This window comes from Catharus ustulatus, chromosome 1, assembly GCF_009819885.2.
Source record: "Catharus ustulatus isolate bCatUst1 chromosome 1, bCatUst1.pri.v2, whole genome shotgun sequence".
Lineage (NCBI taxonomy): Eukaryota > Metazoa > Chordata > Aves > Passeriformes > Turdidae > Catharus > Catharus ustulatus.
The window spans coordinates 142,077,550-142,551,960 of record NC_046221.1 but is presented as its reverse complement, the minus strand read 5'-3'; the positions used below and the strand labels follow the sequence as shown (position 1 = coordinate 142,551,960).

Sequence of the window (474,411 nt, the reverse complement as noted above, 5' to 3'; positions counted from 1 at the left end):
CTGTGGTTGGAAAAGCAGCTTTTCCAAAGATGAATTGATCACCCGTATCAGTAAACATGCAATCAGAGAGCTAAGTAAAGGAAAATGAAGGGACAAATAAAAATGGTCAGGATATTCAGCATAGGTGTCAAAATGAAGTCTATATTTAGGTACATGTTTTCAATTTTAAAAGTACTGAACTTCCACTGATTTCAGTTTATTCCAAGTAGATTAAAAATGTACTGGTTTTATAGCAGTGTAGACTCTCCCTAAAGAAAATAACTGTATGTACAAAGTAAAAAGTTGCTCAAAAAACCACGGGTGATGAAGAAATGGGAATAACATTAAATCATTCTAAAAATGTATGTTGCAGTTACTACATTTTCACTAGACCAGAGTTATGTATACAGAGCACACCCATCAAGAGGCCTAAGGAAGAAGCAAAAAACAGAAAGCCATAGTTCAAGATAGGACCTGAACTATATTTTAAAGAACCCCCATAAAAACAGTCTTCAAGACGAATTCTCAGCAGTTGTAAAGGCAAAAATCCAATTTCATATTTGAATCTAAATTTAACAGATTTGCATGAGTTATCCTCAACGTTTTAATTGCTCTCTCATAGATTTTATATCATGCTTCAAGAATCTCATTTCAATGGGGTATTTGATGAATGAAGACTAATTATCTGGGAAATGAAAAGATATACTTATATTTTTATATTTTTAACTTCCCAACTAATCAGCTCATTTCAGTGCCTTTATTTACTCTGGAGTCATATTCAGCAATGCAAAAGATACTTTGCCTTTTCAAGAGTTCAAAAATGCCTTTTTCCCCCTTAAGTGCACCTGAGTGATATTTGCCATGGGATGGTCCAAATTAGTATCTTCAGAGCAGCCCAAACTGCTAATCCTGTTGCCATACATAAGCTATCTCATTTCGCTGACCTTTCACTTCCTAGTGTTCAATCCAGAGTCGCACTGAGGTTAGGATTCACAGGTCACAAGGCCACAGATAACCTTAGATATTAGTAGGATTTCATGTCATTTCTTACAGAAACCAGAAGTAAATCAATATTTAGAAAGCTGGAGAAACCCATTTGTTTGTGCACTCTTGTCCACTTTGAGTTTCAAAGGCAGCCAACTTAGCATCTTTGAACAAATAAAAAAGAATGCAGATGAAAGAAAACCAGAAACAATTTGGTTACCCACAAGCATGATGGACAAACAACCATTCCATGGCTGCCCCAGAGGCGCTCCAGCTCCACAGGCAGGTTTGATGGTGCCTGAGGAGCATGGAAGAGCAGGCTCTGTGTTACACAAGAAGAGAAATTTCAATCTCAGAACCTTGGCTGCTAAGAAACACAGGATTACAGAATACGTATCCTTAGAAAAGCAGAATTTTATATGGTGGTTTAATGGTTGAAAGGCCATTTTTCACAGCAGTTGGGTCCTGGGCCTGTGGTTCAGTTCTCATCTGCCCTGCAGATGACCTGGAAGCTTGAAGGCCCATGGAAATTGCCACCAATATCCTTCCTGCCATCTTGTTTGGGTCAGATGAAGCTCTGGCCACAAAGGAGCTCAGACACTACACCTCATGCTAATAAAAACAACCCTCTTCAGGGTTATCACTATTACACAGTCTGAAGGGGCCCAAATCAGCATCATTATTTCACATGCTTCTAGACAGACACTTCCACTTGCAAGTTAGACAATGAAATGTTTTGTAGATGTGGTACTAACAGACCTGTTTGTTTACTCATAACAAACCTCGGTGCTACCCAACTGTGGAGAACCCATATTTATACTTCATGCTACAGATTTCTTAAATGAGATATTTTCCAGTTGGCTACACTATGAGGAGCACATCCAGGAATCAGTATTTTCAAATCATGTCACACCTAGTGAATAAGAGGAAATTAATGTCTTCATGACAAACAGTCCTACTCCTATAAAAAGAAAGGTAAGTTAGAACATAAAGTCAATGTGCTTTTCAAAGTACTAACACTTGTGCATTACATGGACAACCAAACTAATTCAATGGGAACAGAACTGCCTCATGGTCCTATCATTTCTTCAGATTTCAGCACTGTGTCTTTTGGTATCTTTAACTCTAGAGCTTTAGGACTGTTTCAGGACCTATGGAAATGGATCCGGAATTTGTGGCCAAATCAGAATAAAACATTCATCTTTCTTCACAAAAATGAACTCAGGGAATGCTAGTTGGCATTATTTCTTTCTGCATTCACTTTTTTAGAAACAACACTCAACAAGAATTTATACAAATAGCAAGGCAGGGAACACAGAGATTTTGCAGACCATGAGATTTTTGCATTGTGAATGGGAACATGGAGAAATTCCATTTATCCATGCACCTGTCTGAGCCTCCCGCTGGCATCACAAATCACCATATTAAACTGCTATCCAGGAAAGAACATGAGTAGCATGTCAAAAGCATGACCAAGCATGTCAAAACACAGAATGGATTATCAAACAGATCTAATTTGAAAGAGAAAACTTTATTGCTCAGTTAGTGAATTATGTGATTAGTGTCATGGAAGGGATAAGCTTGGTATTCCACCAGGAAATACCAGGTTACTCTGTGCATCCCAAAGTATTTGTCTCCAGACAGTGCTCTGCACATTGTTATCAGAAACAATGATTGCACAATAAGCAGCTCTAACAAGCAGCCAGCAGGACCCTGCCAAAATTAAATGCCCTCTTTGGTACTGTAAAATGAGCTTCACTGACAAGAGCAAGATTTCACCTTCCTTCTTCCATAAAGGCCAAATCCCCAAAGGAGTATTTTCTATTCTTGTCATCTTTCTTGTTTGCACTGCTCAGCTTTAAACTGAAGTTTCCCTAGGTCATCCTTCTTTTTTCCTTTTCTTTTTCTTCCTTCTATAAAGTGCAGATGAAATGCTTTTAAATATTAATATAGACGTTTCTAAAATGGCTCTATTCATACAGAATCTTTCAACAGCCCTGTTGCAATTAATAATTTTGAAACCTTTTTACTGCTCATTCATATGACACTTATGAAGAGGAGCCAGAAATTTAGCTAGATACATGTAAACTGCAGCTGCACTGCTGGGACAGTTAAGTAGGTTCCACTTGAAGGCATGTCAAGGTTGGAGTTGTCCTTTTCAGGCTACATGTCTATACATCATGGAGCTAAAAGAAAACAACACAAAACCTCTTCTTTCCTTTGTTCAGTTTGCTGGATTCCAGGAACCCCCAATGTGCACTGGCAAGATGGTACAGGTTGACAAGGCAGATTGAAAAGCTTCTTCTGGGGAAAAAGAAAAAATTAAACATTCTGTCTCTAAAAGTCATGCAATAGTTTGCCAGTGACTGAGAAAGACTGGAGGACACTTCAGCATCCAGGGGCATCTGGGTGGTTAGAAGACGGTTGAGGAGTGAGACTGTCGCCTGACAGTCTGGTCAGGATTCTTCCTTAGCTGCAAGGGAAGCCTTCTGTTGTCAGCCAGTTTTTGCTTTGCTCAAGTTGGCCTATTGCCATAATTCCAAATCAGGCCCTTTGTGGGGTGATGTCCTGTCACCAACAGCATTGCTGGTGATTAAGGCTGTAAGAGCTGTCTTTGCAGAACAATCAGTGCCTGGGCTATTCTCAGCCAGGACCTTGCTTATTCCATATTGGCTGCAGTACATGACCTACCCAAAACACTGATGAGCAATTTCTCAAAAACCATATAGATCCAAAGACTTTCTCATATTTCACAGCCTATGAACTTTGGAACATCATACACTTTTTTCTAGTGGAAGTTTTCTGCTGAGTTGTGCTCCATCTTAAATTTATTTTAGATATCTTTATTTTACTTTGTATATATGTGAGACATATATACACATATATATATGTGAGACACAAAAGCTGAAAAATGAGAATCTGACACTTCTTGCCTGTGTTTAATGTTGGACAAAGGAAAAAAACAGGAGGTTGAGGAAATATTGAGAGATTCCCACTGAGATATTCTTAGTAACTTGGATAAAGAGAATTGGGGAAGAGGAGAAAAAGTAGCAATTAAAAAGGTGTAAAAGTATGTCTGAGAGGCCTCTCAGATCATCACAGAGCTTCCATCACACAAACTACTAGAAATAGTGGAAAAAGATGGAGCAGGATCACCTGAGAAACAAAGTTATAAATAATGTGGTATGGCACTGGTGATGCTCAGTCAAAGAAAAGATTAAAAAAATAAAAACATGCTGTTTGTCCTGGGTGTCTGCCTCACTGAGGTGTGAGACAGTGGAGGAAGAATGGGGGATGATCAGATTCTGAAGTCCTGGTCAGTTTTGTGGACCTGGACAGTCACTTCTTTTGCTGGTGATGGAGCTGCCCAGTTGGTGTTCACTGGCCCCCCTGCTCCCTTTAAAGCTCCTCCACAAACACAGAGACTTGAAAGGAGAGGCAGTAATTCAGGAAGTCTCTTAACACAGCAGGGTTACATTTGCAATATGGAAGGGTTAAGATTGAAAACCAAAGTGGTTTAATTCTATTTTCAAAAATCAGTACCTAACGCAGGATTATCTTTAATGACAGACATGGAGGTGTCAAAGGACTGTGTCAGGTTTCAGACCTTTCCATAGTTTAAATTCCTGTATTTAATCAAAGGTTAACTGAATCATTGCTGGTAGAAGAGTTACTTCAGTGCAGTGCTGTTGTGGGTGGCCTACAATAAGTAATCCCATATTCAGGCTGCAGTCTCCTGCATGCAAAAATATTTCACATGCATGTCTCTGTGTATAGAAAATACATGTGACAGAATATACAGACTCTCAGGGCAGTGAAAAATATTTCTAAGTTAAATTATTTTTTAACTGCTTCATCCCTTAGCTGAGTAACTTTATTTTTTTGGTTGTAACTCCTGTAAAATTATTTCCTATCAAACTGCACAAAATGAAGTAATAGCACTTACAGTAATTTCACGAATACAAGCCGCACCAATTTGACCAAAATTTTGGTGGAAACCCGGAAGTGCGGCTAATATTCCGGGGCGGCTAATCTATTAACAAAATTCTAAAAGCTACCAACACGGAAGTGAGAGCCCGCGGCAGCCCCAAGCCAAGCTGGAGCCCGGCCGGCCCCGGCAGAGGTGGGAAAGCCTGGCAGAGGCGGGGCCAGCAGTGTCGGGGGCGGGCGGCAGAGCCTGAGCCAGCAGGGTGGGGGAGCCCGGGAGAACTGGGGCTAGCAGTGCAGGGGAGCATGGCAGAAGCAGGAAGGCCGGCGGGTGGGGCTGCCTGGCAGCAGGGGAAGCCCAGCATAATCGGGGCCAGCAGCGTGGGGGAACCCGGCGGTGCGGGGGCCTGCAGTGCCGGCCAGGGCGAAGAAACGCGGCGGCGGTGCAGACGGGAGGGGGCGGCCGGCGAGCCTGGTGGCGGCGGCGGCAGCCCTGCCGGCGGGGCGAGCGAAAGCGGCGCTCGCGAAAGCGCCGCCGTTCGCGAAAGCGCCGCTCGCGAAAGCGCCGCCGCGAAAGCGCCGCCGCGAGCCGCGAAAGCGCCGCGGGGCGGGCGCGGCGCTCGCGAGGCGCGGCGCGGGGCGAGCGAAAGCGGCAGCGGGGCGAGCGAAAGCGGCAGCGGGGCGGACGGCGAGCCCGGCGGCGGCAGCCCTGCCAGCCGGGCGAGCGAACGCGGCAGCGGGGCGGTGCTGACAGGAGAGGGGGGCCAGCGAGCCCGGCGGCGGCGGCAGCACCACCCGTCCAGCCCCGCCGAGCCGTGGCGCTGAGCTGGGCCACCCGGCCCCGTCGGCAACCATGAGCGGGCCGAGCCTGCCTGGCCCCACCCCGAGCCAGTAAAGCCCGCTATGCCGCGATCCTGTTACTAATTGGCCAATTTGTGAAAGCTGCGCACGGATTCTCGCGACGAACGAAAGTGCGGCTAATATTCGGGGTGCGGCTTATCTATTGACAAAGACAGCAACATTGTCGAGGCACCGGGGGTGCGGCTTATAATCCGTGCGGCTTGTATTCGTGAAACTACTGTAGTTTCCTTTAATTCTTGAGTGTCAGAGCTCATATCAGCAGAATTTCAACCATTTTTTAAGGTTGCATTTTCTTATTTTTTCCTGCACAGCATATTACTTATAGAAAAATACAGGAATTAAACTTCTATGAATTTATAGTTTATTGGTTTGGCAATACTCAGCACATACATAGGATATAAAATAGAAATTGATTCATACCCTGAAGTTGAAACTTCTATGTTGTTTTTTTTTTCCATCTCTAGTAACTAGCAGTGCAAATAATTTCTGTGAAAAGAATAGTATGGCTGCAGAACCCACGGCTATTCTTTGTGTTCATATGGAGCTTTGTTTAGAAGTTTAGAAAGTTTAGGAAAATATTCCTTAATCTCCTTTATTCCTTGCTATGATAGCTTTATTGTTCAGTTTGGTTGATGTTAACACCTGGAATGTTAATGACTTATACTGACACGCTTTTTCTAAAATATTTCTTTTGATTAAATTCATATTTTCACACTTCAAAAAGCTTGGTTAATTATATATAAAATTTCTATGATACAATGAAATATATCAACCTATAAAGGCTTAATGTATCTGACACTTACTCTAGACTTTTTGGTAAGATTTCCAAGTCTAAAAAGCTGGACAATGTCATGAGCTGTTTTAAGAAAATTTAAACCCAAAAACCTTTCCACTACAACCAAATATCAAAAATATGCTGATCTATTTCTACAAAATGTGTTTTTCCACAGAAGGCTTGCTAATAAAAAGAAATATTCAGGGAAGGGGAATTCCTCCTTGGAAATATTTGTGGCCCCACTGAAAACCTCAGAATGAAGGGTGTGGGTTTCCAATGAAGGATCCACATATTTTGGTATTATGGTGGAAAAATTCTCCTTTTTTTATGGACTCCTCGCTTTCCACCCCCAAATTTCACTAAGGAAATCAACAATTAAATGGAAATAAGAAACAATAATTATTGGTTTTCTGGAAATGAGATTGTGGGAAAATTTAAAATTCCTGTCCCCTACCTCTCTATTTTAGGTAGCACAAAAGCATGATTAAATATCTGAAAGCATTTTCTTAATTACCTCCTCTATAATACAAGAACAACTATTCCAGCTCTTCTAGAAACAAAATTTTATAAGGAAAGAAGTTGAAAGCTGAAAATAGGTAATATCCCTTACTTCAAGTGTGACCGAGTGTCTTGTACCGAACTTAATGTAAAATGGAGTATTTTTTGATTATGTATGTTTTTCAGTAACATCCAAAGGAAAAACACTGTTTTGTCTCAAGCACCTCCAAAGATAACACGGGACTTGAAAACCATCCAAATTTATATAAGCCATAAACTGGCAGTCAACTTCCTACTTATCATCCTGAAACTCTCAAAATGACATGGCAAACTATAAGAAGCAGCAGGAATTCTTTTCCATTTCTATATCTCCATTTTTTTTTTTTTTTGCCTCTGGCTTGATTCCAAACTCACCTTCGATCAAGCAGCCCACATGGAAATGAAATTTCTCATAGTTAGGAAAGCACAAACTTCACTGTAACCTCACAAAAATCTGTCCCTTCATCCAATGGAAAAAGGAGATCCACAAAACAGAGTTGCAGCATTCTGTGTGGTCTGTATCATCAGTTCACTGAATTTCTTACCAGTTTTGGTCAAACATAAGGTCAACTCTTGGATGGGTGAAAGGAGAGCAGTGAAATCTGCTGGGCATCCAGAGTTATGTAAATGGACTGCACAGCTAAGCCAGCCTCTCCTCAAGCTGGACACATAAGGACATTAAGAGAAGGGAAAACCTGCATCTGCTCTGTGTTTATGGACAGGCATAAAATGATTACTGCAAGACTTGTAGATAATATGATCCAATGTGGATACAAACCTCTGGAGTACTCAAGGAATTCATTTTAGTTTTGAGAAGGCTTTGATCTGTCAACATTGACATTTTCTGCCCTAAATAACAATTAAGCCATTAGAGCAGTATGACTGAAGCCAAATTGTCTGTAGATTCCCACCCCACAGCAATAGATGTCAGATTGTAACACAGGATAATTCATATAACAAAAGAAATAATCCAAATTTTACTCATCAGAAAAACCCCTAATATAAAATCTAATCCAAAAATGACATCTGCAGTTTTAAGCAAAGTGCTATTACTTGAGTGATTAGATATCATGTTTGACCATAAAGAATTCATGGCCTGCCTTTGTTCCAAAAGCTATTGAAACTGTGAATTTGTATTAGTGATTTGTCCAATATTTTAGACTGCAGTAAAAGTAATTAAATGTGTCAATAATTTGTTACTTTAGACTCCTTGCCTCAGAAATCTGGTTTCAATTCCGTCTGGACTAACATCCACTTCTAACAAGCTTAGATATTTCAACATATCCAAAGCCAAAAAAACAAGTCTAGTACTAAATCAATAATCTGGGGAACATTTCAGTGACTCAATTGGAAATAAGAATCATTAGCAGTCACAATGTCAATGTTAATACTTAAAAAATAGCTATTGAACATAGGAATGCACCCCTTGATTTTGTGTCTTCTGCAGTGAGATTTCACAATGACCCAGAATAAGGCTGGTGCTGAGTAGGACAAATTCCACAGCAGGGTTCACCTGAAACCCCCAGCCAAGCCTTGGGGATCCTGCTGCTCCCATTCCGCCCTGCTGGCACACACCAAACCCAGTCTGCACCATCAGGGAGCAAAACTGCTGCTGGCTTCCCACTTGTTTATTCTGGTAAGGCTTGTACTCATTTGACAGAGATATTTTATTCAAAGAAGCCCAAAAGCCTGTGAGACAGAGCTAGGATTAATTTTCATGGTGATGCCTTGACAGCAGTTAGAGAAGGAGAAAAAATAAATCATCTTCTTCTTAAATCTTCCCTTTTGTTTCGCTATAATACAAATTTCAAATTTTATTTTTATATAAAGACAAGGGAGATTTTGTGAGGTGTTGCCCCATTTTCTTTAGGTCACAAGAGAAGGTTTAATTTTCTCTTGTGAGTAGAGGTTTCATTGCAGAAATTTGAAAATACTGAAGATGCAATCACTATTTGTAGATGTCCTTTTGTATTTTTTTTTCCATTGCAAACCTGAAATTGTTAAAGTGTACAGATTAAAGTTGTCCCATTACATATATTTGTCACTCCTACAGTAACAATCTCTGGTATTTTCAATGCACACAGGACTCTTGAACTTCATTGAATAACTTGGGATATGTTTATTTTGGGAATTTAGCTATTACTTTGACTTACTGTAATCCCATGTCACTCAAAATAATTTACCCTTGATCTGATTTGATTGTTAAAGCTCTTTCCTTAAGATCTGTTGGAAAGCTTTCATTTGACATCTGTTCATTTTGTTAACTGACTCTTCTATCTAATCCATGCAATCTGGGATTTTTATGGTGATCATGAAATCTCAACAGCCATCCAAGCTGCAAAGTTTACAGTTCCTAAAGTAATTCTTCTTGGAACAGTAAATTCAGTATTCTCTGAAGATGGTTTCTCTCTGTGTGCTCATCTAATAATCTTTCCTGAATATATATTTCACCACTGGCAGTCAAAAAGAAATCAGTAGATCCCCATAGATCTGCTGTAATTTGGTGAACTAAACCTAAAACAAAACCATAAATCTTAAAGTGATTCTAACTTTAAACATACTTACACAAGAGCTTTGAAAGAATTGCTAAGCCTGTACTAAGCATTGTCCATGTCCACAAAGTAACCAAACCAAAGTTCCATTTCTGTAGTGGACTAGAGACACCAGAGTGCTCTTCTGAGTCTCTCAGGTAGCAGAATACAGTTTAGAGAAACCCTAAAATGTTTCCGAGTTCCTTTTGCTTCCTGTTTCATTTGCATTCCTCTTAGTCTTAACACTGCAGAAATGGGAGTATTCAGGAGTATTTTTTAAATTGTGTACAATCCTACAATATCTGAGACCTTCTAAATGCAAAATTTAAGTCTGACATTGGTTTAAAAACCATTAATCCAAAGGAATTTAAGAAACAACTTAAATTTCATTAATCAGTTTCACTTGTCCCTGAATCAGAGAACATTAATCCTCACCAGTTTTAAGTTCTAGGTTGTTTACATGATCAAAATACCTGAACAACCACAGTGCAAATTCTATGTTTTTTGTTTGCTACTTTAGCAAATCAACCCACACCTCTCTAGTAACAATATCCACCAGGAATTCCAACCAGCTGAAGCATGATCTCCACTTCCTGAGAACATGTGGCTGTTCTCAGGCTGTTGATTTTTCCTAGGGTATCTTTACTTGATCTCATGAAACACTTCTGTCCCATATGAGACTAAATGCATTGATACGCATTTTCTAAGTAAAACCCTAGAACCCTTCTTTTAATAATAGGGTTATACAAAACATGGCCCAGTCCCTGGAGAGCTTATTTGTACTAAGCAAAATTTTATAAATCTCTGCTTAAGCTTCTCCAATTTCTAACCCTCTTCCCTTATCAGGTTTGGACAAATATTTTTTGGCTTGATGCCTTGTCAACAATGTCATCCCTTGACTCCTTAATAATCTTTCCTAGTGTGGTTGATAGAGTCTTTAACTTTTTGTTTGATTTCCAGAAAACCTGCAATGCTATTTTAGCCTTTTCAGACTTTGCAGTAGAAGCAGCATTTATAGCACAATCATTCTGCACCTTTTCTATTCCCTATGGTTTGCTTTTAAATTTCAGCCTGTCCACACCACCAGAGACAGCCATGTAACTGTAGTTTGCAAAAGAAACTTGATCAATGGAGAATTCTCAAAGAAAATTCATTCCAGCAGTGAGTTCACATAAACTACAGCAGTTCAAAGTGACATATGTTGCAATGAAACAAATTTTGGTTTGATGAAAAAGATGTATTTTTTTGGCTTGATGGCTATTACCCTAGAGAGTGAGTGCGTGATTGGAAATATCTGTACAAGCTTAACAATTTATTTTCCCACTGAACCATTTACTGAAGATATCACTGTCACTGAATGCATTTTATGTCTAAGCAGGTTTCTTCTTTACTTTCTCCCACTTTTAAAGCTGTTTGGGACCTGCTGATTTTCTGAGTCTAACACTGTCTGACATTGCTCAAGTCTGAAGTGCTTGTTTTCTTTTTACTATGGCTTCCCACTGCTGAGGTGACCCTCAGTGAGGACAAAATTAAGTGTACTTAGGGAAGATCAAAAAGCTGTCCATAGATTACTACTGCACAGATTTCACACAATAGAAGAACCTAAATACCAATTAGAGCAGGAAGCCTTACCCACACAGTTCTTTTCTGTGCATGAAAGATATACACAAAGCAGCATGTGTCCTAATAATTTACAACCTGCCAGAAGAGAACAGATGGATGAAACAAACATATTGAGTTGTAAATATGTCATCTGTTCCCAAGAAATCTCAAAGCTCTAATTGGAGTCAAAAGGCTAAATTTGTACTGCATTTATAACCAATGAAGGGATGAGAAAAATTCACTAACCACTGTTTTTTAATCAAAATTGAGAGAAAAATATTTCCTGGTAGATATCACAGTGACACAAGAACTGTTACAAGAACTGGAATATGAAAGGTCTGATTTAACTTGAAAATTTTAAGGAATAATCTAAAAACAAGCATTAGTTGTTGATTGTCTCAAAAATCATGCTTTAATTTTTCTCATGGTACTTTCAATCTTTATAGCTGGACAAAGCGAATACCTGTTTTTGCAAATATATCTCAACTACCGCTTTTCAAAGTTGTTAGCTGAGATGTGTGGACAACCAGCTATGAGAAGGGGTCAGACCTGACAGGCTGGCAGCCATTCTGCTCCGATTAGATGCATTGCTCACACACATTGCCCCAGAAGATGCACAGTCCTGCTCGAAATGAAGCAACCTCCAGACCTCTGAAAATCTTCCCAGTAAGAGAGAGACACTTAAAGCATCAGCTGGGAAAACCCATGGCTATTTCAATCCTACATGAATTTCCACTTGAGTGGTGGAAGCTACCCTGCTCAGGGCACTGAGGGCTCAATCAAAGTCCATGAGGTTTGCTAAAACACATTTATAAGCAGCTGTGGGTGGTACCTTGTTTGTAGTTCGTGTGCTCTCAGCACAGAAGGCATCCAGCCACACTGACCAAAACATTGAGCAGACAGGCTTTCAAACAAGTAATCTTTCCTGAAATCAGCAAGCATTGCAAACTTGGGACACAGCATTATTGCTTCATGAATTATGAGCTAAACATGCAATAATCCCACATGTACTGCTTAGTCCTGTTGCAGAGACTGAAAAATGAGGAGTAACATGATAACGTTTTATCCTTTAAAATACTAGTTTTTAAATAAAGATTTGTATGTCTGTCTTATCAAGCCTTCTGTGCTATTTTATTCTTGTCTTTCTTTTATGCTTTTAACTTTTCATTTTTAACTAAACTGACACTGCAGTGGTGGTCTAGCACTTTGTCATTTCTCCACAGCCTTTTTCCCTGCTCTGGACAACTGGCATTTACAAGCTACAACTTCAACTGGATGGCAGTTTCCAAATTATAATAATTGTATTAGGCAAAATCAAACTTTTTCTTGTATTCTGCTTTTCTATAGAAAAATCTCTATGCAACAGTTAGGTCTGAGAAAAGGGATAAAAGCAGATTCAGAATGTAGGGATGATTTTCCATAAATATTGATCAGGACCTTCTTTGTTCAGAGGCAATGTTATTATCTAAGGACTGTAGATTCTTCCCAATATTTTTTTCAGATTACATATTTTAAACCAATTGAATTTGTAATATTTCCAGAGTTCCAGGCTAAAGATGACATCTCTTGTGCAGGAAGGACAAAGACAGGAACGGTTATTGTTTGCTCTACACAACTATTATTTTTATGAACTATATATTCCTCCCTTTTATATCTTGCTTCATAGACTTTCCTTCTTCATTTCTTTCATAGAAGCTGTTCCAAAACTTTATTCATTCTTCTTGCCCTCCTATTTTTGACCTCCTCCTCCTCATCTTTCCACTGCTATTGTATTCTCTTTTTAATGAAGGCAACATAAATGGAGTCATAATTCAAGCCATAAGAGTTCCATAGCACTGTACAGTGGCAGAAGTTTTATAATTCCTATTTTGTTTTCTTTTCTGCTCCTTTCCAACATATGAGCTGCTTTTCTGACTACTGCTGAATAATGAGCTGATTAGATAACAAGGTAAACTCTAAGCTTCTCTAATATAGCTCTCTCCCACTCTTTCATATGCCCTAAAAAAAAATAGCAGATCCAGTCACAGAGCAGATGTATCCAAATGCTGCTTGTCAGAAAATTAGGCACATGTTTGCAAAGCCAGAAAAAAAAAATCTGTTTTGATTCTATTAGAAACAAAATGTACAATCTCTTCTTGTAGTTATTTCAGATAGATTATGGAATATTTTTTAATAAAAATTTTACTGAAAGCTACCTACTTTTTAAAATCAAATTTTCAGTTCCATGTCTAAAGAAGACTTTCACTCCTTATACCCATGTGAATAGTCTTTTTAAGGCATAATGTGTACTCACTAGCACTGACTGAAATCCAGCATAACACTATTGGTTTAATGGGAGTGAACACAGCTTTGGAGTTATGTAGCACTTGGGCAAAGTCCCTTCAGGAAAACTTTTTTTTGTGACAAAAGAAAAATAATATTAACTACTTTTGAAAAAAGCTTATAGGAACAGTGGATGTATTCTTCATTATACAGTCTTTACTAAGTACAGTAATTTCACGATTACAAGCCGCACTGAGTATAAGCCGCGTGTTACAATACAGAGTGTGATAAAAGGTATCTATTCTATCACCATCTGTTGAGGGTGGGGGCGCTGATCCTTATCTCAACGGCAGATTTTCTGCTAGTGGGCCATCCATTGAAACCAGGCGGGGCATTGTTCTTTATCTTTTCACACCCCATCCTTCCTCCAGCGAGTCATTTTCTGCTAATGGCCCATTGAGTCCCACTGTGGGACTGATAAAATTACTGCATCCCATTGGAAGTTGCTCCAGCCAGGGGGAAGAGCCTAACATTTCTTACCAAGATAAAAACAGAGGTTTTGGGACACTAAGGTAGCCCCTTTCTCCACTGGACTCCAGAGGGAAACGGGATTTCTCCACATCACCACTGGACCTCCGGAGGGAAACTGCACCTTGTACAGGAGCACTGCTCCAACTGAATCACATCTGTCACTGCAAGAGGACTGCAACCACCATTTAATGGCACTGCTACCAACACCGTGCCTGATGGGGTGTCAGGTTGTACCCTGGCTTTGTCAGGGTTTGGAGTTTGTTTCTTTGTAGTACTGTATTTCTATTTTAATTTCCCTAGTAAAGAACTGTTATTCCTAATTCCCATATTTTTGCCTGAAAGTCCCTTGATTTCAAAATTCTAATAATTTGGAGGGAGGGGGGTTTACATTCTCCATTTCAAAGAGAAGTTCCTGCCTTTCTCAGCAGACTCCAGTCCTCCAAATTAAAACAACGACTTTTTGTTCTTTGTCCATATATAAGCCACGCTTCCTGATTATAAGCCGCACTTCCTGATTATAAGCTGCACTTTGGGTTCGGACCAAAATTTTAGTCAAAATGGTGCGGCTTATAATCGTGAAATTACGTATATGTCATTTACTCCTGAAATTACTTTATAGTGTGAAGCAAAACCCAGAAAAATCAGTGGGAAATCTTCAATCTGGCTCTGTATTTGTAAATTCATTCTTCTCTTCAGATGTACATGAGCAAATCCATTTGACACTGATGTGCTAAAGCCTACTGTCTTTTCTCTTAATTAGTTTTGACTAATTCAGTTGATGAAATATGAGTTTTTCCACACATATCTAAGATCAGAATTTGGCAGAGTGTTGACAATATATCTTAAGATATAAGATATTGCATAACTTTCTTCGTATGGTGTACTGCTGAATAAATATTTTCTCTGAGGCCAAGATCAAGTTGCTTCAACATCCCTTCCAAATAGCAGTGGAGTGATATTTGACTGCAGTATCCAGCTTTTCCTTAGCACATTCTATTTGAAGGACACATGTTTGTGTGAAGAACAAGAAGTCAGAACAATCACCTTATAAACTGTCATGCAAAGTTAATTTTAAGTTGCCATACTCAGTACCTTCAAGTCAGTAGAGAAGTTGTACTTATTGGCACTGGTCTTGGTGGCTACTGTACAGCCATCACCCTTGACAGCAATTCCTCATTCTTGAGAAGGAATCATTCAGAATCGTGCAGCAGAAAAATTGCTATTTGAATCATCAATGGTGTTAGCCTTTCCAAATAAAGGTCATCAGAACTGGACTATGGCATGAAAAATTATTAACAATTTACTCACAAAGCGTACAACTTAGCATCAGCACAGGACACTTGGACCAAATTCAGTCTTGTTTGGAATGGTCTAATGTAGGCTATGTGACAATCTGATGAAGCTTTAATCCTGTTGCCAACATGTGCCCCAAGGCCTGGAGATGACTGGCAAAAAAGGCAAGGCTTGCAAAAATTGCACTTCTTTATCTCAGTGCAGCAGTGCTCCCTGAAACATGAAGGTAAATCACCATGCAGGCAGTTTAAAACAAATAACAGTGGCATTTCATGTAGGACCACCTGTTTGCATAATGTAAGTTGATATGTTCACAGTCCTGTGAAATACCAATGTCAATGGCTGATTACTTTTTACTCTTGAGACTTGAAATCATTCATGGTCCTGTGAGATACCAATGCCAATGGCTGATTACTTTTTACTCTTGAGACTTGGAATCATTCATCTGTGCATGTCTTGCACCTCGGGCACTAGCTGTAGTAGCTGCAGTGTTGTACACACTCTTAGGTGCACACATATTGTTCTCTTAAATACCTAATTTCTGGGCAAAAAATTAGAACATTCAAACATCCAGTATAAGGCAGTAGGCTGAAAAAATGGACATCTGGATTTTATATTAACATTTACAGAGTGTGTTCCCAAATGTTCGGCTTTATTTATATGAAATGGAAAAGCAAATACAGAATCAGAGAATCACAGAATGAGCCGAGTTGGAAGGGACCCACAAGGATAATCAAGTCCAACATGATAAATCATTAGAATATATTTGCACTACACTGTAGCCATGAAGGTATGGTCTAATTCAGGGTTTATGCTGTGATCTATGCGAACAAAGTGTTGGTTTTAGTGCTGGTTTTAGTTCTCCTGAGAGTTCCACCTAAGAGACCTGTGGGAAAATGAGCTTGAGATGGCACAAGGAGATTTCTCGCACCAGTGAGGCAAGAGGAACTGCTGGTGCTGAAAGGAGGTGGGTCCCATGAAGTAAGAAAACTGAGAATTATTGTCTTGGCAGAGGATTATGTTTATTCAGCATTTGCCACCAACAAGACTACTGTGTTTCCCCCTGTGGAACACATGGTGCACAGCAGTGATGAGGACATGAAGGCCCAGGGATGGCTTTTGATGGCAGACTTCAGGTGGCAATCGCCATTTTAGGCTTCTCACTGATTCAGGCTTGAGCATGGAAAGGGTCTCTTGGCCAAACATCTCATAGCTCAAATAGGGTCCTCTCCAGCTTTCATACCCTCTGTCTTACCAATGGGGCCATAAGATTCAGAGGCAAAAAGAGAGATAGGAATAAAAGAGTAGGTCTCTCTAACAACTCCAGCTTCCTCTACCCCTCAGAGGCTTCATGTTCCTCTGCATTCCAAAGATCTGTTGGACTTTTAGCTGGAGTGTCCTAAACACTCCTTTTAAGCACCCAAGTTCCTTACTCCTTCACACTGCTTGGTTTTCCAGCCACTGCCAGATCCAGTCCCCACCAAGATGGTATTAAATCTTGGATTTTACAGCTATGTCTACACCATCAAAAATTGACTAGGACACATCCTGTGTGTCCCCAAACAGTAAGAACAAGAAATCAATATCCTGCCCAAGAAATGGAAGTACCCTTGAAAATGAAAAAGTCTCAGATGACGAGAAATTGAGGGAAAATGTTCATATGCCTTTAATCAAGCATCACTTCTGTTCCATGACCTGTGAAGGTATTTATGCCTATTTACACAGTGGTTTCAGTGTATTTTCATAAATAAAGCAACCAAGGCATATTTTGAGCCATACGAACAAATAAGACCCCAGTATACTTAAATCATATTTGTTTTGTTATTCTGAAATGCCTTTGTTGACATTTATGGGAAAGGAAGTTTTCTTTTTCCAGCATGTTCTGTGACATTCTGGTTGCTTCCAGGACTCAAGACAAATTCAGGTTGGGTCAAATAATTAAAATTATTATTTCATGCAGTGTATTTTAGAAAAAAGAAATAGAATTAATCAACAAAACATGCAGAATTATAAAGTTTAATCAATAAAGTTGAGAATCAAACATCCTCAAAAAGTCCTGCCAGATATCTTAGATTTACATGCACAAGAGAAGACTGTGAACAAAGTGTGTTTTGGAAATATTTGAGAGTGATCAGGTAAGTGTCTGTGAATATAAAGAAGAGGTGAAAATCCAACCTCATTAGACACAAAGGATGTACTTACTTCTAAATCATGAAATTTGATTGTTTAAATTCATTTGATGGAAATTATTCATTTAAAGATCTGTGGACCATGCATTTGATGAATATGTTTTTAAAAAGAATACTTAATGTTGATTTTTATCTGTGACTATTCAATTTCTGCTAAAATTATTAAAACCCCCAAATTATATCTAAATAAAAAATCTTTCCTCTTACATGAGTTCAGACAAAGCTGATCTACTAAAATATGTTTTCATTCAGAATTTTAACTAATTTTAGAAGCTTTAATTCTGTTGCCAATGCTTCTGCTAAGTCATGTTTCATTCCATGTGTATCCCAATATCTTGGGATAAAGAAGAGAAAATCTCTCCTTCATCCATCACTCTGACTATATAAGACAAATTATTTTGACAACTGAGGGGGTGAATCCACAAAGAGTAAGGCTGAGGACTGCAACATTTGACTTATAGGCATTTTACTGACATCTTCACTGTGAGAAATAATTGACCAGAATTTTGAAAATCTCTGCTTTAGACACTGGATGTGTCTGTGGTACTACAGTAGCACTGCAGACACTTGGAGCTGAGCAGGACTAAATAATTAATGCAGCTATTTCCAATATGCAGCTGATTTGCTCAGGGTCAGCTCTGCAGCCATGTCCTGTCGGAGACACAGAGGTACAGCTCTTTCTCAAGCTGTCAACTCACTAAAGAGCCAAGAATTAATAAGATTTCAACAATTAAATTATTGATATAAACATTAATATTAATGTCATACTAATAATTTACCTGCATTTATTCGACAGTAAAAGAAATCAACCTGCTAATTATTCCATGGATTAACATTAGCAATGCAGACATTTAATATTTTCTTCAGCACAAAGTTGCTTCTTATAAAGATGAAATTTGAAAGATGGAAATGATTCTTTAATTTGAAGTTAATTCTGGGAGAATAAATTCAGTCTGAGAGGGAGGAGATTTGGAAAAATTCACATAGATATTTAGGAGGGCATTTCAGTCTTTAATTTTTAGGAATTTGCAATTTCAAACTTGCAATTCTTTAAAAATTGTATCCCAAAGATAAAGCAAATGTGTTTAAGTTTGGCTCAAACAGTTTGTTTTTCTTATTCTATACAATATACCTCAGGGTCTGAGAGTTTTCTGTTTTTTCATTGAAAAAACAATTTTTTTTTTTAATTGCTCTAAATTTTAAAGTTATTAAAGTTATTTTCTCGAAATCTTTGTGTTACATAGCTAAAAAAGAAAAAAACTCTAATGTTTGATGTCCAGATAAATATATAGCAACAGTAAATGTTTATGTTTTTATGTATTTTCTTACTGTGTCTCAAACAAATTATTATCAAGTTGCCAGTGCTACTGTTTTTTGACACAGTAATTTGCTCCCTGGCATTGACCTAATTCTGCAAGGCAGGGAGCAACCTTCGTATTGTGGTGACAGCACTGATTCGCTTCAAAAGCCTTTGCATAGACACCAGACAGTGTCCCTGAGTGTGGTAAATTGATGAATAAGAAGCAAAAATGTGGGGCTGTAGACCTCAAATTCTGTCTTCTGTTTCCCAGTGAATATTTAGTAGGGAAAGAGTGCATCCAATTGCTCCTATTGCAAGGCTTTGGAAAAGAATTTTCAGTCAATGTATTCTGGTTTACAGAAATAACCCTCTCCAAGAATAATCTCTGAGGGCTCTATTAAACAACAAACAGTTCCTAAGCTCTCTGAGCAGAAGCCAAGGAGAGGCCACAAGTGACACAGAGACTGGCTCTGTACACAGACAGCTGATTTGGCAAGGCAATAACCATCACACTGAAGAAGGTCTCTTGGTTTTCCTTTCCTTTAAATCTTGCTTGGTACTGAAACTCCAAGAATCATAAACAGGTTGATGTAAGTAAAAGCATTTCAAATGATCTCTTTCTTGTCCTGGAGCCACTGGCTAAACTGGGATAATTGCTTGAACTGGTTGAGGTGACCACTGCTTTGGTGATAAAAGCATTTTAATCCAATGTCACAACAGCTCTTAGTTACATGTGTTGATATGAAAATGGTCTCAAAAGCGATAGTGTGATTTTTTTTTTGTACTTAAACTTTTTTTTCTCCCCCATAGGAAAATATTTCTTTAAATGAAAGGGATATGACCCATGGTGTTCTTTGTGCTTGTTTTTTTCTCCATTTTTGCTTTTTTCTCTACAGCCTCAAACAGCTTTCTGGCTGACCTATGTGCTTATTGGCTGACATCACTGGAAGAGTTGAAGAGTCCTGAAAATATCCTCATCCTTAGGACCAAGATGTTCAACTGATACAAGAGCCAAATAATTTTTGGACTCTCAAGTGCATATTGATTAAATTATATTACTAGATTTACAAGAACTTATTTGTGTCTTTACCAAAAATATTGACAGAATAGATCAAAAATAATTTTAGAAGTCACTAGGAAAAAAATCCCATATATTTTTAATTAAATCATCATTGTTACTTTGTTATAGCATCATCTCTGGATTTTTCATGTACTGATCTCTTTCTAAAAACAGGCTGCAATAGAGTAAATCAGAGACCATCAGTAAGATACCTGCCACATCAAATTCAACACAAGCAAGAGACTGACACTGCCTATGCAACCAGTCTAAGCTTTCTCAAAATCTTCACAGTTTTGAAGGGATTTTTAAGATTTATACAATTACATTAATTTTAAAAGCCCTAAAATTAAAAAAAAAAAAAAGTTCAGAAACAATGCAATACAGTTGCTGGAAATGATCTGGAATTTAGAGACAAACACCAAGAACCATATTGGTGCATGACGCAGGAGGTAGCTGGGGCAGCTCCATTGGCATCACTGGAATTACACTAACCTAAAAAGACAACTTACATCTGGGATCTACTTTAAAGACTTTACACTCTTTGAAATAATGTGAAAACCACTGGAGTCAGTCCCAATACCAACATGCTTCAATATCTGCAGTATATAAAACTGCATGCAGATTACCTGAGACAAAGTGAACCTCACGTTCTGCCATTTTCAATTGGTAAATTGAAGACAAATTATAAAAAAATATCACTGAAAAACTGTCCTAGTCCTTAGTGCTTTGCCAATCAGATCATTGCCACAACAAGAAAAGATAATCAGGTCTTCTGCCTCCTACCCACACCCTCTCCCTTGTCTCTGGCAGGCAGTATGATTTGTCCAAAGATCAGAACACCAGGTAGGAATTTCAGGAGGAAGTGTCCGGATTTCTCCCATGATAAATGCATTACAGTTAGGGGAGTTGTGATGATTTGATTTACCTTGATACACATAGGCTTGAAAAGGAGCATAAAATTCTGCTGGAGACCCGGGCAGCTGGGCAAACTTGTCTCCCAAAGTGGCAGGCAGCTTCTGGGTTGATAGTGCCTGGCAGGGAGGTCTGCAGGGCACATCCAGCCCAAAGACAGGGAACACTCACCTTTGGAAAGGTGAGTGAAAATGCTAAGATCCAGTAACATGCAGAGATAAAATCCTAAAGTAGCTACATAGGTGCTTGGTTGCTTTCCAATTGTTCATTCTGTAAGGCCAAAGACTTTAAACCTGCATGTTTCTAGCTGAACCTGCTTATCACAACACTTTAAACTTGCTTATATTTTATACTGCACTGACAATATTTAGATAATGTATTAGCAATAAACATAATCATTGTTATGCACAGAATCAGTGGCATTTCTCATGCCTGACTGACACTTCTCTTTAATACTTTGTTACGGTCGCTATTAAAAACAAATAATTTTCTTCATCTGTTAAGTATTGTAGAAAATGAATTCTCATTAAGGCTGTGATTCTTGAAGGTTGCATGGCCTTACCAGAGAACACATCACCACAGAAAAATGAAATTTCATCTAAAAACTCTAATTCTCAGAGTTATTTTAAGGTGAATCAGAAAAGATTCTTAGAAGAAACATCTCACTTTCTGATAAATTATGAGTTTATCAGGAAGGACTCAATGCAGTTGCTAAACAAAGGCTTCTGGTGCCTTTTGAAATGTCCAAAGGTAGCTGACAACGTGTCATTGGTGAAGAGAAAACAGGTCCTACCAGAGAACTGGGTCGTTGTGGAGCAGCAGCTGGAAGCCAGGTTGTAAATCTTGTTGATTTACCTCCTTCTTTTAGGCAGCTGAAAGGAGGATGAATGCTAACATATTTGTAATTAGTAGGGCATCAGAGTATAAAAAATGAACACATATTTTGGTATCTCTAGCTCTGAAATGAAGACCCTAACTCATCCTAGCATTAGTAGTTTATATCCAGTTGAAGTTAAAAATAACTTTGGGGTACTAGAGCAATTTTGTTGTGAAAAAGATGGAAGTCAAAAGTTCTGGGAAATTCTTTTATTAAATTGAAAAAAAAAATCGAACCTAAATATCTCAGTTTCAATAAACTCTTGGGAACAAGTTTTAGAAACAAATCAATAAGATGCAGCTCGATAATTCATGAATCTGAATTTTCTTTGGATTTGCTTTGGACCTAATTTGTAGATATTTAGCCGGCAAGTGCTGAGAAATATTGTAGATGATTTATGACTGATAATGTTCCTGTGTTTTAGGGTTTGCAAGAAATGCTTGCTACTATCTCCCACTGGCTTTAGGATAGCATCCGGTCTTCTCTGATTCAACGCCAGCAATGATAACTCATTTCTTCACCGTGTTCCATTTTGGTCACAGCAATGCAATTTACTGAAACTGGAAAGCATCAGCCCTGGGAAAGTTGCAGCTGGTACAGATGCAGGAGATGTTCTTGTCCTCAAGCTCATCAGTCACAAACCCTTTGATTTGCACTTGCAGCCCACACACCATCTAAATTGGCCTCCAGGGATGAACTCCATCTTCTCATGAGTCCAATAAAATCCTGTGGGTCTGTGTGACGCCTGTTTGGGACACTGGGTTAAGGCCATGCAGCTGCTGAGATGAACCCAGGCCTAATTGAGACCATGCTTTCTATGCCATTTTGCTTCATAGGAGGCACACCTCAGTCCCTTTCCTGGACTTTATTCCTTAACTAGTAAATTACTGTATTAAAAATCATTTTACTATTTGGGAAGCCAAAATAAAAGTAGCGGATTTTTACCAAAATTAAATATAGTAAAATTTGTTTCACTGCTCATGGGATGAAGGGAGTTCCTGGGTGTGGAGGCAAGTGCAGATACTGAATTTTTGGCTTATATAAATTATCTGGTAACCACCTTTAAGGCATACAAAAAACTATTGTAACATATCTTATTGCTAATTCTCCAGGGTTTCTTTTAGATACTGCTAAGCCTTTGAGTTACACTATAAATTAGAATTGCATCTAAATGAGGAGTTTGATGGAACTTTAGTTGAGAGCCTTCAGGAATATAGTGGTCACATATAATACAAAGACCAGAGGCTAGATGTAGACTGTCTCTTTTTCTAAAGTGTCCTGTGTTTATGTACAAACATGAGTATATAATAATATACCTTAGAATAATAAAAGCATTTGGGTTGGAAGGAATATTAAAGATCAGATAATTCCACCCCTCCTGCCATAGCTAGGGACACTTTCCACTAAAAGAGGTTTCTCAGAGGCTTTTTTCTTATGTACGCAAAACCATTGCTATCAGTTTGCGCTACTTGCTAATCAAATATATCCAGCACCTGAAGGAAACCTGGCTTTGTTGGTTTGATCTTCAGGATTGTTTTGTGGAATATTTTGTGCATATTTTGCAATACAGTAATTTCACTACCATAAGGCACACCAGACTATAAGGTGCACCCCCCGGGAGTCGGCAAAATTCATAACTTTGTAGATCATATAAGGCGCACCGGACTATAGGGCGCACTTTTTTTTTGCCGCGAAGATCTGTGCTGCGTGCAACAAAGTAACGAATTAGTAATGGAATCCCGCGATTGTGGAGTTTACTGGCAGGTGCACAATTTGGAAACATTTTTCACAGATCGGTGTAGGCTTTCAAAGGCAGCCCCAGGTCTCCTCCCTGTGCAGTGGGCCCTGGCACTCCCACCCGCCCTCGATGCCGGCAGGCACGGCTCGGTGCAGCTGCAGGGCTGCCTCCCCCTTGCAACTCCGTGCTGCCGCGATGCTGTTCCCCCTTGCATCTCTGCGGAGGCACCGTGCCGTTCCCTCGCTCGGCTCGGCGCTCCTGCCATGCCGCCAGTCCCTCACTCGGCTTGGAGCTCCTGCCATGCCATTCCCTCGCTCAGCTCTGCACTCCTGCCGTGCCGTTCCCCCTCGCGGCTCTGTTGTGTGTCTGTTGTGCACTCAGATTTATGGCCTGTGGACATGAAGTCAGTAGATCAGTTGTGAGAGATTCTCAGCTTTGCGAATCACAGTGCCTTGAATTGCTCAGGGTTCTGCTCAGGAGCCTGCCGCCAGTCCCTTGCTTGGCTTGGCGGCACAGCTGCCCTGCCACCCGTCCCTCGCTTGGCTTAGCAGCACCGCCACCCTGCTGCCCATCCCTTGCTTGGATTGGTGGCGCAGCCTCCCTGCCGCCCGTCCCTCGCTCGACTTGGTACTCCTGCCGTGCCCTTCCCACTTACGGCTCCATTGCGCCGCCATGCTGTTCCCCCTCACGGCTCTGCAGAGCCGGTCTGCAATCCGTCTCTCGCTCGGCTCAGCAGCGCCGCCGCTTCTCACCCCTTCCCCGTGGCCATATGGGCCGCACCGCCACCGCCACCGCTTTCCCGCGGCCAGCAGCGCTTTGCTCCCCTTGCGGCCAACAGCACACGGTGGCTCTTCGCTCCCCCCACACCCGGCAGCTCCTCGTTTCCCCTGCGCCAGGGCCGGGGCCAGCACTGGTTCCCTCTCTCCCCGCGTAGCTCCTGCCGGCCGTGGTCGCCTGCTCCTGCCCCCCCTCACAACTCGGCACTCCCGCGGCACCACCCCCCCCATTGCGGCTCACACTTCCGGGGTGACAAATGTCACAAGTTTGTACATTGTATAAGGCGCACCGGACTATAAGGTGCACTTCCAGGTTCGGGGGGAAATTTTAGTCAAAAGGGTGCACCTTATAGTCATGAAATTACTGTAATTAGAAGTGGATTATATGCAGAAAGCTTTAAGATTTTTGTTCCTTTTGCCTATCATCTAATGACTTCTTTGAAAATGTCTTAATAAAAAAAAAATTGAAAAAAACCCTTTTTTCCAGAGGGTGGGAACTGTGCTTTGTAAAGTTACCAACAGTAAAGTGCATCTAATTTGCCTCAGAAAATATATATTTTAAAAAAATGGACAAGAACTTAAAAAAGCACAAAGAAAAAATCTGCTATGAAAGGTATGTGTATAAAAAATCATATAGAAGAATAAGGGGAAAAAAGAGAGGGGATAGAGAAAGAAAATGTCACCACAAGCCATACCAGCTAAAATCTTGATAACAAAATATGCAAAATATTTCTAAAGTATACTGCAGCCTACCCACTAGCCACAGAGCAATAAAGACCTCACATAAGTAAAGACATTACTTAACATCTAATCTTCATAGACAGATCAGTTCCATATAGTTCCAAAGTTCAGAGAGAAGCAGTCAATTACATTTATTGTGAATATTTTGCCAAGTATAGACAGGGTTCAATTGTACTGAATGATTCCTAATGTCATCGAATATCTTTTTGCTAAGGCTTCCAGCTGGCAACTTCATTCTCTCATTGTCTCCTTTAGTCTCTTGTGTTTATTTTACAATTGTACTCATGACAGCAGAATTACTGAACCAGTCTGTGCGGCCACAAGATGTTGTTTTCAACAAAAAGTGTGTGAAAAGTGGTCTGTAAGCCAGTGATTCAGATTACACTGTTCAGCCCTGATCTCACGCTTATAATTCATGTCCAACCTCTAATTTGATTTTTTCAGGGCCTTTTCAGCTTCTGAAAGTCATTGTCCAGGAAAAGGAGGTGAACTGTTTTACCAGATTTTATTAGTAAATAACAAAATTAGAGACTCCATTTGTAATAGCAGTTGTGTATTCTGGGGAACCATGGTGGAATTAGGGTTAGCATTTATTGCACATGGACCATAAACTAGCTGTGTGTTGAGAACCAGCTCTTTGCTCCCACAGACAGTCGCAGCTAATCCACTGTCTACAGCATGACAGCAGCAGGGCCCTCTAACAATATATAAAATAGGAGAGTTTTACTATTGAGCAGTCAGATCCTTTTTCCTCCAAATCTGGCAACATTATGCTCGCTCTGTCTTATCAGGTGCCCATTGCTGAGAATGTCACCAGCCACATGACTGTACACAAACCTTGGAAGTTTGCATGAAAGATAAGAATAAAGGAATCCAGTGGAGTCTGGGAAAAGGTTGTACAGAATTGAGGGATGTCATCTTCAGGTGTTTACATAGAGGCAGTAATTCAGAAGAGACAGGTGATTGCAAGGGGGATCAACAAGCAGAGCCCTGAGCAGCTCAATCACAAAGCTGAGTATCTCTCACTGCTGATCTACTGACTTCATGTCCACAGCCATAAATCTGAGTGCACAACAGACACACATACAGACACCCAAGGTTATTCATCTAGATCTGCTTCTCTCTGTTTAGTTGCCAAAACAGAGAGACAGAATGATTTGTGTGTATCTGAGGGGCCTCTGTTCTGTCCTTCAGGTAGGTGAGATTTTTTAGCTCCTGTGTCTTACATGTGTGCTCCATGGATAACAACCTGAGTAACAGAGCCTCAGCCCAAGAGAGCAAGAGAACTCACGCACACACATTTTGGGGAGGGGGAAGACATTTATTTTAGGATTTTATTTCTGTAAAGATTTCTACATTGCACCAGCAGAGTTTGCAGAAGCAGGTGGACCTGTTTTTGCAGGACAGAGGAAAAATTTACACTATAGAATTCCTCTTATACCTTTATTATTATTTCTTAAGTTCTATGCCTCTAAAGTAACTTCAGCATTTTCTTCTACTAATTTTTTGTGTTTTACTTTCAATTCCTAAATATCTATTGTACGTTTTTGTACAGCAAAAATGCTGGGTTTGCAGTATCCCATGTTGCTGCAGCACAGAACATTGGATTTCATTCTTTATCTTCCCATTTGCCCAGGGCCATCCACTTTATGTTTAATGAAAACATATCTTGTTCTGAAATAGGTGGTTAAAATTTCCTGGGTTTTTTATAGATTTGATATTAAAAATGGTTGGATAAAATCCTGAAACATTCCAGAGAGGAGATAAGGCCCTTACAGCTGTGTGCCCCAGCCTGCAGAGAGCATGTCCTAGTGGGCTTGGGTCCAGGGCCAGATGCTAAACATTCAGCAGACAGAGATTTTATTACATTTTTCTTTTAATTATTTCTTTTTTCCCTTAGCGTTTGTTGAATTCCAATAGATTCAGTTAGGCTGAGGATTTCTTATTTTTCTTTTGAATTTATACCCACCTGTACCCCCTGTAGCAACTTCTGCTTAGAATCCGTGACACCCTTACATTGTGAGATTTGCAAAAATATACAACATTATAGAGGAAAACAAGTGTTCCAAAGCTATATTTAATGCTATTTTCCCATTTGTATTCATGTGGTCTGAAAACCAGCATTTCTGTGTCTGGAAATTAGGACTCTCAGACAGAGATGTCACGCTCATAGTACTGTAATTTTTTCCTTTTTTCTTTCCCTAATTGTTAATCCTTTACCCTCCTGAAAGAAACATTTTCCAGTAGTGGAAAGTTAGTCATCTTAGCACTTAACAAACAGAAAAAAATGCCCCAGATGCTACTGTCATGCAAAGGAATGAGCTAATTAAGTACTAATTTTTATTTTTTTTTTATTTTTTTTTTTAAGTGTCAAGCCTGAGCCAATACTTCACAATAAACTTCTACTTTTTCAGACTGGGAACTCCAACATGAAAATGCAGCCACTGAACTGCTACGGGTTCTAAATGATAGGTTTTTTCTTACTCTTGCTAAAATGGTAGGTAATTTTCATTTAAAATACAAAAGGAGTCAATTTATGTCAGGTGTTTTTCTGGCATGTTGAAAACAAGAAAGGAAGACAAAGATAAGGATGTAAGAGACATTGCTTCAAATTCTTCCACTTACAACTGAGGACACAACTGTGAGAAAATATATTAGAAAAGGAACATATCAGTTCCACTGGACTATGAAGGAAGAATTTAAAATCTTCTGCTTTGGCCAGAACTTTGAAGGTTGAAGTTGTTAAGATACCCTAAGCTGCTTTAATCTGTTGAACTCCTGCACCTTGAGAGTTTATGAATCTTCAGTGAGATATTTTAAAAAATTCAGTTCCAATTTTTCTGGAATGAAATATTTTAAGATGTTCTTCCAAAGGAAATATTACATATCTATCTACATTGTGAATGGACAGAGAAACCATCCTCTTCCCTGCTAAAACACTTGGATTTGACAGTAAAAATTCCCAACATATGGAAAATTTAACTTCTTAAACAGGTCTTGCATCTTCCCCAACACACACATTTTGATGCTGGGAAGTTCCGCATTTAAGGGTGAATTATGTGTCCTTTCTTTCAGAATCAAAACTCTGAAAACGTGATGGGCACTTGAACTTATCCCTGTCTACAGTCAGTGTTTCAGGTGATCTGACATTTAGGAAAACAAATATTTGTCTTATTAGTCACTTCCTCTTCCCCCCCTCCCTCTATGCCCCTCCCAAGTAGTAGTAGTAGTAGTAGCAGTAGTAGTGGCAGTAATTGAGAAAAAAAAAAAAAAGTGATTAATATCTCTTGGCTTTGGGAAAGAGGAACACAGAAATGTTGAAAGGAAACTTTAGCTGAGTGTTAATAGTTTGCTATGGATGCCTCTTCTTCCACCTAATCATGAGAGTATCTCTCTGAAAATAAGGCAATTGTTCCACTTTGCTGATAAAAGACTTTTTCCTCTCTAACCTTGTATCAATAGAAATTAGACAAGAATCTGGATTGTAAGTGATAAGAAACTAAAACTAATTTTTTATGGTTAAATAGTTCAGTCTAAACTAAAAAAAATATTATTGCAAGTATTTAATTTTTTTAAATTCAAAAGTGGATTTTTAGTCAGTGTCACCTTGTATTTTGACTGTAGGTAGAAGACACAAAAGTTAGAGGCAAGAACCTCTTGTTTAGCCAGTAGGAGAGGAAAGGAAGCCAGAAGAGCACCTATAGAGAATGAGCAAGAAAATGGCTCTGCAGCATCAGCTCCTACATCCCTTCCCCAAATACAACATGGCACTAGTGGGCAGTAATCATAACCCACTGGGTGTGTTAAACATTCACCCATGTGCAGGCAGCACTGCAAAACCAATGCACCATTTTCATTCTCAATTTCTAGTTTCATTCACATAATGCCTTTCCTTTGCAGAGGTGCACAGTCCTGAGATAAAAGCAGTAGTTATATTGCATGCGCTCATGTCAAATACTTTCATCAATCAGTCCTTAATACTCTCTTCTGCTGTTTTTGTCACGGAGTAAACCCAAAGGTATGGTATTTTTGGTTTAACAAGACTGGACCCCACCTGCCCACCCAAGAAAAATATATGCTAAAGAAAAAACTTCGCTTTGTTCAAATTTTTAGGTTTAAAATGCAAATTATAGCATTAGGTCACTGGCCTGTTTTATGGGTGAATAAGTGATGTTTATAAAGATTTTATTACTCAGTAATGTCTTCATTCAAAGCATGAACAATTACTAGATAACTATTTCCAAATTTAAGCACAGATGGGGAATTCTAGTTACTGGCAGACAGAAAATTCTGTATGAAAATCATTGATCCTCTGGGTTGACTTGTCTACATCTAAAGCTGGTGATTAGGAAACACTTTGTTATGCATCCAGCATTTCTATAATAAAGATGATAGCTCCTTTCTCTCTCATCTTCTTGCTTACTGTTTATCTTCCATGAATTATGTCTGAAATTTTCAAAGATGTCCAGTGTTTAGATCAGCAGGATTTGACTTGTAGACTTCCTGAATGCTTCTATAGAATTCAATTACAGTAATTTCACGAATACAAGCTGCAGCAATTTGACAAAAATTTTGGTGGAAACCCGGAAGTGCGGCTAACACTCAGGGGCGGCTAATATGTGAATAATTTTCTGACATTTACAACCCCAGATGTGCCAGCCAGGGCGCCGAGCCAAGCACCTGCCAGTAAAAGCCGGCATTTCGCGACTGTTGCCCTGGTTCCCTGCAGGCAGCACGGGGGGCAGGGAGAGAGGCGGGAGAGCTCTCTTTCCTCCTCTGCCGCAGCCCAGGGGAGAGATGGGGGGACCCCGCGCCGCCATTGCCGTGGCTTGGGGAGGAGGGGGGGGGCTCTGCCCCCGCCCTCCGCCACCGTGGCATGAGCAGGGGGTACTCCGTGCTCGGCCGGCGCCGTGGCGTGAGTGGGGCGCACTCTCCATGCCCGGCCGGCACCGCGGCAGGAGCGGGGCCGGGGCGAGCGAGCCCAGAGGCGGCGGCCAGCCCCGAGCGGCATCACCGAGCTGGGCCACCTGGCCCCGTCAGCAGCCCCTAGCGGGCCAAGCCTGTACAGCCAGTAAACCTCGCCATGCCGCCGTTCTGTTACTATTTGGCAACTTTCTTGCACGCGGGTCCTTGCTGCGAACGACAGAGCGGCTTATATTCAGGTGCGGCTTATTTATGGACAAAGAATGAAATATTTGCCAACATCCAGAGATGCGGTTTATACTCAGTGCGGCTTGTATTCATGAATTTACTGTAATTTCCACAAGATGGAAAGTACCAACCAGTGTGCTTTATTATATGCTTCATTCCAGAAATGTTATGTACATAGAACCAAGGAGACTAATGCATAGACTGCTGTGAAGAATTCTATTGTTCTTATGTGAAAATCTCTGTTTGTGAGAGCTTTGTGAAATGAGAATGCGTGTTTTTACACAATTGTGGGTTTTTAAAGTGAAGAATAAAATTGAATTGTGACCCTTTCTGAGGAAAAAAAAAAAAAAGTTATGCTTTCCTGGGTTTTCTTAATAATACAGGCTATGTGATTTTTGTTCTTTCCTTTTTTACTTCTTGGTCACAGTTATCCTTATGCTAGCCTGTGGGCCTTTAGAGTGAGGATCTTTGAACCACAGCTGGACTGAGAAATAAACAAACTTTTAAACCTTAGGAGGAATAGCATCCAAAGGATACCAAGCAAAATATTCACATTGATGTTAGCATTATGGAGTAGAGCAGTATATAGAGGCCTGAATCTACAACAGTGCTACATTATTCTTTCCAATGTACCTAAGTAAAATGAGGAATAGGTTGAAAAAAAAGAGGAAAAAGCAACAAGTTTCCCCTCCCAGGCCCCATTCTGGACTTTCAGAGTTAACAGGAAGTAGAGAAAATAGATAGAAATATCTTTATTGATTACATTTGTAGGTTGAGAAGTGAGCCACAGAAAGATTTAACCATGTGATGTCACAGTGGTTGTTAGTGGCATCCTGGGACATCCTGATAACTTGAAACCCAGATGAAAATGAAAACATCTAGTTTTCAGAAACTACTGTAGATTAAAATACATCTTATTATTGATGCATTATTTCCAATTAAATTACTCTTACAATGATTCAGTTATAAAGGAATTGTTTGATTTATATTGGAACAACCCTTTTCCTTGACCACTAATTTAATTCTTTTCAGCATTCAAGGACAAGCACCCATGACACAAATCCTCAACCTACCAAACACAGTTGCACATAGAAAAAGAGTAAGTTCACGATTATAAGCCACACCTGATTATAAGCCACACATCCGGGTGTCAGCAACTGCCTTGGGTTACAATGCAGAGTGTGATAAAAGGTATCTATTCTATCACCATCTGTTGAGGGTGGAGGCACTGATCCTTATCTCCACCGGAAATATTCTGCTAATGGGCCATCCATTGAAACCAGGTGGGACATTGTTCTTTATCTTTTTACAACCCATCCTTCCTCTAGAGAGTCATTTTCTGCTAATGGCCATTGAGTCCCACTGTGGGACTGATAAAATCACTCCATCCCATTGGAAATTGCTCCAGCCAGGGAGAAAAGCCCAACATTTCTTACCAAGATAAAAACAGAGGTTTTGGGACACTAAGGGAGCCCCTTTCTCCACTGGACTCCAGAGGAAAACCGGATTTCTCCACATCACCACTAGACCTTCAGAGGGAAACTGCACCTTGTACAGGAGCACTGCTTCAACTGAGTCACATCTGTCACTGCAGGAGGATGCAGCCACCATTTAATGGGACTGCTACCAACACCCTGCCTGACAAGGTGTCAGGTTGTACTCTGACTTTGTCAGGGTTTGGAGTTTGTTTCTTTGTAGTACTGTATTTCTATTTTAATTTCCCTAGAAAAGAACTGTTATTCCTAATTCCCATATCTTTGCCTGAAAGTCCCTTGATTTCAAAATTATAATAATCTGTAGGGAGGGGGTTTTCATTCTCCATTTCAAAGAGAAGTTCCTGCCTTTCTCAGCAGACACCTGTCCTCCAAACGAGAACAGCAACTTTTTGTTCTTTGTCCGTATATAAGCCGCACCTGATTATAAGCTGCACTTTGGGTCCAGACCAAAATTTTAGTCAAAATGGTGCAGTTTATAATTGTGAAATTACTGTACATATTGCCTAAGGTTTAGTTCTTCTGAAACAAGTAGGAGTATTATCACTGTTTTATGGAATATCTAAATTTCATTATATTGTTGTCATCTGAAGTTCATGCTAACCAGAATAGATGTTTGTTGCTGTGCAGAACAATTTGCAGGTCTGAACTCTAAGAGATGACGGAATACTGAGTTTTACACAAGTGGGAGGCTTATAAAAAAAAGTAACTGAGTAAAACAAAACCCAGAAAAATAAATTGCACAAGATTTAGGATAGAAACATTATTGCTAATGCATTTTTTCTAACATAAAGCCCTGAAATTAGTTTGGATAAAAACCTGAAAACAAATGGATGTGGAATGTCATACAGCAGAAGAAAATGTTTTTCAGTCCAGCTCTGATTTTAAAAAACTCAAAATAGTTAGCAGCTTGTTCCAAATTAATCTTAGAAGATACATGAAAATTACTTCTAAACCAGCAAGCATTAGCCAGATCACACATTATGAGGCTAGGGAAAAAATGTTATCATCTGTGTCTTCTCATACATAAAGGTGACATTTTACAGACACTATATGTCTAATAATAATACATATATGTGTAAGCTGAATTTTTAAAAAATATTTATCGTTTTAAAATTGTGTTCTTCTCTATTACTGACTGAAGCATCTTCAACTGAAGCAATTCATTTTCTCTCAAGTATATTGTGCTGTTAATTGAATATTACAATATTAAATTATTTGTAAATAACAAAAATCTATCAACATTGTCTTACTTACATTTTGCAAGACAATATTGGATCTACCTTTACAAAAAATTGCAGCTGCTGTATCAATTCTCATCTTCTTTCCAAAAAACTGAAAGTTGACGTGCCATAAAATTCATTTTCTGTTGAACAGCATCTTTTTTTCAGTAATCACTGTTACTAAGGATAAAACTGTTGTGCACTAATGGATAACTGTTGTAGGAGCTACTAAATGATTGTGTGTTTGAGACACATGAAAGGCCAAGCAACTTGGAATTAACTTCAGCTGTTGATAAGATGAGATATGAACTTGGTTCCCACATTGAATTAATTATCCTAAGATGATAACTGACAACAGTTGAATAAGTCTTAATTCTTTACCTAACCTAGTAAGGCTTATATAAGACTTAGGGGAATAGCTGCAGACTATGTTAAAAGTTTCATTTGAAATATTTGTCAGAATTTCCTCTGAGAAGCTTGGAGGACACAACTGTCTGTCTTTCCCACAAGGTCTTCAACCACAATAACTTCCAAATACCTTTTTCTATTACATACATTTTGTACCTCGGCATTGGTGCTTCAACATTTATTGTATTTGGCTCTTTTGCAAACCACCTCTTTCCTATTTAAAAAGTCTCACAGTTATCGTTTACACCTACATCCCTTCTAGAGCATGTGAGAGAGGAACTCTTGCTCCCCTGTGCATACTTTTATGCACCAAGCCTTTTTAAGTAGCAGAATTACTGCGGTCCTAGATGTTTTGGTTGGTCAAGTGTGGAAGTAAAAAAGTATATACACTCAAGTACAAGTTCCTATTTATCACGATGTAAAAGAATCTCATGCCAATCAGAATTAGAAAATGGTGTTTCTAACATGGGAAAGGTTCAGAGACCACTGAAGAACTTGGGAGAAACTTTGAATCCACCCTGGGCCATTATTGTATTAAGTGTGCAGAATCTTGAAGTACAGAGCTAGGATATCTCAGAGCATTTTGAAATACCGGGTTATGTATTGCTTAATTATAAAAGTCAAAAGGACAAGGTTGATATAGCATAAGAGAAAGAATGAAGGTGAGAAAAGCCTATATTGGCAAAAATTACTAGAGAATCAAAATAAATGAGTCTGTGTGATACATTATCAAAGACCCTGCCATTTCCACTGAGGACAAAATAAGAAGGCACAACAGAAGACCCAGAAACTAGCAAAAGACATCTTATTCTTATCTTTGCATGGCAATAAAATTACTGATGTATATTCTTGTGTTTTAATTTGGATTAAGGATCTTTTGTTGTTGTTATTGAATTCAGACAATCGTCAGACAATTCAATGACATGAAATCAGAACATAGAAAACACTACTAGGTACACAACCAGAGCTGAGCACTGCTTTATTTTCTAGTTGTTAAAGTTGGATAATTATTTCAGAAATTTTACTATTACAAGGTAAATAGCAATATGCTATTACTGTGTTCTGAATACACTCTTGTGTTAAAGTAAAATTTCTAAATCATTTAGCTTTCAATCATCAAAATCCAGGGGTTTCTCTTTCTATGTGTGTTTTCAATAAAGTAACTAAAACTTTCCAATTCCTCTCTAATGTAGATGGACACACTCAAAAATCTGTTGTTTCATTCCATTAAAAATATTTAAGGATGTAATTAGGTCATTCCCTAAAATTGGTCTCTTGTTGTTCAAATGTGAGTGTTAGAAATGATGAAATATAGAAATAGAACAGAAATAACTAGTACATAAAACTAATTTTACTTGCAGGTGTACATTTGTGAGCTTATTACAAAGTTATGCATAAAGAAAGCTCTTGAGGAACAATGAAGTAATGATCTTTCATGATGTATTGCACAGTCAGAAAATGCCACAGACTGCTTTCCTCCATTTACTGCCACAGGAATAGAAGCAAAAACCCAATATTTCCTGGGGGATAGGAAAGACTAGATATAGACTCCATCATGTCCAGCAACATGAAGCTAGAACAGCTGAGAAAGTGTGGTCCTGTGCAGTTAAGAAATAAAGACTAAATTAAATTCAAGTCCACCCTGCAAGGAAAAAGGAAAGGTAGTAGAAGGCAGTATCAACAGCAAGCAACAACGCTCATTGAAATGACTCACACATTCAGAAGCAGGAAACCTTAGTATTAAACAAAATAAAATATCAGCAATGTCCTCTCTTGTTGAACACAAATACTCTGACACATTGCCCATGTTGGCAAAAATCTTCTGATTTGAAACATGAAACCTCTAATCCGTCATAAGGGAACAGGTAACTGTTGCAAGGATTAAAAAATTTTATGTAAATATCCTGTGTTGTGTAAAACAACTGCTAATCCACTTACATGGTACTTTACCAGATCTTTTAAACCAAATCTCCTTCTGGGTAACTTGCATTACAGAAGATGAGGTAAACATTTTCATTGCTGTGAGTCTCCCAAAATAATTCCAGTCTACTTTTGGTGAACAGAACACCAGATCATTTCTTAATCACTCTGTACAGCAGCTTCTCACTACCTATCTTGAAACTTAACTCCAACACTGATTCCCCTTTCTGTGGAAATCAAGGTCTTTAGATTCTCCTGATGAGCCACACTTAACATTGCTAAACACTGAGGGCTTTTGTTTATTATTTTCTGTTTGGGGTGGGGTTTTTAATTTGTTTGTTGGTTTTTTTACTTTTTATGTTTGGCTCTTGGGTTTCCATTCACATGTTCTGGTACATGTCATGTTGGCACTGTAGGCATCTATACTCCAGCACATTTAGCTATTTATTTCTTCCTTTCCTGGCCAGTAATTCACTAATCAGCTTTGGAACTGGTCTACGGTATTTGCTGTGCAGGTTTCAAGGAACGCAGCGGTAAAGAGTTATGACTGTTCACCTCCCAGCTTACCCATTTATAACTAATTTCTAAATTTCCTCATTACCTCGAAGAAAATTCCCTGGGGATCTGCCATGTCACATGTTTCTCTTTGTCACGAAGATTTCCCTTTTTTACAAGGTGAAATGTGACCTGTCAAATAATATTTTTTTTTTTATTTCTTTCTCAGATGAGAACTGTTGGCAGGAACATGGTTATCCCAGCACAAATGGGTTTTGCTGTAAATGTTATCTCTGATTACTGACCACAGGATTCTGGCATTGTAACAGGCAAAAATGGTGACCCTGTGTTTGATCTGATGTCAGCTGCAGATCTAGTGATGAGGTAAGAGAGGGCTGACAATTGTAGTGCATAAATCACTGTTATAATATGATTAGCAGAAAATAACATTTAGAAAAGTTTCAACTTTGGTATGAATCCTAGCCAGTGCTGTAAACTTAATGCCTTATTCTGGCAATTCTTTCATGCCACATCATGAGCAATGTTTCAATTTTCATTTTAATTTTGATGAAATATTTATTTAATTATTTATTAGTCACTCCTTATTTGGGTGCCACATTGAGATAAATGAAAATCAAGACAAGTAATCCAACACTAGACTTTTTATTGTTCATGGAACAGAAAATGTCACAGACCATGAAGGACAACACCATTTGCTCTTCCTTGGGTTCTCTGCTTTCTCAAGAGCCCTTACAGATGTGGGGTGAACATGCAGATTAAGCCCTGGGCTACAGGTGTGAATCTGCCTGATGCAACACAAATGCCCCTTTTTCTGAACAAGATCCCTATTTTTATAGATGTTTCTGAAGTAAACATGTTCACATCCTGGTTTGTATTCTTGGATTATTTACAATGATGTTATTCAAAATATGTCACCTGAGACATGTAAGAGCATGTGCTCTTTATTTGTTGACTTGCAGGCAATTTTACCATCATGGCATAGCATAGATCATAGATTAGATACCAGAGAAGAGGAAGAAGCATTAACAAAATATTAATATCCTGTTATAGCAATAAAAAGTACATCTTGGGGAAAAGCCTGGTTTTCTTTTGAAATAGCCTCTAGTATGTCTTGGTACTTGGTAAGGAATAATCCTTGCCCACACTTAATTCTGTTTCACTTCAAAACATGGTAGGTCATATTGAAACTGCCCACTGAGAATAGTTCCTGGCCTGTGCTGAATCCTTATTTATGCCTGGAACTTGTTGGTCATGGCTGTGACTGTTCTGGAGACCAGTTCAGCAATTTAGTGTTATGGATGATGGAGTTTCAGGGTCAGAGGGCAGTATACGGGAGCATTCCTTTCACTAGTAAAGACGTAGTCCCAAGAACTGCATCTAGGTTGCAACATCATCTAAAACACCTTAAAACTAGGGAAAGAGATACCCTCTTCATGGTTTGTATACCAAGTACATATTTCTGTGAAAATTATTTGCAGAAAGAGAAATGAGAAAACTATTTTTATTTCAGTTAATGGCAAATGACAGGAAGAATATGGTGAGACAGTACAATGAATGTTGTTCTTATTTTAGGAAAACCCAAACTAGAAATGCATTTGCTAATCTGATGATTTTGGGTTTTACGGAGGTTTTGTTTTGTGGCCCCAACAATTTGGGCTCTTATTCTGGAAGAAAAGTAAGACAACAGATCCCAGCAGAGTGAACAGAGAACACAGTGGTCAATAAATACAAAAACATACATCTGAATTATTCAACAACACATTTATATAATTTTCTAGCAAAATTACAGATTTAATGTCTTCTAAATGTCAGTAACACAAATCTGAATTTAAATGGCTGGTTTTCAGAGGTAGTGGTCATCTGCTTTACTCATAGATTTCTGAAGATAAAATATCCAAAATATTTTAAAATCAAAAGTTTTGGAATAGCAGTAGAAAATAACATTTAGAGAAGTGTCCTGGATGGAGCTCTAAACACCCAAGGACTCCACATTTGCAAGTGCTCAATGAAAAGATTGTGTTTGCATTCAGGCCACTCAAAGGAAAAGGGCTCAAGGCAGGCTAGGAGCACAACAGTGATTAACAACTCCCTTTTTGTGGTTGGACTGTAATGTACCCAGCAAAAGCAGCAGCTAGACACTCCTAGAGTTTACAAGACTTCTAGATTCTGGGAAAATAAAAGATTCACAGCTTCAGGGACCTTCTTTGAACAGTGCACTTTGCTCACTTGCACTTTGGGAAAATCCAGGCTGGATTTTTTGAGTCTGGGCCATCAAGTGACCCTTCACACTCATGGACTGATGCCAAAATTAGCAACAGGCTTCAGGTAAGATGTCTGAGCTACTGGAGGCAGAATAAAAAGAAAAAAATGCTGACACACATGTGAATCAAAGTGGTAATTACATCATGTATCCAAATCCAAGAAATTTCTCAGCAACTCTTCAAAGAAGGTCTGTCAGATGCCATACATCACTGAGATAGCAAACCTGCATAAAGGCAGTATGGATTACTTTTCTTGGATGTGAAAGCCTGAGGCAGTCTCCTCCCAGAGATCTACCAATGGGATTTTAAATTACATGGAACCTCTAAGCCAACACAAATACAGGATCAGCATTGGTGTAGTGCCTATAAAACATTTGAGAAGCAAAAAAATATATTAAACAGATAACAAATGGGAAAAATCAAACACATTAAAAGCTATACACAGCAGAGACTCTGAAATCTGCTGTGAACCATGTTGATGAAGGATGAAGAAGATCAAGAAGAATAAATTTTAAAAGCTATAAACTATATCCCACTAAAAATAAAATTAAAATGTCAAGAACATATTTATGTTTTATTGATAAATGGAGACTTAAATGTGATCGAGGAAATACTTTTTTATTTTAAAGAGGAAAGGCAATAAATAATAGCTGCGTATGTAAGAAAAACAAAGAAGAAATGTAATGAAATTATAAATAAATAAATTAATTAACAAACCTGGGGTTTTTTTGGAAAAAATGCAAATAAATGAACTTTCTGGTAATTCAGGTTGCCATTTTTCAATGACAAGGTAGTCCATTGGAACTCTTGAAGGTCATCTCACTGATGCTGCTTGAATGCTTCAAATAGCATTCTGAACCTTAGCTGATCTGTGTAAAGAATCATCTCCAGCCTCTGTGACCCCAGCAATATCCATCTGCACCCTCTCATGCACAGAGATGTGCTCTGAAAATTGCAAAGTCATGTCTTGCACCATTGCTTCACATGAGGTCAGGTAACAAATGGAATTTCAAATTGAAGTTTGTGCCTGTAGGAAGTGTCCTGCTTCTTCTACCAGTCACAATGCCAAACTTTGATCATGGTGTTCTCTGCTGGGCTCTGTCCTACTCTGCCACACCACAGCGGCAGCATGGCCTTTTCTGATGTTTTACAGTTTTAAGATACCACCTCTCCATTTTAATTTGAGATGAAAGTCACCAGAAGCCTCACATTAGGATTGTTTTATCCTTCACCCTGGCCAAACACCTAGGAGGATTTGAGACCCATAGACCTCTCTGCAGCGAGCATGACACCCTCCTCCCTGCTTCCATTTTTTTTTAATACCTCTCCTTGGCCTAGTAGAAAAGGAGGGCATGCCACACATTCTACAAATCTTTAATCTTCATTCAGCAGTCTCTGTACTGGGAAAACAAAAACAAGATATTAAATTATCTGAAATGTTCCAAAAATGCCATAAATAACCCTAAAATCTTTGTTCTAGAAACAAAGTAGGTAAGGGAAAATATACAAAGAAAGTGGGGCATATAAAATGGACTGCCAGTACTTAAAAGAAGACACACAATACAATCCTAAAACTTCAAAATTTTGAAATTTAGATGTTTTACATCAGAAGGCCTAGGATGCTACATTTACTTAGGATTTTATATTTACTTTTAGAAAGAAAGTGCTCCATGCCAGGAATTCAGTCTTCAGGAAGAGGCATTAAGATTGTGTAAATAGACAGACACACAGATTATTCTGTGCCTGTACAGAATGTAAAACCCATTACAGACTTAATCCTGACTGAGTCTTTAGACATTAGGATGATTCCAGATAATTGGAAAAATAAGGAGAGAAATGACAAGAAAAATCCTGATAAAATCTTTAAGGATGTGGTAAGTTACAGTAGTTAGAGCATGAGCAATCTCAAGAGCCATTGAATCACTTTGTTGTATATTGGATTATACAGCCAGTCTTGCTGCTTAGCATCTCTGAACAGCTAAAGCATGACAAGGAGAATTCAGCACTCTTTGGTAAGAGTGAAGGAGAGCTGAATTTACTGCAGGAGTATTTCTGAAGTAGACAGTCATGATCCTTTCCTTTTTGGGACCTGGCTAGTCTTGTTGGGCATGTAGATATAAGCAAACATCAGTACTTGAAGGAGTGAAGAAATAGCAGCACCAGTCCATGTGATATCTAGGACCAAACACAAGAAGCTGTTGACACTTTTGCTTCTCATAATGTATTTTCAGGATCAACACTTGCATAACCCTGAAAATAACTGTAACTGGCATTGAGTGACAGTTCCTATGACAGACCCATGCAGGGTTTTTTCTCTATCATACTGAGGCCCTCTTCTTTGAAATATGTTGACTAAACCTTGTTTGCAAGAGGAAATTTATAGCACTCTTCCTTTCACATGTGAAAACTGTTCTTCAGTATTGTCCTGGTGCAAAGCATTGTGTTAAGAGAAATCTCAGCAGCTGTAGTGACCATTTCATAATTACAAAAATCACTGCAGATTCCAACATCTGTTAGTTAGGCAGTGACTTGCAGTGCTAGAAAGAGGGACACAATGTCACTTATGTGATGGAAGTTTTACCATAAAATGCTGACTCAAAATGTGACTCTGGAATAGAATGTCATGTTTTAATGTACAGAAATTACATCTTCTGTCAGTTTAGTGGTTTTAAGCCACCTGCAAAGGATCTCCATTGTGTAACTGGTACTTAAAAGGAGTATGGAAAGAACAGGAGTGGCAGGGAGATGGGGGCAAAGAGCTTTGCAGATGTGTAACACATAACTGCCCCCATCACACCTGGCACCTCCTTTTCATGTGCTGTCGAGTGGTCAAGCTTTGCTCACCTGGTGTTTGTGTGCTGGCGCAGTGCACACAGGACACAGCAGGCAAGACACAAGCTGCCTCCTGCTCCCCAGGAGCAGGGTGTGCCACAGGCTGGGAGAGCTCTCACAGTGGCATGGAGATGCACATTCCAAGGTAAGAATGCAAATTCAGAGAATGCACAAATGACACAAATCACAGTACTTCATCAGCAGAAGCAGCCACTAGCAGCACTACTGACTGTATCAGCCTCTGCAGCAGCTGAACACTGAGAGCAGGAAAACAACTCTTTTCATTCCTTTTCCTCAGCTGGCTAATTTTTGTTTAGCATATTGTGTAGGCTGCAACCAGTTGGTAATAGACTGGTACTAGAATCACAACCATATTTCTTTGCTAATGAAAACATGGGTGTGAAAAGTATTTTTTACATTTTCCTGATTTTTAAAACAATGTAGGAATACTTGTATTTAGGTTCTTACACTTGTGGGAAGTGGTTTTTTGTTTTCAAGAAAGTCTTTCCTTAAGTGGTTATGCATGGAAAATATCAAATAGTAATAATAAAATGCCAGATAAAGTGGGGATTAGGAGGTAGGATTAAAATTAAATACCTACAAAAGCGACAAAGGCAATACATTAATTCTGTATGCTTAATCACATGATCAGCTATATTCATCTATGTTTCATCTGTACAAAATCATACTAAAAGAAGATGATAACCTGAAGATGTTCTGAAGACATTATAAATTGCAGTCTCATGCTTTAAAATGTGAATAAAAATCCCAAACTGATAATGTTGCATTTAAAAATAGAAAGGAAGCAAAAATGTAGTTGTCAGCTAAATCTGTACTAATACATTATTCAATTGTAGAACATATGTACTAAGAAAAGGCCAGATTGAGAATCATGAGTTTGTAGGTGCCAAAACAAATGAAAGTCATTGCAGAAACTAGCCAGAACAGCACATCTGCAGCAGAAAAGAAATTAGTTGTCAATCTGGCAGTAGCCACTACAAAAAGAAAAGCAATATGTTACTTGGTGGTAGAAATTTAGCAGATCTGAAGCCAGTTTTGTACTGAAAATTTACATACTGGACAAAAGTGTCTTTATCTTGGGAAAAAGACTGTGGATACCAGGGAGGCTGACTGTCTGCTTTTCATGGTTTCTGAGGTTTTATGGAGGTCCCTTTCTGAGAAAAGCAAAATGTCCAGTTTTGCAGTCTTGAGCACTTTTTATATTTATATAAATTTATTTCAAAAATTCCACCTACTCTTTTTTGCACACAATATGCTAGGTGTCCTGAAGGCAATAATCAGACAGTAAATAAATATAGTAAGGAAAGAAAATAATGAAATTCTACATACAATACAATATCCACTACTCTTTCTATAGCCCAAACCCTTTCTTATGTCCACCGTGTTCCATGAGGAGTTAATTCTCTGCGTCTCACCCCTACTCTATTTGAACACCTACTCAATTCACCCTTTTCCTTTTGCTAAAAAAAATCCAAGAGTTCCTTTTTTGCTCCCTTTATGGAAGGAATATCAGCACTTTCACACAAATACAGGAACTCTTGTAATGAGTTGACAAATTGCTCATTCATTTCTGTTCATTTATTATATACTGACACACCTAAGTAAACATTTTTTAAATGTTTATGTTCAGTGTTGGTGAGAAAAGGAAAATTTTCATGCTTTTAGTCTGAAAATCTTTCAAGATTTTAAGCATGCAAATAATCATAATCACTGATATGACATTAAACACCAGGATGTAAAACATCCTTTTATCTCTACATCACATATGCATACCTGTTATGTTACAATATTTGTTGATTCTTCCAGGCCTCTAATTCAAGGACATAAAATACATTCAGTGTTTGTTTATATGTCTATAATTTTATAAACCTAGGTACAGGAGTGTCACACAAAGCAACCTACAATTGCTATGCATATTTTAGCATTGTCAAATCTATCATTGAGTGTAGGTATAGAGAAGTGGCAGTGGTGGATCTAGCCAAATGTCTTGGACCCCATCCCTCACAAGAACTTCAGCATTAGGCTACTACCTTTCTTTCTTTTTTCATGTCAAGAACAAGCAGGAGTATTTTTAACCTCCAAAAACAATCCCTCACTTCTTAAGATTACTTAATTCTTCCAGACAGGGAATGGTTTTATGTGACCTTTTACTTATTGGTGTAAACAAAGCATGTATCTGTGCTTATCTGCAAGTAAAATTACCATGCAAAGCCTCTTTACCTTGTACTTAATTTTAGAATTAAGAATAAAGATAATCACATGTTGAGTTCTGGGCTACTAAAACATATAACCTGGAGGATTCTTACTATCTTTTGATGTGACTTTTTCTAAGTCACGTGCTGAATTACAAATATTTGCATTATTGTTTGTAATTGTACCAGAAAATAAGAATTAAAAAAGTATGTTTTGTTATTTTGAGCACCATATATATTTTTTGATTATCACATCTATATTAAGACCCATATCACGCAGAAGGTTTGCTCCCGAGTCCAGCATACCTATTCTGACCTATAAAATGTTTAAAATCAATATTATCCATAAAGATTTGCAATACATTTCAGTGGAACTGCTTTTTCTAGCACTAAAATCTTCTGAAATCAAAATGTCTGTATGTTTATCTGTACGGCAAAGAGTGAAGCCATGCAGATAAAGGGAGGCAATATCTCTTTTCTTGTAACTTCCCCTAAAAATATTACAAGATTTCTGATAGTTATGGAAGTTGGCCAAATTTCTGGGCTATGTCCAGTCCTGGTCTATGATAATCCATGAGATAAGCTAACTTCTTAAAGCTTGACTCCAAAATCCAGTATAAATGTCACAAACTAAGTCACCCTTTAAAATTCCTCTTTTCCAAATATTTTTTTCAGACCTATTTTATGCTTCTGAGACACTAAAGGGTATTTTTATGACTATATTTTAAGATACCTGGTAGCACATGTTCTTCTGAGAGAACTCTATCAAATGGAATTTGCAGTGAAGTGAACTACCCCAATTAATGCGGGGTATTAACATATCTGAGAGCTGCAGCCTGGAGTATGGAGAAAGCAGAACTGAACCACCAGAGTGTCTAATGAACCAAAGCTGCTAATTTATTCAGTGCTAGACAAGAAAAAGGATTGCAAATCTCATAACATCATCACAAAATTCCCTCTGGGAAGCAATACAATGTGCCAGTTTGGTGAATGAGACCCTAGAAACCTGAATCAGGGTAACTAAAATGAAATGTTTCCTTATTTAGAACAATGAGAACACTGCAAGTGAGTTCTGACCAAAGATATCACAGTTAAGGACAGGCTGCCTGCTGATTTCAAAGGGTCTACACACAATCATGGAACAGCTTGGATTGAAAAGACTTTAGATATTATCTAGTTCCAACCTCCCAGCCATGGGCAGGGACACTATTCACTAAAACCATGGAAACAGCAGTTTATACATGCACACAAATATACATACATATAAGGCATTTGCCTACTAGGCTAGGAGAGTAGATTGTAGCTAGGAAAAGAGGGAGAGGGAAACAGGGAGGCTCTGGATAACATGAATGAACTTTCAGGTTATCATTGGTTGTTGGTTTTTTTACCTTATTAACACTCAGCTGAACAGAAGACTGGGCTAGATTTTAACCTCAGTTAATTCTACACAACTTAGACTCATGGCATCATCATTAAGTTTGGAAAAGGCACCTGAGATTATTGAATCCACCTGTTAGCCTAGCAAGGTGCTCACCACTAAATAGAATACCCAACAGCTACCTCCAAATGATTCTTGAAAACTTCCAGTGACTGTGATTCTGTCACTTCCATGGGGAGCCTACTCCACTGGTAAAAGTTTGTAATGCAAAGATTGGTGCTCCGAAACATCTATAATAGGAGCAGTATGTTGGTCTGCTGACTGGAGCACCCTGTAATTGCACTTGCCTCCTTTTCTGACAGGATAAGGAGCCCTGACAACAAAGGACCCTGGGCTGGATGTCTGTGCTAAAATATGAACCCTTCAGATAGAGTCTGAGGTGAAGCAGAATTTAGATTTATCCATGTGTAATTTTGGGAAATTATTGAGGCATACCTAACAACTCCAGGACAGGCAACAAATTTCAAATGAAAGTAGTAGTTATAAATTGGCATCCTTCATATGTTCTGACCCATAAACCACTCATCACTCTCACTCTCATTTCTACTGTACAGGAAAATGAAGAAATCACAAGAGACAACTTTTGGTTTAAATTTTCTTGAAGGGTCAGGCTGATGACAGGAACATCTGGCAATTGAAAGTGGCATACTTCTAATAGCTACCTAGGAGATGAGGTGTGAGAAGCACTATTACTCAGCTGAGACCTAAAAAATGGAACAGACATGACAGAAGAGAAAATCATAGCTTTTAATTGCATCCAGTTGTTACTTTGGAAATAAAACAACCAGCCTTAGTGATGGCTTGATTATCATATTGACATCCTGTCATCTCATAATACATTTAGGAATAAAATTGCTGATAGCCTGGTATTTAGTGTTTATCTACTGTGTATTTTAAGGTTATTGAGTTACACTTGAAGGCCAAAGTCATCTGTAGTGTAAGTGACAAAGCACAAACTGCATTCTACTTAATCTCTGGACAGGTGTTGGAAAGAAGGCCAAATAGTGACATATGTATCAACACCTCCTCTTAGAATTTTTTGCCAGTGATGTATTTGCAACATCAGCCAAAGACTTTTATTCCTAACACTCCTTCTGCTAGAGCATAATCATCTTCAGTACAACCAAAATAGAAAGTTACGGGTTTTTTTAATTACCAAGGAAAAATCATTGCAATGAAAAAGCAGGAAAAAAATTATGCCCTGTCAAATTAATTAATTGCCAGACAATAAATGCTTCTCATATTGTGCATGTTTTCTGACCTCTTAGTGCCCAATAATTACATTGACAATGAAGGGGAAAATAGTGATACATTATAAGTAGAACAACATAATTTTCTCACCTAATGAAACTTCTTCACCCTCTGACCAACAAACTCAAATTTCTTGGCAAAACCATACTGGCTGTCTTTAAACACAGCCCTGTTCTCCATGTGCCTTAGCAAAGCTTCTAGAAGGATCTGTTCCATGATGTTCCCAGGCACAGAGGTGAGGTTGACAGGTCAGTAGCTCCCACAGTCAACCTTTCTATTGTTTTTTTTTTTTTTTAGAGATGGGTACAATGTTTCCCATTTTTTAGTCACCTGGAACATCACCTGATTGCCATGACATTTCCAATATCATGGAGAGCAGCTTGCCAACTCCACCACCAGGATAGACTGGTAATTAAATGGAATGTTTTCAGAAAAGACACCAAACAGGAAAATAAAGAGAAAAGCACTTCTGTAAAGAAATCAGTGGTTAAAATTGTTAACCCTTCCAAAAGCCTTGTTTTCACAAATATTGGGACACCAGTCATCACTAGTCAAACACATACCTTTTGTACTCCTGTCTGTTGATGGCCAGACGCTAGACTCTAGACCCTCAGCTTCTAAATTTTAGCAGAAGTGTCAACAGCAAAATGCTGAGTTTTACTTTAGATTTAATTCTATACTTCTGAAGCATGTTTTAGCATTTTCTGGAACTGATATCCTAATTTTTCCTCATCAATATTATTCACTAAAGCAGTGGATATTATTCAATTTTGTCACACCTGTTTAACAGTAATTTGTAATCTTCACCCAGTACAAGCTCTGGATTTGAAGAGGTTATTTGAATTCAGGGAGCTTTGTTCTGAAAGTAGTGGTTGCTGTTTCATATGCCTGTACTATAGCCAGAGAGGAGTAAAAAATTCCACTTTTAACTGAGCCCCAGAATGATTTGATATAATTTCCTGTATTTTTAGCAGTGTGGTTCATAGCAAGTGCCTTTCTCCTAATTCCACAATCTGTTCCCTTGATCTCCTTCAGGAAACACAAGCTGAAATATATGACTAAGCAGTCTCCCTCTTTTGTTGGTTCCCTGGGAGTAAAGCAATGTTGTCCAAGAACTGGGATAAACATAAGCAAAATATTGGAAACAAGATAGTGATTTTACATTTTTTTACATAATTATGTCATCTTTAATTTTCAAGAGAGAAGCCTCTAATATGCATGGGTGCAAAAGAAAATAAAAACATTGAAAAAGCAAGAATTTGTAGGACATTTCCCAGTGCAGTTAGAGACTCAGAAGTTTTAGGGCTGAGGAGTGAACTCACTTACCTGGATCTGTTCTGACTCAGAGTCTTCTTATGCATTCTTCTTTAGTAAAGTTAAACTCATATTGGTTAACATTGAATATCTAGGAAACAAGAAATCAAGAGTGGTATAAAAATCACATGGGAAATTTGCAGACAACAAAAAAATTGGTGCCATTTTAATAAAAAAACTACACAGACAACAGAACAGAATCAGGGAATCATTTTCTTGTGACTGTCAAATAGAGTTTATCAGTAATGATACAGAAGTATACATAAATACATACACTTGTGGGAAATATAGCAAACAAGTGTACATAATACAGAATACTGAAAAGCATGTTCAGCCAGCAGAGAAATTATGTACCTGGACACATATTTCACACAAAAATTGACATAAACAGAATAAACCACACTGGCCAAAATACAAGTATTTAGTTTTTTATTTTCACTTCTAGAGTGCTTGATCTAAGACCAATCAAGGCATTTCTATTGGGTGAGAGTTCAATCATTGCATTGGAGAAAGGATATGAGAGACACAGAAATATCATTCAGAATTGATGTCTTAAGCAACAGATGGACCCCTTTGTCTTCTATCTTAATATTCAGTGTAAGGTTTCTCAATGGTTAAACACACAAACATCAGACAATTCATGTGAAGTCCAAGCCCCTAAAAGATAAGGAAGACTGAGTGTTCTGAGATGGATAGCTGAAAAAATTCAAGATCCAATCCCTCCTTACATAGGGATTTTCTGGGAGAAAAATTTCAAATATGTATTTCTAATTATTCTCTGAACACAAGTAACTTCTCATGTTAATTATATGAATGTCTATATAAATAACAAGTCACCATTTTTTGACCTCTTGCTGACATTATTATTTCTGTCATTAGGACTGCTCATATACTAAAAATCTATGTTGACCGTAAACCCCATGCAATTTTTCCTGGCATGCTTAATGCAGCTGGATTTAATTTTTTTTTAAATTTAAAAGCCTTCTGTTGTTTTAAGATGTTCATATAAATTAAATGTCTCTATTTGAGGCTACTGGTAGTATGGCAGATGCTTCTGTCAGGCCTTGAACTGTGCAGGCAAAAGCAGGGGAAATGCACGAGAAGGGTTGAGTTGCAAGAATTGTCTCAAACTATTTCTGTGTATACAAGGGTACTGCAAATGGAGTTTACCACTTAGGTGCCACCTCCCTCACTTCAACCCTACCAGCATACTCATGTGAACTAACTGGCAGGCTCAAAGCTTGCTCTGCAAGGCACAAAGTGTCCCCCAAGTCTGCACCGCCCCAGATCTGCATCTCCCTTTCCAAACCCATGTCCAAACCCTTCAGATACTTCCTCTAGTGCTCACAACCCCCACTGCCCAGGCTGAGTTTCTACATCTCTGGTATGTGACATCAGCCTCCCCAGACCAAGGTGTTTGCCCTTCCACATAAATCTCAGCTCCATCAGTCTAAACACCCTGGAAATGCTGAGTTGATGTGAGCATAAAGGACTTGCTTATCCTCCATAGTCTGAAGGGGACCAGTGGAGAAGGGAAGTCTGAAGAAACATCCTTCCTCTGCAGTACCCCAGGAGGAGGCTGGAATGGACAGCCTGTGGCAGATCTCTATTTTGCAGCTGTACATGGACCAGCCACTGCCTGCACTGAAGGAGAGGGCAGGAGAACTGCTCCCATTCACCACCCACGCTGGATCTGCTGTCACCACAGTTTGCCGACTTGAATTATACTTTGTATGTAATGGCAGATGAGAGGAGACGACTAATATGCAGGTGAGTGGTTAGATTTTTTTTATTCCTTATTTCCTTCAGCCTTAGAGCTTTATTTATTTTCTTAAGAGCACAGCAACATTTTTCTGGAAAGCAACAGAAATAAGAAAATACAAGGAAGTTCCAGACATCTGCATTTTTGGTGCCCCTTTCTCTTTTGCCTACAAAGAGTCAAAAGTTCTGTCATAAGACCAAGAAATTTTAGACTAACTAAGACAAAAAGAGCTAGCATGAAGGAGATCACCATGGCTACACACGTCTGTTCACATCTTAAGACAAGCAAGGCAGAATATTTTTGTTAATCTTGATTCCTACATTAGAGTTTCGAATAAATGTTATACCCATTGCAGGAGAACCAAAGATAATTTGTTCTGACCCTTTATTCTATTTTAAAAGATGACTTTCAGTTATTTATTTTGGAGTACTCTTATTTTACCCTTGGGATAAGAGACAAACCAAATTCAAAGGTTCTAATTCAGGGCTTATTGACTTCAGTGGCCCCTTTTCCTCCATCTTTACTGGAAGTCTCTGGCACACTGAAAAAATTACCCTAAAACCTTTACCATTGATTTTGTCAGAGACACCAAGTAATTTCAATGGAATGATTAAAACTTGCTTGATTTACCCTTGTGAACAAGTTGAATTTGATATAATAGTAATAACTGAAACAGCAGTGGTTATCAAAGTGGATTAATGGGCTCTAGGGAGTTTCTGTCAACTGTGATATGGGTGGCTCATGTTGACAACTTCCTATGTGTAACGGCATATCCCAAGTCTGTGAACGCAAACCAGAAAGTTCCAAGATAATAACAAAAAATACATTTCAGTGTCTAAAAAAATCCATGCAAAAAGGGTAAATATATAGTTTAAAAAGGCTGGCGAACATCAGTTTAAATTTTTTAGAGTTTCATTAGCAACAGCTTTACAAAAACTGTACTTTTTAAACTGACAATGTCACCTTATCCAGTTCTGACAAACAGCTCATTATTTTTTTTAGAATTTTATTTATTTCAGTTAAATAATTAAAATAAATTTCTTAATGTGGTTATACATACATATATATATATATATATATACATATATATATACACACACACACACCCCCCACTACAAGCTCCTTGGTAAAAGTCACTCCTTTCATTTATTTTTCTATTTGTTCTATTGTCTATCTACAATAAAAACAAAATTGTTGGTCTCAAATGATCACAGAGATCAGCATCTTTTATTAAGCCTGTTCAAGACATGTAGAACTTCTGAATTAAATATAATCAGAATTAAGTGGCAGTAAAAAAGCTCATGTTACCTACTTCCCAATCCATTTCAGTGTACTTGATTTACGATGACAGTGAGAAGATTTTGTGTGTAACCTCATATCTGTGTAATTTACCACAAGGACTAGATCAGTCAAGAAGGATATTAGACAACTTTTTTATTACCAGCTAAGACTAATGCTATAAACTCAGGGATTAGACAACATGTACAGACTCATGTCTGGACATTTCAGTTTTCAAGTCACATTGGCAGAGATAATTTATAACATTCTCTTCCTTGGCCAGAAGTGTAGATTTAGACATTATCATTTTCATGGAGAAGGTCAAGCTGAAATATTTTCACAAGTTTTGCTGTACAATAAAGGCAGTTTTCAAGAGGATCCCCAACGTAGTCCAAAATTATCCCCAAAGTAGTCCAAAGGATTTTGTTTCATCTGTACCAAAGCAATAACTCATCAACACTTTAAAACAGAGTAGGAAATGTTTCCTTTTCCTAACAGCATATTTTGAATGTAAATTCATCTAAAAATTGAAATTAAAATACTTACTTTGTCTTCACAAGAAATTATTCCAAAACCATGTCTTTATGTTACACTTTAGTTATATGAGTTAAGATTTTTGGTTAAGATCATCCATGGTCCAAGAAAAAAACAAAAGTTATTGGTCTGTTTCCTTTCTTCCTGTTTGCATTCCTTTGTTATATTCATAAAGCAAGATTATTCAGTTTGCTCCAGCTGCCATTGGGTGTCGTGGGAGGCAAAGGGCATGCCCTGCTCAGGTGGGTGCCACTCAGTTTGACCATGGTCAGCATCACCCAGATGTGACCCAGCTCTCTGCTGCAAACCCAGAGGTTGCACAAATGACCTGTTAAATCCAGTTCAAGTTTTCCAGCTGAAACACTGGGAACAGAGCAGCCAGACGCTGCTGGATGGCTACCTGGCCAGAACTGGCTGTGCCAGGTTAGCAGAGAGCAGGGTGGGCACAGGCTTGGCCATGCCCATCCTCTTTCAGCCGGAGATAAAAGAGAGTAATCTGTCAGTTCCTTTGGCCTACATCCATCTGTCTTTGAATTACCTGGGGTTTTAGTTCTATTGCCACACTTTAGGATATTTTAAAAATAAGTTAAATACCAGGAAATTTTCTGCTGTTTGACATCAAAGGCACCTTATTGTCATCCAGTCTTTGATTATGTAGGTTGTTTTTGTTACTGAAGAGTTAGTTTCATTTCACTTGGATAAAAAGGACCCCAAGATCTTTCACCTTCTCTGAGTCTTCATTCCACTGCTGGGAAAACACTTTCAGCCCATACCAGATATGATTTTTTAATTTTTTTTTCCCACTGGGAACCAAGAAGATTGTTGTGTATCCTCAAAAAGTTTTATGCATGTATCTTCCATTTTATCCATTTATCTAATACTTATATATTAGAGAGATTCCAAGGAGAGAACTTCCTTTTCCAGTATCATCAGACTGTCACAAAGCTGTTAGTATTTTTATATTAAAAACAACGGGATATTTGCCACTGGTTTTAATGAGGATAGGATTAGGGTCAAAATCTTAACTGAAGGGTTGTTTTTTTTAAGAAGAATTATTTCATACCATTCCCTTGGTTGTGCTTTATCTGGCTAAACTGCATACTCTATGTTAAGTATTTATTTTCAATGGGATAAGGCAAAAAAAAAAAAAATTCTTGGCGTTTAGTCTTAAGCGAATAAGTCCTTAGAAAGTGTTTAGAAAAGAATTGCACTCAAACCTTGTTTTTGAGCATGGTTTAATATTTTTCAATTCATCTTTCATTTTTTGAAATTTATTTGAGTGCAACAGTGGATATAAATTGCATCTTCAAATAAAATACCTTGAACTAAGGAACTATATTTTCAGTCCACCACTTTAAAATTCTGTGGTGAATATTTTCACTTGTATAAAATACTTTGTATGTACAATCTTAGACATTTCTTCATGATTGCAATCACAAGCTTTTAAACTCATATCCTGAAAGTTATTTTATTTTTATTTTTGCCTTTCAGTTCAACAGTGTGTATTGATCAATCCTAACATTTATAAGGAGAGCAATTGTAAAAATGTCAAAACATGCTTGAGAAACATACCATAGAAAACAGGATACAGATTTTTTCCGACCAGTTTATCATTTAAAACAGGACTGTAAAAGCACTGAATAAGAAATAAAAATTTATTTAAGTATTTACTAACTTGAATACTGTCCAATGTTCTCTGAAACATAAGGTTAAAATAATGAAGATAAGAAAGAACATGCTATCTTCCTATGTAGTTCCAGTTTTACTTTGATGTTTAACAGCTCATTATGTGTTATTTTTAGTAGTGGTAGGTCAGATTTCTGTTTCGATTTTATGGGTGTTTCATAGAGTGATCAGTGGGAAATAGCATTGAAACCATACAAAAATGGTAGACCTTCAAATTGTTTTGTTTTTTTTCTTATGTGGCACATTTTTATATACGCCACTTATGTACAATGTCATCTCACAATATCTTCCTCCTTTTGATTCATAGTAACCTTTGAATATGCTTTTCAAGTAACTGTGAAAAGTTATTGGCATAGCTGCAGCAAAATTTACATTTTGCTTACTGAGCTTGACAGCCTCTTTCCCATCTGCATGTCACTAGCGGTACCAGACTATGGAAGACATATATTTCTGATAAGAAAAAAAGACTGAGTTCAAGATCTTAAGCATTTTTCTGTAAGTTATTTGCAGTACATATTCTGCCTTCCTTTAAAATATTTTAGAATATTTTATAGAAAATGCCCATATAACTAGAATAATACAAAATATTATTGCCCTGGTTTTAATGCACAGGTCAGCAGAAGAGGGTGTGGCCATGTCCCAATTTGATACCACCCCACATCATTGTTGGGGCAGGGCAAAGACACTCTCATTTCTGTGAAGAAGAGCATTCCTTCTGGTGAGAAGCGAGTCAGGCTAAACAATCTGGTGATGTTTTATTTTTTATGTAAATAAGTTCTTTGTCTTATACCTTTTGTTATAAATATTGTTGTTCTTACTTTTTTCTTTTGTTTACGAGTTTAAAAGTAAACCAGTGGGAGATCCCAAGTCAGAAATACAATTTAATAGGAAAATTAAAATAAAACGCAGTAGTACAAAAACACTGACAGAGTCAGAATACAACCTGACATCCTGTTGGTCAGGGTGTTGGTATAGTCCAATTAAATGGTGGAGGCAGTCCTCTTGAAGTGATAGATGTGTTCTGTTGAAGCAGTGATCCTGTAGAAGGGTTTGGTCTTCCTCCAGTGGTGGTCCAATGAGGAGTTCTTATCCTCTGGGAATTCAGTGGAAAAAGGCTGTCTTGGTGCTCCAAATCTCAGATTATATCCAGGTGGGAATTCTTGGCTCCTCCCCCTGGGTGGAGCATCTGACAATGGGATGATGTAATTTTATCAGTCATACAGTGGGACTCAATGGCCCATTAACAGAAAATACCTCCCTGGGGGAAGGATGGGTCATGGAAGAGATAAAGAACACTGCCCCATCTGGTTTTAAAAATTTATGAAGATGGTGATAGAATACATACTTCTGGGTACATCTTACATTGTAAACTAAGACATTAAGCCATTCCTCTTTCCAGAAAATGGAAAGAAATATAAAGATCTTTGTCTTTTATGCCTCTCATTCAGGAGGGAAGAGGAGTGGCTCTTGGTCTTTTTAGTGGGAGTACTAAATGGGGGAAAACTATTTCAAAACCACAACAGTTGTGGAAAATTCTACTGAGTCAAGAATGATATGGCAATCAAGTTGAGTTTTCTTAAGCAAAATCATCAGATACTGCTTTCATATTTTATATATATACATACGTGTGTGTGTGTGTGTGTGTGTGTGTGTGTGTCCCTTATAACACAGAAAATTATGGATGATCAAGGCATGGCATTCAACTATCTGCCAATCTTCAGTATTTACAGGCCTAACACAAACTGAATGAAAACATCATGAGATTTTCAGTATTCTGCATGAAATTGTTTCCTATGAGCAGTACAGCTATCTTCAACATATGATAAAAAGCAAAACTTTCATCAAACTAGTTCTGATGGGACACTACACAACATTTTTTTAAGAAGATGTAACCCTCTTTTTTTTGTTTGACTGGCTTTGAGATATGTGAAATTAGAAGGACATTATATATTTGCATACTTTGGACACTCTTAAAAATCTAAATTTCTGGTAGTAACTATCTGAATCTGTAAATGAAATTTCTCCCAGAAAAATATCAGAATGGCAATTTAACTGCATGCACATACTTAAAATTTATTCAACACTTTAGACTAATTATGAAGTTCAAAAAGGTTTGTCAACCAAAAAATCTGATTTTGCAGTTATCAACAAATAAAAATAACCTCATAGATCTACTTCTAATGGAATTAGGTGATACTGTCAAAAATGAGAAGATATTGCTTTCAATCTTTCAACCATAAACTCTTATATTGTACTATTATAACAATACTATGCCATTTTATAAACTGTCATTAGTAATAAAACAATAAAATTTTCTACATTTGCTGCAGATTTACAACATATCTCCTTGGGTTAGCTCTGGAAAGCATTTGAGGTGACCTATTGCTTGGTTTTACTCATTATTTGAGTCAGGGTTGAAAGCCAGACGTGGGTTTATTACTGTCACCTCATCTGAGGGAATGGCCCCCAGCTTCCAAAGGTTTAGAATATTTTTGCTTCTGCTACACTGAAGTGTTTCAAGATTGTACTGAAAATCCTGCAGCAACTCAGCTCTGAGTTAGTGTGTTGGCCTGTATCAATTTTTGTTCTAGTCTATGAAAGGCTTGTTAAAAAGGGAACAAACTTATCTTATTTGCTTAATTTTCATGAGATAGCAAATATTTTAAAATCTAACAGCAATTTCTCTTTTTCTTAATGTTGTTTTCCAATCTCCAGGCTTCTGATACTCATGAGAAAGATCTAACAAAGTTTTCTGAAAGTTTCCTAGTATCAGTGATTTGTACTTGAGGTAAAACACTGGTTCAACTGAAAATAAAAACACTTGATTTTGTATTACTAGTAAAACATACTCAGGAAACCAAACTAAAAGAAGCACCCAATAAAAATGAGAATCTCTTTTTGACCTCAAGCCAATACACATTTCTCTCAGAAGTACAAGAAGTAACAACAAAGTATCCGATGTATTTTCCCTGGCTTAAACTTTACTATCAGAAAGATAACCAGAAATCTTCCCTGTATTTAAAACAAAACCAAAAGATAATACCCAGCTGATTTCCATTTTGACAGCATGAACTTAGGCAACTGTGTTGGGACATCTGAAATGAAATCTCTGACCTGAGGCAGATACAAGTGGTCAAAGAGTTCAGTTGAGTGATCAGGTATTAACTGCTGATGAAGTATCTCATCCATCAAATGACAGCTTGAGGGAAGAGCTGAAAGAAGAAAAGAAAGCCAAAAAAAGAAAGTGTCTTTCTTTTGTTGTATTTGACTTAAACATCACTATAAGACTTCTTAACCTCTTCTACAACCTTTCTTAAGGTTTTTGTTCTCTTTCTGTAGTGTTACCAGAAAGTTGCCTTTCTTTAGGAAAAAAAAAAATAGCTTTTCCTGGCAATGATGACAACTGCTTATCTAAGTTTCTATTTAGCTTCAGAGAAAATCTAAATCACTCTTTGGGACCATGGAATTAAGCAGAGCTCCTGGAATCTTGAGGCTTAGTATGAGGTAGAAATGACTTGGGTGTCAACTTGAGTAAGAGCTAGGTAACAAGACTAGCCATAGGCATTAGGATCTAAAGAAAAGTTCATTGGTACAACCCACGGCAGCAGGAATCATGCAGACATAACCTAGAGAGTCAGGTCTGGTGAAATGAGAAATAATTAATTGGTTTTTTTGGGTGGGAAGGGATGACACTACTCTCTGGCCTCTTCATTTAGACTGTCAAAGGAGCAGGATGGCACTAGATATAAGGGTGATCAAATTTTTTAATTCTCATAAGGAAAAGGCTCTCCAGCAAGGGAATGGGAAATGATATTCCCAGGCCCACAGAAACAATGTCAGTTCTGTTTGACTGGCAGAAGGAAATTTTGGTTCCTTTCCTTTTTAGCTTGTCTTTGTTTTCAAGAGATATTTGTGGTTTCTGGTGTTTTCTAATATATACATATATTAACTCAATAGGATGGACAAAAATTTAGGAAAAAACATTTGAAAACAGTAGGGAAAAATCTCAGCAGATTAAAATTCAGTGGAAAACTAAACTTGTTCTTTTGCTTATTCACAATTGAGAATGTCTATAGCTTACTTAGAAGGTACTCATTATTTCTGAGTTGCAATCACAGAAAACTAAAGTTAGATTAATACTTCATATCATCACTCTCATTTGTAGACAGGTGACTCAAACTATTTGGAATTAACTTTCTCCTGCATGAGACCTCTCCCCTTCTGTCTGGTTTTAATTGTGACTACAACGACCAGTTCTTGCAACCATTTCATTATTCAACTACTTGATAAACTCATGGGATGGAGATATCCAAAATTCCTATAGACATATGTAGTTAGAAAAGATTACATTTGTATTAGTAGCTGTCAAAAAAGTCCATTAACCCTCTTGGCTTTCCTGAGCATCTGGGATTGGTAAGTAAATATTTTCTTTTGCAAAAGGTTTATGTCTACTACATCTGAAATGCTCACTTGCCCCAGAACTTTTGAACAGTCCTTGACAAGGAAATGAAATTTCCTGCATTCTCTTTATGGTCATCAGTGGGGCTACCTGTCTGCATTCCAGAGTAAGTTAACAAATCATATTACATAGCTTTAAGTTGCCTCATTGCTTTCAACTCAAATTCACAACTACAGCTATGTAAACACATTCTGGACTTCTGGAGTTGTAATTTTAATGGCATATGACCTCATGCTGTCACTGTTTGTTGTAATATGATAAATACATTGAAGTAAAAGCGATACATTTACTTTAACTGATTTAATAGGGTACTCACAGTATAAGGTTTTTCCCAAATTTGTGTATAAGTCTGACTACTGTAAATAGAACCTGTTGTCTTACAGACACTTGTTTTGGTAGATCTTTCTGGAATATTCATTTGAGCAGGCCTTGTTTAAAGTTCAGAATAACTTACTTTTACTTAGGAAACCTGAATATTTACAGGAACCACATAGGAGCAAGTGGATCAACCTATTTGGGTGGGGGTCTATTATATTCAATATTTATTTCCAGATCACAAAGTACAGTAATTTCACGATTATAAGCCACACCATTTTGACTAAAATTTTGCTCCCACCCCGGAAATGCAGCTTACACTCAGGAGTGGCTAATATGTGAAAAATTTTCTGAAATTTCCAACCCCAGAAGTGCAACCAAGGTGCCGAGCCGAGTACCTGCCAATAAAACCCGTGATTGTGTGATTGTACCAAATTGGTTACTCTGTTGCGCGGCAGGTGGAGATGGGATCCATGCTGGCAGTGTTGGGATGGGGGGAGGCGGGGGCTCCCGCCCCTGCCTGCCGCCACAGGTGCTGGCGGGCTCCATTCCCGCCTGCCACCGCAGGGCAGCGGCGGCCGGCCCCAAGCAGCCCTACCAAGTGGCAGCGCTGAGCTGGGGCCACCTGGTCCCGTTGGCCGAGCCCGCACGGCCCAAGCCAAGACAGTAAACCCCGCGATCCCGCGATTCTGTTCCTGTTTGGCAACTTTGTTCCACGTGGGTCCTCGCTGCGAACAACAGAGCAGCTTATAATCAGGCGCGGCTTGTGTATGGACAAAGAATGAAATGTTGTCGACACCCGGAGATGCAGCTTATAGTCAGTGTGGCTTGTAATCGTGAAATTACTGTAATCTAGGTTGCAAGGGACCCACAAAGATCATCAAAGCCATCATCTTAAGTGAATGTCTTGTAGGGGGATTGGATCCACAGCCTTGGTGCTGTTTGCACCAAGCTCCAACCTCTAATCTCAGGGTCATTCAGCAATGGTGAAGAGACGTTCTCTGAGGGACAGCTCAGCTTGAGCTGCTTTGAAGAGTAAGCATTTTATATCTAGCTGGAAACAGACACATTTATCTTGCTTTCGTACCAAATATATCCAAAAAGCAGTAAATAATGTCATCATATGCAATGGTATCATCCTTGCCTTTAGCTATTGTCAACATTTCAAATTCTCCTTTTAATTTGTTAGCATTTATTTTGAACTTATCAGTCAATGTGAGTCATAGCTGGGACAGCACGCAGGTAAAGTTTGCATGACACCTGCACCAGCCTTAGATACCAGCCAGAGCTGGTTTTGACTCTGCTTTCCTGAGCACTAAATTCAGTCATGTTCTGAAATGCAAGAAGTGAGGGTTATTACAGACAATTAATTTCTGAGCATTTGAAGAGTACAGGGTATGCAACTAAATCTTCATCTGGATTTAATGCTTGGACATACCAACAAATTTACAGCAATAAGAAGATGTACTGATATCACTAAAATTAGATACTGGCTAAATTTTTCAATGGAGAATTAGATAATAGATAATGAGAATATATTTTTATTTCTAATGAAAATGTTTTCTTACTAAGAGTTTCAGTCCTGGCCTATGTTTTTTTCATATGCTCAGACTTTTCTCACTCTAGACTAGGTCTCCTGGTAATGTACATTATCACAGTGAGCTCATTCACATGTAGTTCTTTATATTTCTCAGAATCTGAAGCTTGAAGGAGCAATTAATTTGGCTAGGATAAAATTAAATAGACACATCCAGAAAAATTGGAACCTAACTTGCTGATGCTGGCTACAATGACTATTTTTATTGTATTGTTTTTCTTTGCAATACACCATTACAAGTTGGAAAATATTCTAAAACCTGAAAACAAGCTTAGAATGCTACAGTCTAAGGATCAACATTACTCTCCACTAGAATTATTGATAGCATCAATTAATTGCTTTAAATGGCAGAGAAAACGTAAAAATTAGATGCAGGCAAGTTCAAACTTGTGTTCTAATTATGCTTCAAAAAATTACAGTAAATTACTTTTGTGAACATACAATTTTGCAACTATAACTTCAGGTTGCAAGAGAAATTTCCTAGGGAAGTGCTCTAGCTTCTGTACGGTAGGCACCAAGGAAATCAAACTTTCACTGGGAAGAAACAGTTGCTGAAGTAGGACGGAAGCAAAACTCTTGGCTTGTTCACAGCATGCCTCTCTAAGAAATTTCTCTCAAATTTATGCCAGTGTTAGAGAAGTGCAACTTTGTTTTAATACTGTGTGCTAATGACAATATTCAATCTCTAAGTTAGAAGCAATGTTTTCACAGTTTTCATAGATTTATAAATCCTAGCTCATACATTTTCACCCATTTTTCCTGTAAAGCTCTGATAAAGCTCTGATAAAGCAACACCCATAAGGGATTTTTAACACATTTTTTGTTTAACAGAGGTTTTGTTTGAATAGAGAAACTTCCACATCTTCTCTCATTTTCACAAGAAATAAGAGCTGCTCATGGAAATTCTAGTGCATCCAAAAACTTGAAAACTCTGGAGGGAAATTCTACTGTAGTGAATCTGGTAAATGTCTTGTCACTGCAATGATTACAAAGTCCTTTAACAAACAAAAAAGAATTTTACAATTGCACTTACAATTTCAAAGTATGGTTTCAGGATACCAATCAAACAACTTACTGAAGTGGAAAGGTTACCACAATGTCTTATTTGCTATAATTAGACAATAGTGTGTCAAAACATATAAAATTGAGAGGCAGAGGCCAAAGGTGGTTTTGTGCTATTGGTACAAAGTTGAGTCTGTTTAATTTAGTAAAATTACTACTGTGCCTGAATGTAAGAAATCATAAAATTTAAATTGAAGATCTTAAAGGAGCTGTCTCAATTGTAAAGGAGAGAGAATTCCAGTGGGAAAAAGTAAACAAAATAAAAACCACCAAGAATAATTTGTCACCTTCATCCTCACTGCTTTCCAGGGAGGAGTTTATCTCACCAGCAAGGAATGAAGGTCTCGTGTCAGTCAGCAAGAGAGATTCTCTTACATCCATCAGAAGCAGTAACTCTCAGACATAAGTTGATAAAGCAATACCTGAAGATGAATGAAATTATTAAAATAAATATTCTGATTAAGAATTGGACATAGGTTCTGTACGATTAGTACCATTTGCTGATATACAAGATTAAATCATCTTTTTATGACAAATCTTAATTTTATGCAATATTTTTATCAAATGAGATAATTAATAGAGGTAGAATGGGGAAAAAAAAAGCTGTTTAATAAGTTGTTTTTAAATTTTATCATCCAGAGCTCTCAGGAAATAGCACTATCAAAGCCAAATAAGCATATGGGCAGAAACTAGTTAAGCCAAGTTCCCAGTGTCAGACAATTATGTTAAATATGTGCTTATTTCCAGGTGCAGGCAAATATCTCCACAGGAACATGTCATTCCACATAGAATTTCATAAATTGGAACCAACATCTCTACCACTCAGTGTATATCTCACCTGCCATATGAGATTCAGTCATTAGTGGGATGTCTGTGATAACTTTTGGTGAGTAGCTTTTAGTTTGACTAATTGATACATAAAATGTCTGCTTTTGACAAGTTTTAGCCTGTTAATTGCTACATTCATTTGGCTATGCACTAGAAATGATAAAATGATGATTTCCAGTCTCTTCTCACACTTTTATAGGCTTCTGCTGGATGCTCTCAGACATTCTTTTTCAGCTTGCCAAACCGTATTCTACACAAGATGTTCTTTGTATGGAAAGTCTTTCACCTTCTCTGTTCCTGTTCCAGTCTTGTATCTTTTCTGAGACGGGAGGACAAGGTCTGTGCAGAGCAGGCAGGACATGAGCACTTCCTAGAGTGTACAGTGGTTTACCGATGCTCTGTTTATTGCCTGTTCAACATATATTCCAAATACAGGTATTTCTACCTGTCTTACTTTATATCTTTGTACTTTGGAAACAGACCATTTCATAGGCAAAGTATTTCTTCTGCAATCTTTTTTTTCCAAATACTGTGTTTTTCTTGGAGGTCTGTATGTCCACATATAGGTATGAAAGAGAAAAATGTTGTTTAAATTAAATATGAAATTAAGATTCTTACTGCTTCTTAGTAGCAAATCAGGAAAAATCACAACTTACTCAAAGTAAAATAAAACAATGAAGTGCAAAATAATTTAATACATTGCAGTATGAACACTTTATCCTTCAAGAAGAAGGCATTATTGGTTATCTCTTCTGAAGTGAGTTAGATCTGGGGAAAAAAGGAAGCTTGGTCTGGTTCTTATAGAGATTTCAGTACCACACAGAGATACAGAAGAACTCATTTAGAAAATCAATAAAATTTGAGTCTTCATCATTAATAGAATTTGAATAGTACCATATGTATAAATGTAGAGATATGAGCAATATTCCTAAAATTTGTGCTTCCAGGCCCTAATATATAGAAAATGAGAAACATAACCCTTTTTTCATTCTCTTTTGCCCATTATGGATAAAATTACAAGCCCCTATTGAATAGAATAAGTTCCAAACCAGGGATCAATAGTTGATTCAGCTGAAGGAAGTAAAACATCTACAGATATCTACAAACAAGAAAATGAAGACAAGAAGGTCACATAATTATAGCAACCTTTTTAAGAAGTCATGTATTAACAATACACTATGAATGTATATTAAAACCAGATATAAAGTTGAGAACACTCTTTCATAGGTGTAGAAAATTAACTTAGTCAACATCATGGGACAGACAGAACTGCTTCTAAGAGCTGAACTTACCAAGAATTTGCATTGTCATGGCAACTGATTAATATAAAAATTCACCAAGAGTTCATGTAAGCTTGAGTAACCTTCATTTAGATTCAAAACCAATTTTACTATGGTGAAAAGTATAAGAAAGTAATTTTTTTTTTCTATTTTAAGCTTTTTCAGTGTATTTTATATAAACCAGCTCCAGCTGAGGTTAACTCTAAAATCCACAGTATACCCTGATACCTAGTGCTAAGGTACTGCTCTTTATTTTGGCAGTGTTGTTACTTTCACAGTCATAGGTCAAGAGATAAGTCTTTGGCACTAGAACAGGTTTTCACTTGGTTTAACCCACTTTTGTGTAAAGTCTTCCAAACGTGAATGTTTCCAGTGATTTGCTGATATCATAACCCTCTTGTAGTTAGAAGTAGATCTGGTGGTATTGTTCCTCTTTTTGATGATTTTCACTCAAAAAAGGAACTTTGACTTAAGAGAGAAGTACAAAGTTACCTTAATAGCAAAAAAAAAAAAATAAAAAATAAAAAAAAGCCCTAGAGGTGTCAAATGTTTCTTCTTGAATGCATTTGTAACTAGCTCACAAGCTCACACTAAGACTGAGCCCGAGATACTGGAAATCAGTTAGAGGTAGGAGGTAATGTGGTTGAAGTTAACTTATCCTGAGTTCTAATTATTTGCTTTCTATAATCAGCAGAATCAGGCAGAGAGGGAATCAGTGCAGAAATGTAGAGAGACATTCCTCTGGATGCCTGTAGATTCCTCTTTGCAGAAATGGGTGGGGGAGAGGATAGAGAGGGATCAGGAGGGGATCAGGAGGAGTTGTGTTCTGTTCTTCAGAAGCATAAATCTCCTTTCTGAAGCAGGAAACTTTTCTTAAACAGACTGAAAACTGCTGAAAACACCAAAAACATATTTAGTGGTCTGTGTTAGCAACTAAAATTGTGGACAAGCATGATCTTTACTGAGACACTAAACAGATTCAAGTGCGACTCAGACACACTGAGGCATATAAGCTAGTAAAAAGGTGTAATTCTGCATTGACAGTTAACAAATGAATGACACTTTCTTGTGTCTAACGCTAATTTAGCTGATATCTAGGAAGGCATTAAAAAGATAGCAAGTAGGGAGTGGGGAAATAGCTGCTGCACTTAAACATTTTAATGGTATCTTTAGGTTCATTAGTTAGTTTTAGATATTAGCATGAATGTTTTATAAATCACTCCTGCTACCCATAACTCGCTCATCAATCCATAGTCAGATAAGTTTCTTCAACCTCTAATTGTACAACCTTGTTCAGAGAGACTCTGTGTCTATTTCCTCAGAAATTAAGAAAAAGCAAAAAAATAGATTAATGGATTAGGGAGATTTCAAAAGTGTTTCCAAAATCAGAGCAGAAAGAGAGCTCACATCCTTCCCTCTATGAAGCATTAATAAACACCTGTGGGCTTATTCTATCACATAAATGGTAGTGGAATGATAATGATGTCTTGGGTTTTTTTCCAGGCATCAACACCAACAGAAAATTCACCTCCCATTCCCTTTTCTCCTCCTTTCACCATTTCTTTGTCCCTTGAGAGAGACCGTGTGGTTCTGTGGTGGCTGGGAGACATTTTCCTTTTGTCACAGCCACCATGACTAAACAATGACATACAGTAGCATTAGAGGCTGAGGAGGTACAGAAAAAATTCAACACTGTAGATACACCAAAAATTTTTCAAAAGGATTATATTTCACTGTAAATAAACTTTATTTCATAGGTCAAATCCTGCCATAGTGTCTCTCTTGTCAATCCTCCTACATTCATATAAGCAGTGTAAATGAAAATTAAAATAAAGATTACAAGGTAGGTTAGAAATGTTCTTTCTTGGTAACAATCAATGTATAATTCATAATGAATTGCGAATATTTTCTGCTATTAGCAAACATCTTGCTTTTGATGTTTATATATAAAAAGAACACAGTTTAGTTTGATTTAACCTTTACAAATAAAAGCTGAAATATCAACTAAACTAGTAAGCACGAAAAAATGTACTAATGTTGCAAATTCACAAGCTGGTACTGTGCAAAATGAATTTGTAGTTACAGGCCATGCTGTGCCTTTGAGCAGTGAAATTTTTTAACACCTATTTCATTAGTCTGTCCTTGTTGAATCTGTTTCCTGACACATGAATTACTAGTGAGGCTGCACATACCTCTTAACTCTCATGCAAGTAAAAAAGAAGCTTCTGTTGTTGGGGTTGTTCTGTTTTAGTCAATCCTTCCTGCAAGAAATGCCATCCCTCTGCTGGCAGCCAGGGGTCCAGTTTCTCCTACAGGGCAGGCAGCTGCCTGGCCAGAGTTCTGCTCCTCCTTTCCCTACCACACTCAGCCTTCCTTCCAAATCTGTCTCTAAAGGAAAGGAGATCTACAAATCTGGCATCAGGGTCACTTGTAAAATGCCTGTGTCACCTCTGACAGCCTAAGAAGAATGAAATTGTCCTGGCTGGGTCCTCTCGGGAATTGCGGTAAGGATGGCCCATCTGACCTGAGTTTGGATCCCAAGTGAAAGCAGCAGTGCTAAGACACCACATTTGTTTTTTTAATCTTAGTTCTAAGCAGTTTTCTCATCTCCACCCAGTCTTCCTGGAAAAGGCTCAGATTCAGTTTGGTTTAGGCACTGGGCAGAGGTTCAGTAAGACTGCGTCTAAAACAGAAGTTTTCCTGAGAGGAGAGATTCACGTTCAGAAGAAAAATAAAGAAGAATAATCAGTTGAAGAAACTTAAAGCCTCTTCCTACTTCCATCTCTATGAAATATCAGCAAGTGATTAGATTATATTTCTCCTACTCATTTTCTTTAACATGAGGAAGGGACACATATAGTTTAACTCCCAGCAGTACCTCAGATTAGTGTGTAAAATACGGTTCTCTACTGGACTCTATTTACATTTAACCTATTAGATAAATGCTCAGCCAAAGCCTCCTCTCATTTACACAAAGAAACCTACCAGTTAAAGCATGGCTTGGCTGTTACATGAGGAAGTATTTGTTCCAGTTTCTTCTATATGACCTGCACTTTTGGTTAATTCCTCACAAAGATCTATCTTACCACCTTTGTGCCAAAATACCCTCAGGCTTAAGTAACTTTCAGCCCCTCTTTTCCAGCCTTGAGAGTCTCATCATGGCAGTTTGGCTTTGGAATAGGTGCTGAAAACTAAGTTAGATGAGGGAGAGAAAAATAACTTGATATTGTGCCGTGGATTGGCATTGAAGGCTGTGTTGGCACACATGTGGTTTAATCAGATTACTCAAGAGTAGCAAAGATTCGATAAAATTATTCAGGTCACCCCAAAATCTTCTCACTTTAGCTGTTCTTGTAATAGGTCCAAAATATACCATAAATGCTCATTTAGAACAAGGAAAGTATTTTTGCTCAATGTAGATTAGACAATACCAAGTGCATTGTAATATTATATAAGGAGTTAGTGCTGGTTTACCTAAAATGCTTGTTTCTTGGTTGTTTTAGTTTTAAATACACAACATGGAAAAATAATTCCAAAATGTCTTTTAGTGAAGCATCTACAGAGGTACTGTAGCACAAGTAGTTTAGATACCTGTAGAGGACTTCTGCCTCTCTCTTCCTTCCCCCACATATGTGTTTATTAAAATATATATTTTTAAATGGCCTTCCAAGGCACTCCCTAAAGAAAACAGTAATCCAGTAAGTGGAAGGCATTATGAAAACAACTGAAAGAGATATTGAACCAGCAAGACAACCCTCTGCAGGGATGAACTTCAAATCTGAGGGGCACAGCACTGAAGGCAGACTGACCAAAGGAATTCCTTCTGAAACCTGGTGTTGACAGGGTAGCAGCAGTGCTGGCTCCTACAAGAGCATGCCAGCATATAACTCAATATGCAAGCTGTGACATACATTAGCTAAAATTAAAGAAAACATTAGTCAAATCAAGATAATGGATTCTCAGTTGACAACAGGGTCAGTAGTAAGAATGTAAATTCAAGTGTCAGACTGCATCCCCCATCAATGAGATCAGTCATGATGTATGCAGCTTCTGCTATTAAATTCAGTGATCAACACCAGTACAATTTTCATGAAAGAAAATGGAGAAACAATCAAAAATATACGTGGTTGCACATCTGCATGTGAATCTCTTAAGGATCTATTCCTTACTAATATTTCTTTATAGATAATCACCAGAATTAAGGACCTTGGTGAATTTTTATATTTCCTGCACACTTTAATATAGCCTTAAAAATGGGAAGAAAAAAATAGCACTACATAGCTCCTAGGCTTTCTACAACAGTTCAAAACAATTTATAGTATTCAAATAGCCTCTTCTGGAAGGCTCTATCTTGTTAAAGTATAATGTAGGGAGGGAAATAACTTGCACACAGCACATGCTTTGCAGCTGTCCAAAGTCAGGGACCAGGGATTATAAAAATGTTGGGCAGACCCAGTGTGAAAGACCTGCAAGGCTCTTTGCAGTGGTGTAAACAATAATTGAATGAAGTGCAGCTCCAGTTGATATAGAAACCTCTTCTTTACTAGAAGAAGTTGTACGACTGACATTTCAAACTGCAGTTCTGGTTTCCCATGAACTTTAGCTCCTTTGAAATGTGACCATGGCCCATCACATTTCCCAGGCAGTCGAGAGGAGAGGAGAGGAGAGGAGAGGAGAGGAGAGGAGAGGAGAGGAGAGGAGAGGAGAGGAGAGGAGAGGAGAGGAGAGGAGAGGAGAGGAGAGGAGAGGAGAGGAGAGGAGAGGAGAGGAGAGGAGAGGAGAGGAGAGGAGAGGAGAGGAGAGGAGAGGAGAGGAGAGGAGAGGAGAGGAGAGGAGAGGAGAGGAGAGGAGAGGAGAGGAGAGGAGAGGAGAGGAGAGGCAAATATTGCAAGTCAAAGTACATTTACATTTTCATCAAAAGACAAACATATCATCAAAATATTTTCTATTTTAAGCACAAAGTTATCATCTCCTTTTAGAATATATTTGGCTTGCTCTGCTCTTTCTATATGCTGGTATGAACTAACAGCAGTTTTATTTTCATTATCTGGTAAATCTATTATCTTGAAATATCCTTCTGTAACACTCTTCTAACACATCTAAAATTAATATATTGTAAGGGAACTGTAGCCAAAAGCTACATAACCTCTCTTATACATTAATTTTTAATCTGGGTATGGAAACAAGCCCTCAAAATATAAAAGTCTATTCTGACCTTTTAAGTATAGGATAGGCATTTGACTTGTGCTTGATAAATGAATTTTTAAGATGGAAATTTTCAGGAGGAACTACTAAGTATAGTGCAATCTCCATTGTTTTCATTTGCCAATCTTACACATTTTTTTAACTATACTTTCTTTCCATGAAATAAAAATTTGTACCAGTTTTACAAACTATAAGAGTATCTTTTCAAACAATTCTTAAGGTTTTAATTTCTCAGTCCAATTATGCTGAATTGTACACTGTTCTTAGGAAAAGAAGCATGCTACTTTTACTTCTTCATTCACATCAGCAAAAATCTTTTTAAATTTACAGCAAATAGGATTGTGACTTAAAGGGATTTTTAAGTATGGCTATTAAACATTTGCTGTTACTATTTAGAATATAAAGCAGGAATAGTGTGATATATGTCAAGCACTGATCAGAAATATACTGAACAGGAGCATCATGCAACCTTTGTATTAGCAATAGGCATTCTTAATCCAAAATTTAACATGAAAAATTTTTGTTATGCAACTTTCATCTAAGCTAAACTTTAGCAAGTTTTCCTGATGAGCCTTCTCCAGTATCAACAAAGGGAGATGCAGTGTGACTAAGGCTGGAGCACCTTCATTCACCTCCAGAGAACCTCTGGAGCTCATCCAGTCCAGTCCAGCCCCACCCTGAGCAGGGTCAGCCAGATATCCAGCTCATATCCAGTCATGTTTTGAATATCTGCAAAGATGGAGACTCCCCAGCCTCTCTCAGCAACTTGTTCAAATGTTTGACCACCTTCACAGCACAAAAGCTTCCTCTACCATTTAAATGAAATTTCCTGTATTTCAGTTTTTGCCCATTGCCTCTTGTCCTATCACTGGGCACCACTGAGAAGAATCTTGATTCTCTCTTCTTCACTCCTCCATGAGCCTTCTCAAGTCTGGGCTGAGCAACCTCTGCTCTCTCAGTCTGTCCTGATTTGACAGATATTTCAATGACTGAAGTCATTAGCATCCCTTTCAGAAGGTAGTGTGTGTGCATAATATGTCCTTCTGTGTAATATGTCCATCTGAGATGGATGTTTTGATACACAAAAGTTCAATGTGTCTTTTGTGTATAGATATTTACTTCATTAACAACCTTATTGAAATAGTGTGGTGAGAGAACTTCCATCTAGCATGTATATAGCATTTTGCAGAAATTCTTCTGAAATTTGAATCATCCAGAGAGTATATCAAGATGTACCCTACAGAAATCTAAACTTATTTTTTATTTTCTATAAAATGTGCCATGGCTATCACAAATGACACCATAATTCCATTGGGACTGTCAGTACAAAAGCAGTGAACATTTTTATCTTTCACATTTCCTTTTAAACTTGATTCCCAGAACTTCTGTGTTCCAGACCATTGTTACAGTAATGTGAGGATTAATGAGTTTATTGACCTTATAGATAGTTTTCAATTAAGAGGAAAGAAAAATTCTTAGAAACAAATTGTGCCTAAGATCTTCTGTCATCAGTGAGAGCATCTCTCAATGGGACAGTAATAACTGTCTCCAACAGAAATAAATTCAGAAACTGGCTCAAGAATTACTGTCTCCTTGTATCAGATACCATTTCAAGTGCAGATGACACTTCCACTGCAGGAAATAAAATTAAAAGCTAAGGCAAAGAAAAAGCTCTGACCAAGAACAACAAGGCAGGGAAAAGCAAGGCAAGTAAAGCCCAGTATCAGTGCACATGGACCTTTTCTGGCACCGAGTAGGAGCTGATAAACACCTTCTCAAAGGAGCTGGCAGACTCACCTAAAAGACAACAGCCATTGGCAGCTCAGAACAGAGATAACCAAAGTTACAGAACACTCTTAGTGTAGGCTCTTAGTGTGTATACATTTGTACCTGAAATGGAGAGGGGATATCATTTCCAGGGCCATCAATTACATCCAAATCCACTAATTTTGCAATTTAAAAGCCAACTGCTTTGAGGAAGATTTTAAGCCAAAAAGAATAGTAAAATTTTACTATAAAATTATGTTTACTTGAATTATATTATTAAACTTCCACTCATAACAATAAAAACGCTTTATAGGATGAAAAAAGGTATCGTGTTGCTTTTGGTGAGCATTATACTGTTCCAATTTAAAATTGTTATATTTATTCTCCAAAGGATGTCTTCAAAAGACTATTTTCTTCTACTTTTTTCTTTATTGAAATTCTATTTTCCCCAAATTTGTCATAAAATCTTGACTTCTGTTCATAACAAAACAATAAAACTTATCTTCAGCAGTTTAAATGCATGCCATATTAAAGATATGACGAAAATAGAATGAAATACCTTAGTAGGTACCAAAATCTATCTCTAATGCCAAATATAATTTTAAAAATTGGTAATAATATATAAATTAATTTTGTTCCTATATTTTATCTATATATATAATTATGCCATTAGTGTCCCAATAATAAGACATAATATATTACTCATTCTTAAAGAAAAAATGTACCTATTTCAGTAAACTAAAAATATCCCCATTTTGTTTCAATATCCTTTTTGTTTCCAAAAAGACTAAATAATACAATAACTTATTCTTTCAAAATATCTAGATTGTTTTTCTCAAACATCAGTGATCTAGATGATTAAAATATTGAATTAACTAATTTTCTTTGTAGTTATTCACACATACATCTGCACATTATGTATTCATATGCCATAAATATATCAGTCAATACTAAAGAAATCTGAGAACAAGAAGAAAATATGGTAAATTATTTTTTTGTTCTTTTGCCATAAATAGCATTTCAGAGAGTGCCAAATGCTAAAGCTGCTCTCTGTCAATGGTTTATGGAAGTTTATAATATAAAACACATTCTTCAGGATTTTAGCTCAATTTTTCCCCTGATGTAATATTAATACTTTCATAAATAGTACTGATAAGATTCTGAACAATATTATTTCCAACTTAAACTTAACTTCTTTCTCCCACAGTATAACAATGATGTCATTTAGCCTACTAGAGTCAAAGCGAATCATGCTATTAATATAGTAGACTGTTAAATGTAAATCTAAAGAATCCTTTGAACTATTTCTTTAAAGGTTTTCCTCTCTGTAGTAGTTCCATGACAGTACATTTGAAGGGCAATGCAGAGGAAGGTCATCAGTCTGAAAAAATGAAAATATAAATTCAGATCCTAAATATACTTTCCTCTCTAGATCACAGACATATTCTCCTCTCTTTTCCACTCAACTGTTATAACTTTTAACAAACTTCCACTTACCAAGGGACCATTGCCATTTCAAGGAAGGAATTTAGTGAAGAAAGCAAAAGTTTTGTTTTCATATTCTACTTGGGAAAGCATATAGTGGAAAGCAAAATGAGGGCTCGCCTCCAGCATCAGGGGTATGTGTCATTTGTGAGAGACAGGTTGGGAGAAACCAATGTGAAGAATACAACATTACAGTGATATTTTTTTTTGTTCATCTATTTTAGCAGAAGTCTTCAACCTTGTTCTTTAAATATTCTGCAATCAAATAAAAAATGTAGAGAATAAGCTGATGAAGAATAATAAATATTTAGCTCTCTGTTTGGAGATTTGGGCTGGTTGTGGGGTTTCTGTAGTAGGAGAAGAAGTAAACAAATCAAGAAGGACAGTGAAGAAGAATACAATCAAAACACTAGGGTTTGCTAATATGTGCTAATATATGCTGCCCTAAGGAAGTTGATACAATAGAGGTTATTTGTTTTGTGAAATACGAGCTGACAAGAACAAGAGCATCATTATGCTGGGTGTAATATGGTGTGCAACATGATGCGTATTTCCAGCAGTTTACTAAGCAAATATAAATTCTATCCTTAATCTAATTTGCAAGTGAAATATTCCCAGTGTCAATATTGCTAAAGTACAAGAAATACAAGTTCAAAGCTCTTCCCATAATTCTGTGTGATTTGATTTTTATAGTAGCTGATCTGGAAATATGGGAAGTCTCAGCAGCTTCTCCAGCTGTCTTTATTTTCTTAGATCAACTTATAAGAAACAGGAATATTACGCAGAGTACTGCCATTTTGAAATGTGAGGGGAAAATATACCTGGCCAGTGTAAAATTAAATTTTTAGCAAAAGCAACAAAATCTGTGTTTACCATAAAATATTTGCCTGCTGACATAGTGTCAAGTAAACACTTCTTATAATTAAGGACAGAAATACTTTCTCATTTTCATTTTCAAGACAAGTTTAATTAAAATAAATATTGAGAAAAATCAGACATGTATGGAAGAAAAAGTCTTCCAGTAAGTGAATAATCCTTAAGGGATAAAGTTACAGATTCAAGGAACACGTTAAGCAAACCTTCATATTTTAAGACCATGACAATATTGGCACTATAAAGCATCCATATGGCACCAAAAGTAATAGCAGTACTAGCACATTAGCACCACATTGTTCTGGTATTTTGTGTAGATTTTTGCAGAAACCTTGACACTGTACTAATCTCATTAGTGTGCTGTGCTTTCTAGTGGTTTGGCTTTATTTCAACAGGATCTACTGGTAACAGAGCCACTTTCCTTGCAAAACTCCGTACATATTTTTGATCACAAAACCTATGTGATTTAAAGGACTGACTCTAAGCGTAATAACATATTGAATTTGTTTATGAACTAAAGAAATAAAAACACAAGGTTTGGGAGAATTTTAAGATTGTGACCCTGCGAAGACTGGCATAGTTGATTTTAATTCCTATTCACATTTGAGTCACAGTCATATAGATCAGGAATACCAATACTTGGATTGGGTGAAGATTTTCTTTAGTTACGAGAAATTTTCTTTAGTCAAGAGAGTGATGATATTGATGAAACTGTCCCCTTTTATTTATGGTCTGGAGCACCAGCATCAGCAAGTATGTTAAGAAAATTAATTTTATGTACAGGTTTTTGTGGAAGTATGCCCAGAAACAATCCCTTCACCTTTTTTACACAAATAGTACAGCTTCCTGAAGTATTTCTAGGAAAGGCATTGGTGGAAATATTTCTAAGTAAGGTAGATGCTTTGTACTGTGTCAGTGTCACATCTGGCTCTAACCAGATGTGGAGAATTACTGGATACTACTGCTGGTTCTGCCCGAAATGTGTCAGATGTGACATTTAAGCTGGGGTTCTCCAAGGGAAGTAGCTTTTTGGGCCAGCTGTCTATTCCATATTTCCAGAAGGCAGGCAGCCAAGGATTGGAGGTATTATGACACTGAAGATCTACACTTATAGAGGATTGCAGCCTGTTCAGTCATAGGAAGGACAAAAAAGCTTAGATACCTAGAAAGTAAAGGTAAAGAAAAGTAATTTTGGGTCTCTAAAAGAGAATCAGAATCCTCTTTTCCTTCCAGTTCACTCTTTCCTTTGTTTGAATAAAAGCAAGCATGCAAGTAAGCAATAAAACGCCCCTGGAAAAACTCAATTATACAGACAGTTTCACTTATGCCTCCACTTGCTCCCATTGAGTGTATTACGCACAATGAGTTACATCAGTTTATAGCATGCTATTTTTACAGGATTTCTTCTTGTATCTGTGTACATTGTGAGGGAGATTTTTCTGAGGGGTGTGGATGCTTTTTTAGAATTGGAAATCTCCCTTGGGGAAGTTTTCATGTCAGCTAAACAATCTATAGAAGTGTACAAGTGTTCTGTATTAGAGTTTCTACACAGGCTTTTGCATGTATAATCATGAGTACTACATTTACTTCTCTCACATGTTCTTTTTCCTTTGGATTTCAATCTCAAAAGTATTTTTGTTAGCAGAATTTTGTGAATACTTCCAAGTTTGAATCTTTAGGTTATTGTTCTCCCCAAAAGAGATACTACCAGTGCCAACATGGTTCATGGATGACTCTATGTTATTAAAGTTGGAATTTATCTCTTTTTTTCCCCCCAATGATACTGACAGCTCAATATTAAGAATTGAAAAAGAATCTTTTAATTTCATTGTTTTATCTACCTGTCTGACAAGTTCAATTGCTTTGATTGCTACCTAATTTGATCTATTTCTACCTAAATCTTTGCTGAAAAGAAAGGAGTATTTATTCTACAGTCTATGTGCTGCCTGGTTATTATCCTGGCGATTGTTATTGCAAGCTTAAAGTATTCCCTAAATTATGAAAAGGGATGACATGGAGAAAGTACTTAGATACTACATTATGCACTAGAGTAATGAACAACTCAGGTTTGCTTCCCTACTTTCCATCTTCCAGTATGCCAAGTCTTTTATTTGAACCTGAATGTTACAATTGTTGGTTTAACTATCCATAATGGAAAAAGCAAAAGGCTTCATTCAAACCAGGATACTAATGTGACTTCTGTTAATTCACTGAAAACAACCCTGACAGCTTCTGGGTTCATTCCCAGCCATTTTGCTGTGGGAGACTCCTTCTTACAAGTCATGCCCTTGTTCTGCACTCTTATACCAGCTGATGCCAGATTCCCACACTCCTGGGTCCCTGGTCCCTGATTCCATGCTGTGGAGGTGGCAAGGCTGAGCAAGGGCTGAGCATGCTGATGTAGTGCCCACCATTGAGTTTTCCTTGCTGTTCCATAAAGAAGTTTCTTTTGGTATTAAGTCTCCTCAACTTAACAACAGCAGAGAAACAAAGCAGGTCTCTCACTAGGAACAAAATGGAGCTAAGAAAATCGTATTTGGCTAAGTTACAGTGGTGCTACTAACCTTAGCACTGAATACATCGCTTCAGACCTCCTGTCTTCAGTTCATTAGTCAAAACTCCTCTGACACAAGCATGGTTTTGGTATGTTTCTATCTCACAGCCCTTGTTTCTGTCAGTTTTGATGTTGTTGCTATGCATAAAATCAAACTAAGTCTTGTTTTACAATCCCAGTGTTGCCTGTGGAATCTGAGCAGTGCAAGAGCTCCATTAGCAATGTTATTCTTCTCTATGGTCACTGTCACACTCAATTTAGTTCCAGTTTTATTTTTTGTTGTAAAACAGCATTCCTGGCCACAGTAATTCTGTTGCCACTATGATCTAAGAGCCACTAAAGGACATTAATGAATTAACAAAGTGCATGGCTTAATGCACAGTCCCCAGGCTCCACTGAGGTGGGAGGACTGAAAGCTGTATCAGTAAGTGTCCATCCCTGGGGGTGACCACAACTCAGTGAGCTGTCTGAGAGGGGTCTGCCGTGGTTGGGCATCGACTCACAGACAGACTCTTGGGGGCTTGGAGTTCCAAAATGAGTGCAGGACAGAAAAGACTGTTCAGAGGGCTCTGGGAAGAAATTGCAGACTGGACTCTGCTGGTAAGGAGACCTCTGTCAAAAAAAGGAGTTATAGAATAAAGTAGTTCCCCAATCTCCAGTAAAATACACTTTCCAAATGCCATAAAACTCATGGATTGAAAACACATGCTCATGGTCATCTGTTTGTCCCTCTGGTGAGAGATGACCGCTGTTCTACATGAGAGGTCAGCATTTTGTTCTATCTGTGAGAAGATCATCATGTTGGAACCAAGGGGCATTCATCCCATCCCCTTAGCTGCCTGTGGGTGTCTGTTAGCTCCTGATTCAAAGCTCTTCACTTTGAGTATCCTGTTGCATGCACCAGAAAGGGAAGAGTGAGAATGGCTCAGCATTTGACCAAGGCTCTGCCTGAAACTGATGGTGGCTTAATGATGGTACAAAGGTATGAAAGGAAGGAATTGTAAATACATCAGATAGTAAATTATTTTTATAAACTGTTACCATATTGCTGGGCCTAGGAATGAGATCCACATATGGGGAGTTGGTCTTCCTGTGGGGTGACTAATGACCCTGGGCACATATTAAAGACGAATGAAAACTGAAGCTCCCATTTTCATATATATCTAAAATGCTAGTAATTTAAAAGCAACTCTGAAAAAATTAAATAATACATTAGACAATTAAGTATAAAGAGTCAAACTCATAGTCAAGCCATATTGTACTGTTTACTGTACAAGTAGAGGACAAGAAATATATTCTTGCTTCAAAAGTGCAAGGCAGGCGGTCATTAGAGCTCACCTCCAGCCTACTTTTTCTTAAGGCTACTGTAAGACAAAATTGTGGTAGAAGTGGTGAAAATACTTGATTTGTCCAGTAAGTTAAAAGTAAAGTTTTACATGTTAGGTCTGTGAGCTTCATAAAGGTGAGAAATAAGAGTTGGAAATCTTCTATTTCACTCTACCACAATCTATTGGCTTTTATTCCAACATTTTGTCCTACCTTTTAAGATGTTATAAATATGACAATTTAGCAGTCACTTTATCCAACATTCTAGCCTCTTGCATAGATTTAGGACAAGGAGAACTGGGAATAAAAGCCTGGGAATAAGAGCCTGACTCATGGAATGCAGTGACAGAGTGCTGGCCTCTCCAGCAAAGATATCTATCAAAAGATAGTTGACAGTTGTCTATTGAAATGACAAAGAAAAGCCCCCCAAAAAGGGCTGAAGAGGCTGCAATGATGAACACAAAACTGTGAATTTCCAAATTAAGAATCCATGCCAACCCTTGCTCTGGACATCTTTTGAAGTTCTGGTTAACTCAGTCCCTCTTTTCCTCAGGTATCTACCTGGAATGTCATCCACTCATACAGTTCTTTTAGTCTTTAGGTTCTTCAAGGGGAAAGGTTATTTTGTGTGGCTGCCATTCAAGACAGAGATGTTTTAAGCAACAGAGTGATAGCATCTACTTCCTTTCATTCCCCAAGCACAAATAAAATAACACCAAACCCAAAACCAAACCACCAGCAAAATCAAACCCCAAAATGTACATTTTTCAGAAACTAGAAATCATAGAATTAATATTCCTGTACATATATACCTTATAATACTAGATTTATTCATATAATCTTCACTGTTGCTAAACACAAAGGAAGTCAGTCTCTGAAAATAAAGTTTTAGTAAGAACATATATGGGGCCTCAGCAGTCATAAAATTGGGAAAACACACAGAGAGTTGGAAAAACTAAGCACTCCATTTTATGGGAAGAGCACACAGAAGAACAAAGAAAGGGTCCAAAGGCAATGAACAATTAGGTGAATTTTTCAGCAGATATGTTCGTACCTGGAGGACGGTTTTGGTTAGACACTTGACTTTGAGATGGCACAAGTTTTTGAAGTTAAGCCTTACCCTAAATGACTAAATTGACCTTAGTAGAATGTGAATGTTTGTTTTTCCAGAAGCTTTCATAGAAAAGACTATTCTTAAATCCTATGTTTCCTAGACCAGGAATTCTCTTTAATTTAAACTGTGGAGCTCTCAGCACCTTTAGGCATTATATTGATGAATGAATAATAACAAAGCAATGGTTGTTTTTCCTGAGAGTGACCATTAGCATGAAATACTAATGTTTTATGGTAAGCAAACCATTCTTTCTGCTGCACTGTCAACCAGTGCAGAAACTTGACAAGAACTACCGGGAGATGCAGGTTTCAGAGTTCCATTCAAAACCATGCCACAACTAAGAAAGTTTTGGAGGATTTTTAGCTTTTTTTTTTCCCCTGATGTTCTTCAGAATATGAATAAAATTACTCAGTGAAGGAATTCTTAACAGATGGTTGCCATTTCAGCCTCAGATGGCAGAAAGCCCTAGAACCAAGCAATTACGGAGTTCTTTGATGCAAAACCAGCTGAACAGATTTTAATAATTTCTTCCAAATTGGAGACACCTGGCTCCCCAGAAAGTGCTGCAAGCTGGATGATAGTGGAGTGCAACAGAAATATATTCCTGATGTCACCAGCATGGTTTTGGTGACAAAATCATAAAGACCAATAGGAAATAATATGAGAATTACCTTTTTCTTTCCACTATTAATTCAATGAAATGTTGCAAATGGCCCTGTCAAATAATTTAAAAAATACTTTGAGGCAAGATTGTTTTGTTTTGATTTTCCATTACTAGAACATTTTATCTCCCATGAAGGAATGCTGTACAGGATATGGATACTCAACAACACCAACTTTTATTGCTTACCTTTTTAAAGCTCATGGGCCTAACTCAAAAAGGATTTAAGAAACCCATGTAAAATGTTACTTCATTGAACTTACTCTTATTCTATTTTCTTCATGTAACTCCTGCCTTTGTGATATTCAAATATATTCCCCTAGATGCACCACGTGCCCTAGAGATGCCACTAGGCCAAACCTACTGGTATGACTGTGATAATTCTGCTTGGAGAGAGAAGAAAAGAAGCATTATTTTTAATGTTCAGTTTCACCTGAGTCACTGCCAAAATCTTTCATTCTCTTCTCATTCATGCATTCTGTCTCCTATCATAGGGTTATGTCCATCTCATGCTTGGCTGAGCCCTGCACCATGCTGTCCATGTCTCTGATACAGGGGAGCTGCAGCCAGCAATTGCATGGCTCTGGCACAGGATATGAGTGCTATGGGTGGTACAAATGCCTTGCAGGGGATCTGGTAAATCAGTTTGCTCTGGTGGCTCACAGCTCTGGTCCAATGAGCCAATTGTACTTGATATAGCTGAGAAAATAGAAAGGAATTTTACAATGCTGTCCCTGGACTTCATAACCTAAGACTTCTCCCACCCTGTGCGTCAGTTTTCCTTAAAACCTCTCCTTCTTGGTAAAATTAATTTCTTGGTTTAAAACATTAAAGTAATTTTCACTGTGTTTTTAGAGTATCATGTATTCTTTGGAATTTGAATTGTGAGTGTAAAAGCATAGAAAAGACTGTAAAAGTGCTAAATATTACAAACTAATCTGGTGGATTGATTTTTCTGAATTCACAAATGAAGTGTAATCACTGAATCTGTCTTTGACAGATTTACTAATTCTGTATGTACTGAAGAACATTATTTATAAAATGTTATTTGTCTTACAAATAATGTACCAGAATAGCATTTCTGAATAATATTTTTTTTAAAAAACGGAAAAAGTGACACAAATAAAATTTTCTGATTTTCTCGGCTGACAGTATTTTTTAACTGTCATGAAATGGGGTGAGTAAAAATGAGGAGAAGAAATGCCATGATTTTATTTAGGAAGCCACATGTTCTGATCCAAACTGAGCATTTAAAAGGCTAAAGTTTACATCCCAAAGCTGTATGTACAGTACGGCCAAGATAACACATTTTTAACTTGGCTACTTTTATATGTTTAGAATCAGATTTCATTTTCATGAAAATCAAAATCAGAAAACTCCTTGTGCATGAGATACACAAATTCAGTGCAGACATCACACATCCTTCTGGTTTTCCTTGTCCAAATTATATTTGACTGATTTATGTTATGCTATCATATACAATAGCTTTTTACAATGTATATCTGGCAAAGTTATCCATAAAATTGAATACAATAAACATTATAGTGCAATAATTCAGTTTTGGTTTGAGATTTGGGAATTAGTTCCATTTAAGTGGACTGCTTTTCACAATATGATCCATTAAATCACATGCTTTCTCTCTTTTTTGGAACAACCTCAGTAACAGAGTAGATTTGTATGCAGTGCCTCGCAATTTAGTTTGATCTTTTTGTTTCCTACACAAAGGAATCAGTAGAATCAAACATTGGTGACCATTTTTACAGTCAGAACAAAGTGAGGTCTAATGGAAAGCATTAATTTCTAATCTCATTTCTATATCTCATATAAATAATACATAAAATGTATAAAAATACTTACACAAGGTTACACTGCAATTTATTTTCAGACTTTTTTCCACCATCACTGCAAAGAGAGACAAAACATCAAATTCGTCAGTCGCCCCCCTCAATCTTTGAAACTCTCCCTCAGTGTTTGCTACATTATTTTTAAATGCCTTTTACACTCCTGTAATTTCTGTAAAATAAGTCAGAGTCTTCTGTTTCTGTTCCAAGTCTGGGCATTTTAAAGTCACAGGATGGCAAGACTTAAATTATGTCAGCCATGCTATGACGATTAAGTGCCATGCCGCTGCAGAAGTGGGGAATTAAAGTGAATGCCTGGACTTCCTGATGCAGAACATAGTTCTGTTGAAAGAAAAGCATTTGGAAATGCCCATTAGGAGAGAAAAAATTATTAAGAAATTGCTGATTTGTTCTGTGAGTGAGCTACAGTTATTGGTGCATATATGTGGAAAGAATGTAAAGCCTTGAACTTCCTTCTTGAGGTATAGCTTCACTCAAAAAAGGGATGAAGGAAGGAGGGGTTGAAAAAAGAAACTTATTTGTGCATTTGCAACGCCTCAGGTTGGTAAACATATCGGGGAAATAGTTATCCTAAACAAGAATCAGGTATGGAGGGGTGGAAGGAGATTTATTCCTTAATTTGGAAATACAGTTGAAGTAGCCATTGCCTGGTTGCTGTGAAAAAAGCGGCTACTGCTTGTGAAATCTGACAGTTTATGTCTTCAACCTAGAGTAAAGAGGTAAGTATAAAACATCTAAGGTTACCTTTTTTGTCATAGGACTATGCAAAACACGCAACTGGCAAATAGAGTGAATTCTGATTCCATTTGAAAGAACTAAACTACTTGCTAAAAAACCTCTGTTAATTACATTATAAAATGGACAAATCAATGGTACAATAATTTCACGATTATAAGCCGCACCATTTTGACTAAAATTTTGGTTGGAACCTGAAGTGCGGCTTATAATCAGGTACGGCTTATATATGGACAAAGAATGAAAAGTTGCTGTTTTAGTTTGGAGGACAAGTGTCTGCTGAGAAAGGCAGGAGCTTCTCTTTGAAATGGAAAATGTAAAACCCCTCTGTCCAAATCATTATAATTTTGAAATCAAGGGGCTTTCAGGCAAAGATGTAGGAATTAGGAATAACAGTTCTTTTCTAGGGAAATTAAAATAGAAATACAGTACTACAAAGAAACAAACTCCAAACCCTGACAAAGTCACAGTACAACCTGACACCCTGTCAGGCAGGGTGTTGGTAGCACTCCCATTAAATGGTGGCTGCATCCTCCTGCAGTGACAGATGTGATTCAGTTGGAGCAGTGCTCCTGTACAAGGTGCAGTTTCCCTCCAGAGGTCCAGTGGTGATGTAGAGAAATCTGGTTTTCCTCTGGAGTCCAGTGGAGAAAGGGGCTCCCTTAGTGTCCCAAAACCTCTGTTTTTATCTTGGTAAGAAATGTTGGGCTCTTCCCCCTGGCTGGAGCAACTTCCAATGGGATGCAGTAATTTTATCAGTCACACAGTGGGACTCAATGGGCCATTAGCAGAAAATGACTCTCTGGAGGAAGGATGGGTTGTGAAAAGATAAAGAACAATGCCCTGCCTGGTTTCAATGGATGGCCCATTAGCAGAACATCTCCCACAGAGATAAGGATCACTGCCCCACTCTCAACAGATGGTGATAGAATAGATACCTTTTATCACACTCTGTATTGTAATGTGTGGCTTATAATCAGGTGCGGTTTATAATTGTGAAATTAGTCTAGGCCAGCATTTATGTAAGATCAGAGTATGACTTCTTAAACTGCCATTATTGGCTTGTCTAATTTCCCTCATTATAGCATTAATTCTTTATTTCCATCAGTGATGAAATAATATTCATGAGACTTTGCACACTTCTCTAAAACAATTGGACATATTTTCTTGCAATTGCTGAAATTTGACTGAAGTAACTTCAGCAGATAATTACCTAGGTCTCTCTTGAAGACAGGGTATATAACCTCCATCCCTCCACATTTTACAGATCGCACTCAGGATGGGTGTGGCCATGGCATGCTTCCTGCTTCTGCCCAGCTGTGTTGTGATTGATGTGATTCTACGTGGCTGACATGGAAAGATCACACTGGCTCCAGCAGTTCATCCACATTCCACAATTCACAGGCTGGGTCCTTGGTAAAGATCTTCAATACCAATATAGTGGGATATAATCTTTGACTGTGCTTGATGCAGGTGAAATAATATTATGGTAATGGGTGTCCTTTAGGGAGTACATATTTATCCTTGCAGCAAGCATGAAATGAGACATTACTGGTCAAAAAATGTGTTTTGTGTGCGGTGTTTTGTAGTGTGGTGTTTTCATCATTATAGCTGTGACAGTACAAAAATCATTTTCTTGGTCTCTATTTATTTTCTACTTCTCACAAAAGCCTATCCTGAAATGGCTGATTAGTCTCTTGCTTCTCTAGTCAACTTTTCCAATTCACAGTACTGTTAGTGTTGTTGTCATTATTTATCAAAAGAAAAGTCAATATTCTGTAGCAGAATGGAGAGTACCATGAAAGTCTCTCAGAAGATCATACAGACTCCCATCCTGGCTCCAAGAATGACTGATTATAGACTGACATGAAGGTCAAATTCCATCCAATTTTAGGTTTTCTTCATTCTTTTGGGTATTAACATTTGTATGTGTAGATCTCCTGTGTGGTTATGATGTGTGACTGAGAAATACTTTCCTACTGTGTGGTAGGTTCTGTGGTTTTGGTTCTCTTTGTTTTCTATGGCCTTTTTTGTCTTCCTTTTTCATTATTTTTCATGATTCTTGTTTGCCAAGCACTGCTTGATCTCTCTGCTGTCACTGTGTTTTTTCTCAGTCAAGGAAAGGAGAGGTTTATGTGCCAGACAGCCCATTGACTTCACATCCACAAACTCTTTCTCCTTCACTTAGGCCAAAACCAGATGTCTGGTGAGAAATTTCAGAACAGAGCAAACATATAGGATCTATTCAGTCAATGATTTAGTAATTCCAAAATACTCTTCCAGCCTCCAATATTTTGTGCCGCAGGAACTTCGTAAGCCTGAACATCTGAGTAAAATGACCATCATCAGAAAAGGCAGAATTCAATACTATTAATTTTTGCATAGTAACACTGCATTGAAACTGCACTACCAAGAGTGAAATGTATGCATTTCACACATGATTAACAAGGGTTTAAACAGATGAGCATGGCTGTAAAGGTGGCAGGCTAATGCTCTATGCCTTCATCTTCTGCTGCAGATTACTGACACTGTATCATGGCCTGTAGAATAGAAGATATTCAACACAACTCTGAGACTCTATTAGCACCTTTCCTGAAGCTGCCTTTTGTGGTTTGATGTAACTGTGAGCTGTGATGGCTGAGGAGAGAGCAAACTGAGCTTTGAGACATACCAGTCTCCATCATGATCTTCAGCACAGGACCAGTTAGGACAGCTGAGGGTGGCACTGCTGCCTAATCTTAGGAAGTCTTCAAGTGTCCAAAGCAGGACACTCAAAACCACTCTTGATGCGAGCTCTGCATAAAAATGAAGTTAAACTGAATGAAAGAACGAACATCTGGACTCTTGTTCCTATGAGTTGAGGGCTCTTGAAGACTTCTCGTCACCTTATGAAATTTTCAGCAGCCGAAACAGAAGTGATAAATTTCAGTAAAAGCATGTCTGTCACTTATTGACATTTAAAACAGCTAGGGAGCATTATTTGGCAGTAAATCTACTGTCTTTCAATAGTAAACATGCTTTAGTAAATAACTCATACTTGTAAAACATCTGTGTATCACATTAATTTAAAGGCTACAGAACTGCTAAAAATAAACAAGTACTTAATAGAAAACATTTTATGTCCAAATCGCTAATTAAACTGCTGTAGCCAATTTAGCATAACTTCAAACTCTTCCTGCCTTGCCTTCTTTTACCACTGTATCACATTCCCTCATAAAAGGAAAATCTCTGTTGATAATGTTTGATATTCTTTAGTCTACTGGAGCCAAGCATAACTGAATCATATTTTCATTATATTTCACATTCTGCTTACTAATATTTGTACTATGTGACTAAGTTTCACTAGAAAAACAGTCAGTGTGTCCAGCAACAGAAGTAGACTAGAAAAGAGTACATTAAAAAAGCTTGTTTGAATAGTGTAATTTATGGACTTCAACAATGTAAATCTTAGACTGACACACTCTGTCTGGTTTCTCAGAAAAGCACCTATGAATGCCTGCTGCAGCACAAAATTATATTTGTGTAGGTTTCTTCAACTCTGGTCTTAGTTATAAAGATTTCAATACATATTACTTTAAAATAGATTTATAACTTTAGTGTCTTTTTTCCATGACTTTCCCAATTCAGTCACAGTTTTGTCTCATCTTTACAAAAATGCCTTGGGTCATTTGCTTAGTTTGATCATCATGGAATAACTCCATCTCAGCATACTCAGAAAGAGTTGAAATGTTTGAGAAAAGTGAAATAAATCCCATGTGTAACCAACAGGGAGGTATGGGGGTACCAAAAATATTTCTTCTTACTTCTTTTACCACATGATACTTTAAAACCCCAATTCTTTTTAGGCCTTTATTCCTTGGAGAATTAAAAGAAAAGTGAGAATATTTAGACTTGTAATATGGGCATTTCAGTTGGACAGGCTAAATACAAGATGTGCTTGGCAGTGAGTCAGTTGGATTATAACCTGGACAAGCATTTGTTGGGACCGGCAAATGATATTTTGATTCTTGTTCTGACACCACCACTGAGTTTCCATCTTGCTCTGAAAAGCTCATGTCATCTCTTAATTTTTTCCTTTTCTAATTATTTTCTGTCTTGTATTTTTTAATTTTTTTTGGACCCCATCAGTGTTCGGGCTGTCACATTGTAGCAGACCATGAACTACCTCACATAAACCTGGTCCCAATACAAGATGAGCATCATTCCCAAAGTACTAAATGTAAACATCTGGGAATTCTCAAAATCAAATTTCAGGGATCCAAAAATATTAAAACTTGTTTTTTCATATCTGTCACTCTGAACTGATATTTTCTTGGGAATTTTCAAAATATATTTTTATATTAGAGCACAGTATCCACCCACCAACTGACAACTGCTAAAATAAAAAATCCCTTCTTCTTGACAGACTACTCAACAGAAGAGCCTCAGAGGCTTTTGCTGGGTAAGAGGAAGAAACAAGAAAGGACACACACATAAACATGGTGCTGAATTCTGGACATGGGATAATTCATCATACTAAGGTTATACTTACTTGCAGAATTGCCAGGGTCACCATTTAGAAAGAGCCAGCATTTCAACTGGAAAACAACTGTGAAATTCTGATGCTCAAACTGATGATTCAAGCACTAATGAAGTAAGACTACAGTAAATTCACGAATACAAGCCGCACGGAGTATAAGCCGCATATCCGGTGTGTTGGCAACATTGATGTCTTTGTCAATAGATAAGCCACACCCGGAATATTAGCCGCACTTTAGTTCGCCTCGAACTTTCACAAAGTCGTCATTTAGTAACACAATGGCGGGATCGCCGGGGCTTACTGGCTTACTGCCGACCTCGGAAATATTGTTTCCAAGTGAAAAAAGACACACCCTTTATTTACAAGCCGAAAAAGACAGGAACAATAGTGTGGTCATTTTGCGAGCATTCCCAATGGATCCGCATTGCCTTTAAACAGCCGCTCAGCCGCGCGGGCAGGCAGCTGAGCTCCGAGAGGAGCCACATCTCCATGCTGGCACAGGAGCGGCCGCTCTGGCCCTCGCAGCCCCGCGGGGGGAGCAACCGTTGTAGCCCTCGCAGCCCCGCGGTGGGAGCGGCCATTGTAGCCCTCGTGGCCCGCGGGGGGAGCGGCCGTTGTAGCCCTCGCGGCCCATGGGGCGAGCGGCCGTTGTAGCCCTCTCCCTGCGGGCTGAGTGGCTCCCCCAGCCCTCTCCCTGCGAGCCCAGACAGCCCCGTAGCCGCACAAGACTGAAAACACTTTAAAAAGTACAGAGAAATATCACACACTTTTATCGAACTGCCGAGGTAACTCACCCCGATAACAACCCCCGCCCCTCAGTAACACCGCCATCCACAGGCAGGCAATAAGCTGTTCTCTGATTGGTTCATCGTCGGAACAACGGGAAACCATGGATTTCAGACTGTTTTGGCTCGGGACTGGACCAGCATGATACTAGGTAAGGGCAGATATCACATTTTTGTCCATAGATTAGCCGCACCGGAATATTGGCCGCATTTCCAGGTTTCCACCAAAATTTTAGTCTTCTTGCTGCGGCTTGTATTCGTGAAATTACTGTATTTCTTCCCAGCCCTTTGTCAAGCAGATTGTGTTGTTCCAAGCATTATACTGAATATGCAGCAGATGTACAGAAGACAGGAAAAATCTTGAGATTTTCCTGCGTTTAATGGCATTTTCAGAGAACTCGACAAAAAAGAAAAACAAAATCAAACAAACAAAAAACAAAAACAACAACAACAAAAAAAAAACCCAGCAAAAAACCCACCACCAACAAAAATCCCCACTTCTAGTATAAAGATGGGCTCCCAGCTTAGCATGACTTTTAAGCTGTATAAAGTAACAGAGTGCTGTGTTGGTAGATTTAGTGAAAACCTACCATGTTACGATTTGGAATGAAAAAATCAGCTAGCTTTATAAAAACTGTGTGCACCTCAGAAGTAATGATTAGTCTAAATTCAGATTCTCCTCTCTGGGCTCCCTTTAATTCCTCAGAAATCAAATGAGGTGGCTCTGACACCAGATCTGTCACTTCCACCAAAATGAGTCATTATAGACAGAGAAATCACTTTATACTGATCCTACCAGCAATTTCATTAACCAATCAGTTCCCTGAGAGCAAGATACTCAGGTAAATTGACCAGAATAGAGTGGCTAATGCCCAAGAGAAAGCAAAAACTTAAAGAGCCATTTTCATTCTTTTACCTAACTTAAAGTCATTGCCTGTGGATGATACAATTCCTCCAAAACCATCTTCCCCTGGCCCCTGGAACATGCTATAACAGATAAGGTATCCTAGATACCAAGGTTGAGCCAAATTCCTTAAGAATTTGGTCACTCTCCTAACACTTTGGAAGATAATTGGTTAGAAATTAGCCTCTGTAATTGGTCAGTTTACCTTTAGAACTTCTCACTTAGACTGGATGCTGTTCCTTGTATAAACTTTTATTGGTTGTAGTTTGAATCCTCCCTGAACCTATAAATATGGATGTCTGTCCTTTGTTCTGGGAGAACCCTGCTTGACAACCCTTCGCATGAAATAAAGATTCTTGTGGAATTCATCAAGTAAGGCCTCCGGTCTTTCTTTGCTGGCTAAATGTGAGCTTTTCTGAGAGACTGCTAAATGTTAGCACTCTCTGGTCCTGGCAAATACCACCAGGGACCTAAAAAGAAAAGCCACAATTGCCTTATCTTAAGAGAGCAACTTCACACAGCAGGACTCTTGAGGTGTCCATTGTAAATCATGATGGACAATCTACCCCCACACTTTGCAAGAAAGACCTGGAAAGCATCACACTGAAAGCTGGGTAGCCTGCTTGTGTGTACAAAATCCCAGCTCACTGGGACTCCTGGGCAGCAGGAGTACAAATGCCTTGGCACATATTTGATGTTCAGGTGTTGGAAGCAAGTTTGGCACGTGGGAAATGTGACTGCTTCCCAGCACATCAGCAGCAGAGGAACATGGTTTAGCATGATTTAAATCTTGGGTTTAAGTACCTCACCTTAGCCCCAGCACTCATGCTCTCTACTGCAGGAAACACTTTAGCTGCAGAAACTGTGACCAGTTTGACATCTGTCCGGAATTCCCTATGCTAATAATGTTTTATTACATTTTAGAGAACTTCCAGCAATCTTCCTGCTACATAAGTCCTCAGGACAGGTGGACACCAGACTGCAATAATGCACTACTATAATTTTATATATATTGGATCCTATATGATGGCTATTACATTTTAATTGCTATGATTATTTTACAGGTATTACAAGCATAAATTTTGTCATTGCAACTGTGTTACTTATTGCTTAATTGAAATAAAAATGCCTTACATATTTTTTCATCTTGGAAGAAAATCCTCCTCCATGCCCTCTAAAATTTGCACATTTATATGGAATTTACTACTCCCAGTGGAATTGTAGCTTAAAGGATTGGGGAACTCACTATGACTAAACTCCTTCCACTGTAAAAGAAAAAACAGTAACTTATATGTAAGCACACTGATATTGACTAGATTAGAAACTTCTCTTTTACCTTTCACTTACCACTGTACAAGGAAAAGTTGCATATTATAAAGCATTATGACTTTAAGATACTAATAAATTTTGTTATCCTAATCACAGACTCTCTTTAATAATTTTGGTAAAATTCAATAATTTTTTACCACTATGCCAGTTTTTTGTATTAATAGAATTCATTACCTGTTGCAGGGAACAATTAAACATAAAAATCTTATCTTAGTTAGTAGCTCTGATTAGATGCCTATGTGGTCTACTGATATTTTTTGGAGTCATAATCTCTTTTGGTGACCACTGTTCACTAGATGAGAAAAATTTGGTAAAATGGTTTCAGCATCTTAGGGGGATATTACTAAGAGGCAAAAGTTATTTTATAGCACTTCATATTGAAACACACCATGTGAATACCTTTTATGCATGTTTGGAGAACATCATGGTCTAGGTTTGTATCATGGCAGGTCTACCTGTAATATGATTGCTCATTTGTGTCTGGCCTTTGGGGCAGAGGATTTGCATTGTAAAGAAATGCTTGAGTCTGAATGTTCCTCTTTAGCATTTTAAATTTGTATTACAAATCCAAATACACCCCTTTTTTTCATATAATTTGTGGGTTTTGTTGGTATTGCTTAGTGGTAGAACTGTTTTCTTAGAGGGTAGAATGGAAAAATAAAAACATTAAAACCAGAAGTGTTAAAACTTATATCCAGTGTTCTACTGACACTTATGACTTTAAATATTTATCTCCAGTTACACTATTTATAAAATTAAGCATTGTTATCATATTCTTGATATTTTCAAGCTATTGTCATATACAATTCTACAGCAAGGCTGTAGAAACAAAACCTTTCCCAGTTCTTTCACTTCAAAAAGAATTTAAGAAACTCAGGTATATTATTAAGCATTAATTATTCTTCTTGCATTGTTTTTGGTGTTACTTTATGTATTTCCATGTCCTTGGATTAAGATTTTTTTTAAGTTGGATAAACCAATATTTAGACATATAATTAAGTTTAAATTCTGAGGGGTTTTATTAGAAACAGTAAAAACATTTTATTATATTGCTTTTGCTGTGGGCTTATGTTGCTGTTCCTGAATCACTGCTATACATTCTTGGAGATTCAGACAGATAACCTTGGTGTTCAGTCATGAAACCTACACGACATTTTTGAGTGTGTGGCCAGAATTCACACAAGTAGCAACAAAGACAGTTTTTTCATGTATTTAAAGTCGAACAGGATTCTGAAAGGTTTGTTACATGAGGAACATAATGCTACCTCCAGCCATATGTCAAAAATATTTCTGACTTTTTGCAGTTCTTGTCACTTTTATGAGATGAACCTAATTCTTAGAAAGGCTTCCCAAATGGAGATTTGACTAGTGTAATGGGCTGCTACATACAAAAGGCTTCATTTTTGTTAGCAACTGAATGACTGCTGAGTGATCAAGCTCAAGATTTGTCTCCTTTATTTTTTTTAGTCTGAATAAGTTAATGAAATTTTCTACTCATAGATCACAAGGAGGTTCTTCAAGTGGGTACAAGAAAAATAGTGTAGCAAGTCTTAAAATGATGATGAAGTATTCTCTATGTTAAACATAGTACAAGCAAATTTCTCTTCATGAGTATGTGCATTTATTATGATTTATTAGAGGGTTAATTTTTAACCCTAAGGAGAAAGAAAACTCTCTTTTATGCTAGTTATAATATTACAGTAAATTCACGAATACAAGCCGCACTGAGTATAAGCCGCATCTCTGGGTGTTGGCAAATATTTCGTTTTTTGTCCATAAATAAGCCGCACCCGAGTATAAGCCGCTCTGTCGTTCGCAGCGAGGACCCGGGTGCAACAAATTTGCCAAATAGTAACAGAACGGCGGCGGGGGGGTTTACTGGCTCGGCTCGGGCTGTGCAGGCTTGGCCCGCTAGGGGCTGCTGACGGGGCCAGGTAGCCCAGCCCGGCGCTGCCGCTCGGCGGGGCCACTGGGGGCCAGTCGCTGCTGCCACTGGGCTCGGTCACCACGGCCCGGCGCTGCCCTGTGGTGGCAGGCAGGGACGGAGCCCCCCCGCTCCCGTGGCAGCGGCGACGGGCGGGGATGGAGCCCCCCGCCACCTCCCCAAGCCGCGGCAGGGGCGGTCCGGGTCCCCCCGCTCCTCCCTGGGCCACGGCAATGGCAGCGCAGGTGCCCCACCGCCTCCCAGAGCCACGGCAGTGGTGGCCTGGGTCCCCCGCCGCCTCCCAGAACCGCGGCAATGGCAGCGCGGGGCCCCCCTCGTCTCCTCCCCGGGCTGTGGCAGAGAAGGGAAGCAAGACCTCTCCCTCCTCTCTCCTCGCCCCCCGTGCTGCCTGCAGGCAGCCAGGCTCCACCCGCGGTGCAACAGAGTAACAATTTGTAACAATCGCAAAATGCCGACTTTGCAGCAGCTCGGCTCGGCACTCTGGCTGGCACTTCTGAGGTTGTAAATGTCAGAAAATTATTCACATATTAGCCACTCCTGATTATTAGCCACATTTCCGGTTTAGGAGCAAAATCTTAGTCAAATTGGTGCGGCTTGTATTCGTGAAATTACTGTACAATAATTCTGAAAATATATAAAGGATTGAACCAGCTACACTTTATTCCCCTGCTAGACACACTGCCTCAAGGGTGAAGCAACAATCATAGCTCTGTGTAGTCCAACCTTTCCCTCGTTTGCAGTGTATGCACTAATCTGGATTTATATGGTGGAAGATTTTGGCATGGAGATAAAATCTCCCTGCTTTTTCTCCAGAAGACCAGGATACCACAAGCAGCTGTTGACAGAACTTCTCGACAGATCTTCTCACTGTCAGCCCCAGCTCCACCCTGAAATAAAATCTGTGACTTGCTAGAATTTAATTGACCATATTTGCATTTGCACATGGACATGAATTTACTAACAAAAATAGAACATTTCTGCATATATGGGCAACTAATTGTTTATTGTTCTGATAAGCATATCTCTCCCCAAGAAAAATTGTTAATTTTTATTATTTTTATGAAATGTATTTCTTTGCATTCATATCCAGATGAATATGCTTTGAAAAACAGAATCCAAGAACGACAATGTAACTTGCAATGAGCTTTCAAGAAGAGGAAGCAGATAAATGAAACGTAGTACTTTGTTAAGTTTGAAACATTAAATGAATATGTCAGGAGATTGTGAAAGTTGAATATCAAATCTTGCTTTTGCAATTGATTAGTTTTAATTGATGCATGGGTTTGAGTGTGCTTTAAGTAATCTGAACAGGGTTTTGTTTTTCTTAGTTACATTATTACAGCTACTAATTTGGGCACAGGTTGAACCTGTGACAAATTATGCAGAAATGAAGGTGTGGTACTCTGCCAAGCAGAGCCTTTCCTAATTAAAAACTACCTACATCAGTTTTCTGCAACTATGGCAAAAGAAGGAAAGGGAGAAACAAAAAAGCGGTGCTTTTAAATAAAGTGGTGGTAGAAAAATATAAAAATATTGTGGAAACATCTCTTCAAGGCAAATACTGAACTACCAGATTGTTGACCCTCAGGTTCAACAACATGTAGAGTGATATAACGTTATAGGGGCCTGACCCTACTGAAACCAATAGGAAGAATTTCAAAGAATTTTGAGAGCTTTGGATATGATCCAAAAAGGAAACTGATACTCCTGGGGGAGAGGTTTTGCATACCACTTTTGGATTGTTGTTTGCACTGTTAGTGAATATGTCATTCACCTTAATATTAATGTATAGAACTAGTAGGGATCTTTTAGTAACCAGAAATTATACTTCATTCTAGCAATTACTACATAACTGTAAAGGACAGGAAATACTGTCCTTTTCATAAGAATAATGGGTGTTTCTTCCCAATAAATATTTAATAACATCTCATCTTACCATACATAGTAGAGAAAGTGGCTTTTGTCAAGTACATCTAGAAAGTGACTGTAGCTTTTTTTCTTTTTTTTCCCAGATTTATTTGAATTTAAAATTACTTTTTAATTGCTTGTTTTAGGCCTAAAGTCTATAAATAGAACAGAGTATAATCCAAGATTTGGTCTTTCATCTGTAATGACAGAGATCACACTGAGGACTGTTCAGTTACTGAACTTGTATTCTTGTTTCATAAAGACTGTAATGTTGCACTTGGGTCAGTAAGGAAAGAGCTTTGCTGACCAAAGGTCTGAGATTTGTTTGCTTCAAAAGAGGAATGTTTTTGAAAACATTTTTATGCTCTCATTATGCTCACTATAAATCACCAGACTGCAATTTTTTAAGTTTAAGAGCTGACAAGTTGGGACTTTGAAGCTGTCACCAAACTATTTTTCCACTGGACTCTTACTCATGATGGTTCAGAGCACTAGTGTCTGCAAAGGAGTAGTCAAGCTTTGTGTTGATGAAAATGCCATCACTTCATGAAAACTGAAGTACTGCCCTGCCCTGCTTCCCTGGTGTTGGTCCCACCAGACTGAGTCTCTTCAGAGCTTCTGGAGGATCCTGTCCACAAGATCACTCAAGTACATCCCACAAGGTGAAAGAAGTTAAATTCCTTTCTATAGAGCAGAGAGGGAGCAGAGAGATCAAGACTCAAAAGCAAATACAAGTTACTCTGATGTCTCTAGATACCAACAGGCATGGGAACTTGTTCTGGAGGACTTACAGAAAAATTGGGCAATTGGGGTGTTGGTCTCCATATTTCTTCTGTGTCATACCAGGGCATATTCAGTAACTTTGGTTTCAGAGCAGTGTTACAAAGTATGAAGGATTTATATTCAGAGTGCATGCTTTCTGCATTGAACACTCCCCCTGGAGCACTGCAAAGCTGCCAATCTTGTCCTGTGGCTGACAAGTGTCAATGGCTTCATTAGCTGGACAACAGCCTTCATTAGAAAATCCAGCTACAAAATCCAGCTCTCTAACACCAGTTTTGCTTCTAGGTTTAGGTAAGCTTTGAAAACAGATATTGTGGAAAGAAAATCCTGTACTTTCTGAACTACTAGGAGAGATCAATATCCCTGGTTAGTACATGAAGGAGTAATTTGAAATAGAAAGACATAAATAAGTGATTATTGTTTCCATGGCAAAAAATAAAATATACTTGCATTTTTATTTCACTTACAATTGAGACTAGCAACTATTATTTATCCATAGCTCTAAGTTGTGTCCTGTATATGCCAAGTCTGTTTCACACATTGCAAACCCAAAATAGTTGCAGAATATTAAATCTTTAACTTTCTTGTTTTCTAATTTAGCTTTTTTAATGATGAGAGATGGCTTTTCAAGCTTAAATGAAATTCTTTCATATTAGACTTGTATTTTGTATGTCTTGGAATATAGCTGTGGATATTAAAATGATTACTGAAATATGAAAACCTAATTTGTGAGGGTTTTAAAATATATTCTAGTACCCAGAATATACAGGGAGACCATCTAGCAATCTACCCTACCTAAAGGGGGCTACCAGAAAGCTGGGTCTGATATTTGGTTTTAACTATAAAAGAAAAAAAAATTTAAAAAGTTAAAAAATCTAAATCTGTTAAATATTTGATGGGTGTATTTTCATAGCTCTACAAATAACTGCATGTTCAAGAGCCTGTCTCCTTACCTGTTAATAGCTACAGAGTACCAGCAGGAACACTGAAAATGTCACTAGTGGTTTATGCAGGATATCCTGAATTTTCTTCTCCCTGCTATATGTATTGATACATTATATATATATATAATGTACTTGAGCATGTGTGTCATACCATGTGGATGGCTCAAGAAAATATTCACATGAGGTATTACCTGAATTTATGTTCTGATGCTTCTTTGGTTGTTCAGGTATATCAAATATCAAAAAAATAGTTGCAGACAAATAGGTGAGAGACTTGAAAACAGGTGTTCCTATGCAGCTGTTTAATCAATAAACATTGGCATAACCTTGAAAGAAAAATCAGTCTCAGCTGATGGATAAGAAAGGAGGTTTGCAGGAAGCCATGGAAATATTTAAACGGAGGATAGCCCCAGAAATTATTTCAAAATTAGTACATGAAATACCATTCTGAGCAGATTTTTTTTTTCCTGGCTGGTGCCGTGCTGGTGTCAGTCATGAGAGTGAGGAAGCAGCTGCTCTCCCTGTGATTAACCAGCACTGAGCACACACTTGACACATCCGAGATTTGTATCTGCCCAGGGCAGGGTGGGGTAATGTGAGCCTTATGTTCTCACTCTGCCTGTGGCCGGCTCTTGGCAAGCACTGATCCTTACAGGATCTCAGGCTGACATGCTCCAATACTGTTAATCTGATTCATCTGTGTTTGCCTTTCATATACACCCCAATGTATCCTGAGGAAGAAGGGCATGGTTTTTTGTAGAAAAGCAGAATATACTAGCCTGAGGGATGATCTATTTTGATAGAGATGTCTTTGTTTGCCATCCCAAAAAAGAAAATTATTTACTGTATCAGGCCAAAAATACTTTGCATTTCCAGCCTTTCCCAGTAAAATATTGTGTTTAATGCTCTCACTACTTTTGAAGGCATGGTCAATAAAACTGCTTCTTGACAAGTTCTTGACTCTTAAAGTTGTTATTTTTTGGCCAGGATCTGCAAAATAAGATAATAAATGTGTTAATAACGAAGTCCTGATGTATAATTCTTGAAATAAATGTATATATTTCAAATGGTTTGAAGTGAATCAAATAACACTACTTTTGCAGAGTGATTTGGGCACTTAGACATCAGGTTCTACTGGTTTATCATCGAAATTCAGGTACAGGTATAGAAGCAGTCTCTTCGGGTTTGTAAATTACTCAGCTCCTACTAGACCTAGAGTAGTGCATAATCTGAGATGTCTGAAGGGGTTGATGGTAAAAAAAAAGGGGTAAAGGGAGATGAATTGGTCCTTAAGGAAGTGATCTTCAAAGACAGTGGAAAATTGTTGGGGTAGTCAGAGGAGCAGAAGCTGCCAAAAGTCCCAAGTTTGTGTTTTGGGTCTGCTCAGCTTTTCCCATCCCCCAGTGTCCTCCTGGTCTCTGCCAGTTGGAGCTGATCCCACAGGAGATGCCCTTTGCTCTTTCACAGATGTGCCTTTCATCCACCCAGATCCCCTCCCTCAGACCAGAGACCACCCAATCACAGGAACTTATAGAAAACATTAATTTACTAGGTAAATGATGTTACAATTAATTCTAACATAATTTGCAGAGATATAAATCATTAGAATGTCTGACCTAGAAGTTAATTTCATCCAGAATATTAAAGAAGACAACATAAAAGGATGTGATCTATCAGTCAAGCCAAGATCTTGTATCAGTCAGCATAAGAACATAATTTGCTTTAAAAAGAAATATCAAAGACTATTCTTTCTTTCCAACCTGAATTCCACATCATGTTGCTTTGGAACAGGCTGCTCAGGGAAGTGGTGGAGTCAGTGTCCCTGGAGGTATTTAACAGACATGTAGATATGTACTTAAGGGTGATATTCAGTGGTGGACTTGGCAGTGTTAGGTTAATGGCTGGACTTGGGCATCTTAAGGATCTTTTCCAATCTAAATTATTCTATGATTTCTTGCTTTATCCTCCAGGACTACTGATTAATGATTTATATTTCACTCACTACAGGAAAAACATTCTGTAGTACAGGACAGATGTGAAGGCATGAAGGAGAGGTACGATGTCCAGCACTAGCACACAGTGTCACCATAAAAGCCCAAAGGATCAGAGAACTTGTGACCAAAACAAAAAGCAATATTCGTAAGTACATTGAGTTCTCTAGATTATTTAGAAACACTGCCACAAAAATAGGTTTCTGATGATCAAATGTGGTGGATTTTGATTCATTATAAGGAAAGAGTACTCATTGCAGGGGAAATTTGAATGAGTCCTTGTATTAACAAAATTAATAACACAGTATCTTCTCTGCTCCCAGGTTTCTCATAGTGCAGCTGAACTTGTCTTTCAGCTATTTGGCATCTTTTTGCCTCATTTGTCTCACTCCTGCTGGCAGAATAACAACTAAAATCAGTCCTGAAGTAATCCAAGTACTAAAGGTACATGATCTCAGCTCAGCCTAGAGCATGGGGAATGAAGCATTGCTCAAAGCCAGTGTCCTGGTGAGTGACAGTATAAAGTTGTGGCATGAAGTCAGTTGACTGGCCTGCATCATAATTTGCCTTGTCCTTTCCCCAGGAGCACTGCTGGCCACCTTAGAGCACAGTGTATGCTGCATTCATCAAAAGAAGCCTGTTCAGCCTCCCTTTCCAGAAATCATGGCCCACCTAAAGCAATCATGATTTATTTGTTTTCACAAACCCTTCTACTGATTTATCTTCAGCATGAAGTTCAGAAGCCCTAATCTGTTTTACTGCCTTGTTCTGATGCAGTTTAAGATGGCCCTGCTGACCACACTGCAGCTCCTGTTAAGTTAAAAATTCACTCCCTGTGTCTGAAGATCCTCTGCCAAGACGCCTGATTGCAGACCAGAGACAAAGGGAACCCACAGATTGCTATTTCATTCCTTAGGTACCATCCCTTCCCACCATGCAGAATACTTCTGAGCTGTATGAAGCAATGTATCAGGGTAAATTTTTCCTCACTAGATGCTAGAATTACAGACAGAAGAAAACACAGTTGTCTCCAGCATGGACTGAGTCACAAGAGACCCACACAGTGCGTCAGTCATGTATATAGAAAGATGATCAGCATGTTATTTCTGTGAACTGGAAAGGCTGTGGGAGAAAATATTAAGCAATCAGTTTTGTTTCCTTAGCAATGTTAGTCTTCAGGACAGTAACACAGATAAGTCCATTTCTCTGTATAAAACTATCAACCCTGATCTCAGCCACTTGATGATTGAGTGGTCTCAGCCATTTAGTAAAACCCTAAATATGTAGAAATGTAGCCATGGAAAATGGAAGAGAATAAAAACATTGATACATTAAATCTATAGTAAAAATGAGAAATAATTATATCAAGTATAACCTTAGATTTTATAAAATTATCTATTACTTTAGAAAAAAATGTAATAGAAAAATCAACTTAGTTTTCATTTTGAGACAGTAATTCCATGTAAGCAAGGGAATTATATACTCCACTCATCAGAAATACTTTTAGCATATATTTTTGTCTTAGATTTTGAATAATTTCACACAATTACTTTTTTCTCAGTATAACTGTAGTATCATGATTTATCATGATTTTTTAACACACAGATTATTAATCTTTGGGTGCACATGGGTCATTTTTAAGGAACTGACTAAATATAGTGAAAATATGCATACAACTTTTAGGAATACAACAGAATCTAGATATTTTAAGTGCATTGGTAAACCTGCTATAACCTATGTATCCCTGCTACAACCTATGTGTATCCCTGCTACAAGTATAAGCAAAGACTTGCATGGGATCTTAGAGGCAAGAATTCAAATGGTATGAATGAACTGCAAATAGGACAAAACAATTTCCATTTTATCTGCAGCTACTGTGGTAATAATGAGTTTGGGATCCTACAATTAAGTCCGTTTCCTTTTGTTTAAATCCAACTTCCTTTTCTCAGACTCATCCAGGACAACTTTAGACACTGGAGTAAAAAATATCATTTTCTCCACTGATTTTGTAAGATTTTTCTATCCCATCAGTCTCTAACTGGCATGAGATTTCTAAATGGTCAAAAGCAGCATGACAAAAATCCTATCATTTGCTTATTAATTGCAGATATTTGAAAGAAGAGGAAATATGTTTTTCTTTTCTGTGCCAGGCACCGTAGCTCATGAGAGATGGGGTCTGTTTCCTGCTTCCTCCTGATGCTATTGCATTGAATCAGGCTATCATTCTGACTTTCCAAGCTTTACAAGATTAACTTATTTTATGAGTACTATTTAATGAAGCAAACATGGTGAGTGAGGTCTTTTTCAGAAGTCCTGTCTGCATCATTCCAGATATGTTTTATCAGGATCTTTCCACCAGAGATCAACTACAATTAGGGTCTTGTTTGATTGATGCCTTTTCCCTTGCAGACGAAAAGGCTTTTGCAAAAAGAAAGCAATATCCTTTTTTGCAGTCAAATATTTTCATGTGAGTAAAAGTATATAAATTTAAATACACTCTTTTACATTTATTTGAAATTTTTGTCCTTTCAGTGACATACTTTCTTTGAATTTATTTCCAGGTGTTTTGACTTCATTTTAATATATTTTGTTTTTACTACATGTTGAGTTCTGATGATCATATAGCCTCAGACAGCTCTTTGGATATTTTTCACTGGCAGATTCAGTAAAAAAATTATGACTGTAATGTTTCTATCATTTTTTAAAGTATTGTTGGAATTATTTTCTATGTACTTGTTATAGTAGGCTGAGATATAATGTGTTATGAAAAACTGAAACTATAATCCAGTCCTGTAATCCTCATGATTTATAAACTTGAACAGCGATATGGTTGAAGTGTAGAATGAACCAAACCAGAGGAATCACCTGGAAATTTTCTTGACCAACCTACTACCCCAGATCACAGAATCACAGAAGGTATGGTTGGAAGGTGCTACAGTGAGTCCTGTGGTCCAGCCTTGCTGCTCAGGTGGGGTCACCCCAGAGCATATCACAAAGGATTGTTGTCCAGAAGATTCTTGAATGCCTCAAGTGAGGGAGACTCCACAAACTGTCTGGACAATCTGTTCCAGTGCTCAGTCACTGCACTGTAAACAAGTTCTTCCTCATGTTCAGGTGGAAGTTCCTGGCATCAGTTCCTGCCCATTGCCTCTTGTCTTATCACTTGGCACCACCAAGAGCCTGGCTCCACTCTCTTGATACCTTCCCTTCAGGTACTGATAGACAGTGATAAGGACACCTTTCAGTCACTTCTCCTCAAGGCTGAACAGGTCTCACTCTTTCCTCCCTATCCTCATAAGAGAGATGCTCCAGTCCCTTAATCATTTTTGTCACCTTCCTCTGTACCCTCCAGGAGCTCCCTGTCTCTCTTGTACTGAGGAGCCCAGAACTAGACACAGCACTCCAGATGTGCCTCACCATGGCTGAGCAGAGGGGCAGGATCACCTCCCTCAATCTGCTGGCAATGCTCTTCCTGATGCATCCCAGGATACCTGTGTCCTTCTTGGCCACACTGGCACACTGCTGGCTCATGGACAGCTTGTTGTCCATTGGGACCCCCAGGTCCTTCTCCACAGAACTGTTTCCCAGCAGGTCAGCCCCCATCCTGTACTGGCCCATGGGGTTGTTCCTCCCCAGGTGCAAGACCCTGCATCTCCCTTTGTTGATTTCAGATGATTCTTCTCTGCCCATGTCTCCAGCCTGTCAAGGTCCTTCTGAAGAGCTCACAGCACTCTGGGGTATCTATCACTCCCAGCTTTGTGCCATCAGTGAACTTGCTAAGGGATCTTCGCCTTCATCCAAGTCATGGGTGAATAAGTTAAACAATACGAGGCCCACTATTGCACCTTGGGGAATGTTGGATCCCAGAAACCTGGGGGTTTTAAGCTTTCTGTGCTTTCAGGCACTGTACCCCTGGAGAACATGCTTTTAACCTGAAGCCTTACAGACGGCTTCTAAATATGAGTGATGAAGTTAAAATCACAGGTGTGTAGTAAATAAAAGTGTGCACTTTCACATAGTAATGAGTTTTAAATTTGAGAGTTTTATAGTATAGTAATAAGTATGGGACAGTATAAAGAATTTTGGGCATTGTATCCTTTGGTGTTCTTCATAGGTTTCAGGTAGTAGTTTCTGGTTGGTCAATCGGTGTGACACTAAGAGTCATGGGAATTTATTTATTAGGTTAAAAATAAATAATATAGGTGTTAATTCTTTATTAGACTATTTAGCTTTAAAAGACCTTGTAGCAGCTAGATCTTCCTCCATAATCCTCACTTCTAGCAAGTACCTAGAAGTGCTGATGAACGCTCTGTATTTTCTGATAAGATTTAATAAACAACCAAGCCCAAACACAAAAAAATCTGTTTTCATCATGTATTTGTTAATCCTAGCTCTGAGTAAAAGCAAAATAAACCTAAAACAAACCACTAATTAAGTAGTACAGAACTCCCACACCACTACAACAGGGGCACAGCATTAGTAACAGGCCTCCCACTGCACAGCATGCCACTGACAAAACACTCTGGGATCTGTTGTTCAGCCAGTTGTCAGTGCATCCCACTGTTAACTCATCTAACCCACACTTTCCAAGTTTGCCTATGAGGATGACATGACATTATTGAAGGCTTTGCTGAAGTTGAGGTAGACAATACCCACTGGTCCTTTTATCCACCCAGTTAGTTGTTTCATTGCAGAAGGCAATCAGGTTGGTCAAGCCTTATTTACCTTTAGTAAATCTCTGTTGACTGCTTCTGATCACCTTCTTGCCATCCATATTGATAGAGATGGACACCAGAATGAGGTGTTCCATCACCTTCCCAGAGGCTGAGGTGAGGCTGACTCATCTGTAGCTCACTGGTTTCACCCTTTTTTGGAGAGCAGGATGGCATTTGCTTTCTTCCAGTCCTCCGGCACCTGATTACCACACCTTTTACAGATGATTGTGAGTAGCCTTGCTATGGGTTCACCAGCTCTCTCAGCACTCATGGCTCATATTGAGGTCAGATCCAAGTCCAACTTCAGGTCAGTTGAAGCTCGTTTTGAAAGACATTGCTCTTCTCAATCCTCAATCCAATATTGTCCCATTTTTCTGCATTCTATAGTGACATGGTTTTTATTGTGACATTGGAAACTCCTGACTGAGCAACTGACAGAATATGACAAGAATGACCCAGGAAGCATTCTAGTTTTTCCATCTATATGCTTGATTTATGATTCTTCTGTCTTCGGTATCTTCAAGGTTTGATTCATTCCATTTGAAAAAAAGTTGATTCTAAATTATGTGGTGTTATTCTCTTCATATTTTTTTTAAAATCCTATTGGCAAACCAACAAATTTCTTCTCAGAGACAGACTGACACCAAATGTTATCTGTGTCTTATGTCTGTGGGCTTTATGCTTACAGGTAGATAAAAGCAAGCTGGACTCTGGGAACTGGGTTTACAACAGGAAGGAGATGCAGTTTCCTCTGCCTGTGTATGGATGTATTTAGATTTAAAAGACCTCACTGAGATAAAACATGAATTTTTCACCAGTGCAAACAGAAGAAAAATCAGCCTCTTGGTAATTGTTTTTCATGCTGGAATATTTTATTTATTTCATATTCATCCTCTTTTCTGTAAAAAAAAGTGGCTTTAGTGACCGCCAAAAGGCTTAGGACAGATTAGATACAGGCTTGTGACACAAAACATTTATTTTCAACTGGAGATTCAAAATGTTCTATTCAGCAGACATTAAAATAACTCAAAATGTTGTCTCTGTCTTTGATGTATGAAGCCTGAAGAAATGTGGCTGCCAGCTTTATCTGATTACTGAATCTTTATGGTCTGATACATTCTAGGATGCAGAGTTCAAGAGATGTTTGCATTAGAGTGTATAGGTAACCTAGGAATTGTCAGACTTAAGCAGACCAGTTACCAATTACTCTCTCTCCAAGTATTAGCTCCTTAAGGGAAAGGTTCCAGAGGTCATTGCTAGGGAAAGATTTGCATACTGTATGTAACTCATGCTGCAGTCTTGTTGAATATAACAAAGTCAGTTATCCATTTAAGAGTTATGCTGTATATGAAAAAGTTGTTTTCAAATTTTGCTAAGTTATTGAATTGCAAAAATTTCTGAAATATTTTTTTAATATCTAAATGACTTATCAGAGAGGAAAAAGGTTTCATTTTATAAATGTAGAAGACTGCCCAGTCATTTCTCATACATTTAATTCTTATCCTTCTTAAACTAATGAGGAGCAGCTGCAGTTTAGGGATACTGAGCCTAACAGAGAACTTTGATGACATAGATGCAACCCTTCATTAATTTATTAGGTTATTTAGTTGCTTCTTTACTTTCCTATTCAAGTCCAGTTAATCAAAATGGCTAAAATAAAGGAAGTTTGGACTTGGAGATTCAAAACAATCACTATTTCTTCTTTTTTCCTACCATATTTCCCTCTCTTTCTCTTCTACATATATATCATTTTATGCATTATTTCCCAGGATTCAGAGGGAGAGATTTGATGTGATAAAATGTGCTATAGAGATGCTTAGATTCAAATTAATTGGCTCTGTCTTTTCATTCATTTTTCTTCATACATTTTTCCAAAACCTTAAAATAGACTAATACATTTTCAATAGTGTTTGCCATGTTACAGAAAAAAAAACTTAATTGAACTTTTCCTCTATAAATTTCCCCCCCTTATCAGGCCAGTTTCATCCTCCCCAAGTTCTTGAATATTTCTCTTTTTTTATTTTTTTCATTTCCCAATCTCATTTTTTACCAGAGATCACTTTTCCTTGATTCTAAATTTTGTATTATTGCAACCATTTCAACAATAGTTGTCCAATTTTTAGAATTTGCTGAGTTTTTGTTATTAATTGCCTTTCATCGTTCTGAACACCATTTTAAAAAAGAACCATAAATATCAAATTAAAAGAAATCATTATTGTTGATTAGACCTAAAAACGAACACATCCTGAAGTCCCATAGAAAGAATATAGTTTTACCCCTGAATGTCAATACCTTTTCCCAGCTGTGAAAATTGTGATGCAAGCTGTTGAATCAGTGAGAAGTTTAACAAGACTAGAAATGAGACACTGATATAATTAAAAAATCAGAACTACCTTTGGATAAAGGGAATGTTCTTGTTTAATTCTGACCTTGGAAATTCACTCAATAATAATTTTTAAAACTGTTGTGTTCATGAAAAGAAGAAATCTACTTTGGAGAAGTTAGCTGTTTTTTCTCCTTTTGGTGCTTTCTTCAGCTCAGAATATCCTTAATGAACAAGATCTGGTTTTAAGCAGGGAAGTAGAAATTACACCAGATACACATTATGTGTCCTACACTTGTGCAAATGTCAGCTTTGTTCCAGGAATAAACAAAACTCAATCAAATGTCCGCTAAAATGCCTGGAAATTGGAACATTCCCACTACAGTTCTGTGTTTATTAGCACCAGCAAACGTGTGAACTGGCACTTCTTGGGCAGTGCCAAGCATGCATACAATAAGGGGGAGTTTAAAAATGCTCCCCAAGGAATAATAACTGAATGTATTAAAGTCAAGCTAAAACTTCATAGCAATGGCCAAAGGATTTGGAGTGTTCCTTGTATTCCCTCTCCCCACCACCTAACCTCAAGGTCTTATTGCACTGCGTTTGGTTTGAGAGAATTTTTAACAACTGTTCTCTAAGATATTTTTCTCATGGGAAAACTATCATGTCACTCCTCCTCAGCCTTACTTCTCAGGAAAAGTTGACTTGAATTGGTCCAGACCTCCTTGAAAGATTTTAGTTTGAATTGGCTGTCCCGGTGCCTCAAAATGAAGCGACTGAAAGAAGGAACTTATGACAAGAAGCTTTACCAAAGTCTAATGGCAGATAACACTGAAAATCCAGCCTAAAGTGGCACATAAACTAAGCTAACTCAAATATATTTTAAATTAGGTTCATTTGCAATTTTTGCTTCCTTCCTTTCTTTCATTCTTTTTGGTTTTGTTTTGGTTTTGGTTTTTAATTATTTAAATCTAAATCATACCTATTTAAAGAAGTTCTGCTTTTAAGGTATGGAGAGATAACTATGATTTTGGCCAAAACCTAGGAAGAGTTTATGTGTAACTTTAGTTGTTGAGCATCTGGGATTGATCACACTGAACCTATGTTAAAAAGAGCACATTTGATGAATCCCAGATGTTTTAATATGGCACTCCCTCCCAAAATAACTGGATCAGGACGGGAAACGAATAAAAGATAAAAGTTTTAAAATTAAGAACCTAAGCAGTCTTAAATGTAGGCAACTTGAAGGTGATGGAGATGGTGGCATTGTGTCCAAGTAAGTGGACACAAGTCCAAGTAATTCTCTGTATTTTCTTTGTTTGGTGGTTTCTGAGAGCTGAAATCTCATACGGACGTAGAACTAGAGGAAAATGCTTGATCTTGACAGTGAAGATGGTGTTTGGATTCACTTTCTCTTGCTGGTACCTGTGCTTCAGCCTTGTTTCATTCTACAGATGGGCCTGCTAATGATTTTCTAGCAAACTTTAAAGACAAGCTAATGCGCATGGTAACTTCAAGGATAGGAAAAGCAAAGCAAAAGTGGCAGTCAGATAAAAAACTGCTAAGCTTTTATCAATTTCTATGTAGATTAATAAGAGATAGACCAGCTAATTGATTAAAAAACACACAGTAAGTTTGTTAACATTTTCCCACAGCTGACACTCACAAACATAGCACCATCTTTGACTGTCTAATTTTTCACTTTTGGGCTATTTTCTCATCCTTGGCTAAGTCAGGCATAAAGTATATTGTTCTTCATAAAATAATCTGCCATTTTAACTTTTCCTCTTTCCTCCTTCCAACCCTTTTGAATTGTAAGAAAAATTATTATACAATAAGAATTTTGCTGTTACTGCAGCTTGGAGAATTGTCCATGGTTTTTGATAGTACAAGGAACATGGAGGGAACAAGGGTCTTTTGCTTCATTGTGGTAGTAGATCAGCAAAAGCATAATTCTCACCATCCCTGAGTGCTGTGCAGACATAAACAGCCAATATTTACACCTTGAGACCTGTGATTAGGAGAAGAAGAATCAAAAAAGGAAAAAGGTAGTTGTATTTTCTAAATGTAATTTAAGCCAAATGGGAAAGAAGCATGAGTTCTACTGAAATAAAAGGACATTTCTCATTGTTCGTGTTTGAAAGAATAATTTTAGCTAGAATGTTTAGTAAAATTTATCCTCCAGTGCGTGCTTCTAAGCAGAGGCAGGACCTTTTTTCTGCTCCTTTTCACTAGTGGTAGTATGGCTTGAGATGCAGTGTGGGAATCTGTCAAATCTATCAGAGTGACTTGTGGAGGGTTGACCTTGGCTGGATGTCAGGTGCCCACTGAGCTGCCCCATCACACCCCTTCTAAGCAGGACAGGGTGGGAGGAAAGTAAGATGGGAAAATCTTCCGGGTCAAGATTACGCCCTTTTAATAAAACAAAAGTACAGGTCACACACACAGAAGCAGAGGGAAACAAAGATTTTATTCTCTGCTTCCCACCAGCAAGCTATGTCCAACCCATTCCTGGGAAGCTTCAGTATGCATAGAGGTTCTTCAGGAAAATAAGTAATAATAGGAAATGTTCCTACTTCGTTCTCCTTTTTCCTGGCTTCTGTTGCTGAGGATACTCTAAAGATTTTGACCACTCAAACACCTTCCCCATTACCAATGCAAAGCACAGAGTTGTGAGAGCTGCTGCAGAAAATCAGCTGCATCTCAGCCCCAGCACAAACTTAAAGCTGACTTTGTTTGCCCCATCCTTACATGGAAATTGCCCTCTATTGTTCCAGGAAATCCTGGACATTAACATCTTGATCATCCATATCACTTTTATTTTATTTCTTTTCTTTTGTGCTCAGTTGCACCTTTTTTGTTAGTTTTATTTATAGGCAGAAGTAATGTGTATGCATTTGTGCACACATTTGCTACCCCGTGGATTATGAAGAGAGATTGCTAACATGAGTAAGTTTCACTGCAAAAGTATGTGCTGCATTATGGAGAAATAAAGTGTTTCATTTTCGTGAATGGGAATGTACTGCAAACCTGTACCTACAGAAATGAAAGCAAGTGCCTTTACAGGGGAGTTAGCTTTATTTTGAGACAAAGTAATTAATTCTGGAACTCATGACTTAAAAAAATTACATTGAAATGTATAAAGTATTGAGTTGTACTTTATATAACTCCTAAAGCAAATGTTATGAATTCATGGTGGATAAAATGATTAAATCATTAAATGATTTAAATTGGATTGAAAAACATTGAAAGAACACATTTCAAGCTACATTAAAGACTTGATTAACATTCCAGAAAATTTAAAACTAATATATTAAAAGCACATAAATCAACAGTGACAACACAAATCCAACATGAAGACAGACTTTATGTGATATAATATTACAAATACTTTTACTTTAGAAGACCCATTAATGATTTAATCAGAATTGATAAAAGGAAAATAAGCCAGAGATAAGGCTCTTACTTTGAACTAGTCTTGACCTTTTTTAGGTGTCTTGTCAGACTAAATGATCTTTTACTGTTTAGCATGGGATGTCTCAGGTGCAATAAAGTACAGTCTGGTAACTCGTTTTTTGGAAGAAGCCCTGTTTCTTAGGGGGAAAAAAAAAAAAGGGTGTGCTTGAGTTCCTGTAAGCATGGCTGTGATGGGTTAGACTAAGGATTCTTCTAGTCCAAGATTAAGGATTCTTCTAGTCCAAGATCCTGTCTCTGCCATTGCCAGTAGCAGTTGTTTCAGAAAAAAAGAATAAAAATTGAATGAATATAACATGATAGTCCCCATGGCAAATTCTTCCAGATGCTGGCAGTCTGTGTTTTAGAGAAACCCTGAGCCAGAGGTTCCAACCTTTCATTCACGTTTCACAGCACTCCACAACCTTACTTATGTTTGTACCTAATAGCTTTTTGAACCATTTTTATTCCTGGCATCCTGCACACCTCGTGGCAATGAGCTCCACAGATTAAGTAAAAAGCTGTGAACAACTGTAGCTGTTTCAATCTCAAACTCGATTCTTGATTGCACTTCTTTATTCTGCTAATATGAAGCCTAGTAAGTACTCACCACCTTCTCATTACTTCTGCTTTTACTTTATCTCTAGTTATAAATCTTCTCAGTTTTTTGTCTTTGCTGAGTTTTTGAGGTTTTAACTTAATTCGCCTTCAAAAAAGGTAATTCTGAATCTGTCTCTTGAAAATGTCTTAATCCTACTGTTCAGAACTGAATTGTTGAAGTTAGGGTCTTGTTTTCTTGTGATTCCTGAAGTGGCTGGTGCACACCTGTACCAAGACAGAGCATAACTTTTTATCTGCCAGGATTAAAAGAGAGCTACAAAGACAAGCATGGCATTTAACTTTAAAAGGGTCTGTGGGTGTTAGAAGCCAACTACAGGCTCCAAACCACTGAAGTTGACCTAAAGGCAAATTTTGGCCCTAAAATTGCATTACATGAAGTAAGTGCTATTGGGAGCAATTAACAATTCTCCATCTGCCAATAAATACATAGATATTTTCTTTTAGAAGAATAGGGAGTGAGTGATATATTAGGTACCATTTTGTAATGACAACCACTGTACCAAAGTGAAAGTTTTAAAACACTCAAGAGTTCTTTCAGAAACTAAATCTTATGCCCTTTGTGTCATCAGACCAAATATATGACACACAGAGGAAAAACTGGGACACATCATAAAATGTGTGTAGTGCAAATACACTCAGACCACAGTCAGAGGACAAGGTTGCATAATACACAATTTCAGTTTTAAGGACTTATATTTATGGAGAGTTTGTAATTAAAATTATAATGCAGCTAAGAATTGGAATTTTTCACCTTAGAGAAGTTGCAGTTGAAATTCAATTTACAAAGAATAAGAATGGATTTAAACAGGAATCCTAGCAGGCATTTTAGAATTATGTGTTACCACTGAAGAACCTCATGGCTTTATTTAGAATGAGCATCAGTAACATTCTGACAGAAAGTCTAGTTCTGTCATGAGAGGAGACAAGTGCTTCTCTGAATTGGTTGGCTTGACCAAGGCCTTGCCTTCACTAAATCCTAGATGCAAACAGAGGCTACCATGCCTGTGAAGAATGGGCTCCTGCACAGCCTCAGCCACGGGACTTCACAAAGGCATATTGTAATGCAAACTTGATGATGAAAAATAATTATTTTAAAATTTCCAGACATAAATGATTTTTTATAAACATTGAAAATTTCCCATTATTCCTCAACTTTTCTCATATTATTTTCGTATTACTGCTATATTACTTGTGTATACCACATCACATTAGCATATTATTTTTATGCATACCCATATTACTCATTAGTAAGTATTTTATTTTAAAGTGAATTTTTCTACTAATCAATTCCATCCTTTTAATTTTAAATTTTTCTGTTACACTACAGCTATCACCTGTGAAATGGAGCTCTTCTTATAGAATACATAGTGCTCAATCAGCCTGTAATCTCCTTGGCAAACAGGCTATATAGCAATCCTTCATTATAAAGCATAATTCCAAACAATGAATTACCCGCTGAAATTTTAGGGGCCTCATTTAATATTTCAATATTTTTCTTATATTACATAAATTACATATACTTAATCTGGGTTTCTTTGAGAACTGCAGAGGCAAAAAATATTAATTTGTACATCATGTACCTACTCCTTCTTAAAATTTCATTTTATATAAAAGACAAAGATTCCATCAGCACCTTCAGTCAAGAAAAATCTTCAAAAATTTACAATGAACTGACCGTGCTTATTAAGGTCACTATAGCCTTTGCTATTCAAACAAGTCATCAATATTATTGCAACTATGGCCTACTTTTTTAGTTCCAACCAGTATAAATTTCTCATTTTGCCATGAATTGAATTGCATCTCATAGGTTGTCTCTCATCTGTAGGGTGATCCACATTACTTCAGTCAACTGCTTTATCTCTCACCTAAATGTGGAATGATATGTAACTAAAATCTGTGGTGATTTTATATTTCTTCATTTATGATAATTTTTTTAAGCCCACGACCAAGAAACCTTTAAAAAAATGTATTTTAATACAGCTTCCTCTTCTATGCCAGTAATAAGCCCCAATTTACATTCACATACACTCAGGGTTTAATCCATTCAAAATGTTTAATTTGTAACACTCTGATTTCCGAAATGAAACCACAATGGTATAATAATTCAAGTATTTAATAGCACATTCAATATACTATGCCATTAATATTCTGTCTATGGACCAAAGGGATTATGCAATAATATACCTAGTTCTACAAACCCATACTGACTATTGTTAATTTTACTGACTCCCCCTTGATTCTTTAGTAATTGATTAACATACCATCATTTATCAAAGTTATGATGACAGGTCTATGAATTATTCAGATTTTTTAATATCTCAATTTTGGCTTGACATTAGCTTGGTTTGGATTTTTTTCAGTATTCCCTGGCTTACTAAAAATAAATGAGACAGCTCCCAAGCCACAGTTTTTAAATCTCTTGGACACAGTTTATCAGGGCCAGTAATTTAAAAATACCTAAAATTTACTAATCACCTTATGAGATTTGGCTAAGATTCCGCTGGAGAGCACATGTGTAACATTATGTAATGCAATCCTGTTTTTTTTGTCCTAATGATAAATAATAATTGAAATAACACTTTCAAATTTTCTACATTATTTTTCAATCCAATACTAGTATTGTAATTTTCCTTGTTTCTAGCATCAAACGAAAATTCATCAGAGTTCTACTTTAAATTGGTAGGCAAATAATTTTCCTTTCATTTTTTTTCCATTTCATTTCAAAAGTATTATTTATTTTTCAATTCAGGTATCACAAAGATATTCAGGTTTCACTAAGGTTCATTGTCTGCAATTCCTATATCATAATTTATATCTATTGCTATAAAATTAATTTTGGATTATTCCATTTCTTCTCTAGACCAGCTTGTTATGCTTATGATTTGGATTTTTTGATCAGCATGGAATTTTTTTCCAGACTTCGATTTCTGAGGAACTCAGTAAAGTTTTCTTCCGCATTTTCAGATATAAATCATAATTTTCTGTTTCAATTTTCTTTTTGATTACTTGACTCATATTAATTTCACTTTTAAGAAATTAGTCTCTTATGACATTATATATTTACTTATATGAAGCAATTTGTTTTAATTCATTCACAGTATTTTAAATCTTTGTATCTAACAAATTTTGACCTTGTGATAGTTTTCTGTGTTACAGAATGGGAAATAGCAGAATTTCACATAATTGCTGTAATTAATTTACAGACTAAAATTCATCTATCATTTCCAAAAATTGTGACATTTAAATATAGCCAACTCAGCTATGAGCAGCTGCTCATATTAAATTCCGCCATGATATTGTTGATTTACCTTCCCTCTGTAGTTCCATCTTCAGGTGTCATTTGCTGACTGATTAACACTAGCTGTCACCTAAGTGACCATATTCTGTGTATGTGTTCAAAGAAACAAGAGTAGGCAACGTGCTTTTCCTTCTTCCTACCAGATTAGAGGTCTTAATTTTACATGTTAGAGCCATGCAAATCTTGTGAAGAGATCTGATTAACACTACAATACTAATTTCACCTTTCCTTATTGTTCTTAGTGTGAAACTTTTCTCTCTCGTACATCAGTTTGTTTTTTCTGAAAAAGGAGATTCTGTTTCTGCTGGGCTGTGAATGTATTCAGATCACATAATTTCCATCTAAACTCAAAACATTCATGCATACAAGTCTCAGGATCCATATCACCTGTTCTCATGTACCTAAAATTATTGAATAACATCTTTTGGGACTATAACATAGAGTTCCTTAAACCAGACTATGAAGTGCTTTGCACTGGGAACCACGTCTAAGTCTTGGTGGAAGATACTTAATTTAAATTTAAACTGCCACAGGAAAACAGTCCAATAGGTATGCTTAAGATCTAATCTCCCTTGGACAGAACTGAGTCTAATGCAAAACTCACCCTCTTCCATTGCAAAGAGTGCACAAAGAAACATAAAGAGAAATGATAGCCTGAAAGCAATGACCTACTCATGAAAGCATATCCCCAGGAAATTGGAAAACAGGTTTTTAGGTTCATTTCCACCTTAGGTGGTTTGAATTCACTTTGCTGAACAGCAAGGTGCAACTGCCAGGTTAGAATTTTCCAACTTTAAGTTTGAGGCTGGCATAGTGCTGCCGGAAATGTGGTAATTGAGAAGCCAGATAAAGACTTAAACTAGATCTTGACCCTGTGTTGATCAAGAACAAATGCTAATTTTATTCCCTTGAACACTGGGGTAAGTGGGATCGTCCTTGGTGCCTCATTTTACCTAAAAAGGATCAGGGAGATCATCATCATGTAATGCAAGTGGGGCAATGCTGTTGGAGTTGAGTAACATCACACCTCTCTGCAGCTGGTCACTAGCTCCACAAATACACAATGAATTGTGCTATACCTTTTTTTCTCCTGTAACTATTCAGATTACATTATCCAGTGTTTAATGTTGAGGCCTCTGTCTCATGGCCCATCCCAAAGTGAAACTGCAGAAACACAGGGGCGTGCTGAGTAGCACAGCTGCTGTAATGCGCTGCTGCCCACTCGGCCACAGCTCACAGCCCTGGGCTAGAGGGAGTTTAGACAGTGGAGCCTAAGACAGAGAAGCCAAATTGTTGTCCCTTGAATGAGTTCATTTAAAAATCCTAGAAGCAGGGAAAGGTATGTGGATGGGCTGAAAAAGAGCACCCCAAACTTCCCACCATGTAAGGCAGAGTGGCTGCCAAAGCATGACCACACACAGAAACACCCTGTGAGACAAACCTAAACCAGGGAGACATTCCTCCAGCCAGGGATTCCCACAACATCTCCCAATCTGTCTATATTTGTCACAGACATGCTCTCTGACCACAAACAGGATGGTGATACACATCTTACCCTGCTCCCTGTAAGACACAGAGGAATGGCATAACGGGGTGTTAAAACCCCGACACAGCTGGGAAAGCATTCTTTCAGAGCAGGCAAGACAACATCACACATACTCCAAAAATCCAACCCGAAGCCTTGGAATAATTCAAGCATGTGTTATGTTGCCCTGGACCCTGAGTGACTCCTAAACTCAAGCACTTTAAGAGATGACAGCACAAACACCTCTGGGGCAAACAAACACTCATGTAAAGACATACTTATGATATCCCTTTCCCCAAATACACTTTTGGATGGAATCTGAGATAAGAATTTCTGAAGGAGAAGAATGTCAAAGAAAAGTCTCTATCTTTATTCAAATGAGCATTGAAAGACTTTTTTTGCTTGACATTCCCAAGCTGAGTTTGTGTCACCTAAAAAAGCTGACCTTGGAAAGTAAACCATTGGTGAAAGCCTGTGTTTCTGAAGGAATGAGCTACAGGCAAAGAGAGAAGAAAGAAATATAAATAAATAAGATGAATATTGAAAATGTTAGCCTGACCAGAGTGTAGTGAGGCTATGTATGTGTTAACAAAGAGAGAAGACTATTTGGTAATAAAACAATAAGACTAAAATTTATGTGATAAGAAGTCCTTAAGAATGAGAGAAACCCACATCACAGAGAATATGTAAGATTCATTGCTGTGTTTCGTAAACTTTGCAAGTGAAAGATAAGGAGTGAGACTGATTAGAACTACATGGCACTTTTATTTATAACTTTTAGCGCAATGTATACTGTGTTAAAATATTTGTACCCATTAAATGTGGGCTCACAATTTACCATCTAAGCTGTTCTCACTGAATTCAGCTTACCGAGAAATGCAAACACTGTCATACACGTGGTAATTAGGTACAGATGTGATTATTTGACAAATAATCATAACGAATAATTGTCACTTCCTTGTTTATAAACCACTAATTTAAAACATGTGTGTGCTGACCTAACCTCACTAGTGCACCCTTTTCTAATGTGGGGAGAGAAGAGGGAGAGAGGTTCAAGCTGTTATCTTTTCTTCAAGAAAACTAACCTTTTGTTCTCTGGTTCTAACTTTCTGCTTCACAGAGTTGCTTTGCTCAGAAGCACGTTTCCCACTGGCTTCTGTTTTGCAACACTTGTCATGAAAAACCACTTTAGGAGAGAGGAGCAGGAGGACAGAGGCACAAGACATGGTATGTGGTTGATACCATTTCTTCCAGACATAGCAGTGAAAGTGGTTTACATCATTAGAGGGCTGCACAGTCCCAGACATGAAGGATACACAAGAATCTTCTCAGCCAGAAGAACCATAGCTGAGATCAAGGCAACAACGTAATTGAGAGATTTTTTTTTGTGAGAGAATGAATCATTTCAGAGAGATAGAGACACAAACTACTTTCTCACTTTGCACATAAGCAAAGTTTTCAGTTTGTTCATGAACTAGACATGAAATCAGTATCTGCATTTATGAAAACATATATGTTCATAAGAGACACGTGAAATTTAGTTGTTTATGTATTAGAAAATAAGAATTTAAATTTTCTCATTTACATTAGTAAAATCAAAGGTAATTTCACTTCAACTGATGATGTTATACCAAGGATAAAATGGTAATGTTGTCAGTAGTGGTTAAAATGGTACATTTCTAAGGTTGCACATGTAACTTAACAGTGTTTACATTGAAGTTTGTTGTTTATCTGTCCTGAAAAATGTTATACCAACTCTTCAAACAATTTAATTTAAGTTTGCAATCAAGTGCTGGTGTTGAGTCCTTAGGAAAAAAGAGCAAGACTCTTAGTGAATGCTTATGGAAAAAAATACTGTTTACATTTCAGCTTCCCCTCAGGATCTTTAGTGTAATGTTTATAGAAAGCAGACAGCAAAGTTGTACAATTTTATAATAATGAATAATACCATTTAAATTAATTATTATAACTTTCTCCTAGACCATCATTGTAAAAAATGGAGATAAGAGGGGTCCTAAACAATCACAGGTTGGTGACTTCTTGTCTCTTGTTTGTAGATGTTCCCTGTAGCACAATAGAACCCCAACTTTTGATGTCCCTGAAGATGCTGCCAAGATCTACTCTTCACAGTGATGTCAGTGCTGCTCTCCATGCAGAGACCTGGCTGTGCTGAGGATGGAGGGTGGGTGCACCCACACCCCTGGTCTTCAGAATACTCTGTCTGGGAAGATATCAGAGCATACCACACATTCCTCCCTGTCCACAACCCCAGGTTGTTTCTGAAAGCAAACCAATGTACACAAGAACATGACAAGCACACAGATCTCTTGGAGCTGAGTGAGAATGAAACTGATCCTGGTAACAAAACAATCAGAACTGGGAAGTGAGACATGAACCACATCCTCCTGCTCAGCAAGGATTCAACATGTTCTTTGGGTGTAATTGAGTTTTTGTGCCTCTGAATCTGCTAGAGCAGTAGAGCGTGCATTTAACAACTTTCCAACTTTAATAAATACTTCTCAATACTATTCTTAACTATGATTTTGAAAAATATTTATTCAACTCATAACTTAAGGCAGATTTTAAGACCAAAACCCGTTCAAGATAAGAGAACTATACTTTTCTGAATAAAGTCCTTGGTCCTGCTTTTCAATTTATGAGTTGATCAAAATTATTCATACTACACTCTGAATGTTAGTGTCCTGAGTCCTGCAGAGAGTGTGTACAGCTAGTGTCTCCCAGAAGCACATGACACCGTGTAGGACCACAGCAAGTCAGAATCCTCCAGCTCAGGACAGACTGGGATCCTACACCAGTCTGTTCTCTCCAACAGTGTGACAGTGCATTGGCACTGTCTTCCTTCCAACCTCTTTACAGTAACTTATACCACATACTACCACTCCTCCCATGCCAGCCTTTTTCTCTCCCTCTTTTTTTTTTTTCTTTTCCCCTTCCACGACTCTGCAGTCACTCTATAGAGCAGCCCCAGAAGCTCATTTCAGGAGAGGCAGTGGGAGCCCAGCTGGACGTGACAGGTTGCAGCCTTAGCTGTGGGACTGAGACAGACTTACCAACCAAGAGTTGAGCCAGTGCTCTGACCCATCCACCACAAATAAACAGCTGCTTTGGCTCCCACGACTGGGAGAAAACCCCAACCACCTCACCTGATACTACCAAATCTCTCCTCCCTTCTCTTCACTCTACTTTTTATCAAAGAGAGCAAAAATCAACCCTCTGCTTCAGAGTGATTTGTAGAAATCTCCAGTAGAAACAGTTCACTTTTCTCTATTAATAATTAAGACTAATCCAGACTAAGAGGCCCTGACCAAAATCTCTGACAAAAAGAAAGGCTCAGGAAACTTCCAAATAAATTAACTTTATACAATCAGGCTGTTTCCTAAACCTTCAGCTTCAGAACTCCACATGTTTTGTTTTGGTTTGATGTGTTTTTTCCTGTAGTACAGTCTAATCTAAACTTTGTATGTGTGTCTGTGTCTATGTGTCTGTGTGTGTGCTTTTAGCACGAATATTCCAGTTTATTCACCATAGGAATTAACCATGGTGAGCCAGGGTCTCTATATTCAAATATCTGATATAATTTACAATGAATTTATCAGGTTAACACATTTGTGATCCTTGGGTCCATTTACTCTATCAAAATTAATGCCATATTTTGATTCTATAATGATTGTACATTTTTTTAAATGTCATTTAAATGCCTACATCTAAACTAGATAATTTGGCCTCATTTTATTCTACAGAGAGAGGCTCATTTTCTGAATAAAGTTCATGCTGTTTCATCATAGAAATTTCCTATGGAAAAGCATGTATAAATTTAAAGCTAAATCTGTGTTTTTCTGGATTAGTCCCTAAATAAATGCAAATATTTAGACTTGATATCAGGAGATCTAATTCAATATGATTGGGTTAAATTTGGAAGAAAAAGGCCAGAAAACAGCCCTTTACTCCAAAACAACTCAGAAGGAAAGCTCTGTTGATGCAACATTTGTCCTCCTCAGCTCCCCTTAGTGTCTGATCTCAGCATATTGAGACATCTGTGATTTTTGTGTATTACGGGGGTCAGAGAAAGAAATTGGCTTCTTACATGTTCTGACACAACTGTGAAAAGAAAATTTCCAATACTGAGATCAACTTCAACTCACCCTGCAAAAGACAGAAACAAGTGGAAGCAAGGAGTAACTGACAGAGTGAGAAATATATATATATATATAAAAGTAGTTTAAAATTTTAAAAGGAATACATTCATAGTAATTTCACGATTACAAGCCGCACCTGATTATCAGCCGCAGCTCCGGCTGTTGGCAATATTTAGGTCTTTGTCCATACATAAACTGCACCGGATTATTAGCCGCACTTTCGTTCACAGCGAGGATCTGCGTGCAACTTTCACAAAGTTGCCAATTAGTAACAGAATCGCGTGATCACGGCGTTCACTGGCTCGGCCCCACTGCCCCGCCCCCCCGGGCCACGGAGCGCTGCCACCGCCCCACCCCCCGGGGCCGGGCAGTGCTGCCGCTGTGCCACCACTGCCCCGCCGCCTGAGGCCGGGCGGGCTCCGGCTTGGCTCAGGGCTGCTGCGGGCTTGGACTTCCAGGTTGGGAAATTTCTCAAATTTGTTCATATATTGGCCGCTCCTGAGTGTATGCCACACTTCTGGGTTAGGAGCAAAATTTTAGTCAAAATGGTGCGGCTTATAATCGTGAAATTACTGTACTTCTTTTTTTCTACCATCTTAGGAGAATGAAATATGTCAACTCCAGAATGTCAACAGAAGAATGAGGCTCATTTAGTTTATTAATGCATCTTTGACTATGGTACTGGGAATAACTTTTCTATGGGTGAGTTGCAAAAGAGCACCAGGAAAACACAAAAGGTACAGTGAAAACTTGAAATTCAGGGAATTATCACAGCTTTTCTGTCCTCACTGAGTAATCTGGCTCACTAAGGCACATCAACCCGATGTGAAGCTTTTCTGCGTCCTTGATTAACATGTATATAATCAATCTTAACCAAACACAACTTTCATACACCTGCTCTGGCTTTGAGATAATTATTTCATGGGGTCAGTCTACAGAAAAAGTACTGCTTAGCACTTGACTCATCATTTTCACTGACTAATGGTACTGTTTGCCCAGACCTAGCTCTTCCTTGCTCTCCTCAATCATCCTAGTTGACTGCTGGAGGTTTGATGAAATATGAGATGCTCCTTGTACCCTCAGTGTCATTGAAGCACTCAGCGGTTCAAGTTGTCTCTTTCCTGCCCCCTACAATTTGTCTGCAGGTTTGTGTCAGAAAACAAAGCAAAATACATCACCACTGCAAAGGCAAAAAAAAGGAGAGAAAAGTAAAACCACAAAACACAAACAAAAAAAAAAAAACAAAATCAAAAGCACAATCAATCACACTAAAGGCTCAGTGTATGTGGTTACCTTGTTATAAAATTCTTAGCACCTTACATTTCAACAGCTCCTTCACAGCAAGTCCCCTGTGTGCAACTTGTTTCTTGAAAGCTCAGATGTAATTTTTTACATTCCTTTAGACTGGGGCTCACTCTACAAGTGAAAGAGCTAAATTACACATCCTCTTGCTGGCCAGAAGCAATATACTTGAAGAAATGTATTCACCTTAGATCATCCGTGGAATGAAAAACTGCTTACTGCAGAACTGTGTTACAGATCTATGATCTGATGAACAGTTCTTTCTGTCTTTTTTTTTTTGTAAATTCCTTTAAAAACTACTAGAAATAAATTTGTAAACATGTCTTTTATACAATAAGTAGTATAGAAGAAGAAAATAAACTGTTTATCCATGGAAAATTGATCTTCAGAAATACTTTATTGTATCACATTGTAAATGTCTCTTGAGGGAGTATTTTAGTTATTCCAGGACTTCATTATCTTCCCCTGTTGGTCAGAATGCAATTTCCATTACTGTACTGCATTAGTTACTTCAAAATGCTTGTGGTGTGACTTTGGGAAAGTCATTCTGATTAGTAGCAGATGAGTAACAGTCAACCAAGATCCCTCCCTGTGTTCAAAATATTACTGAAATAAAAAATATTAGAAACATAGAAACATTAGGGTTGGAAAAGACCATCATCAAGTCAAATCCTTATATTTGTTTATTTTCTTTATCTCTAAGGATTTTTTTTTTCCACAATTATGCAGAAAAATGTCATTGACTGAATACTCTCACTGAGGAAGGGATGAAAAAAACAGGATTGTGCCGCTCAAGGAAGAGAAGGATGGAAGTGAGAGAGTGGAACAGAGTAGTCCTCCAGTATGCAGATCATTGATACAATAGAAATAATTATTTAATTGGAGATGTTGTTATTAATTATGCCCAAAAAAAAAAAAAAAATAAAAGGAAAATAAGATGAAGGATAAAAGATTGAGGAAGTTTATCAGAGTAGCTTGTCTGGAGGAAGGCTTGGGAGAGTCCACTGCTGGAGGCTTTAAGGCTTGGTTATAGAACTGTCATTGGGGACACAGGTAAAGTTCATGTGCAGGTTGGATACTGCTGACTTTCCATTACTCACTGTGCTGTGATCAGTGTTAGAACTGCAGGAGGGTAGGTGCTATGAAATTTCCCAGCTAAAAGTCACTCAGTGTCTGCTTTGACTCTTCATTATTTGTGCTGAGGGAAAATTTACTCTATATTCTTTCAGGTCTTCCCAGGATAGTTTTGAAAACAGAAGATTAGCGAGCAAAATGATAAGAAAGCAAATAATAAATTGTGAGAAATTTATAGTCTTTGACAAATGTGCTTTGATGTGTGTAAATATGGCTATTGACACAAATAAAAACCATTTGTCAAAGTCTTCCTTGAGAAGAAGTCATCTGTTTATTAAAGATGAAAGGCTGCAAGTTGGTGAAACAACTTTAAGTATTTAAGATTCCACTCATTGTTACAAACCCTGTGCAGGGTTTATCCAGCTCCACTGTAGGTTATAGAGGCAGGGTCAGGTCCACCACGGAGGCAGGCACTATTCAGCAGTTAATTGCATTAGCTAATCATAGGTAGAGGTCACCAAAATTCCTCATTTCATCAGGATGATTTTGGACTGGGCTTTATTTTCTCCCCCAATCTGCTGCTTTTGTCAAAGACAAACCTGTCACTTCATGGATGTACAGCATTCATTTCACCATGTATTTACAGTGCTAAGGTCAGTTCTGGATCACTAAGACAGGGGAAATTTATCATTTCCATATCTGGAGTCACAGTGAAGTGTGCCATCATTGGCTCCATTTTTCTGACATCTTCAGTCTTCTATAAGACTCATTTCTATTTCTTTTTATCAGCTCTTCTTTAGCTTGTGTTTCTCTTGGTCTGAGATGTTCTTCAGTCTGTCATTACTTCAACTGTCCTCCCACAGCATAGTCATTCCTGAGCAGCTTTCCATCTCTCTGTCTCTCCTTAACTTGAGTTGTTGGTAATTTATAAATATAATAGCTGTTTTCAACAGAACTGAACACTGGATGTAGCACAGTGTGGGTTGGGGGACATCTACAGGCTGATTCCTGACACAGAAATTTAACAGAGAAGCTTTTCCAGGCAAGTCAGGAACATCTCAGTTCCACCTAGATTGTCTTCCGTTTTTGTTTTAATTAGTCAGCTCAAAAAATTCAGTTTTGAAAAGTTATATTCTCACTCCAAAAACATAAACAATAAATCCATGATTCCACATGACATATATGCAATTACAAGAAACTGCTTATTGACATCACAATAGCAAGAAAGAAATTATTTGATCTCAGAGCACGAAATGATATGATCTTACATCATAACTCTTATATATAAAGATTTTGGCAAAGCAAAAACAAAACAAAAAAAAACCCCACAAAAAAAAAAAACAAAAACCAAAAACAAAAAAAAAAAAAACCCAAACAAAAAAACAGAAAAAAAAGTTAAATACTCCCACCTCCAAAGCAATTTGTGTTACACACTGGTCCAATATCATAGTTGCAAGTTTTTCACAATTTTTTCCTTTTTATTAGCTTCCAAAAATCAAACTAGTGAGAAAAATGAAGGTCTGCCTGACATGAAAAGAATATGGGTAAATCTAGCTGAAAATATAATTTCTCGCACATAAAACTAGTGTCTTTCTTCTGAGTCTGTGAAGATGTCATTAGGGCAGCAAAAATCACGTTTTCAAGGAAATGCAGGCATCCATTTCCTAGTGAACCCAGGATGTTGAGAAATAAAGTTGGCCTAATTAGCCCATAAGAAGACACATATTGAAATGAATACACTATGTCATACTCAAACTTTGCATAAAAATATTTTGTGAGAGACAGAGTTACGGATTAACTTGGAGGATTTCCATCTGGAAATGTCCCGTGGCTTTCATATATCCTCTAGGGCAGAAATCACCTATTTACCAGTATAGCTTGGTCACCTATAGCATAACTTTTCTAGAAGTGTGCAGCTGAGCTGTCATTATGAAGTGTTTAGTTTACATATTTTCCAATTCCCAAACTGTTTGGTCACATTTTACTTCAGTCACCACTGCTGAGAACTCCCTCAGTCAGGATAGGGGACAAAATAATTTCCTAATTCAAAATTCTTACCCATGCCTTCTTAGCGGTTGAGTATATAATGAGCCTCAGATCCTCCAAAAACACAGGACTAAATGAAGAAACATCCACAAAAATCATATTTTTGATCTGTGGCTCAGGGTTTGCCTATTTAACTCTAGTTTACACTTAACCCTCAAGACTGGGTTTATAGAGGTGAAAATTGCCTCACAGTGAAATTTTCACTACAAGCCTAGTTAGTTGGAATTTTAATGGACAGAAGGAATCCAAACCTGATAGAAACCCAAAGACTTTTAATCAGGAGGCAAAGGTTGCATTCATAACACCAAGCAGATCAGTCCTAATCTCTCTGACATCTCATACCCAGATTTCTGCAGGAGCTCAGCTACATGAGTGCCAAGCAACCAGAACAAAAAAGGTTTGTGTGCTTTCAGAGGATATTCAGGACTGTGCTCCCAGTGCTTATGCAGCTGAGCCATTGGCAGCATCTTATTACACATTTTCCAGCAGAGAAAATCTTTTCCAGACCATTGATTTCTTTTTCTTTGCATGTGCCAATGTATTCAAATGGCTCCACACAGGTGAAATTATATTTCCCATATTAAGCTGAAGGATTGAAGGATCTGGGATTTAGGCTGAGAGCCCTTTGTGGAATACGGGTATCTAGTTCCTGTGATGGTCTTTCTTTAAATCACTGACTAATGCCAAGGTCATTTCCCTTTTCCCCATCTCTACTATGACTGAACTATGATGAAGAGGGACTAAAGGGATAACTAGTGGAAGAAGGGAGGGGAAGCATTGAGGAGAAGCCCTTGGTAGACTCTTGTGGTCTATTCAGATCTCTGCAACAGAGGGCTTTTGAAACACAAATGGTATGGTATTCTCATTTGAGTCTATCCTAGAACTGCAAGAAAAACACAAGCAAATTTTCAGTTGGCAGTTAAAGACTTTAATCAGCTGGGTTAAGGCGGTGTATTTTGCAATTTTCCCTGAAACTCTGCAGAGCATTTTTTTTAAAAGCAAAGTGGTACTGTTATTTGATATGAAGCTCATCATAGAGGTTCCCAGCCATAATTTAGTTATTAACTTTCTTCTTGTAATTATTCACTTTCCTTTCTGTAATAACTAATTCTTAATTTGCTTTCCTAACCATTCTTGTTGAAATCCATCTGAAAGATAAAAACCTTAAAAACATTTTTCCTTGTGTCTGGAGCAAAAGGTAGGTTCAGTGGTGTGTTGATGATATTCTTAGTTACTCCAAAAATATAATTCACAGTCCCAGACCAAACTTCAGGGAGTTGTTTTAGTAATGAAATTTTATCCATACATTTAAATGCATTCTTCCCTAACAGCAACCTGGGCTAGACAGATTAAAATACCATCATTAAAGTGTGGGTCAGATTTTAACATAGCAATATTTTCTGTTAAAAATATCTGTACCATATGCTCACATTCTAGACACATATAAAATAAAGCTTTCTCCATCACAAGGTTTTTGGTCAGCACACAATTCTTCTGAAGGTACTGAAAAATTGCTAAGTTGCAGAGGTAAAGATCTCAATTGTTAAATGAAGCCATATTCATTATTTATTTGCCTGAGAGTCTAGAAAGTGACAGCTCTCTGCAGGTCGTGTGGTGATACAAGAGAAGCAAAGCAGGAAATAGGCCAATATGAGAACTGTGATGCCATTTCTGAGCAATCGGTGACGGTGTCAGAAGGACCATGCACAAGCTTGTAGATTTATTTTCTACCTTTACACTTGAAAATGATAATATTTTAAATGCAGATTTCTTCCTCTAAATCAGCTGACATGAGATTTAGGAAAAAACTTCTCTTTGTATGTCCACAAATACTTTACCTTGAGGACATCATAAAACCTGACACAATCTGCTGTGGTTCAGAAATTCAGATGAGGGAATTATGCATGCAACATTTCAATGTTAACATTTCAATATTAACATTTCAACATCCATTGATTACAGTGTTTTCTAACAGCAGACATATTGCAGTTCTTTGAGGATAACTTGTCTTCTGAGCACCACCATGTTAACCTAAATAGGAGACCAGGTAGCCAAGATGCTCTGGCAAATCATGATATGCAGCTACGGAGAGGGCCAGTGAAAAAACTCCATGTAACAGGACACAATTTCAGGATCGTTCAAATGCTAGTCAAAACCAGCTCTGCTTCTGTTAGTTTTGTATCTCATAGGAAAAGTATCTAACAGGCATCATCTCTTGGCATGGCTCTTTTTACTCCTGCAACAGGTATGGAAACCAGCACTGCACTATGGAAGAGAAGACATGACAAAGTCATGGGCACCACTACCTTGTATTTCTTCACAAAATACTCACTAAAATGGTCACTATCAAAAGCTAAGATCATAAATCTACAGCTTCAATCTTACAGTCATCAGCATGATGTACTATGCCTTTATAAATTGATTCCCTGAGGATGGTCTCTTCACAGGGATGAAAGCGATCAGCTTTCAAGCTTTCTTCCAAAGGAAATATTTGCCTCTGCCAGGCCAAGACAAGGTCTTAGAAGTATCTCTTGTCCCTCATCTCCCTCTTTCAGCAGATACAAAAAAGCTTAAATGTCCATAAATACCTTATTTTCCTGAGAAGAGGTAAGGTTTTCAGGCACAACACAAACATTTTTCACAAGGTGTTTTTTGGTAAGAGATCTGTCAGAATGCCATCCTGTGCATGGATGGCACGTGATGACATATAATGCATATAACACAACCTTCTTCTTTACACAAAAGCCAAGGTTTCACTCTTGCATCAACGCTGGTCACCCTGATGGTCTGGCAGCTGTGCATGTCATCTCCAGTACTGCACAGACTGCTTTCCCAGCCATCCTTCTAAGTGGGTGATATAAATTGCTGTCTAGCCACAAGACTTGCTATTACCCTATCGCCTTCTATCACCTTTCATCAGATGGAGACCCCATTCCACATCCCCATCCCACAAAATATTTCTCAATTCCTGCTCTGTCCACTTCACTTAACTAACAAAGGCAACCTCCATGTCCCAAAAAATAAGCTTTTTTACTTCACCTGTGTTGTCCTTGCCCTAGCAACCTTGAGGGAAATGCAGATTAGCGGACTAGGGGAGTTTCCAAAGCAGGCACTACAAACAGATGAAAGATCACAGCAGGAAATAATCAGCATTCTAGTGACCAGCACGCAATTACACCATCTGCAAAAATTGCTTGCATGAATCTCTTTGTAGCACAGACCTTTTGAGCCTTATGGCAAACTGGACACAAGGACATAGACCATATTGTGTAAAACTCCTGGAGGAAGTTGTTCTACACCTCCAGTAAAAAGCCAGAAGCAGGGAGGGCCAGAATGAAAAGATGACTTCATGCAGACAGATCACACATAAAGGAGTTCTTCCAGAAGGGACAGGGAGGGGCTGTATCTATAGCGTGAGGACTAAATCTATTGAATTAAACTCAGTTGCAACAGGGAATGTACCCAGGCCCAGGGACTCAGCTACCTTTCCTATTAAGTTGTTAAAATGGTCTCTGAATATATTTTGGCTTCCCATACAATCTTCTTTTCTCCCTCTTGTGCATGTTTTTGGAGTCTGAATGGGCCACTGTTGCCATCAATATGCAGCTATCCTGCTAATGACCACTTAGATGTGAGGGGTGGCAGAGTACAATAATGGCGGTGATCCTAATCCAGGATTCAGTGCCAGGGAATGGACATGGACAGATTTAGCCAGAGGGGATGAGAAACCCATGGTCTGTAGCTACAGCTCTAGCTAAGAGAGACAAGGCAGGAAAGCTGTGACAGGCAGAAAACCCAGCTGAACAACAGGAGATTCATCCTGATGCATCCAGCACTAGGCTGCTCCTGCTGTCCTTCAAGGCTGAACAGCCTCAGCCAGGCTTCCCTCCCTTGGCTGAAGGCTCAGCAACCCCATTCCAAATGATCTCCTGAAAATAGTATTTCCTGTGTGCTGAAGATTTGCCCCAGAATGCTGTAACTCTATGCAGCACTGCTACATTCACTTTTAAGGGATTCATGTATCAGCAGTGCACCACAGCGTGGGAACTCCACTTCATGTGTCATTAATCCTGCCTGGGGATAGGAAAACTAAGTAGGTGACCTTTTGAGATCCTTTCTATCCCTTTCTTCTACGATAAATATGGATTCAGGATGCAAACTTTCCATTTTCTTATTTTCTTTTTTTTTTAAGTCATTCCCCAATTTCTGTACTTCACCAAAAAGAAAGAAAATATTTAAGGAGATAATCCAAGCCATGCTCATTTAATGCTGAGAAAATAGATAGGTTTGCCAAGCTCTGTCAGGCTCTGAGACCAATCAAGGAAGCCAATTTTAAATTCTGTGGATGTCCCATGAGAATACTTGGCTAATATTTATATCTCTGCTCCAATTTGGGTGATTGCCCAACCTCCTCAGCTGAACTCATCCGCTAACCCAATGTCAAGAGAAAAGAGACAGTTGTTTCTCCCTTGTGAAAGCTGCACCACAGGGCATCCAGCCCAATTCCAAGTCCCAAGCAGTAGCCACCAAGAATTAAAGATACATAAGCTTAACTGGTCTTTTGGGTCAAGAGACTTGGGGTTTTGTTGTGCTGATGCTTGCTGAGACTTCCAGTGATGCTCAGAATATTTATTTATGCTTTCATATCTAAGTTCTGAGACACGATCACTGAATATGCAGAAACATGGATACTTTCCCTTAAAGGTTATGGGATTCCTCCTGGGCAGCATGATCAGGGTGCACTTTCTCAGTCAGGATATGGAGCACCCAGTTGCTTCTAATTACGGCTTCAGCTATGCCACTGCCAGCATATGGGAGACAAAACTCAATACAAGATTCTGACAGAAGATTTCTTTCTAGGTCCCTCATTTATCTAACCATCATCTGGCTGTTTGCATTGTAAAGACATGCTATGGATAAAAAAAAAAAAAGAGCATGAAAACTTTTGAACCTTCAGAAAAAAAGATTTAACTAAACTCAAATTATTTTCAATGGCAAGTGACACAAAAAGAGCTTATTGATATGGAGTTTAGCAAAAGTTCTATGTAAAAATCAAAACGTCATAATGGCCATGGCCAGTAAGCAAATCTTCCAAACACCACAACGTCAAAAACCTGCAACTCTTCTCTGCATTGTTATTGACCAAAGCCAATTCAAAGAAGAGAAGGAAGATGTTCTTTATTTGAGAATATTATTTTAGGCCTCTTATAAATATGTTTTTAAGAAAGCCCTTTCAGAAAGCAGAGCTGGGCGTGTTTGCTTCTGCTCACCTTTAAGCAAAAGGCTCCTGATTTTTCTAATTCCCCCAGCTTTTCCAGATAAAGTTATTGTTAACATACCAAATTATTTAAAGGTAAGTGTTCCTTTTAAAGTCACATGTTAACACAACAAAAAGAATTGTCAAAGTTCCATCTTGAAATATGAAATAAATTGCTCCATAAATCAAAGGCTCTGCAGGTAAATGAAAGGAAGTCCCATCTCTTTGTTCACCCACCAAAAAACCTACAATTGCAGAAACATGGTTTCCACACCCTAAACATCAAATTGACCACAAACTTTCCTCCTCTAAAGTATTATACTGAAAATGCAGTGAATTCCATAAGAAAAGTTACTTACACATCCAAGTTGATGAATAACTTCCATACAAATTGAATCTTTCCAAACATGGGCACAACAACCTTAAACCACAGCATAACTGAAACGATAAACATGCATTGCAAACATAGTCTGCATCCGCCATGGATTTCTAGTCAGAAAATTCCATATTTCATAATTCACTAATAATTGACTCTCCATCATTTGCTTGAGAGGGAAATCTACTCATTTCTGGTAATTTCTTCTTTTTCAGCTCTGGGTCACAAGAATTTTGTCCACATCTGAGGGCCATTCCTGACAGCTTCACTCATTAAGGCTTATAGAATTCTATTTCAAACCTCAGAGCAAAACCTTTGTCACAAATGTGAAGTAGAACAGAGGAAAACAATCTGTTTTTTCATCACATCTCATCACAAATCCTCTTACTCCCCTTTTGCTGGTTCCTTCTGCTCACAGTGTGAAGAGTTGTCTCTGCTAGACCAGCTAATTTCTTGCATCACCTTCTGTTACACACTCCCACAAAAAAATTTTTCGCATTTCAGGTGTGACTATGTTCTTTCTCAGACTAAAGTCACACAAGTTGTTGTGTTGGGTACAGATTAAATCATTCCAGTCTCCAGATTTCCCTTAATGGTCATTCCTGCTATTCTACTCCCATGATGCCGGCAGGATATAACATTTGTTTGACCATTTTATGATCCAGAATTATGATGATGAATTGTTTTTTATAGCAGGCATAAGTTAAGGAGCGGGAATTCAGGCAGGTACAGAACTGACAGGTGGCAGTGAAGAGAGGATGAAAATAATATAAGTCAGATATCTTCTTTAACCTAGTTAACTTGTGCAAACAGGCTGTAAGCGCACTTGGCAAGTGGAAAAGCTGACCAGAAAAGTTTTAAAAGGAGACATTCCAGTATAGAGGTCAGATTTACATTTTGTTCAACTGCAATTTTAGCAGCACAAACGAAGGGAGAGGGAACTGGGGCATGGAATGAGGGCTGTGACTGAGGATGGGAACAAGGAGGCAGGAGGAGAGGGTTTCCTAAACCAGAGTCTCTGCCATGACCACCACAGAACCTCATTCCTTGCAGTGACTCCTGCCTTGGTTTACCACCCTCAGTATCAGATATTTGGGAGCAACACTGGGCAACCCGGGCTCCAGTACATGATCATACAAACCCCAGCACCATGAAAGCCATTTGCAGCCTCCCCTTGGGAGCACACCCCATCAGCCTGCCTCCCACTCAGCACCCACTGCCTTCCTTTGGAGGAGGAGGCACACCACGTTCCCAGGCAGGACTGTCAGCTGCCAAACATCTCTACAGTCTCTTCAGAGACTTTGACAATCCAGGACTCAGTTCCCAGAAGAGTTAATAATTTCATACAGAGTTATCACCTTCTGTCACAGATTTGCTATCTTCTCACTTTGAAGATGTCTGTCTCTCCCCTGTCAGATCAGTTCCTGTGTCTATGCAGCTCTCCTACACATGGTGAGAAATTTAGTGTTGTGAATGGAGCTCTCTGTCCCTGCTAAGCTGGGGGCTGACTGTGCTCCTGCCAGTGTTTGCACAGCAGCCTGCTAGGAGGGAAGACAGCCTGGTTGACACTGGAAGTAGTCCCTGATTGCCAGAGTAGTTTCATCTGAAGAAAAGATGTCATTCTTCCATAATGGTAATATTCCAAAGCTATTGAAAGCTTTTTTTCAAAGTTCACAAAAAGATGGCACATCTCACAGCACAGAAAAGTGTGTCTTGAAAGCCAGAACAAAAATGAGAAAGTGCTGAAGGAAGCAAATCTGCTCATATCTGTTCCTCTACCTTGCCAAGGACTCTGGACTAACCTTGATTCATATTGCCTCTACTCCCTGTTTCTAATCCACATTATGATAATTTATATGAGTAGATAAGAGCCAAATAAAAGTGATATTTATAGTTGCAAGTGCTGGATCCTCCTTAAAAGCAGAAAGATGTTTTTCCTTCTCAGGTGGTCAGAGTGTGCACTGGGAGAGCCATAAGGGGCACTGGTGGTCATAGACTTGTTAGGAAATGAAAGCCTATTGAAATCCATCTTAATCCACAAAACCAAGATAGCACTACAAAGTACTCTGCCTAAGAGGGAGCTGGCTTTCCTACTTCTTTAATCCACATGAGGCAGTGGCTTATAAGCTTTTAGGCATTAGTGCCAATGATCATTATTTCAAAATGTCAAGAATACTTTTTAAAGTCTTAGTCCCTTTACCATCCTACCTCTCCTTGTTTTTCTTTTTCTTGCATTCTTGAGAAATTGAATGGGAATTTAAATCAGTTCCAGTTTACCTTCCCCTGTGATAGATTTCAGCTTCCTTAGAGTAATACATCAGTGTGCTGAGAACTGTCTGCTAGGCAGTTCACTGTAGGCACAGCTACATTAATTCAGTAATGAATTACTGGGGGGAAATACAACCAGATAGCACGTTTTTAGAAAAAAAAATCAAAGTAATGCATTTAGTGTTGCTACTTTGGTAGCAACATTTGTTTTCTGGGTATTATTAAACTAGTTCATATGTCTCAGCTAAGACGTGGAAATAAAAGTCTTCTTTTAGCCATAAGAAAGAGGAGTAAGCTTCAGAAGTGACTGTAATAAACTGGCATCCAGCCCAGAGATGGGAAAAGCTCCATTCAGGTAGGCATTCACGTACTCATTTATAATTCTAGGCTTAGAAAACACCCACTTTGTCATTTTATGTTGTGGTAAGAGCAAACTGCATTTTCTTTAAAATGACTCCTTATTCCGCTAAACCAAGAGATGCTCTTCCAGGAAAACATTAGCAAGAGTAATCTGATTGATCTTCTGGATGAACAGAGTTCAGTTTTTGAGTTCAAACACAAAAATACCCTAGGCTTCACCCTAGTGTGAGAGCAGAGAACCCTGGGCTTGCAGCACGGGAGGCAAAGGCACAGAGCCCATCCCCTGAGGGAGGAATGCACTCAGAGGAGCCAGGTAGGTGTGTGTGTGTACGGTACCAAATCCTAGCTTCAAAGCTCTTCACTTCCTTCTCATGTGGAATTCAAGAAAGAAGTAAGGAAGAATTTCTTTTCAAATCTTTTTTTAGTGTATCCTTCCTTCAAAATAAATTTACCACTCTGTGTAAACAATCCCCATGGCCTCAAGCCCTAGGAACACAAGTTTCCTTTCCCAGAAGCTCCCACATCTGCCATTCTTCAAGCAGGCCGTATCAGCCCTCTGGCAATCCCAGAAGTCTACTGGCAAGCCAAGACTTGCCCTGTTGTTTTTTTTTTGTTCGCTTGTTTGGTTGGTTGGTTGATTGGTTGGAGGTTTTTTTTGTTGTTTGTTTGTTTGTTTTTTTTTTTTACTTTTAATAAACTACATATCCTAAATTATGTAGCTCTTGAAAGATTGGCATTTTGTATCTGTTTTCTTATGTTTTCTTATGCAACTCCCACATTTTTGTTATTTTTTAGCAAGGGCCAACGCTGAGCTCCACAAATTATCCTTCTCTTTCTTGTCTTGGGAAACAAAAAACAAACAAACAAATACAATTTCTAAACAGAAATTACCATTTCATCTGAATTTTCAGGAATTAAAGCTGCTAGAGTGCCCATGAGGACCTCACCTTCAAAACACTTTCCATTTTTTTTGTAGTCCTGATATAGTCCATGTTAATTAACAATGATTTCTAACATTTCCTTACCATTATTAAAGATATTAATTTACCTAGAATTGCCTTTTTGCCAAACAAGGTGCATCCAGAAATGGAGAGAAGTAAAAATTAAGATTGTAATAAGTAGGGAAACCTGGAAACAATGTACCACATTGCACTGCTTTACAGTCAAGCTTACTGGCAGTAGTGCAGATGCTGAGCTCTAAACTTAAAGGATAATGAAATTTTATTCTCTTTATTCTGTATATGACCCACTTTCCTGTAGATTCATGTGATCTCTGAAGGAAAAGAGATGTTACTCAACTGGCAGAAACATACCCACAAAGCCCTGTCCTGGGGGCATCAGGCACAGCCAGGCAAGGCAGGGATTGTCCTGCTCTGCTCTGAGCTGGGGCAGCCTCACCTCCAGTGCTGAGGGCAGCTTTGGGTGACACAAAATAAGAAAAACCACTGAGAGCACCCAAAGGAGGGCAACAATGATGGTGAAGGGCCTTGAGGAGAAGCTCAGTGAGGAGAGGCTGAGGTCACTTGGTCTGTTCAGCTGGAGAAAAGGAAACTGAGGGGAGACCTCATTGTAATCTAGAGCTTCCTCCTGAGGGAAAAAAGAGAGGCAGACACTGACCTCTCCTCTGTGGTACAGTGACAGAACAGCCTGATGTTGTGTCAGGTTTAGGCTAGAGGTTTAGGTTGGATTTTAGAGAAAGGTACTTCACCCAGTGTGTGGCTGGGCACTGGAGCAGCTCCCCAGGTGATCAGAGTGATTGATCTGAGCGCCAATCCTGGCAGAGTTCAAGAAGTGTTTGGACTCTTGGGCACCTGGTGTGACTCTTGGGGATGCTGCTGTGCAGGGCCAGGAGCTGGACTCAGTGATCCTTGTGGTCCCTTCCAACTCAGTAATCAGTGATTCTGTGATTCTGTGTGGGTACTGAGCTCTGTACATGGTGGCACTGCTGGTTAGAATCACGAGGCTCAACTGAGTAGCTTTCATGCCAAGATAGAAGCAATAAATTACAACAAAGAAACACAAAGAATTATTTTTGCAGCCAGCAGTGTACATGCAGTAATAACACTGTGTGTGATAATTAATGAAAGGTTTTTCTACAACTATTTAGAAGGGTACTAGAGATTCAATCATGAAAGAACTGATGGATGGCTGTTTGAATACATAAGGAAGAAATTATTTGTTTAATCGCTGAACACAATAAATTAGGATTGCATGTTATTTTGATTCTCTGGGAAACATGGTTCACTACACTTATATTTTCAAAACTATGCTTAAAAAGGGCCAACTCTGTAGCCTAAGAACAGAACTGTTTGCTGCCAATTGAGGACATACACTCAAATCCCAGGTTTGTAGGATTTAGATAATACAATCTGGGATAGAAATGAATAGTTCTGATTTATGGCACAGAAATATTATGAGCTCACAAAGGTAAGATTGATAGCTTTGCTGAAAGCGTGGCAAGCCTTTCCAGAGATCTCCATGCAACATCAGCCTACGCTCTGTGTATAAAGACATAAATAAAACAAATAGAAAAGCAGAGAGGTTTCATCTTTCCATTTTATCTCATCAGCAACTTAGTTACTCAACATCAGCGCCTCTGACCCGGAACACTCAGTACATACTTGTGCTCCCCTGTTGTAAGGAAACACAGCAATTTGTTTCATTGTAGTAGAGCGTGTCAGGGACTAAATGGAGAAAGCACTTGGAACTGCTGAGCCTCTACCAACTGAGCTGGATAAGTATACCATAGACATTCATGTTCTTTGAAAATAAAGCTTGCATGATTTAGTGTCCTCAGTACATACTGAAGATTTAATGGATTCCATCTTAAAAGTGTACTTCAAAGCAGAATATCCAACTCACGAAAGAGACACTTTATCTTTGGATTGTTATTATCAGGCTTATTATCAGGCTTATTCTAAATAAATTTCTTACCAAATTGCCTAAGAAATGTCTTGATATGGTGCAAGATGCAGCCTAGTGTGACTTACTTACTTACGTAGAGCCCAGAATCTCAAGGAGATAATTAAACTGGATCAAGTATGAAAGATTCCTCTACCCAACAAGTAGATACAAGGTCACTCTTCAGTTAGTCACTATTTGATATGGCTACACAAATTAATCTTAGGGAAGTGAACTCCATCAGCTGTCTTTCCACTGTGATCAGGAGCTTGGGTGACTTTTAACAGTGATAAAACTGCCCTACTATGGTACCTGCCCCTTTTCCCAACAAAAAATTTTATAAATCAAGTGCTTTCTAAAGCACATTCAGAACTTAGTTCTGGGGGGAAAAAATTGTAAGGGAAAGATGGAAATTGCAATGTTACCACACTGAAAGATTGGCCAAAACATTACCACCCCATATATAGTCACTGTCCTAGCAATTGGATAGATATTTCTTGATCCTTCTATCTTGTCTCAGTCTTTATTTTAATATTTTCTACTTTAATTATTACACAGTAGCTTTTATTCCACGGTGTTTTGGTAAGATTTTCTGTTTATGTGCATTTCTGTTTAGTGGTTTCTGGAGTTCAGCAAATTTTTCTGATTTTTTTTTCCAAGTAGTAGATAATATGAAATCAAAGCCACATTGAAATTATTGAAAACTTGTCACAGGTTACAGCAAGTGAAAGAAGTTCAGGGTAGAGTTTATAACTTAAATTGTTCCAGCCATCTAAGCTTCTCTGACTCACAGAGGAATCTTCACAAGAAGACACATTTAGGTGAGTCCATTTCCTTTATCCTTTTGAGACATGTAAGTGAAGTTATCTTGATTAGTCACTGGCCTTCTATAAACTAAGGCAGTCTGGCTACATCTGCTTCTAGAACTGAATTTAAATAGCTGGAACTTGATTATACATACTTCACATTTGAAGGCATGGATGTTTCTGGTATGTGGTTAGGATTGCAATTAGGGCATTCCTTGATCCATGTGTGTATGCCTAAGCACAGGCAAGTGGGATAATGCACAGGTGTAGTTCAGGTTTGTGTTTGTGTGCTGAGAGCTTCTCTGTGGTTGCAAAAGACAGATCAGGAAGAGACAGTAAAGAAAATTTCGCAATGACACAGTCAATATTATTGTTCCAGCGTGAAATATTTCTTTAATTATCACACTCAGGGTACTATAGTCTATATGTTCAAATTAGGAAACTGAGACATGGGCTTCAGTCATGTAACACCAAGGGAATGGGAACATGGAATCACATTTTAGCAAGTTTTCTTAATATGCTTATCAAACGATGGTAAAGAACTAAAGTCTATTACGCAAGCTTAAAAAGCAGAAAACAGTACATACAAATACAGATCTCATTTCCTTCCCCTCACATTTGTGTCTGATTGTGTTCTCTCTTAGGCCAAACACATTTGATAAGCTGAATATATAGAGGTGTCTATTAGAGGGGTTAATTATATCAGTTCATTAATGACAGACTGTGTCTGTCTTTGTTGACTTTCTTGGCAATCTGATCTATCCAGACTTAGGTGAATATGATAGTTTATTGCATGATAGATAGATAAACCATGAAAAATAGGAAACAATAAAAGCACTATGAAAAGCTGAAAAGAGCTGTGGGTAGTGTTGAAAGTATCAGGTTGAGAGTAGAAAAAGGAACTACAGAGCAGCCCTGCAAGGCTTGGTTTGGGGAGGAGTTTCATTGCAGATTTTGTCACAAAAAGTGACATGCTTGTAGGGCTTGCTGATGACACAGAGTTGGAAAGCAACACTGGAGGGAGATCAAAACAGCATTGCAAGATAAACTGGTGACCTCTGGCAAGAGAGGGACATAAGGACCAAGAGTGGGAATAGGGTGGAATTTCAGGTACATGCCTTGTACAAAATGACTAGGTAATCATGATGATCATCTCATAAATTCTTGACAGGACATCTGGGATAGCCTCTATAGATGTCATTTTACATTTACTCACTCACAGAGACAGGGAATGCAGCCAATGATTCGCAAGGGTTTGATTACTTTGTGGATGACACGATGCTGGACAGTGCCAGCTGCCCATATAGTCTCCAAACAGAACATCCCACTTTCCTTGCCCAGGGCAGTCAGAGGGAGGGCAAGGGAGGGTTTTGCATGCAATGCTGTCCATCTGGGTCTACTCATATTTTGCTACTGTAGGTCCCATGTTTGATCTTGGTTTAGGAGTTCAGAGAAAATTGGGAAACAGAAGGTGGAATAACATTGCTCTGCTTCTAGTATTGACAAAAACATTTCTTTTCCTGTTTGTGCTAAGCATCCAAATCCAGCAACAAAAAAAAGCACTGAACACAGATGCTATAGGAATGTACCAAGAGGCTTGGAGAAAGATGCCTGTTGCCATGTGATTCAACAACACCATGTAACACACCATAAACTTGGTTGTGGTTACTCTATTTTGTATACAAAAACTCACAAAGAAATTTTCTGTGTACAGGGCTGCTGCTCCTGGCAGTAAGATGTCCTGCTCTGTGACCAGTTTACTCTGCTGAGAAGAATTCTCTGCTGAGAATCTCTGCTAGAGAGAATGGATGGGTCACTGCTCCCACTGCCTTGGCATCCTCCCAATGAGTTTGCAGTACTGCTGAAGCCAGAAAAACAGCACTCCTGGTTGAAGTGATTTATTTTTATTAGTTAAAAATTAATAAAAAGCATGGAAGTAATGTCTTTACATCATTACTTAATAAATTCCCAAAGGTATAATAAATTTTTAATTGTCCTAAAGTTGTAGCCTCGTTTAGTGCAGTCTCAGTTCCCCACACGAGATGGCAGCTCTTCTTTCCTTCTCCTCAGCCATTCCTCAGTGAAAGCTGCCCCTTTCACTCTGACACTGCTGGTGCTACTGTAACACAGCAACAAACCAAACCAGCCCTGAGTGTCTCACCATTATTCACTCCAAAATCAGCATCTCACACAGAACAGCTCAGTTTGTGAGGAGCACTGTTTCATCTAGCACTCCATTTATCTAATTCCAGCAAGTAGAAGTAACTGGTTTGTAGTTTTGCTGGTTTGGACTGAGCTAAAGTTAATTTTCTTCACAGAAGCTGGCATAGGGCTGCAACTTGGATTTGGGCATGATAACACAGAGATGGGTTTTTTGGAGAGGAGAGGAGAGGAGAGGAGAGGAGAGGAGAGGAGAGGAGAGGAGAGGAGAGGAGAGGAGAGGAGAGGAGAGGAGAGGAGAGGAGAGGAGAGGAGAGGAGAGGAGAGGAGAGGAGAGGAGAGGAGAGGAGAGGAGAGGAGAGGAGAGGAGAGGAGAGGAGAGGAGAGGAGAGGAGAGGAGAGGAGAGGAGAGGAGAGGAGAGGAGAGGAGAGGAGAGGAGAGGAGAGGAGAGGAGAGGAGAGGAGAGGAGAGGAGAGGAGAGGAGAGGAGAGGAGAGGAGAGGAGAGGAGAGGAGAGGGAAAAGAGAAAAGAGAAAAGAGAAAAGAGAAAAGAGAAAAGAGAAAAGAGAAAAGAGAAAAGAGAAAAGAGAAAAGAGAAAAGAGAAAAGAGAGGAGGAACTGCCCCTCTTTCCCACCCAGCGGGACGCCAGTAGGTGTCAGCAGGAGTCTGGGAATGGGACAGAAGCACACCGACCCCAGGAGCGGTAGAAGCTCCTCGCTGATAGAAATTTTAAAAAAAGGTATGTTTACTGAATGATCAAGAAAATACAAACAAACAATCAAACAAACAAAACCCAACACGCAACTAAACTCTAAGGCAAAACAAAACATAAAACCCACTGCTTTTTAAGTGGATGGTGATCTCGAAAGAGGTCCCGGACCCTTCGCTCTGACTCCCGCCAGCCGCGGAGCAGCGGCTCCGATGGGAGCGGGTCCGGGTCCGGCTCCGGGTTCGGGTCGTGTTCGGGTCCGGCTCCGGGCACTGTCGCACGGCGCACGGTCCCTGCCGGTCTCGCTGCACAGCTCTCTGCCGGGGAACTTACCGGACCTGCCGGACTTGCTTTGGCACAGCAGAGGAGAGCTGCGGCTCGGGGGGCCGCCTGGAGCTGCCCACCGCCGCCAGAGCCCGACCCGCTGCCGGCGGCCGGGGTCCGGCACAGGAAGGGCAGAGGGATGTGCCGGGGGAGGAAGGGCAGAGGGATGCAGCAGCAGAGGAAGGGCAGAGGGATGCAGCAGCAGAGGAAGAGCAGAAGGATGCAGCAGCAGAGGAAGGGCAGACGGATGCAGCAGCACAGGAAGGGCAGAGGGATGCACTGAGTGCCAGAGCCGCTGTGACTCTCCTCTCTATCTCCCAGTCAATGTGCCCCTGCGTACCACATGGCAAATGTGACTTAATTCATTGAAAGTTACTTACTTCTCAATTAAGGTGCAAATTAATTTATTTTTCAGCTCTTGAAGAGTGCCTGGTAGCTGAAAAGTGCTGGAAGATGTTTACCATAGAGAATTTACCATGGTAACTTGCCCCTTGACAGCTTGTTTATATATCAAAGACTTTATTTAAATATCTGTCTTCCTCAAAAAGCACACTTGAGGAGTAACTGTCCATCATAGCCCTCTGCACGGGTCCTGCACTGCAGCCCTTGTTCCTACAAACACCTGTGGATCCCTTTTGTTCCAAACAAAAGAAGTATCCCATGGGGGCCTCAGGACCATGGAGCAGTGCTGCTATCCATCAGCAGCTGCAGTGTATTATCAGGGTATCCGTCAGGTGAAAATGCATTACATTATTCCCAACAATGTTCCTTCCAAATTAAGTGAGTCAGGCCCTTTGATGGAGTCATAGAATGACCTGGGTTGGAGGGGACCTTAAAGATCATCTATTCCCAACTCCCCTGCCATAGACAGGGAACATTCCACTAGACCAGGTTGCTCAGAGCCCCATCTGACCTGGTCTTGAACACCTCCGGGGATGGGCATTCCACAACGTCTCTGGACAAACTGTCTCACCACCCATATAATAAAAAAATTCCTTCTTAGTATCCAATATAAATCTATCCTACTTCAGTTTAAGGCCATTTCCTCTTGACATATCATTAAATATCCCTGCAAAAATCCCTCTCTGGCTTTCCTGTAGTCCTCTTTAGGCACTGGAAGGTGCTTTAAGGTCTCCCAGAGCCTTCTCTTCTCCAGCTGGACAGCCCCAGCTCTTCCAGCCTGTCTTCACAGGAGAGGTGTTCCAGCCTTTGGATCATCTTCATCACCCTCCTCTGGACTACAGTAATTTCACGAATACAAGCCGCACCAATTTGACCAAAATTTTGGTGGAAACCCGGAAGTGCGGCCAATATTCCGGGGCGGCTAATACATTAACAAAATCTAAAAGCTGCCAACACGGAAGTGAGAGCCCGCGGCAGCCCCAAGCCAAGCTGGAGCCCGGCCGGCCCCGGCAGAGGTGGGAAAGCCTGGCAGAGGCGGGGCCAGCAGTGTGGGGGGCGGGCGGCTGAGCCTGAGCCAGCAGGGCGGGGCAGGGGGGACGGCAGAGCCCGGGCCAACATGGCGGGGGAGTCGGCAGAAGCGGGGCTGGCAGTGCACAGGAGCCACACTGCATAGGAGAGGATAGCAGAAGCAGGAAGCCCGGTGGCGCGGGGCTGCCCAGCGGCGGGGAAAAGCCCCGTAGAAGCAGGGCTGGCAGTGCACGGGAGCCCAGGGGAACCGGGGCTAGCAGCGTGGGGGAGCCCGGCGGTGCAGCGGCCAGCAGTGCCGGCCAGGGCGAGCCAACATGGCAGCGGCGGTGCAGACGGGAGCGGGGAGCCAGGGAGCCTGGCGGCGGCGGCGGCAGCAACACCGCCCGGCCGGCCCAGCCAAGCCGTAGCGCCGAGCCGGGCCATCCGCCCCTATCGGCAACCATGAGCGGGCTGAGCCTGCCTGGCCCCGCCCCGAGCCAGTAAACCCCATTATGCCGCGATCCTGTTACTAATTGGCCAATTTGTGAAAGCTGCGCACGGATTCTCGCTACGAACGAAAGTGCGGCTAATATTCGGGGTGCGGCTTATCTATTGACAAAGACAGCAACATTGTTGAGGCACCGGGGGTGCGGCTTATAATCCGTGCGGCTTGTATTCGTGAAACTACTGTAATTCCAACAGGTTAATGTCTTTCTTGTGCAAGGGAGCCCAGTTGGACACAATACTCCAGGTGGGATTTAACAAGGACAGACAAGGAGAGAATCACCTCCCTTGACCTTCTGGTCATGTCTCTTGTGATACAGCCCAGGATACAATCCTTACTGAGTTTTTATTTGCCTTCTTTTATTTCTTTTTTTTTTTTTTTAATTTTCTTTCTTCCATAGAGAAGTTTGGTAATGCAGGAGTATTGCTACTTTAAATAAAAATGGAAATTTACTATTAAGTTGGATGTCCAGCACTTGAAACATGTTACTTAATGAACATATATAAAGCTAGTGATACATCTTGAAAACAGGTGAGAAAAATAAAAGAACAAGAAAACCATTTTTGTAACAAAGTCTTGAGTTGCAAACACAAATAAAAATGTTAGAGGTTTTAAAAATAATTTGATCTGTCATTTTTCAAATACATTTTCTGGTTTAGAAGAGGGTGGTATAATAAGGTCTTCCAGCAGCTCTTCAAGAAGTGTGAGAAGGACTAGAGTACAAGTTGTGTCACATCACTGTTCTTTAGATTTTCCAGGGTGTTGATGAGCCAATCAGGGTTTGTGTGTATCCTGTAATCAGGACAGTGAAAGCTGTACCACAGCTTGTATCACTGCAGTGGGAAAGCGCTGCCTTACTCCAACCCATAAGTTATTGACTGTCAGTGCATGCATATTTTTTGCCCTCATTCCCAGGTTTACAGAACCATTTTTCATTACCAAATAGTTAAAATATAATACCTATAGAATCTAGTGGCTCCAATCACTGAATGAAGTTCTGAGTGCATAATGACTTTCATTGACAGACAGTGTCTTGATGTAAAATAATTCCTTGTGGAGATAACGTAAATGACATAAAGTATAAAAAGGTTCTTGAGAAAACAGTGCACCTTTTTTTTATTTAAAGTTATGTGTCAGGGTGTGTTAGGACCCTTTTCCTGACATAGCTATTTGAAGTGTAAGGTAATACTGATTTAAAATTTCTTTTTAGTGTTAGAGGAGTTAAGGCTCTATAGATAGCAACATTACAAACTGGAAACAGCCTGATACTTCTGGACAACATTGTGCAGCCAGAATGGCAAAGTGCAGGTGCCTGACCACAAACTGAAAATATCCACTGACCTCAGGGGGAGTTGCACATTCCAGAAGAGTCTTGGGAGCAACCCTGACACACCACACGAGCTGCAGCCAACTCCAGTGGCAGTTTACCACGCTCACCCCAGCAGAGCCCTCCTGCATCCCCTACATTTGCATTTCCAGGAATGCTAAGACAATGTGGCTTGTCACTCCACTAAGCAGAGAGAAGCTGTGTGATACAGGGATAGCTGCAACTTCACCTGGGAAAGGTGCTAGCCCAAATGTGGGCCCAAATTCCAGGAGAGAAGAATGTCCTTTTCCTCCCTGTAAACCCCTACTGACAGAACTTGCCTTTCCTGGAAAATTCCACCTTTCACAGTGACTGCTCTGCAAACAGAGGAAGCAGCTGCAAGACTTAGCTCAGTATGTCTAAAACATGTTTTGCTCTCTCTGCTTGGAAACAGCTGGGCCAGGTTTCCTGGGACTTCCCAAGTAAAGCACCTAGAGGAAACATCCTGCTGAACAGCAGGAGTTACAATACAGGAAGTTGCCCGGGAAATGTTGAGTAATTGTACAAAAATGCGTTAGCAATACTCCCTTAAAAAGTATGTGATCATCTTTGATCCAAGTTTATAGAAATACTTCAAAAATAATTGCTTCTTGATTTGTTTGACAAGCCGGGTTCAAAATTCAGTTTCCCTGACAACATCTGAAGACATTAAACTGCAATGCATTTAGGAAAGAAAATAAAGGGGAATGGAAAATCACTCCCAAAAGTTAGTTAAAAGGATATGCAGACAGAAGGAAAAACAAGAATGGGCAAACAGTCACACATCAATAACCTCAAAGATCAAATATTTCATCTTTCTAACTTTTGCAGGAAATAAAAGACTGAAGCTGGTAGTTGCTGCTGTTGCTTTTATCATCCATTTGATTTGATTGCTGCAGTTAGCAATATGTAGCAAAAACTATTTTGACTGCTTCTAAGAGACAAAGCAGGCACAGGACTGCACACTTTTCTCCTGCAGCACGGCTGGGCAAGGCAGCCTTGCACAAGCTGGGCTAAGTTGCCATCTGCAGAAGTGAGCACTGGCACCTCTTGTTAAAAGGAGACACTTCTGTCTGTCTGCAGGGAGGATGGGCAGCCCTTGGTGAGACAGGAAAGCCAGTGATCAGAGGACACAGTGAGGGTCCCACACGGTGCCCAGCACAGCTCTGCACAGCTCTCTTGCCCTGCCCAGCTTGTGTGTCACAGAGCCGGGAAGGTGAATCATGCCCAGCCTGGAGCACCAGCTCTGGCACCTGACCATGGCTCCCTGCAAACACAGAGCTCCTGACAGGCAACATCCCAACAAAGCCACTGCTGAGCCCACCAGAGTGGGTGAAAAGCTTGGCAGCATTATTTGGAGAGAGTGGCACTGCTTGCAGTGTGGCATTTCTGAGGTTTTCATTTATATTAAATATAAACCACAAATGAATTATCTTCCCCTTTACCTGAGTTCTAATCAGCAGAATGGCAAAGTTTGCTAGCTGAAATGTTTCTGGGGATTCACAGAGCAATAGCTGAGTCAGAGCATTCAGAAATGCTTCTGTACTTCCGAAAAGTGAAGGAACTCAGAAGAAAATGAGCAGACCCCTCTCCTACCTCCTGTTCAAATGATAGGAGAGAGTTCTTTCTGCCCAGAATCACATTCTCTGTATTGAATAAACCACGAGATCTCCTGGCCTATTGGACCCACACCAAGAGAATACTACAACAGAACAGTGGTACTATCCCTACATGTCCTCCATATGCCAATAATGTTTACCTGGAAAGACAGCACTGGGAGAATGTGACTTGTTTAAGAATCAGACAGCTGTGTCATCCAAAATGATTTATGTCTGTGTGCTTCAGTGCTCAACTCTGCTAACTGAAAAAAATAAACAAAAGCCTGAAATTGCAATGAAGTACCAGGTATTTATTGAGCCACTTATTGTGTTTCCAGCCTGTTTGTCTCTAGATTGATTTAAGAGCTCCTCTCCATGTTTTGTAAATAAACTTGTTTTCTAGCCTCATTTCACATTAAGAATGATTTTAGAGTGATCTGGCACGTTTTCTGCCCCTTTCCTCAGCACATTCCTGTGGATGTACTTAATGTCAACTATATTACACATTCCCCTCGGCCACAGGAGTCTCTCCCTGTCCATAGGGCATCCTCCAGTAGGCTGGTTGAGGGCTAACAACATCAGTTGTCAGATTTCAGGTGAAATATCCCCTCTGTAACTGCTAGCCACTGCCAGATGATCAAATTCAGGAAAGCATAATGAAAACTGCCCTAGCAAAGGAACAAGTGGCTCTATTTTCGTATGAATGGTCCAGTGTTATCGATGATGCTCGAGGGGGGCAGCTAATACCTCCTATGCAATAGTGTATGGCTGTGACACTTCACTGTCATGCTTTTTTTGATTATGTTTAGCAGGAGCCAGTAGGAAGAAATGTGTGCTGCACAAGGTGCAAGATCCTCATTGATCATAGTGTGAACCTTATTTCAAGAAAAGTTCCTGTTTCTGTACATTTGCCCTTCCTCTGTGCAAATTAGAGGAAAGAGAGCAAATCTGATCACAGCAAAGAAAGATCAGTCTTAGTTATGGGAGAGAAATGAAGCTATTGGGAAATAATCCTTTAAAGAAATAAAAAGAGCAGTTTAAGATTCAGCTCATGGTTAAGAAGCTATTCAGGTAATACCAGCTAGGATTTGAAAATGCTGTTGGATGTGAAATTCCCTGCAATCCTGTAGTCTCAGTATGATTTCAAGACATGAGGAGTAGAAAGGCTGTAGCTGGCATTCTCCGTGCTGAGATACGAGCCACTGACAGACGCAGAGCAGCAACAAATTATCATTAAGGTGTCAGGTCTGTGCTCACGTCTGCCCAGGCTCCAGTTTCAGGAACATGGTCTGAAGCCATCCTCTGCCTCCAGCAAAATAAACATCAAGTGCCTTTCCTATGAAGAAGTAGCTTTCCATTTTTGTACCAGCCCTGGGTGATTCCTTGTTGGCAAAGTTCTGCCCTCAGCTGCAAACCAATATTGCCTGAGACTGTTCTGCCAAATTGATCATGCTTCCTGGAGATGTGACTTTTAAACTTTAAAGGCTGCTCTGAGTTGCTTAGAGAAGCAGTTTAGGTAAGCAGATGCTGTGTGGGGAACCAGTCCTTGGCTGAGGAAGGTGACAGGGCTTATTCTTGCCCTTGTGGAACTTTATTTCAGAGAATGGCCCCAGTAAAGACTCCTGGCTCCCACATACCATGATTAAAATTGGGGGCTTCCTTGTACCCAGGAAATTATTTTTATCAGTGACCATCTTCATACTAGAGCTTTATGCAATCATAAAAAAAACCCAACCAATCAACAAACAAACAAACAAATTTACTCTTTCCACAATAAGAACAAGGTCTCCAATCAGACATCTTTTCTGTGGAAAATCATTATGGAGAAAAGCAGAGATTTGAGGTGCTTGTGAAAACATCTGTTGCTGGTAAGATGAGTAGTACTGCTTTGTCCTGGCTGAACCTTGCTAAATTCACTTTCCTGTGTGTTCATTGATGTCATCTGACTCCTAAATAAGCATATAAGCTTAACTGGGGACGATTTTGTATCCATTAGGCTGGAAGACAAGGTGTTAGTAAGGCTGGGAAAGAACACCTGGATTGTTTAAGGAGCCTTTGTGTGTTGCCCTTGGATGCAAACAGTGAGAAAGAGCCATGGAAAGAGAGGGAATGATAACAGAGAGCTGACACTAGCCATGGCTTTCACAGCCTGCAGCAGCTGACACCCACACAGCCTCCATTTCCCACACAGCTTCACATGAGTTTCGATAGAATTGTGGAGAAAAAAAGAGAAATGCAGAATATGGCTGTAGGAAGAAGACAAGGTCTAGTGGCAGACATTCCTTTCTTAACCTTTTGGGGACCCCCAAGAAGAATCTATCAGATTTTAGTACACTTCTCAAGGCTTTACTGTTTTTTTGTGGTCTGCAGAGAGGTCTAAGGACTGAGGAGCAGTTCCTGCCCAGCATCTATTACCAACAGGGGACCATCCATCACTGACTCTAAAATTATTTCCATTCCTAGTCATGACCTGAATCCATGTTGTGAATGATCCAGTGTTACCTTCAATTAGAGAAACTTGCAAAAACCTTAGCATTTTGTTTGTGATTGCTGGGAAATGAGAGGTTTGACAGCCCATGGCAGTGCTAGGTGGCATTTCTTCAGTACTGGCCATGCCATGATACCTTAGCTGTAGGAACAAGAAAGTTGTCCCTGAGTGATGTGGTGCTTATTTTAATCAAATCTGGCAGCAGTTTTCCATGATTCTCACATTAGTTAAAAGATCATGGAACAGCATGACAAGGTTTGGGTCAAGATGCCATTAAGATAGTCTTTCAACATGTCACATCACTCACTGTCATTCTTTTTTTAAATGTTCTGTGCATTTGCAAGACTTTAAAAGAGTTTCTTTTTATAGTAAAATGCAGTTAATAAATGTGTTGATGTTTAACATTTGCAATTAAGTTTAAAGTGTTTGATTGAAAATTTTAAGCCCAAGGCTCTATTTAAAAAAAAGCAAAACCAAAACCAAAATCCCCTCATCTTTGATGCTGACTCTGTTTATCACATTTTTATGCTCTCAGTTCTATTCAAAGGAATTTTGCAGAACAGCCACTGCATCAAATGGAAATACCATGAGCAAAGATGGAGCCAGTGAGGTGCAATAAAACAAAAATCAAGATAAAGTGTGACCATAGCACTTTGTAAAAATCTAAATTCACAATTACAACATACACACATAGAATGTTATTAAGTTTAAATTACTCTAAAACTTATTTGTGTTTGGTGAAAAATCAACCTGTGCAGGCAGTGAGAAAAAAAAATTCAAAAGAAATCATAGTCCACAGAATTATCGAGCAGCCTAATTTCAGTGTAACAAATACTTGAGTTCACAGAAGTCTAGACCAAGTCGAGATGAAAAAGTCAAGAGAATTGTGTGGAAATGAAGTTGTCCTACATATCATTATAGAAACACATAAATAGGTTATTTCCAGAATTTCTGGGAAACTACAGAACTGCTGAAGTCTCAGACCCTGGAAACTGCTGACTGAAGGTGTTGCAAATTTCATCAGTTTTATTTTGGGAAGACAAAGTCTGGTCAGGGTGGTAATGACAGCCAAGATGAGGATAGGTCTGACAAGGACTGCAATAGCTTAGTTCAGCATCTGGCAGTGCTCACAAAGCACACGTGTGAGAAAATAAGTAACTTTCTTTTTTAGATGCTTTCTTTCCAAATGAAAAATCAGTGAAGGAATCAGAAGTATTTAATTAACTAAGAAACCCAACAAAAACTGTTTTGTTTTCTTTCATTGCAGAAGTAAGGCTTAAAGGGTGAGGTTACATTTAATATTACATGCTGAAAAATGAACTGTAATATTTTAGATTTTCAAACTTTGAAAGGGAAAAGTTTTGAATTTTTACAAATTGTTTTCTGTTTTCCTTGCAAATTCCTTGAGTTTCAAAGGGTGTGGGTGAAAGGTTTTATGTGGCAACAAAAGATGAAATTTTTAAAATTCCTGACATTTTGTCAGAACTTTGTTGAGCCTGACTCTTTAATAAACTTTTGGGCTTTCTGTAACTTTATATTCCAATAAAGAAGATGGCCTGTAGAAAATTTTCTAGTATACTGTAATATTGTTTGTGGCATGCAAAACACTGCTTTTGTTGAACTACAGTGTTAGGGGTACTATTGTACAAAAATTTTAAAAAGTTGTGCTTCTGGAGACCTGCCCCAGGTCCCTCTCTCCACCCAGGAACTTTGTCACAGAAACTTCTCCTCGTTCAGTGCACAGGGACAAAAATGTTTTGCAACAAGCCATTACTCTTTTTATCTGAGGTTTGCTATCACACATTACCCCAAGAACATCAACAATAAAAAATGTAGATAGCAGCTGTCTATACTGATCCTGGTCAGCTGTCATAAAGCCTTCAGTAGCAGGAGATGCACCATTCCCACCTTTCAGATAACAGTTGTTGATTATAAGAGCTCTTCTTAATTTGCAACATAAAACACGGTTTTTAATATAGTTTAAATAGAACTCACTGACAACTTAATGGATAGTTAGTAAGAGTTATCAAACACTATTTGCTACTATTTTAGCAATCTTTTAAGGTAGGTTAAACAGTCCACCCATATTTAAAAATGAGGAGCACTGTTAATCACTCTGTTCTTGACAAGCACAGGTACAGAAGCCGTGGGGGAGGTGGTGCGGGGGTTTCACGTGCAGAGGAACGTGTGCCTGCTGGGGGTGTCACGCAGAAGGAGACACCTGGCCAAGGGTGGGTTCAGGTTTCCCAACAGATTGGTGGCAGGAAGGCATCGCTGCTAAGTGATGGTGCCAGGATCAGAGCTGAGTCTCTCATGTTGTGCTAAACCCAGACCAAGCCCTGGCAGCATGACCTCATTAACCCCATGACTCCTGATCTCTCAATTATGTCCAAGTCTCCACTCACAGAAGAATTCGGGACAAGTCTGGCTCCAACACTAATTTATTTATTTTCATAAATGATCTATTTACATTGGCTTGGAGGTCAGCAACTTTTTTTAAAGACAGTCACACTTAGAAGAGATTATCTATGTTTTTGAGATGTCTTGACGGTCTAACAATACAGATGTGGGACAGAAGTGCTGTAGAATTTAACCTGAGAATTCATTAGCCATCCAAAATTTCAGCAAGACAACTAAAAAGTATGTTTTTGAAGTGACTCTTGAGATTTATTGCCATCATGCAATTATATTAACTAGTCTTGCCTAAGCAATGAAAATTCCTTTGTTCAGAAAGCAGCTGAAATATAGAAAATAGTTAAGCTGTAGGAAGACATCAAAAATGAACATAGATAGATGACACCAGTGTGCAAACAGAGGGAGGTGACAGTGCTGTGCTTACACAGAAGTTATCCACACTACTCATTAACAGGAGAACATTTCTGTCTGATTCAGTAAGAAGGCTCTGGATCAATGCTGGTATCTTAATCCTGTTATTATTTCTTCTGCAACCCTTGGTGTCATGTTCAAAGTTAAAACAGTCACAAGGACATTTACTTCTTGTTCTGTCCTAGACTCACACAGGATACAAAACTTTCAACACAAAGTCAACATCAGTTTGGCAGAGAAGTTTGTTGGCCAGTCCTTCAGAGCTTCACGTGCTTACAAATTCTCTCCGGTAGTAGCTACTACTACTATTTTCATTTATATAAGTACATGAGCAACCTTGGATCAAGAGCCTTGTTTTGATGAAAGATTTTGCCCAGAGAGGTTGTGGAGACTCCCTCCCTGGAAATATTCAAGAACCTTCTGGATGCAATCCTGTGCCATGTACTCCAGGATGACTTTGCTTGAGCAGGGATGTTGGACCAGATGACCCACTGTGGTACCTTCCCTGACACATTTTGTTATTCTGTGATTCTGATTCTGTGATTAAAGTCCTTCTAGAGTTAGGCATGCATGTAAATGTCCTGTTTATATAGGCAAATGCTCAGGATTAATCATGACAGTAAAGACAGACAATTTTTTGTTAGCATGGGGTGGGTAGGAGTTAGTTTTAGAAATATCTTCGTAGGTTATTGTGAATTAACTTGTGATATATTGATGGGTCTCTGATTTTCAGGGTCACTGAGGTACTTTTAAAACTGCTGCCATTGTTATTCTCATACACATTAAAGTTCGCAGTTGCCAAATGAGCAGGAGGAACACTTTCCTAAAATTTATATAGTAAGATGTATCATGTGTTCCACAATGAAAATCCATCCAACATTCAAAGAAACGTTGATGATGTATTCAGATTTATGTCGGTGATTACACAGTGACTATGCAGCTGTGTGTTAGTATGTGATATGTGCATTCATCACTGCCATCATTTAACTCTGCACTTTAGCCTGGGCAGCCAGGAACCTTGAATTCCATCCCATGCCCTTCATCATCTGGTTTGTCCACACTTGTGCATGCCTTCCTGTCCCAATAACAAAGGTTTCTCCGTAGCTCAATTAAAACAGAAGGTTTTTTTGTCGTCTGATGGACCACCACCCTTCACTGGATCAGATGAAAATCACTTATCTTGCCAGTGTACCCACTAAATTCATTGCAAGTCCCTGTGTAATAAACTTTAATCAGCAGCAGTAGACGTCAGAATCTGATTCTTGCAGATTTCCCTAGATTTGAACTGCTTTCTTTACTAAAACATTAAAAATGCTTAAAGTAAGATATCCAGTGTGGTTTTCATGTAGAACAAAAAACAAGAGAACTACAGTACTTTGATCTGTGTCTAATACTGCACTGCAACTTCCAAAAAGTACCATTCCATAGATGGACTATAGTCTCTGGTCTGTTTTCAATAAATGTCAAGGAACCATCCTGATCTAGAGGCAAATGCACAAATATGGATGATGGAACAGCTCAATACAGTGATTTACTGAAGATTAGATAAAGTTAGATAAAATTACATTCACTCATAGAAATCAAATCTTCCCTTAGACATTCTTCTGCATTGTTAACCTCCTTTATTTACTGCCAAGAATTGTTCAATAAACATCCCAGGATCACAAATTCTCACTAACAAATAACAAGAGAAGGTCTTCCTCCCTTTGACCTCCACAGCTGGCCAGTTTTTGTGGAGCCCTTCTCTGGTGTCTGACTCTTCTCATGGAACTCTTTAAAGACCCTCATTGCCTGGCACCCCAGACTCTGCTCTGGATGCTGGGTGCAGGCAGTCTCCTGCAGCAGTGCTCAGCCTCCTGGCCTCTCCATGGATCCAATCTCACTGGCACAGCACAGCACAGGCAGGACTCGAGACCAGCACCAGTGGGAGGAACTCTTCAGGGAGCAAGACCACTGTACACCCCATGGGAGCACTGTGCACTCCATGGGAACACTGCACCTTCCATGGGAATACTGTACACTTCATGGGAACACTGCACACCCCATGGGAGCACTGTACATTCCATGGGAGCACTGCACACTCCATGGGAGCACTGTACACTCCATGGGAACACTGCACAGTCCATAGGAGCACTGTACACGCCATGGGAACAGTGCACACTCCATGGGAGCACTGCACACCCCATGGGAACACTGCACACTCCATGGGAGCACTGCACAGTCCATAGAGCACTGTACACTCCATGGGAATACTGTACACTCCATGGGAGCACTGCACACTCCATGGGAACACTGCACACCCTATGGGAACACTGCACACTCCATGGGAACACTGTACACTTCATGGGAATACTGTACACTCCATGGGAACACTGTACACTCCATAGGAGCACTGCACATCCCATGGGAACACTGTACACTCCATGGGAACACTGCACACTCCATGGGAATACTGTACACTCCATGGGAACACTGCACACTCCATGGGAATACTGTACACTCAGTAAGAGCACTATGCACCCCATGTGAGTGGTGGATGAGCAGGAGCTGCCCCAAGGGTTCACAAGTCCATGGTTTCCCCCACGGAATCTCAGGAGAAAGGACCCTTGAAGTACCTCACAACAAGCTCCTAAACAATGACAATGACAAATGTTCTTCCTACACCCAACTCTTTTAATTGTACTTTCAGTGTATATGCAGCAGACACACTTCCTGAGAAGGATTCTTCCTAAGTTGCAAATTGTGAGGAATACTGGGGCTTGAGTAAACTGTATTCTTTTAATTATTCAACTCACAAAATGAGAGGTACATAAAAGAAGTACATACCCCTGCTCAGTGCTTTGCCTCGTACCAGCCTTTGCCTGTGGATTCCACTCACTGAAATGCTTCTCATGTGATTCCCATGGGTTTCAAAGGCATGACAAAAAGATTTTATCTTTATTACATCTCTCCTACCATTCAAAACCTCCCAATCACTTTCTCCTTCTTTCCTGAGTAAACCTGCAACTTCATAAATCACTGTCTGAAGAGAAATACCAAGAGGGAAATAAAGAACAATGTTGATACACTGCAGTGATTTCAACAACAAAAAAATTATTGGCAATTATATGGCTAAGAAAAGAGAAAAAAATAGATTACTTTCAACTGATTTAAAATTCTGATATTGTTATTATATTGGGAAACCTGTTAAGCCCTCAGGGACAGATCCATTGACCTCTGTCACAAACCTTAACAGGCTTGACAAAAAGAAAAATGCAATTGGCCATAAATTACTATATCCAGTCAAGTAATGTGAGTACCATAATATCTTCAAATGTAAACATGTGTTTCTCCTTTTTTTTTGAGAAAAGGGCTGGAAAAGTTGAGGAAGCACTCTGGAGCTCTGTGATAATACTGTTAGTTAGTGTTCACTGTTGTTAGTGTTCACTGAAATTCCAAGCCTACAGCTCTCCAGGTATATACAAGACTGGATTAATACAGCAGTGACTACTGATAGTAGGGAAGGAGGTAGGAAGGTCCAGGTGACAGCTATAATCAGTTTACATGTCTGAGAAACAAAACACTTCAAGCTGACCCATCACGTATTTTCAAATATCAAAAACCACTCTTGATAATTCACCATCTCCTTAAATTTTCTGTGCTGAAATAGCCGGCACCATTGTGAGGGATATTCACTTGGTTCAGTCAAGCAAAGGGGATGAGGAAGTTGATTTTCCCTCAAAATCACTGTTAGTACACTGATCTGTATTTTGGGTCACTAAGTCATTCACTGGATTAGCAGGCATAGCTGTCTCTGTGCTGAAGCATGAAGTAGACAAACAATTAGAAGACCAAGCTGATGACAAAAACGAATAGATACTCGTCACTGCTTCCCAGAACAGTTCATTCCAGTTTGGGTGCTGCTACTTGCAATTAGGTGTCCTTGTATCCAAGAGGAATGCATAGCTTGCTCCCATACTGCAAATCAAATGATGGGCAGTTTTAAATAATAACCTCAAGGTCCCACTCCTCTACCTTCATCTTCTTTTTGTAAAGAATTTTCCCCCATAATCATGGCCCATCTATTACTGTCACATCATGTAAGAAGTAAGGCAGATGTTTGAAGCATAGTTTTAAAACGAGATAGGTGTGGAATTTAGTCTAACGTGGTTTAGACGTTTCTGATGAAAACTAGGCCATCACTGGGCTTCTCAGCTCTTCATTGCCAGCTTCCTTGGCAATTGAAGCTTAGTCATGAGCCACGGAAACATGCATGTGGTACTGTAAATATCACATGATCTTCCAGCCATTCCCATCACTCACTTCTTGACACCTAAAGTCAAGGGTGTTGAGGGAAGCAGCTCCAGAGAGCAGTGCTCCTCTCCAGGCTGGCCACCAGACTTCCACCCAGCTAGAGACAGGCAAAGGCAGGGGTCTGCAGTGCTAACAGCACAGCTGCATGCTGTTAGAGCAGCTGGTGGCTAAGTGAGAGCTCATAAATAAGGGTCTGTGGCAGTGGAATGTGGTAGTGGGGGGAGCAGGCAGAGCCAAGGGTTCCCCTGGGATTCATCCACGTTACCAAAGGTCAAGAATCACAGCCACAGGTTACAGCTCCAGCACGCTGCTGCCACCTCCACAATGAGATCCCCCACACTGCAAGAAACACCACAGCGAACTGGTCAAGAGGATTTCTGCTTTTTGACAGAGTCACCTCCAAATCTGAGCTGTAACATCATTTCAAACAATGCTTTGTGTCAGGATATGGAATAACAAAAGAGTTGAGCATGATTTTGACTGAAGTATTGAAACTATGCTAATTGTTTAGCCAGTTGATACATTAAAATAAAAACATATTATTTACCTAATTCAAGGTATTTCCCTCAATGAATATTAAAAAAACCCACAATAAAATACCAAAATTACACTTGAGGTTTGTTTCCTGAGCTCTGAGACTGGTTCTGAATTACACTTCAAAGCAAATAATGAAATATAGTGTTTATATCATATGCTGACTCAATATTTCTGTCTTTTTGGGGGGTTTTTTTGTGTAGAGTTTTTTGCATTCAAACATATTTCCTAAAATTTGTGGTCTGTTTTCTACTCCATTTTCAAAAGATAATTTCCAAAACTAAGATTTATCGGGGTTTTTTTTAAGTTGCAGTACTTATAATGTAAAGACAATAACTAGCAACTCTCTTAGAAGCTAAATGTAAATTTTCAATGATCCTTCCAAAAACCCCTGGTAGGTCCACTATACACATCAAAGGCACAACTGTTTATGTTTTATGCTTTTTATTGACAGAATTTAATATCCTAATAAATTTTGTAGACTGTAAAGACAATACAGGAGAAGCAGGTGATACACATACATTGATACCTGGAAGAAGATGCACTTTAAACAGACTAGCGATAAAGCAAGCACTTAAAAAGTTGTTTATTCAGGTCTGATTTGTACTGCTCTAATTAACCGGACATGGTCCCTGACAGGATTTTTTTTTTTAAATTGTGAAAATTCCATTTTCTTCTCACATTTGTCACCTTGAAATCTGAGAAACACTCATTAGCAGAAACATGCAGTTAATATTACCCTGAAAACTAAAAGCCACAATGCATGGAAGCACTGCTACATTGATTTGGCTATGCCTCTTATCCCTTGTTTGTAACATATTTTGACTATATGGAACTGTGCTTGTGTTTACTTTTTTTACCTGTGATTTCTTTCTTGTAGATGTGTAAAATACATTTATCATTTCTCACATTACATCCAGGTGTCTGATTTCAAGTTCTCCTATTCTGGTATGCCTCCTGTCGGTCTTGTATTGCAAAGTTATGTGAAGACTTTAAATTCCTTGTATCCAGTGTTCTTCTCAGATTTCAATAGCAGCAAAAAAAGCCATATTCTCAAAGCCATAAGACTATTTCCAGGTAAACTTTAAACTAAGATACATAATCAAGTTGGAACCGCAAAATTAAACAACTTATAATATTACATAATTTTCTTACCAGAAAAGGATAGCCATTCACTGACAAATAGATATGATCAATATAAATTTGAATAGCAACATATTTTTGGATTTACTTCAAAGGCAATCTTGTTTAAGGAATCTTCAGAAATTCCTTCATAATGCAACTAGAACTAAATGCCTGATGCAAATGATTTAATGCAAGTGTTTGCTTACACTTTTAAACAAAATTGCTTCATTAATGCTTGTTACTTGTTCCTCTTCATTTAATAGAGATATTCAAATAAGAGATGTATTTATGCTCGAAGGTAAAATGGGACTAAAAGCATGTGGTCTTACCCCTACTTTCATTTCCTGTATAAATTTGATTAAACTAGTATGGATTTTTTGTAGGCATCAGACTCCAAGAAAGCCTTGGGCACTATATGCAGAAGTAGGAGAAGGGTGCCAAAGTGCTTCAAGGCTCCACATCCCAGTCTTAGTTTTCATCTTTGAAATGTGAAGACAACTTTAGAGGAATAAAATATTCAAGACAGCGAAGAGTTTTGTCACTTGAGTAGCAGGGCTTGGACAGGAACTGGAAGATACATGGATGCATGTAAACTCGTCCTGAATTGGGTTTCTGTCAGCCCTAACAGCCAGATCTCTCTACCAGACTGCAGTGAAAAATTATGCTGAATTCTCATCTCAGCCAGTTGAGAATCTACAGGGCTGTTTTCTATTACTTGGGTGGCTTGCATTTAAATCTGTCCCACCTGGAGGGAGAGGAGCTTTGGGGCTGTACTCCACAACTCACTCACTGCAGCTGCTGCTACTGGATAGTGCATCTTCCCTCTCCCCGTTCCCCTTCCACAACTAAGAGTCTTTCAGCCTTGGTTCTGACCAGGGTTTTCTTGACAGTTTGCTGGATTTATTTTCTTCACAGAGCAGTGCTGCCATGATAGGTCATGGATAAGCCCTGCTCTCTCATATACTTGAATCCTGATGACACATAATCAAACGCAGACTCAAAATTCCATGTACAGTAATTTCACGATTATAAGCCGCACCATTTTGACTAAAATTTTGGTCCAAACCCAAAGTGTGGCTTATAATCGGGTGCGGCTTATATATGGACAAAGAACAAAAAGTTGCTGGTTTAGTTTGGAGGACAGGTGTCTGCTGAGAAAGGCAGGAGCTTCTCTTTGAAATGGAGAATGTAAACCCCCTCCCTCCAAATTATTATAATTTTGAAATCAAGCGGCTTTCAGGCAAAAATATGGGAATTAGGAATAACAGTTCTTTTTCTAGGGAAATTAAAATAGAAAGAAACAGACCCCAAGCCCTGACAAAGTCAGAGTACAACCTGACACCCCATCAGGCAGGGTGTTGGTAGCAGTCCCATTAAATGGTGGCTGCATCCTCCTGCAGTGACAGATGTGGCTCAGTTGGAGCAGTGCTCCTGTAGAAGGTGAAGTTTCCCTCTAAAGGTCCAGTGGTGATGTGGAGAAATCCGGTTTTCCTCTGGAGTCCAGTGGAGAAAGGGGCTCCCTTAGTGTCCCAAAACCTCTGTTTTTATCTTGGTAAGAAATGTTGGGCTCTTCCCCCTGGCTGGAGCAACTTCCAATGGGATGAAGTAATTTTATCAGTCCCACAGTGGGACTCAATGGGCCATTAGCAGAAAATGATTCCCCGGAGGAAGGATGGGTTGTGAAAAGATAAAGAACAGTGCCCTGCCTGGTTTCAATGGATGGCCCATTAGCAGAACATCTCCCACAGAGATAAGGATCACTGCCCCCACCCTCAACAGATGGTGATAGAATAGATACCTTTTATCACACTCTGTATTGTAACGTGCGGCTTATAATTGTGAAATTACTGTAATTACACAGGAATAATTTCTCAGTACAAGACAATTTCAGCTAAACAAAAAAGGCTGTGGACAGATAGAGGATGCAAGTATAAGAAACTGCACGAATGAATGCATAAACTGCTTTCAATTAATGGCTGGACACAACCTAGTTCCAAGGTTCAGGAGCATCCATTTCTTGCAGCTCAGACTTGTCCATCTCATGGAAATGGATTGTCCATGAAACTGCGCACTGAATGAGACACAGTTGCTCACGCGAACTCTAAAAATAAGGCAATCCCAAACTCTAACTCTTTTTACAGGTTTCCTGTGATATCTGGCAATGTATGATGTTAAGACACTTATGGTGAAAAGAATTCTTGAGATTCCTGATAATGGCAGCTGGTTATACTTAAGAAAAAACCACATCTTGTTCTCATTATTCACCACTAACTTTGGGGAGGAAGACAGCATCTTTCATACACTTAAAATTGCTAAATTCCTTCCTTACAAAATTAAATTCCTTGGAATCAAAAACATTGAATAGCTTATGTCAATGTCTGACAAGGTAAAATAATGTACGAAGGGTCAGTTCTACCTTTAAATTTCCTTAAAATTAAAAAAGAAATAAAATTCATGGCATACTGGTCTCCCAGAGACTGGTAGTGTTTGACAGCAAAGAGAAAATTAAAGGATTTAAAAATAGTTAATAACTATATAGAGAAAATCCATCTGGGGGAAACAAACCAAAACTATCACACAGCAAAAACATCCCAACTGAAACTGGCAACCCCTCAGCTGGTCCTTCTGAACTTTGGATTCAGGAAGTCAGAGGTACTATTTGAAATGTAGCAATTCACAAGCAGCAACAAGGTCTTAGGGACATGTGGAGACTTGTCTAAAGGTGTCAAAGAGAATAAATCCCAGAAGTGTAGGCAGCCAGAGTCAAGGACAAAGGGAGTTTACAACTTCAGCATGTGTGAAGCTTGCTAGGCAAAGTTAATGCTTTCTCCAATTACCTTTTCTCCTATAGATCTCCTGCAAGAAATGGTCACTTCACTCTGGCCTCAAGGATAGTTTCTGAACTTGAGAAAGCCTGTGACAGTCACCCTCACCCAGCCTTGTTGAACATTTAGAGTGCATTTTGTGACCTTGTGATGTATGGAAGACACGTAGAAAGTGTGGTTCAGGTCCAGCCTAAAACATACCTGTGCCTTTAGTGCTGGCTATCAGCTTGTGGAAGTCACAGCAGGGAAATTACAAGCAGAAATGTAACCTTGGCTGATTATCTCATTAATAATAAAAATTTAAAACCATGAAATAATAAATTCTAGTCTTACTGCAATAAAATATTTGCAAAGTAAACAATACACAAAATATAAATATCACTGGATGATTTGGACATAATTTATAATTAACTTCTTGCTGGCAGCACTGCCATATAAAATGATATAACATTCAACACATTCAAGGCAACATCATTGTACACCCTAAAATTAAGCATTATAAAATACTTATCCTCAGAATAATTATATCAAAGTTTCACTGGTACTTTGGCCAAGTCTGTAATAACACTTCAGCTTAATATAATAGTGATGAATTTTAACTAAACATTTGTTTAACATAGTGTTGTGCAATATGGATTTAATAGTAGTTTAGATATGTAATCTTGGTGTTTTTCATTAGTCTTTAACCTTTCATTGTCATTTATCTAAGCTATGCAAGCATAAGTCTGTAGGACTACAACCAGTATACCAAGGTCAAGTCTGTTAGGAAAAAAACCCAGAAGTTTCTTTATTAACAACTTCTTTGAAATGTGCTGTAATTTCTAAACACTCCTCAGGAATGCAACTATTTTTCAGTGCCATGAATTTCAATACAACTACTTGCAAATACTGTATGAGAGCAAAAGTGTTCAAGAATTTCAAGAGTATTCACAGTAATAAACTGAAAAGAGGCCTTTGATTGCAAAATACAGCCAGTTAACCAGTGGAATAGATTGACTAGACAGTGGAAAGCATCTACTGCTGGTAGTCTTTAAGAACAGGTAAAACAGGTTGCAGGACACATGGAGGTGGGGCTGGGTCTCTATTGGCCTTACACTCCAGGATTGTTCTTCCACATTCACTTGCTTCACTACAGTCCATCCTTGGCCTTGCCCCTTATCTGTATTTAGCTTTCAGCTCATTCTAAAACCCTCAGCCACCTTTACTCTCCAGAAACCACACAGAATGACATAATGAACTGGTGTAATACTCCTATTCTGCATGTGCATTATTTTCTTTCACTTGCCTCTTCCTTGTATTTTAGGGAGCATACACTCCCCTGCATGCATGCATGGATGCACAGGCATGTGTGAATTCTAAGCACAAGAAGGCCCCATTCCTGATTAGCCTTAAAATGACCCCAAAATAAATGTCTGGTGACACATGCTCCTTAATCAAGTTGTATGGGTAAATCTCACAATGTCATCTCACAGCTATGACGCAGTGGGCAATAGCTGAGACTGTACAGTACACAGATGTGACACATTTCTTTCCAAAATAAAAGCATGAGTAAATATCTAATAGCAACACTAACTTAATTTATGTCATCAGTTTTGAAGAGGAAATTACCACACAGATTAATGAGGAATTCTACATAGAAGTCAAAGGTATGTAGTCTTAAAGCATTAATCAAGAGCTAAATATGATCTGACCCACTTCCAACAGCCCAGCCTTTAACAGAGAGATGATAAAAAGGCAGAGTATGAGAGTCCATATTTATCTCTGATGTAACACCAACAAAGCCAACAGAATTCCTTGAAGTTCAGTGTGCCTCAGAGCACCACATGGCAAGTGCCACGGGTCATCCTGTAATCTGCAAGGTATGATGGATTGAAAAAGCAATGACATTTTCCGTTCCTATTTAGGAAACATTACTCTAAGAAATAAGAGATCACAAGGACTGCATCTCAGAAAAATATATTCTAATATATTCTAATATAAAAAAATATTTATTACCATGCAAAAATGGATGTATCAATTCACTAAACAATGCCCCAAATTTGAATATGAATACATTCTAGGAAGTTCTCTGGAGTGAACAAATCACAAGGTTTCCTAGAAAAATGGATTTGTTCTGTGTTGTACACAGTAAACATAATTATGTTGCATATAATTCTATTGAAAAGCAGTGAGAAATTAAATAGGTTATATTTTCTCAAAACCCTGAAACTTGGAGATCATTCATCCATCTGATCAAGTCAGACTTACTATACTGATCCCCCAGACATAGTGATTACCTCTTCCCTAGTGCTGATACCAAACATGATAGTGTTCCCAGGCCCCCCTGAAGGTACATTCTAAAGAGAGAGACATTAATAGATAATGATTGAGAAGAGTACACATAAATACCTTTTTAAAAATTAACAAACCTCGATTTCCTTGGACACATGAGCAATACGAAAAAGTCACCCAGTATCTTTTCAGGAAATACCTCTAAAAATTTCTCAGTCATAACTTGTGTCTGGCTTCACACTCCATGACAAAGGCCACTGTTTTCTTGTGATGATGAGGAGTGTCCACTCTGGCCAAAGTCCTAGCTACTGACACAGCCCTTCACATTTAGCATTTTCAATCACTCTGATTGGGATCTCAACCCAAGGGCTGCATTTCCAAAAGAACAAGACCCTTGCCAGCCAACTGGGAATTCAGCAGTTCCATGGAGGGGGGACTAAAGGAGCTGTTACTTTCCCACTATTTCCAGCACAGGTCTGTGTCACACTGTTCACATCATGCATCATTCATCTGCTGTGATGAAATGTAACCCCGTGTTTTAAAAAAAGACCTCTGCAGCAGTGAGGATACTATATCTTTGTGAGAAGCGTTTCACATATTTTCCATGGGCATCAACTGCTCCTGCTTCTATTTAAATCTGTGTGGCCCTCTTCAGAGGGCATTATTCACTTCAGGAAGTCCATTCAGAAGGTGCTGAGCATAAGAAGGGGAGAAGCCAGGATGGCAGCAGACATGGCTCCTGAAGAAAAGCCGAGCACTGCTCCTGTGAAAAGGGCTGTCCACAAGATCCGAATGGCCAGCCAGGTCTTCAGCTTGGCACGAGGCTGGCAGCAGTGGGCATCTGACCACCACGTAAAGCAAGAGCAAGAGCCCTCTGGATGGGTCCCCACTGCAGAAAGCTCATCAGGTCTGCCTGTGCAGGAAAGTTCCTTCGAGAAATGGCAAATTCCATGTGTCAAGAGGGACCAAGAAAAAGATGATGAAAAATCCTTAGCAAAGGGATCGGTGACGATAAGAGATGCTGAAAAACAATCAAGGGAATCAGATGAAGACCCCAAAGTGTTCAGCATTAGAAGCAAAGAGGTGACCAAAACAGTTGTCAGCAAAGCCTACGAACGAGGGGGCGATGTCAGCCTCCTCAGTGAAAGATATGAGAACAACAACAGCAGCTCCGAGATGACCAAACTCAAAGAAGAATCAAGTGCTATTGACAAACTTCTGAGTAATAAATTACCTTCATCCATAAGGAGGAAGTGTTCAAATGTGGTATCAGAGCTGACCAAGGGCTGGGAGAAGATGGAAGAAGAGGACAAAGACGGGGCCAAGGGAGAGCTGCTGCTGAAGTGCCGTGATGATAGCCTGGATGCCCAGGACAGTGGCTACGGGGAAGCAGAGGACAAGCTCGAGCAGGAAGACAGTGACCGGGAGGTGACGGCTGCGAGGATCAAACGGCCTGTCCCATCTCTGTAAGTAAAGCATCTTCATCACATCTACACAAATTGCACAGGGGTACAGCTTTCCATGAGGAATATGGGGGGAGATTAGGAAGTGGTCAAAGATAAACTATTACTCCTGACTTAGAAGAAATTGATCAAAATTCAGGAGACCTTTCATATATCACTCTGTGTTTAAGTAGTTACTCAACAACATTGGACTATGTACCTGCTACAAAAAATCAGGAAGTTATATTCAGGAGATGCTAATTATATTTACTTTTCACACTGGATTTACGGTTCATCAAAGTAGCTACTTACTTCTTAATACTTCAGGTCATACTTCAGAATCACTACTTTTACCTCATTAAGAGCCTTCAAATATTAATTTATTTCAGCAAATGTTGTCTAAATTAATATATTTGACAAATAATATTTCTAAATACTTATTAATTATTTTGCTTAATATAAATTGTAAATATTCTCAGGAGCAGTTTGAAAAGAATATCCCAAATTAATATTGCAGAAATTACTTCCACATACTTCTTACCAAAAGTTGGGTTCACTGCTTCTCTTTGGAAGTTTTCCACGAATTTGAATTCACCAATTCAAAGAAAGGAAAATTCCATAGTATCTTGGACCCCAATTCATACGATATCTCAACTGCATTTTCGTAAATTAGAAACTGGATCATCACTGATGATGAAAAACTGATGAAAATGTCAAAACAGACTTTGTGATCCCTGTGCAGACAGGCAGGCAGGCTCTATCATGGTCACCATTTTGGTTTTACACCTCACTACTGATTAACATTATCGTAAGTGTTAGACTGTGACTAACACAGCTATGGATTTCAGCCATACATACATTTAACCACAGGTATCTGAGCACACACCCCCAGAGTGATTTTAGCTCTTCAGATGGGATTAGAATGATGCTTTGCTGTACAGCTGAGCAGTCAGATCCTGTAAGAAGAAAATGGTTAACAGCCCCAGTGAAAAAAGCTCCCCAGTAACCTAGGGCTTGAAAGGTCATGGTACCTGCTTTTGGCAGGGACTGTGCACCATCCTTTCCCAGAAGTTAGGACCTCAAACCAAAGATTCCAAATACACAGTGGAAAAGGATACATTGACAGCATTTGTAAACAAATTAAAACAATTTTCTCAGTTTCAAATGTTATAGTAGAAACAGACCAACTATGAAGCTTCTGTGAAACTTTTCTTACATTTTTCTTTTATGTCTAATTTTAGTACTGCTACCTTGAAAAAAGATTGATTAGCCATATTTACTGTGGTCCAAATGATTGAAGTAACACCCTCAAATGTTACTTACAGCTCTTACTTCCACTGAAATTTGACACAAAAATAATTATCTGCACTTACAGTGCTGCTACCAGTACTGTACTATCTTTATGAACATTTCAATGTGGTTTAATCTTCTTCAAAAAAGCCATAAGCATGCATTTGTTAAAGCATAGCTCCCATTTTCCTCCACATTGCAGGAAAAAAGCATCAGTGCAAGTATTTTGTTTTCCTCTCATCAGCACCTTCATTATTTCCAGCTTCACTACTTATGGAATAAAGTTGTTTCCTTAGTAGAAGACCTGTTGACTCCTACTGGCTTAAGAAACACTATTCTGCTCCTGATTAGGAGCAAAAGGGATGCAACAAAAGGGATATGAAACCGAAAACATTAAAACAGGATTCATACCTTCCCCCTACAGACAGAACCAGGGCAAATATGCAACATGGGCGTTATTTGCCCAGAAGGTCAGAATGCATTTAGAATGATCATTCTGGTTATCAGGTTAACTTAGTTGATTGTTTCTCAGAGTGGGAAAAAGCTCAAAACCTTCACTTTGTATGCACAATCCTTTGTATAGGTGCAGCAGAAACATGAAAAAATGCTTCCATGTGTACACAATTCATTAATTCATTAAACTTGTCATTAAGCTAAATAATAGCAAAAATAGCACTTCAGCAACTAGAAATGGTTAAATTACAAGCTGCATTTAAAAAGTAAAGTTTTTTCCAAGTCCACATGAGGCATGATAAAAGCAAAAGGATAGATAAGATGGTTTTCTTAACCACTGAGAAGATGATTTGGATGAGGAAGGCACTAGTAATATTCTGCTAGAAAGGAAAACTAGTTTCAGTAGAAAAATGAGGGAATAGATTCTAGAATGTTAAATTAAAGCAAGTAACAAAGACTGCACAGCCTCCTGCTGTCTCATTCCCTCTCTTCTCTCCACTCAACCTGGTGAACTGAAGCTCTAAGAGGTCACAGTCCCTGGAGAGAAGGGGAAGCAGCTAGCTGTGGCTGAGGAGTAAGCCTTCCATGATGATATCTACTCATAAACTCCCCTGAGACTGATGGCATCACTTCTTCAAGTCAATTTTGATTCACTTAGGATTTTTTTTGCCCTGCCTTATCTGCTATCTTCCCACATGAAGAGCTACTGAAGCAATCTGAGCCTCAGTTGGAATTCAGACTGTACTAGCAAAGGTTTCTGTGACCTTTGCATAGTCATAGGCTTCAGGAGACAAATTCCTTTGCATAGCCAAACCCTGTGCCCACAGTTCCTGTGGACAACGAAGGCACAGTTCAGGCGAAGGAACAAAGGATCACAGCTTTCCATTTCTCTGTATGACAATAGCTCATATAGGGGAGCATTTGGTTTATTGTCAGGAAACCAAATTGTCTAGATTTACTCCAATAGTATATTTTAATGGTTTCCTGCCAACACCTACCTGTTAGTCACACAAAATTACAGGTACAGACACACCGCCTACTCTCAGGATGATCTGTACTTACACCACAGAAGAAAGGTGCACTTACTTGGCAACTCAGATGCTCAGTTCTTCTGATGGTTTTTCATCAGATTGATAAGGAAGAGTATTTGGGGGCTTTTTAAACACAGTTCCTCAATACAGCTAAGCCAATCTTAGGGCAACTCCACAGCTAATAAAGCAGTGCAGCTCTCCTAGGTCTTTTTCTACCCCTGGCACTAGGTATTTGAAATTCTTACCCTAGCACAGCCCTGCTCAGCATCTTTCTGGGGCACCAATCTGAACTGGGATGGACATCTGTGTGATTCCTATTCTCTATTTCAACCACCTTAGTAGAAAACAAAGGAACGTCCAAACAGTGGGGCAACAGAATTTTCTGCAACTTTACAGCCCTATATATTGTTTGCTAAGTGCATTTTGATTCTCCAGTGTTAATATTCAGCTGACATTATGGAGGAGGTTTCAGAGCAGTCTTTTGGGGAGTAAAAATATTAGAAAACAAATTACTTTGGCAGAGCCACAGCACAGCATAGTCCCAACTGAGTTCTGTACCTACACATTGACAGGACGTGGACAGCACAAAGACTAGCTCAGACTATCTATAGCTCCCCCACAACATGCGAGATTGGCCACGAGAGGATAGAGCGTCTGCCTGCAGTCATTCAGAACTATTACACACATAAAAATAGAAAAAAAAAAATTTCTGGAGGCCTTTCCTTATCCTTTGTCCTTGAAACTTTCAGGCTTCTAACCCTACCCATGGGAATGTGAATTTTGAACTTCAATATTTGTTCAGAACCACACTCCAAATACAGAAGCATAGACAGAGCTACTGCACTCAATTAGCTTTTTGCTGTTGCTATAATGATTGATACCGGTTACAGAGGACAGATTTTTCCAGGCACTACCCTCTATTTTTCAGCCAGGTCATACACCTACAGCAATCAGCATCTCTAACCTCAGGGCATACACACTTCAGGCATGACCAAGCAGGCAGGAATGGGGAACTGCGTGACTGAGCAAAGGTACAGAAAGTGCAGGTAATCAGAACATACTGTTTTGCTCCCTTACAGAATTAAGTCATTCTGGGGTAAAGTTTGTCAAAACAGGCTCAGAGTGGGGCTGGAAGGTGGTAGCTTTGACAGGATAACACTGTCACCACAGAAGTTGCCTTTGTGTGCAAACTGATCGTGGATGAACAGCCCCCAGAGAACTAATTTAGAAGTGGTGAACTCATGCCACCTGGTGGATTCCAGCTCGTCCCAAAACCACAGTAACCCAGTTACAGCAGAGACCAATGAACAGCATAACAGCATCAGCAACGGAGATGCAAGGCTCAGGTGTGTTTGTGTCTTCCAGCGCCAGCCGGCTGAGCGAGGAGGCGCGGAGCAAGGCGCGCAGGAAATGCAGCGCCGTGCACAGCCTCAAGGACAGGTGGCAGGAATGGGCCGACCAGCACATCATAACGCAGAAGCTGAACCCCTTCAGCGACGAGTTTGACCACGAGCTGGCCATGTCCACGCGCCTGCACAAAGGAGATGAAGGATACGGCCACCCAAAGGAAGGAACCAAAACTGCTGAGAGAGCCAAGAGAGCTGAGGCCCACATCCACCGGGAGATCAGGGACATGTGCTTCATCATTGAATCCATGGCCAAGCCACGGCCCGACGGCAAGATCCAAGTCACTTTTGGGGAACTCTTTGACAGATACGTTCGTATTTCAGATAAAGTTGTTGGCATTCTGATGAGAGCCAGGAAACACGGGCTGGTGGACTTTGAAGGAGAAATGTTATGGCAAGGAAGAGATGATAATGTCATAATTACTTTATTAAAATAAGTTAGGCTATAACCAGAACAGCTTTTAGAAACCTTTTCTCCTCCTTTGCCATTAGCATTTGCACATTTTGAATACAAGATTCCCCTGTTCACAACATACAAAAGAGTATTTTTTGAAATATGTATTTTTTAACTAGTGCACGATAACCCAAACATCCAAATGGACTTCATTTTGTACCAGAAGTGCTTGCAGGACAATTAAGTTAATTACTACGAAAAAAATAAGGAGAAAAATCTATACGGAATGTAAGCAGCTGATGGTAAAAGCCCATGGCAACATAAATAACTACAAACTAATTCCAATTTCTACTTCTTGTTACATTAAGATATTCCTAACCTGTTTAAACTGGAATATCAGGAATATGAAACATGCCAGATGAGAAGTTGAATGACAATATAAAAGTTTTAAGACAAAGTTTTTGATCTGAAAAACGGTCTTGTGCATGCACTTCCTAATAAATTGATTTAAATACAACTAGAATTACCTTATTTTAATACAGATAAAAGATACATTTGTTTTCTTTACAAGCATAGTATGTAACTATTACTGCAGCATTATCTTGTTGATACAACTGTTGACACAGCTTTCTCTTACATATCACATAAAATATCCTTCTTTTTATAAATGGGGTTTTATATATTTATTGTATTTCTATAACTAATTTTTTAGATTGTTTCTTATTTAAACTTACGGAGGTTAGAATGTAATGAATAAAAAAGTTTTGATTAGATAGCTACCTAAAAAATACCTTCTATGCAACATTGTGCAATGTCTCAATGTCTCACATCTGATTATCTATGTAGATACTGTTCTTATAAATACAGGGAAAAATAATATGTAACACATAAAAACTAGCCGGGTACTTGTACTTTTGCATACAGCAAAAAAGTGACTGACATCATCATCTTCCCTTGAAATGTAGCTCTGTGAGAAAAGAGAGAAATGGCATTCATAACTTTGAGGAAAATGTTGTCCCACATTAAACAGAAATACTGACCTAATTTCATAGCATTTGCCATTCTAATGTCACTGAAATAAAGCATTTCAGTCCAGGTGATGCCAAAGAGGACTAAATGCTAATGAATGAATGCTTCTAAGATGTAAAATTGGATTTTCCTGAATCTGAGATCTCTGTAAGGTCTCTGCTACTTACTGGATTTGAGAGATCAGTTTCTCTACTACTGTAAAAATAGCTGTCCTGTTAAAATGAGTGTGCTTCACATGAAAAGCATTTGTTTCAGAGCAGATGCCTGGGCAAGTAATGAAAAATAAGTGGTTTGTTTTTGTTTTTTTTTCCCCTTAGGATTCTTTCAAATGAAAGAACAAGTATCTTCTTACAGAAGTAGAGGTGTATTAACATCTTGTCTCTGATAAAACAAATATTGTTGTCTTATTATGAGTACAGGTATTCCAGTTTGAAGCTTTAAGGTACAAATAAACCAAATATTTTATAACTTCATTATATGAGAACTGACTAGTACCTCTATTCTAAATCCATGTAAATCATTCATACTTTAGGCATGGTTAAATTATGTGACTCTATGGAAGAAAAAATTAATTGTAAGATGGAATCACTTGAGCTTATTAAATGTTTTCTTGGGATCTCAGACTACTGAAGCTGACCTACAAAACTGATGTCTTAGTGCTATACTTATGTACAATAATTTTTACCTGCATATTCTTAACTTATTTCTTTACATCTTTATATAATGACCTTTTATAGCTGTCTAAATTATCTTGACAAAATTTTGCTGTCAAAGGAATATATGAACTATAAATAAACCACTTAATTACTTCTTGGGTTAATCTCCCACACACTAGAAAACAAATATGTGGCATATTCAGTGAAGTAAAATATCAGCAAGTTGCTTCAAAATATAAGCACATTCTCCTTTTCATGGCTGTTAAAGTATTTCCTGTGAAAGTTTCTCCATCCAAAGCACCAGAAAAAGATTTCAGAGCACAAGGCAACAGACCTTATACAAATCACCTGTACAAAGAATACATACTAAAAGCATGTTAGTGTTAAGTGAATTACATATTGCTGCTCCTGCAAATTCTCATCCTGCCCCAGGAAAACACAGCAGCTGTAACAATGTAATCCCTACTATATAGCATCAACCTCACTGACTGACAGCTCACTGCAGGGAACTTCAAGCCTCCCATTCAGTCATCCTGGTGTTAAAATCTATGCAAAATAAGTCAAAACCCCAACTTTTCCCCATTCTTCCCCTCCAACTATTTTATTTCCAATTGGATGAGAAAACCACATGACATAACTAAGTATTGAGTATTTTTGCTCCTACTACCCTCCACTATTTATCTTTGAGTAGGCAGTATCATGCAAAAGCCTTCTAATTTCTGAAAAGAATTTACCATTTTCGTCAAAAAGAAATATTAAATATTGATATAAGTTATGATGTATGGAAGTATTTCATGTAAGTTATATGTTTTATAACATTTTTTTACATTAAGTTGTGTGACAAATTTATCCATGGGGTGGGAGATAATAAATATGATTCATTAAAAAACAACCAAAGTACTGCCTGAGTTACCCACCCGAACTTTCATACTGTGTTACATTCCTCTGAAACTAGCATAACTTCTGCCAAATTTAAATATTCTAAGCAGAAAAACAATAAAGGTCAAAACCTGCTTGATTAAAGCAGTCTCTGTAAATTTTTATAAAAGACCTGTTTTCCTAGCTCTGACTTGCTTTGAAAAGAAAACCCTTCACCTTTGAGACAATAAGCAAATCTCAGCTATTCTCATGGTAGCTTATAGTTGCACATTATTTTTTTTAATATTGTGTTCACTCCCAAATATTTTTTTATTGTTTTAATGTTTCATTGTTTTACTTGAAACAGAGCTCCTGAACTCTCCTGTCTGAAGCTAGTGTTGCTTTTGCACATCCTTGGTAGTGAAAAAATTGTATCTTCTTCTGTAGGAACTTACATACGTCTTTCATATTCAGCTATCAAGCTTAAGTGACAGCATGGAACTTGTATAAGTGAAATGTATTTCTTCTGATACAACTTTGTATTTTTCCAAGTCTTACCAGAGTTGCTGCAGTGGCTTGAAGTGAGTGGAAGGTTCACTGGACACATATTCCACCCAGTAGAAATCAGCTCCCTCTTCCACAGCAATAATTCCTTCTTTACACAGCCAAGGTTCAGTAATACAGATCATTTTTAAAACAGGGGAAGGCAATTGAAATAAAATTAGCTGTAGTGAAGAGGATACTATTCATGGTGAAATGTTCAATCACAGAAGAGGTACTGGCAGGCCCTCCTCTCAGCCATTTCAGCTGCTATGCTCTAACATCTCAACTAAAGCCACTGCTGACACCTCAGCAGCACACGTACCCATGTACTATCAGCAGTGTAATCACCACAAGAGAAAACAAAGTATGATTACATAACTTGTAAGGTAAGCAGGACAGCAGAAAGCAAAGCTGGCACTGGAACTTCTGAAGTGAGAGAGCCAGCAGGACTGGCTTGCACTTGCTTTGCATATACAACAAAAAGTGTACACCACTCCCTCAGCTGGACAATTCCTCTCTCTTCTCCAGAAGCACAGTATAGCTCTCTATCATTGCAGTAGCAATGTAGCACTCTTAAGAGGAGAAAGAGGAGGTTTGTTGCCTTAATTGAGCTCCAAACTGCAATGACCAGTAAAATACTGTGATGACATCTGTTCTTTTATGAAGGGAGAACATAAAATTATATTTAAGATTCAAATACTGAATGAAGTATACAGGATTATTATTTTTTTTATTTGAAGCTGAAGGAATAGTCAACATTCTTACTCATCTTTCAAGAGCTAATTTTATGCCAACATTCTAATTTCTGTACCAAAAAATAACTCTAACGCAATATAAACAGGTGAGCAGGAAGATGCCAGGACAAGCAGTATGTCATGAATCATGACCTTTTTGCAGATTACACAAGAGCAGTAACTAACAGAGACAGGATTTAGAGTCAAAAGACCATACTTGAAGAATCCCTCCCATGTTCGGGGCCCAGATACCCAAATAAAACATCAAGTTACTCAGTGAATCCATCCAAGTATTGTGTGCTGAGACACAGTCTTGCGGCAGCAAACTCCAGATAATGGGTTTCCTAAGCCCTCAGCAAATGTCAAACCCCAACGCTTTACAATCACAGAAACAAACCTTGCTGGGAAGATAGAAAGGAATTCTACTGCAGAAAAAGGATAATGAATTGAAGGCAGAAGAGACATCAAGACAGTGCCTTTTATGTGTGTCATACAGAAATTAACTACACCTCTGGTAATAAAATTCATGGTCTCACTCAAATAGACATGCACTACTTTCTATAGTTCCCTTATACCGCCAGTTGTTTCACCAAGTGTGGCCACAGTCACTTATGCTTTAAATCAAATGTCCTTCTATTCCTTAACTAATTTAGTATTTTACAAGCATGATTGCTACTGTACTGCTTACTAAACAGTATCCTTGATTTCCAGTTTTTGATTCCAAGACTGGTCCAATACTTGGAAACATTCACCTACTGAAGATTTTTGTGCACTTTCATTTAATTCTTCAAACTATAATGCTTTGCAAAATTCTTCACACCACCCTCTAAAAAAACCAAAATGTGATTTATTTGCAACATGAGCTTAGGATAGGGACTATGCAGTTGAATTAATGGTTTTGTCAGCAAGGATGATCTGAGACCTTTACCCTCTCCCTCTTCAAAGTGGTTGAAGGCAACATATTTCATACCCATTGCTTCCTACTGGGCTTTAAAAAGACTCAGAAATGCCAAAAAAGACGAGAAAATGCATCCTATATTCAGTTGTTAAATGAACAGCAAAAAATATTTGTGCTTCTACATGAATTCCACCTTCTAAATAAATTCCAACTCAAGGTTATTTTTACATATATTTAGATTTATTTGCTATACATCACTGTGAGCTTATAGTACTTGAAATCCATTACAGGATTTTTTTGTTGTTGTTGTAATAATCAGTTGTAACTCCACAAAGACAATAATACTGCTGTGGAAGACCAAAGGGGAGAAAAGCCATTTCAATTTATTTACAGTTCCTTATTTTGTAAACATTTACTCTACACATTGTACTAAGTTCTAATAAGGATAAAGAGATATACATAGAGACAGGAAACAAAGCCCTGTTTTTCTATTCATATTGAGCATTAGCATATTATAGATGAAACATCTGCCCTTTCTTGTTACCATAGCAGTAAGCTGTCTTCAAATAAGTTTTTTTTTTTTTTAACTTTCCAGAAATGTAAATATTTTGAAATATACAACTACATCTATGTAAGCCAACCCTTTTGGCTTTTATTCCATTTCTAGAATAATTTAAAGTGCTATAAGCAACCCGTCAATCAACACTTTTCTATAATAACAAAACTACTTTAAACATTAATTTACAAGAAAATATACAATGTTTGTCTGAAATAGCTGAAATTTCAGCACAAAGTCAGTCACTGTCACACTTAACAGCAATTTTTTTGTTCTTTTTTTGTTTTGCTTTGTTTTTTTTGCAGAACATAGAATAAAAGCTTTGAAACAAACAGTTTTGTTGAGCTGTTATTGCCACAATGGCTTATCAAGTTTTCTACAAAAGTGGACAAGAGCTACTGGAACTGTATTCTAGCCTGTCATTTATTTTTTGAGGTCACATGACAGTAAGTTTGCATATTCCACAACTCTACTGAATTACAATATTGTCTACCTATGATACATGATGTCATTTTAATCAGAGCTGGTGCTAATTGTAAATTTACAACATAGACCCACTCAAAAACATCACAAATAATTCTTTTCTTTGGACAGGAATAAGCTATATTCTTGGAGCTGATGTGCTACACGGCTACAACAGTATAACAGTATATATCTGACACTTTATGTTGAAGAAAGATGCATCTGTTTCTGTACTTTTAATGCCCTACTATAGCTACAAATTGTTCACTGAGTTTTGCTTGCTTTAGCCTTTTAAGTTTTTGGAACTATCATATTCTTACATTCACTTGCTATTTTGTAGTCTTTGCCACTTAGCTCAATATTGTCAGTATTTGTCCCAAACCTGCGGATCATTAACAGCATGTGCAAAAACACTCTTTAAATACAATCAGCATGCAGCTACAACACATATTAACTGACTTTTTTCTACACATGAACAAGAAACAAGACAAGTGGCACTGTTGACTTTGAATATCTTCTAACTTCACCATGTGTGTACTGGGATGTGTTAAGAAGGAATGCTCAGTTTCTCACCCATTTGTGGCACCACTGGAATAACCCATCATTGGTCTGGATCTCTGCAGTGCTGCTGCCAAATACCCACACGCAGCTTTCTTAGAGGTTCACAGAGGGCAACTTCATTCATAGACATAATTTGAATACAAAAATAAGAAGCTATATTCAATGAAGCAGCCCCCTAGCAGGATTGCAGGAAAGGTGTGTGTGGGAAACCTGGGAGGCAATCATAATACGGATAAGAAAATTTTGCAGGCCACAAGGCGCAAAGTAACTAATGTTAATTTTTAGTCCACAAGGTCAATATTTTGTAAAAGAGTCTATAGCTTAGAAAAAGTATGACAGTATATTACAGATGCAAGAGCATGAAAAAACTTCTATTTAAAAATAATAACTAATGGCCACACTGAAAAATTAGAAAAAAACCCCAAAAAAACCCAGATAAGTAAAATACATTATATTGCTCCTAGGGATTTTTAAGCTGCACTGATTCATGTCAGGTTTGGGACAATAACCTGTAGAAATAGTGAAATACTTATTCAAAAGCCCATATTTCTATGTCTTGAATAGTGAAGTCTTCTCGCTTAGAAAGTGTGTGATTCCCAAATGTTTTACATGAATGACTTCTTCCATGGTAGAGATCACCATCAAGCCAAAGAGCAAACTCTCCTCTGCAAGACAGACAACGTATTAAAGAAAAAGACTGAGGGAGTAAGCATTGAAAAGGAATCAAAGAATTACTTTTTAACACAGGTACCTCATTGCTGCTAATAAATTTATGCTACAAGTATTTTTTTTTATTACTATTTATTATTGATTTGGGAATATCCCTTTTGCAGATATTCTGAAATAAGCTAACTAGAATTCCTCGGTTTTCAGTCTCTTCCATTTTTATTAAAGAGACAACAAATATATATAACTAAAGAGAATACTGATAAGAAATAAGGAAAACATTCCAGAAGCATATGAACCTGTATAAAAAACCTAAAAAAGATGATACATGATTTCTTGAGACCTTGGCATTTTTTGGGATGATTCACTTTCAATTCAGATATCTTCCAAATATACTTAATTTTCATCTTTCCACAATCATATCTTTTGAATACAGGAAGACACACATGCAAGTCAAACATGGAAGGCATCATAAACTTGCAGGGTTGAAACCTTTTGTCACACTATGGGGAAGACAAACCTCCTGTCTAAGTTTTGTCAGCATTGGAAGCTAAACACCAGACATACTTAAGTTTTTTGGCTGGTAACTGCTGAGTCCTGAACTACCAAACTGAAGTCAACTCCAATTTTTATTTTCAAAGGTATCCGGACAAATATTTTTAACAATTCTAATTGTGACTTACCCTCCTCCACCAAAAGCAAGAGAGTCCATGTCTCCTTTAATGAAGAACATGTTGTCTCCTGTCCATTTAAAAACCTAAGAAAAACAAACAAACAAAGTAGACTAGCAAGTAAAAATATCTGAACTTTTCATTTGGGCAGGAGGGAAACCAACCATCAGTAAAGACAGTCTGTGGGTGGCTAGAGGCCAGTTTAATGAAGTTGACACAGAAAATTCAGGAAACAGATAGCTGCAGACAAAAATTCTCTGAGGTTTTACACTAATTAAAGTAAGACCATTCAAACCAGGTCATCTTTGAGCACCAAAACGCCTACACAATGAAAAATACCAAGAAAATACACTTAGATTAGATGATATGTCCCTAAAAAGGATGTAATTTGTGTATTTTCAGACAGACACTCATAAAAAATCTTCAGTACAGTTAAAGAGTCAGATTGAACGTGTTGTTCAGCATGCAAACACTACTGATTCACCATGCACTTAAAAATTAATGTGATTACTTTCTTTGGGCCAACTTGTAACATTTTTCAGATTTACAGTCAAGTTTATTCCTTAAGTATTTTAAGATCATGCACTTGGGGTGGTGGTGGGGAAGGGAGCAAAAGCACACAAAGTCATTACTACTTACCTCAAAATCTGGAGAAAAAGTGAACATAAAGGTCTCCCCAGTGCCATAGAAGCCATCGCTTACTTTAAATGGTTCAGATGCTAGTGCACCAAAAACCTGTAGCAAAAATACATCAGAGCAAGAAAAACTTCAGAGAAACTACAGAGAATTCAAGGATCTGTAATGACAGTAACCAATAAATCAGGTTGTAAATACTTTCAATTTGAATTTCACTTACCACGGTTCTGAGTGCACTGAGATATGGTATTGTGCTTTGTGGTACAATAGAAAGTAAGAGCACTCTTCCTCAATAATAAGTGAGCACCGTAAGAATAAAGAAAAAACTAATGGATAAAAACTAAACTCAGAAAATTCTCAAAAACAATGTATAGTTCCTATTCCACTTCACTAGGCTATTTTCAGCAAGTTCCTAGCTGAAGCTGAGAAATCTTCCATGCGATGTATTAATTCCAGTCCAGATACCAGGTAAGCACTGGTTACATTGTCTTACAAAAGAAACAGGTTTTAACAGAAGGACAGGACACCATCCAGGCCACAGGACAAACTTGGCATGTGTTAACCTCATGAAGTTCAGCAAATACAAGTGCAAGGTCCTGTACCTGGGTCAGGGAAATCTCCAACTTAAGTACAGACTTTGAGATGAACTCAATGAGAGCAGCCCTGAAGAGAACAGCTTAGGGTTTCTTATGAATGAAAAGCTGGACATGAGCCAGCATGTGCTCACATTTTGTTGAATTCAAGAATTATTCTCTTGCAATAAATTCTTATAAATTTTTTAAAAGTATGGACAACAGCAGACAATTTGATGCAGGGAGTACTGTACGTTTGAGAAGTCATTGCTTTGACTCCACTGTAGAGAGCAGACAAGAAATTGGACTTATATACCAAACTTTCTTTAGTCATAGTACTTACAGAAACTTCCTCATGTTACTACTACTTTATTTCTTTATATTACCTTTCTTAAGAACAGAATGTCACTATACTGACAAGTTACCTTACTCATGCAAAATGGTTCCTCTGCAACAGTGGAAATTACCTTTAAACATATATGTGACCAATGCTTATAATCTAAAATTCTGATTCTCTGGAACAAATTTTAAACTCACTTGACAAGGGGTTGAAATGAAGTTTCTGAGTCAGCTAAAGGTGCTCACTTTTCTGATACCTGTATCAGTTTCAGACAAACTGTTAGAGAGAAAATTCATTCTGAAGACTTGAAAATCCATGAACTCAGATGCATGTTTGTGTACCCTTGTTTTAATGCGAGTTCACAGGAAAACTGACCCAAACTTTTTTTGCAGAGGTATTTATTTCAATCAACATCTAGGATCCAACACCAGGAAGATATTTCTTTATTATTCCACAGTCTCAATCTTAAGACAGAAAGAAACTACTATATATTTGCTATTGGGGAAATCAGGTGAAAATAAATCAATTGTGTTCTCCTGCGTGTTTCCAGAAGATGTTTTTTTTCCTCTCTCTATATTTTTAATTCAAGGCTTGAGATGAGTCCCTAATGTTACCAATACCAACAGGTTTTTACATTTTTCTTTTTTTAGCCCATCACTCATTAGACTGACTCATGAATTTGAACTTTAACACAATATTTAATGTTCAGCTGATCTTTACTTCCTGTAGTTCCACTACATGTTACGGTTAAGGTTAGAATTTAAAGGTGAATCAGAAAGAATTTATAACTGCTGCAGTAATTTATGCCTATTTTATACTGTCTTTGCACATGTAAACTCTAAAAGGATAAATGAGACACTTTTTCCTTTTTGTTATTTCAAGCATCTGGGTCTGTAGACTAGACTTCAGCAAACTGGCTGTTAACTTTTCTCTGTCAAACATTTTGTGACCTTAGACTGTACTTAGCATACGCAGGTAAGTGAACTTAAAAAAAGCATTTTTTAGCATAAAAATTCATACTTAATTCAAATTTAGTTTCATCAATTAATATAACAAAATGGGCTGATGAAATACAAAATATTCCATATATAAATAACTATATGTATATTTTCAAGCAATGGGAACCCTTGTAATTATTCCTTAGTCCTCTAACTACTTGAGTCATTGTATCCTAACTTCTTTTAAGGGCTCAAGTCATTCTTTGAATAACTCTGCAGCAGTTCTGGCGGCTAAGCTACATTTAGGTATCCATGACATGCTTTCAGATAAATATCCTTAGGGCTGACACTACCTCTAGTAAATAAATACAAGTAAAAAAAGATAAAAGTAAATGTAAGATTCCATTAACAACAGACATTCCTTGAGAGGAATTAACCTTCAGTTAAAGTAACAAACAGTTTTGTCAAACTTTAACTATATCAGCTCAGCCTCTACACAGGTGTAAACTTTTCACACAACACTTACTCCAGTGTTTGTCTTGGATCCTCTCAGGGATGTTATCTGTATATCCAGTAAAACACAAAACTAGCACATTCCAACAATGTAGAAAACCTTACATGTTTTACCTTAGAGTCTTTGAAGCTTTATTTCTAATCATGGAATAAATTAAGGTATTGAGAACCTCAGACAATCTCCCATGTAATTCCCTACTCAATGGAGGACTGATTCTGAAGCTATTAGGTTGACTCAGTTTTGTCCAGTCAAGCTTTTGAAAAAAAGTGCAATCTGCTTCCCAACAGCTATTTTAGCTCTCGAGAAGCAATATCCCTAGGATTTTTCCATGAGATCTGACTTTTGTGGCTAGTTGTTAAGGTGAATAACTAAAATTCCTGTGTCCTAGGTTCCATGTCTCACACTTCTGCAGTGCATGCAATTTGAAGAATCACTTTTTATAAAACTAGACAGTCCTTGAGGCGGTTAAGTGCATTAATCACATTTCTAGACCACCACTTATTTAGTGACTCATGTTCAGGAAACAAGTACCAATTTCTTTTTAAACGGTTGTCAGGGTTCACTAACAGAAGCACATACCAGTAGCTAGACAATTCGTAACAAATGTAATGAGGCACCTATAGATTTCATGGACACCTTTATTAAAGGATCTCCTAGAATTGACTGGAGCAGGCAATTTAGGTGGTTTTAGATTTCAGATTCCAACTAGGCAATGCTCAGCTTTTACAAAATTAAAGTTTGCAAAAGTTCAGTGATTTTGCTTGGTTTTTTTGGTTTGTTTTGTTTTTAGGTGTTTTTTTTTCAACAGCCATTTAAATAAAATTATTAATTGATTTGAAAAAGAAAGTGAGATTGGAAAATGTTTTTGAACAAAAATTCAGTAGGGTGAGGCTTAGCAGCCTTTCATGGAACATTATGAAACATTACAAGTACACTTGCTCCTTACTCATCCTATTATCAATGTAATAAAAAAGCAGTCTTCATAAACATGGACAACAAAGAAACATATCTCAGGGGAAGCAGTCCAAGAAAGAAATTATTTTTAGTTTAAAAGAAAAGCCTCAACCAAGGGTATGACAATTCCAGTATATTTCATAAACATTGAAGATACAAAGTGAGCAGAACAATGAATACCAAAGAGGACTGAGAAGGTATGCTCAGCAAAAATCAAGAAACTACCTGGTCATAATTCTGTCATTTTTCAAAATGGCTGAACCCCATTTAGGATCTTCACTGAACTAGAATCTTAGAAAACAAGCAGTGATCTTTGAGCGTAATGTATGAATAACCACCTGGTCTCTTAAAACACATTTTTGGAGGGCATATACAATATTTATCTCAGCATACTGCTAGTGAACTATTCCTGGACACATCATCCTATAAAGTACTTAGAGTCTTTTTCAGTCATGGAAAGCAGTTTTAAAGGACTATCTGCCAAGTAGATACAAGACATTAAAAAAAATTAATCTCTTAAAAAAAAATTAGTAGCTTCACAAATAAATGAATTACCCATACTAATTATCAAAGAGCATAGTTGGTTACCATTGTCTTATTTTTTATGATTGTAGATCCTTGCATGAAGAGGAGAAAGACTCTCCTGAATTTCCATGTGTTTTTGAACAGAGAGAGCAAATTAATTTTCTGCTGTCAAATGCAGACATTTTTCATCAATAACATGAGACAGAGCTACTGAACACACCACTCCCACTACACTGGTGAAAGACTGAGCATATGAAACTCATCTGAACAACTCCTTCCACATACGTTGCTCACTGAATAGACTTCCCCCACTCTTGTATGGAACCTAGGTAAGATTTGGCATATGTTTCAAAACTCAGTTCAGCGACTATTTGACCCAGAATTCCAAGGCACGCTTTCATACATATTTCCAGGTATAAGGCTGTAAGCCGAGATTGACCGAGGTTTGTTTCACAAAAAAATAAAATAAGATCTATGAACTCCATGTTTTGACACGGTAACCATGACACTTTTTGAACATTCAAGCCAAGATGCTCATACACAGAAAGTATATGAATTAATTCCTTCAGCAACAGTCAGTACTTCATAGTGATAGCAAGACAGTCCCATGAGGAAAAGAACATTTTTTTCTGGGACAGATAATCAGGTACTAGAAATCAGGCATATCTTACTAATTTATCTTGAGAAGCTAATAAGCGAATTAGAGAAGTCACCTAAGTACATTTATGAGACTGAGAACTATGCTGAGACATCTCAAGTCTTTTCAATAGTTTTTGTCTTCAATATGAAAAGGTAAATAAAGAAAAAATATTTTTAAAGAACTTCTGGGAAAGAGTGTACTACTAGTGGAGACTTAGAGAGAATTTTTCTTTTTAAGGGACCCCTGGGGTAGGAAATAATGAAAAAATCATGTTGTGACATGAATAAGAAAAGACACCCTTCATTTATTGTTTTCAGACCCCCTGAATGAGACCACACTTCCTGAAAACAAAAACTGTGGTTACCAAACTGGGAGAGGAAGTGACCCGAATGCTACAGTGGTGTTTTTTGTATGGTGGTTCTGGCAATTTTTCATGACAGCAGTAACATTCTTCCACAAGCAAACACAGAAGTTGCAGAAAAATCAAGAATCAAGAAGTTTCACACTGCCTGCAGCGTTCACCTGTTACTAGATTATTCAAGAGAGGATGTTTGCTATTCAAATGGTGAGATGTGAGCCACTTCCTGAAATTCATAACCCAGTCAAAGAAAAACCAAGCACAACTACAGAGGCTCAAAGAACAAGTTAATAATGCAACAAAGGTAGTACAGTTCTTGAAAGATGTTGGCTGCAGCCACAGAATATACCAAGAAGCACTAGCCATAGCTAACAACATTCCAACTCAACAAGACCTTCCAGTATAAATAAGAGACTGTATTTCTCATGCCTTAAGTGTATAAAAAAATTTAAATTAAATTAATTGGGTATTAGCAGACTCTTGCAGTACAACAGCTAACTTGTATCATTAAAATATTTGCTAGACATGTAGTATGTTGGACAACTGCTTAAGAATGAAACACATTTCTAAGGAGAAAATTTGCTTGATATAGAAAATTTTAATTTGCTTGATACATACAATTTTATCTCCATGATAGATTGAAGCATCAGCTATTCCTTTATACTCCTCAAACACTTTTTTATGGGTCCCCTATTGTCACAGAAATATTTTCCTACCTGTCCATCACTGTCTTTGATAACCAAGAGCACAGGTGTGTCTAATCCCATCATTGTCCGATACAAGGTCTTCAAGCTCATGCCATGCTTTGCAGTACTGTAGACAAGAGTCCATGGATAGCCAATAGTCCGTGGTGGAAGAGACTTTGTGAGCTATTAACAAGAAAATTACAACCCTTTATTCAATATATGTTTTACATTTAAGAATGCATTGCATGTAAATGAAAGCAGATTATGTTCTGCTCAACCATTTTTATGTGGCCTTAAAACCTAAGAACTAAACCTGAAGTTTCACACATATATTTTCTACTTTTGGTCACTCAAGCAGATTTCTTTTCCTTCCTCTACTGACCTACAGAAGAATGATTTCTCAAATAAAGAACACGGGTTTGTAAAGGTCTCTAAAAGGTTTATCCATATAATTATTCTTGCATAACAATATTTCATGTCCCATCAATGTCTTAGTATTGAGTAAGTAGATCACACAAGTCAGCAGGTAACAAGCTGAAGGGTAAATGCTGCTTGTAGCCCTATTCTTGTGCTTTTTAATTCAAAACTTCAATTAACACATTTGTAATGAAATCACTTTGGACTGGACAGCAAGAACTGCAGTGTTTTCACTAATGTTTTCAAGAAAGAATGAAAGCAGGGCTAAGACAGACAAGAGTCTGCCTGAATACATAGTGTATTCTATTCAAAATTAGAATTTTAAAAAAGCAGTATTTTATCTACGAATCGCGCTCTGCTTCAACATTGAGACACACATGTATATGGTGTTAGATGGGATCCACCCAAAGAAATAGACAGAGCTGGCAGATATGCTCACTGAGCCACTTCCCATTGTTTACCAGTATTCCATGGCAACCGAGGACATCCTGGTTAGCAAATGTCATGTCCATTTACAAGATGGGCTGTAGGAAGAATCCCAGGAACTACAGACCTGTCAGACCTCAGTGCCTGGGAAAATCATGACACAGGTGACCTTGAGTGCCATCTCATAGAATGTGCAAGAAAACCAGGGCATCAGGCCCATCCAGGGTGGGCTCATGAGAGGCAGGTCCTGCCTGGTAAACTTGATTTTCTCTATGACAAGGTGACCTGCTCAGTGGATGAGGGATAGGCTGTGAATATTGTCCACCTGGACTTCAGTAAAGCCTTTGACACCATTTTCCACAGCACTCTCCTGGAGAAACTGGCTGCTCATGGCTTGGACAGGTGCACTGTTTGCTGGGTAAAAAACTGGCAGGATGATCAAGCCCAGAGAGTGGTGGTGAATGGAGTTAAATCCACTTTGTGGCCAGTCACTTGTGGTCTTCCCCAGGGCTCAGTACTAGGGCCAGTCCTGTTTAATTTCTTTACTAATGAACTGGATGAGGGCATGCAGTGCATTCTCAGTCTGTTTGCAGATTACAACAAGCTGGGCAAAAGTGTTGATCTGCTGCAGGGTATGTAGGCTCTGCAGAGGGATCTGGACAGGCTGGATTGATGGGCCACGGCCAACAGTACAAGGTTCAATAAGGCTAAGTGCCAGGTCCTGCACTTGTGTCACAAAAAGCCCCTGCAGCACTACAGGGAAAACAGCAGCTGGAAAGAGGAAAAGGACCTAAGGGCGCTGCTTGACAGCTGCACATGACATAGCGCATGCCCAGGTGGCCAAGAATGGAATCATGACTTGTTCCCCTGTACTCAGCACTGATGAGGCCACACCTTGAGTTCCGTGTGCTGTTCTGGACCCCTCTCTAAAAGAAAAACATTGAGATGCTGGTGTGTGTCCAAAGAAGGGCAGTGAAGCTCATGAAGGGTCTGGAGAGGACTGAGGGAGCTGGGGTTAAGCCTGGGGAAAATGAGGCTCTGAGGGAACTCATCACTCGACAACTACCTGAAAGTAGGTTGTAACAGTCAGTCTTTTATCCCAAAACAGGACAAGAGAAAATGTCTCCTCAAGTTGAGCCACTGGAGGTCTGGATTGGATCTTAGGAACAATTTCTTCAGTGAAAGAGCTGTCTAGCATTGGAACAGGGTACCCAGGGAAGTGGCTGAGTTACCATCCTTGTTGAAATAGTTAAAGGAGGCGTAAGATGTGGCACTTAGGGAAAGGGTTTAGTGTGGACTTGGCAGTGCTGAGGTAACAGCTGGACTCTGTGGTCTTAATCTTTTCTAATATATGCAGTTTATTTTCTTCTATTTAGTATCACGAAAAGTCTTCTTACTAGTGTGTTTTACACTAGTCATAGCATTTGTGATAAACTAATGTGCAATTATGAAAAATGCTATATCTAAGTCCATACCTTTTCAATTTGTTCTGGTTGTAGTAATTCACTTGGATCACTAAGATTTGGCCGGAATGCTTCAGGCTCCAGGTCTGTTTTGATATTTGTTGCCTGTTTTGAATTGGTATCTTCTCTTGTTGTTATCTACAAAAAGAATAGCAAGAAAATAAGTATATGCCATCCTATTAGCAAACAAGATAAAAATTCACAGGTTTAAAATCATGCCGTTATCAATTACGCAAATCCTCTGGAAGTTTAGAAATCCAACAGATTTGATCTGACCGAGACTTCTGATAGCAAACTGATGCACAACTATGTAACAGTAACTTACAGAGACACCTACTCAGAAGAAAGCTATGGTTTTATAATAAAAAAACAACTGTGTATGCAGTTCTCATACACAGCTGCAGGGCTTCAAATGCTTTTCAGAAGATACCTTTAGAAGTTCTTGCATTTTAATAGTGACAGAATTCTAAGTGTAATTTAAAAAAATTAAAAAGAAAAGGAATTAAAATTTCAAAACTAACATTTCTCAATAGCTTCTGAATCAATACTCTTTTAAAGTACTTAAGAAATTTTTTAGATATACAGTAGACATCTGGGAAGATTGCTGCCATATATTTTGAACAAGCCATTTGAATGGAGCCTTAGGAATAGTGCTTCTCCATAAACTGATCTGCTGGAGTACTCACAGGAATCAAAGAAGAAAGAATTGAGAGGGTAGGGTGGGAAAGCAGCAATAACACTTAATTTGCACAGTGAGCACTGAGGTCTGGCAAAGATGCTCTATGCAGAAGGGTCCTGTAGTAATTTAAAATACCTGACCTACATATCTACCCTCTTGAGTGGAGATGGTAGAAGCCACAAAATTCCTCATCAGATGTAACTCACAACAGCTTCTTACCCCAGTCAACACTCACTGGCACTTCCAAGTTAAAGTGCCATGTCTTGATAACTAGAATAGCTGTGATCCAAACAGATTTCCATCTATAAATCCAGATGCAGGGATATTTAAAACTCACTAGGAACAGTAAAATCTGACAGAGCAGCAGGACAAAGTGAGGAAGTTAGTAAGATAAGCCACTGCAACAAGACTTACTAAAGTGTTGAGAGAAAAAGGAAATCTTAACAAGATTAAGTGCACCTGAAAAATTTATCAGCCTAAACCAAGTTTCACTAAAAGTCAGACTGTCCAAATGAAAATCCGAATCCTGAAAATTTCAAGAAAATACCCACCAAATCCAGTTTGCCACAACCGTCACACTTTAAACATACAGGATACAACTGCAATATTTCACAACATCACCATAATAAACTTCACTAAGCTTTTGTGAACTTCCTTAGTTAATTAAAAAAAAAGCCAAATCAAAGAAAATTCTGAAATACAGACAGGACTATTTAAAAAAATGCAGCCACCTGAGCAAAAAAAAGGATATCTCTTTCATCTCCCTCAAGAACTACAAAAAAAGTTCTTATCACAAACTCTTGTTATTTAAAAATAGGCTTTAAAAGTCAACATATCAAAGTATATTCATACAGCAACTCAATTACAGAATTAATTCCAAACCCAAGAAAAGATGTGCTTAAACTGAATATCAAGCAAGAAAAAAGCTGAAGCTTTTCTTTTTTCGATGGAAGGTAACAAGAACTTCCAACGTAGACTAAGCACTAATTTCCGTATCACAACAAAAAATGCAATTTTCCACATAAATATCTTTTTCATGTACAAAAGAGATGGCCTTCATGTTACTTTACAGAGTGCTATCTCTAAAGTGTTATTTCATAGTCCAAGTATTTTCTGCCTTAAATGCTTTTCTTCCATCATATTACTGCTTCAGATCCAAAGAAGTTCAGCATTGTTCAACTGTAGAGCAGAAAGTTTTTTCCCTTGTTATTCTTTAATTCTGATTAAAGACCACCATGCAAAACATGATGGTCTTGATATATTGATATATATATGGTCTGAATAATTTGGATTCAAGTGGTGTGGGGGAATTGAGTTTCTTGGTTTAGAGGTTTTGGGGATTGGGGTATTTTTTTGGATGGATTTTTTCTTTCTTATTATTATTAATGTAAAGCAGTTTTCTTCTAGGAAGAAAACTGCTTTGTAGAAGCAGTCAAACAGTATCTGTTCAAAGGAATCTGAGAGAAAGCAGTCTAGCTTCAAAATGTTCATATTTATTTCCCACCAAAGTTGGAGAGTGCAGACTGACTGATAAGTCAGATTCCAGGGACTTCCATGATTGGTAAATGTCACACAGTCTACACCACATTTGAGACCCCAACTCTCAAGCGGTCTCAGAGCAGAGTTTATAGGCTGCAGCCTATCACATCAGATTCTTATAGTCAGCCTAAACCTTGAGTTTGAGCATACCAGGTTAAAGGTATTTGGAAAGAGCTCCTACACTTCCAGAATATTAATACATGGATTCTCCACCACCACTTGCCAAAAACAGAATAGTTCTGTTCTCAAGCAGGAATAATTTTTTTGGTTTTTTGAGCAAGATTTCTGACCTTCCTGTAACAGTGCAGCTTTTGAGTTCAAGGTTCATGTTCATCATTGATCTATGTAATTGTACTACTTACAAAACATTTTAAGTGATTAATTACTGATTATTAAACAAACAGAAGTATCAGAGCTAAGAAAATGTTTGCTTAAGTAATTAAGTAATGTATTTAAAAAAGCAAGATCAAATACAAAAAAAAAAATCCAGAAAAAAAATTTTAATTTTCAGCAGCCAAGTACTAGAGAAAAACAAAATACTCAATGCTTCTAAGGAAATCCAAGCTATTTTTTCCACCAGTAAGGCGTGTATTATGTACACAGCAGCTAACAATATAATAACTCTCACAAAACTATGGAACACACCTAAAGAGAATGCAAATATCAGTTTCAATCCATATCCATAGACCTTCAAAAATCCAAACTGATCTCAATGCACTGTTTTGTGTGTATGTGTATGACCTTTGCCATGTTGAACTGCCTCAGTTACCTGCTTTTATAATGGCAAAAATACTTACCTATTTCAAAGAAGTTGTGAAGCATCATACTTGCCAGGTACTGTGAGATTCTCGGTGAAAGATTCCTATATAAAATTAAACACCCATGCAACAAGGTTTTGGATTCTTCACCTGTTTTGCATTCTTTTTAGGGAAGCTTCTAACACAACACACCAGTCTAAAGTAGAAGTTAAAACACAACACTGCAAGTCAAGCAGTACTGAGAACAAATTTTCAAATTCTAACAGAAAATTCCCATGTGAAAAAGGTGGAAGTAGTAATTCCATCATAAAATTACTGATTCCATCATAGAATCGCACAATTAAATACATCCAGAACAAAGGAATTTTCTGCTGGATCCTTGTAGTGCTGTAGACAAGACAAACCCACTGAGTGCAGGACTTGCCCTGATCCAAGACACTACAAAGAAAGATGTTTTAGTATCTGGAGATGGGGTTTAAACTACTGAAGAGGGCACCTGGAGACGTCTGCAGAGTGTGCGCAGTTCTTCGCTATTTAGAGCATCGATCCTGCGGTGATACTCAGCCACTGACACTACCTGAATATGGAGACAGGAAGACAATAATTCCACTGACAGTTGAAGAAAAGTAAAAAAGGTATGAAAGAAAAAACTGGAGGAGAGTGATGAAGGGAAAATGTGCAATGACAAACAAGAAGGGCCAAAAGATATTTTTGTTTCTGCAAAGGACAGTGCACATGTAGGTGATTTTAGACATATGAGTAAACACAGCAAGATTACAAAATAAACACTATGGGCACTAGCAGTCAGATATCTCACTGATCTAGGATGAATAAAGAACTGATATAGGAGTGCATGAAGTTTCCAGTATCAGGATGCTAAATGAAAAGTCAATCTGAGTTACATGCCTTAACCCAAACTCTTCAGCCCAAGGTCCTCTCAAACATTCTTTACACTCAGATTAATGAATCCTGTGAACCTGGTTTGCTTTCCTAGATGAAGACTAGAAGCAAATCTCAGGCTTCTCAGTAAGCTCTAACTCTTGTGTCTGGCAGTGAAGATAAAGACAATCTAAGCAGGACTACAGTTTAATAACATCCCAGTTTAATAACATTCCCCTCCAAAGTTTCTGGAGTTGCTCATCTGTCAACACATTCACTTCAAATGGCATCTCCACTTTGGCAGGAGGTGTACAGCCAGAAAGTCTTTAGTCAGAAAGCTCTAGAACATGCTGCTCTGGTGCAACAAGCTGGCTAAAGGACTACAACAGTCATTTTGATGTAACTAGAGCAAATAATGTGATTTTGAGAACAACTCAAAATCATCATTGGTATGAAAGCATCTTAAAACAGCTGGTGGAGAGATTAAATGGATGTCCCATGTAGTAAGAGCATATTAAAAACTTCTAGAGCCTACCACAGTGCAAAGGAAGACAACCACAAGTCCAGCAGCTCCCCATCTACCTGTCCCTACTACAAGGAGTTTGGCCAGATACTCGCCACTGTCCTGAGTACAGAGCCCACAGTCATGCATGACTGGCTCTTGAGCAGCGATGGTTCACTCTACCCCATGCAACTGCAAGGCAAGGAAAAAGGAATACTTGTGACATCCAGCTTTATTACTGAATAATCTGTAATTACTAGCACTCGATTTATTGCCATTATTTTTCTACTGTTCTCTTAAAACAGATCACAAATATTGTTGTAAATTGTATTACTGGCTTGTGCCAAATAGCTATATATAAAGCTTTAACAGTATTCCACTCAAACATGTGATAGCGCAGTTTTACCCTTCTATTTGCTATGACACTTCAATTGCAAATTTACACTGTTCACAACAGCAACTTATGAACATGATCCTGAAAAGTAGTAATGTGACCCCTAGCCTTATTGTTTCTTTAAGATACACCCTACCACATGTGAGGCAGTAGGTAAACTACAATAGGCCGTAAATGTGTAACTCAAGGAGATTCTAGAGAAAAAAAATCTCAAAATCCCTGACACCATTATATAGTTATTTCACATAGTGGAAATGTAGACAGCTTTATGGGCACTGCAATTTTGTCTTCAACCTCTCAAATGCATACTTATCATCTTGCATCTGTGAATTGCTTATCAGCTTTTTAACTCAGAGATCAACCTTTTCTTAGGCCATGGCAAAGCCTTATTTTTCTTGCTTGAGAGAGACACGAATACCTACCCAAGTGTATACAATGTAATAGCTTCTTGGCATGCTGAACCTGTTGCACACTGTCGCATTCCATTTCTTTTGAGAACAAAAGCCTGCATAATGGCAGACCATTGGTATGCAATGACTAACATCATAAATAGCATGTCATAGAATGTCAAACTAGCCACAGGAAAATGAAAAGAACCCACACTCTCAAACCCAGAGTTTATTTTAAGTACACAGTCCATACTAAATATACAGTTTGTACTAAGCTCTGTGAGTAAACCATGAGACATGGTCTCAAGTTTATCCACTCATCACTGAACTAGACTTCAAATGATTATGGTAAGATACTTCAGCCTTCCAGATGCTGCACCTGGTCCTCTACATAACGTCCGTGGCTTAGGTCAACATGCTTTATTCTTGCTTTGCAGTGGACAAGACTATGTACTCCTCGATTAAATGAGCTATACAATCTTGAAGTCAGATATGTCTAAGCTTATTAGCAACTACCTTCAACTTCATTCAGGAATTGAGATACAACTTGCAAACAAACAGCATTTTGTCACTGCTAGGCTCAAAAGCACTATTTTGAAATGTTAGTAGTAACATTAGAAGTTAATTCTTTGTTATAGGCTGGTTCAATTCATAGTTTGCTTATGTTGTTTCCTCTTCCATCAAGATTTCCTCATGTTCCTTCCTTGCAGCCCTATTAATCTTCTAGTCTACTTCACCAAGTAAAATAAACCAGTGTTTTCTTCCATCTCCTGCCCTACCCCCTTCCCCTATCAGCTGTTTTTCGATCATTCCAGGACCTACTTCTACCACATTCTACATTGAGCTTTGATTCTCAAACATAGAACATAGCCTTCCATAGAGTATGAGAAATACCTAGAAATCAAGACATTTCATTAATAAAAAGTAGATGCAGACTCCTATTCATGATACTGGACTGTAGTTTTCAGTACAAAATGCTTTTTTGTAATAAAATTCTTCCATTAAAGTAATTAGGTGAAGGTCTACCAATATGAGGTTTGCTATGTGCTTTATTTACTATGCTCTCTTCACTATGCCATATTAGCATCCAGTTTCCTGGATAACCAAAGCTAATTTTTTGAGGATCAGGAAATGTTCCTGAATGACACTGTTCTCTCTAGTTGTTTTCTGCTTTAAAAAGAATGTAAGAAAAGATAAAAACAGCTAAACCTCTTAAGGTTAATCTGGGCACTGGTTGGAATAGAGCAAAACAAGTAACGTAGCCTGGATTGTTAGTGTACTTCAGGGCAAAAAGGGTTCTGCTTAGGGACTTGAAACTGTCTACTGCAGATGGTATAGCACTGGGAGAAGCTGCTGAATCTCTTGAAGGCAGGGAGGCCCAGCAGAGTGACCTCAGCAAATCAAAGGACTGGGCAATCACCAACCACATTCAGTTCAACAAAGGACAGAGCTGGATTCTGCTCCTGGGATGCAACAACCCAGGATGTAGGTACAGACTGGGGAATGAGATGCTGGAGAGCAGTGCCATGGAAAGAGCCCTGGGGATCCTGGTCCATGGAAAGCTGGATACAAGTCAGCAGTGCCCTGGCAGCCAGGAGGGCCAGCCCTGTCCTGGGGGCATCAGGCACAGTCAGGCAAGGCAGGGATTGTCCTGCTCTGCTCTGAGCTGGGGTGGACTCATCTCCAGTGCTGGGCGCAGCTTTGGGTGCCACAAGAAAAGACAGAGAAAACTATTAGAGAGTGTCCAAGGGAGAGCAACAAAGATGCTGAAGGGTCTTGAGGGGAAGCAAAGTGAGGAGAGGCTGAGGTCACTTGGTCTGTTCAGCCTGGAGAAAAGGACATTGAGGAGAGACATCACTGCAGTTACAGCTTCCACATGAGGGGAAGAGGAGGGGCAGGCACTGATCCCTGCTCGGTGGTGAGCAGTGACATAACCCAAAGGAATGGCCTGAAGCTGTGTCAGGAGAGGTTTAGGTTGGATATTGGAAAAAGGTGATATGAGAAGGTGTTTGGACACTGCAACAAGCTCCCCAAGGAAGTGGTCACAGGACCAAGCCTGACAGAGTTCAAGAAGTGTTTGGACAATGTTCTCAGGCACATGGTGTGACTTTTAGGGATGATGCTATGCAGGGCTGGGAGCTGGACTCAATGATCCTCATGGGTCCTTTCCAACTCTGCTTATTCTGTGATTCTAAGTTTGAAAAGACACAGAATACATCCTTAGAGATCTAATACTACCCACTCTACTCACATTGGCAGCATTGGTGAAAAAATATGGGATGAATTGTATGACTCATGGTATGACTCTTTAACCTTTGACTCTTCACACCATGTATATGTGAGTTAACCACTTAGCAAAACACCCAACAGTTTGAGTATTTAATAAGTTGAGAGTTTGCATACTAATGATTCAAACAATTGAGAAGCCAGGCATTCTCCTTTTGGAGAAACTCATGCTTCTAAACTCAGTTTTTTTAAAGATATGCCAAAAGTACCTAACTTTTTTAAGCTATGATGGCCACTTGTAATGAATGAAACTGAAGACAAAATTCCAAATATGGAACATTTCTTGTCCTTCAACAACACACATGAAAAAGTAGTTAAATTTTTTTAATGTTTGATCAGCCCTTTCAGCCACTGGTCATATCATCCTGCTATAGGCAGATGCAAAAAGAGGTTTTTACACCAGTGAGGGATTGCTCAGTTAAACAAAGCCACAAGTGTCATTCTCCCCCCTTCTCCTCCCTCCCCGCACTGCCCCCCCATGTCTGTTTGCTAACAGGGAGGAGCTTTCACTGCTGCCTTCAAAACAAACACAGCTAAACGTTCAGAGCTAACAAGCAGCTGAAACTGTCTCCTTTGAGAATGGGACGGTCTTATCAGAGCTGAACAGTGCTTCTGGAAGTTAACAACAGATAAAGTTTAACGGCAGAAACGGCTTTCAAACATAAGTTATCTATAACCCCATTACCAACACAGAATATGAAAGAAAAAACAAGTATTAAGAAAGAACACAAACTGAACAATTTTATTTTGAATCTTAATACATAGGTGAAAACTCAGAAGAACTTCAAACTTCATGAACGTTAATTCTTGAGATTCAAAAATATTTCAGGATATTTAATTGAAGAAAAAAACCCAATGCAGTTTTATTAGGCCACTTACAAAGTTATTTTAGAATATCTTCTAATAAAAAGATACCTATGCAAACTGAATGCTACTATAAATACTTTCAGAGAAAATACTAACTTTATTTTTCAGACAAATTTAGTTTCCTCCCGGAAATATTAGACTGTTGGAGAGAAGACTATATTGAAGAAGCAGCCTGCTCCATCACATCAAATATTATTTGGGACATATTGATTAAATCACAAAAATGCTTTAATTCATGGGGTGAATCACACCAGATAAACAGTTGTAAGGTATCGTTTTAAAAAACCTCAAACCTTAAGAATAATTTAATTTGATTCATTTTCAAAGGATGTGGCTGCAAAGCTGTTAATTTTCTGTTTTGTGTGGTTTTCAGTCAATTCTGCTCCCTGTCACTCTACTGTTGACAAGAATGGGAAGGGATGACAGCTGGTCATTTTATGCAGAGAAGGACCACAGAATGACAGCAGACCCCTGGTTTGGCTGTCACCATGGTTCTTTCTCTCAGTATTTTTAAAGCTGTCCTTCTCCAAACTGTTGTGCACACCAGGGACAGAAACGTTGAGTAGGCCACATGACAGCAGCATTCTCCCTGTGACCAATATTGTCCCCACAGCTTTGCAGAATGAGCTGTTAAATGTCTGCCTCAAAGTGCTCTAAGCCCATAGCAACTGTACCAAGCTGTAATTAACATAAACTGAAGATAAACTGAAGTATCTGCAATAGCCAGAATAAATGAACTTGAAAAGAATGCAATCAAAGCCTGAAGCACACAAAGTGTTACAGTCTGTAGACCTTAATAACAAGCTATTTTTTTCAAGCTATGAGAAAACACTCATATGAGAGATATGATAATGCCAGCAAGATAACTAAACTTAACATGCAAAACATTAAACAGTTTAGGATGTTCGTGCAAAGAATTAAGAATTAGATTTAAGAAAATCACTTTCTTAAAGAGGCAGGCCAGACAACTTTACTCCCTTTGTCCAAATAAAAAAGATCTGTAGCAACATGACCAATAAAACCCAGTTCCCTTGCAAAACTATTTAAATGGAAGTTTCAGCAAGCAGAAAAAACAGAGGTTCAGCTGAAACCACAGCACCTGGTGCTTGAACTCAAGCTACCATTACAGGAGAAGGCAGACTAAGCAAGGTTACATCTCGGCTCTGATACCGCCCTGAAAAGATCCTCTCAGGTGTATGACAAGAAAGCATTAAGCAGGCTTAGAAGTAAATGAGTAACAACCTAGTATGAAAATTTTTGTCTCTTGCTTTAAGCAGAAAAAGAAGCCAATTAAGGATCAACTTCAGATTCCACAGATCATTAAAAACATACAGGAAAAAATATAAGCATTTACTACTAATTTGCTTTTTTAACTTATAATCAACATTTTTGCAAACTCCTCTGCTACTCTGACTTTGTTGAAGTAGATTAACATTTCATAACTATTAAAAATGCAAACAATATAACACCAAGTAATTAAATGGAAGAACTATAATCTTTGAATAGTTCAGGCTGGAACAGACCTTACAGCTCCAACTCCTCCTCCCACCCCCCTCAATCACGGGCAGGGAACCTTCCAGTATACCAAGTTACTCAAAGCCTCATCCAGCCTGGCCTTGAACACTTCCAGGAATGGAAATTCCACAAATTCTCTGAGAAATCTACTCCAGTGCCTCACGACCCTCATAGTGAAGAATTTCTTCATAGTATCTAATCTAGACCTTTTCTCCTACAGATTAAGGCCATTCCCCTTTGTCCTATCACAACATGCCCTTGTGGAAAGTGCCCCTCCAGCTCTCTTACATGAGAGCTGTAGGCTCTGAGAGCTGAGCCCCTGTAGGCTCTTAAGATCGGCCCAGAGCCTTCTCTCCTCCAGGATGAACAGTCCCAATTCTCTTATAGCAGAGGTGTCCAGCTGATACCAAAACATCAATTTACTGTCCCTCCTCTGGACTTGTTCTGGTCATGGTAAAAGCACAAACAGGATGCGTAAACTCACAAATTACCTGGGACAACCAGTATGGCAAATATCTGTCATCACTGAAAGGTTCTAAGCTAAGTTATCTGTATAAGAAAGTACTGGATTTCACTCTGCTTTTTTATTACTGAAAATGTATAATTAGTTCACTTCATTAATCTAAAAATTTAATATGGAAAACTGATTTTAAAAATATTTCAGTAGTATTACTGAATTGATGCAACCTTGCAATTCTGATATCCACAGAGAAGTACTAAATTTTCATCTATCACATGCAAGTCCCTATCATTAGCTTATCACAAAGTTAACCAGTAACTCAAAATGTCAGAAGCTGTGCAAGTCTCAAACAATTCAAACTATTAAAACAAACATTTTAATTCTCTTTGCATGCTAATAACTTGAGAATATAAAAATCAAGATCAGTTTTCATGGGTTTTGTGCCCTTTGGCTATGCTGCCTATCCAAGCTCTGCAAAGTACAGACAGGCATTCCCAAAGAGGGCAATCCACCTTTTGTTCCCTTGCATTGTCTGATGTCTTTTGTCTGAAATGCTTTAATAGGAAGAACCACTGCCTGCATTTTTGACATTCTAGAAACTTACTGGCATCTCTTGTATTGCCATAAAATAGAGACAGTAAATACCAAACATTTACTAAAACGTGGGAGGCTGACATTCCTGGCCTTTTAAAGGGAGAGCATAACACACCAATTAGTCACTAAAGTTTTGATTTCTTACCCTAGGAAAGTATCAAACCCTTTCAAATTAACAGCATCACCAGGAAAGTAACAAAGGCCTTTCATGTAAATAATCTAGGACTACTTAGTTGCTTCAATCTAGCATTTTTGTTTTATTGTATCACTTAATTTAGCCCAGCAATTGTTATTTCATGTCACATGAGTCTTCCTTCATATTGAGAACAAACATTAATAAGATTCAGTCAGAAACCTGTACACTTTATACGCTGGCAGTTTCCTTAATATTCTTTCCACTGCTCTTGCATAATAGAAATAATTATACCAATACTCCTTCCTTTCTGTAAAAAGATTACACTTGCACATTAGGTTTATGAACACTCATTGAAGAAAAAAAAAATCCAACTTCAAGAATAGAGCTTGTCTTACCGACATAGCAACATTTAAAAAATATCCCTATCCGTAGATACTCCTGTACCTTCTTTTTCTAATTTGACTTTTTACATGTTAAAATAATCTTCTCTGCCTTTCTCACAGCAAAGTTGATCCTTATTCTCACGGAGTCTTCTTTAGTTCAAACTGTCCTTAAAAGCTGAGTAAGTATTGTTTTTATAACATAGTTAGACTCCAGCTAAAGCTCAGTATTGGTCTTAAGGGAAAATATTATAACAAAGGATACTGCTACTTTTTTAAATATCTGTGCAAGTTATACCTATTTATCTATCTAAATACATGTTAAAAAATACATTCTTTGTAAACTGAACTTCAGATAGTTTTTACACTGCTACAGGGTATGCTAGAATAACTTTTCAGTTCATTCAGGTATTATGTCTCCATTCTACTCCACTACCACAGAGGAAAGTTAAGACCCTATTACTTCAAAAATGTGTCACTATTTAGGATCACATATTTTATAGAACCATTTGTTGCAACAAGTCAATTTCATATTTTGCAAGTATCCTGGTTAAAAATAAAAAAAGTCCACAATATAAAAAAGATAAAGAATAAAAACCTGCTAATAAACAAAAAATAAAACACCAACTCAACAGCATCTTGAAAGAGGTCTGCTTGAAAACCCAGTAAGATGTAATTAAGAATTAGACTATCCTGTCATAAGGAGAGTCTAAATGAAAACTACCTTCCAAATTTACCAGTGGGTAAAAATACAGTATATTGTCAAGATCATTTCTCCCCTATCCCCAAGATGTTTTGCAAGTCCCACTGAAAACTTTTTCCTTAAGATACTACTGCATATTAAATAGTACAACAAAAAGCCTGTTTGGGGAAAACATCACTGAAAAAAACCCCAGTTCCTTTCATAAATCTAATAAACTGCAAAGCCAGTGCTTTTGCTTTCTCCCCTTCACTATAAACATGAGAATGGGGACTACAGTAAACTCATGTCCACAAATTTAGAAGTATTTTCAACCTTTATACAGCTGACTGACTTCTGAGAATGTAATGGTAGGTCAGGAAATTTACACTTCTCTAATTGTATGCCCAATGCAAATTCGTGTTCTTGGTACTTTGCTATAAAACATAATTTTGTTAAAAAAATGCATTACTCCAAAGAAAAAGAAAGGAAAACAATCCACTTTAAAACTGCTGAACCCCTTAATGCTCAAAGTAGTTTCTCTTATCTAATACCAATGGAATACCAGTAATTAGGTTATGTTCCAAATATAATGAAAATTTGTGACTTAGCATTCTGTTTACACATTCAAAATTTAAACTTCCAGAAACTGTCTCTGCACCACAACATTTAAAGACCGCAATAACAAACATGAACATACTACACTGACAATTACCAGAGTGCATTTACGATTAACTGGCTGGTGCTTTCTTCCCTTCTTCCCATACCAGAGACGAGACATTTCCCTTCTAAAAATAAAATGAGACTAAAAAAAGAAATGAAACAAAAACCAGGGTTGAAGGCTGTTTGAAAGCATTCTCTGTACCTGCTGGCAGTTCCAGGCACAGGCAGAGCCCCACAATGCCGTGACAGGATAGTTTGCTGGACGCTCACATTTGACTGACAAGGCAGGGAGCAAATGAGCGAGTGTTCACCAGGGGGATGTATCGCAAATGATGACGATACAAAGGAGGAAGGCTTCCTGTGCTCAAGGGCGGCTGCAGAGCACTACTTTGTTAAAAAGCGAAAATATTTAAAGATACAGAACTTAATTGTTCATGCACAATGTTGAAGAACACAAAAATAATCCCCAAGAACTGCTTGCAGTATTCTGTTACAAGGTAATTGTTCACAAACAATTTCCAATGGTAAAATGTTTGCATCAATATTGAACTAATAATTTGCTTTCCTTATGCTCCCAACCTTACATAAACCCTGTCAGTCATTTTTTAGAGTCGAGAAACAGAAGAGTGCTCAGTGAAGATTTAAAATATTATTTAAAACAAAGGGGGAGTGGGGGCGGCGGGGTGGTGGTTTAAAGCATTTGGAAACTGTTAGCAGTGAAGCCTTTTCTGTTTGTAAGCTACGAGAAGAAAATTAATCCTTTTGTCTCTAAGCTAAACTTGCTGTATGGGTTAAATGCTAGTCTCAGTAAGAAAGCATTTTTGGAATCATGATTATTTTTCCTTTAAGGAAAGATGTTTATTTAAACAGGAATGTGCAATAGTAAAAAGCATGACAACCCTGTAAGAATCTTCTTGTAGTAGCACTTACAGTCTGTCTTTCTAACGCATACCCAAAATGAAATACCTCCCTTTCTGCCCTCAACATCCCCTAAAACAAAAAACCACCAAAAAAATCTCCACATCACCCATGCTCCAAGTTCTGTGTGAAAGCAGTAAACTCCCACACAGTCTAATGAAAGTGTAAAGGGCGGCACCAGAACATGAAATCATCATTCACTCAGGCTCTCGTGTGATGATCTAAAAGCCAAGACAACCAAGCAGAGAACACCAGGATCAAAACATGTATTTTACTGCAAACTATGCATTAGAACACTTCACCTTCCACTAGTGTCTAACATTCTGATGGATAAAATATTTTTTCTTTTCAGTAAAACCTTTTTGGGAGCTGGCATCTCTGAAAGTAAAAATCTTCTAACTTATCAGAACTATTAAGGCAGCAAGTAAAAACATTTTTATCATTGGAATATTGAAGCTGGGATTTAATTCAAATATGTAACAATGATTTGACTAAATCTATAGTCAAATGGTGTATAATTACAATAATAACCATACATCTATGTGCTTAAGTTTTTTTGTTGGGTTTTATTTTCAAATAATAAGATAACTAATACTGAGGGTTAAAACAAGAACAAAAACAAGACACCCTTAAAACTGTTTCAAAATGACAATTACTACCAATATAAAAATATAATACAAGCTACAGACATCACTCCCTTCTCTGCCAAGTCTGGGGAATCTTACAGGAATGGAGAATATGCAGCAAAAGTATTTCTAACTTTCTCTGGAAACAAAACCTTTAAGGCAGAAAGCAAAAGCTAGTGATCACAGCCTACTTTATCAGCCTACTTATCCTTTCCCTGCCCTTCAGGAAAAAAAAAAAAATTCGTCACTAACAAAAACCAATATGTTGTTTCTCCAAAGCTAGGAAGGAAGAAAAGGATCTGATGAATCCTTTTTTGTCCCGCAACATTTAATCTCAAACAAGTCTAACAATTCACTTAGAAGTTTCAAGTTTCTCTCTGAATAAAAATTACTTCTCACAGAGCTTCTCAAAAGGATTTTGAAAATTTGCTCAAAAGAAAAGAGAGCAATATAAAATTCTGTTCGATCTGACAACTCACTTTCCTCACTTAATTACAGCTGCACAGTTTAATGGGAATGAATGCACAAGTAACATTATGAGATGCCCTGACCGTGTTTTGCTGCTCAGTCCTGCAGCAGCAGCAGCCTCTATGAGCTGGCAGCTGCCTTCAGCTGGGAGCATCTGCTGCAAAGGGAGAGAGGGAGAATCTGAGCAGCACCAACACTCAGCACACTCAGGAAAGTTGCAAAACTTGTCACTCATGACACACCTCTACCCCAGCCACAGAAAGAAGCCCACACGAGAAATGTGACCCCAGTAGCAACACTTAGTTAAAGATTAATAAATTGCTCTTTTATTTTTTCATGCATCTGGGGATTACAGCACTGATCTGTTAACTGGGATCAGAATCTCATATCTTGTTGCCATTAATGTAGGCATTGCCATCAGTGCTCTTAATAAAAGGTTCTAGTGAGGAGCACCAGCTCACACAGGACATCTGTGCAGAGCAGCAGCAAACACTTAAGAGCATCCACCTATTTCTGAAATAGACAATGGAGCAACAGAAAATGTATCTAATTACACTGAATGATAATACTGTTATTGTCACTGTCCATTTACAACCAAGATACAGATCTCTACACAATCGACGTGCATAATCCTTTCAGTAATTTTGCCTCACAATGTTGTTTCTTCTAATAAATTAATCACCTCAAAAAATACTGTAGTAGCAGCAGAGAAAAAGGAGAGCGACAACAAATAAAGGTACAACTTACAGAATGTCTTATTTCCACTCCAAATCAATTACCTGGTTTACACCTTTTGCCATACCAGATTTCAAGCTATCACATGACAGGACTACATAACACTGAAACAAGGCAGTTAGCACAGTAACCCTCACCTTCAGTAGGAAGACTGGACACCAATGTGGGAAAAGGTTTTTGCAGCTGGATACGACAGAACTATTTCATTTCACACAGTCACTAACAATGTCCTGATACAACCACAGCAACAGAAAAGTCGTGACACTGAATTCTACAATCCCTACATTTAATATTCCTGCTTTTTGACTGAGGTTACATCAGTAGACAACATATTTCCTGTGCTCCATCCCTCTTAAGAGACAGAGGTTAGCCTAGAGGGATAACAGGACAGGCAGCAGGGCATAATTACTCAGTTTATTTACAACTTGCTGTTGATTCCACATGAATAAATGTCAAGTTCAGGAGTAATGAAGTTAAAATGAAGTTAAAATAAAAAAAAAATAAAAATCAGGTACTAGCTTCTCAACAAAATTACTATTCTGTCTTCTAGAACAAGTGTGTCTTAGTAAAAATTGTTGCAGGTAAAGCTAACATGGGATTATAGCTAAATAAGGTTTGATCCCTTTTCCCTTTACAGGTACACAAAACACTCCAACACTGCAAAAAGCTATCTCCTGTAGTGACAATACAACATGGACTGGCACAACTTCCTAGTTGGCTGAGAAAGTTTCCATAAGAAAGGAAGTCTAATTTGAGAAATCATCCTTTGTTTCCTGTCAACAACTCAGGGAAAGGGAGGGGGGAAAAAAAGGAAGTATTTTTCCATCACAAAGTTTTCCTGAGGATTTCCAAAGGTATGCTGAAAGCCATTAAGAATCTCAAAAGCACAAGCTTTTTAGCTGAATGGCTGTGCTTTAACTCTTAGCAGAGGGGCAATCCCAGTTTCCTCTATTAGATACATGTAATAGCCATCAATTACAATTGCATGATTCACATTCATGATTCCCACTACAGGACAGATCCAAGTCATCAAAACCTCTGAATTTCCACTTACAAGTTATAAATACATTTGAAATAGATTAAGCAGTGATAATAGATTCAAAATAGATTAAGTAGTACAGCAAAACAAGAAATACCCTAATGCATGAAGTTGAGAGAGTACAATAACTCTCAAGTTAATTGGAAAAGCTAGAATGAAAGTTACAATCTCTGCAAAGAGCACTGGATTATGTAAATAGACATCCAAGTCTTTTTCTCCAACCACAACAAATTAACATAAACATTTCTACTACAGCACGACTGCTAGAGCTGAAGACACTCATCCTCCAGTACAAGAGCAAAGCCTATTAAACATTCTGTGGTAATCCACAGCAACACACGCATAGTGACACATCCAATCTCTTAGCTGACAATACACAATGTGAAAACCAAATAACCATCTAGTTTGTATATCCAATTCATTATCATAGAGACAGCCTTTCCAGAAACATACTGGAAAAAATACTCATTCTGAAGACTGTTAGCATGGTACATCTCTACACATCCTGTGCAATGTTTCATTCAAGAAGCCCACAAGTTTCAGGCTTCCTCCTCTCTCTGCTGAGCCAGTATTATCCAGCTTGTCATACTGCATTATGTTCATATCGCATTTTAAAATGTAAGCCACAACAAGCAGATGTTGCACCAGCATCCAAGCACTGAAGTAGAGAATGGAAGTAAATTTATAGAACCAACATGATTAAGAATACAAAAACTTAAGACAGCAGTGCATTCTAAAACTGCAATATTCACTTTAATACAGAAATGTAGGTTCCAGTCCAGATCCAATAAAGAACTTAACAACTGAAAAAGGTTTCAAGATTGGGATATTTGACATAGGTGCTTATCTAACCAGGAGACAATAACTGTTTGAGACTTCTACATTTCCATAAATACACAGAATTCTGAGACACTCCAGAAGTTACAGCTTCCAGAGAATGTTGGATTGCTGAGTGTCCAAGTCAAATAACATTTCAAGAAGACAGAACTTCAACTGCAATTAATGGTTTTATTTAATAGGCATTTTCAAACCACAGCTTAAGTTCTAACTGAAATTCAGTTGGACAAATGAGTTACTGCTTTTCAGAAGCATTGTATCCGTGTTTTCTATAGATATTCAACATGCAAAACCAAAGGTAATTACTATGAAATGCAAGTCCAGAACATGACCTACCATGTCTAGGAAAAAATATCTGCAATTATCTATCAACACAAGCTTAATTTTGGAAATTAACTTCTAAACAGTTTTAAATCAAACTAATTTTTTATATTTCCTCTACAATGGACAAGTTAATGAAAAAAAATGAAACTGATAAGCTTCCAACTACTTTAAGACCAGTTTGTGGGTCCTAAGACAAGAAATTTCCTGTTTTCAAATATCTTGCGAATGAGTGTTTAGATTTATATGGACATTAAGTATGACTCAATCTTGAATAATGACAATGAGATCAAATGTCAGGGAAGGAAAAGAAAGAATCAAGGCTTTAAACAAGAATTACTCTAATGCTGAGCAATTCATGTGTTTACTTAACAGATTTCAGGTTTAAATAGGAACCTACTATACACACTTGAACTTAAAAAGGAAACAAGATTAGACCATAAGTACCAATGGAAATTGCTTCTGAGACACTGCACAACAGAAGGCTTGCTGTCAAGTTGCCATGTTTAGATGCAAGTATAGACTATGCTTTGGAGAACAAATTTGTTTATTAACACAACAGTATACATCATTTGTGCTAACAGATACAGAAAACCATTAGCACTTGAACTTAGATAGATCAAGTAAAAAATACCTTGATAAATATATCTTGTAGCTCAGTACAGATGGTAAAAAAAAAAAAAACCAGCACCAAAACAACCCCAAAACACAGCCAAAGCAAACCAAAAGCAAACCAACAAAAAATCCCAACAAACCCACACAATTCAAAACACCCTCTTCCTTGGTGTCAACCCATTCACTAAAGTACAATATAAAAGAAATACTTGAGAAAAAAGGGTGGGGATAACAACTGAGAATTTAGCATCACAGTTTCATTTCTTAGATAGCATATTAAATAAAGTTATTGCCTATTCATTTCTAGCAGATACCAGAGACAAGTCTTTAGCATGATCTCAAGTGAAAAAGTATCCTTTTTAGAAAAACTTTGCAAGTGACACAGGCAGGGGCCTCTCTGAAGACTGATACTAAGCAACAACATCAGCAACAGCAGCTACAAGGTGCCGCAGATTGTTTCAAACCCTGTGAATCAGTCACCTTTACTGACAGTATGGTTAGGCAGCAGTAGATTCACAGTTATTTCTAGTAAGTCAGTTATCTATCAAAGGTTCAACACATAAAAAGAGAAAGCTAAAGGATTTGCTGGACTTTTTTCTGACACTATGTACAATGCAGTATTTCATCAAGGCAGAAGCAAGCAGACAAAACCTGAAGATTGAGTAAGAGTTTGGCCCTATTCACTCAAACTTAATAAACCAACACCTACTACTTGTTTCATGTTACTGATCTTTGCCTTTGCATATTACTTCTTCCCATCCTTTCTTTCCCACTAAACAAACTTAGGGTTTCTCTATTGATGTCTATTGATGAAAAGCTACACCTGAATGTATTAACAGAACTAGCAAAGAAATAAAAGCTGTTTCAGAGCACCACACCTGGTTTACCCATCAATCTTCTTCCCTGTTCTTCTAGCTTTAAGATACTGTACAATGACGGCAGGAAGAACATGTTTTGGAAAAGAAAGGTACTCCACTACCTTCATCCTTTGGTAGATCAACAGTACCCTGTCATGCATTTCCACTTCCCTTCCACCCAGAGTTCTCCCACCTTTGTGATCTGAAAAAGGTAGCCTGTTTTTCAGCCAAATACCAAGAAAAAGACTTCAATTACACTGTTCACCTGCTATTTTAGACTGCACCTGGAGCAAAAACTGACAGAAGAAAAGCTTGTTGCATTGAAGGAAGTATATTGCTTGAAAATAATGACTGAAATTCAGTGGAAATAATGAGTACAACAGCGTAACAAGGGCTACAATTCCTGGCATTTACTCATATTTTCTAGCATACATGTTAAAGCTACTAGAATACAGTTTTGTGTAATGACATCTCAAACCATCCAGTACTGTCAAACATTTCTGATTAGAAAGTTTATAAGAGCTTTCAGATTTGTGCTAAAAGTCAGTCATAGGAAGTCACATTACTCAAATAAAATGCACAAAAGACCATATTAGCATATTTCTTGTACTTGCATAACATTTTTTAATAACCTTATCCATCTCACTAATCACATTAACATGTAAATCCAGAAAATTATTATTTGATAATATTAAAAGAACCAAGTTTGACAATTTCACATAACACAAAGAAATAATATTTTCGAAATGTTTCCTATAACTGTTTCCAGAAAAGACCTAAATACAGGCTTAAGGTGTGGCCTCATTCTGTGGTAAATAACTTACAGATTTTAACACTTGCAAAAAATGTACTGCCTCAACTACTTTGAGAAATAGCTTCTAAAATCTACCACATTCCATCATGAGAAAAATAATAATTATATTGTGTGGAAATTATTCCATGGTTATATTAAGGCACTTAATTACTGAAGAGCTCACTAAAAGAGAGCTATACTGTGCTTTAAACCATAATATAGATCACTATCCACTGATCCCCATGTTACAAAAGGCCAAATTTAAAAACTCCAAATACTTATAAAGGCTTTGAGCAAGAGTTAACACCAAAATACACTGCTGGTAAAAACTCAAGCAATACACATGCTGAAAACACAAAAGTTAGAGACATATTTTTATTATGCTAATTTCAATGTCTCAAAGCACAAATCCTTCATACAATATCACTCAGTTGCAGGGAATGTTTTGCAACCATGGCCTAATACTTCAACTGGCTACATTTCAACTCTGAATTCAGAGTTTATGGTTCTACATTTTGGAGCTAAGCAGACAACTACCTGTAGTTCAACTATTGCAGTTCTTTAAAATTTCTTTTATGCTCTACATAAAACAGTGTAGACTTCCTTAATTTCAACATGTTCTACTGCAGGGTAGGGGGAAGAAAAACAAAATAAATCTTACAGTCACAGATTGCAATTGCTCTCCAAAGACTCAATTTAAACAGTGCTGATGGGATACTTCTACAATATATATACGACAAGAATCATCAAACTTGACCAACACTTGAATGTACAAGACTAGAAGTGCTTTAACTGCATGTACACTACAAAACAAAACCACGTAGACGTGTAAAGATGTGTCCATAGAAACACAGTGGACACAGATTCACATGAGAGAGGGGCACTTATTAAAAAAAGAAGAGATAGTTCCAGTTACAATATATTTCTAAGATACACTCAACAGCATTTTAATGCATGAATAAGTTACAACTGAAAAATTAATTACTAAATTATTGAAAAAGACATTTCATTAATAGCTGTTCTTTTCTGCTTTTGTTGTCCCATCCCTTTTTTAGAGTCTTACCAATTAATACTGAATACTCTAGATACAGGAATAATAAATGTAAGATAACTGTTAGTTTATGAGACTGAAACTTAAGTCTGCTTCACCAAAATTCCAACTTTGTTGCTGCACTCACATTCCTTTCCCTAAGAGTTTTAAGTTACAATTTGCTCCACATAAAAATGATTTGAAATTGTGAAATGTTGCCCTGATCTGATGTTAGAGCAAAGCATCAGGATGGCGTAAATTGAACAGCCATGATCATGATAATCAGACTAATAAAGTGCTTTGTTTTTACTCTTGGAAAATATTTAATAACATTTTAATATATTCTTATGAATTATTAAAAAAAAGTCTTTGATACTGTTCTTCCTTACCTCCCATTCTTTAGCAGCATCTTCAGTACTTGATTCTTCACTAGTTTCAGGCTCTTCTTTCTTTTTTACCACTATAAATCCAGGTTCCCGAAGAGACTCCCCAGTATCTTCTGCATATATTTCTGGACTCCACTGGATAAAGAAGATATACAAGTGATCTGTCCTAGAAAAGTCAAGTTATGACAAAGAAAAGAAAAATAAGGTAAGTTTGTGATCTTTATGGTCATGTTTAATAATATTAAGTATTTAAGGTTAAAATAAAAATACAATTTCATATTTTACTAGATATTAGAGACACATTTGAAACAAACTAGCTAGGTTTGGTTTTGGTTTTTTTAAATTTTTAAATACATGAAGGTGACTATGGAAAAAAATAAGGAAACAATTTGGCAGTGGATTAGCTGTGATTTCATATACAAATACAGTCTTTCAACCACTTCTGTCCCATTGGATAGCTCTGTTTAAAACTGAAGTAACTCCCAAAATAAAACACTAAGACTTTATCTTACTTAGAAAGAGTTACATAAAACCAAACAAAGTAAGAATTTAAAAAATGTCTGCATGTCTGTTTTACCCACTCCCGAAGAGCAGCTGAGCACCTCCAAGACATAATCTGAATTATACAAACTGTGGGAAGTACTACAGATGTGAGAAAATATAGTTGAAAGCATGCGCAAATATATATATAAATCATAAAATTATAAACTACAGACTATGCAAAGTCTCTCAAAAGTGTAGTTATATTTTCATGTGCCTCCACCTAAAAGAATGCTGCACACAGGTATGTAGTAACATTCTCTGAACAGGGTCGGTTATCTAAAGTCACCCTTGTTAAGATTGAGGTTTGTGAATAAAAATCATAAAGGGGGGAAAAAATGGAGGGGCAAATCTTTCTCTGGCAATAGGAAAGAATAAAACATTCTGGATGCATAAGGTTAGGTAAATTCTATCACAGAAGTCCAAGCAAGAAAGAAGTAGCAGACTCACCATGCACTGAATGAGGCATCAAATTTTAAGTTCGCACACAAGTATGGAAGTTTGTTTTAAGTCCTGATTTTAACTTTTCAAGAACTTCGAGTTATGTATAATTATAGCAGTTAAAAGAAATACATGAAACTTGATGCTTAAGGAACTCTAAGGCACTCCTTTCCAGACTGGCTCCTTTGAGACTAAGAACATTGAAATAAAGCTGGTTTGTCAGATAGCTACTTTTCTCTCTTTCTTACTACTAGGTGACAAATATCACTGGATACTGGCACTAAGTATTTTCACTCGTGCAGACTAGCACTCAGCAAGGCTAACACCAAAACAAGAAAATGAACACCCCACCATGAGGACATAGCTGTTTCTTTACAAAAGACACAGTACACACATTGAATGAATAAAGAATTGACAGTATACTGCCCCATTCAGTTAGAGAGACCCTTCACAGACAAAATAATTTCCAAGGACATCAGTACAGACTGCAAAATAAGAATCATTTATTCCAAAATAGGTGATCAATTCTGCTTTATGCTGAAGGAAAGTGCTTGCTGCATTAGAAAATGAACCAGAGACAGTAATAATTTTAATCAACTAATCCAGACATCATTGCTATATATGAAACATTTATCTGTTTTCAAATTAAATACAATACTACTTCAACAAGCAGATTTGAGTTGACTGTAACCACAAGAGAACTCCTGGCCCAGACATGATTAACAGCAGCAGAATTAGTGGGACAGACCTTTGACTCAAAACTTTGCGTTCTCACTACCACTTAAGAGGTAGCAGGGGTGATGTTTAAAAGTAGGTTAGTGAAGCACTACCATAGACTCAATTCTACCTCTTGGGTAAGAATAATACTTTGATGCAATTTCAGTCCATCACACATTTCCATCCACAGTGGACATTAAAAAAAAACACAACAAACTATTTCTTGTTGCATCCAGATTTGGTATAAAATAATTTTATGTCCGTAATCAACCTTTTCTCCTTTAAATTAAAGAACCCCACTTACTTCTAATTTTCTTTCTATGTTACACTTTCTAGGCATTAAATACTCTTGGCTGCTTTCCTCTGGACTCTCTCCAATTGATCCATATCTGTCCTCAACTGCAGTGCCCCAACTGGACATTCTAGGCCATTCAGCTCAAAAGAAAAGATGGAAAAGTGACTTGAGCATTGTGGGTAGGTATTTTTACCAGATGATAAGTGATAGTTTTTTGTTTGTTTCTTTTCCCCCAATTCTTTGACAAGGATGTAACACCCCTGAAAACCACTTTTGGGTTGAAAAGAAATCAGTTTTCTAGCAGCAAAGATAATTTCAGAATACAAGGTTGTACCAGTGAGTGAGTATGAACATCTCATGTCTTCAAATGAGTACAACAAATTTAAGTATTTTTCCAGCAGACATGCTTAAGTTGATTGATGGAAAGGTTTTATGTTCCATACACAAAGACGAGACAAAAGAACTCCAGCTAGCTCTTCTGAACTCAGAGAGGAGTTTTAGGAAGTTTCCAAATCATGGGAAGCACAGATAATGACAAAAATTTTGCTGCAGAACTTAACTTCACCAGATAGCACTTGACTCTTTCATTATTTACTTGCTACAAACAAAAGCCTAAATAATATAATGAGAAACTACTTGCCAAACTTACAAGTAACTCAAGTAAAACAGTAAAATGCCAGTAAGGAAATTAGGTACTCCAATGGCAAATACAATACAAGCCAATCAACAACATTCTCAACACTGATCCTTTTTTGTGATTGTTTAGAGAGATACAGTCACCGCAAAATCTTGAATGGTGCAGAAAAAATAAAAAGCTGTCAATTGCTGATTTTTAGAGTTTACCTATTTCTTACCTTTCTTGTGGAACAGCAAACCAGTACTCGTGTTTTTTGTCCCTTTGTGCATACTGTTGCATTGTTGCACTTGCTTGAGAAACAAATGTTTTTCTCATAGGTTTTCCAACCCTGAGACACAGAAACTTGTGAGATCGATGCCGTCTTTTTTCCTTCATAACAGAAGAACCTATTAATAAAGACAAAGTAAGCTGTCCACAATGTACTAGAGAGTGTAACAAAACCATTAACTAAATTAGAAAATTGAGGGACATAGGACTTTTGTATAAGTAATGGGAAATGGGGTAAGATAAGCAGTAATAATAACCTACCCCTTTTGTTATGAAAATCATATCAGCAGAATTAACTTCAGAATACAACATACTAAATAATTCTAACATTCATTTCTGCTTCCAGCTACAGAGCACATTATTACAGCATTTCATCCAGGTTTGGAATTATTCAAAAGGTATTCTTGATGCATACTCTCAACACTGAATCACCAGCCTCCCACCATTGAACAGCTATCCCACATACATGAAAAAGATATTGTGCTAAATACGTACTTCGGCTTGATTCACACGTATCAGAGTTGTCTGTTAGTTGCTTATCATTAACAAGGGAAAACCTTCTGGCCCTATTGATACAGGATTAAGATGAATTCTAACTTGTTAGCTGTTACCTCATTCTGAGGTTTCCCTGCTTCCTGGCAATTCTGTAGCAAGGCAAGCTTGGGATGGATAACCACCAACAGGATAAAAGATACAAAGGGGCTCTTTCTCCCAGGGTTTTCTTTGGTTTATTTCTTCATGGCTTCCAGGGGACAAAGAGGAAGTTTCCCAAAGTCTGGGGTCTTTTCTAGGGTCAGGAAAGGGGAGCGGAAACTTGACTTCCTACCAATAGGATAACAGAGGGGTCAGTCCATAGATTTTACAGGGGTAACAGGAATTAAGGGACATACTATTCTTAATACATCTTGGGTACAGGGTTACAACAGTTAGCTATATCAAACACCTCAGTGATATGAACGTCACCTCAGGATGAAGTACACTGGATGTTGCAGTACAGGACTTTTCTCTCTGGTAGTATATTTAACTGAACTAATAAAATAATAAAATTATATGATTACTCTCAAGGTCTGAATTGTCAAGTCAGCACAAGGTAAAGAAAGAAGCCTTCTAAAAATTGTTTTTTTACTAGATTATTTGCCCAATTCTCCAGCCACAAGAGACTTTTTTAAAGCAAGAAAGGTAAATGTAAATTTAAGAGTTATTATGGTCAGTTATGACACTAAAGGGTTTTTCCTAGATCTGGTATTACATGTACATATAGGTAAGTTTCTGCTTCCCAGGACACACCTTTTCTTCACAGCTGAAGTTCTCCTTCAGTGTTTATGCAGACCAGATCCACTAAGTACAGAAAATACCACCTTCTTGCTCTATAAACATTGCAACTATGTTTTTTTAATGAGATTTTCACCTGAAAGTTTAGAACAGTACTGTTCCACAAAAGACTATTTTTTTCCTAGTAACTATTTAAACATGTGTGTCCTAATTTTCAGTTGTTTTCAGTCAACATTTTAGAATTATACCTGCAGCATACAGTATAGTAAATCAGCCATAACAATATGCATTATTTTGAAGCATTTTATTAATGTGTAAGCTCAAAGGTAAACTGTCAGATTGAAAAAGAAGCATTAAAAAGAAACAAAAAAACCCAAAAAAACCTGTTTCATAGGACTGGCATGCATACTGTGGTAGTATTAGATAAATACTCTGCAAATGATTTGTTATTTGTGATTTTGGTCCTTCGGAGGCAGAAGATTAGGATGTCCCTGAGCTCAGAGAAGTGGGATTAAGGTTCCAGCTATCAGATAAGAAAAAACAATTTAGCCCTGCCCTAAGTTTCAAAAAGACTATTTCAGATGCCTTTTTTTCTGAGTTCTCCAAGATCTTCTTGTATATTTGAAACAGAATTAATGAGAAAAGATTTTAGCAATGGCTACTGTTTCTCATGCCTCTTGTCTTTCAATCTCTGCCAATAATCAACTAAGCAGCAAATATTTTGACATGCTATCATTAATGATATTTTAGCTTGTTTATATACACACAAAATTATAGACGGTTAGAATTTCTCCAAAGTATCAACCACACATCTAGCTTTATTTCAGTCCAGTGGTTAACAAAAGTGCCTACAAAAACAGAAGCTTTGGCAATTAAAAAAAAAAAAAGTAGATACAAGTGAGACCTTTTCAGTTATTCTAGTCTACTCGTAAGTATCTGCATCACCTGTTCAACATTCAGATCATTAACTCCAAACTCAAACATCTGACCTCTGCAAAGTCCAAAAAACAGTAGTTCTCAAAACAGCCCCAAAAGAGAAAAAAATTCAATTAAGTTCCTGCTAAATAAAAGAGACAAAAAGACTGTTTAGGTAAGTTATTGATCCAAAACTCACAGTACAGTTACTTCAGAGTTTTATTTTGAGGAAGCTGAAAATGTTTACTATATTTCAAATTTTAAATGACCTGGTGTTTTTAGTGACCTACTGTTAATAGATGTCATATTCAGTTTGATGGTTTTCAAGAGTTTTATATAACAGATCTTTCACCTTGGTTCTGTTTAATCGTGCCTGTAGAAGCTTCACCAAATCTATCCAGGTTGAGAAATATTACTTCATAGTTTACTCGTTTATTTGCATTCTGCTAATACAACAGGCAAGAATAACAAATGTAATAATTCCTACTGAAGTTGGATTGAACTGGTACAAATCACCAAAAAAGGATCTTGTGCTTCCTGTATTTTTTTTTTCTTTGTACTTTACCCCATCAACCTTAAGTGAGGCAGCAGCACTATGTGCATATAAGGGTTCTAGCCATCATTCTTCTGTAGGATTGTATGCAGACAATTTTTTGGTTATATAAGTAATTTCACAAATACAAACTGCACGGAGTATAAACCGCACTTCCGGTGTGTCAACAACATTGATGTCTTTGTCAATAAAAAAGCCACACCCAAATATTAGCCGCACTTTCGTTCGTAGCGAGGATCCGTGTGCAACTTTCACAAATTTGCCAATTGCGGCATAGCGGGGTTTACTGGCTTAGGGCGGGGCCGAGTGGCCGAGTGGCCCAGCTTGGTGTCAAGGCTCTGCGGGGCCGCTCGGGTGGTGGTGCCGCTGCTGCCGCCAGGCTCGCTCACCCCCCGCCTCCCGTCTGCACCGCCGCCGCCGCATTTGCTCGCCCTGGCCGGCACTGCAGGCCCCTGCGCTGCCAGGCTCCCCCACGCTGCTGGCCCCAGTTCTGCTGGGCTTTCCTGCGCTGCTGGCTCGGGCTCTGTTGCCCCCCCCACCCCACGCTGCTGGCCCGGGCTCTGCCACCCACCCCCTGCACCGCTGGCCCCGCCTCTGCCAGGCTTTCCCACCTCTGCCGGGGCTGGCTGGGCTCCAGCTTGGCTTGGGGCTGCCACGGGCTCTCACTTCCGTGTTGGCAGCTTTTAGAATATTGTTAATATATTAGCCACCCTGGTGTACTAGCCGCACTTCTGGGTTTCCACCAAAATTTTGGTGAAAATGGTGAGGCTTGTATTTGTGAAATTACTGTATATATCTATATGCATTTACTCTGCAAACATACAGATCACATAACACAAAATAACCTGCGGTCATTCAATGATACAGTCTTACAGAAAAACAAAATGAAAGCATTTAATGCAACTTATTTACAAATATTCATTCATAAGAAGAGCAGAAAATGTGCCAAAGAACACTTAGTACCCGAATTTTTTTAAAGTCACAACTGGCAACTACTGATAGCTGACATTTGCCAGAGGACTACTTCTAATATTTAAGGCATAAGAGTCAAACTAAGCACAGAATGATGCAAGTATTGTCCTAGTTGGGAGGACAGGTATCTGCTAAGAAAGGCAGAAGCTTCTCTTTGAAATGAAAAATGTAAACCCCTCCCTCCAAATTATTAGAATTTTGAAATCAAGGGGTTCTCAGGCAAGATATGGGAATTAGGAATAACAGTTCTTTTCTAGGGAGATTAAAATAGAAATATAGTACTACAAAAAAACAAACTCCAAACCCTGACAAAGTCAGAGTACAACCTGACACCCTGTCAAGCAGGGTATTGGTAGCAATCCCATTAAATGGCATCTGCATCCTCCTGCAGTGACAGATGTGGCTCAGTTGAAGCAGTGCTCCTGCAGAAGGTGCAGTTTCCCTCCGGAGGTCCAGTGATGATGTGGAGGACTCCCCTTTCCCTCTGGAGTCCAGTGGAGAAAGGGGCTGCCTTAGTGTCCCAAAACCTCTGTTTTTATCTTGGTAAGAAATGTTGGGCTCTTCCCCCTGGCTGGAGCAACTTCCAATGGGATGAAGTAATTTTATCAGTCACCCAGTAGGACTCAATGGGCCATTAGCAGAAAATGACTCGCTGGAGGAAGGATGGGTTGTGAAAAGATAAAGAACAATGGCCCGTCTGGTTTCAATGGATGGCCCATTAGCAGAATATCTCCCACGGGGATAAGGATAGTTGCCCCCACCCTCAACAGATGGTGATAGAATAGATACCTTTTATCCCATCCTGTACTGTAACCCAAAACAGTATTCATCTGTGGAGACTGCTAGAAGGACTAGGAAAATTCCAGCCAGGATTTTTCCCAGCCTCTGCTTAGCTCTAGCTCAGAACCTTTCCCAGCTGTGAGCATTCTTAGCTCCAGACAGGATTCTTTCCCAGGAAAATCCTTTATCAGAGGTAGGAAAGAATTAATAACATAGATTAGCACTGATGACCGTGGGACAGTACATGACATGGGGTGTTTCTCCTATTGTCCAATAAGCTACTGTCCTGTCTTAGTTTTGCAGACCATCCTATAAATATAGATCAGGTTTTTTAATCAGGTGCTTCTCTTGCCCAAGAAGAAGTGTGTTGCTATTATTCGCCTTTCCTAGCGTGATTGTGACATCTGGAGGTTCCAACGAGATCGTGCTCAAACAGGAGATCGCGCTCAACCAGGACTTCTCCTCAGAAGCCGAGCGGTGAGACATGCAACAGCCGAGTCCTGCAGCACAGAGTGGCGCAGAGCCGTGCAGACTCGCTGTGCCTGGAGCCTAGACAGCTGAGCCACCAAGACCTCGTCTGGGAAGCCACACAACACGTTGGACTGTTTTTCCCCTCATCGCAGAAAAGTAGTTTTCTGTTCCCCTACCCCCTGGCTTAGTGGCTAGATAGGAAACGTTGTAACGATGAGGAGTCCTTTAACCAAGCAAGAGGAATCCATACTCTCAGTTTGGAGGGGTGTTCTGGAAAGCTCGGAAACCCTGGTCCCAGACAGGCATTTAGTCGCCTTGTTAGCTTGGGCCAGAGTGTAGGTTCTCTGATGATCCAGAAGTAGCCTTTTCTCCGACAGCATGGGGGAAACTGGGATGCCCTGCGGGTGGGAGACCTCAGTTTCTCCCCTGATAGTTACCTTGGGAATCATTAATCGAAGCATGACAGAAGACGATGAGGAGGATGAGGCAGGGAGTGAGATTTCTGAGAATCTGCCGAGCTCAAGGACTCCCCGCTCAGATCCTCTGTGGGTGACGTATCCCTTGCCCAAAGACTACGCACTGCCTGTCTATCCTTCTCCAAGGGATTTTGTTAAACTAGCGTATCCCTCACCAGCAGCACTGGAGCGATCGGGCACCACAGAGGAGAGCGGAGCGAGTCACCCTCCTCTGTTCACCCCACAGCCCCCATCTCCCCGGCACTGGGGCCTGGGATTGGGACAGTTGCAGAGAGCCAGCTGCCCGCTGATGTCACCGCACCCTCTACACCCCATCTGCCTGCGCAGGCTGTGCAGTTGTCGTCTCTTCCTGTCAATCTTACTGTGCAGATAGCGGATGCTGTGGCGGGCTGGACCATAGCGGCCACGGACACCGTGCTGGCAGCTTTCACAGCCGCTCATGCAAGGCAACCTATGGTGGCAACACCCTCGCAAGGGGCAGGTGCGCTGTGGCAGCCACCGCACAGGGCCCATGCCGCCTGCGCGTGGCCTGAGCGCACCACTGGCGGGCGAGCTACAGGGGTGGGGGCAGCGCCGCCCTCCCCTCATCACTGATGTCAGAGCCTGACCCACCTCTTGAGGGGAGGTGACGGCATCCCTCCTCGGCTGTGGGGGGAGTGGTGCCACCTGCTATGCTGCCCCCAGCGCCCGCTCACCTGGCAGCGTGGGTTTCCCCCTCTGGTTCACCAGGGATGCCACCTGGTCCCTCGCCGTTTCCAGGGCCATATTCTGCCTCGCCAACAATGGACGGTGCCACCACTCCTGTGCCCATGACTGAACCTTTTTCATCTGTGCCTGGGGCTGCTGTGTCGTCTCCCATTGGGCAGGGGCCAATTCCATCGTTTCAGCCCTGTGCTGCTGGTGTTGATGGACAGAGGCATGGTCTTGCTTCAGAGAGTCATTGACCCTGCAGCAGCTTGCGGACGCTTCCTCTGTGCTCCATGACATTGAGACCAAAGAATCACCACAGCTTCTGGGAAGCTGTAAAGCTTCGAGCATCACAGCAGGGTGATTGGGATCTGCTGGAGCGCATAGGGATGCTGGAAGGAGGTGTCCTTTGGGTGGAAGAGAGTATCCAAGTGAATTCAGCTGAGTTTGGCCACCAACTGGTGGTGCAGATTCTCAGGCCTTTCCCATCTTTAAGGCTGTTCCCAATACAGGGCAGACAGATAGGCATGACCCTATTGCCTGGCATGTCATTCAAGACTTGCAAGACAAGGTTGCACAGTTTGGGCTTGGTTCTACACAAGCTATGCAAATTATTAGGGTGCTGAATACAGATCTGCTGGCAGCTTATGATGTTAGACACATAGCCCAAGTGCTGTTTCAGCCAGTTCAATTTAGTGGACAACTGGAAGCAGATAGATGACAAGGCTGCCACAGAAAATATGATGCGCCCACAGGAAGACCCTATATATGCTGCGGGGAGTGATACTTTGATGGGCCAGCATCACTCCTTTATCGCTGATCTTCAAGATATCTGGGATCCTTTGATCCTTGAACAATGTCAAAAAATAGGGTTTGCAGCAGTTCTAAGGACAATAGAAGCTGCAGCCCCAAAGCCAAAATATGTGAAAATTACACAGTTTGTTGAGAAAGTGGTAGCAGCTTTGGAAAAGCAGGTTGAGGATGATACTCTAAGGCAGCTGTTACATAAACAGCTGGCCAGAAACAATGCTAATATCAATTGTATAACAATTATACAGGCTCTGCCCAGAGACCCCTCGACTGACATGGTGCAGGCATATGCTAATGTAGGAACCGTAGATCATGAGATCTCTACTTTAGCAACTGCCATGTGGCACCATCAGATATCAGGGGGTGGTCAGCAGAAACAGGAACAACAAGGGCAAGAACAAGCAGAAGGCACAGCAGTAGAAGGCTGATATGCCTACCTTTTGGTGTGCTAAGTGCAAAAAACCAGGTCACTATGCAAACAAATGGAAAGAAGCCTGTTGCTGGCCAGGGAAAGGGACAGCCGAGCACTCTGGGGTACAGCAGGCAGATAGAAGCAGTGCCTCAGAATCCAGTGCTGACACAAGTTTCCTCAGCCAGCATGCAGCCAGCACTTGGGGCTCCACCGGGGTGGATATACACACTGCAACCATAGTCATCTTAGACTCTGTTGGTGGGCATAAGGTTCCTTTGGATGCTTTTGGACCATTAGGCCAGGGGCTGAGTGCACTACTTATAGGACCATCTAGTGCCACTCTCCAGGGAATCTATGCTCACCCCGGTGTCACTGATGCTGATTTTACAGGTCACATTTGTGCTATGGTTTCTACTCCTTGTCCCACTCTCCCTATCCCCGCAGGAACACGCATTGCTCAGCAACACGCATTGTCCCTTTTCCTTCCTGTGTTTTCAGGGTTGATCAACAAGATCCTAGAGACAGTGGGTTTGGATTTACAGGACCGCCACAGGTCTTATGGACCATGAATATCTCTGATCAGTGTCCACAGATGATGCACCCTTGGATGGTACCAGGTGCCAACCCACCTCAAACTCAACTCTGAGGTTTGATTGACACCAGGGCAGATGTGACAGTGGGGCCATTGGCCATGCGGGAGGTCAGGCACATTGAAGGATTGGGGGGGTACAGCACGGACCTTTGTAAGTCAAAGGCCTGTGTTGATCAAGAATTTTGAAGGGCAGACAGCTAGCGTCTGACCCTACATCGCTGCAGCCCCTATCAACCTCTGAGGTCGGGATGTTTTGGCTCCCTGGGGAGTGTGCATTCAATCTAATTTATAATTTGGGTCACTGAGGTGAAGGGCGGGAATTATCCTGTGATGTCTTTGCATTGGTTGACTAATACCACTATTTGGTAGAATCAGTGGCCCCTACCAAGATACAAATTACAATAATTTCACAATTACAAGCCACACCAATTATAAGCCACACTTCCAGGGTGTCAGCAACGTTTCGCTTTTCCTCCATATATAAGCCACACCGGATTATAAGCCGCACTTTCATTCACAGCGAGGATCTGCGTGTAACTTTCACAAAGTTGCCAATTAGTAACAGAATTGCGGGATCGCAGAATTTACTGGCTCGGATCGGGGCCATGCAGGCTCGGATTGGCCCCGCTTTTCCCCTGCCAGGGCCCTGCAGGCTCGGATCAGCCCCCTCCCCTCTCCGCTGGGGCTGAGCAGGCTCGGATCGGCCCCTCCGTCCCCCCGCCAGGGCCGTGCAGGCTCGGATCAGCCTCGCTTTTCCCCCGCCGGGGCCGTGCAGGCTCGGATCAGCCTCGCTTTTCCCCCGCCGGGGCCGTGTGGGCTCGGATCGGCTCGGGGCCGTGCAGGCTCGCACTTCCGGGTTAGCAAATTTCTGAACCTCATCAATATATTAGCCACACCTGATTATAAGCCACTTTTCGGATTCGGACCAAAATTTCAGTCAAAATGGTGCAGCTTATAATTGTGAAATTACTGTAATCACCCTTCATCAATTGGTACAGGAACAATTGCAGCAGGGACACACTGAGCCTTCTAATAGTCCCTGGAATACCCCTGTTTTTGTCATAAAGAAAAAAAATCAGGTAAATGGAGGTTGTTACAGGATCTCTGAAAGATTAATGCAGTTATGGAGAGCATGGGGGCATTGCAGCTTGTTATGTCCACCATGCTCCCTGCTGGATGGGACATTTTGGTCACTGATTTGAAGGATTGCTTCTTCACAATCCCCTTGTGTCCTGAAGATAGGCCAAAATTGTTTTTATGGTGCCTGCAGGGAACAATTCTGAGCCAGGACAGAGACATCAATGGAAGGTTTTCCCACAGGGTTGCCATAATAGCCCAAATATTTGTCAGTGGTATGTGGCTCAGGCCTTGTCTGGAGTCTGCGAGCAGTTTCCTGACATGTATTTTTATCATTACATGGATGACATCGTGGTAGTAGCTCCTACTCAGGATGAGTTGCTGAAGATAGAACCTCGGCTGCTTGCTGCTTTATGCTGTTATGGACTGCAAGTGGCTCCAGAGAAGGTCCAGTGGCAACCGCTTTGGAGATATTTAGGGGTCAAGATCCTGGATAAGATGATCCAGCACCAAGAGCTGCAATTCACAGATTCTACTAAAACTGTGAATGATGCTCAGAAATTGCTGGGTATTATTGGTTGGTTGCGTCCTTACTTAGGACTGACCACAGAGCAGCTGATTCCACTTTTCAATATCTTGAAGGGGGACTCTCACTTGGATTCACCTCAGACTTTAACCCCCAAGGCACAATGAGCACTGCAGATGGTGCAGCAACATCTTTCTACTCATCAGGTATAACGAGTAGATCCTCCTGTTGATATCACTGTGTTTCTCATCAATCCAGATTTGCATCCTACAAGTATCATCGGCCAGTGAAATGGTGCCTGGTCCGATCCCTTGCACATTATGGCCATATAACTTTGGCACTCCACATGCTCCAACAGGTCAGGCCATTTTCGAACGCACTCATGGTACTCTGAAGGATGTACCTTTCTTGACAAACAGAAAAGGGGGATGGCTGGGGAAACACCACACAGCCAATTGGAAAAAGCTTTGTACACCATCAATCATCTTACTGTGCCACAAGATTCCAATAATCCTGTTATTGTGAAACACTTCACTTCATTGCAGGCTGCAGACGAGACCTACCTGCCTCGAGCTAAGGTCTTTATATAGGACTTGACCACAAAAAGTGGGAGGGCCCACATGAACTTATCATTTGGGGGTGCGGGTACGCTTGCATCTCAATGGATACCGGGGTTCACTGGCTACCTGCAAGATGTGTCTGCCCTGACCTGTGATATCAGAGACAGAGTAAGGCTGATGCACAACCTTTGAATGCTGACCAACATGTCCACCACCAGCCAGACTGTCCCTCTACAAGCAGAGGATGAACATTCATCTGTTTCCCTTGGAATCATTTTAAGTTACTAGGACATTGTTAGATAGGTTTCCTGGGATGTATTAGAGATAATAAACCTGGTGAATGGTGGCAGGTTTTGTATTAGAGAAATAGAGAAATAGTGGTTTTATAATTATCCTTGTAAGGAAGAAGACACCAGGTTTTAAGATTGCCCTAAGCACTTCAGATATCCCCAGGTCTCTTGAGTTGTGTTTGTTCTGCTTTGCAAAGGGCCCTGTGGGGGATTACAAACACTTCTCTTCCATTTCTTTTTTAAAACTAAAAGGGGGACTTGTGGACGCTGCTAGAAGGACTAGGAAAATTCCAGCCAGGATTCGTCCCAGCCTCTGCTTAGCTCTAACTCAGAATCTTTCTCAGGTTGTGAGCGTTCTCAGCTCCGGGCAGGATTCTTTCCCAGGAAGATAGTTTTATCAGAGGTAGGAAAGAATTAATAACATAGATTAGCACCTGGTGTTGACTGTGGGACAGTACATGATGTGGGGTGTTTCTCCTGTTGGCCAATAAGCTACTGTCCCGTCTTAGTCTCACAGATCATCCTATAAATACAGTTGGGTTTTTAATAAGGTATTTTTTTTGCCCAAGAAGAAGTCTGTTGCTATTATTTGCCTTTCCTAGTGTCATAGTGACATTCATCTGCTTCAAATTTCAAAATTCAGCTACTTCACTAAAAGAATTGAAAAAAAAAAGAACAACCAACAAAAAAAAAAAAAAACAGAAAACCCAACAAGCAAAACTATTATATAATATTTTGAAGTGTAGACAACTTTCTGTTAACCAAAGAATTCTACTCAACACTTCTATTCAGTACTTCAATATAATTTCAACCTTAATAATTAACATAAGTTAACCTTCAAATGCACTTCAATTATCTTTAATGCCTGTCATACACTAATAGATTATTTTCTAGTTCCCCAAGTATTGCATAATGAAAAAATGTACTTATCTCCATTAGTAAGATGGGAAGGTATCAGAAAATAATTTGCAAATTTTTTAGAAAGCAAAATCAAATTCATCCAGAAGCATATTTAAGTTGTTTAAAGACACAGCATATTTCTATACAATAAAAACTTCACCAGACTTTCAGTGTAACTTCCAACTAATAATTCCAGGTTCTGATCTTTGCAGAAGAATCAAGGTACTCAAGAAATAAAACCTAGCTCTTCCCCATATCCACTAGTTTCCTAGCATCTAGCCCTTATTTGTCCTGAACCAAGCTTTTTTGATTCTTAACCTTGTTCTAATCAGCATCAAAGTACAACAAGATGCAAGTGAAAGAACGTTCTGAAAGCATCAAACACAGTGTTAAGACTCCATTGTTTGTTGCTCACACCATAAACTTTAACCACAAAGCAGACATGCTACAAATATCAAATTAATCCCCTAAAATTCATTCACATACATGTACACTGGGGATGAAAATTTAAGCAACAGCTAACTGATTGCTAAAGAACGCTTTTAGCAAATCTCCTACAAAGATACTGTGATTTAATATGATCATAAATATCATTTCAATGAGGAAGAACTACAAAGTTACCTATGTTCTCAGTTTCCTAAACAATATTTTCTCCAATAATTTATGTAAAATTTAACTTTGGAGTATTTTCATTGAAGACTATAAATCAAGGTAATATAAGTAGTACATGGAGAGATATGTTGTATAGCACTAAAAAACCACAAAATTTCCATTAAACTGCACGGTGTTACATTGAAAATCTGAAGGTTAACACTGTATCCATAAATGCCCGTTGACTCACCTTCTAACCGCCCATCTCCTGCAGATACAGCTTTCTGACTGATTTCTTTTTGTGAATCCTGGTGCATGTTTTCTCTTTGTTGTTTTGTTTGTTGCATAGTGTGAGTCTTCCAGAGCTTGCGGAGTTCTTCAACTTCTGCCTCTGAAGTTGAGTCTTGACTTTGCTCTCTCACTACTTTTCTTTTGCTAGGTGTCTCTTGCTTTTGAGAGTCTGTGGTATCTTCACAACCCGGACATTCCTCCTGCATCTCATTATCTGCTTTTTTTCCTGTTGAGGAACCCTGATCCTTGCCCACTTCTGTCTCCTTGCTGTGCCCCTCACTACCCTGTGATTTTTGTAAAGATTGCTGGAGGACATCTGCAGTATTTTCACCAGGTTCTTGTCCCCCTTTTACAGACCTTTTAGCATGTTCTGAACTTAAGTGGGTACCAAACTGTTTAACATCAACTACTTCGGCACTGGGCTTTAAGTCACTGGCAGCTTCATTTGAGTCTGAAATGACTGTTAAACATTCAGCACTAGTCTGGTTTATTGTTTGGACAGATTCTGATGATGCTCCAGAAGATTTATCTTGTCGAAGCTCATCTGAGGAAACAAGTTCCTCACGTATTGGAGAGAGTTCTGATTCTGTGAATACATCTTCTGAAAGAGACTCCTCTGTGCTTCTTGGTGCAGTACTAGCACTGTCATTGCCCGTGTCCCGAACCCTGGAATCCGCGTCATCTGTATTGCTCTTTCCAGCCTTCTTGGAATGGCCAAGTTCCCTTACTGACAGTTGTTCTACATCTCTGTTGAGCAAAATAAGAATGTTGTTATAACAGGTACCTCTGAAATATCAAACTCTTTTCTTCACCATGCTTAAGCACCCTAAAAACCAACTTAATCCAGAGCATTAGTACTAATTGCTAATAACAAGCATAAAACGTGATGCCATAATGGTAAACATGGCTGATCTTTTGCCACCATAACTTAGTTAGCACTTCCCAAGCTCATGACATGACTTTCACAATAAACTCTCCTATGAAACTATGAGACTGTGAGGGGCACTTAAAGTATAAAAATAAAATAAAAATCAAAATAAAACCAACAAAAAGCTACACACAACCATAATCTCTAAAGGTAAAAATGATCTACAGTCTTTCAAGTTTTGTTTCCCCAAGAGGTCAGTACAATTGTACAGACATGTCCCACCCTACAAGGAAGCTAACACCTAGCTCACAGGTAAGAAGTGAATGGCAGAAATCATCTGGTCTAATCTCAGATATCAAAGCCAGTAAATGCAGAACAGTAGGAACCATCAATATATGTCTCACTATTCTGCCCATAGAAAATACCTGAAACAGTGTTTAGTTGTCTTTGTCAGGTACCTAAATTAGAAGATATCACTATTTGGCAAAATGAATCCCAAATTATTTCATACTACTAAAGATGATGATAAATAGTGTAAAAAAAAGCAAGCATAAAAATATATTTTACCCAGAGGAAATAATCTTGCTTAAACCTGCCTTTCAAAATAAACTAACTAGAAATTCTATGACTTTTAGAAGAGGAAGACTAGAAAGGTACTATGGACATGCTCAAGTAGACCTACAGAACTCAAGCTTTTCCCTGTTGTCAAAAAAACCTGGGCAGTACACAGCCATCACAAAAAATTCTCATACTGAAACATACTCTTGACTAGAATTCTCAATGTCAACTCCTTTGCTATCAGAAGCACACCAACTCTTCCATTACCTAGTACTAAATGCTTTTTAATAGCTTGTACATTAATCTGTTTTGAAGGACAAATTCATTCCACAGTCTCACAAAACTTTATATTCAGTTACATCATATTACTGACAAGTTGCTAAAATTCAGCAAAGTGTTTGCAAAGCATATACACCCTCTAATCTAAGCATTAACATAAAACTTGCAATAAGCTTTAGCTGACAGACTAATTTTGCTTACAAAGCACACGGGTTCAGCTTTAGAATTCATTATCTAGTAGGCTAGGCCATTTCTTTAAATTTTCAGGATTATGCTCATTTATAGGTGCTATCTTACACAAGCACAATGTAAGGGTCATGAAATCTGTAAAACATCTCTATGCAGTCAGACATTTTTTGTCCAGTTTCATCATAGATTGTGGCTTATATAAAGAAAACATACAGCACAAAATTTCAGTTTTAAGAACCAAAGCATCCGTTGGACTTATGACCATTTTCCATATCAACAGTTTGAATACTGAAAATAAGATTGCTTTCCCAACTTTAAGCGTGTTTGACAGTTGGCAAAATTGGGAGAGTGGAAGAAGGTTAACTGCAACAGTGGAGTATGTAGGGGGGAAAAAAACAGTGAGAAAATATGATTTAAGTATCAAATACCACAAGACACTTGGGTCTTGTCAGATCTAGCAGAAGCTGTTAGGATTTTTGCTAACAGACTTAAAATATTTAATTTTTGCTTTCCCCCAAATGTACAAATATGCCTCACACTTTTCTAAGGCACATTAGTGCAGGGACTGAGGAAAACACTAGCAGCTAGTGTTCCATCCACTAGTTTATAAAGCTGACAACATAAAATAAATTGTACATACACGCCTCTGAATGCAGAGTGTGACCTTTTGTAAGCAGACCCATTTTCATTTCATATGCATTCATATTATAAACAAAACAGAAAATGCATGTGCTAAAGGATCACAAAAATCAACAGCATTATAAAGTCATTAACAAACTAAACATTTTAGAAAATACTTGTTTTGCAACTGCTATACCATGATCCAAGCATAGAGTAATCTAGTTATTTCCACTGTGTATCAACTGAAATAGGAACTGTGAGCAACTTTTTAAAACTCAATCTGGAAAATAAACTTTCAGAAAGAAATCATGCTGAAGGCATCATCATTCTACATCAAAAGCCCCAACAGTAGCACTATAACAAAATGTACTTCAGCTGCCCTTTCAATAGACATGTGACATCAGGCAGCAAACAAGACCATATCAAGATACCAATCCACTCTTAGGTTTATACCAAAACTGAGCTTAAAAATGGTATGAGGAAAGTTTAGTACTTCTGAGTGTCCATATAGTTAAGATTATCAAGAAAGAGGTGCTCAGGGTATTACCTATATGAACTGTAAGACTGTCTTTTTAAGAGTTATTGAGTATCTTTAAAAATGCAACTATTTAAAGTAGGGAAGAGCATTACATATCAAGCAAACAGCTTGACACTCTCTTGGTTAAAGAAGCCCACTTCCCGCAGCTAGATAATCGAGGCAGTCTGCAAATGTTTGTGCTTTATGGGCTGTGATAGGTAAATGGTGGCACGATTTTTTTTAAATCTTTTTTTGGCTTTCAAGACAGAATTTCTTTTTCTGATGACAATATAAAAGCTCAGCACAAAAACCAGAATGGAACAAAGATTTCTCAGAAAGCTCTTCAAAGTTGATTATAAATGCCTGCTGCAATAAAACCAGTGCTTAGAGCTCACCAATCCAAATTCACTGTTTACTTCAGAAAAAAGACTACACCTAAAGGTGACTATGCAGTCCCTCCCCTAGTCATAAAAGGAGAAAAATATACTCCTAGACCCATGATAATATATATGAATCTTAGAAAATGAATTTAAACCATTTGTCAGAGCAACAAGACCAAGATGCAAGTGAAAAATGCTAAACAATAAAAATTTATACCTAAAATTGTCAAAGCTGCACTTTATTATTGTGAACAGCAGTTTTTAAATCACTGAAGAATCAAACAACACCTATTACTGTTTACATAATAGTGGGGAACGGGCAGAGAAAATGATGTGGCATCACAGATCTTTATAAGAGACAATTGGAGGAAATTAGAATCCATGTATATAGAAGACATATCCTGTCTTATATATAGGATGTGAGAACTGAAGGTAAAGCAAACTTTCCACAGGATCTTTCCAAGCCAATCTTTGATATCCTTTCCTAACAAGAAAAAGAAAAATGCTGGCTTGCTAGTTTTGTGTGGTCAACAACATGGCTACGGTTCAGATTTACTCAAAGGTTTACAAACACTGTTCTATCTTACATGCTTAATGACTCCTTAATTTTGCTGTCCACAATTTCCTTATACAGAGCAGCTGACATCACTTCTTCCATTGGACACATGATGCCATATTCTTCACAGCCATTCTCTTGGACCAGAGGATCCATTTTATGAGGATCAAACATTATATTATTTGGCGTCACTAGCAGCACACCATTGACCGTACCCTAAAATGAGAGGGAAAAGAAGTGGTAATTTTTCTACTTCAAATTCCAGCTTATTCTTCATTTTTCAGTAGGAAAAAGGTATTTTCGATTTTTTTTAAAATAAAGTCATTTTTAATTTATATTTAAGCAACCTGTTATGTTATTAAGTCACTATTAAACACAAGAAACCGCAGCTTTTTCTGGGGAAGCAAATTTACACCATCCACTTTTCTCAGAGAAACAGTTTTATTCCTCACAACTAATCAATAACTGGTATTACTGAAGTAAGAGAAACCCTAACACACTGAAGAATACACTAAACAGTTCCTCTGAGATAAGGAGACGTCCTTCCCAGATAACCACAGGGTTTAACTGGCAGTTTTGAAAGCCATTTTTGTCCAAAACTAGACTCTTCACTCTTCTCTCTCACTTTCTAGTATTTTAGAGATATCTTCAAAACCTGTCATTTATTTTAATTTGCTTTACACAGAAGTTAGAGGCTGATACAAGTCCTTCTAACTTACTGGACATGTTGACTGATTGGACAAACTTGCACAGAATGAAACTAGAATAAAAAATACTCAAGATTATCAAAGATGAAACTTTGGATGGTTTTAATCACAATGATACTGCTGCAGTACATGAAAGCAAGTAGAGTTTAAACTTCACCTATGAAAAACTTTGAGGTTGATATTCATACCATGAATTGTAGGATTCCTATACAACACAAGCACAAAAACAAAGTAAATTTACAATATGCTGAACTTTCATTGAACAAAGAAGTTAGAAACACATGCAAACAGCAATTGCCTGCTATAAAAACTCATTTAATTGTTGAAACAGAGTTCAGGCTAAAGAATACTTCAGTTACAGATCTTGACTCCTAAAGACTTTTTAAATCTGGACAGAGATTCAAAACTTCCATGCAAGAACTCACTTCACGTGCTGTTGAAGGAATTAAATATTTAATCTTACTGACAAAACATTCAGAACTACTATAAACTGTATGTATTGGAGGAGATTGTTTTCAATTTTGTTTGAAGAAGATATTAGCACAGCATAAACACAGATACAGTTCTTCCTAACTCAAGAAATTTTGTTCCCAGGTGATGGTTGATAACCTTCACAGTGGAAAAAGAAAGATCCCAAGTAGTACAAATAAAAGTGCAAGTTATAAAAAAAATCCAAACCAAACCAAAAATATTATTAAAGTCTACAATAATGACCAATGCTATTTCTAGTACAGAAAAATGAAGACATGTCTCAAAAGCATCCCAAGAATCTGTATTTGAGTCTCTCAGTTGTTCAGTGCTTAATCAGATTTTACATACATCTTTTAGAGTGCAACACATGTGCTGAAGACTTCAAAGTCAGCAAAAGACATTTACATTAATTCCAAAGTGTTTAAAGTACTGAAACAAGACTGTTATGGGAATTTCGTTTCTAGCACTGTATCATGGAAATAGACTTTCAAAGTTGCCATCCAAGATGATAGCTGTCAAGAAGTCAACTTTATTTTTATCTATGTAGTCTAGAAAACAAATTTAACATGACTGCAGAAGTCAATGAGTCCACTAGAAGAATGACTGCTTCTCTTTAAACATAATTTCTGTAAATTGAGTGAATAATTAAAACAAAAAAGCAACAGTTTTTCTACATCTGAGCTCTTTTATTAACAGTCATGAAAATGGAATTATATTAATAGTCTTTAGATCTGACCCAGTCATAGTCCTGATAGCAGTTGGATGAGATGATCATTGTAGATCCCTTCCAATGAAATATCTTGTTCTATTCTTTCACTGTCCATATACTGAATGCAGATCTTCAAAACAGCCAGGCTGAAGAGAAAAGGTAAGCTGTATGACTGCTCTATCTGAGGGATTTAAGTGTTTCAACTTCCACAATTATGCATTACTCAGTAAAAAAAACCAGCAATTGAGTTCATTAGAGCTCTTAATTTCTAGAATAACATTGTCTTCATTTGTTCCCTATCTCATGGACATTCCTTGATAAATTAAGTACACAGGAAGTGTTAAAGCTTTTGAGGCAATAAAGAGATTACAGTAATTTCACGACTATAAGGTGCACCAGATTATAAGGCACACTTCTGGATGTCGGCAAAATTCCGAACTTTTGCTGATATATAAGGCGCACTGGACTATAAGGCGCACTTCCGGGTTCAGGGTAAAACTTTAGTCAAAAGGGAGCGGCTCATAATAATGAAATTACTGCAATTTCATTACTACAAGTCGCACCCTTTTGACTAAAATTTTGGTCTGAACCCAAAGTGTGGCTTATAATCAGGTGCGGCTTATATATGGACAAAGAATGAAAACTTGCTGTTTTAGTTTGGAGGACAGGTGTCTGCTGAGAAAGGCAGGAGCTTCTCTTTGAAATGGAGAATGTAAACCCCCTCCCTCCAAATTATTAGAATTTTGAAATCAAGGGGCTTTCAGGCAAAAATATGGGAATTAGGAATAACAGTTCTTTTCTAGGGAAATTAAAATAGAAATACAGTACTAAAAAGAAACAAACTCCAAACCTTGACAAAGTCAGAGTACAGCCTGACACCCCGTCAGGCAGGGTGTTGGTAGCAGTCCCATTCAATGGTGGCTGCATCCTCCTGCAGTGACAGATGTGATTCAGTTGAAGCAGTGCTCCTGCAGAAGGTGCAGTTTCCCTCCGGAGGTCCAGTGGTGATGTGGAAAAATCTGGTTTTCCTCTGGAGTCCAGTGGAGAAAGGGGCTCCCTTAGTGTCCCAAAACCTCTGTTTTTATCTTGGTAAGAAATGTTGGGCTCTTCCCCCTGGCTGGAGCAACTTCCAATGGGATGAAGCAATTTTATCAGTCACACAGTGGGACTCAATGGGCCATTAGCAGAAAATGACTCGCTGGAGGAAGGATGGGGTGTGAAAAGATAAAGAACAATGCCCCACCTGGTTTCAATGGATGGCCCATTAGCAGAATATCTGCCATGGAGATAAGGATCACTGCCCCCACCCTCAACAGATGGTGATAGAATAGATACCTTTTATCACACTCTGTATTGTTATGTGCAGCTTATAATCAGGTGTGGTTTATGTATAGACAAAGAACGAAAAGTTGCTGGTACTCGGACGTGAGGCTTATACTCGGTGCGTCTTATAATCGTGAAATTACTGTACTGTATATTTTTCTGTCAAAGGCTGTGCTGTCAAAACTGAGATCATTCATTCAACAAGCTCCAACGCTTTATAACTTGCTTTCAAGAGCACAGATAAGACTGCTTCACCTGACAGCACAGGCAAAAAACTGATTAAAGCATAAAAAGCTTTGTATGTTTGACATTGCTTATCTGAATCTAGCAAGTCACATCACCATAATAACACGTATGAAGAACTATCAACCACTCATTTCAGTTGTCTTGCTTCAAACTCAGTTTTAGCAGTTCAGAAAATACCTACTTACCCCTCCCAAATCCCACAAGTCAGGCTTGTTAGTATCTTAAGGAAACATCATATTAAGGACAAAATCCGTGCATGTGCAAGACTACTCGCTACATAAAAACAAGCTTAAGAGACCTCCTACTGTAAACAGAAGCTTCCTAGAAAAGACTGTCAACCTTCCATCTAACGGCAAAGAATCCCAAACCAGCACAATGACATAACCTTAGCATACATGGAACATCCTAAAGCCTACCTCTGCAGCCTCAAAGACACAGCTAGAAATAATAAAAGCTTACCTTGACCTTAGAAGAAACCCTTCTGGCTCAAGTTACCAGACATGGTCCACAGTCACATACTTTACTAGAGAAGAATCGCTGCTCCAAATTAATAAAAATTAAATTCCTAATAATACACTAATTAGCATTAGGATTTCTGTCACTTTTCATTATTACCTCCAAGAATCACCAACTATAAACCAACTATAAACCTAGGCAGCTAAGCAATGCTCAGGTAAGAGCCAGATAAAGAAACATTGTGCCTGGCTGCAGATTTTCCTTACAATAGTTTCACAAGTATAAGGGGCACCAGAGTATAAGGTGTACTTGCAGGTGTTGGCAAATTTCCAATCTTTGTTGATATATAAGGTGCACCATCATATAAGGCACACTTTTTTTTTCGCGGCGAGGATCCACACACAACAAAGTAACAAATTAGTAACAGAATCGTATGATTGTGGGGTTTACTGGCTCGGCTCGGAGCCAGGCCGGTTCAGCTCGGGGCTGCTGCAGGCTCGCAATTCCGGGTTGGCAAATTTCCGAACTTTGTCCTGACTATAAGTCACACTTCCAGGTTCACACCAAAATTTTAGTCAAAAGGGTGTGCCTTACTAGCGTGAAATTACTCTTTTTCAGACAAGCCAACATTTCTGACACTTTCTCTTACAATTTCTGTGACTGTTACAGGACATATACCTTCTATCTTTACTACCTTCTAACTTGTTTGGAGGAGTAAAAGCTTCCTTAAAACCTATTACTCAATAGATGTTGTTTCTAGTGTGGACAGAAACCAAGTGTTATTGATTCTGGGAGGTAAAAAAGGATAACATCAGAACACAACATTCAAGTGGGAGCACACAAGCCTTTGGCCAACTGGTTAAGAGCTGCTCATTGCATTATGCTAGTCTTCCCAGAGAGATGGAAACTGCAGCAACTCCAGCCTTTGAGAGCTACCACCACAGCTTTGCATAAGTCCAGAAAAAAATTGCTTCTTCATATACCTGAAACTTCACTTCCTTGTTGGCTTGCCATTAAGGATCAGACAGATTTCTATGTTAGCATTCCTAAAATATATATGCAATTGTTTTATCAGAGTACATTATTATGAACTCCAGAGCATTTTAGTACCATGCACTCATTTAAGGTTCTAAAACAACTTTTCTGGCTACTCATACACAGTTATGCACTATGGCAGCAGATGTCACAGTTGTCTCATAAAATACCCAGGAATTGGTAATAACAGTGACACCACAAAAAAACCTAGAGCATCTCTATCAATAGTGTGGCTGGCAGGACCAGGCAGTGACTGCCACTGTATTCAGCACTGGTCAGGCCACATGTCAAATACTGTGCTCAGTTCTGGGTCCCTCAATTCAGGAGGCACATCAAGGTGCTGGAGCAAGTCCATAAAAACCAAATCAAACTGGTGAACAGTCTTGAGAATAAGTCCTGTGAGCAGCAGCAGAGGGATCTGGGTTTGTTCAGCCTGGAGAAGAGGAAGCTCAGGAGGGACCTTGTTATTCTCTACAACCACATCAGGAAAGGTTGTAGCCAGGTGGGGACTGGTCTCTTCTCCCAGGCAACCAGGGACAGGCGAAAAAGAAATGGCCTTAAGGTGTGCCAGAAGAATTTGAAGTTGGGCCTCAGGAGGAATTTCCTCACAAAAAGGATTATCAAGCATTGGGATGGGCTGTACAGGGAGGTGATAAAGTAACAATCCCCAGAGATCAAATAAATGATTGGATACAACACTTAGTGCCACGGTCTAATAGACAACATGGTGATCAGGCAAAGATTGGACTCAACCTTAGAGGTGTTTTCCAAACTAAATGATCCTGTCATGCTGTTCTTGGTAAGTTACTTCCAACAAGCTAATTGCCCCTACTATCTCATAAGCACCAAAGATGACTGAGAGCCTAGTCTGCTCCCCATATAATTGCCTTGGTTCCTTGCTTTTGGAGCAGAGAGAACACTCCCAAGCTCCTTCTCTGACCTGGCAGAGCTACTGAAAAAAACTTCAGTGTGAATATATTCTTCAAAGTGAAGAATATCATGGGGCTTATTTATGAAAAACAAGGTCCTTCTCCTTTGTGGACTATTACACTGGGTCTTCAGCCCAGATCCATTTAAAATAAATCAAATACTCACTTAACATTTCAGAAACAGCTCTTTGACTTTATTTTTTACAAATTAAGTTTTTCAAAATAGCCACAAGAATTATTTGTACTAACACTGTTGTTAGAGAGTGAGGTCTTCAAATCAGAGTACAAATTCAAGCAAAAACACTGGACAATGGCATGCACACTACCAACTGCTACATGACTCCAGTATACTGATGTTTAATCTCCTGATTTTCTAGTCCTTGAGGAAAAAATTTAAAATAACAGCTATAAACAGCTCAGTTGCTGCTACAGAATCTTGGTAAACAGCTTTTTAGGGCATCCTCCACAAAATAACTATTGACTTGTTTCTCTTGGACCGTAGCTACTAAGTAGATGTTAAAAGAAAAAAAATACTGAAAATACTGTCTATGAAAATGAAATACAAATTAGACTCTGCATGTAGCTACTAAATAGTTCAAGATACTGCTACAGGAAGTTCTGGTTCTGGAACAAAGCTCCCCAAAACAGCACTTGTAGAAGTCAAGTTTCCTGTATACGATTTTAAAGACATGAAGTAAAATTCTGTTCAAGTGAATTTTAGATCCATGAAGAGAAATGCTAAGCCACTATTACGAGAAACCACGTGGACACCCCAGGTTATTAAAAAAATAGATTCTTTGAGTCTTAAAGCTATAAAAGTCCAGAAAATATTAAACCATATATATAAAAACATACATATTGAAAGTAGACTAAACCGCACATGCAGATATTCAGTTCTGAATCAGTTTTGTCTTCTTCCCATTAAAACTCCTTACACCTTAGGCAATGGAAGCTACAGCTCCCATGCAATACCTGAGATGGAAATCTGAACAACCCTTATAAAGGGAGGTTTACAGCTAAACTACCACACTGGTGAGCCCACACATTAAGATGAGGTTGTTCAGTGAAACACTTCTAAGAAAGTTTGAAAGGACTCCTAACAAGAAGTTTTCAAAGATAAGTACCCTTACATTCTTGAACACACAAAGCTGAATAAAAACTTTAATTTATGATTTAATAAGCTTTTATCATGAAAATAGATTTATTTTCTGTTTTGTTTCTTGTAGAAGTTTTGAACCTCATCAGCGTCCTTTTCACTTAATGAATAATAAATGTGTGCTTTCCGTGCTTTCATTTCCAGGTCAGTGGTTTGGGTTTTTTCATGCCTCAGTATTAGTAACTTTCCTTTACCTACTACATTTCAGAACAGTTAAGTAAGTTAGTAAAAATAACAAAAGTCCAAACCACCCCTACTAGTTTCAGTTACAATCAATCAGGGTACTTTTTAAAGTACCTTTTTCTTGCCTCAAGAAACAGTGCAACAAATGATAAAATACCAGAGTAGCACACTTTCCTACAAGCCAACAGTGCAGCTGTAAGACAGGGCACACCTACATTTGCAGGAAGCAGTGAGTCAAGATGTGACCGCAGCATACTGGTTACACTGATTTATTGTCTGTACTGAATGTGGCATATTCACATGACCCTGTCCCTTATTGTCCCCAATAGGCCTCTACCAGTAGCTGTAACCAGTCAACAGAGCAAGTACAATGAACAGAGCAAGCATTCCAGGTTCCAGGCACTGCTCCTCAGAATTCCTCTGTGCTTGTCCAGAAAGTCACAAGTGTGATTAAACCCACCTCCAATCGTATACAGAAAAAGCAGTGTCAAAAAATGAGAAATGAGACAATCTTATCCTAATGAAAGCCTTTTTGCATAGACACACTGAAAAATAGGCTTTCATTAGATTTCAGTTTACAAGCAGCAGTCACAGTGATGACAGACGTCACAGCTGAAGCCCTAAAGAATGGCTAAGTATGAGCTTCAAAAATCACTTTCAAAAGCAGAGGATGAATTTAAGCTTTCTCCAGAAACCTTTTGGAAGTTTATCATCCTGCATTGTGAGAAAATGTATCAAGAAAAGGCAAGGCAACAGTCAAGAGGACATTCTTACCGTATGCGGCACAAAGTCTAAACTACATGCTAAACTTACAAGATCTGGCATTCAGATCTGAGCAAGTCAGAGCTCATTTTTCTCCCACCCACCTCCCCAAATATGGATAGACACGGCAACGGGTTATACAACTTTTTAGAAATAGAATTCTCCCTGAAGCTCAGAAAATAGGCTGTAACGCTGCAAGTCAAAGACAGATGTTGTTAATAATTCCTGTAATATTCTAAGCAGAAATTACAGCACATAAACATGCTGTAAATTTTAACCCCAGATTTTTTGTAGTACCTCCAATTTCTAACAAAGGCTCACAGCCCTCAATTGTGCTGCATAACAGCACTTAAAACTGATAAGTATGTGCCCAAAAAACTTCACCTACAGACAGAATGCAATGAGTGAAGAAAATTACCTGCAAAGTAGAACAAAGTAACAAACAAAACTGTTCCAGTATTTGTCTCACCAACTTCTAAGTAGCTTTGTCAATATACATATTGTCAAAAGGCTTCAAGCCTAGACACACATAGATTTGCAATCCTTTCCCTAGCAGCCAAAAACTCAAAAATTGCAGTTTTCAGACATTCTTATTAATCTGTTTATCATTAGTATACCTTATCTGCAAATCTACTGCTGAACAACATAGAAACAGTGGTAGTTCCATATACATACCTGAACTTCAGGCAAAGGAGGAAGTATTACAAGTACAGTAATTTCACGACCATAAGGCGCACCGGACTATAAGGCGCACCCGCCGGGAGTTGGCAAAATTCGCAACTTTGTAGATCAGATAAGGCGCACCGGACTATAGGGCGCACTTTTTTTTTGCAGCGAGGCTCCGCCCCCAGCTCCCTCCGTGCGGTTGCTGGCCGAGGCCCCGCCTCAACCCGGCAGTCATTGGCCCCCGGGCCCGCCTGTACCTGGCAGGGGCGGTGCCGTGGGGCCTCAGGCCCGCCTGCATCCGGCGGGGCCCGGGCATGGCCGCCGCCCCTCCGTGCTGCCTCTCCGGGGCCGGGCTATGGCCGCCGCCCCTCCGTGCTGCCTGCACGGGGCCGGTGGGTGCCTGTGGAGGGGCGGCTCCGCCTCCACGAGGCCGGTGGGTGCCTGTGGAGGGGCGGCTCCGCCTCCACGGGGCCGGTGGGTGCCTGTGGAGGGGCGGCTCTGCCTCCACGGGGCCAGTGGGTGCCTGTGGAGGGGCGGCTCCGCCTCCACGGGGCCGGAGGGTGCCTGTGGAGGGGCGGCTCTGCCTCCACGGGGCCCGGGCGTGCCTCTGTAGGGGCCGTGCCGCCTCCACGGGGCCAGGGGGTGCCTGTGGAGGGGCGGCTCCGCCTCCACAGGGCCGGGGCGTGCCCGCCCCTGCTCCGCCCCACCTCCACCTGGCAGCCATGGCCCTGCCGGTTCCCCCCGTGGCTCACAGCTCGCACTTCTGGGTAGGCAATTTTTTTGAACTTTGTCCATCAGATAAGGCGCACCGGACTATAAGGCGCACTTCCGGGTTCCAGGGAAAATTTTAGTCAAAAGGGTGCGCCTTATAGTCGTGAAATTACTGTACTTTATATTCAATTGCATTCATTGAGTGAAGGCATTTTTCATAGCTAAAATGTCTAATAGTATTTTTTCTGTGGGGCTGAGGAGCAATAAATTTTGATTTTTGGTAAATTGTTCTGAGATAATGTCAAAATACTTTACCTCAGTGCCTAGAAGTCTGTGCAAGACTTGAGCACTTACGAGCTGAACAGAGGTTAATTAAGTGTCACTAACTTGGAGGCATTTTGTGTAATGATGCTATTGAGAAAACTGCAACTGCTTCAAAGAAAACAACAAAATCAAGGTTTCTACCATACCACATCAAGCCAAATGGCAAACAATACAGAACTCGTTTACAGAATCAGGTTTATTCTGCTCGCCCTGTTCTGCTTTAAAAAGCTTTTAACAAGGAAGCAAAGCTACACAACTGTATTTCCTATACAGTTTAAGGCATGTTTTTTCTCCACTGTAAGTAAAGAAAATTACTTACAAGAGATACTAACATAAGGAACAAACAGACCTCATGCCCTCAACATACAAGAACTATGTACAGTACAGCATCAGGGATTCTGTCATGTATCAACTGCTTGTACCATGTCCTGAACAAGAGGCCTGGAGAATCCAAAGGAAACAGTGAGTAGGAAAATTAGTATATTTATACAAATATATGCATGTGAGTTGATTCATCTATTCATCCCTGAATAAAATCTACTCTATATTTATACTTTAAACATGCTTTATTATGACAGTAACAGTAAAACCTGAATGTTTCAGTACCTTGCCATTAGTGATGTACTTGCAATTAATTTTTAGAAATTTCTCTGTAAATGCTTCCTCCTCTTCGGAGGTAGATGATACCACTCTTGAAGGACGAACACATGCATGTGCTGGTGAAACAGCTGACTCCTTCTGTTGGACTCCATCTGAATCCTGAAAGGAAACAATGAAGCAAAGATGAACTTAGCAACCTGCTTTTTTTGATATCAATTTCTGGAGATTTTCTGCTGCGTAATTTGACCAAAATCTGATGGGCAGATTATAAAAGAACTGCCTCAATAGTGGCTCTCAAGGGTTTGAGCACCACCAGCACAGCAAACAGTGCTCAAGGCCAGGCTGGATGGGGCTCTGAGTAACCTGGTCGAGTAGAAGGCATCCCTGCCTACAGCAGAGGGGCTGGAAGGATATCTTTAAGGTCCCTCCCAACCCAATCTATTCTAAGATTCCACAAAAGATTTTTTTCTAAAATCACAAACAATTGTTGAGTACGTTTGAACACAATGAACCTGGCAATTTTTCTGGCCTATGTTCTACTCTACCCATTCAGCTCACATTTTTCTAGTATTTTAACAAGGAACAGTGTCAAGGGCCTGGCTCCAGTCAGGGTAAGAAATATGCATTGCTCTTCCTTCATCTGCTGAGCCTGTCATTTCCTCACAGAAAGCAATCAACTTTGTCAGGTATGATGTAGCCTTGATAAACTCTCTCTGGTTGTTTTCAACCATCTTTGTCATTCACATGCCTGGATTTAACTTTCAGAGGATTTCCTTCAAGACTTCCCACAGGAAAATAATAGAAGAGTTACCTATCTCACTGTCTAATATATCCAACTAAGAAGTGAATATGGAACTCTACCAGGGACAGGACAGACAACAAAAAAACATTTGCTTTCAAACTAAAGAAACAGACAGACTTCACCAAAGCCTATTTTAGGGGCACAGAAATCTTGTTTTGGAACTTCACCCACATCTAAAGACTTCCATTTAATAAATAATTACTATTTTTTGTTACTAATAAAATATTTTCTAGAACACACGAATTCCCATGTTCCCTTCTGTTTTGTACTTTTTCTGTTCAGTTCTGTTCACTAGTAGAGATAGCAGATAAGCGTCTTTAAGCATATCTAGGAACATTAGGCTCAACCGTTTTCAGCTCATTGTCTCAATGGCACTAGTTTAGTCTTTGCCAGCATCTTTCAACCTTCATTACAGATCAACCAAAAATCCAAAACACTAAACTGAATTCTGTTGAAAAAGCTAATCAAAGTGTAATTAGGAAACAAACCTTCTGGAGATTAATTCTCCTTCTATATATGCCATCCTAGTGAAAACTACAGGGTCACTCTTGTGACACAACTCAGCAAGTGGCTCTGAAAGTGCTCAGTCATATCCAAGCCAGCTATTTCTCATCATACTGCCACATGACAATCTCAGATCCCAGTATGGCTTAGGAAAGGGAGGGACAGCGGGGGATGCACTACCACAGTGGGAGACTTTCCAATTTAATGATGATGCCCTTGTCACTACATATCATTTTGAAGTGGAATTTAAGCTTTATAGGTAGCAAAGCATATAAGATCTTCTCAAATATATGCCTAAGACTGTTGAATGAAGAAATCTTTCAAAAACCCTGTAGCAACAGAAAAGCTTCAAAATCTAAGCTAGTTCTTACATGCACACTGACAGCAATGAAATTATTGAAATTCAAAATTATTTAAAACACTGAAATCTTAAGTGTAGCAAAATTAAAAAACAAAACAATAAAAAAGCCAAAAAACAACCAAGCACAAATCTACCAAAACCTCCCCAACTTTAACAAAGTTATGCAGATTTTATATAAGCAACATGTTGGTTTGTATCTAGCCACGTGGCTATGGTAAGCTGCTCCAATGTTCAATAAAACAGAAGAATAAGAATAGAACATGGCAGGTTATTTTTGAACAGGCATTCAGACATTTTTTAGCCTCCTTATTAAATTGTAACAAGAAATCACTAATTTTATTGACCAGCTCAGAGCGAAGACTCCTTTATATTATATACACAGAGGAACACATCTTTACCTTGAAACATGTTCAAATTTAAACTGTAAATGTGGAGATAAAAATGGAGGAGAGTCAAAGAAGACAGACATCAAGAGAACATTAGAGAATGTATACCAGTACTTCTTCCCTTCATAACAATAGCAATCAGCAAAAAGAAAAAAGCAAAACATGAAAGACAGGTGCTATGATGAGGAACAAAACCCTCCAGCCTTAACTGCTCACATAGAAGTTGAGTGCCTTATGTGTTGCTGGAGAGACTGAAAACAAAACCAAATGCACACAGTCCACACTGATTTCTATTCTTTGATTTTTTGACAAATATTTTTTCTTTCCTTAGATGCACTTTGAAAAGCCTCAGAAACAAAAACACTATTATATATTGCCTCATTGTTAATCTGTCTTTCCCTGAACCATTTAAGAGCTGCTTGTAATGATCCACGACATGTAACAAGATGCACAAAAGCAAAAAATCCTACGCACAAAATAAGGTTAAATGAAATTTAACATTCCAATTTTTGCTAGCACAGGACTGACTACACCTCTCTTGCAGAAGAGGCTTTTAACTTTAAGAACTTTGATTTACTTTCTTCTACACCTTCAAGTTTTTAATCTCTGATATAAGCATACAGTGAAAAAGTCTTCAAACAAATTACAGACATCTCATTATCTACTACATGCTAAAAGAGACAAAAATAATTGACAAAAGAAATAAGGTATTTTTCTCACTGGAATCTGTAGGAAAAGTAAATTTTCAATAGCAAAATTGATAATATTTCCCTGGAGTAACTTCTCAATGTATGTTACATGGGTAGATCTTTCTGAGACTGATATAGATCCAATGATATGATACAAGAATGTATTCTTGCAGGCGAGTCTGTTTACTGTGCTGCACCACTCTCAGTTTGCCATCAAACATAAACGAAATTATTCAGCACAATTGACAGCAGACATAAGAACTAGCATATGAAGACAGAAAAGGTATCATAGCAAAACCAAATGGTAATGTCCAGCAGAAGGGCCATCAGACTTTGTAATGCAGTCTGGGAATCTGTTCAGCAACAAATTAAAACCTTTATATTTAAACCCATCTGGACCAAGTCATATAAGCAAATAAGTAAATGCTTTAAGTCTCAAACCTTCCTAAACTTTGAGCACACAGAACTCTGGAATAGATGTTTTGACAGCTTGACTAAGTACTGTCAAAACATGATACCAAGAAAATTTCTTATTTGAGAGGAAAAGACAGTAACTGGGAAAAGAATAGTGGTGATGCATGAAGAAACATCCAAATAAGATCACAGTTGCAAAAATTGCAGAGAAGCTCAATCTTCCTGGTTGGACTGGTCTCCATGGAAAGCTGCTGACAGTAAACCAGTGTTCCTGGAAAAACATGCTTCTACAAAGCCAACTCCTACCCAAAAATCTACATTTGAGTTGAATTACAGTACAACGTGGATGGCTAAACATTTTTAGCATTTTGAAAGTCTACAAAGTAGAAGTACTGAGCAGAAGTCAGCTACAATTACTTCTGAATTAGTCCTTCAGCAAAACCCCCCTTTTTTTAAACTTCATTTTGTGAAATCAAACTAGAGAACCCTCTCCCACACTCTAGAGCAAGCAGGGGGAACCTGAACATTCCTGCCAATACATCTTTTCTACAAAAACTATCAGTAAGATTACAGACAAATGTTTAACAAGCTCTGAAATGTAATAAATACAGCAATGTAACAGTAACTAATTAAGATTTCAGAGTGCAATGACAGTAGTTAGCTACAAGTAATTTGCCTTCAAATCAAGTTTTCACATTGAGAACTATAATTCACAAAGATTAAAATCTTGTATTTATAAATCTTTACTTTAAAAAAGGAACTATTTTACTTTCAACTCTAAGTGTTGTCTAATACTTTCTCCCCAGAACAAAAGGATAGTTTAAGAAGAAAGCATAGCATCTGTAACATTTATCTTGTCAGGGAAAATTACTTTTAAGGACAATAGGTATACCTACATTTACTGTAGCCTTGTCAAGCTCTGCTTCGGAAGATGTAGGTGATAGGGGACTTACAGGACTTAGAGAGGGGGAGCTGTCCACACTAGAAATGTAGTCTGGGTCAGGAACATACAAAATCTACAAAGAAGATATAGTGTAGTTAGAAGTTAGTTATGCTTTCAGATTTACTTTAGATTACCCACCAGTTAAGGTATATTTACTACACTTTCTCTAAATAAGCTACACAAAACCATTCCTGCTCCCATTGCTTTTAAAAGAATTATGAGTTGAGGGGAAAAAACAATACTACACAAAGTACTTGAAATTTTAGCATTTCAAGCTTTTAAAAGCTATACTGATATATTTTTGATTTTCAGTCATAATAACCAAGGAAGATATTCAGATAGAAAGCATAAAAGTATAAAGTATAAAAATAAAAGTATACAGCATGCCAGAAATAAGTGTCCAAAGAAGATGTGTCCAATTATTTCTCTTGCTGTGACTACTACTTGAACAATGAAGAAACACTCACTGAATATATTTTTAAAAAATTTCAACTGAAGGTATTCATACCTTTAATACATTATTTCAGCCATGGTAGGCATTCAATCTACAGAAAGTTCTGCATCAAATACAAACACAGAACTTCATCAAACAAAGAGCAAATACCAAATGGCCAATGGTTGATAACAGTTTTGTTTCCAGGCCTGGCTTTGAGAGAAGTGAAAATTGAAGGCAGAAATAGATGGGGTCAAAAAAAAGCAACAGTGACCTATATTAAGTGAATGGTAATTCATATACTGCTGGTAAAAACATCAAGTTTCCAGAGCAGAACAGAAACATTATTCAATTTATTAAAATAGAATTGCAGGCAGTAATACACAGCCACAGAATGTTGTTTATAATGTAATAATGCATGGAATGCTGTATCCTTGAATGTGTCTGCTGAGCTAGAGTTGGTAAATAGCCTGCAATATTTGCAAAGTGTTATTATTGTACCATTAAGTACATCAAGTTTTAAAAGCCCTCAGACCTTAAATAAGGAACACAGGTAGCTTCCTTATATGTTTCCTTTTAGGTAGTTATTTAATAAGCACAAGGAATAGACTACAGAAAAAGGAAAACTCTTTTACAAAGTCAGTAAGAAAATCAGTAAGAGAAGTACTTTAGCACTCTGGCGGGAATGGGAAATACAGCAAAAGAGGACTTTGTTGTATAAGTAACACATATAGCGTAATAGTACCTGTCCAGGAACAACTGCTCTGGAGAAAAGCTTATTTAATTGAACCAGTTCATTGGGTGTTGTATCAAATTTCAAGGCAATACTGTTTAAAGTATCTCTTGATTCCACCTGTATCAAATGGGAAAAAAAAAACAAAAACAAACAAAACAAACCTGTAAGCAGTTAGTTCAAATAGTAGCTTACATATTTTAGCATGTGTAGATTTACCAAGATTCTGATGAACTTTAATATCTTAATTTCTGATAACTGCCTACCCTCCCCAAAAAAAAATAAACAAAACAAAGTCACAACAAAAAACATACCTACCCCCTAAATACTAGTCTATTGCAAACCCATGTAAAAGTGCATGCCTTCCCACTATGTTTCCAGGTGGCCAAAAGTGTTAATCACACAATTTGAGCTGTAGGCTCAGCTATTGCATCAGAACTTCTGGTCTACAGATTCACTGCTGGTCACTCCTGCGCAACACACCACTGACTGGGGTTCACAGAATAATTCATTCCCCTGTTCAACTGCTTTTCTCCACCCCCACTGGCAAAAAAGCTGAAGACTTCTCTCTATAAATATAAACATAAACACACCCTGTTACTATTGAAATAAGCTTCTGCTAAACTCTGGCTTTCAAGTAAAATCCATCACTGAGAAAACACAAAAATGCTGAAGCAAAGCAGGTTGACTACTATGACAGCAGATGGAGCATAAGCATTTTGAGAAAGTGATTCCCAGCTAAGGAAAGGATTTTTTTCAAGCTCAGATTCTTGGGAGACCTTCTCCCAAAGCATATTCAAAATGAGCTACGAGAAGAAAGTGATAGGAAAATACATTTTATACAGAAAGATTATTTCAGAATAAAGAATTCATAGCCTTAGGAAAAATAGTGATACAAGGAAACAACCAATCAAACAATTTACTGCATAATGGTACAAGGCTTCATAAACACTGTACCAGGAAAAAACAGATTTTATCAGTTAAGACAAGATGAAGTTATATAAGCTAAGATACATTTGAAGCTAAATGTAAGCAGAGTTAGAGAATTCTTTTCCATATAATCTTGTAAAGGTGCATTTGTCAACCCACATTCACTAACAAAAATATATAAGCACTGCCAAAGAAAAGGCAATCAGCTATTTTAAGATAGGATTAGAAGCCTATTACGAGAATAATACAGGAAGCCAAAAAACTAAACAAAGCAGCAAACATCTCTCTACACTAGTATTTCCAGTATGGAAAACTATTGTAGTATCTCAGTTATTCAGTACTGTATGATCACAGATATACAAAAACATAAGACTATTTTCATATGCCGTGTTTAACTGGTACTAAAGCAGAAATCAAAACAGGACTGCAATGAGACCAGATATGTACTATGTGCTTAACAGACCACACCAACACTAATCACCAAAACACTGAACAGTAAGGTTCCCATCAGAGGCTCTACATAATACAGAAAGTTCGCTAAAACAAACTGCAAAGTGAAAACCGTAAGTTTTGCTTAAGTATGCTCTCACTTAAATGTTGAGGGACCACAGTTAGCTGCTGGGTAAACACTTCTTATGCAGCACTTAATGATCGAAGCAATTGAGATTTTAGACTAACTTACAACATAAAACAAATAAAAGCATTCAAACCACAAAGCTTACGCCCTTCTGAGAGTGCATTCACACTCTACAGCCTTCTAAAATAAAAATGTCTTGTGAGATAGCTTGGCAACAAAAGGCTTTATCTCACGATAAACAATGGCAAGTATAAGCTGCTTTTTTGTTTGGGCCGTGAAGTTTGCACAGGCAAATTTGCACACTTCATGGGATACACTACACACTGCAGGGACCAGCAGAGATACTGTCTCAAAACAAATACACTGCTCATGAAATAAACTTCCTGAAGTATCTTCCAAGATTCAAAGGCCTGTTTTCCAGTTCTCCGGCCCTCTACAGTTCTAAAAAGTAGAATCTGAACAGCCAAAATCTCAAAGAATTAACTTTGTAGAAAAGCACAAAACTAACAAGATTTGTATAGTGTTACCACACAGTGTGGATTCCCCAGCTTTTCCCCTATCATTCCACTACTGTAAGAGAAGACAAGAACTGTTCCTTCTCTTTCAGAAAATAAACTTCCTGTACATTGAGGTAGCTACCTAAAAGCCATTCTAAATGTTAAAAATATTATACAAATATTTGAATATTAAATCTTCATCGAGAATACAGCCATGTTTCCCAGGTGTGCTTATGTATACAGCAAACAGAGAACTTCAGCCACCACTATCTCTGGCTCAAACTACCTTCATCTCCCTCAGATCAACAGCTAGCAAAGTTACTTAAAATCTTTATTTTAAACCAAATTCTCTACTGGTATTTTAATGAACTTAACTGTAATTGCATCTCAATTGTCAGAATTCATTCATTCCTCCATTAAAAATTAAACATCAAATCCATATGAATCAGAGTGCAGAAATAATTATTTTTTATTTCAGCACTAGATATCCAAGAGCCAGAAAACAAACTTAAGGGTATTACAATAAACTAACAAATTAAACAGATAGGAAGACTAAAAAAAAAGTGTGACAACAAAAGGGAGCAAGTAACACAACTTTGGCACTGTTCCCAAGCCTTTAGAAGTATCAGTTATGACTACATTAACTAATTGTTAACAGGCCTAATTTATATAATATGCAACATCAGTAAAACAAACCTTGTAAATATCATAAAGCCAACTTCAAAAATAATTAGTAAAAGACAAGATGAGGTAACATCACTATTACGATCTACATTTCCAATATTCCCTAAAACAACTTAAAAAATTATGACACTGGCATGCTCAAAGGAAAGTGGCACTCAAAATAGAACACATTCCTTTGAAATGGTTTGAAATGGAAGAGCCAAGAAATTTAAAAAAATAAATAAAAATAAATTCCTAAATGTATAGCTTTCTAAATAGCATTAAGGGCTCACAATGGCAATAGAACTAGTGGCACCAGAAGAGAACCCTTCGAACTCTTCATATACAGGCTAAAAACTCAGTCTCGATGCTATGGTCTACTAAAGGCTTCTGTGACCCTTGGGAATAGATACTGGGCTCTTTCCGTAACCTAAACAACATAATCTGTGTATTAAGTACTTATCCACTACTTCAGGAGATTACAGCCTTCAATCCCCAGAGAGATAAAGGGAAGTCTTACATTAGAGCATCCAATACTGATAAACCAGATCATCCATTTCAACTGCTCACTTATAAATACATTTTTAAACAAAAACCAAACCTATCTGTAAATAACTGCAGTTAATTCTATCTTCTCCTCAAAAGAGCAGTAAGAAGGCTTTCACTGAAGTCACAAGACTGCTAGCATGCTACAATCACTGGTGATCAGCAGGCAATACTCTGCTCATGTTCCATAATTTGCCCATAGTTGGCTCTTCTGACACCTACAGGAAAGCACCAGTTGTGTTCCTACAACATGGAATACACAAGGCTGAAGGGGAGAACATGGCTTGAGCAGCAAATGAATTCTTAAGTAACAGGCAATACCAACTTGCATCTAATATGCTGACTGACATTGGGAAAAAGATAAACTCTTAAAAGATATCTGTTCATTGTCTAAGCAGTATCAGCAAAAATGAACCTTTTTTTTCTGTATCATTTAGAAGCAGTCTAGGACTTACTTCCATTAATTAGTACCAAATATGTTGACATCTGCTGCTCCTACATGCAGAACAACAGGTTCAAGTTTTCACGCCTTGGGAATTTTACATTAAAATCTTAAACATGAACTGCATTCTGTCTTTAGTTTTAAAGAGAAAATTAATTTTATTGTTTATTTGTCCCACAGTAACTTTTTTCCCTAAAAAATCCTGGTGTGAAGTCTACTTCATATTAAAATCCCATAGTTTGCACAAGTGAGACGTCAACTCAGACCAAACTTCACAAATATGACCTTCCCTCCTAAAACTATGTAGTCACTGGAAAAACTAACATATTAAATTTTTATATTAAAAAAGGCAAAGATCCCCACTAATTGCAACAATGCTAGAAGGTCAGGGGGAGTCTGGTTCCGGCCTTTATTCTCTACTACTTCTCAAGGAAGCAACACATGCAGGTATATAAATATGCGTGTGTACATGTGAGTCATCATTGCGACAGGAATTAGGATTAAGTCAGAAACCAGACACAAGTGTACCTCTTCACATTTAATAAAGTACAAAATAACAGTAGCAAATTGCCACAACAGCTACCAGACCCCTCTTACAGCGAGCATAAGCTCAGTTCCCAAAGGTTATAACCATGTATTTTATTAAAATATATACACGAAATATTAACCAATCATGCATGATGCTACTCAAGTGCTTCAAGAGTGAAATGTACAGCAAGACCTAACAGGATCAGCATTTGTAAAGCCAAAATGGACCATGTTCCATGCAACAGGCTCCTCTAGAAGGTGGACTAAGTTTAATGACAAAAAGCCTTTGATTCCTGTGAATCATCTTTTTGACTCACAAGGAAGTGATGCATACTTCAGTACGTATTAAGAAAGCTATTTTTGGATCTAAGACTCCACCTACTGGAACACAAAAACCTGCAAAAGTACATGGCAACCTGACAAACACACAAGTTAAAAAATGAAAGCTCATTTCTTTTACTTTGCCTGGAATGCTACGTACCAAAGTAAAAGCACTCACATGGTGGCAAGAGTCAATTTACAGAATTTACTGAGTATGGATGCCAGCAATACAGAGCTACACCTGACTGTTTGTTCCACGTATTTCAAGACCAAATGGGGGTTAGCATAACATCAACAACAGTCACATTTACATTAACATCCTTCAACTGCTAGAACCTAAGCAGCAATAATTTGTTTTGAATTTCAACTTCAAGGAAGTCTTTAGAACAGGCTGGAATTATATTCAAATTCCACTAAAAGCCACGCTAATGAAATGCTTCTTGCTCCACTACACACATACTCCGTCTCTCTCCAAAAGACTATCACAGCCTTCTCAGTACTTAAGCAATTATCACAGTTTAGCTTAATGTAACAGAGTTAAGTCTTCCCCGTATCTTATTCCTGGAGTAAGGCAGCACCAAGAGGTCAAGTGAAGACTTTTCATAAAGAAGTTCTCATTTTTATTTATCATGTCCGGCTTCACAAGCATTCCAAGATAACTATGGTAGACTTCCCTATTTTAACATCAACTCTATAAGCATTATTTATAGGCTTAACTATATTTCCAGTACATAACACAAGACAGATACTTCTCACTTCTGTTTCCCTTAGTAACCACAAACGTGAAAGCTGACTGCAGCACAGTTTGAGGGTCATTTCAAGAACAGAACAGGGAGAGAAAGGCTCCATTTTCCAATACCAAAGCAGAAACAGAGTAATACAGTAAAAGGCACAGATCTACAGCAATTATTAGAAGAATACCAGAAAGCCAGTATCAGGATACAGCTTCCTTTCCCAACTTTATTCTGTTACATCTCCTGACAGCAACAGTTTATTAATAATGCTGAAAGCAAAGAGCATGCACATTATATAACTACTGTTATTTGCTTCTAACTAGTTACCTAAAAGTGAACCAGTCAACAGTTTGATTAGCCTGGGATTTCTAAGAGAAGAAAATACAAAAGCACTTAAAGAGAAAAAACAGTACTAATACTACCACCTAATTCCCTGATTTAATTTCTGTCAAACTAAACTAATAGATACACACAATTCTAACATTAAAGGCAATACACATTACAGTTTTGCTTACATTTTGCAACACAACTTTTTAGCCTGCACCTGTTTTGCAGTAACATTCTAACAATAACGCAGTAACTTACAGAATATTCAAGAGTCCCTCTAGGTTTCTGAAAAGACATTCGTCGCCCATCTTTCTTGTCTGGGGTCTTCTTCTGGCCAGCATCTGAAAAAAATTGAGGCAATGCGTGTGTTAAATTCATTTTCCTCTCTCAATACTGTCACAGGCTGCTGACTACAGCCCCGTGGGCAGACATCTAATCCACCAGTTACACAGCTTACTCCCTGCTGCTTCCAACAGACACCAGCTGCTAAAATAGGGACTTCATGCCTCTGCAATGCTTTAAGAATTTGACCAATACAAATAACTGATAACTGGAAACCAACTAACTGCAAAAGTACCTGCTGCCATCCAGGATGCAATTAATGAAGACTAAATAGGACATTGACTCCATTAGGCAAGCAACATTTCTAAAACTGCTGTGTTTAATTGATTTTGTATCATACCCAGTCTGCTTTCATCTGAGGAGAGATGATCTAGAGTTTTATCTAATCACTGGAGATTTTTTTGTTGCTGTGTGGTAAGTATAGAGTACTTAAAGCTTCTTTTATAAAATAAAGAGCATTACTATTGAATTCTTAATTATCCTGTCTGTTGCAAACACCTAGAGTTAGTAAACAAACACTAAAGATTCCACATAAATAATACAAATAAGAATGTTCATTCTATTGGGGCACTGTATTTTGATGACTTGTTTTACAGGCCAAGGAAACAACCATTTGTAACTAAAGCATACTCTATTATTTTATACTAACTGGCTTGATATTTATGATAATCACAATGCACCAGTGTAGTTAAACAGTTCAACACAAAGCACACACATCTCTAGAAATTGTTTTCATATCTACATGTATACACACACATGGATTTTTTAGATGAATCTCCCTCACCACACAACCTCCACCTTCAGCAGTTAAATATCTGCTATTAAGGAGCCAAAAATACTTATGTGAATGAGACTTTAAGTTTTCATGCTACAATGGGATTAGTTATACACCCAATTTTGATATTCAAATTCATTATCACAATTTGCTAAAATATTTCAAGCCAAATTGAACAGAAGCAAGACACTAAAATGCTTTAAATATTATAAAATGTATTCTTAAAAAATATTTTAGCATGGTTACACTGAGAATAGAAAATATAGTGGAATCGATTTAGGCCTCACCGAAAGTACTAAGGAAACACGCTATAAACCAACAGTATCTTTAGTGCTCTACTAAATTTAATTAGAATCATGATTCCAACAATGGAAGAGACTAGACAAGTATCAGTACAACTTTCTTTCATACACCCACTCCCAAATTTCTATACAGATAGCCAAAACTATAGATATAGAGAGCAAGAAATCAATGCACAGTAATTTCACGATTATAAGCCGCACTGAGTATAAGCCACATATCCGGGTGTCAGCAACTTTTCATTCTTTGTCCATACATAAGCCGCACCCGATTATAAGCCGCACATTACAATACAGAGTGTGATAAAAGGTATCTATTCTATCACCATCTGTTGAGGGTGTGGCCAGTGATCCTTATCTCAACGGGAGATATTCTGCTAATGGGCCATCCATTGAAACCAGGCAGGGCACTGTTCTTTATCTTTTCACAACCCATCCTCCCTCCAGGGAGTCATTTTCTGCTAATGGCCATTGAGTCCCACTGGGTGACTGATAAAATTACTGCATCCCATTGGAAGTTGCTCCAGCCAGGGGGAAGAGCCCAACATTTCTTACCAAGATAAAAACAGAGGTTTTGGGACACTAAGGGAGCCCCTTTCTCCACTGGACTCCAGAGGAAAACTGGATTTCTCCACATCACCACTGGAGCTCCAGAGGGAAACTGCACCTTCTACAGGAGCACTGCTCCAACTGAATCACATCTGTCACTGCAGGAGGATGCAGCCACCATTGAATGGGACTGCTACCAACACCCTGCCTGACGGGGTGTCAGGTTGTACTCTGACTTTGTCAGGGTTTGGAGTTTGTTTCTTTGTAGTACTGTATTTCTATTTTAATTTCCCTAGAAAAGAACTGTTATTCCTAATTCCCATATCTTTACCTAAAAGCCCCTTGATTTCAAAATTATAATAATTTGGAGGGAGGGAGTTTACATTCTCCATTTCAAAGAGAAGCTCCTGCCATTCTTAGCAGACACCTGTCCTCCAAACTAAAACAGCAACTTTTCGTTCTTTGTCCGTATATAAGCCGCACTTGGGGTTCGGACCAAAATTTTAGTCAAAATGGTGCAGCTTATAATCGTGAAATTACTGTAAACTACACAGCAAGTTCTGCCAAAAAAAGAAGAAACAAAATGAAATCTCAAAAAAAACAAAACAAAAAAAAAAACAGGAAAAAGCCCCAAGAAACCTAGCTCAGAAATCTCTTACATTTGCTAAATCTGACAAACCACTCAGGACAGCAAAGTAGCTATTTCTAGCAGATCCAACATAAATAATCTGTTGTGGTACTCTATTTAGATTTAAAAAATATAAACTTTGGTCTAATTCATCCTTTTTAATATATTGAAGAAAGCCTGAGGAAAAATACACCCATACCTAAAATCGATGTATAGATGGTAATAATTACAGTAAGTTTGTATAGCTATGAATGACATTCAAGACTAAACTTACTTTTTAAAAGTTTCTAGCAATTCCAAAAACGTATACACGAATACTGCACACTACTATCTTGAATACATTAGAAGGTCTTATTTACTAATAACAGCTTTTTAAAACTTAGCTGGAAGAAGCATTCATTTCTGATTATATTCTTAGAGATTAAACATGGGACAAATGTCTTGAGGGAAATTAAGCCAACTCAGTAACAATAAAATACATTAGAAGTTTGTGCATAGGCTTAGCAGTAGCCATGTTCTCCTTGTCTAGGTGAAATATTTTGTTACCAAAGTTTTTATCTGACCTTGCAGCGCAACAGGTGCCAGTTCAGCAAGCTACAGAAAACCTAACAGTTGCTTGACTGTAGCTGTTCCAAATTCTTCAGCCCTTATCAAAACTTTGCCAATAGCCTAATCATTTTCTTTCAAGAGCAGTCGGGATCAAATAATCCTAAGAAAAAGTCCAAGGATGCAACTGAAAACAGACTGATCTCATCCAGGATCCCATACATGCTTCAATCTATAAATGGAGAACCATTATTTCAGAGCAAGATGTCTTCTTCCCCTCCTCCCCCCATTAGATGGAAGTAAAGAAGCCCCATACTACAAATATACACATACAAACTTCAGTTGTATATAGTCCAATGTAGTTTGTTGGGCATTTTTTTCAATCCAAATTTAACTTTTTTTTTCTTACTGGTTCAAGTGTCTGAAGAGCATGCAGACAGGTGCCACTCAAGAGGTCAAGATAAATTATCTTCTCCCTCTCCAGCAACTGAGCAGCAGAATGATATCTTGCACAAATACCCACTTCTATTCCTTATGCCAAAAATACAAATGGGAAATTATTTGTTCTTCACCGCAAAAGAACATGCTGCTTTACACTTAGAATCACAAAATCATCATAACCTATCCTGAGTTGGAAGGGACCCACAAGGATCACTTCATCGAACTCCTGGCCATGCCCAGGACACCCCAGAATCACATGTGCCTGAGAGCATTGCCCAAACTCTGGCAGTCTTGGGGCTGCACCCACTCCCCTGGAGTGACTGTCCCAGTGCCCAGTCTCTGGTTGAGGAAGCTTTTCTTAATACCCAGCCTAAATCTCCCTTGACATGGCCTCATGCTGTTCCCTTGGGCATGTCACTGGTCAGAGAGACCAGTGCCAGTCCCTCCCACTGTCCTTCTTCAGGAAGCTGTAGACTGTTATGAGATCTCTTCTGCAAGCTGCACAGACCAAGTGACCTCAGCCACCTCTCATATGGTTTCCATTCTACACCCTTCATCTTCAGAGATTTGAGAGAACTCTGGTAAATTCAAGAAAGTAAGATCAAACAGAGGGTAAGGGTGGGGAAGGCAGGTCCCTGTCGAATGCACTTTGTAGGAAAGCCAGGAAAACTCCTAACACAAGTTTTCCAGGAGTTTATAGTCTGCAGTTAGGGTTTTTTGATGTCCTCTCCTCCCATACCTAAGGCAGTAGATGCTACCCTTCCTATCAGTGCCCACTTCCATTCCTTCAGTCTGTGAAAGCACTACCTCCCCCTCACTATAAAGTGTTTCAAGTGTTTCATAACCTGACACGATGCAAGTCTCCTGAGTCAACAAGAGATTGAGACAGGCAACACTGAGCTCCATGTGTGCTGACTACCCAGCTGGTCAAGCCATCAAAATCCACACCTCTGCCCACAGCCCAAGTGCTCGAGCTGTCTGTTCGTACCAAACATATCAGTTTTGACCTAACCTCTCAGAAACAAAACTAGAATGTATTTCAGCTGTGAAAATAGGTCAGTAGTAGAAACACGAATTCAGCCTCCCTGATGACACACTACAAAGCCTCTATCTCTTTCTAAATAAGCAGGCTATTCATTTTTGAGGGCAAAGTAAATACATCTTTCAGCCATTCCAGCACCCCTGATACTCTAAGAAGCACATGCAAGCAGAAACAGCTGCCAGCATAGATTGCAGTTTTAAAAAGTCCTCTCACCCAACAGGAGTCAGTTTGACACTTTCATTTTATTTACAGTAATTTCACAACCATAAGGCGCACCAGACTATAAGGCACACCTCCGAGAGTTGGCAAATTTTGCAACTCTGTATATTATATAAGGCGCAACAGACTACAAGATGCACTTTTTTTTGTCGCAAAGATCCGTGCCACGCGCAATAAAGTAACAAATTAGTAACGGAATCCCACAATCGTGGAGTTTACTAGCAGGTGCTCAATTTGCAAACATTTTTCACAGATTTGCGTAGCCTTTAAACACAGCCCTAAGCGCTCTCCCCATGTACGGGCCCCGGCACTCCCGTCCTCCCAGCGCCGGTTGGCGAGGTGGGGGTTTGGGGCTGCCACGGCTCACGGCTTCTGCAGCAGCCCGCTCCCTCCCTCCCCGCGCTGCCCCAGCGCTCTGGCAGCCCCGTGCTCCCCCAGCACTCCAGGAGCCGCATGCCGCTCTGGGAGGCCCGCACCCCCCTCCCCGGGCTTTTCCCTTGCACCACCGCTGCCCCGATGCCGGTAGCTTTCTCCTCGCCGCTCGGGCCACGCCGATGCCGGCGGGCCTGGGTCGTGCCACCGTTGCCCCAATGCCGGCAGGCAAGGGTGCGCCTTATAGTAATGAAATTACTGTATTTTCCAGGTAGCTGTTGCACAGGAGCTAATTTTGTTAAGTTACACACAACCATTACTTCATCTGCCAGCAGAAAGCCAGTGAGAATAACAAAGGCTGGTGCTCTCAAGCCACACCAAGAAAAAACATGACACCACAGACCACACTAAACACAACTTAAGAGTCAAGTAACTTGTTTAACATGGGATCTGAGGTGCTGTGTTATCAGAATTCTTAGCTGTGCTGTTTAAGACAGAAAGAAGACAAGATTTTTTGCAACATCAGTATTCATGCTTTAATTCTCAACTACTTTTTCACAGTACTGGATGAGCCTCCACAACAGCTTGAAACACTGAGGTGAGAAAGTGCATGCCAGATCCACAAATTACAAGAAAATATTTCAGCTAGGATTTAAAAGACTAGAACTAGAAAGCTGCAGAAAACAGTGTTCAACATTACACCAGACCAATATTTAATATGAATGCACAGGCTCAGAATCTTGCAGTTAAATGACTGTAGCATAAGAACAATTATATATGATCATCCAATACAGAGAGAATTTACTGCTCCAATATACTTATACAGGATAGGAAAAGGTGTTTTATGAACATTATGTTTAAGGAGGATGCAGTTTTCAATAAGGTAGCTTTGACATTAAAATATGAATTAATCAATGGCATTCAGTGGAAAACAACAAAAGTCAAATTCCAACATTTATAGCAGGGATTCTATAAACTGCCTCTATATGACCATGTGCCACTGAATTTTGGTTGACTAAAAATATTCTTGTGGCATGGTTAGCTCAAACTATTCTGACAGGAGTGGCATTTCTCATTTCTTAGTACACCATCTGAGCTTAATTGTAGATCTTCAATTTGCTGTTTATTGATGGTTTTAGTACATTATTTGGACTTCTGGCAATAAGAGCTAGTAAAGATAAGGATACAAGGTAAGACAGGCTACAAGGATACAGAGTTCTCCAAGCTCTGCATAGAGCAAAACATATGAACTTTCCTTTACCCTTCTTGTCTGCACAGTAAGATTAAATCTCAACTTGCAATTCTTCTCAGCTGCCATTCTATTCATTCCAATATAACGAAAATCACTCTTTCCAGAGAAATAAATTAATAAAGCAAACAAGTATCTCTGAGAAAAAGTAAAGAAGCTGGACAAGTGCATGATTATCGCAAATTGTTTTAATAAATGAACTTATTATGATCAAGAAGTTAAGAAAAAGATTATTCATCCACCTTCCCACCCCCCAACACACATTTGCACATCAGATTTACAGGTGTTTAAAACAAAAAAGGAGAAGGCACCGACTTCGTCAAATTCTTTTCTAGGACAGTTTTTTCACAGGATCGTAAACATGCAGTACGTATAGAGCAATTAATCAAAGTAAGAAAAGTAGTCTGAAACATTTTCAAATACATTTTTATTTAGTAGTACATGGAAACAAGTCAGCAATTGATAAAACAGGAAGTCCAGATATTACATCTTTATTAGATTAGTTCTGCTCAATAACAATTAGATCATTATAATCTATTCATAAGTCAATGAAAGATTAAAGCAGGAAATCTTTCTATTCCATAAGACCCAGTGACCTGACTCTTCCAACAGCAGGGACTCCATTTCAGTCAGCAACTGTCTCATTAACCCTTCTCCCCCTCCTGCAGTTAGATATGCTTACAATAATTACACGAATATCACCTTCAGTTATCTTCCAATGTCTTAGGAACCAGAAACAGAGGCTCTAACAGCAGCCTACAAGATACTTGTAGCCTGCAGTTTTTTTGGCTAAAATGGTAGGTTTTCAGATCAAGGCAATGCCATAATGCCTCCTTCAGTCTCTTCTTGCTAAGCAACTGCTGCCTTATTCTGTGATTCAGTCTTTCCAAGTCATGCTCTCAAAACTCTTGATCCTTATCACTGCTCTTCACATGATGTTTTTGTTAATTTTTCCTTAAGCAAACCCCCAAGTTCAATGAATGAGACCTTGCTAACGTTGCATTAGCAGTTTGAACACATCAAAATAGTTTTTTCCTGCAACATAGTACAACAGCATCAATCCAAGTTCATTCCGTGATCCCCCTAGCACACAACACTCTGCTACTTAGTCAGATGCATAGCATGTAGGCAGAAATAATAAAATTTATGATTTTAGGAATATAAACAATTGAAGAGAAACTCAAGACAGGACACTTCTCCAAATGGCTAGGAGATTAAGTCAGCTGTCTGTGCATGACACTCCTGGTATGTGCATCACATGGGCTTTCTTCTAAAATAAGATTTCACATTCAAAGTAAACAGAAGTGCTTTACCAAATTTTCAGATTATGTCACAGTATGTGTTAACCAGCAGTAAACTTCCTTTCCTGTTCCATTTGCAATATACATATATACACTGTAATATATTAGAAACTACCCAACTCCAATTTCTACCTTCTGTACAATCTCTCTTCCAGTCCAAATGCACCTTTCAATGGAAACTTGCAAAAATCTTGTCTGCACTGTTGATGCAGCAAGTCAGTTTCTCCAATAGCTCTCCACCTCTTTCATATATTTAAGCCCAATTAGTCATACTTACTCAAGCCTACACAATACTACACCAGTATTCTGGCCACCAAGGAGCAATATCAAGTTATAACCTTAGATATCGTCAAGAATTTTCACTTTGCTTTATCACACTTAAGCTCATGATACCTATTATTTCCAAGAGTTCAAAATCAGTTTATCCTGCTGACTTGTGCACTACATCTGCTCTGCCCACATGCAAAGGGATCTGCTGTGGATGTGGAGTCATTTGCAGAGCCTCAGTAAACATCTTACTGTACAAGTTTATTGCATTAGGTTTGCAGATAAACTGGGGGGACCGGTCAACATAGATGGCAGGGCTGCTGTTCAGTGGGACCTGGACAGGTTGGGGAGCAAGCTGAAAGGAACATTAAGGAATTCAGCAGGACAACAGCTTTCTGCACAGGAAGGAAGAGCCCTTAGTGTTGTACAGCTGGCACTGCTCAGCTAAGGAGCAGCTCTGCTGAAAAAAACACCCCAAGGGTCTTGGTAGGCAGGAGTCAGAAGCATAACCTGGAAACAAGGAGGCCAACAGCATCCTCAGCTGAATTACTATGAGCAGAGGTCAGTAGACTGAGAGCACATCTATTATCCTTGCACTCTAATTGCTTTTGGAACACTGGCTCCAGTGCCCCTCTCCCTGCCCCCATTCAAAAAAAGGAAGGTACAAATAAATAAAACTACTTCGGTGAAGGGACACCAAGGTAGTTGGGGGCTGTGAGAAGGGGTCAGGAAAACAGAGCCTCTCCAGTCTAAAGCAGAAGTGGTTTTGAAGGACTGTAACAGTAGCCATACTGCACCTTCTAGACAGCTCTCCTAGAGGTGTCAAGGTGACAGAACCAGTCTCTTCAGTGACCTATAGTAGGAGAAAAAAAGGTAACAAAGAAACAAACACGCTTCTGAGTAGACAGAAGGCAAAAAACCCTAAGTGACCAGTCCAGTTGGGCAGTTTCCATCTGTGGTCATTTCCAAAGTGGAATAAAGCACCGAGAAGCCTAACTTGAAGGCATCATCTTCCCTGCTTTAGCAGGGTTAAACAATCTTAATTGCAATTTGAGTTCTGTAACTATGAATGCTTCCATTTTTCTGGCAGGCAATACAGATACATAAGGCCAGCCCACCAACCGAAGCCAGAGGGAGATTTACATATATAAGGCATGTTGCTTACTGATGAACAGAAATTTATTATTCACACATGTAGTGACCTGAAATGTTGCCATGAGTACACAAGTTCTCAATAAAACATCACCTTCTAAACTGTTTGAATGTTAGAAATGGAAATTAACCAGAAGAATTAAGATAAAAATACAACTAACATGACACATTAAAATAAAAATGCAATACAGTCAAAGGATACCAGAATACCAGAGAAAAATATGTTTCGGTCATCTGCTAGATTAGGTTATAAACTAAACTTCAGTTAAACATTTGATACATCAGAATCCTGATGAACACCAAAAACTGGATAAAGAAATGTGAAATATGTAAAAAAAGTCAGTAAAGAGGAGAGAGAAACAGAAATCAAGAGAATGGAGTGGTATATTAATGAGATCCCAATGGAGTAGTTTTTAACACAGTTCAGTTGCACATCAGCAGACAAATCCAGAAGGAAAATCAACAGCAAAGGCTGGGCAAAAGAATACACAATGAATTCTGAAGTTACAAAGCTTGGAGGAATAAAAACAGGGAAAGATGCAATAGCAAAGCAGAACATGAAGTAAAAGACCATTTAACATCACATGTACCAAGGGAATACTCAAGAAATCCTGTACATTTGTAGCGCAGAAGCCTGAAGAAGAGCTTGTGCATACATTAACATATCACAAGATGACTGAGTCACCAGCCTGATACATTCCAAGATCACATTTGCTTCTTATGCTGGTACCAACTGAATTATTTTCAGACATGAAAGCGAAGCATTAGCGTCTTTGTAAAGGATGTTGGTACATTTCATATGTGCTTCATCCAGAACAGTGTGTACAAGAAAACTCACAGAAGTGTGTCTCCCCAGTCTGAATCCTCTTTCCTACTTTATCATACACCTGGTAATTTCTTAAAAATGAGGCACTGAATAAGGATGGGAAGAGAAAATAACCTGCCTTATTCTTATATTTTTTTTATTCTGAGACAGGGTTTTAGAAAGAAAGACACTCACTTTTACAGCAAGACTTGAGAAATGTATTACAAGTTGGCACCGCACATTTATCTTTCTAATGTACTGCTGCTACCATGACCATAGTAGAGGACTGACAAGCCACACAGCTTACTGGATATACTGTGCATGGTAACCTTACCAATCAAGACTCCAAAGCTGGTATGAAAGAAATGTAAATAAGCCCACAGGCCACAGGGTTCAGAACTGAACAATCAAGTTGAACCTGAGGGAGAAAAACAATAACAACAAAAGTTTCAATAGAAAGCAGCTAGAAGAACTTCCCTGACAGACTGGTTGAGAGGAATCTCTGAATCACTGACTTTTATTTAACTTCTGTACTTAATGAGAGACACACAGCAGGAAGTCAGCACTCCCTGTGCAGCATATCTTATCCCTCCATGAAGTGACCACAGAGAGAAGTGAGGTGAAAATATGTAGGAGGGAAGAAGCATAAGACTCCAGGTATGAAAATATAACCTAACAGAATCAAAGGGTTATCCAGAAGAGAAGCCTCTTGAATACATTTACTCCAGCCTCCAGTCTGAAGTAGAATTACTGTCAACATCAAATCAGGTCAGCTTAAAGCTGTTCTAATGATGGACCACTTAGTGTGAAGTTTTTTTTCTATTGTCCAATTTGTGTGTCCTAAGCTAAAACTCATGGCTGTTGCTCCTTCTTGATCTCTTAGCACTGAGAAGAGTGTGTCTCTCTAGGTAGATGCAGACTGTAATTGGATTGTCTCAGTCTCCCTCTGCATCACTAAGGCCCAGCTCCCTCACCCCCTCCTCACAGGTCATGTCCTATGCCCCTAAATACACTGGCTGGACCCTCTGTTCATTCCTCAGCAGCTCCCCTTAACAGTGGTATGCAAACCAAAGAGCACATTCAATGTACAGCTTCAGCAGTATCATGGAAAAGATGCAAAACCATGTCATTCACCGCTGGTCACACTCCTCACACAGCAGTGCAAATAGACTCAACTATGTGATGTGCTGTTGACTCATTTAAGTAAAATGTTTGTATACACAAGATCCAAATTAAACTGAGCATTCAAGTTAATTCTGCAGAAAAGAAAATTCTTAATCACACATTCCCTAAAGCCTTGAGTTGCATCTTAAAGCAACTAAAACAACATGCAACTTCAGCATGCTAACACCTACAGTACATAGCAATAAACAAGAAAATTGTTCTAGCTAAAGTTTCTAGGTAAATCAGGCTTGAATACATACATATTAGCTCTTTCTATATATTATCAATAGATTGTATTAGAAGTTATATTTCAAAGCTTACAGACATTTTTAGAAAAGACTAACTTTATACGCTGACATTGAGAGTCTTTACTAAAGCCAGGTGCTTTATCTTGATTTTCTGATTATATTTGCATTTTTATCCTTCATCACAACCATTAAAAGACAGAAAATCTTTATGAAGCTTTTTCACTGACTAGGCTGCTGACACAGGTAGTGTAAACTGGATAAACAGGTTTATAGCCTCCTATGGCACTACTCAGTCTTCCAGTGCATCCTTCCTCCATACTAAGAAATACTTTAGATTGTTCTGCATGTATCCAAAGAAATTAGTTAAAGCACAGCATTCAAACAGACTTGCCTCCCTGAACTTAGAAACCTGATAGAGGAGCTATTCAACTGTTCAAAAAGACAAGCATGAAAACAGTAAAGGTAAAATTATTATTACATTAATTACATTGAGATACTTCATTGTACAAGCTAAAGAAGGTTGGTTTTTGTTCCAGAGAAGTTGAAACATGATTTTAAGGCATTTGTGAAGAATCAGTCTCTTAAGTAATGGAGTCACAACTGAACCACGCAAAAACAAAAACCAAAATCAACAACGAACAAAAACACGCACACAAAGAAACCAAACCACCAGTGAAAGTTTAAAATGGGGAAGAAAAACTACAGTAATAGGTAGGCCTGAATCCAGAACATGACAGAGACTAAGTATTTGGAGCATTTAGAATCTCCATTAAATCTTAAGCTAATGCTAGAGGACCTATCTCTAATTAAAACAGGGGTTTGATTTCAAATGAAGCATTGTAATCATTGTTACAGCTTCCACAGCACCCATTAGCAGAGCATAGGTAGTTTGTGAAAGCCAGCAAAATGCTTGACAGAAGAATTCTACAGTCACAAGAATCTGTTTCTGCCCATAACTGATAGAAACTCTTGAAAGGGAAGGCAGCATGGGAGGGCCAAGGTCACTTTGCCTAGTGAGGAAAAAGGCACATCAAAGTCCACATACATAGAACCTCACCCTGCATTCTAGGACTTGTCATTAACACAAATTTTAAGCATTCCATTATGAAAGCATCTGTGAAAATACATTTACTGCTCAAAGCTAGAGGAAAAAAACCCAGAACATCACAATGCAGTCTAAGTTAATCCCTTCTCCCAGAAGAAGGGGGGGAAGAATAGAGACTTTCCCTCCAAGAAATTCCATGTATCATAGGAGATGCTTTATACTAGGTCTTGCAAGAAATTAAAACACCAGAAGACGCTACAGCATTTTACTGCCATTTTGGTTCCACAAAATAGTGCAAGTAATGCTTGTCAAAAGGTCTTTAATTGTTTTGCAGAGTCCTTATGCAAGGTACTTCCATTGCCACTGCTGAAAAACAAGTTACTGCCACTTTCTCTCCCTGTGTGTGCAGCAAGGAGAGACATGAAATAAGTAAAGAGTGGCACTGTAAATATAGCCAGTTACCAATTATCCTTTCCATGCAAGAAGTGTGACCCAATGCATACAAGGAAACACCATCTAAATCTGACTGGCAGCATGGGCATTCCTATTACCTTGCCTGCCACACTGAGTAGAAGACCTAGATCCCCATCTTTCTGCAAATGACCTTCGAGGAAAGCTACTATTTTACTCTTCCAAAATAACCTATAGTAACAAGCAAACATAAGGTATTTAAATAGTTAATTTCAGAAGAGACTTGGCTTCAACCTCATCTAAAGATGAAAACAAGCATTTATTCATACACTTGACACAGCGCTTCTCAAAACAGGGAAAAAAGGAAAACATTTACTATTCATTGTATACACCTCTTTATTTATTACAAAAGACTTCCACAAACTTAACTCCATATGTCTTTTTCCTTCTAAGCACATTAGATCATACTGCTCTTACTTGTTGTGTCAGGACTTGTTTTAAACTCCCAATCAATAGCGTTATCTCTCTATAGCTCTCACTGCGTGTTCCTCTTCTGCATAAACAAGTGTGTGTGTGCATTCACTAACCACCCCTCCAGTTTTCATGGTATTTCTTGCATATAAATGCCCACATCAGATACTTAAAATACCTATACCGACACTCCCAACAGCATTACCAAGAGAAGGGGTGACAATAGCAGCCCTCTTCTCCCAGGCACAGGACAAGGAGCCTCCTTCTGTCCCTGGCTGACCTGTTTGGCCACTGAGCGGCAGAGGTGCTGCCTCTGTCCTCAGCATCCCCAAGCCTACTTCCCAGAAATGCTGCCTGCTCCTCAGCAGCACCCGAGAGCCAGAAACATCCTCGTACACAAAGCACATCTCCAGTCGAGGAGCTGGTGCTCCAGGTGCTTTGCTATACGCTGCTCTGCAAAAGTACCAGGAGAGGGAAGTTCGCAAAGGAAGCGCAGGAGTTGTGCCACAGAAATTAGGAAGAGGCTCAGTCGGTTTCCTGCTGCTAGACGCAGCCCCGGCAGCGCCCAGCCCGTGTGCCGGCGCTCCCCCGCCCGCCCAGCGCCTCCTTCCCGCCGCCCCCTCCCGCCCGGAGCCGCCGGGCGCGGGGCACAGCCGCTCTCGGTGCCCCGGCGGCTCGGCTGCGAGCCCGGGACACGGCGGGGCCGCTCCCGGCTGAGAACGGACCCTCTCCCCTGGCTGCTCCCGCTCGCCCTCGCTTCCTCCCGAAGCTCGCGTACTCCGGGAAGGCTCGGAGGGGCGAGGGGCCCGAGCCCGCTGCCCGGGAGGCCCAGGCCGCCCGTTGCCCGCCGTTGTCCCCCGGCCACCCCGCGCCCTCAGCCCCTTGCCCAGCCGTACCTGGCGTCGGCTTGGCAGGGCCCGGCTCCCCGCGGCTCCGGCCATCCTGGCAGCGGCCGTGGCGGAGGCCGCCGGGCACGGCGCCCCAGAGGCGGCTGGCGGTGCCGCGGAGCAGGCGGCTGCCCTTGCCCGTGAGGGCGGTCAGCGAGTCCATGGCGGCGCTACCGGCCGGGGGGCGCCATGGCCGGGCCGGACCCGCGCGCCGCCGGCCCGCGCCGCAACTTCGGCAAACTTTGCCGCGGCCCCGCCCCCTTTTAAAGGGGCCGCACCGCCGCCGCAGGGCGGGGCCGCGACCGGCCGGGACACCGAGACACCCGAGACACCGGGGACACCGTGACACCGGCACACCCGGGACACCGGGACAGCCGGGACACCCGAGACACCGTGACACTGGGACACAGGGGACAGCCAGGACAGCCGGGACAGCGGGACACCCGGGACACCAGGACACCGGGACACCCGGGACACCGGAACACCGTGACAGCCGGGACAGCCAGGACAGCAGGAACACCCGGGACACCGGGACAGCCAGAACACCGCTTCCTCCCGGCCTCGGGCAGCCTCAGGGCCACCCGGACGCCGTACGGACTCACGCACGGTTCGGGGAGTTGGTTGTGTTTCGTGGAAGCTGAGTGCTTTGCAACCACGTGCTGCAACGCTTTCTATAAACTTCCAGCTTTCCTGTCTCAGCATTCCCAAGAGTGAAAATCAAGGCAACCTCTTACTTTTAAATCTTTTCACGGTCGGGGGTACGGAGATGTTTTCGCACTGTAAGTGTAGAACAGGACCACTCGTGGCACTGTGTGTTTTGCTCTCTGTGCTTGACCCCTGCCGTGGGATGCCATCATCCTTCCTTGTGCCAGCCACCACGTCCCGGTGCCCTCCTGTGGGTGTTTGCCAACATCCATACCCTACTCACCTTTGAACCCAGTAGGTCACCTTAGCCTTCTAGCAAAACTTACTGAGTATGCACTTATTCTTTCCTTTTGAAAAAGACGTTTGATTTGTGGTACTCATCTGTACCTTTGCATTCTTCCTCCCCATAATTCTTGAAACTTTTTAAGTTTTGAAAAAATAAAACGAATTGAAACATGATACAACAGTTTCGCAGAAAATGAAATACCTAAGGCACTGAATCTCATTATTAAGATCTGCCTTATGATGTGTTCTGCGTGTATTGAGGCTGAAAGAACAGCCATATAATGATATTTGTACCTGTGCCACAGACCTTGAGATCACAGAACTGTAAGCTAATGTGCTTATATTCTAATATGAGTATGATACAATTATATGCTGCATCTAGCTGCAAATGAAGGCATTGTTTAATAAAAAATGCTCTTGTTGAACCGAATCTATTGTGTACATGCAGAACAGTCGAACAAAGTGCTGAGCTATTTCAACTCCTATTCACTTGTAGCAGCTGCTCAATTAAATCAGAGTTTAATGTCAGCATTTTAGAGTGCTGATTTCTGAGGGTTACTTGATTTAAACAGTACATTCAAATCAACCTTTCTAGTACTCAAATCAGTTCTTGCTCAGGAGATAATGATGTTCAAGACTTTTTCAAATAAAACCTTTCACTGAAAGAGAACAAGAAAATTTTGACAGAATTAGCTCCTCCTTCCTTTCCCCAAGATCTGCGAGTAGAAATGGATGAGTAATCTGTCTGTTCCAAGATTAGTGAATAAATCTGGAACTGTAGAATCACTGCATGGTCTAAGTACCACTAAATGTTTAGAATATAAACAGTTCTGCCAACCAGATATGTTTTGCCCTAAGCAGTGTAATTAGTTTTCATTTTATGTGACAGGGTTTCTGCCGTGAAAAAGTTATGATTGGTCTTTTGCTCTGCTGATTCTATTTTAGACAAAATCTATTACATCTTTGCATGAGAAATGAGTTTACAAATGTGAGGATCAGCAAATTTGAAACTTCCAGATCAGTTGCTCACCAGTTTTCCAGTCACATACAAACCTCTGCTATTGTACTGATTGCATGTATTTCTTCTGTGGTTTGGAATAGTCCTTTTTTTCCTCTCTCTTTCAGGTTTATATACCTAGAACCATAAAACTGCTGAGGTTAGAAAAGATGCTTTAGATCAAGTCCAACTGTTAACCCAGCACTGCTAGGTCCACCACTAAACCATGTCCCTAAATGTCTCACCCTCCAGGATAACTCTACCACTTCCATAAGCAGCCCGTTCCAAGGCTTTTGATGACGAAATTTTCCCTAATATCCAGTCTAAATCTGGATTCTAAATTCTATTTTGTTTTTACATTTACATTGATCTTGAACAACTTTACATATCATTCTGCCATTCTGCCCTCAAAATGTCTGGAAACAGCCAGAATTTTGCTGAGGAGGACTAATAAATCTGTATTCGATCTCTGAATATGCAACAGGGATCTTTTCTGGGTTTATCTTGTGGCCTGTTGTATTAGTGGAGAAAAGAGCATCTCTGTAACTCAGCCACTTAAAACTGTCCCTCCAAAAAAAGGAACTAGTCCTGCTGGCTTTTAATTGCTTGTTTCTGTTCCCATGCTACAAGTGTAAGCACAAGGATTCATTTGGCAGGTGAATGAACTGTGTTGTAAAGCTGATAAAAGTACCTTTTAGTTTAGTAAAAACTAACTAAAGTTTTTTTTGTTAATTTTTTATTATTTTGCTTTGAGGTTACAATTATCCCCATTTTGATCTCCAGATCAGTTTGAGTTGTGTGTAAACACCTGTAGAAGTACAAGTTGCAAAACAACAGATGAGTTTAAGTGGCTAGGGAGAGCAGAAAGGGAGGGAGGGAGTTTCATGCCAGCCTCTGTGTCTTCAGTGCCAGTGGACATTAGCTCAAAATGAGAATTCAGACTATGGCACAAATAGAGATGCCTTCATATTGGTATTATACACCAACCCACGTTCAGTAGTGGCAGAAGTGCCTGACAGAATATGTCTGCTTTTATGATGTAATATTTCATAACACATTATGCTAATCTATTGCACAACCTGGTCTTATAGCTAGATCTCCAAATCCTAAACCAGAGCAGGTAGAGAATTGATTGAGCTGCATCCTGAAAGATAGCAAACAGACCAAGGATCCATTTTGGTCAGATAGAAAAGGACACAATGGGATAAGAGTATTTCCAAAGTCTGGACATTTATATAAAAATATTTCATTGGAGAATAAAAAGATAAAAACATAGCAAGTGGTAGCGATATCGCTTCAGGGACAGATTTGTTGCTTCTGAAAATAAGTGCAAATTGTAGCTACTAAACCAGCAAAATGCCAACAGATGCTGTTCAACTTCCTTAGGGCTGGGCCAGTTCACGTGCCTGGTGTACAGGATATGGGCCTCTTGCAGTAAATATGTCTTGCCAAATTTGCAGTGGGACCAAGCTGCAGGCAGAAGTGCACCAGGCATTAACACAAACCCCTCATTCTATTTTGTGAGAAAGGAGGTTTGCACATGCTTTCCGAGGTGACAGTCTTGGTGTCAGTCATTTGGCAATTAGTCAGCATTCATTTGTATATAAACAACCTCTAGGCAAGTATGTAATTCTGGCAGCTTGAACCAAATGCTCCATTTAAGCTTCCTTAGTCATTCTGGAGGCACTGACTGCCATATAACACCATGAGGATACGGCATGCCTTTGTTAAGTATTCCAAACTACCACCTCTGGTCAGGGCACTACCATTTCTGTGTTGCAAAACCCATAATTGGAAAAATATGAATTTGAATTAGAGCTTCTTAAAAGCTTAATCTCTTCCTTAATTTTTAATGAAACCTATTTTTAGTAAGGTAAAATGATTCAGGATTTGTTTGGCTTTTTGTTTCCTCTCGAAAAAGGTAAACTCTTAAGACACAGAAAAACATACTGCACTCTGTTTCCAATGCTGTTTCAGTAAAAATTGAACAGAATGCAGAAATGCACGTGCAGTCCCTGAAGGAGGGACCAGAGCTCAGGCATGCAGAACTCCCACATTCTCAGGCCTATTTCCCTAGGAACAAACTAGTTTGAATGACGAAGTATGGAAGTACGCAGTTCTAGAAGCAAAAAACATTTGTACAGATCTATTTTTGTGATTAAGAATGTTCAAATTATTCCACAGGGAAATTCAGTGTCAATATAAATTTGGGAGAAGTCAAAAAGAGATAACCAGTAGGTGACACCAAGTAAATGGGTGTGTTTAGAACAGGTTATCCACAGAGAACTGTGTGCTAGGTGTGGCTGTTCACAAGGTTTCACAGTACCACATTCTCTTTTCAGATTAGGCACTCAACAAGAAAGAAACTCCCATCTGTATACTAGTTTCAGAAATGGCAAACCTGGAATTTCAGCATTCAGCAGGTAGGGATATAATTCTGATTTTACTAACCAGCTCCCTGTAAAATTGAAATTACATTCTCTATCTTGACCACTGATGCTGTTCACTGTTCAGCAGAAAATGTCACTCTGAAGGGACCAGACAGAATAAACATGGGCAACAAGGGCATTTGGCAGTCCCTGATTCTGGACTGGGATACATCAAGTATAGGTTATTTTTTATATACAATTACTCTTGAAATAACCCTGAAAAAGACAGGAAGCTGTAAGAGCATCTGTTCTAGGAGAGTTGTTTTCTTAGTAGAAAACTGAATCAAATGCCTGCTATGTTAGTATTTTAAATATGACTCAATAAATCTTTAATTTCTTAAGAAGCTGTGTAAAATAAAGGTACCACACCTTGATGGGAAGTTTCTCCAGGACGAAAAGAACATTTGGGCCTTGGGCATCTCAGCTACCCTTACAATATATTTTGGCATCAAAAGATGCATTGTTCCTTATTTTTAATTTCATAATAACTAAGTACTGTAACATTCACTGTGTGATTTTGTCTTCTTACCAGTAAGTTGAATACATAAATATTATGGTTTTGTTTGTTTATTTGGTATCTAATCTACTCCAAGAGAGACTATTTATAATTAGGACAGCCCAAGTCCATTTTGCCTTTAAGGACAAATCAATTTTTTGCTTTTCTAGCCAGATTTCAAAAATCTTCATACAATAATTTAAATTTAGATAGTAAAGAGAAACACCATGCAAATAAAACATACAATAAAATCTGAGGCATTACTACAACACATATATATGAAAAATGTTAATCAATTCACAAGTGTCCTGTACTGGCATACACAGCATAGTTACAGGAATGCATACTAAGCATATGAAATCCAGCAGAAGTGAGTATAAATTAAAGGTATTTCACTCCACTTAACCTCATCTTGAAAAATAATTTTATCAGATTTCAAAAACATGCCACGATTTTTTGACACTTTTGGATGTCCCCAATTTCAGCTGCATATGGCCTGAATGTTCAGAGATTCAGGTAACTAACAAGCTTTGTTGCCTGCAGTTACGCAGCTTCTCTCCAAAATTATAGAATCACAGTCACCATCAAATTTGTATTTATGCTTTTTTTCATAAAACAGTGAAAGAATTAGCATTACAAAAAATGAATATTCTAAGACTAAATATGTATTTTTCTTATTTTCCCAAAGTATACTTATGTTTGGATGTTGAAATGATTCATTCTACAATAACATATCAACATTTGTTAGAATATCAGTGATATCAACATGGAAGTTTTCAAACATGGCTTGAGAACAAAAGCATATTATATGGGGACTTCTCCATGTTTACAGCAGAACTTTAGTTTCAGCTGCAATTACACAGCTCTTTCTATAGACTACCTTATCAAATAAACATGAAATGACCTCCACGTCTTCAGTTCATATTTATCTGGTCAGCAGTGGCTTATTAGAAACAGAACATTCTGTTCTTTCAGGGAGTTGTATGAAACTGAATTTGAATCCAAGGTGGTATGAATGCATGTTCATAGACATCCATGCAATTTAAGGATGTTCACTAGTTATGGCACTTGCTGAACAGAGTCAGTTTTCAGTAGACCTGTCTTCTGTCTTTGTGTCATCAACTCACTGACTTTTTTTTTTCTTTCAGCATATGTTTTGCTACTGGATGTGGAAAACACTGACAGTATAATTGATGACTCTGTAGTATTTACTAGCTAATCTCATCCTCCACAGAGGCATAAATTATGCAAATGATAAATAATTGCTTATGAAAGGTGTTCAGAAAATTGATCATTCATCAGATATTTGCATCATAAGCAAACAGTATTAACTTAATCCTTTTTTTCCCCTTTTTGCCATATAAATGTAACTATTTTTACCTTAACACTCACTAAATGCTTATCAAGTTGTTAATGCACTCTATTCCTGTAAGGAGGTTGCTTGTACTTGCTCAGAAACAATAGAGCCAGATTCCAATTCACTTTTTACATTGACTGACTGGTTCATGATAAAATAGAATGTCCCACTGCTAGGATACAGTTGTTAAAGTTCAGTCTGGTTCTATACCATTTCTGAAGACTAAGCAATCATAGTGCAACTCAATTTCAAACAAAAGCCTTGATTCAGAACATTAACATGAAAAATGTTTTGTGATCAATATCTCACCACCTCATGACCAGCTGTATTCCTCATGTTTATAGGAAAAGCCACATACTTTAGAAATCCCAAAGTCCTTCTTGGGGTTATAACACTAATAATCTTCAAATTAATAATGTCTTTAAAGTGATATAATGAACTGGTTCTGTCTGTTTGAAGAAGTAATCAACTGCTTGTCACATATTCTCATTATGTTTGGTTGGCATCAAATGAGTTTCCAATTCAGAAAGCATTATGGCTTTTAGTAATAGGTTATGTGTTTTCATTGCAACCTTTAGACCCTGAAGATATTTAAGACACAAGATCCTTTCAATTCACTAGCACAAAATTATTCTTCTCAGACACCTGGAAAACACAGGCATAAGAACAGTGATGAGCAGTCAGTTCTGTGTAGAAATAGCAAAATAGCTAAAGTACAGAGATATTTACTAGAAAAATGGGTCCAAAATATCATCCGAATTTATCTTAAACCAGAATAAGGGTAATGGAAACAGCTGATCCTTCTGAATGAAAATTTTAAAATTCTAATAAGAATTACTGATTTTCTGTTTTACTTGCTCCTGCTTAGGCAGTGCATTCTAGGATTAAGGATTAGTTAAAAAAAGACTGAATTCTGTTCCAGTCTTTGCTACCTGTTTTTGTTGTGGTTGTTTCCCTACAGTAAAGTAAGCATAGGAAAGCCTTTGGTACATACCTTTTCCTGAGCCACCTAAATTTATGCAGGACATTCTTGAAATTTTCTTTTGAATGAAAACCCAGAAGACAAATGTTGATCTTACTAGGAGGAAGTTCTGCTTTTTCTTTCTTGTTAAATCTTGCTTCTCAAGGAACATCTGGTGTCTCTCCCCTCCCCCACTGGCACCACATCACAAGCATATGCCTGATTCATTTGCTCCCATAATATCATGTAGAAAACTTGTGGATGGTTATTCATTCTGTCCTTTTGGAGATAATTACTACAATTTATCCTCAAAAATCAAATCCATTGCTTCTAGCTAGCTAAATCATTTGAAGGCTGTCCATTACTGCATTATCTCTGAATTAAGAAACTTTATCCTTTATTCAGTAGTTTTTTCCCCTGAGATTTCCCATCTTAACTCCTGCGTCTCTCCCACATTTTATTATCTTAGCTTTGATTACTGTCACAGTTTCCCCTGAAATGATTTGCAGTATGCTGTCTCTCTGGTGTTAAGCTGCATTTAGCTGCACACACCACTGAGAACCTATGCACATACACAGCTTTACAGTTCCTACTTGCCTACTTGCCTCTTACTAATTTCCTTCTATTTGTTTAGATGGGATCTTCTGTGGGCTTCATTAAAAATTACTAAAGGTATGTTTTGCCTTGTATTTCCTTGTATTTCATATAAGGATGGAATATTGTGAACGTATATTTTGTACAAAATCTAAAAAAACCAGTTCTTTTCATAGGTAATTACAGTAATTTCACGACCATAAGGTGCACTGGACTATCAGGTGCAGCCCCTGGGAGTCGGCAAAATTCGCAACTTTGTAGATCATATAAGGCGCACTTTTTCTTTGCACTGAGGCTCCGCCCCCAGCTCCCCCCGCGCGGTTGCTGGCCGAGGCCCTGCCTCAACCCGGCAGCCATTGGCCCCTGGGCCCGCCTGTACCCGGCAGGGCCGGGGCATGCCCGCCGCCCCTTTGTGCCGCCTCTCCGGGGCTGATCTGTGCCCGCCGCCCCTCCGTGACACCTCCCCGGGGCCGGGCTATGCCTGCCGCTCCTCCGTGTCCCCTCCACGGGGCCGGGACAAGCCTACCGGGGCTCCTCTCCACTTCCACGGGGCTGGGGCATGCCTGCCAGGGCTCCTCCCTGCCTCCATGATGCCCGGGCAAGCCTTCCGGGGCTCCTCCGTGCCTGCACGGGGCCGGGCTATGCCTGCCAGGGCACAGCCCCGCCTCCACCTGGCAGCCATGGCCCTGTCGGCTCCCCCCACGGCTCACAGCTCTCACTTCTGGGTTCACAAATTTCTGAACTTTGTCCATCAGATAAGGTGCACCAGACTATAAGGCGCACTTCTGGGTTCAGAGGAAAATTTTAGTCAGAAGGGTGCACCTTATAGTCGTGAAATTACTGAAATAATTATCTGTCAAGGTTTTTCACACCAGTGCTTCAGGATCAAGACTTGGAATTTGTAAGTGATTTCACTGACAGAGGTTGAGGGGGAAGCACTAGTGACATGCTTTTTGTCAAGGAACCAGGCTGCTGTATTTCTCAGAAGTCAAAAGCTTATTTCTTCCAACTATAGGTCCTAATATTAATAAACTAGGCTATGTTGGAAATACATACATCATACTAGTTTAGTCATGAATATTAGCAAGGTCAGCAAACCTCAGTGAGAAGGGGAAAATAACTATTTTCTAGTCTTGCTCTATTTTTGTATTAAATACAAAGGAAAAATTCAATTATTTGAAGTGGAGTTTGAGTTCCTACTAATCTGTTATTCAAGTTCTGCCTTGGGTGTGGCTGATATCTCAGTGTCATTGAAGAAGCCTCCAAGGCTGCTCCAGCAGATGTGCTCTGGAGCCAACACAAATGGAGCTGCCATGAAAATGTCCAGGTGTGAGGCTGCAGAGTGTGCCAGAGCCTGGCACTGGCACAGGAGGGCAGGAGACATGGATTATCTCATGGATTGAGATGAGAACAGTTTAGTGACTAAAACAAAGTAAAAGATAAAAATAATGAGCTACTACTAATAATAATTGTAATAAAAAGGAGAAGGAGGGGGAAATGTGAAACCCAGGAAAGACAAGGGGTGCACAATACAATTGCTCACTACCTGCTGACTGATGCCCAGCCCATTCCTGAGCACTGATCAGCTCCCTCCCAGGTAGCTCCCCCAGTTCATACACTTGGCATGACATTCTGTGGTATGGAATATCCCTCTGGGCAGTTTAGGTCAGCTGCCCTGGCTGTGGTTCCTTCCAGTTTTTCTGCACCTCCTCACTGGCAGAGCATGAGATAGTGAAAAGTCCTTGACTCAGAGTAAGCACTGTTCAGTGGGCTATCAACATTATTCTCATACTGAATTCAAAACACAGCACTGTACCAGCTACTCACAAGAAAATGAGCTCAGTCCTATTGAAGCCAGGATGGGATTACTAAGGCAATTCTGAAAAAACCCAGAACCACAACCTTTTAAGAATTTAGGCTTGTTTTATATCCTCAGTAACTTTCCTTTTGTTTTGTTGTTTAGGTTTTTTTTTTTTTGCACAGAAAGCTTTGACGGGCTCTGTAGTATTAAAGGACCTCTGGTGCTACTCAAGACTTCATGAAGAAATTGAATTGTAATAGTAAAGTTAGATGACATCTGGAATAAATAAAACAGCAAAAATCAACAACTGTTTGCATTGTGGTTGGCAAATCTATAGTTTTCTATAGGAGCCAATAAATCATGTGGATAAGAACAATCTATTGATAGCAGTGTACTTGTATTTTGAGGAAGTTTTTTACAAAGTCCTGCAGCAAGGAAATGAAGTTGTTGTAAGATGAGATGGCTCATCATTTAATATCCTTTAAAGTACAGTAAGCAAGAGCCCAGACTTCATAGCAGAGGAAGAAAGGTTCTCAATGCAGCCCAACAGAGATGCATGCTTTTGAATTTACTGCATTATTAGGCTAAGGAAAGAATAAGAACATGATGGAGTTTGCTGATGATACAAAATTATGTGGAAAAGTAAAATATGCCGAAAAGAGTTAAAAAATTGTTTCATAATATAAAACATAAAGCAGCAAGGTAAATTCACTGTTGATAAATGCAGAGTAAAGGTAAGTTTTCCTCTAAGTGCCTAACCATGTTTATACATAGTGATGAGCTTTACATGAGCAATCCAGTAGAGATATATGAAAATGTCAGTCAGTAGACATCAAAAGGGCAAAATAAATACAAATTATTAGGAAAAAAACATAGATACGCTATTCTACAAATTCTTCAAATGAATATAGATTGTACTGGTCACAGTGTCTCAAAAAAAAAGATGCAATGTACTCAGAAAACCTACTGAGAAAAGCAACAAAGGTGTTGAGCTCCTGCTTTCTAGGAAAAGAGAGAAAATAATAGAATATAGGTAAGCAGAAAATACATCAGAGAAAAACTATTCACATTTCTCATTGAAAGAGAAGTAGGGGCACGTAATGAAATTACTATGAAGATTTTAAAAAGGGAACATTTTGTTACACAACATAACTGAATCACAGAATTCATTACCACAGTATGACAAAACTATGAATGGTATAAAAAATAATTAGAAAAATTCATAGTAAGACCATCAAGCCCCAATAAGCCAAAGGATGCAAATGCAAACTCTAGTTTCTGGTAATCCCTAGGCCACAGACTGCCTAAAGTTCAGAAGAAATATCAGCAAAATGTCCTTTCATATTTGACTTCTATATTCTTTCCCTAATTACCAGCTGCTGCTGGTCACTGAGGAAATAGGACACCAAGCTGGACATGAGTAAAACATTGCCTTCACCTCACCCTGCCCAGCCAGTCTGATGTAAGGATTGCCCTGTGTCCCTGCTCTGGAACCAGGAGAAGCTCTTGGCAAGTGCTTTCCTTGGGTCACTTGCAGTCTGAAGGGAATGACTTCTGCAGATGGAGGAAGCTCAGGAGAGCAGGTCTGGGGTCCCAGGGAGACACATAACACCTCCATTGCTATGGATGTTGAAGCAGAGAGAGAAAGCTATTATTTTGCTTTAATTTTTCTCTCTTTTTAATCTCCTGAAGTGAATACAAGATGGTGTGACTTTTCCACCTCAGTTGACTTATCCAGAAAATTAGAAATCTCACCAAGTACCAGTGTTGATAAATTACTTTAAAGAAGAGTAATGAACATAAAGTGCTTCTGGAAAAGAATCCAAATAGACTATCAGAACACTCTCAGATGTCTAAGTCTTAAGGGCTCTGAAGTTGTACTCTACACAGGGAAACAAATGTGAAAAAAAGAAAGCATTGGGGGACAACCAGGAGATTTTGCCAAACATCTTGGGTATATTATATTATAGTGGTTGTATACAGACCTGAGAAGCCAACTGTGATGCTGGAAGGGCAGGGAATGAATCCTACAGCAGGTTTAGATTTAGCACACAAATATCCCTCTGTGCTGGTGCAGCTGCACTGCCAAGCTTGCTGGCAGGCAGGGAGAGGAGCCTGCTCATGCCCTGACTCCACAGATGCTGCTTTGCACTCAGTAATACAAATAGTTGGCACAGGAGTTTCATAGCACTGTTCCTCAATGTGCAGACATAGGATAAGGGATTCTTTGTTTTTCAAAAATTAAAGCTAATCTTCAGAATTCAAGGCCTTTAGGAAAAGAGATTATATTTTATGGGTTTTTTTAAAATCCAAAATAATATTTGTTGTCATGCAAAATTATTGTCAGTAATGGAAAATCTGTTGCAATTAAGAGATGAAGTGCCTACAGAAGGAAGGGGTACTGAAAAAAGCTTGTAACCCACTATGCATATTTAATTTTTTTAAATCAACCTGGAAACAGTTTATCATCAAGTATAATGGTGTGTGCAGGTATGACTTACCAAACAGAATGATACTTTATCAAACAGAATGATACTTTACCAAAATGAAGCAGCAATACCCAAGGTTTGTTTGTCAAAGCCTTACAATGTGTCAGAATCATTCCTCTAATAAGGTACAAAATTCCCATTTGAAAAGGTGCAAGATTGAGCTAAAATAATTTTAAAATATAGTCAGAGGGATGGTTTTCTTACTATTGATGCACAGCACAAAGCACTGTGAGCTGTTACTTTGCTTTCTTTAGCAAAGCACAGAGACTTTGAGCATGACCATAATTTTTTCCCCAAAAGTTTTGTTCTGTGCCCAATGAAGAGGAATTTGAGGACTGTACCATGGAGTCATGATCACTTGTGATTTAAACCTTCAACACTCAGGTGTTCTGGCTGCTCAAGCACTTTGATAAATTACAGTAATTTCACGAATACAAGCCGCACCAATTTGACCAAAATTTTGGTGGAAACCCGGAAGTGCGGCCAATATTCCGGGGCGGCTAATACATTAACAAAATTCTAAAAGCTGCCAACACGGAAGTGAGAGCCCGCGGCAGCCCCAAGCCAAGCTGGAGCCCGGCCGGCCCCGGCAGAGGTGGGAAAGCCTGGCAGAGGCGGGGCCAGCAGTGTGGGGGGCGGGCGGCAGAGCCTGAGCCAGCAGGGCGGGGCAGGGGGGGCGGCAGAGCCCGGGCCAGCAGGGTGGGGGAGCCCGGGAGAACTGGGGCTAGCAGTGCAGGGGAGCATGGCAGAAGCAGGAAGGCCGACGGGTGGGGCTGCCTGGCAGCGGGGGAAGCCCAGCAGAATCGGGGCCAGCAGCGTGGGGGAGCCCGGCGGTGCGGGGGCCTGCAGTGCCGGCCAGGGCGAGGAAACGCGGCGGCGGTGCAGACGGGAGGGGGCGGCCGGCGAGCCTGGCAGCGGCGGCAGCAGCCCTGCCGGCCGGGCGAGCGAACGCGGTGCGGGGCGGTGCTGACGGGAGAGGGGGGCCAGCGAGCCCGGCGGCGGCGGCAGCACCACCCGGCCAGCCCCGCCGAGCCGTGGTGCTGAGCTGGGCCACTCGGCCCCGTCGGCAACCATGAGCGGGCCGAGCCTTCCTGGCCCCGCCCCGAGCCAGTAAAGCCCGCTATGCCGCGATCCTGTTACTAATTGGCCAATTTGTGAAAGCTGCGCACGGATTCTCGCTACGAACGAAAGTGCGGCTAATATTCGGGGTGCGGCTTATCTATTGACAAAGACAGCAACATTGTCGAGGCACTGGGGGTGCGGCTTATAATCCGTGCGGCTTGTATTCGTGAAACTACTGTACCTAAATTATAATTTATTTCCTACCACTTTGAAGCAACTACCAGCTGCTATCACCTGGTAGAAGGTTATCTTTTACCTTACCTCTCTTGATGCTACCACATTTCTCCCTTGTTACTGATGGGACACTATGGGATAACATGGGGAGTGCTGGCTGCTTTTTTAGAGCACCTTTCTGATAGTTCAATTGTGCAGTCAGAGTACAGAGCACAGAAATAGTTCTTCATCCTACCAGAGACCACAGGAATCAGATACTGAATTATCAGAATTAGTAAAGCACTTTTATAAATACCATCATTATTATGACTGTCAACACTTTTAGGAAAAGTGAAGGGTGGCAGACAATTTGGTTTTGTTTGGCATTGAGATTGTTTTCAGCTGAATGAAATACATGTATTTAAAACAAGCCAGTAGCCCAAACAATTCATCATTTAAACAGATTTCTGCAAACTAAAGTCATGGCTTCCTGATGCTGAAATCCTTTTTAATTAAATGATTTTGCTTCAAAGGTGAATGTAGGCATCACAGGTGTGAATTAGTAGGTGCATAATGTCTACCCACCTACAAATATTTTACATTCTTCGTATCCTCCATGCTTCTCATGTCCTCTGGATTAAGAGTATTCTACCTGATTATTCTATTTTGTATATAATTCTTTATTTGGCTGTTGGACTTTGTTTGGACTATTAAAAAGTAATTTTATTTTATCGGTTTTTATGAAACTCAATTGTCATATGCCTTAATAAGTAAATATGTACCGCTTGTTTTCATATGATGCTCATTTTCAAGTTACGTGAAATGAGCAATTTTTAAATTTAGATATTCTACTCTGAAAATTATTTTAGCCTCAGTACCATAAGGTTTCTAAGTTTTTTACTTTTTAATTTGTGTTCAGCATTCTCTGCATAAGGACATCAAACTAAACACCATTTCTGGCATTAAAGATTTTATTTCAAGCAATAGTTCTTCCAGAAGCAGATATTAATTTTGTTTTGTAATTCACAGAAAAACAGTAATCTTTCGAATGAGATGTAAGTTTTAAACTGAATCATATTGGCCTTTCTGTAACTTCTGTGAAGACTAAAGTTTTGCCTTTACATTTTGAAGCTGGCAGGTAGAAAACAAGATAAAGTCTCATTTTATATGTTTTCTTACGCATGCAGTGTTTACTTACAGGATCAAACATCATGAGGTCACTTAGAACTTTGAGACAGCACATTAAAGTTCACTATTTCTCAATAGTCTTAACATGTAATATTACTTTTAAGAGGCATGATGGCATGCCTCTTAAAAGGAACATGAGCTAGCTATAGCATTCACTTTCCAAAGTTACTCACACTGGATGACACAAGGACTTGCTTGTACCAAAAACATTCTCCACCCCTCTTACATGGACTGCAGTAAGCCTGCAAAACAAGCTTCAAAGTGCTGCAGGGCCTTGGAGGGGTGGTTTGGCAGCACGAATAGCATGCTACATGAATAGCAAAGGGGAGTAAGCCTCTAGTGCTCATATAAATAGGGATTTCAGGAGCACTGTGTTGGTGTGTAAAGTGCTACCTGTGACCAAATGGTCTGGATGTAGAAGCTGTGTTTTCATTTTGCAAATTGGTCTGAATCAGGACAATGGTGTCTCAGTCAACAAACCAGCATCATTGGGTGGTTGGCCTAGGCAATATCTGTCCTGGGAAACAGGTTGTATCACAAATGTTTGAGATCCACAGCAGTGTTTTGACTGTTCAAATGCTTTTCCTTTTGATTTTATAACAAGAACCTCCTTCAAGTATCAGCATTATCACCCTGAAGAAAAAAGAATTAGAAATAAATTGTGTGCAGCTTGCACAATCACACAAGCCTTTTGAAAGAGGCAATTAGAGTTTTGAGGGCAGATTGCCATAGCATATTGCAGATAGGAAAATCTTGCTAAATGTTGTGGTCTGCCATGCCTCTTGCATTTTACAAAGGCATCTTGCATCATTTGAGGGTAAAACATTCTCATAAATATTAAAAAGCAGAGGAGCTATGGTTTATTTTATTGTCAAGCAATATTGTCCTTTCCTCCCCCAAAATTATTTTTTTCCTTTTCTTAGTAAAAACTTTCATACAGTCAGATGTTAGTACCACTAAATTCTGACACTCCCATTTAAATGAACTGCTCTTCTAACACTTTTTCAGACTTGGTGTCAAACAGAATTTTGTGGAAGTTATGAGCCAATGAAAGCATAACCATGCTGACCAGTCAGCCCTGCTGAGACACCCAAAACATGTCATAAAAAATATTTTATTGCCATCTATGTATGTAATGCAGAGTTGTATTTCTTTGGTAACAGGTTCTTCAGACAGTTCTCCAGTGTCTGGAAGTCCTTTGTTTGTAAGGACTTCTGTTTTCCAGAACTCATGCTTCAAGAAGAAAATACAAATATTAGTCTCTAAGTGCAAATAGACCCATAGGGATGATTTCCAAGTCATTTTTAGATGACAGTCTTCTTAATTTCTTTCATACTTAAAGATGTGCAATCTCACCCAAACATACTTGAGATACTTCACATTTCCTCCCTGTTACAGATCCTAAAAATGTTTTTAGGAGGGAAAAAAAAGCCCTGAATTTCAGTGAACAGTTATTAGTAAGTGCAATAGATTCTCCTTCCATTAGTAAAAAGGTGAAGGACCCTTTGAGCCACTTCATTACTTACAGCAGAGTAAAAAGCCATTAATTCTGTCGTATGTCAGTAACTTACATTCCTCTGATGTCCGTTATTCTTTTTCCTCTTTCATGGTTTTACTTATATAAAACACAGGAAATGTTTCAACTAAAGATATTGTACATCTCTAAATTAAGTTTTTAGGTGCTAAGTGGGCTGATTCTGTAATAAAAGTATGGTGCACTCAGTGAAAAGAGGGCATTGCACAAGTTGAGACTGAGTCCTTGCAGATCTAGGGAGAAAATGCTTGGTTTCTCTAATAAATGACAAAAAATAGCACAGCAAGGAAACAGCAGAAAACTGTAAGTGACAAAGTGTTTTCATGTATGATAATAAACAATGGATTGCCTACTTGGAAATCTTATTCTTTGCATTACCACTAGACAAAGTATTTGAAAGAAAGTGTATGAACAATCCCCTCAAAAAACATTACCTTTCAAAATATGGCAGTCAATTAAAACAGCATTGCTAGAAAACAGTAATAAACTGCCTGACTCACCCAGTTTTCTCAAGGACATATTATGCTAGATGTTGTAAATAAAGTACAGCTGTTTTTCAGTACAGTGCTAAATGCTTCATATCGTTTTATATGCTTTATATAGTTTCATTTATAGTTTTACACAGTTGATGTTAAAGATAGACACTAAAGTGCCTGAAGCTGCATTGAGGAGACAGCAAATTGTGTATTAGCTTAGTATCAAGTAGCATCTTTAGAGGCTTCTTTTCTTAAAAACTTGATCTCATTTGATTCCTTTTACTATCAAGGACTGTGTACTCGATTCTTCAGGATGGATGCTGGGGGAAGAAGCTAAAAACTGTTCCACTCACAAGAAGTGGAGTCCTGTGGCCTTTTATTCCACTGTTTAGAAGGTTTGACAAAGGGCATGAACATTTAAGGCTGTATCTTCCATTACAACCCACGGATACTGTTCTGCAGGACAAAACTTACAAGTGAAGAAAGCAGTTATTTACCACATCTAATATGATTTCCTGCAGAAAAGGGCAAACTATCATTACATGATTTTCCGAAGAAAGGACACAGTACCATGAGCTACATACCCTGAATGAATCCCTTATATGTGCAGGAACAAATCTTGCATTACTGACCTCTAAGAAGGTACAATGGTACAATCTCTGGTGTTAGCTTTGTAAATCATATCCTGGAAACTTCTCCACAGGGCAGTCTCATGCAGGAATTTCACTTCAGTACAGAAGTATTTGATGGCACTGCTATAACAGCTTGACTCCAAGGCATATGAATCTAGCGAAGGGGCATGGTCCAAAATGTAAAAGATGTTAGCCAATTTCTTATGGCTCCCTGGGTCATATTCGTAACTCAGCTCTGTTTCTGGGTCAGGAGGGGGTTTGGTTAAAGAGCATAGACTGAGATGGAAAGCACTGAAAAGGGCTCAATGAGATTTTACAGCAGAACTCCTGTGGTGCTACTGCAAATCCTGAACTTTGCTTCTCTTATTCCACTCCAAGATCTTATTTCCAGTTGTTAATAAACTGACTAGTACCCTGGGTGGCAGAGGGTTAATTAAGAGAAAAGTGAAAAGGAAACATTTTCTACTCCTTAATTATTTTCAGAGCTAACCCAGCATGCAGTAGAATTAAAGGAAGCATTTGACCAAGATTTGTTCATGCCAGCCACACCTTTTCTTGCCTCCTCACAGAACACAGAAATGTGTGTCTCCCTGAGGACATTCTGCTGAGTTTTGAGATGTAATGTCTTGACAGTGGAAAAGTACAGCTCTAAATATAGTACATTTTTTCAAACTTTGTTTAAAGGAATACGTATCGGTTCAAAAATGCACCTTGCTATGGGTTCCTATGCAAACCCCTTTATTAATAGGGATCCTGCAGGCCAATAACACCAGTAGGAGGCCATATGAGTGACTGATTGTTTTGGCAAGTATTGAGGCCACACCACGGCCTTTGGCTTCACAGTCATATTTGTCATAGTCTGCAGTGCAGGAGGCTTTACTATTTTGTTTCTTCTTTTTTGTTTACTCATTGATTCCTCTTCTCTGGCACATAAGAAACTGTGTCCTTAAAAGGCACAGAAAGTACAGTTAGCTACTTCATTTCCAGAGCATTTCTTTCCACAGCTCACAGATTTCCATTTATACAGAAGGAAGAAAACCTTGCAGTGAGCAGGCAAAAAGAAGGAGGTTATAACAAGTCTTTGAGACATGGAAATTCAGAATCTGAAAATCCACACAGTATTGAAATCACAGACATTCAGAGGTAGAGTTTTAAGGGGGAAAAAGGTAGAACTAGTAAAAAGACCACTTTGTCTAGCAGTCTGTGCTTCCATCATTATGGAGGTCTCTTGTTATACAAAACAAATTCCACAAATTTCATAGTCAGGAGTAGGGGAGGCATGGGCACAGTTACTAGGAGAGAAGGAAAGATTCATGCAACATTTATTGCTCTCCTTAAAGCTTTTTCTTGGTGCAAGTGAAGGACTCACAGGAGTCACTCCATCCTCTCCCCCACTTCTGCTATTGATGGAATCCCTGAGCAGGAGAAGGTGACCTCCAGGAAACAGCACACAGGGGCAGGATCTCCTTGGGAATAACATCACAAGTTCTCTGGGAAGCCTAAGAAGTGTGATTTTTCACACTTTACTGAAGCATTAAGCCCAACCTTTCACTCCTCCTCTGTGACCATATGCATGCATTCCACCTCATCTAAATAAAATACTTTATATTCCCCTCTCTGTTTTCGTATTTATTTCTAAAGCTACCTATTCCTTGCAGTAGGTTTTTGCTCACATTGTATAAACATCTCTTCAGGCACTGCTGTGATACAGTGCATGCCTACTGGAATGAGAATGAGAGAATGAAATGAGAGAATGACAAGAAAACAAAAATTATGAAGGCACAAGAAAAAAATCTCAGAAGTGGTGAGACAACACGTGCATTTTGCAGCACGCCAAGTTAGAAGACGAGATTTTAGATTTCAAAAATGTTTTGAAGCAGAAATTATCTATTCTGCACACTCTGAATACAGCAATTCTTTCTACTATTTTTATTTGTAGCAGTGAAACTCTGCTGGAAGACATGGCTCCAATTTCCATGTAGGAAACAATGTGGTGGGAGATACCCTCCATACCTCCCACCAGGACCTGTTAACAGCAGGTGAAGACCCAGCAGGACACAGAAACTAAGCTGATGTTTTTCAGCTCTTTTTCCCCAGCTCCCAACACAAGAAATGCTTAGGCAGCCCCTGATCTGGCCCCTGGCACAAGACAATCATTTTCCTGAGGAAGGAGCTGAGGAAGCACAAACATTTCAGCGTTCCCCATTCCTCTTTGGGAACTTCTGCACCAGCTGTGACAAACTCACTGACCTCTGTGGAGGAACTCACAGCCTTCACAGACATGGATTATGAGAAACTGATGCTATATGGGGCAACAATGATGGCATAACCTGAAAAGAAATTCACAATTGCACGTACAGAACTTTGTATGTAATGTAACTGAGCAAAACGACAAGTCATTCCATGGCTCAGGCACTCTCAGTGGCAGCTGCAAAGACTCCTTTATGTTTAGTTAAGGCTCATCCTCAAGTTTTAGTCTATCTTTGACAGCAAACTTAAACTGCCTTTTCTTGGGGAACACTTCAACCTACAGGCAGTAGAGCTCTGGAGTATGGGACAGGATTGGAAAAGATTGCCTGTATAAAAAAATGCTTAGATAAATTTATTCAGTATCCAAAACCATATATGATCATTCCTGTGAAAGAAGAATGAGAGATTTGCAGAGGATTTGGGGTGTTCTAGGTATTTTTCTGCTGAGTAATTTCCATATATGGGAATCTTTCCTTGGAGCTACACTGGAGACAGAGCTTGCTCTAAACTCAAAATGAGAAAGCCCAGAATTTTGTATTTCCAAGGAGTTTATACATTCTTTTGTAACTGAGCCTCTAGTGGATTTTTTTAAATTAACAAAAGGTTCATTTATTTATTGGATCAAAAGTTGTTCTCTTTAAAAATGCTGACCATGTATTATAGCCACCAGAAGACATGTTCTTTCACCCCCTCAGAAATGGAGTGGCAAAGGGAAGAGCCTCCAGAATGCAAGGCTGGAGGAAAACAGTGGCCAATAGCCATGCAGAGGTGTGCTTAGAGAAGTCTCTGCCACATCCAGTCCCAGCTGGGGCACAGGTGCTGTCCCCATCCAGCTGGGAAGGATGGGGCTCAAAAGCACAGCTTCAAGGCTCTTTTAGTTAGTAGCATGAAATCTTAAGTAATTTCTTAGAAATGCCTAGAACTCTAAGCTACTGCATGGAGATTGTCAGTCCATGGCTTTGAGAAGGCCTGCAGGAGCTGTCTGTCCCACAATCATTCAATTACAGGATCATAGTATGGTTTAGGCTGAAATAGACCTTTAAGGCCATCAAGTCCATCTGTTAACCCAATACTGCCAAATCCACCACTAAACCATGTCCCCAAGTGGCACAGCTACATGTCTTTTAAATACCTCCAAGACAGTGACTCCAACTTCCCTGCACAGCCTGATCCAACGCTTGACAACCTTTCAGTGAAGACATTTTTTCAAATACCCATTTTAAACCTCCTGTGGTGCAACTTGAGGCCACTATCTTCTTTCAGATAGTTGTAGAGGGCAATAAAGTCTCCCCTGAGCCTTCTTTCTTCCAGGCTAAACAACCCCAGCTCCCTTAGCCACTCCAGCTCCTCATAAGACTTGTGCTCCAAACCCTTTACCTCCAGTTTGTATCCTCTCTGCTGTGTTGTATTTCCAGCAGACATCTGGTAAGATGAAGACACCCATGACAGCAAGGGAAAACAAATATTAGACTGTTTCTAGAATATTTTCCTTGTCTCTTTATCCTGGTTGGGAGTCCAAAGCAGACTCCCACCATGATACTTGCCTTGTTGGCCTTCCCCCTGATTCTGACCCAGAAACATTCAACTCTATCCTCACCACCATTAAGCTCTAGACAATCAAAACACTCCTGACATAGAGGATTACCCCAGCACCTCCCCTTGCTTGCCTAGCCCTTCTGAGGAATTAATAGCCATCCATTGCAGCATTCCAGTTGTGTGACTCATCCCACAACATTTCCATGATGCCATGAATGAGGGTAAAACATGAAGGCTGTTTGAGTATAAGACAGCATTGTACAGACACCAAAAAACCCCCACTACGCATTTTAAAACAGAAGTTACATACTTGTTCTCCACTTGGCTTTAAGGTAGCAATTTTATCTAAGTGTAAGTGTATTCTAAAGACACAGTGTTCTCATTTACTATGTTTCTGAAAGAGTGCTCTGTAATTTCCTTAGTAAAGGGCGTACATAAATATTCCTGCCAAACTATAGGCAGGAGCTGAAGATAATTTCTGACTCAACTTGGTTGCATCAGTTTTGAACCCTAAAAATTCTGGTTTCACTTTGTTCCTGTAGAAACTCTTGGTCTACCAGAGGCAGACCCTTTCAGAAAAAAACAGAGCACTGAGAACTTCACAGTCTTCCAAGTTGTATCTCCTGACAATTACCATCCTGGTATAAAGAAATTGCCATCACAAGCAGTATCTGCTATGTTCTTCCAAAAATTTTGCCAGAAAGTAAAGATTTAAACTGTCAGAAGGGCTTTTGACAAGAGTAGTGATTTCTCCCTGCTCTCCCCCAGTCCCTTTTACCTTCTAGAGAGAGACTCTTCAGTGCAGTTTGATTTTGCAGGTGGCACTTCTGATGTTACTTCCCTTAAATTTTTGCACTGCACCTATATGCCTACATGAGAGGTGTAAGAGAATGTAGTTGCTTTCTCTGTGACAATTTTTCTTCCTTAAAATTGTATTTATGTGATATCAATAGAGGATAAAGAATATGCAGAGCTACGCAAGGAAAGCACATTTAAAAATAGGAGTTATGGTCCCTCTCTATCAATTATGATCTTAAATAAGAGCAAAAAAGCAACATTCTTCATAACTTTTCAACCCCTGAATTTGAGCTTGTGTTGAAGGAGAAGACTGCATTAATTTTAATTTGCTTCTCCTTTTTTTACAGGTGATCTAAAGATATTTGAATTGTTTTCCTATAAAAATGATGCAGTGTAGCAGAACCTACACTCAAGCAGTAAGAGCAGCTCATGTAACTCTGTGCTGATGGTGACTTCTGAGTACTCTGGATAGAAGCTGTAAGTTTTGACTGAAAACATTTTGTGGACACAATATTATTGCTAAAAGGAATGCCCATCAAGACAAAGTCAGTTTAAGCAAAGCACATTTTAAATTAACAAGGAAGCAGATGTTGGAGCCATTTGAAAATCCGAGCCAGAAGCTGCCAGCAGTGGAGGAACTGCACAAGAATCTCTAAGTTCTAAGGTGACCACCAGTTTGCTATCAGGCTCAGCCCCAGATTTCCCTCACCAGATTTTTGCCAATATGCACGTTTTGTACATGATCTTGGTCTGTGTATTGCAAATCTGCATTTCAGCTTCACAGATGGAAGGTTTAGTCTTCTGGATGGAAATACTACAAATTGTCTTGGAAATTTTAGATTTGGGATTCTTTTCAAGAGAATCTCAAGTATATGTTCCAGTAAATTCATCTATTTCATTAACTAGCCAAGCCTACGATATTAAAACTCAGCTCCAGTCTTCCTTCTTTGGCAGAATGTGGCACTGTTGACATTCTTATCAAACCCAAATGTCCCAGGATTGTAGAATGCAAACAATAAGAATAGTGACTTGTGATAAATCTTTGTAGAGCTGAGGAATTCAAAGCCTCAAATACAACTTTTCTAGTAACGTACTAAAATAAAATGACATTTTAGGAGGAGATTTTTGCAACTACTTGCGAAGTTTCCAGTAGCAATGCAATCCTTAGTTCATATTTACAAAACTGACATCCTCATTCTTGGTGATTTAGTAGATTGTGAAAGTTTTTCTTAAAAAAAAAGATATTTTAATAAACCTTATGATATATTTTAATCCTTTGAAGGTAACTTGAATAATTCTTCCATGAAAATGTACTAATTTGACATGGAATGGAATGAGGAAAAGACAATTCTAGTTGAAACTTTATGTTAGAACATTGGACCTGTTTGAAAGTATATAATTATTTTTCTTGCTCCTGCTGTTTTATTGAGGAAAAGAGTTTCAAGCTAATACTTCCATACAGTTAAGGTGTCATATTTGATAATTCTGTCATTGCTAACAGTTCTTGCTAAGCTGTGAGCATCAAGTTCACACTTTAACTTGCTGCCCTAGATGAAGGGGGCTGGACCTTTAAAGGTCCCCTGCAACCCAAACCATTCCATGGTTTTGTGATTCTAAGACTAAGTCTAGTCTGTCACTAGCCTAGACTGCAAATGTCCAGTAAGCATAAAGTATACTGACATCACAATAATTTTAAAAGAAAATTGCACGTGCTGGAATGGAATTAAATAATGGAACATATAAAGCACATCAAACTTGTTCAGGGAATAAAGCAAACATTTCCTTGTGGCAAAGGAGGGAAAAAAAATTAGGAGAAACATTACTTGCATTGCTGCTTGTAATAAAAAAACTCAAATAATCCTTCAGGGGTTTTTTTAAGATCTTCTTTCACATTTCAGGTAACACTTATAACTAAAAATTGTAATAATTTATGGTGACATTGTACATTTTTATATATATCTCCATATTTTAACCTTTTTTTTCCCTATAGCAGATTGTTTCAAATTATGATAATAAAATACTTTCAGCACTAAACTGTTTTGCTAATCTTTTGTAATATATGGAATTCTGGAAATAGTTATTTCTACTTCTCACTTTTTCATTTTTCTTTTTTTTTTTTTTTAATTCATAGCTGCACAGGTTTATACAGCAGATAAAATTTCTATATAAAACTCTGAAATACCAGAATTGTTCCTGAAACAGTTCAGTGTAGTCCAAAAGCAACCTACAGTTTCCATAATTACTTTTATAGAAACTAAGTGTGGTTAGACATTTTGCAAAAATAGAGTTCAATTCTAAATCACATCTACAGTCAGCTGAATCCCTGCTGTTCTAAGGCTGGTTCATCCCAGCCCCAGTCCACAGTAACCATCACTAATCTTGAAGTATGTCAGTATGTCCCTAAAATGCCAGCAGCTACTGTGATCCTTTCTGTTCCTCCAGTATTCTTCAGGAAAAGAAGCCAAAACAAAACCAACTACATCAACAAAACTACCTCAATGACATTGTGTGATTCCTGAGTATCTATCCAGATTTGGTCTAGCTTTGTAAACTGTCTTTTGCTATTTTTTTGTCTCCAGATTATCCCCAGCTTTTCTATTCTGTAGTCTTTCATGTATACATCTTCACCCACATGCCCAGATTCTGGGCATTCACATGATGCATCAGCTTGGGTGCACTCAAAAGTGCTGGAAGAAAGTCCTAACAGGCAAATGGGAGTCACTAAGGCCTCAGAACTACTGATCCTCTGCAGCACTCTGCATTGGATACTCACTGGCACCTTGGGATAAAAAATTGGCATGGGAGTGCTTTGGGTCACTCTCATGTAGTGACCCACAAACCTGTGCTCCCTCAGGGCTCACAAACCTTCATGTGTAGGAGGGTTCTTGGGAAAAACTGAAATGGCCTAAACTTTTCACCTTGAGTCAGTTTTGGTTAGGTAGTTTTTCACTCTGTGCTGCACAGACACATGAAAGTTTGCAGTTAGCATTGGACTATTTCAAAAGCCAGCCCTAGCAGAGCCTGGGTTTGAGCTGGGACAGATGCTGTGCACTGGACACACATACAGTAATTTCACGACTATAAGCCGCACCCTTGTGACTAAAATTTTCCCTCGAACCCGGAAGTGCACCTTGTAGTCCGGTGCGCCTTATCTGATGTACAAAGTTGTGAAATTTGCCAAACCGGAAGTGTGAGGTCTGAGCCGTGGGGGGAGCCGGAAGTGCCACGGCAGCCAGGTGGAGGCGGGCCAGGGGGCCCATGGCACCGCCCCTGCTGGGTGGAGGCGGGCCCGGGGCCCATGGTTGCCGGGTTGAGGCGGGGCCTCGGCCAGCAACCGCGCGGGGTGAGCTGGGGACGGAGCCTCGCTGCAAAAAAAAAGTGCACCTTATAGTCCGGTGCGCCTTATGGTTGTGAAATTACTGTACTTGGCAAGGCTGGAGCCAGGGGCCTCTTACAGGTCTATTAGACGGCTCCTCTTATTATTTGGAGGCTGATGGAAAAATACAGAGTATGGTTGGTTTTCTTTGGATGGCTCCATTGCTACTCACAAATATTACATGCCAGAACCATGTGGTGTCTTTGGGGAAAACGTGGGCGTTTTGTAGAGGACAAGAGGCTGATCTTGGTATCGGTGATGAATCACATACAAACAGGGAATCACATATAAACTGGGCTTGAAAACAAGAAAATGTTTCATTTACTGCAAGATACCAAGTAGGCTCAAGGTACTTGAAAATAGGGCTCTAACAGGTCTTCAGAACACACAACCTAAATAAGAGAGTGGTTGGTTGAATGAGAGATTTATAGGAACTTTGGGTTTTTGGATGTGTATTTGCAAAGTTAATAAAATGTGGTACATTTATGTATATAAGTGTGGTTGATCTCAGAGAAGGCATAATCTAAAAAGGCAGAGTATATCCATCAAAGTCAATTAAAAATTAAGTACCAAAAAAAGGAGGCAGTAGTCTTGCTTTGCTCTGCTCTGCATTCCAGCAAACATCATATGCTTTGGGGTTGGACAGTACTGCTTGACAATTATATCAGATCTAATCAATCTAGCATATCTAAATTGACTTCTTTTGCAGGTACATACTCTATTTAGTCACATTTTGATATTCTTAATGTCATTCTTGTCATCTGGTTTTCATATCGGATACATATAGGAAGTAACAAAAACAAGTTTGAAAAACTAAGAAACTAAGTCCATTACACATTTCCTGTTTGCTCTTTGCAAAGGAACCTGTTCTTCCCAAATTTAGGGAGAATTTAGGTACTTATGGAACTGAAACCATAAAAGTCAACCTCCTCAAGGAAAGTAAATTTACAAAAAGCGCAATATCCTTTGGTGGAGTTCATGTTTCAAAAAAGCTTCTACAGTCAGTAGAATTTTAATATCCCAGCTCATCAGTCTGCAGTCAACTCCAAGCATATGGGCCATGGGCTGAAGCTACAGCTAAAGCTAAAGCTAAAGCAGCATCATGGTCTGCACTGTCACAATGCCATGAATGAGGAAAGAGGGCAAATTATGCATACAAAAAGAATGTGTTACATTCATTCCCTCTCCTTACAGCTGAGTAATTTCCACAAGCATCATGCAATAGCTCTGGTTGCTCTAGCCACAGGCAGTACAAGTCCTGCCCACACCTTCCTGCATCAGACACATCAGTGAATCAAATATAAACTCATTAATCTGCCATGATTCTTTCTCCACAGTTTTGACAAGCTTCTGAGAACTACTAATCAGAAAACAGATTTTCATTTTCACAGCAAGGTAAAAGTTCCACCTTTTATTTAATGCAACCCAAATAAATTCACCAGAACAATTTTACATAAGTTTGTGAATGCACATAAACAGATCTGCAACTAGAATAATGTAGCTGACTTTCTGTTATCCATGCTGAAGTTAGTGAGACATTTATCTAACTACATTTCAAGGAAAATAGAGCTCCTTTTTTGACATGAGAAACTTAAATTACTGGGGCTTTTTTATTTCTAGGAATTAGAACTTTCACATCCATTTTTGAAATCACATGAAGGAATATACATTTTGGAATTCATGAACTATTTCATTTAACAGCAAAGTTAGTGTCCCTTTTTGTGAGAACCAATGTAAAAATACATTTTCTTCTACATATACAGTTATTGGTAGAAAATTAATTTTGTATCTTTGAAATGCAACAAATGCTGAGCCAGATGAAAAATAAAGGAGAAAATGAGAATTGAGTCATCAGTATTAAACTAATGTCCTGTTTTCTTTAGCAATTGGAAAGCTCTGCAATAATAAATCCATCATAGTATTGCTTGATCATTATTAACAGATCATTAAAATTGTTGTCAGCTAACTCTTTGGCAGGCCAAGCTGCAATCTGCTTTTGCAAGCCGATATTGAATGATTTCCCAATTTTTTAAGGATAAAGTATGTTCAGGCACATTTTGTAGAACACTAAAATTGACTGTAATATTTAAAATAGCCATAAAGCACAGTTCAACTTTTTAATGAGACATGTAACATTATCTTCTGTCAGCCAAAAAGGCCCATGACTTTAAAGATAGCCACTACCTTGCAATTTTGCAGAAGAGAAATGTGCAGCTCTCCTGCCTACTTATAACAAATGATAAATGACATGCAAATCTCTGAAGTTTCTCAAACAGTTCTCCTTTTTAAGTTAAAATAAATCAAATTATCTTTAAAAAATAATAACTAAAAGCTTTGCATCCTACATTGTAAAACTACCACAAAATACTGTGTTGTCCTTTTTCTTTTTTCCTTTAAAAACAAGAATGTCATTCCTCTGAGTCCTGCATGATGTAGCATATTGTTTCTGTGAGCCATGAGCCTTTTCAGTGCAGTAGTTTCCTTTTAGCCACAGCCAGCAGTGGCCCAGAGCTGCAGGCAAGGCATGAAGAGCTGACACTGAGCACTGGATACTTCCTGATGAGCCACCCTCCAGCCAGCCCTTCCTCCTCCTGGACATAGGGAAGGGACCAGCCACCAGCTTAGGGCTCTGGCATACACAGTGGAGGGGATGGATGCAGGGTGGCTGAGATGAAGAAGCGGTCAGGAAGAATGAGGGGAGGAATGGGACACAGCATGAACACTCTAGTTCTGACCTGTGCCTTGCTCACTAAAACACGGGTGTGTGTGACTACTACTTGCAGAATGACTTACTCGTATACTGACCAAATTTGAATTATGTTCAGAGTCTTGCACAGCTGATCTGAACCAATTTTTGCCATATGCATGTGCCTTGATTCTGCACTGACATTCTTTGCCTTCTGGAGGCCAGCAGACAACACCAAACACACTTATTCCTAACTAAGATTTACGAGCTTATACCAGAAGCAGAGAGTAGAAGTTGGAAAAGTTGTAGTCATACAAAAATTTGCAAGAATTATATATGATAATGAAATAATGGAATCATAGAAAAAGCTGAGTTGGAAGAGAACCACAAGGATCATAGAGTCCAACCCTTAGTCCTGCACAGGACAGCCCCAAGAGTCATATCATGTACAAACACATGGTCACAGCCTTGTCCAAACACTTCTTGAACTCCGTTGGGATTGGTGGTGCTGTGGCCACTTCCCAGAGGAGCCTGTTCCAGTGCCCAGCCACCCTCTGGGTGAAGAATCTTTTCCTGATATCCAACCTCAACCTCCTCTAGCTCAGCTCCATGCCATTTCCATGAGTCCTGTCACTGGTCATGAGAGTGAAGTATTGGTACCTGATCATCCTCTTCCCCTCATGACTAAGTTGTAGACTGTGATGAGGTCTTTCCTCCTCCTCTTCTCCAGGCTGAACAGACCAAGTGACCTCAACGTCTTCTCACTGAGGTTCCCCGTAAGGCCCTTCAGCATCTTTGTTGCTCTCCCTTGGACACTCTGTAACATTGTTCATTTTGTGACATCCAAAGCTGCCCCCTTGTCTTGGGTTACAATACAGGATGTGATAAAAGGTATCTATTCTATCACCATCTGTTGAGGGTGGGGGCAGTGATCCTTATCTCAAGACAGATATTCTGCTAATGGGCCATCCATTGAAACCAGGCGGGGCATTGTTCTTTATCTTTTCACAACCCATCCTTCCTCCAGCGAGTCATTTTCTGCTAATGGCCCATTGAGTCCCACTGTGGGACTGATAAAATTGCTTCATCCCATTGGAAGTTGCTCCAGCCAGGGGGAAGAGCCCAACATTTCTTACCAAGATAAAAACAGAGGTTTTGGGACACTAAGGGAGCCCCTTTCTCCACTGGACTCCAGAGGAAAACCGGATTTCTCCACATCACCGCTGGACCTCCGGAGGGAAACTGCACCTTCTGCAGGAGCACTGCTCCAACTGAATCACGTCTGTCACTGCAGGAGGATGCAGCCACCATTTAATGGGACTGCTGCCAACACCCTGCCTGATGGGGTGCCAGGTTGTACTCTGACTTTGTCAGGGTTTGGGGTTTGTTTCTTTGTAGTACTGTATTTCTATTTTAATTTCCCTAGTAAAGAACTGTTATTCCTAATTCCCATATCTTTACCTAAAAGCCCCTTGATTTCAAAATTATAATAATTTGGAAAGAAAGAAGTTTACATCATCCATTTCAAAGAGAAGCTCCTACCTTTCTTAGCAGACACCTGTCCTCCAAACTAAGACACCCCAGCACTCGAGCTGAGGCTGCCCCAGCTCAGAGCAGAGCAGGACAATCCCTGCCTTGCCTGGCTGTGCCTGATGCCCCCCAGGACAGGGTTGGCCCTCCTGGCTGCCAGGGCACTACTGATTCACATTCAGCTTGCCATGGACCAGCACCCCCCGTCCCTTTCCATGGCACTGCTTTCCAGTCTCTCACTCTGTCTGTCCGTACATCCAGGGTTGCCCCATCCCAGGAGCAGAATCCAGCTCTGCCCCTTGTTGAACTTCATATGGTTGGTAATTGCCCAGTCCTCTGATTTGTCAAGGTCTCTTTGCAAAGAATCTAATTGACTCCTTAAATGTTCGTCCCTTTTTTTTTGTCAGAACCTATGTTACCTGAAGGCACTTCATATGATGATCCACATCTTTTTTTTCAGCTAAGTTGTTTAGCCTTCATGTACCTGCTATTTCCAGAGTGAAAAATGTGGTAACTTCTTCTGCTGACTAATTCTCTGTGCCTTTCACAAAGCACTTCTTTTCAGGGTTTTTTCCTGCCTGAATTTTGAAAACAAGAGTTTAAAATATAAATGCATACACATAAACATATGTCTCTCCAATACATTCTAAATTACTCATGTGGAGCAACGTGATTCTCCTAAAATAACAATTACTCTAATGAAGTGCAGCAAAGCATTATACTTAAAATCACAGACAAGTGATTTTAAGTCAGGAAGAAGCATCAGGAATAACCTGGCATGACCTAAGAGAAAGAAGCATACTATGAGAGAGAGTTCAAACCCTGGAAATGTGAAAGGAAAATTATATTCTTATTCAGCATTCATATGCCTTCAGGCATTAGCCACAGTGCATGTCAGTACTACCACTGTTGCTACAATTTAGGACAAGTGAGAAATCAAAACAGCGTAATCTAAATTAAGAAAACATCAGTTATTAACAAATACAAAATCATAATGTAAAAACTCATTGGGAAAATAGCTGGTGTCATCTACATGGGCAGAAACCATGTCTCTTAACAGGGAACAACTGCAGTGGATGGCAACCAGCACCCTACAAGCAGAATCCCTGCCTATGTTCCCATTCTCCATGTGCCTTATGCCTCAGGAGAGCCACAACACTGGCACCTGTCAGCTGGTATTTCAGGTTGTACCTACGAGGAAGCAAAGGCTCCAATGGGGAATGCTCACAGCAAGAAACAGTGACTGACTGGAGAGGTTGCTTGTGTGCAGAGCCACAGCAAGCTGTGAGGATCCCCACCCACATCTCCTGGAGCTGCCTCACCTCTAGTGCCCAAAGGGAGACAGCAGTGGTTGAAAATATGGGTATTTCAATACACATGTGAGGTGAGGAATGGGATGAGATCTGTGGTTGGAGCTGCTGAAGAAAAGGAATCTGCTCAACAACTAGAGGTAGCAGTAAGAAGTTTTAAAGGGATTTTGAGGTAGTCTTTCACAATATGTCTACATTATTTCAGAAATTGAGAAGATGCATATGCTACCTGCTGGGACTCTGCCTGATTGCCAGCTATATCTACAGGTGACTTCCTGTAGAATTGCTTGCTCTGTGGAGTCTGAGGAAGCAGACAAGACAGAACTACACAGTAACTTGTTCACTATTAATCAAACTTCCAACTTAATGTAAACCAATTTCATTTACCCTGAAAATCAGTCTTGCATTATGCAGGAAGAAAAGTAGAGTTTTATGTTGCTGTTGCACCCAATGAAAATACTGAAACTGCATTAAGCCACCTCTCTAACAGTACTGAACCATCAGGAAAACAAAGTTCAATTATTAAAAAGAGGTAATTTCCCCTGTTTTCTGCCTTTTTTATATAAAAGACCTGATTGATGGGAAATAATCAACAGAAGTGCTTTCTAGCCAAGGAGCTGCCCCCACCATGGGAGAGGCAGCAGGAGCAGCCCCACACCAGATATTCAGCTCCTTTGCTGCTGATTTCCATGTGTTTCAGGGGAACAGGTTTGGCTTGAAGTACAGAAAGGCAGACGCCTCTCACCTTTCATCCAAACAGCGACCTCAGGGGGAAATCCCTGCATTCTCCCTGCACTGACAGTGCACCAGGTCTTCCAGCACTGAATGTGGAGGAAAACTTTGTGTGCATTCATGTCAAGGGGTTGTCACAGTATGTGCTCTCTGCAGGTTGTATTAAAATGTCACAGTGATCAGCATCTGAGTATAATGAAACACTGAAAGCTCAGTTGCTTAATTGAACTAAACTTCTCTCAGACAATGGACTTATTCCTGGATGAAAATCAGGAATAATAAAAAAATAAGACAAGTAAACACTGCAAATCCAAGTACTAGTACAGTTCATAAATCAAGGCTAGAGGGTTTTTTCCCATGTGAAATAGGTTATTTTGCTTTGACCACCTAAGGGTCAGTCACACTAGCTGTAAGCAAACCCATACACATGAATTGGACAAGTAAACAAGACCCAGTCCTTCTCTTTTGCTTTTCCTGCAAATTCCATATTCATTTCTCCTTGCAGAAATGCATTATTCCAGCATCACAGCAAATACAGTGAGTTAATTCCAAGCACTGGTCATATAAAGACCATTCTGCACCTTAGGAAAAGGTATCAGGTCATCAGAGTCTTGGCTCCTGGAGCAGGGACTTTCAGACCCCTGAAGACACAGCAGCGCAGGAGACCTCAGGAGTGACCCAGGGCTCAGCCTGCAGGGTGGGAGGCACTGCCCCTTCATCCCAGTCTGACCTGGCACACACAGGTGCATCGATGCGCAAAGACACACTTTGGGTCTAACATACACTTTTGGCCAAGCTGTTTGCAGGATGCATCATGACAGACACAGATTCAGTTAGAAGGGATCTCTGTCCCAAATTGACTGTCATCAAATATGGATGCAGAAGATTTCAATCAGAAGTTATTAAGGAACACTTCATTAAAGAGGGAGAGAAAAAGAGAAAGAACAAAGCAGGCTTGTCTCCTGAATCATGAAAGGAACAAATCCACAAATGCTGACAAATTTCTTCTAATTAGTCTTTAGTAAACATCTGCTGCCTCATTTGAAAAAAAAAATAAAGAAGGAAAAAACCAACAAAAGGATCCAACAAACAGCCCCCCAAAATATACATTCTGCTTAGTAATAAAGCTCAGTTATCTGTCATAGATTTTCATGAGGGCAGAAAACTGTTCTCTTCAGATGTTACCAAGGTTATTTATCTAGACGTTTATCATTACTTCTTTGAAGTTCACATGAAAAAGATCGTAGAAGGTCATAAAAGGATATAATCTATATTTTACCATTAGTGACTACAGAGGGTTTGTGACTCATTCTTGAACTCATTCTAATCAATGACATTACTCATTCACTTTGATAGGCACAAGATGAAACTATAAAGTAGAAATCCTATTTTCCTGAAATCAACAAAATTTTCTATCAATTTTACTGGGTTCAGGATTTAAACCTAAAGCTTTGAAGAGAACAAAAAATAATCACTCTTCTGCAGAAGTCTAACATGGTGCCTGTGTGCCTAAAATCCCCCTAAATCTGGTCTGAAGGCACTGATAATGTATAGTGCTTGCATCTCTCACCTGAATAATGGCAAAGTTGACCTCAGAAAGAAATAGGGCATTTCTGGCACATTTTAAAATTTAAAAGTCTATAAAAGAAATGCAAATCTGTTTGGTTTTTGTTTTTTTTTTTTTTTTCCCAAACAAGACTGCATACCCTGTATGTGCACCCAGTTAGTAGTCTACACTCATATTTACCCTGTGCTGAATGGCAAAATCTGTTTCCCGCTTACACTCCAACACCATTCACAGATTGTAGTATCAATTGCATGGATTACACAGGTACTATGCTGTTTTCAGGCAGAAAGGTTTTCTTCTGTTAAGAAAAAAAGAGTCAAGAAAAGAATACTTTTATAACACCAGCTGTCTAGAATACCTGCATTAGAAAAAGACCAAAATATTCTCTTCCATATATATTTCTGATGCTTATTTGATTAGGTAGGAAGAACCCCAAAGATGTGGTGTTCAAATTATATCCTGTATACTTCAAACTCAGCCTAAATTAACATGTAAGAAATGTCAGGGGACTCATTGGCCAACACTTAAATGCTGCATATATCCCATTTGCACAGCTCCCACTGCCTTGAATGAGCTGGTCAATTTGATTCCTGTTTGCTAGCTTAGCATTTTATTCTCAAAAAAACCCCACTCCACTAGAGAGTCTGCTCTAGTCTAATTTAGATCAGAAGTAGCCTCTGGAAGACACTCCAAAACTTCCACTGCTGTCTCTCCATTCAGTGATTCAGCCACCTTGCCAGAGGATGCTTTCTGTTTCTCAGTTTGCCCTTGGTAGCCCCATGCTGGGTGTACCCGGTCATGCCTTAGCATCTGTGGGGCTGCCTGTGGCTTCTACTTGCACTGAGGTGAGCCAGACTGCTCCAGATCCTCTCTCCTGAGGATGGGTGTGCATTTGTGTGTTTCTACTCCCCAGGAATCTCCCTGATCTACACAATCAAAGAGACAGAGAGAGGCCTTACAACTGGCCAGCTCCTCAACACCTTCAGCTACAGCATGGATTCATGTCAACTCTGGTTCAATCTTCATATCTAATTAAGGAAACTTTGTAATTTTGACCTTACAGACAGGACTTTTAAAACATTACATTGTGTACTTACATGCAGAGAAAGAAAACCCAGTTATGTTCTTATTTGGTTAAGAATACCAAAAAATGTCAGGCACATATATAAAGCTGTTTTAACAGTAAATGATGTAGCTTCAGTTTATCCAAGGCATTCTGGCCCCCTGTAGGATAAGGTCTACTCAGTTTCCTATTCATCTCTTCCACCTTTTTTTCTTTCACAGAATTAACAGAATCACTAGGTTGGAAGAGACCTTCAAGATCATCAAGTCCAACCCATGCCCTAACAACTCAACCAGACCATGGCACCAAAAGTGCCACATCCAGTCTATTTTTAAAAACATCCAAGGATGGTGACTCCACCACCTCCCTGGGCAGACTATACCAGTACTTTATCACTCTTTCCATGAAAAACTTTTGCCTAACATCCAACCTAACTTTCCCTTGACACAACTTGAGACTGTGTCCTCTTGTTCCGTCACTTGCTGCCTGGTGGAGACCACCCCCCATGTGACTACAGCCACCTTTCACTGAGTTGTAGAGAGTGACCAGGTCACCTCTGAGTCTCATTTTCTCCAGGCTAAACAACCCCAGCTCTTTGCTCTTCCTGTCATTAGTTTTGTTTATGCCTCTCTCAAAATTTGAGTATTTTCTTCCATATTCTTTATGACACCTCAACCATACCTACTAATATTACAAGCTATAGGCCCAAACTCAGGAAGGCTAAGATAAGCTTTCATTACCAGGTATTTTTGTAATTAACCTTTTGTAACCATGTAGGAAACAAGGTAAGAACAGAAAAGATCACATACAACTCTTCCATGCTTAAATAAGTATTAAGCAATTCTCCTTATTAAGGAATAGTATTCAATTCTAAACAAACTTTTTTGTGTTAATAGATTGCACACTACCAGTGTTGCACTCACCCAGGCATATGGGACATCCAGGCAATGATACTACAGGCATTCTTAACCCATGAACTTCACATAAATGGGAAGTCCTCAGTGTTGCTGCAATAATTTTTACTCCATGCACTTTAACTATATAAATGGGAAGCCCTTTATTTTATGTATAAAATACTTCAAAGAAGCAATGGAGACTCTCTCAATGAATTCTATGCGTGGACACCAATTCATCTGAAGCATGGCAACAGGGCTTGACTTCAAAGCATCCCGGTACCAGGGAGAGGACAGAGCTTGAATGAGTGACACTTACATTGCAGGGGAAGTCCCAGGTGACAGCCAAAAGGAGCCACAAGCTCAGAACTGCTCAGGAATCAGTTCAGCTCTCTCCCCAGCCCAGGGGTGACACAGACAGGGATCACACAGGGTAATTGAAAAGATCCTGAACCCACTGGTCTGGATGGAACAGGAAGAAATCTTAACAAGAGATGGTGTCAGTGACTGCCATCAATCAAGGCTCTGATCCTACACAACATTAGATCATGTCTCTAGGCAATGGCAGCTCATAAACCGAATGGGTGTGCTAACAACCCTCCTTCAGGATACAGAAAACCTCGCCTGAATACTTCAGTGGACTGAGATAACGAGACAATACAAGCTACTACCCAGGACAATCCTGCACATGATAAAACCTAAGTGAGGCGATACTTTTAATAATCCCATCTATCTTAATTGGAAAAAAACAATTACAACAAAAAACACAAACCAAGTAAAAAACAAACAAACAAAACAAAACAAAACAAAACAAAACAAAACAAAAAAAAACCCCAACAACTTTAATTCGTTTCCCATTTATCCAGGGAGAATAGAGGTCAGCATATCCATTAGCTTCCACTGTATCTGAATTTGCCTGAAAAAAACTCAGAGGAGCCAGCACAGTTCATTAACTCAGGGGCAACACTGCTTTTGTTGTTTCCAGGATCTGTGGACAACCCGGCCACTTGAGTTACCCAGGGCAACCATCCAGCACAGCCAAGGCAGCTCACAAGCACACTGAACTGAGTGACATGGCCATACAAATGGCTCTGCAGGGTGTTAAATCCAGTGGATTCCTCTGCTCTGCTCGGCCTCCCAGCATCTCTGCTTTGCCCCAATCTCAGCATGCATGGCTTCGCCAGCCCTTGGTCGGAGACAGCCGAGTGCATCTCTGTTCAAGATAATATAGTCTTCCAGAAATGAGAGCACTGAAAAGTCAAATGAAGAGATGCAAAAGAGCTCGGAGAGAGTCAGGCTGTCCTTGGCATGGATGGCAAGCAGATCCTGCTGCAGCCTAAGCAGCTGCACTCAGTGCTGCTCTCATGCCTTTGCATCACTGTCACATGCAAACCTTCCCTTAGCCAATTGTCACAGGTCTCTCTCCTCCCTCTCCCAGTCCCCTGGGAGATAAAAGCAGGCTATTGGAGACAAATCCTCAAACAACCACTTTCTCAGAGAGACCTAATAGGCTGCATGGATTTTTTTGGGGTCAAGTTATTTTTTTTCCTTCTTCTTTCAGAGCCTGTTACTTTTACCAATATTATTTTCTAAAGAAAATCCTACACTTACCTTAACAGGTAGTACTAAAATACTCACCAGTCCTCTGAAAGCTCACAATAAACCTAGTCTATGGATTCAAGAGAAGACAAATCAATAAACAACAAAAAGAACCCCTACACAACAACCTTTAAAAAAAAAGAAATCTGATGAATTCAGGTTCTTTTCCTGATTTTCTCTAATATGTTTTCCTCTGTCATAAATTAACACCACCAACATCTAGTTCTACATAGTGCAACTATGATAGTCTAAACCCATATAATTATTGCCAGTAGATAAATTTATATCTTAAAGTACTATTATAGTATATAGATATTGAAAGACAAAAGGTAATGATGGGTTGTTTACTATATTTCTAGAAAACTAAGGCATAAATCCATTTAAAATACACTGTAGTATGACTGCTTCCTCAGAATTATTATACTGTTAACATCTCATATAAAATTGAATGATTAACATGGTAAAACAAACTTACTTAGCAAAAGAAAAGCTCTGTCACAACATTGTATTTTAGGCACAACACTGTATTTTTAAGCTCTCCTGAAAACATACTGGAACTGCCAGATCTGTACTTGACACACAATTCATACAACCCTGCTAAGAAAGGAGTGAAACTAGGCAGTGCTAGGGATGTGGGCGTGCAAATGCCATCCGAAGACATCTTTGTGGAAAAGTGCCATTTTGGTTGTGTAACTGGAGGCCCAGAACTCTCACCAAGGAACAATTATATTCTCTGCTACTTAGGCAATGATCTGATTAATTCAGTCTAGTTGATAGATGTCCTTAGCAATTTTGGTTAGCAAATTGACTTCATTGTATTTGCAGGCATGACTTTAATGCTATTTGGGGGCTGTGCCATGTCAAATGGCAGGATTTGTGCCTGACCCATGTCTGAGAAAGTTTTCCACATCATATGTCAAGAAGTAAGCTTGCTGAGCACATTGTGCCCTTTAAAATGCTATTCCAGGAAGAAACAGTCACCATGCAAGTTGTTTCCACATTTCACTACTGCAATTCCCTGTCCTACATGAACTCCATAGGCTAACAGGAATGATCTCATTTGGAACACAAAACTAAAAGAGAAAAGTAGGACTAAAACATCTACCAAGGAATCACTCACAGAAAACAAACAAAAAAAAACCCTCCAACCCCCCCCCCCTAAAAAACCCCCAAAACCAAAACAAAAATCCAACAAACCAAAACAATCAAAACCACCCCCACCAAACAAAACCCTGACATGTTTGTGTGCTATTTTTTAAGGTTAAAAATATTTTCACTGTAGCAGAGTTCTGTGCACTTTCACAGAAACTTACAGAATCTTTGTGGCTTCTGCAAAGACATTAATAACTGACATTTTCTTTTCTTTTAATTCACCTTTCCATTATTCATCTCCTTTTTTTATGCATAGAAATTGCAGATCCCTCCTCACCTCATTTCTACTCTTGTTGTGTCACATGAACTTCTGTCTGTCACACCTGCAGATCTTATAGCTATGTAAATACATATCTGAACCCTGAAGGCTCAGCTGTGTGCTCTGAGGGCAGAATAAAAGTACAGCAAAATATGATGGGTGCTGAGAAGACACTTTTATCTAGGGAACATGCACATTCCCCATCCCTTGGAAGTGACTGCTCTAAGGGCTTTGAGGCAGAGCTCACTCCTGCTCCACAGGTGCCAGCTGTGTGCTCTGTACCAGCCTGCATGGGGCTTGTTCCAGCTTCATCCAAGTAGTATGGTTCACCAAAAAAAAAAAAAAAAAAGGTCCTCAGCAACCTTTTCCTTCATATAATCATTTTGAAGGTGGAAGTAGTTTGTCCTTGAATCCCTATGCACATTCTAGATTATGCATGTCTTCTAAATTAACATACCATACAGTCATAAACTCATAGCTATGTTGTCTTTAACCATACTGAATATTTAGAAAAAGGAAATTAAAAAGCATATTGTGCTGACTTTTGGTCTGTTTTCAGGGTGCTTAAATGGTCCAAGTTTGGGCTGGTGTCATTATGCCTGATAGCCCTCCAAGGTACAAGAGCAGGCTATGCAACCTTCAGATTGAGCTGTAAGTTTTGCTGGCATAAGTGACCAAAATGCTTCCTTTGCCACACACAGCTGGCTTGGTCCCTGTTCTCCGTGACTTGCAGCAGAATATAAAGGTAATGATTATTAAACTGGAGCACTGCAGACTGGAGACCCTGCTTATTTAACACGACAGACAGACTGCCCTACTGCAGCCTGAGCACATTCTCAGTGCCTTCCTACCAATTAGGGTAAACACTGCTCTGAGAGTCCACTTCATGGGTGAGAGATTAATGTTTACAGTAGTTTCACGAATACAAGCCGCACGGATTATAAGCCGCACCCCCGGTGCCTCGACAATGTTGCTGTCTTTGTCAATAGATAAGCCGCACCCCGAATATTAGCCGCACTTTCGTTCGTTGCGAGAATCCGTGCGCAGCTTTCACAAACTGGCCAATTAGTAACAGGATCGCGGCATAGCGGGCTTTACTGGCTCGGGGCGGGGCCAGGCAGGCTCGGCCCGCTCATGGTGGCCGACGGGGCCGGCTGGGTGGTGCTGCAGCCGCCGCCGGGCTCACTGGCCCCCCTCTCCCGTCAGCACCGCCCCGCCGCTGCGTTCACGTACTCGCCCTGACGGCGGGCCAGGCACTGCCGCCGCTGGCAGGCACGGCGGCCGCGTCGCCGCTGCGCTGTTTACGTAGTCGCCCTGACGGCGGGCCAGGCACTGCCGCCGCTGGCAGGCACGGCGGCCGCGTCGCCGCTGCGCTGTTTACGTAGTCGCCCTGACGGCGGGCCAGGCACTGCCGCCGCTGGCAGGCACGGCGGCCGCGTCGCCGCTGCGTTGTTTACGTAGTCGCCCTGACGGCGGGCCAGGCACTGCCGCCGCTGGCAGGCACGGCGGCCGCGTCGCCGCTGCGCTGTTTACGTAGTCGCCCTGACGGCGGGCCAGGCACTGCCGCCGCTGGCAGGCACGGCGGCCGCGTCGCCGCTGCGCTGTTTACGTAGTCACCCTGACGGCGGGCCAGGCACTGCCGCCGCTGGCAGGCACGGCGGCCGCGTCGCCGCTGCGCTGTTTACGTAGTCGCCCTGCCGGCGGGCCAGGCACTGCCGCCGCTGGCAGGCACGCCGGCCGCCCCCTCCCATCTGCACCGCCGCCGCGTTTCTTCGCCCTGGCCGGCACTGCATGCCCACGCACCGCCGGGCTCCCCCACGCTGCTGGCCCCGATTCTGCTGGGCTTCCCCCGCTGCCAGGCAGCCCCACCCGCCGGCCTTCCTGCTTCTGCCATGCCCCCCTGCACTGCTAGCCCCAGTTCTCCCGGGCTCCCCCGCCATGCTGGCTCAGGCTCTGCCGCCCTCCCTGCCCCGCCCTGCTGGCTCAGGCTCAGCCGCCCGCCCCCCACACTGCTGGCCCCGCCTCTGCCAGGCTTTCCCACCTCAGCCGGGGCCGGCCGGGCTCCAGCTTGGCTTGGGGCTGCCGCGGGCTCTCACTTCCGTGTTGGCAGCTTTTAGAATTTTGTTAATAGATTAGCCGCCCCGGAATATTAGCCGCACTTCCGGGTTTCCACCAAAATTTTGGTCAAATTGGTGCGGCTTGTATTCGTGAAATTACTGTACTTTATGTTTCTCCACCTTTCAGACTTGGTGCCACAGATTCAACTACTGCAGCCCATCAGTATTAATTGGTATAGTCTTTTATGACACATTTGAAGAGTAGGAACCATTCCCATATCACCAGTTCATTTCAGAGGCACAGATCCTATCCAGTGCCACCAGCCTAAATTAGTTCTGGGCTAGTCACCAGAGCTCTAAAGCTTGATATCCCCTGTTAATTCAATGAGCTCTTACTAGCATAATTGCAGAATATTAACTCAAATAAGTATGACACTACTTTTCCTATCAGTTTAAATATTTTTTCTTTTATTTATTTTTTTAAAAGTTTATTTAAAAATATAACATGCAGTGTTCAGTTTGGAAGCTGCTTATATTGTCTACAGAATCACTGAAAAGCAGTTGACCTCTCAAGAAGAAGTTCTTTGGTAAATTCGAAATATCGTAACACTGGGTCATTATTACATGCACAACAAGAAAAATATATAGGTCCAGCAGTTTTAATATTTAGAAAGGAGGTTTTCTTGAGAGCATGCATGGTTATAATATATGAGTTTGTAAGGTACTTGCTGTTTGTCTTTTCATAAAGGACAGATTTGGAACATTTTCCATCTATATTCCCCTGGCTGCACCAATAAGATCACCACATATAAAACATAAACTTCTATATAAAACATAAAACACTTACAGCAAGTTCTTTAAATACCCTTCTGTGAAGTACAAAACATTAGATAAATAATAAACACACTGTAGGAAATCACTAATATCTACAACTTCAGGACATCAAAAACATCAGCTAAATTTTGTCTAATGACTCACAGTTGAACTAAAGATCATATTCAGCTTGCTACCAAAAAAAAAAAAAAACAAAAGATTTGATAAGTTCATCTGCTACAGCAAAGTTTTGTGCAGAGAGGCAAAGTCTGTTGTGGGAGCAGAAGAGACGCAGTTCTGCACAGGATCCATTTATACCTTAACATCTATGCTGGATCCCCTTGGCTCAGTTTATCACTTTACACACAAACCCAGGTATCTACGGGCAGGACTACAGGTGTTTTCAGACCAGCCTCTTGTGCTGGTTCTAGCTCCCACAGGGCCAGCCCAAGCTCACCATGGGCACAATCACCCTTTCCTCTCTGCTGTTTATCTCAGATGAGGAATCTGAGAGGCTGAAGAAAGGACAGTATGGGTCTCTGGTTCTGTTTGTAATGCACCAAGCACTGGAGGTTCACTAATGGGACTCCCAGATGTCAAAGTAATTAAGAGTTTGACCACTTTGTATTACTTGCAAACTGCTAGATGAGAAAGGTACTGGGAAGATACTGTGTTCAATACACATTCTGTCACTGCTAAATAAAATAATCTTATAATTAGCTTGAATAAGTCAAAATGTTTTACTCAAAAAATAAATACTGGGCCTTAACAATGTTGGGGTGGCCTCATTATCAAATTTTAGTAAGTGTCCAACAATTGAAAAACCTGACATGATGAGGGAAGTGGTTAATTATGTGTTCATCAGTAAAATGTTTGGAAGTAAGTTTTTGTTCTTAATTAAAATTTTATAAGGTTTGAGAACACAACAAACAGAAGTATATCTGTTTTTTTAATGAGCCACTTTTCCCACATTACATCTCTGTCTAGATACATATGAACACAAACTATTTGTGTTATCACTGCTATGAAGATCACATCATTTATTTACACAATAGACACAGAGCTCATGTCTCACAAGTTGTGCTTTCATACTGACAGTCTAGAGCAGTAGCTGTAACTAGACATATCTTGAAAAAGCATTTTCCTGCCACATTAATGTCACAGCAGCATTTAAGAACTCTTAGATTTGATTACACATAGGCACAGGACAGATGTCTACAGATGGTTTGGGGTGGATGGTTGTGAAACCGCAACAGCTGCGCAACCGTGTGCAAGACCAACCTTTTGCTGTGATTACTTTATACACCAACCAGAACATAATTTCCACTCCCTTTTCTGCCTCAATAAGTTTTACTTCAGTGATCAGATCCTGATTCACAAAGTGTTTAGAAATTCCCACATGGTGCTCTCACTGCATGTTGCTGTTTGAAAAGAGGTGAGTGGTCTCCAAGAAGGTGACATTTCAGCTCTGCAAACAGCAAAACCAGATCCTTTCCTAGTTAGCTTCAATCCTGCAAAGTAGTTTGGCTAAATTCTTTCCTGAGTGTTGTTCAGCTGTTTCAAATAAAAAACAACCCACAAAGTAAACAATTATTAAAAAGCACCCATTTATTAAAAATCACCATAATTTGTAGAGTACAAAAGCAGATGTGGACACCTTTTGGGCACCACAATGGTAAATAGCTGGAGAAAGCTGAATTAACCATTTCCAATTAAATTAGCAATTATTCAAATTTAAAAGGAATTCCAGATCTTGGATTGAAGCTGTGAACTCAGTGGGGCTAATTTACAGTTCTATTTTGGTCAAGTCTGTTGTGACAAAAGTGAGGGAACAAACAGCCAACTTTTGTCCCACGCACCCCTGTTTGGGCAGTCCTCTATGCACACGTCCTGCCTGGAAGGTAAGGAGCTGCCAGACTGTTCCTGCTCACAACATTCCATGCTTGTATTTGAATCATTGTAATTCCTAACAAACCATCTTTATGCAGGTGAAGCCAGTTTCTCCATTACTGCCTACAGCCTCCTGAAGAACATTGTGCAGAAATGATGGGCACATTCTGCTTAAAGCTTTGATGAAGCAAACTCAGAGTCAACTTTCATGAACCCTGACAGCTTATGCAGATTTACACCTTCATCTAGTACTCACTCTTGAATATAGTAGGGTAGATTATATTTATATTGTACATGAAGAATTACACATTTTTGCCCCTGCCCCAACTTTTGTGCTTACTTGTTATTTTTTAAATTATCTGAATTCATACATTCTACAGAGCTAAATGAAAGGCATTTAATCTAATTTGATAATCAGATTTGTAGGCATTGATGCTTTGAAGTGGTTAACTGGGTAACAGCTAATTTCCCTGTGGGATGAGCAATGCACTAACCTCTCCTCCCCCTGAATGACGGCAGCATATAAATATCTGCTGCATTTCAAAAACTCTTAAATCACAAGCCATTAAGAAACACTAATAACTAATACATAATTTATTATGAAGAGACTAATGTGCTGTGTATCAGAGTATGTCTGCAACCCCTGAATCTGTTGAAGTTTCTTCCAGCTTTGGTGACTTCTGCTAGGATTTACGGTTGGTGCAAACTATCATCTGCCAGCACTGTCTTTTACCGGGAAATTTTACTTGTCTGGTTAGGACAGCCTGCCCTCACATATTTGTAGTGTTGTTCACAGGCCAGAAATATTAGCTGGAATCAGGAACAAGGAATGAGAGCACAGCAAATAATCTGCCTTGCAAAGAAGCTAATTTACCTGCTGGCATTATCAGCATATGAAAACAAAGGGGATCAGCACTCATGCAACAGAGGAGAGCTGCCCATTTAATTTAGCCCATGGGTCACAGTGACTGAATTTGAATTCCACAGGAGTAGTTCAGTTTACTTGAACAGGAATTTGTATATATTTCAATACAAAATTTAGAGCATTACAGTACTGGAAGAAAGACTCTTGATTTCTTAAGAAATTAATTTATCTCTGATTTCAACAGCCTTTTTGGTGGGGTTCTGCTCAGAAAGGTGGTGGCAAATTGCTTGATCCTGCTTGCATCATTGAAACAACACCCAAGATGAAACATAACGTGCTGAACAGAAATCATCTCAAATGAAAAGTCTGAGCTGAACCTGCTCCTGTAGTATTGACAGCAGCAGTATTAAAACAGTTCCTTGGCTTGCAGGCTAAACAGACCTAAAACATTCTCTTTATAGGTCACTTAAGTACAGCAAGAAGAAGGTACATTTAAACCCTCTACCCACCAGCAAATATTACAGCTGTCTACAAAGTACCCTTATAACAAGTTTTGTTTACTAAGAGAAGAAAGTTTTATAATTTATTTATTTTATATACAATCCTACTTCTTCAAGTGAAGAAGGAGTCACTCCAAAATCACAGAAAATGTCAGAATGGCATGTAAGATAAGGGCTCTTATAAACCACAAGACACAGAGTGTTTATAGAAACTTAGAGAAAGAAACCCTAATTCTGCATTAACTGTTTGCTGTGAATTTAAAGAGAAAGAAGGAAGGAAAGAGAGAAGGAAAGAAAGAAGGAAGGAAAGAAAGAAGCAAAGAAGGAAAGAGAAAGAGAGAGAAAGAAAGAGAAGGAAGAAAGGAAGGAAGAAAGGAAGAAAGGAAGAAAGAGAAAGAAAGAAAGAAAGAAAGAAAGAAAGAAAGAAAGAAAGAAAGAAAGAAAGAAAGAAAGAAAGAAAGAAAGGAAAGAAAGAAAGAAAGAAAGAAAGAAAGAAAGAAAGAAAGAAAGAAAGAAAGAAAGAAAGAAAGAAAGAAAGAAAGAAAGAAAGAAAGAAAGGCAAACATCATCTTCCCTCCCTCACCTGTACAAGAAAAGTAATTTGCAATAGTGGGAAGACTTGCTCTCTGAAAAAACAAGTTCTGGTAGAGGAAATACAAGTATTTAACTGAAAGCATTGCTTCCCCCACCATACATTAACATAGCAACTTACAGCACTTCCCTGAGTGGGATATGCTTTGAGGGCAGCTTGCTTCAAGCAATCAAATCTGATTACACTTTAACTGAAGAACCTGTTTTCATTAATAAACTTGAATACAGCTAAAGAGTAAATGATTTAAAATCCTTCATAATTCTATATGACTTTCATCAGTGCTTCCTGAATATACTGAAGGGACTCCGTTTATTCCATTTTCTCTTGTTATGATGGTAGGCTGCATGACAACAGGTTTATTGTGCTAATACATCTACAGTGTTAACTGACACTAGTTGTCTGTAAAACTCCTCAGAGTGGCAAATACCTTCTTTTGTTAATATGAATTTCCCCACTAGGATGGAATCACATTCCTAGATACTTTTCTGCATAAATTACTCCAGCAGGATCATCACAGATGACACACATAAATCAAATCCACCTTCAATTCACACTGAACTGTTCACCGTCTTTGTGGACAGCATGGATGTGGTGGAGACACCAAGCTGTGTGGTGTGGTCAGCACACTGGAGGGAAGGGATGCCATACAGAGGGACCTGGACAGGCTTGAGAGGTGAGGACATGCAAACCTCGTGAAGTTCAACAAAGTGAAGTGCAAGGTTCTACACCAGGATCACAGCAATCCCAGTGCCAGGCACACCCACAGATTGGGCAGAGAACTGATTGAGAGCAACCCTGTGAAGAAAGACTTGGGGGTGATGGTTGATGGAAACTGAGCTGGCAGTATGGCCTCATAGCCCAAAAAGCCAACAAAATCTGGGGCTGCAACAAAAGGAGCATGGTCAGCAAGTCAAAGGAGGTGATTCTGTCCCTCTGCTCCTGTGAGACCACACCTGGAGTGCTGCATACAGTTCTGGTGTCCCCAGCTGTTGGAGTGTGAAAAACAGAGGCCTCTCTGAGGGACTCAGAGAAAGATCAGAATGTAGGGATTGAATTAAAGTTTTTAGAAAAAATAAAATATATTAAGCCACATAGACATGAAATAGAGTAATAAGATTTAGTTTTAAGTAAGTAGAAATATCATTAAGTTGCATAGATATGAAGTAGAAGTTTTAAGTAAAAATATGCTTTAAGTACCTTAAAGAGCAAAAGCCTTAGAATCTAGTGTAAAGAGTAAGAGTTCAAAAACATAGTTCTAGACAATGAAAACATAGTAAGAACATTGCTTACATCCTTCAGATAGAACAGATAGAATTACTTGTGTGACAATGGCAGGCTGAGAACACTGGGACTGTTCAGTTCCGAGAAGAGAAGCTTGTATGGGAATCTCACAGCACCTTCCAGTACCTGAAGGGGCTTACAGGTGAGCTGGAGAGGGACTCCTCATCAGGAGCTAAAGTGGTAAGACAAGGAGCAACAGGTGCAAATTGCAAGAGGGGAAATTTAGATATTAGGAAGAAATTACAGTAATTTCACAACTATAAGGTGCACTTCCAGGTGTCGGCAAATTTCCGAACTTTTGCCTGTATATAAGGCACACCCGACTATAAGGCGCACTTTTTTTTGCAGTGAGAATCTGCCACTGGCTCCCCCCCCACAGTTGCTGGCTGCGGCCCTGCCTTCACCCGGCAGCCGTGGCCCTGCCGGCTCCCCCCGCGGCTTGTGGCTCACGCTTCCGGGTTGGCAAATTTCCAAACTTTGTCACTATACAAGGCGCACCGGACTATGAGGCACACTTCCGGGTTCGGGCCAAAATTTTAGTCAAAAGGGTGCGCCTCATAGACATGAAATTACTGTATTTGCTTGTAAGGGTGGTGAGGTGCTGGAACAGGCTGCCCAGGAAGGTTGTGGATGCCTCATCCCTGGCAGTGTTGCGGTTGGATAAGGTCTTGAGCAACCTCAGTAGTGGGAGGTGAGGGTTGGGACTAGGTGATCTTTAAGTTCTTTTTCAACCCTTAACATTCTATCATTCCATGAATAACCTAAATTCAAACTGCGATCGTAACAATTAAAACAATTATCCTGCTTGCCTTAGGGTGTCACAAAAATAACATTAGACTGATAGTTGTTAGAACATTGTCCTGATTCTTCTCTCATCTGTGCTATATTACAAGCAGGCAAATTCAAAGAGATTGATTCTTCTACCATTATCAAAACAGGCTTCCCTGATACCCAGAAAAATTGCAAAGAATCCCAAAAGCAATCTGTTCCTCCCCTCCTCCTCCCTCCTTCCCAAAAAAATCAATAAAGGCATAGGCACTGTGTTTATGATGGAACTTACAGCAGGAACATGTTAGTTATGTCTGAAGATTTCCAAACACTAGCCTCGGGAGGAAAATGAAGCTTTACAACAGAGCTGATCTGCAAATAATTGTTGAACCAAATTCCTGTGGCAGCAAGCCCTACATTTTATGCTATCACCTGGTGGCACTGTTATACTGCCTGCTACATCTCTGTTTCCAGCACTGGCTCTGGGAGTGCACGTGGTGCTGCATTTATCTTGGGGTTACACAGGGAAACCTCCCAGGCAGCTTTGGGATGGAGGGAGCCAGCTGACCTAGACCCTGGGTTTTGTTTTGGATTTCAAAATATAGCTGGTCTCCCAAAACAGGCATTTGTTGGCTTGACATTTGTGAAGAACACATATCTAAACTCCATCTCAAGGCTGGTGTTGGTATAGATAATAGCAATTTGCATGTAAGCTTTGTATTTCTGATACTTCTTCCATAAGTAGCAAGCTAACTAAAGACCTGGGAGGTTTCGGTGGGACAAATGGCAGAAGAAAGCTGTTGTAGTACTGCAGGTGGTTTTAAAGGAAGTTGTTTCACTGAGCAGATAAATATGAAGGTCATGTAACATAACCCCCAGAAAATAAGAATGGCTGCAAATATTAACAACCTGCCCAGTTTATAGCAATCATATTTTTAACTGTTTCCTTTTAAAAAAAGAATAATCTATACATTGTGCTAAAAAACTCCAAATCATACTGATCAAACCTGCATTTCCTATCTTCCAGATAGTATCCCAATCTACAGGCAGCTGATGAACATTCAAAACTGAAACATCAGTTATGTTAATAAGCAACAGATACCTCTTCAGTGTATGAGGTTAGATACCACCATACATAATTTTGCATTCATACATATGATGTGTATTGCTTAGAAAAACGTGATCCCACTGTAGTCTCTAACAACTAAATATCAAATTATATTTAGGTTTTCCCCCTCTATTTTTATATTCTATTCACACATAAGTCATTCTGACAGTAGGAAAGGAGCAAGTATGTCTACAAGGCAGTGGGTACCTAAAACCTGCTAGATGTTTCCACCTTTTCCACCTCACAAAACTATAACTGAAGCAAAGTACTTATCAGTGTATTAGAATTGATATTTCTGTATTTTTGCTAATAAGGTACATTACCTAGAAATTCTCTCCCTGTTCTTAAATTAAAAATGTCTTAATACCAAATGTGATTGATAGGAACATTGTCATCAGAACAAGAATCTGAGAAGGCTGATTTTATTAACAGAACACTGGATTATGGTATGAGACACAGCTCTTCTGATATTCTGTATCACTACTTGTGCTTTTATCAAGTGAATATTTTTGATAGCTCTGCTCCTCTTCATTGCCTGGGCTCCACTCTCATTTACTTGCACACCTAGTCTTGTGCTGCCCTCTTCTTGTATTGGTGCTTCACTGACACTCTGTTCTTCATATCTGTGCTGCTGCTATTCTTTGTCTCCAACACCATAACCCCCGCAATCAGGTACCTCTTTCTTTACCCAAGCAGAGTTTAAAACTCATGGTTTATTCAGATGAAATATACATCCCTCAGACATATTTATTTCAACCCTATCAAAACATCTTTCAGCCTTTCTTTGCTAAGTAATATAGATTGAAGTTAGAATAAAGAATTTTTGTTCCCTCTCAATGTAAGACAGTGCCACTATTCGTGTTTTAAAAATAAAATTAAGTATCCTGTTTTCAAGTTGTCCCTAACTGTCATTTAGCACACTCTCCACCTTGAAAAATACAAAAATTAAATAATTCAAAAGAACTTGCAGCATCTTGCTCTTAGCAGAGTAGAGAAAAATATTTATTCTCTGGAGAAGAAATTTACCAACTATCCAAAAGAAAATGAAGTTATGCTTTTTCTGCCTCTGGTAGATGAAATAAGAAAATCAACTTGATGGCATATATGGCAGTAAAACAGTGAAAGAGATGGGGCTTTTAAAAGACCATCAACTGCAGGAACCTCATTCAATGAATACTGAGACACTGACTTGAGCCCAACCCACCTTTATTAATGGGGCATATTAGAGAAAGTGTTTTCTGGCAGGTTATTTACAATCACAAGTAGTAATGACATGGTATTCCTAAGACTACACTATTCCACTTGGATATATTCTCATTCAAGCAAGCAATTTTTCAGAACCACCTTGTCAGGGAAAAATAAATTCTCCACTGTTGGAAGAGCCTGCTAGGGTTCACGGTGAGCCCTTTACTTCTCAAATTATTTATTTTTACTCTCATATTTTTTACTTGTAATGAGTTACAGTCCCATTAGTAACCCTAGCAGAGAAATGTGGTATTAAAGGAAGGCCAAACTGCTTGGGCTTGGTTTGCTTTCCAGCAAGCATTGAATAAGAAATAGGTTTTATATTTTACACGTGGTATATTATCTTATTCTATCTGACAGGTTTGAAATTTGTGCATTTAATATTGATTAAAAAAATCACAAGAAATCAGTGCAGATTTAGATGAGTGTCAGATAATATGACAAAGCTGTTCTACTCTAACTAAAGTATCAAAATCAACTCAACTGTGCATTATGTAGTTGCAATCCTACAAGGATTTATCTTTTTCTACTGGAGATGAGTTTGGGCCAAACCACGAGAAGAATTTTTGTTAGCTGAGAGTCAGCAGTGGTGTCATCCAGCATTTTCTCAGGGCTCACACTGATGATGTTTTCTCTCCAAGATCCCGGCAGATTTCAGTACCTAACTGATGCTAACATTAACAGCTCTGTTGGGAAGTGTTCACCTGTGAACAATCAGTGTCTCATGTTTCAATGAAAAGAGAATTTATTATTTCTAAATAGAGCATGTCATCTAGTTTGTAGACAGAATTTAAGCAAACTTCTCAAATCATAATTTTATTTCCTAGTACATTTATGTTTTAAAAAATGACTGAGGGGAGGAGCTATTTTCTCTGAGATTTATTCAGAGCAAGAGCATCAGAAACTTGGCAAACTATCAAAGAGCCAACCTCAGCACTGTTTTACATACAGGTGTAAAGGGAAAAATGTAGTTCAAAGTGCACATAGGTGACAAAAGCACCCAATTTCATACCCAAGTGGTCACAGGTTCTTAAATAAATGTATGGCAAAGTGCCTGAGAAACTGCAAGTCAACAGCCCTTAGAACAGGTGATGCTTGCCACATTTCCTCTGGCAGAGGAAAGAGAGTGTCATTCTATCTCCTACAAATTAAAAGAACAAAAGAATCTATCAAGCATATTAATTAATGAGATTCATTGGAAACATAGCAGGCTGCTGCCACTGTTTAGTTTTCATGAACATATCTGGCCAATTAGTATCTAAATTTATAAAAAGAATTTTTTGTACATGTTGAATATTTTATGCTTGTAAAGTCTTTGCATACTGCTATGTGCATACTAATGCTCTGTAATTGTGGAATGTCCAACAATACAATAACTCCATGATAAAATCCAACTGTTTTTCCTGGTTCAAGGTAAAAATCAGGGTTTAGTGACAACACTCAGTTCCCATAATGTTTTTGAGGGAAAGAAGCAAAACAACAAGCCAGCGTGTTAAAATCCAAAAGGACTTTCACAGCAAGATGTCCTGGAGGTGATCCTAACTCAAGAAGATCTGCCTCCTGAAAATCCCATCTCACTCTTCTTTATCTAGCAACATCTTTATCTAGCAACCTCTTTATCTAACAATATTTATCTAGCAACATCTAGCAAAACAATATGATAAAAAAATCAGAAAACATGAATACAGAAAAGTGTAAAAATTTATTAAAAAGTAAGAAATAAAATGACGGTTTGTTTGAAGCCCAGTGCATGCTGCAACACATTTGATAGGCCCTCATGTTAAGAACCCAGAAATATTAGGTCGTGGGTAAGGTCTGTTCTGGCACAGTATAATGAATTAGACCTTTGAATTGGATCATTCTTGCAGGAAAACAACCTCCTTGAACAGGAGAGAGATGGTCCCACCCCATCAGCACAGGCCACGTGGTGGTGGAGACTGAGGGAGGTCCTGCCTCTCTGGAGCAGTGTCACTGCACAGCTGGATTTGGATTTATTCCAGACTGACTTCAGTTTCAGTCTAGTTATTCTACAATAAATAAGATCAGATTTAGATCTTAGATTTCATGCTCACATATATGCTGCATACAAGGAAACTCAATGGCTTCATTCATCATGGCTTCTCAGTGATGGCTTCTAAGGGTAAGGAAGTCACACTGCAAACTGAGGTTACCAGCAGTATTTGTGCTGTGATTTTTTTCCATAATATCTTTTTCCACCCCCCACACCCCTTGTCTCTTCAGGGTTTTGTATGGATTTATAGGAAGTTTAAAGGAACAAGTAAAAAACATATTTGACACCATCAATAAAGTTGAGCTTCTGATTAATGACCCAAAAATCATAGATTTCATGATATATATACAGAGAACTGAAAAAATCCCTAAAACAGAAATATCACACTCCCCTTGGGTCAAGAGATTTTCCATGATATTTTAAGAACTTTAAAACACTTTTTTTTCCTGAGAGTTGAGAATCAGAAAAATTCAGCTACCTTAAATTTTATTTACTATTTATATTTCACTGTAAAATATAATTTTTTTACAATAAATTTTAGAGCATTTTTTAGCTATATAGAATTATTAAACTGTCTGAAAACATTGCACTTGATTTCAGAATGAATAAAATGTGAATAATCACAGCAGGTTCTTTGGTATGGTAACATTCCCTTGACTTATAGAAGCTGGAGTTGTTGGGTCTTAAAAATCTCTAAAGATTGAGACTGCACAACCTCTTTGTACATTCTCATGCACTGGGGAATAGAAGGTTTTCCTTATATTAAGTACAAACCTTTTGTATTTCAATCTCTAGGCTGGTTGTGTGCTGTTGTTCTGCCTTGCACCACTGCAAAGGGCAGACTGAGATATCCATTGGCAGCCTCCTTGCAGACAGGCTGCTCTAAGGTGCCCCTCAACGTGTCCCTTCTCCAGCTCCCTCAGTTGTTCCTCACAGGGCCTCTGATGAGCTTGGTGACAGCTGCCTTTGGAGTTTTTTCCAGCCATGAAGTAGGTTTTTTTCCAACTGCCTAGGCCACAGTGCCATGGACATAGTGCTGCTCTGGAAGATGATGACCATTAGAAGTGAAGTTGAACAGCCTATGGAACAGCCTTGGAAAATCCTTCTTGCCCTTTTTGAAAAGCAATCTAGCATTTTCCTTTTCCAAGATGTCATGGGCCTCCCACGATCTCCATAATCTTTAAACAATGAGAGCCTGACAATGACCTCAGCAGTTCCTTCAGCATCCTTACTATGTATTCCAATGGATCCCATGAACTCCTATGGATCAAGATTTTTCTCAAAATCACTGACTTAGCCCTTTTTCACTACCAGCAATAATTGTTCTCCCAGAACAATGTCTCCAGATTCAAAAATCTCAGTCTTATCTGCCTCTGCTATCACTAAATCACATCAGCACTGAATCAGTATTTTCCTTCTTTGTTCTTGCACTGGTAGGAGGAAGACTTTGCTATTTCCCAGTGCTCAAGAGACTGGTGCTCAAGGCACACTATGTTAGAAACCATGTCCTTTTCTTTCAGTGGTTCTTCTCTTCTACAGAAAACCTCCACTGAGATAGAGTGAGGGTGATGCAACCTCTATGAGCTGAGAGCTTATGGGTCAGATCAGGTTTTTTCCTTCCCTCAGAGATTCAAATTCGAGTATCCCAAGTGTACCCATGATTAGCTGATCCTGCAAGCTGGGTAGCTTGCCTACAGAACTATAAAAGATTTCATCTTTACCCTGATGTAAAGCAAGAAAATTACAAAATCCTGAAATACTTCTTGCCCAAAATGACTCAGCAGATGATACCATAGCATTCTATATGATTAAAACCAAAACCAGATGCTAAGAAAAGGGAAATACTGAGATGAAAGGACATTAATGAGCAACACTTTTCTGGTGGATGCTGTCTGTATAGCTCAGAACTCATTTATATTCAAAGGATATGCAGAGTATCTGTAAAGGACAAAAGAAGGATACAACACTAAAAACTGGCTTCTAATGGCTCCAAGTTTGAAATACTAAAAAAGATAAAAACAAAGACATGAATAAATGCTTGCTTGCTCATCCAGAGTAGCTATGTGATCTGAATCACTAATAAAAATCTTCAGAAAGGTTGAATGAGTAAGAATTTTGCATAGTTACTGTTGCTAGGAGAGACACTTTCCTTATTATCCACACATTCCACAAATTATTTCCCTTCCCTTATCACTCACAAACAGGTAATGAGGTGCTAGGAAAATGGCCTCCTCCTCTAAAAGTTTCTGAGATCATATTTGAAAAAGGCAGTCAGAATGATGCTTCTCAAAAAGTACTGAGTTTTCAAGAAAGAAATTATAAGTGGAGTGAATGGGACAGATTCAAACTCTGTAAATGTGTCCGAGCAGCATCTGGATCCTCTGAGACAAAGCTGGCAGCTCCATCTCCCATCTGTCCTTCTCTAAAAGAGAGAAGATGCAGCTGAAATTAAGAGCACCTACTGTATGAAACTCCACCACTTATCTAACAACTAATATATCTACGTATGTTATGTGCTTTGCTAGTATCAGCAACAAATAAGAAAAATAATTCAGGAGCCACAACAAAAAGGAACCACATTCAATTACACAGAAGAGTATAAGCAAATATATTCAATGGCCAAATGATAAGAACATTATTTGGAAAGAAAATGGAATATCCTTTGCAGGAAAACCTCTCTACAGTAAATACAAAACATCAGATAATGTCTTCTAAAAAGAATAATATCTTTCTAGAGCATCCCAAATAAAAACTTGTAGAGCAGGAAGGGATTTGCACACTGAAAACAAGAGTACCACAAAGCACAATGTCTGTCATTCAAATGAGTTTTATGCTTATTTTAGAGGAGAAGGTAAGAGGCACCCCCTTAACTGTTTTTAAACAGTGACTACAATAGCAGGTAGTCCCATGAGGTAAACTCCACAAAACTCTGAGCTTGATTGTAAATAAGTTTATATTTTCAGGTTGATCAATACTGTACTTTCCCAGTTTTGAATCCAAAAGCAGATCCACTTTAATGTCTGACTAGCTCACTCACAGCAGCTCTAATATTTACAGCAGGGTGAGAGATCTCTGAGATATGAAATCACCACTTGAACAGATGTTAATGCCACACATTAATTTTATATTGGCAGATTCTCTGACACCATATAGATTTAGTAATAAATGTGTACAAATTCACATTTAAACAGATATTTCTGACATATTTTGAAGTAATATTTTTATGGAAGCAAATTGGAATGTATGCAAACAGAAATAAAATTAATCTATTGCATATCTCAACAGTGTGATATTTATGTTTCCAAACCATTGTGACAGTCATGGCTTAAACAGACTCACTGGAAAGCATATAGCACAAAGGTTAGGTATAATTGTATTTACTAAATAGTAGTTGATCACTTTTCATTTAGTTCTTCCTTTCATAACATGAAGAATGGATTTATTAATCACTTCAAAGAAACATGTTTTAGGTTTCCCCATGAAATCATCTCTATTGCACTTTATAAACACTCTTTTATACTGCTTTTGCATTAGTAATGATTCCTGTGACCAGTTATAACTTATATTTCTATGCTTAAATTCTTTGGAATATCCATCTTCTTTTCAAAACAATGCATTTAGAAAGAGTAAATAATTAGAAGTGACTTAGGGGTGCTGGTTGACAAGGAGCTCAATATGCCCCAGCAAGGTGTGTTCACAGCCCAGAATACCAAACGTATCCTGAGTGATTCTGTCACTCTGCTCCACTCTGTGAGACCGACCCCTCCTTGAGTAGTGCTTCCAGCCCTGGCACCTGCTGGAGTGAGCCCAGAGGAGACACACCAAAATGATCACAGGGCTGGAACACCTCTCCTATGGAATCAGCCTGGGAGAGTTTGGGTTGTTCAGCCTGGACAAGAAAAGGCTCCAGGGAAATCTCATAGCAACATCCCAGTACCTGGAGGGAGCCTACAAGAAGGATGGAGAGGGACTTTTGGCATGGACATGTAGCGATAGGACAAGGCTTTAAACTAAAGGAGGGTTGGTTTAGATACTAGAGAGAATTCTCTACTGTGAGGGTGGTGAGGCATTGGCACAGATTGCTCACAGAAAGTGTGGACACCCCATCCCTGGAAGTATCCAAGGCCAGGCTGGATGGGGCTTTTAGAAACCCAGTCTAGTGTTAAAGTGTCTGCCTATGGCAAGGCAGTTGGAACCAGATGAAATTTAAGGTCCCTTTCAACCCAAATCATTCTGTGAATCTATGACTAAAATAATTCCAGCAAAATTTAAAGCAACTACCCACCGAAACTTTGTCTCTTACAAACAAGATTAGGAATCCATGTAAAAATCAGTCTTTTCCCAGTTGCCACTTCAGCATTAGTTACTAGACAACTGTTTTGGAAACTTAGTCAATTAATATGTATTTATTCAGACTTGCTTATCCCAAAAGCTTAATTTCTCTTCCACACTGATTTTATATTAGTTAATTCAGAGTACTAATATGGTAAGGTCAAGCTAGCAGAAAATATTTTCTCCGTTAAGAATTCTACTGACCTCATTTGCAAGAGAGTATGAAAGAGGAAAGGGTTTTTTTCTTTCTTTCCTCTTCTCATTTTTTTAACAAGTGGAACATGAAATAATTTTTTTGTTTGTAAATAGACCACTGTAGGGAAGGGAACTTTGGCAATTAGTATTTCCCAGGTGTCCTCATGCTGCATATTATGTACACACATATATGCTTTGGCATTCTGTCTAAACTTCTAAGTGTGTGTAGCTGTAGTAGAAACAACTTCCAACAAAAGATGTCTCCTGGGGCAGTTGATAATTAGTTGTCTTCTAAATTAAATGAGCTGTGCTAGCAAGAGCCTGAACAGCAGAATTTGCATTAAGGCTTTTATTAAAAGATACAATAAAATAAAAATAAAAATAAAATAAATTTTAAAAATACTGCATTCCTCATCTCCCACCAATACTGTACTATAACATTTCCTAGTATGAACTTCTGTCTTTTTTCATAATTTATTTTGTCTGATCATTAAAATATTTTATGCAATCTTCTTATTTTTAAATCATGTATTTATTCTATACCAGTGCTGCATTTTTTTTTGAACAGCAAATAGAACAAAAGAAGGCCTTTTATATCTACAAAACCAGGGTTATTAGGTAGACAGTCCACTGGGATGTCTTCTTAGAGGTGTCTAGGCACTATACACCAGGCTTGCACAGCTGAGTATATATCTCAAATGCATGTTTCTATAGGGTAAAATTAACTACTTCATTCACCTTCATAAATTGCTAAAAGTATGTCCTGAGGCATCATATCATGAAGTATAGTCCTACAACCCTTCAGCTGGGTTCTACAAACAACACAGGTGTGAGGCAGCCACCTAGGAATGGCTGAAGCTCTTGCAGTTGGACAGGGCATGAAGCTGATGCAGCCTTACTGCTTTGAATTCATCCTCCATGGTTTAATATTCCAGCCCTTTGTCAGAGTGCTGAAAACCAAGGCACCTTCTTTTTCTCTCTTGAGGGAGTTGCTCAACAAAAAGCACTTCAGAAATAAGTGGCCTGAATTTTTAAGTGCCTGAAGCATCTAAAAAGTCTAATTTTAGGTTTTTATTTTTAAGTGTCTTGGGTGCTGTTTCTAGAGTTCTCCAAAAAACTTCATCCAACCCACCATGCAGACTGTTTTTCCTACACTCATCTTATTAATCTAGAGGTTCCCACTCAATTTCTTCACACCAGTTCAGCACTGGAGGTGCTGGAGCCTTCCTGCCTCCTGAGCCTGCCATATGGAAGAGCTATTTATCCTCTTCACTCACTCTCCATTTTTTATTTCATTTTAACTAAGCACACAACTTGTTCCCCATTGCCTATTTCTATCAGTTCTTTTTTCTTACCTACCTTTCCCCCCACTTTTAAAAAGTGCAACTAGATTCACTAAGTTTGGAAAGCACCTGAAGTGTAGTCGGTGGGAAATGCAAAATAAATAACTTGTTTATAGCTGTCTAAATTAGGAGCAGTGCTGATGAAATTTTAAAATCTCTTGGAATTACCAGATATTCCTTCCTCATTACTCAACCAGTTTTGGAAGGTCTGGGTAAATCTGTGTGCACATAAGGTGGCAAAAATAAATTAAAAATATTCTGATGCTAGAGAGCCTTTAAAAACAGAACCTCTTAGACAATTGCCTGTGCCTACTCACAGTAGCTGCAAGCATACACAAGCTGCTAAATTTCTTCTGCAAAGCATATGTGTGCAAGGTAAATGCTCACATCTCTGGATCTGCAAAGCAGTGTGATTTACAGAAAGATCTCTGAAGTGCTTCCTGCATAGTCAAATCAAAAACCCACATATTTTTAAAAAAACTTTGATTTTTTTTAATACATCCCATGAATTGATAAAGTAAAACTAGTTACACATTTCTTACACATAATCATAAGCTGCATAGCTATTTGATAAAATGGGTAGATATTAACAAATCCAGCTAGGCACTGAAGCAAGTTTGAATTTAATAGACAATGTGACGCTGACAGTTCCATTTTAAAACACAAACTGTCTATATGCACAAGTCTAAACATAGATGTGATACTTTTTTATGTATTTGAACTCGGTTGTCATATCTATAAAGTACTTTACACATCATGACTATTACTTAAAATAAATTCTTAAGGAGCAAGAGAGTAACACAAAACACATTTAGAAGTTGTTAGCTCAAGCTCAGTTACTCACTGCCATAAACACTGTCATTTGCCAATTTGTTCTGAGGTGAATGTAACAGAATACTAATTTTAAAATAAAAGAAAAAAGTCAGCTCAGAGCATTAATTTTCTTACATATTTTCTTAATCCATTTACTTGATTTTGAACACAGGTTGCTTTTCATAGATTAACATGAAAACCATGGCAAAACAAGGTAAACCTCTGTGTAATTGTATTAAGTCAGCAACAGATCTAATGTGCTTTTTTATGCTATGTAACAGCCAATCACATGCAAAACATCACAGGAATCTGGTTTTTTTTTTCTATTTGAGAGTATGGGTCTGTTACAGGTATGTCAGTACATTCATCCTCAGAAAGTAACAAATTATTTTATTAGATTTTATTTATTTGAAATTATTTTTGAGACAAGTCACAGAAAATTTCTTTTAAATCAAGAGGGTGACATAGGTCATAAATTAACATATGCTCTAAGAAGATAATTATTCTTTCAGGTTACCAAAGCCATAGATTCAACATCGGAACAACCCAGTTAGTACAGTAAACATGTTCATCTGGCATCAGTACTGTTCTGTTCCAGATTAAACCATTCATTTTCACAGTCATCAGGGATGTGTGCCATCAAACATTTGAGAAGATACAGAGCAACTCTTGTCTCTTTAATTTGCCCGTCAGCAAGTCAAACATAATGCACTATGCATTAATACTGGCTCTAGAAACTTAGTCTTTGTGATTTAGACCAGTCCCATAGACAAGGTTGTATATAAGAACAGAAAACCAACACCTCTCCCATACTGGGTCAGTCCAGATGGCTCTGGACTCTCCCAATACTCTGTACAAGGATAATGGAAGATGATATTTGGAAAAAAACACACAAGTTTGGATACTTTCTGTGGTCTGATCCCCTCACACTTCCCTAGGGTCTACAACTGCTGTTCACTGACATCAGCATCTGTTTATGGGCAAGCTGCCCACGGCTGCTGTTGCCTGTGGACAGACTGTCCACGCTCCAGCACGACAGGCAGAGAGGCAGTGGAGTATCCACCCCTGGAGACTGTCAAAACTCAGCAAGACAAAGCCTTGGCTGTTGTATCTGGTGTTGGCTGAGATCCTGCTTTAAACAGACCACCAGACTACACAACCTTCAGAGGCCTTTTCCAGTCAACAAGTCTGTCACATGAGTGCTGCAGAATATCCAAACAATTTATTCAAATCTATGAACAACACTCTGTCCCTGTAGCACAGAGGTTACATCCCGAGCAGCTCATGCTTGTGATCACTCAAAGCACATATAGATTGGAGTTCACATTATAAAGATTGTGTAAAGAGTCCCAAAAGAAACTGCAGTGAATGAAATTTAACAAGTAGATAAACACAAAACTTAATCTGTAGTTCCATATGCAGACTGTGTTTTGGGCGCTCACAGAATATTCAACTATGGTCAAATTGGCAATAATAAGATTTAATACTGAATTAGATTTAGAACTCATTTTGATGATGTGGGATTTCTACTTCCATTATTACTCTTACGAAACCCACCCCACATCCCAAATCCTGCTTCATGTACAAAGTAATCTTGGTTTATCTTTGCTATTCCTGTAAGATCATTTGGAGAAAAGAAGAGTAAAATTTTTGGGCATCAAAAAATGCAAACACATACAGTCAATCACCACCTGAAATACAGACTTCATTATTAAAATTGGTAGATTGCTAATGAAGTTTCCTTCTTTAAAAGTAACATAACTTACAATGACAGCCAGTTTTAAGGGATCAGACATAACAGAATGAAAGATTTCTAAAAGAATGAAAGATTTTTCTTTATCTTTTACACAAGTTAAAGACATGTAAGTACAGTAATTTCACGATTATAAGCCGCACCATTTTGACTAAAATTTTGGTCCGAACCCAAAGTGCAGCTTATAATCAGGTGCAGCTTATATACAGACAAAGAACAAAAAGTTGCTGTTTTAGTTTGGAGGACAGGTGTCTGCTGAGAAAGGCAGGAGCTTCTCTTTGAAATGGAGAATGTAAAACCCCTCCCTCCAAATTATTATAATTTTGAAATCAAGCGGCTTTCAGGCAAAAATATGGGAATTAGGAATAACAGTTCTTTACTAGGGAAATTAAAATAGAAATACAGTACTACAAAGAAACAAACTCCAAACCCTGACAAAGTCAGAGTACAACCTAACACCCCATCAGGCAGGGTGTTGGTAGCAGTCCCATTAAATGGTGGCTGCAGTCCCCTTGCAGTGACAGATGTGATTCAGTTGGAGCAGTGCTCCTGTAGAAGGTGCAGGTTCCCTCTAAAGGTCCAGTGGTGATGTGGAGAAATCCGGTTTTCCTCTGGGGTCCAGTGGAGAAAGGGGCTCCCTTAGTGTCCCAAAACCTCTGTTTTATCTTGGTAAGAAATGTTGGGCTCTTCCCCCTGGCTGGAGCAACTTCCAATGGGATGAAGTAATTTTATCAGTCCCACAGTGGGAGTTAATGGGCCATTAGCAGAAAATGACTTGCTGGAGGAAGGCTGGGTTGTGAAAAGATAAAGAACAATGCCCACCTGGTTTCAGTGGATGGCCCATTAGCAGAATACCTGCCGTGGAGATAAGGATCGCTGCCCCCAGCCTCAACAGATGGTGATAGAATAGATACCTTTTATCACACTCTGTATTGTAATGTGCGGTTTATAATCAGGTGCGGCTTATGTATGGACAAAGAATGAAAAGTTGTCGACACCCGGAAGTGCGGCTTATAATCGTGAAATTACTTCCTTTGGTGCAGAAGAAAAAATCACATTACACTGCAATAATTCAACAGCTCACAAACTATCGCCAAGCAACAGGACAAGAGGCAATGGGCAGAAATTGATGCACAGGAAGTTCCACTTGAACATGAGGAAGAACTTTATTGTGCAGTGACTGAGCACTAGAACAGGTTGCCCAGAGAGGCTGTGGAGTATCCCCCACTGGAGATATTAAAGAGCCATCTGGATGCAATCCTGTGCCATGTGCTCTGGGACAAGCCTGCTTGAGCAGGGAGATCAGACCTGATGATCCCGTGTGGTCCTTTCCAACCTTGCCAAAAGGAGTCAAGCACAATCTCAAAATTATTTATGGGGAAGAAGGCTGCAAAACATGTTCCAGGGTGCCTAAGATGGTTTTATATGACTCATGGAGATACTGACATCCCAGATGAAGATCCAGAAAACCAAAATATTCAGAGAAAGATACTGATAAGCCCCCTAAATAATATTTCTTCACACTCAGTATGCCTGCTTCCTCTCCAAACTGGAAATCCTTTCTAATCAGGAACCTTTTAAACAATCGCTGCTGAAATTCCAAAGTAATCCATTGTAATTATATTTTTCCTAAAGCATTGATTTTATGCTTTCTTCAATAGTTCTTGTGGAACAAAAAAAGAAAAAAAAAAAACAAAAACAAAACAAAAAACCCCAAACAAAACAAAAAAAAACAAGTAAGAAAGAATTCAGGTAAATAAAGCAGGTTAATTCTTTAGAGCAATTTGACATCAAGCATTAAGATATGATAATTTATTGCACACTGTGAGCATTTGTAAACTTAGTAGATTAAGCAAAAGAAATAAACCACAAATAAACAGTCAGACCCTGCTTTTGTAGCAAGTGCATTTGATTTTTTCCAGTGAAAGCAAACTCACCAATGGTGTAATATCTCTTCAAATCACTCCTCCGTGGGTGACGCCTTTGGGTGTTGGTGGTGTTGTCCTGGTCCTCCTCGGAAGCCGCGGTCGGAGTGGCAGGTAAAGGTTTGCTGGGCTCAGGTGTCTGAGCGTCAGCTGCCACTGGGTTGCATCCTGGCCCACTAATATCCACCGACTGGGACTTTTTCTTTAATCTAGAGGTAATTTAGGACAGTAAAGCATTACTAATCATCATTCTATTCCTAGATTATGTGTAGAATAACAGCGATATTCCACTGTTCATTGTACAATGATTTGTGCATGTCACAGCAGTGATAGATGAGGCCTTGCATTAATTCCCCCTTTCAGGTTTCTGCTAAACCAGTTACAGTGCATCCATCTCCCATGTAGCTGCAAATAGTAAACTGCCCTCAGATCAGATGCAGAGCTGCTAGAAGGATCAATCCCTAATCTATTTCCAAGATGAGCTGTCCACCATTCCCACCCTATCATTAAATTACTTGGCTTAAGTTTCCACATATGAGAGGAATACAAAGAAATTAAATAATTTGCTCAAAGTTGCTGAAAGCCTTGAGAGAAAAGAATTGATGTATGATCTTCTGAATTCAGATGTACCTCTACAACTGCATTTCCCATTCTGCAATATTTTCATTGTTTCTCAAGAATCCCACTAACTCCAGGCATCATTTCTGCACTGCAATATCAGTGGACAAAGGAAAAGAAATTCTCTGTTCTCCAGAAGAAATTAGGGTTCAACTCATTATTGGCATCCAGGTACTGTATGAATTATTAACACTATTCTCTGAACCCAACATCCAACTAGTTTTTACCCTTCTAGTTGCACACATATCCAGACATAATGTCACAACTTGTGCACAAGTATATTCTCAGACATTGTCAAAGTCGTTTTTAAAGCAGAGGCAAATGACATTATCACTCTCAACTCCTCTCCAGATCTAGACATTTTATCAAAGTTCTGAGGGAAAGACTTAACTAACTCTTGGGTGAGTACATCACTGATTCACCATAGTTCTGATATCTCCACTATCTCTAGCAATGTATAACAGAGGTTATTATGCTGCTGAAGTTATTGAACAGAGACAAATAACCTGTAACAATGAAGTTCACAACATACACATTGGATATTTTCAATACTTTTCTTAAATTAGGTGTCTATACATGTATATAGCTGACTACATGATTTGATCCTGGAAATAAAAGAGGTTTATGACATTGCAGTGAGATATTGATTTGAGAGGAAGGGGTCATAACAACTCTGAAAGCATGTGAAGTGATGAAATCCTGCAATGCTAGAGGACAATTTTATTAGGCTAACAATTTAGTGCTAAGCAGCTCCCTCTTAACTCTGCACTTCCTTATTTTTTAAACATTTTCTCCAGGTATTGGTTGCAATTAAACAGCATGGACTACTCCACTGACAATGGAATCTGCTAGTTTAAGACATTAACTGATCAAATATTGTTATAATAATAACAGCTGCTCTAAATAGATTGGAAAATACACAGGTTATGATCAACCTCTGGAAGATATGTTAATGTATCAATGTGTATGCAGAATATTATGAATGACTCCATGAGGGCAAAACAACTATATTCATATAGGGTATTGCTTGGTCTAGGGAAAGGACTAGAAGTTAGAAAATTGGCAGTTAGAAATCAACTTCTCTATGTCATTCAGTAAAACTACTTTCACTAGACCCTTTTTATGGACTTGTCCAGGGTGTCTTGCATTTGAAGGAGTGATTCTCAGCTCCAGTGACTCTGCACAAACAGTTCAGGTTGACAGGGACGTTTATTTCTCCTACATATAAGAAAGGCTGTGCTGCATCACCTCAACTAGTATCTCCAACAAGTCCATCAGTGGATATCTTTCCAGCCTCCAGCAGATTCTGGTGTATGGGTTTTCTGAGTTAGATACTGCACCTTTAGAGTTATATTTCTTGATTTTTCCTTAATTACTCCAGAACTCGCTAAAGTTCTGAGGTAGGCAGCATCCAGCCTTGACAGTTTCTGGTTTAACTCTGCACTGTGTTCGTACAGAAATACCAGCAGCTTATTTTACTGACTTATAAGAGTGACACTATGAGAAACAATGAACAACTATTGCTCCACATAAACCAGCTGCCTACATTTGCTCTTGCTGTTAAAAGACCCCTACAGGTATGGGAAGAACTTGTCACTGTGATGAAAACATCTTTACTTGAAGGGTCTTGGTCAATGGACCCACATATGGAGTTAGTGGAGACACAGCTTGGGATAAACTAACAATACTATGAGCACTGATGCATATGAAATCAAGAATGGGCAGGGCATCCTCTGAGTGAACATTGTGTGAGAAGAAAAGAAAGCTCTTTTGCTTAAAATTACGTTTCTGAAACTGAGACCTTTTTTTGAACACTTACAGCTTTAAGCCTACAGATGGTCAAATATAGGGACCCAAAATGAAGGCTGGAATATTTAATTGAATCATTAGTAGTAAAATGGTGTTCCATCATAATGTTATTCTGCTACATTGTTGAATACACCATCTTTCAGGTGATATAAAAAGTCTTTTTAATTCCTTACAACTAGAAACCTTTGAAGATTTAAAGGATGACTAGTTTTTAAGAAGTAATGCTCTACCTCAGACCACAGCTTTCACTGTGATTGCAGCGTATTGCTTCTGTGTAGTGCAAAATAGCTGTGGGCAAAGAGGCTACAAAGTGTTTAGCACCTCTCCATAATCCTGAGGCCTCCAGATCAATAAGTGTACATATGTCCTGCATTATGCAAGTCTCTGTTCTGCCCCAAAGGAAGACAGCAGGTGAGTGAAAATAAATTTTAAAAATTGAAAAATACTGTTATGATTTATATTTTCAGCTGTGTTATGAACACATTTTTCACCACCAAGGCTGTCTGAAGGACAGTCCAATTAATAAAGCTGTCTGGATGTAGCTAATAAAAGAGTTTGCTGCACTGTGGGGAACACCAGATTGTTATTACAAATACACTGTCTATTCTTCTAGCATCACATAGGAATAACGGGATAATACCTGTCATCCAAGCAGTAAAATTTTCACATGGCCTTTTTCAAGTGACTTATGATTAATAAAAGACTTGGTTGAAATGCCTGTAGCAAATTAATGCCAAAGAAGTTATCTATTCTTGCAGATGAGAATAACTTAAAAGTAAGACTTCCAAAGAAATAAGTAGCAAAATTAACAAAGCAAGAGCATGACAGCCAAGCAAGTACATGTAATATTGTCAAACTGTTCTTGAGAGACCATGGTGACAGTGCTTTTTCTGGCAGGAAAGACAGAAAGATACAGGGTCTGAATTAACCCAGACTGCAATAACAGGGTCAGCTGAGTAGGACACAGGTTCAAGCAAGGACACAATTTTATGGCAATGACTTGACAAAAACAAACAGTTTACTCTAATGCATCTTCCTTCATCCCACTTGAATTGTACATTGATACAGCCATGGCTAGCAAATAATTTGAAAAAACACTGCAGTCTTCAAACTGTCTTCAGCAGACCACCAAGTCTGCGTTCTGCATGCATTTTAAAGCCAAAAGAATGAACTCTCTGTAAGCCTGACCCTTCTCCAACATCCTCCTTTATTACTAGCTTTGTTTTGCACTTGGTTTTGGGTTTTCTGCTGGGTTTTTTATACATATTACAGCTGCACAGTTGGGCTGAAATGATTTATTCTTTGTCAGAAAGGAATCTGAACATGAAATACCTTGGGATCACATTCCTCATTCTTGCTTTGTTTCAGGCTGCCTGCTTGGAGAAAAATAAATAAAAGATAAAAGAAATACTGTGGCAAATCTTTCTTTTATCTTTTATTCTACATATTTTGTAGCAGCCTTCACCTAACTTTTCAACCAAGGGTAACACAGGTCTTTCAATATTGCCTGGTGTGACACAAAATGCTGCTGCTTGCTGCAGCCTCCCAGCTGACAGCCAAACAGCGATGGTTGCAAAGACAGCACTGCCCTGGTCAGGCTGGGAAATGCTTGTCTGACAGCAAGGACAAAGTCCTAACTTGACTGAGATCTGAAGTAGAAGGGGCAAAAATTTCTTTTTCTGCATCTATCCTTAAACCACAGGAACTCTAGGGGAGAGAAAACCATGCAACAAAGCTAAGAAAATCTTTATCCTCTGGGACATGTGGATCCCTGAGCTGGTTATTGCTGCTGTCTTCTGGCTACTGGCAGCATCTGTGAATTATGGCTGTGCTCTCTTTGGGATATTAGTAGAGACAGGCATGTTCCTAGCAAAAGTGGTTCGTTCAGAGGAGAAGCTGACATGGAATAGCTCTGAAGGACCAGTTGCTGACAAGTAACCAAGACAACACATCCTAGGGCCAAAGCTGGGGTTACTCAGCTGCTGGTGACTGGGTCTGGAGATGCTGTGTTTGCTTGGAACACAGCTGAGCAGCACCTTGGTTTGACACAACCCTGTTCAAACACGCATTTGGTGCACCTGTTTGTGGAGTTCAATAGCACTATTGCTAATAACCCATTAAACTTCCATTTTCTCCATTTCTATATCACTGCATCTTCCTAGGACATACACTGCTCATCCCAATAACCCCAAGTGTTGGAAACCTTCTATGCAGCCTTGGTACCTCTAATCCACTGAACACAGGCACAAAATCTAAATCTGTCTCTCAGCAGCCTCTGGTTACTAATCACTGAGGGTTTGCTCATTCAGCCAATCCAGGAGGAATGTGCATCTCCAAGCTGTGTGACATGACATTCCTGTAGGTAGATACACTGACTAGCTGTTGAACTTTATTTCTCTGTCCTTCCTCTGCATATAACAGCAAGGTTTCCTGCATCTTAGAAACTACCTGAAAGATGCTTTGACCTCCTCCTGCCCAGCTAGCACCCTGAGGTCCCCAGCAGCACTTCCCAGGAATGGGTCACTTGGAACATTTTCTTACCAGCTCCCTCAAAAAGAAAACATCCTCAGGTGTTTGCTAGGCCATACATATAAGAAGTCCTGGGGCTAATGAATTACCCAGGAACTGCTGTAGAATTTACGAGCATTAGGATTTCATACCTGGCATTCACTATCACAAACCTATTCCAATCCTAATAAAATCCATGCATTTTTAAAACAATATTACAATGTCAAACAACATTTTTGTAAAGCAGGATGACAAATAAAATAAGGCACTATTTTCTAAACAGATCTTGAAAGCCATCATGGCTGGCAGTCCAGAAACAAAAAGGGGGAAAAAAAGAAACACTTAAATCATTTATGGTGGAAACAAACAGCCATAAGAAGCATCTCAGGAGCTGGGAATATGTACAATTAAGTCTTTGCAAATTTCTAAGTAAAAATTCTTTACTGTAAGAAGGATTTGGAGGAAAGCCTAGCTCATTCTTATCTACCAAATACAAAAAACCCTTCTGTGCCCCTTGTGACCATTGCAGAGATTTTGCTACACACTTAATAAGAGAAGCAAAACCTCTCATTCGAAGAGTGATGTTTACTCTTCAGAGCTGTATCTAGTGTTTTTGAACAGTCTGAAGAACTGGTTATGAATTTGATTTCTTTGTAGCATGAAATATGATTCAAACTGAAGCTGACAGCCAGGTTTTTATCTGATTTTGGAAAAAAACAAACAAAACAAACAAAAAACCCCAAAATAGGTAAACTTCTTTTTTAAACCCAACACTGAAAAGGTCTGACAACTTAAACACAGGAGAAGCCTAACCCCCTGACACCTTCACAGAGAGTCTCCAAGACATTTATTTTATTCTCCTGTGGACACACTGGTTGTCCCACAGCCAGGACATTTGCACATGATTGGGCATTTTTTGGGTGCTTTGGCATTTCAGAGGGATCAAGTAAAAGGCTTGTGGTCTGCAGTCAGGCTCCACTTACCACCCAACAGTTCTGCGTGCCTGCAGCATGAGGCAATGCCATGGAGGGCTGCTAGAACATCTTTTGTTTAATGCTCTTGAATATGGCCTGGTTATGGCTCTGGTCATGCCCTCCCAACAGGAAGACAGCAGAATTAGACTGGCACAGAAAAAAAACACCTGTGATGGTGATGCATTGGTTCCTCATGGAGCAAGACAAAATAGACTGTGGGAAGGAACTAACAGAGAGAAACAGCCCAGGGATCTCTGCAGCCATCAGCAACCAGAAAGGGGGAGGCAAATGGTTTTACACTCATAGAAATTGCAGAAGAACCAAAGGAAGGCAAGCAACATGTTTGGAGCAAACAGAGTTAAGTACTTCTTTGAATAGCATATATAATTGCACGACAGAAATAATTGTACAGACAAGGAGTATCACTTGGTACAGAATAGGAAGACACAAGTCAGGCAGAAAGCATCCATTGGAGGCTGTGAAGCATGCAGGTACTTCAGCACACAAATTCCTTGAGCCAAGGATTGCTGGAAGGTGGAGGTTTTTCACAGGGCAAGAGGCACTCGGTACATGCCCCATCTTTTGTATTATCACTAATTATCCACTACCAAGTACTGCAGGCAACTGAGTGCAACACACTTGCAATTCAAATCTGAATTGGCCATTATGAATTGCAGAGGAAAAGAAACCAAACACCACACAGCAAACTAGAACATAGGACGGCGCTAAATCAATGTCTCACAGTAAACAAACAAAAACCTCAGAAAAGTCCTTCAGTCTGTTCCTTAATGTGTTGATCATGCAGCAGAGTTTCCAGAAAATGCAAGCAGCGTATGAGATCATTTGACGGCACAGAGCAAACACAACGTGATCTTCACATGGGTGGCGATAGGAAAGGATTGGGAATGAATTCACACCCACACAGCCCACAAAGCAATTCAGAGTGGCAGGTATGTATTAACAATGTAACACTGAGCCCAGCTTCAGCAAAGAAAACATCGCAGGCATGAGAGCTATGTGAAAATAAACAGAGGCATTTCAACATCCTGTCTACTTTATACACCCAGCATCATGTATTTGAGCAAGTAGAGGAAGAACACAAAACACTCTTTTTTTCCCTTTTTACACATTACCAAAAATTGCTTTGCAAAGACACAGCAATTGTTAATCATCAGAGTACCACGAAGCAAACCAAAACCACCCTCTCTCCACCTCATGGCCATCCTCATGGAAGTGGCCACAGCACATGCAGGAAAACTGCCACCATCCTTTACTCTATAACAAAGGACAATGTCAAACCAGAAGTTTTGACCAGGCTTCAGGGAGAAGATGAATAGTGTCTAAATAACTGAAAAATAGCTTTTTTTGCTGTGTAGAACAGGCAACCCACACCCTTTTAACAAGATTTATGGACAAAGCTGGAACTTCATGGGTTTCAAGGGCATATCACAAAATAAAGACTTACAAAAATGAACACAAACCTTGTGATTATTCCTGGGAGCATGACAGCACTGCTACAGGTAAACCCTTGGAGGATCATTTACAGAAGACATATAGATTGGTTGCTGCCAGGTTAGATCCATGAACTCCAAGCGGGAGAATCCAGAATCCACTTGTGGTTCAAGTGTGACAAGACATTCTCACTGCCTGGGAGAGAAGCGTTAGTGAGTCCATGGGCAAAGGAGTCAAAGCTCTCTCCACACCACACATGGGCCTGGAGATGGACATCCAGGAGGATGAGGCATGGCAGGAGTGGAGAGGGAGGTGATGATGATGATGATGGAGGAGAGGAAAATGGCAGCGATCACTCTAGATACATAACGCAACTCAAATAGTCATAGTGTATACAATTCATTCTTCTTTTCCTGCCTAAACCTGGGTACGCATTAACAGCTCAAGATCATATGGCTTCTCCATGGCTGTATAATACTTTACAGCTGTTTTACATGGTGGAAATAATATGTTCTGCTACTAAGGTTTGTGTTTTGTCAGGGATGAGAATTTCTTGATCTGTTCTTTCAGAATTTTGAGAGGGTGGGTTGCAATGCTGTACTATTTGCTGACAGATATCTTGATTCTGGACATGTTTTAGAAGAGATGTGTAAAGTAAATTACTATTTTGAATCTCACTATTTTGCTAATAGCTGCTATACTGTTATTTAAATAACTCCCACTAGCTCCATTTTCACAAAAGCTCTTCCAGTGCATTATGCAAATCTACTTCAGTACAATTTTCATGGGTCTTGAAATTTCCAGCTCTATCATATTCAGCAAAGAAAAATTTTGCGTAATGGTTGGAAAGTGATAATGATTTCTATTTCACTCTTATTTGTCTCATTTATGTTGCAGGATTATATCTATTGCAGCTTTATTTATAAGGATAGATTCAAACTGTCCAGACTATTTTAAGGTTTTATCTCTAAGGAAAGTTGCTATTTCACCTGATTAGAAGTTTTTGAAAGTTGCTTTATTATAGGCTCTGCAACCAGCACCCAGATCCTATTCCCCTGAGAATTACTGTGAGATTGTCACACATTCTGTACTGTGGAGGATCACATTCGACACTATCATCTTCTCTCCCATACACTGAATTGGGAATTTTCAAGGCCCAGCGCATCCAGTGGTCTGGGAGCTACATGGTATGCTCTTAGGCATACAGAATACCTTGCTTACAGTGAAGCCATATAAACTCACAATATTTTTCCATGTAATTAACTTTGTCATAGTATCAATTATTTTCTGTGCTAGCTGCAAGTAATTTATACATCAACAAAGCTGTTTTATCCACGGACTTTAATTTAGGCAATTGCATTTACATTTCTGATTCCAACCCTGCGCTTGACTGTTTTCTGAGTTGTTTACAAGCCAGCTGCAATATCCCCAGGCACTTAATGTTCCCAAGATTTCTGTGCTATATGCAATCATAACATGCATACATTTATGTAGACAAATTTGGAAGTAAAAGGGCTTTTTAACTTCTCAAAGAGATGGCAGAGCAGGTTGAAAGTTACAATGCTCTTACCGTAGCACAGATTTGTGTGTTCTGGTTCTACCATCTCAACAAATAATCTTCAGCACAGCAGGTAACCACAGTTCAGGTTCAAATAACATGCTGTTGATCTGCTTATCATAAGACATGGAAATGCAAAACTGCACATTCTTCTGCCTTGCCCAGTAGATCATACCACTTGACAAAACTTTAAGACTTATTTTGAAATATAAAGTAATTTATACATCATTATTACCTTTATTCCATGAGATATAAATGGGATAAGACATTCTGGTCTCATCACTGAAAATTCAGTGAGGTATAAATGCATTTTGTGAAAGGGGAATTGACAACAAGCCATCATTGATTGAGATCCAGCCAGCAACACCTGAGCCCAGGCAGATAAAACAGCCCTGAGGCTGCAGTGCCCCAGGCAGAGGGGACCTTTTGGTCTGACCTTCCTCCTGCAGCTGGGCATCCTGCACTGTCCCCTGACAGCCTCTGCCTTGTTACACGGGGCTGCTTGGCAGCTGGAACGCCAGCCCTGGGGCCAGAGGTGCAGCAAGCCTGAGAGTCCTGAGTGAGAGCATCAGGACATGCTGCAGAGTGTAAAGACCATGCTCTGAGAGCTGCCAGCAGATCACAGGGCTGAGGAGGGGACCAGTCCAGGGCAGCAGTAGCACAATCTCACAATAAATCATCCAAACTCTCCTCATGCTCCTTTCCAAATGGAACATCTTCCTTCAGCCACAAGATTTACCCATGTACTGAGGTTGAAGTGCCCTTTGGGCAAAGTCTCTATGAGGAGGCTAAAACATCTATAATTTCTCCTTGCCAGGAACATAAACTGCTTTTCAGAGTGTTCTGCAGGATATAATTATATCAGGTAGATCTCTGTGGAGACACCTAACTTGTCACAGGCAAGTTAGAGACTAGGCAAAATGAGAAATCTTTCCTCATCATTGCCAAAGCAGAATTGAATTTTTGCCTTCCAACTTATGCATAATTCAAGTGTTTTGAATAATAAGTATCATTTCAGCATTTTAGTGAAATGTGCAGAAAACATATAGACAGTATAAAATGAGTTTTATATTGGTTGGCTTTTTTGAATATTTGATCTATACACCACATCCTCCATTGAAAGCTCTGTTTTCTTGAGGGAGTTTCACCAGGTACTGACCACACAGATTTTAAAAATTCTTGTCTTGTTCTTTAGGCATTTCTTATTCATAAATCAGGTTAACCTATACTAGATGGGAAATAAAGATCTTCAAAGATACAGGAATATTTTATACTTAAGACAAAATTATCCTCCTACCCTTCTGTCAGGAGACCCTCCTGCTCTAAGCATTGAGCTCTGATTAACTACAGCCAGCTTTCCCTTTTCACCCAGGGTCTTTGACATAGCCAAGCAGCCACTGGCACTTCCACCAGAGTTCCCAGAATGGCCCAGGGGGCTGAGTGGGGATGGCAGCCCATGCTCTGCTCATTCAGACACTGCAGCTGCACAGCCCTGGTAAGGGCCCACGAGATGCAAATAGAAAATGGGAAGTCTGTTAATGGCACCTACTGAGAAATTCTATCTTGAGCATATGTTTTCATTTCTTGTCATCCAAAGAAGTAAGCAATGCCCCTTGATAAGCTGACTAATAACAGGTTGTACTGAGAATCTATATATAAAGAAGAAACATACTTCAGAACAGATAGGTTGTGAAATACTGCTTACTTATTTAAAAACAAATGGAAAACCCACAGAACTATTTTTTTTCTCGGTTTTGTGGAAGTAGGAGGAACATTTTCAACAACTTTTTACTTTGTGTTCACAAGAGTATGAAGGTTGTAAAGGCATTTCTGTGTGTCTTCACCCTCCAGGCACAGCCCACAGTGATGATGATCCACCCCCTTGGCTGCAGAAGGGTCTGTGCTCCAGGGGAAGAGCTGCTGCACCAAGCAGCAGGAGCCACAGGAGGCGCAGAAGCTGCAGGAGTGGGAACCAGGGCATGAGCATCCCCAAGGGAGAATGAAGTGGCTCAAGCAGGCATAGACATGTGCATGCATTGCATGTGCAATGATCAAAGCACATCACGGGTGCCAAAAGCCACTGAAGATACAGCTAGCAGATTTCCACTAATTTAAAATACCTGTCTTCAATAAAAATGCCATGGTTCATTTGGATTTTTCCCATTTACCGAAAATAACGCATTCCTAGACTACAGAAAATGTTGTCACCACCAGATCTGCTGAGGCTGTGTCTGCCCCAGCTGTGGGCTACTGGGGGTGGCACAGGTGTCCCTCTCACCTGAACTTCAAGCAGGCAGGGTGGACATCCCACTCACATTTGCCACAGAAAAAAATAAATATGTCCTCCAGTACTTACATAATTCAGATTTATATAAATATGTAGGATTCTTTAAAAGGTTTATATTTTTAAACATCAAATTTTAAAAATATTTAAGCCCACCAAGAGACATTTTGCAGACTTTCCTAAAAAAAAAATCTATACCTTGTTTCTACACCACATAGTAATAGTTTAGGAAAGGACACATTAGGAAAGGATATTGCCTAAGAAAGGAAGGTATTCTCATATTTTATAAGTTATAAAGTTCATTTTTTAATCTACAGACAGAACACTTCATTTTGAATTTGTGTGTTTAAGAAACCTAACTTGACATAATGTACTGCAGTTATCAAGTTTGTCAGCATTTTTGCAGAAGCTGAACTTTCTTCTGACAAATGCTGCCAGTCAATTAAATTAAAATAGAGAGCAGCACCATGAAGTGTGTTACTGCTCAGTCTTTAATAAACCAGTTGTGTACTCGTGTCTCCCAGCTTCCTGACAGGGGTACTGATTCCATGGCATCCTCAGGTCCCTGCCTGATGCTGAGGCCACCAGTAAGGTGGTTCAGCTCTCTCCATCCTGGGAAGGAGGTGACCATTAATGCAGCCCATGGCTAACTGAGGGATACCACCCAACATTTTTCCCATCTGAACATAAAGCTCCAGCTTTCAATTTTAACATCAACGGTAAAAAGAAAGCTCTGACTTGCAGGAGGTGAAGGTACCTGGGCTCTTCTCAGCATCCTCCTCTGGCAGAGCTGTATTTCTTGAACCAGCTGTGGGGGCAGGTCACAGGCCAAAGACCACTTGGCTCAGTAGAAACGTGCACATGCTGCAGTTCAAGAGCAGACAGCTTGCATCCTTCTGTGGAGTTATCCGCAACTCACTACACCACTACACCACAGAAGCACTTAAAGCAGGTTTGAACTATTCCAAGAAAAAGGGAAAAAAAACACAGTCCAGGAAGCTTCTTTGCCTCAGCTAGCCAGAAAAACTAAGAGCAAAAAGAGAGCTCTCTCCTGCTGTCCACTGCAGACAGCAGAGTCTGTGTGAAGGATGCAGGGGAGCGAGTGCCGTCTCCGATAACAAACCCTGCACCTCTTCTCTCCCCCTACGCTCCTGGAACCAGTCTTAAAGCTGCAGAACTCAATATTCAACACCAACAGAACAAACAGTTGGGGATACAAGCATCATAAAGTTATCCCAAGACATTATTGAAACACTGATTATGTTGCATTTAGAAGCCTTGTAAGAAATAGCATTAATAAACATGAAGTAGTTCAAGCCTGAGAAGCAAGAAAGTGCCCAGGATGGTACAAGTCTGTTCAGATCCTTGATTTAAGGCACCAGTCTTGGAAAGCAAAACATTTGAGTGCAACACCAAATAAAAATTACCCTCTCAGCTTTTCCCATATTTTTTCTTCAGGACACATCTTGCCTCTGCGTTCCTGTGCTTCAATGAGCTCCCTTGGGTCAGCAGTGTTTGAGCTGTTGTGTCCTCAGTACCAGCACTCTCTGTCAGGGGCGTGGGCAGGGCTTTTGGGACCACAACCCCTAGGTCTGCACACTGCAATAAGCACAAGTGTTTTATTCTTTCCTTCTCAGAGATTTACAGGAGCTGCTTGACATTTGGGAACAGTCACAGCCTTGGTGGATGGAGCAGGAAGGAACATGCCCCTAGAGGGGCAGCTCTCACAAACCCTGCAGTGATGTTGCAACAGGTTAAAATGAGATGACCAAGCTTCATCCACAGACTGGGGATCTTCTTAAACTTTCAGCTGCAGATGGGGGAGACACTGGGGCAAAGAAAGGAAGAGGAGGAAGGGGAAGACAAGCAGCACTCCCAGGCAGCCACCTGTGCTTCTGCAGAGGCAGCACTAGCTGCTGCCCAGGCTGCAGCTCGTGTGCACTGGGAAGGGCTCACCACCACTCCTGCCTTTTCCCTTTGCAGGTGGGACTCTCAGCCAGCACATACTGAGATTCAAGAGGACAGTCTAAAGCCAGAACTGTTTCATGCCAAAGTAAGATATATCCTCTCCAGCAGACACGGATGACCTTTCCCCTGAACCACCATTTACATTTATGCCTGTGACAAGCAACAATCTTTTCCTATTTTTTTTTCTGCTCACAATGATACAAAATAGAGTTGGACAAGCATAGAAGCAAGAGATTGCGTAACACAGCTGCCCTGCAGCGTTTTTTATTATAATTTTTAAATCAATAAGTCCAGAGAGCAGAATAAGCACTGCAGCTACACCCACTGCCAGACACTGGCAATCTATAGGTACAGTAAATTACATTAATGAAAGAAGAATCCAATAAAAAATACTCAATTTAGGTTTATCAAAGCACAGTGAAGCTGTTTTTTTCCTTTAGTCCAGAAAAAAGAGCACCTCAAGGCTGGTGCCTGGCTGACAGTGCCAGGTTAAGATCCCCATGATCAAATATAGGCCTCAATGGATAGATGAACAGAGAAATACAGATGAGGAGTTAGTGCCTGACAGTGTGAAAAAAAAGAAGCCAAGCAGAAATGTAAACAGTTTCAAAGGATCAAAAACAGAGCCCAGAAGACAAATGAGGCCACAGCATGTTAAATGAGGCAAGTGAGTTTGGAAACATTTGTGTATTTAGCTTCCTAACTAGAACTCAGCTCCAAGGCAGAAGTGTTAAACAACCACCTGATCAGAATTTGTAAGGAAACAGCGTACAAACTAAAACATGGAAGCTGCATTTAGATGCATGTAATAAAACTGTCAAGATTTTAGAAGTCCTGTTAGATAAATCAGATGCTTTTTGTCTAAATGCTAAATGAGAATCAGTAAATCACATTTCCTTTGCAGGAAGTATTGGCAGTATTTCAACATGCATTTAACTAATCTCACAATGTGTGGTTTTTTCCCTTGGTTAATCTTCTATGAAAAACCACTATTAAGAAATCAAAATATTATGGCTAAGCCTTGCTAATTGCTCTTAGGCACAGAAAGGTAAAACTCCCTTCACCTCACATGTGAACAATGTGAGAAATAGGAAAAAAACTGAGGAATATAAAACAACAGAAAATGAAATTAAGAGGTTGGAATCCATTCCCTTCATGCTGTTCAATAGCCCTCTGTATATATATAGACTTAGTTCAGATCCCTGTAAATTTGGAGGAAACTCCTTACCACATTAGTAGAGGAGCACATCTATGAAAACCTGTGTAAATCTTTACACAAAACTCAAAGGAATAGAAAAGGAAAAAGGCAGTAGAATTGCTCACTGTCCTGCCCATCCAGATGAAGGAGGCCCTGTTTGGCACCTGCCCTCACCGAGGTATCCTGCTCCTGCCTGCTGTACTGGATGGAGGGCTCTGCTCCAGCTGCATGTACCAGGCAGGCTCCTCTCCTGGAAACCCTGGGAGCATAAATACTCAAGCCTAGCTGCTTCAGCAAAGACCTCCAGTGTTTCATGAAATCAAGACTTCCACTTTCAGAATAGTTTAGGGAAAAACTCCCCAACTTTCCAACAAAGTCAAAACTGAGAAGTAGTCAAGCTTTGGATTGGGAAAATTCTTATGCTTCCCAAATTTTCTCTAAAATATTAATTCCCTCTAGAAAAAAATGCATGGTTTTGGTAAACTAATTCCAGAATTAACAGACTTGGTCTGGCTGTAAGATTAATGACAGGTTTGTATTTTCATAGAAATATTTTAAAGCAACCACAAAGATTCATCTGGAGATACCTAAAATCAGACAGAAATCCAGTCCAGTGTCTTTCTTAGTAGTGACCATTACAGTGACCTCCTGCTGATCCAGTCCCTCAGCTTTCCAAGATAATTGGGTGCCCAGAAGATATATATTTAGAACATTGTTGTACTCATAATTTATGTGAACAAAATACAGAGTCTCTTGACCTTCCATTACATTTATTCTGCAGTATATAGTGCAGGGGGAAAAAAAAAGCTTGGAATTCAATAAATCATTAAAGAACATATATTCTGAGAATATAAAGCTTTTAATGTTAATATGGTAGAAATTAGTAATTTTCTTCTATAAAATGACATGTGACAAACAAGTGGGGAAAGGGTAGATAGAGTATGCTGTGCGTGAGAGCTGGTATCTTCATCCGTGCTGCAGCTACTGCATTTCATCTTTACAGAGTGCTGAGAAATCAAGAAGTTATATAACTTCGTGAAAAGCTGATAGGGCCAGTGACATTTTAAATCCCACTCTGTGAAAATCAATTGCAAGATGTGAAAAGAAAAAAAAAACCTCTTCAGGAACCAAAATCTCCATCCCATAATATATCCGTACATACGTACGCTTTAAAATAAAAAAGAGCAATGAAACTTTGAAGAAAAAGGGAGTGTGGGAGGGAAGTGGAAGGACAGGCAGAGTAGAAAAGAACAGATTAATCATAGATCACTTCAAGATACTGTTATGAGGAAGTAAAAAGACAATTTATTTTGATGGCACTCTTTTGAGTCTGCTTATGCTAAATAGTAAATAGGTAAAATAGTAGCAATTTACAATATGGAGCTTAATTGGGATTAGAAAGACAAACAATCCAAAAGCATATGCTTTTTTAACCTGGAAACACAGCACAGTCCTACTTGGATCAGTCTTTACTTTCCTAAGGGAAAATGGTTCCATCAAAAGGATTTACAGCTATTTGTGATTGGAAGAAGATTAGGAAAAGTCAACAGACCTAATTTATTTTCCAGTTGCCTCAGCAAGAAAAAACAAAAGACCCAATGATACTGACTCAGGAACCATAAAAGAATCTCCACAATCCACAAAAATAGGGTTTTTAATATTCACAACCATTACTCTCACTTTTTATCCTTTCAAACATGGGTCACCATGCAAAAAAAAATCTGCTAATTCTCATTTGATTCATATACAAGTGAAGTGAACTTTCAGAGAAGGAAAGCAAAAGAAGACATTTTGTGTAAAAGGGGTGTAATGGATGAAAAGGAGCCCATTCAAAATACGCCCAAAGCACATGAAAAGAGAATTCACTGGGTGAGAGCCAAATTAGAATCACGTTCCTGCTCATCCAGAAAGCAGCTATTGAAGATGTACACCAGACCAAGGTCTGCACATTTTCAGGCACAGAACTACATCTGGATCTAGTCCTGGGAGCAAAGGGGAGAGCTGCACAAGCACATGGAGACAAAAAGCATCACTACCATACTCAGCAAAGGAAAACCTTGCACTGAGGAGAATGCCAAGACCCAAAACTCTTGCTTGATCATCAGCATCAGCAAACTACAAGCATTTTGATGAGCTGGTCTGTTATAAAACCAAGGCTGACTCCTGAGCACGGCAAGCTGGCAAAACACAAACCTGCCCTACCTGCACAACACTTCCTATGGGAAACAAAGAGCAGTTTATTTTACCAATAAACTTTGCGTGATAAGGACAGCTGCCAGCTGAACCTGGCATCTGCTAAACTTGCTTTCACAAGAACACTTTTTCCTCCCAGAATTATATTTAGTATCTTTTAGAAACATAAAGAAATGTTCACTGCATTTTGTTCAGCCATTTCAGGATTTCCCCCCACTCAAACAGCAGCAGCAGCAGAATTTTAATGACTGGAAAAATGCAGCAGGGCTGTAAGAGAATATTGTACTGCAGTAAATCACTGCTTCTGTAGCTTTCCTTCACTGTAGCTCTGATCTCCTAAATCTGCTACAGCACTGGTAGATATTTCTGTAAAATGCAGCTCCCAGCAGAGATTAGTTAGGGAAAAAAAGGGCTTGAGAACTCCTTAATCAAATTATACAGTTACAATACCTAGGAAAAAGCCTAACCAAAATCCCAAAAGCAGAATTCCCAAACAGTTCCCAGTGCCATCTGATATTTCTTCCTTTACTTCCTTCTTTTTACCCAAATGCCTTTGCATTTTAAAATACTCATACATTCACTGTGCCTTTCTGCCAAACTGCCTTCCATGAAGCAATTAAATGTATAATTGAGACCTTCAAGTCATTACAAAGCAAATTCGGTGTCTTTTGGAATAATTGCAGGGAATGAGATGACACAAATCAATTTTATGCCAAGACACACTTTTGAATGCATATATTCAATATGTATCACACAACCCTTCATAAACCTGAGGGGCTGCTTCTTCCACAAAGACTTCCAAGGTTTTCAGGGAAGGCATTTTTAAAGCTTTAAGATAGAGCTCTCTGCAGTGAATGAGCTCATTAGTCAAATACTAAGATTTTAAACTTTCTACTGGCAGTAGGTATTTGAGGCTAGATTTATAGGCAGCCACGTTGGTCCAAAGAACATTTGCCTTTTTCCTCTCATTTTGTTCACTAGTCATTAGTGGAGCTAGATTGAATGCTCTTTGAGACTCATTCCCCCATTTGCACTTTAAGGATTCTGACAGGAAGCACTTTATCACTACCTTCTTACAGCTGATATTCTTGTTTATTCATCAGTGCTTCAGTTCACCATTCACACAGATTATTTAGTCATTCATCACTACTCAGAAAGAGTCATTGATAAAATTGTGTTTCACTGGGTGTGACAAAGCTAAAAAGTCAAGTTGCTGCTTCCAGGTTCTGTCAGAATCTCCAAAACTGCAAGAGCAACGTTCCTGCCTTTTACTGCCTTTTTCACTTCATCCCGACACTAAATGTCTAAAAAGTTGCCACACAAAGACAAAATTAACTCACTACAGATTTTTGCATCTCTTTATCTTCACATCCATACAAATGGCCGTGATTCAGGAGTGTAGGCTCAGCAGACAGTAAGTGCTGCCTTTCATCTGGATGACCCAGTAAAACCACAGCAAGTGTCCTGCTCCCCATGCTTAGCTCTCTTCTAATTGCTCCTCATGCTCTCTTCCTCCTCCTGTCTTCTGATTCCTCCTCCATCAAGCAAACAGCACTGCTCTGAAGAACCCCCCATCCTAACCTCCTTGTTTTTCTCCAACACTTTTCCATTCATATTGCTCCACTACTCCCTGATTTCAGGACTAAAGGAACACATAAGAAAAATGCAGATAAGAAAATTCATAGAACTGAGCTAAGCTACTCCAATAATTGGTTTCACATGGACTCCTCTCTGCAGGAGGTTTTCTTTTTTCATTTTTTTTTTTAAGAAGAAAAAAATGGGTGGAGGAATAATATAAGCAATCAGATCTTGGAAAGCTTCCAAGAGCAGAAATGTCAGGCAACTGCTGCAGATGCAGTAACCTGCGCATTTCAATCAGATTGCAATACAAATAATAGCTCAAAATCTATTTAAACTAGCTGTACACAAGACTGATAAGAAATGGCTTTCATTTTGTTTCTCAGCTTTTGTTTGAACAGCAGTTTGAAATGATCACCCCTTGACAGAGGCCTTCACTCAGGAAGTCAGGGCTCTATCAAAAAGGTGTGGCCAAAAGACAGGGGTCATCCCTGCCTTGTCCTTTCAAATTCTCTCCCTCTTGCTCTAGCAAACTGCTTTCCCACTCCAAAGTGTTCCATGCCTGTTCCTGTTGTTTTTCTCCTCACAAATGGCTTTAAAACCAAATGTATCCCCTCTGTTAATGTTATAATGTGGATGTGTCTTTATAAACCAACTGGAATTAGCCATTAGCCTGCTTATGAGAAAATGAGAGAGCCTTAATACCAGAGCATGAAGGATGCTGCCAGCAGTCTTAAAGCAAAAAACCTGCTTCAGAAACTGTGGGCACTTTCACATACCATATACCAAAAAGAAAAGCTGTTTTTTAATATTCCTAATCTCAGCAAAACAAGACCTGCATCAAGAAATGACAGCAGCACTCAATAATCACTTCTCCATGGTGCTCCTCTAATACCAGGAATGCTCAGCTACAGCAATTCATTTCCTAAGTGGCTTTCTCAGCAGCCACTTGCCATGACACTGACGTCAGCCCTTCTCGGGTCAGAGCCTGTCTGTCGTCATGAGAGTTTATCTCTTGTCCCTCCAGAGCTGTCAGTGCCTTCACAACTGCATCACTCAGGAGACTGTTTAATCAGTGCCCTGATTTAAAATGCAATTCATCTCTGAAATTAAGAGAAGATTGAATATTTCCTTTTCCAGGTGCAAGTTCCTATTCCCTTTATCCTTTGACTTGAGACTGCCAGAGGCCACCTTACCACTGATGAGGCCAACTCCCTTCATCAAAACTGTTAGGCTCGTCAAGGAACCACATCAAGTATTTGGGTTTTTTACCCCTAGATACTCTGTGGAGAAGGAAAGCTTCTGCTTTTCCCTACCTCTCATCCCATCTCCTATCCTCCTACCAAATATACCAGGGACAGATTGAAATTAAAACTCTTGGAGGCTGTTACCCTCCCTCCTCACAAGCCATCTCACTTCTACTTCAGTGACTCATCCCAGGCAATCAAATAAATAGGAATTCTCCAGCTTTTCTGCAAGTCACATTTCATTTTTCATGCTCTTCATTTTCACCATCAGTTGTTCAGTGTACTAGCTAGTTCTTAGAGCCATCCTGACACGTAAGATGTGAGAATATAGCAAACCACAAAATTTTAGCAGGGATAACAGGCTTATGAAGCTGCAGTTTTAAAGAAACTTTGCAAAAGGTTTCTGCCTAATAAACCCCATGAATCACACTGTGCAGTTATAGAGAACAAAACAGCTTTAATCCTGTTGGAAATTGGGGACCTGCAATATGACTCTTTTTTTCTGATTATAGGAAGGATAGAAACACTGAAGGTCATCTCTGAAAGGAGGAACACATCCCTGATTTCCCAGAAGAAAACCAGTTTGAGATATAAACAATTTCTTGCATTGACGTTAACTACAAATACTGCAGGGAAGCAAAGCAACACCAGGGCTGTTAGCAAGCATCTCTGAAGTTCAGAAAGCAGGTGGCTAAAAGTAACAATGGGAAACAGATAGGCAATTTATTCCCATTTAGCTGTCATTTACAGGAAGAGGGAATATAAAAGTAAGAACTAACTTAGTTATTTTCCCCATAAGATGATATATCATTGACAACACCTAAACCTGTTGCATTTAACATAATGTAAGAGTGAGCCATCCTCGTGACAACTGTCTTTTAAAACAAAGCTTCATAAAAAAATTAAAAAGGCATTTAGGTTTCTATTTAATTCCTGGCTCCTGTAATAAAATTAATGTTCCAAAGGCCATAACAGTGAAATATACAGTGCAATTTTAACTGTGATTATTTTAATCATTTTGGCCTCTTAGTTGCATCTTGAAATAAAGGTTTTAGTTGAGAACATGCTGACTCCTAGTCTAAATGTTTGTTCTAGAAGTGGTATCTAAGGGACATATATTGTATTTCAACACTTTTAAAAGGTTGAATGCAAATTTAGGAACTGATATGAGCAATGACCTTAGGTTCATCATTTGCCTTTACCAAAACAGCACTGATCATTAAGATCACCTTCAGTACAAAGCAAATCACATTATGTAGCCCATGGTGTTAAAGTCTATGGTATTATAAAACATTACCAATGCAGTTTTGTTTTTCTGCAAAGTTGTTTTTCTTCCTGTCCTTGCAAGGACAATACATGGACAGCCTTATTAACTGACACAGGCCCTGTCCATTGTTCTTCCTCACTTCCACCTTGTAAATTGTCAGATCAAATTTCTTCATCTGGATATTTATGAAAGAGAAGCATATCATTAGAAAGGCTCCTAAATTTCCTAAATTAAATGGTTAACTAACATCCTTCTCTGCATTACATAAAGAACCTAAAAAGAAAAGGTACCCAAATAAGAACTAGCTATTAAAAAAGTAATAAAAAGGAAGGAAATATTAGATCACTCATGCTGCAATATTTTCAGTTTGGTATTTTCTAAGAAGCTTTATGTACAGTACTGCTTGCACACCCAACCCAACAATGCATGGTATCCTCTCTAGCAGAAAAGTTCCACTGCAATTTCTCTTGTTCCTTCATAATGTAAAAGGTACAGAGAGGTATGAGCACTAAGGCACATGCCAATTAATGAGATAATACAGTTGGGCAGGAATTAATGTCTAGAAACGTGGAGCAGAAGAATATCTACTCTCTGTAAAATCTACTGATGTATGCAGATACACCAGAAAACTGATATGGCAATTACATCTCTCCAGTAGTTTAGGCAGTGCCTAAACTCAGCTTCCCACTTGGGAACTTACTGCATCACTGGTCAGAATCCTCACAGCTGAAAAGCTACAGGTTTACTTCTCCATGCTTGCCCCTAGTCCTCCTCCACATCCCTACCAAGTGGGTGGAACACCTTTCTTTGAAACATGCAGTGAATCCAATGTGCTCAATTCCAGATGCTCCAGCTTCAAGAACTTGTGTGCAAGGAAACTGGATAGTATTTTAAAGGCTAAGAAGCACAAGTAAGCAAATAAGAGAAAAAACTATGTACTGTGATATTCATGGCATCGATGTTACAGTTAATTTTGTCTTAGCAACAGTTTTAGCATCAACCTTTCGGGAAAATGAGTGTGCATATGTACCTACACTGCTTTGGAAGACAAGGCTTTATCAAGTGTATCCTCAGTTGGTATTTTCCCAATTCAGTAGCTAAAATGTGAAGCACCATATTTCTTTCTTATTATTTACTTTGACAAGTTTCCTGTGCGTTCAGGAGGAACATTTAGATTCAGACCACTGAAAAAGTACAAGTTGTCTCCCTGTTCTGTTCTCTGCAGCACAAATCTTTCTCTTCAGCAGTTTTCTCAGCTTTGAAAGGCAATGCAATCAGATGCTGAGCAGTAGAATGGCATTACTATTTCAGGCCATGAAGTGCACTATTCCCATAGAGGAACATCCTGTGTTCAAAAGCACTGAACAGCCAGAAACACCTACTGAAATCAATGCTAGTTAGTGCTCAGAACCAAAGCTAAGTAATTTTTTTTTCACTGAATGAAGAGTTTAATTTTATCATCCAAAATGTTAATTGAGTATTAACCTCCAAACTCATGGATTTGAGTTTGGTTTTGTTCACAGAGTAAATGTCTTTACCTCCATTTTTACCAGACAGCTGCTAACGCCTCCACCTGTGAGTGGAAAATTAATAATGAACTGAAAATCAGTAACAATTCAGTCAGAACACAGGAAGGCTACTGTGCTCTGCACATCTATAACATCTTCCACTGCTGTTCATCTTCCATGGTCACATTCACCATCAAACACAAGCAGAAAAAACTAAAGACAAAACAGAAGTCACCAGCCACACAAGGTGTAGGCAGCTAACTGGGACACAGAGCAGTTCTGGAAAGTGACACCCACAATTACAAAACCCACTGTCCTATCTCTGACAGAAGCCTAAGGAGTGATTTGGCCAATTTGGGGGTTTGCCATAAATCTATGTTAAATAAGGATCCATTGACATGGAATGTGTAGTCTGTCTAATTAAGACAAATTAAACTGGGAGTCCAGGATGAAGAGATAGAGGCTGGCAATGTGATACATGGACACACAGGTCCTGAGCTTTCCTTGGAAGACCATATCCCTCCTCACTCCCCAAGAAGCCATATTTGAAACAAAGCTGGGTTGTGACACGTCTATTTAGTAGCAAATCACCAGTACTGAGAAGCCCCCACCATCTCTACACAGTCATTTTCACAACACTTATATTTCCTGCCACTGTTCTTTAACTTTCTCTCTTCTCATGTTCATAGCATCATATTTGACCCACAGTTTCCCAAAACATCACCAGCTCCTTAGAGTGTCCTCTAAAGCTTCATGCCATGGAAACCACCCACAGCTGAATAGTATCACAGCATACCCAAGCCTCCAGCCTGTCCACTCAATGGACACAGAGGGGAAGAACCTGCAGTGTAACCCAGGCTGATCCCTTCATCAGAGATCTATCCATACCCAGTGCTCAGTGCTACACCTCAACTCCCCACTTCACAAACTGAAGTGGTATCTGTGCACACCAGAGGAACTGTTATCTGCCCCTCCAGTTCTGCAGAACACCCATCTCAGAAAGAGCAAGCAGGAATCAGCCAAAAGGGAAACATGCATGGCAATATGGAGGGGATTCAGGCACTATGAAATCTCTGGAGTTTCCACCACTGCTCACTCCTAGGGAAAGGCAGCAGTGATACCCTGCTAACACTGCATCCTCAAAAGCCTTTGGGAAGAGAGTAAATACCATGCAGCTCCTCTGGCCAGTAGACCTGGCCTTTCACTCCTCTGAAAGGACAGGGGTACCACAAAGGTATTCCTTTTACCTATGATGGTGGACATGCATCTGTTATTTATAAATAGTATTTCTCTTTGCATGTTCAATACATGTGCATCCTCTTTCAGGACAGGCACCCTAGATTAGCAAAGCTTGACTAGCAGTGGGTAAGGCCTTAGTATACATTGTGATGAACCTCTGCTGACATATTTTCTAAACCCTTAGAGCAAAGGAAAAATGCAAGAATGAACAAAAAGCATCACTATTTTTAATATCAACATTTTATTTTTTTTTCTGAAGATGATGGGAAAATAATTAGTCCTAACATACAGCAGTGATCTCCCATCTTAAATAAACTCTCTAAGAAACTCTGACTGGCAGCAACAAAGGACTAGGAAAACCCAGAAAGTGATGTCCTGATGTGTCAAAAAACAAAGCAGAAGCATGTTGTGAACTCACTAGGAGTTCCTTTGGTGTAAGTAAAGGATGATGACGTGAAGACCAGTGTCACTGTTGAGGACACACTCTACTTTCACACAGCCTACATTAGGGCCAAATTCAGTGTGAAAAGAAGCAGAACCATTTTCCTGGTGCAGCACTGCACTCATGAGGCTGGAACTGAGGCTTGCATTTCTGTAGGCACACACAAAAGCAGCAGGTGCCAGTAGAGATTGTGGCATGTTTTCCCTGCTGCCTTGGCCTGGTCTGACCAAGGCTGGACTCTGCAGCAGACAGAAATGTTCATTGCAATCTCACCACCCTATTCTGCCAGCAATATGAGACTGATACATAACTGCAGGCAAATTCATGGACTTCAAGATTTCAAGCCCTATCAAAGCCCTGGTTAACATTTCTTTATTTATTCACCATAGTGCTTGGAGAGAAGAATGAGAATCAGGCTCATTTCTGGTATCTGGTAGAGCTATACCAGAGAAATAAAGCTTGGCCATAGGTAGGAGTGAAAAATTTAAATAAAAGTTTTGTCATTCTGTCATTGAACCTTGATAAAAGAACTGTCTATAACTCTAAATATAGGCTGTCCATACATCTTCCATAGCAGAGAAGCAAACAAAGTCAAGTAATAAAATATCTATCTTTGCAAACTGAGGGATAAAATTACATAATAGCTGAGTAAAAATCTGAATAACTGTTTGGTTTTTTTTAATTTATTCACCACCTCATATTATGGGTGGGTGATATGCCCATTCTGTAGCAACTTCATATATATTGTATCCTTAAATATTTAGAAGAACTCCAAAGATTTCACAATTCTACATTTAAACCTAATATTTATATAGTAAAGACACATCCTTCTGCAATGGGCAAACTTTGGTTTTCCTTTAGGCTGACTGGTCCACTCTGCCCTCCCTTGCACTCTTCCAGGTCAGGCAGTTGATTATCTGATGGTTACTGTGAATTCTCAGGGCAGTTAATACTTTACAGCAAGGGAACATCAGACTTCCATACTCCATTGCAAGCATGAGCAGAAGCTACATGCACTTGCATGTAACGTTATGTGGAATTAATCCTTTCTATCTTATATTTTTTAACTGGGTATTCCACTAATTTTTTTCAATTCTTCTTCACATTAAAGTTGCTCTTGATATTTTGCACAAGTTTTAAGTGATCATAAATATTGTAATGGTTTTCAACAGAATAATACATTTTGACACCCATACATTATCACTCTCCTTTGTCTCAATTTTATTTCTCTTACATAGTCTATGTCTTATTTCTTTATAACTTTTGTCTTTGTCCTTCTCATTCTTACATCTCATTTATTTTATTGCATTATTTTTCTTTCCATTTTCCTTTCTTGGTAGACTACAAAAAAAAGTTTGCAAGTACTTTAGTTTTACAATATCCTAATACTATTTTAGGGAGGCTTTAGGAAAAATTCTCAACTAATGAAATTTTTTCTGAACCTCTGTTCTCTCTGAAGGAACGTTTTTATGCCCTGTCATCACAATGTTGTATAATCAGCAGTCAGGGAGCATCATGTGGGCATGGATGAATTCTGCCTGCACTGGCTGCACAGAGGGTCAGACTGATATTACAGGACTTGTCACATCTTTTCTGTGTGACAGTCTAGAAGACTCTCATGGGAACGCACTTTCCCAGAGAAATGGGGTATCGATAATGTCAGAACCAAAACAGTTTAAAAAGTTGGAGAAGACCCAGATAAAAGAAAGGGCTAGAATTTAAAGTATATATAGACAAAAATGGTTTTCTTCTCATTCTGTTGCACTACTATGGCAAAGCCCTTCTCTTCATGGTGTGTTTTGACAGCTTGCCTCCCAATTTTCTCCATTCCAAATGAACCAGTAACACAAAGTAGAACTGAACCTGGCAGACTGCTAGCATGGCACCCAAGCAGAAACTTAAAATGTCATCTGTATTCAGGAGTGGAGGGAGAAGTGGCCCTTCACAGAAACATCTCTGTTGGAAAAGACTTAAGAAAACATAACAGAAGAGCAAGGAATGCCTTTGTCTAGAGTCTAATTGGCTTAATTACACTACTATAGGGCTGCTCTACTCTGCCACATCTACACATCTTTTAAACACCTCCAGGAATGGTGACTCCATCTCTTCCCTGGGCAACCTCTACCAATGTTTGACAGCTTCTTCAATAAAGAAATTTTTCCTAATATCCAATCTAAAACTCCTCAGTTAAAGCTTAAGGCTCATCTCACCACTTGTAACTTGGGAGAGGAGACCCACACCCACCTGGCCACAGCCTCATCTCATGGAGTTGTAGAGATCTAAAAGGTCTCCCCCAGCCTCCTTCCCCTAAACACCCCCAGCTGCTCCTCCTCAGACTTGGGCTCCAGACCCTTTCCCCAGCTCCCTTGCCCTTCCCTGGACATGCTCCAGCACTTCCATGACTTTTTTGGACCAAGTAACAGAATATTGAACACAGCACTCAAGGTGTGGCCTCCCCAGTGCCCAGCACAGGGGGACAATCCCTGCCCTGCTCCTGCTGGCCATGCTATTGGTGACACAGGCCAGGATGCCACTGGCCTTCTTGGCCACCTGGGCACACAGTGGTTCACGTTCAACCCCTGTTGCCCAGCCCTCCCAAATGAGTTAATGAAAAAGATGCTATTCACTGACAGTTTGCCACTGGAGTGTCAGAAAATTATTGCAAAACCCTATATTTCTTACTTTTTAGAAGTTAACAACAAATACTTCCCATTTTCTTAAACAATAACAAGCATGAATTTTGCTTTTGCTGTATTTTTTTGCATTATTTTCATCTGTTCTAATGAAAACACAACAAATACTGCAGTGAAGTGATTAGTCTAGGGGAAAACATCCTATTTTAGCAAAAGCCACAATAATTTTGATTTCAGTAAAAACTGTCCTGTAGCTCCTTTCCCTCTCTTAAGGAACTGTGAACATTTTAAAGGCTATAAATACTGAACACACATAGATTTACCTTCCTGCATCTAATATGAAGTAAGCAACTGGACTGCATTAAAATACGATCTATTTTCTACTTCCAAATAGGCGTATAAAGGAAGACTCCTTTCCAGCAATTCATAATAAAGGCAACACACAATGGGGCATATTCTCAAAACTGAACAAAGCTCTTCATCTTCTGTCTATTTTTTAAATATACTGGGTAGAAAAAAAAATGAGAAACTTAAATTTATCAGTTTCTATTAACTCTCTAGCAGGCATATCTTGAGAGTTAAATTCAAATACTCCTCTCAATAAAAATGTCCAAGAAAGAGACCTATTGTGACATTTTTGCATTTCAAGGTTTAGTTGATTTTGCACAAGAACATTTCTCATTCTCTGCAACACATCTGGGTTCTTCCAGAAGCTATCAGATCAGCTTAACAGTAACCTGAAACATATGGCTACTGTGAGAGAAAAATAAGTGTAATATCTTGGTTTCCTTGTTATTTCAGTCCTGGGAATCCAGCAAATGGCAATATTCCTTACTAGAGGAAAACCTCTTTCCTTCTTTCTGCAATTTTTAAGTTTTTTTCTGTGGTCTTCAACCTGGATCCTATGGTCTGACAAGTGTCTGCCAGGATGAGCAAAAGAGGCTGAAGGAACCCTAAGTTTAATGCATTTCACAAGGAAAATTCATAATTGCTAAATAGCATCCCTCCTTCAAAATCCTTTTAGATTTCTTGTCACAATTCACATACCATTAGACAGGTCTAACTGTGAGCAAGGATCAAATTTAGACCAAAACTTTAAATAAATTCTGTGCAAGTGAAAAATGGCTACCTGCTCAGACACTTTTTGCAATTAAAGGTGACAAATTACTGCTGCAGAAGAAACTAGCTTGAGGTCAAAATCTTACCACTGTAGAAAATAATAATCATAGTTTTGCTTTTCAGCAGAAAAAAAAAAAGGCTCATGTCTATGTCGATTCCTTGTTAAAATAAAAGTTATATTCAAAAAATAAAAAATCATAAATGCCAGCACAAATCTTCTATTTCTGTGACAATCAAGTTAGGTTTTTCCCTTTTCAGCTAGTGTCACTTCTTCCTTTTTTAAAGAGCAACAGAGAGCAAGTTGATTTCAAATGGAGCATAACTGGAAACACAGGATTTTGGGTGTCTCTTTTTCTGCCAATGTCTGAAGTATAAGCTATGGTGGGGCACAGGCTGGTATGTTGCATCAGGAAATTATTTTTATTATATTTAACATACTTGGAAACAGTAAAAAGTATTTATCAAGGAAATGCATCTTAACTGCAGACATTACAGAGTTTCTAGAAGGTGTAAGGAAAATGAGTATGGAATAAACAAATAATGATCAACATTTTGTAATGGTAGACAGTAACAGATACTGGGAAAACAAGTGAGAAGAACTTAAAAGGTACAGATTGCTCTGGTGGTTGATCCCATCTGGCAGCCAAGCAACCACCTAGCTGCTCACTCTCTCCATCCCCAATGGGACATGAGAGAAAATAGGAATAACGAGAATGAGAAAGCCTATGGGTAGAAATAAAGACAGGGAAATCACTAACAAAGTACTCATGCAGGCAAAACAGTCTCACTTAAGGGACATTTAATTTACTGTCAGTAAGTATAAATATTTAATTAATGATTCATATACTGGGAAGAAATAAAAGAGGAAGAAAAACCTCTCTCTTCTCTGCCACAACCTTGTTCCAGACCACGTTCCTTGTCCTTTCCTGGTCTCCACTCATCATGTTACCACTGTGGGCCATACTCAGCCCCTTGGGTGATGGCCAGAGGATGAAGGGTCAGACCACAGCAGTTTTTCCTCAGTCACTCTCTTTTTCCCACTGTTCTCCTCCACTGCTCCTTCCTTATTTGTTCCTTCTGCTCCAGCAGAACCTTCCATGGGCCATGGTCCCTTTGGGAGAGACCTGCTCCAGCACGGGCTCACCAATGCTCCACAGATCTCTGCTGTGGAGCTCCTGCTCCTGCTCTGGCCCTGGTTGCTGTGCCTTCCTTCTCTGCCCATGGGTGCCCCTTTTCCAGGCTGATCCCACAGGGGTGCCCCCAGGGTGGCTGAAGGGCTCAGCTGAGCTGGGATCTGGGTGCTGAGCGCAGGGCAGCCCCAGCCTCTGCTCACAGAGCCCATCCCAAAGCCCCCCCCAGCAAAACCTTGGCAGGGGCACCAAATAAAACTAAGTGTAAGGTACAGACCAAAGATTTAAAGTATTAGGAAAAAGGTTTTTGTAAATAGCAAGCATGGAGGGTGGTTTTGAAATACATGCTGCATTCTAAACAATGTAAAATATCTACCTTAGCAAAAGCAATGAAATAGGAAGATCTTATTATAAATAATAAAAATAGTTAAATGAGAAAATTAAGTGATTAAATTATTAATCTGCAACCAACTGCTTATGTCTGGAGTAGTGATTTTCTCTGAAAAGATCAATGAATCTGGAATTGCTTATTGCATTGATGTCTAACATGAGAAGGAGCAGATTTTTTTTCCTGAAAATAAGGTTTTTCTAAAAGTTTTTAAACTTCTTAGTTTTATGTTGATAAAATTTGTTACTTTTTTATTCTATCATTAAGAAAGCCTATAAAGTGACATTTCTTAGCTTTATATTTACTTTGTTTAATACTTACTAATAGCAGGAAAGGACTCTAGACAAATGATGGCTTTGGCCATCTGTTTCTCAAGATCTGTTTAGGAAAATTTGGAAATTTGAGAAACTGCTTGTAAAACAAATAGTTTCTTCAGTCAGGTCTTCTTTCCCCCATTCCTATTCCAATTTCATCTTGCTTCATCTAGAAGAGGAGGGAAAAGCCTCACAAAGCTGCAGGTCCCAAAGTCTGCACATCCTGGGGTGGATTGGCTACAGACCTCTAGGCTCCACAGGGTAGTTCTTTCAGAAGTTTATTTCACTGGGTTCTTGTGGAGTTCAAAGCCCATCTGAGCTCCTGCTGCACACATTTATATACACAATTTGGTGGGGTATTGGAGAAGACCAAGGGATTTTGAAATTCTTCTTGATATTCATTGAAAGTAAAACAAAGAGTAGTTGTGGGACACTTTTACTGCAACAACCTAATCTTCCAGTAAATCTGATACAGCCAGGCTGTACTCTGACAGTATTTGATGCGAGTTACCAAAGGCATGAAAGCAGCTCTCCAGAGTGCTGCCTGAAAACAGCAATGCAAAAATTCAGGTATTGAACTACAGCTACTTCATCTGGCAATAAAGAAAACTCCAGAGGATTTCAATGGTTGGGTGATTTACATTCTTATGAAATTCCAAATAGTTTCTCCCATAAAAAAAACAGAGTTTAAGATATACCTGCTCCCTTACTTTCCCATACACAACTTAATCTAATAATCTAAAGCCAAAACTACTGCAGAACATAAATCCGGAACACATTTTGGATATCAATCAGGATGCTTTTAGACATAATGAATCTCTACACCCTAAGTGTGCTTAAACTGCATAACTTTCTACACAGTTTCCCAAAGGCCAGAGCATCCCACAGCAGCTGCAGAAGAGGAGCCAGAGGTAGAGGTAGAGGTAGATCTAGCCTCCTCTGGCATGGCACATCCAACCAGAGAGCTCAGGCAAAGCCTTCCAAGAGCTTTGAAGATAACAGAGAGGTTCAAGGCCTGATCAGAGACATACTGAGGATCTGCTGGCAGGCTACAACATACTTGGCCTGGCTGGGCTAATAAAAAGGTACCAAACATTCAGAAAAATCCCTGCAGCACAGCTGGACTGAGCAGTATGTTTAAGAGCAATGAACCCCATTTCTCAGCCTGTTCAGCAATAGGCTCTTGGAGTTTATTTCCCCACCTATTTCAGTGACTTCAAAATTGAAGAGCAGCTGGTATGAATACACACCATACATGGAAAGTTTAACTTCAAGGACAACTGGCATTAGTGCTTCTTCCAGATAGGAAAATGACACCATGCATGTACCACAGCACTGACCAACCTCAACTGCAGTGACACAGACACAGTGACAAACACACGTCCAGAGAGCTGAATGATACACTACAACAGCCAGGATCAAGCAGAAGTGCAAAATTCCAGCTTCCTTCCACAAGTAACACCAGCTTCCTTACCTTCCCTCTGCCAGGAGATCAGCTCTACCACAGGTCCCAGCAAAGTCACCAGCTCCTTCCTAAGAGCCACATCAAACAGTGAGCTCAGCCCAGCCCTACTTACTCAAGGAATGCACATCTTTGTTACAGCAGCTGTTTCACACGGGGTGTGCTGCAAACCCCAGAGAGCACAGAATGCATCTAGAGCACACACTTACGCAAGCTTGGCTCTGCTGACGTAGAGGATGACAGCATAAATCTAAAAACATTTTCAGCTTCTCTTTGAAGAGAGATTTCCTTTCTCGGCCAGCACTATTTATTCAGTGCAGAAGAGTCACTGGGTTTAAAAACAGGATGACTCATGCTTGTTTAGATGTTTATAAGTTATGTGCAGTTACGGAAGATGTTTGGAAAAGATGTCAGAAAGGTTTAAGCACTGTTCTTTGAAGGTGGGGTAAAGTGATAGCTAATGTATTCATTTCTGAGAGCAGGGAATTGAGCACTAAAATCAAAGTGACTTGGCTTTTTCCTTCATCATTTTATCAGTCTACACCTCTAGTTAACAAAGATCTTTTAAATATAAAACAGTTTTATAACAGTGTGCAGTGTTTAAACACATAGAAAACATGATAGGGATTGTCTTGACATCACAGCCTCAAAAATGGCACCTCAAAAATGACGTTTTATAGCAAAGACATACAACTATGGCTGACAGGACTGTAGAATTGAAGCAATAATGCTCAAATAACCCAAAATAGGGTTGTTTCTTACTCCTGTCTGTATAACAAGAGTAGCACAATTTATCTACCACACACAGTGGTAAATATTATGCAATTATTATTATAATTCTAAAATTATTATCACTTATGGATTTGGTTTCTTGCTTGGATACCAAGGGCAGAAGAAGAAAGTTGTGTCATACCATCCACTATCAGCTACTCTTGAACTCTGCTGCTCTGTACTCACAACAGTCCCAACAACCCACAGAAGGCAAGAGACAGAGAAATAAATTTGTATGCCACGTGGAAGAGTTTGTTCTTTTTACTTACTGTAGGGTCTCACTGATTCCTACTCCACATCTTTTCCTATCCCCTAGAAAAGGAGGCAAAACAAAGCTAATGCATAGCACACCCCAAGCTAAATCTCCTCTTCCCTACCCTTCATAAAAGCTAAGTAAAGACAAACTAATCAGAGAATAATTAGCTACAATTTGCACAGTTTTGTCACCATAAGTAAAATAACTTTTTCTCAAGATTAAAGGGACTGGAAAGCACTATGCAAAACCTTTCTTGACTTTTTCTTCTCAGGGGAATTTTTGCAAAGCTTTCTTCCAGTACTTCGTGCAAGGATCAGATTATATATTTTAATTTACTTTCTCTGTAATTAGTCTAAAAAGCTGGGTCATATGAATATTTAAGCGACTTTAATTTGAGCAAATCTTCTACAGGGATACACATTATATGAGTTAGAATTTGGGGCACTGAACTCAGTATGCCCACTGGTTTAAGAAGCACTAAACAGTCTTGGAGGATGGGCAACTGCAAATGAGATTCTGATTTTCTCCACCCCAAAGAAACCAAGAATTTATGCATTTGCTTAAATTTAAAAAAGGTCTATAGAGCAAGTTCTCAGAATAGCAATCTAGGTCATGCATAAGGATATGGTCTCATGTTCCCCTATCAAGCAGAATCAATGATTTAAAGGAGTTGTACCTTTGCTACTGATGTGTGATAATTCAGTACAGTGCTCTCATAAACTGTTTTAAACTAATTTATCTTCCTTTCCACTGAAACAGATCTCAAACATACATATTTTACAGTAGAGGGGACAGCAAGATTTTGAACAATTTTGTCTCCTAAGGAAACAATTTTGTAAGAGTAAGGCTTTCTATTTGGATACCAGCCTAGCTGGCAGCTGATAGTTGGCTGTTATGTAGTGCCCACTGAACAAAGAGCTGAGTGCCTCCTTTTGCTTTCACTTGGATTGTCTGCCCTGCGAGCAAAATAAAACTTTTCCAGATCAATTGGTTTTCCTAAACACCAACAGTGAAGGCAGCAGAGGCACACAGACAGGAGAGGAAGGGTTAAGAATTTTCTCTTATTCAGTGTTTGGAGAATTACACACAGAAATCACTTAGTCTTCCTCTGAATTCCAGATGCACCAAAGAGCTGCATGCCAAGCAATGTATCTACCTTTTAAACCAACTATATGGTGATGGCAGTGTTTGCTCACTGCATAGCACAGGCAAGAGTCAGGACTTCCTCAGAGGTTTTACATTTTCTTTTTTTTTTTTTTTTCTCAAGAGTATTTCATTACTAAAGCAAGATTAGTGCTGTTAATATTCTAAAAGTTCCCAATCTTCTGTTAATGTGCTTGAGCATGAGATGACTTTATTACTGACAATTTGATTAAATATTTTCCTTTATGATGCTGACCTCAAGTATTTGAGGTCAAAATTTTTCCTTGATCACACTATGATGTCATCACTGTAAATAGTGTAACATGCCAAGTGTTTATTGCACTTCTTGTTCTTTAATAAAATACGTTAGTCTAACACTGTATTAATGTATCATTTGGCTTGGTATGTTAAAATTTTAATCTAAAAGATGATCAAAACCACATGTTCAAAAATGCTGCAAACTTAGAATTCAACAGCAAGTCTTCTTACCCCAAAATTTCTCAATCTAATATTCTTTCAAATGGAACGGTTTATCCACAAGTCTATTGACATCTGAAATCAAGGAATTTTAAATTAAGTGTCCATTTTAATAAATGGACACCAGTCTGTCAGTACTATTGAAAACTGTCAAAAGTAAAGGATTTGTATATGCTAAATTGAGCTTAAGTCAGCTGATGGATGATTGAAAAAAATAAACAAGCTTATAAAGATTAAAAAAGAAATAAAATTGCAGGAAGATTTTTGCACCTGTAATAGAAGGGGGACAATTCCTTCCAACTATTAAAAAAAAAAGTCGATGAATCTGGAGAGCTGACAAAATTTAATCCAAAATGAAATCTAGTCTAAAATTAAAACCTAACTTAAAACCAAAAAAATATAAACCAGGGCTTGCAGTATTTTACATTCAACAGGCATTATGTTTAACAGACTTTGCATTTCTATTGATACCTACTTTTACCTCATATGTAACATTAATATGAACATAATATTGATACAGCTATGAAATTGTTTGCTTATAGCTGTATTTTCTGGAACTGTTTTTTAAGCAGTAGTACAGAGGAGTATTTCTCCTTATCACCCAGCCATAAGATGAACTTCTTTTAGATTGGACAAATCAGAACTTTTGCTGCACTTCATTATAGTCAGGCCTTCTACAATTAGGTCAGTTGTCAGGTCCTCCACCCATTCTCACTTTAGGTTCCTTGTAAATTGTGACAAGTATTTTTCTTTCCATGCAAGAAGTCCAGTGACATTGTCTTTTTACTGTTACACATGGAGGAGGGTTCATGCTCTGTCACAGATGTGATGCAACTATTACACACATTTCTGTTGCTTAGTACTTTATCAATACAATATTAATCAGATTTTACAAAGATCAACACTGATCTGCCATTTAGAAAGCCTCTTCAACAGTAATGATTGCAAGGCAAGGAAGAAAAAATATCTCCACCTTACACTTACAATTCACATCCAAGACAGATTTAACCCAAAAATGCAATTTGGGAAAGGCTTTGCTTGAGCCAGTTCCTGTCTGATGTCCAGATTACACAGTCCAGTCAAGCCTGGGCTCTGTGCAAGCTTCAGAGGAGCAGCAGGAGCAGACCTGAGCAGCACAGCTGCAGATTACAGAATCAGAGAACCATTCTGGTTGGTCTCCAGGTCCAACTATTTGTTACCCCAGCACTGCCAGGTCCACCACTAAACCATGTCCTTAAGTGCCACATTTCCATGTCTTTTAAAAATACCTCCAACCATAGTGACTCCAAGCTCTTCCCTGGGCAGCCTGCTCCAATGCTTGACAACTCTTTCTGTGAAAAAAAATTTCCAATATCCAAATTTCCTGATGCAGCTTGAGACTATTTCCTTTTGTCCCATTGCTTGTTACTTGGGAGAAGAGACCACCTTGCTACTCCCTCCTTTCAGGAAGCTGTAGAGAGTGATAAGGTCCCTCCTGCCCCTCCTTTTCTCCAGGCTAAGCAACCCCAGTTTCCCCAGCTGCTCCTCATAAGGCTGGTGAACAAACAGGGCCTGGCCATGACCATCTCTGCTCAGCTGGGTTTTTAACATATATTAATATTTTTCTGTGGTGATCACACAATATGAGAGACACTCAATAGACAGGATGGCAGGGCTTTTGTCAGCATCCCAGGCCTGTGGTGTTGGGATGTGGGATTTGCAAAGGTTTCTCTTGAGGGCTGCATTCACACAGAGCTCCGGACAGGGAGTGTGCTGCTTTGCAAGCCATCTCTTGAGCATTATCACTGATGATGGCACAGATAAATGACAGGGACATCCTCAATTAACAGAGAGCACGGAAAAGAAATCTATGGATATGCTCAGAGGTAAAGCAGTCGAGCACCCCTCCCCTTTTGTCTCAACTCCATCTCCAAATTTTTCAGGATCACAAGAGGTTTCCTTCCTACCTCCTCCTTCCAGACACTCAGGTAACTCTTAGTCAAAGCTCCTTCAGAAAACAAGTCTAGCACAATCTTCCTTGCACAGAGCTGGAAGTTCATGCTGTGTTGTGTTTGCTGAGGCACTTCTTCATCCTGTGCAAAGCACAGACATGCAGATCATGTTTTTGCATATTTCCCTGTCTCTTTTTCACAGACTGTCTCACACTAACATGCTCCTCACCATCTCAAGGCTATGCTGGCTATAAAAAGAGTTGTGAGGCAGTAGCAGCAGGCAGCCAGACCTGCAGCAACCATGAAGCAGATGTGGCTTCAGAAAATGTGTGCTTGCTTTAGATCCTGAGCTTTGGAGAGCTTTGTATATCAGAGAGCACATGGACTAAGAATTAATTAATTTCCCATTAAAAGTTTTAGTGACAAAATAGATTGTGCTCACTCCTCTAATACAGCTGGGAATTTATCCTCGTCTCCAACGTGTAGTTTCCCTTCTGGTAATGTTCTGTGCTTGTTTCACACAGTGAAGTGTTTGATAAAGTCAGCCTTGTCCAGAAGGATAAATCAGAACAATAAAATAGATGTCCAGATCCTAAATAACTGCTTCATCTGCTTTGTTTCACCTTCTGCTTGGGTGGCATTTTCTGTTTTTCAGTTACTGGCTGGGGCTCAGACTTTGGACATTTTCTGTCCTTGTAATGTGTTATTTAAGCACTTCATAGCAATGGTGGAAAGAAACAAAGAAATAACTGGACACAGAGTGGGAAGCTATGTCATTTGGGTGTGCTGCTGGAATTGGATGGCCAAGACCAGGATTATGGAGGACACAGGAATAGCAACAACTGCACATGATTTGGGTCTTCCCTTTCAGCACAGTAACTGCATTACCTCACAGTTCAGTCTTCAGGGTCACTCATTTGCTGTGCTGCTTCTGTACAGGCTATCCACATAGACACTGAGTCCCAACATTTCATGTTTAAGGTGCACTGTGACCCCTTTGAGAGACGTGTGTTCGGAGTTTTTAATGACGAATGCAGAGGTTTGGGAGTGGTATAAAAACTGTTTTACAAAGGTGCTTGAAATTGTCTTTGTAACAAAGAAGGCAGACAGACAAAACACAGCAAAATTTTCCAACATTTTCTTCGTTGGACACTAACATACAGACTCCTACACTCAAAAGAATCAATCTCTTACTATAAATTAGGAAAAATATGGGGAAAAAAAATGGAGCTTTATCTGTTTCTAGCTTTCCATCTTTTCTTTTTGAAGTTAAATTAATTAATAAAATGTAGTTAAAGAAAAATATGGAAGACAGTCATTCAAATTTTCATAGCCTACTACTGCAAAACTACTACAAATGTAAATTTTTCACCAGACTAGTAAGAACTGAAAATGAATATCTGTGTTGAAAACTTCTTTCACTCTAGTAATTTGAATGTGCATGAACAAAAGTAATAAATAAGCTATTCAGATATATAAACTAAGCAAAATTCTACAAAAATATCATCACATATAATGTGCATACAGACTCTGTAGCACTAAAGAAGATAATACTGAACACCTAAGTACTTCTGAGCTTTTATCTCCCCCTTGACTGATCCAAAACCTGCTGACATTCAGCTCTGTTGAGCACAGTTGATTTTAAGTGGCTTTACCCAGAGAACTGCTTGGGTTAGACACTTTATGACACACCAAGGAAAATGCCCCACTGGAAATCAAAATATTAAGAGCCATCTCACTTTTCTCTTGGCTCTCTTCTGTAGTTGTACAACCAAAAGCTTTGGCAGCTCTGTTTTAGAAACAACGCTATTTTTAAAATATCTCTTCAGACCTAGAATTTTTCTGTAATTTTGAAAAAGCTCTAATTAAAAACAAGAAAAAAAATTGTAAATCAGAGGAGATATCAGTTTAAAACAGCAATATTTTCTTCAAAAGAAGAGCAAAAATATACCATGAAAACAATCCTTCAGAGGCACACAGTGTTATTTTACATCTTAATACACTTTTCAGTACCAGCACTTTTCCTTCTCTCCACATTAAATCAGAGGCTAACTGGCCTTAGTAACTTTAGAAAAAGCAATTTCTTCAATTCCCATAGTATCTGGCTCATGGTGAGCACTGGTAATTTCAAACACTTACAGGAGCACATTACACCTGCTTTACTGTTTGCTACTTTTTCTGCAGGATATAATTTTCAAAAAAACATATTAAAATGTTTAGGAAACAAATTGCTGAACAAAAGTAACCTATAGCATTATGAAACCACATAAATAATTATCAATCCTGAAGTAAAATATATTACAGACAGCTACTGCAAATCTCCTTGAAATGCTATCAAATCACTCTAAAAGATTTATGCCTTATTTGATTGCAAATTAAACACAAAGCAATTACAGGTAAAAGCTCTTGGATACTCCACATATACCCACAGTTCCTGAATACCAAGAATCCTGATTTTCATGCAGGTTTCAAACAGCACAGTTATACACCTTACTGACTGTGAGAGAAAGGGACAGATGCATTTTACACAGTTCACTTGCAAAATGTTTAAATACATTGGCATCTTCAACAGACTTGGTATTTCCAAGCATTAATGTTGAATAGCGCTCTTATTGGCAGCTTGCTATTCTACACATCCAACAGCGTGCAAATAGGCATCAGCTACATTTCTACTTTCTATCAGCTACTTTCTTTCAGCTACTACATTTCTATATTTGAGCAAGCATGTGCAGCTGATTCCCGTCTTATCCACCAGGAAGTCACTGTAAATCACAGTGTCAAAGAGACCTAGCAGCAATCCTGTATTCCTCAATCAATGCACAGGCTCATCAATATTATATGGACCCTCCTAGTTGCATGCAGAGCCTTAGAAAAGGAGCCAGGCACAGCTCAGCTAAACAGGTATGTTTGCAATAGCAGAAAAAGTGGGAATGTTTTTATGTTTTCTTTTTTGTTTGTTTGTTTAAATATTGTTTCACTTTCCATTAAATACCCAGCATAACTGTGACAGTACAGGAACTGCAACACCAGCCTAAGAAACTCTTTTTCTCTTCATCAATCCTATTCCCAAGAGCAGCCCAAACCTGGAACTTACACAGAGAACATAAGAAAAATGGCAAACATACTATTCCTCTGTATTTATTCTGCTGAAAATTGTAGCTTAAGAGCTTGGTGAATAGACCAAAGAGATTATCTCTGGACTACTGTGTTTGAACCTTTTTTCAACCTACTTATGCTTTTGGTTCCTGCAGGAACCTGTGGCAGTTTACTTTGGTCTGGGTGAAAAATCAGTTCCTCTGTTTCTGTGTCTGGTATCCCATTCCTGGGCCTGGGAATATATTTAGCATAAACAACATCATTTTCTATGAAAAACACCACAATATGTCAGTGTGCTGATCACACCTCACCCCTCTCTTCCCCCAGTCAATACTCTGGCTCTCACCAGCATGTGATGACCCCATTACAGTGATCACCCTCCTGTCAGCAGCACAAGAAGACCCTTTACCACCAAGCACTGCCACCAGGTTGTGGGGACAACATTAGGGAGTAGGAAAGGGTACCAGCATGTGAGATATTGCCCATAATACTGCCCTGTTATTTTAGGTCAAGTCTGAGTCTAGACTGTTGTTATTGTATCACATGCAGATTATTAAGAGTTTGACCCAAACTGTAGCACGTCCAGGTAAAGAAAAGCCCTAGAAAGCAAGAAAGCTACACTAATTACTAGAAATTCTGTTCAACTGAAAGCTATGATAATTGCTAAGGATATTCCTCAAGCTATGCTAAGAGTAGCTAAGCTGCATTAACTGCTAGAAATAGTAGATAAGAATAACCTATGCTGATTATTAAAATTGTAATGCAATAATAAGGCTCTAATTATAACTACAACCCTGTGGCCAATCCTTACTCTGCCAAGGATCCCTGAAAGAACCTGCATGTCCCTGGGCAACAACTTCAAACCTACCAACAGCTAAATGTAATGGATGCTGCAGAGACATTATATGTGTGCATAGCTACATATACTCAAACCAGAGTCCCTGCATACCTTCTCCTTCTATGGAGGTCATGCCATACCTCTGAGCAGCTTTTTCTCCCTCCTCTGCCTGTTTCTGGTAAAAACTGATTACACAAAAAAACCCCAAAAAACAACAACAACAAAAAAACCCTAACTAATGCCAAAATTTTGCTGTATACAGCAACCATCCATTGCCATTGGTAAGCACATGCCAAAGCAAATGTGAAAAACTGCTTGAAAGTTTTCCATATAAGTGCAGACAGCTGAAGATGGCTGTGCAGCTAGAATTCAGGTTTGTGTCTTTGCTCAATTTTGTTGCACTTGAAATAGGAAAACAAAAAAACAAACCAACAACAAAAACTGAAACAGGTAATTTCACTTTATGTGTTATAATACTTCCATATGTGGTTTTCCATATATAGGGCAACCATGCTAGGATATTCCTTATTCAAAGTAAGCATGATGAATTATAGAAATATTAATTAATTAAGTATTTTGAACACAAAGCTGTCTTGGGGAAGCATAATTTGAAATAAATATGTTACTTTTGAGTTGCATGCTAAAAACCATACCAGTTCCAGCATTCTGGATTCCTCTCCAGTTGTCAAGCAAAAACCTAGGGCAGACCTGTCTCTGGTTAACAAAGTGCCACAGCTCAATTACACAGTGTAAGAGAGACCAAAGGCTTAGATTTTGTGCTTGAAAGAGCCATTTCTGTCACCATGGAACACAATTTGCCCTTTCCAGGACAGAGTATAGTGCTTTCCCTTGAGCCTCTGAACGGTGTCCAAATTGCTCATTACCCAAGAGATATATGGCATGCCATTAACATACTACATAATCTTCTGTGGGCTCTCAGGTTCCATCACAAACTTTCCCTTCTGCAGCTACTGAGAAAGGTGGATCTGTCTCATTTTGAAGCCTAACTTAACATGCAGCCTCCCACTGTATCAAAGTAAGTAAGCCAAGGAGAACTTGGAAGCTTCATGGAGCACTCTGGTTGGAGTCTGGGCCATATAGCAGTGACCTCACCCAGATCTTGATTATTTGAGGACACAAAGACATGTGGGTGAGAAGGGTCCTCATTTGAGACAGTGAAGAGCTCAGAAGCAGAACACAGGCACCACTCAATATAGAAATGGCCATAAGGCACATGCAAATTTGCCAATAAAATCTAAAACAAAAGCTAAAACTGTTGGGCCCAACAAACTCCCTGGCAGACTTTGCTACTGCCCTACCCAAAAGAAATATGTGCTCCAGACATGAATTTACAAAATCAATTTTCAAACAAACAGAGCACTTCTTGATAAAAACAAGTTAAACAGTTCTATTCACATGTAAGGAAGGACAGTTTGCTAAAAAAGGACCTCAAACCCCAGGTCAGGCTCCATTTTGCTGCAGGGACATTTTATCCCAAAATATGCCAAATGCAGGCTCCAATTACACTCTTGACCATGTGAGAATTGTCACCTCCTTAGATCTTGAAAGGAGATGTAAATTTATATGAAGTGATAGAGTTAGCCTTTAAAAGATCATCCTGAAGTTTGGGGGAAAAACAGGGCACACAGAAAACGTCCCACATGCAAAAATAAAGATCCTCCCTTCCTTGAAAACTCTGTCTTAAGGGAGAGGTGCCTCAGACTTTAGCCACTTGACAAAGTAATATTAGACCATTTAGACCAAATTCCTGTTTCTTTCATGACAATTTTCCACTTTCCAGCTTGATATAACTTAATTCATATAGTCCTGTTCAAAAAACTAAAAAGAAAACTCAAAAGGTAAATAGCCAACAGGAATAAGCAAGACACTAGCACTGCCTGAGGCACTTCTGCTGAAAGAGAACTAATTAGCTTAAAGATGCCCAGATGAACCCAGCAAGGGAACCACTAAGTCCCCAGGTAAAAGATCTGTAAGATGTAAGATATTAAGAGGTCAGCCCTATCATTTTAACTGTACAAATGCAAAGAAATAAAACTTGAATCAGTGATTCAGCAACAAAAAATCTTTCTACAAATACTTGTCTGAAAATTAAATTTCAGCCTAAAATTGCAGTCACACGAAAAATCTTTCTGCAAATGCTTGTTTGAACATTTAGTTTCAGCCTAAAATTACAGTCACACTGAGAATTTAATTATGTTAATATTATGGGCCTTAGGAACTTCAGATTCAGTCATCTTTAGATTTTTGGAGGCAGAGTGGGACAGAAGGAAAGAAGGACAGAGCTACATCACCATCCTTTTAAAACAAGAAAGGAAAAAGTACAACAACAACAACAAAAAAACGGATTAAAAGATAAGTAAGAAAAAACATTACAACGACTGTAAAATGAAATAACATTCATTTCTAAAGGGCAGGAATTCTGAGGCGTGCACAGAATCTATCAGGGACTTGTTACTGCAGACAAGTTTGCATGACTCATGCTTAGCTGCTGATGGAAGCGCAGCAGAATAAAGCTCCAAAGCATGTCAGGAAGGCCTCGGAAGCAGAGAGCCCATCAGTTTCACATCATGGTCAGCCTTGTTGCTCTATCTCCCCAAGTGTCACTGAGATCTAATCTTTCACCAGCCTAACATTTCTACCAGTTTCTAATGTTTGTACTGGCTCCTGGGACCTGCTCAGAACAGCTCAAGGAAAACAAGAAAAGAGGGCCCTTCAGGCTGCTGCTGCCAAGAAGCTGTGAGATGTGTAACAGCCCTGTACAAATCACTTCAGGGCTGTCAGAGCATATCCAGACTGCTTAACTTGCATGATCACACTGTGTTCCCTGGTGCTCTTATATTGCATACCACAACAGAAGACACTGGCACAAGCAGGGCACCCTTTACACCCATCAAATATGTGATACAGCATCTTGCCAGATCAGCACAGCAGCTGCCTCCATCTGCTGGGAAGGGGCAATTTCATCGTGGGAGGTTTTGCCTGTGCTCTTCTGCCTATTGACAGCAGTCTCAGGAGAAAAGGGCAGCACCAGCAGAGCTCAGCAGAGTTCTGCAGGGACACCAGCACCAAGTAGGAGCCCTCCTGCCAAAGCAGCCACCAAGGACTGCATGACCAGGGAAAGGTTAGAGGGAAACAAGTTCACGCTCTCCCTGAAAAAGGCTGAGGATGGCAAACCCTGTTGGCAGGGCTGTGTATCTGTGGGGTCAGGGTTGCAGGCAGAGCTCCCTCTCCCTCCTCCCAAGCCAAAGCACAAGTTCGAGGTTACCAGGGGCAGTCACAGGAGTGGCTGCCAAAAGCCATGAATGGTCAGAGGCTCTTGCACAGGAGGCCTGGGGGATGCACAGCTCCCTGAAATGTGGGTCAGCACATGCAGAAGGGTCCCAGCAGGCATCTTCTAGGCTGGGTGTCCTTTCAGGAATGCTCATCTGATTAACTTCAAGGTGGCCTTGGGTGTAAAAGATACCACAGAGTATAACAGCACAACAGACACCTATTCCCTGCAACACACTTCGGTAAAATTTAAATATTGTTTGCATGTTCTTGTGTGATGATATGTGAATGAAGATATTTTGCACTGATTTTGCTAAGAATTGTGCCATAGGATTAATAGCAATAATATCAAAAAGATCAACTTTAAATAGATTTTTATCACAACTTTGTTGATTAAGGTTGTTAGGGGATTAGACACAAGTTTAAGTCATATAGGCAAAAATTCTTCTGTTTAGAAAGAAGTTCAGGTAAAAAATTTCTTTTACTCCAGGAACGTTGGAAAAATTTGGGTCAGGCTGTTATTAAATAATTTTCTTCCCTTCATCATCTCAGCATCTTAAAAGGGTAAAGCCTAATATATTGCTGGAGATAACATGGTGAAAAGCCCCACATTCTTTGTAAACACCATATGGTTTTACACTGTATAATACACTGTACAGCACCAGGTCTTTACTTTGGGGATTCACATCCTGAGATAAGTAGTTTTAATTATTGCATCACATATGGGGTTTTTTTATATTCCAGGAAGCACATCAGTTTATATTTCAGTCTCTGTGAATTTGTTCAAATGTTGGAAAAGAAAATAATAGAATCATTTAGGTTGGAAAAGACCTTTAAGATCATCGAGTCCCACTGTAAACATAACACTGACAAATCCATCACTAAACTATGTCCCTAAATATCATATTTATACATGAAGAGATAGTCATAGCACTAGACTACTGATTAGCTTGACTTTACCTGCTTGAGGGTTATTTCATCTCTCTACTGATGAGAGGGAAGTCAAGGGAAAATTGGTCAGCAAAATGTGATGTGAATGAATACAACTCTGTGTGCCAAACACTGTGCAGTTCTCTGAATTCAGGCAGAGAGCTCATTTGAGCAGAAGCTGTGCATTGGGGATTAGGCTGCTTTTGTTAGAAATGCTCATAAAGCAGAACTGTCCTCAAATGGCAACAAAATTGAAATTAGGCACTGTGAGAAGATCAAACATCTGTATCTAAAGAAATAGCTAATGAAATTGTTCATATTCTTCTTGATTTTAAGTCTAATATATACCAAATTTTTCTTTACCAGAATGAAACATTGAGTAAAAACTTGAAGGGTAGAGGAAACTAGCCAGGAAAGGAAAACATCCATAATAAAACAAAGCAGGAACTCCTTTAATAAAATTAGACACCTATGGCTACTGTGCACATGTATGCTCTGTGCATCTATGTGCTGATGTGCATATGTGCTTGTTCTCCTAATGCCTCCCCTGACTGTATAGAAAGCATATACAGGAAAACAAAAACCAAAACGCAAATGGAGGACAACAGATTATTTATTTTTTTCAGTTTGACACCTTGAGTGTAACAGGATTTGGGGATATAAATCCTAGTTTTGATGCTACATGCAGTTTTCTGAACAGCATAATTTCCTTTAAATGCTCAGTTAAGTAACTAGAGCAGATACTTATTTTGTTTAAACCCCAGTTACAAATTATTGCTTAGGTTCCTGCAAGGATTGTAAGGCAAAATATTTCTGCACTCTATAGCTAGGAGGGGGAAAAAAAAGCAACAACACAACAAAATACTAGTAACTGAGAAATTTCTTACAATTTTTCTTCATGTAAAGCTGGAAATATAAAATACAATAGAGTTTCTGTTTCAGCACATATCTTAGATCAAGTCAAACCAATGGCATGGGAATTGTTTGTCCAAAGTGACTGTGAGTTCTCATTGCTTGATATGCAGATCAGTTCTCATGCACTGGCATAACAAATTGTGTTTCTATTGGACATGGTGCCAGGTTTTAGTGATGCATTTATCTGTTCTTGAGGCAAGTTAAACAATGGACCATGAAACATTGGAGCTTACTTACAACCAATGAGCCAAAGTCACAAAAAGGTTTCTAAACTTGTCCCTGTAGGAACTATCAAAATAAACATAATAAGCACCAAGAAGAACACAGAGGTTTTGAGGCATTTTCTTCATTCTGAAAAACTTAAATTGTTCAATGCTTGCATTGCAAACAAGAATTAGGGTATTAGTGCCAAGTCTGGTCTGTTGAGTACAAAAAGTGGTGTTAGACATGCATTTTTTACTTTTAAATCATAGAGATCCACTCCAAATTTTTTGTTTTAAATTCTGGTCTCTTTCACAGCACCTGATGTTTGTGTGTCATGGGCCTAGGCTGTCTGTCAAGTACCAACCCAACTCACTCCTCCTCCTCAGCAGGACACAGGGAGAAAATAAGACGGAAATGTTCATGGGTCAAGATAAGAACAGGGAGATCACTCACCAATAACCATCACACGCAAAATAGACTTGACCTGAGGAAATTAATTTAATTTTATTACAAATTAATAACAAAGTAAGATGGTGACAAATAATTTTAAAAAAACCCCAAAAACCACCCTCACCAACCTTCTTCCTTCCCAGGCTTAACTTCACTCTTGATTCTTCCATTTCCTCAATTTCCCCCCACCCTTTCTTAAATATTTTACCCCACCACATTGGCCAATGGGCTCAGCTGTGCCTCAGAGAGTCCACCCCACAACCCTGATTGACACCCAATACACACTGGTCGGTTTAAGACACATAAAAACCTGATTCTTTGCAACAGGTTTACAACTTTTAAGGAAGAATTGTAAGATTGCATTAATTCCTCTCTCCTCTAAGTTACTTTCAAGTAACTTTAGATACATCCAAAGATTTCTAGGGAGCTCTGTGAAACAGAAGTCACAAAGATGGGCCTGGCTCACCCATCCTTACAGCTTCTTACGGTGTAAACATTCCATTTTTCAGAGAGGGGAAAAGCCGTGTAGTGATGCAGAGGGAGGAAGGGGAAAAGCAGTGCCTCAGGAGCAGAAAAAAACCCATTCCTGCATTACTAACATTCTACTTTCTGTCCAAGAAGGGATGAGCAAACACATCCTGGATAATGGTTACTGAAACACAGACTCTTCAGAGAGCAGAGGGCTGTAATATCACACCAGGCAGATTTGTGCAGTTGAAAACGAAACTGCTGTCACTTTGTGAGATTTATTAACAACACTGCAGTGTTATAGGAGTTGTCCTCTGCAAGTCCCAAGTAACAGCATCTGATAGATCTTCCAGGATATTCATCTTTCATTGGGCTCTTAAAGTACACTGCAGGTACAGGTGGTTTTCCATACAAGCTAGGAGTTTGGTCTGGGTTGCAAGAGACCTGTAATTCTCACCTAGTTAATACTCCTGTAATGAGCAGGACATCTTCAACCAGATCAGGTTGCTCAGAGCTCTGTCTGACCTCACCTTGAATGTTCCCAGGGATGGAGCATCTACCACCTCTCTAGGCACACGTAATAGTCTATCTCAACTTTCATAAAAAGTTATCACCTTCTATATCAGGATAGCTCCAGTAAATAAATATATTTGCTCTCTAAGAAAAGAGAATATTAAAAATTTTCACGCAATTACAAATATCCTCAATTAATTCTGCAACCTACAGAAATATTATTTCAAGAAAACCATGATAACTAAACATTCTTTTGTGATATTCATGCTACATAATCAAAAACACAAACTCCTTTTTTCCAATTTCAAAGCAGAGCTTTTTGCCCCACACCTTCCCAGCACTTATGCAAACTTGTAGACAGTCCAGTCATATCCAAAGCTGTAAAAAGTCAAGAAGTCAGTCTGCTGTCTGTGCTGCTATGCCCTCGGTGGCACTGCAAGAGCCTCTCGGAGCTGGAGCAGAGCGGAGCATCCTGTACAGCCCAAAGCCAGGAATGCGGAGGGCTGGGCTTGGCTCAGCCTGCGGACCGGGAAGCACCTATGGGACAAGTCACACCGCTACCTAGAGGAACGATGTACTTTACTCGGTGTTACCCTGCAGAGGGTCCCATAACCCTGTGTCGGGATCCCATCTCTGCAGGATTCCATCGCCCGCTGCGGTGGGAGAGAGAGGAACCGCCCTTGGCGCACCCAGCGCATCCCGTCGGATTCTGGGCGGGGGGTGCTGAAACAACAGCTCCTAGAGCATCCCGTACGGCGGGAGGGCACGGGAGGGGGAGAGCGGCTCTGTGATCATCCCTGGGGCACGAACACCGCCCGGGGACCCAGAGCGGCTCCGTGAGCATCCCTGGGGCACGAACACTGCCCGGGAACCCAGAACGGCTCTGTGATCGCCCCTGGGGCACGAACACTGCCCGGGGACACAGAGCGGCTCTGTGATCATCCCTGGGGCACGAACACCGGTGGCCTCGCAGCTCCGTTCGCCGTCGGGTCGTGGCGGGGGAAGCAACGGTGCCAGCCCGGCCCCGTCCCTGCCCAGTCCCAGCCCCTGCCGCTGCCCTTGCCTCTGCCCCCGGCGGAGAACGGGGAGGTTTCAGCGAGCCCCGCGGCGCTGCCGGTGGGCACGGAGCCATGGGCAGCACCAGCACTGCGGGCAGGATCCGCCAAAGGACACAGCCCGTGCCCCACAGACGTGTAACAGCACATGTTGAAGTACGCCCGATGTCACTCTGGGTTGGGTTTAACCCTGAATGACAAAATAAATTTCAGTTTCACCCACAGAGTGTTCCATAGAGTGTGGAATGCGATGTGCACAGGGAGCACGTTGACCTGCTGGAGTCTGGAAGAGGCCACCGAGACGATTCAAGGGATGGAGCATCTCTGCTATGAAGAAAGTCTGAGAGAATTGGAATTATTCAGCCCAGTAAAGGGAGGGCTTCAGGAAGCCAGTTCAGAAAAGAGCCTACAAGCAAGTTTGCAGGGGGACTTTTGACAAGAACATGGAATCATGGAAGGGGTCAGTTTGGGTTGGAAGGGACCTTAAAGATCATCAAGCTTTAATGCCCCTGCCATGGAGAGTAGGAACCCATCCCGTGCTGGGTGTCCCAGACCAATATTCTGGGTGGGGTCTCATGAGAGATCTTGAGATCAGCTTTTAAATAAGCTGATCGATACATGAATGGAAAAGTTTATTTAGTGTATCACCTGGTACTTGCAAACTAGCAGTGTGAAATACGTCACTACAACACTATTAAAGCAGCAGTGTATTTTTTAGTGGACAGGCTCTAACCTATTGGGCTTATGTGCACCATATAGTGCTCCTGTGAGTACAGAAGGTTTGCAGGGACAGAATTTTGATATGTGTAACACACTGCACATGCCAATGCATCTGATCCACAAAAACATCACCAAGCACTAGCACTTGTCCCAAGTGTTTGTATCCTTTTCTACCACGCATTTGGACTAAGCACAATTTTGTCAATTTGTTCTTTCATGCATAGGTCTGTAGTCTGAGGAACAGGAGGAGAGAGACTTTGTTAGAATGTATTGATAAATTAGAAAAAGACAAATTATAAGGGCACATTGAGAAGCATTTAGTTTTTCTAGTTAACACTTTTAAGTCTGAATGACACTTTTGTTCATGTTAGTTTTCAACAAGACATTTGGTTCCAGGCTAATAATTTTTTATATCATCTAGCAGGCAGTGCTAGATGCATGCTTGTGTCAGAAGGTTGGAGGCTGCAGCATACTTTTAAAAAGTATATATCTTTAGGGAATTTTTTTTTCTTCTTCTTCTTTCTCTTAAGATTAAAAAAAAAAAAAAAAAAGGAAATAGTTTTAATTAATCTGTTCACTCTGAGACTTTTTCTGAAAAGAGACTAGATCTTGTTAAAACTTGACAAAATGTTTTGGGTGGTTTTTGCCATTTTGATGGCTTTTTTCCCATCCCACAGAATTATGCATCATGGGTATCCATCATGGGTACAATGTTTCACAGGGATGTATCAATTTCAATGGAAAGGTTTCTATATGGCACATTTTTATCACTTGGGGTCCATTTTTGTTACTTCCGAAAAAACACACTAAACTTAAAATTAAAAGAAAAAAATAGTCTTTCTAATCTGAAAACAAACACTTTCACACAAATTCATTTGTGATGTTGATATGAGTGGTTTGGATCTGTTCAAGCACAGAAACACATGGCAAAATCAACTTGGTTAGAGAGTTCAACTTGGAAATCATAGATCTGTGTGAGCATGGCACTTGTGTGGCTGGGCATCAACACAAGCACCTCCTTATTTTCATGCACCATGACAGATTCTTGATCTCCTTTTTTACCATATTAATTTAGAAGCAAACATGTATTAAATTTAGAAGCAAACCTATACAGATCTTCCTTCTGAGGCTTTCAGTTAAAAGGCTGTAGCTGTTTGACAACTTCCATGTGGCTCAGGGCACAGTTAAGAGTGATGCTCTCAAAATGCAGGCTGGATTTTCATATTTCACCATTGAACAGTGGATGTAGAGTTTCATGTCTTGGGATCTATATCCAGACCATATGTTTGTGCTACATGAATCTGCCAGATTGAGGTACACGAAACCAACGTCAGCTGCTGCCCTCCTCTCTCATTTCTCTGACACTGGTGATTTCAGGCATTTCATTGTACTCATGCAGCATCATTACTCCTACAAAAGCCCACATTTCAGATGGAGATCACTGACTTGCCCAATCAATATATCCTCAAAGAACTGCAACGTTGTGCTGAGCTGGTTACCATGTGTCTCTTACAAGCATTTTTTTTTTGTTCAAAGGGTCTTCCCAAGGGAAAAAAAAAAACCAAACAAACCACAGATTCTTGCTGGTTACAGCCTTCTGTCACTGCCTACCATGCGACAGAGTGCATAGAAACAGTTTAATTACAAAGGGATAGAAAGCTGTTAGACTTAACCCAAATCTGAGAATTCACGGATAAAACCTGGACAAAGTGTTCTATGCCAACATAAAGAAGCATTGACAAGAAGTGAAGGGGGGGAAAAAAACCCAAGCCCAGCAGTGAAGGTTCAACAGCTGGCTTCTAGAGAAAAGTATTGCTTGGCACCTTGATCTTGCACATCATAAAAATCCAACTAGTCCAAATAAATAGGAGATCTAGTTGCAAATGTATCTGGAGTTTCCTAAGTTTGCATATATTCTTTTCTTGTATTGGATTCTTGAGAAGAAAAGCAACTTCCCCTGACGAGAAATAGCCATGGTGGTAGTAGGTTAAGAAATATCCATGCACACTTCTCATGCAGTTATATTTTGCCAATGGTTTATCAGGACTTGTAGGACCTTAAATTTTTACTTTCCATATTCTTCCCATGTAGTTACAGGTTTGAGAAGCACAACAGATGGGAAAAAAACATGAAATAACTGTTTCTCACTGAATTTCCAATGCACTTGATATACTAGATTTATTCCACAGTACAACAGAAAACTGCTCACGCAGCAATGTGAGTTGGAAGGAGTTACTAAGGTGATGACTGTCATCACCCCAAACAGGAATGATCCCATTAGGGCTAATAATGAAAAGACTCCAGCAAATATATAATCAGTGCATGGAGGTACATTTTTCTAGGCAAAAAAACCCTCTAAAAGCCTCTTGCTATAAACAGTCCTAGCTCTGTTCCTAATGTACATTTTCTTTCTACATGCATTCCAAGGGCTCATGTGGACACAGAAGCCTGCAGTTTAAATTCAAGATAACAAATGAGAAATCAATGTAATATAGCTAAAAATAAATAAATCTCTCTTTTGTGCTATTGTTGCTGCAGTGTTGTATACAAATTCAGAATGGACTGGGAACCAGTTAGTCTCTAACCCCCTTCCTCTCCAAACAGGCCTTTCATTGTCTTCCCTAACAACCATTTAAGCAGCATAAAGGCAGAAGATATATGAACCTCCTGAATGCAAGGTTTCACACTCATGTTGCTGTTGCTAGACCCTGCCATCACCAGCAGAACCACAACAGCTGGAGTAGCACTTGGCGTGCCAAGGCCAGGCATGCTACGTCAGAGTCACTCTGCCAACACAGGGTACTGCAGTAATGGTTTCTTCTGCTTAAAAGCAGTTGTCAACTGTCAAGTGGTATTTATTTCTTCACTTGGAAAATGGTGCTGTACTAATAACAACTTAGAGATTTTTAGTACGACACAGGAAAAGAAAACAAAAACCTACACCAAAACAAACTCAAACGCAGCTAATGTAATCTATAGCCTGTTTTACCATGAAGGGTACTGTGAAAACAAAAGAAAACAAATATTTAGTATGGTTATGGAATAATGTGTTCTAGGGTTCATACATTATTATAGGCATAAGTAGACATGTGCCTATTGAGAGAAGGCTATGTCTGAGATTCCCTGGTAAGATTACAGCAGTGCTGCCTCTACTCCAAATTAACTAAGGATGCAAGTGTTTTTCTTACATTGTTCCCTTCTAGACAGCTCAGAAAGACCAAAATAAGATAAATAAACACTAAAACATCAGTAGATTTTGCACACACAGCCTGAGTGCTCTGCAACCTTAAGACCTGAGAAGAGGGAGAAAGAAGAGAAGCTGGGAGAAGGAGCCCTGCTTTGCTCTGTGGCAATGCACAGTAGGGAAGGAAGAAACCAATACCTAAAACAAGGTTTGGGTGGTGCTGCTACTGCACTGTTTGGCTTTTCAGTGCATCACAAGGAGATTTGTGGGGTGGAAGTATTTTGCCTGTGCTGAGGGATGAAAGGAGAGAAGTGACAATGCTCAACTCTCTGAAATTGTCCATGAGGAGGGTACCACAGCAGTGAAAGCTTCCACATGCTTACTAGACTGTTTCTTACTTGCAAGATTATCTAGTCCAAAATACTAACTTTTTTTGCCTTTTAAATCATTGATGAAGAGTGACTGGCACCAGTACCCAGGCTACCACATTGCACTGAGAACCATCTTCACAGGAGGAACAAGCATTTGTCTAAACAGACAGGAATTGCTGTCTGAATTATAAGTAAGTTTGAATGTTTTAATAAACAAACATTTCTAGCTTTCCTTCATCTTCACTGTCAAACAAAGTGTTTTGTTTTATATCCCCAAACTGAGTTTATAGCTTTTAAGAAAATTTTTCAGTAATAGGTAATAGCATAAATAATTACAGAAGATTGGTCTTAGGGGGAAAAGATCAGTGTTAAAATTAAAACAAGACAACATGTTAATATTTACAGAAGGAATATGGAAAGAGGGGAAGGGAAAAGAATTACACAAGGGAGAGATTGAATGCCAATACAATGATTAGCTCTGTCCTTCTGCAGAGCAGCAGCAGATGCCTCAGCCCCTGCAGTTCTGCCTCTGGGAGAAGGCAGGAGAATCAGAAACGAGTAAGATGCTGCCATCATTTTATTTGCACACATTTACACCCATCTGAGGACAAAACTGATCAAAGAAGACTTAAAGACTGCTCCTTTTAATAGTACTTTCTTGTCAAACTCATAAACACTTTTTTTTCCAGACCAGACTAGTAAAAGAACTGATGCAGCAACTTCTCTGCTATTCATAATGCTTCTGGCAAAAGACCACAGAAAAACTCAACACTGAACTGTTGTTTCACACAAAGGCATTTAGTCTAAGACTAATAACTTGCTCAGCTACTACAAAATTATTGCTTCCCTTCCCTAATGTTATTGTACAACAAATATTGAACTGTTTCCAGCACATCATTTAATGGCAGGCTCTAGCAGACACGATGTATTTTAGTAACAATATGTCTCCAGTTTTGAATAGAAGCTTTGCAGTGGCAGACTCACTATTTGGATGCTGAACATCACATGACATAATAAAACTCCAACTTAAAAAAAGGAAACAAATATATAAGTGATAAAGTTATAAATCATTCAGAAAGGCGTTTGGCTTTACCATTTGCCACTAATTGCTTGGAACTTATTTAGTTACCAGTGAAAAAAAAAATAAAAAAAGTCCACAGAATACTTTTCTAAACCATCAATCTCAGATTTTCATTACCTGAGAATGAAAAAAGCATGCTTTTCAGAAGAAGTTACAGACTGAAACAATGGTTAGAGAATACCCCTAAAATACATTTTTAATGAAAAAACAAACAAACAAACCATTTGCTTAGGTATTTCTTAACTTTTCCTCAAAATTTAGTGTAAGTTCAAACAGAATTTTTCTTTTCTTCTGCTTTTCAAGTGGAAATGTTACCAAACTAATATGCAAATGTGTCTGTTCCTAAGCTCTCATTTAAAAGAGCAAAACAGAATTCGAAAGTCCATAAAATATTATTTATAGTACCTTAAAAACTATTTTACTATTCAAATTGTCCATAATCAATTCAAAGCTTCTCTTGCTTTCAAAATATTCAAAGGTTATGGATGCAGCAAAAGAGCACAGCAACAATTGACCATTAATTTTGTGTGGTTTTAAAATTAGACTAAAACCACTCAACAATTTTGCCAATTTTTTTAGCACAATGTGACATCTGCAATATTTGCTGAATGATGATTTTTGTCCCCACTCAATTTCTGCAAATGCAATGAGCATTCTTCCTCCATTTCAAGGATTAATTTTGCAAATGACACTTTAAATACTCCAAGCACAAGGGAATAAGTCAAAAATAAATCCTACAAGTGCAAGAGGCCAGTGCAGATGTGCAAGAGTCTCAAATGCATTTAATTCCCAATGCCAATAGTCTTATCATGTCCCATAAAAAAAGGCCATTGAGGCCACCACATTAGTAACATGAAGCTTCATCTTCTCTCCCTGCTGGAAGGGCATTCAGGTTTATGCAATGCAGTTATTTTATTTTCACCACAATTTTTTTCATGGCTGGGCAATGCAGGCAGAAAGCAGAAGTGGTTGTCCACCCATATCTCAAAGCAGATCAGCCCTCTGGTAAGGAATTTGGGGGGTTAAAAAAACTTCTCACAGAACTACAAACCTGGGACTTCTTGGTGCTCCCAGTATTCAGTTTAGGCATTATCCCACATTGTTTCTTGTGCCAGTGCTTTAGCTATTCCTAATAGTCTTTCACCTCCAGACCAAGGAATCCAGACTCTGGAACTATATCAGATGTTGGAGCTAGCAGAGACTGTCACCACTCCTGGGGACACAAAACGAGCAGGATGCCCACTCCAGCTCAGTGCCACACATGGGCAGTAAGTACTGCTGAGTTTGTGCACAAGCAGGTAAGTGTTCCTCACCGTTTTATACCTCCTTGGGATTTTACAGCTAGTGCAGAACTACACTGCACAGCAATGAGCAAGACATGGCATCACTGCAAAGGAAGCAACACCACCCCAGTCTGCAGGAGTCCCTCTGCAGCTGGGACATGTGTTCACACTTTTAAAGAAATGTCTGGATGCATTCCTTGGTTTGTTTTTAAACCCTTACTCACTGGATAGAAAAGGCTGATTTACTATTCCCATGATTTTCTATCTAGTTTTACAATACTCAGAAAAACTGTGTTCAGAAGTTTCTAATAGGTTGGACACCTTCAAGCTCACTGTAGGAACTGGAGTGAGAGAAAGGGACTGCAGGCAGAGCTCAGAGCCAGGGCTCAGTACTATCGAAGATTGTTTAATAGCCAAAGGCAAAAACACCCCGAAGGTCAGTGACGTTCCCCTCTCTATTTCCTGAAAGCAGATGGTGGAAGAGTTTGGAATTAATAGCCCTGCAGCGCCCAGCTTGGCACCAGCTCCCTGCAGAGCTGGTCAGCCTTTTCTGCTGACAGCCTGCGAGACAGCTCTCCATCCACGTGGCAGTGTGTGTGCCCAGAACCGCCCTGCAAACAAAACCTGGGAACATGTACCACTGAATGGCATCGAGCACATTAAGGAAACCTGCTTTCTTGCTTATAGCAGATTTTACTGTGCAATTCTGTGAAAGTCACTGACTCTTCTTATTCAGTAATTCTAATAAAGAAATGTGCATATCAAATCAGACCCCAAACAGTGTTTTGCTCCAACGAGCAATGTAGCAACACAAAACATTGCTTTTGGTAAAAGGCCATCCTCTCATCTCCTACACACACTTAAAATTAACTCTAAGTGTCTATATTTAGATTCAAAATCTTTTCTCCTCATTAAAATGTGATAGCATTTACTGCTACCTAAACATATCCTTACCACTCACAGAAAAACTCAAGACTGCTAAGATACATTTTTTTTACTGTTGTCATCATAGTGATCACCAATAACTAGATGCAAGAAAACTAATTAATACCAGTTAACAAGATTTTTTTTGGAAAAAGTTTTGTCACTTAATATTCTTTTTTTGTTCTCCAAGATAATGTGCTCTCAAGTAAGGTTGAAAGATTTTCACTTGGAAGGAGACAGCTCAAACACAGACTTGGTTATCTAAAGCCATGCCTGCTTTCTCATAAACGTGGGTCTGGTGCTAGGGTAAAAATAGTTTAATCTTTCACTATTCATATGTGATTGAATTAAAACACTACAACATTAAAATGACACTTCTGATGATAAATTTTATTATTTCTACTTACTTCCTGAAAACTTTGAAGGAGAACAAAAGTAACCCTGCAGCTGAAAATAAGCCCCACAATGCTAAATTAAAGGAGTTCAATCTACTCAGCACCTAAGGGAAGGATGAAAGGTGAATTGCCACTGAATTTAAATGATTATGTATGGAAAATACTTAGAGGAAAATTGTTTTCCAGTCTTGAAAACAAATGCAAAGAATTCAACAATTCTAACCAGAACTTGGATGAACAAAATCTTAAAGATTAAATTTCCAAACAGTAAGAGAAATTAAACTTCTGCCTATACTTGAGGCAGGGAAAAGACATTAGAAAGGTGTCAGTCCCCAGGCCTGATGACTCTCATTATTCACAGTGGTGATACAGCTGTCCTTTAGGTACAAGGACAGCAAAATCCAATGTGAATACAAGGTTTTTACTGAGGAAATTTCTATTTTTTTTTTTTTTTAAGATTACCCCTCAGCAACAAAATTTCTATAAAAGAACATATAGTTGTACGTTCAGCTGTTCATTTAGTTTTATAGAAATATTTGAAGGGAGAATATAGAAGGTGATAAGCAGTCCAGCTATAATGCTACCAAGGGCAAGACAACATAAATCACAAACTTTTATGTTGTACACCATAAAATTACACGTGGTTAACAACTCATCCAGACTCATTCCTAGCACAAGGGATGTAATATTTAATGTTCTAGGTAGGTCAGAAATAGTCATAGTAAGCTGACAGCAGCAATTTAGAGGCTGTGTTTTTGAAGGAAAATATTTTTGTGGAGTAGAAATTGATTGAGGCTACATGGAAACGTTTAATTGAAGTGCTCCTAGTGTTTTAGGAGGATGAATTGGAGATCCATTGGCCTTAGGAGCCACCCATCTAGGTCACACCGCCCCCAGCAGAACCCTCCTCTCTGCCCCCCTCCTCTTACCTCCTATGATCCTTGAGAAAACGATCTTGCTAACAGACTGCAGCATTATCTGAGCAACTTCCCATGTTCTGCCCAGCACATTCACCTGACATTTGGGCTGCTTCTGTAATCTCCTCCACAAAAGAGCCTGATTTGCTCAACGAGTGGTGCCTGCTCTGCAGAAAGATGCACTGAACACAGTGGGAGCCAGCAAAATCCAAAGCAAGGTGCCTGCACTCTCCGTTCCAGAAAATATTTTTAGTTAAAGCACAGTGAAGAGCAACATGAAGAAATTCAGGACCTACCTGTGATCTAGCTCCAAGTCTCCCAAGTCTACACACACAAAGTTCAATTTTCTCAGATTTATCACCTTTCAGCTGCTGCTGCTTCTGCACTGTGCCTCTCCACAGGATGCCCTATTTCATATTGGTGCCATTACTTTGTACCCCCACCTGGTTTCCACTGCTGGCACGTTTTGGAAATAAAAGCCAGGAGAGGCAATAGACTCTGAAAACAGGATAATATGCAAACTGCAGTATCCAGCAGAGATTTAGTATAAAATATTTTTATAATTTTGTCTCCAGACAAAGACTACTGGAGAAAAATCCATAAACTGCTCAGTTTTGGGGGTATATTAGTTCCCTAAAAACTACCACCCAAAAAATGCAGTTACCAAGAAGTCTCAGTAATAGCAAAAACTACTCCTGAAATCATGGTTAAAAACTGAGTATCCTCTGGGCTTGAAGAGCAAAACCAACACTAAAAATATATTTTAAAATGCACTTTTCAGAACAATCTAGGCATCTACTCTGCATGTCAGTCGCAATCCACTCCTAATACATCAGAGCAGTCCTCTCTCCAGAACACAAGCCAAGCACTCTCCAGGCCTCCTGACAGCTCTAATCTCCAGGGCTCCGGCCCACCAAAATTCAAATACTAATAAAAGATCAAAGTCAGGCCTTAGAAACTCAGTACTACTCATGAGGAACTTTGCCTGCCCAACAGGACTATTTCACAGCCCTTTGTGGAACAGTAGTTCTGATTAGGAATATTAGAGCAACCAAAAATATAGTTATAGGTATGATTTTTAGTGCCACATTTTTTTTTATTTCAGATTATATGTATCAGTATTCGTCTGCTGAATCATTTAATATATGACATATTTAAATATGCTGTCTTCGAAAATAAAAACAACTATAAAATAAAATACATTTTTTTAAGTTCCCCTCTTCCTTTTATAATTTATCTGAAAAACCCTTGGTTGAGCATCTCTGCAGATTTTCATAAAGATCATTGCATAGTCTATTACAAGCTATGTGAAGTACTTCTCTTTCATTTCCTAACCTACTGCTACAAAAACAAAAGAAGAAAAATGCCACAATTCTCACATACAATGAACAAGATAAACCCCCATCATGAACCTGCAGGTCAATCTGGTTCTATAAATACAGCTTTAACATACATTCCCTGAACTTCCAGAGGAAAAAAAAAAAAACCACAAATCAGTATCTCAGTGAAGAGGATGTGAGGTTTTCGGAGGTTTTATTTCCGGACATTTTTAATTGATAGCTTGATTTATGAGAGTAAGGCAGGCATTAACCTTGGTGGGATGGCTACTGTAACTCTGTAGTAGCCCCTCCCCAAAGGAGTCAGCCACCAAAGCTGTCAAAAACTCTATGCCATTTCTACTGGGAGTACAACTAAAAATACCAGCCCAAATTAGCAGTGTGCAAAGACAGTCATCAAGCCCCTTAACACCTTCCTGACACAACACATGCAGCTTCTACTCAAATTTTATTACCATGCACCTGGGTATGGGTATTGAACCACAGCAGTTCAAACTATTTTTAGGCTACTGCTGGGGAAAAAAAAAACAAAACAGCAGAAGTACTAAAAGGAGCCTATCCCAAGAAGAGTTTTTCCCTTTTCATATATCCATGGAATAGCTACTTTTGTCTTTTTCCCAGTCTGGAAATGAAACTTGAGATAGTTTTAGTAAGGAGGCAATATAAAAGAGGATCTTTATTAGAAGGCTTTCAGGAGCAGTTAAGAAAAGATGCCCACGAAACCCCAGGGGAGAATACAGATTTGTTGGTTTTAGGAAATTCACATAATTGATAAAAAGAACCAATTAGGAGGACAAGTGGTGATGCAATTTCCCCCCAGGTCAAGCCCCTTCTCTGGAGCCCCCCTTTCGGCACCAGGAGAATGTGTCTGCAAGAGCTGTTCTCAGCCTTGGTTCCCAGGAAAAACCAAGAGAGCATGGAGCCTTGTCCCTGCTGGGGCTTGGAGCTCTGGAATTTGTTTCGTCTTTCTGCTTAGGGAAAGGCCATGGAAAATTACAGGGAAAAGTAGCTATTAATACAACAGGCTGCAGAGCTACAAATGTATGTGTGAAGAATACAGAGAACATAGAAAAGAAAAAAAAAGGCCAAACATAAACTGGTATCACTACACATAGAATATTTATGTGCAAACCACTTTTTCAGTAACTACAATATCCTTTAGAAAAGGTGAGCCTATGAGACACTGCTGCAGACTCTTTACCTTCCTATTACCAATAGACACCATTGAAAGCATAGACCATATGTAGTCATGAGAAAACTACTTACATTTCCTTCTGCAATCACAGTTTCTTCCATATCACTGCTTGTTTCTAACTTCCAAAATCCAAGCCTGCATTTATAACATGATTTTAATAACAGGAGCTGGTGGAGGTTCCTGATTAGAATTGCTCAGGACAGTTGATGGCCAATAATTTAGTTACTACTGACACTGTTTCACCTTACTAGTTAGTTGGTTTTGCTTTTTTCCCCCTGAGCCTGTTTGTGTCAAAGCAGCACAGGAATGAGGCAGCTTGGGATTTTGCTAATTCAGAGGATGCTGGTGTTTGGCTGGGGTAGGAGAAGGGAACAGCTATTCACTGTGCCTCTGACCACTAAGAGACAGTGGCAACAAAGTCAGCACTGTGACTTTGAACCTGCCACACATTTCACATCACTGAAGTGATATGAAATTACCTGACTGCTTTAACTGCACTTTTTTCTGGGTTTAGCAGTGTCAGCTCTGCCTCCAATTCTACCTCGTGCCCTTGCATCCTCCATCAAATGGACACACATCTAGACCCCTAACTGTGACCCTTATCCATAAAAATCCTTTTATTTCCTTTCATTGTTTTAATGTCACTGCTCATCTCCTTGCCTCCAGGTAAGGCCAATGTCATTCAATGCCATTTTCAGTGCAATTCTACGCAGGAGGCTGAGCATCCCTATCCCCCTTTACTCAGTACAACCAACAGCTTCATGGATTGCAGTGCAGAAGGGAGCAGCAGTAAACGCCCCATACACTAAATGTCACCTCCTCCAGCTGTGCTGCTGCTGCCCCTCTGCTGCCTGCCAGCAGCCAGCACTCAGATGAAGACTGCACGTTCATTTTTAAAGAAATCAGACATAAGTATCAAAAACTCCAGTTCCCCTTCAAATGTAAATGAATTCAACTCTTCACTGAATCACTTCTGAGGATTAACTGGTTCTACACATTTCAGGATAGAAGATGGTAACTGCTACGCTATTTTGTGTCATTTTCTTCTCTCCATATCCTTCAGATCTTCTAGGTGGCAGCTAACTCACATCCAAGATAAATGGGAAGAGGAGGAGAGTAATGACCATGCTTATTCTCTGCTCTTTATTTCAAAGTTTGGTGGAACACTGTCTCTTAGAACACTCCTCAGATGAAGCTCTGCAAGGCTCTGACAAACTGCTTTGCTCACAGAGCCATGGGCTGCCTGTGCTAGCAATGCCTTCAGTTCTCAGCACTGATGCCTTCTCTCCCTGGCTCAAGGGAAGGCAAAAAGACCTTTTCCCTTCTGCAGAGGCAGCACATCAGCTGCTGCTGTGACCCTGCAGCATGGGACACGTGCCCCACATGGACTTCAAGGCTCCCAGCACAGCAGCAAATGCAGCACCAAAACTGCTCATTCATGTGTGAATTATTGTACATAAGCATTCCAGCTAATCAATCTTGGACTGATTTAGTTACAAATTTTCAGGTGTAAGGGATTCTAAATCCAGACTCTCTCAGTGCAGGTACCAGTGCTAAAGGCTTTGCTTTAGCTATGGTGGAATCACTCATCAGCATGTTGTGGTATAGCTCGAGATTCTGGCATTCAAACAGACAGGATGGAATGGTTACTGTACTTAGCAGTCCATCAATAAGATGCAATCTAATTTAAAGTGACATTTTTACAGTTCTTGCAGAAACAGGAAAATTAGAGGGTCAGCTTCTTTAATAAATTATGACAGGGGTTTTTAATATGACATTTTTCTTTTTTATATTCTTATTAGAAATAATTAGAAATTTAATTAACAATTGATGATCAGACTTGCTGATGAGGCCGTTACTATCCACATATGAAAAAAGGCCTAAGGCTAAAACAGTCTCTAAAAGTAAACTTACATTAAGGCAAAAATCCTACAGACATGATTCTCAACTTAAGTTGAAGCCATCATTCTTTGTCACTGGGTAGTATTGACTTCCACAAACACTTATGGCCTTACACTTCCTGGGTAGTGTTAGGTCTCTTGCAGTCTAACCTTCCCTGTGAGCATCTTCTACTCTATAGTTAAAAAGGAATCACTAGAGTTAAAAATACTTCAATGCATCTGACTTCATTCTGAAGTTCTGTCTTCACCTAGTGGTGAGAGCTGTCTCATTGTGTGACAAAAATCAGGATCTAAATAAATAAACAAACCTTATTTGAGAAAAACACCACAACAGCAGCAGAACAATGGTTATGCAACAATAATGACTCAAGTGAAAATTTAACAAAATACTATTAATTTTTCACTCAGTTACCAGTTTGCAGTAGTCTGGGATAGCTGCTTAGGCTAAATGAAGTCCTTCTACCCAGAACAGTAAAGTTCAGAGACTGATAGATAATATATTTTTCCAGATTATCATTGCCCTAGGCTTTCATATCTGTACTTCCTTCTAAAAGGAATATCAACCAAACAGCATGTCTCATTGGAGAATAAATAAAGAAAGGTGGTTATGTCTCTGCTATTCAGAATGAGAGAGGAGCTTCAGCAGGCAAAGAAACAATTCACCAATGCTTGTATGTAATTTTCAATAAATAATGTTCATGCTTTGATCACGAAAATTACACCACTTACTCAAAAACTTGCCTGCAGTTAGGGACTTAAAACATAATTCTTAATAACTGAAGTTCACAGAAGTGAGCTAGAGACTCTCAAGACAAAGGAGAATAAATCAATAAAGATCAACAGCAAGCCCTCCTTACCCTTCATTCCTGGCACCATCCATCCAGCCTGGATGGATTACTGAGATACCCCCCTGCATGGCCTTGTTAGCACAATGAAGGGTACAAGGGTAGCTGATCCCCCCATAATCTGGCTGTGGGTAGGGGATTCCAGGCATGGGTGATCATAATCATATGTGCAACACGATGAGACCTCCAGCAGCACAATTTCCACACCCACAGAAAATGCATCCCAGGCACCACAAACAAAGGGGATACTAATAGAAAGTAGGGAGAGCTCTCCTTCCACTGCAGGAAAACTTCTGAGACCTGGCATGGACTATTATATGTGCCTCATCAATTTCCACTCAAAACCAAATTACTTCATCCCTTGATTGATTATCATAGTGGCAGGAATACATCACAAGGTACAACAAAAAAAGCTGGAGTAATTCTTTACTCCCCATAGGGTATCGTCAGGAAAACTGGCCACAGAACCTACAGATATGCATCAGAAGGGAACAGGTTCTGGATTTATAGTCTATTTCAGCTTTTTGTGCTGTTAAACTTTTACAGAGATGGGGAACACCAATAAATTATGACTCAGTAAATAACCCAGCAACTTGTAATGTGGAGCCAGTGAAATTCTGGAGCTCTGCACAGATGTCCCATTTCTTTCCCTAGCTCAGCAATCATTTACTCTGAGTAAGGAACACCAACACTGGAAAAGGCATTAGGTGCCAATTTCTTTAGAATACAAGATCATTTAAAGTTCAGATCTAGCATTAGTCCTGAATAATATGTTATGATCAGTTACCTGCCTCTTTTTTGTTCAGTTGGTTTAGTTGGGTTTTTTTGGGTTTTTTTTTTGTTGTTGTGGGAGTTTTTGTTTGTTTTATTTTTTGTTTAATAGTTTCAGGCCTATAAAGCCTGTAGTTTACACAGGCTAGGAAGATGACCATGACCATTTTCTTCCAGATGTGTGTTTTAACCTGTCAGGGACACTCAACAGGCAATTACACTATAAAATTATACAAAACAATTTTCATGCCAGTCTCTGTATATTTCTATGAAGAAATATGAAAGAACCACTTACAAAATAATTTCAAATACCAACTGTCAATCTGCTTGCAAAACCAAACTGGCAACCTTTGTTTAATCTCACATTATGGATCCTGCTGCCTGGAACTCCAAGTGTTTGATCTATTCACCCAAAGTTTGCTTTGTGTTTCGTGACTTGGCTCACATATATCAGTCTGCACTGCACCAGGCCTGCCACCTTCTAAGGGAGAATAGTGTATTTGTGACATTCATTTCTCTTCCTCCACTGACTAAAATCTGTGGTTGGTCCTTTCATAGCCTGTGTGATGATGTTGACTGTCCCCCAGAACGTTTCTGGCAATGCCACCAGTATTTGAGGACATATTTCCCAACTGCAAATAGAAACTATATCATTATGGAAAATGGAGATGGAGTTGAGGACATAAAGCATATTGATTTTTGTTGTGTTTATCTGTCTCTTTCTACCTCTGAAAATCACTAGTGCTTCTGATATTACTTTCCAACAGTGCATTTTTTCTGTTTCCCACTGAAATAAATGTCAGCAGATGACAAGTTAGTCTTTGTTGTTGCCATTTGGTAATTTAACTGCATTAAATAAGGAACTGAATCTGATTGCAGAATCTTTTTGCCCTACCTCTGTGTTATCTTAGCATCTTTTTCTGCTGTCTTACTAGGCTGAAGATCAAAAGCATAAATGGCAAACCTGTTACCAGCTTGTAGCTCAGCATTAACCACTTAAACTGTGATTCAGCAACTTTGCAAAGGTGACAGGTAAAGCTTATATAAGAATCACAATTTTGGCAAACATGATTAACTGCTTAGATTTAAGGGGTTTTGATAAGATTATCTCAGGGGAATACAATTTAGTCCAGCACATTACTCAATCACAGAATCATTTAGGTTGAAAAAGACACTTAAAATCGTCCAAGAATATGCACTATGTAACATTCCCAGCACTATAAACTAATTTCTGCCTGTTTTCTTGTCCAAGACCAACATTTGTCCTGTGCTACCAACTCTTCTGTTTATTTTAGTCTATGCCTTTGTTGTGTAAACCATCCTTAGAATTGGTTCAGCCCCTCTGTTCTCAGTTCTGCTATTTTTTTTAGCCCTTAAATCAATTTATACCATATTTCCAGATACCCTTCGGAAAAATTTTAATAAATACTAAGCAAGCCATAGCATCTTAAAAGAGGAGTTCTGCTGCCTCTGGTGGTTTTTTAGCCAGCATTTCCAGACCTTGTTCACAGGGGTTGCAGACTGCTCTGGAGGACTCTCATGGGGCTCCAGGTCAGTGAATGTGCTGGTGAGGGAACATGGTCTAAGATCAGTCCTAAGGGTAGGAAACCACCTGTATCAATCCACCTTTACAAGAATCTAACAAAAAATAGCCATAAATTGGAAAAGAAAACATATGCATTCCAGCATTGTTGACTACCCTAACAGTTTATCAGAGCTGTTCTAGCTCTTGAGTAGCTCTGAGAACTAGGTCCAATACATAAACAAAGCAAATTTTTAACACCTACAGGAAACCACAAAGCCCAAATGCTAATGTCTCCAAGTAAAACAGAAGATTCAATGGCTAAAAATTTAAATGGTTGCTAGTAAGCCACATGCCTTAAGACTTTATCAAGGCACTGTCAAATCAGAGAAAATCACGTTTGCATGGAGTTGTCACCCGTCACCTTAGATATTCATTTTTATTTACTGGAGCTTCATCTCTTGTGCAATGAGTGACTCAGGCTGCTCCAGGATCCAGCATCTTTCACAGTAATGGGTTCACTAAAGCTGTAGCACTGCTCCTGGCTTCTGCTCAGCAGTTGGCCTGAGGTTACAAACTGTACTGTTTATTGAGCCTCATTAAAACCACTGTCATGTGGAATCAGCTTAGTTTGGCTTTAAGAAAATGTAGAATCGCCTAAACATGCAAATCCTTTTGAAGTCAGAATGTTAAGTTTGTACCATATTCCAGTGATTCTAATAATGATTCTAATGATCCTACTCCATGAGCAATAAATGGTCACATGTGTTTGTTGGTTTAAAACCTGACTATGCAAAGATTGTAACTATACTAAAATAATTTGCAGTCAGCTTGCAATTAATGTTGCAAAACAATATTTAAGTAACAAAACTCAAATTCTAATCATGCCAGAGTTGTAAATGCATAGTGTGTGCCCAATACTTCTGGCAAGAAACCAAAGAAGTATTCTAAATTTCATATTTAATGTTCAGTTTACCTAGGCTGGCCCAGAATATTTATTGAGCTGTTATCTCACATACTATAAAACAGTGATGAAGTAAGTTCTGCATGAGTGCTCTTAAATATCCTCAATGTGCCATTACAACTGGTAGCCTTTTTGTAAAACAAGACCTTAGCAGCATGTGATATATTGTACAGTAATTGATATAACAAGCCTGTGATATATTATCATAGTGTTCCTGCTTCAGAAGTGGGGCTGTCTTCTTGGAGATATTGAGGAGAAAAAAAAAAACTTCCCCTAATATGTTTGTACATTCCCTTAGAATTATTTTATTGGTCCATGCAGAAAGGAAGTGTTGGAAAAGAAGTATGACAGAAAGGGGTATTTAAGCAATCATTATAAAGATTGAACATGGTTAACACTTTTTAAGTGGTGGAGAGACAGGTTTAATAAACCTTTCTAAGCCTTTTTGCTATCATAAATTGTGATAAAAAACAAAAGAGAAAGAATGAAGTCAAGCTACAATAGGGAAATAATTCTGAGCAGAAACATCAATTAGCAAAGAAATCATCCAGGCATTGAACTTGCTTCTGCTAACATCAGCAGCAAAATTCTTGGCAATTTAGTAAGATGACGTCCAGTGCAGGAAAATTAAAACCTCCTTATCAAGCTACATGCTGCATTAATTTCCTCTGGGAATTAGGCTTTTTTCTGAAGTTATTCCTATTATAAACAATATTAAAATGAACTTTCAACCCATACATAGAATGGACTTCCCCCTCTATTGCCCAGAATAGAGCTAGGATGTAGCATTAACTTCTGCAGTTTACAGATGAGGGTCTAATCGCCTGACCAGAAAGCCCACTGTTAACTCCCAATGCATGTGAAGGGAGAGTGGGGACCAGAAACAGGAATAAAGATATATTTGATATCCTTGGGGCACAGCCACTGGGAAGCATTACCATGTTCTTATGGACCCAAATTGCCTTCATAACTTGTAAATCCATCTTATTCCTGCTTTGAAATCTCCTCACTTTTATCTGTTCTCACATTCTTTCCTGTACCTTCCAGGAAACTTCTCTACACTACTAAACTTACATGGAAAGAAGACTACTAAACGTGTCCATCAGAAAAAAAAAAACCAGTCATATGAATTTCATCTTGCATGTGTAATACTTGATAATTTCTACATTTTTATGTGACTATTTTAAGTCCAGACATAAAATGGGAGGAAGGTTGTGAAAATTCTCTGCTAGCTTGCTCACAGGAGAAGATGAAAAGGAGTTTTCTTTCTCCTTTGATTCTGAGTTACATTTTTTCTTGTTACTAAATGAATTTAAGACTCAGTAGATCTTCAGGAATAAGCTCTTCCAATGTGACATTATCTTTACATTTAATCCAGTGTTTTTCTGACTGCTTAAATTTAATGCCATTATGGTTCTTAGCTGTAAATCACACTCTCAAGTAATCACAGTTTGCAACTATGAAATAACCAGATCAATTCAATTCAGGTATCCTTTTTCCTGATCACAACCTAGAGGAAGAAGTGAGTCCAGCATGGCTTGTTGTCCTCCACTAACCCAGCAAGCCAGAAAGAACTGTGAGAAAATAAATGCAAAACTCTTTAACATCACATTTGATATAATGGCATCCATCTTGTCTTTTTTTTCTGCAGTTTGGAAAGTTATGCAAATTTCTTTTCATCTCTTTATCACTATGATCATTTCAAGTGAACAGTAATCTGATAGTCTGTTTTATAGCCTCTTTGAAATATTCTTGAAAGTCTAGGCTTTTTTTTTGTTAGTATATCAAAAGTGGATATTATTAAACTCTAAAAGAGTTTAAAAGTCAGTAATTTTAGTGAAAGAAATCAAGCAAACTGTAACAATCCCACTCTACCTCATGATGACACATAAAAGCAGCACATTAAAAAGAATTGGCAAGCTTAAGAGCAAAGAGATGATGGAGATGGCCATGCAGGAGGCAGTAATAAAGCAACACTTCAGCACTGAAAACCTCAACTGTCCTTACACTAGACTAATGAAGCAAACATTTAACTACTTTTTAACAATAAAACACAAATAATCAGAAAAAAAATTAAAGACCCTTCTATTAGATGTAGTTCTATGCTGAACTAAAAAGGCACACCCTCATTACGACTCAAGAAAAACTAAAACAAAACTAAAAAAGCAAAAATAGCAATACATGTCTTCATCTTGCGACCAAATTTTCATTCAGTTGTACTCTAAACACCTCACACAGAAGTATGAATTAAGTTTTGATTGTGGTCCATAATTATGGCAGATGAAATGCCAGCTAATGTGACTCATTACACCTTTTACACCTTCACCTAAAAAGTTTTTCCTTCACTGTGGAAATGGGAAGTGGAGGGAGTGGCAGGCCGTAACTATGATGTCTGCCCTCTCCTTTTGCTTGGCCATGACTTCAGAAGAAACCTTGGTAGATCATAATGTTTTTAGAATGGTGTATCATTTTCAGCCACTTTTTTCTAGCATGAATTTTGTGATTTAGCTCCACTGCATAACAAGAACTAAGAGACCACAAAAACCACTGTAAAAAACCACAGTGAGAACAGGGGTCCTATTGCACCCATGAGCAAAACCCAAGGAAAGCTTCTTCCAGACAGTTATCAGCTAGAAGCTTCATTCCTTGAGCAATAGGGGTTTTTCCTGCAATCCTTAGAAAAAACATCACACCATCTTCACAAAATCCTTAGCGTTTCTTTGCTCCTGTCTAATGTGAAGGCCTTTTTGAACTCCCTAGAAAGTTTTTCTCTGTGACATCAGCTCCACAGGTTAATTAACTTTGTGTTAAAAAATACACATTTTCATTCAGTAGGCACAAACAATCACCTTTTAAACTCTTTGAAATGTTTGGGGTCCTAAGTACGACTCCGAACATAAAATGTACTAGGGAGAAGTGAATTTAGGTAGCCTTCCATCTCTGCTTTTCTTCCTTTTCAGTCACCTTCTTGATTCTGTGGTCCACTATTCAACTTCCCCTTTTTCCATTTTTGCTTTAGTTTTATTTTCTAAACTCAAGCACTTAAATAATTAAAACTTATTACTATGATGTAAGACACCTGGTCTGTTTCCCCATATTTTAAAAATTACAATTTCTTATGTTCTATGTCTTCCCTTAATAAATAATCCTGAGTAAATTCATTTTCCTAGAGCCATCAAAATATTTATACATGTGCAACTCCTCTGTTCCTAATTTTAATTCACTCCCTACTCCCTTCACCTCTCTTTTCTTCTTATCCTTTCTTTATTCATTCAGCCGCCTTCCTGGCCCTCATTTATTCACTGTAGTGCAGTGAGAGAAAAAATAACAAGCAGAGTACTTCTAATGAACTAGTTGTGTTCAGAAAAGAACAACAGAAAATTTTATGGCCATTTAATGACAAACTGATTAGGAAGTAATTAGTATCTGCAGGTCTGTGGCACTGAGATGTAAGATGCAGCTCTGGCTGAACAAAGCTCTCTTCTCCTGGGATAGGCATGGATAACAGCAGTGCCCATTTTAAGTCCAGGATCCCCATGACAGCAAGCCATGCCATCCACATTACAGAAAACATCTGTCATTCTTTTCATCTCATCTATCATGGTCTTTAAGAGCAAAAGATTCTGCACAAGCACAGTGAGAGACAAATCTGAGCCATACACTAGATTCTATGTGTTTACTAAACACCAAATTTAAAAGTGGATATTAGATGGCTCTTCCTCCTCTATCTGCCAAACATTTTAAAAATTGATTGGGTAAAACTATCCATCCTGAAGAGCACTTTAGCTGTGAACATGCCATAAATCCAGATTTTTGCATGGCAGAAAGCTGCCCTTCCTACATTAATGAAAAAACTGAAGGACATTATTTTACTCTTGAATGCACCAAGCAGTTTCTGTTGAAGCTGATGTGCTGCTCACAGTGGTAACTGCTGCTCTTCATAATTACCAGCTGTGGTCACTGGCTACTTGGATAACACTCCACATTTGTGTAACACCCCACACATCTCATAAGTGCCGTACTTTTTGGCACTCTCCCATGGCCTGGGCAGCACTAGTGGGCTTTGGGCACATTTATCTACCCTGTACTTTGACATCTGCTCACAAAACAGAGCAGGCTGCTCTGTGGGAAGCTGAGAGTGTTTACCTACTGTACCTATGATTCTCAATTGCTGAATCCTACAGATCATCTTTGTGAAGCCAAATGTCATCTCTACTCCCTTGTATCCAAAGAACACTCATAGAGGGCATCTCTCACCTCCCTGCTTTCCTATCTACTGAAACAACTATTTCACTACCATTTTGTGTAGAAAAAGGGGACAGGGTGTTGGGTTTTTAAAACAGCATATAAACACAACTCTACACTTCAGGAAGAAAGAAAACAAACACTGCACAAATACTAGAATACACAATTTTTAAAAGTTCCCAAATATCTGACAGTAGCAATGAGATGTCTGCCTACATAATGCAATTTCTTATTTTTCTTATGTGCCCATAGGCCTTTTACTAAAATGCAATGTTTTAAATTAATAGGCCTCAGCTTCTCCTCTTCCTTGGGATAGAAATTCCATTGGGAAGTGAAGAGTAGTTCCTGAAACCAAGTGGCAGCATATCTATTCTGATAGCTATTTCTGATCTTACTTTAGGTGACAGGACCCACCTGGTTCAATGGGTTACATCTCCCATAGAGCAGCATGAGGGTACAGAGATCTCTCACAAGGAAGGGAAAAATAATATTGCAAATATATGCCTGAAGTTGCTGGAGAACCACGAGACTGTAGTATTGCTAGAAGACACAGGCCATCTGCCTTTACATATATAAATCTAAGAAATTTTCATAAAGAAGGTACAGCATACAATTAAGCCCTTTTGCAGCATTACAAGGAAAGCCATTTGATCTTGTCATGACACTAATGCCTCAAAACAGGATTTCACTTGGTGATTCCCGGCTGACTGCCTCCAGCTAACGATACAAGCAGGAAGGACCATCTGAGAAGCCTTTAATCAAAACACTAATTGAAAATGTGTTCTATCCACAGGTCAAGGTCAGTTTTTTCCTTATAAAACACATGCAAGACAGCCAGAAGGACAATTTACTTAAATCAATAAGTAATAATACCTGCAGTGATTTACTGCAAGAGTAGAACAACATGCACATTTAAAAGAAGAGTATCTCCTCATCTAGGTTACAAAGCTCTTTAAAATAGAGCCAGAGCAGCATTTAGTTCCTTTTGGTTGCAGTGAATAGTTTGAAGGTTGAAATTACATTCTCTGTCCATCACTGGAAGACAGGGATAGGGACAGACTATTGAAAAATTTCAGTGTCCTTTTGGCTGCCTTCCAGTCCCATCTCCAAGTGGCTGCTATTCTATTTAATGTAACTGGAGTCTACCCTTAGGATGAGTATCTTTCTTCCCGACAGTTTTTGTTCTTTTTCAAGGCAGGAGAACAGCCACAGACCAACAAAGACTGCTTCTTGAAGCCCCAGGCAGAGGGTTCAGGAATAGAACAAACATGGCCAAAATGCTGCTGCTGCATGGCTCTTGCAAACAAGTTCCTCCACACTTTCACTGAAAATGCAGACAACATAATAACTGAGGTTAGGATAATCCCAGAAAAAGAAATGTTTTTCAGTTGAGAAGATTTTAAAACAGTAAGGGGTTTTGAGGAAAATCTGTTCCATTGCTGCAATATATGACCAGCCAGAAAAAGATAGTCTTGCTAAAAGATTGCAAGCTATAACTGTTTCTTGTAGGAACAATGAGGGCATTTTTGCTACAGACACGTGCTAAACAGGCTGTTGCATTTAAGAGCTTCAGACTTTTAATCCAGGATTCCAGAGCAAAACCCAACCTGCTTAAAAATTCTTCAAAACCTTCACCCATACAAGGTTACATAAAGTCTCTAAGTGGACAGTCCTGGGTTAATTAGCCAAAATAATTATACCTTATTTGTACTGAGCAGACAGTGCAAGCATGGCAGTGCACAGGTCCAGCTCACACACACCAGTGTGTGTGTAACCCACAGTGCCCCTGGGGCACACACTGCACACACCAGGCACATTCCACTATGACTGTTTTCCATGGCTACTGGTTCCAAAATTAGCCAAGCCCCAAACTGACCAATTTCTATGGGTAGTTACAAGTTTCTCTGGCCTTCAGGCTTCACCAATTACCAATGCTCCTCATGGACTTTCTTCCTGCTCTGCACTGCAGATATTTGTGCAGCACAGAGGCTCTGAGGTACACAATAAATTGGTACCCTTTGCTTATTATATCTGCAAGAAGCAAAACACTGAGGAGTTTAGCAGACATTTATGCTCCCCAAAATAGCCAGGACTGATTCACATTTACCCTGACTCACATAAGTTATCACAATCACATTACCTTCAGCAAAAACATCAGTTAAAAGGAATTTATGTCAGGGCCACAAGCAAAGAACTATTCCATTACAGCATGCCTGTGCTAGGAAGTTGTTAACATCTTCAGCAATTCCCTTAGGAAATGTCAACAGCAGCACCGGGAAAAAAGCAAACACTTTTGTTTGTCTAAATATTAAGAAGAGCCTGGAACAGTTTCTAAATGTCAACAAGAAAGCCACACTCCAAACCAGCACGATTCCTTCTTGTTGCAAACATAAATAGTCCTCATGTTAGTTTGGAAAGCAGTCAATGGGGAGTCAGCCTGGGTACCAGAATGAAGCAGATATTCCTCTTCACAGTAAGCAAGGAACATAACGCAAATAGGACGCCTTTTGAGGGAAAGACAAAGGTACTATGTCTCTTTGGGATAAGAAAAGTAAACATATAAATATCATGCTTTTAGAAAAAGTGAAGTCTAAGGGATGGCTAATATTTCACACCATGTGTTACTGTTCTCTGTACACAGTGAAGGGTGAAGTATCTTCCACTTAACATATTGCTTATTTCTTTTACATACTGCATAACACAATCAAGACTCTAGTACTTACAGTTGCACTAACAAAACTCTTACCAAATATACAACACTCTTAAGAAGCCTTCCACATTTTATAATAAGCTAATAATTACCCAATACTTTAGTGCTCTTATTACATAACAGATATGATGCAATATTTTCACTTCACATTATCTTTACTGTGTGATAATCAGCAGTGCTGCGCACTGGTTGCACTCATTTTTTATTGCAAATAGACCCATATAAAATCAGCTGGAGGTTCATTCCCTCTGCAACTCAGAAAAAACATTCACCTGTGTATCAGACAGCAAGTAGCTGCAGATCCCATGCATTCCACCTGGAGAGGGGAGAAAGGCTGCAGTGTTCAAAAGGAGGTGTCAAGCACAATTAATATGCAGTACCAAGCACAATTAATATCCAGTACCAACAGGCCTGGGATTTGCTCTTTCCACAGAATTTTAGTAAGTAGGAAGTGGTTTATGACATGGAAATAGAAACCAAGTCCCAGTCAGGTAACTGTCTTTATTCAAAGCTTGTTTATTACCCTGCAAAACATCTGGAAGAGAATCACCTGCAACATTCTAGACAATCCCATATGGTTCTTCCTTCTCTAGCTAGCAAAAGAAAAGCCCTTCTTGAGCTCTCCCTTCACTAAATCTTCTGTTAGCTACATCCAGCTCTCCCCAGACAGGTCTACCAGCCAAATCCTATTTAGCTCTGTTTAAGGTAAAACATCCCTACCATGTCTCAGCCTTTCTGTAAACTGCCAAGAGAGCACACAGGGCCTCTACCACAAACCTGTTTATAAACTACTTTTGTCAGTGGTTTTTCCACTTGACAGTCTGGGATACACAACATCATCTGATTCATTAAACATAAATAATTGACAAGACTCCTTCCAGTTCAACAGTTTGTTTTCTATTGCCTTTATAAGCAAAGACAGAACTTTATAATAGAGTCAAAATGTGAAGTCGTGCTTCAAATATTTTAGGAACTTGTTATATAAAAGCAAAAATAAAGTCCCCTTTAACAATAAAATAGAGTTATTCTGTCACTGCAAGTTTCCATGCTTACCACATCTCCAGTGATTTACAGGTTCTTTTCTTTTTTCACTTTTCCTAACGAACACAAGGATATTTTTCACTGCTGAACACTTGAGCTGGAAGCTGAAAGTCAGGTTAGATGCTTACTCATCAATTAGTAATTAGGATTTTGCAGGTCAAGTTCTGCCCCAGTGTCAGCTATCAAGTTACCTTTTACTGCAGCCATGCTAAATACAAACCTGCATCCATACCCTGTGCTGATAATCACAAATGTAACTACTTCCATCCACGGCAATTGATGGCTACCAGACAGGAAGAGGACACGTTGGGACCAGAACTGAGCTCATCTCTTCATCTGAATGTGTTCTAGTGAAAACAGACAAGAAATCCACTGACTACCCTCACAGCTCTTAGTGCCTTACCTTGAGCAGGAAGAAAAGCCCACACCCACGACTTTTGTGAACAGCAGACATGAGATGTAAAGGCAGTTCTACCCATTAGTTTTGAACAACTCCTCAATTTCACTTGGAGTTAAAAGTATTAAGAAAAAAATTATTCCACCTCGACAGGCAGCAATCACAGAGCAATGATTTCTCCAGCTGGTGCTCATGATCCTGATGAAATAGTGATTTGTGAGGAAAGAAAAGCTGACACTCAGCATCCATATCAAGAGGAGAGAAAGAATCCCACCTCCCCTGCCTCACACATCCATGCTGTATCTCTTCTGGATCCTGCTGATAACATATGCTCCTGAGGCATCTTCTCTTGTTATCACACAGAGTGCAGACACGCTATGCTATGCCAGCCTTCTCTAGTATTCCTGATCTCCTATAAACACCACATGGTTCCACACATTTCATCTGCTTTATATCTTCAAAAGGAAGATATTATTTGGGGAATTTATGGGAATGTACTTAATTCAAAGGAGGTTCATGAGCATTCTTGCTTATGTTTTGAGGATGAGTTATCTAATGAGAAAGACCCATTAAATTGAGGAAGATGATTCTCAACATACTTTGAGTAGAATATGATGATTTCTTTTTTTCCTTCATTTGTGCCCCTCGGATCTCTAGTTGCCACTGGAACAGAGGGAATATGCCCAGCAAGAAGCCTCTATTACCATTCCTACTTGTGACTGCACAACTTGAGGGTCTGCTGCAAAGAGAGCTGGCAGCTGAGACAACACGGCTCTGATAGGGAGCAGTCTCTTTTCCAACCTATAATCTTTCCGCTACTGATATAAATGAGTCTGATCCCTAAAGATTACAGGGTGCAGGACTTCCCACCTTCTTGAAAACATTTTGAGTCTATGTATCACTTTATATTTCTCTTTATGCAACCAAAAGAGGCCTGACAGCAGGATCAGAGGTATCTGTAAAGCCAATCACGTCTGCTCTTGCAGAAATAGGAGCAAAATGTGAAGTTATAAGAACAGTGAAAAGCTATCATCATTTAAGTCAAGTCTCCATTTAACCACATTTAATCTCATTATCACCCATATAACATGCTCCATTTTCTCTTTGGAAGGAGAGGCATCAGTCCCACTGGATACAGTCATTCTTTTTTGAATGCTTTCAGGGCCCCAGGGAGACACCTGAAACATAAGGAGGAAAGCAACTCTCTTATTCAAAGAAAGAAAAGCACAAAAGATGCTCTCACTTTGTGAGAAGCTTTACTTAAAGCAGGACAGAAACCCAAAATGTTCAAGGAAGGGCTTCTGAGTAACAGGAGGAATAAGCAAAGGTGGGAGAGAGGCCTTTCATATCAAGGGATGTTGTGATGTCTTATCTCCAGTACTGGAGATATTGGAGCCAGAATTTAAATACATCAACTGCTGCTGTACACTGACAGCAGAGCAAATCCCTGATTAGGTTGGGCACCAGCATAAAGCAAACATGACAGACTATTGACAGTGACACCTCTACCAAAGAGTTTCACCTGCTACCATCAGAATATGCATTCAGGAACCAGGACAGCAAACCCTTGCAATGGGTAAGAGCAATGCACTTTACATCCCAGGGACTTTTTAGTAGTTTGGAACACATCTGCTGGAGCCCATCAACATCCTGCAACACAACAACCTCCAGCCTCAAGTCTGAATGTGTGATGGACAGATACAAGCCTGTGACAAAGCATTTGGGAAACGCATACATCTTTTTAAATATAACATTTTTAGTGAGGTTTTCAGTTTGCTCACTAGAGCTCAATTCAGTCAGTATGGCAACTGTACACCATGTATCACTACATTTTGACCAGCAAATCAGCCAGATCTGCAGCTTTTTAGTGAAGACAGCTAATGCAACAGAGCATTAGCTCTGTAGTTAATGGAGTTCTGGGCCAAAAAACACCCACTGTTAACGGAGAGCTGTCCAGGAGTAGCCTTGAGCAGATTCCTCACCTCAGTTCCTGTATGTTTGATATGCACTTGGTTATGCTTTCCTGTGTGATCTACCAGTCTGGAAGCCAATGGGTAATGTTACCTTTAAGTCTTAATTTCAATCAGGTCTAAGCCATATTTAGTTAATTTCCCAGCAATTAAAGACGCATTCAGTCAGTTTTACATCAATGTGTTTTGAAGTAGGGAACACAAGGTTCTGGAGATGCTGGCTGAAGACCCAGACAGCTCTGTGCTGACAGCAGGAAGAGTGTAGGCTGCAACTACTGCTCATTCTGGAGTTACTACATTATGAGTAGACTTTGATGGTCAAACTCCCGCCATCTGTATTTCTGCTTATTGGACTCTGCTCATCTTGCTATATACCAAAGCTGGAAAAAGTCTTTCTGTTCAGTCCACCAGCTATTGTTCAGAAAAATACAACTACATTGCTTTAGAAAAAAAATCAAACAAACAGCACCCCATTGGCTAAGACTCTTATTTCAGCACACACAAACATGTTTTGTGACCTTCCCAAGGCCATGTTTCTGTAGAATTTAAATATTTTACTAATTCTAAATATGAGAAAACTGTACCTTCCAGTAAGCCAACCAAGACTGCTGAAACACATTACAGCATAACTCCTGACTCCCAACAAGACAAGCAGCATAACATTTCCAGTATGTTACAAGAATATTGGCTACACAGGCTCATTTTTCATTTTTCTTACAAGGATAAAAGTGGGAAGGTTCAGGACACATTACAGCATATCCAAGATACAGCATTAACACCCTCCAATCACAAGCATTGTTATATAAAATTGTTCAAAGTTATGGCACATAGAATCACAAAAGTTTATGTTTGAAGGTTCCTTTAGCACTTACCTGCTTTAAAGTCTTGCTCAAAGCAAAGTCAGCTTTGAAGATAGGACTGACTTAAGTCAGGACAAGAGAGAGCCTTGTCCAGTCAGCTCTTGTCTCCACAGAAGGACATGGCCAGTAGGTCAAGACAAGTCATTTTCCTCAACTCAGCACCCATGAGACAGCCCCAAAGTATTGGGCCCAGCACTTTGGGCTCCCCAGTGAAAGAAAGGACATTGACAAACTGGAGTCAGAAGAACTGGTTTCTCCATACAGAAGCAACAGTATTAAGTAACACCAGTACCAATTTTTTGGCCAATCTAGTAGAGACAGTTGCCTTTTTTTGTCATTGCAAAATATTGATTCTTAAGGTTCTAAGGAATGGCTATAAAATTTAAAATAAATTATTAAATTTATATTACCTTTATATTTAAATGTAATAATTTATATTTTAAATAAAAGTATTTTATTTTCCATTTCTGAGAGTCAGTTTCTGGCTGTCCGATTTCAAATGGTTTCTTCTCTAGTAAGTTTGTATTCCAGAGACACCACACTTTAACCTGATGCTTCCAAACAAGCACACCTCTTGCCTTTCATATTTACTTTTACTCCCAAATCCTGACCAAATTTGTATATTTAGAGGTTCCTAGAGTCTGTTTTAAAGCACATGAATTTTTTTGGAAAAAAAAACATCAGCAAGGAAACATACCATTTGTTTCAGTGTCACAGTCCCCTTCAAATATCAGAACTCTTACCGTTAATAACATGTACATATCTCAGGGGGATTTTCACAGACATTACAGGAAAGCAATCAGCCTTAAGCAATGTCCTTGTGAAACGTACAGCATACACACTTTTATTACAGCTGTACAGCTTCAAATGTCTGCTTCATGGCATATGTAATATGTGCAAAAGCACCTGCTTCTAACACACTAACACTCAATCACAGAATGCAACAGCTGCACGTACAAATAAAGTTATTACGCTTAACACAAAATACATTTTATCTGGAATATTTTTTGCCGCCCTCCGTGCACAGGAAAGCAATGTTGCATCACCGAAAAATCCCCGAACAGATACCAGCAGAGCCAACACAACTTCCCCCCTGTGGGTCAGGATGGCCGAGCGGTCTAAGGCGCTGCGTTCAGGTCGCAGTCTCCCCTGGAGGCGTGGGTTCGAATCCCACTTCTGACAGCCCCCTTTTTGAGCCGCGCTGCAGGATTTTGTGTTTGTCCCCTTTGGAAAAAAAGGGGCCGAGGGAAGAATTATCGCGCTCCGCAGCTTCCTGAGGGGGAAAGCGGGAGGTCCAGCTCTCGTCATCCTGGTATCTGCTGACAGCAGGTGCGGAAATGGTTCAAAGATGTCAAGAGAGACACTAGGAAACACTTATTTACTGAGAAAGCGATAAACTGGAACCTCTTCCCAGAGAGGTGGTCCTTGCCCCAAGACAGTGTGCTAGAGGCTTGTGGACGATCCACTTAAAAACTTGCTTTAACATTTGGTCAGGCAGCTGATGATCACTGCAGGTGCCTACCAAATGAACTTTCTATTCCGTTCTATTCTAAAATTTAAAAATGGTGTCCTAAATTAAAATAGGAAATCTAATTGTTTCAGCCTAAAGCAGGGAGCAGCTCATAGTGCAGCCCCCAAGATCTGGTGGGGTTTTGCTTGCTCTCCACCACCACGGCTGCAGCAGCCCCCCACTTTCCCTGCACCAGCTCTGATGCACCTCACCTGTGCACTGAGAAATGTTACTGCCCCAAGATGGGCTTCTGCTGCTTTAGGGAGGGGCATCCACCTGCCAGGCAATCACCTGCCGGGTTCTGCCACTTGCTTAAGTGGTAGGAGAAGTGGAGTGAGCAAAGGAGAGCACAAAAAGAAGGCAAAACCTCCCTCTCTCCCTTCTGCCAGAGGTGAGCAGTTATTTCGGCTCCAGAGCTTCACTAAAACTACAGCTTCCAGCTCAATACTAGATGTTTTTTTCTTACTTTTAACTTGCTCTCCAAAATATTCTGGATATTGCTTTGTCTTCCAGATATGAATCAGTAAACTAATTAAATTTCATGTTATATATTTGGAGTTAAATACAAATTAAGTGAAATCATAGAATACAAAGTATTGCTGAGAAATAAGATCACTAACAACAGTCACAAGAACATTCTTCCCATGAATGAAGTGGAAGACTAGGATTTTTAGTTAATGTTAAGTATCCAGCATGCAAACACTCAGCAGACACACAACAATAACCTCTGAAAACATATAACACTAGATCATTATAAATGAGCAGCTAAAACAGGTGAATCAATGGATAACTATTGCAGGGGAAGAAACAAACTGAGGTAGTGCTTTAATTATGTGATAACAACAAACTCTGACAAAGGTAACTTATTCCTTCCATCTGCAACTACTACTAAACAATCCTTGAGTAGAGGGTTTACCTGCATGAAATACTTCTCTTCCATACCTTGTGTACAGAAAATATATATTTGGTTTTCTCCAGTACTTAACCCATGAGGTGATGTTAATCCATCAATTCTTACTAGGCAAACAGCACAACAGGCTGTCAACATATAAAGAGATGCTTTCACCTCCTCGAACAATGCAAAAAGTGTTTAATTCTGCATCCCTGACAGCAATTCTACCAGTACTGGAATTATGAAAGCAGCACATTTGCCTGCTATGAACTCACAGCAAGCTCAATATACCTGGATCTGCCAAACAAAAATCGATAGGCAGCCACCTAAAGCAGTAACCCTGAACACTGAAGCTGCAGGACACGGAGCTGGCTGCTGTGGGATCCACTTTGGATAAAACCTGAAATCAACATCAAGTCCCACCAACACAATTTACAATAGCAGTATATTATCTACCTTCCAGAGGCACCAAATCAATATTATTAGACATAATTTGATCTAAACTAAGAGTGCATACTCTTCCTAAAGTTTGAAGAAAAAATATTACCAAGGTAGAAATATATATAGATATACATATAAACCATTAAATAATTGTATGTCAGAAGATGAACAGCAACATTGAGGTCTTGAACCTCTTTAGCTTCATTTCAATTATAGTATGAATACTGAGATCATCTAAATCAGAACAGATGTACCTACAATATGAGATGATTTAAGCATCCTAGAAAACTACAACTAGAAGACCATTAAATAATTATGCATTTAAATACCTATTCAGGATGTGGGAATCAGCCTGACCAGAATTCCAGATCAAGCAACCAAAGAAGAATTACACCCCCACCCTAAACCTTGGGAGACATTTGTTTAAGTTGTGGTGATCCCAGATCCCTATGTTAATACCTCATGGATATTCCTAACCCTCATTTCACAGTTGATTATCACCACTCCCAGTTCCTAGAATGTTCTCCCTTCCTTGTATCCCCATTGGCCCTCAACTGATGCAGTGTTTCACCCAACCCACTGGACCCTGCCTTCCCTTACTCCACCCTCTGCACCACTCTCCCCTGTACTCACTGGACCCTAACCTCAATTCCACCCTCTATCTTGCCCCATATTTATACCCTGGGCCTCCCTGTATCTTTGTCTTCCACCACTGGCTCCTAAAGAGACCTTGTCCCCTCGGCCACTGTATTTGGATTTTTGGGCCTCATCCCACATTTACTTTCATAATTAAAGTGTTTTATGTTGCTAAGTTGTGGTCGTCGTACCACTCTTATTTTTGCCACCATTTGCCCTGATATCTGAGAACCCTAAAAAGTATTGTCAGGGACCATCCTCGACCTTGATATTAGGATTTTAGTTTTTTTCCACAATCCCTTCCTGAGCCTACTTTAATCCCTACTGAGAAGCTTGCATGCAGGGCAGAGAGAGAGAACTACAAAGGGCTCCTGCCATCACTCAAGATAAGAAAAGCCCTAGTTCCAGTGGCAGTTCACAAGTTACAGTAATTTCACGAATACAAGCCGCACCAATTTGACCAAAATTTTGGTGGAAACCCGGAAGTGCGGCCAATATTCCGGGGCGGCTAATACATTAACAAAATTCTAAAAGCTGCCAACACGGAAGTGAGAGCCCGCGGCAGCCCCAAGCCAAGCTGGAGCCCGGCCGGCCCTGGCAGAGGTGGGAAAGCCGGGCAGAGGCGGGGCCAGCAGTGTGGGGGGCGGGCGGCTGAGCCTGAGCCAGCAGGGCGGGGCAGGGGGGCGGCAGAGCCCGGGCCAGCAGGGCGGGGGAGCCCGGGAGAACTGGGGCTAGCATTGCAGGGGAGCATGGCAGAAGCAGGAAGGCCGGTGGGTGGGGCTGCCTGGCAGCAGGGGAAGCCCAGCAGAATCGGGGCCAGCAGGGTGGGGGAGCCCGGCGGTGCAGGGGTCTGCAGTGCCGGCCAGGGCGAGGAAACGCGGCGGCGGTGCCGACGGGAGGGGGCGGCCGGCGAGCCCGCCGGCGGGGCTAGCGAACGCGGCGCGGCCGGCGAGCCCGCCGGCGGGGCTAGCGAACGCGGCAGCGGGGCAGTGCTGACGGGAGAGGGGGGCCAGCGAGCCTGGCGGCGGCGGCAGCACCACCCAGCCAGCCCCGCCGAGCCGTGGCGCTGAGCTGGGCCACCCGGCCCCGTCGGCAACCATGAGCGGGCCGAGCCTTCCTGGCCCCGCCCCGAGCCAGTAAAGCCCGCTATGCCGCGATCCTGTTACTAATTGGCCAATTTGTGAAAGCTGCGCACGGATTCTCGCTACGAACGAAAGTGCGGCTAATATTCGGGGTGCGGCTTATCTATTGACAAAGACAGCAACATTGTCGAGGCACCGGGGGTGCGGCTTATAATCCGTGCGGCTTGTATTCGTGAAACTACTGTACTTCGAAACAGCAGCAACATTACAGATGGACAGAGCCACAGGATAAGAACTCTTCAGCCTAGTTTGTAGTTAACAGCGTTTCCCTTCTAGTAACACGTTGTAATGGGTAAATTATACATGCAGCTAAAATTTAGTTTGGGTTTTCAACTTAATCACAAGAAAACCCCATAGTATTCTTCCAAGCCAACTCTTCCATAATTACAAATTAGAAGAATAAACAAAACTAAAAAGGGAGAGGGAAGGTTAACCCTAGGCCATCATAAACAACAGAAATCATAGGAGTTAATTAGGAAATCTCTGTATAAATTTAAATTCCTTTTCTCAAGCAGATAATTTTCCCTCAATTAAAGGCCTGAACAGAACTAAATAATCAGTCAAATCCTTCATTAACGCTATGTATGTAACAGTCACTTTGACAAGTAAGCACCAAATGTTGGTAAAACACATGGAAACTTACAGAACTGACTGAAACTAATTCTGTGGAGACAAGTCTCTTCCTATAAATTTGCTTTCAGAAGCTTTCATAAGATGGACTAGACAAGCTAGAGATGTATTTGAGGGGTGGAAAATAATCACTTAAAAATCTGATTATCAGCATGTATGCTTGGTATTCATAATGCTTATATCTGCACTCTTATTTGCATTCTCTTTAGTGATGCTAGGAAACTCCTCACACAAATATGTGCAGCTCTGTAGTCAATTTAAAGCCAAAATAATCATGTTAGCTAGACAAGATCTTCAGGCTTAAACAACTTTCATTAGTAAAGGAAGCACTTGATCAGCTTTTTCTGAGATAGAAACTGCATATATCTTAGCCATTACTAGTCACTAGGACTGAGACCAAACTCTCAACATTTGCATGTGTTGTGAATATGTCTGTGAGAAAATGTCACAAGGTGAGAAGTACAGAAAAACAAAGGGCTCAGTTTTTTGGTTTTTTTTTTTTTTTTTTTTTTTTTTTTTTTTTTTTTTTTTTTCTCTCTATGGTATGGTACACAAGGCAGCACTTCTGTTAAATAAGATACAGAGAATGGCAATTTTTTTTTCTTTCTCTTCTTTAAGAAGGGGACTATACATTTTTCCAAACAAATGTATTTTGTGGTGCCAATGCAAAAAGGAGGCAAAAGCCACAGAAAGCTGTTGTGCTCTACTAAAGGCCAGTTTGCTTTAAGGAAGCCTCTATTAAATACAACCTTTAAATTAATAAGGATTCCCTTGCAGCTTCAGCCAGAGCTGTACATGAGAGCAGAGCCCTTATTGACCAGAATGAGAAAGAACAGAGGCAGACCCCACACTCTTTGAAATCCCCTTGAAGGGGTTTCAGGGAAATAGATAACTTTATGGGCAAGCTGGGACTCCACTATTACCACTACTACACCATCCTACACGGGAGGATATTGCCACATAGAACTTACTACTTCAGATAATTTTTTTTCTCACAAACAAATGGTTATCAGCAAACTTTCCTCATCCTGCTTTTAGGAATGTTGCCCATGGACTAGGGGAGAATACAGCACAGCAGAGACCATCTCATCTGCTCATCACAAAGCACAATAGATACCCAGGTCTGATCTTGCCACTCAGCATGAGTCACTGAATGACTGAAATAAATGGGAACTACTTCCAGTGTTCCTCTCCTGACACCAAAGCCACACATCACTTTGAAAAGATTTAGATGAAGTTCAGACAAGGATATGCTAAGTATGTGGACACTGGAGAGTTTTGAGACATCCCATTACTTCTACTATTCGTTAGTGGATAGGACAGGATATTTCCAACACTTTCTGGTTTTCAAGGGTTTTTTTTAAAACCAAAGTGAAAAGAATAATCAGGATAGCACAGTTCACCTGCTCCCTAAGTCATTGAAGCAAGCCTACACTGACAGTTCAAAGCATGTCTGAATTTGCACTTATCTTACCGAGAAACAATATATTACCAGCTGCTAATGGTTTTGGGGCTTTTTGCCCTAATGAATCTGCCTTGAAAGGCCTCTACCTGGGGTTCCATGCTGTTCACAGTTATTGAAACATGAAAATTGGACTAACTCTGTTAAGAACATTGATGGTTACCTCTGATGTTAATTAAACATCAGTTTTATGAACTGGAACCAATTCAGACAATGCAAGCCAATCATTGTATTAAAGATAATGCATGCAGCAGCTCATCTCAGTACAGGCATCCTGGATCTCTACTGGCATAACTTATACTGCAGAGGGGCAGGCCCAAAGGGCAGTTTTGACATGAGCAAACAGGTGCCTGGAAAGTGAAAGCAACACAGAGCTGTTTCTGATAGCATAGAGACCTTTGTGACAGCAGAGGCAAAAAGCTAACTGCCACAAGCCACACCTGCATCTGGACTTCCTATAGAGACACAGAATGTGGGGCAGCTTGTTATTCTTTCTGCTGCTAGTGCTCTTCATAAAAATTAAATAAAACAGTATTTTTTGTTAGGCATGCCTGTCCTTTTGCAAAAGCCACATTCCCCTTTTAAAGGCAATGCTGTCTTTTTACTGTCAGTCAAACCACTAGTTGTTAGCTGCTAGAAATAGTAACCCTTATCTCAGAGTGGTAATGTCACACTCATGTTTAACTGGAATTAACTTATCTTCCCATTCCTTCAGTGCCCCTGCTAGGCTCTGGCAGCTCCCACCCTCCCCTGCACAGCGTTAGTTGGATGGTCCCCATTGCTGCTGCACAGCTACACAGCCTCCTCACCAAAGCAGCCAGGATCTTCACTGTCTCCTCCTCAAAGAGGAGGATCCACCAGGCTTACATCATACAAATAAGAAAACAAAGCCTCATGCAAAATCTCAGTGTCAAAGGAGATGGGCTGCCCTGCCTGGATCGCAGGTGTAGCTGCATTGCTTTACCCTCCTCTCCTAAATTATCTGTTCTCCACGGTTAGACTTATTCCTTATCTGCAGTCTAGCCCAGTACCCTCTTAACATAAGGAAGAATATCCATGCTGGATCAGACCAATGGTCAGCCCAGCTCAGCATCCTCTGGGATGGTGGCCAAGACCAGCCCCGAGACAGAGACCTATACAGACAGTGGTAATCAGCAGGACAAAGCTCCATTGCTTTTCAAGGTTTCTTATTGCAGAGGTATTTCTTTGTTTCATACCCTGCAAGAAGGTCACTGGGGCTGGTGGGACCTCTTAGGATCCTTCTCACTCAGAGCCAGCTCAGCTGCAGCAGATTGATCAGGGCCACAGCCATTTTTGATTGTCTGCCAGGATAGAGACCAATCATGTGGCAAACTTTCAGTATTTGATCACCTTCCCATTAATCGAGTGGGGTTTGGACATTTTCTGAAAGTTTCAGCATTCACATGCTGCTGCAAAACATTCCAGAGCCTGCCTATGCAGCTGTGTGCAAGCCAGTGTATGGGTAAGGGCAATGTTCCTCATATCTTCCTACACTCTGCTCTACCTTAATGTGAAGCAATGATCTTATAAAAGTTTTAAGACCACAACATTCATTACTTTAATTGGAATACTCCAAGATAAATCATGTATCTTGGTGTATTTGGTTTCTGGATTTTCCCTAAGTTGTTCATAAGGCTTTCTGTCTTTGTCATGAGCTGTGGAGGCATCTAGCATTGCTCCACAATACCCAGAGAAACAAGATCATTCTGTTTACAACTAGTTTATCATAACAAATGCCAAAATATTTCTCATCTCTCACAGTAATAAAAGTCAGGCAAAACGCAATGATTTGCCAATAGGTAAATGGCCTTTTAATGGCATCTTCAGTTCTTAGAACTACTCTCATAGCTTTTTTGCTCTTACTGTGCATCTGTTGCATTTATTTCTCCCCTTGCCAGGAGACTCCCCATTTACTATAGATATTTGAAAGAAGTATACAGGCTAAAGAAAGCTTCAGTGTTCAGACTCACATTTTCATAACATTAGCAGAAATAGAGAAAGATATTAGAATATAATTTTAGAAAGGTTTAGGTTGGAAGGGTCATCTAGCTCCAACCTCCCTGCCATGGGCAGGGACACTTCCCACTACACCAGGGTGCCTCAAAGTCATATTTGAATACTCGAGTACTTCCAAGTAGCCACAACTTCTCTGGATAGCCTGGTCCATGATTTCAACATTTTCATGGTAAGGAATTTCTTCCTTACATCTAATCTAAACTTACCCCTGGTAGTTTAAATACATTACTCCTTGTCCCACCACTCTATGTCCTTGTAAAAAGTCCCTCTCCAGTTTTTCCATAGCCCCTCTTTGGGTGCTGAAAGGTGCTATGAGGTCTTCCTGGAGCCTTCCCTTTTCCAGGCTGAGCAGCCCCCAGCTCTCTCAGCCTGACTGCCCAGGACAGGTGTTTCAGCCTTCTGACCATCTTTGCTTCTCTTGTCTGGACTTGTTCCAGCAGGTTCATTTCCTTCTTGTGTTGGGGGCTGGACACAACATTCCAGGTGGGATCTCACAAGAGCAGAGCTGAGGAGCAGAATCCCCTCCATTGCCCTGCTGGCCACACTGCCTTTGATGCAGCCCATCAAATTTGGCTTTCTGGGCTGTGAGCACACTTTGTCAGCACATCCCAAGCTATCAGTCCACCAACATCCCGAAGTTCCTTTCCTCAGGGCTGCTCTCAATCCATCCTTGTCTCAAGGTATGCCACAACCATTTTGTAAGGTCTTGTATTTGTTGAACTTCATGAGGTTGGAATGGGCTCACTTCTCAAGCTTGTCCATGCCCCTCTGGATGGCATCCCTTCCCTTCAGTACATCAACCACACCACCTAGGCTTGGTGTCGTTGCCAAACTTGCCAAGGGTGCCTGCCAGGTTCAATCCTCCTGCCCATGTCCTCAACAAAGCTGTCAAACAGCAGCAGTCAGCAATTCTGACTCCTGAAAAAGGCCACTTTTTACAGATCTGCACATGGATATTGAGCCCTCAACAGCAACTTTTTGATTTTGACCAACCAGTCAGTTCTTTATCCACCAAAAGAGGTGCATCCATCAAATCCATGTCAGAGGATATCACAGCGTCAAATGCTTTGCACAAGTCCCAGTAGATGACATCTGTTGCTCTTGCTTTATCTACCAACACTAACCCCATCACAGAAGGCCACCAGATTTTTCAGGTATGATTTACTCTTAGTGAAACTGTTGTGTCTGTCACCAATCATATCCTTATTTTGCATGTGCCTTAGCACAATTTGTAGGAGAATCTGCTCCATGGTCTGCCCAGGCACAGAGCTGAGACCAACTGGCTTGTAGTTCCTCAGGTCTTTTTGTTTTCCTCCTTTTTAAAACTAGGTGTTGTTTCCCCCTTTCCAGTCAGTGGGAACTTCACCAGACTGCTAGGACTTCTCAAGTATTACAGATAGTGGCTTAGAAACTCCTCTGAGAATTCCCTCAGGTGCCACAGCTGCATCTCATCAGGTCTTGTGGACTGTGCATCTTTATGTTCCTTAGTCTTGAGCCTGATCCTCTCCACAGTGTTGTTCTTCATTCTCCTGGTTCCCGCCTTTGCTTTCTGCCACTTGGGCAGCGTGGCTGGAGTACTTGTGGCTGAGGAATGAGGCAAAAGAGGCATTGGATACCTCAACCTTCTTCATACCCCAAGTAACAAGATCTCCTATTTCCTTCTGGAGAGGGCCCACAATTTCCCTAGTCTGTCTTTTATTGCTGATATTCCTATAGAAACTTTTCTTGTTGCCCTTGATGTTCCTGACTAGATTTGATTCTATCGGTTTTAGTTTTCCACACTCAACTCCTGATTGCCCAAACAATTTCTCTGTATTCCTCCCAAGCCACCTGTCCTTGCTTCTACACTCTTTTCTGAGTTTGAGTTTAGTTCTTCTTCATCCACAAAGGCCTCCAAACATTTTTTCCTGATTTCCTATTTGTTGGGATGCATATCTTCCGAGTTTGAAGGCTATCTGTGAATATCAACCAGTTTTCTTTATTTCCTCCTTCCTACAAATCTTTATGCCATGGTACTCTACCAAGAGAAGTATTTCAAGAGGGACAAGGTCTGCTTTCCTGAAGTCCAGGGTAGTGAATTGCTGCGCACTCTCCTTGTTGCCCTAAAGGGTATTGAACTCCACCCTTTCATGGTCACTGGTCCCCTCCAGCCTCCCTTGTGGGGTGAGAACAAGGTCCAACATAGCACCTCTCCTTTCTGGCTCCTCTAGCCCTTGGAAAAGGAAGTTACCATCAGTGCTTTCCAGGAGCCTCCTAAATTGTTTATACTCTGCTAAATTGTCCCTTCAACAGATTTCAGAATGGTTGAGGCCCCCCATGAGAGCCAGGGCTTGTAAGAATACAAGGCAGCTCCTATCTGAAGAGAGCCTCTTCCACTCAGTTTTCCTGCTTGGGTGGACCGTAGCAGACCTATAATGTCACCTGTCCCTGCCCTCCCTTTAGTTCTGACCCAAAAGCCATTGGTCAGTTCTTCATCCCAGGTACAGCTGGTCACTGACATAAAGGGTGATGCCTCTCCATTTTCCTTCCTGTCCTTCCTACAGAGCCTGTATCTTTCCATTCGAACACTCCAGCCACAGCTCCAGCCACAGGAATCATCCCATCACATCTGTGACATTGGAAAATCAGACATTTCTGTGTTCAGAAACTAACCTTGTCCATGTTAAGAAACCAACAAAAAACAAAAAAGGGTGGGGGGCACTTTAGGAATGGGGGAAGCTTCCACCTGAGTACAGTTCACAGAAGAACGTGCATTTAAACTAAGATGTCATACAGAGGAACAAAAGAGTTCATCACAACAGGGCTTAAGTGCTGTCCTTCCACTGTGGTTATTTAACGCAAAGAACTCAGTTACATTACAGATGGAAGGTCAAACAGGGACAAAAGCCAAGACTGATCATCCCTAGTTCCTCATTGAGTTTGTTACTCCATTGAGTGTTGAGAAAACTCCATTTCTTCTGGAAAAAAATTTAGTGAACAAGAAAGCAGGTTTCTACCTTGGTTGAAAGATGGATAAAACGGTGGAAAGCACTCTGTATTAAGGCCTTAGAAAGATTATAAGGATTAAGGCAAATACAATATGACATAAGAAGCCCTGTACAAAAAAAAGGGTTGCCCCTTTGAGCTTTTCTGGAATACAGATAGAAGAAAAAGTTATATACCAAACACTTACCAAAATAAATTATGGACCATATCTAGTAATAAATGAATTATCCCTGCTCCTTATAACCTCTTTAACAAGAGCAATCCCTCTAGACAGGCTGAAAAGAGCTGAGTGCACTTTTTCCCTGTAATTGTGAGAACAAGGAAACAGGACTAAAATTCCCATGTGATAAGCTCAATTTCAACAGCTAGAACTTTAATATGGCTAGCTAATTATAAAATGTTTTCTATAAAAATTTTACTTATATTAATGACTTTTTGGAAGCTTAGAAACTGCTACAGAAAGGACAAATCAAAAATACTGGCTGTAGGCAAACCAGTTTCCAGTGTTCTTCTAAAAATTACAATTAGGGAGCTTAATGAAATCCAGCATATCAGATTAGTTTTACAACCTCTACTCCTCGAACTTGTACTACCATGACATATATCTAACCAGTTTAGCCCCATACAACAAGTGTGGGGCTAATGGGTTAAATCTACAGAATAATGTTATAGTCTTCCCTTCAGTCTGACTTTTTTGTCTTTTCTGAAAACATTTAAGAAAATATTTTCCAATTAATTAAAAGCCTTTTAGTACTGCCACCAAATTTCTCCTCAATGACTCTGGAGCAGATACATTTTCTTTTTTGATTTCTTCTCTGCACACACAGACATGCCACTTAATTAAAACTTTCCATTGAAGTGGCATTAGTTAGACACACAAGGCATACCAAGTTGCTCTTAGGCTTCCTGCCAGAAAGCCAGCAGTGCTGATGCTCTCCTTCATTTACTTTAAAGTGTCAGTAAAGCAAGCAATTTATGGCCACATAAATATGGAACCAAGAGCCCATGACCACTATCTGCAGCAATACAGCACAGACAGACGGTGAGCTGGTCCCATTCCCCGGGACTGATTCATGTTGCTGAATACAGAATAAGAACACACTTTGCCAAAGTGTCTTCTGAACACCATAATAAAATATATCACCAGTATGAGCGTTTAGAAAGGTATCAGGGAGCAGCATAAACAAATCCCATTAACAAAGCATGGGGCTTGTGCAGATATCTGTTATTCACCATGCTGAAAATTTAACCAGGGGATTTTCTACACATACATGTAGGATGCCGACATCACATCGTGAAATGCAGCTTGGCTTTTATCAGGATATCTGGAATTTTGTTAAGAAATGAAGAACAGGGAGAAAAGCCTTTTGGTCTGATACAGTGCTGTCCTTGTGGGCAGGGATTTTAAAAAGCATCCAAAAAAGGGAGACATCCGAGAACTTATGCAATTGCCAGAAGCATCTGAAAAAGTCTGTAAGACACAGCAACTGCTTTCATTATATGATACCAGTTCTGCTTCAGAAAACTTCAGAGATGTAGCTGGCAAGCTAACCCTGAGAGAAAGACATACTTCTGACCACCAATACAGCTGTTCTTCCACATGAAAATGCAGCAGAGGTCAGATGACACTTAGCTGTTAGGTGCTGATTGTTACATGTGAGTTTTTCACATTGAAGTTGGAATTAAACAAGAGTGGTTTCAAATTGAGAGTACAGTAATTTCATGAATACAAGCCGCACTGAGTATAAGCCGCATCACCGGGTGTTGGCAAACATTTCATTCTTTGTCATAAATTAGCTGCACCCGAGTATAAGCCGCTCTGTCGTTCGCAGGGAGGACCCGCGTGCAACAAGGTTGCCAAATAGTAACACAATCACGGCATGGCGGGGTTTACTGTCTCGGCTTGGCCGTGCGGGCTCGGGGCTGCTGACAGGGCTGGATGGCCCAGCTCGGCGCTGCCCCGTGGTGGTGGGGACGCACAGAGCCCGCCGGCACCCGAGGCGGCAGTAGGAGGTGGGGATGGAGCCACCCTGCTCCTGCGGCAGCGGCACGCGGGGATGGGAGCCCCCCGAGCCACGGGGCCAGCAGCACAGAGTCCCCCACCTTCCCCCCGAGCCACGGGGCCAGCAGGAGAGAGCTGTCCCGCCTTCCCCACCCCCTGTGCTGCCTGCACAGAGCAGCTCCACCCACCGCACAACAGAGTAACCAATTTGTAACAACTGTGTAAATGCCGGGTTTTACTGGCAGGTGCTCGACTTTGCAGTTTGCACTGACTCGGTTTGCACTCCCGGGGTTGAAAATGTCAGAAAATTATTCACATATTGGCCGCTCCCGAGTATAAGCCGCATTTCCGGTGTGGGAGCAAAATTTTGGTCAAAACGGTGCGGCTTGTATTCGTGAAGTTACTGTAAGTTTCACATATAGCAGCAGTAATAATTCTGATCTACAGACTTCATTTACTAAGAATCAGAGAAATGTTGCTAGCTATTTTTGCAGTCAGAATCTAGCAGGAGCAGCTCTGCTAACACTAGATATATACCACTAACAGGAGATATCTGCAGGCCAGCATGAAATCTAAGCACGAGGAAAAGTTCATCCTTGCCTGGGAAATTTCTCCATGCTTTCCTGTGCCTAAAGGAAAGACTGAATTGGGGCACGAGCACCTTCAACAGACTCCATCAACCAGCAAGATTGACCTTCAGTTTATACCTTGGCATATTTTCCTTCCAAATGCACTTTTTAAAAAGAAAAACAAAACACTTTCGTCATCTTGCATACTCTTGCTAAAGAGCATCATTAGGAAATTCATGTGAAATCCTGACTCCTAGAATAGAAGCAAAAGAATTCCACTGATTATGGAAATGCAGCAGTTTGCCCTTCAGCAGAAACCTGAACAGAGTGTAGCAGGAAACATCCTTGTACAGTAAAAAGCCAAGCCACACACACAGTGTATCTTAAGGTCTTGCTCAGAAATTCTGTGCCTCCTGAATCTTCTAAAGCATAAAGGATCTGGAACCACAACAATAAAGGTTTCCACAGTTTTGTTCACACATTTATTGTTTGAGATCAACTGAGAAACAAATAAACACTTTTCATTCTACTGCAAAGAAAACAAAAACAAACAATCCCATCACTCAAATATTAACTCCTCTTTGTATTTTCAAGTGCCAGCCTTTGAAGGCTTCTCCCTTTTGAAGAAGGAACTTGTATTAAAGGTTGTTGCTGAAGTGCAAGTATAATCCTATAATTAAATAATCTGCAGGCAATAACCATACATTTCAACAGAAACTCAAAGATAAAGGAAATAAACACATTAGCATAATTAAATACTTCTGAGTATTAAACCTACAGTGTGAAGTTGGTGTAGAAAGAGAGATTGCTTTCTCTAACAAAATATACATGCCCAGTTAGCTGGCTAGCTTATGTAAACACCTTTAAAAGGTTCTACATGAGGCAAACTAGAGCCTTATTGTGAAATAAAATTCTGTAAAAATAAAATTGAGAACATACTAACAGTCTAGAAAAACTTGAAAATATAGAAGAAATCTAAGTCTTTTTATTTCTTAAAATGTACAATATATTCAGGTATCAATTCACATTTTCCAATTAAGGATGAAGTTGCTTACAGCAAATTTTTAAAAGCTGTTCACTAATGCATAAAAATTTTGTGATTTTATTTGTATGTATAGGAAACCAAATTTTTATTGGATGGATTGTTAAACTAAAAATATGTATTTTCAATCTTTTGTTATATATATAATCATTCTATTGGAGCTTAAGCTTCAGCATATGAACACTGATTGGACTTTTGACATCGTACTGGGTTGGACTGGGATGCAGTTAATTTTCTTCACAGCAGACCATATGGCGGTGTGTTTCCAATCTGTGATTAAAAAACTGTTGATAACACATCAGTGTTTTGGCTGCTGCTTAAATAGTGACAAGTCCTTCTCTGCTCCCCACTCTGTGCCCGTTACAAACTGTTGCCCATGCACAACTGTATTCTAGACTGTGCCTGTTCTGGTTGAATAAACTCAAAGTACCACAGCTGCCTTATTTTACATTAGTCAGCCTCCAGATCCCTAAGCAATGAAACAGTGCAAGAAATTAAAAGTTCATATTTTGTAGTTGGTTGTAAACTTAAAAATAGCCCATGTCAATAGACTTGTTTTTTTTTGTTTTTTTTAGTTATGGTAGTGAACTTCAAAAAAGTTCAGCAATAAAAACGTTAATTCTGTAACAGAGAAAATGACACAAAGTATGTTACAGCTTCATTCAATGAGTGTCACTTCCAACTAAAAAGCAAAAGAAAGGGGATGGTGAACACCATGTGAATTTAGTTCAAATCAGGTAATTATTTTTGTACATTTAGAAATCCCAAAGAAAAATCTTTGGCATATGCTCCTAGTGTTCAGTAATGGACAGAGCTTCATGGGCATCAACTGGCCATGCTTTAGAACCTGGCAGGGGTATCAGAACAAGCACAGCAATAGCCCAGGACTAATGCTATTAAAAACATGAAATTTAGGAACTGTGTGTAAACAGTCTCTGCACAACAAGAGAAGAAAGTAGGTTTATATTATCTTCAAAATAATCTTGAAAAGCCTACAGTCTCTTCATATCAAGAGTTCATAAATAAACATTTCCTTAACTTCCTAATCAAAACCAGATATAAGGAAGTCAGTAATTTTCAGTAACTAAAAAGCTGACATGTCTTTCCAAATCTCATCATCCTCCTATACTAATCATAACATTTGTCCAGCTTAGCTATTATATAAGTTTATAAATATAGCAATATGATTAGACACTGGAGGAAATGTTTGTTTTCTATTTATCGCAGGACTCAAATTGCTTCTGACAGACCTGGCCTAAGAAAATTGACTACAGCTTTCCAGGATGGCTGACTGGAGTATGATTTGGAAAGAAAACTATTTGCCTCCAGAAACAACTGCTGTGTTATGAAACTCTTGGGCCACTGGCCAAGACTGACCTGGCCAACCATCACAAAGCACCAAACCAGCCATCAGCACCTAGCAGAAGCTACCAGCTGCACTGGCCACGCTGCCTCAGGCTGGAATCACACCCTGTAAATAAAATGCTCTCCACAAAGAAAAGTACAGTAAAATAAAGGCTGAGTTCACATCAGGGCAGCCAGGGTCCTTAGAAATCAGAATTGATTTGTTTTGTTTTTCCCTTTTCCTTTCTTTCTCCAAAATAGTTTGAGTTAAATCTGGTAAAACTAAGTGCTGGCAGCAGATCACACAAGAGCCACTCTTAGCTCTATGGACCCTCCTGAGGTTCAAACCAAAGGAGGGGAAGGAGGCACCACACTTATTGCAGGAGACTGAGTTGGATGTGGCAGGTAATTTCTAATACCCAGAGGGGTACTAGTGGGCTTCACAGGACCAACATGGTATTGTCTGCAAGACCAACTCAAACATGCACCACGTGCAAGGTTCCCCAGCAAAGGCACAAATGGATGCAGCTCCCAGAATGGAGCAATATCACACACACAGTTTGACAGATGTCCTTGTACTCCTCACATCATCCTTCTCACAATTGTTTCCTTCAGTTTCTGAACTTCAACCGGTTTGGCTCTGAGGGCTGGATTTGTCACTCAGGCTGTCTTTTGAAGCACTCCAATCTAGGCTAGAGAAGGCAAAGAAAACTGAGCATGCCACATAGGAGAAATACTCTCCTGTTACATGGACACAGTTCAAATGAGCTACATAAAAAACAAGGTTTCTTAACTGCAGAAGACAAATAACTGCAGGTAAGAACACTCCTGAACATCATGGTAACAGTGGTAGACAGTCAGACCGACCTTGCAGATCCTGGGGATGCACTGATTTGTGCCTATCTTTGCAGGGCACTTTCCATACAAAGCTGGTTGCCATAAAGTAAAAATGCCTTCCCAAAAGTTACTTAAATACATTTGCCTTCCACATGAGGAGAATGGTATCAGCAATTGCTCTTGGAAATAAGTACACAACATGAGTAACACAACACACAGGAACTCACTGGTATATGTACTGACCTCTGCTATTTCCATGCTAATGTTTACTGTAGATTAAATTAATTGGGGAAAAATTAGCATGATAGAGAAACAGACAAGGCCAGAATACAAGAGCAGCACAGAGAAACCACAAGAGTTCAGTATGAAAAATCATGGGATCAGTTCTCAAATTAAACTGAAATGAAGAGGAATTCACCTCTTCATTAGCTATGTCAGTTCACATTAACAACACAGTCTCTTATAAAGCAGCTGAGAAATCTGCCTCACAAGTTTGTCAAAGCTGTTATTCAACTAGGATTACCTACTAAAAATTAACTTCACATGCAAAATTAACAGAAAGTTCCAATAAAAAAGCAGTTGAGATACCATATAGACCTGATAACTTCCAATGACCTGGTGCGAAGAGATAACTCAATTTTTAAGTCAAAGTCATGCAATTTCCTGAAAAGCTTCATGGAGATCATAATTAGTAATGTCTTATTAGAACTATTTAAGGTTAATTTTCTTGAGAAAATTGATTTTAAGTCTTCCTTTCCTCCAGAAAAATACATTTGTTCCTCATTTCCAAATTAATACAGTATTTTCGTTTAGGAAAAGCACTAATGTATCAAACCAAGACTTCAAAAACTCTCAGAGGCAGTTTATTTATAATAGTTTATAACCTTAAAAAATTATCAATAGAACCTCAAGATTTTATTGGCCACAATAAATAGTTCTATGAAAATTAAATTCAAAATGCACTCTAACAGAACAAAACATCTGACAAGAACTCAATCACTGCCTAACTACAACATGGTCCCAATCTCAAGAATATTTGATGTAATGTCTCAGTCTACACATGGAAGGTGACTATTATGGAGGTCCACTGTGACCCTTTCCCTCCAAAAAGTTAAACAACCTTTATTTATTATAAGTGATTCAGAACAGTCTGCATAAAGTGACACATAGCAGAACATGGTACAGTGGAGAAACAAAGAGCTGCTCTTCCCCAAATGCACCTTTTTCCATAAAATCTTGTTTGCAGATATGGAAGGGAATTTCACATTGTCTGCAATCTTCTTTAATAGGAGTTTTCATTTGCATAGTAATCAAGATTAAATTTGTGAGGAAAAATATAAAATTTCAAGCCTACCAATCAAACACAATTCTTAATTTTGCCATTGTTTTATAACGTTAAGAAAAGATAAAGAAGAGATCCTAGGAGGGAAAAATTGTTTAGGTCAGTCCAGAGAGTTCATATGGGGTTAAACTACATTGGCAAAAATAACAAATTCACCTAAATATAATGCAATATAATAAATTATTTCACTGAGTAGGATATCTTTGATTTACTTGAACGTTAATATCCTACAAAGACAACTAATCAAAAGTAGAAATCCTCAAATGAGAAGTTTGTAATTGTTACTGTACTCCCTTCAGCAGTTATCTCAAACTCATCAGGCTGACAGCTCAACAGGTTCTGTCCTTATCTAAAATACAGAGCTTCCTTTTATTGGAAAGATACTCTAAAAATGTATGGCAGATGCATCTTGTGTACAAGGTAACAGTCTGGAGTGGGCTGCCGATCCCACTTCAAGCAGAGACAGAACACCCTGCTGAGTTCTTGGCCATGTGAGCAGGAGCTCAGGGGAACCAAGAGCCCCTGGCAGCCCCATCCTGACTCTGACAAGGCAGCTGCTCCCACTGCAGCCTTGTGCAACTCAAGCAGGAGCTACAGAAAACCAAGCTGATTTTCCTGTCATTTACCTTTGACTCCTGCACACATGCAAGATGCTGCCTGATATGTGCCTCTTATGGGCAAGGCAGCCTCCTCTCAATTCAGAGGAAAGACAGACATTTCTCCAGGTACCAGATTAAAGATACTCTGCCACTGCACATGCAACCGGGGCACAAGTGCTGAAGTCTTTGACAAGCTTCTACTAAAACCCAGAAGCCTTCCAACAAGCACAAAAGTCAGGGAGCTCACAGTGAGGGGAATGGTCTATGGTGTCTCTTATGCAGGGAAATCACACTCCCCTGCAGAAGACCCACAGGTGCAGTAGCTGATAACCTGACAGGGTCTCTCCAGGTGCCATGGGGGCTCGTGTGGCTGCAGGAACTGTGGGGGAAGCAGGGGCACACTGCCTGGTGACACATACAGATTAGTTGATGCTTATCAAAGATGCAGGAAGTGGATACCATGCACTCAAAACTGTTGATTTTTTGGAGACATTTGGGGCATAACATTGAGTCACAGAGAGTAAGAGCTAGATGGTACCTTATACCAGCACAGACTCCCTAAAATGACAGGGAAGAACTTATCTTACACTTGTGCTTTGTTTTTCTGGTGTTATTTTCCACAGTAGAAAGCAGGAGGGATGTCCTCCAGCACTAGTACAGTATATTATTTAGCATTCTTACCTTGGGGATGCTATTTGCAATTTAGGCTACCTGGCCCACATGCCATGTACCCGACAAAGTAGACCAGAGCTTTACAGCAAGGAAAACCTAATCATTATAACAGAAAAAATAACATATCTAGCTGATGTGTTTTGTATAAAAAATATTTTTAGAAAATGCAAAAATTTCAGATTAGTCACAACAGCCATACTATTTTGGCTTTTTGAGATGAAAAGCTTAACAAAAATGGAAACTGACCTCTTACTGCCAAACATGCTGGTGTGGGCTTGTTTCACATTTATGAACGCAGTGTTCTGCACAGGCTGCTTATCTTGACCTGGATAAGAAGAAAAAGAGATTTTTAAACCAATAAACTCAGGCCCTTGATTTTAATACCCTGAACAATAGGTACATTAGTAAGTATCATCCAGTGAAACTTCAGAGAATACCTGGCAATCTTACAGAAATAAAAAGGCCAGCAAAAGTATGCTAAGGCTAACAAACACAAGATAAAAGTAAAAAAAAAAACCTAAGACCAAATCCCACTAATAGAGCTTAAACCTGACACTGAGCAGTTACTCAACAAGAGTTAGGCACAATGGTATGTGATGGTGCAACACCTGAAAGTCCTTGCCTCTTACAGTGAAATTAACGTTCTTTAAAGCAGCTAAGAGCTTCTGTTGCAGTTACATTGAGACAAACACAGCTGGTATCATCAGTCCTTCAGCAGCAGACTACATGCCTTCTTCTCATAACAAGCTTCTTTCCTCACAACTCTCACTCCTTCTTTATAGGCAGCTTCACACAGTACTGATTCCTTGTCTTTCAGGCAGTTCCACACAGCTCCAACTCCTCTTTTCACTCTGCATGACTGGTTCATCCCAAGCTGTCCCTTTCCCAGCCACCAAACCCTGACTGTCCCTCACCTCTTCTGCCCCTTGCACAGCCACATGTCCCTTAGCTCCTCACAGCACAGCCAGCAGCTTCCTTCTCTTACTCCAGCACAGGCTGGGTCTTCAGCTCCAACCCAAACTGCAGCCAGTTAACCCACTCTTTTATATCCCCCACACTGTTTGGGCAGACACAGATGCTTCCACACCCTGGTAATCAGTGCAGCTGTAAGTCTTTGGGAAAGAGTCCCTCCTGTACATCCTTTCAGCCTAGCTACCTACAGTCTTCCTGAATTTCCAGTCTGCACAAAGCTATATAAATTTATATCTTAACTGCATTTTGGTACTCAATTTGTTGCATGACTATTTCAGTAAATGAGTAATTTTTTCAAGAAAGAAAATATTATTATAAATAAGAAATTTCCTGGTGTGGGTCTACATAATACAGACTTCAGGAATTAGTATTAGTTCAAAGAAATTCCAACTTTTTACATAAAAATATTAGTTTAAAGACTATTAGAATAATTAGGTCAGGAGAAAATGTCTAGTCCAGCCTTCAGCTCAAAGCAGGTAAAATTAGATCGGGTAGCTCAGGGGAGCATCCACTTGAGTTTTGAACATGTCCACAATCTCTTTTGGAAACCAGTTCCTGCACCTCATCACCACCATGGGCAAAATATTTTTCCTAACATCTAAAGAGACTTTTTCATATTATACCCTGTCTGCACTATTTTTTATCATACCTGCATACCTCCAAGAAAAATCTATCTTCAGCTCCTCTATACCCTTCACTCAGGTACTTGCTGACAGCAGTAAGGTGGTCTCTTGCCATTCTTCTGACCCTGAGTTGAATCAGTTCTCTCAGCCTTCTGTTGAATGCCATTTGCTGCAGTTCTTTGGCCACCTCATTTGGTCTCCATAAGGTGACATCCTTCTTATTCTGAGAAGCCCGAAACTGGATGTAGTGCTCCACAGTCAGTCTCACAAATACCAAGTAGGAGGCAAGGATCTTCCCCTGCTGTTCTGCTGCTAAGCTTTTGCCCATGCAGCCGAGGCAAACAGGTGACTTTCTTTGCTCTAAGGGCACACTGCTGGCTCTCATGCAAACTGCTGCTCACTAAGCCCCTCAGATCCCTTTCTGTTCCACTGCCTGCCAGCCATTCTGTCCCCAGCCCATCATTTTATGGCAATACCTTGCAATGCTTTTGCTGAATTTTGTAAGATTCCTGTCAGCTCATTTCTTCAGCCTGCCCAGGTCCCCCTCAATGGCAGCTTTGCCCTCCAGCAGCTCCTTCCCCAGGCAAGTCAGTGCCTCATTCAGGGTGAGGCCCCTGGGGCTCTGCAGCCCCACACAGGCCAGCAGCAGCCTCCCTTGATGTGCCACCCAAGTCAAGGGCTCCAACATGCAAAGGGTTTCAGCACCAGTCTGTGACAGGGAACATGCCCTGTGGGGTGCTGAGACCACCCCTGCACACCCTCCACACTACTGCAGGCAAGTCTGAGCACAGATGCTGCACGTCTCTGCTGTGCTACCAGCTGTGGCAAGGTTGACACTGCTGCTCCCCAGGAGCCTCACCCTCCCAAAGCAGGATTCAGCCATTCCCAGCAGCAGCCATTCCCAGCTCCCAGCAGAACTGAAAGCAGAGACTCAAAATGCTGCCCAAACTGGGAAGAGCAACCATGATAAGACCAGGCAGCATTCTGGATGTCCTGAACCCTCCCAGCTCCATAAACCAAGTAGCTTTTACAGCACCTGTTCACAGCACTCTGGTCCATCATTGCCTAAGGAGCAGCTAAGTAGCACCAGGAAAGAGGAGTGCCAGCCCTTCCAGTCTGAAGCTTCTGCCACCAGGTTCTTCCCACAAGAATGCAGCAGCTCCCAGCCCTGGTTCAATTCTCTCGTGATTGCCATTGCACACACCCACTGCCCTCAGAATCATAATACTGATGCTAATGAAACCTTTCTGCCCTTCTCTGAGATGTTCAGTTGAAAGCAAAAATAGCTTACAAATTCAGACATTCCACCCTATTTAGTTGATTTGTTAAATGTAAATGTGATGTCTAAATGTAAACGTTTTGTCCATCAGGAAGAAGCTGTGATTACATGATCTTGACTGACGGGAGAATTTTTGTCTACAGACTCCCTTCTAAATTTGTAAGATGCTCTGGGGGACTTGACGTCTCCATGTCAGATCAGATAAAATGACACCAGGTGAAATGTCTTGTTACTTCCAGATGAGGAAGCAGCATTTTCACAGCACTATATTTCATTATGGGTTGGGGCAATGACATTTTTGTCTCAATTTACCAGCTGCTCTTAAAGTATTTTCTTTTTTGGTTTGTATAGGATTTTTTTTTGTTGTTTGTTTTGTTTTTTTTTGTTTCAGTGTGTCTCCTTAACTTGTACAGCTGCAGTGAGCTGAAGGGAGCCTCCCTCTTCCTTTTCATGCCCTCTTGTTCCAGCATCACAGCCTTGGAGCTGGGCAAGAAGCACAAGTATCATCAGCCTGAAGTATGTTTTCCTTCCCATGCAATTATTCTCCCTGCCACTTACTAACACCAGTCCCTCTACACTGAGAGCAAAACAAAAGCCTGCTTCCAGTTAGTTGTCTTGATTGGGAATTTCTAAAGGCTTTAAGTAGGCCAAGTGTCCACTCCAATTGAAAATCAATGGATTTGGGGCATACATACTCCCTGCATGTTCTGAGGAGTCACCTTCCAGTTCCCTGTTTGTGATTGTCAGGCTGACCAGAAGCTATGCCTACACTGCCAGAAATGCAGCTCAGAGATGAAACATGGATGAGAATAAGGATTGCAGCTCAGCCTCTGCCCCAGTGCATGTATTGTCTCAAGCCATTCAGGCAGCTGATTATACAATGTGGAGCCTAAATATGTAAATGTGGTAAGAGATCTGAGTCAGGCATTCCTTTTCTCTTAGAAATAACAAGATTCAAGCTCCAAAATTCAATTTTCAGAAGCATTTAAGTTGTGACCTAGAAGTCCAGCTCTCATATTTAAAAATGGCACAGTTGCTTATGATTCTGTGAGCATCAGTGGAACTTCGGCACTGAAAATTTTAAGCCAAATTTATTCAATCATTTTATGATCTTCTCCATTTCCACTAGAGAACATCATTCATAAGCATCATACACTAGCAGGCAGGACTGCCTTTATGTTTCCAAGAACTTCTAACTGAAGGGCTCTGATGCTTTCTGTCTCTTTTTGGATATACAGTAATTTCACGAATACAAGTCGCACCATTTTGACTAAAATTTTGCTCCCACACTGGAAATGCAGCTTACACTCAGGAGCGGCCAATATGTGAATAATTTTCTGACATTTACAACCCCGGAAGTGCCAGCCAGGGTGCCGAGCCGAGCACCTGCCAGTAAAACCCAGGATTTCGCGATTGTTACAAATTGGTTACTGTGTTGCACGGTGGGTGGGGCCAGCTCAGTGCCAGCAGCGGGGGGAAGAGGCGGGGGAGGCAGGGGAGCTCCCTCGTTCAGGTGGTGGAGAGGCGAGGGGCTCTGTGCTGACATCCCCGCAGCCTGTGGGGTAAGCGGGGGGCTTCTGCCCCCGCCTGCTGCGGCAGGAGCAGGCAGGCCCCGCCCCCGCCCGCCGCCATGGGTGCCAGCGAGCTCCGTCCCTGCCTGCCACCACGGGGCAGCGCTGGGCCGGGGTGAGCGAGCCCAGTGGCAGCAGCAGCCGACCCCAAGCAGCCCCACTGAGCTGGGCCACCTGGCCCTGTCAGCAGCCCAGAGCCTGCACAGCCTTAGCCAAGCCAGTAAACCCCGCCATGCCGCGGTTCTGTTACTATTTGGCAACTTTGTTGCACGCAGGTCCTCACTGGGAACGACAGAACGGCTTATATTCAGGTGCGGCTTATTTATGGGCAAAAAACGAAATGTTTGCCAACAACCGGAGATGCGGCTTATAGTCCGTGCGGCTTGTATTTGTGAAATTACTGTAAATAAAAATGTTAGGGATTTGCATAAGGTACTGAAGTTCTCAGGAAACAGGACAAGCTATTTGAGGGAAACCAACAGGTATAAAATTGATAAGTAGCTGAAGCAGGTTCCCTTCCCTTGAAGGTGACTGGTGCAGAAGTAGGAAGAGGAAGGTGTTGGATACAGAATCCCTGAATTGTTTAGGTTGGAAAAACCCTTTAAGACCAAGTTCAGCCATTAACCCAGCACTGCTACCTATCTCAGCAGAAACTTTGCTGGCCTCATCAACTTCCTTTTCCTCCAGGGACAACTATATCCTTTTTGGAAAAAAAGACTGATACAGTAACCAAATATGTTAAATGAAATACCAATTCAAGCTTTGGACTTTTTCCCTTTGCACAGAAAGTTTCTGGTTGTGCACAGAAACGTTTCCCATAGCATTTCACTGGCTTATTGAGGGTAACTGTGTGTCAACTGCTGCCTTTCAGCTGAACCTACTCCCTCTCTGGTGGAAAATACTGTTAACAGGACAAAGTGGTATAACAGCCTTGGAAAACCACCCTCACTTTCTTGTGAATAGCCACTTTGCACAGAAGCAAAATATCATTTATCTACTTGGAGATAAATTCTGAAAGCTATGGACTTGCAAAATGAGAACCTTCTTAACAGCAATACTGATTTCTAAAATGTCCTAAAGATGCCACTAAAACTGGAACAAAATCTCAGTGAACCTTTTCATTTCCACCAGATATATTTAAGCATAATTTACAGAGATTCACACTGGCTACTTAAAGCCATGCAAATCTGAGCACAATGATCAAGAATAAAAATATTTTCTGTTAAGAAATAATTGTATTATAGCAAAAAGTATGGCAAAGAATGTTCATACAGAATTACACAATAAGATCCTTATCAAAGACCTGGAGAAAGCAATGGAATGCACAACCATCCAGTTTGCAGATGGCTCCAAATTAGGGGAGACCAGTTGATATGCTTAGGGACAGGGCTGCCACCCAGGGAGAGTTGGACAGGCTGGAGGCATGAGCTGACAGAGATCACATGAAATTCAGCAAGGACAGACACAAAGTCCTGTATTTAGGAAGGGAGAACCTCTTGCAGTGGCATAGGCTGGGCACTGCCTGGCTTGAAGGACAGCAAATTGAGCATGAGTCAGCAGCATGTCCGGGCAGGGAGATGGCAAACAGCATTCCAGACTTTATTAGCAGGAACATAGCCAGCAGACAGAGGGGAGGGATCATACTGCTTTATTAAAAAGTCATCAGACCCTTCCTGAAATACTGCATCCAGTTCTGCAGCCTGCCCTTGATGCAAGAAGGACGCTGATAAACTGGAGTGAGCTCAGGTCAGCACTGAACCACACGGCACAGAGAGCTTGTGCAGCCTTGCTCGTGTGAGTGTCTCAAAACCCATCTGAATAAAGTCTCAAAACCCATCTGAATAAAGCTCTGAACAACCTGGACTGGCCTCACAGCTGACCTTGCTCTGAGCAGGAGGATGGACTAGAATCCTTCAGAGGGCCCCTCCAAATGGAGTTATCCTGTGACCCTATAAGTCTAAGTATAAAGAAGAGAAAACATAGAAGGGGATGCAAAATGATAGCTGAAGCTAGGATAATTAAAATATAATGCTGGTACAAACACAATGACAGCATAACAGATAGTTTTCTGCTTGAAGGAAACAGTAAGTGTAGCTTCTGACACTAAATCCACACAATACACTCAATGTGGTGCTATAGCTGTGCTCTATTACTCATTCCCTGTTAGATCATCTACCTGTGCTGTAGGCAATTCAAGATAAACCCTAACTACTGTGATAGGAAAAAATTTCTTTGCATGCTCTCTGTGGGCATACTAAAGAAATGCATTGATTTTTAAATCAGAGAAAAAAAAAAATAAACAGCCATTTGCCCTGGGTATTTTACCCACCTTCACCTTCGTGGTAGCACATAGAGCTTCCTTTGCTACAATTTCAGGATAAAGGGACATTCCTCTACATCTTTTACACAATCTTAAAATCCAAGTTCCTTGGAAATCTAAAATGGTGGCGGGGGGGGGAAGGGGGAAGACTGTTAAAAGACTGCTTGTCCTTCTCTAGGCACAATTGGATCATCAATTATTTATTATTAATTAAGCAGTGCATGTGCAGAAAACAGCATGAATACAGAAAAGACTCACAAGCACTAGCCAGGATTGATCAGGTTTTCATTATTTTCCTTTATTTACAAAGACTTATAAAGCTTGACAAAGTTTCTCCCACCCCTCTCTTTTTTTCCAGGCTCAGCTTCACTCCCTCACTTTTCCCCTCTCAGGTAGAAAAGGGGATGAGGAATAGGGGTTGGGGACACCCCAAAATGTCAGAAGATCTGAGTCAGTGTGGGCTCATTTCCATGGTCTGTCTGTGGGCTGCAGCCTCCTCCAGAGCTCAAGCATGGCTGTGGCATGGGCTCTCCCCTGGCTGCAGAGTGGACATCTGCTGCACCATGGTTCCCCATGGGCTGAGGGAGGGCAGCTTTCTTCTGGCCTTCTCCACAGGCTGGAAGAAATCTTCTTGACAGCCAACTCCTCCTCCCCCTCTTTCTTCATCTTGGTATCTACAGAGTTGTTCCTCTCTTCTCCTCCTCACTCCTCTCACATAGCTGCCCCACAGCTTTTTTTACCCTTTCCTATAATTGCTATTACAGAGGCAGTACCAGCATCACTGATGGGCTCAGCTTTGGGCAGCAGCAGGTTCACCTTGGAAAATCTGGAACTGGCTCTGTGAGACATTGGTTTGGCTCCTGATGTCGTCTCAGGGAAGCCACCCCTGCAACTCCCCCACTACCAAATCCTTGCCATGTAAACCCAGTTTTCCTTCTTTCTGATTACAAGCCATTTGAGATATTGTATCAGATTTCCATACATCATTTGCTAATGCTGCAGACAAAATATAACACAGTTATATAATTTACAGCAGCAGAGGGAGGACTGCAGGAATCATAAGTAATTCCACATAAATAAAAATACAGAGATAAGACAATTCCTGGGACCAAAGCCGATGAACTGCACTTTTCTGTACTCTTTTGCTCTGTTATGAAATGTAGTGGCACTGTAAGGCAATCCAGCATTTCACAAACATCATATTTTTAACAGATAAATACCCTCTCTCCTCAGAATAAAATAAAGTCAGTTAAATGTGATCAGCAGCAGGGAACAGAACTCTACAGACTGGAGTCTCTAGTCAACCAAACCAAAGGTTTCTCTGTCTGGAGGACAGAGAAATTAAGATGAGCTTTGGTTGTCATTATCTGAACTACTTCAAGAGAGTAGAGTGAGTATGACTCAGATAGATTAAAAATAATATGTCAAATCCATGGGTTTATCAGCTATTATAATAAAAAGAGGCACAACGGGGGAGGGGGTTGTACCTTACAGATGCTAGAGACAACAACAGTAGTAGATTCATCTTAGGAATACATAAATTCTGTTCTTCAAATTTTGACTTTTAAACTAATGCTGATAATGATTTTCATTTTAACTACAGCTTCAGTGGTAATTATACCTAAATTAAAGATGTCACACATTAATAGTGATTTCAATATATCAATTTCCTGTTAAATAGACACTCAAACACTTTCACTTTGTTTAGCTTGTTATTCAAAAAGAAGAAAATAAAAAGAACGACATTTATTCGATACAATGTGAAGAATATTAGTGTTTAGTCACTAGTTGGTTGAAGATCGTACCTCAAGATATGATAATGCAGATTTTCCTAAATGTATTAAAAAAAACTCTTCTCAGTTCACTTACTGTCTCCTCTAATCAGCTGCCAAGTCTATCCATTTATTTCCATGTTTTCAACTCCAAAATATCTCTTTATTCATAATCACTGTGGCTGTCTCACTGTCATTCACTTAATGACATTAATGGTTTGCATTCTATCTTTTGAAAGTCACAAATATGGAAATGACAATATGAAATATTTACAGTACCTTATTTTCCTTTCACAAATTATATAGATCCAGTTTTGCTGCTTTCTACTTCTGCTCCTTTTGAAGGTGAATACTATATAGTGAAGTTCTCAGCTAGAATGAGATCCAAGAGTGCTGCTGTCTATAGACTGTGTCACTCTCAGACTAAAATTTTGGGGCAGATCTGTAAGAACTAGTAAAGAGGTCTCTTAGAGCAAAGCTTACCCTTTCAGTTTGATAAATAACTAAAGTATTTCACTTCTTGGAACTATGCAGCTTTCACCCCATCAAGCACAGCTGTAGTTAAGGTGGATTTATCATATATATATATATAAAAGGCTCATGTGTGACTGTGATCCCTAAAGGTAATTCTTCACTAATCTCTCAGTACCACCCTGTAAAACACTGGCTGCAGCCACAGTTCTAACTTTCCACTCCTAAAGACCAACACACTAAATTCTACCGTTTTTCTTTCCAAACAGAAGTTACAAAATTAACTCTCACAGAAGATACTATTCTTAGAAGACACATTTATTTATTTTATAAAGTCAGTAAAAAAATAGAGAGGAGAAAAAACACAGGAATACCCCAAAACTGAAACCAGCCAAGGATATGCTCATCATAAGGCTCTATTTGGCAGACCGGTGGAACAAACAATAAGTGGATCTTAATAGTGTCAGAAATTTAATGAACACAGAAGAATGCTAAACAGCTAAAAGTTATCAGGAGACTACCCAGTGTTTAATCTTTGTCCAAAGCAAAACACGATGCATTTAATCCATTTCTGATATATATTGGCCTAATTATAACCTGTAGTTAAAAACCCAAAAGGATGGAGATTGTACAACCTGAAATTATTTGTGATTATAATGTTAGATATATGTTCCCAAAACCAGAATTCTTTGCCACAACTCAGGCAAACCACTATTTGTTACTTTCCCAGCAGACACAGAGAACAATTCTTTATTCTTTCTCACAAAAGCACTTCACATATTTGACTGCTTTTCCTGTGTTTCTTTTTTATGCAAAACATCCACTTAAAATTCATTTTTACTAGACATCATATTTTTTAGGTTTCTGATCACCCTTATTCGTATTTTATACTGGATGCCCAAAACTTGAGATGGTATTCAGTGCAAACTGAGTAAAATAGGAATTATTTACTACCTTGCATACGGCAATGCTGGTTCTACATTCCATTTTGTAATTTTCCTCATCAGTAACTAACATTCTGTTTGCTGTTCTTCTCCCAGGACTTTTTCCTAGTTCTTACACAGCTAATCATTTCCTGTCTCATATCTGTAAATTCTTGGAACTCAGCAACACATCACACTTCTCAAAAAGAATTTATTAATGTGATTGATTCAGCCAGCTTCCTATACATCTCACTGTGGAAACCACTAAGTTCATAGGAGTTAAGGTTTGACTAATAAATGAAAACAATAAAGTATCTAGTCCACCAGTTTTTGGGGGGGCAAAATATCTTAAAGCTAGACCAGGTAGTCAGAATGCAGCATGTTTTACCACTATCACCCTGCTCACTGTCATGTGAGTACAGGAAATACTGCACTGCTGTTAACCTCTGCTGTCCTCAGGACAAGAGCTGGTAAGAACAAACCAACCAACCCAAAGAATAAAAGGTTAAAATGACTTTCCCTTCCCTTACATCTTCAGATAAGAAATGTCTTCTCTGAATTGCACTAGAATGCATTTCTGTATTTTCTTGACATGTCTCTTCAATTTCAATTCACTTCCTCTACTGCCCTCCCCCTGCCAAAAAAAAAAAAAAAAGAAAGTCAGATCTAGACTGCCAGAATCTCATATTCTGCAACAGCAATGTAGCCTTTGGTCAGAGAGACAACTACAGAAAGGTCTTGCACAGTCCTGAGCTGTTACAAGTTTGCCAAATCTCTGAACAGGCACTCATGCCATACATACCTTTCTTTAGTAGCTTTATAAACATAAAAACATTTATAAACAAGGAACAGATGATAGAATAATACTATATATTCAGCTGGAAGGGACCCACAAGGATTGAGTCCAACTCCTGGCCCTGCACAGGACACCCCAAGAGTCACAGCCTGTGCCTGAGAGCATTGTCCAAATGCTGCTGGAACCCCTCAGACTTGGTGCTGTGACCTCTTCCCTGGGGAGCTGTTCCAGTGCTCAACCACCCTCTGACATCATCTTTTTCTAATATCCAAACTAATCCTCCCCTGACACACCTCCAGGCCGTTCCCTCGGGTCCTGTCACTGCTCACCACAGATAAGCCCCAAAGCCCTCAGCCACTCCTGACAGGATGGTGACTTCCAGCCTTTCACCAGATGTGCTCTCCTCCTCTGGCCACATTCCAGCACCTGCACATCCTTCTTAAATGGTGGGGCACAGAACTGTGCTCAGTGCCCAAGATGAGGCCACATCAACACCAAATGAAGTGGAATAATACCCTCTTCAGCCCAGCTGGCCATGCTGTGTTGGATGCACCCCAGTGCAGTTTGCCCTCTGGGCTGCCAGGGCACACTGCTGGCTCTCACTGACACGCTGTCCAGATCCAGCACCCCCAGATTCCTTTCTGCAGGGCAGCTCTCCAGCCACTCCTCTCACAATTTATACTCGTGCCCAGTGTAACTTAGGTTCAAAATCTGGCATTTGGGCATGTTAAATTTATGATCAGGAAGGTAGCAGAGCAGAGACCAAGAGTTAAGGCTGAGTATTGACATGATCCTTTCAAGTATAGAAAAGCATCTCTCAGACCACATAAGCTGTTGGAATGAACAGCCCATAAGGCTACTCAAATCAACTAGTTTATTAATAAAATATAATATATTTAATTTGGCATTTGAAGCTATGTTCCAAGAAAATTTTGCATGGTATCTAACTTCTCCCTGTAGAAGGCTAAACATGGGAATTACAGATCTTTAATATAAACATTTGTGCCTACTCTACAGTTGAAAAGAGGGCTGTTCAATTCACCACTGATGGTATTCCTATTGCTGCAAGAGGTTTATAACACTACCAGATTATAAAAAGCCTAATCAATGCAAGGATGCTGAAGGAAGTTTTATTTTCATTTTAATAGTTCATAATTTGCTGAAGTTAAAAACGAGCAGGGAAGGAGCTTTGTACATGCCTGGTTTTACTAGTCAAAATTTGATAAGGCAATTGACACTCTTCCAAGACTAAATGCAAGACTTGGAGAGCTGTCTTTTGGCATCTATTGGTACAGTACTTTACCCAATTTCTGCAGGGGAAAAGATCTTTTTGCCAAGAGTACAAGCTACACGGTCAGAATTAAAGGGAACAAATGCAGAAACAAACAACACTATGAAAATATGCCAGCTCATTTTAAGTGTTTGGAAAGTTTTGGTACCATCCCCTGGGCAGTATTGATGCAGGATAAATGAAGGTCACTCATGAGGTCTGTAGGTCACCACTACAAGAATGCAGAGTCCCCTCTGCAGTACATGTCACTATCTTTGTGTCCAGTAGAAACCACCAAGGGTTCTCCACAACCAAAGATCTTTCTTTGGATGCAAAGGACCATATCTGATTTTCAAAGCTGAATACCAATTGTTGCATGTGGTAGAGAGAAATAAAATATGTACTGGTACTGGAAGTGCAGTGATCTGCTGGAGACTCAGAAACTTTATTTTATAAGAAGAAAATCTCCAAGAAAGTACTAGGAAAATGTCTTTTTTACTTGTTGAATCAAACACATGGCTTAGCAGAACATTTAACAGCTATAACTCATAGTCCTGAGTTACAACACCATCTGTGAGTACTGCACTTGTCCTGTGTCACAAGAATGAAATGCCTTTTTTCCCCCTTCTTTCTACTATTGTTATTCTACTGGAGTTGGGTTTTCCACAAGTCACTAGTGGACTTCTATGTAAGATGAAAACAAAATAGGAAAACTACATTACTACATGCTAATCTTCAGTGTAACTCTCAAAATCTTTGCTGTGAGAGAAGAGTACATTATCCACATTGAAATGCAAATTTTCAGAAGAAGAAACCGTAAGCCTTAGATTTCACCAAATCTATTTCATGTTTTCCTTTGGAAAGCTCTTTATTGCCTCAAATCCATGTAAAAGCAATGCTTTCTCTCAAAATATTTGTAATGGATACACTGAGAGGCAGCTTAATCCAGTCTATCAAGTTACAACCTTTGCAGGAGACATCAGCCTCAGGGTTACATTTTCTCAAGTGCTCATGAATTCCCCACCTGCACACCAGCTCAGACTAGAGCCCCTCTGGGTTCCAGGTGTGCCAAACACAGATGGCTGTTCTGTTTGAGAGAGGGCTGCTCAGATATCAGTTATCTATTATGAAGAACAGGTCCCTGACTGCCAAACTAAACTACCTTCAAACATGGGATCTACAACCTTTTTTTCTAGGATGTTTTTAGGGAGACAGTATCCCAAGAGGTAGGACTATCGTATCTGTTGGCCCTGGCACAGCACTGGCACATCACTGGCACTCTAAAAGACACCTACTAGAACGACTGAAAATAGTCCTTGTCAAGGATAATGTAGGTATTACAAGATTTTGCAACCAGAATAAGCATTTTGGGTAATATGGGAAACTGATTACAGCAGGTTAAGAACACAGGTCAAGCTAATGATTTTAGGCTAAAATCTCCTGGAGTGGGTCACATTCAACTGCTGGAATAGCTTCAAAGGACTCCATTGAGAGTACCTCTTAAAAAAAGTGCAAAAATGCCACACTGGGAGCTGAGCCCAGAAAATCCCAGTTGAAGAGATGCCATAGCCTTCAGCAAGCCAGAAAACCAGGCAACCTGCAGGCACACTGCAAATCCTGGCACACCTAATCGAAAAACTGAGACTATCACTCAGTGTGTGCAAGTGAGACTGTTCTTGCATCCCTTTCCTGGCACGTTATTCTAAATCAAAATTTATCTCAAGTGTTTAAGAATCTTTGGAAAGCGTTGCTTTTTCCAGGTTCTAGATATTGGAATGTTCTGTTTGGACAACAGCCTGCACATCCATGTCACTACTGTAAGAGTCCACAGCTTCAATACAGTCAGACTTAACTACAGGTTTTGAGAGTGAGACACAAGCAATAAATAGGTCATTATGGTCATCTTTGCCGCCTGAGGAATCAAATATATCTGTTACACAGTGGGTTCTGAAAGAATCAACAACAACCTGTTTAATGGAAACACTCAAAAGCTTACTGTAGCTCTGATGTAACAAAAGCATTGCACATCATCACTGACGATAAGGAAAACAATGTAGGATAATTAAATTGACCCTAAGACCCTAGACAGCCATCCACCTTCTGTTGAGTGTCATAGCAGTGTTCTTTTTCTAAGACAAAAAATTAAAGACAGCATTTGAAAACTAAATAATGTAACAAAACCTAAAGGATTTTTTCAAATCTTTGTAATCAGAATGCTACAGTCTGTGTCACAAACTTTTCAAGATATCAATCAAACCAAATGCTAAATGTAAAATGAATAAAAATCAAGCATCAGACAACAAAAACAGAAGGAAACTGACTCTTAGAAATACTTTAAAATCCCAAATTAATCAAGAATTGATAAAACTCCTGCTGCAATTATCTAAATACACGAAAAGAATATTCCTACAAGCAGATAAACGTGGCATTCTTGGCACAATGTGGCATCATTTTGTCTGAGAGAAGAAATTAAAATCTGATCAATAGGAAGTTTTAATCAGCTTTATTTATGAGCAGGTTGGAGCAACCATACATAAGTCAGATGTTGAAATACCTTTTTTGAAGCCTTGAGAAAAAATTAAAATTATAAATAAAGTCACCAAACTGTATAGAGAAGACTAAAAAAATATTTTTCTTCCAGTTGTGCTAACTTACTATTCCTTCTGCCTGTTAACAAAAAGAATTTTGTTAGTTGGTTACTTTGTACACAACAATGAACTGTAGCACTTTTCGGTTTTTTAGGATTTTAAAAAAATTATTTCACCAGCTAAGAATAAATAACAAAAGTGAGGATTGGTTTATTCTTAAGATCTTTCACATTGGTCTGCTGGGAGGCACAGTCAGTAACTCAGAAGTGAAGTCAGGAGGGATGTCATTGCCCTTGGGTAACCAGCATTCATCACAGCAGGCAGCCTTTATTGTCCAGCGTGCTGTAATAGTTTCTCAGTAGGGGAGGCAGCATGTAGTAGCATGATGACGTGCAAGATAATGCCTAAAAACACAAAACTGTTCGAGAGGGCCTGTTAGGAGAGAGTGTTTACAGTGGTAGTGGAAGGGAAGAAAGGCAGAATGACCTGGTTCTCCTTTTAGTCATGAACACTGGTAAACATTTTTCATTCTGTATCATGCTCAGGGAACCAAAATAAGTTTCCTTCCATTATGCAGTTTTTATTTGGTCATTTCTTGCTTACCTCTCTTCTGCAGTTCTCTCCTTAACCCTGCCATTTATTACATCTTGTTTTCCCAAAATGGAAACTGAATATAAGCAGGAAACACTTAGGTCTTTAACATACTGCAAACTGCTTCATAGTTCCTTATGTGATAGACAGATCAATTATCACAGTCACTGAATATATTTTCCTTACTTAAAATGGCTGGAGAAGCTGAAGTCACAGAATCATAGAATGGTTTGTGTTAGAAAGGACTTTAACAGACCATCTAGTTTCAACTTCCCTGCCATGGGCAGCAAGACCTTCCCCCAGACCAGGATGCTCAAAGCCTCATCCAACTCGACCTTGAACACTTCCAGTGATGGGGCATCCCCTACTTCTCTGGGCAAATTCTTCTAATGCCTTACTATTCTCAATGTCACAGAAAATAATTTCTTCTTTATCTAATTACTCTTTTTCACTTAAAAGCCATTGAAGTCAGTTATGGTTATTAGAATTAGCTGAGGAAAAAAAGAAGAAAAGGGCTTACAGCCAATAATTTTATGCAGAAAAATGGGTAATTCAGATCCAGAATCTTTCTCTGAATATCAGGCCACAGTATGGCATGTTATTTTAGCATGTTAAGTCAAATTGCAAATGACTGCAAATTTTTCATTAGAGACACTACAGAGGTGCTGTGCACATGGGTATTTGTGCACACACACGAACGTGAGTAAAAAAGGTGGCGCTTTGCAAGATGGCCATTCTCCTTTTTCTCAGGAAGTCTCTTCCAGATTTCCTTGAATCAGATTCTAAAACTCTGTTTACAGATTTTCTCCTAATTAAGTAGTTTTACTCACTTCAACAAATTCAGTTGTTATTTAGAGTGAATTAAAATGGTAGCAGTTGGCATTCTACCACACTGAGTAACAGCAGATTCAGTGAAGGACTAAAACACCTGAAGGCAAGATCCAAAATACCTTCCAGAAGCCTGTCAGCTTTTCTAGTGATGCAAGGCGACACTGATAGCAGGGATGCAAGAGGCATGAAGCCAAGATGGTGAGCAGGTGTGACAGATGCTTCAGTCTGTACAGAGTTATTCAATTATGCTTTACAGAGTATCTGTCCACTGATTGCAAGACACAATGTGCCAGGACATGATGTGCTGCATGCCACCTTCACAGTGGTACAGTATTCCTCAATATGGGAAGATGCAGGAGTCCATTAAGTGTAAAGAAATACAGCAGCTCCTGCAAGACTGGGATACTTCAAAATCAATTAATATAAAATCAATAGAAAGTTCTTCCGATAAAGATAGTACTTATCCGTGCGCTCTTTGGTCAGCTTCAAGTATACTTTTGGTTGAAAAAAAGAGGCAAGAGTAAATGGATTACTTCTCTGTTAGCAGGGGGACTTGGCTGCAGCCAGCACTTCTGAATAATTCACACTGTCTAGCTACTTGATTCTGGATTTGACGTTTTTAAATCACGAGATTAAAAGGTCATGTAAAAGGAAAGTGAGCTGCTACAGAGCAGTAGTTAGATCCACAGACACCACTACACTCTCACTCTGCACCTAGGATTCATGGATCAAGTGCTGATACTCTGAATGGGCATACAGTATGAAAAGCAATCCAGGGACTTAACTTCCTGTACAAAAAATAAGGCAACAGGAATACTATCACCCAACTGCCCAACTAAAGCACCACTGACACAAGAACATATATAATTGACAGAGCATAAATTGGGTAGAGGAAAATGCAAATATATGTAGTCTTTGTGAAATCTGGTTTTATTTTCTTGATAAAATTGCCACAGTATTACACAGCCTGACATATTTTGCTTGGTTTAATCTCAGAAAGAAAAAGGTATGCAAGCAAACTTCCAAGGATGAGATGTCTTTGAGATTCCCACTAAGTAACTTCTCCTTTTTGTGTGAGAAATGGAAGATACAAGCCACTGGATTATTATTTTACAAGTCACAGCAGTAATATCTTTTTAATAATTTTAATTCCTTCTTAAGTACCTTATTAGAAAACAAACCTACTTGATGTTCCTTCAGTCTTGCAGATGTTTTGCTTTCACACAGTTGTAATACAGTCATATTGCCTCTCAAGACAGTTTCTACTGAGAAGCCCAATTAACACACAGCACTTTAAAGAGGTAGAATTTAAGAGTTTGGTGTTCACCTTTTTTTTTTAACCAGCTAAATGACAAGCATGATTTATTTTTCATAATAAAAACAAGAATAAAATATGTAAGAGAAAAAGACAACAGGCCCAGCAGCGGAACACTTAAGTGCAGCTTGTTATTAATCAATTTACTTCACATAGTGTTTTCTAAGCAGCACAAGTGTATGTGTACTGTGAGCCCATAAAAATAATGGCAGTGAAAAACTGGACACTAATTCTTAAAGGATGCCGATCACTAAAGATTAAAAGCATTGCATAAGAACATGAAAACAGCACTAGGCCTTCAGCTATGGGATAATGCAGTTATTTGAGAAATCTATGGCAGAAAGCTCTGGTTTCCATTTTTATTTGAGCAATTTAGGTAATGGGGAAAATGCATTATGCTCTTCTGAAGCTATAGTGATGAAGCACATCCAGAACGAGCAAGGTCAACAACTGTATCTGTTTACAAACAGTCAGATTACAAATCTGCTAACTTGCCTCCTGAAAGCTCCTTACTAAGTCAGATTAACATGGAGTTTCTGTTTATCATCCTGACATAGCTAAAGAACATAGCCCAAAGAATACAAGTCAATCCCTGTTTTCAACACTGAAACTTCACTAAGAGCTATCTGCATATCCCGAATTTACAGTAGAATGTGTACAGTATTTCCAAAAAGTGATACAGGAATCACAACTCATCTATCCAGGTATATCAACTGTAATATCACCAGGTGCCTAAATGGATTTCTGAATGTTGAAAAAATAGTTACTGTATTTTATTAATACCTTAGGCCTTCAGCACATGTATGTATGCAAATCAGAACTAAAAACCTCTTCGGCCATCAATGAATGAACAGAACAACCATGTTTAAATTCATAAATCTAGTGGGGCACACACCCTACTTATGGAAGTTTATGGAGATTTTAATTTTGAGTCATTCAGGACTAAGTATATGTGGTAAATTACAGTGAGACAAGCAGATTGCCTGGATTGCCCTGTCTGTCACTGTCATAGGTATTACAGTGAGCCTGCCTTTTTGGAAAGCAAAACTACTGTTTGGAAGCATATTTGCTTCCATCAGAAATCCCATTCTGTAGTGAATGCTGTTTTTCACAGCTCTAAATGTAGTTTTTAGAACTGACATCCTTCCTTTCACTAAGATTAAATTAAGGGTACAGAAGATGATGGAAATTAAAGACTCAATATGACACATACACAGAATTTAGGAAAAATGTTGATTTACATATTCTGCCTTTTAATAAACTACATAACCATTGCTCCAAGCCCTGAGTCTATTCCTGAGTTAGAGAATTCAAACCATCACTGTTCAAGACATGCTGGTTTATGAATACACAAATACACACAGGAGAGAAAACAGAAATGAACAAATATCAGTACATGTGTTTAAGAAGATGAACTATAGGTGAATAAAGTAGCCCAGATGGTGGCAGAAGCATCCTCTGGGTCCACATCTTCTCCCAGAGAGGCCTCCTAGCAGGCAAGAAATTAGTTTCCCAAAGAGGGGTGGGTAAAATCTGGAAAATAGGAAGATTGTACGGAAGGAACACACTCCCATGAGGTTGTAAGTAAAGAGGGCAAGTCACAGAGTCTACTGAGTATCAAATTTTGTCTGTGATTAGGATTACCTTTAAACTATTGCATTTTTATTTGCTGCTATATGTCTATGACCTAACAATTGTAGTTTGCAGCAGGCAAATGTAGGTAAAGGCCAGAAGAGATAATTCTTTCTGCAAAAATAGTCTTATCTTTTCTTTTTTTTCTGAGCAGTTTTACTGAAACTCACAAGATTGTCTCCAAGATGCTGCTGAAGAACTTCTGGTTTTTTTCTTTTTGCCTTATCTCAATGCCACATTTTCCCCTAGTTTTCTTCTTGATATGAAAGGATGCTGCTGGGCTTTTCTTTGTTAATTAGAAACAAGATCTCAAGACCAATCTAGAAACAGCAGAAGAAACTATTCCCTCCAAGAATACTTCACAGTGATCCTCTGTTACATGACAGAAATTTTAAATATTGTAAAAAATTGCTCACAAAAGGCTGACTCTAAATTACCAACTTTCAATTACACATGGAAGAGACAATACTTCACACAATATTTGGCACAATACTTCATCTGACAGCTAAAATGCAATTTTAAAAAAATTTAAACCTTCCCATTCAAGTTGAACTATAATTTCCAAGTAGTGTGTGCAATAGAACCTAAAGCATTTACAAGAAATCTAGGTCAAAGCAATTTTATTTTTGACTCTGTGAAATAAAAAATAAAAAATAAAATAGAAGAATCCACATGAAAATTAGTATGTTTGAGAGAGAGACAAAATCATAGACATACACAAGACAACATAGATCAAATAGGACATGAAAGTGTATGTACACATCTAAATATACTAAAAAATATTTCCAAAGGAGTCACTCTTTATTTAACATACCACTAGTCAAAGCAGTACCAGTCTGAAACAAATAACTTCAAAACAAGCTGCACCAGAAGAAGTTTGGATTGATATCTTCTCTGGGTGGAGCTTTCAACTTAATGAGCAACAAATAGCATGAAATCTTGCTGCCAAAATTATACCCACTCCATTCTGGACAGAGGAAGAAGCACAGAGATGAACAGAACGCTTTAGGTTCCACTAACCACCCTAAATACATGTCTAAAACAGTCTTTATCTTAAGCACTAGAAAGGACATGTACAATGAATGACTCAAGATATCAACATCAGACCATTCACTAAAACACAGACTACAGAAACTCTAAGGAAATGTGGAATGACAAGGCCAGAGCTGGATCAAAAAATCCTATCAAACCTCCTAACAAAAGCCTGTAAAATCAGTTCAGTGCTTATCTTGTACATAAAAATTGGTTTCACTCAAACAAAAAAAAGGAGACTGAATTCACAGCAGGGAGCTCTTGACTCATAATACTGAGGTCATAAAGTCACTCTCAAGAAGAAATTAGAATATAAAGCAAATTAGAATTCACCACTGCAGTAATGAAACAGCACACAGGTTTACTTTGTCAAATGAGAGATATTGAAGAAAATATATGAATCATACTGACAGGGAAGTAATTGAGTAAAAACTACACCATTTTCAAAAGTAGGAGGCATAAGATTCATATTTAGATACTCAGGAATTTTAATACCATAACTGCAGAAATTTAAAAGCATACTATATCTATTCCCAAAGGATCACTGTAAAATATCTCACCTGAAAAAATTTCCCAGTTTGTTAGCATGTTTCTAACATCTAGTTTTGTGGCCAAACACCTAACAATGACTCTTTGCTTTTAGTTTTCCTGTAACAAACACAAACAAACAAGAAGTTAAAGGGTTGAACTGAGTTACACATACTGCCACTTACAAAACAAAATTCTCAAGCTTAACCTGAAAAATAAAGACATAGTATTTGTGAGGGCTGAATTTAAGAAAATAAGGTAGTACATCAAGTAGTTAGGGTCATGCATGGATAGAAAGATAATCACCCTCATTGGAAAATTTGAGAGCAAAGGTCAAATTTAGCTATGCAGAATTAAATGATGGAGAGATTAGCCTTGTGTATACTGTGCCCTGGCATGCAGCTTCCTGTCTGATTTCAATCCTCATCACCACACTCAACTCTTATTGGCTTCAGTAAAGACCCAAGTATTTTTGAACTTAAAAATTAGTAAGAATTTAGCACTGCAGAAAATCATGTCTAGCAATGACTGAATTTACAGTAATTTCACGATTACAAGGTGCACCGATTACAAGCCACACTTCCGGGGTGTCAGCAACGTTTAGTTTTTCCTCCATAAATAAGCCACACCAGATTGTAAGCCACACTTTTGTTCGCAGCGAGGATCCGTGTGCAACTTTCACAAAGTTGCCAAATAGTAACAGAATCGTGGGATCACGGGGTTTACTGGCTCGGCCGCGCTCGGGGCGGCCGCCAGGGAGCGACCCCAGCCCTGCTCGCCGCTGCCGCTGGGAAGAGGGAGAGGGGCGTTCCTGACTGCTGCCGCCAGGAGAAGGGAGAGGGGCGTGCCCGGTTGGTGCCGCCATGCCCCTGGGGCCGGGCAGCGCCGCCACTGCATCGCCACTGCCCCACCACTGCCTGGGACTGGGCGGGATCTGCCTTGGCTCAGGGCTGCTGCTGGCTTGGACTTCCTGGCTGGGAAATTTCCAAAATTTGTTCATATATTGGCCGCTCCTGAATGTAAGCCACACTTCTGGTTTGGGAGCAAAATTTTAGTCAAAATGGTGCGGCTTATAATCGTGAAATTACTGTAATTCTATTTAGGAAGAGCTAAGACCCAAGATTTAGAACAGCAAAAAATACCAGCACCGATATTACACTGCTTTGATCGTAGCATTGAAAGAGAGTAGCCAATTACATGAACTTTTTATTGTGATATTTCTTTTGTTTTCTGGTCAATTACAAATACAGGCATAAGATAGGAGCCACAAGCACTGCAAATACTCTTGAATCATTATGTTTTGCTTTCATCACTAAGAATGCTAAAAATGCTACCAATACTAGAGTTTTCTTATTTTGAAAATAATTGATGTAATGTCAACTAAGTTCTGTTGAAGCCCTAGATCCTATCTTGTGAAGCTGTAATTCCACTAAAAATTCAAAACAGAAACAATCTAATTATTCAGTTTTTCAGAGAACCTTGACATTATGAACTGTTACTACTGCTTTCTGAACCTTTATCAATCAAGTTGTTTGAGAACATTTCTTAAAAACTACTTGGGACTGAAAACAGCATGTAAACAGAAAAGGGATTGAAATAAACCTGGATGGATCCAGAGATATTTGCATTATAATGTTAAAGTGCAAGAAGTGCTGAATGACAGTAAATGGTAATTGAAAAGACAGATCTCAGAGAGAGAAGCCTCATGAGAGAATATAATGAAAATGGCAAGTACTTCAATTTTAAGATGGATTTGCAATTGTCTATTTGTGAGTGTTGATAATACCATAAGATCAATGACAGAGAAGCGAAACATGTGGTGCCTGTATTCAAGTCTCCATTTGCAGAGTTTTAAGATTTATAAATGCTCCCATGGGACATTTCAGCTACAAAACAGAAGAAGAAAATGGGACCTAGTTATGCCTTTGTAATAAAGCTAATTATACAGTTAATCTCTTTCTAATTAAAACTTAGAATTGATTTTAAATTTTTTCCAACACTTTTTCCTAAGAAACATATATCTTAGTTGCTTCCTTAATGTTCTAACTACCTTTTCAAGTCATTATTAATATGAAAACCATCAAAAAGGTTAAGTAATATTTTATTTTTTATTATTAGATTCAACTCTATAAGCAATGATATCAATAATGAAAGTGCTGCTTGCTCAAGTGCTACTGGACATTCATTCCACTGTTTAGTAGTCTGATTTTTAGGACTACAACAGCAGAATTGAAATCAGGATTGAGCAAAGACATCACATATTACCTACCAAACATTTTGACAGATAACTGAATAAAGGTCAGAAGCCTGCCTGCTTTAGGAGGCTGTTTTCAGCAGATTAAAACAGGAGGTGACCAATATGGGAAACCCCTGGATCTCATTAGCTGAGGACAAAGGGAGTTTTTCTGTACTCTTGCAGTCCCAGGTGGAAGTCCAAAGGAAAGCCTACATGTGCGTCATCCTCAAGCTTAGCCCTGTTCTTTTTTTAGCCAAAAGGGGCTTATCTTATTACCCTTCTTAGCTGTGATGTCCACTTATAACCTGAGAACTGCATCATCCCAAAAAGTCCAGGCAGCACACAGGAAATGGGCCATGCAGACACCTGTGCCTTGCAAAGGCCTAACTGGACACTGTTGTTAGTTCAGCTTTGTACGTCTCATTAATGTAAAATCCTAAAATCTCCTAACTCAGATTAAATTGATATACTGCTATAATTAAACCCATGTCTATGAGTTTTAAAAACTCATATGGCTCTGTTGAACTAGAGTGGAAGCCACTATTTTTTCCTGCCTGGCTGGATGAACACCCAAGTTTTTCACCAACAGCTGATGGTTCAGGCTGCCTATATTTGTGCCTAAATAGTTTCCTCTACTCTGTTTCAGGTATTAAAGTGCAGCTATTACAAGAAATTTTCACATAATTTCAGAGTGTCTGCATTAGGCACTTTTTCCAGCAATATTCAACCGTGGCACTTGCAAAGTGGTTCAGTGAGTAAGAGGAGCAGGATTGACAGTGTACATTCTTACCAAAATTACTTGACCACCATCCCAACAGAACACATGTGGGCACAAATTATCTTCTGTTCACTGCAAATGCATGCACATAATGGGGGTGCTGGAGAACAACAGAGCCCTCTGACAGAAACCAAACATCATCACATAATTGAAATAAAATCTCAACACTTGTCAGAGGTTATTTATTTAATGTTGGTGCAGGCTTACAAATTCTCCATTCATGTAGAAAACTCACTGCCATGACTATAGCTTCATAAGTAAGAGATGGAGCTGCCTGCACCAATATAATTACAACAGTTCCTGAGTCACAGACAAAAATCTGGCCCATGCTGATACATTATGCAGAGCATCTATAAAAATGACTGTGCTGAAAGCATTAAATAAGAGCTGTGACCATGGAATGGGAAATATCATTATTGATTCCACAATACTAAATTTATCCTTCAGACAACAAATAGAGGGACATGAAAGAAAGAACACCTTAAAAAGATGATAAATCCAACAACAAAAGATACTTCTGTCTACTCATTATTTTTATTCAGGTCACTCAGTATATAAGCCAATATTTACTGAAAGATTTGAACTGTGAACTACAATGTTTCAAGGTCATTCCTTTCCAAACACAAACAGGATTTTAGCAGGAATCAAATTAATTGGAGGAGAATGAAGAGGGGTTTTGCTCTGTTCGTGTAATATCTTTCATTTACTGGCAAGCACAGTAGAGCTACTTGAAATTTTTGAAACAAAAGAGTTACACAAAATACTACTGTATAAAAAGCTTATGCAAATTACTTTTCTTGCCATGTCAGGCTGGACATTGCAAAGAACAAAACTGAGGCATTTGTTCCTATCTACATTACAATTAACATAGTCAAGGGTTTATATCACAGTTACATGCATTCTCTCGTCTGACCACACCACCAACAGCAATATGTTTTGCAGCCATTCTGTCCTTTGGGGTGAACAACATTTAGGTACCACTTGCATGTAAAAAAGTCAAAATCAGAAAATCAGTGGTGCTGCACCAGAAAAAGCCTTATGTGTTTTTAAAGCTGATTTAAAAAACCTACAAATTCATACTTTTAGTAGCATGCATATCCAGTTCATGGCAGCTTAGTTACCCCAATTAGCCAGAAGGTAGAAGACAAAAAATACACATGGACTTAATTATAAGAAATATATAAATATAAACATGTAATGGTTGCTTCCCTATTGATGAACAGGAATATTCTCCACACATGGCTTGAAGCTGTTAGTAATACACTATCTGAGTCTTCACTAACACATGGGAAGAACCTATTTTTTACTACTTGTTGATTTGTAGCTGTTCAAGGGAAAATTATCCAGCATCTTCCATATGTTAAAATAAAATTAATCAAAGTCTGTCCATTTCCTAGACTCTAGAGCCTGATGAAGTAGCTTTTCAAGGGAAGGGTTAAACTTCTTTGTTTTACTGAGGAACTGATGTTACCCTGTACAGTTTCATTGGGTTTAGATCATAAATTCATAGCAAAAACATCAGTTGATAGGAAAGGTTGGAACTATAACTTCCAAATATAGATAGTATGCAAGAAGGGAAAAAAATTACAAGCTTAGGCATGAATTTCAGTGTAGTACTCTGAAAAAGACTAAGCCATAGTTTCTGTAATCTCCTGTCACAAGCTGTATTAGTTAATACCTTAATTTAAGGTTGAAATTAAATGTTGTTCATGTAGCTCACCTTTAACCAACCATTCTCAAGTCATTTTATGAGACTAGGTTCCCAAAGTACAACCATTCTTAAAACATTCCCCTAGTGCTCTCGCATAAACTACTTTTTTCATCAGTACTTTTTAAAAAAAAGAAACATTAGTGTAGCCAATTAACAATACTAAAAGCACACCCATAATAACTAAAGATTCAAGAAAGCCAAAGTATGCAAGAGGCAGGCTAGAGATTATTTGGGGTAAGCAGAAAAACGTTTTGACCCAAATAGTCACCTCAGATACAGTGTTTATCTTTATAATTAGCAGTCATGCACTCTTGCAAGTACATTAAATCATTATTATATTGTATAAATGCAAATAGTCATTTGCAGAGTCAAACTTCTTCATAAGTGATACATATATTTATGCATCGCTACAAGTATGTTCTCTTCAACACCAAGAGTCTAGTTGCGACAATATCAAAACAAGTGACATGAAAAAAAATTACTGTTTCAAAGAACAGAAACTTTTTCTAAATGTCACATGCTAGGGAACAATGACTGTAATCTTGTTTTAGCTGTAATGATGTATCAGAATGACAAAGACCTGCCTGTGTTCCTCCTAACTGCTCTTGCACAACGCAATAGATGTGTTTGGAGAAGGCATCTTAGAAGGTTACACTCTGAAGTCCTTCAGGAATAATGCTGTGTTTCTAATCCACAACCAAGAAATGGATGATAAGCTTGTTTTCTTCGGAGAAAATGCTATCATTTTAGCTTTCTTTACCTATGAGGAGGTATGATTAACATCAACATTAACACTAACAGCAACAAGAACAAACTGGAAGATGTAATAAGCTTGTCTTTCAAGTTATCCCATTACTTGTATCTTAAGCATAAACACCTTTGCAGGATTCAGATGTCCTACAGCTCAGAGTTGGTCACAATCATTAATTTATCACAATTCAATTTGTATTAAATGAGAATCTTCCTACACAAAGACACATGACAAAACACTAGTGGTTTAAAATTGCAACAGTCCAGAACTCCAAACAAACTTGAGTAATACAATCCTGGCATGGAAACCGAATGCTTGATGCGCTGAAATTTGCATGGTGCCACCATTTAAGCACTGTGGTATAAAATGTCAGTCAGGTACAAGCATCTAGAACACTACAAGCTGCCTACACCAGCGTCCCTGCCTCACACCATATCAGCCTGCAGTTCTGAAGATTGGCACAATTCATATTCATTTACCCCACTTTTTCAGACTGCTCTTTAAAATCCTCCTACTAATTAGCATAGAATGATTCAGGTTGGAAGGGACCTCAAAGATTACCTAGTTCCACCCCTCCTGCCATGGGCAGGGGCACCTTTCATAGACCAGATTGCCCAAAGCCCCATCCAGCCTTGCCTTGAACACTTCCAGGGATGGGGCAACCACAGCTTCTGTGGGTAATGTGTGCCAGTGTTTCAACCTTCACTTAACATGAAGTGACCTAACTCATAGGTATTAGAGCACATTGGTGACTGCTTTTGCCCTCACACAAGTATAAAACTGGCTCATTCTGGCAAATATTAATTAATACATCTGGAAAATATTTACATCTTTTTGGAAAACTGAGTTATTGTGCTTTTCATAAGAAGTTATCAAGACCATATCCTCTTATTATCTAAAGATCTACTGGCTAACATAGAGGTATACATTTGGAAAACTAAAACCAGAAAACTGATCTACAACATGACTGAGTATTACAAAAAAAAGTAGAATAAATAAAGGACATTTTTAAAAGTTTTTTCTTTTTTCCTTCTGCATTTTGGATTTACTCAGACAGCAACAGAGACAGGTACTTTTGCTTTAGTGAGTTGTAATTAAAATAACTGCAAAGGGGAAGTAGAAAACAGGATGCAATTACCAGTTACAGGAATTTAAAGATCATGGAGATGGAACAATTTCCTCCCTATCAATGACAACTTTCATATTTCCTCAAGATTTCCTTTATTTCAGCTGAAGAAAGTCCCATGAGCTCCAACCACTGGTCTCTTATGCTCCCTAAAGGAGGGACAGAAGATGAAACATCAATAAATTAGGAGAAATTATTTTTACTGCCTGTTGCCACAAAATCTTACAAAACCTCTGCCTTTGGGTGTGTACCTGCGAAATAGAAGTGGTCAGAAGAGACTGAGGGAATCCTGGGCAGGGCAGTAACAAGTTTGCATTCAGCCTGTGCTACAGTTTTATCACATCTGACTCGCAGGACCCTGAAATCTGGGGAAAGCAGAAGGTAAAGGAATTTGGGGGAAACACGTATGGGAAGATGAGGGTATCTTTTCTGGGTGTTTCTTAATATTACTATACTTGCAAAAACTTCCCTTTAAAGCTTCAGTGAGGTCAAGCTTTGTATCTAGGTATAATCTAAGCCTCGCTCAAAACTTCCTATAACAATTAATGCAACATTTGTTGCAGAACTGCAGTGAGATAATTTGTTCACTGTAAATAATCAGATACAGATTGCCCACAGAAGTTTTGGATGCCCCACTCACTGGTAGTGCTCAAGGCTTTGTTGGGTGGGGCATTGGACAACTTGAGATGATCCCATGGCAAGGGGGTTGGAACTAGATCATCTTCAAAGTCCCTACCTATAATGTCTGCTTACATTTCACTACAGCATCACTCTCCCAAACACCGCAAACTCCACCCAGCCATGCTGCTCCTCAACCTGGGCAACACTGCCTCCACTGCTGGATTTAACCACTTTGCAGACCTCTGCTAGTGCTGTGGATATAACGTACATATGTACTAGAGTTCCAGCAGAACCATAACATGATTTTGATGCCATTTCCTTTATGGAGTATAAGGAAAAGTATCACACTCACCAAAATCAGGACCATTTGTATCTTAATTCTGTCTCACTGCTGTCTGTATTTACTTACTCTCACTAATGATTATGCAGACTGTTACACAGATCTCTTCTTTCACGGTCACATTATGAGTACAAGGAGCTTTTCTTCTTTTTCTAGCCTTTTTCAGAAGGCTAGTTGCAGTTTGATGAGGACTTTGTTAGGTACAAACACCTCATATACTGCAGCTGCTTTTTTCAAAACATTTAAGAACCACGGGTCGCCAAGTGTCTAAACAATCTCCTCCAAAAGGAGAGCTTTACACAATTTTCAGCTATGTGTTCACAGAGCACTTTGTTTCCACCAACACTCGGCCACCACCACTGACTGAGTAAGCAGATAAGGTATTTGGTATCCAGTCTGATCAGAGTTGTTCAGCCTACAGCCTTAAGGTACTGTAGCTAAGCTCTGCTAGGATGCCAGAAGCATCCATTTCCTCATGAGCCTCTCGTAGGTGATCATCAGTACGGTATCAGAGTATTTCACCAACATGAATGAACTTATCTTCTCATATCAAGCTATGTTGTGCAGCTAGTAATATCTTCATTTTACAGATTTAACTGCTACTTCATTTAGTACCACCTCAAAACTTTCCTTACAGTTTCTTACACTTGGCTATTCAACTGTTCCCATTGTGGAGGTGTCTAAGTCTCTTATTGCTTCACGTAAAAATTCAGTGGAGCACAAACTCAGGTATGTAAGATTTCAGGTGAGGCAGACCTTAGTGAAAAAAAATATGATAAAAAGGAAAAAGAGGTTATGACAGTTTGCATATGGAAAGAGTTTCACAGTCAAGCATTCCACATGGACCAGCTAATTCCTGCTACTATCATCCTTTCTGGCATATGGAAACTGCATGCAAAGAAAGACATGATTTATTTTTGCCATGGTGATGCAGTAATGGCAACAGAAGGTACGAGTGGGAATTCTATCAGTAGTTTAAGTCCACACACAAAATTAGTGTGGTTCTTTGAAAACTATTCAAGCAGAAAGTACAACAGAGGGATTGAGGTTTCATGTAGAAGTGAGAATGACTACTAATGAATTAGCATTACTGCTATGCCTATAATATTTCACTGCAGTTAGTGTTCACAGTAACTCCAGGATAAATGAAAAAAGGCGGGGGGGGGGGAAGTAATCCCAGAGAAAACTACTGAAAACCCACAGACACTAACAATAAGATCCCAATGGAGAATTAAAGACAGAAGAAAAAAAAAAATTTGTTTTGCATTGCATCCTTTATTCTTGCTATTGCTTCTGGTAGCTCTGGAAAATAGCTGTTTCCTTCTCTAAAGCAGATTTAAAAGCTGTTACAGTTTCTTTTTTCAAAACTACAGAAGATGTAATATTAAATTGATCAATCACCTTGAACATCCTTTTATCAAGAACATGGATGCCCTGGCTTTTTTGTGCAACAAAATGCATAAGAACCACTTGGAATTCTGTCAAATAACTGTCAAAGATTCAGATGATTGAATAGATTGGGTTTACATCAACAGTATACAAATATCAATTTCTGAAATAGAACAGTATTAATAATTTAAAATCAGAAAGGAAGTATAAAGAAGACTCACAAGTGAATCCAATTGCACTGCAGTGACTATAAACACTAACATTTTTAGTATGCACTGTATTATTTATGAAATATGATTTATTACTAAGGTTTTATATAGCTAAGATTAGATTAAGGAATATCTAATAATGTATTTACAGTTATTTTAGGAATTATCTTCATGGAATCTGTTTGTGTTATGCTCTGGGGGAAAACACAGTTCTGACTATGGTATAAAGGTCTTATCTTTGTATGCATGTCATATATAAGTTTTATGTAAAGATTTCTCGATACTATTTATCCATGCAAGTACTTCAGTTGAACTGTGTTTTACCTATGAAATTTGTTTCACATCTATGTGTCCCAAAAGCATTTTATATGAAGGAACACAGGAGGCAGACAATTCTGTTTCCACAAGTCAAGTTCACAGTGAAATGAATGAGAATTGTATATATAATGTCTGGAAAGAAAAAGTATATCAATTAAGCAGCCATGCTATGTGTTCACACTGCATATTTTTTCTCCAATTTTGGTGCTTGGGTGGGTGAGATCACCCACTGAAGACAGACAGGATGGTTTCTAGTAATCTGTCCTGATGGCTGCAAGAATACCTTCCAGAACAAAAGTGTGTACAAACTACATCTACAGAACAAACAAGGTGCCTACACTTTCAGGAGGCAATACTTCCAGAGTTTGATACAGAACTGCTACAGCTTTGTCTTACATGGTCAGTAAGAAACACCTTACAATCACAATAGCAAATATGTCAGCTGTTCTTCACAGGGATGCCAAGGGTGTATGTCCCAGGCTGACCCACAGTGTCAGTCCTTGGTCATTGATGACTGAATAATGCGTCAGCTACAGCAGTGGATCTCGAACAACTGAGGCTCCCATTCACAGCCTAACAAAGATCCCATCTTCCACAGAAATGGTCTTGCTTTTCCTAAGGTCTGCTTAAGCTCTGCTTAGTGTTCAAAATTTCTTTCATTTGTCTTTCACTGTTGACCACTGATAGATTCACCAACAAAGTATGAGAGAACTTGTACCTACCTCACCATCAGAGATTTCTTTACATTCTCACCTTCCTATTAATCCTATTCCTTCCCTTATCATTTAATTTGTGTGTGAAGTTACTGCACATTAGAAAAAACATTTGCATCCAGTCTGCAATAGGTGCACAGCTTCCAAGAGACAGAAATCAGTCAAACAGACCTGACACAAAAATAAAACAGGATTGAAAATACATAAAGAGCAAAAGATTTTATAAACTCTGTCTTATCAAGAGGCCTTCATCAATTGATACAGACATTCCTATTAAAAATTTGGACAATAAGTAGCTCTTTGAACAGGCAGATAGCCAGACCTGATAGCTGGAAGTTGAATAAAAACAACACTAGCCTAAAAATTAGTTATTAATAGCAAAAATTTGGTCTAATTAATAACTGGAAAGCACACAATGGATTTGGATGCATAATCATGTGTTGAGAGGGATTAACTCCAAAATATTAAATCAACTTATTTTTTCTAAGTGGTAAGTGTCATTCAACTAGAAATTTACTTGAGTCATTCAGTTTCTATTACACAGCAAGTCACTTCAAGTCCCTCAAGGTCCCTTCAAGTTCTGCAATGTCTATGGCTGTCCTGGAGAAATCTCCTTGTTCCTTCACACAATTTAACTCTCCTTTTCAAATCAGTCAGGCTTCCAATGTTGATTAACTACCATGCAGAAAGTACTAACGTTGGGCTGAATAGGGCCCAAATCATATGGAATAAAAGCTCACCAGAAATATATAAATCAATTTAGTCTTATCACTCTAAGCCTGAAAACTACCAGCTCCAGCAAAAAGAAAATAAAGAGGAGACTGATACACCTTTCATATTCTCAAGCTAATCATGAAGAAACTAATACAATCTCAATTTTTCCCCTCATGTTACCATGCCTAGTATGGGCAAGACGTTACACTTTGGCCCCAGAGAAAGTCTCATCCTTTGTTTTGTGACAAGCAGTGTTTTTGCTCTGTGCTCATGCTCTGCTGAGAACTCCATTATGACACACATCCAGCTCGTAGGTAACTGTCCTCTCTTCCCCTTGCTCCCATGTCTAATGTCCCTCTCCTTTCATGATTTCTCAATCATTGAATAATAAAAATAATAAGTGTATTCCCGAAGAGTACAAAGTGGGGCTGAAGGGTCCTCATGACATTTAAGAGCTAGGGAGCCAAACCTCAAATTAGTTCTCAGTATAATATCTGTGGAAGACAGAAGACTGACACAGGTTTGTAATTTCCACCCCCCCGCCCCCCCCCCCACTTCTAGCTTTTTCTCATTTTACTCTTAATAGGTAATAGAATAAAAATAATTAAAAAAAAGTTTTCAATCCCTGTTTTGCCAGAGTAATGTAAGAAAGCAGGAGGTCATCACTTGCTTCAATGTGTAGTTGAGAGCTACAAGCAGTAGCTTTATGCACAGGAGAAGCTCACTACTTATATTGCTGCAGCCACAGAAGAGGTTTTTCTCTGACAGAGGCCTTTGCTCTATCTGAAAAATTTTAACCTGCAGATCAAATAACTTCCTGTTTTAAACTGCATAACACATCACGAGATATCCAGGAGCTCCCTCCTCTGTATCTGCATCTAATCTTCAGTAAAAGTTGCTGAGCAGATGCTAGAACAGGGTAAGTTACAGCTCACTGCTACATGAGCCACACAAGCATCCGGCCCTGGCACAAAATACTCCTGATTAAGAGGGCAATGTCTGTTTTGAACACCTGAAGGTCTTCCTCACCAGCTTCAAAACATGCACAATTCTTTGCCTATCTCAAAAAGGTTCTTCTGCCTCTGAGGGCAACAGTTCACACACCAGAGACGTCCCACTTAAATATCAGCTGCAGTGAACAAGGCAGCCATCCCACGATTAACTAAAGGCTCTGCTGAGCAAAAGTATCAGTATCTCCTGAGCTGAGCCATTCACAATCATGCAACAATCTTGCGCTAATCTGACACCCGGCCATGCCTGTCAGTAGCAACTGTCTGCTTCTGTAAGGTTCTCACCTCCCATATGTTTCAATAGGACGCATAATTTAATGGTTTTGCTGCAGTAACTTAAGAAACAACAGCAACACACTAAAGAGTGAGGAAGTCACAGTAGCTCATCAACAAAAAGAAGTGGGCAAAGACCTTGCGAATTTACTGTTGATCATTAGTGCTGACAGCCTTACACTACTGCCTTCTGCTGCCAGCCTTAAATAATCATCGCGTTCCTATGAAAAAATTTATGCCATTATTATCAGTTTTTGAGTCTTTGGGGATTGATTGGGGGGGGTGGGTGTCGAGGACGAAGATGAAATTCAACTAAAAAAAAAAAAAGGTATTTTTGCATTTCTTTCCATAGTTCTATTATTCCCCCCAAATCCAGGAGGAGTATGCATATTTCCTACAGTGCAAGATGACACATTTTGTTCAAACAACAAACAAACCCATGCAAGATACTTCTTTAGATTTGAGCAAACAGTGAAGAAAAAAGTTTCAAGGAAAGAAAGATACGCGCTGAGAAAGAAGATTAGTTACCTTTTTTTTTTCTGCTTAAAGGGAAACATAGCTGAGCAAACACTGCAGCTGCTAACTACACATTCTCAAACAACTAATATGTAACTCACTGTTACTCAAATAATTTTCTCATCTCCACTAGTTGGGCTCAAACCTGGACAAGAAAAAAGAATCAACTGAGATGCTACAGGAATTATAATTCACAGCATAAATTTTAAGGATATCCTTATATGCTCTATTAGCATATGCTTTGACTATCAAAGAATCCTTATCTGATTAGGATGCTGAAATAATTCTATTAATATGTATGAGCTCTGGAACTAAAATAAATAGTGTTAAAACATCTTAACAGTAAAATACAACCCAAATAATTGAATGGATTATTACTCCAAGAACATAAGGAAAGGTATTTTTAACATTTCAACTTTGGTGATTTATCGTATTTTAAATAAATTTGTTTTTAAATACCTGTTATTTTAGATCAAATCTAATCATATGAGGAAAATGGCAGGTTGCCATGCACAAGAATTTCCCTCCTTGTTTCTCACTATGCTGTCAACATAGGCTGTTCTTTCTTGCTGCATTCTCTTGTGGTCTTTTGCAGCAGGCAAAAAGCATCAACTCAAGAATTCAATTTTCCTCAATTATTGCATACTCATAAAAATGGAGCTGACAGGACAGCAGTTTATTCATGCACAAACCAGAGCCGAATCACACAAAGTGGCTTTCAGAAACCCACGGATCAATTGTTACTCTCTGGGAGCGCTGTCTTGGCTGCCGAGGGTGAGGGAGTTTCATTTGGGAGAAGGGAAAAGTTGAAGAGTTGCAGAGGTACGGAATCCAGCAGCCTTCCCGTCCCCACTGCATAACACTAATTAACAGACTCAAAAATATACACAGTAGGAATAGCATCTTCTGTGTCCGTAAACTATTCTTAAATGCACCTAAATTCTGATGAGGCTTAACATGCAGATATTTAAGCTTATATGAATATTCATGTCTGAGTACTACTCCAAATCTAAGTCATCGTGCAAAGATAAGCATGGTTTAAAAGTGTTAAAAGTCGGGTCAGTAGACTCACAACACCTACAGGCATAGCCAAATAAAAATTAAGACAGACTGTCCACCAAGAACACCTTACTGGTCCTCAGTTCAATTCTTTCACCAGCGACACGCTAAGCTCTTCAATTTCCCCTTCCCCCATTATGATTTTAATTAGAAAACTGTCTTAATACAACTTTGAAAACATCAAAAAGCTTCCTTTGAATAGGGAAGCAGCTTCCGAAACCTTTCGGTTTAGAGCGCAGGACAAGAAACTGCCTACACCATGCTGCTCTCAACCTCAGGTGAAAAACTTTCCCCAATACTAGGAAAACGTAGCGTTAAATCGATTTACATGCTAACGGAACAACAAAACAAGTATTTTTAAAATTAATATAAAATCTCATTTTCAGAGGCAAAAATCTCGGGGCATACTTCGGTATTTGTTGGTTACTGTCAATAAGTTAAAATACGGTATCTCTTCTAAACTGAAAGAACATCCAGAATAAATTGTCACACGAGCGAAAGCAAAAACCCTGTGTCATTACAGTTTCCGCAAACTGTTTCTTTCCTGCGGTACCATCTGTTAAATCAGAAACTCCTTTGAACACCGCAACCTCGCTGACTCTCACGGTGCGCTGGCTGCGCCGACACTCGCTCGGTATTTTCGCATCGCGCCCTCTCCGCGGGGCCAGCGCAGCCGCTCGTGTCTCTCAGCGCCGCTCGCAGCCGGGGACTGCGCTGGGACCGCGCCGCGCTAGCACCGCACCGGGCTAGGACCGCACCGGGACCGCACCGGGCTAGGACCGCACCGGGACCGCGCCAAGCTTAGACCGCACCGGGACCGCACCAAGCTTAGACCGCACCGGGACCGCACCGGGACCGCACCGCGCTCGGACCGCACACGCACCGAGGGATGCGCTCTCCCGCCGCCGACCCGCGCAGCGCGGACCCGCCGTGGCCGAGCCGAGCCGGCCAGGCCGCGAGCCGCTGACCCCGGGGGGCACCGGAGAAGTTGCGGCCGCGCCGAGGCGCACACGGAGGCGCCCGGGCGGGCAGGGGCAGCCGGTCCAGCCGCGCGTCCCGCCCGGCGCCAGCCCCCAGGGGCGGGGATGCCCAAGCCCGAAGCCGAGCCCCTGCCCCGGGCCGCCCCTGCGGCGCGGAGGCGGCACCAAAGCGGCGGCTGCCCCTCGCCCGCCCGCCCGCGCCGGCTCCGCGCCCGCGGACAAACTTACTTGCGGGCGGCGGCGGCGGCGCCCGCGCCCTCGTTCCCGCGCTGCGAGCGAGCGCAGCCCCGGCGCGGCCGCTGCCGAGCGCGTTCGGACATGCTCAGTGCCCCGCCGAGCGGAACCTACCACCGGGGGGACGGGGGAGCGCGCAGAGACAGCGGGCAGAGCTGGGTGCTACCAAGAGGACGCGCTAAAAATAGGCGCTGCAGAAAGGAACAGCTGGAGCTTAAAGGGGCGGCGGCCGCCGCGGTGCCCGCAGCCCCGGCAAGGGCGCCTCGGCCGCCGTGCGGGCCTGCCCGCGGAGCCGGCGGAGAGAGGGCGCTGCGGCCGCGGCCTGCGCTGCCGCGGGGCTCCTGCCCGCGGAACCAGGGGGCAGAGGCTCGGGGAGCGGGGCAGAGGCTCGGGGAGCGGAGCAGAGGCTCGGGGAGCGGGGCAGAGGCTCGGGGAGCGGGGCAGAGGCTCGGGGAGCGGGGCGATGCCGGCGCTGCCTGCGGTGCCTGCGGTCGGTACCTGCGCTGCCTGCGCCGCCGCGCCCGCGTCCTGCCCGCGCCGCTGCGGCGGGAGCGCTGCGGTGCGCTCGGCTGCGGCTGCTGCCGCCCAGGCGCGCAGGGCTGCGCAGGGAGCCGGGAGGGCTCCGGGAGCGTCTGACGGGGAGTCTGCCGGGCTCTGCTCCCCCTCACCCCAGCGCCTGGCCGGAGCCTTCCTCGGGACCGGGCCATTTACCTCGGGGCCAGGAGCCTATCTCGGGCTGGGCCATTTACCTCAGGGCCAGGCCACCCCGTGAAGCAGCAGCTTCAGAAATGAGTTCTAGGTGGAGAGGGAGAGGATGCCGAGCGGCGTTTCCAGGCGGTGTTTCTCTGGAGACATCTCCATCCTGCTGCGAGGCGTCAGGTTGTGCGGACGAGGCTTGGGAAGTGCCAAACACTCGGGACCTCTCCCGTGGAGCTCAGAGCAGTCAGATGAGAATGTGACAGGTCCGAGGCGAGGAGCGTGAAGAACAGCCCTCCTAAATATAATTTTCTAGGCTGGAAGCTCTATGCGGCAAGAGAAGTTACATGATCACCTCTCACTGGCACTCCTGTGTTTCAAAACTAAGAGCTGTTGAAATTAAAAGCCGCCAAAGTATTTGTGAATGGGAATTTCTGATGGGGTTTTTAAGCTGTGGCTTATGATTCTCTACATTCCTAAAAGACCGACAAGAATAAACATAAGAGCACCACATCTTTAAGATTTATATAGATACTACAGAGCCTAAAATTGTATTACCCTAGCAGGAGTTCAGAGGTATTAGTGAATTCTGCTTCTATGGATATAGAAAATTGCTGTTGCACAAAAAAAAAAAAAAAAGGGTCTTCACAAAATACTAAACTACTTCTAAGAAAAAATATCAGACAACATCTGCATCATGATAATTTGTTATTCTGTTGTATATAATGTACAATAGTATGTACACTCAAGACCACATTCAAAAAGCTTCGTTTATTTCATTAGACAGGAGAGATCCATGGAAGTTTATATTCATTGGTCCTCTAACAGCCTTCAGCAAAAACTACTGCGGAAAAAACCCTCAGTTACACGTAGGTGGATATAATCAGGAAAGGAAGTGTTACTTGTCAGTACTGTCAGATAAAGTGAGAGCAAGGAAGCAATTTCCCTCGCAGACTGACATACAATGGGATTATTAGACAAGATTGTGTAGGTAACTACAGCAGTACTTTGAAATACGAAAGATGATGTCACAAAGATTATAGTATTAAAAAGGGAGTAAATCAGGTTGTATTAGGTTTATTAAGGCCAAGCTTTCATATGGGGGAAGGTATGGGATGAGGGGGAGGCGTGCATACAGGAAGGTGGAGAGGTACAGGGGTGACTTATGTGAGAAGCAGCTGGAAGCTTCCTCCATGTCCAACAGAGCCAATCCCTGATGGCTCCGAAGATGAACGTGGCACTGGCCAAGGCTGGGCCAATTAGAAATGCTACTAATGCCTCTATGATAACAGATTTAGGAAGAAATTTAACAAAGTTATGTTGGCAGTTGTTATTGTGGCCAGAGAAGAGCAGAGTGAGACTATGTGAGAGGAACAACTCTGTAGACCAAGGTCAGAGGAGAAGGAGGGAAATGAGGTGCTCCAGGCACCAAAGCTGAGATTTCTATGCAGACAATGGTGCAGCCAGCTCATGTGAGGCAGCTGAGCCTCTGCAGCTTATGGAGGACCACAGGGATGCTGAGATCCACCTGCACCTTTGGAGGAGACACAGCTGGAGCTGTGGATACCTGGAGCAGGCTGTGACCCTGTGGGAGGCCCATGGAGACAGGGCCATGGTACCAGGCTGGAGCAGCCTGTCCTTGGAGGACTGCACCTCGTGGAACACTGCAGCAGTTTTGGGAGGACTGTTGCCCGTGAGAGGGACTCACATTGCAGCAGTTCACAGAGAGCTGTTTCTTGTGAGATGGACTCACATTGGAGAAGTTCATGGATAACTGTCTCCTGTGAGAGGGATCCCCCTCCTCTCCCTGAGCAGCTGGAGAAGCCTCAGGTGATAAACTGATCATAACCCCCATTCCCTGCCTCTTAGAGCTGCTGGGGGATGAGGGAAGGAGGAATAAAACTTTTCAAAGTTTTATTTTACTTCTCATTATCCTGCTCTGATTTTGTTAGCAATAAATTCAATTAATGTCTCTAACTCGAGCCTGTTCTCCCCATGATGGTATTTGATGAGTGATCTTTCCTAGCCCTTATCTCAACTCATGAACCCTTTTTTATATTTATTTCCTCTCCCTTGTCTAGCTGTGGAGGGGAGTGAGAGACAGCAGCTTTAGTGGGTGCCTGGCATCCAACCAGGGTCAGCCCACTACACATGTTCGCTAATTCTCCTCATTCTCCTCATTGTCTGTTCTCCTAAGGCATGAGATGCATTATATTCTTTAGTCTGTGTCTAACAGCCACCATTACACCGTGTATTACAAAAAGTTGTAAGCTATGCAGGAGGCATTACTGTACAATGTGAGGGGGAGAAATTATGTAATTCTTTCAAGTGAAGCTCTTGATCTTGAGATAGACAGCAGGGGAAATAGAAAGGGCAGTCTTCTGAATGCAGACTCAGATTTGGGAGAACAGTGGGATAATGTATTTCTGACTGCAGCTGGATTTCTGCAGGAGCAATAGGCAGCCTCTGGAGAATTTCCTAGAACAGTTTGCACCTTTACCATCATACAGCTCTGGGTAAATCAGGAGACTGAAAAATGTCCTGAATCTCAGGAGAGTAGCTTCCATCTGGGGATTCTTACTGTCTAGGGAGTTCAGAACACTCTTCATCATGGGAACAAATTTTAAAATAATGGCAAAGAAAACATGTTTTTTTCCTGCATCTGCATTATCATTCTCCTCATATCTACCCTGTATGGGTAAATATACTATAATTCTCACACTTTATTTTATGACGAATCTCTTTGGAACTTGTCAAATATAGTTACTTTTCACAAGAGACAAGCATATATGGATTTTCCTCACCCAAAACACAGTGTAATAAATTGCAATAAATTTTATATATATTTATATACATATACTATATATTTTATATTATATATATCTATTTTCATATATATATGTATATATATAGATATCTCTCTCTATATATATAGATACATAGATAGCTATATAGCCTAAGATAGCAAGTTCCAGCATTCAAAAGACCGTAATCACCCAGATGCATGTTTACAAATTGGACATTAGCAAGTAAGTGGTGGCTGCATCTGCTGTACCAGCCACTGAACTATATTTAGAGGTAGACATCCATCTGAATATTGAAAACTGTTCCTTTCTTCTTCAAGTTTTGCTCAGCAGAAATATTCATAGAGTTGCATCTTGTACCTACACAGCAGCAAAGATTTAAATATCTGCTGTGCTGCTGTGTCCCATCAGACAGAAGGGGAACAATTCCTCATTGCACAGAAAACGTGCAGCTTTACACTCCATGCAAAGCACAGTGTTTTATCAATATTTCTTCATATTGCTTGAGGAGACTCTGGTTAAATCTTTCTTTTTCAAATGTATCCCCTATAATTCCATACTGCTGATGAACTGAGGCTCTGACATACCACTGATTGCTTCTGGCTCTCAGAATTTCACCTCAACCCTCCCAGCTGTCTCCTCTCATTGTTATTTTCACCCTACTCCTTGACAGCAATATTCAGATTCTCTACTGTCTCTTTGTGTAACTCAGAGGTACATTATAGAATCATTACCTTTTGAGTTCACTGTCCTAGGAAATTTTTCCGTATGGTGGAGTACCCAGGGTTCCTGTATGGTAGACAGAATATTTTTTTCCCTTTGCTTATAGGAAAAAGCTTATTTTCAAGGGATACAACTTGGATGTTTGAGTATCATAGACTGATCATAGAATCATAGAATAGTATAAGTTGGAAGGCACGTAAAAGGCCATCCAGTTCAATACAACTGCCATGGGCAGGGGCATCTACTGCACCAGATTGCTCAAAGTTCCATCAAACCTGGCCTCTCCAACACTTCCAGAACTGGGGAAGTGCTTCCATGCACACAGCTCCTCTGGCAGCTTATTCCAGTGCCTCATCACTCTCAGAGGGAAAAATTTCTTCCTAATATCTAATCTAAACTCCATTCTCTTTCTGTTTAAAACAATTTTCTCTTGTCCTACCACTACCTGTCCATGTAAAGAACCTCTCCAACACTCTTGCAGGCCCTTTTTTTTAGGTACTGACAGATTGCCCTACATACTCCCTAGAGTATTTTCTTCTCCAGCTGAACAACCTCAACTCTCTCAGCCTGTCTTCAGAGGAGAAGTATTCCAACCCTCTGATCCCCTTTGTAGCACTTCTCTAGATTCAGTCCAAGGCATCCACACACTTTTTATGTTGGGAGTCCCCAACAGAAATGGATGCAGTACTCCAGTGCTACTCTCACCATAGCGGAATAGAGAGGCAAAATCAACTCCCTTATCTGCTGGCCATACTGCTTTTGATGCAGACCAGGATGTGGCATTACATGAGAGACATGTACAGAGAGAATGAGTCTGTGGTCCCAATGTTCTTCAGAGTAACAGAAAAGATTGTGTGACTGATATGTGTAAAGTAGTGTTCAAGGCAAGAGATTTTGGGTTGCAGTTAAGAAGCACAAAATAAAACCAGATGACTGATGCTTCATGGTGCATTTGGATTGGAAAGGGGACCAGCCCCCAATGAGCTGAAAGTATGGAAATAACACAGTGGGGATAGCAATGGTGATATGGCACCTGAATTCATTCTGGCACATGAATGTGGGGCACATAAATCTCCCTGCTGTGGAGGTTGCTTTTGGAGGGAATGAGAACAGAAAACAAAAAATGTTTTTGTTAAAATAGAAAAACAAGACATAAGGATAGAGAAATAATTATAGTTATTTCCATAAGGAATAACTGAGACTATTACATGGAGTCCCTGGAATGAAGGGGAAAGAGGCATATGATAATAGGCTTAAAGGAAATAGTCTAAACAGTGTCTACTGAACTCAGAGTTTTCAGCTACAACTCAGTAATGATCTCTTGGAGTCATTGTTGACCGCTCTCTGGAGTTCCAGTTTGATGTAGTAGTGGTCAAAAAAGCCAGTGAAGGGTTAGGCATCCTTGGGAGCGGTGGCTGGGCTGCATCTGTGACCATGAAGGACAGAGCTGGAAAAGATACAGAGAAGGGCAACTGTTGTTAGCAGGCCACTGCCTCGTGAGGGGAGAGTGAAATGTCTGGGATTCTTCCATGTGAAGAGAAGGATGAAGGGCCATGTGGCTGGGATTTACAAAGCTGTGAAAGCAGTACATATGGCAAAAAGTGGATGAGAATTATTTTTTCACCAAATCCCACAGTACTGTGTAAACTCAGGGAAACTACTGCAAGTGTAAAAATAGATGAAAGGAAGTACTTTCACCCCTTACCTGCACATCGTGGACAGTGCTCTTCTGGAAAGTATAACCCCAAGAAGTTCTGTAGGCAGACCAGCAGGTTCAAAAAAGGATCAGCAAAACGCATAGGCAACAGATGTGTGAAAGGCCAGGGAGTGCCTTCAGTACTTGGAATCCAAGGGCTGTGAATTCTAAGACAGTACTGGGGGAACAGACTTCAAAATTTTATATACTGCCTTCTACCAGTATCTCCTTCTGTTACTGCTGGGGCAGTATGCTGGGCTAGATAATACCTATGATAAATTCAGTTGTAGCAAATTATGTGTGATCCCCAGGATGGATCATATCCATGCTTTGAACCAGAAGTGCGATCTCTGTTAACTCTGGAGGTAGCTGATGGTGTGATGCTGTTTTTAGAATTTAAGGGTCATGCAGCAAAAACTTTCTTTACATTTGGTAAGCCAAGATGTTATATAAAAATTCCCACTTCCACTATTAATATTCATTAAGCAATAAACCTTTGGAGGCTTGGTATAAATAGCTTTCCCTGAACTGGAATTCACAATGGCAAAAATCTTGCAGGAGCCATTTAGAGGATTTCTACAGAAGGGTCTAACCATATCCCACAATTCTTGAAAATTATCAATGACTGTACCTTCCGTTTAGCACCCAAGGGGTTTTGCTGCCATACACTCCATAAGAAATGACCAGTGGACTTGAGTGGTTTGAAACTCTCAGAAGAACATCCTTCTATAATTCATTATCTTTATGGTATGTTTTCTACTTCCCTGACTATGTCAAACATCCATTTTTGTTGCTAACAGCTCAGAGCAGCAGTTTTTGGCCCATGGAAGGAAAGCAGTGACAACCTACAGAATTTCTGCAACCTCCTGATAGAGGAGTTTGGTAAGAGCACAGCTGTAAGAGTTCATCCTGCCATTGCTACGCAGAAAATGCACTGACACCAATGCAAGTGTTGCTCAGTGTTTGGGCATTCTTTATTGCAAAAAGGTTTTGCATGTAAGCAATAGAATTGTTGGGAGAAACAACTCAAAATATAGCTGGATTTTAAACAATAGATTTCATATTAATTCATTATTAAAGTAAAAGGAAAATAGCCTTATATACTAATATAGGAAGAATATGGAATGCATTTTTACTCCAAGTAAGTTCAGTATTGCCAGCGTTCAAAAATTTGTTGACAACCATAGTTTCAGGCATTTTTTCTCCCAATCAATCTGAAGTTATCTACTTTTTACTCTCCTTTGTGGGCTTTGAAGCTTTTTTCCTTAGACATTGAATTTAAATATCCATACTTGATTTCTTTACCTGAAAGTTCTACCAGGCAGCTGGAGGCTTAGAAGTGAACATTTTACTGTAATTTTTTTTTGTGAGTTGTTCTCAGTAGCGTATAGGAAACTTTTTCAGTTCTTGCATTACTTTCACACGTTATGCAAATTTGTATACATGAGATTACTTTGCTTTATTTTCAATGATACCAATAATTGAAAGTGTTATAAAAACAGACATAGGCTTATATTACTGTGGAAATGTAGTAAATGCTTCAGAAAAGATTTTTTAGTTCTCTTCAGTAATAAAATCAATCATAGATCAGTTCAAGCCTTCCTTCATGATTACTCAAGCTGAGCTCTTGTGAAATAGAAAATAAATATAGAATATGAGATTTTTAATGTGGGAAGAAGTGCATGTGTGGAGTACTCTGCACCAGGAAGCTGCTGGAAGCCTCTGTCTCTCAGAGTGCAGCAATAAAAGCAGTGTGCTATTAGTGCTGCTATTAAAAACCAAAGACAGAAGAGCAGCATACTACTTTGAGATCAATATCCAATCTAATATGGTCCCTTGCTTTCCCTCGGTAATCTCAAACAAGCCATGTGGTTGTTTACAAAGGAAGAGGAGACTCTGAGAGTCAGCAGAGCCTGGCCAGTGGCATGCACCAACATGAATGAGTTGGTTGTCTTCTGTAAATCAGTACAAAGACCAGAAGTATGTTGGTATCATCTATGATTTCACAGAAGTAATGTATCCCACCACTGTAAAAGCTAACAGCAATCAAGGTATGATCATCTTTAAAAGGGGGGCCTCTAATAACCAACAGGAATATACCATGGAGGAAAAAATGCAGCTTTGGAACTAATTAAAAATTTCTCTTCCATGCAATTTCCATGTAGATTTATAAAGCAAAACCCATTAATTAAAAAAAAAAAAAAACAGACAACAAAACCAAATGAAAAATATTAAGGTTTTCAGTAGTCTTTACTAAAAAATAAAACTTACTGAAAATAGCAATATCTCACAGATACTGTTCTAAGGAGAATTAGTTATATGCTTAAAAAAGAGAGACATGACAATGTTTCATAAAGCCTTATGAATTTTCAATCAGATCTGGAAAGTATGGCTTTTAACCACCTAGAAAACTAGTGCCATCATTTAAAATAAATCTCAACAAGCTATGCAAACTACAACCAATTGAAAAATAAATATGAAATCTCACTTTTTAAATACTACATGTCATCCCTGATATTCTAACTCTGGCAGAAAAAATACAGAGTTGCAGTAAGCCAAAAGGTAAACTACTTCTGAGCTTGTTTAAGGATAAATGCAAAATTTAAATTCAAGCCACTGGAGAAAATTATTTTAGCTAAACCAAAATCTAGATCTATAGCATATGTGCTGTTATATAATGACATATAGGCTTCCCAAAAATAGCTGGTCAGGGTATGTATGAAGTGGCATTTCAGTATTTGTATTCAGGCATCAGGCAGGGTTGGCATCCAGCAAAAGCAGTGTTAAGGAGCATGGATGAAGGATGTTATAAAGCAAGGAAGGCACAAAAAAGACCATGAAACATTCATGCATAGTAGAGTTTGTTGAGACATTAATGCAGATGAAGGAATCTGGCTACCTGATTGAATGTGCCCCTTAAGTACTGCACTCATGGAATCGCTGCAAAAATATTGCCTTGAGATTTGGTAATTTCACCTGGGGCACAACCAGCCAAATTTCTTTTGTGTAAACTTTAAGAAAAACTACCTAGAATGAAGCATTAACTACAACTGCTAGATGTCACGGATGTCCTTGGGAGTTTGTTGACGAAATATCAAGGCTATGAAGTTTTAGTGTTTATGCCACTGAAAATCAAATAGGTATTTTAGGATCAGGAGGCCACAGCCATGCTTCTCTGGTGAAGGCAGCATCACTTGGTCGATGCACTTCTGTTTGGAGGTAAAAAAAGGAATGACTGGATTGCAGAACTGACATGGCTGCTCTCAGACAATGCAAACATATCCCAGCTGCTGAACATTTCTTATTCAACTCTAGCTTTGTTTGAAGGTAGACTAGAAAAACAAATAAATAGACAAGCAGATTCTCCAGCCACCATAAAAATACTGAACTAGCTTAATTAAAAATTAAAATTGTCTGTATTTAACAGAAATTATGTAAGAACACACCAAAATAAATTTTTTAAAATAGGGGAAAATGGGCATTTTTAGAAAAAAACTTAGTGTTTCCTTTTATATGAAATAAAAAGAAGAAAACCATCTCTGCTTCACAATTTGATCTTGACATTACAAAAACTGTTTACCTTTCCTCTAAAATATGTATGGATAACTTTTTAAAAATTTCATTTCAAAATAAAAACAAAATTATTCAAAATTATGAAAGTGACATATTTCAGAATTTTTCAACTCCATGTTGGAGAGAAAGGTGGAAAAATACAGAAGTATTTCTTTTATTGAACCCATTTTTTAAAGGTTTTAATTCTATACCTTTGTTTTTGATAAAATACAATAAATTTTCCCATACTTAAGACTGGAATGTCCATACCACTTTTTTGCTACCACTGTGAAGTTCTGGTCCCCATTATCTTTTCTTTGTTGAATGATTCAGAGGCAAACAGCATCAAACAACCCATATCATACTTTTAAGTAGCATTTAAGCCAATGCAAATAGGGGCTCTGATGGTGTTTCTGTTACAGCAAAAACCTGCTGTTTCTCAGCAGGCTGGACACTTCTGGCATCTTCTGCTTTCAGGTCCTGCTTTGCAAATAGTTTTAGAAATGAAGAAAAAGCATTTGCAAAAACAAATGCAAGGGTCACAGGTGCACATTACTGGCTGTTTTGATTGTGGATTTTCAAAGATTCTGAGTCATAGTAGGTATTTTTAGCTGTGCTTTTAACCACTATTTCTGCTACATTGCCTAGATGGAAATTATTTTAATAGCAGTTTGATCTTGGTGCTCATTTGCATTTAGATCCTTTGTCAAACAAGTACATCTCTCAAATTTCTTTCAATAAACAGAACTCTAGCTACTTGATTCTTGTACCATTAAGCTTGCATTTCAAAAAGGCATATTCCTTATGTGTCTTAGGACATAAATCTCTTTAATTATGTTTTTGAATGTATAATGTATGATATGCAATTATCAATTACATTGTTGTAAATTCCAAAAAGGGGGCAGATAGAAAATTCGTGAGGCTTCATAAAATAAATAGCTGTGTTACTATTGTTCTTCTATATCTTAAAACATATTATTTATTTTTGTCTCAAATATGGTTTCTGTACAAGAGCCTGAAGTATAACTTCTGCTCTTACAGGCAAAGTTTAAATTATACAAAATTTTAATTTTTTTTAGAAAAACATCAGTTCTATTTAGGTTTGTCTTCAATCCTTGCTCACTTGTGAGTTCCAAAAGCAAGCCATAATTTTTGTCTGTAAATTGATGACCATGGGGGATTACCTCCTGATTATAAGTTTATTTCTGATTTATATATTTTTGATTGAGTTTTTAATTAAAGAATGATCATGTTTGGAGATATTTCAAAAAAGACATGGTAGGAAACATCCCAGGGGGCAAAAATCTGTAAAGTGATGCAAATGTAGACCCAACAGGTCTTGTCTATTTCTGATTTTTACATGTCCTCACCTAAATTCATAAATATAACCAACTCATTCTTCTATAGTAATTAGTGATGCAAAGTGGAGCAGGTATTGCAAAGTTTTACCAGGGACATGGAATGTTCACTGAATGAGAAAAGGAAGAACAGTTTGGCTCATTTAGCTTTGGAAAGCAGAGGTTGAGAGGAGAGGTTTTGTTTTCCCTAAATATACAAGAGGAATGGTTATTGGCAAGAGGAAGAACTGTTACCTTTTTCCCAAACTGGAAAAGAAACTTGAGATAATTTTACTAAGGGAGCAATATAAAAGGGGATCTTTATTTGAGGGCCTTCAGAGGCAGTTATGGAAAGATGTTCACAAAAGTTCATCCCCCCACACCCCCCCAGCAGTGAATACACAATTGTAGGTTTTAGGAAATTAGCATAATTGATAAAAAGTACCAATTAGGAGGACAAGTGGTGATACAATTCCCCCCCAGGTCAAGCCCCTTCTCTGGAGCCCCCCTCTTCCAGCACCAGGAGAATGTGTCTGCAAGAGCTGTTCTCAGCCTTGGTTCCCAGGAAAAACCAAGAGAGCATGGAGCCTTGTCCCTGCTGGGGCTTGGAGCTCTGGAGTTTGTTTTTCCTTTCTGCTCAGGGAAAGGCCATGGAAAATTACTGGGAAAAGCAGCTACTGATACAACAGGCTGCAGAGCTGCAAATGTGTGAAGAATACAGAGAACATGTAATAGAAAAAAAAGGCAAAACCTAAATGGGCATCAGAGCAACTTCTCTCTCTGAGGGCAAATGTTAGTACAGGAGTAAATTACTAAAAATTATAGATATATATATAGATATGATAAAAAGAGAAGAGGATCCTTGTATGACAAAACAATAAGATTCAGGAAACTTCATAAATAGGATTGTGCAACCTGTTTGCTTATAAAGCCAAGGTTGGAAACCACTGAATGTAGTGGTCTTTCCTTTCCTCTGTTTCTGACCTCTAGGCAGCCCTGGTTAAAAATTGCATTATTGAAGTTCCTGAGAGGTTGGTTGGCATGGGGAAAAGATTGTGAACCAAATCAATTTTTGATTAAAATTTTATATATGATACTAATATTGTAAAACATGAATTTCATTATTATAAATTATAAGGCATACTGGAATCTCTGCACATTTTCACCTTAAGGCTCTAACTCTCATTAGGGTTATATTTGTCTGCCTCTGGGTATAATTTGTTGGTTTGCTTTTTTTTGCTCCTTTGTGAAGAAAGTGAACGGACATACACACTCAAAAGAAACTGTGAACTCTGAAAAGGGGTTGAAAACAGCACACACATAGAAACTGGTATTTTCTTTTTCTGCAAGTAGTTTATTTACAATCCTAACTATTCACAAATTCAAACTTAAATTATATTATGACTGAGTTCAGTTCTCTTTACTGAAGTGAAATCCTCATCAGCCTTCATCAGAAAGTACAACTGAATATGCTGTCATGACCTGTTCCTGTTCCCTATTTAATTGATGCATATGAGAGCTAGACCCTGACAATCCCACTGGGTGGCCAAATACTTTGGAAGTGGTTTTAAACTAAAACTAGTCAGATTGTGGGACACGAGACATCAGTGATACAATGCCTTGATCACATGGATCAGAATATACTGACTGACAATAAAAAAAAGCCTAAAAGAACCCAACCCAAACCAAACTAAAATGACAACCCCAGAATTTTGGGGTATCTTGGTGATTTGAATCCAAATTCCTTTTGTAACATGGGCTTCCTCTGTGCTTTTAACTAAGCTGCTGCATTTCAATGTGTGTGTGTGTGTGTGTGTGCGACATTCATGTTGTGACTGACACACACTATCAGTCTTAAGGCATGCACCAGAATTCATAGCCCTGTGTTAGATGCTCAGAATTCCCATAGAGAATTCCCCACTGGAAGAGTTGGCAACCTGAAGAGGACGTTCACAAATGAGGGGAACCACTTGAGCAAACCAGTAAGAACCTCTGGGTGGGCACATCAGGAAGGAGCTGTATTCCTCACAGTAAATAAAAATGTAATTCTGTGCAGTATGGTGAGCTCTCTTCTAGAATGGTGAACTCTCTTCTAGAATGAGCTAGTTAAAACAACATATTGCTAACACAATATTTACATGATTTTTAGGTTTTTTTCTCCTTCATAAATCTTTCACAAGGGTCTATTTATTCAAGAAACAATTCCTTGCCCAGGACTTGTACAGATCTGCCCTTTACCCATGTAGGTCCCAAGCCATCTGGATGCTAGCATGCTGCAGTCAAAAGTTGCTCTCTTTGACTTAAAAATCTCACAGAAACAAAGTATTTTGAGACAGGGCTGGTTTGTTTCCTATAGCTTGGGAATCAAACACAGGTGAAGCAAAAGGCTGTAAGCCTAGAAGGATCTTTAATGTTAGATAATGGAAAGAGCCCAGGTAAGAGCTTTCCTGATTTTTCCTGTGAAGTGAAAATTCAAAGGTTGCCATGTAGATGTGGTCGTTGCCATGCCTGTTGTTCAGACCTGCCAGAGAGGCAGAGGTGGCAGTGTTTGGCCAGGTGACAATTTCCCAGGTGTATGGGAACAATGGATAATGTGCTCAGCTATGGGGGACTCTCCTGCACCTTAGTGGGGTCCTTAAAGGAGCTATCGAGAGATATATAGAGTAAGGCAGTATAAGTATGGATGCATAGCTCTATGAATACCTACTTGCCAAATTCACTCCTTTTATTGTCATGTGTTAAATGATGAGGAGGTTGTTCCTTAAAATATTTCTGCAAATAATTATATAATTAATTATAGTATATGGTTTTGTTAGATATGTTTTAGGGATGAAAGCTCAGGGTATTTCCTTTAACATTTTCTGTATTTAAACTAACTTATAAATGCTCCCTGGAAGTGTAATTTTTTCCCCTGATGGCAAATTGCAAAATTTAAGAAAAAAAATCTTAAAATGTTAATGTATATTGGTGATTCCAGAGTTCTTTTCACCAGTGTTTTCTCCAGGACTGTTCAAATTCAGATAATAAACACTACATGAATGCATGTCCAATGTCTTTAAAGCAACTCATTGTGACAGAGATTATCTAACCCCACATCTTCAGATCCCAACATGTCCTGAATACTGTGTGTAGATAACAATGAAGATGAAAATGACTCGAGGTTTAATATTAATTACAGTTTTCAGATAAAATGGAAATTAGTACATTCTTGTCATTTATTTCCCAACTTTCTGTAAGTATATAAAGTTCTTGGGCTTTTTGATAGACTTTCTTAAAATTTCAAAGTAATCCAAGCAAACAGTCGTGAAGCAAAAAGTCTGATTTCCTGTGGATTTCTGTCTACTGTGAGTTAAAGAATGAGATCTGAATGAAGCATTTGCTATCATATGCAGAATTTGTAACTAGGCTCTCATTTCTGCATTCTCTGACATTTGGTAAATCATGGAGTAGCTCTATAGCCATTTTTTTCCCTCCTTAGTCATTCTGCTTGGATATGTCATAAAAATCACCTTTCTTAGACTAATGCTATTTTCCTGCCCTGGAAATTTTCAAAAAGCACAGACACAGAGGAATGGACAGAGCAAGGCTTCAATTGAATACATTTAATTTACAAAGCAAACTAGGAGGAAACACAAGGGCACCTAGACCTTCATTCCTGCAGCAGAGATATAATTTTAACACCTTTGTATGTAATTTTGAATTCCTGGGACAATATTGATTTCTTGCCCATGGACAATAGGTAAAATAGTTATTACATCCAAAGTTAATCCCCAACTCTATCACTCACCTGAAGATAAAAATCCCTACTCAAGATTTTCAGGGAGCCAGAGAATAAATCAGATATTCCTTATGGTTCCATGTCGTACTTTTCACTGTCTCTGGAAAGAAAGATGATGGCTTTCACAAGGACGAGGTGATCATATTGTCTAAAATAACATATTCCCCTGAATATAATCAATGACAGTTTATCAGATTACTGACAGGAGCCTGGTGTATTTTAAAGACATATACACTTCAAGACAACATTTCCCAGTGACTAATTTATGAGAATAGTGAATCTATTCACTGAGTGAGTTTGAATACAGTGCAGTCAGTAGATACCATTCTGGTACAGGAATGTGAATCAGACATGAATATGATGGAGTGAAGACAAATGCTATCTAAGAGGATATGTCACAGAAAGAGTATATTTATTTTGAGGGTTACCTTTGATGTGCCTCTGCACTTCTCTAGTCTGGAAATTTTTTTGCTAGATAAGGCTGAGGTACTTCCTACAGTGAAGATAACAAATTGTTTTAAAACTGTAGGATGCAGCACACCCTCAATGGTGGGAACAAAGAATACGGCCACAAAAATTTGTTTCACCCTTCCTGTGCTGCACTCAGGCCTGTAGCATACTTGCAGCACAGAAGCAGAATAGTTGGTAAGAGACTGGGGAGGTGGTTGAGTAGCTGAAGCACAAAACATTTATTGCCCATTGCTTGATCCCCTCAACCACTAACAGATGACAAGAGGAAGATTTATCTGCCTTGAAACATATACAACAAGCTAACACAATATAAGGTCTTGTAAACCTCTGAAAATATTGTTCTCAATGTCATTCTCAACAGCCTTTCATGCTGCACACTGGTTAATAGAGATTTAAATGTTTGGTATTACTCTTGAAAGGTCATAAACCTATGGAACCATTTCATACTGTTAGTAATATGTGTGATTGAACTTTAAAACAAATGTATTGATATTATAGTGAATTCTACAGCTTTTAGAACTAGCTCCATAAAGAAAAATTAAATCAAAGATTTACAGGATGTCAATACAAATTTATCAAGAAAACTTAATAATAAACTTAAGGGTCTCAATAAGGGGTTTCTGAACTATCATAAAAGAAATAAGCACCACAGTGTGCACTGCACTGAATAGGACATGCTATCTACAGGAAGTTACTTTAGAAATTTTTATTTGTGATGTTCATTGTGGAATTTCATTACTGTGAAGTATTTCAGCACTTCACAATAATCATATAGGAATAAACAGCATTTGCTTCTTTGTTTCTAAGTATAGAGTTTGGAGTGCAGCAAAATGAAGGCAAGCTTGTGATAAAAGCTTGTAAAAATCTTGTTCTTAATAATTTTGACTATGCTACTGCCAAATCCTGATCATGGCCAAACTCTCTCATTATCAAAGGTTTTGATAGTAGGGTTCCTTATACCTACAGATCTGTTCTGGAAATGAATAGAAGTGTTTTTTCAGCCACTGCAGTGGCTAAGTTTCTCTGACACAAATCCTCCCAGGATTCACAGACATAGCATCTTTATTTTATTTGGATGAAGAAACAATTTGAAACCTGAACAGCTTTGGTTTACACAAGAATACAGCTAGAAGAGAAAGAGGCATTGTCATCTCTCAAGTTGTTTTCAAGCAGCTTGAGCATTCACTCAAAAATGTATGATCTAATTGTGTCCTCTGCCTGACAGATCTTAAATCTCTGTCTCCCACTTCCCTGTAGGATATCCAGCAATCAGACCCCTGGGCAGTCTAAGGTGAAGAGCTGTGTTTGTCTCTTTTGCAGAATCTGTTTCATTTTGCATGAAAAAATCAACAGCTCAATGGACGATTCAGAGAAGATATGAATGTCGCTTGCTGCTCTAATGATGGCATTCAGCTGGGAAGGGATACTTGCAGCTAAGGAATCCACAAGTATTTCGGATTAAATAAGTATTGGAGAAAAGTGCACAACAAGTTTCTCTCCTTTCTGCACAAATTTCCTTATCAGCAGGCTGGAAGCAGAATTCATTTCTAGTTGCTCTCTTCAACATATACCAGATGAGTATTTAATTACCATTTGCAAGCAAAGTAGTCTGCCTCTGCTGCTCAGGGCACTCTTCTGAGAGGTGGGGAAGAGGTTCCCATCTACTCAGAAAGAGTTATGAGTGTACAGAGGAACATTCAGCTGTGACATTAAGTATTTCTCATCTTAGCTATTTTAAACAAATTACCTCTTAACATTTTGGGCTCAATAAATTCTATCTTGCCCTGCCTTCTTCACCATTTAGGGCTCAAACTTCATTCAATAGTCAGGCAACTGAAAGCCTACAGTTTGAGGCTTGTCTCATTGCCAGGATGTACATATAATGCAGAGAAACAGATCTTTGCTATCTGAGAAATTACTGACAGAATCAAAACACACAGAATGGGAGGAGCCTTAAACTTGGAAATTAAAACCTCAAAAACCAGGGCTGAGGATGTGCGAAAAATACTTGAATTCTATTTATTGTATTTTTTAAAAGGCTTATAAAAAGATATACAAAACCTGATTTCTTTCAGCTTGCCTTTTATTTAAGTAGCCAGAAGGAACATAGGGGGAGAGCCTTTTGAAAAGGAAGATATGGCGACTGAAGAGTCTGAAGCAATTATTCAGTGGCAGATTACATCCTTTCTTTATTGCAGAACAATCTCCAATGAGATTAATGAGAGAAACAAAATTAGTTTAATAAAGAAATTCTTTAGGGATAAAATGTTCATGCTATGCATCTACTGTTACCATATAATCTTGTTTTAGCTGATTAGATTGTTTTATCAGAAGCCTGGGTAGAAATGTAGTAAAAGATGGAGCTCAGCATGATACTTCCAAATTAAAGTATATAATAGTAGTCTCAGGTCAGGCTGTTTGGTGTGACATGCACATCCAGGAAGAGTTAATTGCACTGCATTTCAATAGGCTGACTGATTTCTGTGCTGTAATTTGGATGTACCATTTTGGTGGGAGGTTACTCGGATAATGTACAATGATATGGAGTCTCAAGATTTAGTCTCACATTGTCTAAAAAAAGGAAATAAGATTCAGGTGTGAAATTTATTTGAGGAAGATTGCCTGTGGGTTTTATTCTACATAGAACCTATCCCCTTTCATGGCTATGTGAAGAGTGCTGTGCTCTTTCTTAAAAACTCATCTATAGATCCTCTCCTGTCTCAGTCTTATTCCTTTTCTAGAATACAGAAATGCAGGTATACTGTATAATACATAATATTTCATACAGGTATACAGGATATTTTTTTATTATTTGAATACAAAGAATGAAGTGACACAATAGTGGTGTTATCCAGACAAATTACTGAACAGTTAGGTTTGAGCCCCCTTAACTGGTAGAATGTCTGGTTGGATGGTAGGGAAAGGGTTTATAATAACAGAGAAAAGCTAGAGCTGATTTTAATGAGCATACCCCAACATCACAAGAGAGAAGACTGAGCTGATTAAAGAGTGGAATTGAAAGGTTCCATTCCAACAGTCTCCTGAAAAATGTGAAAGCAGAAACCAGTAAAGCTCTTTTTTCCTCATCTTTTTTTTACCAAGAGACCTGAACCACGTGCATTTAAAACCACCAAAAAGGAATCATCAAATAAGCTTTCTCAACTATGTATGTTGACTTTTAATAAAGTTTAAAACACAGGGGAAATTACAGAGGACTGGAAAAAATCTTAAGCTAATATTTTAAAAGGGCAAACTACCCATCAAATCTCAATCTTAGCCAAATAATAGAATGTTTGACATCATCATTAATAAATAGTTTTACTCACCTCCTTTTAATATCAACTTTCTTTTATGAAAAATAAAAATTTTCAAACTTTTTTTCCTAGAGAATGGATCTAGTTGATAAATAATATAAGTAATCTTTTTTTTTTGTTTTGTTTTAATAATTCTGTCAGGTATTTGCCCTTATAGCATTTCACATTTTTATTAGGAAACAAGATTCTCAGTTATTAACTTAGCCTGAAAACATCACATGGATTCAAAGCTTGCTAACTAATGGCTTTTAAAATGGGGTTGCAAAAAGAAAATGCCTGTATGACAATATGTAATAGAGGTTTCCTACAAAGATTGATTTCAAATCTATATTATTTATGCTTACTCTATTTAACATTTTTGTTAAAGAAAAAATGATGAAAAATAAAATTATTAGGACTGAGAAGTAAGCACATGTCTTCACCATGCCCCTCTTAGAGTTTATTCATGCTGGAATTCAGGAGTTGGCAGCTATGTCCATGTTTCTCTATATTTTGTCTGTATTTCACCCTTTCTTCTTCGTCTAATTCTCTTTTCATGGAACATTTTGGGTATCTTAATATCAAATGGATTTAAAGTTTGCTAAGTTGAATAGGCTAAGTCACTGCTATGATAAGTGTTTTTTTGTTAATTTGACGTTGTGTTAAATCCTTTGCCAAAGTTCCTTGATTTTCTGTATTTTTCCAGTAAACTTTTGTATATTTTTGACCTCGTGAGAGTATCTGGTGGGTATTTCTCCTGTGTGCTTAACCCAGAGAAAAGGAAGCTCAGTAAAGCCCCTTCCATTTAAGTGTTTTGGGGTGTTACAACAGGTCTCACACACCTGTGCTCAAGCAGTGTTGGTAAGTGTGAACAAGTTGGGTGTTCCCACAAGCAACAAAATATCCCTTAAATAGGGCAGCTGTAGTGGTTTTAATCTGAAATTTTTTGGCTAATGTATTAAACAGTGCAGTGGGTTTAGTGTTGGTTAAATGTTAGTGTACTTATAGGAATATATTTTGTTGTTGTTATGAGATAGGATTAGGAGAAGAGCAAAGTAGGCTTAAACTTTGAAGGGTATAAAGAAAGCTTTATTAATAGAACTAAAAGAAGAATAATAAGAATTAGAAAAAAAATTTTAGAACACTTTTCTTTCTCTTTACACTTTTTTTCCTTTTTTATTGATAATGTATAGAGATAAGTTAGCTTTCTATCTTTAAAATAGTTTTTAGATGTTTATTTAGGAAGAGGAGTCTCTTGTCATTATGGGGACTTTTTAATAAGAAAATAGGTTTTTATGGCTTTTAATTTTTACAAATAGCAGCTTCCCAGGAATTTGTAATTGTGAAATCCTTCCCATCTTTTGTAGCTTTCTTATAATTGTGTTTATGGGCCATGTTAACTTATGGGGTATTTTATTTTAAGGATGAGTTGTTTAAAAGTAATGGGTTTTTAAATGTTTTTTTTGAGATTATTTTTATTTTTGGAATAGAGGTTTTCTTCTTCTTTCCCTAGGGGTAGAAGGTTTTTATTACTTTAATCTTTTTTTTTTTAGTTTAAACTTTTTATGAGATTATAGCTACTTTAACACTTGTTTGTTTAGTATGGATGTTTTTGTTTAAAAACATGCACAGCAGCACAAGCAAGCCTGTGTGTGTTTTCTCAGAGAGCCTACAGCTGTTGTTTCCCTTCTTTGTTGCATCCCTATCTGTCCAGAACACCTTTTGTTGCAAACTTGCTGAACAACGATGTGTGCATTTGCATGCAAAGCACACTGTGGGGTGTTTGAGCTTCAGAAGAGATGCTACTTGATCTGCTCCCACAAGACTGCAGTGAAGCAGTAATTGTCAAACCTTCCCTTGGGTGAAGGCTGCAGTCCAGATGCTTTACATACTTATTAACCCCGAACTCCTGTGTGCCCTGTGGTCATCTGCACAGGGGTGATAAAGCCCTAGGGAAGACAAACACCATCAGCTCAGATACAAGCCTTACAAGGAGTATCTAAGGAGCTGGGGTCTTTCACCAGGGAGTAAAGGAGGCTCAGGGAACACCTTAGCACAGTCTACATCTGCCTGTAAGGAGGCTGTAGCAAGGTGAGTGTTGGGTCTCTTCTCCCTAGTAACAAGCAATGGAACAAGAGGTTATGGCCTCAAGTAAAGTCACAACAGGTTCAGAATGGAAAAACTTCTTCATGGAAGAGATTGTCAGTTGTAGCAGGTTGCCCAGGGAAGTGCTTGAGTTACCATCATGATGTGCAGATGTGTTTAAAATATGGCTTAGAGGTCGACTTTGAAGCATTTAGTTAACAGTGGGATTCAATCTTAGAAGTTTTTTCCAATGCAGGCAATTCTATGATTTTTTAATGCTACTAACTTTGTGTCTCTGAGGAGGTAGCTAGTGTAGGGCCTACTGCTGTCTGTCTGAGGTGGTAAACACTGTGTTGTATCCAGTGCCCACAAATCCACTGTGATCTAGGAGGATGTGCCATAGCAATACACCATAAAGGCACAGTGGAACAAGTTTTAGGTATACAGACTTTACTGATCAACTTGCCACTTCCACTGGCCCAGGGAACATCAGCACTACCGACTGCCTTGAAAACTCAAGATATTGTAGGTAACTTGAATAAAAGTGTTCAAGTCTGGTCTGAGGAGTGAATTTCCCTGTCTCAAGCCACTGACCTTGTGAAGACAGCCAAAATCCAGGTGTGCAGGTGGTTGCTGCACATCAGGGCATGAGGATGAGTAAGATGGCATGGCAGGGTGAGGCTCTTGGAGGAAGGAACTGGCTATGACCCTTCAAGCCAAGCTTTACTTACACCCACAGTCTGTAAGCTCACTGAAGAGCATGCATTTGCTTTGATCTTACAACTCCTTCCTTCAAAATACCTGCAATTTAACCAATAACCTGCCTCCAGCCTGGCTCTAAACCAGTGCTTTAGGAAGGAGAGAAGGAATACAGTAATTTCGCTATTATAAGCCGCACCATTTTGACTAAAATTTTGGTCCAAACCCAAAGTGCGGCTTATAATCAGGTGTGGCTTATATATGGACAAAGAATGAAAAGTTGCTGTTTTAGTTTGGAGGACAGGTGTCTGCTGAGAAAGGCAGGAGCTTCTCTTTGAAATGGAGAATGTAAACCCCCTCCCTCCAAATTATTATAATTTTGAAATCAAGGGGCTTTCAGGCAGAAATATGGGAATTAGGAAGAACAGTTCTTTTCTAGGGAAATTAAAATAGAAATACAGTACTACAAAGAAACAGACCCCAAGCCCTGACAAAGTCAGAGTACAACCTGACACCCTGTCAGGCAGGGTGTTGGTAGCAGTCCCATTAAATGGTGGCTGCATCCTCCTGCAGTGACAGATGTTATTCAGTTGAAGCAGTGCTCCTGTAGAAGGTGCAGTTTCCCTCCGGAGGTCCAGTGGTGATGGGGAGAAATCCGATTTTCCTCTGGAGCCCAGTGGAGAAAGGGGCTCCCTTAGTGTCCCAAAACCTCTGTCTTTATTTTGGTAAGAAATGTTGGGCTCTTTCCCCTGGCTGGAGCAACTTTCAATGGGATGCAGTAATTTTATCAGTCACCCAGTGGGACTCAATGGGCCATTAGCAGAAAATGACTCCCTGGAGGAAGGATGGAGTGTGAAAAGATAAAGAACAATGCCCCACCTGGTTTCAATGGATGGCCCATTAGCAGAATGTCTCCCACAGAGATAAGGATCAGTGCCCCCACCCTCAACAGATGATGATAGAATAGATACCTTTTATCACACTCTGTATTGTAACGTGCGGCTTATAATCAGGTGCGGCTTGTAAATTGACAAAGAACAGAAAGATGCCGACACCTGGAAGTGCAGCTTATAATCAGGTGTGGCTTGTAATCGTGAAATTACTGTAGTTGATTTCTCAGGCAGCATGGTTAATCTATCCCAGCAGTGGTGTAGGAACTAAGGGCACTGTCTCCTAGCTCATCCAGGTTTGCCTTACAGGGTGACAACAATACTACAGAAACTGCTGAAGGGTTCTAGAGGGCATTCTGAGAGTGGGCTGGGAGGAGAGCAGGTGCAGCAAGCATGTCAGACATTATGCTGTTCATTGCAAATTTGCATGGTGTAATTCCTGTGTATAATTTTGTCCTTACACTGGCTTTCAACAAAAGCTCATCTGATACACTCTCAAGCTATCCCTAAACCTTAACAATAACAAAAAGAAATCACTTATCTAAGAACTCAAACACTGCTCTGAAGGAAAGTATTGCTACACCCTGATGACAGCAGGATGAAAGAATCAATGTAGCTGTGATAGCTGTAATACCACTACCATAAACAACTGCGCTGAAAAAGTGAGGAAAACAAAACTTTGCTCTTGACAAATAAATGGGAAAAAAAACCTATGGGGACCCTCTGTGTTTACTCTGTCTAGACACAGTTTGCATGCAGAGATTCTGGCATGAGCAACTTCTCATTGTTATGCAATATGGCCTGACCTGAAAAACCCTTCACTTTACTCAGCAATTCGTTGCAGGCTTGAATCAGTGAACCAAAGATGAAAGATCAGCAGTTTATTCTGTATCATTCAGCTTCATCAAGCACACCTAAAATATGAGAACAGAAGTTGCAAAACAGTTCAGAGTCAGAGTTGGAATATCATATTTACATTATCATCAGGAAGATTTCTTTCCAAAATTTTAGTGAACTTTATAGCATAAATGCAAAACTTGCACAGTGCTAAGCTATATTTTGGCAATAAGATACATCAGTATGAAGTTGATATTTACTGAAAGCTAAAATTCTATTAATGCTAACAAAACGCTACTACTGAGACACTTACAGTAATTTCACGATTACAAGCTGCACCGTTTTGACCAAAATTTTTCTCCCACCCCAGAAATGCGGCTTACACTCAGGAGCAGCTAATATGTGAATAATTTTCTGACATTTCCAACCCTGGAAGTACAAACCGAGGTGCCGAGTCGAGCAACCTGCCAGTAAAACCCGGCATTTCGCGATTGTTACAAATTGGTTACTCTGATGCGCCGCGGGTGGAGCCGGCTCAGTGCAGGCAGCGCGTAGCGGGGAAGGTGGGGGAGCTCTCTCCTTTAGGCAGCGCAGCCCAGGAGAGGCGGGGGAGCTCCCTCCTGCTGGCCCCACAGCTCAGGGGGAGCAGGGGGGCTCCATCCACGCCTCCCACCACCGCCGTGGGTGCCGGCGGGCTCCGTGCCCCCCTGCCACCGCAGCGCAGCGCTGGGCCGGGGCGAGCGAGCCCAGTGGCAGCGGTGGCTGGCCCCGAGTGGCCCCGCTGAGCGGCAGCGCCAAGCTGGGCCACCTGGCCCTGTCGGCAGCCCCGAGCCCTCACGGCCCGAGCCGAACCAGTAAACCCCACCATCCCGCGATTCTGTTACTATTTGGCAACTTTGTTGTATGCGGATCCTCGCTGCGAATGACAGAGTGGCTTATAATTGAGTGCAGCTTATTTATGGACAAAGAACGAAATGTTTGCCAACACCCAGAGATGCGGCTTACAGTCAGTGCAGCTTGTAATCGTGAAATTACAGTAATTTCACGAATACAAGCCGCAGCAATTTGACAAAAATTTTGGTGGAAACCCGGAAGTGCGGCTAATAGTCGGGGGCGGCTAATATGTGAATAATTTTCTGACATTTACAACCCCAGACGTGCCAGCCAGAGTGCCAAGCCAAGCACCTGCCAGTAAAAGCCGGCATTTTGCAATTGTTACAGTGTTACCGTGTTGCCCTGGCTCCCTGCAGGCAGCACGGGGGGCGGGGAGAGAGGCGGGAGAGCTCTCTTCCCTCCTCTGCCGCAGCCCAGGGGAGGGGGGGGGTGGATGGCGCGCCGTCATTGCCGCGGCTCGGGGAGGAGGCGGGGTGCTTTGTCCGCGCCCGCCGCCGGCGCCACGGGTGCGGGAAAGCTCCGTCCTCACCCGCCGCTGCTGCCGTAGGAGCAGGGGAAGCTCCGTCCCTGCCTGCCACCGCGGGGCAGCGCCGACCCGGGGTGACCGAGCCCAGTGGCAGCGGCGGGTGGCCCCGAGCAGCAGCGCTGGGCTGGGCCACCTGGCCCCGTCGGCAGCCCCTAGCGGGCCGAGCCTGCACAGCCTTAGCTCAGCCAGTAAACCCCGCCCTCCCGCAGTTCTGTTACTAATTGCACGCGGGTCCTCGCTGCAAACGACAGAGCGGCTTATATTCGGGTGCGGCTGATTTATGGACAAAAACCGAAATATTTGCCAACACCCAGAGATGCGGCTTATACTCAGTGCGGCTTGTATTCGTGAATTTACTGTACTGTAATTCAAAGCATTTTTGCAGTAGTTACACTTGTATTTTGATCCAGTGCCTGTTTTAAAGCTGAGCTCTCAGTGCTTTACACCTTTCATGCAGTACCATGCTTTTTTCATGTCATACATGAAAGTAATCACGGAGCTGAAACATGAATTTAATCCACTGCATTATTTAGTGATGACTCACAGCAAATGTTACAAGCCTTGCTCTCTCCCTCCTCAGTACAGACAGTTTCACAAAGCCCAGCACATTCCCAGCTTCAGCTCTGAAGGAACTATGGCAGTCTCCTACTTAGTGACAATTTATTTTTTAACTCTTTGTGCATGTCAAGTAAATGTCAGCCTAACGTGTTTTTCTTTCTGTTCCCAAGAATGTCTAGAGGCCTGGACATGAATATGTATATCTATATATCTATATATCTATATATCTATATATCTATATATCTATATATCTATATATTTTTCCTTGAAGAATAACATAAAAGTTTCAAACACTAAGTTCCTCATACACTTATATGAGAGAAGTAGGAGATGCTGGTTTTTTAATTGTTTCCTCTTCTTCCTCGAGAGACTTTTTTCTAGAAGTTCTCACTTGCAGAAGCCAGAGCTGCTTTTCCAGTTTAGAGTTGCTCCTTTACCCTATTCTGCAGTTCCTAGTCATATCCTGTTAAGGTGGTATCTGCACCACTTAATTAGTGGTTTGTCTTCATTTTCAGGATTAAAAACACGAAGGAGATGAATTTTCTTGTGTTAGGGCTTGGTTGTTTATTAAATCTTATCTAAAGTACAGAGAGTTCTGCAACACTTCTAGCTACCAGCTAAAAGCGAGCAAGATGGAGGTGAATCTAGCTCATTACAAGCTCTTTTAAAGCCAAACAATCCAATAGAGAATTAACACCTATTTTATTTATACTTTTGACCTAATAACCAAGCTCCTGTGACCTGCAGTGCAGCACTAACTGTGCAACCAGAAACTGCTACCTGAAACCATGAAGAAAAAGAAAGAAGACAAAGGAAACAATACCCCAAATCCTCCATCTTGTCTCATACCTATTACTATATTATAAAACCTTCAAATTTAAAACTCTTTACCGTGTCAAATCACACACTTCTATTTTAACTACACACCTGTGACTTTAATTACATCACTCAAATTTGGAAGCCTTCTCCAAGGCCTTGGGTCAAAAGCAGTGTTCTCCAGGGGGTCAGTGCCAGAAAGAACAGAAAGCTCAAAGCTCACAGGTTTCTGGGATATCTAATCTATGGTTCTCTAAGGCAGCATCCTTCAATGGCCTTCTAGAGCTGGTTGGAAAAGATGGGAACTGCCCTTGGGAAAAGGTCCCTTGCTCCCAGTTTCTGGACTCAGAAAAGGCAGTAGCACCAAGAGTTCTGAATCAGAGAAATTTAATATGATTTGTTGCCCTTACTGTGCACCTGATGATATTAAATACTTGGACAATTTATGGGTAGCTCTGGCAGTCAAAGAATATATGAGATATAAATTTTTGAATAGTTTGTAACTAGCGACAGGTGTGGGCTGCTTTTCAAAATTCTGTTCCTAATGAAAATGTTCCTGGGACAAATTTCAGATCCATTTTAAAATTTTAGATAAAGATTTCTTGAGGTGTGAAAATATATATTTTTGCCTTGTTCTCAAGAGCAGATAAATTATCTTATCTAATTTGAAAAGAAAGCAACCTCCCTCTAAATCTTACTATATTGTGACAGACCAATGTTAAAGTTTAGCAAATGGTACAAACTAAAAACACCATGGTACACAGTTGCTAGCAACATACTGTGAACATTTAGTTGTACAGTGTGACTTTTAATTATTGAAGGCACCACTTTAAAGGGTTAGAGTTTCATATATTATCATAGAATCACAGCTCTAGTGGCCCCTTAAATGAATAACAAATTTTACTCTTGTAAGACTAACTTCATACTGTCATGATCAGTGGAAGCAGTATGTAAAGTGACTTTAGTAGGTATTATATTAATGAATAATTCATTCTGAAATTTGCTAAACACCAATAATTTACAATAACTGTCTGTTTTATAATATGCATGCAGCTTTAAGTCTTTTCAGTAACAGGAACTACTTGACACATGCCATGAGAAAATATATTTAACCCTCCTTTACACAAATTTCAAACAAGCATGATATTCTTGGGTTAATCTTAATAAAAGTACATAGGGAGCAAAACGTTTTGATAACACTGAGGATTCATTCTTTTTTTAGTCTTTTCAGAGGTAACCTCTTCAAAGGAAAGACACATTTGCACTGTTCCCATACAATGCATACCAGACCAGATCTCATTCATTCAGATTCACATTCCTCCAAATAATAAGATGCAGCTTGAAGGTAGAAATATTACCCCCTAACATAAAATAATCCCTGCCACCTCTGTAGGGCTCAAATACAGGAAGATACAATCATATTGCTGAGTAACTAGAGATTTAAATTATAGAAATGTTTCCTGCAAGACTGCTCTTCTCTCAGGTTTTATTTCATCACTGACAATGGAAAAGAATCAACCAACTTTTCCTTTTTCCCTCTCATCCTCAGTCCTGGGATGAAGGAAGGATAGGAAGACATTGTAGACTAATTTAATTTCATTTAACCCTTCATCTTGTGCTTTGCTAGAAGGTTGTTCTATTGGGAGACTGTTTTTGAAGGGTTTCAATTCCTTGGAACTCTTGAAGTACACTAGCAGAATTGCACACCTTTTACCTCCTTTCCATCGTTATTGTGTTTCATGCTGCATTAAAATGTATTTCAGAACATGCAACATCCTGCCAGATTTTCAGTTTAAATGGGAAGAATAAAACAATAATTTGTCCAGCACAGTTTGTCTAGTGGTTCCATTTATCTGCTTATGAGACATTGCAAGTGACCACAGCTCAATGTTAAGCATCCTGTAACAGAAACACCCAAAATTGCACCTTTTTCCTGTAATGCACATTAATGTTGTATTATAATTCACCATGTGCCATAGCTCTTTGGTTGTCCTATGACTCAGAGACTTTGTCTCACAATTAATTATTTCTAAACCAAAAAATTAAGATTGACGTGTACACTTTTTTTAACCAAAAACACCAGTATAGATAAAGCACTGTTTTTGCTCTAGCAGTGTTCTGTCCTCTCTATACAAGCATATAAATGACTACCCTCTTTTCCACCTTGTATAAAGGAGGTCCATAAGCAGTAATTGCTCTACTTTGTATTCCTTGCACAAGCTGCTAAATATTATATTTCTAGTAAGATACTCTTGCATTCTAAAGATAACTTAAATGCATCCTGCTTTCATAAATAATATATTGGTGACTCACTGATGTATCATAAGACACAGTTAAGTAAGAACCATCTGGAAAACAAATCAATATTAGGTATAGGGCTGTTTTAACATCTGTTGGTTCCTTTAAATGAGATTGTGGAGGCTTGTTAAACAATTCGTTTCCAGCTTCTGCTTACACTTACAATCACATCTACCACATGTTCTTTCCTTCATAAGATTAAGCTAGTTTGAATCTAAGCACAGTACTGTGGTTCTGAGAAGCACTGCAAATACCAGCCTGTTGTCACTGAGAGCATCTCAATGAATGGAGGTGTTGGTGTAACAAATAGTCTTCGGTGTGAGAGAATGATTGAACTTTGCATATACTGAAAAGCAGCTGAAAGAAGTGTAAAAATCCCATTCAAATAAAAATATAAAATATTAGGAAAAAAGTAAGTGATGAAACTAAAAGCTACAATGAATAGGTAAGCTCAGT

At 39.5% G+C, this 474,411-nt stretch overlaps 2 protein-coding genes, 1 long non-coding RNA gene and 1 other non-coding gene across 16 annotated transcripts; 3 read left to right on the top strand and 1 right to left on the bottom strand.

Moving 5' to 3' along the window:
- Nucleotides 1–155,425: 155,425 nt before the first annotated feature.
- On the top strand, nt 155,426–161,681 carry LOC117002100 (actin-binding Rho-activating protein-like). The gene is made up of 2 exons (XM_033070956.1): nt 155,426–156,748; nt 160,864–161,681. The coding sequence occupies exons 1-2, from the start codon at nt 156,003–156,005 to the stop codon at nt 161,339–161,341; spliced, it is 1,224 nt and encodes a 407-aa protein (XP_032926847.1). The 5' UTR covers nt 155,426–156,002; the 3' UTR covers nt 161,342–161,681.
- Nucleotides 161,682–166,234: 4,553 nt separating this feature from the next.
- Nucleotides 166,235–448,566, bottom strand: OXR1 (oxidation resistance 1). Of its 13 annotated transcripts, none has more exons than XM_033082648.2 (17): nt 446,714–448,565; nt 410,757–410,835; nt 314,521–314,717; nt 239,153–239,235; nt 233,342–233,449; nt 232,117–232,236; nt 228,071–228,223; nt 217,818–218,002; nt 213,778–214,565; nt 201,594–201,762; nt 198,750–198,912; nt 180,874–180,954; nt 177,414–177,539; nt 175,126–175,278; nt 169,572–169,667; nt 168,945–169,018; nt 166,235–168,260 (listed from the first exon to the last, which is right to left on the bottom strand). In XM_033082648.2, exons 1-17 carry the CDS (start codon nt 446,745–446,747, stop codon nt 168,125–168,127), a joined length of 2,745 nt encoding a protein of 914 aa, XP_032938539.1. In that variant the 5' UTR covers nt 446,748–448,565; the 3' UTR covers nt 166,235–168,124. The 13 variants fall into 13 exon arrangements, with proteins under 13 accessions (XP_032938539.1, XP_032938601.1, XP_032938629.1 ...); XM_033082710.2 differs by having other exon boundaries at nt 446,752–448,564; XM_033082738.1 differs by lacking the exon at nt 446,714–448,565 and adding an exon at nt 445,997–446,014.
- On the top strand, nt 253,462–259,184 carry LOC117008724. Its single transcript, XR_004420346.1, has 3 exons — nt 253,462–253,886; nt 257,377–257,457; nt 259,108–259,184. It is a non-coding gene; the product is annotated as an uncharacterized LOC117008724 (long non-coding RNA).
- On the top strand, nt 391,468–391,550 carry TRNAL-CAG. The gene has a single exon. It is a non-coding gene; the product is annotated as a tRNA-Leu (tRNA).
- Nucleotides 448,567–474,411: the final 25,845 nt, after the last annotated feature.

What these genes read in the sequence shown, in the direction of transcription:
- LOC117002100 (XM_033070956.1), top strand. Translation starts at nt 156,003, where the DNA reads ATGGCAGCAGACATGGCTCCTGAAGAAAAGCCGAGCACTGCTCCTGTG. An exon ending in AAACGGCCTGTCCCATCTCT is followed by an intron (nt 156,749 to 160,863) that starts GTAAGTAAAGCA and finishes TGTGTCTTCCAG; the next exon opens with CGCCAGCCGGCTGAGCGAGG.
- OXR1 (XM_033082648.2), bottom strand. Translation starts at nt 446,747, where the DNA reads ATGGCCCAGCCCGAGATAGGCTCCTGGCCCCGAG. An exon ending in GAAGAGATATTACACCATTG is followed by an intron (nt 239,236 to 314,520) that starts GTGAGTTTGCTT and finishes AATTTTTTTCAG; the next exon opens with ATGCTGGCCAGAAGAAGACC. An exon ending in ATTAAGGAGTCATTAAGCAT is followed by an intron (nt 214,566 to 217,817) that starts GTAAGATAGAAC and finishes TTTGCTCAACAG; the next exon opens with AGATGTAGAACAACTGTCAG.